Raw genomic sequence first — 576716 nt, 5'->3', positions numbered from 1 at the left:
GATCTTTCACATAGCTTCCAAACGGTCAGAAATTGTTTGTTGTTCAACATTTAGCATTGCTGCGATTTACTTTTGACTCAAAGTATCATCTTCATCCAATATTGCTTGCAATTCGGCGTCTTCGAACTTTTTTGGTGGTCTCCCATGTTCTTCATTTTGTACATCAAAATCATTATTTCCGAACCATCAAAACCATCTTTTGCATGTTGCTTCTGATACAGCATGACACCATATGCCTCGACAAGCATTCGATGCGACTCTGCAGCACTTTTTTTCCAAATGAAAACAAAAAATTGATGCTTTCCGCAAATCATCACTTTCTGGTACAAAATTCGACATCGTTAACACGAGGAAAACGTGATGTTGATTGTTCCATGACTTTATGTGTACTAAATATCTGTGACAGATGTCATACCAACCAAACAAAACAAAAAAAAAATTAAGGCTCATTCACAACAAACGTTCCCTTTCGACACATTTGTATCTTAATGCTCATTTCATACTGGTACACCTGGTATATGTAATCATCATAACCCATCAGCCAGATGTCTTAGTCACCCCCTTACGGGACTGCATGATATTAGTGTGTAATTACTATTCTATTAATCATATTACATTCAGACTTAGAATTCTTACACACTAGATGTTCTAATTGTTCTTCAACGTGTGGTACTCTTTGAAGCACATTTGCTTATGAAGCGGTACCTTGCGAATGAGCAGATGTAGTGGATTTCCTTCCTCAACTTGTGTGTGCTGCAAACATTGCAGAGTTTGGGAGGGTATTTCTTAGTCCCTGATTCAACAGGTGCCTCCAGTTTGGGTTTCCTCATATCACCTGATAGTGTTTGAGAATGGTCCTGTTTAGGTGTTCAAGATATTGGAGTTGCCTTCTTGTGCCATTTGACAGCCTTTCTCAGGACTGGGTTGCACAACAAATACTGGTCTGCTCTCCACACCCTTCATGTGTTTACCTTACTGAATGATACAGCCAGGCTTCTTCACATCATCCTTCTTCCTTTCTACACTCATAATTGTAGCTGGATGTACAGTACTAATCATTCATACCACCAGCTTGTTCTTCCAATAATATAAAACTACATTCCCTTCTGGCAGTGCACACTTTTCTCTTTCAGCTTGAGATTGTGTACAGCAGTTGAAAACTCAGGTGGAAGTCCCCTATTGGCCCTTATTGTCCCACAGACCCTAGTCTTCCATGCAAGCAGGCCATTTTCAATTGTCCTTCTGTTGTAATAGTTGTCCTGATTTAAATGATGTCAGATGTCTAAATGTTGTACCAATACAGGAAAAATTATTTTGTCCAATCTTTTCCTGTCCTCACACTATGTACAGTATTTCTATGTTAGGGATCTAACCCATTGTATCCTCACATATCATTCATGCAAGAAGGCTTTGCAGGGTTGTAAATATTAAGTCTTAGGTGGCCTCCCCCCTGCGGGTTCGGGGGCTAGAATAGGCCCGCGGTATTCCTACCTGTCGTAAGAGGCGACTAAAAGGAGTCTCAAATGATTCGGCCTTATGTGATGGTCCCCTCTCGGGTTTGACCTCCATCTTTCTAAATTATTCCAAAGAGCGAGCCAATTGGGGAAGGGCGCCTTACATGGTGCACTGTATCCGTCGTGCATTGAGACCTTTAGCCGACTTTTTCGTCGTTGCAATGGTGTCCCGCTCGTTTTCCGTCTCTTGGGCGAGGATACGTCACTGGGTGCGATTACCACACTGCAATCTGCAGTGTTGCTTTTAACTACAACGACGACCTTGGACATTTTTGCACCTAAGATCCAGCACGGTAGCCTGTCCATTGTGGTGGGGCCGCCGTGTACCCTGTTGGTTGTAGCCCCCTGACAACACAGGGATCGCTCTACTGATGCCTGCGCTGTTAACTCCCCACGTATGCCAAGGAGTAGATGCCCATCTCCCTGGGTCATCAGGACTCCCGGCAATGGCCATCCTGACAGGTGGCTATTGCTGCCGCTGGGTGGCACCCGTGGGGAGGGCCCTTGGTCGGAGTAGGTGGCATCAGGGCGGATGACCCGCAATGAAGCGTGGTACATCATCTCTCGCTGGCGGCCAGCCGCCAGCAGTCTCTAAGCGTTCTCGGGCTCAATTTAATGTTCAACAGTACGATCCGAAAACGTTCCCCTCTCTGGCCACGCCGTGGGAGGAGCGTAAGTCTCAGGATGGAGGTAATAGTTATTCGCCCCGATTCTTAGTTTGCACGAGAGCTGATGGGGAGTCTTTTCTATCCACAAAGCCTCAGTCTTCGTCGAGCATTTAGAGGACAAGTTTGGGGAGGTGGAGGGCTTGTCCAAAATGCGCTCTGGGTCAGTACTGATACAAACGGCATCCTCCGCCCAGTCACGCAGGTTACTTGCTTGTGACAAGTTGGGGGATGTTCACGTTACCATTACGCCACATAAGAGTTTAAATATGGTCCAGGGAGTTATTTTCCATAGGGACCTACTTTTGCAGTCTGATGACGAGCTGCGCGCCAACTTAGAGCGTAGAGGTGTTCATTTCGTCCGGCGCGTTCATCGGGGTCCAAAGGACAATCAGGTTGCTACCGGTGCCTTCATCTTGGCCTTCGAAGGTGATACATTACCGGAGAAGGTCAAGGTGATGGTCTACCGTTGTGACGTCAAGCCCTCTATCCCTCCTCCGATGCGGTGCTTTAAGTGCTGGAAGTTCGGGCATATGTCTTCCCACTGCACTTCCAGCCTCACATGTCGAGATTGCGGACGCACATCACATCCCAATACTCCCTGTGCCCCGCCTCCCATCTGTGTCAACTGCGGGGAGCATCATTCCCCTTGCTCGCCTGACTGCAAAGTCTTTCAGAAAGAGCGCAAAATCATGTAATATAAGACCCTGGACCGGCTGACCTATACTGAGGCCAAAAGGAAATATGACAGACTCCATCCTGTGAGAATGACATCTTCTTATGCAGCTGCTACAACAACTGTGCTATCCCCATCAGTTTCGAGACTTCCAGCCAGCTCGATAAGCAGTACGACTCCTCCTGCCCCCTTGCCCGTGGGGGGCTCTACCCCACCGGTTGCTCCTGCACCACCTACCTCAGGAGCAACATCCTCCCACCCATCGGGGACGTCCGTCCCCACTTCTCAGCCGGAGAAGCGTCTAACTTCTTCGGCTACTCTCGTCCGTAAGAGTTCCCTTGGGACCCTCCCTTCCCAGGGTTCCACCAGCGGAAAGGATGACGGCCGACAGTGGCATAAGTCCTCACCAGCGGCCGGGCGTAGGGCTTCACGATCCTCCTCCGTCCCGGAGACTGAATCGGTGAAGCCTTCCCAGCCGGTGAAACCCAAGGTTCAGCGAGAGAAGTCCAAGAGAAAGACCCCTAAGGCCAAAGAACTTGCGGTGGCACCAACCCCACCGCACCCTTCGAGCTCTGCGTCTGCGGATGAGGTCGAGATTGTAGCATCCGCTGAGGACCTTGATCTCGCCGGTCCCTCAGACGCCATGGATGCCACTCGCACGGGTACTGAATTGGTGGCAGTGAGCGAACAAGTGGCGTAAATTGCCTTCCCAGTCCTTTCACGCCTTTCTCAGCCATGGACAATATCATCCTCCAGTGGAACTGCAGCGGTTTTTTCCACCATCTAGCTGAGCTCCGCCAACTTATCAGCCTTCACCCTTTCTTCTGCATTGCTCTTCAGGAAACTTGGTTTCCAGCAATACGAACCCCCGCCCTCCGTGGCTATCGGGGTTATTATAAGAACCGGGCAGCATATGAAAGGGCGTCTGGTGGCGTCTGCCTCTATGTCCTTCACACTCTGCACAGCGAGTCTGTCCCTCTCCAAACACTTTTAGAGGCTGTCGCTGTTCGGGTGTGGACGCCACAGGCTGTTACCGTCTGCAGTCTTTACCTTCCACCGGATGGTGATGTCTCGCAGCATGTCCTGGCTGCGCTGATAGCCCATTTGCTGCCACCTTTCTTGCTATTGGGCGACTTCAACGCCCATAACCCTGTGTGGGGTGGGTCAGTGGCAACAGGTCGAGGCGCCACCATTGAGCATTTATTGTCGCAGCTCGGTCTCTCGATTTTAAATGATGGTGCCTTCACACACTTCAGTGTGGCGCATGGCACATACTCCGCCATTGACCTTTCAATCTGTAGCTCTAGCCTCTTACTGTCTGTCCAATGGAGTGTGCATGACGACCTGTGTGGTAGTGACCACTTTCCGATCTTTCTGTCACTACCACAGCGTCACTCTTCTGGGCGCCCTAGCAGATGGGCTATGAATAGGGCTGACTGGGACTTGTTCTCCTCCACTACCGCTATTGAGCCTCTCTCTAATGATGACATTGATGCGGTGGTTCAATCGGTCACCACCGGCATCGTTACTGCCGCCGAATCTGCCATTCCCCATTCCTCTGGGTCCCCCGGCGGCGGACTGTGCCTTGGTGGTCACCTGAGATCGCTGCAGCGATTAAAGATCGCCGGTGGGTGCTACAGCGTCACAAGCGACATCCCTGCATTGAACACCTCATCACCTTCAAACGGCTGCGTGCGCGGGCCCGCCTCGTTATCCGCCAAAGCAAGCAGGAGTGCTGGGAGCGGTATGTGTCCACCATTGGCCTCCATGTCTCTCCATCGCAGGTCTGGACCAAGATTCGACACGTCTACTGCTATCGGGCACCTGTCAGTGTCCCTGCGCTCTCACTGAATGGAGCAGTTTGTACTGACTCCGACGTCATTGCAAACCACTTAGCAGAGCATTTTGCTATGAGTTCCGCTTCTGCGAATTACCCCCAGGCCTTCCGTTCCATTAAAGAGCGGATGGAACGTCGGTGCCTTTCTTTTCACACCCACACTTCTGAATCCTACAATGCTCCCTTCAGTGAGTGGGAATTTCACAGTGCCCTTGCCGCTTGCCCTGATACCGCTCCCGGGCCAGATAGCATCCACTGTCAGATGCTGAAACACCTTTCAGTGGACTGCAAGCGACGTCTCCTCGACCTGTACAACCGTCTCTGGGTCGAGGGTGAGTTACCGTCGCAATGGCGGGAGAGCATTGTCATCCCCGTTTTGAAACCGGGCAAGAGCCCTTTGGAGGTGGACAGCTACCGCCCCATTAGCCTCACCAACATTCTTTGCAAGCTTCTCGAACAGATGGTGAGCCGGCGCTTGCATTGGGTACTGTAGTCTCGGGGTCTTCTGGCTCCGTCTCAGGGTGGGTTCCGTACAGGCCACTCCGCCGCCGACAATCTGGTGAGCCTGGAGTCGGCCATCCGTACTGCCTTTGCCCGCCGTCAGCACCTGGTCGCTGTCTTTATCGACATGCGGAAGGCGTACGATACGACATGGCGTCATCACATCCTTTCTACGCTTCATGGATGGGGTCTTCGGGGCCCCCTGCCGATCTTTATCAGAAATTTTCTGTCGTATCGTACCTTCCGTGTGCAAGTCACGGCCTCATATAGTTCCTCTCACGTCCAGGAGACCGGTGTACCACGGGGTTCTGTTTTAAGTGTCTGCCTGTTTTTAATAGCCATTAACAGGCTCGCTGCGGCCGTGGGCAATTCTGTCTCCGCTTCCCTGTATGCTGACGACTTCTGCCTTTACTACAGCTCTACTGGCATTGCAGCTGTTGAACGTCATCTACAGGGCACTATCCACAAGGCGCAGTCTTGGGCTGTAGCTCATGGGTTCCAGTTTTCGGCAGCCAAGACCTGCGTTATGCATTTCTGCTGGCGACGTACTGTCCACCCGGAGCCGCGGCTTTATCTTGCCGGCGAACTTCTTTCAGTGGTGGAATCACACAGGTTTTTGGGGGTGGTTTTCGATGCCCGGTTGACTTGGCTGCCTCATATCCGGCAGCTTAAACAGGCGTGTTGGCGGCATCTAAACGCTCTGAGATGCTTGAGCCACACCCGCTGGGGCGCCGACCGATCTACCCTGTTGCGGCTCTACCAGGCGTTAATCCAGTCCCGTCTGGATTATGGGAGCATGGCTTATGGCTCAGCATCCCCATCTGCGTTGCGGGTGCTGGACCCAATTCTCCACAGCCGGATACGCCTTGCCACTGGTGCTTTCCGCACCAGCCCTGTGGACAGCACACTAGTGGAGGCAGGTGTCCCTCCACTGCGGTTACGATGCCAACAATTACTGGCTGCTTATGCTGCCCATGTTTTTAGCTTGCCCGGGCATCCAAATTACCGTGTCCTGTTCCCGCAGTCAGTCGTCCATCTGCCAGAACGTCGGCCCCGGTCGGGTTGTCCGATCGCCGTACGCGTCAAAGAGCTCCTCTCTGGGCTTGGGTTTTTCCCTGTTCCCCCTCCTTTCCGGGCACCTCTGCGCACGCCCCCATGGTGTGTGCCTCGCCCTTGCCTTCGGCTCGACTTGGCACAGGGCCCGAAGGACTCAGTCCCTCCAGAGGCCTTCCGCGGCCGCTTTTATTCCATCCTGGCCACGTATCAGGGCTCTGGCATTGTTTACACTGACGGCTCGATGGTTGCTGGTCGAGTTGGTTATTCGCTCACTCTAGGGGACCATTCCGAACAACGTTCCTTGGCGGCTGGCTGCAGCGTTTACACTGCTGAGCTGGTCGCCATCTTTCGAGCCCTGGAGTATATCCGCTCCTGCTCAGGTGAGTCATTCGTTATCTGTAGCGATTCCCTGAGCGGTTTACGAGCTCTCGACCAGTGTTTCCCTCGTTCTCGTCTGGTGATGGCTATCCAGGAGTCCCTGCATACTCTTGCGCGTTGCGGCTGCTCTGTGGTCTTCGTGTGGACCCCAGGCCATGTTGGGATACCTGGCAATGAGAATGTTGACCGCCTGGCGAAAGAGGCCACTAGTAAATCATCTATGGGGATTGGCCTCCCGGAGACTGATTTGCGGGCAGTCTTACGCCGTGAAGTTCTTTCGGTTTGGGACCTTGAATGGCGCAATCTGCCCCACGCCCAACAAACTCCGTCCAATCAAGGTGACGACGACTGTGTTGCGGTCGTCTGTGCGGGTCTCCCGCAAGGAGTCTGTTGTCCTCTGCTGGCTGCGCATTGGGCACACTCGGCTTACGCACGGCCACTTATTGCGCCGTGAGGACGCACCTCTATGTCGCTGCGGCTCCGTTTTATCAGTGGTCCATATTTTATTGGAGTGTCCGCTTTTAGCTGTGCTCAGGCAGTCGTTCGCACTGCCTGACACGCTCCCTGCCCTTTTAACAGATGACTCTGCTACGGCTGACTTAGTTTTATGTTTTCTTCGGGCAGGGGGTTTTTATCATTTAATCTAAGTGTTCTGTTTTATCTTATTGTTTTGTGTTGATTCTGGCCTTTGGCCTCCGGTTTTAAACTGATTTTTTAATGTGTTTTAAGTGGTTGGCTTTTCCTTTTATATTTCTATGGTCAGCCAACCACCGTCACACTCTCTGTGATTTTAGTTTGTTTTGTCTGGTCTTTGTCTCAGTTTCTCTTGTTCTGTGTCGTCTGTGCTCTATTCTGTTACTCGTTTTTATTCTCTGTGGGTGTTTTTAGTACTTGGAAAAAGGGACCGATGACCGTAGCAGTCTGGTCCCTTTAATTCCACAAACCAACCTTAGGTGGCCTCTCCAAGATATCATGGTCTCAGCAAGTGATACCACTTGTATGTGCTTAAAATAAGGTCTGAAAATGATCCACAAAATGGAGATCTGGTTGGTCCTTACAGAGTCTGTCTGCAAGATTATCCTGGTGTGAATTGTCGGAAAAGTGGCATGCAGTCCATCTCTCTTCCCATCGATTGCGACTCATTAGCTGTTTGCCGATAGGAATTTCAATCGAGAGGCTGTGCTCCAGTACTCCTGATAACTGTCTTTTCTAACTCATCCTATCACAAGAATGATCACTAAAAATGGTTTCATTTTAACAATGAAAATGTCAGGCCACTTTAGTGTCTTGGGTGACACTTAAAAGAAAAACAAAAGAAACACTGTCTGAACAGACCACGAAAGCCCAATGATACCGACCAGCTGCCACGTCATCCTCAGCCCTTAGGTGTAATCTGATGTGGATAAGGAGGTGGCATGTGGTCAGCACACTGATCCCCCGGGTAGTTTTCGTGACTGGTGTCGCTACTTCCCAATCAAGTAACTCAGTTGGTCTCGCAAGGGCTGAGTGCACCCTCCCCCCCCTCCTCTCCTTGCCAACAGCATTGGTAGACCAGGATGATGACCCATCCAAATGCTAGCTGAGCCAGACAGCACTTAACTTTGGTGATGTGACAGGAATTGGTGTTAATACTGCGGCAAACAGGTTAGATTATGTCACAAAAATATGAGGTAATTCATCACCAAAGAAACCTCTGAAGTACAACATGGATCATCAGAAACAAATGTAATGTCTGAGTGACCTTCAAAAGGTTCCAGATGTGTGACTAGATTATTTTTAGAATAACCATTGTTTGTATCCATTCCTCGTAAACAAATGTCTACCTTAAATCACTGCTAGCATTGTTGTCACTCACCAACACAAGCAGAGGTTTCCAATGTTTATTTGATGTAGAGGGCCCAAACTCACTGCCACTGCCACTAGTATTATCACAATTGTCATTCTCTTTATCACTTTGTTATATCCAATAACAAATCTGCATATAAATCATGAATCATTTCATCATCGCACAAAGCACATTGTCAATGGTGTGCCAATCTTGGGTGTCGACTTCTGTCTCGTGTATACTTGCAGCTATCATGATCGTACAAGTGATCAAATATACTGGCACTAACGTATACACTTTTACCACTACTGCGCGCCTTGCCAGCAAATAGTTCAGACTTTACCCAACAGAGAGTAGAACAGGCCATAAATGATATCCATGCAGGAAAATGGAGATTTCCGTTCCCTGTCATCCACCGCTGGCTACTGTAATATGGAGATCTCCAGGACCTGTCGTCAGTTTAACTAAATGGGTTTCACACACTGACATAAGGACAATACTCAGCTTGGCTGGTGGTCTGTCCACCATTCTGACTGACAAAGGCAACTTTGTAAATTTAGTGACGTGTCAGGTCTCCTGCCTAAAGTGTTAGGTAGAGAAAGTCGGTGATCTTTGAGTGGATGGCATTTCCCTCTTTTTTTTTTTTTTTTTTTTTTTTTTTAAGTAGTCAGCCATTCATTTAACAGGCAGTATGTTATGAAAATTTTTTTCCAAGTGACTGGAGGAATTTAATATGTAAAGAGCACATCTTTGTGAAGACAGGGCTAGACATTCTGAAGAAACCTGCTAATGAGTGTTCCTGGGGAATTGTCACAACAATTCCACTTGTGAGAACAGACATGAGCCAAACCAAGAGCTGTGTATGTTGATATCGAGTAGAGTGCTGATAACTGTGCTGTGGGGTAATCATCATCACCACCATGATTATTGTAGTAGTCGTCGTCGTCGTCGTCGTCGTCTTCATCATCATCATCATCATCATCATCATCATCATCATCATCATCTCCACCACTGCCACGTAAGATGGGACAGTAAGTCAAGTATGCCATCTATCCACATACTGTGTAAACTATATTCTGTGTACTTTCATGTTTTAATTGCTCATATTGTATATTTGTGAGGAGGTAAAGTTAGGCGAGTGTGAGGAAACCTTGTAAAAACCATTGAGACTGAACAGTGTACAAGATTAATGGTCATTAACAAAATATAGATAATCAGTACAGATGTGCTTTATCATATGTTGAACTACATAAACAGGTCTCCCAATTACAAAACTAACAGAAGTCAAACGTATTTAGAGTAAACCAATCTTAAGTAAGTGTCCAAATAGCTTGAATTATGCTTTCATGAAACCTTGTTATAAATTACAATTGACAGCGAGACATGCCCTGCAAATATTTGGGTTAGTGAACAATGTGACCCACTAGTATATGAGGGACTGGTGATAGCTCCTTGACTTTATAAAGAAATAAAATGCTGTTATGGTTTTGAAAAAAAATATTTGTGCAACATTGTCTCCCTCGAGCTTAGCACATTTATGATATCTTTGTTCCAGATTCTTTAACTCATCTAAAAATAGAAATTTCGATTGTGCTGCACACTAGACACCCACAGCCTTTGTAGCTTCCTCGTTGTTCAGGAATTGTCTTCTCTTGAGGTTTTTCTTGAGGGTTTGGAACAGATAATAGTTTGAGGGGGGCCATATGGTGTAGATACATGATGATTTCAGACTGAAGATCTGCCAATTGTTGCTGTGTGATGGCTGCCTTGTGAGGAGGAGTGTATCTTACAGAAACAAGATTCCTTTTCTCAGCTTTCCTTGATGTTTGGAGGCCACTTGTTGCTTTAGTTTGTCGAGAAGTTCAAGTTAGTACATTGTCGTGATGGCGTTACCATGTTGTAAGTAGTCAATTATTTTGATTCCATCTTTATCCTGTAAGATTTATACCAGCAACTTGTCTGCTTATCTGTCTGTTTCATGTGTGTACATTCATATTTCATTCATAATGACAAGACAGTCCAAAAATCCCACAGCATCTCAAGGAAATTGGACCAAAATGGACTGTGAAGCCACCAGTCATTTATGCTTTTGGTCTGCATTCAGACATTTGGGAACCCATTTGGCTGAGAGCTTTCTCATGTCCAAAATCTCATGAATAATATGACCCACATGTTCTCCGGATATACCCACTGTCTCCGCAACCTTTCCAGCAGGTATCCTCCAGTCATCTAGGATCATGGAATGAACCGCATCTGCAGTTTTCAGAACTGTGACTTGAGTTGACCTTTCAGGATGCTCTTTTTCTACTGTGCTGAAATGCCCTGTTTTAAATACAGCAACCCAATTCTTCACAGTGGAGTAGGAAGTGCAGTTACCACAAAAACCAATGTTACTGCTATGCAGGTACTATCACATATAGCGTACAGAACAACATTTAATGCCAAAACATCAGAATTAATCTACATCAGTTTTAATTAGGAGAACCCAAGGACTCATCAGCACCCCCTCATATTCTTTGTGGTTTAATGGCACCAGTGATGTTTTTGTTGTTGGTTTGTATACTACTGTCCATTAAAATTGCTACACCAAGAAGAAATGCAGATGATAAACATGTATTCGTTGGACAAATATATTATACTAGAACTGACATTTTGTGTGCATACATCCTTAGAAACCAGTGCCCAGAACAACCACCTCTGGCCGTAATAACGGCCTTGATACACCTGGGCATTGAGTCAAACAGAGCTTGGATGGTGTGTACAGGTACAGCTGCCAATGCAGCTTCAACACGATACCACAGTTCATCAAGAGTAGTGACTGGCATATTGTGACGAGCCAGTTGCTCGGCCACCATTAACCAGACGTTTTCAGTTGGTGAGAGATCTGGAGAATGTGCTGGCCATGGTAGCAGTCGAACATTTTCTGTATCCAGAAAGGCCCGTACAGGACCTGCAACATGTGGTTGTGCATTATCCTGCTGAAATGTACGGTTTCACAGGGATCGAATGAAGGGTAGAGCCACGGGTCGTAACACATCTGAAATGTAACGTCCACAGTTCAAAGTGCCGTCAATGCGAACAAGAGGTGACCGAGACGTGTAACCAATGGCACCCCATACCATCACGCTGGGTGATACGCCAGTATGGCGATGACGAATACATGCTTCCAATGTGCGTTCACTGCGATGTCACCAAACACAGATGCGACCATCACAATGCTGTAAACAGAACCTGGATTCATCCGAAAAAATGACGTTTTGCCATTCGTGCACCCAGGTTCGTCATTGAGTACACCATCGCAGACGCTCCTGTCTGTGATGCAGCGTTAAGGGTAACCACAGCCACGGTCTCTGAGCTGATAGTCCGTGCTGCTGCAAACATCGTCGAACTGTTCGTGCAGATGGTTGTTGTCTTGCAAACATCCCCATCTGTTGACTCAGGGATCGAGACGTGGCTGCACGATCCGTTACAGCCGTGCATATAAGATGGCTGTCATCTCGACTGCTAGTGATACGAGACCATTGGGATTCAGCACGGCGTTCCGTATTACTCTCCTGAACCCACCGATTCCATATTCTGCTAACAGTCATTGGATCTCGACCAACGCGAGCAGCAATGTCGCCATACGATAAACCGCAATCGCGATAGGCTACAATCTGACCTTTATCAAAGTCGGAAATGTGATGGTATGCATTTCTCCTCCTTACGCGAGGCATCACAACAACATCACACCAGGCAACGCTGGTCAACTGCTGTTTGTGTATGAGAAATCGGTCAGAAACTTTCCTCATGTCAGCACGTTGTAGATGTCGCCACCGGCGCCAACCTTGTGTGAATGCTCTGAACAGCTAATCATTTGCATATCACAGCATCTTCTTCCTGCCGGTTAAATTTCGCGTCTGTTGCACGTCATCTTCGTGGTGTAGCAATTTTAATGGCCAGTAGTGTATTTGATTTGCATGTGTGTTGGTTTTGCATATAATGGTGCATGAAGTTTGTTTAGATTTTTTGTCATTACAGACCTCATGCCCAGTATGCCTGTTGTTGAATTGTGTTTATATATAGCTCGAATGGCCAAACATATATGAAATCAAGTTTCAATTTTTGTGAATTGTTTTTACTTATAAGCTTTTTCTCTGTGTGTGTTTTTTTTTAGAATGTACTGTTCTGTTGGTTTATCAATTTTTACTTCTGTGGCATTTGTGTGATGTAGGTGGCATCATCCATTGGACATTTTTTTAGGTTGATGATGTCATAGGCCTATTGGTGTGATGCTTTGTTTATTGTCTCAAATATTTTGTTTGTACTTGCTGTATGCAATTAGTTAAATAAAAATGTCCCTATGAGATGGAAGATTTCTGTGACAGAGTGCCATAAATACGTGTATTAAGTGGCCTTTATATCTTAATTCTAATGTTTATTGTAGCATTGTAATTTTATAAGTATTGGTGTCAATTTCATTGAATACTGGATGACGACTGAACTATTTCATTTTGTTGTGTGGAAGTTTATTGTAGATTGGAACTAATTTTGTTGTCAAGAAGGAATTAAACTCAATTGCACATTTATAAAATATATCTGTGTGACACATTACAACAAAACCGTATACACAAAAGCAGTTGAAGTTGAACTTTTCTGCCAGATTAAGTCTGTGTCTTATACCAGATCTGTAACCTTGCCAGTCCCGTAGCTTTAGACAAGATTCCAGGCTTGAGTACCAGTCTGGGACACAGTTTTAATTTACCAGAAAGTAAACACTTTGATGTAGAGTGAAAAATTCTCTTTAAGGAGTCCAAGTTGTGAATAGTCTTCATGCAACCGTCAAAATGACTCTGAGCACTATGGGACTTAACTTCTGAGGTCATTGGTCCCCTAGAACTTAGAACTACTTAAACCTATCTAACCTAAGGACATCACACACATCCATGCCCAAGGCAGGATTTGAACCTGTGACAGTAGCGGTCGCGCGGTTCCAGACTAGAACCGCTCGGCCACTGCAGCCGGCCATGCGACCCTCACACTGACATATTTGTGGTTGAACGTTACTTATATATCAGCATTAGCTAAATCTGAAGACAGTGTCTAAAAGACCAAAGAAAGTGTGAACAAGTTTTTTTCAGAAAGACAAAACATGAAAGTAAGCAAGAATAAAAGTGAAATCCTTGTATGTACTAAAGTTGCAATAAAAAGAAACCTATGTCTGATGGGAGACAATCTGAAGGAAATCACCAGCTTTAAGTACCCAGGTAGTAGAACAACGTAGGAGGATATATCGTGCCAATGCTTGGAGCATTGCCCTATATGGCTCAGAGATGCAGACAGCTGAGGAGCCAGAATGGAAAAGACTGCAGGCTTTTGAGGCGCAGTGTTTGAAAAGTCCTAAAGATTTCATGGACAGAGAGAATTGCCCTTGGATTCTTTAACAGTGTAGGAGGGGAAATATCATTGTAGAGTACTATAAAGGAAAGAGGAGGCTGATAAGTTAGACACCTAGATCCATTCTTTGTAAACTTAATAGAAGGAAAAATACTTGGGAAGAGTGGGCAAGGAAAACAAGACTTTGATATTTTGAACAGATTAAAACAAGACCTGAAACTGTCAACGTATTTGGAACTGAAGAGACTTGCAGAAGAGAGAGAAAAATGAAGAAGAAAATTACTGCCAACCAATCAACAAGCAGAGCACAAAAGTAGAAGAAGAATGACTGTATTAATTTACAATAAAGTTTGCTCATGGTTGCAGTCCTTGTAGCCATTGTTTACAAAGGCAAAAGTTAAAAAAAGTATCTGTCATTCTGCAGACTAAAATAGTGATTAAACATCAATGTACTTTGCGAGCTGTATAAAAGAAAACGTATTTTGTACAGTTTATAATTCCTCCATGTTTGTGTGTGTTTTAAAAGTAATTGAAGTAGACTCTTAATGGCATTTGCTCCTGCTCCACAGATAATTGCAGATGGAAACAGCCCAGTAGCTGCCAAGTGTGGGTGCCTGGCAGCCATTGCAGCTATTCTGAAGCACGGGAAGCGGGAAGACCTGCTGCCACACGCCCCCGACTTGTTGCGCTTCCTGCTCGGCATCAACTACCGGAATGACTCAGAAATTGTACGGCGGTATGCTGTCAAGATTATGCAGAGGATAGGTGAGTGGTGTCTGTCTGTCATTCTTTTCATGTGCGAATCATTTTTATCCATTTGTCAGTTAAATTTATCAGTATTACATTAAATTGAGAATGGGTACGTAGGACTGATGAGCCATATTTTAAATACATGGCATGCAGTGGTCATCCTCCTAACCACAGAAACATCCTTATTAAATCATATGACTTTCCCAACCGACATCCATACTGCAAGTTCTTATCACGGTAGTCATTGCCACTGTAACGTTTGCGTAAATGTGATGTGTGTAGTTTGCCACTGGTGGCAATATCACTAGAGGCTCTTTACTCTTGTTACCGACTGGTCTGCAATATGTGCTTATTTTAGTTTATAAAAAAGTGTGCAATATAAATACAATTTAGAAGAGCAGCCTGTGACTACTGAAAGTATTAAGTACATCTGTGTGTACATAATGCAATACTTAACCCTCTCATATGTCATGTCCTCAAATGAGGATACACAATTTTTACCCCATTTGTGTCATATTTTAAATCTGATGTGGTTGTAAGATCGCAAATTCCTTAAATGAGGACAAATAATAGTTTCAAGTATGTCTACAGTGTAAATTTTTGGCCTGTGGGAAGCCAAATTGTGTTGAATCCTGCCTAATTGTCAACTATGGGGAGTCTAGGAAACCTGCATTCTTGGATCGCTAGACAACATTCAAATAAATCGTATTGATGAGTTTTTCTTACAATAAGATAAATGACAATACTTAATTCTGAGAATTACGTAGATGAGTAGCAAGCAAAGGGCAACAGACAAAACAAGTAATGTTCTTCAGTATAACAATTCCAAGTTTGAGCTACATATAATGTACAAGCAAAGTAACGAGTGTTGACCCTTCTGTCCTAGTTGCTAGTCTTGACGCTGCTGTAAAACAGGTTGTGGCCAGTCGGGCGTGGTGCTTATGTTCTCTTTGCATAGAGGCCGCTGCTGTTGCATTTTCGTTCTGGAGAGGGGTTGGTCAGTGTGCAGTTGGTTGACACCTTCACAACCATCTCTGCTCTCTCATTCCCGACTGGCATGCCAGCACTTGATTTTACGTCGTAACAAATTTTGTCGCTGCATTCTTGATGTAGCACTGAACATTTGTTGTGAAAGTTGTACATTGATTTGTGGATAAAGTGCTGTGTTTGAATAGGTATGTGTTGTATGATACAGTATTTTATTGTGTGTAGTACTCAGTCATTTCTGAAATTTATCTAAACCTTTAAGTTTATTTGTGTATATTCATGGAAAGAACCACAGGGTTTATGCTGGCAAAATTTTGTGTAGCATTCCCTTGGTACTAAAACTGAAAGAAAATTGGAGTAGGGGAAATAATTACAGTCCTAAGGACATGGCAGTTCTTCTGTAGCAACACCAGAAGATGATGTTATGGTCATAAGTTTGATTGACAGTTCAATTGTAACTATTGGATCATTATATGCTGGAAGAGAACTGGAAGGGATTGCTAACCAGTAAAAAAAAAAAAAAAGAGAGAGAGAGAGAGAGAGAGAGAGAGAGAGAGAGAGAGAGTTGACTTGACGGATTCTCTGCTTGCCCTTTACAATAATGATACTAGAAATCTTAGGAGGTACATGAGAATTTTCTGTGACATGCTAAATGTACCAGTGGTAACTGCCTGGACACTCTGGAAGTTGAATGAACAAGAAAAATTAGATCCATTAGCATTCAAGAGTTTCCTTTGGTAGAATGGAGACCTACAAGGGGAAAACAGAGATTACAAAAAAGGATAGAGGTTGACTTTCAGTCGAAGTTTTTGTTGAGTCGTTCAAAAAAGAGAGCCTGTCATTCCATATCCAATGAGTTAAGATTTAATGATGGATCACAATGGCCTGCTAAGTCAAGTGGTCCAAATTCTGATAGATATTACAGTCAGGACTATTGACGTAAAAAATGTTACATCTGAGATAAGTGTAGTGTTTGTGTTTCCCTGGGTGTATGAAACAGTTTCCCTCCACAAAATAAAATTCAAAACAGTGTGTACACTGACTTCATGAAGTATTTGTTATTACTAATAAAAGTTCCGTGTAAGATGTAGTAATTTTTTTCTCACTGTCCCTGCATGAGGACACCTCCATAATGGTCTACACAAGTATGTTTTGTAGCAAAGTCTATATAAGAGAGGTCTTAAAGTACCAAAAATAAATCAACATTTTTTTTTTCAACATTAACTTCATAATTTGTGTGAGAGAGGGCTAAAGTTACGTTTATTGCTGGTCACCTTTGTATCGAAGTGCCCACGTAATTACTCTAAACTGAATGAGGTGGCACATTGGTCAGCACACTGGACTCACATTTTGGAAGATGACAGTTCAAACTCGCATCTGGCCATCTTGATTAGGGTTTTCCATGATTTCCCTAAATCACTCAAGGCAAATGCTGGGATGGTTCCTTTGAAAAGGCAAAGCCAGTTTACTTTCCAGTTCTTTGGAAATAATCCGAACTTGTGCTCCAGTTCTAATTACCACGATGTTGGCAGCGTGTTAAACCATAACCTCCTCCTCCTTACTACTATAATATTTTATAACTATGTACTACAATAGTTTGTTTATCTACTATCTTTGACCGCCTACTCTCTGTGGCAAGGAATCTGTAAGGGTGAAGCAGCAGGTGTACAGGATAGGAATGTGGCTCGGGCAACAGAGCTGGTGAGTCTGTATGGCGTACAATGATGGTGATACGAAAGTGAGGATTAGGAGGGAGTGACAGGACAGTGTACGGAAGAATAGTTAGGTTAAGGGTGAGGGTGCAGTGAGTTAGCAGCGATTGAAGCCATGAGGATTGCTGAAGCAATGGACACGTTTCAACTATACGTCCCATTTGTTCAGGTTAGGAAAGCCGATGCTGGGCGAAAGATAAAGGTGGCAGCCATTGAACTCAAGAATGTTGTGCACAGCAGCACTGGGTGGTCAACTCTATTGTTGGTCACAGTTTGGCAGTGACCACTTATTCCGATGGACACTGGTCATACCTACATAAAATACTTCCCAGAAACTGCACCAGAGCTGATACATCACATGGCTGCATTTCAGGTGACTGCTTTTGTTGTAGTGGGATGAGCCTACTCCAGTCCTGTCACAAACTTATCCTCCATATTCTTCGGCCTTTTTTTGCAGTGTATTTTCTTCTTATTGCAATCACAGGGTGATTGCTTGTTTTTAGGGTTCTGTACCTCAATCGGTAAAAGCGGAACCATTATAGGATCAATTTGCTGTCTGTGAGTGTGACTGTTCAAAACCATATAGCTCAGGAGTAGATGGATGTTTAAAGTTGTCACACTCTAAGCTCTATAGTCACTTGCTCGTGTAAATAAATCTAACATTCTAAGCTAGTGCAACCAAAAGATATGACCATTCATGTAACATATTTTGATACTCGCAAACTGAGCTATCAAAACCTACAGGCTATTTCCCGTTGGCATAATCATGAAATTTGCCAAGAAGCAAGGTTTCACACAACCAAAGGAAAAAATCTAAAAATTTTTAATTTGTTATTCTATCCCTTGAAGAAAAGTATTTTTGTCATTTGCTATCATACTGTCTGCCTGTCTGTCTATTAAGACCCCTTTTCCTCAGGAGCAGGTAGACATATGAAGTTGAAATTTATATTGCACACTAATATCTATAGTCCCTTGCTAGTGTAATAAATCTAACATTCTAAGCCAGTGCAACCAAAAGATATGACCATTTATGTAACCTATTTTGATACTCACAAACGCATTCTTCAAAACATTCCCCTTGATGTAGAACTTCAAACTAAAACATTCTTGAAAGCCTTTGAATCCCTGGAACTGACATCTTGGCAGTATCAGTGTTGATATTCTTCGATTCCTGGAATGGATGAACTGTCTACATACATAATTAAGTTTGCCCGGGACCCTCAATGCACAAGTCATACTCCAACTGCCCAATTATTTTATTTTTTTATTGACTGTTTCTGAGTACCGAAAACAACAGCAGGCATAATTCGAGAGTCAATTCCCTTTGTACAGAACAAATTTAAGATTCAATGTGAATGACTCGGGTTTCTTCGAGACATTCCTTAAGAGTCAGTCAAATGAAAATGAGACAAAAAATGTATCAAAAGTAATCACCATAAATGTTAACACTTTTATCCCACTGAGAGACAAGATGGTTAGATGGTTACTGCCCCCGTGGAAAAATATTTATGATTGTCTATATAACCATGGTTGTACTTAGTGTGGACCTCTTCATCCGAAGCAAATCGACAGCCGTGAAGGGCTTCCCAGTAAAACTTCTGCAGTGTAGCATCATTCTGTAGCAGGATGATGCCTGCCCACATGTTACCAGTTTCGTTTAATCATGCTGGAGAAGTTTCACTGGGACACCTTCACACATCCTCCATATAGTCCCAATCTCTCCCCATGCAATTTCTATATTTTTGGAGCCCTGAAGAAAGATATTTGTGGCCACCGGTTTGCTCTGGATAAAGAGGATAAAGAGGTGCATGCCTACATAGAATAATGGTTTCATACACTACCACAAACATTTTTCCATGAAGGCATTGACTGTCTTGTCTCTCAGTAGGATAAATCTATTAACAATTATGGTGATTATTCCTGAAATAATAAACACAATGACTACTCTCTCTGGCTGCCTGCACTCTGTTTGGTCTGGCCTCAGCAGCCTGAGACAGTGGTCGCACTTGCACTTGCACTTGCACGCGTGCGTGCGTGCGTGCGTGCGTGCGTGTGTGTGTTGTCTAATTCAGAACAGGGCATTGACTGTCTTGTCTCTCAGTAGGATAAATCTATTAACAATTATGGTGATTATTCCTGAAATAATAAACACAATGACTACTCTCTCTGGCTGCCTGCACTCTGTTTGGTCTGGCCTCAGCAGCCTGAGACAGTGGTCGCACTTGCACTTGCACGCGTGTGTGTGTGTGTGTGTGTGTGTGTGTGTGTGTGTGTTGTCTAATTCAGAACAGGGCCTTTTGGACAAAAGCTTACTTATTTAACAATCTTTCTGTTTTGCCTGTCTGCAATTCAACATCTCCATTGTCATTATTCAATCCTGGCTTTTCCATTGTTTGAAATAATAGACAGTTTATTTACTTTTTCCATTTGTCTCATTTCCATTAGACTGCTCCAAATACTAATTTGTGTGTCCGGTGTGAGGCTTAATATGCTGTGGCAATACTGTATTTACTCGAATCTAAGCCGCACTTTTTTCCGGTTTTTGTAATCCATAAAACCGCCTGCAGCTTTGAATCGAATGCAAAGCAAGTGGAAGTTCTGAAAAATGTTGTTAGGTGCCGCGCCACAACTAACTTCTGCCGTGGAATATATGTAGCACTACACAGGCATGCTTTGCAGGCACAAAATACTGGCACCAAAACATCTGCGACAGTAAGTAAATTAAAAAGAGAGAGAGAGAGAGAGAGAGAGAGAGAGAGTGGAAGACGAGCTTTTTTTCTCCGCCCCGAGTTTCGACCGCTGCATTTTCATATATTATCCAACGAAGTAAATACAAATTCCGTATTGTTCATCTTCAACTGTAGCAGCATTTCAATGTACTACGAAAATCTGACTGGCAAGACTGTTCGGGATGTTTGTCAACATGGCCAACTCTGCGTTCTGAATTTTTTCCTACCTGTTAGAAGAGATTGTTGCTAAATGAAACTTTTATGAATTGTGAATCACATGCAGTATTCTCTTGACCATAAGAATAATATATTTTGCCATGTATTGTTTCGTGTTTGTTGCTATCTCATTTAAATCCTGTCTGCGTAATAAATTACGAAACTAGAGTGAGACAAGAGCAAATGCGGAAGAATATACATATCATGTCACGTTTATATTCGTATTATTCTTATGCCTAATAGTGACACAGTCAGAAATGAAGCACGGCGATTGACTTGATTTTTAAATCTAAGATGACTCTAATTTATGTGCAGAATTAATGTACTAAAGGGGCGCCTGCAAAGATTTTCAAACGGAGAAAAATTTTCACTAAATTCTCGTTCAGAACATCTTCTATCATATGCAGTCCATTATTTGGTTCTTGTTGATCATTATCAAAGAAAGCAGCAGTGTAAGCAACAACAAATAGCAGTCTCTTGCTATTGTTTCGTTAATGAGGCGATTCCTTTTTTTTTTAAAAAAAGGGCGGCGGTAGTGCGCACAAAAGCAAGCCATGCTGTGAGCGGCGATAGGCCGTAAACACTCATTATCAGAATGTGACAAACAATGCATGACACATTACAGTAATGCATTTTCAACTTAGAGTGATGTAAATACCTATAACAAAGAGAACGGCACTTATCAGATCAAAGAAAAATAAGCAATCAATTCAAACCAGATGAAGCATGTGAAAAAGGAAGGGTACCCGCATAAATACAGACGGAGCGCCTGACGCATAGCAATGGCTACCGGGTAAAGCTTAACTGCTAAGCTTACGACTCGAACCAAACTACTGTAGCTGTATCGTCATTCATTCGACCTAAATTGTGTCTCATATTACAATGGACCAACTTTGCTTCGATTTGGAGCTGCGGCCTAAAGCTTTTCTCCCCCCTTGAATTTCGAGTCTCAAATTTCAGATGCGGCTTAGATTCGGGAAAAATTTTTTTCCTTGATTTCGCGTCTCATTTTTCAGGTGCGGCTTAGATTCGAGTGTGGCTTAGACTTGAGTAAATACGGTATGCTGTTTTTTCTAGACTCCAAGCCCCTTGCCTAATTACATGTGAAGATAGTGTTTACTGTTTTTTTCCCCCTCCAAGCTGCAACAAAGTGTAAAAGACTGAACAACACTTGTTAACTATATCAGGTCTGACATTCCTGAAACCCCGTGTTGCCAAGTGGCGGTACAACCGTGGCAGCCGTTCACTGGCGGCAAACCTGAGTGTGACGCGGACGACTGCCAGTGGTGACATTGGCTGCAGAACTGCCAACGGCGCCCCAGCAACTATCCCTGTCATGCCACAACACCAGCAGCCCGTGGTAGCAGCACCAGAAGATGATGATGACGATGTAGAGGTGCCGGAGGAGGTGGAGGAAGTGATCGAGGAACTGATGCAAGGGCTTAGGGACATCAACACGCAGATCAGGTAAGACTTAATTTTCACTACAGTTTTTAGGTTCTTTTCTGATTCATAAAGAGACTAGATATTCTCATTACTGAGGAGTCACCCAGGTGAATGAAGCCTATAAAATTTTGTTTAGGTTTACCTTAGTATTGCGTTGTTTTTACGGAATTGAAGATGTGGTTGTGAATCATTACTATTATCTTGAATGACTACATTCAGTCATTTCATATTGTTGTTCTTGTTGAACAAAGCATTTTGAGAGAGAACAATCTCCCTTCTTCTACCTGTACATCTACACATGTACTCCACAATCCACTGTATGGTTCATGGTGGAGAGTGCCTTGTTACATTGTTAGTGATTCCCTCTCCTGTGCCACTCATACATAGAGCAAGGGAAAAATGACTTTCTATTTACCTCCATATGAGTCCTCATTTATCTTATGTACTTAGTTTTTACATGCTCATATCACTTTGTAGTGTTACGCCTAGATATTCAGTTGATGTGACTGTGTCAAGCAGCACACTACTAATGCTGTGTATCTATGTTACATTGATTTTTATATGTGTCCATACGAGATTTTCACTAACAACATTTCCCATTTGCAAAGTGTCTATATAGTTAAGAACCGTATACCACATATTTAAAATGTGTAATGTATTAATTTTAAATAAATTGATCAAGAACTTTTTGAGAATTTTGGTAACAACTTTGAAGAGCAACTTGTCTTTTTATAGTAGTATAGGTTCGTGGTTCTTACACAAAATGTATTTTGGCGGCAGTAGAATCATTCTGCAGTCAGCTTCAAATGCAAGTTTGCTAAATTTTCTCGATAGTGTCCTCCTCAACCATACACTGCTATTCCTTCCCCTCCCCTGCCCCTCCAGATTGCTGCCTCCATTTCACGTGACAGTTCCATTGTGGTCTGAGCTACCAAAGTTGGCTGCCATGTGTGCGTGAGGTGTGCTTGCTTGTGTGAATGAATGGTATGTGTTTGTTTCTCTTTCTTTTTCTGATGACAGCTGTGGCCGAAAGCTTATGTATAAGTGTCTTTTAAATGTGCCTGTCTGCAAATTAACAAGTCATCTTTATGGTAAGTAGCAATCTGTATTTTCCTACATTGTTGATATTCCCCTCTGGAGTTTCCATTGTTTGACACCTAGATATTTAATTGATGCGACCATGTGAAGCAGCACGCTACTCGAATATCACGAGATTGTTTTTCCTGCTCGTCTGCATTAACTTTCATTTATCTACATACATAATTTGAACTAGAAGTTTTGTCTAAGTTGTTCTGTGTCTTCCTACAGTCACTCGTACACCCCAGCATCGTCAGCAGATCGCTGCTCACCATGTCTGTCAGATCATTTGTGTGTATAGAGAATAAGAATGGTTCTATCACACTTCCCAGGGGTACTCCTGATGATATCCTTGCCTTTGAATATGCAGGCCTATACCATTTTCTTTGGCACTTCAGTGTATATTCCAAGTACTTGCGTATAGTTGTGAACTTATTTTTGTGTTAGGAACCAGTGATAAAAATATAATAGAGGGAAACATTCCACGTGGGAAAAATATATCTAAAAACAAAGATGATGTGACTTACCAAACGAAAGCGCTGGCAGGTCGATAGACACACAAACAAACACAAACATACACACAAAATTCAAGCTTTCGCAACAAACTGTTGCCTCATCAGGAAAGAGGGAAAGAGAGGGAAAGACGAAAGGATGTGGGTTTTAAGGGAGAGGGTAAGGAGTCATTCCAATCCCGGGAGCGGAAACACTTACCTTAGGGATACACTCGCACACACACACACATATCCATCCACACATATACAGACACAAGCAGACATATTTAAAGACAAAGAGTTTGGGCAGAGATGTCAGTCGAGGCGGAAGTGCAGAGGCAAAGACGTTGTTGAATGACAGGTGAGGTATGAGTGGCGGCAACTTGAAATTAGCGGAGATTGAGGCCTGGTGGGTAACGGGAAGAGAGGATATATTGAAGAGCAAGTTCCCAGGTTGGTGTTGGTGGGAAGTATCCAGATAACCCGGACGGTGTAACACTGTGCCAAGATGTGCTGGCCGTGCACCAAGGCATGTTTAGCCACAGGGTGATCCTCATTACCAACAATCACTGTCTGCCTGTGTCCATTCATGCGAATGGACAGTTTGTTGCTGGTCATTCCCACATAGAATGCATCACAGTGTAGGCAGGTCAGTTGGTAAATCACGTGGGTGCTTTCACACGTGGCTCTGCCTTTGATCGGAATGACTCCTTACCCTCTCCCTTACAACCCACATCCTTTCGTCTTTCCCTCTCCTTCCCCTCTTTCCTGATGAGGCAACAGTTTGTTGCGAAAGCTTGAGTTTTGTGTGTATGTTTGTGTTTGTTTGTGTGTCTATCGACCTGCCAGCGCTTTCGTTTGGTAAGTCACATCATCTTTGTTTTTAGAACTAGTGATAAAGTTTGTTATTGTTTGTGAAGGTCAACAAAGACCATTTGTGTTGAACTCATTGTGTGTTTAAATGTAGAGGATGAACTACATGCTCATGTGGTTCTTTTGGAAGTGTTCCAAGTCCAGGACACTTCATATTCAACCTCTGTAGAAGCACTATTTTTGTCAACTGCAATGAACACACTCCCTATTAGGTCATCTAATCCGTCTTCCCAATATATGTTCTATGACTTTCAAAATGTTTCAGAGCTTTCTGCTTCGAGTATCAGCCAGTTCTGGGTACCAAAATAATTCGAGCATAAGAAATTTCCTGGAGGGCAGTAAATTCAGAAACTTCATTATGAATACTTCAACAGTTTACTGATAAAATTTTGCCAGTTGAGCACAGTCTGATTTTGCTATCTGTGTGTTGACTGGCGAGTGTTTTCATCTTCGCTACTTTGAAACATAATTCTTCTAATGAACAATTGCTCATAACTTTTGTAGCTCTTAAGGTATGCATTTTCGACCCTCTGTTTACTGTGACATTTTTGCTTCTAATATCGTTTACTTTCAAATGTATGCATTTATGCCATTAATTATGGTATACCATGTATATGCTTGCACTTGCATGGTGACTATCACAAAAAGTTCTGTTGTCATCTTTGTGAAACTGGGTTAGCTAATACTTAAGAAGTCATGGGATGTGAATCTGCTGTGATGTCTATGAGTGTGGACATGTAGACTCATTTATATGGTCTTGTGTGGGAGATAATGGACCAAGTAGGTGACTTGTCTGGAAAGCCTGAAAAGTTGGGCATTCTCAGAGAAATTGAATTTACAAAATAAATAAATAAATAAATAAATAAATAATTGAGGAAATCTTAGAGAATTTTGGGAAGTTATGAGGGGAGGTAAAAAGTTTATTGACAGAAGGGAACATACTTAGTCATTTTGATAGAAATCACTCTGAGACTGGTCCAGAAATAATCGATTGTGGACTCATGTAAGGAATGTGAAGAAGTGTATTGAGTTGTTGCCATATTTTTTGTCTAGTGTTCCTCTTTTTGGTTAGTAGGGAGGATGACATTGGTAATATAACTGTGTTTCAAAGTATTACAGTTGGATATTATTTCTCTACCAACAAAAAAATGAGTCAGTTTTGTTTATATCTCATTTTCAGTCCTAGCTGAACTTGGAATAATCATTATTCATGACATGACAATTCTAAAACTAGTGAAGTTAAACTTACTCCTAAAAACAACAAAAAAAATGGTTCAGGGAAATTTTGAATTTGAATGTGGAAGATCCTAGAAATATCGGAGAAATCTTTTGATGATGTAAAAGTTTCCATCCTGTGGACAGAGAGCTTTTGAAAAGCAGCATGTTGTGTGAAGAGGAATAAAAAGCACTGTGCCTACTGTCATTAAATATAGAGAGAAATCAGAATTTTCAATGACAGTTACACCACAAAATTGTGAAGGTTCTGTGTATCTAGCAATTTTTGTTTGACTGGCATGTGTGCAGAAGGCCGTAGCTTGGCTCCTGCTAAGGTGCTCTAATGACACTACCATCATCTTCCTGCAAACAACATGATCACTTGTCTTCAACTTTCAAACGAGGTCAACGTACAGATTGTCACACTGTGGACAATGGCAGCTGCTACTTGCCACCAGTAACAAACAGCCATCATCTGACACTGTCAAACAGATGCCTCTTGGAAATTTTGTGGAATACATAAGACAGTTATCTGGTGACAGATTGGAGAGCCATATATTGAAAATTATTTAATAGGAAGTTAAGAAATTAAAAGCAGGTTTTTGTATCTGCGGGGTCGTGACGACGACGCAAAATCCTCCAGTTGGCACAAATGTAATTAATATAGCCGGTGATGGCTCGATTACAGAAGCTGCAGATTTGGATCCTGTAAGAGGAAAACAAACTTGTCGGGTGGGTCAACCTGTGGGGGCACAGTGTGTCGTAACCCTGCACAGAGAAAGGCACAAAATGTGACTGGCACAAATGACTGACAGCTGGCATGGAGCACGGTGTAATGCAAAGGCATGGTCAAAGTTGATCAGTTTCAGCATATGAACTGACTGGTCCGGCTGATTGTCCCTGGAAATTAAACTGCAGGGTCAGCAGCTCTGCCCATACGACACTTTGTGTGTGCCATCTGTTACATTTTGCTGCACTATGCTGCCATGAGACCTTCACCAACTCATTTATCGATGTCTGCTGTGAGGGTTACTAAACAGGTGAACAAGGAAAGGTTAAGAACTGTGCCTGTGAGCCCATCACTGAACTCATGTCTCTTTTTCCATCTTTTGATATAGTTAGCAGTACTCTTATATTGAGATTTAATAGGTAATATAATGTCCTTGGTTGTAGTTAATAATTAATAAGAAATACTTGCCATTAAAGTCACTGTTTATTGGCTAGAATTTCAGTCTAAATATGTTTCAGTTCACACTAAATTATCACTGCCTTAACATCACTAGTTTCACTCCAGTCAGTTTCAGTCCGGCATTTTTCCCTTGTAAACTACTGAATCTTAAATTAATTGCCGTTTTAGACAAAAAAGTAATCCCCCACCCACTCTAATTATTTAATGAATGGAAGTCCCATGTATGAAACACCCGATTTCCTGAACTGTGTGTTGGTAAATGATATAATTTTGAACATACATTCATTGGTATATGTAGACACTGTCTGCGAGTAGAGTTAGTGATAAAGAAGTACTAAATTAAAATGTCATTCCTGATGCTGTAGTTTTACTGCATCAAAAGTGAAAATATAGTATTATTTATCCTTTCATCATTTTGTGAGGGGTGACAGCAAGAAAAAGTTTTGTAAGGATTTGAAATTACGTGCAAAGTTTGTCGGATGTCACTAAGTGCTCTCATTCCCAGGTACTGGATGAATATTATCTGGGTAATTTGCTGCTATAGGTTATGCTGCCTCAAGACATCTACACAGTTTCTAACTGTAATACTTACCTTACTGTGTTGATATAAGATTACATCTCTTAAAAGAGTATATTATGACAGCATTTTAAATTTGGTCGATAACTGTACAAAATATTCAAAATCTTGCTTTTATTGTAGACAGGCAATCTGCAACAGGGATTGTGTCCTCAATTAACCATTTAGTAATGCAGATTCTATTTCTCGTTTAACCACTAAACCTCTGATATATTCCATTCCATTCCATTCCATGGAATTCCTTAATTAATATGTTTCCTTTTATTGCAGTGCGATTCTTATTTCCTGTTGCCATTTACATCACTGAGAACAACATTATGTTGCCACTCACTGTAAAGACAACTCGTTGAGTTGTAGACTGGCAAAATGAAAAGACTTGTGCAATGAGCGTTTGGCCAAAGCGTTCTTCAGAATATTAAAGAAAAAAACACACACAAGCACACTTCGTGCATATGTGACCACTTGTGTTGAGTGGTAGCAGCAATCTGGAGTGAGGTGACGAAGGGGAAAGGATAGCAGGGTATGAATGGGGGAAGAGAAGTCAGCATTTCCTAATGGAGCATGCAGGAACTAGGTGATGGCCCTGGCGTAGCTCCGTCTTGCGTCGTCGAGATGCTGTGGGCGAGGGATTGGTTGGGGTGGGGGTGGGGGGATGGGGAGTGGGAAAGGTGTAGAGAGGCTGGTCGCACTGGCAGAGAGCAGAGCATAATGATGGCGGGGGACTAAATTGGGGTAGGTGATAGGACAGAGGGGGTGGTATCTGTTGGGTGGAGGGTGTGGAGACAGTATGTCACTGTAGGCTGAGGCCAGCCTGATTTTGGCAGCAGAGAATGTGTCATAAGAATAACTCACATCTGCATAGTTCACAGAAGTTGGTGGTGGTGGGGAGGATCCAGATGGACCGAGGTGTGAAGCAGCCAATGAAATCGAGCGTTTTACATTCAGCTGGTTGTTGTGTCACAGGGTGGCCCACTTTGCTCTTGGCCACAGTTTGGCAGTGTCCATTCGTCTCGGTAGAAAGCTGGTCGGTAGTCGTACCGATATAAAAAGCTGTGCAATGATTGCTGCAAAGCTGGGGTATATGACATGGCCCCGCCTCGTATGGGGCAGGATAAGCCTGTAACACTACTAGAATAGGAGATGCTGCATGGGCAGATTGAGCAGGTCTTACGCCTGAGTCTTCCACAGTGGTATGATCCCTGTGGCAATGGATTTGGATTGAGAGTGGCATAGGGAAGTACTAGGGTGTTGTGGAGAATGGGTGGATGATAGAAAAACTTTAGGAGTTGTGGGAAGGAGCCTGGTTGGGATTGTTATTATTAATTTTTAAAATTTGCTTTCAGGACGTGCCCTTACAGCGATCTCAGCAGTGGAATATCAGTATTGATGATACGAATGTGAGGACAGCACAACACTTAGTCCCCAAGTGGAGAAAATCTCTGACCCAGCCACCGATCTAACCTGGGCCCCTCCAGTTAGCAATTCGCTGCAGTGACTGTGCAGTTACCACGACAGACATCTTTTGTAGGATATCACTCATTTCAGGGAATGATGATAGGTAGTCAAAACCCTTTCAAAGAATGTTGTTCAGTTGTTCCATTCCAGGGTGGTATCGGCTACTGAAGGGTGTGCTACTTTGTAACTGGTTTGGTTAGGTGGTGGTTGGATTAGGGATGTGTGGTGATATATCAGTAGAAATTGAATTGTGGACAAGGTTTGGGAGAAAATGCCTGTCTGTGAAGTCCTTTGTGAGACCTTCATTATGCTGGGGGAGGGAGTTCTTATCACTGCAGATATGCCATCCCTGGCTGTTCGGGCTGTAAAGTAGAGATTTTTTGGCGATGCAGGAATGACAGCTGTTGAAGTGCAGGTATTGTTGGTGAGATTAATGAGGACAGATGTGTGGACAGAGTGATCAGAGAGTAGGTCGACATCCGGGATGATGACATGCTGGCGTAAGGAGGACCAGGTGAATTGGATGCGGGAGAAGGTCTTGCGGTTCTGAAGGAAGGTGGATAGGGTGTTGTCGTGGCCCTAAGTTCAGATCATTAAGGTCTCATTGTTGACCAGGTGTTTGATATTCCAACTTGGACTTTCCATTGTTTTATTTCATTTAAGATTTTCTGAACCTCTGTACTGGCTACTCAAAAACACGTACACTCTCAGTTCTAAAAACTTGCATTGGTGAGATGACATTGGCTGTGAAAATTCCATCTCTCAAAGAACTTGTCACCCTGGGGTTCTAATGTGTAAATAAATAAGATGATTTCAGTCTCAATTACACAAATCATTTCAGCAACTGTTAACTGACTGCCTCACTTCTGTTTTTGCAGAAACCAACATACTAAACACAGTGCTGAATAATAAATGAAAAGCGCCAATTATTATAATGTTGTTCTACCAAGAACCGATGGAAGATTCAGATAACAGTGCTGAATGTTTTCTACAATTAAAAATCAGTTAATACCAGTCAGTACCATCCAATCTTTATTGATTCCACTACTCTTGTCAGCCACCTCTCTGGAAGTCTTCTTTACAGTGCCAGTACTGTGAGTATTGCAGCAAGTTTAAATGTGGAGAACCATGTGGCAAGCTTGGTTGTTCTGTGCAGCACAATTAGGTAGCGTAAGGGATAGAGCTCTGCGAATGAAAGCAGATGTTAGACTTTTGACTTTCAATCTTACACACTGTGTTAACTCCTGACATCTTCCGACGAGGTAGAACATTATGACTGCTGCCCGCTGAGAGTCTGAATGCCACTTGGTGACATTGCAGGTATATGATGTAAGGAAAATAGAGTGAGGCAGAGATAAATGGGGGATTGTTAGAATGACGATACGGGCTGTAAGCAGTTTTGAGCAGGGCAGATTGCTAAGGCCTGGGACCTTGGAACAAGGAACTTGGAAATGGAAGAGCTGGTTGGCAAAAGTGGCTGAATGACAGTGACACCACAAGCAGGTGACAAGTTGTTGAAAGTTCACACCGCATTCAGATCTGATGTTCAGAAGCTTACAAAATCTGTAAAGCGGGATTGGTGGCAAACTGTGAGGGATCTGATGACAGAATACAGTGATGGTGCAGGCTCGAGAGTTGTGGTGCTCTCTGTTCAGCACGCGCTATTGAATGTTGCGTTTTGCAGCAGACAACCCCTGTGTGTTCTTGCTTTGCTCTGTGACATCATCAGTTATGATTGTTGTAGGCACAGGGGGATCAGTGGAAATGTGTAGCCTCGTCAGAAGAATGACATTTCTTGTTACACCAGGTCAAAGGTCGTGTCCGGATAAGCTGTCATCCGTGTAGTGCAGAAACGTTTGACACGGTGCCCATATGCAGACTGTTAATGAAGGTACAAGCATACAGAATAGGTTCCCAGATTTCTGAGTACCTTGAAGACTTCTTACATAATAGAACCCAGTATGTTGTCCTCGACAGTGAGTGTTCGTCTGAGACTAGAGTATCGTGAGTAGTGCCCCAGGTATCTGTGACAGGACCACTGTCATTTTCTGTATGCATAAATGATCTGACAGACAGGCTGAGCAACAATCTGTGACTGGTTGCGGATGTTGTACGGGAAGGTGTCGTCATTGAGTTTAGGAAGATATGAGAGGGCTTTGGACAAAATTTCTAGTTGGTGTGATGAATGGCAGCTATCTCTAAATGTAGAAAAATGTATTGTATTTACTCAAATCTAAGCCGCACTTTTTTTTCCGGTTTTTCTAATCCAAAAAACCGCCTGTGGCTTAGAATCGAGTGCAAAGTACGCGGAAGTTCTGAAAAATGTTGGTAGGTGCCGCCACAACTAACTTCTGCCGTCAAATATATGTAGAGCTACATAGGCATGCTTTGCAGGCACAAACATAAATACTGGCACCAAAACACCTACATCAGTAAATAAATTTAAAAAAAAAGTGGAAGACGAGCTTTTTTCTCCACCCCGAGTTTCGACCAGTGCATTTTCATACATTATCCAACGAAGTAAATACAAATTTTGTATTGTTGATCTTCAAATGTAGCAGCATTTCAATGTACTACGAAAATCCGACTGGCAAGACTGTTTGGGATGTTTGTCAATATGGGAAACTCTACGTTCAGAATTTTCTCCTACCTGTGAGAAGAGATGGTTGCTAATAGGAACTTTTATGAATTGTGAATCACATGAAGTATTCTCTTCACCATAAGAATAATACGAATATAATCATTTTGTCATGTATTCTTTCATGTTTGCTGCTACCTCATTTAAATCCTGTCTGCCTAATAAACTACGAAATTAGAGTGAGACAACAGCAAATGCGGAAGAACATACATATCATGGCATGTTTATATTCGTATTATTCTTATACCTAATAGTGATACAGTCAGAAATGAAGCACGGCAATTGATTAGATTTTTAAATCTAAGATGACTCTAATTTATGTGCAGAATGTAATGCACTAAAGAGGCGTCTGCAAAGATTTTCAAACAGAGAAAAATTTTCGCTTAACTCTCGTTCAGAACATTGTCTATCATATGCAGTCTATTATTTGGTTCTTGTTGATCATTATCAAAGAAAGCAGCAGTGTAACTAACAACAAATAGCAGTCTCTTGCCATTGTATCGCTAATGAGACGATTCCTCTTTTTTCTTTTAATTGTAAGTGGCGGTACCGTGCACAAAAGCAAGCCATGTGGCGAGTGGCGACAGGCCATAAACACTCATTATCAGAAAGCGACAAATAATGCATGACTCAATACAGTAATACATTTTCAGCTTAGAGTAACGTAAACACGTATAACAAAGAGAACGGCACTTATCAGATCAAAGAAAAATAAGCAATCAATTCAAATCAGACGAAGCACGTGAAGAAAGAAGGGTACCCGTATAAATACGGATGGAGCGCCTGACGCATAGCAGTGGCTACTTGGTATAGCTTAACTGCTAAGCTTACGACTTGAACCAAACTACTGTAGCTGTATCGTCATTCAGTCGACCTAAATTGTGTCTCACATTATAATGAACCAACTTTGTTTCGATTTGGAGGTGCGGCCTAAAACTTCTCTCCCCTGGAATTTCGAGTCTCAAATTTCAGGTGCGGCTTAGATTCAGGAATTTTTTTCTCCCCTTGATTTCAAGTCACATTTTTCAGGTGCAGCTTAGATTTGAGTGCGACTTAGATTCAAGTAAATACGGTAATTTACTGCAGACGAGTAGGAAGAACAATCCTGTAATGTTCAAATATAGCATTAGTAGTGTCCTGCCTTACACGGTCACATCATTTAAACATTTGAGCATAATGTTACAAAGCAGTGTGAAATGAAATGGAAAGAGCATGTAAGGATTGTAGAGGGGAAGGTGAATGATTGACTTTGGCTTATTGGGAGTGTTTTAGGAAAGGGTGCTTCATCTGTAAATGGGATCACGTGTAGAACATTAGTGCAACCCTTGCTTGCATACTTCTCGAGTGTTCAGGGTCCCAACCAGGTCAGATTTAAAGGATGATGTTGAAGCAGTTTAGAAGTGGGCTGCTAGTTTTGTTACCAGTAGTTTTGATCAATGCACAAGTATTACAGAGATTCATCAGGAACTCAAATGAGCATTGCTGGAGGGAAGGCAACATTCTTTTTGGAACACTGTTGAAAAATTTGGAGAATCAGCATTTGAAGCCGACTGCAGAGCAAGTCTGCTGCCACCAACTTACATTTCATATAAAGACCATGGCAATCAGAACAGGAAGGTCCACGGTGGGTCTAATTTTTGCTGTAAGACAACTGCAGGAACAGCATCATGAATATGGAATAGATGTACTAATGACCTTCTTGGACATCGAAAAAGCGTATGATAGTGTTTGTAGAAGCAAAGTGTGGAAAGCCCTGGAGAACAGAGGAGTAGCAAAACAGATTATTTGGAGGATAAGGGAAATGTACCATGGAAGTGTGAGCTGTGTGAAAGTGGGAGAGGAGAGATCAGCTTGGATTGAACAGAAGAATGGCTTGAGGCAGGGAAGTGCAATTTCACCATTACTCTACATTGTAGTGATGAATGATATAATGAGTACAGTAGCAATAGTAATTGGTGAAGGAAAGATGAAAGCTATGGTGTTTGCAGATGATATGATGATTTGGGGGATAAAGAGGAGGAAGTGAAAGAACATTTGGACATATGGGAATGAACAGTACATGAATATGGGATGAAATTTAATATAAGTAAGAGTGAGATGATTATCACAACAAGAATGAAGGAGAGTGGAACAACTGGAATAACAATTGGTTAGGAGCGATTGAGGAGAGTGAAGAGTTTCAAGTACCTAGGAATCCTGATACAGGAAGATGGAAAAAAATGACAGAGAAATAAATGAGTGGGGGAGAAAAGCAGAAGAATTTTGGAAGAGTGTCAGAAGCCTGATATGGAGCAAGGATGTACCCCAAATCGATAAAAAGGTTATATACCCGTCATACTATGTCCCGATCCTGACATATGCATCTGAAACCTGGTTTACGAAAGGAAGAGAGAAAAGCAAAGTACAAACTAGTGAGATGAAATTCTTGAGGAACAGTATTGGAATGACAAAGATAGACAGGTTAAGAAATGAGAGGATCAGAGAGTTAATGAAGGTGGAGATGGTATGGGCATGTTAAGCGAACAGAGGAGAAGAGGATACCCAGGAGGATACACAAGATGAAACTTGAAGGAGAGAGACCAAGAGGAAGATCGATAGACAGATGGCTGAAAGGCATGTAGGAATGTGTCAAGAAGAAAGGAGAAGACTGAACCAAGGTGAAGACGGAGAGATGGTGGCAAGACAGAAGACGATGGAGAGGCTTATGTTCTAAACAGACCCTGCCAGAGGCTGGAAACTGCCCCAGATGATGATGATGATGATGATGATGATGATGATGATGATGATGATGATGATGATGACCATGGAGATAACAGAAGTTACGGCTTGTTCAGAGGCATATTGGTAATCATATTGCCTTCACTGTATTTGCAAGTGTAACAGAAAATGAAATGACTAGTAGTGATACAGGGTACCATCTGCCGTGTGTCGTACGGAGTGTTGTGGGGTATGCATGTAGCTTTGATGTAGATGTAGATGTAGGATGGCTGCTGTGGATGAAGGATTGTGCAGGCAATATTAAACAATGGGAGACATTCACGTGGGCTTCCATGGAACCTGAGGAAGTAATCAAGGGTGCAATGCCAGAATGACTTTACAGTGGTTTGAAGAGTGTTAGGAAAAAAAAAAAAAAAAGAAAAGATTGATGCTTTTGCCACCAAATTTGCCTAATCTGAACCTTAAGGAACACGTGTGGTGCACTATTGGGCATCAGCTTTGCACCCACCAATGACGGGCTCATAAGCTATGGGGATTGTGTGGTCTACGCGTAAAGATGTAGTGTCACACGCCTTATGAAAAGGCTTGTCAGAGCCATGTAATGCAGAATCGCTGCTGTATTGCATTTCAAACTGGACCACAACTATTGTCTCATCAGTGTATGAAAAACAAAGAAATATTATGGAAAAAAGTAGATGAATTGGGTCTTGATCGATTGACAAAATTAAAATACAGAACAGTTTAATATTTCACCAGGGTGACTTTCCGAACCTTTCTTATTACTGTTGATAAATTATGTTTTCAGCAAAAGCTCATGTAAATAGAAAGTTACTTATTTTTATGACTTAGCAAGTCGTCATGGAAGGGCATATACAGTTGCACTTTGATGAATTACATCGTAAATTCCAGAGATCGCATCCAGTTATGATACCACTTGTCTGACCTGACTTAAAAAGTAACAAAAATGTTAATGCTGGAAGCTCCACAAGGATATTTAGGGATAGTGCTGTTGTGTGCAGAGAAGCCACAACACTAATCAACTGGAGCAAAATGTGTAGGATTAATACAAGGTGCTGGGATTGGCAGCTGATCCTCAGCATAAATAAACGAAATGTATAACTGGATATGAATAGCTTGGCCTGTGAGTTGAAGTGGTTCCATTGTCGTTTCAGGTCAGGATTGTTTGTATGTCTTATTTCTCGTTGATTCATTTTTTCTCTCATATTAGTGCTGTTGCCTTTGCTGGAATGGTAGGACTCATATGGTTTACTGTTTTCTTTGAAATGACCTCATCTAGCGGCGTTTTGACTGTGTCTTTTCATTGTGTTGTTACATATTCTAGGTTGCCATTATGTATCAGACATAGAAGGGTCGATAACGCATCTTGTATTACATTTTGGTATTATATCCAGCATTATGTCCAATCATAAATAGATGGAAATTCCCAGTGGAACTTACTCACTGAGAAAACCAAATGTGCCAACTGCCAGGGCAAACACTCACTGCTGTCCTATAAATGCAACAACCACCCCAAAGAAATCCTTAACACATACAGTCAGGTGTCCCCAAGACAGGAGCTGAGCATACCCCTTGCCCCACTCAACAAAAAAATGCACAACAGAAGCAGTCATGAAAAATGACTTTGTCAGAATACTAAAAGATGTTTTCCAGAATGTGTGTTGAGACAGGAAACACTAAATCAAGATAATGGTAACACAAGCAATGAAACAGCTTCTAGGGAAGGATTTATAAGTAACACAAAGGAACAACTGTATCCATGTGACAGTCACTGAAACAAGTAAGTGGAGCCATCTCAGAAAAACAAAGGCCTTTTAGCCTTTATGATGGTAGGGCAGGGTGACATCAGTTGAAAGGAAAACATAATGTTCATCAGTGCTAATGAATTGACAAACAAAAAGACTTCAGTTATGAACAGTTAGAAACAAATGAACATCTACATCCTCAGGGTTGCTGAAACATAGCAGACAGTCCGAAGAACATACAAGTTTAATAGGTATGACTACTACTCCATAAACCACCCAGATGGCTGCGAGATGTGGTAATTTTCACTGGTATAAATGCCCCCACAATTGGAAGTCGTGCTCCCCAAACGTCTCCAAGGCACAGAGGCTGTTTTGGTACTGATGAGGGCACTGCAATGCAAACTTGACAGTTGCTTGTTTATTCAACCTGCCACAACAAGCAGTGCTTCATGACTTCCTGCAATACCTAATGATTCACAAATATACCTTAGAGACACAATGACTGACAGCAATACATAAGCATTCTTCAGCATCCTCACCATTAATCCCTTAGTTAGACTCCCATTGAATCAGCTGACTTTCATAGTCCACATGGACACGACTACCTCTTGACAGTATTCTCCATAGTTCATACCTAACTGACACCCTGACTCAACCACAGTTGGGATACCCTTGACTATTGATCATCTCTTCTTCCTGCACTCCACTACAGCAGTAAACTCATCCCTCCCCCAGCTGACACAGCACACCGTGCAGCTACACGCAAAGACGCATTGGACATAATAACAAGATGTATACAAGATGGATTATCAACCCCTCTAAGTCTGACAGATAATGGTGACCTAGAACATGTAACCCTGCAATGAGAATAAAAGGTCAAGAAGCCAATAGATAGGCCACTCCAAAGAAAAAAGTAAACCATTGGAGACCTACCAACCCAGAAAAGGCACTAGCACTAATATGAGAGAAAACACGAATCTACTGAGAAATGAGATGTTCAAACAATCCCAACATGAAACAACAATGGAACCATTTCAACTCACAATCCAAGCTATTTACATTACTGGCCATTAAAATTGCTACACCACGAAGATGACGTGCTACAGACGTGAAGTTTAACCGACAGGAAGATGCTGTGATATGCAAATAATTAGCTTTTCAGAGCATTCACACAAGGTTGGCGCCAGTGGCGACACCTACAACGTGCTGACATGAGGAAAGTTTCCAACCGATTTCTCATACGCAAACAGCAGTTGACCGCCGTTGCCTGGTGAAACGTTGTTGTCATGCCTCGTGTAAGGAGGAGAAATGCGTACCATCACGTTCCCGACTTTGATAAAGGTCAGGTTGTAGCCTATCGCGATTGCGGTTTATTGTATCGCGACATTGCTGCTCACGTTTGCTGCTCACGTTGGTCGAGATCCAATGGCTGTTAGCAGAATATGGAATCGGTGGGTTCAGGAGGGTAATATGGAACGCCGTGCTGGATCCCAATGGCCTCATATCACTAGCAGTCGAGATGACAGGCATCTTATCCGCATGGCTGTAATGGATCGTGCAGCCACGTCTCTATCCCTGAGTCAACAGATGGGGAGGTTTGCAAGACAACCATCATCCGCACGGACAGTTCGACGCCGTTTGCAGCATCATGAACTATCAGCTCGGAGACCATGGCTGCGGTTACCCTTGACGCTGCATCACAGACAGGAGCGCCTGCGATGGTGTACTCGACAACAAACCTGGGTGCACGAATGGCAAAACGTCATTTTTTCGGATGAATCCAGGTTCTGTTTACAGCATCATGATGGTCGCATCCGTATTTGGCAACATTGCAGGGCGTGATGGTATGGGGTGCCATTGGTTACACGTCTCGGACACGTCTTGTTCGCATTGACGGCACTTTGAACAATGGACGTTACATTTCAGATGTGTTACGACCCGTAGCTCTACCCTTCATTCGATCCCTGTGAAACCGTACATTTCAGCAGGATAATGCACAACCACATGTTGCAGGTCCTGTACGGGCCTTTCCGGATACAGAAAATGTTCGACTGCTGCCCTGGCCAGCACATTCTCCAGCTCTCTCACCAACTCAAAACGTCTGGTTAATGGTGGCCGAGCAACTGGCTCGTCACAATACGCCAGTCACTATCTTGATGAACTGTGGTATCGTGTTGAAGCTACATGGGCAGCTGTACCTGTACACGCCATCCAAGCTCTGTTTGACTCAATGCCCAGGTGTATCAAGGCCATTATTACGGCCAGAGGTGGTTGTTCTGGGTACTGATTTCTCAGGATCTATGCACCCAAATTGCGTGAAAATGTAATCACATGTCAGTTCTAGTATAATATATTTGTCCAATGAATACCCATTTATCATCTGCATTTCTTCTTGGTGTAGCAATTTTAATGGCCAGTAGTGTATATACAGTCACAAACAAACAAAATTGGACACCACCTATAGGAAATAGAACTACAGAGAGGGCTGGAAATTCTGGAAGAAATTTAAAACTCTTTCTGGCCAAGGACAGATCGGAAACAATGCATTAACAATTTGTGTGCTGTCTTCATAATGTTACGCTGCATTCAACGTTAGAAAGAAAGCAATACCCATAATATTATGGGCATGATATCCTAGTCAGGGGTGTCATAAAAGTAATATAACAGTTGTGGCAGTTCTTGCTAAGATGTTGTGTCCTTAACATTATGGGTACAGCATTGTTTATAACATTAAAGAGACCACAATATTATGGTCATGGCACTCAAAGTGTTAATAATAAACAATGAAGCCACCATGGATGCCAAAAAACAGAGCCAATTAATTTATAGAAGTCTTAGAAACCACCAACTCATTTCCAACAGACAACAAATTCAGTGACTAGCCTAGTAGAGACAGAAATAACTGATGCATGTACAAGCACCACAGTAGAGTAAGAGGACAACACACAAAACTGACAAAGCCAGTCTCAGATACAGAAATCACTGAAGCAGTCCCAGGACTAAACACCAGATGAATCCATATCCAGAAAACCACCTTCTCTATCATAGTCTTCATCCTATCCCTAATATACAACTACATTATGATGACAGAAAAAGTACCTGAGAGATGGGTGACAAGTAAGACTATAATGATCTCTAAACCCATCAAACCAAGAACTGATCCACCCTTGTATAGACCTAATCACTACTAGACGTATTAGGAAAACTTATGAACGAATAATTATTGACAAACTCCGAACATACACAGAGAAAGAAACAAATACTGCCCCTCGTACAATCAGGCTTACGGAAAAACCATTCCACCTGTGACCCACTCATTAAACTGACCAGTGATGTGAAGAAAAACTTCAGCAGACCCCAATGCACACTAGCCTTGTTCCTTTCTGTAGAGCAGGCACTCAGCTAACTGTGGCATGATGGATTGTTTACGAACTAGTGATGTAAGGACTCCTGACCAAAATATTACACATCATTAGAATACATATAGTAGTACAAACGTGTCTTGTACTCGTAAAGGATATCAGATGAGAATCACCCCAGAAACAGGAATCCCACAGGGAACTACAATATTCCTTCTACTGTATGCACTGCGCAACAATTACACACTGACAACTACTGACCAGGATGAAAAAATAGCCCTTTATGTAGTTAACACTGCCTGCTGGTGTGCAGTACTTTGCAGAAACACCATATGGTGTAAAACGAATAGGTACTTAGACAAACTCAAAAACTGGATGACCAAATGGGGGATATGACCTAACCTCCTCTAAAATACAATCCATGTTATTCCAACACAGAAACTAAACAAAAAAGTCAACAAAGATGCACAGACATAGAATTCAGACTCTTGAACCAGCTTCTACAGTTTAATGACATACAAGATATCTCATTATGTAGAAACCCGCAAATCTAAACATGCATCCTCAATACTTGCTGAGTGAGACGAGAAAATGTCAAAACCTAATGAGACAAATACAAGGATTACTCTATGGCTGCTTCACCAGGAGAGCTATATGCCCATACAGGACCCTCGTTAGATCCATCTACGAATACGCTGCTGCTCCTCTAGGGGGCCTATCCAGAAAAGTGACAGAAAAAGTTTACTTCACAGAGAAGAGATAGCTGAGAAGTATGGCAAAACTACCACCCCTCACCCCAAACAGTGATGTCTACGAAATCACAGGAACAGTTCCTCTTTAGATGAGACATACAAAACTGAAGGTAAGATATGGAAACCACATCATCAACAGACCAGACACGAAAGGCTTACTAACTACCAAATCTCTAATGACTAGGTGACCCAGGTTTTTACACACACAAACACACACACACACACACACACACACACACACACAGAGAGAGAGAGAGAGAGAGAGAGAGAGAGAGAGAGAGAGAGAGACTCAGCTGATACACCAAGAGATAATACTGATCCACCTAGACAACAGATATCAGAGATGACACAGTGCAATACCACAACGGCCTCAAGAGAAGAAACATGGCAAAAAACTGGTCTAACAGTAAACTAAACATTAGGATTAAGAAAACATGTAATACTCAGCTTCAAAATACTGTACCAACAGAAAAGAAGAACCTTTACACCTAGATATAGAAGCTATAACAGCAACAGCTTTCCATGTAAATCCCAGCTTCTAAATACTGCTATGACAAGGAGAGAACAACCTGTGCACCTAGAATACTTCTTTTAAATTTTGGTCACCATCATTATGATTAATTAGAACTATACAGATAAATAGTTTGTTATTTTATTATTATCTTTTCTCATTCTTTTTCAACTCATATAAAACCACATTGAAACCCTGTAAATGTATTGACTTGTAATTCAGAAGATAATAAAAAGTGTATATAAATAAAATAAATTGTAACCCTCTGGCTGGAGAAGGGCAAGTCAGATGAGACTTAAAGCAGCCTGCCTTTTCCCTTAAGGAAAGCAAGTGAAGCTTGCTTAAATAAATAAATAAATAAATATCTGATAGTACTCATATGGAACTATATGAAGTGGAATGGGAGTGCAGAATGTAAGCATTGAATGTTACACGGTAGATTTCTGTATTTAACACTTTCAACTAAACAAGAGATGCCAAGTGCTAGATGTGCAGAAGATTCTGATTCTAACATCTGTGTCCGTTTCTCATAGAAGTTTGCTTACCTCTTGTTTTGTAAAGATGACTCATTGTCTTTGTCCTGATTGATTTCTTCTCTGCTGGCTGCAGACTCTTAACATGTGTGCATAACAGAAAGGCAAATGGGAAAATCTCAATGTTACTATGAAGAGAATTGTGAAATATTGGGATGCCACCTGGTTTTCTTTTTATTGATAAACTTCACAAAATCAAGAAAATTATTTCTGGACCCAGTCTAATATTAATGGTCACAGCAAAATTACCAGATACTAATCATTATTTCTCAAAAACTGTAAAAAGTTATGGAAAATACTTGACCCAGTCGTAAGGATAACATGAGTTTGCACATGTACGTTTCCCAAGGCAGATTTTAACTAACTGTTCTCCTTATATTCAAAATTGCACTTCACACACAGTCTTGCTTGTTGCCTCTTTGGTAACTTATTGAACTAGCTTAACTGTTTGATGCATGTCTGCTCAGGGCATGCTTGTGGTTGGTCAATTTTGTCCACTGATGATTATCAACATTAAGTGCAGTTTGCAACTAGTTTCTAAGTGTGAATTAAGATTTCTTGAAATTATTGTTAATGAGTTATCACTACGGGGAATGTTAACAGTACTGTTGGGGATGCATATCAGTGTATAAAAAGTAACTTTAAGTAATGAAAGATACACTTATTGGTGCCAAGCCTCATAGGTGAATCAGTGTTGTCTCTATATGCTCTAACATGATACGGCCTCTACCCGTCTTATTGTTCTCGTGCTCTGAGACCACCTGTCATTTAGTCAGATGGGTAATTCCAATGATCCTAACTTCTTGCTAGCTTACAACATTGTGAATCTATTAAAATGTAGTAAATGTAGGCGGATATGAGGTGTGAACAGTACAGTGTAGCTTACAAAACCACAGTTTCATGAATACTTGAATATTGCATGTCAGTCTGCGAACTGCGCTAGAAAGGATTGATAGAGGAAGTAGAGAAGATCCAAAGAATAGTAGCACATGTCATCACAGATTTACATAGTAAGCATGAAAGCATAGTAGAGATGCTTATCCAATTTTGGTGGCAGATACTAAAAGAGAGGCATGGTGCATCAGTGTGGTTACTGTTAAAATTTTAAGAACATGTGTTCGTAAAAGAAACAACCGGTAACATTGCTTCCTAGCGCTAATGACCATAGCAGTTTTGCGCCCTAAAACCATAACAAAAACATTGCTTTCTTCTATGTATGTCTTGTGAAAAGACCACAAAGTTAAAATCAAAGAGATTAGAGCTGACACGGAGACCCAAAGATAATCGTTCTCCCACGAACCATTTCTGACTGGAACAGGAAAGCAGAGGGAAGCAGCATATACACTTGTTCTCAGTGAGACGTGGTGGAGTGTACCTCTGGGACCACAATCATTTTTCCCCTTCTCTGTTACATTCACAAATGGGTTGTGCAAAGAACAACTGTCGAAAAAAAGTGGTAAACAAAGTACCTACGTCACGCAATGTACGGTGGCTTAGAGTCGGGTACTGCTTTATTGTTTCTCGTAATAAACAGCATTTAAAATAGCATGTAATTTATCTGTGATTAATGTTTACTGATTCAGAGTTTTATTTTGCAGATGGTCAGCAGCAAAGGGCATCGGGCGCGTCACTGGCCGCCTTCCGAGGGACCTCGCAGATGAGGTCCTTAGCTCTGTCCTGGAGCTGTTCAGCCCACGAGAGCTGCACAGCGCTTGGCACGGGGGTTGCCTCGCACTCGCGGAGCTTGGTGAGTTGTGTGTCCTGTCGCTCAGAGTGAAGAAACTGTGTTAATACTTAGCCCTTCCATTCTTGACATTATTCACCACTGTGATTGGAGTAAATACAGGATTATCTGGGCAGAAACACCAGCCAGTCATGATTTATTGGTTTAATCCCCTGGTGTTTTTTGATTAAAACTCATTGTTCAATTGTTTGAATGGAACGAAAGTGACTCCCTAGTAGTTACACAGTCGATTTTTGTCCCATTTTTCATAGCCAAACAAAGAATTGGAAATGGACAAATAAGGTACCAAATTGACCACCATGAACTGAAAAAAAGAGTGTTTTGGAAGTAATCAGGGTAGTTAAAAAAAGGAAAACCATTGATCATATGTTTTATGAAATGATTTGTGTAAGTGTAAGATATAAAATACATTACAGAAACATTTGTTGTGTGTTCAAATGTTACTCAAAACTGTGTATGGCAAATGAGACTGCATGGTCTACATAATCCTCCAGACAATATCGTGTAGTATTCTTTACAGATCCAAACTAAACAATGAACTTTTAGTTCTCTGTCACCACCCTTATTTGCTTTACATGATTTTGAGCATAATTCAGAGGTATGTCAAATGTTTCTCTAATTTATTTTATTTCTTACTTTTAGCTGAATAATTTCACAAAACTTTCAAAAATAAAAGCTCAACACACGATTTTCAGTATCAGACCTTCCAACATCTCTGCTTTTATCTGAACTTAGATAAAGGCACAAAACACTTAGGCTAAGAAACTTAGATAAATCAACTTTTTCTTCTAATCTGGCCTAACATGGAGTCACAGAGAACAGCATGGAAGAAAATCTAGAAATACTACATTTTGCTGAGAAAGCAAAGAATTTATTGGAAGAAATACAAATATAAACCACATTCACAACAAACCTGACTGAAAGCTGAATTACTAACTAGAATTAAGAAACTGAATGTTCCCAAAAAATGTAATCCAGCTATAATGTTGTACTGTTAGAGGGATTATGCTACTCCCATAGTTAGTTTAGTAGTTTTTTTTTTTTTTTTTCGAAAGAAAGAAAGAAAGAAAAATCAAATATTACTGGGAAAAAATCCCTTCATTTGACAAGCCACTACTTTTTTCAAATTAAGTGTATAGGTTTTCATGACAATCTCGGCTAAGAACAAGAATCATAACTGTAGAAGTATTCCACTATTTAATTATCTTGTTCTTTGCGACCGCCAATCAAATCAGTAACTGTCTGACATCAACTTTTAACACATGTCTAACATCTTGTCTTCAGTCTAGCACATGGTTTAGCATATCACACGCAAATGATGCTGAATTCTATGCCATACTGTATACAGCTAAATTTTTCATCAAGTAAATAAAGATTAAAGACATTGTGTATAATGTAAAACCTATTTGTAAACCAGATAATCATGACTATTCTGTTACTGGATAGAACAAGACCGTGAAATTTGTACAAGAAATCCTCACTTCTGTCAGACAGCAGGCACACGTCTGAAACTAGTTATGGTGAAATAAATCATTCATTTATAAGATGTGGCTGGCTGCAGCTGTTCCTTCACTGATAATAAAATTTATTTTTGTAGAGGAACGTTATCAGGGTTGTAAATACAGAAATATACAACAAACCAATATCATAACACATGTTTTTCATGACAATGAAAAACAAGCTTTATCACATAACAATTTTGAGCATAAAATGTGAAGATGCCTTTGACATATTACATACCAATGCTTTTTACATTCTATGATGTTTCCTGTCGCTTATTTGTCCCATTAGCTACAAATGTACAAACCAACAAAATTTCTGAGGAGTGTTGTAGCATTGTTTCAAAACAATGTCTGTATTCTGTAATAGATAAGGAAACACAATCGCCCATGTAAGAGGTTCGTAGAATGCAGAAAATGGTGATTTGATTTGATATTTGTGAAATAGTTGCACTGTGCCAGCTATAGACTCTGCCATACTTTACCACTCGCAGCCTTCTCTGTATCCAGCTTGTGATTCAGAGTATTTTTCTCCAAGTTCTAAAAGCTTCTTGCTAGATGGTAACACTAGACTGATGTGAGGCATAGATACCCCAACACTCAAAACTGCATATTACTTTAGTAGGACATACATTGATGAGCCAAAATATTGTGACGAGGTACTTAATAGTGTGTTGGTCCACCTTTGGAGCTCAGTGCACCCACGATTCTGTGTCGTGTGGGTTCAAAGCATCTTTGGTAAATTTTCAGAGCTATGTGGCACCAGTTGTCTACGCATAGCATATGTAATTTCCATAAATTATGCACCGTGCTTTGTGGACATGGAGCTAGCACCTGACAGTGTCTCAGATGCATTCCACTTGTTTCAGTTCAGGCAAAACTGGTGACCGAGAACATCAGTGTGAGTGCACTATCATGTTCCTCAAACCACAATAGTGTGATTCTGGGCTTTGTACGGGCTCGAGACCCCGCGTTCCTGAGATAAGGTTTGGTAAGTGCCGCCAGTTCTCTGTCACCGTAAGCTCTTGGCGTGCTTCAGCGACCACTGTATGGCGTGGCAGCGGAATGTTGTGTGTCACAGGGAACTGGGATTTTGGCTTGACTGCCCAGATCGTGTGGATGAAAAAAGCCTCTATAAAAAACCACTCAATCTCAAGGTGTGCTGTGTGGTGATGAGATGCATGACTGTTGATGTGGAACAGTTGTTAGCTGGCAATCTCTGGAAAACCTGCTGCACCTCAGATGTATAAGGCTTACCTAGGCTCATGGGGCTCTGTGTAGGTGGACTTTTATTTCCTTAGCTGCTCATGGAACTGAGATGGATTCTTTGAAGTTTCCTCTTCCACCTCCCAGTGGAATGGGTGGGCTGCTGGTAGGTACCAATACCCAATACCCAATCAAATAATATGGCTGGTGTGTATAGTAACAGAACGCATGCTCCTGGCCATATTGTGTTTTTATTGGTTAAACAAAAAGAGGGAAGTTTTGAAAAAGTGTTACCTTTTTACATACAAAAGGATTTATAGGGGATTGCAGGTACTTTCATATCGGTTAAGCGGTTATGAAATGGGACACTGCTGATGGAAACATCAAGTTTCTGACAATGACAAACCTGCAGAAGGCCAAAACTTTTGGGGAATATGCCACTGAGACTGACCTCCACACCACATTAAACAACAGTAAAGGCATTGTGGCATGTAGAGAATGGTGGACATCCCCAAGGAATACCTGAAAGTTGAATGGGCCCAAGATGGCATTGTAGATGTGTAGAATATTGTGAAAAGGGTGGAAGGTGATCTGATTAAATCAGACTTATTCATCCTCACTTTTAATAGCACAAAATTCCCAGAACATATTAAGGCAAATTTTCCTCACATAACTGTGTGTCCCTTTGTCCTCAACCCAATGCACTGTTTTAAAAGACAGAACTTTGGGCACACCAGCTTAGGGTATAAGGGTGAAGCCACTTGGGACAAATTTGACAAGGCCGCCCATGATGGAGTTGGTTGCTCCTCCCCTCTGAAGTGTGTAAATTACTCTGGGGATCACCCTGTCTGCAGTAGCGACTGCAGTCTTTTTCCTGGAAGAAAGGAAGGTACAGGAGATTAAAACATCGAATCGCATGCCGTATGGTGAGACCAAGAGGATTTATAAAGTTGTACAGCCTCCCACATGCACTGCATCTTTTGCTTCGTCCCTCAGATAGCCAGTTTCGACAGCCAACTCTTCTACACAAATGGAGGTTTCTGCTGTCAGCACTAGAACCTGTGTTTGTCAGTGCACTAGTCAAGCTGCAGTTGTTTCAGAGCCCATAGCTCTCCTAAGAAAATCATATAAAGCAACGGTTACCACTATTGCAGAGTTGCTGGTACCTGCAAAAGCAGAGCTTGGTAAAAAGTCCGGCACTGCCTCCACCGCCTCTGTGGTAGCTCGTACAAAGCCCTCCCAGACCAAAAATGCAAGCTTCCACTGCAGGCGAAAATAGGCGGTAAGTCATCAGACCGAGCTGATGTCATTCGACTTCACGTTCTGTTGCTTCTGCTGCAGAGCCGATGGACTGCGAAGTCTGCACGGGGCAACCATCTTGCCCCAAGGCTGCTTGTCATCCTGTTGCGGGCTCCCCACCCCAGTGGAAAGACAGGTGAAAGTGCAACCCCTACGATAAATGGTTCCCATACTACAGCGAAGCAGAAATGGGTTCAGGACGTGTGGAGGAACTGAAATATAGGCAAACCCCTTGTGATTGTGTTTACAGGAAACACATTTCAAAGCCACAGACACCCCTGTGCTATGGGGCTGTACCCTCCACCAAAATGATAGCCTGACTGGAGAAAGAGCCAAGGGAAGGGTTGCTGTGTTTGTAAATAACACTCACTGCTCCTCTGGTGTCTCCTTGATTACTGACCAACGAGCAATATCTGTTGCTGTTTGTGGGGATCAGAAGATCGCATCTTCATCCTGTATTTACCTCCGCAGGATGCGGTGGACTCTGAGGCTCTCACAGTGCTTATAGCACAACTTCCACACCCATTTCTCCTGCTAGGTGATTTCAATGCCCATAATGTATTATGGGGTTCGACCTAGACTTCCCCCAGGAGTTGAGTTTTGGAGAACCTCATGATATCTCAGGAGCTGTGCATCATCAACACAGGCAGTCCCATTCATTTCACACTGGTACTGGGTCGTCTTTAGCCATCACTACTTCGCATTGTGGATCCCGCTACTGGATGGAGAATTGCTTGCTGAAATGGATGGTCAGCAGAGCTAACTGGAAGCTGTTCAGCCAGCTGGCTGTGTCTGAACACTGTGACATCGTCTAGGAATGGGTGGTCTACATCGTGGAAGTGATGTGTCATGCTGCTGACTTATGCATCCCAAAGTCTTCAGGTCATCTTAGGAAGTGATCTGTACCTTGGTGGACTGATGAGCGCCGTTCAGCAATCTGGAACAGACATGCGGGTCTTCGATGGTTTAAATGCTGGCCAGCAGCAGACAACCTCACACCCTTTCAAGCCGTAACAGAGAACCTCGCAGCCTTTCAAGCTGCAAGAGCATAGGCTCGACGTGTAATTAAGGAGAGCAGAAAATGGTTGTGGCTTGTGTTCCTGGACTTCACCAACTGTTCCACTTGTATGGGAAACTATCCGGATGATTTCTGGTAAACACATTCGTTTACCAAAGTGCTGAAATGGGTGTCTCCAAACAATGTGTGGAGACAGTGCTCAGACAGTGGCACAGCATTTTGCAGTGACTACTGCCAGTGCCAGGCAGGATCCGGCATTTCAATGCTACTGTGCGACTGCAGAGTGGAGCAAGTTGGACTTGAGGTCCCACAATTCTGACCTGTACAACTGCCATTTCTCCATGCGGGAGCTGGAATCGGCACTGTCTGAGACTCGTGATACTGCACCTTTTCACGACACTATCCAGTACTGCATGCCTCGATACTCACCAGCACCATCAAAGGAAATCCTCCCCAAATGTTTTGGCCTTATATGGCAGACAGCCAACTTTCCCAACTCGTAGAGAGAATCAATTCTGATTCTTCTCTTCAAACCTGGAAAGGATTGCACATGGCTCAGTAGTTACAGGAGTGTCGCCTTAACGAGCTGTGTAGGAAAGACCCCGGAATGAATGGGTAACCATCATCAGGTGTGGCTGTTACAGATCAGGCAACTGCTTAGCTGCTCTCAGTGTGGATTCCTGAGAATTTGGGCCACTATCGACAACCTGACCTTACTAGAGGCGGCTATTCAACAGGTTTTCCTACGTAAACATCACTGCCTTGCTATATTCTTTGATATTGGCAAGGGATACAGGACTACTTGGAGACACAATAATCTCGAGCAACTCCATCAATGGGACTTTCATGGCCAACTCCCCATTTTTGTATGGTCCTTCATAAATAAATGATATTTTAGATCCCAAGTTGATGATGTGCTGTCAGACCATTTTGAGCAGTAGAATGGTGTTCCTCAGTGCAGTGCTTTGTTACCCTCTTTGCCATAGCCATAAACAGTATCTCGTCTGTGATAAGGAGTCCTGTACAGTTCTTCTTATTTGTGGATGATTTTGCTATTTTTTGTTCCTCCTCCAGTCAATTTACAGTACAGAGATTAGAGGAATGGACATCAAAGACAGGTTTCAGCTTTCTGCAGATAAACCTGTGTATGTTCAGTTTAAAATTGTTCTCATCATATGTTTAATTTACCTGACATGCATATGAGGGACACCATTCTACAGTTTACAGACTCAGTGAGGTTTATGGGCCTCATTTTTTACTACAAACTGTCATGGTTACCACACCTGAGGGACCTGAAAGCCAAACCCAGAAGGCACTGAATATTGTAAAGTGCCTTAGCCGCAGGTCCTTGGGAGCAGACAGTGTGCATCTTCTCCAGTTTTATAGGGCTTTTGTGTGTTCACGGCTAGACTACGGATGTTCGATGTATGGATCAGCGAGGCAATCTTTCTTTAAGATTACTGATGCTATCCACCATGAGGGAATTAGGTTAACTCCAGGTGCTTACATGACCAGTCCCATACCCAGCTCTCTGCTGAGGCTGGTGAATCACCACTTACTGTCCGACAAGAACAACTCATTGTGCATCAGGCATGTAAGTACCTCTTAGTTCTGATTTCACTTGCATACCATATACTGTTGCTTGTCCACCTCTGGTACACCCCTTTTCTGCAAATGTTCACAAGCAACAATGGCTTTTGGGATCCACGTGCAGTGAGTGCTGGAGTCACTTTGTGTGGAGCGCGTGCAGCCCCAAATCCGAGTTTTTAATCAGCTGTCACCATGGTTGATGCAGAGGTCCACTCCTGCATATGTTTTTAATATATTATTTTCTGCCATTTTAACTGAGCTCCACAAGTCTACAGATGCTTTTACAGATGGGTCGAAACAAGGGACTATGTTGGTTACTCTGTTGTTTTTACCGATTGTGTCCTCAAGATCCAACTGCCTCGAGACTTAACTGTATTCGACACAGAACTGTGTGCAATCTTGCAGGCACTGGAGCAGATGAAGCATGCATGGAATGCTAAATTCCTTGTCTGTTCAAATTCTCTGAGTGCTCTTCACTTTCTGCAACATTTGTACCTGGCAGATAAAGTAGTCCAGAATATACAGGATGCCCTCCTCCAGCTGCAACAGTTGTGGAAGGAGGTGTCTTCCTGCTGAGAACCAGGGTACATGGGTACTGCAGGGAATGAAAGGGCAGGCGTCACAGCCAAGGGTGCGTGTAGTGATCCTCAGTTATTTCAGTGTGCTATTTCCATGTATGCTATCACCTCGCTGTTAAGGTACAGAGTCATGTGTCGATGGGAAGATGTGTGGCTGGAACTGACTGACAATGAGCTGCATCTAGTAAAGCCCACTATGTGGTTGCAGTGTACTTCCTTTCAGCCACAAAGACAGGATGAAGTTCTCCTTACCCATCTGCACATAGGCCACATTACTGTGACACATGGCTTCTTGCTCCAGTGAGAGAATCTTCCTGTGTGTGGTGCTTGTGGCATACAGATCACTGTGTGCCACATGTTACTAGACTGTGTTTTATTTTCAAACCAGAGGGCAGTGACAGATTTGCCAGCAGATCTTCCCTCTATTTTAAGTGATGTTGAAACAAATGTGGTTCATGTTTTATGGTTTTGTGATCTACCCAACTTCTTTCCTAAAATTTTAGGGAGATGTTCTTTATGTGATAACAGGGTGACTGCCCCCCATTTTTTGCCTCGAGTGGTCAGCCAATAACATTTCCCTTTGCCTTTCGTTTTGATCTTCTGTGGTTTTACTTCTGTTTTAATTCCATGTATAGCACCTTTCACCCTTCTCTGATGTATTAAGGCCTGTGAGATAGAGTGATTGTGTGGTTTAACCTTAGTGAAGTGGCAGTGAGTGAATGAGTCTCATTTTATAGGTTTCCTCTAAACTGTATGATAAAGGGGTGCTGGTGGCTTTCAATAATGTTCATGTAGTCCACTGCTATAGTGGTGCTTTCAATTACTACCACAGGCCCCATTGGAGCTTAGGTGAATGTGTTTCACAGCATAATACTGCCTCCCCCCTCTTCCCCCCTGCTCTAACCTTCCCTCCCCTCCTCGCCCCTCCTCACCCCTCCTTGCCCCTCCTCCCTCTTCCTCTTCCGTTCTCACACCTCCCTTCCCTCCTCCCTCCTCGCTCCTCACTCCTCGCTCTTCCTCTCCTCCCCCCCCCCCCCCCCCCTCTTTTCTCCCTGGCCTGTGTCTGTATAGCAGGGAGCAGTGCACGCTTTGGGCAGTTATCCAGACAAGACTGTTGACATAAGAAATATGATTTGTCCTGCCAGGCAACACATTTTCATTGAACCACACTGCAATCTCGATGGTCCAGCTGTCCATTGCAAAAATAATTGATAATGCTGTCGGGTCAGCATGGGAGCAATGAGGGATGGTGTGCTGCAGAGCTTCACTTTCAGCAGTGTGTGCTAAGCACTGTGCTCCGAAAAACTTGTGCCTACACGTGCGGCATTCTGTGGCAGATCTGATGAAAAAGTACTTACAACTCTGGTGCCTGCACCAAAATTGTACTTTTTCGTCAGCTCTGCCACGGAAGGCTGCATGCTCTCCTTTGTAGACCAGGCAAGCCTCAACCTTCCACATTCTGTGGCAAGGCTCGGACATCCACCACTGTTTTACCTGCTTGTGGTTGCATTTCAAGATCAAAAATATTGAGAATTATTTAATAGTAATTAGCCATGCCAGTGATAGCGTAGCTACTGGGAGGGTTGCATAAGCCAGACAGGCCTCAGCAGAGGGCTCAGGCGAAGAGTGTCCCATACGTTAGGGAAGGGAGAGAGGAGACTTTGCTAACTGTCTGTGTGCTTAGACAAAAGGGTGGCATCCCCAACAATGCATTCGGGGTTGGGGGCTAACAACCCACATCCCATAAACCACATTATTGAAGAAACAGAAGAAATATGAAAAAAAATAAAGAAGATAGTTTTACAGACTACTATGACTTTTTTTTGAATGCTTATCCGAATGCCAGCGCAGACTAACGAGCCTAATATGCGGGGTTTTCAGGTCGCAGGGGCTTGCTGCTGCCTGCCCGCCTGCCCACCGTGGTGCCGGTCGTGCTGAAGGCTCTGACGTACGACGAGCCCTGTGGCAGTTCCTCTGTGGGGATCCACATACGGGATGCGGCCTGCTATGTGTGCTGGTCGTTTGCCCGTGCGTACGATCGAGACGTGCTCGCACCCTTTGTGAACGACATTGCGGCGACGTTGCTTGTGGTTGCATCGTTTGACAGGGAGGTGAGTATCTCTAGTCAAATTTCTGCAAAAGTACACATTGAAGGTGTCAGAGAGACATAGTTATGAGCCACATGGAACTACGATTGAGATGCATCAGTTTAAAGTTTCATGGAAATCTAAAAATGTTTAATACATAATAGAAGCCTTCTTTGTCCTTCAAACACTTGCTTAATACTTGCAAAGTGTGTAGTGAAATAGTCTACTCTCATTATGATATGTAATATTAATTTTAGATTCAGTGTAATTAAGATGTAATTAATAGTGCCTATATAGAGTATATCTCCCAGAAAATAATTTAAAACATAAAATATAAATTTGTAAGGATTTATTTTAACTTACTCTTACACAGTGACCAGTATTTATACTTTTTACACATTTATACATAAATCGTAGGTGACAGAGAATGTTGTTGTTGTTGTTGTGGTCTTCAGTCCTGAGACTGGTTTGATGCAGCTCTCCATGCTACTCTATCCTGTGCAAGCTTCTTCATCTCCCAGTACCTACTGCAACCTACATCCTTCTGAATTTGCTTAATGTATGCATCTCTTGGTCTCCCCCTACGATTTTTACCCTCCACGCTGCCCTCCAATACTAAATTGGTGATCCCTTGATGCCTCAGAACATGTCCTACCAACCGATCCCTTCTTCTGGTCAAGTTGTGCCACAAACTATTTTACACTGAGTCGCGTGGGATTAGCCGAGTGATAACCTTAGCAGTTATGTCCATAAGATTTCACACACATTTGAACATTTGACCATTACATCAAGGAAATCCCTCTACCTCATCATTGTTCACACTATTTCCAGCACATGACCAAAAGAAATCTTGATTTACTGCAGGTATGTGTGTAATAAGAGACAGTACAACACCAGTTTTTTTTCTGACTAGTTAGAAGGGCTTTCTGTACTTTATTGGCAGCTGATACGGATCTGATTCAACAAACCTTCCTTTCCTCTCGATATGAATATCCACTGACGTGAAGGTGCTTATGTCTGAATAACAGTGCTTTACACTTATCTTGAAGGGATCCACAGACTCAAACTTAAACTGTATAGCTTCACTGAAATAAAGGGAATTTTCAGATGTGAATAACATAAGTTCTGAGATCATTTTAGTCACTGTGAAATTTTTTGGACTATTGGTTTTATTACTTCTGCCCATTCATCTACCGTGTACAGTATTGTTTGTTTGTTTCTTTCATACACTTCATTGTGACCAAAATCACGTTTGCAAGGAGTCTGATGTGATGTACCACAGGGAAGTAATGCTGAACAGATTGAAATCTTGTGGTAGCAACAAGGGACCTCTCCAAAGCAATAATAGTCCAATTCTTTGCCTCTCCCTTGCAGTCATCTGATTATATGGAGATGTTTTGTTTGAGGATTAGTCATTTCTAAGTACAGTATAACTCTGCTTTTACATTACCGGAATTAGCGTTTTCCCGCCATTTATGACATTTTCTGTTGGTCCCGTCAAATTTCCTGTGCCCACAATTTTTATTTGCACCTGATTTTGTGTCAACATATATATAATTTTCCCGCGATTTACGCATTACAATAAAAAGTTTGCGGAGAAAAAATGATGCTGGCATGATGTTGGCCATCCAGTAGCATTTACAAATATTATGTGGTTAAGTTTATTGACACCATGGCACTCTACTCAGCAGATTTGAAACGGTAAACGTGTAAAAGTTGGAACAATTCGTGCCCTATCTCCCGCCACTGCCAACCTCTGCTTGGCGTGGTGGCTGATATGAGTAACTAGGTTCATTCGAATAAAGATATCATGACCAATCACAACCACTTCCAAACTATCTCTACTGTGCAAATGCAGCCTTGTGATTGTTGTGATCATCGTGACACCTTTGTCGAACCATATTTAGCGTGTTCCCGCATATGGCCATTTGGCGCAGTAGTTGACACCATCATTCAATTTGCGCCGGTAATGTATTTTATTCATGCTGAGCAAAACGTGTTTTGAGAATTTATTCCTGTTGTCAAGCGCAGTATTTACATATGTATTTCTTGTGATGTTACACAAACAAACAATGTGAGTGATTGTGTGTGTGTGTGTGTGTGTGTGTGGTTTTCTACATAGCTGACAAGGCACAGTACCTGATAACCACAAAAAGACGACTAAAGTGCAAGAGATGCAGAATAACACATATTCAACCACCATACAAAATACTTATTTACATATTTGCACTTGACAATGATAAAAAAATTCTTGAAAGGCGTCATGCTACACATGAAAAAATACTTAACTAGTGCAGTATTTCATTATTTAAATAATGAATGACAGCTGCAGGCTTTCAAGAACATCGATTATGACATATGAAATGGATTCAAACGTTTCTACTTCCCAACAGTTATCAGTTCCAGTTACAACAGCAGTTTTTATTCTATAATAAACCATCATTAGATAATAAACAAGACCGTGACAAGTCTTTTGATGCCTGTTATGTACATATATCATACATAAAGTGCAAGGGGGTATCCTATAAGTAACTTTTACAACTTAAAACATTATTTCCCACATTTTACATATTCCCGCATTTTATACCATTTTTTTTAAGTCCCTTGAAAAGTGTAAAAGTGGGGTTTTCACTGTACTTTAACGAGCAGCTCCCAAAGTCATCCGAAGCCCTCCCTCTACCTTTTTCGCTACACAGAAACATATAACCCTTATTTGATCTGCAGTTGTGGATACCATAATTGTATGTATATATTTTCCTCTTGTAAAATGCTGGACCAACTGGTAGTTTAGGTTGGGGAACAATCCCTGCATGTCCATTGCTGTCACATGGCGCCCGTTCGAGTTCTCTTAACCTGTGCAGTTAAAGACACAATCATATTTTGTCCACTGGCAGCCTTTATGACATGCAGTTCATAACCTGCTTTTATTTGCAGCATGAGTAGTTATCACGAAATAAGGATGCAATTGTGAGATCACATTCCAAATACATTTTGTTGTAGTTCTGCTGCCTACTCTAATGACTGTTATATTTGGGTATGAAATTGAGAAAATCCTTGACACCTTGTACAGCCTCATCTTGGAATTTATATTGGTAGTTTCCAAGTTTTCCAGAACAGGAAAAAAAAGTGTGTGTATTCTCTTCCTAATACAAATGTTTCTACAGTATTCTATTTGAGTAAATGCCTAACATGATAGTACAGTATGTCATACAAACCTCTTTCATCTTCTTTTGGAATTGCAAAACCCTGCTTCATTTGCTGTTGTAAATTACTCACTCTTCCTGCATGATTCTGTAAGCCATGAACCCTTGTGAAATCTTCCTTGCAGATCATGACTTCCTTTGCACATAGCTTCGTGTTACATGAAAACATAACAGCCTTAGATGCCATTTCCTTGGTAGTCGTTTTTGGATAGCTGTGAAAGAAATTATGATAATATAGAAAAAAAATTGCAAGATATTAGACCTTCTGTATTTAAAAACTGAACAAACCTCCACTTTTTTAGTACCTTTTGTATGCAGCTCATAAAGTAAGTATTCTGGGTATTACAGTTTCATGTGTCCCAAAGTGAATGGAAAATGTTTTCTTCTTCCCCAAGTAGTTTTGTGTAGTGCTTATTTGAACAAGTACAGGAACTTCCTGTAGAGGCTACATGAACAGTCTTGTTGGTTTTTGAAGACATATGCTGCTGAAAAATAGCATTTTGTCAACATTTTGCATTAACTTTTTTCCTATTTACTCTACATATTTCAAGCTGTTTATATGAACAGGAAATTAGTCTCAGAATTTGTGTGAGATATAGTCATAAACCAACAAAAAATAGAATACCACCGAAATTGCATTCATGAGACAAATATTTTTACAAGTCTGTTGCCATTAAAACTACATTGTGGCATGAATAATCATTCATATAAATGTGCTCACAAAGTTTCATCATTAACACACAGGATGGTGGCCAAATGTGTCAGCAAGGTTAAGAGGAACAAAGTCACAAGCTACAGGACATTAGTCACCAGAAATAAAGTCGTTTAATTGTTTGTAGTGTATTGGTGTCATGCTCTTCTCAAATGAGAGGAAATGAATGCAGTCGAAGGAAACTAAAGAAACACACCTATTCTTTTGGCTTTAGAACTAAATGCCATTATCCATTCCTGTTATATAGTTTTAATTGCCACATCTTTTCTGTCCACTTTCAGTATGAGAGCATGAACCTTAAACAGACAAAGAGGCATCAAAAGCTGCATGCTGAATGTATCCTGATACAATAAACCAGACAGTCCAGCACAAAAGCAGGGTTTGTTGTATGTTTAGTGATTTGATAAGTTTCTGTGGTCTTCATCCAGTGACATCGTGCATTGTTGTCGTGAATACTTACAATAATATCACTGCTGTCATGTTGATATAAATACATCAACAAACACTTTGGTTCAAGTGATCGACCTTGTACTTCACTGTATTCGTGATGCATTGGTGAAAATTTCTGGTGCTGGAACCTGGGGAGGGAGCTTGTGGGCTACTATTGGGTGACAGACTCCCACCTTCTTGTCACTAATGGAAGGTGGAGCTGCTGCAACACCTCAAAAGTTATGGCACCAATTGCATGCCGTACAGTAGGCACTACGTGAAAGATTATTACAATGGCCCTCTACTCTTATGACTGATAAGACAATTATTATGGCCCACGATGCCTACTGTTGCTTTTAGGGAAGCATTAAGAAGTTCCTTGTCTTAACCAAAAAGATTGCAGAGTTGTGAGCATTTAATTCAAAAGTTTTTTCATTAATTGTTCATGTCATAGTCATTAACATCCCTGGCTATCAGTGAGTCATTTATTGGTGAGCTGTTCCTTCATGTAGCCCAACTTTACGCACTTGTTACAGTGGAATATATGATGGTGTACTTAGCATATTATTAGAAAGCTAATAACAGCAATGTCTCTTGAAGATTTATAAGGCTAGTATCTGCAATTGAAGAATTTTAAGATGACACACCACTCCAGAATATTAAGTATTGCAGGGAACACTGGGAAGAAGCAGCTTGAAAACACTTCACACAATTCAACAATTAACTTGACAAGGCGAAACGTGCAATTTTCAAAGTCTGAGATGCTATCAAGAAAAAATTGTCTGTTTCTACTGTGACATTGTGTTTGAATGATCCAGTCTCATCTGTGGTTCTGATTTCTATGACAATTAAATTGCCCTCTATTAAGCTTGAACCTTTCTCTGGAGGCACTGAGAGCTGGCCCAGATTTTGGGAACTGTTTGAAAGCTGTATTTATAGTAATGCTTTTGTGACTACTATTAATAAACACATGTTCTTAAGAGGATATCTTGAATGTGAGCCCAAACAACTTCTTTGATGGCATTGCAGTGATTTCTTCGACTTACGGTGACACTTGCTATACTCTATACTCTTCAGGTAAGGTATGGAGACTGCAACCACATTATGCAGGGTCACTTAGACTACTTAGAACCATTTGGGTTGAATGTCTTCAATCGAGTAATAGGACGTTCATAGAATACAATAGGCATATCCGAGCTCTGAAATCATTGAGTGGAGATGTAAATGCCTGTGACAAGTATCACATGCCAAAAATTTTGCGCACTTTCCCCACAGACATTTGTCGGTGCTGAAGAATCTACATCAAGAGGGAGAAACTATCCCTAGATGACATACTGTGTTTAATGTAATTTTTAGCCAAAGAGATTTACAGTGCACTCACTGCACAAAAGGTATGCAAAGACACGGAATTCACAAGCACATTACCTGCTGCCACAGCTCTCCCCAATATTAATTCCAATCACGGGCATTCGAAGCACAAGATCACATGTTCCATTAAGCTTTATTGCAGTTTTTATGAATGTAGTGACCCCTGGGCACAAGACTGCAAGATAATAAAGGACACTCCAGAGCAGCTCAAGATGTTAAGATCAAGAAATTTGTGTTTTCTCTGCCTCAATCAGGGCCACAGTGTCAGAATTGTTTGGAAAAAGAAAGAGCAATCCGCTCTTACAGCACAATATACCCAATTGCAGACCAGCAGCGAGTAGTTTTGCCTCTCTTGAAAATTCACTATCATCTACTCAAGAACTTTCACATTGCTGAGAAATGTTTTGCTGCCTTTAGACAATGCAGAAATGATGATGGTCTAAGACATGTTTATGGTAATTTAGTGCTGGACTATATTAAAAAAGACCACGTAGAGCTGGCTCCTACAGAAGAATCTACAAATTCATTTTATTTGTCTCAGCCTTCGGTCAGAATCTGTGTTTGGGAAGAATGATTCTCAGTAAGTCTCTGTATTGGCTCTAATTTCTATAATTTTCTCGTCATGGTCATTATGTGAGATGGACGTTTGTCTAACCCTTCGTGGAAAGCTCTCTTTCGAAATTTCAATATTAAGACTCTCCGTGAAGCACAAAACCTCTCTTGTAATGTCCAACAATGGAGTTTGTTGAGCATCTCAGCAATGCTCCCATAGGATGCATCCCATACTGTAAACAGTACATAAGACTCAATTAAACCAGCTCCTTATAAGCCACTTCCTTTGTGGATGAATTACATTTCCTTAAGATTCGTCCAATGAATCTCTGTTTGTTTTACATGGTCATTCCATTTAAGGTCACTCTAAATAGCTACTTCTATATATTTTGCAGTAGATGCTGTTTCTAGCAGTTTATCACCAATAGTGTAGTTGTATGGTAGAGGCTTTATTTTCCTATGTATGTGCAATATGGTACATTTGTTTTTGCTCAGGGTGAACTTCCAGGTCCTACCCTAGTCATTGATCCTCTGCAGGTCATTTTGCAAATCAGTACTGTCTTCTAGCATTGCTGCTTAGTTATAGACAACCGCATCAGCCACGAACAGTCTTAAATAGCGTCCAGTTCTTTTGGATCATTTATGTATGTTGTAAACAATAACAGGACTATCACACTTCCTTTGGGTACTCCAGAAATTACCTTTACATCTATCAATTTTTTTTTCCGTTAAGAGCAACTTGTTGAGTTCTATCTGCAAGGCACTCTTCAGTACAGTCGCAAATGTGGTTTGATGCTGGTTAAGCACATATTTTTTTCACTAGAAGGTGGTGTGGGAATGTATCAAATGCATTCCTGAAGTCAGGGAACAGGGCATCCACCTGAGCACTGTTGTCTGTAGCGCTGTGGATCTCACGGAGGAACAGAGTGAGCTATGTTTCACAAGCTCTCTGTTTCAGGAATCTACGAGGGTTGACTGAAAAGTAATGCCTCCACCTTCATAACTGTTCAACAGTTGGCATCATTGGTATGCGGCAGGTACTGCCTTGTTCCGTAGCCTCTTCTCTACAGCACCAGTTGGTGGGAAACCTTAGCATTGCAGACAGTCGATCAATGCGATTTAAGCAACGTGCAGTCATTGAATTCTTGATAGCAGAAGGTGTAACCCCAAAGGAGATTCATCAGAGAATGACAGCAGTTTATGGTGATTGTGTTGATGTGAATACTGTGTATCGTTGGGTGAGTAAGTTTAAAGATGTTGAGGTGGAAACATCTGACCTGCGTGACAAACAAAAAGTTGGACTTCCTGTGACAGCAACCATCAAGTTTCACAAGCAAAATGTTGACAGATTGATTCAGGGTGATTGATGTATCACTCGGAGAAATTGCAAGCACAATCGGCATTTCACAAGAACGTGTGGGTCACATTAATGCTTTGCTTGGCTATCGTAAGATCTGTGCACGATGGGTACACTGGATGCTGATTCCTGAAATGAAAGCTCACAGACTTAAAAAATTTGGCAGGAATTCCTCTCACATTACAAGAATGAAGGTGACGCCTTTCTCCTTTCAATTGTGACAGGACAATGATGAAGACGTTGAGAGAACTGTGAGACTGTGGTTGCGGAAACAAAGCGTCGACTTCTTCTGTGACGGCTTCAGCAAACTTGTTCATCATTGGCAGAAATGTATCCAATTGGCTGGTGACAATGTAGAACAGTGATTATTTGTAATGAAAGATCACATTCTAAGGATTATTTCTGCGTTTCATTTGTTAAAATATTCCCATACGAACCCAATTAACGAACGTGGAGGCATTACTTTCATTCAACCCTCGTATGTTGATTTTTATAGATTTTTGTTCTCCAAAAATGTCATTATCTTGAGCATTAAAGATGTTCCATAATTCTACAGCAGATTGACATCAGTGATATAAGTCAATAACTGTGTGCATCTGTCCTGTGCCCTTTCTTTAAAATGGGAATGACAAATGCTTTCTTCCAGTCACTTGGTAACCTTTGTTGCTCCAGCAGTCTACCGGGTGATCAAAAAGTCATAAATTTGAAAACTGAATAAATCACGGAATAATGTAGATAGAGAGGTACAAATTGACACACATGCTTGGAATAACATGGGGTTTTATTAGAACCAAAAAAATATAAAAGTTCAAAAAATGTCCGACAGATGGCGCTTCATCTGATCAGAATAGCAATAATTAGCATAACAAAGTAAGACAAAGCAAAGATGATGTTCTTTACAGGAAATGCTCAATATGTCCACCATCTTTCCTCAACAATAGCTGTAGTCGAGGAATAATGTTGTGAACAACACTGTAAAGCATGTCCGGAGTTCAGCATCCCTAGAGATGTCGGTCGATCACGATATACTTGCGACTTTAGGTAACCCCAAAGCCAAAATCGCACGGTCTGGGTACCTGGGAGGCCAAGCATGACGAAAGTGGCGGCTGAGCACACAGTTATCACCAAACGACGCGCGCAAGAGATCTTTAACGCATCTAGCAATATGGGATGGAGCGCCATCCTGCATAAACATCGCACGTTCCAGCAGATGTTTATCAGCCAGGCTGGGGATGATGCGATTCTGTAACATATCGGCGTACCTCTCACCCGTCACGGTAGCAGTTGCAAAACCAGAATCCCACATTTCCTCGAAGAAAAAAGGCCTGATAACGGTAGATGTGGTACATCCAACACGTACCGTGACTTTCTCGTTGTGCAATGGAGTTTCCACGACAGTTCTAGGATTTTTGGTAGCCCAAATTCTGCAGTTGTGGGCGTTGACAGACCCTCGGACCGTGAAATGAGCTTCGTTGGTCCACAACACGTTACTCAACCAATCGTCATCTTCTGCCATCTTTTGAAACGCCCACACTGAAAATGCCCTCCGCTTCACTAAATCGCCAGGTAACAGTTCATGATGCTGATGGATTTTGTACAGATAGTATCGGAGGGTACACCTCAGTGCCAACCAAACAGTAGTGTATGGAACGCTGGTGCGACATGCGACTGCACGAGTGCTGACTTCCCCATGCATAGACGAACCCGCTACAGTCTCCATTTCTTCTTGAACTGTCTCAGCAGCATTACGCGTTGTGCTCGGTCAGCCTCTACGGGGTCTATCATCTAAACAACCCATGGCTTCAAACTTCGAAATCATTCTCGCCACAGCTGCATTTGTCAACGGACCTTTACCTGTTCGAATCCCCTTCCTATGGCGATAGGATCGTAACACTGAACTAGCACATTCCCCATTCTGATAACACAGCTTCACTAAAAGCACCTTTTCAGGTAACGTCAACATGCTGCGACTGCTGGCGCATCTGATTCTCTCTCTGATTACAGCTCCTTTGATACACTATTATCATGTGCAGTCACTGATGTTTTGCTGTTCAGCGCCATCTGTCGGACATTTTGTGAAACTCTCCCCCCCCCCCCCCTTCTAATAAAACCCCATGTCATTCCAAGCATTTGTGTAAATTTTTACCTCTCTATCTACATTATTCTGTGGTTTATTAAGTTTTCAAATTTTACTGACTTTTTGATAACCCGGTATAATAAACTGCAGCTAGAAGGGGAGAAAGTTATTTCACATAATCTTTGTAGAATCGTATAGGTATCTCATCTTGTCCTGGTGTCTTTCCACTAGTGAGTGATTGTAGTTTGTAATCTTTCCCTACCACACATCACTGTTAAATTCACTGTCTTCGTATCTTCACTATTTTCAAAAGATTCGAGAAGTGTAAGATATACAAAATAATAACTTATCTTCATTATCTAATTGTTGTTGTCAATGGCTCGAAGTCTTGTATGGGGGTACATTCTTGCAGCTGAAAATTTCGATTTCTTAGGTTCTTGATGACTAAATAACTGTTGAAAATTCTTCTGTATTGTTCTTGAATTTTATTTTATCCCATTCTTTTAAATCACACCGATTTTACTATTTTCACTTTCAGCACACCACAGATTACATTGTCGTTGACAAATTTTACAAAATATGTGCATTTCCATTGGAAGTATGCCTAACCCACTGCTTACATTCTGCGGTACTCACAATTTCCAAAGACTTTACAAAGCAGAAGAGTTTACAAAACAAAACATGAATCATTGCTAAAATATATCATTATTTTATAAATTAATCCAGAATTAAATTTAATAATTAGTGTTTGATTGTACAATTAATAATATGAATTTTAAATATGCCAGATATTTTTGTAATTTCAAATATTTTTACAAAAAGAGTAATTTTAACCATTAGTACATATTGATTGAAACACATTAATTTCTTTTTATACATTGTAGCCTGAAATAATATACATCCTGTGACTTCTTTTAGTGAAACAGCTGAGATAATTTTAATCTATGCAAGAATTTATCGTATACATAGTATCGGTTATCTCAAAAAGGTAATGTTAGAGAAGGATGACCTTTACAAGTTGCTTTTCTATTCTGAGATCAGTTATCTCAATATCTGACATTTCAGCCATCTTAAAGTGATTGAAACGGGGGCTATGTTACGATTTTCCACAGTGAAATGATTTCAGAGGACCAAATTCAATATTTTGGCCTTCTTTCTATTATCTTCCATTTTGGTGCCACTATGGTCACTGAGTGAATGAATAGAGGATTTAAATCTCACAGGCTTTTTATTCAGATTGGTTAACAAAGTTTTACTTTCAAAGTCATTGAATGCTTCCCTCACTGCTCTTCTTACACTCATTTTTGCTTTGTTCGATTGCTGTTTTAGCAGCTGGGTTTTGACTTCAGTGTGAGAAGAAGCTTTCTTCGATTATGGAGCAGTCTTCTAACGTGGCTATTAAACCACATCTGGTCTGTAAAGTGAGGAAGACAAGAAGAGAGCACAAAATGGTGAATAGTCTTTGATGATTCCTTGCATGAACAGTGTGTACTATTTGTTAATGACACTTTGGAAATTGGGCCTAACTTGTTGCCTGAAGTGATTGACCTCCTTCTTGAGAGTCCATCTGTGACACTTAGCAGTCGTTGCTGAAATTATTAGAGCCTTTCTGCAGCTCTCTCTCTACTGTACAAGTTCAACACCAACAAATTTGAAGATCACATTAATGCAAGACAAAGGACGGTTTATTGATTCTCACATCTTTCTTTAAGCCTTGCTTGCAACTCGTTTCTGCTTTCAGCGACGTTGTAGGATCTAGCAGACACTTATCAGTCCCAGTTCTGTAGAGCTGGTGCCTAACTGCATCAGAACGTATACATAGACGACTTTGTTACAGGTACTGAATCTGAAGGCAGCCTAGTCTCGCTATTTTAAGGGTTATTTTCACTAATGAAGCAAATAAAATTGTCACCATTGAAATGAGACTAATTCAGAACAGTTATCCACAATTTGGAAGATGGAAGGAAGGGAGATCCAAATGAAAGCGATTGTTCCAGGAATGGCATGGTACCGGAAGACGATACATTCTCAGTGAGTTAGTGAGAAGTCACCAAAAAATTTTCAGAGACAGCAACAAAAAGAAATTTATTATGAGCAACAGCAGGTCTTCATGATCCTGTGGGACTAAAAACATCAGTTTGTCTTTCAATACACTTGGTTACTCTGACTACTTTGGGATTAACATATCTGTTAAATGGCGCATCTGAATGTCAGTCAAACCTTCCTGAGCTATCTAATGCTACCATCCCAAGATGAATCCTTGCAGAGAATGAGAGCTTTTATATTGCTATTTTCTGTGATGCATCTGAGAAAGCGTACGACACTCGACACTATCTTATGTATCCTTTTACTGATGACATTCACAAAGTAATGTATAGTAAGAGGCTATTAGCATCCATGAAAACAATAACGCTTCCTTGGCTTGAACTGTTAGCAGCATTGACAGTGACCAGACTACATCACTACTATTGCAATGTCACAGCCTGTGATCTCAGCAGAGTGCCACTCTGGACTGGTTTTGTCATAACTCTTGGACAGATAAAGTGTGATTCCACTACGTGGAAAATGTTTGTACGCAACAGGGCTACAGAAATACCATACTGTCTCAGTGGAGGCATTTCCATGCAAAGATTTAGTTTCAAGAGTATCCAAGCCTCAGATGTTGCAAATATTGGACATCTGGTGGAATGGACCACCATGGCTATTGTAACACCCTAATTTATGGTCAAGCAATTATCATGCATTTCTTAAATCTAGAGAGATTTCCTCAGACTTTCATCATTCAGGCTTAACAACTGCTCATAGATGCAAATATATTCAGCTCTTACTGGAAGCTGTTGCAAACCACTGCTTACATTCTCTTCTTGAAAAGAAAACTTTCAGAAAACAGACACATGCGGAGAATTCAGTGCGTAAGAGATAGCAGGGGCTCATTTATATTGGATTAAGATCATGCAGCAAGAATTCTTCCCCTCGAAATTTGCTGCTTTAAGCAAAGCTCTACCACTTACTAGGACATCAAAAATAAAATGCTTCGACTCCATATTTAGATGGCGGCTTATTACATGTACAGGATTGCCTGCATCATGCTGAGTGGTTAGCACACTGGTCTAGCATTTGGGAGAATGATGGTTCAAACCCACATCTGTCCATTCTGATTTAGATTTCCTGTGTTTTCCATAAATTGCTTCAGGCAAATGCTGGGATGGTTCCTTTCAAAGGACATGGCTGATTTCCTTCCCCACCCTTCCCTAATCCAATCTTGTGCTCCATCTCTAATGATCTTGTTGTCGATGGGACGTGAAACACTAATCTTCTCCTCTGCTGCTACATTGTGCCGAGGCATCCGATGAAGAATGGCATTCCCACATTATGGAAGAAAATTGTCGCTTCACCAAACTTCTGATTATGTGCACGCATATCAGTGTACACTATCTTGGATTAAGAATGGTTTTTCTACAACTAAGAAAGTCATTCTGGATACTCCACAGCCATCTTGTGACTGAAATGGTCCTTAGTAGCCTTCCCTGTAAAATTGCACATACCATTGCTGGCCAGCAGATGTTAGTGCTACAACCAGCTGAAAGAGTGAATCCTCACAAGCTGTTTGAAGTTTTCAGAATTGATTTTGCTGGCCCCCTATATGCAAAATCAGGCATCACTATAAATACATGTTAAATTCTAATAATCAGTAATCACCTGTGTTGTAACAAGAGCCATACATATGGAACTATCCACCAACACAACTGCAGACCTATTCTTATTACCCCTTCAAATGTTTACAGGTTGGTGGGGCACTCCACACATTATTTACAGTGATAATGCCCAACCTTTCCATGTAGCAAACTGAGAGATAAAACAAATATGGACAACTAACTGAGAGATATCAGAGATATGGATGGTGGGAACAGATGATTGGCTCGATTAAACGGTGCCTCCACAAAATGCTAGGATGCTGCGACAAGGATGAGGAAGACCTACAAAAAATACTTTTGAACATAGAAGCCGCACACTGAGAATGAAGTGCTTTCCAGAGCTCACTTTCTCGTTGAGGCCCTGAGCCACCATAAACAACAGACTCCGTAAGGCAGTTTAAGCTCCAGCACTAGTTTCTAATTGCTCTTTTGGACTTTCCATCAAGTCGAGAACACTGGCAAACCGTTCGATTCAAGAGATTGTACTTCTACTAGAGAATGTCCTTTCCTGACGTTTAGGGAAAAGGGCTAGGGTAAACGAACTATGACCAGTTCGAGATGGACTACTTAGAACTGTAATCCTCATTACCACAGCTGGGAGGGATGTTACCAGACCAGTCCAGTTGGTCACCCCACTGGAAGTCAACCAGGTTGGGGAGGATGTGGATCTGCGACACTGTATACCATTTTCCTAATAACTCTATCTTTGCACTTCTGCATATATAATATCACTGCTGTCATGTCTATATACCGTATTTACTCGAATCTAAGCCGAACTCGAATCCAAGCCGCACCTGAAAAATGAGACTCGAAATAAAGGAAAAAAAAATTTCCCGAATCTAAGCCGCACCTGAAATTTGAGACTCGAAATTCAAGGGGAGAGAAAAGTTTTAGGCCGCACCTCCAAATCGAAACAAAGTTGGTCCATTGTAATATGAGACACAATTTAGGTCGAATGAAAGACGATACAGCTACAGTAGTGTGGTTCGAGTCGTAAGCTTAGCAGTTAAGCTTTACCAGGTAGCCATTGCTACGCGTCAGGCGCTCCGTCCGTATTTATACGGGTACCCTTCCTTTTTCACATGCTTCGTCTGATTTGAATCGATTGCTTTGATCTGATAAGTGCCGTTTTCTTTGTTATAGGTGTTTACGTCACTCTAAGCTGAAAATGCATTACTGTACTGTGTAATGCATTGTTTGTCGCATTTTGGTAGTGCGTGTTTAGGGCCTGTCGCCGCTCGCGGCATGACTTGCTTTTGTGCGCGCTACTGCCGCTTAAAAAAAAAAAAAAAAAGAAGAATCGTCTCATTAGCGACACAATGGCAAGAGACTGCTATTTGTTGTTACTTACACTGCTGCTTTCTTTGATAATGATCAAAAAGAACCACGAATATAAACATGACACGATACGTATATTCTTCCGCGTTTGCTGTTGTCTCACTCTAGTTTCGTAGTTTATTACGCAGACAGGATTTAAATGAGGTAGCAGCAAACACGAAAGAATAAATGGCGAAATGTTTATATTCGTATTATTCTTATGGTGAAGAGAATACTGCATGTGATTCACATTTCATCAGGTTCGTATTAGCAACCATCTCTTCTCACAGGTAGGAAAAAACTCGGAACGTAGAGTTGGCCATATTGACAAACATCCCTAACAGTCTTGCCAGTCGGATTTTCGTAGTACATTGAAATTCTGCTACATTCGATGATGAACAATACGGAATTTGTATTTACTTCGTTGGATAATGTATGAAAATGCAGTGGTCGAAACTCGGGGCGGATAAAAAAAAAGCTCGTCTTCTACCTTTTTTTTTAAATTTATTTACTGATGCAGAGGTTTTGGCGCCAGTATTTATCTTTGTGCCCACAAAGCATGCTTGTGTAGCGCTACATATATTCGACGGCAGAAGTTAGTTGTGGCGGCTCCTATCAACATTTTTCAGAACTTCCGCTTGCTTTGCACTCGATTCTAAGCCGCAGGCGGGTTTTTGGATTACAAAAACTGGAAAAAAAGTGCGGCTTAGATTCGAGTAAATACGGTAACTAATTCAATAAACAGCTTTTGTTCAAGTGATCAGTCTTGTACTTCCTTGTATTCATGACTCAGTAACAGAACAAGTGATTATGGTCTGTCCACTGGCCTATATCCTTGTCTGACACGCAGCCCACTTGATACTCCTGTACCTCCTGATGTGACCAGAAACAGTGGCTGTCACAGGAATGAGGTGTAACACCTCTGAATCACACAATCAATACCTTTGTAGGTGAGGATACTGAAACCATGAAAAAAATCGAGCTATGACTGTGAAACTTTTTAATGGAGTTAATCCTTTTCTACATCTTAATCCTTTAATATGACATTTTCCCCACCAATGGATAACTTTGTAGAAGTGATTGAATAACTCTGCATTCTAGCTGTTCAGGAAACATTTCACATTGAAAATAACTTCATTGTGGTTATGGAGATGCTTGCCATGCAAGCAAGATTTCAATTTCTTCTAGGATATTGAGTATCCAACCTTTCTCTGGCAGAAGTAAGACAGATATGTTACCACTAACCTGCTGTAGCTGATGTTGGTAGTCAATCAAATGCATTGTCAATGCTGACCTGGAATTCTTTAAATCTCATATGAAAATTCCAACCTGTGTGGCCAACATATCTGCTCGTGCACATCCAACTTTTATGGAATTCATGTAATTCCACACAGTAGATATGTTTTCTTCCGGTCTTTATTGCATCTTACATGTTTCGTGATTCTGGTGACTTTCAGTGTCTGGTTGCGATGATTTTTTTTTTTTAGATGTTTCTAGGTCCCCACGTTTTTACTCCTTTTACATGGAGCTTTCATTACGTGACAACATTGGGGTGAGGATGCCCTCAGATGGTTAAGTGATATTATGTATACACAACACTGTGTTCTCTCTTTTATTTTTATAAATTTTGCAGATGACGGAACTTAAAGTGTTCTGAAACCAGTCATGTATGTCATAAGAGACTGTTGAATCAGCAACTGTAGTGCAGTTTCTTCATTTTACAAAATGGACTTATACAGTTGCAGCTGTTCCACAGGATGGCTCCTTGTGTCACTAGAATGTATCTCCATTTGTCTCTGCTCCATTTATATGCTTTCCTCACCATATCACATTTCTACAATGTCATTGGGTGGTAATCAGTATCACAATGGCCAGTGGTCGCAATGTTTTGGCTCATCAGTGCCAAGTGCATAGGAGAAAACAGCAGATAGCTAAAGGCAATAGTCCTGCAATTTGGTAGAAACAAGTAGTTGTTCTAACAGTATTAAGAATGGGGCATTTCCATGTGCCACATGTGTGTCTCTCTGAATGAGAGGGTTGGTCTTTTTGGGATATCAGTAGTAAGGCACTGTTAGTGCACTGCATTTAATGACATTTTATGTTCTGATGAGGCCACGAACCAAAGTCTAGCTTAGCATCTGACCTCTGTTTCAGATAATAATGCTGTGACCGACACCTAGAATTCTTCCAGATATGTCACAAGATAAATTTTATTATTTGTCCATACCATGCACTTCTTGACAATTTTTCCATCCTGGAACTTGTGTTACTTCTTTCTTCATTTCTATTTGTTTTTCCATCCTGGAATTTATATTATTTCAAAATTATTGGTTAGCTTAGAGGTTCCTTTTCTGCTTTTTTAAAAGGTGATGTCTTTTTACAGATAAACTGTCGGAAAGCAGCATCTGCAGCATTCCAGGAAAATGTGGGTCGTCAAGGAACTTTTCCCCATGGAATTGATATTCTGACTACTGCAGATTTCTTTGCAGTTAGCTCAAGGACTAATGCATACCTCAATATCAGGTATTTAATCTGCTTTGGCTAGTATATAAGTGCTGCAGGAAAGTTCTTGGAGAATGTAAATACTTTAGGGTTGAAGGAGACTACTCACCGAAAAGCAGAAGTGTTGAGTCATTGATAGGCACTCACAAAAAGGATGGAAAAGTTGGTAGCTTTCACAGTTATCCTTTGATGAGCTAGAAAACACACACACACACACACACACACACACACACACACACACACACACACACACACACTCGCACACGTACGCCTGTGGCCCTACATGGTGCCGGCTAGAATCTAGTTTAGGCAGCACCATATAAGAGCGTAGGTGTGTGTGTGTGTGTGTGTGTGTGTGTGTGTGTGTGTGTGCGCGCGCACTCTAGTTCATCACAAGATAACTCTGAAAGCTAGCAAGTTTTCTTTCTTCTGTGTGCCTATTGACAACTCAACGCTTCTTCTTTTTGGTGAGTGGTCTTGATTAAAGTACCTAATATATAGTTTGTGTGCTTATGTTATCTTAGGGATGTATTGGTTTGCTTCCTGCCAACATTGGTCCTCAAGGAATCATTAGCTATTTATGTAATGTGATATCTCATATTTTCTCAGTGCGGTTGATTAATAATGAGCTTCTAGGTGTTCTGCAGAGTAATTTCCATTTACTGCACAATATTTTGACAATCGATTCAGCCATTTTCCTTAGATGATGTGAGTTTAGCTGGTCTCATGGCACAGGCAGCAAACACACATAACAGCAAAACTCACAGAACCTGAAGAAGATGGTTGGGTCGAGCGTTGAAATATTGTGTGGTAAATGGAAACAACAACTTGGCAGAGCACCTGGAAGCTCACTGTTAATTTGTGTAATACTTGCAGCTACTATATCTGTGTAAACCTGTTTTATAATCACTAACAACACTGTTTTATGTAGCTGTTTGAATGATACTCACACATAAGAGCCTGTAGAAATCCACCTTTCTCTGTGTATTGCTATCACTTTTCTGCAACCTGGGAACTGTGAACATATGGCTGAGACAAGTAGTGATATTACAATAGTTGTAGATTTCCAACAGAGATATCTGTGAAGCAAATTTTAATAGAATTTCTGACATATTCTTTTGACCAACATAAATATAGCACGGTGTGCACTTGAAAATTAAATTAAATTTTTCGAAAACAGTCATGCTTTAAAACTAGATTGTTGAAAGGAAGAAACTTCTACGTGTTCGAGGTTTTTCATTTGTTGAGCAGGACACTTCCTCTTCGTAGAGATGGAGAAAATTACATTTATGCAGGGAAGTTGCCTAGAATTGATCCTCTTGTGCACTATCCTCAAATGGAACAGGGATAGGGGAGAACTGCTGGTGGTACCTGAAGCACTCTTTGCCACCCACTGTAAGGCAGCTGAGAAAGTATGCTTGCATCTGTCATTTCAGTCACTGAAATACTAATCACTTTGGAATATTATGAAAAGGCTAGATTGCTTCTCACCACATAGAGGAAATGTTGAGCTGCAGGCAGAAAAGCACAATGAAAAGATCTCTAAACATGCAGCCATCAAAGAAAAAGATCTTCTGAAATAGAAAAACACACACACAGATATTCATGCAGGCATAACAAACACACACACACACACACACACACACACACACACACACACACACATATGTGGTGGCTACTATTGCCGGCTGCTGTTGCCGGACTGCAACTGCACTTGATGGGTCTTGCAACCTGGCATGAGTGATGAGGATAAGGAGAGCACGAGGGGGCAGGGAGTGGGAGGAATAGCAGGGTAGCAATGGTGGAAGGTGTAATGCTGCTCGTAGAAGCATGGTGGGATGTAGTGGGGGTAGGATGGGCTGTGGGGTGTGGAGTCATGAGGCTGTGCTGGGGAGGATAGACAGAGGCGAGAGGAGAGACATAGAGAAGGGGTAAAGCCTGTAAGAGCATTGGTGGAATGTGTAGTACTGGAGTGGGAGCAGGGAAGTGAAAACACAGGGGAGCACTGGGACTACCGAAGGTCGAGGCCAGGGGGTTATGAGTATGGGAAATATGTTGTGGAGAGAGTTCCCATCTGCGCAGTTCAGAAAAGCTGGTGTTGGTAGGAAGTACCCAGATAGCACAGGCTGTGAAGCTGTCATTGAATTCACATGTGTTGTGCAGCATGTTCAACAATTGGATGGATCAGCTGTCTCTAGGCCACAGTTTGTCAGTGGCCATTTGTGTGGATGAACAGCTTGTTGGTTGTCATGATCATATAGAATGCAGCACAGTGGTGGGGCAGCTTAGCTTGTAGATCACAAGACTGCTTTCACAGGTAGCCCTGCCTTTGATGGGATAGGTGACACTTGTGACTGGACTGGAATAGGTGGCACTTGGAGGATGTATGTGACAGTTCTCACATCTAGTTCTATTACAGGGACACGAGCCACGAGGCTAGGGGTTGCGGGCAGTGGTGGCATAGGGACGGACAAGGCTATTGCGTATGTTTGGTGGGTGGCAGAACACCTCTGGAAGGAGGATAATGGGTAGGGTGTTCTTCATTTCAGACCGTGATGAGAGGTAGTAGGAACCCTGACAGAGAATGTGATTCGGTTGCTCCAGTCCTGGGTGGTTTTGAGTCACGAGGGGAGTGCTCCTTTGCTGCCTATCACTGGGAATGTGGGAGGGTGGGAGGTTGTATGTGACTGGAGAGATCAGACATGGGAGACCTTTTTCTGTACTAGGTTGTAAGAATAAATTCAGTCCGTGAAGCCCTCGGTGAGACCCTTGGTATATTCTGAGATGGACTGCTTGTCACTGGGTATCAATCTATCCTATTCCATAACAATACCAGACAATAATGGAAATTCCTGGATGGAGCAATATGTAAAATATGGGAAAATCAACCACTCATCTGCAATGGACTGATGCTTGGACCGCAGAAACACGTAACAGAAAACAGCATTCACAGTAGCTTTTGAGCATTTGCCCTTTTTCTAGCAAAACTACAGACATTCACACACACAATGTGTGTGTGTGTGTGTGTGTGTGTGTGTGTGTGTGTGTGTGTGTGCGCGTGCGCGCAATGAAAAGACTTACACACTGAGCTTTCAGCCAAAGACTTCTTCAGAAAAGAAAGGAAAACACACACATTCATGCAAGCTGGCACACCTCACGCACACATGTACATTGTCTTGGGCCGCTGTAGCCTAGTTGTCGTTGTTGATATTCAGACCTGAACTTCAAACAACAAGTTACTTTACATACGAGTTAATGTGTTAAATATTTGATGTTAAGCATGTAAGTGAGAAAAAGTTTAGCAAATGATTGAAATTATGTTTAAGCCTGGCAACTTGATAAATGACAAGGAAAGAATTTTAGAAAGATGTAAAGAATACTTTTCAAAACTTCTTAATTGCCACCGAGCGAGGTGGCGCAGTGGTTAGCACACTGGACTCGCATTCGGGAGGACGACGGTTCAATCCCAAGTCCGGCCATCCTGATTTAGGTTTTCCGTGATTTCCCTAAATCGCTCCAGGCAAATGCTGGGATGGTTCCTTTGAAAGGGCACGGCCGACTTCCTTCCCCGTCCTTCCCTAATCCGATGAGACCGATGACCTCGCTGTTTGGTCTCTTCCCCCAAACAATCCAAATCCTTAATTGCCCAGACCAGATAGACATTACCTGCAGACACCACTTAGGAAAGGAAATATGAAGAATAACGGGAAGTGACTGAAGAAGACTCACAAACAATGAACCCCTAGAGCAGGACAGAATAACAGGAAACTCAACCCAACATGGAGGTGGGAGATTGCACCTAGAAATATATAAACTGATCCAATTGTTACGGAAGAATGAAACATTGCCAGAAGAATGGAAATTGGCCATAATATGCCCAATATACAACTAGTGAAGCAAAATGGAGTGTGGTAACTGCAGAAGTATGCTGTATATAACGACAAGGTACTGTCTATCATCATCCTCAGAAAATTACAACCATTCATAGAGAACAACATACAGGAATACCAAGTTGGCTTTTGACCAAACCAGTTGACAGTAGATCACATTTTCACTCTAACACAATTGTTTGCAAAATGCTGGGAATATGATAAAGATATCTACAGTCGATTTTCAATGTTCGTACAACAGCAACTGTATAAAATGCACTGTGTCACTTCAGAATCCCTAAGAAGCTATTGAGAATGGTGCAAACTTGTTTGGATGGGTTAAGAGCGGCAATGCATTTCCGAAGGGTCACATCAGAAGTGTTAGAGATTGAGGCAGGTCTCAGACAAGGGAATGCTGTCTCCTGTGTTGTGGTAAACAACATCTTACAGAAAGTAATAAGTGAGTGTAGGCAACAGGAGTGGGCTGGAGTACAGTTGGATGGTATTTTCAGTTGTCTCACATGTGCAGAAGATATAGTACTACTAAGTGAATCAAACCAATAGTTAAAAGAAATATACCAGATAATGGACAACTATGCATGGAAGATTGGGCTAAAGGTGAAGCAAGACAAAATGAAGTTCATGCAACTAGGAGAAAGACAAGAGCAGGAGGAATTTCTTGATGTAGATGCCATGAGGCTTAAAAGAGTTCAGATACTTGGTTTCTACATTTGTGAATGACAACAGCACAGAAATGAACATCAAGGAAAGAATAGTGGTGGGAATGAACATCAAGGAAAGAATAGTGGTAGGAATGAAATGCATGTATTCCCTCAGGGAGATGCACAGCTCAATATCAATATAAGTGAACACAAAGATGAGAATCTATAACACAGTGATAAGCCCAGCAGCATGTGCAGTTCAGAAACCTGGAGCATGACTAAATGAGGAAAGGAAAAACTATGAGTGTGTGCTGAAAAGTAATTCCTACAGAATTTTTGTTCTTTTCTCAGTATCAGTTGAAGTATTACATGTCGTGGCTATTACTCGGTCGACTTTTCTGCTTCACTGTCACAAGTTGCAACCGTCTACTTCCAGAGGACTCTGAATTGTAGCGTGTAACGTGGCAGCAAGTAACGTAACAATGTTGGTGTGTGAAAAACTACAGAAAAATTAAAGACTTTGTTCACACATGGAGCATCCTCTCCTTCAGCATGATAATACTAGACCCGATCCAATCTTAATCTGTCTCCAAGACATCTTAATCTGTTTCCAAGACTTGAAGAACACCTTAGAGTACTTCACTTTGATAGTCATGTTTTAGTGACAGTATCAAAAAACTGGTCTCTTGTTGCGAGAAATCTGTTTTCCACTTGGGTGACTGTGTTGAGAAATAAATATGTACACATGGAGAATAAAGATACATAATGTTAACAACATGTTTCACTTAAAAAATTTTAACAGTTTTCATGTAAAAATTTGAACGCATTACTTTCCAGCATGCACTCGTATAATATTTGAAAGAAGAGTAAAGGAGGAAGGTGTTGGGAATGATCTTAGATGAAGGAGAATGGAGGGGGGAGGAGGAAGAACAATGAAATGTACCTCGCGATGCAATGTCCAACAATCCTACAGAAGCGGAAGAGCGAAAGAATCCAGTTTGTTTGTTGGAAGTCAATAAGTGTCCTCATTATGAAATGTTGGCTGAATATCGTCTGGGCAATTTAAGCTCCATTTTACTCAAAACCACGTTTTTCACACATCTCTACATTTATGTTGTCATATTTCCTGAACTGTGTGTTGTACAATTATATAATTTTCCAAGCACATTCAGTGGAATATGTTGTGACTGAAGTTAGTAGTAAAGAGATACTAAATTAAAATATCATCCCCTATGCTGAAGTTTTACTGCATGACCAGCAAAAGTCTAGTGAAGCCATAAACTTTTTCCCTTGCGTCATTTTGTGTTGGGCTGCCAGCGGGAAAATGTTTGTAAATATTTGAAATTACACGTAAAGGTTGTTTCGAGTCACTAAGTGCTCTCATTCTCAAATACTGGTGAATAATGTTGATGTATTTGTGAGACGTCAGTTATGCTGCCTCAACACACACACACACACACACACACACACACACACACACACACACACACAGAGTTTCTAACTGGAATACTTGTCTTATTGCGTATTGTGTTAAACTTTTTGCATAAGATTATACCGCAGACTGTGTAGACTATGACAGCATGTTACATTTTTAAATTCAGTCAGTAACTATGCAAAATATTGAAAATTAAAATTTGTTGCCCCAGGAAGCTCTAAGATAATTGTAACTGGTTCTGGTTTCCGGGATAATCATGTATCAAAATTGTGATGCAGTGAAATGTCATATCTAGTGCATTATTACTCGTAGTGTTTAAACTGAATATTTGTAAGCTCTTTGTTAAACTTCATGTCACCAAGTGCTGTGTGTTCCACACTGGTTTTGAAGTGCTTTGTTCACAATGTCTTGGTTTATGTGAAGTGTATGTAGCCAAATAACACAGCTGTCTTATTTCTGTGTACAGTTTGGAAAGACTTATCTAAAGCAAAAGTGTCCCAGCTTTAATTGTGCCTCATGTGATGATGAGTCTGAAGTGCCTAAAAACTGCCTGCAGGAGCAATAAAATTTTTTAAAAACATTGAACCAAGTGGCTCACTGTTTAGCATCTCAAATAGATAAGACAGATGTAATTCCTATTGTTGCTATAATGAAAATTCTATGTAGGATCGAAGCAACTTAAAAATGTGGGTTCAGGCACCCTGCGCATCACGCGCTGATTGTCTGTACGAGGGTGGTTGCCAGTACTCAGTAATGTTGTTGTTGTTGTTTTTGTTGTTGTTGGTGGCGGCGGTCATCTTATTTTTGTAAGCTGGATTATTTTTTGACTTTGCCTAGTACTGGCTTTCTGGCTACCATTTAAATGTTTTTGAGGTATTGCAAGTAACATTCTTGTAATTGTCAGTTTAATATTATGCAGCTTTAGTATTTTTGTGCATTTTTTCTTTGGCCCTAATTTTTAATTTCTCTGCATTCCACAGTGTGTATATAGCACAATTTGAAGAATATACTCTGCCTCTTATAAACCATTTGGTTGAGAGGAAGGTAGACCATTGGGATATTGCCATTCAAGATCTTGCTGCAAAGGTGTGTATATGTTGGATCTACTTTCCATTTTTTAAAAATTCTTTTTTAGTTACAAATTTATTTTGTGAGATATGTATTTGGTGAGAGAATCAGAATAACCTTGCTTCTCAAGTAATGTAACTTGTTGAGTGGGTTTGGTGCTGGAAAGAAGAGAGGTTAAATGTTATGTCTGGCAGGTAAGATAAAGGACTCCTCTGTGTGTAGGTTGGTTTGAGCACTACAGTGCTGTACTAGGCACAGTTGTATGGGAGATTTTACATTATTGCCATCCTCCAACCTTTGAATGAACATACCCTCTTGTAGGGTGTGAGATATAATCATATGTGGACATCAGACCACAGCGCAATTTGTCATTCTTCAGACAAGATAAGAATGTATGAGAGTAAAAAGAATCTGCACTATATTTACAGTGACATAATTTCTCAACATAGTCACTCTTCTTTCTAATGCTCTTGATCCACTGTTGCACAAGTTTTCACTCTTGAACACCAGGCCACATATGCACTGCTTCCTCGAGGTCTTAATCGGAGCTGAATTGATAGTAAATATATGAAAACCTGGCAAGGCATGACCAGGAGTGTATGCAGGATGCTCCAGTACCTCTAAATGCACATTCTGAAGGGTATGACTGCCGTAAGTAATGGTACACGGAAGCATGTTGTTGTGCAAATAAGAATGCTGTTTGACAGTAGCCCTTGGCATTGGTTCTGAATTTTAGCCTGCAACTTCTTGAAAAACAAATTTCTCTGATGATGACTGTTCACTGTTTACTAGTTTCCTGGGGAATGTTCCAGAAAATATCCCGGAACTGGTCTTTGTTTGTCCCAAAAAGTTACCATTTTTCTGGAGAGTGCCGACTCTTGAATTTATTTTGGTTTGAGATCTGAGGTGTTTCTGTGGTGTCACTGCCAGACACCACACTTGCTAGGTGGTAGCTTAAATCGGCCGCGGTCCATTAGTACATGTCGGACCCGCGTGTCGCCACTGTGTGATCGTAGATCTAGCGCCACCACACGGCAGGTCTCGAGAGACGTACGAGAACTCGCCCCAGTTGTACGACGACGTTGCTAGCGACTATACTGACGAAGCCTTTGCTCTCATTTGCCGAGAGACAGTAGAATAGCCTTCAGCTAAGTTCATGTCTACGACCTAGCAAGGCGCCATTAGCCTTAGATAGCTTGTATCTAAAGAGTCGCACTTGTATCGCCACAATCTCCAGATGTCTCATCAAGAACGATGTATACAAAGGAATGATTAAAAGTTAAGTAGTCCAGAAGATACGTACTTTTCTTTATAGCATTCATTAAGTCTCCTGTTTCAGACCTCACTCCATCCTCCGTGAGTTAGCGCGTGCATCTTGGCCGCCTCTTTCACTTAGTGTGCGTAGTGTTGGCAAGTCTGCCGACACAACAGTTTCTATTCTGTGGTCTCGTGTTTGCTCACTGCTTCAAAGTGATGAACATGTTTCATCCTCAGTGACGATTCGCATCAAAGATATTTCACCTTCATTAACATAACGGTCCAGTAACTGCTGACAGATTCTCACACAATTGTATTTGTCACTCCACAACTTGTTTTGGCGCTTCTCTTGCACAAACAAGTTGGGCCTTTTACAGATAAAGTTATATGCAGAATTGTGCATTTGGTTTGCCACTTCAGCGACAGTCACCCTCCCGTTAATCAAAACTGGGTCAGAAATTTGCTCGCTGTCAGCTAAGGTGTGCACGTGACTAGACCTCCTGCTCTGTCCTCGTCCTTTCCAGTTTTTTGGCGACTTTTGAATTGTTCAGTCCACTGCCAAACTCTCTGTCATGGTAAAACATTGCCCCTGTATTATGCTGAAAGTCTGCTATGGATTTTAGCTCCTAGTACACTTTCAGAAAAAAGGATTACAAAAGGCTGTTCTTCATTCGTGCAAACAAAGAATGGTGCAGTCATGTTTATTTCACGAGAACACAAAATACTTTATTTCATGACACCGAAACCTGCCACAAATGAAGAGAATGGCGCCGTGTACTTGCTGGCGAGCACACTGAGCTGTACTACTAACCAGATGATGATTAGAATGAAAGGGCAGATACTTAGTGACTTGCCATTGTATATTACAGTGGTTGTGCTGTACTTACCTTCAGGGTATGAAATTCCAAGTACTGCTACACACACATTAAAAGTAGAAAAAGGAACTTTTTCTTTGTTTGGAGAGGAAGGGGAAAGGTTGAAATGGGTTGGAAAGGAGATGCGGGCCACTCAGATCCTTGGTTGCGAGGAACCGACAAAAAATCACTGTACACAACAATATTGTTAGTTACATATTTGAAACTGTTGCTTTCTTTAAAGTTAATTATCATGGCTTCTAAAAGTGAACCTGTTACATTAGACCACAAGCAAAGTCTCGAAATTTTAGTTAAGCTGAACCAGTGTGCTTCACTGAAAACCATTGCTGCTGAGAAGAGTGTTGGACGAGCAGTTTTTTATGACCCTTTCCCTTTTTTGTGAAAATGAATGTGTCTTTGTATTTACTAAAGTGTAGTCCCTGTGTGTTGAAACTAAATTTGAGACACTCTCAGTAATCCCGCACTTCTGATAATCTGGGTCCCATGTGTGAAGGGAATGGCTAGATTAGTGAGAGTCTAGTGTGTTCCATTTGTTTACAAACAATTTCAAAGCCTTTTATGGCTTCATCTTCAGGCACTTACACACGTTTACCAAAATGAAATACACCCACTAAATATCTTTTTTGCTGTACCGTACATTCCTCTAATATGAGTCTAATATTTACAGTATTACGAAAAGGATAGATTGCTACTCACTTTATAGAGACATTGAGTTGCAGACAGGCACAGTGAAAAGACTGCTGTACATTACCGAGCAGGGTGGCGCAGTGTTCGGCACACTGGACTCGCATTTGGGAGGACAACAGTTCAGACCCACATCCGGCCAGTGAGATTTATGTTTTCTGTAATTTCCCTAAAATAGCTCCAAGCAAATGCCAGGATGGTTCCTTTAAAAGGGCACGGCTCATTTCCTTCCCCATCTTTGACACGAGTTGGGCTTGTGCTCCATCTCTGATGACCTCGATGTTGACGGGATGTTAAACCCAATCTTCCCTCCTTACTACACATTATACATTTAAGCTTTCAGCCAAAAGGTCTCCTTTTGCAGTAGAACACACACACACACACACACACACACACACACACACACACACACACGTTCACATTCACACAAGCCCAACTTACACACACACACACACACACACACACACACACGACCACTGTCTCTGGCCACTGTGGCCGGACTGCGGACTGCAACTGTACCTGAAGGGAGAAGCAATCTGGCATGGGTGGTAGGGATGAGGAGGCATGAAGTGGGGAGGGCGAGTGGTGGGGGAAGCTGTAATGCTGCTTTTTAACATCTATTATGGATTATTGCTCTTTCCATCTGTGCCAATACAGAAATGTTTCCCAATTTGTAGCCAAAACCCTGTCCCACATACTGTTCCTACATTGTTGCCTAGTTCATGGAATCCTCCCAAATGGGCTGACCATCAGTTTATTCCTCCCCATTTGCAACCCTTCCTTCCACAATTACCTCTATCTGTTCAGAGTCCATCAGTCCACAGTCCTCACCAACCTAGTCCTGCAAAATCATGTAAATCAGGCCCAACTGTCTTGCAATACCTCCTTCCCATCTGTAAAATTCTCCTCCTCTGTGATCACAAATTCCTGTATTCCATGTCTCACATTAGAAACTCTTGTCCTCCAGGAACTTGAGTAGCATGCACAGTGCCAGCTCAAAACACTTGCTAACCTGTTCACCACCTACTCCCACCTTGAACTACCACTATCCATATCCTCTAGGGGAGCCTCCAAACCTCCCATGCGTTCTCTCATAGTCGACAAACTGTGTCTCACAGAGCTGCTACATTATCCACACCCTCAGAAACTCCCTGCCACCACCACACAGATCCAGAACTTAAACAGACCCGAAACACAATAATGAACCCTTCCTCCAAAAGCCTTAGTCTCACTGAAGTATCAGCCCTTTCCAAAGGTCTTACCCTTTGCCCCACTCCCAGATTCATTCCCTTCACACATGGGACCCAGATTATCAGAAGTGCGGGATTACTGAGTGTGTCCCTACAGTGAAGACACTTTTTCGCCACCATCCATGCCAGTCTCAACCCAAAACCAATACACGATCCTACCTGACTCGATTTACTCCTCCGTCCAATGGTTGTCCCCCTTACAGGCTCAGTATTCATTTGCCGAGTACGGGCTTGGTGACCCCAGGGTTCGTGAGCTGGGGACTGGTAAGCACCGCCAGCCCTATCTAACCATAAGCTCTGGGCATGCTTCAGCACCAACCATGCGGCGCATTGGTGGAATGTTGTGTGTTCTGGAGATTGGGGGCCTTGGCTTCACCGCCTGGATTGTGAGAAAGGTACACACCTAATAAAAAAAAAAAACCTCATCCCCAAGGTGTGCTATGTACTGATGAGGTGAATGGCTGTTGAGGTAAAGTAGTCTCTAGAGGGCAACCTCTGAGGCACCTGGGCACCTGCCACCCTCCAATTGCTCAGGCATGCAAGGCTCTGCCTGAGTTGACAATCCTTTCCCTAGCATCTCATGGGATCCCTATGGAATGGTCTCGTCAAACTACTACTTCTGACAGGACGCGTGTACTGTCAGGTAGTACCTACACCCACTCATCAAAGAGAGCTTGGTTGGTCAGTTGTGCCAGACAAAAGGTTCAGAATCATAGTAACAGGGTATTAGGGTGCCATAACACTTTCATTGTAATCAAACAAACAGGGGAACCTTTGAGAAGGTCTCCCATTTTTATAGCCACAAGGCATTGAAAGGTATTGCTGGGTCTCTGAAAAATGTCAAACAACTTCCTAATGTAACACTTCTAGTTGAAACTGCTAATTCAAACAAAATATCTAAGCTTCTGGGGTGTAAGGCCTTAGGTGAATACCCAGTCGAGGCTGAGTTGCATAACAACCTTAACTTTGATAAAGATGTGGTACTAGCTTTGATATAATTGAGGTGGTCCCCACAAAGTTACAGGAAGAATGGAAAAATATGGGTGTTACAGAAGTGCAGAACGATATGAGGAGAGTCATTGGCAGATTGGAAAAATTGGCAACATTTATTCTAACATTTAGTTCTCCGGAATTGCCTGAACATACCCTTGCAGGCTGTATCTGCCTTAAGTTTCGCCCGTTTGCTCCTAACCTAATGCGATGCTTCAAATGTCAAAGATTTGACCATACCACTATGGGATGTAATGGGAGGGCTATGTGTGGCAGTTGTGGAGTCTCAGCTCCTGAATCAGGCAATTCTTGTGCACTTGCTCCAAAATGTGTAAACTGCTCCGGGGATCACCCAGTATGGAGCAGAAAGTGTGAGGTTTACAATGAGGAAAGGAAAATTCAGGGGTTGAAAGTTAAAAGACACATACCCTATGGTGAAGCTAAAAAACATTTCAAAGCTATGTAACCTCCGGTTTTTGCTACTTTTTTTGCATCCACCCTTAAGACACCAGTCACCAAGTGTGATGCCTCCACACAAACTCAGACCATAGATTCGAGTATGAGCATATGCACTTGTGGGTGTGCCTGTGGAGGGAAACGCTCCACTTGAAACAGAAGTCATTCGGAAGCCATCAGCAATGGGCTTACCATCTCAGCCACATATCATTGCCCATGATCAGAAGCCAAACTAAGCAGCCTCGCAATCCAAGCAACCACCTCCTTTCATAAATAAAGAAAAACGACCTTCAAAAAGTAGTCCAAGAAAGTGTTAGTTAAACCTTCGGATTGGCGAGCTCTCTCCCTCTTTGATGGGGACTACGCCATTGAGCATATGAACTTCCAGTTGGACGAACCGGGGGGCCAGGAACTGGGTAACGTTCTTCCTGACTTCCCCGGTCATTGATGACAGATGTCACTTCTCTTCCTGTCCCTCTTACCGCGACCTTACAAGCAATTGCCGTGAAAGTTCTAGCACCTTTTAATATTACTGTGTATTCTTTCTGTCTTCCGCCTAATGATACTTTGGATGCAGACGCACTGGCAGAACTTTTCCAGGCACTCCCATGCCCATTCCTCGTAGTGGGGGACTTCAATCCACATAATATGCTGTGGGGCTCGGCTACCATTTGCTCCAGGGTTCGGATGATTGAGCAATTTGTCCATTCTGAGATATCTGCCTTCTGAACGTGGGTCAGATGACACGTTTTTCCACAGCTATAGGGTCTTTTTCAGCCATTGGCCTTTATTTTTGTCCCTCAGCTATTGCAGACTCAGTTCAGTAGGAAGTGGCTACAGATTTACATTCTAGTGACCACTTCCCAGTGTGGATCCATCTGCCGACTAGGATGATGGCTGACAGCAGACCACACAAATGGCTGATACAAAGGGCAATTGGTTGCAGTAAAGTCTACAGGCTATTTTTGAACAAAAGGATTGTGCACAGGAGACAGTGGCCCATATCACTTGTGAGATCGAACGGGCTGCTGCTGAGTCCATGCCCTGGCCTAGTAACCATGTCAGGCCTGTACCTTGGTGGAATGTCAACAGTCGATAGGCGATCAGAGCCAGACGAACAGCTGTGCAGACCTTCAAACACTGTCCAACAACAGAAAACCTTCATGCCTTCAGATCTGTGAGAGCACATGCGAGGCGAGTGACAAAAGAATGGAAACGGGCTTCCTGGAGGAATTCACGACTTCCATTAATTGGTCCGCTTCCACTGCGCAAGTTTGGGGGACTCAATAAGACGAATTTAAGGCAAGGGCAGTACACTTCCTCTTATCCTTGTCAAGTAATGGGATCTTGGTGGGCATGCCAGAAGACATGGCACAGGTTTTAGCTGAACGTTTCTTTACTGTCACTACGTCGTCCAAATGAGCTTCTGCTTTTCAGGTGCTCTGTAGGACTGCAGAGATGAGGAAGCTCAATTTCTTCTTGCATAATGAGGACATCTACAACCTTCTGTTCTCCATATGGGAACTGGAATTAGCTTTGTCTGCAGCCAGAGACACTGTTCCAGGATGTGTTGAGATCCAGTACGTCATGCCGCATCATCTGTGCCCTGAAGCGAAAGGACAGCTCCTCTCTTGTTTCAATCAGATCTGGTTTGATGGAGAGTACTCCACAACTTGGAAAGAGGAAATATTAATTCCATTCTGAAAACCAGGCAAGGACCGAAGCACCTCTAACAGTTACCGGAGTGTAGCCCTTAGCAATTGTATGGGTAAGACTCTTGAATGCATGGTCAACCGCCACCTTGTCTGACTGCTCGAATCCTAAGGTCACCTGAGCCGCTCCCAGAGCAGTTTCAGGTGCTCCTGTTCCACCCTTGACAACTTAATTCTGCTGGAGATGGTGATATAGGAGTCCTCCTTACACCGAAACCATTTGGTTTGTGTGTTTTTTGACCTCGAAAAAGCATATGACACTACTTGGAGGTACAACATCCTTCGTCAGCTTCATGAACGGGAACTATGTGGATGCCTACCACTTCGTATCCAATCCTGTCTCAAGGACTGGCATTTTTGACATCATGGTGGCGATGGCTTGTCTGTCTGCTATATCAAGAGATTAGAGTCCCCCAAGGTAGTGTCACATTGTTTGCCATCGCTATCAGTGACATTTTCTCTGCAGTCAGGAACCCTCTCAAATACTCTTCGTTTGTGGATGACTTTGTAATCTTCTACTCTTGAGTGAAAGTGAAGAAGAATTACATGATCTGCTGAATGGAATGAACAGTCTAATGATAACAGAGTATGGATTGAGAGTAAATCGAAGAAAGACGAAGGTAATGAGAATAGTAGAAATGAGAACAGCGAGAAAACATCAGGATTGATGGTCACGAAGTAGATGAAATTAAGGAATTCTGCTACCTAGGCAGTAAAATAACCAATGATGGACGGAGTAAGGGGGACATCAAAAGCAGACTAGCAATGGCTAAAAGGGCATTCCTGGCCAAGAAAAGTCTACTAATATCAAATATTGGCCTTAATTTCAGGAAGAAATTTCTGAGAATGTACGTCTGGAGTACAGCATTGTATGGTAGTGAAACATGGACTATGGGGAAAACTGGAACAGAAGAGAATCGAAGCATTTGAGATGTGGTGCTACAGACAAATGTAGAAAATTAGGTGGACTGGTAAGGTAAGGAATTGAGGAGGTTCTGCGCAGAATCGGAGAGGAAAGGAACATTTGGAAAACACTGATAAGGAGAAGGGACAAGATGATAGGACATCTGTTAATACGTGGGCAATGACTTCCATGGTACTAGAGGGAGCTGTAGAGGGCAAAAACTGTAGAGGAAGACAGAGATTGGAATACATCCCGCAAATAATTGAAGACGTAGGTTGCGAGAGCTACTTTTAAGATGAAGAAGTTAGCGCAGGAGAGGAATTTGTGGCGAGGCACATCAAACCATTCAGAAGGCTGATGACCAAGGACCAGGATAACTGGTTTTCAGTTCTCACCCAAGGAGACTATGTGTGTCAATTTTAACCAACCAGTGCTCACAATGGGGGGTGATATTTTATGTTTGCAAGAAACTGCACTTTTTGGGTTTATTATTTGACTCAGTATTAACTTGGTTCCCACACCTAAAATACCTACGAACAAAGGGCTTCCAGTAATTGAATATTTTGAAATGCCTTATTGAATATTTTGAAATGCCTTAGTGGAAAAATGTGGGGAGCTGACAGTTCTTGCCTCCTGCAGTTTTATAGGGCATTTGTTTAATCACATTTATATTATGGCAGCGTGGTCTGTGGATCAGCCCATACGTCCTATCTCAAGATGTTAGGTGCCACCCACCATGAGGGCATTTGGATATCGACTGGAGCCTTTCGGACCAGCCCAGTTTCGAGTCAGTGTGCAGATGCTGGTGAACCACCACTCTGGATGTGGTGCTGTATCCTTTTGGCTCAACAGGCACTGAAAATCTCACCGTCACCTCAGTCATTGGCATTCAGTGCAGTGGTCCAACCCACCATTGAACGGCTGTTCAGGAATCGGTCCCATGCGCCCAAACCATTTGGGGTACATGCTCCAGACTGTCTCAATGGTCGGGATCTACCAGGCATCAAAACACATAGCCAGAGATGGAATGCATTTCCGCCTTGGTGTCTTCAGTGGCCCAAGTGATTTTAAGCTTGACACAGTACAAGAAAATTTGTTCTCCAGATGATGTTTTTACAACTTTGTTTTCATCCATTTTAAGTACGTACCACAATTTTATTGTTTTTTATACAGATGGATCCCAGTAAGAGAATGTGCTCAGTTGTTATGCTGTTTTTACTGATAAGGTTTTTGAAGTTTATCTTCTCGAACAATTTTTAAATTATGATGTGAAATTATATGGCATTCTGATGTCACTGGAGAGGAATACAGACAACACCTTACAAGATATCTTATCTGTTCTGATTTACTTAGTGCACTGCGGGCTCTTTACCAAATGTATCCAGTAGACCAGCTGATTAATCTCATCCATGACTCCTTACTATGGCCCCAACACCATGGCAAGGTTGTGATATATTGCTGGGTACCTGGCTACATCGGGATACAGGGAAACAATGGGGCTGACAAAGCTGCCAAGGAAGCATGTTGGGATGGTGCTGTCCATCAGTGCCCCACCCCATTGCGCACCATCATCTCATTTTCTGACAGATGCATCAAGCGTCAGTGGAAGACTGAATGGTTGCAGAGGACAGAAAGGCATGGGGACTTCATGCCAGCCTCAACGCTGGGTGGAGGTTCTGCTTACCAGACTGTGCATCGGATGTAGCCCTTTAACATAAGGCTCTCTCCTCTGGTGGGAGGATCCACCATTCTGTGATGTTTGCCACTTTCAGTTCAGCATATTTTGGCAACTTGTGTCCTATATCCTGATATTAGGGCAGGCCTCAGTCTCAATGGCAATCTGCCCACCATCCTCACAGATACTGATTCCAGTGTTACAAGAGTGGTGAATGCCTAAATTGGTGAGGAAGGGAGGCAGACTTTAATACATTATAACCTGCCCCACATGTGGGGACAGCCTTCATCCCCACCCATGAGATTGGCATGCTGACTTTTTGCCAGGGCACTGATGACCATGATGTTGAGCATACCTCACCTCAAATCATCATTGTCATCATCATCAGTGGTTATCCAGCCCCACCCTCATATAACTCTCTGTTAACATCCCAAAATTTCTGAATCTCAAACCTCACCATTGTTTCCCAGATCCCTCAACATGAAAAGTAACTTTATACTGGCAGAAAGAACCGGAGTCCACCACCTAAAATCTCCCTTCCTTGTTCCCACTCCAGCACTACACAGCGTCCTATTCTACCAATGCACCCGCTACTCTTTCTTTCCACTTCTCAGCTACTGTACTTCCCCCTGCCGTCTGCACCTAGCAGCCCTACCCTGTCCCCACCATGTCTTGTACACTCCCAAAGCACCACTACATCTTCCCTCACCCCTCCTCTGCTGTCCCTTCCTCTCCCTGCCCATGCTGCCTGCTTACCCTCAGCACCCACACCTGATGGTCCCATTAGATGCAATTGCACTTCACAGTTCTGGCCACACTGGTCAGTGACAGTGGTCGTGTGTGTGTGTGTGTGTGTGTGTGTGTGTGTGTTATCTACTTCAGAAGTAGTTTGCATGTCTAGCACTCTTTTCCTTGTGGCTGTCTGCCACTCAGTGGCTCCTCTATGTGGTGAGTAGCAATTTATTCTTTACATAATATTGTTGTTATTCCATCCTGGACTTTCCATTGCATAGTCTAATATTTTCTCTCTTTCCAAACTGGTGGCTGCCTCAATTGACTCCTGCTTGCCAACCTGTGCAATTTGAGCACTCTTCGTTTTGTCTCTTAATTAAAGGATTTCCCATAAAGAACACAACTTTTCTGAATAACATAGAAATTTTATCAATGAAAGTAAGTAATTCACTTATTACTGCAGTAGATACTACCTGTCATTATGTATGAAATGCAATATTACTGAAATACTCTCCACAACTGTTATAGGCATCCAGATAGCTTCATAGTCACACTCAAAATCAACCTCATTAGAGACAAGTATATGTTCCATGACTCGCTAAATATATCAGAAATTTCTGCATCAGTTTTCAGCCACTTCTCGGTTCCGGGAATAATTTCAGTGTGAAAAGTTTTCTGGGGGGCAGCAAATTCAAGAAATCTGTTACGAGTACTTTGACAGTTTACTGATTTTTGAGAGTCGAAGCATCTTTACCCTGAATGTAGTCTGATTTCGCTGTCTGCATGTCGACTGACGAGTGTCCGTCAGAGTACCTCAAACAACCACCTAGCATAAAAAAAGTCCAATGTGCACTGCAGAAGTACCTTGCTACCTAAATACCTGATCTGTCAAGGGGAGTCTTACAACTCTACCCCTGATAAAGCAGGTCTGGAAATCTGCTCCCAAGACCGTCATAGAGTTGGCAAAGCCTTTGGTTGAGACTCCCCCATTGGCTCCAAATCATAGGACCCCTTTCATACCCAGCAAACAATGGTGTGAGCTCTGCTGGCAGCTTTCATCACTTCTACCAGCGGCCTGTGTGAACTGAGGATGGCCACAGAAGCCAGGCGACATGTGTTACTGGAGACAGTGAGAGTCACAACTTACAGACGACTGCACTCTACATGCTCGATAGTTGCAGACATGGCTGCCTCCACATCTCGGATGAGGCCCCTCAGCAGAAATACTGAAGGCACATTGACCTTCTTTTCCAGCCCTGAATGCTGTCTCCCTAGGGGGCTTCACAACGTGCCTAACTTAGAGCTCCTGATAACTAGCAAACTCTGCCCATGTGTGCCTGCTTGGACCCTGCTGAAGGAGCAGCCACCTGCTCACATACAGGGAGAATAAGCAAGGCCAGCATCAATATTGGCCCACGACTTCAAGCATCGCACACTCGTTACCAGCTGTCACTCACTCTGTGGTGAGGATGGGTTCCCCATGACAGGTCCACTGGAAGGTGCCTTGGCAGCAGAGCCTGTGGGTGAAACAAGTAACATCTGAGGTGTTCCATGTGACTGGCGCAATGCTCTGCCACCACTACACCCCGAGGCAGAAAACTGAAGACAGTGCCTTCAGCTGTTTGTGAACTGCAACCAGCTCCTCCTGTGTCCGCACATAGCATGCACACATCCTGCCCATCCTAGCACACAGCACACAGAAAAAGCTGAATATATAACTTGTTACTCTGTAGGTGTGTAGCAGATGACAGTTGGAACTTGATATTTAGGTAATATTGATGAACAGGGAACTGATCCATAATTTTCACTTCACATGTATTATTCATTTTACATTGTGAATACCATAGTAAACGACACCTTTGAACATTTACATTTGTTGAATAATTGATGGTACTGGTTAAATATGTATTTGCAAAGGCTTCAGCTGTCAAACATCTCCTACTATGTTGTGACCTTACATGTCAAGCTCTTCCCGTGACCATTGTCCACCCTATTTGCCACACCATCTGCACAGCTGTGGGTCAAGTTGTTTACTATTCACTCTGCATTAGTAAGCACTGTACAAGCTTCAGTCCAATGCTGATAGGAGGACGGGATGAGAATTAAAGGTGATAGAGAGGAAGAGAAATGATAAATGAAATCAATGCTTAATAACGATGGGGAAAGTGGAAAAGGAGATAGGGGAAAGATCAAAGAAGGTGGGGGAGGGGGGAGAGGAAAAAGGGAGGGAACAGTGATGAAGTCTTGGAGGGTGGCAAGATGTCATGCTTTTTATTCTTTGTCCTGTATATTGGTGGCAGTACTTAGAGTCTTACATTCTCAAAATAAGTACTGACCAGCCATTTTGTCCTTGTAATTTTATTCTTCTTTTCAAGTAAATGTTCCTTTTGACTCGGGAATTACATTACAACTGAAAACAATTGCAGGGGTTACCAGTAACTTATTTTGCATGCACTCACGTGCATGCGCATCTGAAACACACACACACACACACACACAGAGAGAGATTGCAAGATGAATTTGTTAAGATGTAAGATTTTCCCTCTAGGCACTGCACAACTTGACACCTAGAGCACCAGAGTATATGGCAACTGCAGTGATGGATAAACTCCTGACGCAAACCTTATCTATTGACATGAAAGCTCGCCATGGTGCTGTGCTTTCAATTGGTGAAATTGTCCACGCGTTGTCATTATTGCCTGGAGAAAAAAAAATTGAAGACCATTTAGGTGAGTGAGGAACATATAACTTTAAATGCAGGTAATTTTTACCATTGTTCATAACTTTTACTGTTTTCATTACTAATTTTCATATTGTAACTGTGGAATTAATGTTCCTTTCCAAAAGATTGAGCTCTTTGGTCTGATCTACATAACCTACATTTATATAATATTAATGGGTTATGGATGTTACAGTAATGGAAAACCAAAGACGGGAACAACAAACAGAAATGGGGGAAGACAACCCTCATCTGTGGCTGATAAAGTCACATATACCCACGTGTAACAGCACAGATGGATGGGTGTGTCTGGGTATCTCTCTGCTCACGAGAGAGGATGTGTACTTACATTACAAAAAGATCAGTACATCAAAAAGCATATAACAGCCCTGTAATGTATGTAATCTATGGACCACGTGTCAGTCAGCCTTAGCTGGATTGTAACCTTTCCTAATTTTTATTTACTGTCTAATATGATAACAACACCCCCCTGAACAGTTTTGGTGTTACATCGGGCTGTACATCTGAGAGTATACAAATGTATATAAAGTGTGCCATCTGTTTTGTAATAAAATATTTGGCCTAGAGTGTGGCCCCAGCAGACTCAAATCCAGACGCCGTTTCCTAAGTTGCGCCTTAGATGAGCCCCCCATCTACTATCCACTAAGAGAGGACCCACCAAGTGGCGTTTCTAGTGATTGGAAAACCTGGAGAATGCTTAACCGCATCAGAACTGGGGTGGCTCCTGTGAAATCTAATCTGATCAAATGGGGTTTGTTGGACGAAAATGACGACAAATGCGACTGCGGCACTCGACAGGACATGGAACATCTCCTACAATGCCCAGCCTGCCCGCACAGATGCACCCTCGACGATCTATGGCTGGCTAAAGAAGAAGCATTGGACATTGCTCAATATTGGGCAAACAAATTGTAGTTTCCGGACACGAAAAAGTAAAGTAAGTAAGTGTAATAAAATCAGTCAGCAGGACAGAGGCATGTTTGCAAGGTTCCATGAGTCCTAGCTTTCCTCCAGCAATTCCACAGGAGTTATATTTTTTTATTTGTGCATTTATTTTGACTTTTAGCAACAGATAACCAATTGTTGTACAAAACAAGGAATGATCACTGACTGTGACACAAACATGGGATCTTCGTCTTTTGCTGGCAAATGCTCTACCGACCGAACTATTCGAGCTCAACTTGCGATCTATCCTCACAGCTTTACTTCGACCAGTACCTCATTCCCCTGACTTCCAAACTACACATAAGTTCTCCTGCTTACCTTATAGGACTAGCACTCCTGGAAGAAAGAGTCTGGAGAGACATGACATAGCCACAACCTGTGGGATTGTTTCCAGAATGAATTTTTGCTCTACAACGGAATGTGCACCGGTTTGCAACTTCCTAGCTGATTAAAACTGTGTGTTGGGCTCGAACAAGGATAAGTGCCCTACCAACTGACTTATCCAAGCACAACTCACTCTCATAGGAAGTCTGGAAAGCAGGTGTTGAGGTACTGGTAGAAATAAAGGTGTGAGGCCGGGTCGAGAGTTGGTAGAGCACTTGCGTTCGAAAGCCAAAGATCCAAGGTTTGAGATCTGGTCCAGCACACCGTTTTAATCCACCAGGAAGTTTAAAATGCGTGCAGAGTGAAACTTTTTGTGGAAAGAAATAATTATGTTTAAAATAAAAAAAGAAACATCACATAGTAACTACTGTAAGTGCAAACTTTGTCACATTTGTGGAGAGACCTATGGCGTGTAAAAACTTCAGCTTAGCAATGTTTAAGAAATTAAAAATCTCTTTTACAGCAGTAATAATATGATGATAGTCAGGAAAGTCCAGTTTATTTTTATCAGTTACCATACTTACCCGCGTATAAGACGATTTCCTCCACCCCCACTATTTTAAGAGGCTTCTTGAGAAAAAATTATTTTTTATCATGTTCTGGCTTATCAAAATTACAAACTTTTATTGATGTAAGTAATCTGCCTAAAAAGTTACCATTATACCTATTCTAAACTTATTTACTTTTTGATAATACAATAAAAATAACATTAACAAAAATAAATTGTTTACATTAATTTTTATCCTCACTGCTTCTTTTGTTTAGCCTGTCATCTGTGGTACCGCTATTCTAAATCATCATCATCATCATCATCATCATCATCATCATCATAATCATCATCATCCTAACAGGACAAATGTGGAACTTCTTCAATGCCACAGATATTTCGCTGCTGCTTCCAAATACATTGTGATGAAACACCCTGCAGATTTCACTTATATACTGTCGTCAGAATGTTACAATGTTTTTTGCTACAGAAACAGATTGTCTGTCCGATGCTTCCTCATTGTGTGTGTAGAGCCGGTAGCTGACACACCCCGCATCATTCGCATCATACCACACAGCAAGCATCCACAGCATTGCTGCACAAAACATGTAACTACACCACTGGTCCCAGTCAAGACTTTTACCATCTCCTGCAGAAATGTGTGCTATTGTTGAATATCTGGCCAATTTTAAAGTCACTTCAGTTCAGAGTACAAATGGAGGCAGACAAATTGCAATATAAACATGGTAGAAGTTATAAAAAGCCAATGTATGTGGTATACATTCCTATGGTTGACACCAAAACAAAACTTGCTGCCCGCTTACCACTCCTCTTCCCACACTCAATATAGTTCTCAGCTAAGCTTGTGTTACTGTTCTCCCGCAAAGCTGTGTGCTTGAGCAACAATGAAACACGGTCAACTATATCTTCTAGAGTGCAGGTCATATGTAACAACAGCAACCAATATATAAGTAAAAGGTTGAAATCACAATTTCTCTACCGTAATTTATTCTTGTGATAACAATTACTGTAAGTTTAATGTGATTTGTTTCATTTGTTAGACATTTAATTCTGAATTAATTTTCTTTCTCATTTCATCTCAATGTCATCATCTTGTTTTTAAGCTGATTAAAAGCTGATAATATTTTCCCTTGATATTCTAGTATATGAACAGCTAATGAATTTTGATTTTCAACACACTTCGTAACTCATCAGTTTCTCATAACAAAATAAAATACTTGACTTGGGTTCAGAATCATATAATGGTCTTTGAAGGACAAGATTTTTTCCTTTGAATCATACGTTTATTTAAAAAGCAGCATAAATATATGTACACAGTATCCATACATGTACGAGAACTTCTATTGCAAGCCTATTCAAATATAACAAAAGTTTGTGAGTTGATAGAATTTAATGCTATTTCCTCCTTTTTCACAAAATTGTCAATTTTTTAAGCAGAGCATTAGGTTGGTGTGGTGCCTAGTTCATAGTTTCTCGCATATCCGTCTATTGCACTAATGCTGTGAGTCAGACGTCACATGATTGTTGGGACAAGATCAATACTGTATCAAGTACTTACGCATATCAGGAAATCTTCAGCCTATTTGAATGAAAGTATTGTTTGCCAAGCCCTACCCTTCGGAACACTTCAAAATAAATTTGTACAAAACCTCAATAGCCGAGGCTCCATCTGTAAATGTAAGATGACCCTTAAATGAAAATCTTTTATTGAATAAAATAGTGTAAGTTAAAACTAAACTGGCAAATCTGATTTGCAAAATTCCAAAAAAACACACAGGCAAAATTTCTAAGCCATTTAAAATAAATACAGATGTAGGGCACTTGATTGCTTCTCTCCAGTCCTCTTCAACTATGTATTAGAGGAAATTACTAAGAATTTATAAGGAACAGGTAAAGGAATATCAAATATCACGAATAAAACTGGGAAGAAAGAAGCAGTATATTGAAATAAGCTGCCTAGGATTTGCAAATGATACAGCTCTACTACGAGGGTAATCCCAAAAGTAAGGTCTCCTATTTTTTATAAGTATAGAACTCTGTGTGGCAGTTGGTCACACTGTTATGAAGAGTGCTTCACGCGCTGTGTGTACCCATGCGCACGCCATGCTGAGGCGCTCAGTCTTGGCTTGGCAGCTGCTGTGAATGGAGCTCCCGTTGGATGTTACTGTCATTTGGTTTTTGAACGCAAATGGCACTGCGCCAATTGAAATCCTTCGCCAATTGACAGAAGTGTATGGTGAGTCGTGCATGTATGTCAAAAAAGTTCGTAAGTGGGGTAGAGAGTTTGCAGCTGGTCGGACCTAAATTCATGACAAACAAAGGAGTGGGAGACCATCAGTTTCTGAGGAGACAGTTTGAAGGTTGAGCAAAGCATGCATGAAGATCACTCTGGATGACCTCTGCATGTTGGTTCCTGAGGTTTCCTGAAGCACCACTCACAGAATTTTAACGGAAACATTGAACTACCAAAAGGGGTGTGCAAGATGGGTGCCATGCATGCTGACTGAGGACCACATGTGGCAACGAGTTGATGCTTCCTGCGCATTTCTTCACCACCTTGCAGCTGAACAGGACAACTTTCTGGACTCAATTGTCAGGGGTGACGAAACCTGGACATACCAGTTTACACCTGAGACCAAGCAACAATCACGCCAGTGGCGGCATCCTTCTTCACCAAAGCCGCGGAAATTCAAAGAAACACAGTCTGTCGGTAAAGTCATGACAACCATTTTTTGGGATCGGGAAGGGGTATTGTTGGTCAACTTTATGCCCACTAGGACCACAATTAACGCTGAAAGGTAATGTGAGACTCTGAAAAAACTCATACGGGCAATTCAGAACCAGAGAAGAGGAATGTTGAGCGAGGGTGTACACATTCTCCATGACAACGCTCACCCACACATCGCTAGGCAAACCGTTGCTCTCCTGCAACAGTTTCAGTGGAACATAATTACCCACCCACCCTATAGTCCTGACTTGGCACTCAGTGACTATCACCTGTTCCCTAAGTTAAAAGAACATTTGGCCAGAAAGAGATTCAGCTCCGATGACGAGGTGAAAGAAGAGGTTCATAACTTTCTGAACAGCATGGCAGCGAGCTGGTATGACATGGGCATACATTACTTTTGCATTTCTTGATATGCACTTTTTACTGTAAATATTTTTTGATAGTCCAACTTCGTGAATCTTTTCATATACAGAAGATTTTTCTCACTAATTTTTCTTGAATTATCTCTCCTAGATACTTGAAATTTTTCTATTTGAACAACGTCAGTCTGTAAAAATACTGCTTTTTTATATTAGTGATAAATTTTGTTTCCTCTGCATAGATTCTTAAAGCTATTCCAGTGGCCACCTGTTCCAAGAGACTGTCTTGTATTTCTGCTTCTGCCAAATTTTTAAATATGAGGGTAATCCCAAAAGTAAGGTCTCCTATTTTTTTATAAGTACATAGACCTGTTTATTTCTACAATGGTTTAAATCAGTTTACAGCTTGAACATTTAGCTATTTTTCGACATAATCACCATTTCTGTCGATGCATTTTTGTAGACACTGTGCCAGTTTTTGTATGCCCATGTCATACTAGCTTGCCGCCATGCTGTTCAGAAAGTTCTTACACACAGCACGCGAAGCACTCTTTATAACAGTGTGACCAACTGCCACACAAACAGAGTTCTGTACTTATAAAAAAATAGGAGACCTTACTTTTGGGATTACCCTCATACATGCCTTGAATTTGACAAGTCCTTGGTTGGGCTCTGGGTACGTGTGGTACCAGATGTGTGTCCACAGGTCATATCATTCTAATAAATTATAGCTGGTGTCTTGTGGCCTCAAAGCTGGCACCTTATAGCATTCAAATTGAGTTCCAGCAAGTTCAGACTGCCTGAATTTGATGGCCAAGACGTTACAGTGATTTCACTGTAGCATGATTCGGCCTTGTGATGCTGGAAAGTGCCATCACAAGTGAGGAAGACATCAACCATGAAGGGATGCAGGTGGTCCGCCATATTGTTCACACAGTTCACAGCTGTCATAGTGCCCTCAGTTACTATCACAGGCAGGCTTAATTGAATGTCCCCATAGCTCGCAAAAGTAGCACATGCGTCCGTGGTGTGTTACATGCTTCAAGCAGCCATTTGCCTGAATGATGACGTTTCTGTGTGCGACCGTTAACCTGGTGTAATGAGAAACATGACCCATCTGACTGGGGATACATTTGCATTGATCCACATTCTAATCACAGTGATCCTTTGCCCACTGCAATTATAATTGACAGTGTAATTAGGTGAATTGGAAACAAACGTGTCACCTGGTACAGAGCCACTTACTCGACAATGCGCAGTGAACAGTGTGTTCCGAAAAACTTGTGCCTGCACCTGAGACACAGACACCACCTTTATTGCTTTACAGCACAGGCAAGCCTCTGACCTCCACACTCTATGACAAGGTGTGGATGTAAGAAACATTGTCACCTATTCGTGAATTCACCGTCTATCAATTGGTTTCCATAAATGCTCATGACAGTAACATCCAAACATCTGACCAGCTTTGCTGCGTCTGAGATGCTTGTTCCAAGGTGTTGGGCCATCAGTGGATTTTCCATTTGTGGCCCATATTAATGCAGTTACAAATGTCTCAAAAATGAGATCGACAGGAAGTGCAAAATGGCTAAGCAGGCATGGCTAGAGGACAAATGTAAGGATGTAGAGGCTTATCTCACTAGGGGTAAGATAGATACAGCTTACAGGAAAATTAAAGAGACCTTTGGAGAAAAGAGAGCCACTTGTATGACTATCAAGAGCTCAGATGGAAACCCAGTTCTAAGCAAAGAAGGGAAAGCAAAAAGGTGGAAGGAGTATATAGAGGGTCTATACAAGGGCAATGTACTTGAGGACAATATTATGGAAATACAAGAGGATGTAGATGAAGATGAAATGGGAGATACAATACTGCGTGAAGAGTTTGACAGAGCACTGACAGACCTGAGTCGAAACAAGGCCCCGGGAGTAGACAACATTCCATTAGAACTACTGACGGCCTTGGGAGAGCCAGTCCTGACAAAACTCTACCATCTGGTGAGCAAGATGTACGAGACAGGCGAAAAACCCTCAGATTTCAAGAGGAATATAATAATTCCAATCCCAAAGAAAGCAGGTGTTGACAGATGTGAAAATTACTGAACTATCAGTTTAATAAGTCACAGCAGCGAAATACTAATGCGAATTATTTACAGACGAATGGAAAACTGGTAGAAGCTGACCTCGGGGAAGATCAGTTTGGATTCCGTAGCAATGTTGGAACACGTGAGGCAATACTGACCTTACGACTTATCTTAGAAGAAAGATTAAGGAAAGGCAAACCTACGTTTCTAGCATTTGTAGACTTAGAGAAAGCTTTTGACAATGTTGACTGGAATACTCTCATTCAAATTCTGAAGGTGGCACGGGTAAAATACAGGGAGCGAAAGGCTATTTACAATTTGTACAGAAACCAGATGGCAGTTATAAGAGTCGAGGGGCATGAAAGGGAAGCAGTGGTTGGGAATGGAGTGAGACAGGGTTGTAGCCTCTCCCCAATGTTATTCAATCTGTATATTGAGCAAGCAGTAAAGGAAACAAAAGAAAAAATTCGGAGTAGGTATTAAAATCCAGGGAGAAGAAATAAAAACTTTGAGATTCGCCGATGACATTGTAATTCTGTCAGAGGCAGCAAAGGACTTGGAAGAGCAGTTGAACGGAATGGACAGTGTCATGAAAGGAGGGTATAAGATGAACATCAACAAAAGCAAAACGAGGATAATGGAATGTAGTCGAATTAAGCATGGTGATGCTGAGGGAATTAGATTAGGAAATGAGACACTTAAAGTAATAAAGGAGTTTTGCTATTTGGGGAGCAAAATAACTGATGATGGTCAAAGTAGAGAGGATATAAAATGTAGACTGGCAATGGCAAGGAAAGCGTTTCTGAAGAAGAGAAATTTGTTAACATCGAGTATAGATTTAAGTGTCAGGAAGTCCTTTCTGAAAGTATTTGTATGGAGTGTAGCCATGTATCGAAGTGAAACATGGACAATAAATAGTTCGGACAAGAAGAGAATAGAAGCTTTCGAAATGTGGTGCTACTGAAGAATGTTGAAGATTAAGTGGCTAGATCACATAACTAATGAGGAGGTATTGAATAGGATTGGGGAGAAGAGAAGTTTGTGGCACAACTTGACTGGAAGAAGGGATCGGTTGGTAGGACATGTCCTGAGGCATCAAAGGATCACAATTTTAGCATTGGAGGGCAGCGTGGAGGGTAAAAATCATAGAGGGAGACCAAGAGATGAATACACTAAACAGATTCAGAAGGATGTAGGTTGCAGTAGGTACTGGGAGATGAAGGAGCTTGCACAGGATAGATTAGCATGGAGAGCTGCATCAAACCAGTCTCAGGACTGAAGACCACAACAACATTAATGCAGTAATTATCTCTCAGTCATTTCTGTTTCTCTTACATACCTTCTTTCCTGCATCATGTGCCCACAACACCACCGGGCACCGTTTGATCTTGTGGTGGGCAGTGATTGTAATGTTTTGACTAACTGCTGTAGCAAAATACAAAGAAGAAAGTGGAAACAATACGGAAAAAAGACTTATATTTTTGGGAGATTTATACAGAATGAATCCCAATAGGCATATCAAAAATGAATGCCAATAGGCTTATCAGCACAAATTTTCATGTATCTGTGCAAAAGAAATTAACAATAAGTTGAAGTGGTCTCTTCCACTCCAGAGTTGTTTATATTGATTCCACTTGTTTTATAGCTAGGTTGTGAAAGACTCCCTTCCGCCTGAGCAACAGTATCTGTATTACTATAAACTTTGCTTTTTTTTAAAAAAATTAATTAATTAATTTTTTTTTTTTTCTATCAGAAATTCTGTGCCCTCTTCACATCTTGCTTTCTCATAGATGGACATTTCTGCCACATACAAATTCAGCATGTTATCTTCTCATATTGTAGTGCTCTATTGTCAGATATCATCAGTTTTTTACCCATAATCACTGCATAAGATAAGTATGTCAAGGAACATGTAATACATTGAGCAGTCATTTCAGTTTTGCTCATACAATCTTTCTCTTCTCAAACACAATACGCAGGTTGAACATTAATAAAATGGACAAACTGCAGAGTCAGATTCCTGACTGGAAATGGAGGAAAAAATGTCATATGAACATGTGTCCAGAGATGGACGGTGTGTGTGCAGTGACAACGAATCATCCCGGAACACAGGAGACAGCTGCATCAAATCCACATTGCATTAGATGTTTAAAGTGGCCTCCATGGGATGTAATGCATGGGTTCACATGTCACATCATGGATTGCCATACATTTTCGCGTGCTCCAGCCTCTCTCCAAATAGTGTCACAGGCATTGTGAACACACTGTTGAAGGGTCTGCTCATCAGGAACTGGTTCAACATATACAGCACTTTTCAGATGCTGCCTTAGATAAAAATCTAGGGGGTTAAGTCTGATGATATAGCTGGCCATGCTACAAGGTCTCTGCTTCCTATGCAATGTCTTGGAAAAATGTTATTGAGGTGTTGGCTAACTGGAATGCAGAAGTGGGGTGCTGCTCCATCATGCAGAAACCACATAACCTGCCATGTTACCAAAGGCACGTTCTCAAGTAGCCCGGGCAGAGTATTTTGGAGGAAGTCCAGATACATTCCTCCATTGAGGTGTTGCAGGATAATAACCAGTCCAAGTATGTGGTCGCCAAGAATCGCTGCCCACACATTGATGCTGAACCTAAGCTGATGAGACGCCTTGAACCATTCCATGAGGATTTTCTGTAGCCCACAGCAGATTGATGATGCCAGTTCTGGTAAAGATTTTTTCGTTGACAAAGAGGGCTGATGACGGAAAATTCATAATTGTTATGGTATGGTGCAAAACCATCAACAAAATTCTTCCCACAGAGGGAAACACGATGCTGATTCCCCTTGCCATTGTTGCAGGTGATAGGGATAGTAGCAGTTGTTGTGAAAGATACATGTAATTGTACTTCAGCTTATACTAGTTGGTGAGCCACTTGCCTGGAGCTTGAACTACGTTTCATCTCAATATCCTGTAGAACCTGGTCCTCCAAATCTGGTGTATGCACAGTCCGCTGCATCCCAGTACATTTGTCTGTCTGAAAGGACGCTGATCACACAGTTGCCCACAAAGGGCTTGAAGTGGTGTGTGATGTTTTTGGTGTCTGTGAGGGTACTTGTTTTGGCATAGCGGTGTTGCTTCACTACCATTTCCATCTGCTTGTCTGTGCACAAACACCATCTCAGCTTGTTCCTGACATGAATATTGGACCATTCTATTGCTTAACAGTACACTGTGTCAATCACACAGCCTGCAATGCACAAGGAACACACGGCACATAGTCAGAGGAACTTTCATAAGTCAGCACCGTCTACCATGGCAGTAATGTATTTCCAGACACATGTTCATAGAATCTTCTTTCCTCCATTTTCACTCAGGAATGCCTCCCTGCAGTTTGTTGGTTTTATTAACATTCACCTTGTATATGTTGGGGCTACCTTTGCTCTTTCCTCTGCATATCTTCTTATGCGTGTTCTCCGGAGTGAATCCAAGAGATATCTGACCTGTGGTCCTGTTCTTTGCTACATGATTATAATCTCTGGCATTTATTGCAGTGGGCTACTACTAGATAATCCTCCATGGCTATAGCTCCGAAGCCTTCAAATGCCTTCTGCTTGTTGAGGACAGACTTCTTCATGTCAGGTCCTACCTTATGTTATGAACTACTTTCCTTTCTTTCAGTGCAGTTTTAAGTTTTTAATAAACTGTGAATCAAAATGACCCCCTTCAAGTTCCCCTTCAAATGATCTCTCTTTATGTGCTGCATCTCCATGTCAGTAGGGATTAGGTATTATCGAAGTTTTCTCTCTCACAGTAATTTCCAAATAAGGCTCTGCTGCAGTATAGTGTAGTTCATTTCTTTTGCAGTATAATCTGCTGAAGCAGATTCAACAATAACTGTCCTTTTCATTTTATGCATCTGCTTTATGTAGATTTTTCTCCGTTATTGACTTGACAATAGTTAATTTTGGTTTACAGCTTTTGCATCCTCATTTATATGAGACTTTACAAAAATAAAATTGCTGTGTTTTTTAATTGCATCATTAATTTTGGTGGCTACATTTGCTCCTTTATTTGTGTACAGATGTGTCTAGCCATTACACTGGGATTAGAAAGTGTGCTCATTTTCTCTAGTTCGACAAGAAGAAAATAAAATATTGAACTGTTCCAGGATTTGTGAAATACGGACCTGTTTCATACAAACAGAAGGATGAGTGCAGTTATTACTTAACAAGACTGTGCTGCAGAGGACATTCAATTGACTAACATTGTATGTGATACTCAAATAACATTTTTATTGTTTGTATTTTCAGGGACATTTTACATTACTGATGCTACTTTTAAAATATCTCTTTATTGCTGTATGTAATTAACTCACTTTCTTTTACATTCAGAAGTTAACCATTGACCTACAAAAATGGTTCAAATGGCTCTGAGCACTAGGGGACTTAACATCTGAGGTCATCAGTCCCCTAGAACTTAGAACTACTTAAACCTAAATAACCTAAGGACATCACGCACATCCATGCCCGAGGCAGGATTCAAACCTGCGACTGCAGCTGTTGCGCAGTTCCAGACTGTAGCGCCTAGAACCGCTTGGCCACTCAGGCCGGCATTGACCTACATTTTTTTTTCTTTTATTATTTAATTTTCCATTATTTGTGATCATGAGTTCGTATGGCTTAATAACATGATTGTGTATATGATTTTATTTATTTATTGTGTGTCATTCTGATTAATTTTGTGGAATATCTGACTGCATAATTATTGACAAATAAGCTGTCTAGTATTATGAACATTTCTTTTACTCATTAGTACAAATGATATTATAGGTTCTGAAAGAGTGGAAAAAATCCGTGGCCTAGTTCCTCAGTTCGAGCAGAAATTCTACTTCCGAGGCATGGGAGGCGAGCTAATGAAACAAGCATGTTCACATCTTATCCAGAGGTGTTCAATGGCACATCTGCCATTTCATGGCACGTCCACAATTGGTAAGTGGACTGTGGAAGATTTGTGTAACATTCCTTCGATAAAACTTTTGTAATAAGATTGAATAGTGTTTGATGTACATTCCAATTACATTACTGTAATCTGAGCTCAAAATTGTTTCAGTTAGTATCTCTTCTTTCTTAACTGCTGATAAGCAAATGTATACTAATAAAAATAATAGCATGAGTGCCAAGTTTGTCAGATAATGAAGGGAATGTCTGTCTTTTGTCCAAGTAATGATGTAGAGTAAATTGTCTTCCATATATAGGAGTAAAATGGTTAATAATGGTGTGAGAAAGAAGTAACTATGTTTTTCTGTTCCTGAAGGAAAGGTTTCTGTGAGTAAGAACAGCGATTATTATGTAGAAGATGTGCAGAAAATAACACAGCCTTTTGGGATTGTGAATATGCTACAAAAATCATTGGAAGTGGCCTCCATTCTGCGATTGACATGATCAAAAACTGCATTGCACATACCTAGACATTAAGCTTTGTTGAGGATTTGTAGCAACACATCGTTCCATTCATTTCTGCTACTCAAGAATAATGTGAGGGTGACGTATGCAAGCGACATCCTTAAGATATCCACATAAAAAAATGTCAAGTAAGGATAAATCAGGGACCGAAGAAGGCCTCATTTCATGTCATGCAAAATGGTCTAGACAGTAAACAGGAAGATGCTTCCAAATAGCTGCAAAGGGGCACTGGCTAACTTGATATTTTGTGAAGTAATTTGAATGAAGGGAATGAACAGCAATACAAAATTTTAGCTGAATTTCTGTTAAAGGTCTCCTAAGTGAATTCTCTGAAGGTACAAGAGGTGTCTGAATATGGAGACAAAATCCCTTCAGAGGAGGTAGATGAAGCTGAATATAGAGCGGCAGAGCTAAAACAGAATATAAGTCTGGACCCCAGGCTCGGCCGACATGGAGTTGTCCTACGAACCTGTTGTACCCAACTAATCCCCCACTTCCAACCCATGGTGGCCGTATTTGCATGCTTGTGACATTCTCTGCCACACACCGAACCAATGCTCTAGTTGATGGTTCATAGTGGCTACCACGGCGACCCTTTCATTCACGTCTACATTGATGAAACTGGGATATTGTTAGGCACTAGAGTGTCAGAGCAAGAATTCTAGTTGTGTCAGGGGCAACATGACAGATCAGCTGTAACTGCCACCACCAGGATATACACCAGTATATACCAGTGTTGTTGTTGTTGTTGTTGTTGTGGTCTTCAGTCCAAAGACTGGTATGATGCAGCTCTCCATGCTGCTCTATTCTGTGCAAGTCTCTTCATCTCTGAGTAATTACTGCAACCTACATCCCTCTGAATATGATTACTGTATTCATCTCTTGGTCTCACTCTATGCTTTTTATCCCTCACACTTCCCTCCAGTACTGAATTGGTGATCCCTTGATGCCTCGGATGTGTCCTACCAATATATCCCTTCTTTTAGTCGGGTTGTACCACAAATTTCTCTTCTCCTCAATTCCATACAGTACCTCCTCAAAGGTTACATGATCTAGCCATCTAACCTTCTGCATCCTTCTGTAGCACCACACTTCAAAAGCTTCTATTCTATTCTTGTCCAAACTATTTATCGTCCATGTTTCACTTCCATATATGGCTACACTCCATACAAATACTTTCAGGAAGGACTGCCTGACACTTAAATCTATACTCAGTGTTAACAAATTTCTCTTCTTGAGAAATGTTTTTCTTGCCATCGCCAGTCTACATTTTTGTATTAAAAATGAAGAAATTCCTCCAGCTGTATTTAAGGTGTTGATTTTATTTTGGCGACTAGTTTCAACGTTGTAACAATGTCATCTTCAGGCCCATACACTTGCTGACGTCAACTGCGTGCGGCTGATACTAGAAGTCAGTGGTGAGATATGGACGTCTGTATCTCACCACTGACTTCTAGTATCAGCCGCACGCAGTTGACGTCAGCAAGCATATGGGCCTGAAGATGAAATTGTTACAACGTTGAAACTAGTTGCCAAAATAAAATAGACACCTTAAATACAGCAGGAGGAATTTCTTCATTTTTAATATAAATTTATACCAGCTGATGTCCCACTGTCCTCCACTTCAACTATGGATGTACAAAGAAAAAAAAAAAAAGAAAAGTCTACATTTTATACCCTCCTACTTTCACCATCATCAGTTATTTTGCTTCCCAAATAGCAAAACTCTTTCACTACTTTAAGTACCCCATTTCCTAAACTAATTCCCCAGCATCAACTGATTTAATTTGACTACATTCCATTATCCTCATTTTGCTTTTGTTGATGTTCGTCTTATATCCTCCTTTCAAGATAGTGTCCATCCCTTTCAACTGCTCTTCCAAGTCCTTTGCTGTGTCTGACAGAATTACTATGTCATTGGCAAGCCTCTTAAGTTTTTATTTCTTCTCCGTGGACTTTAATTCCTACTCCAAATTTTTCTTTCATTTCCTCTATTGCTTGCTCAATACACAGATTGAAAAACGACCCTGTCTCTCTCCATTCTCAACCATTGCTTCCCTTTCATGCCTCTTGACTCTTTTAACTGCCATCTGGTTTCTGTACAAATTGTAAATAGCCTTTTGCTACTTGTAATTTACCCCTGTCACCTTTAGAATTTGAAAGAATGTATCCCAGTCAACACTGTCAGAAGCTTCTCTAAGTCTACAAATGCTATAAATGTAGGTTTGCCTTTCCTTAATATATCTTTTATGACAAGTCGTAGGGTCAGTATTGTCATACGTGTTCCTACATTTCTCCAAACTGATCTTCCCCGAGGTCAGCTTCTACCAGTTTTTCCGCTCTTCTGTAAGGGATTTGTGTTAGCATTTTGCAGCCATGACTTATTAAACCAATAGTTTGGTAATTTTCACACCTGTCAGCATCTCATACATCTTGCTCACCAAAGGGAAGAATTTTGTCATGGCTAGCTCTCCCACAGCTATCAGTAGCTCTAATGATATGTTGTGTACTCCTGGAGCCTTGTTTCTGCTTAAGTATTTCAGTGCTTTCTCAAATTCTTCATGCAGTATCATATCTCCCTTCTCATCTTCCTCTATGTCCTCGTCCCTTTCCACAGTATTGTCCTCAAGTACATCTCCCTTGTATAGACCCTCTATATACTCCTCCCACCTTCCTGCACTCCCTTCTTTGCTTAGAGCTGGTTTTCCATCTGAACTCTTAAATTTCATACAGGTGGTTCTCTTTTGTCCAAAGGCCTCTTTAATTTTGCTGTAGGCTGTATCTAGCTTAGCCCCTAGTGATATATTGTGTATTGAACTGGGAACCTTAAAACGACGGAGAGGCTTCGTCCCACTGTCGCCCTCAGTGGTTCAAAACCCTACAACAGGCCACAGCAGTCCTCCCACCCCACCACCCCCTCACACCGAACCCAGGGTTATTGTGCGGTTTGGCCCTCAGTGGACCCCTCCGGGAATGACTCGTGCCATACCAGTGCAACCCCAAATGTTTGCATGGTGGAGTAATTATGGTGTACATGTACGTAGAGACATTGTTTGCGCAGCAATTGCTGACATAGTGTAACTGAGAAAGGGAACCAGCCCGCATTAGCCGAGGCATATGGAAAACCGCCTTAAAAACCATCCGCAGGCTGGCCGGCACACCGGACCTCGGCACTAATCCGCCAGGCAGATTCATGCTGGGGACTGGCACGCCTTCCTGCCCGTAAAGCAGCGTGTTAGACCGCATGGCTAGCCAGGTGGGCTGTTAATACAGGGTGATTCAAAAAGAATACCACAACTTTAGGAATTTAAAACTCTGCAACGACAAAAGGCAGAGCTAAGCACTATCTGTCGGCGAATTAAGGGAGCTATAAAGTTTCATTTAGTTGTACATTTGTTCGCTTGAGGCGCTGTTGACTAGGCGTCAGCGTCAGTTGATGCTAAGATGGCGACCGCTCAACAGAAAGCTTTTTGTGTTATTGAGTACGGCAGAAGTGAATCGACGACAGTTGTTCAGCGTGCATTTCGAACGAAGTATGGTGTTAAACCTCCTGATAGGTGGTGTATTAAACGTTGGTATAAACAGTTTACAGAGGATGGGTGTTTGTGCAAAGGGAAAAGTTCTGGACGGCCGAGAACGAGTGATGAAAATGTAGCACGCATCCAGCAAGCATTTGTTGGCTGTTCCCTCAGCTCGAACAAGAAGTGCAACAATTCATATTTCAGCAGGATGGAGTGCTACCACATTGGCACTTATCTGTCCGTAACTACCTGAACGTCAACTACCAGAGGCGATGGATCGGCCGCCAGGCAGCCCGTGGCAGAGCACTTCATCACTGGCCTCCAAGAAGCCCTGATCTTACCCCCTGCGATTTTTTCTTATGGGGGTATGTTAAGGATATGGTGTTTCGGCCACCTCTCTCAGCCACCATTGATGATTTGAAATGAGAAATAACAGCAGCTATCCAAACTGTTACGCCTGATATGCTACAGAGAGTGTGGAACGAGTTGGAGTATCGGGTTGATATTGCTCGAGTGTCTGGAGGGGGCCATATTGAACATCTCTGAACTTGTTTTTGAGTGAAAAAAAACCTTTTTAAATACTCTTTGTAATGATGTATAACAGAAGGTTATATTATGTTTCTTTCATTAAATACACATTTTTAAAGTTGTGGTATTCTTTTTGAATCACACTGTATATACTTCTACATCCTTACATTTGTTCTCTAGCCATTCGTGCTTAGCCATTTTGCACTTCCTCTCTATCTCATTTTTTAGACGTTTGTATTCCGTTTCGCATGCTTATATACCAATATAAGCTAGTATATCAGTTTTCAAAACCTCATTTGCTTTCTCAGCAGATATGGATGCAACAGCAAAACATATAAGAGGCTATTGCAGTAATTAAATTCCGCAATAGCATGAACAGGGAGGATAGCTACAACTTACTGATGGCCTTGCTGCCAGCAATTCCAGTCCACTAAATGTGGTAGCGCAGTGGTTACCACACTGGACTCACATCCAGATGGATGATGGGTCAAACTCATGTCCATACATCCTGATTTAGGTTTTCCACGATATCGCTAAATCGCTTAAGGCAAATGCCAGGATGGTTCCTTCAAAAGGACACCGCCACTTTCCTTTTCCATCTGTCCCTAATCGGAGCTTGTTTTCTGTCTCTAATGACCTCATTATCGACTGGATGTTAAACCTAATCTCCTCCTCCTTTAATTCAAATCCAACAGTTGGTGGTTTTTGTCTTCTATTATCAGACAGTGTTACTGGTAACCCAAAATAGTACACACAATACATACATGCCTAATTAATAGAAGTAAATCCGCTAGACAGTGGGGGCTTAGCTCTCTGTAATGCACTGAGGAAATAAAAATAATCTGTGGCTGGTTGCAGTAACTTATCATCATCATCCTTTCAAGGTTTAGGTTGTTACCTGCTCCGAACTCAGAAACAAAATCATTGTCATCTTTTCAAGTTCTTCCAACGTCTTTTTTCACATTTGGCTTGTAGTTGACGATCATCTGGGGAATTCTGTGACCTGGAATGCTCATAATGTGTTGCCTTCATCCTTCACAATATTTTTGAATTTTTTCTTCCATATTGAAAATATTTAATTCTATTCTAATATCCTCATTTCTAATCATTTCTCTTCTTGCGCAACCCTTCGTGTTTCTTAGGGACCTCTTTTCTGCTGCTTCTTTTATTTATTTACTTATTTAATTGCTTTTTATAACGCAGCTTTCGCTTCCATAGGAAACAGAGGAACTGCCATTACTCCAGAGAATTTTGTGCCATTGTCTTTTTGTACTTTAGGTCCAATATTCTGCTAATATTACCACAAACAGCTTGGATTTGTGTATTTCATTTTCAATATCAGAGTCTAAATCAGAACTTGTAGTACAGCAGTCAAAATCAGGACTTGTAGTACAGCAGTCAAAATCAGAACTTGTAGTACAACAGTCGAAATCAGAACTTGTAGTACAGCCTAAGAAAGAGATTTGAGACACTTGTTTTAAAACTGATTTATTCTGAACAATTTTTGATTTGACTGGATATTTGCTATTAATTTCTATTTATGACCAGAAATTTTAAAGTTATACTACTTGCAAATTTTGTTCAGTTGGTATACTGAGCTTTAGGGGTCTTCGTCATTCTTTTAAATAATAACAATGTTATCAGTAAACAAAAGTAGAATTCAAGTATTCCTCATTAATTACCTTAATTCCATTGTTTACTTTACACTTCCATTTGCAGATAATGAAGTCAATGTAAATATTAAAAAGGGTAGGTGATAGTCCACACCATTGTCTAATGCCTTTATTAATAATTATTTCTTGTAATCGATTCGTACTTGTGTATTACAATGTGTGTGTTTTTGTAAAAACTTTTCAGTACCTCTATTAGATAAGGGTATCCTCATTCAGACGTAGTCTTCCATAGGCTATCACAGCCACACAGTCAGAAACCTTCTGAAGGTTGATAAAGGACACATGGGTTTTTATATTAAATTCTCTGTGTTTTTCTACAATGTTTTTAATTACACACACACATTGTCTGTGCATGAACAACTTAATCTAAATCCATATTGTTCTTCAGGTATAATAGCTTCCGTGAAATTCTTCGTGCAGTTAGTGATTATCTTTCAGTTCAGTTCAGTTCGTAGCCAGTGTTTAAAAGACTGATGCTACACCTTTCCTGAAGAGAGATTATTTCTGCTGTATACCAATGGACTGGGATCTTGTAGTTCATCCTACAGTCATTTAAGCAGCCTCAGAAGCACTTGGTAACAACAAGAAAACAGATGGGAAAAACTACTCAGAATTTTGAACTAAAGGAAAACAAATAGCTTATTTGAAGTTGCTACAGACAAAAACATCTGAGAGCTGGGAAACACTATTCCTTTTATGTATGAGGTGCTATACCTGTCTAGATAGAAGTGCGTGTTAAAGTTCAGCTTCCAGGATGGGGAGGTGCGCTGGCCGTACATCGAATCCGTCCAGCATATTAATGACAAGGGTCAGTGTGCTGACAAGTTTGGATGTGGTTTTTAGACAGTTTCCCACATCCACCAGGTGAATACTGGGCTGGTACCTATGTCCCACCTCAGTTACTTGATTCGCAGACATTTAGAAAACTTTCACTCACTGCCACACGAAAAACGCTACACACAGACAGTTTAGGTACACACATTCCATGTGAGGGGGTGCTAGGAAGGGCATCTGGCCAAACTTTAAATTAACTGTACCACATCCACTAATAACCATGCCAAATGGCGCAAGAAGAAGTAGTAATAATTTGAGGCACTAAGAATGTTATACAATGGGGTGAGGTCAAACTGGTTCACACAGACCTGCAGAACCTTATAGATAAATAAACAAATAAATAAAAAATAACTAAATTGAAGTGACTGTTGAAATAAGAAAGTTAGAGGTAGATATAGTCTTAATCCTATGAACACTACCTTTCTGATAAATATCCCTTTTAACTTCAAGAAACTACCATTTCCAGTGGGACTTGTGTTTTTGACTATGAACAGTTATCTTTAGGGGCAATTTGTGAAGTACTGTGCAGCAACAACATGTAAATAAACTAACAACGGCACCTTATGGAGGCCATCTTTGATTTCCTTCATACTTAAAGAATTTGAAGGACATTAGTTTCCTAAAGCAGTACAACACAATTCTCAAAAACATTTGAAAAAGTCAATTTAATGATTTCTGAATGCTGTTACATATAAAGCATTTTGAGCATTTTTAAAGAGCCACATGTACCTGAGTGTGTAATGTTATAGTCTTGTTACCGCAAAGACACTGGTTCAATTTTCATCAGTAGAAAGTTTTGTTTGAATTCTTTATTTATTAATTGAAGTAGTAATCAACAAGTATTACATCCTAATTGATTAATATAAATAACACCTTGTTATTTCTAATTTCTAGCTGCATGAAAATTTGAGCATTCATAATAAATCAAACTACAAATGTGTGACATGTTTTATTGGGAAAGATAGATTGTACTCGCCACATAGAGGTGGTGGTGAGTTGCATAAAGGCTAATGAAAAAGATTGCTAAAATAGTTTAAGCTTCCAACTGGTGCCCAGAGACTGTGGCCGTGTGTGTGTGTGTGTGTGTGGGGGGGGGGGGGGGGTTTATCTGCTGTTAAACAAAAATAAAAGTATGAATTAATAGTACTGTTCAGTCTCCAGAGAAAAGCATGTCTCCAGAGAAAAGCATTTTTTATTTGTTGTTTCACTTTTTTTTAACCAAATTTTAATTGCATTTTCTTGCAATTGGGACTTAAAAATTACTTTTATTAAAAATGTGGGTCAGTACAGGTTAATTAAAATTTTAGTTTAGTAATAAATGTAGAAATCCAAAAAATTTCTTATAATGAGAATCAGCCTACCAAATTGACAGTTGTAGAACATTATGCATTCACCTACAGGCACCTTTGTCATAAGCTTTGAAATGTTTTACCCTGTTACTGCGCTAGTATGGTGTAAGAGTTACAGACACCATAAAATGGCAGGAAGTCATCTCAGGACAGTTGGCTGGGTGGTAGGTGTGGAGGTCCAGTTCTTTAGCTGTTGTGGAGTTCTAAGAACAGTGGTAATAAGAACATATTTTATTCAGCACTACTCGTGCAGCTACTGCGCGCAATGTTTCGGTGGCACCATCAACCCCGTGCGGCAGTGCTCACACTGCCAAACACTCGACAGCACCTGTCGGTGACAGTAGCAGTTGTGCTCGGCAAATGACAGTGGCACGTCAGGCTCTGCAGTTACTGTGTCCCGATGACACTGCATTGGGTGTTGCTGCGATCCGCCCAGCCTCGGGCCACACGCTTCAGTCAGCAGTGACACTGGTAGTGGGCTTGGCCTTTAGCACTGGCCGGCAGCTTAAATGCGAGGTGAGTGATGCCCCAAATGTGGGACCTGGACAGAGAGCATCGCGTCAGTGCTCAGGCAGTACATCAGGCACATACTGCAAACTGGAGACCCCTCAAAAATGGTCAGGAGTCAGTTGATGTCAGTGTGCAGGATGCCCCAGCCATATGGCACCAGTTCGGGCTCTTGTAGCACGAGTACATGGAGCAACTCGTAGACCAGTGGCTGGCAGAGGCAGTGGCTAGTTGTAGACAGCACAGGACAGCCCGGATCGGGTCAACAGCTGGTGTGGAGGCACTCTCCATGTAGGAATCAGTCAACAACAGATACAGCACATCCTGAGTGCCTCGGCCCAGTCTAGTTTTCATGAAGTGCTGCTTCCAGTGACATAGAGCGGCCCAGGCAGCACAGCGCTAGGTAACCCGACATTCCACTGCACCGGACCAGTGGCCCACATCACATAACCCCAGCAAGATTGTGGCCATGCCAGTGGAATTTTGAAGGCAGGATCCTAGCTCACCAGTGTATAGGTTGCGACCCCTCCTCGGAATAGGTGCTGGCACACCGTTACGTAATGATGCTTACAATTTTTAGAGGCGTGTTGTGCTGCTTTAGGAAACTGATGTCCAGGCTCTGGCCTTCAATACTTCAAGTGTGAAGAAAATAAAATAGGACCTGACCATAAGGTCCCTTTGTAATTTTGTTTTATAAAGTGGACATATTTCTTTTTTTCCTGTCTAATATGAGATTGAGAGAAATATGTTGCTGGACAGCACCCAGTTATCAGATAGTAGGTTGTTATAATCTACTCACACTGGACCCTACCTAATGCAGAAGATGTGTACATCTGTGTTTGCAGAGGAGTGGCAGGCCCTGCTGGACCAGTGCCTGCCCAGTGAGGTGGAGGTGATACGCTCTCGAGCCTGCTCGGCGCTGCCCGCCTTCTTCACGGAGTACTACCAGGGCCCGGCAAATGCGGCCAAGCGGGACGCAGTTGTCAACCATTACATGAAGCAGCTGAATGCTTACGAGCAAACTGTGAGATTGGGTTTTGCATCAGCTGTAGGTAAGTTCCGGTGATGTTATCGCAGACAGATTAGTAAATGAGGTTTCTGACAACTGGTGCTCTGCTGCACTCAGACGATTTAAGTGTGTTTATTCTTCTTAGGCCAAAAGCACGTTTACAAGAATGAGTGTATCCATTATGAATATTGTAGAACATGTGGCCATATATTAATTCAATTCAAATACAGATAATGGGAACCAGACATTCATGAAATATTTGTTAGTTTATGGAAATTATTTTCTGATCCCTTTTCAGACAAGGCATACAAAAGTTACATAATTATATTTGTAGTGTGATGCTAGACACTGGCTCTGTGATAAGAAAAATGGAAACCTTTGAATTTATCACCTTGAATATCTTGCCAAATGGGCAAGTTGGCTGCCAAGTGACATATGTACAAAAGTCAACTTCCTCAGAAGAGCAAATTTAAAGTTTGCAGCTCACTATAAATTCATAATTATATAGTTGTTGTGTGTATTATGGCATGACAATAACATAAACTTTCAGTCACAGGTGCTGATCTATTGTTGTAACATTTAAACTGAAAACAAAGTTTCAGTACGTGCAGTCTACTTTACAGAACATTTTAGTTGGCATGAGTCTCTTTGAACAATCTGGTACAATTTCCCGCTGTTTTAAAACTTTTTTGTGATATCATGCTGATGTCCATCATATTTTCTAATCCTTTTCGACCACGGAACTGCAGCAGTCAAATCCAAATTTTTACAGTCTTAGGTCCCATTATTTTTGTCTTGAACAACACAAACCTAATAATAGGAATGTCACACAGACAACAGAACACAGAGCAGACAGGTAATTGAGTTTATCACATGGTGATAGCAGACTCAGGTGCCAAAGTGCTTAGCAGTTTTGTTCAGTGTAATAAGAGTCAGTACTCTCTGTGAGCAAACTATTGACCTAGGACCCACACCACTTCTCGGATGCAAAGATCTGCCTTTCTAGTAATGATAAATGATGTCAGTACATTTCTTCAATTTTTGTGACTTAAATCACTTGATAGCCATCCCACACACATCTATAACACTCAAGGTGATCCATTAAAGTGTATCCCATCTTCTTGTCACAGAGCCAATGTCCAGCATCACACTACAAATATAACTATGTAACTTCTGTATGCCACACCCGCAAATGAGTCTCAATTGGCCAAAAACTAATTAATGGAAATAAACAATTATTTCATAAGTCATTGGTCACAGTTATCTGTCATTTTATTTTATTTTTACTTTTTTATTTTATGGCCTTCATTGGCCCACCCTAGTCAGTTATATGAAAATTCATACAAGTTGTCATTCAATAACACAATGCAGTTCAATAGTAATTCACTAGACAGTTCAGTATTACATTGGTTATATAATGATTACTATAATTTATTATTGTATGAAGAGTGTTTTGCTCTTCTGTCTGCGCAATACTTCTTTGTTCTTTCAGATATTTTCTTTCTTTCTTTATCTGAGTTCACTCTTCCTGCAGCTCCAGATATTTGTACTTATATTCAAGCAAGTTTACATGCTAAGCTGTTGTATTAAATTTCTTATTGATATAGCTATTCATTGTGCAGCATCTCTGTTATTGAGAAAGTGTTCCATTATAAGACAGTTTCTAGGCATGCAAAGAGCCATTTTATTTTCCTTACACAGTACACTAAAGGGATATTATGGGGTGGCTAAGATTGGTACAAATTACTCTCTGTCATGCCTTGTACAGTAGCTTATGGCATGTGAAGTCCCAAATATTTATCGACCGAATCATGGAGTTGGTAGTTAATACTAAACTAACAATTTTGAGACAAGACACTGGTGTTCACATATGATCATTTTGTGTTTTACTAACACAAACATCTTCTATCTTTCAGCAACAGCTCGAGTGACAACTGCCACTCACAATACTCATGCCATGAAGACACTTTAAATTATTCTGCCCACCCTCTAATGTCTCTTTATGTGCTGTTCAATGTGACATGTAGTGAGAACCCTCACAACCACATTTTCTTCAGTTTCTGTTGTGGTTTTATAAACAAGCCTAGTGAAACCTTACAGGCAAAAATTGATAGGAGATTGTGCTGGCCATGGGGTAAGACATTCACTTTGAATCCAACATTTAGTCTGTCTGGTGTTCAGCTACTCACAGGTGTTAATATCAGTGTGTGTGTGTGTGTGTGTGTGTGTGTGTGTGTGTGTGTGTGTGTGTGTGTGAGAGAGAGAGAGAGAGAGAGATAGAGAGAGAGAGAGCACTATGTCTCAATTGAACTCCAAGTAATTTGCACCATTGCGGTGAGATCCCTAATCTCCCGCTCCAGCTTTGTTCATTGTTAATTTATTAAACCATCTACTTATTGTCACATGATCCTACTGGGAGCTCGTGCATTTAAAAATTGATCTTAAATAAGAGGAAGAGTTCAAAAAGTTTAATATTTTCTCATTAAGATAAGGTTAACAGCTTCACACTTAGCTGAGTGCACCATCTTTCCAACAGCAAATGTTGCTTTCAGTGTCCCAGTTGTCAAAAATGATTCCTTGCTGTGAGAAGTTATCGGCTTCACGTTCACCTCAACATACTCCACTCCTGTTCGTAAAAATAAAATAATTCAAACATATTTTAACTGATTTCTTAAATTCTTATTCTTCATGTGTTTGCAACAACAGTTCTGCGTCAGAACACTTTCTCACAGTTTTATAATTTATGCAAAATACATGTTCTTCACTCAGGGTCCAGGATGGAATTGAAGTGAAAAAATTACATACAACGAGAGCTCACAGTTGACCCTCTCCAGTATTTCAGTGTTTGATGACATTCCAATTTATTTAGAAGTCCCCTTTTCTTTCATATATATTTGTGGTTTATGTAAATAACTATTAGTGTTTCACAAACAGATCATTTTAATATAAATGTCATTAAATTTATATGTTGTTGTTACAAATTCTGTGACACCCATACCAATATTTCTTGAAAAATTTATGAATATATTTGAATTTAAATTACTTTGTATTTCAGAAAGTCAAAATTTCTTGTAACATACACAGAGTAGAGCTAATTTTCAAGTAATACAAAACTTGAAACGTAACACAGGGTGTTTTGAAAATAATGACCTGATTTTGGATGGTAATAATTATGAAACATGCCACATGCCGGCAAGAAAATGTGTGTTGTTTGAATGGACATGGCCTAGAATTTCATAAAATTGCTGTTAGATTTCAGTCATTGCATCTTCTCAGTTTGCAGTCAGTCAGAAGAAGATGGTGTCAGCTCAACAGAAGACATTTTGTGTGCTGCAGTTTGCAAAGAGTGAGTTGGTGATTTCGGTCCAGCATTCTTTTTGTCAGCTTTTTGGCATTGATCCACCTGTACCCAAAACATACGTTGTTGGTATCTCCAATTTGAAAAGACGGGATGCTTTTGCAGAAGTAAGAGTCCACATTGACCTTGCACTTCTGAAAGGAAAACACTGTGACTGGAATGAGGTATCTTCAAATACTGGAGAATTGGCTTTTTTCACAATTTCAGGAGGACTCTGATAACTTCATTTTGCAACAGGCTGGAGCTCCACCACAGTGGCACATCAACATATGTCAGTTTCTCAGTGACACTCTGCCTCAACTCTGGATAGGGCACGCGGAACACCGAGACACTGCATATTCTTGGCTTCCAAGATCACATGACCTGACCCTATGCAATTTTTTTCTTGTGGGTATATGTGAAGGAAAGTGTGTTCATCTCCCCTTGACCTTATGACATACAAGAAGTGAAGAACAGAATAACAGCCGCCATAACTTCTGTGAAAGCAGATACACTGTGTAAAGTTTATGCTGAATTTAACCATCATTACATGTTATTCATACTGGTACTGGTGGACCCACAGAACATTTGTAATAGCATAGCATAGCAGAGCATTTTACAATTTATCCCACATTTGTAGTATGTTTATATAAAAACATAATGGAGTTTTGAAATCGTGTCAATGCTCTGTGTATACATCACATTTTGTTAAGAAAGAGCACAATTTTTAACAATTTAATTTTCACTTGTATTATTTTGCAATAAATATTAGTTTCTCAATCATGTACGTAGAGATTAAGGTTACAAACAATTACATATACATTTTAAATGAAGCGATTAGTAGTTTGTGAGTAAATGCTAATACATAATGCAATTAAAAGGTGTCAGACTATTCAGAAATTTCAAATATTTTTGGATGAATCAGCTATAAACAGGAATGTTTGTTTTACTTGCCTTTTTGCAAATGGAGAACAGTGTGACTTCTGCTCATTGCATTTGTTTCCACTGATTGTTCTCCACAGCTAGAACATTGTCTTGGTTTTTCTTTAGTCACATCACAATGTCAGAGCAAAGAGGTGCCTGTTATCTATTGTACAGTGTGTTATAATCAAGTTTTGCATGTCAGAGGGTGTAAAACCATCCAAAATTTTGAAAAGACTTGCAGCACAGTTTGGGGACAACACCCTCAGAAAGAGTAAAGTGTTAGCATGACACAACAAATTTTTATGAGGACAAGAAACAATGAAGAATGTTACCCAATGACCAGCATGACTGAGAAAGGTTTTTGAACAGTCTTTTCTGATTTTAAAGGAGTTCTTCTAATTGATTTTTTCCACATATGATGCATATTATTGCACATTTTTGGACCAACAAAACATTCATACCATCAAAAAATGTTCACATTTCAAATCTGTGAGAATGATTGTGCTCCATGACAACACTCAACCCCACACAGCTGCCCGAACTCAACAAAAAATTCAGTAATTGTTCTGGACCACATTAAAACATCTTCCCTACAGTTCGAACTTGTTGCCCTGCAATTTTCATTTGTTTGGAACACTAAAGAAAGCAGACGGAGGACACATTTGGCGAGAGAGGCTTTGTTGAAGAATTTGTGCGCGATTGGCTGCTGCCACAACCGTGTTCTTGTATGAAGGCCGTATCAAGAAACTGCCTATCCACAGGGAAAAATGTTTTTCTCCCCTCCCCCCCCCATTTGGAGACTATGTAGAAAAATAAATTTGTGTTTTTGAATTTTTCTGGAGCTTAAATAAACTCATTACAAAATTTCGGTTTATATTTGATTCACTCTCAGTAGATCTATAGTAAAAATTACCAGCTAGTGACTGTCATCAAAATTTATCTTGAAAAATGTTTTCATTGCACTGTTCTGGCAAATAGTCTGATCACTGTTGCATGTGATCTGACATGAGCGTGGGCTATGGAGTTTCATCACTCCAGAATTGCTATTATGGTCATTTTCACAAACAACACAGAACTTTTCATATTTGCCTCAGTGTGCATGTGCCAGCTTCCTGTTCACAGCACTTGTACAACCATGACAATTTTGATGTTTGTTTTACACTTTTTGTAATTCGTATTGACATGTTATATGCATTAGATAGTTGTAGCCACTTGTAATCACTGTAATTTTTTTTTTAATTATCTTGTGCAGTACTGTTTTTGGAACACAGTTGGTATTTTCTGATAACTGCAAAACAGTATGAGCTATATAGTGACACACTTCACTTTTGCCCCAGGTTCATTGCCGAAGTTCATGATGAATGGTAAGGTGGCAGACGTTCTAACAGCTTTGGTACACTGTTGCCACATCACAGATTCAACATTAAAGTGGTCGGAAAGTAGGAGAGATGCCATAAATGCAATCACAGCTGTTGTCAAGACTGTTGGAGTACAAGGAGTTATGCAAGGTAATTGTGAAGCTCGTGTAATTAATTGTTCATGTTTTGAGACTTTAGCTTCTGATTTCCTGCAGTTATAGGAAGGTAAAATCTGCACTGTTTATTAATATTTTTGCTCCACCCTTTTATGTTCTTCCATGAGCTCTTCTGAAATAACACAGTTTATCATTCATAAGAAAATTGTGTTGACAGATCCGTAAAGAGACTGAGACAGCCATGTAAGAATATTCGTGTGAGTATTACACACTAGTATACTTGAGGAGGTTTAGTAAGTTGCATGTATTACACTCAGTAAAAGGGATGGAGAGAGAACAACACTAAATTGAAAGAGAAAATATGAGCTCCCGGAATCAGAAGAATCTGTATGATATAGGAAATTTTTGGCTGTAATAAAACATGGTGTACACACAACCAGAAATAATAATGAAATTGTCCAATCTGATGTGGCATATGTTCCATGGATGAGTAATGTAGATTATATGGGGCAAGTCAAAAAGTATTTGCTCAACATTTTTCTAATTTATTATAATGACAGTACAAAATTTGTTATGGTATTATATTCAGTTATGGCCATTATGCTTTTTGATGCACTTTTCAAAATTTCCTTGCGAACTCTCTTGTCATTGAGCGGCGAAGACCAAGTTAAAGACAGTATGGGATTTTATTGCACTTGGATGAGCGACCGTTTGGGTTTGGCGAATGCTATTGGCAAGCGGGGTGCACTCAAACCTTCTGAGGCAAACTGAGGAGTTACTTGACTGAGAAGTAGCAGTTCCACTCTTGTAAACTAACATACAGCCAGAAGAGCAGTGTACTGACCACATTACCCTCCGTACCCGCATCCAGTGATGTTTGTGGGCTGAGGATGACATGGCAGCCGGTCAGTACTGTTGGGCCTTCATTGCCTCTTCGGGCAGAGTTTAGTTTAGTTTTTACGTTTAGGATCTTCACCTGCCTCTAGGCTACAAGGCCTGTCAGGTGAATAGTAAAGTGAGGTGACACCAGTAATTGTGTAAATTAGCAAAAGAGTTAGTTTTGCCTGCTTTACACGTAAAAATCTTTTTCATTGTGCAGAGCTTTCACTCAGTTCTGCCCAACAGCATAATCTGCTGTGGCATTGCAACTACAGTCAAATAAGTATTTATTCCAAGAAGTGTGCTTCAGGGAGACAGGGATTTTTACACATATTTTCCAAGACATGCATCCTCTAATGGTATTTTGATTAATAGTAAGAGTAAATATAGGACAAACTCTGCAATTCACAGTCACAGTACTAGATGTAAAAATAGTGTTCTTAATTTCATTTCTCATATTAAATGTTTCAGGAAAGCCTGTAACTATGTCATTCATGATTTAAATAATGAAAACTGCATCACTTACTTATTTTTTTTTATTCTTAGCACAATATGTTTCAAGAATTTATTCTCATTTTCGAGTGTATTTGTTGAATTTGTTTACATGAATATTTTTGGTAATGTTTGCATGTGTGATTTTCTGTCTCTCTTGCTTCTTTTTGAAGTTAGACTGCAATCATAAAATCGGACAAAATGAATCTGTGTATGTTTTTAAAGGATAATGTTAGAAATGATATTTTGTTTGTCTACTTACAGGTATTGTGCCTCCTCCTTTATACAGAATATCCAACACACAAATCGTCACTTACACTGTTTGTTTACAAATCTTGCAACAAATGTATTATGACACTATGAGGAAATGTTCATATTTGTGAAAATTGTTACAGTTGTCATATATAGGAGAAACATTTGAAGAAATTAACTGATTCACTATCTAGTTTGTCACTGAGAATTTTTTCTCTTTGTTTTTTGTGGTGTACAAGAATTTCAGGTTCCTCCATTAGATCCATTGTATGAGATTTTTGAAAGTTGTGGAGTATCTTAAGATCTTTTTCTATGTTTTTGAAAGGGTGTTCAGCATTCTTATGTGTGTTGCTATTGCTGATTTGTAAATTGTTTCTGTGTAACAGCTGATGTGCTCAGTGTCCTCTAATTTGAGAAGTCCTGCCAGTTTGTCCTATGTAGTAGCTTGATCAAGTTTTACATGTTATTTTTTATATTCCCGAGTCTGAGAATTTATCTTTTTTATTGTTTAAGATGTGGACTAGTTTGTGTTGTTGTTTGTAGAGATAGCTACTTTCACTTTATGTCACTTAAGTAGGTTTGCTGTTTTTTCAGAAATGTTCCCTACATAAGGTAAGCTAGACAAACATTTGATTGTATTATTGGTTCCTTGTAAAGAACCAGGAATTTCATTCTTTCTTTATTTCTCTGTGCATACTATCTATCATTGAGCAGTGGAAGTCGTTGGCCACCACAATTTGCTTAATGATATTTAACCCTTTGCTCTTTGTTCATTGGGATTTTGTTTTCTATATGTATCATCATGTCGTATGCAGCTTTATTGTGTACATCTGGGAGACATGATGTAGCACAGATTGTGTTGCTAGAGTTTCTTTTTTTCTGTCCATCTTACAATTGTGCCTGTTGTTTTTGTTTTCTATGCAACAATATAGTAAATTAATGCCACTGTTTTTCTTTTATTCAGCTATGAAATTTATTGTCTCGTCTACATTATTAAACAAATTTATGATGTTATTGGTGTCTTTATTGTCACCTTTGAGTTACATTAAGATATCATCTACATATCTTTTGTAATATACTATATTTTTTAAGCAGTGTGTTCCTGGCTATTAAATATTTTCTGCTTTATGTGGCTTAAGAAAGTGTCTACTATAGTGCCGGGGATGAGGCTGTGGGTAGTCACTCCATCTGGTTGTTGATAAATGTTACCATGAATACAAAGTAGTTGTTGTTGGGCATTATTCCTAGTAACTATAAATTCAGTAATTTCAGCTTGTGAACACTTTTTGTGCTTTAGTAAGTTGTTTTTCATTACTGCAATGGCTTCTTTAACAAGGCTATTGGAATACAGGTTTGTGATGCCTAGTGATATGAAATGGGCACCATCTCGAATTTTTATTTCTTTTATTTCAATGACTATTGTGTTATTGTTTTTGCAGTATATGTTGTTTCATATGTGAAATACATTTTAGGAACTGATTGAGCTTGTGAGATATTTTGCATCCGTGGCTGTTAATACTGTTAACTACATCGGCATCTACACCTATACTCTGCAAACCACCGTTAGGTGCATAGCAGAGGATACATCCCATTGTGCCAGAGTTTCTTCCTGTTCCATTCACTTATGGAGCATGGGAAGAATGATTGTTTGAATGCCTCTGTGCATGCAGTAATTATTCTAACCTTATCCTCACTATCAAAATGTGATCGATACATATGTGGTGATGACGATGTTTGGTTTGTGGGGTGCTCAACTGCGCAGTCGTCAGTGCCTGATACATATGGGGCTGTAGTACATTTATGGAGTAAACATTTAAAGCTGCTTCTTGAAACTTTATTAATAAACGTCTTGTTCTCTTTGACACTCTTCCGTGGATTAAACAAATCCGCGACCATTCTTGCTGCCCTTCTCTGTATATGTTCAGTGTCCCCTGTTAGTTCTATCCAGTACGGCTCCCATGCACTTGACCAATATTCTAGAACTGGTTGCATGAGTGATTTGTAAGCAATCTGCTTTGTAGACTGGTTGCACTTCCCTAACATTCTACCAATAAACCGAAGTTGATTACCTGATTTACCCACGACTGAACCTATGTGATCATTCCATTTCATATCCCTACAAAGTGTTGCAATCAGGTATTTGCATGAGTTGGCCAATTCCAACAGTGACTCATTGATATTATAGCCATAGGATACTACTTTTTTCATTTTGTGAAGTGAAATATTTTACATTTTTGAAGAGCATACTTCCAATTTCTGCACAATGTTGAAATCTTATCTAGATCAGACTATCTTTTTGATAGTATTTCATTATAGATAACCGCCAACTCCGCGAAAAGTCTAATTTTGCTATTAATATTGTCTGCAAAGCCAGTAACATACAGTATGAATAACAGGGGTCCCAACGCACTTCCCTGGGACACACCCAAAGTTACTTCTACATCTGACGATGACTCTGACATGCTGTGTTGTCACTACTAAAAAGTCCTCAACGCAGTAACAAATTTCACTTGATACCCCATGTGATCACACTTTTGACAATAAGCATAGGTATGGTACTGAGTCAGATGCTTTTCAGATATCAAGAAATACCACATCTACATGGTTGCCTTGATCCAAAATTTTGCTATTATGTTCAAGATACCACATTATGTTTGCGCTCAGAATACGTTCTAAGAGTCTTCAACTAATTGATGTCAAGGATATTGGACAATAATTGTGTGGATCACTTCTACTACCCTTCTTGTAGACAGGTGTGACTATGCCGTTTTTGAAGAACTGGGCATGGTTTTTTGTCTGAGGAATCCACTTTAGATTACAGTTAGAAGAGGGGCTAACTCAGTCACAAATTCAGCATAGAATCTGACAGGTATTCCATTGGAGCCTGGAGTTTTCTTAACGTTTAACGATTTCAGCTGTTTCTCAACACCACTGACACTAGTAATTACTTCATTCATCTTTTCAGTGGTAAGAGGATTAAATTGGGGCAATTCTCCTGGGTTTTCCTTTGTAAAGGAACACTTGAAAATGGAGTTAAGCATTTCAGCTTTTGCTTTGCTACCTCCACTTTCAGTTCCTGTCTCATTCGCCAGGGACTGGACACTAACTTTGGTGCCACTAACAGCCTTTGCATATCAGAATTTCTTTGGGTTATGTGAAGGATCACTTGACAATATTCTGCTACAGTAATCATTGACGGCATCACACATTGCTCTCTTGACACCCAAACGTGTTTTATTCAACATCTCTCTATCTATAGCCCTACACTTTGTTTTACACCTATTATACAGTAATCTCTGTTTACTTAGAAGTTTCTTCACAGTGGCTGTTACCAAGGAGGTTCCCACCCATTATGAACTATTGTTCTTGGCACATATCTATCCCGTGCGTGGTCAACTATTATTTTACACTTGAACCAGAGTTCCTCTACATTCTCTTGCCCTGTGCTGAATGTTTCAAGTTTCTCACTGAGAGAACGTCCTTCCTTGCATACCTTAGGTTGGAATCATAATGGAGAGTACAGGTGATGTATTTCTTTTCATATTCTGTCAGTAAGAAATATGATTTTCTTAAGTGGCCTTTGATTTTGCTATGGAATTGTTTTGTTGGATCTTTATTGAATTATACTATATTGTTTTGTGCAAAGAGTTGTAGAGTTTACTCTGTGTATTCTATTTCTTTCATAGTGACAATTGTGTAGCTTTTATCTGATTTTAAAGTTAGTGCCTGAGTTTCTCTCTAAGTTTTTTATTTATACTGCGTACTGTTTTTGAATATGTTTATGGTTATCTTCATACTTCACTACTTCCTTTTAGTTTGCAACCCATGGCAGATATTTCATTGCCGTTTAGTTTTACAATGTCTGTTGCATTCTTTGTTGTCAGTATGAGCTGCTGGAGTATCTTGTCTGACAGATTTTCTTTTGTGTTATATTTTAAACCCTTGTTTAACAGCTTTAACTCTCCTTCATTAAATACTCATTTGTGACCAATGAAATAATGCTGTTCTCTGATAGCTCACCAGAGAGTGCCATGGGACTGACCAAGGTGACCTCTGTAAGCAGGCCTGTAAACTGTATGGACGCATGCTCTCTGAATTCGCATGCATCATGAGTGAAGGTACATCATTCCACTATTAAGATCCAAACCTAAGCTACACAAGAAAGGATGTCCTGTAAGCTCAATCATTTCCTAAAAATGTATTTCATATATGGAAAAACGTATACTGTAAATTACGCACTAGTCACTGAAGTAAAAGAAATAAACATTCCATATCGTGCCCATTTTATATCACTAGACATCGTAACTCTGTACTCCAGTATCCTTGCAGTAATAAAGAACAACTTAATAAAGCAAAAAAATTATTGAATTTAAAGAATTACTAGGAATAATCCTCAACAACAACTACTGCTTTGCTTTCAATGGTAGCATTTATCAACAACCAGATGGACTATCCATAGCCTCAACCATTTCTGGCACAACAACAGACATTTTCTTAAACCATTTAGAACAGGAAATATTCAACAGCTAGGAGCACTGCTTAAAAAGCATAGTATACTGCAAAAGATATGTAGATGATACCCAAATTTTACTCAAAGATGACAGTAAAGGCACCAGTAAAGCCATAAATTTGTTTAATAATGTATGCAAGGCAATAAATTTCACAGCTGAATAAAAGAAAAACAGTAACATAAATTTGTCTTGATCTGTGCATAGAACACAAAAACAACAGGCACAATTTTAAGATATACAGAAAGAAGAAATGTTCATCCAGTCCATTGATGATGGTCCAAGAAGAAATATTATGAGACTTCAAGAGACTTAATTCCAGCTCAGTAACGTTACAAGACTTTTGTGTCATATTTATTGTGCCTGATTTTGTATTGTCACATTGCTCTCCTTCACAATGGGATTTACAGAACACGATGAATGACTGAATGAATGAATGAATGAATGATTGCATGAGTGCCCATTAAAATGTGTACTAGATAAAAAAAAAAATAAAAAAAAACCTTATTCTCACTTCATTACAGCTAGCCGTACTTTAATGGAGGAAGTACTGGAGTGCTTTCTGACTGGCCTCTCAGAGTACACCCTGGACAGCAGAGGAGACATTGGCGCCTGGGTCAGGGAAGCTGCCCTGTCTGGGCTGCAGGTGTGTGCCATTTGTAATGTTAGCGACCATATGTTCCACACACACTGTTGGTTCAGTTGTGGCACAAGCAACTACTAAACGAGCCAGATGATAAAATAAGCAATGGAGAGAGTAATGTTTACCACTCACCAGAAAGCTGAGTTGTGTCCCATAAGTCAGACCAAACTTGTGTGATTTTTCTGGTTTCTCATTGAAATTGGTGAAATCTAAGTTGATATGATCCAGTGTCTAGTGCAACCATTATTGACAGTGCCTGGATGACAGCATATCTGCAAATAAGCATCAACCTGGTGTAACAAGACAAGTTAAAACTTTATGAACATCTGCTTAATTGCATGTTGTCTCATATTTTGAAATCAATACAGCAGGAATTCTGCATGGCATTTGACAGATCCTTCATAGGTTTCCAGCAGTATACAACACCAGATGCCTACACAAAGATCATGCAATTCCTGTCAATTATGGGCTGCTAGTTTATGGGTGTCGAACTGGCACCAGTAGTATCCCAGACGTGTTCCAAGGGGTTCAGATAAGTAAATTTGATGGCAAAACATTAGCATGAGTTCTCTGTCATACTCCTCGAACCACTGCCGCATGATTCTGTCCTGAACAAACATTTATCCTGCTGGAAGATGACATTGCCGTCCAAAGCTTTCTAGCATAAAAGGATGTAGGTAGTCTGTAATGATATTCATGTAGTCCAAAGCTGTCATGGTGCCTTTAATTACTACTGTATGTTCCATAGAAGCCCAGGTGAAAGTCCCCCTGTGATGGTTTGCCTTCTTTGTTTCTTCGTTTGTTGTCCTCAGTTTTGATGTACTATGTTGTGATACTGGCTGAAAAAATAGGAGGTGGACATGCAGTACTGTCTACTGTAAATGATGTAGGCGACAGATGCACTGTTGCGTTTCACAGTACTTAATTTCACTGTTCACAACCACCCAATATTACACAGTTATATGGCCATTGCACTATTGATTAAACTTTCCATAAGCCTCTTAACAGATTGCAGGTGAACATCCACATACTGCTACAATAGTTTACTGTTGAACATCTAAGAGCAGTAAAAGCCTAACCACACAGTTCGCAGTCTTTCAAATAAATTGAACAGACACTGTCATTGCTTTTAACACACAGCCTTATTTCACTGTTAAGTTGATGCATAGTTGTTGTTCTGACCAACACAGTTTCTCATCTGAAACATGGCCGTGGACTAACTGTCTCGTGACCAAAAACTGGGTCCTTATATATCCTCACAATTCTAGGTACTGAAACTACACATTGTTTGAAGTTAATTTTACAGAAATTACAATTAAAACTTAACTCATTCGATTAATTGAATGCATCGAAAAATTGATTCTTTTAACAGTTTCTTCTACTACAAAAGTTAGGCTGAATTATTTGTTTAAATAATGAAATTAACATATATAGTTATGCAAACAATACTTTTGACAAAACTGTTAATTACTTAGGAATTAATTAAGGCCAGGTTTTGCTAACACATTTTTGACTAGAACCAAATAGATACTTTAAGAGTGCTATTGTTTTGTCTTCGAAATGTTTATAATTAGTACAGAATTTATATTTATTTATATGTCAGCAATAGAATTTAAGTTACGAAACAATTACTGATTTCACCCTATAACAAAGGATACTAACTAGGAATAGTCTAAATAAATTAGAAAAGCAATTACGTACCTAAGACTAAGCACAAAATTAGATCTGGTGTTATATTCTCTAAAACTAAGGGCCAATCTTTCTCTTGTATGAAAATGCAGATTATATTGAAGTATTTTAATGGTAATTAGTTAAAATTGAAAAAAAAAAAACAAATTTAAGTAGGCAGATGGCAAAACAAGAGGGGGGAAGTAAAAATATCCCAGCTTGCTTCGTCACACCCCGATAGCACTACACTGTGCCCACTGACCTACTACTGTGGCGTGGTGCACGTTTCGAGCAGCCTTTTGCCATAATGGTGGCGTATCTGCAAATGAGTGTAAAAACGGTATAACGAGAAACATGATTCACTCGATTAGGTGACACATTCCCATTGAACCACAGCCTGAGCTCGATGATCTGACACCCACTCCCAACTGTTATTGACAATGATTGGATGAGTGTCTACTAAGTGTATCAAGAAAAGTGATTCACTTGACTAGACTACATGTTTCCATTGATCTACAGTCCAGTCTCAATGACCCAGTGTCTACTGCAACCATTATTGACAGCGCCTAGATGACAGCATATCTGCAAATAAGCCTCAACCTGGTGTAACAAGAAATGTGATTCATTTCATTAGGCAACACATTTCCATTGACCCAAGGTCCATTTTCGACAATCCCATTCCCTCTGCAGTTGTTATTGATGTCATTGCAGGTATATAGTGATCATTTATTTTATTTTATTTATTTATTTATTGTTCCGTGGGACCAAATTAAGGAGAAATCTCCATGGTCATGGAACGAGTCAATACATGAAATTATAACACGATATTAGAAACAGATAAAATGAAATATAGAAAAGAAAAACATATTCAGGTGACAAGTCATAAGTTTAAATGAAGACAATCAACAATGTAACACTGGAATTTGCTTAATTTTTTAGCTCTTCCAGGAGCTACTCGACAGAATAGAAGGAGTGAGCCATGAGGAAACTCTTCAGTTTAGACTTAAAAGAGTTTGGGCTACTGCTAAGATTTTTGAGTTCTTGTGGTAGCTTATTGAAAATGGATGCAGCAGAATACTGCACTCCTTTCTGCACAAGAGTCAAGGAAGTGGATTCCACATGCAGATTGGATTTCTGCCTAGTATTAACTGAGTGAAAGCTGCTAACGCTTGGGAATAGGCTAATATTGCTAACAACAAACGACATTAAAGAAAATATATACTGTGAGGGCAATGTCAGGATTCCCAGACTATTGAATAGGGGTCGACAAGAGGTTCTCGAACTTACACCACATATAGCTCGAACAGCCCGTTTTTGAGCCAAAAATACCCTTTTTGAATCAGAAGAATTACCCCAAAAAATAATACCATACGACATAAGCGTATGAAAATATGCGAAGTAGACTACTTTTCGTGTTGAAGTGTCACTTATTTCAGATACTGTTCTAATGGTAAATAAAGCAGCATTTAGTTTCTGAACAAGATCCTGAACATGGGCTTTCCACAACAGCTTACTATCTATCCGTACGCCTAGGAACTTGAACTGTTCCGTCTCGCTTATAACATGCCCATTCTGTCTGATTAAAATGTCAGTTCTTGTTGAATTGTGAGTTAGAAACTGTAAAAACTGAGTCTTACTGTGATTTAGCATCAAATTATTTTCCACAAGCCATGAACTTATTCCATGAACTAAATTATTTGTTACTGTTTCAATATTACACACAAGATCCTTCACTATCAAGCTGGTGTCATCAGCAAACAGAAATATTTTTGAATCACCTCTAATACTAGAAGGCATATCATTTATATAAATAAGAAACAGCAGTGGCCCCAGCACCGACCCTTGGGGAACGCCCCACTTAACAGTGCCCCATTGGGACTGAACATCACTACCACTCTCAATATTGCGGAGAATTACCCTCTGCTTTCTGTTCTTAAAGTAAGAGGCGAACCAATTGTAAGCTACTCCCCTTACTCCATAATGGTCCAACTTCTGCAGTAATATTTTGTGGTCATCTGCTGCGGATCCCCAGGTTCGACAGTGTGCTCTGAGCAATGCGGTCTGTAACAGTTGTGCGTGCACCATCAGTGTACTCTGTCCTCAGATCTGGCACAAATAGTCGCCTATCCTGCTTTACAGAGTGGCCAAGCCTCCATTTTATGTGATGAGGAGTAGACATCAGAAACCTTGTCACCTATTCACAGATTCACTGTTCTGCAACGATTTTTCCATATACCCTAACTACAGTACCGTGTGGAAAGCCAACAACGGTAGCTGTTTGTGAGATGCTTTTCCTGGGCGCTGGGTCATAACGTTCTGTCCTTTCTCAAAGTTGTTTGTCAGTGTATTTTGCCATGTGGAGCCCTTATTGTCACTGAAACCCCATTTGTCTCTGCTCCATTCTTGTAACTTCCATACATCCTCGTGTGTCTGCAGCAGCTCCAGCACCAGATGACATTCCGTGCACTGGACTGTGGCCATAATGTTTTGGTTCCTTGGTGTATGTTCGTTATCTACTGCTTTGCATTTGCACTATGGTTGGATGCTAAAGACAGTAGTTTCAAGAGTTCTGACTACTGTGCATGTTGTGGCATCATTCTGGTGCATTATACAGCAGTGAAATTGGAAATACAATTTCCTGAAACTGGTCTGCAAAAAAATTAAAAAAAGGTTAAAAATTTAAAGAAAAGCTAAAGCTGTTACATGGATTTTCTTCCCCTACAAAATAGATATGGTTGCAGACCTAATCCATCCTTATGAGGAAATGCATCAAGATATGGGTGTTGTCTTCTTAAACACAGCGGGTTGTTTTCTGCTTGAGCTTCTTTGGCCTTCCACACTTCTTTCACACTCATTGCATGTTCCATCATGCATTGCAGGGAAGAAGATTATCCTTCTGCATGACAATGTGTGGCCTCACACTGTACACTCCCTAGAGAACTGATTTGTTACCTCCAACTACATTCTACCTGATTTTCCCAAAGAACAACTCTGAGACCAATTATCTGAGTTGCTGGAGTTGACTGGTCTGACTTCTGGCAGCCAGAACAGGCTACTGTCACATCGGAGTTATAAGATTTACACAATGATGGAAAGAATTTGTACAAAAAAATTGCAGACTGAAAATTTTTGGGCAAGTGGGTGGGTGGTTGTCTTACATGCACAATACATTTGAACAACAGAACAAGTTATTAGCATCATATGTGCTGATGAACTGATGCTAAAATGCTGGGGTACCTACTATTTATACCTCTGGATGCCGTCAGTGGATCAAGTCATTCTGAAGAAACTTATAATAGAAGAAAATGGCTATCTACAAAAAGCCAACGTAGCAGGAAAACAAATAATAATGGATTAAAAAAATTACAAAGCCACCTGCACTGCGACTCTGTTTTTCTGCTCTGAAAGAACTATCGAAAGACCCATACATATAACAAAAGCAAGCATGTGGGTGCCCACCTCAGGGCCAGCTGCCAATACAGAGTTGAAATTCCTGACCAGAACTCATAAAACAAGATGGCAGAACATGTAATATTTTGTGAAAGTGACACAGTGCATTTTAGAAAAGACAGCTTACATTGAGGCATTATAATATAGAAACAAAAGAAGTTAGCACAAACAAATTACATACACCCTCACCTCCCCTTCCCCCCACCCACAAATTTACAAAGGTCATCAATAGCTACATATGTTCACAGTATGTATAGAATGTTGGGAATACAAATACGATAATCCCAAAATTACATACATTATCATGCAAAACTTACACCTGTTATTCGACAGAAAAGAAAATGAACCCACTAATGTTAAAACTTCACTGAAACATGTGGCTGTTAAAGAAGAAAATTTTGTTTGCCTAAGGCAGAACAACAATGTGGGAATTGTGAGTCCGCGTTGATGGAAAACACTTTTGTTGTTCATTTATTTATTCCCCCAAACTAGTTTCAGCAACAAATATCGCCATCATCGGTGGGTTTTTAAAAATCTTATTTATTATAAATTACAGCTTTTCTGTTGCCATTTTTCTTGGCATCTGCAACTGTGTGATTGCCTGTTAGTAAAGAAATAAAAAAAAACATGAACTTACACATGTCAGCATTACACAATTGGGATTTTGCTAGTGTTGTGGATACAGTTTTCATGTTACTTAATTTCTTGTTTACTCACTTTCATTGGATGGCTTGCAGCTACTTTTATATACAGAAAAACATAACTTCTGCTCTTCGTTCATAATCCAAAACTCTACATCATCTTGCTGTTTGCGTGCATCATGAGAAGTGTATCACTTGTCGCAAGAAGGATATGAAAATTGTAATGGGAGTTCTGACGTCGTCTGTTCCTCATTAATGTCTCTGTGTGTAATGTGGGGAATAGTTCTTTTGCGTGTGTGTGCTTTCTCTTCTGTGTCAGTCCTTCTGGGTCAGTTCTCTCAGAGCTGTAAAGAGTGTGTTGTTGCAAAGTTTTGTGTTTTCATGTATTATATTTTTCCCTTTCACTATAGCCTTTTATATGTGATAATTTTATTCTACTGTTTTTTGTCATATAGACTATGTTTCAGGATGTGTAGATCACTTTCGGTATTAGTGGAGTCATGGTTTTTGTTCATTACTTTTCTGCAAAAGTATAATTCGTGCTGTCACTCCTTAGAACTCTCATGTGCTCCGTGTACCTAGTTCAGAAATTTCTGCTTGTTTGTCGTATGTATTGGACCTGACAGGAGTTACAAGTGAGTTGCTATATTCCAGCATTGCTGAATTCATCTGAGGTTCTTTTGTCTGGTCTGAGCCTTTTTTGAACTGTGTTATTCATTCTGAATATTATTGGAATCCCTTGCTTTTTGAAGATGTTTCCAATTTTATGTGATATTTTATTATTGTATGTTAGTGTGTACCATCTGTTTATTTTTCCTGATGTGGTGCAGTCTGCGTGTTCTGCCCCAGGTTTTCAGATCTGTTGGTTGTGCTCTTGCGCGGGTGGCCACTATTTTTGTGTTTCGTTTTTACCTTGCTGTTGAGTTTGTTTATTATGTCTGTTTTGCAGTCGTTTTTGATGGCAATTTGCTGATGGCAATTTGCTTGAGTGTATTTATTTCCTGTGTGTAGTTTTCTGTTTTAAGAGATATTCTGTTTATCCTGTGGAACTTGTGTGAAACTGGTACATTTATTTACTAACAGCTGCTCACACAGTTGCAGATGACATGATGTATGCTGAAAAAAAAAACAGCAACAGAAAAACACAGAAAATATGCAGCAAACAGTGACAAAAATCTTAAAACCGTGCTGTAATGTATAGTAAATAAGATTTTAAAAACTCACTGATGGTGGCGATATTTTTCGCTGAAACTAGTTTGGGGGAAAAAATAAATAAACAACAGAAGTGTTTTGCATCAAGGTGAACCCATAGTTCCCACATTGTTGTTTTTCTGTGCAAACACAGACAAAATGGAAGAGTTCCAGATAAAATAAGGCAGAACCCTGTTTCTGTAATTATATATTTGAAAGCAAAAACTGACAAAAATTGCCCTTCAACCACAAAATGTAGTTCAGTACTGACTCTGTGCCCCAGCTTCCACTTGGCTCACTGTTGATACATATGGCACCCCAGCATTACTCTGTCCAACTTGCTACTTTTCCATTCAAGTACTCTGATGCAGATTCCCTAAATGCCTTGCTGTGACAGTACCCTGAGGCTAGTTTAATAGGACTGCCTGTGATTTCAATTTCAATTATTTCTGTTATGATAGAGTCATGGAATCATAATTTGGAGGTGTATATCAGTACTTTTGCATAGTTGAAATTTATGAAGTTTCCCTAACTCGGTCATCTTAAGTCTGTGTGTACCATTCTGCGTTCATCCACTGTTCTGACTGATTTGCCTGTGTATGATAAACCACACGGGCGAGGGATTGCAGCTTGGTGAGCCATGAATTATGTTTTACACTACCCAGGAGAAATGCTGTATTGGTGTTTAGACAGAATGTGCATCACACCCCATCACTTCCATAACTTGATCGGTGATGGCCAGGTTCTGTTGGTGCACCGGATGATAAAAACTCATTTTGTTGTGAAAATATTGTGCATGTCTGATGTGACACTCTGTTTGTTCATCCGAGCACTTTTACTTTGTGACATATACTGGAAAAAGCCAAAAATAGAGACTACATTGAAAAGTGAAAAAGAAGTTTATAGAGTAAGAAAATGTATGTGATTTGTGGTATCCTTTGCTCTCACTGTTTGTATTCCACCCGAGACATATAGTACTGTGTAAGTGATAAACTAAAGTATGTTTACCCAAAAAATGTGTATAATTGTAATGCCAGATGAAACTGACTGGAATACACTCTTTAAAATTTAGGAATTTGACTGCAGTCAAAGAACTTAAAAGGGAAGCAGTAGTATAGAACATAGTGAGACGGGGTTGTAACCTATATCCCATGTTCTTGAATCTGTACAAGTGGCAGGTAGTAAAGAAAACCAATGAGAAATTTGAAAAGGAGATTAAACTTTGGGAAAAGAAATAAAAACTTTGAAGTTTGCCAGTGAAATTGTAATTCTGTCAGATACGGTGAAGGACTCGGAAGATAAGTTGCATGAAGTGGATGGTTTGTTAAATAGAGCTTATAAGATGAACAGAAGTAAAACAAAGCTCTGTCTGCATGAATAACACTGCCAGACTGTAGCCAAGAGACAGCTTGACCACTCGGTTGCCGAGCATGCCACACAACACGACGTGCTTCAATTTGACAACTGCTTCACAGCCCCTGCCACATGAGTTCTTCCTCCTGACAGCAGCTTTTCTGAATTACATCAAGTAGGAACTCTCCCTGCAACATATCCCTCATACCTGTAATCCCCGTGGCCTTAACCTTCGTCAGTCCCTATCCACCACTTGCCTCTATTCATTTCCCTGCTCTCACTCCAGTTCTGCACATGCCTTCTGTCCCTCCAACTAACCCACATGGTCTTTCCCCCTCTCTACTTTCCTCCTCATCCCTTTGTGATGCTCCTTCTCCACCCCTCCTCCCCCCCTCCTGCTATCCCATAACACAGCCTCACAATGCTGGCCCTAACTGCTCCCACCATATCCTTGTATTATCCCAAAGGTAAGTGCTACCATCGTCAGCTGGCCATTAGTGTGTGGAGATGACAGTGAGCGTGTGTGTGTGAGCTACGCATGTGGGAATATGTGTGTGTGTGTGTGTGTGTGTGTGTGTGTGTGTGTGTGTGTGTGTGTGCGCGCGCGCACACACACCCACACGCACATTTCATCTACAGCTGATGAAGGACTTAATCCAATGGCTAAATAATATCTATTAGCCTTTATTTAATGTGCCCATCTGTTACTCGGTGCTTCCTTTATGTGGATAGTAGTAGTCTTATTCATTTCATATTGTTAGAATGGAATGTAGTAGAATTAAATCAGGTGATGCTGAGAAAATTAGATCAAGAAATCTCAATCTTAGTTTTATAACAATGAAAACAATCAATTATTGATAAAATTGTTTAATTGGGAAGATAAAAAAATCTACTCACCAAGCGGCGGCAGATCTCACACATGAGAGACTGTTGTGATTTGCAAGCTTTCGGAGCCAGTGGCTCCTCCTTCAGGCAGAAGCATTGAAGACCTCCTCCTGCCTGAAGAAGGAGCCACTGGCTCTGAAAGCTTGCCAATCACAACAATCTTTTATGTGTGAGTTCTGCCGCCGCTTGGAGAGTAGATTTTTTATCGATATGTTTTGTTGTTTGGGCCACAGATTAACTGATGTTGGTAGTAGTAGAGTGTATATAAAGTGCAGACTGGTGAAATTGAGAAAAACGTTTGTGAAAGAGAGAAATTTGTAAACATGGAATATAAATTTAAGTGTTAGGAAGTTTTTTCTGAAGGTATTTGTCTGAAGTGTTGCCTTGTTTGGAAATGAAATGCGGATTATAAACAGTTTAGAAGTAAGAGAATAGGAGCTCTTGAAATATGGTGCTACAAAAGAAGGCTGAAGACTAAATAATGATGAGGTACTGAATAGAATACAAGAAAAAAGAAATTTGCGGCACAACTTGACTAAACGAATGGATCGGTTGATTAGACATATTCCGAGGTGTCAAGAAGTTATCAGATTGGAAACAGGAGAAGGAAATGTGGGAGTTAAAAATTGTAGAGTGAGATCAAGAGTTGAGTAAAATAACCAAGGTCAAGTGAATGTTGTAGTTGTTCAGATATGAAGAGGCATGCACATAATAGACTGGTATGGAGAGCTGCTGTTTTAGGTTTGAAGCACACAGTAACAAATTGTTTGCAAAACAGAGAACTGCAATTCAACCTTTTTTTTATGAATACTTTGTTACTGCTTACTACTTACGTGTGACAGGTTGTGGTACTCTTGCTGGCACGGGAGATGCCAGAAGCTCTTCGTCCAGACACCGTCAGCCGCACAATGGTTGGAGTGGTACAGCATTGCTTGGAGAAGATCGAGAGGGTGCGAGCTCATGCAGGGCGGGTGTTTACGGCGCTCCTTCACAGGTAATTCGAACTGATTAAACATTGCGAAAAGGATGTGTTTCCTTTCAGGTATACCAGAAAAACACACACACACACACACACACACACACACACACACACACACACACACACACACACACACACCTACATCTACAACTGTACACATACTCTGCAAAGCACTGTGAAGTGCATGTCTCATTGCACAGTTATTCGGGCTTTTACCCATTCTCTTTACGTATGGATTGCAGGAAGAACAATTGCTTAAATGTCTCAAACCCGAAATCTTTGCCTTTCACAGGCAATTGCTCTACATACTGAGCTTCCCAGCATGACTCGTAACCTGTCCTCATGACTTTACTTCTGTCAGTACCTCATCTTCTACGCACCAAACTTCATTACAGAGACACAGCTTAGCTTCAACTTGGGGGATTGTTTCCAGAGTGGATATTCACTCAGCAGCGGGGTTTGTGTTCTGATTTGAATTTTTCTGGCATAATAAAACTGTGTGGCAGAATGAGACTCAAACTTGAGTCGTTTGCCTTTTTCAGGCAAGTGCTGTACTGACCGTCCATCAGGCTATGGCTGTTTCTCCACAATATCCTTTCTTCCAGGAATGTCATTCTTGCAAAATTGTGGGAGAACTTCTGTGAAGTTTGGAAGGTAGGAGATTAAGTACTGGCAAAAGTAAAGCTGTGAGGGCTGGTCGTGAATAGTGCTCAGATTACACAGTCGACGAAGGACTCACCCGCAAAAGGCAGAGGTCCCAGGTTAAAATCCCAGTCTGCCCCACAGATTCAATCTGCCAGGAAGTTTCATGAGGATACCTCTGAAACTGTGGTCTAAGTGAACTGCCCTTTCTTTTTAATGTTGTCAGTCTATCCCATGTTCTCCTTGATGAAGAAACTATTAGTTTCGAAAGTTTGGATAATGATATTACACTAACGTTTGTCTATCAGCAGATCTGACATTTCTCCTGAAGGTAGGTAGTGCCGTGCAATTTTTTTTCATAATTTTATAAAACTACTATTTGTTTTCCATAGTCTAATTCCATTGTCACTGTGATTTAAAAAGCAGTCATTCAAAATGTGGGTGCGCTGTTATCTGGTTGTAAAAAGCCCATCATATGTAATCCTAATATTACGTGTAGTACAGTCTATAAATCACACTGATAGTGCATTGACACTTCAGAATTGTATCACTGTACTGTTGTTAGATGTGGTATGCTATGACAGGTCATTGAAGAGGGATGTGTTAGCTTTTTCTTTCTTTCTTTCTCTCATCACTTCCCACATTTAAGCTTTTGAATCAACAAATAAATTGCATGACTACAAATCATAATACTGGACCAGTACTTAGGTCTATCTTCAAGAGTTGATATTCTGAGTACTACTGACATACACATCTGAAAGTAGAAAAAATTGTGTCTAGCTCGCGGAACTGTTAGTTCCTTTTTTGTGGAGGAAAGAGGATTAGACTGGGGAAAGTTTGAAAGGTCACTCAAACTTTCGGGTCATTTTCTACTTTAAAATGTGTCTGTTTTCATCTCCTATTATTTCAGTCTATGATTTGTGGTTGGGTGTATGGAGAGGTATTGCAGCAAATAAAACCAAACAATGGAAACTCCAGAGAGGAATAACAACAATGTAGGAAAAGACAGATTACTACTTAGCGTAAAGAAGACATGTCAAATAATTTACAGACAGGCACAATTAAGACACTTATGTAAAGGTTTCGGTGACAGCCTTCATCAGTAAACGTTGCTACAAGACGACGACGCTACTCGGCTGACAACCCGTGAAGACTTCATATATAAAAAAGAAAGACACACACCATTCACTCACAACTGCCAACTCTAGCATCTCGGGTCAGAATGCCGGCCCAAGATGCTGGAGTTGGCAGTCGTGTGTGCGTGAGGCGTGCTTGCTTGTGTTTGTAAATGGTGTGTGTCTCTCTTTTACTGATGAAGGCTGTCACTGAAACCTTTACGTAAGTGTCTTTTAATTGTACCTGTCTGCAACTTTATGTGTCTTCTGTATGATTAACAGCTGTGTGTTTTTTCATACATTGTTGGCAAATAAAACCAGAAGCAAAAACTGACCTGCTTTGGGCACATCATGAGAAGACACGATTCACTAGAAAAGACCTTAATGCTGGGTAAGTTTGAATGTAGAGAAGTGGATGGCAAAGGACAAGATGGATTAACAGCATTAGAGAAGTAATGGATTCCTACCTGGAATATCTTTGGGAGATAGTGCAGGAGAGAAGGAATTAACATGCAGCAGTTTGTGGGATCATGCAGAGTTGGAATCTATCAAATCACTCACATTACTACTATAATGTTTTGGAGTCATGTACTAAAATAATTTGTTTTTATCTTATGGTGCCAGTTGGTGCCACAAGTTGTCCAGAAAACTGTATGAATAAATCACCCTTGTTTTATTAATGTAAATGAATCTAACTGCACCACAATCCTCCAAAATTTGCAATGGAAAGATAAGTAAAAGTGACTGGTTACAGTTACTTGTGCATTTCAAGTGTAATAAATAGACAAATAAATTAAAACTTGAAACGGGGAGACATTAAAGATGAACATTACTTCTAATATGGAAAACATCAATTTTGAAGTAACAAATATGTTTAGTGTTTGTTCCGAGAACATAATGTCAGTGGAAACAGTTCGTGGTGTACTGACCAAAATCTATTGTTGTTTCGCCCCATCTCATGTAAACCAGATGGACATATAAGCGAGGCATCAGGGAAGCTGTAGGCACAATCCTCGACCACTGACCAATGTAAAGTCGGACAACTTGGTTTGATGTAGAAAAAACCCAATTGTACAAAAAATTATAATTTTCCAAATGTGGAGGCTTGCAAAGCCACACTATGGTTTTCTTAGAGCTTTATTGGAACATTGAAATAAAGGATAATTTCAATAATTCTTTTTTAACTGTTGGCAACTTGCAGCGGGATAGTTTCAGTCATTACATGTACAATCAGTAACAGGGTATTTTTACAGAAAAGATCTTACAATTTAAATCCAATTCTTTATCAGTAGTCTTAAAAATTAATATCAATAGTGTTTATTTTAAATGGTTCTCTTACATTGTAGAAAAGGGTGTTTCAAAAACCAATCATAATCATTAACTTAAAAAATGTTTTAGGGCAAGTACTGAGCAGATTTTAGAAATTGATTTAAAAGATTCAAACTAGGTAGTTTGTGTTCATTTTTGGTCTTTGCCAGAAAGCAATTTCCTGTGTATGCTGAAGTCAGTTTCCGGTAGGAAGGAGGTTTTCTCCAGCCCAGAAATGATGGGATGGTGTTTCCTTAGTCATCCCACATTTTGTCATGTTGTAGGACTACGAGGCTGCCTCAAGGGTGAGTGATGGCAGGAATTTCCAAATATCTGTTGGAAATAAACATCTGAACACCTGTGGCAGGAAGCAGTACTTTGCAGAGCAGTGATTAATACATGTGGTAAATGGCCATTGAAATTGCCTGCATGAGGCCACCAACACCGATTGGCTGAAAGACCCGAATGTTAAATAATTTAATGGACTAGTGTGGAGCTCAGGAAATGAAGGAGCCAGTTGCAGTGCTCGTGAGGTATAGGTGGCAAGTTGTGGGACATTTGGGTGGAGCTGCTGTTTTAAAATGAGTTTAGTTGAAGTTAGGAGTTAGAGATCCTGCCCAACCAACACAGCTATTTTCAGATATGAAAACGCTACAAGAATCAGAAGTGTGCTCCCGTGTACAGGTATGATATTCTGTTTAGTCTGTTTCTAGTTTTTTAGGTGGCTGTTGCTTTTTAGTAAGTGTGAAAGTGTTGATAGGAATATATGTCTTACATCAAAGAGTGGAGCATTAGCTAACTGAAGGTAGTGTTCACTGAGTTAAGGATCCGAGGTGAGGTGTAATTGGGACAAATACCATTTGTTTCTATGAAAATATGAATGTGTTTTGTTTTGTCCTATTGACAAACTGAGTGATTGTTTTGTTTCTGCGGAGATTAGCTCCTAGATGAGATGGAAAATCATTAACTGGAATGAGGAAAAGAAATGGAGTGAGCTCTGTGGCACACCAGTCCTAATTTCCTTCTGTGAAGAGCATCTATTTCTAAATGAAACACACTGCCTCTTGTTGCAGAAATAGGACATGATTACAGGTAAAGACAGCCTGTGTATGCCATAAAATAACAACTTCCCAAGTAAACTGTTAAGGGCTGTTTAGGTAAAAGCTTTACTAAGATCACAAATTGCAGTAGATGCTTATTTTCAAATACAGTTATGCCTGGTTATATGCCCCATGAAACCATTTCCATTTGGAGCCACAGGCTCAATTCCCAGTGGGGGATTGGATAATAAAAGATGGTATTGTCCTCAGCTGCATACCTAGAAATGTCCAATATTGGTTTCATTATAACCATGACTCTTTTAGCAATATTGGATACAACCCCATTCTGCGCCTACACAAACTGTTCCATCTTTTGTTGACAAGATCTTTTCTATTCTCACCTTCTGAGTTTGGTTATATTTCAACATATTCTCTATTGTTTGAGTAAAACACTAGTGCCATTTAGTCTGGTTAGAATATGATGTACCATTTCTTTTACTTTTCATGATCTTCTTTTCTTTTCACTTTTAACTCTGCCTTTTAAAATTACGCCAATTAGGAAATATAAGTACCTCTCGTCTGTGCACTGTTTATTCTGCTTTCATCATTTTGTCAAAGAGAACAATATTACCTGTACACGGGAGCGCACTTCTGATTCTTGTAGCGTTTTCATGTTTGAAAAATAACTCTGTTGGTTAGGCAGGATCACTAACTCTTAACTTCTACTAAACGCATATAGAAGCTCCAGTTTCAATATAACATTGTGAACTATGATTCTTGTCATTTGTTTATGAAAGTTTCTTATTAATATTCTGTTTAATTTATTCCAACTTGTTACATTTTCTCTGTTTGTTTGGTTTGCAAATTGCAAAATATGGCTTCCCATAAACATAAAGTTTGTTCTGTTATTTTATTATTGCTTGAAATGTGTACTCTTTCATGCATTTTTTCATAGTTAATACTTTTGTTTCATTTTATAGGCACGTAGACAAGACAATCTCATATCATTTCTCACTAAGCAACTTTCCCACCATAATTGATATACACTGAGGTGACAAAAGTCATGGGATAGTGATATGTACATATACAGATGGTGGTAGTATCACATACACAAGGTATAAAAGGGCAGTGCATTCGCGGAACTGTCATTTGTATTCATGTGATTCATGTGAAAATGTTTCTGACATGAATTAGCAGACTTTGAATGGGTAGTTGTAGCTAGACGCATGGGACATTCCATTTTGGAAATTGTTAGGGGATTCAATATTCTAAGATCCATAGTGTCAAGAGTGTGCCTAGAATACCAAATTTCAGGCATTACCTCTCACCACAGACAATGCAGCGGCTGACAACCTTCACTTAATGACTGAGAGCAAGCAGCAGCATTTGCGTAAACTTTTCACTGCTAACAGACAAGCAAAACTCCATGAAATAACTATCAGAGTCAGTGTGGGACATATGACGAACATATTCATTAGGACAGTATGGCGAAATTTGGTGCTGATGGGCTATACAGGTGACAACCAATTCCAGTGCCTTTGCTCATATAGCTTGCAGTGCCTCTCCTGGTCTCATGACCTTATCATTTGGACTCTAGACAACTGGAAAACCGTGGCCTGATCAGATGAGTCCTGATTTCAGTTGACAAGAGCTGATAGGAGGATTCAAGTGCAGCCCAGTTCCCACGAAGCCGTGGATCTAAGTTAACAAGGTGCTGTGCAAGCTGGTAGTGGCTCCATAATGGTGTGGGCTGTGTGTACATGGAAAGGACTGGGTCCTCTGCTCCAGCTGAACCCATTATTGACTGGGAATGGTTATATTTGGTTACTTGGAGACCATTTGCAGCCATTCGTGGAGTTCCCAAACAACAGTGGAATTTTTATGGATGACAATGTGCCATGTCACCAAGCCACAATTGATTCCCATTGGTTTGGAGAATATTCTGAAGAATTCAAGCGAATGATTTGGCCACCTAGATCTTCCGACATGTATCCCGTCAAACATAATAAGGGATATAATCAAGAGACTAGTTTCTGCACAAAATCCTGCACTGGCAACTCTTTTGCAATTGTGGACAGCTGTAGAGACAGATGGCTCAATATTATGGTAGGGGACTTCCAACAACTTACTGAGCCCATGCTGTGTTGAGTTGCTGCACTATGCCTGGCAAAATGAGGTCTGACACAATATTGGGAGGTATCCCATGACTTTTGTTACCTCAGTGTAATGAACATAAATGTGAAATAACTTGCTTTCACAACCATCTGATAAGTGTAATGCTGAGCTATCTGTATTGCATAATCAATTAAGGCGTGTAACCTCCTCCTCCTCCTCCTCCAACTTCTGTTAAGGAATTGATACAGTTTCATTGGGAAACTCATACCATTGACCTAATTACAATTTTTTTATTCATTCCATCTGATGCCATTATTTGAGTTGTCCAATTGCCGAGATGGGGTGTTGGTATTACTTTGCCCAAACAAAGTAGCAATATTATGTCATCTCTGTTCTAACAAAAATATTGTACTTTTTTTCCCTTAACTGTTTCAGTGAGTATCCAGTTCCAAGCATTCCAGACTGCAACGAACTACGTTGCATTTTTCCTGCACATGACTGTACCCATGTGATTGACTGGAAGTGCGAATCAGAGACGTATCCTTCCTTCTGCCAGCTGCTTCCTCTCACACCCTACACAGCTTGTGTCATGGAGGGTCTCCTTACATGTATGGGATGTGACATTATTATACTGGTGAGTAATTTGGACATTAGCTAAGCTTTGAGTATGCTTAGAAGCTAGTCTGGTATGTAAGTGTGCTTTTGAGCACCTGTTGGATTTGCTTCTGTCAACCTTATTTTGTAGTGCACAACTTAAACCCAACTGATATTTAACTGAAAATGATTGTGCTGTTAGAATCTAAAATATGGTGGAAGATTCTTTACCAGAAATTAATTTTTATAAATCACACTCTTAGATTTAATAACATATATTTTACCAATTGAAAGACATGTTCTTTGATATTCATTTTTTTGTTACGTTTTATTTTCTTTTACCTTAAGTCGATTTAAAGTGGAAGATCCAGGATGGAATGTAATGAGTCTGGCTTCAGTAGCCAGAGACTGTGGACATGAGTGTTTGCATTGGGTTTGTGTGTGTGTGTGTGTGTGTGTGTGTGTGTGTGTGTGTGCGTGTGCGTGTGTGTGTGTGCGTGCGTGTGCCTGTGCCTGGTTGGCTGAAAGAGCACTTTCAGACAGCAGCAGTTACAGTGGTGTTTCTGTATTGCTCATAGGTTAATAGCATGTCAGTGTCACATAGCCAATGGGATGATAGTTTCACACATAGTCGGTGAAAGGCGAGAAAAGAGACAATGTATTTTTAGCACCAAAATTGAAACCATTGTGTTGTTTTCTGTTGTTCAGTGTGTATTTTTTAGTTTTGTGAATACAATAGAGGGAAACATTCCACATGGGAAAAATATATCTAAAAACAAAGATGATGTAACTTACCAAACTAAAGCGTTGGTATGTTGAGACACAGACAACATGGCTGTAACCCTTCTTTCCATCAGTCCCTATACCAGTTCCAAACTGAACAATCCATAGCCCTCACCCGCCTAATCCTTCACCTACACATCAACTCAGCCAATGACCACACCCGTCAACTCCTATCCTTAATAAAATTCCTCAATCTTTCCTCTCCCACAACCACACCGGCTGTTCGGAGCATCCTCCTACAGGCCAACCGCAAATTAGAACAGCATGCCACCCTCCACCTCAAAAAACTATCCTACCTCCTGGTTTCCCACCTTGGTGTGTGTGTTTGTGTTTGTTTGTGTCTCTATCAACATACCAATGCTTTCGTTTGGTAAGTTAATCATCTTTGTTTTTAGTTTTGTGAGATATTTTTGCTATCATTGAATTGGAGTCCATAAAGTGATACGATTTAAGTTATTTGGTTTCGCATGGTGACATCATCCGACAGTACATATCTGGTGAATTAATTGTCAAGACATGAAAGTCTGGTAGAGAAATGGTGCTGAAAGAGTCAAAGGTTTCTGTGGATGGAATCATTCGTAAGTGCAGTGAAAGCCGTCACTTTTTTTAAATACTCTGTCTGAAAGAATTCCTTATTTTCTGGAAGCAAGTTGAAAATTAGTGTCATACTTCAGTTTATGTATTTGTGGGTTCATGAGTATAAATCAAAATGTATATGCCAGGAACTTCATTTGGCCAAGTAAACTGTGTGGTAGACTGGAGACAATTTTGTTGAGAAATTAGTGTGGAAGTGTGTGTGTGACAGGGCAAGAAACTTGGTGATGAAGGACAGATCGTTGGTGTCAATGAATCTGTTGATAGTAATAAGTTTAGGAGTGGGGTCAGAAACAGAAATAGAAAGATGGGTATGCGCGGGGGTTACTCAAAGATGTATGTACAATTGTTTTCATGTTATTTTGTAAGCATTCAAAAGCTGTTCTCCTGAAAATTGTTAAAGAGAATGTTTTTCCAGGGACAGCAATAATGTCAGACAGTTTTTCTACACATAAATGTGTCAAAAACAAAGATTTCAAGCACCTTACTGTGAATCACAAATTCATTTTCAAGAATGTGACAACAGGTGCCCATACATATATTACAGAGGGCACATGGCCTCCTATTAAATGGTTTGTGTATGATACAGTACATTGGGAGACATTTTTTGACAGCTATCTCTTCAAATATCTGTGGAGGGAACAAATCAGATTTATTTTTAGATGTTTTGTGGGCTGCTACATTGATGGATAATCAAACTGAATATAATCAAACTGAATAAAATTTGTTCCAAATTCATTTTTCTTCATTTTTATTTGTTATTGTTGTTTGTAACATGAGCAAAAGTTCTATAATAGTATTGGTTGCCACCAGTATTTGACTAATTTTCACGTTTATATTAGTGATTACAAGGTTTTTGTTAAGTTTGGATGTGAAAGTTTCCTTGAGAATTGGCAAAGGCAACAAATCTGAAAGCTAAAGAAACGTTCTTGTGGTGAGCTGTAGCTTGCACACGAAGTCTATGTTAGGTTGGAATGTGACAGTTTGACTCACATAAATTAAAGTAATCACATTTCCCTTCAGAAATATTTTAGTGTATTTTTCCAAACATGTCACGAATTACAATGTTGTACTGACTTTGGGAGTGAGTAATGCAATTTACATAACTTGCTTCAAGTAAACAAGGAGAATTACATTAATTATAGTTGTTGACAAATATTTCATTGCTTTTTTCCCAATGTGCCACAAATTATGATGTTATGTTAGACTCTGTTGTAATAACACAGCATAAATTACTGTGTATGAAACAAGTAGGAATTACATTAATAATATTCATTGTCCCAAGTACGTCTTTCTTTCGTTTCTCTCTCTCTCTCTCTCTCTCTCTCTCTCTCTTTTTTTTTTTTTTTTTTTTTTTTTTTTTTTTTTTTTAATATGTTATGAATTATGACATTATTATTGGATTTGGAACTGAAAGCACTGTTTAAATTGCTGCAAGGAAAACAAGCAGCAATTAAATTTATAATCTTGACTGCCAAACCTGTTTCACTGGTTTTTCAAGTGTAGTTGCTCTGACGTTAACAGATACTAGCACAATTTGAATAGCTGTGAGTCAGAGGAGGAGTAATTAAATGTATGTGTGTCTCTTCATTTCAACACTACTATCCTTCAACGTCTCTTACACACTTTAATTTTTTATTCATTTCAGGTAATATGCGTATTTGCACTTTCCTGTCCTTAAAACTTCTGGAACAGTTCTACATCCTCCATACAGAAACATCTTACATTCTGTGATGTTAGCTCAAGAGATTCTGTTATTCCAAAATTGTTACTCTTGTTTCACCTTGGCCATTTCCACTGAGATCCATCTGGGTTTGTTTTCTGTTGAAGACTGCTAATGATTCAGTGTACCCTGGCCTGATTATGGGCACTTCAAAGGGATAACTCAGTAGTGGGACTACCACTTCACTGCCTCTTAGCCAGCAGGATTTGTCTTATGTGCTTTCTCCACTAGGCAGTTGGCTTGCTTCCCTACACCTATAGAGCCCACCCAGCCATGATTTTCTGTACGAGTTTACTCCCATAGCCCTTCAAGACTTTCTTGTCTCCATACGAACATCGCCGTACTGACAATCTTAGTCTCTCCTGTTGCCACTTCCAAAGCCTTCACCACAGGGAAGGCTTGGAAAAAGAAAGAGTAGGTTTTTAGTCATCAATCTTCTGACTGATTTGATGCAGCTCACCACTAATTCCTACCCTGCACCAACTTTTTCATCTCGGACTGGCACTAGCAATCTACGTCCTCAATTATTTGCTGGGTGTATTCCAATCTCTGTAATCCTGTATTAGCATGGAAGTTATTCCCTTATGTCTTAACGTGTGTCCTATCATCCTGTTCTTTCTTGTTGTCAGTATTCCTTTCCTTGCTGATTCTGCAGAGAACCTCCTCATTCGTTACCTTACCAGTCCACCTAATTTTCAGCATCCTTCTATAGCACCACACCTCATATGCCTCAATTTTCTCCTGTTCCAGCTTTCCCACAGTCCATGTTTCACTAACATACAATGCTGTGCTTCAGTTGTACATTCTCAAAAATATTTTCCTCAAATTAAGGCCTGCATTTGGTTTTAGTAGATTTCTCTTGGCCAGGAATGCCCTTGTTGTCAGTGCTAGTCAGTTTTTTATGTCCTCCATGCTTCGTCCATCATGGATTATTTTACTGCCTAGATATCACAATTGCTTAACTTCATCAGCTTCATGATCAGCAGTCCTGATGTTAAGTTTCTCACTGTTATCTCTTCTGCTACTTATCATAGCTTTCATATTTCTTCGATTTATTCTCAGTCCATATACTGTACTCATTAGACAGTTTTTTCCATTCAACTTAGGATAGCAATGCCATCAGAGAATCTTATCATTGATATTCTTTCACTCCGAATTTTTATCCTCCACTTGAATCTTTCTTTTATTTCCATAATTGCTTCTTTGATGTATAGATTGAACAGTAGGATCAAAAGTCTATGTCCTTGTCTTACTCCCTTTTTGGCCCAAGCACTTTGTTCTTGGTCCTCCTATCTTATTGTTCCCTCTTGGTTCTTGTACATATTCAGGGTGTCTACGACCCGGGACAACTGGGAGATCCGGGAAAAACCTGGGAATTTTTCATCCGGGAGAAAACCGGGAAAAACCCAGGAATGTTTTTAAGTTCCGGGAATTTTTCATTGTTTTAGTTTTCAGTTAAATTTTTGTGATTTTGACTGGTAAGAACCAATACTCCCAACAAAAAAATTTACTGTATCCCGCTTGTGCAAAATAATACTGCAGCAACAAAACATGAACGAGAGAAAAAAACGAAAATAAAACTTAAGTCGCAAAGAAAATGCGCCATATACAACAACAAAACACAGTGCTCATACAAGCGTCTGCCAACAGCAAAGTGTGTCAAAGGCTTTAGGACGACTGTGCAGTGCTTCTTAACAACAAATTGCCTCCAACGAGCGTGACGTGACAGTTTTTTACATTAGATTCGTTTTAATGCAAGATCTTTTAATGTTTCACACGTACGAACATGCGGGCTTCCTGCGTCATCGTAGCTGCGCGAGTGTAGTGATGCCTTTTATCTGGCGCTCTGTGGCAACTGCTGAAATGTACCTTTGCAATAGGTCACGGAAAAATATTGCTAATATTGCTTTGAAAAGCGTTACTTTCAAAGTAAATTTCCTTTTATGTAAGATAAACTATGTGAGAGAGTCTACGACGAATTTCTTAAATCACAGAGTGTTTGACTCTCATTTAAAAATCAACTCTTTGGGACGACCATATGAAGAATTTCGAGCCCAGAAGATCAGACATTTACGTCATTATTAAAAAATTTTACTGGCACATTTATGTGATGTATGACGTGGAAAAAAGATCAACAGTATATGTGGGAGCTTAGCTTCTCTTGCAGCTTATTAATCTTAGAGACCAATATTATATGTGATAGCTTTGCTTTTCTTGTAGCAACAATTGTACATTAATTTAAGCCATTAATTTTTCTTATTTGTGTGTTCGCACTACTTAAGAGTGATCTTGCTATTGGCTGACTACATCGCTTGTCAAATGCTGTCATCAGCTGGCGAGATCAGGTGACATGAGCTGTGACTGGCTTACAAAAGCGCGTCACAATCTCGATTTTAATGCTTCAGAAAGTAACATGTGGTGTTTGGTGGAATTCGAATTTATACCTTCGTAACACAGAAATATGCAGTGTATATGTTGCTGCACATCAAAGATCTTTTCAAAACGTGTTTTTTCCCCTGAGTTTGATTTTCTAAAGTACCGGGAAATTCTACGCCGGTGTATAAAACCATAAACCATAAAAGGATTTTTAAGTGCTGAGAAAAAGTATACTGTCACTTAACACGGAAAAAGTGTATTTTCACCCGGGAGAAAGTGTATTTTCAACCGGGAAATTCGGGAAAAATCCGGGAATTATTTTTCCTTGTCCATGTAGACACCCTGATATTGTATATTACCTGTATTCATTCTCACCCCTTTACTTCTCATAATTTAAAACATCTTGCAGCACTTGACATTGTTGAATGCTTTTTCCAGGTTGACAAATTTGATGAATGTGTCTTGATTTTTCTTTAGTCTTGCTTCCATTATCAGCTACAATTTCAGAATTGCATCTGTGGTGCCCAAACCTTTCCTAAAGCCAAACTGATCGTCATCTAACACATCCCCAATTTTATGAAAATGTTGCTGCTAACCGTATAGTGGAGATGCTGAGTTGCAGATAGGCACAACAAAAAGACCATCAGAAAGTGAGCTTTCGACCAACAAGGCCTTTGTCATAAATACCCCCCCCCCCCCACACACACACACATTAACCCCCACACACATCCCCACTGTCTCTGGCAGCTGAAGCCAGACTGGCTTCAGCTATCAGAGACTGTCATCATGTGCATGTGACTTGCATTTGTGTGTGTGTGTGTGTGTGTGTGTGTTTTGTCTGTTTTCAATGAAGGCCTTGTTAACCGAAAGCTCACTTTCCTACAGTCTTTTTTTGTGCCTATCTGCATGTCAGCATCTCCACTGCATGGTGAATAACAGCTATCCTTTTCATAATATTGTTACATTTCATACTGGATTTTCCACTGTTTGACATCCTTGGCATTCTTTTCCATTCTTCTGTATGTTATTCTTGTTAGCAACTTGTATGTATGGGTTGTTAAGCTGATTGTGAAATAATCTTCATGCTTGTTGGCTCTTGGTATCTTGGGAATTGTGTGAATATTGTGTTTTCAAAAGACTGATGGTATATCGCCAGTGTCATACATTCTACACACCAACGTGAATAGTAATTTTGTTACCACTTCCCCTAATGCTTTTAGAAATTCTGGTGGGATGTTATCTATCCTTTCTGCCTTATTTGATCTTAAGTCCTTCAAAACTCTTTTAAATTCTGACTCTGATGCTGGATCCCCTGTCTCTTCCCCTAAACTCGCGCTTCTTCTTCTTCCACGTTTTTAGACAAGTCCTTCCCCTCATAGAGGCATTCGTTGTAATCTTCTCATTTATCTGCTGTCTCCACTGTGTTTAACAGTGGAATTCCCATTGCATTCTTAATGTTACCAACGTTACTTGTAATTGCACCTAATGTTGTTTTGACTTTTCTATATGCTGACTCGGTCTTTCCAGCAGTAATTTCTTTTTTTATTTCTTCACATTTTCCATGCAGCCATTTCACTTTAGCTCTGCTGCACTTGCTATTTATTTCATTTCTAAGATACTTGTATCTCTGTATTCTTGAATTTTGCCAAGCACTTTTGTACTTCATTTGTCGATCAGCAGAAGTATCGCAGGGGTAGGTAGGGAACAGAAATAAGGAAGGTCAATTGTTATAGTGCACACTTTGTCTGGCCCCTGTGCTGAGACCTGCCGGGCTAGGTTAGACCTGGCAGTAGCTACACTACTGCTGGTATAGCTCTCGGCTTCATTAGCACACACACACAGTCTTCCAGCAGTTGAGGAAAGTATGAATAGCAGTAATTTTTCCAAATGTTATGATTGCACAGTTTCATGTGCTCAGCCAGTTTAGTTGTCGGCGTTCCTGCACTCAGCCAGTTTCGTTGTTGGTGTTCATGCACTCAGCCAGTTTCGTTGTTGGTGTTCATGCGCTCAGCCAGTTTCGTTGTCGGCGTTCATGCGCTCAGCCAGTTTAGTTGTCAGCCGTTCATGCACTCAGCCAGTTTAGTTGTCGCGTTCATGCGCTGAGCCAGTTTAGTTGTCGCGTTCATGCGCTCAGCCAATGGGCACAGACGAACTGTCCGCATAGGAGATGTCCAATACCCAGTAGCAGAGCATGCCCTCCAGCATAATTCTAGGGACCTAGGAACCTGCTACACCATATGTGCCATTTGGCTTATCCCAGACGACACCAGTCCCTCGGAACTGCAGAGATGGGAACTTGCACTCCAACACATCCTTTCACCCCGCCATCTCCCTGGCTGAACCTATGTTAACCAACCTCACTCCCATTTACTACCGAACGAGGTGGCGCAGTGGTTAGCACACTGGACTCTCATTCGGGAGGACGACGGTTCAATCCCGTCTCCGGCCATCCTGATTTAGGTTTTCCGTGATTTCCCTAAATCGGTTCAGGCAAATGCCGGGATGGTTCCTTTGAAAGGGCACGGCCGATTTCCTTCCCAATCCTTCCCTAACCCGAGCTTGCGCTCCGTCTCTAATGACCTTGTTGTCGACGGGACGTTAAACACTAACCCCCCCCCCATTTACTCTTCAGTCTTCTCCTTTTTCCCCTCTCCTCTTTAGCCATTCACTCATCTTTTCTTCCTACATAGTTGTGTTTATCTTTATACTGTGTACCTCTTTACTTCTGTATGCATCCTCTTTGGTTTGAAGCTGCCTCAGTACTTACAGTAGAATATCTTTGGCTTCCCTCTGACGACCATGCCTCCATCCTTACTACCCTCCCTGTTTACCTTACCCTGATGCTTCGTAACCTGGGTTGTGAGTAACTGAATCCACTTTCCCTTTTTCCCCCCCTCTCTCCTCCGTGATGAAGGAACAAAGTTCCGAAAGCTAGAAATGTAAATTTTCTGTTCTGTTTTGTGTATCTATCGGCTGTACTGAGCTGAGGTAAGTACTGGCCAGCCCCTCAATCTCTTCGGTAGTGTACAAGTAATTTATTTTTTCATATAGAACATAATTCCATAATACCGAACTGAGTGAATGTGCTCAAAATAAACTAAAACCTTCTCTCCAAGTGGAACTGAATGGATCTGTGTTAGTCATGCTGGTAATCCATTGTTGTTCTGTTCTTAGATGGAATTGTTTAGTCTTTTGTTAAAAAGGAAGTTGTTATGTCAGCTTGTCTCCTTGTAATATAAACCATATCTGACAATTGTTAATACCTGATTTTGCTGCAAGCACAATATATAAGATACACAAGTGCTTATCAGGTTGTGACCCTATTTGTAGTAGATGCCTCATTTGATCTTCCACAGACATAATCAATATGCTAAGAGCTGTAATACTCTTTCAGAAGTGCTGCTTGGATCAAAAATTGTCCAAAAAATGACTTAGAACTTACAGGAAGTGCATGTCACAAACTGTTGACACATCTTGCAAAGTTTTACAGTTTTACCACATTTATTTGCTGAATTGCAGCACTTCAGGCTTGGCCAAAACTTTTGAAATATCATTGCAACATTTCATCACTCTTCATCTGAGAGGCTCCTGCTGCTGAAGTATTAAAATTTTTGCACTATAAATTTGTATCTGAGCTGTTCGGTAAACCTACACATAAAATGTGAATAAATCCTGAGATGTGCACGTAATGATCCCTAGACCACTCGACATGGAATTAACCAGTACAGTTTTTTTAAAATTACATGTACATTCTCGGGTCATGCAAGCGATGGAATTATCAGTTCAGACCTATTAACCAGTCATCATCAGATGATTTGAATACTTACATAGCAATTCTTCAGTTGAAAAGAACTGAAGTGCCTCTCACGAGAGAAAAAATATTCACTTCCTGGCAAAAAAAATGTAGCACCGAGAAGATATGCTCGAATGTCAATGCAACTTTGTACACATACCTGACATTTCGATATGTAAATGATTAGAATGGCAATAAGGAGTGTCTGCAGTGTCATATGTAGAGTAATCACCATGAAAGACAGAGCTGCTGCGTTCTCGTGTGAGGCAGTGTTAGCAGCACCTGACAACACAGTTTGAAAAGGATCTCATTATCAGTCTCCATTTGGCTGTCTGTTCAGATGTATTTGTGGGCCATTCAGCTGTGACAGTAGCTCAGTGTTAGTTTGCATGGGAATGTGAAGGCAGACGTATTCATTGTCAAAGTTTCGGTGGACCACACCAGGCCACCACAAGTGAGGATTGCGGTATTGTGCACGAAATACAGTGTCACCCCTCCACATCTGCACCTGCCACCTGAGGGCAAGTAATAGACTCCCTGCAATATTCTGTGTCGTCTCACACCATTGGCCGGAGACTAGCCACAGCCGGACTGGGGAATTACCCTTCCGTGTGTAGGCAGCCGTTAACACCACAACACAAATGACCGTGTGTGAAGTAGTGCTGTGACCGGCGATCGAAGTGTCACATTCTGTTTAGTGATGAACGCGGTTCTGCACTACCACGGATGACCGTAGTTTGTGAATATGGCGCAGTCTGAGGAATGGTCCTATTCTTCCAATGTTTTGGAGAGGCATAGCGATGTTACTCTTGGGTTCATGATGTAGTGGAACCATTAGATATGACTTCAGGTCATGGCTGGTAGTGATTACTTACCTGATTTAGACAAGAGACTTCAGATTTTGTACTCTCCTGCCTATTGATTATTCCATATTTATTTATTCATTTATATGCTTTTTGGGCCATTGGTTGAAGTCTTTTGTTCATTAGTCTTTTTTAATCCATGTACATACCAAAGTTCATAGAAATCAGAAAGTTGTACGCAATCTGCATATCAGTTGTTATTTTCCTCATTCACATGAATTTAGTAGAATGTGTACTCATATTGCTCAGTGGTGTGCTCTGTTTGGACTTGTGTTTGGGTGTCCTCATTGTGCTTAAGTGTTGTGTGCTGTCATTGTGCTTAAGTGAAATTGCTTGTTATTCATGTTTTATAATCAGTATAAATGAATGTTTAAAGAGTTATTTTGTTACCTGAAACCCTGAAAGACATCATCTTCGTGTAAGCCATTACTTCTTGTATATCTTATACATCATATTCGTAGTATTTTGATTTTGTGTTTTGTTTCTTATTTTGTACTTTTTGCCGAAGCGACATTTGTATATCACGTGGTGGAAAAAGCAATGTTTCAAAATGTGTGAACAAAGAAGCACCAAGAAAATCCTAAGTGTGTGAATAACAATAAAAAACTGGAATTCATTGTTAAAAATGAAAGTGACTGGGTGATAAATGTTGAATGCTTATTTACATTGTTTATCTAAAAAAAAAGAAAAAAAATGATGTAACTTACCAAACGAAAGCGTTGGTATGTTGATAGAGACACAAACAAACACAAACACATACACAAATTTAAAGCTTTCGCAACCCACGGTTGCTTCATTAGGAAAGAGGGAAGGAGAGGGAAAGACGAAAGGATGTGGGTTTTTGGATTATCCAATCATTAACCCAGAATGATCTGATAAAAAACCCACATCCTTTCGTCTTTCCCTCTCCTTTCCTCTTTCCTGATGAAGCAACCGTGGGTTGCGAAAGCTTGAATTTTGTGTGTGTGTTTGTGTTTGTTTGTGTCTCTATCAACATACCAACGCTTCTGTTTGGTAAGTTACATCATCTTTGTTTTTAGATATATTTTTCCCACGTGAAATGTTTCCCTCTATTATATTCATATCATTAATATTTACAGTGTTTATTTTACAAGACAATTTGCCAATCAATTGTGCAGACCATATGAGTCACCTGTTCAGGAAAATGTCCCTGGATAATATCTATATATAGTGGACTGGTGTGTGGCACACAGAAACACATAATAGAAAACAGTTAAGATAACAGTTGAAAATAACTTATGGTTGAGGTGTTATAACGGAAATAAATGGCAAGTTATGTGTTTTCTATTGTGTGTTTCTGTGTACCACGAACCAGTCCACTATAGGTAAGTGGTTCCCTTTCCCATACTTCACATATTAACATTTTAGGCAGTTCTAGTGTTTTCATTTGAGTTTTTAAAGCCGTTGTATAGCTTTGTGACATCACAGGAAAAGACATCAGTTGTCTCAAAAGATTGTACTGATAATGAGACACAGTTTTAGTCTTTATACCTCCCAATTTTGAAACTGAATCTCCTGATTTTTTTTTTATTTTTGAAAGTTGTCAGGTATGTGATTGACAGACTGGCACAGCAGTATATCACAGACATCCTGCTTACTCACATGCTACCTCTCATGCGACACGTTGTGGTCACTTTTTTGACAGGACAGTTCCTGTCCACATGTGGAATGTGTGTCTTTGAACTGTCTGGGTGATGTTGAGGTACTCCAAGGCCAGCAAGATACCAGATCTGTCCCCCATAGAACTCGTGTGGGACCAGCTCGGACATCAACTCTGTCCTAGTACCGGTGTCCAGGATATCAATGTCAGTTACAACAGTCGTGGACCAGCTTGCCTCCAGAGGGGATACAACAGCTCTGTGACACCCTTCCCGAGCTTCCAGGAGAGGATAGAATGGCTCATGATAACCATCCCAACGAATCGCTGCATGCATCCAGGCCTGAGGTGATGCAGTGTTATACTGATAAGTGGTTTCATACTAGCAAGTTCTTTGTAAATGTGGCTTAGTTTTGTAATCACTGCTATAACATCACATACCCTCTCAACCAATGAAGGTTCATTCCTTTTCTCTTACCTTTTTGCGTGCTACCCCCACCCCCCCTCCCCGCTCCAGGTAGTGTATAGTTTAAGAACATTTACAGGATGGTCAGTGTGTCCTTAAGAAAGTATGTCTAGTGTGTCATTCAGTACTATTATCAGGACAAACCAAATTGACAGTAAAAGAAAATCTGTAGTGATTGGAAACAATATCAGCACAAGCTTAATGTGATGTTTCTCCTCAGGCCAATCGTGCAGGGGCCACACTGATTGCCCACCTGCAACAGTTACGTACAACCCGGGATACTCGAGAGCTGACTCGCCTAGCTGCAGCTGCCGTGCTCATTTGGCGCGAGAACCAGTACAGTGAGCGTGTCGCCGTGCCTGTGATGAAAGCACTCAACCAGCTGCTGGAACGTGGCTGCTTCGACGTGATCCTCAAGTCTGAGGATGGGAATGAGGGAAGTAATTTGGCGAAGGACCTCCTAGAACTGGCACTAGCTGAAGCTAACAAAGCGGGTCGCAGTGCGAAGAGGATTGGAGCCATCATTCCGTTACTCTGCCAGCTAATCCAGGTGCGGCTTAACAACTCTCCCTCTCCCCCTGTGTGCGTTCGTGTGTGTGTGTGTGTGTGTGTGTGTGTGTGTGTGTGTGTGAGAGAGAGAGAGAGAGAGAGAGAGAGAGAGAGAGAGAGAAGAAAGAAAAGAGATGACCATTCATATTTAAGCATTTATCGTATATTTTAATGAGCTGACAGATTCTCTCCGCACAATACACTGAGTGTGCCAACCACAGACCAATATCACTGACTTCCACATGTTGCAGGATCCTAGAAAGTATTGTGGTTTCAAACATTATGAAATTCCTGAAGGAAAACAAGCTTCTCTTAAGGATTCAGCATAAATTCAGAAAAAAAATACTCTTGTGAAAAACAACATGTTTTATTCATAGACAGCATCTTGTAAACAATAGATTCCATTGAACGAGTAGAGTTTATCTTCCTAGCATTACAAAGGGTGATTGGCACTGTGCTACATTGTTAACTACTAACTGCAATAAAAACATGTGGAACACATACACAAATATGTGATTCTGAAAAATGTATTTCTTGCTCGAGCAATGGTTGGGTGTGCGTGGTGTCCAGAAAGTGTGGCCATCTAAGTTACTCCTTCAATGCGAGTGACCAGCGAGGGTGTTGGGGTGGCTGGTTTCCAGTGTGTGCAACACATTGTCTGCTGCTGTAGGTAGAAGCAATGGAAAGAGTCGTCAAAATACTTCGACTGCAGAAGGAGACCCTCAGTAATGTGCTACTAATAACAAGTACAAAATACCATATTCATTATTTATGAAGCACACACATTTAACAATAAAAAAAGAGGTATTTAACTTAGGAAAATGTTTGTTAATGTTCCTTTGCCAGAATTAACCCATAACTACTATGGATGTTGACAGGAAACAGTTATTACAGTGTGGTGTCTTAGAGCACCTCTTTATTTTTTATATACAAAACCAGTGTCTTGCTGAATATTTTTTTCATGACTTCCTGACATTCATTACACTTCTTGCAAGTAGATTTTGTAAAAATTTGGATTTAAAACATTTAGACAAATAAAACACAGCAAAATTTGTGGTCTATTTTTAATTTGTGTATTACAATAATAACAGTAGATAGAGATTCTGCAAGACCTCTTTCTAGAGTCTTCATGAAGGTCAATCTCATCATTACTTCTTGCTTAGGATAAGTTTAGAGTACCACATAAGAATTCACACCACAAACAACATCCACTAATGTGAAGAAAATGACCGAAGGCCATCTTCTTGTCCAGCAACTTGATGAATAAGCTGCACACCTCTGGTCGAGACAGTCCACACCACCTTTTGTCATGTTACAAAAACAGGATGATCTTAAGTTTTCCTTATTCGGGATCACTGTTTACTGCATGATGCATGGAAGTGATCAGATTGGAGCTGTGGACTTTTTGGGCACAAAGGAAACCAGTGTCATGTCTTCTGTAAAACCATAAACAATCGTATTCACACCCGTTTTCTTATTAGTTATAAACTGCTGTGGCATGTCATTTTAATTTTTTTTCCAGTGTGCCGATGTATGTGAGGCCTTTTTATCAAAAATTCAATGACTAGTTTTACAGATGAGTATGAGCTGTCACCTGTAATATTTCTCCATGTATTTTCAGTAGGTTTTGCCAGTCTCAGAAGAGCATGTGTGGGAATACTGTGATCTACCTCAATTTGAAAGGGTGTGATCACCACTGCCTTTTCCAGAATAAATGTATGTTTGTACAAGTAATTTGTACATACATGAGTAAGCATTGAATTTTCGGTCTGTATTTTGCCAGTTTGTTTGACATATAAATTCTAAACCCACACCTTCCACGGAAATGTACAACCATTTCATCAGCACACACCATTGCACCAACGGAGTAGCAGAGTTGACTGTTCTCAGTGAAATGCAGAAAGATTTGAGAAATTACTACTGACTTGTCTACTTTCTTTGTCCCCTCCGATCATGTGGGTTGCGAAATCGTAATGCAGATAATAAAAACAGAAATCTTTCTTAAGTAACAGTGCATCTGAAAACATCTCTGCCTTTTCCATCAATTGCAAACAAGCTGTAAACCAACTCATTCCCCGATTTGAAAATGGCTGAATACACTAATAGACCAATTAGTGCCTTCAATTCAGTGTTATCAGCATCTTGTAAGTAGGACAAGTGATATTTTGCATACTGTACTCTAAGCTTAGATATTTTCAGATGTATCCATAGAATGACTTCATCTGCATTATCTTGGGTAAAGAACAGCTTCCATACCTCTAGAACAGCAGGGTTTTCTCTGAGTCTTTTCGCTATCTGTTGCAGTCCTGGAAGCTTCAAGACAGTGTTGTGTTGCTGGCGGCTGTTGTTTTCTCCAGCAAAAACAGCTGTTCTTACCGAATATGTAAGTTTCCCCATCATAATAATCAGGTGTCATATCTTCATCACTTTCAGTTTCCTATTCTGAATTATTGTCGTGATCACTAAATATCTCAAAATCAGGATTGTTATTGCTGTCATCAAGGCCTTCACCTGAGGATTCACTGAGCTGTTCTTGAACATCCACATATTGCATGGAAGGTCCAGTTGTCCCCACAATTGAGAAACAGTACCATTCAACAGAACGATGATGCACAAACACTATTGTACATCTGTGAGACCTCTCAAGGCCCATAAATAAGAAACGAAGAGAAGCAACAATGCAAGAGTTCACTTGTAGTTTGTCATTCAATAGAAAGGCACACAAAAGAGTCCATTTTGCTTCACAGGAGCATGTGAGATATCATGAGATAAAAAATCGTAGCAGTCTGAAAGGCGATGCTTGGTAGTTAAGGCTTAAGCAATTAATTTGTCCTCTTACCTCCTACATTGCCACAGTCTGTTAGAGCATTCTGAGTTTCATGTCCCAATTAGATATTTTCTGCGAAGGGGCACTGTTCGGTTTTTATGCGTCTTAGTTTGTTATTCAAAGCCCCATTTAATCCACAGGGATGAAATGTTCTGAGCGTATTTAGCATTATGAACATTTGTTTTGTCCTCTTATTTGGACTGAGATACCTATTTGCAATGAAAGAAAATGTTTTGTTGGGTAACAGTGATGTACATCACGAGTTTTGTAGGCAGTCTTCTACAATGAGCAGTGGAGCCATTACTACTGCTCTTATTTATTTCAAGTAAATTTTCACTATAAAACTAGGAAGCACACGAAATTCACTGCCCCATGAAACCAGTACTACGTGAAGACTGGGGTTAGAGACAGAGTCCGGTTTGTTGCGGTGTCTCCCCAGTGGTGTCAAAGCAGTCATTTCGTGCAGGAAGCCAGAACACATCCCCCCGTCTAGAACATTATTCTAGACAGAGAATGTTCCACATAAATGTGGGTAACTCCGTATGTGCCCCAAAGAAGCATAATAGGACCTTTTATCTTCTCAGTATACTGGGTGAGTCACTAACTATTGCCACCTAGGATAACTCCAAAAGTATGATAGTAGCTGAAAAGCTTGTGGGACAAATGCTCCATGGGACAACAGGGGCCATAATATGATGTTGGTTTTTTGTTGCTAGGTGGGGTTGTGTCAGAGATTTGAAGGTCAACCTTTTTTTTAATTTTTAAATGGGTTGCTATAGTTTTGTACCTATTTTGTGGTAACAGCTATTGAGATGAATCCAATGATGTATAACAGTAAGGTCTTTGACAGTCAAAAAAGGTCAAAAAGTTGGCATGAATGTCTATTTACAGAAGGTGTCCGAAGTGATGACCATTGGTATCAATGTAGTGCTGCAATCTTCTTCTCATGGATTGATTGGTATTCCTTATCACTTCTGCACTTATCATAGCAAATGCTCTGACAATTCTATCGTGCAAATAATAAATATTCGCCGAACATGGTGTATCCATCTAACATGCCATTGACATGTAAGCATCATTCGACAGTTTCACAATACAACAGTTAATAGGAAAGTTAAGAGTAACATCATCGAATCAAGCGAATGTGAATGATGTATTCCTTCAAAGAACAAGTCAATATGCTTCTCATGTATGGAGAACACCAACGAAATTCAGTGAGAGCTAGAGACTTATACACTGAAAGATATCCTCAATGTACTCACCCTACATGTCGTACGTTTAAATGTGTGTATGATAAATTGAGAACAACTGGATCTTTAATGAATTGGAAACATATCCGGCAAAGGAAAGTTACTAACGAATGAACAGAAATTGGTACCTTTGCCACTGTGGTTCAAGATTCTTGTGTTGGATCACATCAAATCACAAGGGAATCTGGCATGAGCCAGAGTAGTGTTGTTCATGTTTTGCATCACCATGGATATCATCCTTATCATATCAGTCTCCTCCAAGAATTAACTGGTACGGATTGTGTGCATCACATTGAATTCTGCCAATGGGCTCAACTTCAGATTCAGAGGGAAGGCACATTTATTAATTTGATTTTATTTAGTGACAAGGATACATTCACGAACCATGGAAATGTTAATTTGCATAACTTGCCTTATTGGGCAACTGAAAATCCATGTTGGTTGCAGCGAGTTGCACACCAAAAACCGTGGTCAGTGAATGTATGGTGTGGGATCCTGGAGGACAGAATTTTAGGCCTCTATTTCATCAAAGGAAATCTTAATGGTAGGAAGTACACCACATTCCTGCAAGAAACATTAGGTCTGTTATTGGAAGTAATACCTTTAGGAACAAGAAACTGAATGTGGTATCAATATGATGGGTGTCCAGCATGTTTATTGCTGATGGCTAGAAATGAGTTGCAGAGACAATCCCCAAATCGTTGGATTGGATGCAGAGGAGATTTGTCGTGGCCGGCTCGTTCACCAGACTTGATGCCTCTTGATTTTTTTCTTGTGGGGATTCGCAAATGACATTGTTTATAAAAATGTTCCAACCACACCTACAGATATGTGAGAGAGAATTGTCAGAGCATGTGCTTCGATAAGTGCCGATGTGATAAGGAATACCACTCAATCCATGATGATAAGATTGCAGCACTCCATTGATACCTTCTAATGGACGTTCATGTCACCTTTGTGACCTTCGTTGACCTTCAAAGACCTTACTGTTACACATCATTGGATTTGTCTCAATAGCCACTATCAGAAAATAAGTACCACATTATAGCATCCCATTTAAAAAAACAAAGTTGACCTTCATATCTCTGAAGTGACCCCACCTAGCAACAAAAAACCAATGTCATATTATGGCCCCTGTTGTCCCATGCAACTTTTGTCCTACAAACTTTTCAGTTCCTGTCATACTTCCAGAGTTATTCTTGGTAGCAATAGTTAGTGACACACCCTGTATATAAAGTGTTTATCAGGTTGTGTCACCAGCACTATACAACTGTTCAGTGAAGATGCATTTCTGTACAATAAATTATTATCGCTTGAGAACCGCAAGGGATTGCAAGAGGACTTGGACAAAATGTTCAGTTGGCGTAATGAAAGGCAGTGCTGGTGGGTAAATGTAAGGTAAACCCTATAGTAAAGAGAAAGAACCTAATATTATCTGATTAAAAGATTAAAGCAGAGCATTTTGATAATGTTCCATCATGCAGTAAAGGCCTTGTAGTGCAACGGTTATCCATACAACACTGTTGCTCCCCCAGGAATGATATGACAAGCAACAAGATGCAGCAGGTGGCAATAGTCTAGTGTATGGCATGTCACTGACAGCCTCGTCAACTTCCAGATATGCCCTATATTTACTCAAGACTGGAAAGTGATATGCCTCTCCTTCCGGCATTAAAAACAATTGCAATATGTTAGCTACATTTCATACACAGCATTGTGTGACCTAAAATGCACCAAATGTAAGCTGGCAAGCAACTCCATTTCTTACCACATGCTTTTCAAAATATGCGCTGTAATTTTACTTAATTTCGAAGTATGACGATAACAGTGGACAGTAATGGAAAACAAACCAATTAATTGTCAAGCTTTGATATTAGATTATAAGATACAAAAAAAAAATCAATTTTTTTAATGAGTAGTTTCTGCAAAATTGAATGAGAAAGATTGCATAGTGGAGAATGCACATGAATCCCAAAACACTAGTTTTTAATTTTTTTACATGAAGTGTAAAAGTCTTACCACAAAACTGCAGTAAAACCCCTTCTTAACTAATCTCGGGGGACCCATATATTTTTTCCTTAAGTAGGGGTGTTCTATAAATGGGGAAAGAGTGACCCAGAAGCATATTTTAAGCATGTTTAGGTGATACACGTGCTATTTAATTACAAAATTACCAATATCCTGTGCTGCAAATTTAAATGTAGTAAACATACAATTATGAAAGTTATCACAGAATACATCCTTTTTCTTTTTAAAAAGAATCGAGAAGTCGTGGTTATTTTGTGCTTCTGGCATATGGCAGTGAAAGAAGTTGTCGCTCCAGCTGGTTGATGTAAATTAGAATTAATTTATCCACATTAAGAAAGGAAAAGAAATTCCTGACAGTATCAGTTCCTTGCACAGCATCAGCAAAACTTGAGGCAATGTCCTCCTTTTTTTCTTCTTCTTCTTCTCCTCCCTCATTATCACTGCCAGCTTCTACCTGTGTTGCTTCGTAAGCAGTTTACTTGCATCAATCTCAGGTATGGAAGTCTGGACATAATCATCACAAATCTTTGGAATGTTTCATTTTCAGAAATATCAGTTTTGCTCCTCCATTCTGCTTCTGGAACAGTGTCATCTTCAGTAGCTACTGATGTGACACAGCCACCCTTTGTGAAACTGTTTAACACAGTCTGTTGCGTTACGGAATACCTGGCAGCAACAAATGTATACACAGCCTGTACAAGGCAGAGTCTCATAACTCCCTTCCTGTCAAAGAATGAAATTGATCTCTGCACAACTGCTACTCTGTATCTGGGTTTAACAGAGTGTATTATGTCCAGGTTCAGAGGTACAGTGGCTGCAGATGACTTGTGCAGTTTGGAGGAACACAACGTTTACATTCCTCAGAAATTACGTTTCCTTCGAATGTACAGGGCAAAGGTCAATAATAAGTGTACTTCCTTTCTGCTGCACCCGTCTTGGCATCTAAATGCCTGAGAAAGTTGTATAGATTTCCAACATCCCCAGGATCTGCTGTTTTACTCATAAGTACCAACTAGAGTTTTATTATTTTGGAGACACATGAGAATTAGTGGAGACAACTTTTTCAGTTCCATCATATGAAATGGGACAATTGCATAAATTCAGTGTTAATGAAGGTGAATGGAAGACTTAGATTTGTTGAAACAGTTCTGGAGAAGTTCAATGAATCTGTAAATGAAATAGCTACAAGACATTAGTGTGAACAATTCTACTAGAGTACTGCTCCAGTGTTTGTAGTCCTTACCCATTAGGCGCAACAGCAGGCATCGAACATACTCGGCAATTCGCTGCCAGGAATGTAACAGGTCAATATAGTCTTAAGAGAAGTGTAATAGGCTCTTGGAGCTTAAATATGAATCCTTGTGGAAGAGAGATGAGGTGGTTCCTACAAAACACTGTTGGGTAATTTAAAGAACTTACAATCAAAGGAGACTATATGGCCACTATTCTGCCACTTATGTATGTTGCATAGGTGTTGTGAGAAAAAGATAAGAGAGATTAAGAAGTGTGTCAAGGTGAATATAGATAGTTATTTTTCTCTCACTTAATACATGGTAGGAGTAGGAAAGAAAATCTGAATTATTGGTATCATATAACTTCTGCCACACAGTGTACAGTGTCTTGCAGAGAAAATATACAGATATAGATATAGGTAAAATTCTGCCGCGTGATGTTGCAGTCAGTTGAAGATAGCATCCTGAAGTTCTTCATTGAAGGGTAGGGATCCAAGCATTAGCATAGGAAACCCATGTCTCATCACTGGTAAAATTTCTGTTCGATAGGCCTTCGGGTAAAATTTTATGAGAATCTGTCCATGCTCTGGCTTCCCAAGTGTACTTTAGTAACTCCAGCCGTGAATTGTAGTGGTAAGTTTTGATGGTTGAACAGCCGATTTGTACAGCCAATGTTGTTAGAATGTTTTCATTTCAGTCTTGGAAGAAATAAATAAGTGTTTAGCATAACAACAACTTAAAGAAACTAAAAGCTAGAGTGCAATCAAACTGAATGCTTGCAGGGACAACTACCCACAAATATATAATAAATAACTTAATATAGAGTTTTCAATATTTACTTTTATCAGACTTTTGGGGTTCATGTTGTTTACATATGTATTTACCCTGCAGGACTCTGGGCACAAGTAAAAAGAAAATAATAGAAAATGAAACTACCAGCTGCTAAGCTTTCGACTATGCTGTAGATCAGTGTGTCAACGCAACATAGATTCTGGATTTGAGATTAATTCATTAATAATATTTGACAATAAAAGGTGCAAATATTAACAGAAATGCCAATATGTGGCAAAAGTAAAATGTGAAGGGAAGCCTGTCCGCAAAACGTGCTAATTTAAATTTTAGTGGCATAAAGACCTATCATTTAATAACTGTTTATTTGTTCCTACATATAAGTTACATTCAGAAAAAAATGAGCTGGCAGCTGTAACACAAAAACCATTGAAAGTGTCCTAATGTTATTGCCTGCAGCAGAAGGTGTAGTCCCTGTAAGAGTGCTGAATTCACAAACTGGGACTTGCGTGACACGGTCACACACCCACATGACATCAGAACGAGCATGCACACTTGTCAGTGGCCCACTACACTCAGCCATGCTGAAAACAGGGAAACGGAAGCTTAAAGAGATGAGGGGAAGGGTGTATGTTTTCTAAAAGCAGAATGAGTGCGGGGAACAGAAATTCATCGAAGAATGGCACAAGTGTACAGATGTTGTCGAGTGATGATGTATGGTCTGGAATTGTGTCATCATCCAGTAGGTGGATGCACCTATTATTCAAGACCGATGAATTATGGTAACAGCCATTGTTACAGAGGCTGGATTGGACGTCCGAAATGTTGCTGCCGTCATTAAGGCTAGACTGAAATTTCACAAAGTGTGCACACAACAGATACCTCAGTCTTCAACCAGCACAGGAAAGATTTTGAGTGGGACTCTGTCTTAAATGTCTACAGCTCTGTGACAAGCAAAGGAATAAGCCCCTTTCATAATTGGTTGCTGATGACAAGACATTGTGTCATCAGTTCAAACTCGAGTCAAAACTAACAAAGTCTCCAGTGGAAGCATCCAGGGTCACTGTCCGAACAAGTACAGAAAAGGGTATGCTGACCTTCAACTTTTATCACAGGAGCCCTTTCTTTCGACTTCCTGCAGCATGTAACAACAGTGAGTGAGCAATGATACTTACAAACCTTGACCACTCTTTGAAAGTGAACAATCAAAACTACTAGGGCATCTCAGCCATGGGGCCATTCTGCTCCACGACTGTGCAAGGCCCCACCGTCGAGTAGCATGTGTAGAGATTCAAGTGGGAGATCCTCAGTTACTGTCCTTATAGCCTGGACATGTCTTTGTGCGATTATGCCATTTCTAGTAAGCTAAAGAAGGCACTGAGAGGCAAATAATTCACGTCAGATGAGAACGTCAAGTAATACATTTGTAACTGGTTCACAATGCAGCCTCAGGAATTTTGTGTCATGACCGTTTGCTGCCTTGTGTCACAACAGTGGGACAAGTACCTCAGTAGTGGTTGGCAATGCTTTTGGAATAAAGATCTCCAAACCCCCATCTTTTTTTAAAAGAAAAAAAGAGCCCACTATTATCCTCTTTCTGGCTGCTTCCATCTCGACACAGAGAAGGCCTTCTCCTTCCACATCATAATAAAAAAAGACATCCAGACAAACATTCATCAATTAAGTTTTGTTGTTCTCTGAAGGTAGTTTTGGATCCAGAATGTGTTGGTACCCTTTGTCTCCTCCCCTCCACCTCCCCTCCCCAGCACAGAACACCACAAAAAATTTCCTCCATCATAAAATCATCATGAACATTCATCCTCTCATCCTTAAACAAACAACAGAATTGATATATAACATTTACATTCCATTGAGCTTGCAGTGTTGAAGATATCTCTTAGAGACTTTATGTAATAAAATCCAGATTGCTGCTATAGTAATTAGTTATGTATTTATTGTGATGGATCCATTTAAGCTAGTTTCCATCTTCAGATCACCTGCGGAAGTTTCATAATATTTTTTTAAATTTTATTATAATGTTTGTTAAGTGTATTTTTGGATACACAAATTTGTTAATTATATCCATATGTCATCAGTGGTTGCTGTCGCTCTGCATTGTATTACGACGTGGTATAGATTTAGGACACTTATGCTATAAACTGTTTTGCGGTTTGCTCATGTTGTTATCATCCATTCTTGTAATTTTTACAATTTGATGTTTTATTGTCTAATTTTACAGATTAACAATAGTGACAGTTGGCCAAAGATGTTATATGGTTACAGTCGGCGTGGTGTGTTGATTTTGTTGTTTTGGGCTGTATGTATGATCTTCATAATTAGTGTGTCTGTGGGTAATTGTTTCTGTGTACCCATTGTCTTCGGTTAAGAAATTAATAATAATGTGAATGAAATGTTAATGTTTTAAATACATTTGTTCATTTAAAATATCACCAGGACATTGTAATGTGTGTACACAGACTTTTATTTCTTCAAGTATGTTCAATGTTAAATCTTTGAGTAATAATTGTAAAATTTTCATTGCTAGCTCTATTCATTCTTCTTTAAGGTTATAGCTCTTTAAGTGGTTGAAAATGTAGATGGATTATTTTTGCTAAATCTCGCATGCTCTCGATATCTTATACTAAAGTTGCTGTCCTAAGTAAAATTTATTGCTATTGACATTCGATTTTGCGTAGTTCTGCGTATGATGGTAATTTTGTTTTTCCTGACTGAAGTCTATGCTGGATATTATTGTTGGTTCTGTACGTGAATTGGATACTTACGTTCTTCATTAGTGTGTTTAATTTGTTTGATATTGTACGTAAATATATTATAGATATGAATGTTGGTTTAGTCTTTTTTGGTGGTTCTCTTGACAGTTTTATGTCCTTGTGAATTTTTGGTTCTGTGATTGTAGTTTTTCTTTTGTATATCTACATTACTGTGTTGTGCTTTATATTGTAATACACATTTCTTCATACTTCATTGTGTCCCCTGTAGCCATGCAGTGTTCTGCAATCGAGAGTGTTAAGACAGACCTCATCGGTTTGGGATTGTTTCTGAAGGAGACTATTAAAACACAAGTGCCCAGTGGACTGATCAGCAGAGACAGTGGCAACACCCTGAGCAAAGCCGGGGACCCAGCACTTGCCCAATTAAAATCACAGAATTGACCGAGAGCCACTTCCGTGCGCAACAGAGGCTATGTGTGCACTGAGGGACTGGGATCCACGCCCAGTCTTCGACGATGTCAACCCCCTGACACTTCACGCGATGTGTCTTTCAACTGGATAATGGGGAACAGGTGGGGAGTGATCACAGTATAAAGGAAATGGAATGTAGTGAAGACACTCATTCTAGAGGTATCGAGGACGACTGCACTCGGCTGGACACTCGAGAACAGTACAAACAGTACATGTAGTTTGTATTGCCGAGATTTATTGCTTATGAGTTTACTGTGAACCACTTCAGAATATTTGCAAGCAACGGATTGGTTTTAGTTTAGAGTGCCATATATTTTGTTATAAATCTCAGTACTCTGACCGTCGACGAACATTATGAAGTTACTTGCTTTGTTGGAGGACAAAAATAGGTAAATTAATTTATATGAGAATTAAGGGATCTAGAACAGATCCTTGTGGGACTCCATAATGTGCCATTCAACAGTCAGACTCTACTCTTGTTATCCATTCCTCGTTTACATCTAAATCTGATGCTTGCCCTGTAAGTAAGATCTTAGTCAGTTACCAATTAGTCCACTGATTCCATAGTGGCTTGCTTTCTGCGGAAATGCACTGGTGTGCAGAACTTAAGAACAAAAGTAATTTTATCATAATGTGTCACTGTCAGTGAAACTTGGACCATGCATAGGAAGAACTGCTGCAATATAGTACAGAAGGTAAACGGAACGAAATATGCAATGAGATGAATATAAATGACACTTTTATTCAAAGACAGTAATTACACTGCAGTAACTGCAATGTACGATGGTATCCTGGACATTGCTTAAGGCAGCACGTGGTTCTTAAAAGGATGTGTGATCACCACAGATATCAGTGCAGCTCTGTGATGTGTTCCTGAGCTCTGCAATGTGCTCCTGTGCTGGCCACAGAGTTGGTAAGGAGCTGTTTGTTGTCAGGTGTTCCATTCTTCCACCTGCACAGCTGATAACTGCTGGCTGCACATTTGTGCATGTGGATGTGCTGCAGTTCATCTCCCAACACATAATACACGTGGGTGAATTGATTTAAATTGGGGGAATGGGCAGGCCAAACAATTCACTGAATATCCTCTCGTTCCAAGAGCTGTTCCCCCAGTGCTGTTCAATGCAGCCAAGTGTTGTCACCAATAAAAATGGATTCAGGGCTGAATGCACTCCTGAAAAGATGCACGCACATAGAGGAGTAGTCGGTCTCACAATAGTGTTGACCGGTGAGCGTAGCATGTTCAAGGACTTGGAGTCAGTATGCCCATGCATCAGTATGGCTTCTCACATTGTAACACACAGACCATCAAAATGATCAAGTTCAACATGATTCTGGACGTACTCTCATATAGCAAGAGGTGGGAACATGTAATGCATTCAGGAACACTGTCTAAAATTATCGTTTTGGTGGTCTAGGTGTTATGGTGTGAGGAATCCTAATGCAGTATCAGTGTACTGACCTCCAAATCTTTGGACACAGCACACTCACCAGGCAACATTATTTTGGAACTGTACTCCTGCATGTGCCTTGTTTCAGGGATGCATTCAGCCCAGATTTAATTTTTATGGGTGACAATGGGCAACCACATTGGACAGCACAGATGGAATGGAGAAGCTCTTGGAACTACAGGATATAAAGTGAATGGATTGGCCTGCCTGTTTCCCCAAATTAAATCCCACTGGGCATGTTTCGGATGTGTTGGGGAGACGTCTTGCTGCATGGTCCCATACCGTGTACCAACAAACATCCAGCAGTTGTCAACCGCACTCATCACATTTACTTCATTGCATTTATTGTCTTTGAGTAAAAGTGTCATTTCTGTTTGTCTCATCATGGATTTCTTTCAATTACCTTCTGTACTGTCCTGTAGCAGTTCTTTCTATGTATGGTCCAAGTTTAATTGAGCAATATTACTGGGATATGACACATCATGCAAAAGTTATTTTCATCCTTATGGGTTGCATACCAGTGTATCCTGTGATGAACACAGTCAGACTCTTTTGAAAGATCGCAGAATATACAAGCATGCAATGTCGTCTTGTCTAGCTGTTCCAAACCGTCATTTATGAATGAAACATGGTCGCTGTTTTAGAAATACCTTTTAGAAATATAAATTTATTTTTACTAATGATGTTGAAGCAGCCCGCATCTCGTGGTCGTGCGGTAGCGTTCTCGCTTCCCACGCCCGGGTTCCCGGGTTCGATTCCCGGCGGGGTCAGGGATTTTCTCTGCCTCGTGATGGCTGGGTGTTGTGTGCTGTCCTTAGGTTAGTTAGGTTTAAGTAGTTCTAAGTTCTAGGGGACTTATGACCACAGCAGTTGAGTCCCATAGTGCTCAGAGCCATTTGAACCATTTTGATGTTGAAGCTGTCAACAGACTTCACAATCATGGTATATAGCAATTTTTCAATGACTTTAGATAATGCTTCTTTCCAAGTTAGCATTAATCCCCCCAACTAGTAATGTTAGGTATGTGGTTACAAAGGGATGTGGCTATTGGATTAGTGTCCCTTTTTTTGCACAGAAGCATGGGCTGGTTTGAGAACATCTGGTCACACAAGCAAATTATCATTTGGTCATTTGCCCCCCCCCCCCCCCCACACACACACACACTTTTCACCTGTGTCAGTTATTGCTACAAATTGTGATGCTCACTGTTTACAAATCTTGCACTTCGCTGCCCCTCTCAGCTCGGTACCCCAAGCAACCGCTACTATTTGTGATACATCTTATTTAGAAATCTTGCAGTTGTGGTGCCTCTGTAGCCCTCTCAGCTTGACACTCCAAGCAGTGACTTGTGTCCTTTGGGCCTTAAACCGGCTCTGAACATAAGATAAACCTACAAGTCGCCTTGCAGTACTTTAGTAAACACTCGTGCTCCCCTTTCACAGATGAACCTATAGGTCGCATATCACTGACAACATTGCTAATTGAGCAGGAAGTGTAACAAAATTATTTTGCTCTTTTTGTTCCAGGTGCCAGGCACTGTGCGTAAACGTGCCCTAGGTCGACTGGCTAGGTACATATGCCAGCCGTTTGTGTGGGCACGGAAATTGACAGCATCTCAACTGTACGAGGCCCTGCTGATGTACGGTGACGAGATGTCCGAAGCGCCAGATGTCGACGGAGCGATGCAGCTGCTTAGTGAAACTTCGTGGAATGAAGCTGCTGAGGAGATAAAACCTATAAGGAACAAAATCTGTAACTTGTTGGGAATACCTGCACTTGTACCAGTGAGTGAGATAAAGCCTGGAACAGCATCATCAGCTAATTTAGAAGGAAGTTCCAGTAAAAAGTCTTAGTTTAAATAAGGATAATGGGGAAGCACAGGCAGAGCTACCCACATGGGAAGTGTCACACCTATTTGAATAAAAAAAATACTTAAAAGAATTTCACTCTCGGGCTTTGGTTTCAAACTAACTATCTTTTGAATGCACAAACGTAATCCAGTGATAAACTTAAGGAGCTTAATTTAGCATTGCGTACTGCTGGCAGGATATTCAAATGACAAAGTTTCATTATGTTGCCAATTACATTAATGCACAGAGTAGTTAATGCTTTGAGATCACGGAAACATTTGTTCTTCAGCCATGTTTTCATATGAAATACATAATCATTGCATTTTGTTGAACTGTTTTTAATTAGGTCAAAGTTCCTAAGCTCGACAGAACCACAGTATGTTATGAGTGTGACCAACTTCAGTATCGTACTACAGTACGATATGCCACATTTATTGAAAATTTTACTGTGTGGAAGCTAAGTGAAGCGAAGCATACATTGGATGTGTATGTGAATAGTATTTGCATATATTTGTTTGTAAAAATTGTATTAACTTTTTGCACTGTTAAGTTTATTCTAATTATTTAATTTTTTACTGTGTCAGTCATTCCTTGTTCTTTTTCATACTTGATGGTCTACGCCCTGTTCAATTTGTATAAAGAATAAACCATTATTTCCAAATAGTAAGTAGCTTGGTTGTGAATATGTATGGTGCTTAACCTCTAGAGTCCTGAAGGTTGGTCCGAAGTCTGATTTTATTGAAACTGATATTCACAAACTTTAAGGACACAGATAAATAAAAAATACAGAGAAAAATGTTATTTTCATTTTTATATATATTTTTCAGATGGTATCGTATGTGATACCTGCAGTCTATGTTAATGCAAAGTAATACACATGAATGTTACAACAAAATTATTCTTAACATATAAAATAATCCTGATTTTATGTGAGAAATGTAACAGAAGTTCAAAGTCACTACTTATGAACAACAGCAAAACAATTTCTTTCAGATGTAAAGCAAAGGAACATTTGACATATGCTACATGGTACAAACGTTAGTCCTCTACGACCCTCTAACCTGCATTTTGATTTTTTTTTCTGTATGTTGTTCATCATCTGAGGCGTGTGGTTAGCATTTGATACCCTGAATGGCAAAGTTGGTAAAGCTTTGGGTGCTCTTGCCTGCTTTGCTGGTGGACCTTCATCATCAGTACCCTCATCATCATCGTCTTATCTTTGCTCATTTTCTGATGCACCATAGAAAATAAGATTTTGTGCAACATCAACCTTGAATGCTTGATATTGCATGATATCTTTTCTCATAATTTTTTTACTTTGTGTTTCTTGCCTATATTCTAGCCAAGCTGCTGCAACAGCAAAATCTATCAAGTGGTGGGTCACACACACTGTCCATTTGTTAGTACTTCTCCTCATTGGGTATTTTCCCACTACCCTATCCAGGAGATCCACACCACCCATGTATTTGTTATATTTGGTAACTGCGTTTTGTGTAGGAATTTGGACATAAACTTTATCTTTCTTTGACCAACATTGAATTTGGGCAGTGGGATGAATGCCAAAAGCAAAAGATGCAATGTAAATAGGTTTATTGTCAAACCATTTCATTGCAGCTATTTTTTCAACACTCCTTACAACCTGATCAAAAGAACCTCTGTTCTCAAATCTAAATCTTTCTTGAAATTTACAGCTTTTGGAAGACGATTAGCCGTGATAGTCCCATTTGCTAAGATTGACCCATAAGTTAGGAGTCTATCTAGTAAGGGGACAGATGTGAAGCTTTAGAACAACACATCCTCCAATATCAAGGTTGTCAGGTACTGGAGTTTTTCCAGATGTGATGTCTTTATCCTTTCCTTGGTATAGCAAAGAGTCAAGTGGCATACCGTTGGATGTAGCCGGCACAAAAGTTCTTCAAGCCAACTAGGTGAGGTTTACCCTTAAATCGCTGTCTTGTTCTTACTTGACCTGTAAACAGTATCATCTGGTCATCTATACATGTATGAGTTGGTCGGGGATGATTTCGAAGTGCATTTCTTAGTCTGTCAAGGAGTGGTCATATCTTCCAATAACTGTCACTTCGTTTGGTTTCCTCTAATACAGCATTGTCATTAACCAGTTTCAGATTGTTTCTTATCAGGTAAAATCTGTCCCTGCTAACTGTATCTACAGTCAGTGGATAACTTGTTCACCTTTCCCAACACATTCTCAATCCAGGGAACCCCAGTAATGCAATTAGCATGCTAACTCCCCAAGACTTCCTTAATTCTGCTCCTCTACAGTCCATTGACTTTCCTGTTGTGTAACATGACGTAAATTTATATAATAAATCGTATCATCAAACAATGTTTGGTCAATATATTGTGTGAAATATTCAAATGGTGATTTCACAGTTGGAATTTCAGGTCTTGCAAATTCTGGTACTTTAGGATTAAACCTAGAAACTAAAGTAAAAGAACATAAATCTTTGCAAACTATACGTTAATTATGCTATACAAATTTGTATCTAGCAACTACTTACTCTGTCGTGTGTCTCCATTTTGCACCTCTGTGTTGGATCTCACTAAAAGGTACTCCATTGTCATCTGATTTGGGTGATGACTCATCAGCTGCTGGAGTTTGTGATCTGACAGCTATATTAAGCTCATCTTCTTCTTCAGACAGCTCAAATTCAGAAATATTTGGATCTTCCACTACCAAAAGTTCCGCCATTTGATCATCAGTTAGCCCTACAGCAGGGAAAAATGGGATTACTGGGTTCATTATTTTCATTAATGTAATACAGCAATTACCCAATATATTTACATGTAAGGGACACATGTTATTTAATACAGGATAATGACAGCAAACAGACTAGCATTTAGCAAAAAATGAAGAAACACACACACATACACACCACTATAATCAACTAAACAATGACAGGAGATTTATAGTAATAGAGTTCCGAGGTATCGCGGATCGTACCTGCAATTAAGTAGAACATTTTGTTCATGAGGAGTAGTTTCTCAATAGAGATATTTATGTACAGGATAAATGAACCATTTGCGAATATAAATATGCTTCTAAATGTGTGAAATTGCAAAAGATAAGAATATTTACCTTTTTCAATTCCTGACATGATGCATGCCGACCTTAACACTGACTTTCCAGCTGCTGATGGCATGAAGAAGTTTAAGCAAATGACGAACAGAATGCGCTGCATGTATACTCTATGATACCGGCAGGCGCACTCGTAAAGTGGTCGAGTAACGCACAAAAAATTTTAGACTAGAGGTATCGCATATGATACCTACGTACGCTAGAGGTAAATGATGCTGTACTTTTATCATGAGATTTAGCATAAAATTTGCTTCTTGTGTAGGTTACCCACATTTTTTGCCAGTGGTGGTACATTCTGGAGGAATTTGATGAACAGGATGGAATACAAATACTGGTAGGAGGAAAAGTAGCCAGTCATTATGTAGTTGAGATGTTGAATGATTTATAAGCACATACATAAAACATCATGTTGCTGTGTGTGTGTGTGTGTGTGTTTTGTCATTAGTCTGTTGATTCTGAAGAAGGACATTGTTTGTAGCTTATCAATAATTTCAGTCCTGTTTATGTGTATGTCAACCGCTAAGCGCAACAATTATACAGTGAGTGTTTACCTCAACTCTTTCCATTAACAGAATGTTATTCATCAAAAGCGTATAAGAGAGTACTGATCATTGTTTTCAGTCTGAATAGGTAGATTTGTTGTGGTATGCAGAAAGGAAGTTCCACTGGCTAGTTGAAAGCATCAAAAATGTTGTGAACACAAAATTTTGTTTTAGTTACCATGGGGACTACAGCCAAAACACCTTCTCTGAGTGACAATCCGCAACATTTTATACCATTCCTCAAATTAAAATATCCTTTTGTTTTGAATTCTCCAGTACAGCACACTCTTGGCTATGTACCCATTTTCAAAAGTGTGGTGTAACTCATCAAATGGACATAATTGGGTTACAGTCAAAACTTTTGTCTAATTGTACACTGTTAAAATTTAGCAAGTTGGCTGGACTTTAAAACTATGAGGGGAGAACAAGTATGAAAAGGAATTGTTTTTCGTAAACTTTATTGAATAAACCAAAACAAAAATACACCCACCTCTTTTTTCTACACAGTCTGCTTATCTTGTTACATATTTTTCCCACTGAATTGGCGACTCTTTCACGCCGTCCTTGAAGAAAGAAGGGGCACATGGTGTGCAGCCACTTGCACATTAACTCCTCTACCACTGGGCTGTCATCAAACCAGAGTCCTCCAACTTCTTCTTCCAGCAGTCCAAACCTGTGGTAGTGGCAGGATGATACCTGTAAATCTAAACTGTAAGGAGGATGTTTCAGAGTTTCCCAATGAATGTCCTCCATTTTCCCCCTGTTAAAGCAGCAAGGTGTGGCCTTGCATTGTTGTGTAGAAGAATCACATTTCGGATCAGTTGCAGAAATGTTTGTTACAGTATATACTATTGGCTGAACAGATGATTTCTTCCCCAAACTGAACACATATTCTCCTCTAAATTTCTGCAGGTTTGGCGCCTTCTTTTGTGAGAAAGTTGATGGTTATGCATCGTGCAACAGACGTGTGTACTCTTACTCACTCATGGCACTGTGACTCGAACAGTTGTCTCACACTAACTGTGGCATCACATTGCTATTCCGGACACCCACCAACATCCTACCGAGGTTGCATCCATTATCGTCTACTACCACAGCTGTCAGATGTAAATTCCAGTTCATATTTGATTCACCCTCTTAACACGGTATCAGCTGTTCCCTGATTAACAGTGATGTGGCTTACCACTTACAAGTGTAAGGATGTCTGACAAACACATAATATTTTTACACTTTATGCCTAAAAGAATGTTTTGATTGTAACCCAAATATGTCCATTTGACATGTTGTACAACGCACTCTAGGAAATGGCTGCACAGCCGAAACTGTGTAGTTGTGGAGAATCCAAAATGCAGTGGGTAGGGCCAGATGGGGAGGAATCTTTTTACCAAATAATTGTGCTCATTAGTTCATGTTACACAAAGAAAAGAAATCAGAAGAATCTAGATGGGTCCATAAAAAGAATGAGGAAATGCTTCCTAGCCAAAGTAAGTAATGCGTTGTTATATTGTAGTTGCTGTCTGGGGCAGAGTCTTGTTGTGGGCAGATACACCACCCCACCAATGAACATGGTACACCTTTTGTTTCAGAATGAGGATATTGACAACATAAGTCATAAGCGAATCGGCAATAAACCTTGTATGCTCTAGAAACCTGCGCACAGGAGCTTCCTAGTGGCCACAAATATTCTGAATTAGGTCTTCTGTGGCGAGGGCATATGCTACCGTTCTGTGGAACATCATTTTGTTTCTAGAGTGTATCTTTTTCCCTGTCACGCTATAATTCAGACAACTACCACCTTCCTCACAGAACTATGTCAGTACCAATAATGAGATCCCCATTCCTCTGCTTTGTGTGATACTCTGTTAGCAAATGTCATGCAGAAGCAGCTAACAAATTCGTGGAGAAGGCACAGACAAGGTTCTGTGGTGGATTTCTGCTTCTCATGTACTTTCTCTTCCATAGAATGTACCAATTTGCCAGTAAGTAGAGGTGGTCACCCATTTTGTTCCTCATTGTGCTGTTTCTCTTGCCCAGTGTTGACTGTCATCTATCTGTGAGGCATTGACACATTTCTGATCTGTCCTCCATAGAACTGCATGGTGAAGGTTAGTAGCTAAACGATTGTGTGCATTGAGAAGACATATGATTGTGCTCACTTGATATACAGTAGGCTTATAAATGTTGTCGGATATTTCAATAACCCACTTTCATGTAACTACATTGCTGTCATCTTTAATAGTGATGCCTCTTTCCCACTGTTGGTCCAATTAGTTGTAGCATGTTGAGACAGTCGTGCACCTGCAGCATAAAACACAAAAGGAACTTGCATCTGGATACTGCTTGAAATATTTGTTTACTAGATTGGAAGGTAGTTGCAGGTCAAGAAAACACACACAGTTAAATGAAATATTTGGAGCAGCAATAGCAATGTCCAGAAGTATATCAAAGAGGAAACGGGGGAAAATGTAATGTCAAGATGAAACTTAATAATTTCCCTCTTGACTATCCTGCTGTCTCTCTTGTGTTTTGAGGTTCTTGTTGAATGTTGATTCTTTAAAATTGTATCTTCTTCTGAAGAAATACAAAAAACAAAACATTCCAAATTCTTCATTCTCCTGTACGTGACTTAACCAGCTTCCCCCTCTCAGTAATGTAAGTAAACTTTTTCTGCCATTATTTGGTTGAAGTTTCATCTTGTATAATTGCTTCCTGTATTATTGAGCTGAATTTGTTTTAGATGTAATTAAAACCAGCAACTAAAACAGCAAAAGACGAGGGTGTTGCAATAAAGATAAAATGTATTGTTAGTCAAACTGACAGAGACTGGCTTTTCCATTGAGCAAATTAGTGATATTTTATCCACAGTCATGTTTGTATTGTAAAGAAGTTTGAAGAAAAGACTGTCGTCATTTATACAATTCTATAACCTGAATTCGAAGTTAGAATGAAAACTCTCATGTCATTGCTTGCTTCCTTGGTGACTTCACATTTAAACTCTCCTGTGCTGTGTACATGCATTTTGAAATACATGTGGTTGTGGAATGTACAGAGAATGGAGCAAATAATTAGCCTCAATTTTCATTTAGTGTAGGCCTGCTCCCTACGGGAGAAGACAAAAATACATGAAAATTTAATTTTTGGGAAAGGGAATAGATGAAAAATTATGTAGGGTTAAAATTAAGTTATGAGCAAGACACAGTGTATTGAAATTGGGTCTTTCAGGGACTGGTGAACCTGTGTTTAATTGAGGAAGCCATGTAACAAAACATGATTTTGTGCAGTGAGTCGTCATATCTTTGATCATAATGCAGTCTCCGGTTAAGGTGTTGATTCTAAGGAAAATCACACATTGTATACTTACCGATGATTACTGTTTAGTGAAACATAACTCTGTGTTCTTACACTGATGGCAGCCATGTGCTTGGGAAAATCTTAACGATTAAGCTACACAATGCATACATTGCTAGCTTGTGTTGAAAAGCTATCCTATTGGCAATAGAAATATCATTCTGCACTGTTAGTTGGGAGACACCTGGGTAGAGGTTCAGCTGCTTAATTATCTTCATGCAGGATGACAGCTTACTTTTGTGCAGCGCAATAGATGTGTCTTAAATGTATATGTTGGGTTTTAATGTTGTTGCTGATAATGAGGGAGAAGTGTGGGTGTGAAACTCAGTGCTGGTACAGTCCCTATTTGTCTGGAATGGCTTAATGTCCTCATCTGACATGCGAATCACCATGACAGAGCCACATCGTCTCACTCCATGAGAGACTTTGAAGGGGTTCAGAATTTCACCTGAAACATAGACTCAGAGATAGGTGATGGTGAACTGTACGCCATTCCATCTTCTTCCCTTGGGGGCCAAATACTGGTGGTCAAATTTCCTTTCACCACCAGGATTCAAAACAATTAGCTCCAGTATGAGTATTGCCCCACTATGGTTGGAGTCACAAACAATGGAGGTAGAGTTTAGGTTTGTTCTGCGCACCTCTGTCATGCATTCTCCGGCAGCCAACGAGCGTTCGGAAGTGTTCTGAGCACTCTGTTATGAATGCCGTAGCTGATGTGACTTGTTTAATGAATTTTTGTTTCATTTGTTGCGAGCAGTCATTGCTGATGGTGGTAATTGATACATTCCACATAAGGAAGCGAGAGACTTAATTTGCGGGATATACACTTTCTTCAAGCGGAAGGTACATGTATGCACATACTGCAACTGTCGCTCGGAATTGTCAACAATGCAATCCTCATCCGTGCCCTGTCTTGCGTCAACCGCCATCGTTTGTGGCTCACACTATTCAAGGTATTTCTAAAAGAACTTTACAACTTTAAAAATTCATATAAATTTAGTTAAGTGTTAATTTGTAGGGAAACATATCAAAAGTTTTTTTACCTTAAACTAAAAATGTTGTATGTGGCTTCTATTGGTTATCCTGCACACATCCCACAGAAGTCAGTTTCTTCCCAAACTCAATGTAGCATTGCAGGTGTAACTTGCTCAGTGGCAGCATAAATTCTTGCTCTAAGTTCAGGTAGTGAAGCCGGCACAGCAGGTACAAACACGATATCCTTGACGAATCCCCATGTAAGCAAAATTGAGCGGCGTCAGGTCTGGGGAACATGTGGGCCATGCGACTGGCACGTCACGGTCAATCCACTGAGCTGGAAAGCAGTCACTGAGAAAATCCCAGACATCAGCCAGGTAGTGGGGTGGTGCACCAATCTGCATGAAGTAAACATTTTGTTCTTGGGCATCCTCATCGATCTGTGGTACCAAAAATTGTTCTAACCTATCCAGGTACGCTATCCTGTTGATGGTTCTCTTAAGGACATGATGATTTCCCATGTCTTACTGAGCACCCTGTTTCTACAAAACATTTATGCCCCACATAAATTGTAGGCTTACTAGGAGGATCTTTAGTGTACCTGGTACGGAAATTACACTGAACTGTTGTTGCCGACTTCGATTCTTCAAACCAAAACACACAGCTAGCATGCTCGGGTCCTGTGAAGGCAGCCATCTTTAACGCAACTACCACTAGCACTCCTTATGGTGTGTTTCAGTACTAGCAAACTATGCGAGACAAAACTTGATGTATTTCCCTAAAAATTGACATTACACTCACCTCTGTAGGTACTGTCAATTGATTTATATGAATTTTGAAAGTTGCAAAGTCCTTTTTGAGACACCCTTTAGCGTGTGTCACTTACCTCAGCTACAGAAGCAAGTGCTAATATCTTCAGAATACACAGAATTATAAAAAATGTTGTTTGTAAATCTAAATTTACCTTCTGTCATGGGACTGCTGTTACAGTTGCTTTATTTAGTGCTTCCTAAGGAGAAAAGACAAAATTATCTTTTTGTATGATTGTGTACTATCACCAGCATGAGTGTTTTAAATGAAAATACTTTTTATACTTAATGATAGTGCTGATTGTAATGAATATGGTCGTTTTACCAGTATTCAAAAGTAGTTCTTATTTGCTCAAAGAACTCACCAGACATTGTTAAATATTGCAAGTGGTAAGAATCATTATTTTCTTGGATTTACTATTGGATACCATGTAAACTGGGGATAGAGTGTTAATTTGTTCCAAATCTTTAAGACTGTTGAGCAGTTTCATTTTAATAATTTTGTGTCAAAAAACATTAACTAAGGATCAAACTGCAGTAATAAACATTAGTATAGATGTGCACTAGAAGAAATTCATTTGTATAGGTATTACTTTGTTTCAAGGTAGGTAGTAATTAATTAATTTTATTTATATTGAAAATTAAGCGTCTGCAATCACACCACCAGATGACTCGGATGACAAATTTCTTGGAAAGAGTTAAAAATTACCAAAATTGCTCATTTCGTTCAGATGTGTATTTGTTGTCATGAAAGCTTTGATATTGATGTGTTGTGAAAATGATAATATGTTGCTCTTTGTGTAAGGTATTTATGCCTAATAAATTTATATTATTGTTAATCAGTGTTTTTCTTGAAAAATCGCATCAAGTTGATGTTGACATTCATAGAATGTTATGGAGATGTCTGTGGTAATGAAGTAGCACTTTACTGTAAAGCCTATGGGAGATATTTTTTCTGTGGTTATTTCTCTCCCCTCTTCTTCTTTTTTAATTACCAGAAATGCCTACCTTTAAAAATGGTTTTGAACATGGCTGTCCTCTGTAAGTAAGTCTCAGTGAAGAAATATTACAGCCAACCAGGTGCAAGTAATTGTTTAGTACATTGACCTAGCTTTCGACACCACTAAGGATGTCTTCATCACAATGAAATTTTAAAAGTTGTAAAGTTATATTGTGAGAAGGTAATAGTCAAAGTTTAGAGCAGACATGCTCAGGTCAAAAATTAAAAAATAAAAACATTCCAGCCTTTGGTACATATGTCTTGCAATGAACTATATCAGACTGATCACACTCTTAGGTTGTTGGTTTTAGTGTGTTACATAGTGGCTGGCTCATCCTTTATTATTCCAGTGATCATCCAGCGAAGAATTCTGCTGCACTATTGAATATTGAGTGAAATGTTAAAATTTGTGTCAGTCTAGTACATAAACCTGTATTTCCTGCTTTTCAGAAAGAATCACCTTAATCATTAGGCTGTGTGCAGATGTTTCCTGGACTAACCAAACATCTGCTGTCCCATCTGCGATTTCTGAACACTGTGAAAAATCAACAAACATGCAGGTATATAATTACTTACTGGTTTAGTTGAAATGATATTACGTTAGCTATAAGCGGCAGCCAAATGAAAATGAGATAGGTGGAAAAGAGCAAGTAAACAGGTTATTATTTCAAACTTAATTGCTATAACTGTTAATACATTTATCCCACTTTGAGACAAGATAGTCATTGCCTTCGTGGACAGTGGTTTCCAGTTGCCCACGGGACCACGATTGCACGGAGACATTCGCTTCTTCATCCAAAGCAAATTGACAGCCACGAACATCATTCTTCAGGGCTCCAAAAATGTGGAAATCACATGGGGAGTGGTCGGGACTGTATGGAGGATGTGTAATGGCTTTCCAGTGAAACTTCAGCAGCGTATTTGAAACAGCCGTGGTAACATAAATGGGGGAATGACCGATGACAACCAATGGGACTGCAGAACATTGGAACAAACACTGTACCATATTTTGCCCAACTACCCAAAAATGAAATTCATCAGTGTCTGGAAAGGGTTTGCAGATGCAACACTTGCAGCGCTAACTGGCTGGAGTCACTGGATATCCAGCTATGACGGGAAACAGATGTCTCAACTTCTTCTAGCTACTACCAGTTCTCCAGCTTTCATTTGTCACCTATACATATGTATGTATGTAATTCTTTTTCTGGAACGTAGCCATACATCCATCTCAGTAGACCAATGTCAGTTATGACAATACAAACGTAAGGACAACACAATACCCAGTCCTCAAACAGAGAGAATCCCTGACCAGGTCGGGAATCGAACCCAGGTGCCTTCAGTTAGCAATCTATCCTGCTGACCGCATAGATACCAAGACGGACAAACATATATGTATCTGATTTTACTGTATTTTGTCACAGTTTACTGTACTTGTAAAATATAATTTTATAAGCCATGCACTAAACAAATAAATTAATAATTCTCTGTCAGGAAATAGTGTTTACAGTTTTGTTGAATTTTTCTCAGTAATGCAAGTTAAATTTTGTTCAGTTTACTTAAATGATACAATTAGAGTCACCATTTCGTTAAACAGTTTTTTAAAATGGGCCTGATTATTGCTTCTTGTTATTCTTGTGACCCTGTTCTATAGTTTGAATAATGTGGCAATATTTAGGGAACTGTATCCGCAAAAAATGAAAGTACAGCTAAGGAATGTATGTACACAGGCAAGTACCTATGTAATTACAAGGTACTTAATATTATATTCTGTTTATGGGATTCTAAAGCTATAACATGCTTTGTTAGGCTCATGTATAGATCTTTTATACATCGTCAGAATATTTTTGCATCTCATCTTCATATTGACAACTTCAGAAGTGAGTCTTTATAAGATCAGAATTTAAGTTATAATTTCATAACACTCATCAGCTTGTGACATGCTGAGTTACTAAGATATAGACAAAATCCAAGTTTTTTTATTCTGCTGCTGTAGTGTACTGCACTGTGAAGTACACATGAAGCAGAACACTAAATAAAAGACTGGAAAAACTTAATATGAAGTGTCCTGCTGAGTGGTGGACTAAAGTAATGAATGAGCGACTCACGCGCTTGAAGTAACACTGTTTGTTTATTGTACAAGAGCGAAATCTGTACTGTTCGAGGAAAAAAGTGTAAACATGAAATAAACTGAAAATATCCTTCTGTGATAATTAAAGAATACAATGGAAACGATCTTGTGTGGCGATACTTACAAGGGAACCTCCCCATCGCAACCCCCTCAGATTTAGTTATAAGTTGGCACAGTGGATAGGCCTTGAAAAACTGAACACAGATCAATCGAGAAAACAGGAAGAAGTTGTGTGGAACCGTGAAAAAAATTAGTAAAATATACAAACTGAGTAGTTCGTATGCAGGATAGGCAACATCAAGGACAGTGCAAGTTCAGCAGCGCCGTGGTCCCGTGGTTAGCGTGAGTAGCTGCGGAACGAGCAGTCCTTGGTTCAAGTCTTCCCTCGCCTGAAAATTTTACTTTCTTTATTTTCGCAAAGCTATGATCTGTCCGTTCGTTCATTGACGTTTCTGTTCACTGCAATAAGTTTAGTGTGTGTGTTTTGCGACCGCACCGCAAAACCGTGCGATTAGTGGACGAAAGGACGTGCCTCTCCAATGGGAACCGAAAACATATGATCGCAAGGTCATACGTCAACCGATTCCTCCACGGGAAAACACGTCTGATATATTCTATACGACACTCGTGACGGCATGTGCGTCACATGACAGGAATATTTTGTCGACCCACCTAACTTGTACACTTAGCGAATGGGTAAAAAGATTCTTCTACCTTGCGCGATTTAGGTTTTCTTGTAGATGTGATAATCACTCCCAAAATAGTGATGAAAACATAAGAGTTTGTCAAATAAACTGAAAATAAAAAATTAAACTTTTCACTCGAAGGAAGACTTGAACCTAGAACCTCTCATTCCGTAGCTGCTCTCGCTAACCACGGGACCACGGCGTACCTAGACTCCAAGTGTCCTTGATGTTGCCTATCTTCGCATGGACTACTCAGTTTGTATATTTTACTAATTTTTTTCATAGTTCCACACAACTTCTGCCTGTTTTCTCGATTGATCTGTGTTCAGTTTTTCAAGGTCTATCCACTGTGCCAACTTATAACTAAATCTGAGGGGGGTGCGATGGGGAGGTTCCCTTGTTAGCCAGTACCCAGAAGATGAAGTTGTGATCATCGGTAGAGGTGACGAACTGTGGAAGCAGGGTCTTCCGGAGTGGTGATTGCACAGAGGTGCCTAGGAGCCAGGTGAAGACGTGAGATGGCACTGTCAGTTGTGTTGCAGTAATGGCAAGCATCAGGAGTCTGTAGCGTAGCCTCACAGTATGGCTGGTGATCTGTCTGGAAACCAGAGTTGAACTGACCATTTAGTGGCTCTGCAGTGACCTGACTACTCACCGTGGTCACATGTCCAGCTGACTGTGTGGGTACAAGTAGGTCTCCCACTGTTTGCACATCATGTAGTGGCACGGACTGCAATCCCGGATGCTGTGGTGGCCACAGGTGGCTTGGTGGTAAACAGTGATAAACAGCTGCCTGTGGTAATGCATGGGCAGTGCTTGGCTGATGTAGCATATACATGAACTTGGTGGCCAAATAGGCGGCGGGGGAGGGGGGCAGTCCTGCATATATCACATAATACACTTTACTTGGTACTGCTTCTAGGAGAGCTATACTTTTTAAAAGTAAGGCACAGAAGGTACAGCTCTGATAAAAAAAAATTCTCTCACAGTCAGCAGTTTTGTATGTACGCTGTCAACAAATAATTGTGAGTCCATCTTGACGGAGGTTATTCGGGCTACCTTCCTCAAAGGCTGAAGAGATAGATAGGCTCATAGGGAACCTGTAACATTTCCTTGTTCATTGCCAAGAACAGAATACCTGTAACTTCACACAAAATATTCAGCCAGTTTTCATTTTCTTCCAAGATGACTGATGAGATGTTGTAACCCCAATGTCTAAATAACTAGGTAGATGTGAAATACAGGGTGATGCTTACGATAAACAAAATAAGATTTAACGGTGTGTTGAAATAACAAGTGAGTCTGATTTTTCTCTCTCCGTGTATTTTGCCAATCACTATCCATCATATTGGACTCTGTCAACTCATACTATTACTTCAGTGCAACAATTTGTATGGACAGGAAGTGGAATTATCGTCTAAGCTTAATTGTAGGTAGGTATAGTGCTGGGATAATGCAGTCAATGTACAAAGAAGAATATCACTCGAGTGTGGGTCCCATACAAAACAGGACTTACTGGCAATATAGGACATATTACAAAAAGGCCAACACAAATGAATTCAGGTTTCGTCATGGGAGAGAGCCACAAAAATGTTGAAAAATCTAAACTGGTGGATACCTGAAGATAGATGTCAATTATACTGTAAAACGCCTATTCCAGTATATGTCTAAAAACAAAGATGATGTGACTTACCAAACGAAAGCGCTGGCAGGTCGATAGACACACAAACATACACACAAAATTCAAGCTTTCGCAACAAACTGTTGCCTCATCAGGAAAGAGGGGAGGAGAGGGAAAGACGAAAGGATGTGGGTTTTAAGGGAGAGGGTAAGGAGTCATTCCAATCCCGGGAGCGGAAAGACTTACCTTAGGGGGAAAAAAGGACGGGTATACACTCGCACACACACACATATCCATCCATATGTGTGTGTGTGCTAGTGTATACCCGTCCTTTTTTCCCCCTAAGGTAAGTCTTTCCGCTCCCGGGATTGGAATGACTCCTTACCCTCTCCCTTAAAACCCACATCCTTTCGTCTTTCCCTCTCCTTCCCTCTTTCCTGATGAGGCAACAGTTTGTTGCGAAAGCTTGAATTTTGTGTGTATGTTTGTGTTTGTTTGTGTGTCTATCGACCTGCCAGCGCTTTCGTTTGGTAAGTCACATCATCTTTGTTTTTAGATATATTTTTCCCACGTGGAATGTTTCCCTCTATTATATTAATATTCCAGTATATGTATAGATATTGTGTAAGTTTTATATTCCATTTTGTATTGAAGTCCCACGTATAAAACACTTTCAGATGTCTGATTACTTTACAAATCAGTTAATGTGTTAAATATATGGCACAAATCAGTTAATGTGTTAAATATTTGGCAGTAAGCATGTAAGCAAGACAACAATTAGAGAAGGGTTGAAATTGTGTCTGCAGTTTGTTGGAAGTTGCAAAGAGCTCTCATTGTGTAACATAGAATGAATACAGTCTAGTAATATGCATTTCATTTGTAGTAGAAACTATTTTCCACGCATCTCACTGTTTTGATGCTGCATTTCCTGAACCAGGTGTTGTAAAGTGTTATAATTTTGCAGGGACATTCAGTATTATATGTGGACACCATCTGCAAAATATTTTGTGATAGTTAATTGTAAAGAAGTAATGATGAAGTTTTACTGCATGAGCAACTAAAATGTAGCAAGTGATAATTTTTTTCCTTTCATTTTGTTGGGGGTGTCAGCTAGAAAAAGTTTCAGTAAGATTTGAAACTATGTGCAAAGTTTGTTATAAAGTCATTAAGTGCTCTAAGTCTCAGCCACTGGATGAATTTAGTGTGGGTAATTTGTGTGTCATGAGTTATGTTGCCTCAAGACAAACACACAATTTCTGGCTGTAATACCTGACGCACTGAAATTTTTAACGTGAAGATCATACCTCTTGGAGAGTAGATTATGACAACATTTTAAATTTGGTTGATAATTGCATGAAATATTGGAAATAAATTTGCTGTTGCCCCCTGGAAGCCCTTCGACAGGCAATCTGCAAATGGAAATGGAAATGCCGTGTGGCTAGGGCCTCCCGTCTGGTAGACCGTTCGCCTGGTGCAAGTCTTTAGAGTTGACGCCACCTTGGCGACTTGTATGTCGATGGGGATGAAATGACGATGAAAGACACACAACACCCAGTCATCACGAGGCAGAGAAAATCCCTGGCCCCGCCAGGAATCGAACCTGGGACCACGTGCGCGGGAAGCGAGAACGCTACCGCAAGACCACGAGCTGCGGACAATCTGCAAATGAAACAATGCATCATGAACTGGGTTAGCCATTTAATAACATAGATTATTCACTGCTGGCCATCGTCAGTACAATTTAGAGATCCCTTCAATTAGCTACTGCTTCAGTATTTGTGGAGTTGATTACGTATTTGCATGTTCCATGTTTCGTAAGTCTGACTTGCTGTGATATGGAATGAGTCAATGCAAACCATTGTAATGATGTGCTACAAATGGTGAAATTGGTAATTACCAGTATTAGGAAAAACACAAGGAAGGACTGGGACCCTTTAACTAACATCATGTAACCTTTTGACAACAAACATATTTTTATATTTTTTACTTATTATTTTTAGTAACAACAGTTTCCATTGAAGAAAAACAGGTAGGAAAATTCCAGGTTAATTTGCCATAGTCAGTTTACAGACATGATGGCGTTCAAAATGTTGAATGACACAGTCACCTTGGCCTCAAACAAAATTCATTATAATAAGACTTTAACAATATTGGCCTTTGAAAAGATTTAAATAAACCAGCCAATAAAAATAATTAAAACTAAGTTCTAGAAAAATTTCTTCAAGCGAGCTCAAATCCGAGATGTTTGGCAGATCCCCAAAAGATAAATATTAACTAGTTAACAGGAGATAACAATTGCCCTTTACAGCTTACCCAAAATGTATACACCAAATAATTTACAATAAAATTTAGTGCAAGGGTACAATATGTATTAAACAAAATAACATTAAAGGGAAAATTTCCTGTGTGAATCAAAGGATCCTTGGCCAACAGCAAAATTTTATTTACAGTGCATGTCAGATAACATAAGAGCTTGAGCTTGATCACAGACAGACAGGACCCATGTCTACAAGAAGCCGCTGACACAGAACGCTCTTCTGGCAACTTTGTAGGTGCTGTTAAGAGGCACTGAACATAAATGTCTCACTGAATTACACTACAAGTGAAAGATATTGTTTAACCATAATTACACTTTCAGAGCCTATCCAGTAAGGTCATATGCCCTGGAAAATAAGCTTTGCTAAAAATGTAAGCTGTAAAAGATAACTACTTAAAGGAAGCTGAAAACTGTTCAGGAATGAATATAAATAGGAGACTGGTTTGAAAAGTTCTCAGAATCACCACAAGAGGTCAGTGCAAGCACGAGTTGTTCACATGATATTCATTGGACTGTTGCCTGTAAACACATGCCACATCAGTGCACTCGGAAGAGAGCCATGGCGGTGACATTGCTCTGTTGTTGTTCCCATGTAGTAATTTGTGAAGATGGAAAAAATCTTGAGTCGAGCAGTGATTAAGTACTTCATAAAGAAAGGTATGAAAGCAAAGGACATTCAAGCCGATTTCCTGAATACACTGGGGGACTCTGCTCCTTCATATTCAGCTGTTGCCAAGCATCCAAACGAATTTAAATTTGGTCGGGAGGGCTTAGATGATGATCCATGCAGTAGTCGGCCAAGATGTGTCACTACTCCAGAAATCACTGCAAAAGTGCACAAAATGGTCATGGAGGATCGCCGATTGAAAGTGCGTGAAATTTCTCACACTTGCCAGTTGCCATCTGAAAGGGTATATCACATTTTAACTGAAGAATTAGAAATGAAAAAATTATCTGCAAGATGGGTGTATCTAAGGTATGAATCGTTGCCACACCTACCTTATTCACCTGATATGGCTCTGTCAGACTTCCATCTCTTCCCAAAATCTTGGTGGACAAAGATTCACTTCAAACAAAGAATTGATAGCCAGAGTTGACAACCATTTTGCAGGCCTGGAGGAAACTCATTTTTGAGATGGGATCAAGGCACTGGAACATCATTGAACCAAGTGCATTAATCTACAAGGAGACTACATTGAAAACGAAAAAAGTTTCTGTGATGTAAGTACCTTTTTTTTCTATTCTGTTCCGAGAACTTTTCAGACTACCTTCGTAACAACTCACTAAGGTCTTACCATTTGCATCTGAAAACACACACAACTGAGAGGGCTGGACAATAGTAATACCAGAGAGCACACCAACTTCTAAAACATAGTGAAAGCAAATACTAAATATCAGAAACAGTTTGTTTTCTCGCATAAAACAAAGACAAATTTTAAGAAACTAGCTAATTCATAGGCTCCTGATATAATTATGTGTGAAAGCTGGGCACATTATGAAACCATGACAACATTAACAATGGCAAATTTTTAGAGACAATGCTGGCAAGTTACCTCAAAATCACACAGAGCGGGCAGGCCAGTAAATGGATCCTAGAATCACGTAGAGTCAACAAAGGTGTGCGTAATGACTCAGTGAATATAAACACAAACAGCTTGCAGAGAGGGAAATCGGTGCACAGAGCTGAATAACCAGATATGCATGGCGTAACCGAACCTTTTGCCTACTAAGTATCCCTGGCAAAGATGGGTGTAGAATGGCCCAGAAAGACATCATGCCTATCCGCACCACGTGTCTGTTGCTCCGAGTAATGCCACTGGCCCCAGCTCCATACTGGATGAAAACTCCATGTAAACTGCTTGCACTGCACTGTTGGAAGGCCTCCGGATGCCGCTTGGTATTGGGGTGACAAAAACTGTTTACTGCAGAAAGTTACCCTGGGCATTTGTGCGAGTAAGGTCTCTGTGATGCACTCCACCAAATAATTAAGACTTTTCTGCTTAAGTTTTGACGTTGTTTTCTCTTTTCAAAGTAACTTTCCACAATATGAATATATGTACATGACATGAAACTTTACAAGACCTAACATGGACTCATCACAGACTAAATTGACTAACTCAGTGCTGACTTAGCGGACATCATCACTGCTGTATGTATAAATACAGAAAAATTGCCGTATCACAACCTGTTATTGAAATGTTAACAAAATTTGATATAGAATTAAAAATTATGAGTTTACAAAACTGTGAGCATACAATACCATATTTTGCAAATAGAAAAAAAAATTTGCCATTACCAAAAATTTGGAAAAAGGTTTTTGTACAAATTTTAGCAGGTATGGTTTTTTAAACAATTAATTTCAAACAACATTAAATTTCATACTAATTACAAAATTATTTAGACTGATTTCATGTTCACAAAATCGTGAGTGTGCTTAGTTTCTAATTTCCTTATAAAATATAACATAAAACAGAATAACATTGTTATTTTTGAAACATTAATTTTACATGAGATTAGGTGTGATGTAATTTCAAAGTAATCATGATTTTAAATACAATATAACTTTTTATACACATAAAACACCAAATAACAAATGATAAAGGGGTAAAATGTATTTGTAAAATGGTTTCCATACATGTGATCTAGTGTCAAGTGCTTCACCATTGATGAGTGTACTGAATGGTATACTAAAGGATTCTCAACCTAGTACATTACATTAATTTTTCACATCACTTGGTAGGTGGTCAAAGATTTTTATATCTGAATACTTCACTCCAGTAAAAATAATGTAACTGGAGAGATTGAAAAGTCTACACAGCAAGCAGCAGCTCACACATATAAATGTTACAGAAATATGCAAGCTTTTGGGGCCAGTGACTTGTCCTCCTGGCATAAGGGTTGAAGAAGAGGGATGAAGAAATAGAACTGGCGAGGTTTAGAAAATGGCGAGTTTGGAAAAGATGCACAGAACCCCATGTCAGGGGAGGCTTACCCAATGGGATAAGAAGGAAAGACTAATTGTTGGAGACTGCGCTGGATGTGATGTGAAAACCTGAAGGCTAAGAGGTGGAAGGTAGCATAACAAGCAAGACAGGGGTTACTGACAAAATGTCATGCAAGAGCAGAAAACTAAGTACATTGTATGTGGTAGAGGTAGGGCAGGAAAAATTGGCCAGAAAAAAAAAAAAAAATAGTGAACTAAAAGGGAGTGAAGAAAGGAGTAATTAATGAGAAGAAATGCTGAGACTGAATAAATTAACATAAATCAAGGCCAGGTGGGTGGCGAGAACCGAGGCCATGTTGTAGTGCCAATTCCCATCTGTGGAATTGTGAGAAGCTGGTGTCTGGGGGAAGAATGCAGATGACACATGTGTGGAAAAGCCACCGAGTTCATGACTGTCATGTTGTAGAGCATGCTCTGATACAGAATATTGTGTGTTGCCATTGTATACCCTCTGTCTGTTCATCCTGACTGATAACTTGTCAGTAGTCATATCAATTTAAAAGGCGAAACACTGTTTACATAGCAGCTAGTACATGATATGTATCGTTTTACAGGTGGGTCTCCCTTTGATAGTTTATGTTTTGCCAGTTAAAGGGCTGATATAGATAGAGGTAGGAGGGTGCAAAGGCCAAGTCCTACAGTGGAGTCTGTCACAGAAGTAGGAACTATAGGTTAGGGAAATGGGAGCAGAAGTAGCATAGGATCTGACAAGGATATTGTGGAGGTGACAGAAAGCTATTCTAGGTGTGGTGGGCAGATTTTCAGACAGAGGGGATTTCATTTCATTACATGATAATTGAACTGGTCCATTATCTGTTGTCAAGGATCTCAGACTGTGAAACCCTGCCACCTCACTAGGAGATGATAGTCACAACTCTGTGAAATAAAAGAGCATGCACAGCACAGCTAAGAGGTCTCTGTGTGCTATCTGCAAGTGCTGCTCTGTGTGACACCGGACAAGTAGTGTCTGTTGTTGTTGTTGTTGTTGTTGTTGTTGTTGTGAGCTGAGAGAAGATCCTATAGGAGGTGTTCAGTGGTGCTTCCGCAGTTGGATGTGTGGCATTGTTCCTTAGCTAATATCATGCACCTTCCAGTGGAGTAACTGCGGTAGCTATAGTGGATGGTTGCCGGGTAAGGCGTATTAATAAAGGTGCTCCATATCATCAACCAGAAACACCAGACGGAGTTGTGAGCCACTCCCTATATTGGTTGTCTACTGTGGATGCTTCTTTAGATATGTTTGCTGATGGAGAACAAAGCTGCACTTCAGTACATGGTGAGAATCATGTCTGTCTGCAGGTAGTTTTTCACTGGCATTATGACAAGAGGCTCATTTGTGCTCTGAATGCTCAGCATGTGTCTGGGCTTTGAAGTTTGTGAATCAGATGGAGCCTAAGGCTTTGTTGACTTAAGAATTGTTGTCTTAAAAATAGAGGTTGAACTGTTGAGATTTCATTATGTTTTTGTTGACATATTAAATTTTTTTACTATGTTGGCCCACATATTTTAGTGCTGTTAAACTTCTTGTAGTTGATTCTGAATTTAAATGGTTATGATGCTTGAAATATGTTACAAAAGACTGCAGTTAGCTTGTAAAGCCTTGTAGCTATCTGTCAGCTCATTATATTAAGCCAAAATTGAGTTTACATAATTTGCAAGCGTTAAAAATCTACCTTGAAGTAAAGTGCATTTTCTGTTAAAAATGTTGTTTGGTCCTCATGGCTGTAACCTTTTTAGTGAGTATTAAGTTTTATTTCTGGTTATTAAGCTCCCCTAATTTAAATTGATTTTTACCCCATGATTGGTTACATAAGTGTCAAGCAGGTTTCCTTTTAATTATGTTGAATGAATATTTGGTGGTGTACGAGTTGTGACAATGAAGTAATGAGACTGATTTTATTTGAAAGATGTGGCAACCCCGCAGCCTTTCATAGGCACAGTATCTTTGACCTTGGTGGACACACTTATGTTTGTTCTGTGTGGAGCAGGCAGGAAATGGAGCACTGTTCTTGGGAGAAAAGGGAAGACACGTTCTATGCTTACAGGGTGGCAGGTGGAAATGCTCACGCTGCCCACCATTTGTATGTTTGGTGGTTTGTATGTTTGGTCAAGCATCAAATCCACACACATTTACTGTCATCCACAGATCCCTATGAGCTTCTAGTCCAAGCAAAACATTGATGCAACTGCTCATTCGTGAGTTGTGTTATAATAAGTTAACATGTGTTTGTGTCTCTCATCACGGAAATGGAACCACATAATATTGCGCAACGGTATGCCATTTCTTTTTGCATTAAATTGGGTGTTATCATTGGTGACGAATGTTGGTTTTTTCAGTATCATCCAGAGACAAAATGCCAAAGTTCGCAATGGTGCTCAAAGGGATCACCCAGACCAAAAAAAGCTCGCATGCCAAAGTCAAAAGTGAAATGCATGCTTGTGTGCTTCTTTGATTCCAAGGGAAATGTTCATAAAGAGTGGGTGCCTCCTGGACAAACAGTTAACCAATATTACTACAAAGAGATTTTAGAAAGACTTTGTAAAAGAGTTTTTCGTGTCCGTGCCAACATTGCTGATAATTGGATTCTGTATCACGATAATGCGCCATCCCCTACTGCTCTGTCAGTACAGCAATTTTTAACCTCAAAACAAATTTCAGTACTACCACTGCCTTCTTATTCACCAGATATCACTCCGTGCGACTTTTTTCTATTTCCAAGAGTAAAACGGCGTTCAAGGGACACCATTTTCAAACAACACAAGATGTCTAAAAAGCTGTGACGAGGGTCTTGGAGGATTACAGAAGATGAGTCCCAGAAAATGTTACCATCAATGGTAGAAGATCTGGAAAAAGTGTGTGCAATCAGAAGGGAACTACTTTGAAGGAGACAACACTAAACTTGACTAAAACGGTAAGCAACTTTTTTTCACATCAGTCTCATTACTCTATTGTCACACCTTGTACGTTTTGTAATATTTTTAATGCACGTTTGTTTTAGATTTTGTCTTTACCCAACATGTGTTAATGTATTCCTTGTAGGCAATATTCAGCAAGGCCATAGGGGCTCCTCGTTTTGAGACTGTGCCGTTCGTTGCGTGCCAGTGTCACTGTCATTTGAAAACTATTCAGAAAGTTATTTATTAGTAATTTATTGTTGAATAAATGTATATAATTTATGTATTTTCCCCTGGGTTTGTGTCCATGGTCCTTCCATGGCAGGAATGAATGTGCTTAAGTTTTTATGTAGTAGTACGACCAAGACAGCTCACTTTCTTTCTTGCCCTGGGTCACAATAATCACTACTTACAAAGTATTTTTATATTATACATTCTTTCCTTATACAAAGCATAATGATAGGGTACATACAGATTTTTTAAGTGTGGGTATTGTTACTTATTGGCTGTGTTTCCAATTGTGGAATATACTAGTCAGGCATGTCCTAGCCCAGTACTCTAAGCAATAGAAAGAATTACATGGAAAGTGTTAGTACATCAGACTTTCTAGACCCATGCATGATGTGGCTTTAGGGCCCTAACATTGCAGAATGAGATGCAAAATAGCAAATCAAAAAGTACGCATATGACATGAACGGTCAAGGCATAAAAGAAATTTCTTAATTATTTCGTATGCTCAAACTCTTACAAAAACAACCTTTGGTTCAGTTTGCCTTTTGACACCATAACAGGAGGATACAAAAAATTATTGAAACAACAGTACAAGAAGAAGAAGAAGAGAAGTTATTGTAATTACAGTGTATTAGTAAAAACACAATATAATGCTCTACCATCCAAGCAATAATTTCCTCTGGCTTACTACTTAAACTAAGGAACGTTACTGTGTATAATTTTTCACACAATCATTTCAACATACACACACACACACTGATACTGGGAGAAGGTACAATTCCAGTTAGGGAGTTCTGTTTTATCAGTCTCAAAACACACCCAGTCTAAATCATTTGATTCAAATACAGGAAACACACCAAAATTGTGGTAAAACTTCACCATAAACAGAGAACAACTTATGTTAATAACAGCATCCTAATAATTATACACAATAAAAGAGCTACACTAAGTTATTCCTTGCTCAAATTATCATTTTGGCTTCTATGAATTCTTCTGCCGGATAATAGCATTTCCCTCACAAAATCTGCTGGAACTATTTTTTTAATAAGAACATCTGGTGTCAAATTAAATATTTATTTGCCCCTTAATTTATTATAATGGGTGTATCTAAAATGAATGTAAAAAATGAGAGGGCTGGTAGAGTCGATCATAACACACATATTTCATATAGCAACCCATGTCAACATGCGTCCGAGCCGTCATGGTAGCACATCTGTAGGGCAGCATTTTCAATGTATTTGTGGCATCAAGGTAAAGGAGAAGACAGGATGGACTTTTATAACCTTTATTTGAAAACATTTGCAAAAAGTGCCCAAAATTACAACCTCCTACTTGAATTCATGCCGTGCAACAACGCTGCAGTGACTGTCCCATTCTTTCAAACACTTCTGGTGAAGTGTAAATTGCATTGGGGGGCTTCCATAGTGCACACTATCAGCTCTTCATCAGTCTCAATGGTTGTTTCATAGACAACAGATTTCAGATGGCCCCAGAAGAAAAAAATCAATGAGTGTCATCTTGGGGGAACATGCAGGCCCTGCCACTGGTCCACTGCACCCTATCCTGTTCTCGCCAAAGGTTTCATCCAAATGTATTCACACTGCATATGCAGAGTTTCTTGTCAAAAGATTAAGTATCTGTTTACGTTCAATCGCAAGGGGAGCATGCAAGGACCAATCAGATTATCACCTACCAAACCAGTCAAGATGTTGACAGCGAAGCAATCTTGGTGACCACGAGCAAAGGCAGTATGTGGATTTTCCTGTGCCCGCCTGTGTTGATTGTGGCTGTTGAACATACCCTCTTGAATAAATGATGCCTTATCTATAAAAAGCACACAGTCTTGAAAGTCTGGTTGAATGGCACACCTTTGCAAAAACCACTGGCAGAATTCAGGCAGTAGGGGTACAAATTGTCTTCATGCCACTCATTAAAATATCTTCCAACATATTTTGGCAGCTAAGTTAGGCAAAAAGATCATGCAGCCCACTGTGTGGGAACTTCTGTGCAGAGATGGAGTAATCCATGGATGCCATATGTCTAGGGAGTGGTTGGGGTGTCAAAACATCACCACCTGCTGTGATGTGGGGCTGCTTACTCCACGCTGGCGCTGTAACTGAGATGAGCTCGACCCGCGGAATTGTGTTGCAGATGACAATGTGCAACCAGCTTCTTCCCTGTGCAGATACATCAAATTTGTTGATTCTGGACCTAGGATGATGAACTGCCACTTAGAGAACATTGTCTGCTCTGACAACTGTAATATTAATCTGGTGCTCTGCAAACTGTAAAACTTAGTGAGGTGGCGCAGTGGTTAGCACACCGGACTCACATTCGGTAGTATGACAGTTCAAACCTGCTTCCAGCCAGCCTGATTTAGGTTTTTCCAGCCATCCTGATTTAGGTTTTCCATGACTTCCCTGAACTGCTTCAGGCAAATGTCAAGGTGGTTCCTTTGAGAGGGCATGACCAACTTCCTTCCCTAACCCGATGGACTGATGACCTTGCTGTTTGGTCCCCTCCTCCAAATCAACCAACCAAGATGTTAACGTGAAATGTTATTTATGAGACTGAAGCATATACAAGTTGAACTGACATCTGAGTATTTCTTGATTTGGTGACATTAGTTGGAGAACAGTCTCTCTTACATCTACATGTATAACTGTCATGTAAAGAAGAATGATTAGCATGGAAAACCAGAATGGAGTAGTGGGTGTGGCCCACTATTGCAAATATTGATTGAATTATTTAAGGAAATCATGAGTATTCAGAACACTGGATGATACAGTATATGCACTTGCATGTACAACATACAGGGTGTTTCAAAAATGACCGGTATATTTGAAACGGCAATAAAAACTAAACGAGCAGCGATAGAAATACACCGTTTGTTGCAATATGCTTGGACCAACAGTACATTTTCAGGCAGACAAACTTTCGAAATTACAGTAGTTACAATTGTCAACAACAGATGGCGCTGCGGTCTGGGAAACTCTATAGTACGATATTTTCCACATATCCATCATGCGTAGCAATAATATGGCGTAGTCTCTGAATGAAATTACCCGAAACCTTTGACAACGTGTATGGTGGAATGGCTTCACATGCAGATGAGATGTACTGCTTCAGCTGTTCAATTGTTTCTGGATTCTGGCGGTACACCTGGTCTTTCACGTGTCCCCACAGAAAGAAGTCACAGGGGTTCATGTCTGGCGAATAGGGAGACCAATCCACGCCGCCTCCTGTATGTTTCGGATAGCCCAAAGCAATCACACGATCATCGAAATATTCATTCAGGAAATTAAAGACATCGGACGTGCGATGTGGCCGGGCACCATCTTGCATAAACCACGAGGTGTTCGCAGTGTCGTCTAAGGCAGTTTGTACCGCCACAAATTCACGAAGAATGTCCAGATAGCGAGATGCAGTAATCGTTTCGGATCTGAAAAATGGGCCAATGATTCCTTTGGAAGAAATGGCAGCCCAGACCAGTACTTTTTGAGGATGCAGGGACGATGGGACTGCAACATGGGGCTTTTCGGTTCCCCATATGCGCCAGTTCTGTTTATTGACGAAGCCGTCCAGGTAAAAATAAGCTTTGTCAGTAAACCAAATGCTGACCACATGCATATCGCCGTCATCAATCCTGTGCACTACATCGTTAGCGAATGTCTCTCGTGCAGCAATGGTAGCGGCGCTGAGGGGTTGCCGCGTTTGAATTTTGTATGGATAGAGGTGTAAACTCCGGCGCATGAGACGATACGTGGACGTTGGCGTCATTTGGACCGCAGCTGCAACACGGCGAACGGAAACCCGAGGCCACTGTTGGATCACCTGCTGCACTAGCTGCGCGTTGCCCTCTGTGATTGCCGTACGCGATCGTCCTACCTTTCCAGCACGTTCATCCGTCACGTTCCCAGTCCGTTGAAATTTTTCAAACAGATCCTTTATTGTATCGCTTTTCGGTCCTTTGGTTACATTAAACCTCCGTTGAAAACTTCGTCTTGTTGCAACAACACTGTGTTCTAGGCTGTGGAATTCCAACACCAGAAAAATCCTCTGTTCTAAGGAATAAACCATGTTGTCCACAGCACACTTGCACGTTGTGAACAGCACACGCTTACAGCAGAAAGACGACGTACAGAATGGTGCACCCACAGACTGCGTTGTCTTCTATATCTTTCACATCACTTGCAGCGCCATCTGTTGTTGAAAATTGTAACTACTGTAATTTCAAAAGTTTGTCTGCCTGAAAATGTACTGTTGTCCCAAGCATATTGCAACAAACGGTGTATTTCTATCGCTGCTCATTTAGTTTTTATTGCCGTTTCAAATATACCGGTCATTTTTGAAACACCCTGTACATAAGTATAAGCATCTATCAAGCCACCTCAACATGACAAAGTAAATAAAGAAGTAAGAAAGAATAGTAGCAAAGTTTGTACAATTCAAAAGGCCTCTCTATAAAACAGCTGCTGACACCCAAAAACATAAACCTTGAAATCAGAAAAAAAAAGAAAAAGAAAAAATACATGAAACACTATATTCGTAACGCAACTCTATATGGGTGCTAACTGTGAACGGTAGTGGAGACAGAAATGAAATAGAATTGTTTTTAATGTGGCATTACAAGGAACTCTTCAAGCTTAGATGCTTTGATTCAGTGAAGAATAATGATTCTCTACATAGACCCTGTGAGAAAAAATGCTTAATGAGTCAAAGAAATTTGGAATTGTTCTTGTGTCACACGCTAAACAATTTGAGAAGAGGTGGGAAAGAGCATGTACATACTTTCCAAATCGAGCAGTTTAATGACCTAGGACAATGACCAGTAATGTTTAAAGAATTGAACTCCCATTTATAACAGCTTCAAATGTCTGAGTGCTGTCTAAATCAGTTAATATGTTAAAACTTTTTGTTAAGCATATACACAGAAAAAAGTTTAGAAAAGGTCTGAAATTATGGTTTAAATTTGTTGGAAGCTGCTGAGTGCTCTCATTATGAAATATTGCATGAATATAGTGTAGGTTTTCACGCATCTCAATGTTCATGATGTCATATCTCTTGAACTATGTGTCGTACAATAGTATAATTTTGCAGATGCTGTAAGTGGTATATGTGGAAACTGTCTGCAAAATGTGTTGTAAATAGAGTTAGTAGTAAAGAAATAATAAATTAAAATGTCAAGCCTGATGGTGAAATTTTACTGCATGGACATCGTATTTGTAGTAAGTGATATACTTTTATTCTTTTCATCATTTTGTGGAGACTGTCAGTGAGAAAAAATTTCGTAGATGTTTGAAATGTTATTTAAACTTTGTTGGAAGTTGCTAAGTGCTCTCTCATTGTCAAATACTGAGTGAAAAAAGTCCAGCACTTGTGGGCCGATAATGCTGCCTCAAGGCAAAAACACAGTTTCTAACTGTAGTACTTGTGTTAAACTTTAAATGTGAGACTGTACCTCTTGATGAGTAGATTATGATAGCATTTAAAATTTTTAAATTCAACCAGTAATTACATGAAATATGAAAATGAAATTTTTGTTGCCCTTGCAAACCATTAGATAGGCAACCTACAACTGTTACTAGGTTTTAGATTCCAGGATCATTGCTTAGTGGTGTAGATACTGTGGAGAAGAATGGGGAGTATATTTGTACCACTGTTCATGCTGCGCCAAACTATACAGTGGGTGAGATGGCGTAGTAGTCAGCACATTGGACTTGCATTTGGGAGGACGGCAGTTGAAACCCATGTCCGGCCATCCTGATTTAGGTTTTCTGTGATTTCCCTAAATTGCTTCAGGCAAATGCCAGGTGATTCCTTTGAAAGGGCATGGCTGATTTCTTTCCCACTTCTTCTGTAATCTGAGCTTGTGCTCGGTCCATCTCAAATGACCTCATTGTCGGTGGGAAAAAAACGCTGATCTCCCCTCCTCTACCATGCAGTGGGGAGATACTGTTCAGAGATAATGGATAAAATAGTATGCTATTACTTAAAATACCAAACCATCAGTCGGGGAAAGTCAAGGTTTGTAAATTTTCCAGGCACATAGTTTTACTAAATCATTCCCCACACATACCAGAATAACTCCTGCAACATGGCCATATCCACTTTCCTTGTTAGTGCTCTATCTGCAATAATGTTTTTGTTAATGGGTGGTCATTTGACAATGAGTGATTTGACTGTTCTGTATTAAGTTCATTTGATGTATTAGTCACCTTGATATGCCTGATCTATTGTTCAATCAGTTAATAACAATTGACAGCTTGCAATGATTTGTTATATTTTTTATAGGTTTTGGTATGTCATGTCATTTTTAACTTACACTCTCATATATCTGTGGTACATCATCTGACATGACTAAATAAAAGTATACTACTTATGACTGCCTACTTATTGGTCCAGTTATACTGTGTTCTGGTCTGCTGAAGAAACATTGTGTTCATTTTGATTTAAAAAAGTATTACATTGTTCTTAGTGACTAAAAGTCATTACCTGTACTTGGACTCCCATTCAGCTTTAATATTCAGTTTCAGTTGGCAATCTCACCACCTTTTGAGAGGGAAGTGACCAAGCCAACAGCTTGTTCTCCATCACAGGGCCTTTATAAATTGTTCGATGGCTACTATTTGTGACTTGGTCTCCCAGAACCCAATAGCACTTACAGATCGCCTTTCTAACTGTTCCCAGGGGTAACAAAAATTTGATTTTCAGTATTTCATGTAATTATTGACTCAGTTTAAAAGTGTAAAATGCTGTCATAATCTACATCATGGGTGGGCAACAAGCATTCATTTATTTTAGGTAATGGAAATGCCGTGTGGCTAGGGCCTCCCATCGGGTAGACCGTTCGCCTGGTGCAAGTCTTTCGAGTTGACGCCACTTCGGCGACTTACGTGTCAATGAGGATGAAATGATGATGATAAGGACAACACAACACCCAGTCCCTGAGCGGAGAAAATCTCCGACCCAGCCGGGAATCAAACCCAGCTGTTAGGTATGACATTCCGTCGAGCTGACCACTCAGCTACCAGGGGCAGACATTTATTTTAGGTGAATTCTTAACCATTCCTGTGCCGTATTTGGCCTGTACTTTGTTTCAATCCAGTCTGTGGAAGAAATTCTGAGTTCACATGACTACAGACACTACAGTTTTGACTTTATATGCTAGAAGCATTGTTGTCACATCGTGATGAGGCAGCCCATGAAGAGAAGTAAGTACATGAATCAGGCCTGATCAACTCATTAGGAGGTGTAATCTTAAGTTAAAAGTTTAACACAATAATACAAGCGTTGTACACTGAAGCACCAAACAAATTGGTATAGGCATGCATATTCAAATACAGAGATATGTAAACAGACAGAATATGGTGCTGCAGTTGGCAATGCCTATATAAGACTACAAATGCCTGGTGCAGTTGTTATATTGGTTACTGCTGGTACAATGGCAGGTTATCAAGATTTATGTGAGTTTGAAGATGGTGTCATAGTCGGCACACAAACAATGGGACACAGCATCTCTGAGGTAGCAATGAAATGGGGATTCTCCCGTATGACTATTTCACAAGTTTACCGTGAATATCAGAAATCTGATAAAACATTAAATCTCCAAAATTGCTGTGGCCAGAAAAAGATCCTGTGATAATGGGACCAACAATGACTGAAGAGAATCATTCAACGTGACAGAAGTGCAACCCTCTGCACATTGCTGCAGATTTCAGTGCTGGGCCTATGACAAGTTTCAGCATGTGAACCATTCAATAAAACATCATCGATATGGGCTTTCAGAGGTGAAGGCCCACTCATATACCCTCAATGACTGCATGACACAAAACTTAATGCCTCTCCTGGGCTCATCAACACTGATCTTGGACTGTTGGTGATTGGAAATATGTTGCTCAGTTGGACAAATCTCATTTCAAATTGTATTGAGCGGTTGGACGCATACGCTTATGGAGACAATCTCACGAATCCATGGACCCTGCATTTCAGCAGGGGCTGTTCTAGCTGGTGGAGGCTCCGTAATGGTGTGGGGGACGTGCAGTTGACGTGATATGGGACCCTCGATATGACTCTGATAGGTGACATGTACATAAGCATCCTGTCTGATCATCTGAATACATTCATGTCCATTGTGCATTCCAACGGACTTGGGCAATTCCAGTAGGACAATGCGACAACCCACACATCTAGGCTTGCTACAAAGTGGCTCCAGGAGCACTTCAGCTGACCACCAAACTCCCCAGACATGAACATTATGGAGCATATCTGGTATGCCTTGCAACGTGCTGTTCAGAAGAGATCTCCAACCCCTTGTGCTCCTACAGATTTGTGGACAACCCCGCAGGATTCGTGCAGCACTACTTCAGATGGTAGTCAAGTCCATGCCACGTCATGTTGCAGCATTTCTGTGCACTCACGGGGGCCCTACATGATATTAGGCAGGTGTACCAGTTCCTTTGGCTCTCCAGTGTAGTTTGTAACTGCGTGCTTGTCTTGGGGCAGCATGACTGACAGTGTGCAAATACCTGGACTTTATACATCCAGTATTTGAGAAGCACTTATAAAATTTTTTTCCATTGACACCTCTCACAAAATGATGAAAGGGAAAAAGTTTATGACTTACTATGTTTTTGCTGTTGATGCAGTAAAAATTCAGCATCATGCATGACTTTTTAATTGATTACTCCTTTACTACTGCATCTATTCACAACACAGTTTGCTAACAGTATCCACATATATCACTGAATGTTCCTGCAAAATTATATAATTATGTGATTTGTGATCAAAAGTAACAGGATTTTTTTAATTTTGTGGGTTTTACACATCTGATTTCCAAAAATCAAACAATGGAAACTCAGGATGGAATGTAACATTATTATGGAAAGGAAAACTGCTACTCACCATATAGTGGAGGTGTTGAGTCGCAGATAGGCACAACGGAACTCGCACACACACACACACACACACACACACACACACACACACACACAGCTGCAGTCTCAGGCAACTGAAACCACACTGCGAGCAGCAGCACCAGTGCATGATGAGAGTGGCGACTGGGTGGGGGTAAGGAGGAGGCCAGGGCAGCGAGGAGGAGGAGGGATAGTATGGTGAAGATGGCGGACAGTGAAGTGCTGCAGGTTAGGTAGAGGGCAGGGGAGAGGTGGGGAAGTAGCAGGAAGGGAGAAAAGTGAAAAGACTGGCTGTGGTGGTGGAATGACAGCTGTGTAGTGCTGGAATGGGAACAGGGAAGGGGCTAAATGGGTGAGGACAGTGATCGAACTAAGAATGAGTAATAATTTCCAAATTTTTTTATCTTGTTGGTATACATGTTTCTGACATATGTTTGCATTTTCACCTGTTTTGACTATTTATTTTATTGTTGACAGTCAAAAGGGATGTACGTGTTTTCAAATGATCGGGGAATTTTCGCTTTTGAAAAAGATGTGTCACAGAATTTGCATTAAGTTTTGCTTGAAAAGTGGAATAAAGTGCAGCACCACATTTGAAATGTTGACTGTTGCTTTTGGTACTTCTACTTTGAGTAAGACAAGAGTTTATTAGTGGTATAAACATTTCATTGAGGGTTGAGTTGATGCTGAAGATGACAACTGCCCTGTGCAGCCTAACACATCAGTTATTCAAAATATCCACGGGTGTACTGCCGGTCTACAGTGTCCAACGGGCACAATATTTCGGCGATCATACATGTCGCCATCATCAGGTGAACTGACGGACTGAGCTCCTGTGAACGTGCCGGCACGGAGATCCATACACTATGGCTGCTCAGGTGGAACTGGGTTCGGTCGCGGCGGCGGCGGATTTAAATACCCTCCGCCCGCGGCGCGCTCACTCCGCCGTCCGCGCCCCGCGCAACGGTCGCGCGGTGGAACAGATTGCGACGGCGTCTGAGATGACGTCGGTGTGATGGCTCCGTCCGCCGTGGTCGTCACAACTATACATTTGCTCGATTTACTCTTGATTAACCCAATCGCTGGTTCCCAAGCCTTGCTAAGATTATAGCCACAGTCACGATTTATGAGGTCGTCATTGGTGCGAATTTTGATGGCCTCTCTAACAACGCTGTCCCAGTATCTCGACGTCTGTACCAGAACCCTCGTGCGTTCATACTCCATAGCGTGATTTTCTGACAAACAATGTTCAGCGACCGCCAACTTGCTCGGATACATCAGTCGGGTGTGCCTCTGGTGTTCACGGCATCGATCCTCGACGGTACGCATCGTCTGACCAATATACGACTTGCCACATTGACACGGAATCTGGTACACGCCGGCCTTCCTCAAACCGAGGTCATCTTTGGCGCTCCCCACCAGTGCACGAGTTTTATTCGGAGGACAAAACACCGTTCCGACCCGGTGTTTCTTCAAAATGCGGGCGATCTTTCCCGAGAGTGCACCTGTATATGGGATAAACGCAGTGCCTACCTCCTCCCTCGTGATTTCATCCATATCCACAGGTTGTGCTGTAGTGGTTGGGCGGAGAGCACGTTGAATCTGCCACTCTGAGTACCCATTGGTCAGACGATGCGTACCGTCGAGGATTGATGCCGTGAACACCAGAGGCACACCCGACTGATGTATCCGAGCAAGTCGGCGGTCGCTGAACATTGTTTGTCGGAAAATCACGCTATGGAGTATGAACGCACGAGGGTTCTGGTACAGACGTCGAGATACTGGGACAGCATTGTTAGAGAGGCCATCGAAATTCGCACCAATGACGACCTCATAAATCGTGACTGTGGCTATAATCTTAGCAAGGCTTGGGAACCAGTGATTGGGTTAATCAAGAGTAAATCGAGCAAATGTATAGTTGTGACGACCACGGCGGACGGAGCCATCACACCGACGTCATCTCAGACGCCGTCGCAATCTGTTCCACCGCGCGACCGTGGCGCGGGGCGCGGACGGCGGAGTGAGCGCGCCGCGGGCGGAGGGTATTTAAATCCGCCGCCGCCGCGAACGAACCCAGTTCCACCTGAGCAGCCATAGTGTATGGATCTCCGTGCCGGCACGTTCACAGGAGCTCAGTCCGTCAGTTCACCTGATGATGGCGACATGTATGATCGCCGAAATATTGTGCCCGTTGGACACTGTAGACCGGCAGTACACCCGTGGATATTTTGATTATCAAATACGCCGGGAGAAACTCAAGAATCACATCAGTTATTGATGACCGTGTGAAAGAAGTAAAGAAAATGGTTCTGGAAAATCATTGAATTACTATTGGAGAGATTGCTGATAATATCAGTATATCCTACGGCTCAGGCCAAGCAATTTTTTTTTTTCTTTTTTGATGTTTTGGGTGTGAAACGTTTAGCAGGCAAGTCTGTTCCAAAATTGTTAAATTTTGTCCAAAAATGATGATGCGTAGACATCACTCAGGAATTACTAAATGAAGTTGACAACAATCCAGAACTTCTAAAGAAGGTTGTAACAGGTGACGAACCATATGTATATGAATATGACATCAAAACGAAGGCCCAGTCATCCCAGTGGAAACTGCCTGAAGGAACGAGACCGAAAAAAAATTCGACAAGTTCGCTCACATGTGTTATTCGATAACTAACTATGGGATAGTGCATCATGAGTTCCTGCCTTATGTTCGTACAATCAATAAGAAAAACTGCCTTCAAGTTATCTACCATATGCATGAATCTATCTGAAGAAAATGGTCAGAACTGTGGCAAAACCACTAGTGGAAATTGCATCACTATAATGCTCCCACACACATATCAAGAGCTGTTCATGATTTTTCGGTAAAAAGCAAAACTGTTATGTTGCTTCAGCCACCTTACTCATCAGACAAGACCCCCTGTGACTTCTTTCTATTCCTGAGGCTGAAGAGAACCATGAAAGGATATCGTTTTCCAACATTGATGAGATAGAAAGAGAATTGTTGAATTTGAGTAATAAAAAGCAAGTTCCAGAAGTGCTTCCAAGACCGGAAAAAGTACTGGTACAAGTGCATTATAGCTGAGGGGGATTACTTTGAAGGTGACAAAGTTTATGTTGATGAATAAAGGTTCTTAAAAAAAATCCGTTACTTTTTGATCACACCTCGTACAACACATAGTTCAGATGATATGACATCATAAGGATTAAGATGGATGAAAAAGTTGCTTTTGCTTAAACACTAATTACCCAGACTACATACATTCAGTGTTACATAATGAGAACACTTAGCAACTTCCACCAAACTTTAAGCTTAATTTCATACCTTTCCTAAAAGTTTCCTTGTTTACATGGTTAATGTTAAATATTTAACACATTAACTCATTTTTAGAGTAATCAGATCATTGGGGCTGTTTTATAAATGAGTGTCTGATTCTTTAAAGAATTTTCTGGTTTGGATATACTTCTGGAGTTATCTTGGGTAATTATACGAAAGCTAAAATAGATTCATATTAACAGAATCTTCCATCAGTTCTTGGTAGAACAACATTGTAATAAATGAAAAGCACCAGTTTTCTTTTGTTCTACAATTGTAGAACAAAAGCAAACTGGTGCTTTTCATTTATTAAAATAGATTCGCTAAATGAGACTGAGTAATGGTCCTCCAGATTTTGACAACTTTCTTTTCACTTCACCATCTTGCCTAAAAATCATACTAATGCCCAGAACCTCCTCTCATTGTTATGTCTATGTTTAACTTTCGACTATCTATCTGTAACCAGATTTGTATGTAAACTTCTGGTGGTACTCCTCTCACTTGAACTACAGTATTGAAATTTGGGGGGCAACAACCAAAGCTAATCTAGATAAGCTACTCATTCTTCAAAAAAGTGGTGTGAGAATAATCTGTGGAGCAAAATATAGGGAATCTTGTCGCAACTTGTTTCCAAAAACAGAAGTGTTAACTGTTACAAACACATACATTCTAAAAGCCGTATTGCTTGTGAAAAGACTGCACCCAAACACTTATTCAGATTTCCACCAGTACAATACTAGAAATAAAGAAAGATTTTACATTGGCAGCCACAGAACAGCACTTTACGAAAAGGGGCCTCAGTACACAGGTATAAAATTAGCTAATGCACTGCCTAGTGCAGTCATGGCTCTTCCTACAATACTGAAATATCAGCTTAAGAAATTTTTAGTAAAACACCCTTCCTTCACGTTAGAAGAGTACCATACTTATATGAAGAACAACAAATGCTTTGTGAAATTATGTGAATAGAAATCAATAAACATTTTATTGTAATTTTGTTGTAAATTATTGACGTATTTAGAAGAATGTGTCTTGTGTATTGTACAAATAACTTTAATCATTACTGTTTCTTTGTACATGTGCAGTGTACCATTTGATGTTGAATGAAGCTATTATATTATTATTATTATATTATTACAAACTTACGTGATTAAAGAGGGATAATGAAGTTTGTAATTTATTAATTCAAGTTAGATTTGTACAACAGTTTACTGAAACAACATCTGACGTTGAGTATCTATAGCATCCACTGAGAATTAAATTGTTTTCTATTGTAGGCCGAACTCGCTGCCCACTGACAATTGACACAGTACAGCCAGTTAGTCCTATAACTTCTCCTACACAGAGCACCCAAGCAGCGTTTCATATCAAGTTAAACTTAAGAAGTCACCACATTACAGGACAAGAGAAAGAAAATTTTGTAACTACTCCGGGTAGTCGTGACACTCAAAGTTCTCAAGGCTCATGTCCTTGGTCATCATTCAGCAGACAATTTCCTATGAGATCAAGATCAGCAGCTCTTGAAAGCCATTCATCAAGAAATGAACAGACTACTGCTCCAATGGAATCTAAAATTGTTTCAGGCAGGACTTACATACCAAGACTAACCTGTAGCAAAATGACATGTTTCTGCAGAAGTATTGCAGCCACAACAGATACCATTCATAATGAGATTCAAGCTTCTGCCCAACTGGTATGTGCATTATTACCTTGTCTTTGTTGTTTGCCAGTGATATTATCATTTTAAGAGATAAAATTATACATAAATTTTAAAAAAAAAATTGTTGTACACATGATAACCAGATAAATATTCTACATTACAGATACATTGGTATGAATAATTTTGATTTTTAACTGTTGACAAAGGAGCATAGTTGTTTTTCCAGAAATACAGTCAGCAGCTATAAAGAACCACATATTCCACACAAAAGAATATTTATACAAACAAAATCATGGTCTCCCAGATAACAGAATGTAGTGTAAGTTTCTGAGATACACCATGTGTCAAATAATAAAACATGTGCATACAGATTAGCAATGAAAGCCTCAGCAGACTGAGATGGTGGTTGTGTGTGTGTTTTTTGTCTGCTTCAGAATAAGGCCTTTTGGCCAGAAGCTTACTTGTTTAGCAGTCATTTTCTGTGCCTGTCTGTGACTCAACATCTCCACTGTATGGTGAATAGCAATCTGACAACTGTATGACTTATCAAGCTGATGTGTAAAATCTATGAGAGGAGACACACCATTTTGGAAAAATATTGCCACATGCTCTGGTGCTGTGTGGTGTAGTGTTTAACGTACTGGTTGGGGTTGTCAGTTCAAACCCAACCACAAGCAGTTATTTATTATTTCATATTTATAATTTTTGAGGGTTCTTGATGTATCTGTTGTTTTTAGTATATGTGTATCTGAAACAATAGTGATATAAAAGTACAAAAAATAAAGTATATATTAATCAAAATGATTTTCAGCGTCATTGAAAGGCATGTCAAACCTTTCTTTAATCAGTTTTATTTCTTACTTTTAGACAAATGATTTCAATAAACATTTGACTTTTTTCACCCACCTTCTTTCCTACACACTACAATTATTATAAGACAGCATCACATTTTTAAATTCATACCTCTCTCACCCCTATATTTATTTGTTATATTGAGACATACTTCCTATTTTACAAATACACAAGGGTTTATCTTAGGACTATCTTCTAAGTACTCTTTATACCACCTTATCCAGTAATCATTGTACTGACTTACAAGTAACTTATTTTAGTTTGCATTATTTACAGCTGCATTGCTTATTGTTTAAATTATATTATTTTCCCAAAATGATAATTTTGTTGCTATAAAGGCTCACAATTATTCATTAATATAATTTTAATGCTGGCATGTCGTAAAGTATGAGGGGCAGTCAAATGAAATCCAGACACCCACCACAGCAGGGCCATGGAATGCTTCCATTGAGATACATTACCCCACTGGGAGATGAGTTGATAAATTCCTGTTTTGTAGAATACAGATGGCTGCTGACAATCCACAACCACACCCACTCCTATACTTCATCTCCCAATTGAAACTTACATCCACGCACATCTTTCTTCAGGTTGCCAAATATGTGGAAATCACACAGTGAAATATGGGGGCTGTATAAAGGATATTGCAGTGTTTCCCAACCAAATTGCAGAAGCATGGCCTTTGTTTGATTGGCAGTATTGGGGCGGGCATTATCGAATGGGATGGTTCTGTCTGACAGCAGTTATCTATAATGAGGGCAAATTACAAAGCCAAGAGTGGAAATATCCCACATCTCCCCTGCCAAAGCAATCCATAGCTCTTCACAAAATTTCAGTAAGATCATCTCTAGTTGAACTGCTTGTGAGTGGCAACAGTGTCTCAAAAGTTGGCTACACTGCATTTTATAGCAAATTGAGTACAGCTGTGTTCGTGCATTAGTTGTTGTGAGAAGCTCATATTGTTGAGTTTCTACAGAACAGTGAATTGATATTGTGGAGTGTTAGACAGGTTCCATTGAGGAATGTAAAGAAATGTTTCAAGAAAAGTATCTGAGTAAAAAGTCCCCCGACCAGCACTATTAGAGATCTGTACAAGAAATGTAAGGCTTTAGTATCCATTCAGAATGTGCAGATGAATTGGTGATGAACAGTGAGGACCCCTGAAACTATAGACAAAATTTGCATGGACAGTACAAGAAGTTTCCAGAATGAGATTTTCACTCTGCAGCGGAGTGTGCGCTGATATGAAACTTCCTGGCAGATTAAAACTGTGTGCCCGACCGAGACTCGAACTCGGGACCTTTGCCTTTCGTGGGCAAGAGCTACCGAAGCACGACTCATGCCCGGTACTCACAGCTTTACTTCTGCCAGTATTTCGTCTCCCACCTTCCAAACTTTACAGAAGCTCTCCTGCAAAACTTGCAGAACTAGCACTCCTGAAAGAAAGGATATTGCGGAGACATGGCTTAGCCACAGCCTGGGGGATGTTTCCAGAATGAGATTTTCAATACAAGAAGTCCCATGATTTGGTATGGAGGTTATCACAGTAGGTTCGGTGTATCTTGTATGTTGTATCATTGAATACTAAAAGATATGAAATGGAAAACCTGTCATTTGAATGTGGTGCAAGAGCTGAAATTTGAAGGTCAGGAAAGAAAGAAAGAGTTCATTATTGTAACTGCTTACTTGGACCTCTAGATTTACTTCGTCATAAGAGGCCTGGTTTGATTTGTCAGGTTATGTAAATTCTTAGAATTGCAGATACTGGTCACAGGACAACCTACATATTCTGCACAAAGAACCTCTGCAATCAGAGAAGATAGGTGGTTTGGTGTGTGTTGCCTGGCATGCACATTGTGGGCCCATATTTTCCAGTTACACATTAAACAATGCCAGATATCTAGAGGTCTTTGACTTTTTCTGTGCACAGTTAACAAATGCAGAGAAACTGTATGCAGTATTCCAACAAGATGGAACAACTGAACACACATCCAAGCAAAGTATAGTTCACATCACCCATTTGTTCCCTGAATACAGAGTTGTCAGTAGAGGTCTTTGGCTCCTGAGGTCCCCAGACATAAAATGTTTTTTTTTCTACGGGGCACACTAAAAAACATAGTGTAAGCTGACAATACTCACACAATAGACGATCTTAAACAGAACATTACTAGAGAAATTAACATCATACCTACAGAATTACAGCATGCTGGTGGTAGTGTCATCACACGAAGTTAGTGATGCCTGAATGCCCATGGCTATCACTTCCAGCATCTCTTACAGACAGGTAACTACATTTTTTTAAACATTACTATTATCTATTCTTTTCTAGTTAGCTCACGGTTACTCAAATCTTGTGTGTGAGGTGTACCAGTTTTATGCAGGACACCCTGTACTTTATATTTATGGAAACATTCGCTTAGTGAACTTGTAATCCTGGGATATTAAAAAAATGGGAAATAAACTGTGATGCAAAAGAAATGGGTCTTGCATTGAGGAATGTTAAATGTGGAAAGAGGGGACGATATAGCTGGTACCCAAAAGAGGGAAAGAAGAAGGAAACAAAAGACCAAGAATGTTGAGACCTAAGAAGGAAATTAGATGGCCTCATAGATAAACACCTTTCTCACCCACCACCTCATAATTCCTCGCTGGGAGGTAGTGCACTGTTCTACGTGTAAATCTAAACCTATACTTTGCAAACCACTGTGAGGTGTGTGGCAGACGTTACATCACACTCTACCAGTTATTATGGTTTCTTCCTGTTCCATTTGTGTATGGAGCACAGGAAGAATGATTCTTTGAATGCCTCTGAGTGTGCAGTAATTATTCTAATCTTATCCTCATGATCCCTACAGGAGCTATATGTATGGGTTTGTTGCATATTCCTAGAGTAATCATTTACAGCTAGTTACTGAAACTTTGTTGATAGATTTTCTTGTCTGTCTTCAAGAATGTGCCATTACAATTCCTTCAGTATCTCTGTGCCACTCTCCCATGGATTAAACAAACCTGTGACCATTTGTGCTGCCCTTCTCTGTATATGTTCAATATCCCCTGTCAGTCCTATCTGCTATGCGTTCACACATTTGAGCAATATTCTAGAACTGGTTGCACAAGTGATCTGTGAGCAATCTCCTTTGTAGACTGGTTGCCCTTCACCATGAATGAACCTTCGTGATCATTCTGTTTCATATCCCTACAAAGTGATACACGTAGGTATTTCTATGAGTTGGCCAATTCCAAAAATGACTCATTGATATTATAGTCATTGGATTCTACATTTTTTTTTCATTTTGTGAAGTGCACAATTTTACATTTCTGAACATTTAGAGCAAGTTGCCAATATTTGCACCATGTTGAAATCTTACACCAAAATCTGACTAAATATTTATGCAGCTTTTTCTCATATAGTACTTCATTACAGATAACTGCATCATCTGCAAAAAACCTGATTTTACTTTTAGTATTGTCTGCAAAGTCATTAATACACAACATGAACAGGAAGGGTCCAAACACATCTCCTAGGGGCACACCCAAAGTTACTACTACATCTGATGATGACTCTCCATCCAAGATAACATGCTGTGTCCTTCTTGCCAAAAAGTCCTCAATCCAGTCACAAATTTCACTTGATTCCCCATATGATCGTCCTTTTGACAATAAGAGTGGATGTGATACTGAGTCAAATGCTATTCAGAAATTAAGAAACATTGCATCTATCTGGTTACCTTGATCCAAAGTTTTCAGTATGTCATGTGTAAAAAGTGAAAGTTGGATTTCACATGATCAATGTTTTCGAAATCCATGCTGCTGGTTGACATTGAGGATGTCATTCTGTTCAAGATTCGTCATTATGTTTGAGCTCAGAATATGTTCTAAGATTCTACAATGATTCATTGTCAAGGATATTGGACAGTAGTTTTGTGTATCACTTCTACTACCCTTCTTGAAGAGGGCTGTGACATGTGCTTTCTTCCAACTACTGGGCACAGTTTTTTGCTTGAGGGATATACACTAGATTATGTTTAGAAGAGGGGCTGACTCAGATGCAAATTCAGCATCAAATCTGACAGGAATTCCATTGGAGCATGGAGCTATGTTCAATTGTAACACTTTTAGCTGTTTCTCAATATCACTGACGCATACTTATTTCATTTACCTTTTCAGTGGTATGGAGATTAAAATGGGGCAATTCTCCTGGGTTTTCCTTTGTCACAGAAGATTTGAAAATGGAGTTAAGCATTTCAGCTTTTGCTCTGCTACCATCAATTTCAGTTCTTGTCTCATTCGCTAGAGACTGGACACTAATGTAGGCACCTCTTACAGCCTTTACAGATAACCAGAATTTCTTCGGGTTCTATGAAATATCACTTGACAATTTCTGCTATGGTAGTCATTGAAAGCAATGCTTGATGCATTGCTCTCTCGACAGCCAAACACATTTCATTGGGCATCTCTCCATCTGTAGTCCTACACTTTGTTTTGCACCTCCTATACAATAATTTCTGTTTCTTCAGAAGTTTATTTATAGTGACTGTATACCATGGAGGTTCCCTCCCATTATGAATTGTTCTACTGGGTACATATCTATCCAGTGAATGGTTAACTATTCTTTCAAACTTGAGCCAGAGTTCATCTATATGCTCCTGCCCAGTGCTGAAAGTTCATTGAGATATGACACTATTGACTTTTTAACTAGTTTACTGAACACATATATATAGTTGTCCTTTGTACTTCAGTAAAATTGTTGCCACAATTGCATCATGGTCACTGATACCTGATGTGGACATCCTCAAAGAAGTCCAGTCTGTTTGTTGCCACTGGCTCCAATATATTTCCATAATAAGTGGAGTTTCTAACTATCTGTTCTAGGTAATTTTCTGAGAAGGCTGGGTAATTTTCTGAGAAGGCATTTAGCGAAGTTTCACAGGATGGCTTATCATGCCCACTACTAACAGAACTGTAATTTTCCCAATTTTTTGTTGGGTGATTAAAGTCTCCACTTATAATTCTAGTATGATTGGTGAACTTATGTGTAAGTGAACTAGGCAATAGAAGGATCCAATTATCATTTTATCCCTACCTGATACCGAGTCTTGTCCAAACAGTCTCACATGCAGCTTCAATTTCTATCATGATGAATCTGAGTTTCTTGTGTACTGTGACAAATACACCGCCTCCATTTCCCATTTGCCTATCCTTTTGATATGCAGTTCAGTTTTCCCCAAAAATCTTACTACTATCAGTTTCATGTTTCAACCAAATTTCTAGTATTATATGAGCTTCTCTGCTTTTCATGAGCGCTTGAAACTCTGGCTCTTTGTTGCAAATGCTTTGGCAGTTTACCATTAGGATTTTAATACTTTCAACTGTGGGAAGCATTTCTTTCAATCTTACACTAATCTGTTGGGTTTCCTACAGCTATCATTATCTAGATTGGATGGAGAGTTGCCTAATCTAAGAAACTCTTCTGTGCGCCCCACACAGTCAGCTACATGTGTAGTGCACACCTAACCCATTCTAGGGCCCCTACAGTTCTCAGCACTATAGCGAACGTCTAGGAAGTTGCAACCTATCTTGTCACAGAACTTCCACTTGATTCAGGACCAGAGGTCCATGATCAATGCTGCAGACAATGCTGAAGATTGTGAGTTTCATTGAAACTCCATGCACAAGGCTGGCATCCTCAACCTTCTCTGCCAGTCACCGGAATGACCCAAGAATGAACTCAGAACCCAAATGACAGCTGTCATTTGTTTCAATGTGCACCACAATCTACAGTTGGTTGCAACCTTTTCCCTCAATGGCTACTGGAATAGCCTCTTCAATGTGTTGAGTAGGTGCCCAGGCACACACACTGAGTGGACCTGGAACAATTAATAGACACCTATCTTTTGCATTTGCCTCCTCCTAACACTGTACAAAACAGGTTTTCACAGAACAGATCAAGTGAGTCCCACTGGCTCGGTATCGGTTTCAGTGAAAGACAGCAGCTCTAAAACTTTAAATTAAGCCTGCTGATTATCTTTTAATCAATTGACCTGAAAAGTTGCCAATTCTCTTTAATAATTGAAGCAGATATACAAAAAGAGATTTCTATTAAGGCTGTGATAAAAATTACCTAAAATGCAGATAATATATAGGGCTACTCCTCTTTAAGGGAAAACTAGATGTAACACAATACATTAGTTAGAAAATCTGGTTCAGTAACTAAATCACAAATGCCGATTCGTTACAAATTACTTGCAGAATTTGCAAAGGTCGGTGGTAATTTCTGAAAATTCTCAAAAATGCATATTTATTTTTGTCGATATACAATGAAATTCAGGTTTTCTTTGACCAAACTCTGGGGTCAGAGAACAAAAATGGTCATCAGTACAGAGTGGACACCATCAGCTTTGTCTCCCAAAGCCCTGGGGAAAAAAAAAGGAAGAATGTACTTCTCTTTTGTATTTCTATTGTATATATTTTGTGTTAGTGAACAAAAGGATATCTCCTTTGTAAATTCAATAAAGATGGTAATTAGTGATAATAAAAGAAAATGTAATTAAAGTATATAGCACAGTAGAAGAGGAGAATAGTTGTACAGAAAACAAAAGAATGAAGGAACACAGCGATAAGCTCCTGTCCTTGTAGGCATCAATCTACATAATTCACAAAGAATGTGAAATTCTTGAGAACTTTCTTTTAAGTTATGAATCTTTTAACCATACCTATTTTATATGATCCTTACTCCTTGCCAATAGATGGGTCTACAAGAAATAAAGCTTTTGGATGCAGAATATCCACCGCCCTATAAGGATCTTCATTTTCTCTGGAAAAATTTACTAATCTCTTTCTTTATATTGGAACTAGGATGATAAGCCTTGATCAGCACCATATCAGGCACCTCAAAATTAGGCTTTGCAGTATTACGATTATGTTGTCTTTCTTTGTATTTAAATCTTCTTCTACATATTCATGAATATTATCCTTTTGTTGAAATGCAGATTCTGGCTGATTAAATAATTTTAATAAAGGCTCCTCAATAAACTTCTTGATTAAGAGTTCCACTGGTGACAATCAATTGAATAAAAGAGGTAATGTGTTTGAAATAACTTCGAATTCTGGTATCGGTTGTGCCCGGGTAGTGTGTCAGCTTGAACAATATGTATGACCATTGTCCAGTTTCCTTCATTACACATGCTGATGGATTAGAGTGTGAATGGTATTTAGATATTGTAATATGGTGGACCCCTTTCCAAGCTAAAAATACCTTAAATTTATTGCTTATAAATTGTGTATGATTATCCATAAGTAATATTCTAGTTCTGGCAACATTTATAAAATAATATTTTAAACAATTTGCCAAAGTCGCTGTCTTTGATATTTTATTTGTGTATAGTGTGACACATTTGGACCAACACTCAGGTACTATAAAAATATATGCCATACCACCTCTACCTGTCTGTAAAAGTCCAAATGAATCTGCAGCTGTCAAATTGTACAATGCTTTTGTTACAATAGAGGGAAACATTCCACGTAGGAAAAATATATCTAAAAACAAAGATGATGTGACTTACCAAATGAAAGTGCTGGCAGGTCGACAGACACACAAACAAACACAAACATACACACAAAATTCAAGCTTTCGCAACAAACTGTTGTCTCATCAGGAAAGAGGGGAAGGAGAGGGAAAGACGAAAGGATGTCCTTTCGTCTTTCCCTCTCCTTCCCCTCTTTCCTGATGAGACAACAGTTTGTTGCGAAAGCTTGAATTTTGTGTGTATGTTTGTGTTTGTTTGTGTGTCTGTCGACCTGCCAGCACTTTCATTTGGTAAGTCACATCATCTTTGTTTTTAGATGTACAATGCTTTGGCACTATATGATTCATTTTTAATTCAAAGTGTTACTAATTTGTTTAACTCTGAGAAGTAAGTCACATGATCTTCAAATTTCTTTTACTTATGTACTTAAATTTCTAAAATAGTGTTAATTAATTTTGTGTCTATTATACTTTTGTATTCCAAAGTGTCCATGTCCTTTGTGTAAGTACCATACTATATTATTAACTGCCATATTAGGAATACATATCTTCTAAGGCTTCAACTTTCATTTTCTCTCCAAAACAAACTACCATCTTGTAACAACCAGTTAATTTTATAATTTTCAGAGTCAGACCATACATTTAAGTTATCTTCATTCTTGACTGAATTGCATTTAGTTGCAATAGATATTAAGAAGGGAAAAGAATCTACCTGCAGGACCGTGCACAGCTATCCTGAATATGTTGCCTAACATATCAGACTGTGTTCTGTCTCCATTGCAGAAGTACATTATGATTTACATAGCTTTTTTATCTCTCAAGAAAAAGGATGTCGAATGGCAGGTTACAGTGAAATACACTTAGAAAAGACCCATACTTATCATGTGAGAGACAATGTGATTCTTCATTTAAATCACTGAAAATGCTCACTTTCTCCAAATATAGCATTTATCTTGCCAGGTGAAAATTATTTGTTTCCAAGCCTAACATTTGTGTTTGCTTTTAACTCCCCTTTTACACCCAGTTTTCACTTGATAACTACCAGTTCTGTCAGCACTGTTGGATAATAGTTTAATATAATATTTAATATTTTGATGAAATTTTGGATGTCACTGTTTTGCTTCACTAATTTATATTTTATTCTCCCAGTGACTATTCTTGTATCTATTACATTTTTTCTTACTTCTGCAGAGTCATTTCTGCTCAGATACATCAAAGAGTAAACCATCACCATATACTTTTCATGAAGAATTGAGAAAACAACAGTCACAAGCCAGAGATGAGTGTGAGAAGAATAAAAGTTTGCCTGTAGGGAGTTTGTTCTCATAAAGTACTGGATGTGAAAGTGTCAGAATGTGTATGATTATTTCTTTTATATTTCTCTCCTTTTTTCTGCTCTGTATAGATACAGTTGAGGTCATTATCACTGCAACATCCAGATTGCTTTGTGTGGACTTCAGTGCTTTACATTTCCATTCAGTTGCATTATGTTTTATTTTTATATGCCAAGTTCCTAGTTGATCTCAAAGGAGAGCTGGTTATGCACTGTCCTGTCACATTAATGTAACAACCTGCCAAAAGACTTAATAACTACCTCTTGCAGTGTAAGCTGCTGTGAGGCATATGGGAGGTGTCAGGATGTTCTGGAAAGATCCCACAGGGATCTAGAGCCGTGCCGACACCAGTGTAGTGACACCTGAGCTACTTTTCTCAGTCGAGGACCTGTAGGGTGAACAGCCCGATCGAGGTAGTCGCACATTTCTCGGCTGTGCTAAATTCTGGGGAGGTTGGAGGCCAGGGAAGAATGGTAAATTCATTCTGGTACTTTTGAACCATGCACAGTTTGACATGTTGCATTGTCCTGCTTGTAGATACCATTATGCTGAGGAAAAACAAACTGCATGTGGAGGTGGACTTGGTCCCCAAGGAAAGATGCCTACTTTTGTTAACCCAATTCGCCTTCTAGAATTATGAGATCACCCAGGTATACCTCTGGCCTGGACTCCTCTGACAATTGTTGCAGGGCGTTTGCTTTCAGAAATTTCACCTGCACATGCCAATGGCCACCTGTTTGATAATGTATAAGACACGATTTGTCTGAAAAGACCACTTGCTGCCACTCAGAGGATGTCAAATTGTGGCACCGATGAGCAAAATCCAGCCTTCATCGCTGACGAACAACAATCAGCATTGGCACGAGAACCTGGCACCTGCTGCGGAGACCCGTACGCAGCAACACTCACTGAACAGTTATCGAGGAGATACTGTTGGTGAGTTGCCTGACAATTGCACATCTGTTCATCCACATATACAGCTCCACAGCTGGCGTTCACCTGTGTAATCTATGGCTCATGGTGCACCACAGTTGCCTCAGTGTCAGTTTTGGAAAATGCTATGCACTGTATACTTTAACCATGGCAGCATGTGAATAGTTTACAAATACAGCCATTTAGGAAATGGTTCCACCCTTGGCCTGAAAGCCAGTGATTGTGCACATTTGAATGTCAGGTAAATCTCTCCATTTCCTGATTACGACAATGATTGCACTGTTCTCTGTATCCTCCTTGAGATACCTTATGAGCTCTCCACTGCTAGTGCTGTCACTTTCCATCTGTGACTGGTTACTGCACGTCAATGTTAAATAGAAGTGGTGATTGCATAATGGAGTGGAAGTATGCAAAGTATGTGGACTTCGTGACATTTATGTGTCCAATTGTGAGATTGTCCTAATGGCTAAAATTGCTGAGGACAGCCTTTTTACAGTCTCGAGGACATGGTGATCCCAGTTGAGCCTACTGTCTATGTGGAGGCCTAAGAATTTGGTGCAGTGTACCCTTTCTATCTGATTATTGTTATTTAAAACAGTAATCTCCTGGGGGAGTTTGTGGTCAAGGCTGAAATGGATATAATTTGTTTTGCTCAGGTTTACTGTGAGCGAGTTCACTTTAAACCTGAGCAAAACAAATTATATCCATTTCAGCCTTGACCACAAACTCCCCCAGGAGATTACTGTTTTAAATAACAATAATCAGGTAGAAAGGGTACACTGCACCAAATTCTTAGGCCTCCACATAGACAGTAGGCTCAACTGGGACCACCATGTCCTCGAGACTGTAAAAAGGCTGTCCTCAGCAGTTTTTGCCATTAGGACAATCTCACAATTTGGAGACATAAGTGTCATGAAGTCCACATACTTTGCATACTTCCACTCCATTATGTATTATGGCATCATCTTCTGGGGCAATTCACCCTCATCTAAAAAAATCTTCCTCGTGCAGAAAAAAGTAGTCCGTATAATGTGCAGAGTACCCCCGAGAACCTCCTGCCGTACGCTCTTTAAAAAACTTGGAATACTTTCCACAACCTGCCAGTATATTTTTTCCCTAATGAGTTTCTTGGTTGACAATCCTGCCCACTATGAAACCAATGAAAGCTTCCATTATCACAATACAAGAAAGAAGGCTGACCTCCACTTTGAACTAAAAAGTTTAACTCGGGTACAGAAAGGAGTGCATTACTCCAGTGTCAAAATATTTAACTTATTACCGAGCTATATAAAAAGTCTACGTAGTAACAGTGCATCATTCAAAAACAATCTAAAGACATATTTAATTGAGAAAACGTTTTACTCACTTGATGAATACTTCAACAGAGAAAAGTAGTCTTTGTATGTATTTATATTTACTGTTGTTTGTTTATGTTCTTTTTGTTCCAATTTGTAACCATATACTTACTGTGACAAATAGGCTTTTGCAATGTGATAAACTTTGCATAATGTATTATTCCTATGACTTTATTTTAGTTCATTATTATTTTTGCAAGTCTTATGTAATTTATGTCTAGTTCTGCTCTTGTAAACTAATTGATACCATAGTCTGTGAACATATATTACTCAAGTCGTTCTACATCCTAGCGTCATACGCATAACAGGATCTATGGAATTTGTAGATAAATAAATAAATTAATTAATGTGACTGGACCATATGAATTCCTCTTCGTATATAGCTCCAATCGAAAAACCTTATACGTGACCCTTCCTTCATACAGCTGTACTTCATCATGAAGTTCATCCAAAATATATAGTAACTTAAATGACAAAGTACAATAAACGAAATGTTGTGTGACTAGGGCCTCCCGTCGGGTAGAGCGCTCGCCATGTGCAAGTCTTTCGATTTGACACTACTTCGGTGACATGCGCGTCAATGGGGATGAAATGATGACGATTAGGACAACACAACACCCAGGTCCTGAGCGGAGAAATTCTTCAACCCAGCTGAGAATCAAACCCGTGCCCTTAGGATTGACATTCTGTCACGCTGACCACTCAGCTACCGGGGGCGGACACAAAATACAATGATTATGTGTTTACCAAAATTTGTATTCTCATTGCATTTCAAAAATTGCATTAAGAAGGAAATACTACTGGATCTGCTTATAAGATCTTTCTGCAGCTCAGTTACATGCTGGATTAACTGGCCAATAATCCACCAATTGTTTTGAAACTTGAAGCATCACTAAGGAATCGCCTGGATGTAGCTGATCTTGAAGAGTGTACCAGCAGTACTAGTTGCTGAGAGTGATGTATATGTAGAGTGGGAGTACTTCCTCTTATGTGACTTTTATCAGGCATATTTTAGCAATAACTGTAAATGCCATTGAAACTTTTGCTATTATGTTTAGAGAGAAGTAGGCTCCAGCTTACAGAGATAAAATTCGTGAGATCAGTACTTAAAAAAAAATCAAGGAAAGAGAAGATCCAGAGTAAACAGATCTATCAAGAAACACAAGTAAAACAACCATTTAGGAAAATCGTAAGAATGTAAAGATTGAAACAGTTTGGACATGTAAAGACAACTGAACAAAAAAGAACAGTGAAAGGTACTTCGGAAAGGTTCTTGAAAGGAAGAGACCTAGAGGCCGACTTTGAAACTGTGGATCACTCTAGTGGAACAGGATCTGGAAGTGAGTGTTATAAAATGATACCAAACTGAGAGTAAAGAAGTGTGCCTGGTCAAAAATAGAGGTGAAAGGAATGGAGGAAAGCAAAAGGGATGAGAAAAAGACAGAAAGGAAACAATGATTCCAACTGCACAGGGCACATTGTGACAACACAGACATATCAGACAGAACAGGCGCCACTGATATCTCTACTAGTATAGTATATCTACCAGAGTATAGGTGCAATGCTCGTTCGATGAAAAGTTTTCAGTGCAGATGTACAACCACTCTCTGAACTCCTACGGGTGTTCCAGTGAAGTGAGTGGGATGTTGGGAATTTGCATCTGATGGAAATTGTATCCACACAGCCCAGGCAGTTAGGCAACTGTCCGAGAGATGCAGAGCATCAGGGTTCAAGGTCCTGAACTGGCACAAATTTTCAACTCTTGCCATTGCATTGATGCAACACCCTGTGCAGCTGGAAGTCATTATTTCTTTCACATCTGTTTCCCACCCCTTTCTTTTCCATTCCTTCAGCCCAGTTATTCATGTATATATCCCAGCTGCTTCATCACGAGTGGTGTCTGTTCTGTCAGATATGACAGACAGAACAGTCACAACTCGTATATATAATGTGTCTATTGTGATGTCAGGTTTGCACTATGCCTTACCTTTGCCTGAAAGGTAAATGGAAAATTTCCAGTTGCGCATGATGTACACAAGAGACTACCCATCCGAGTAACGGCCACACCTGGTGTGCTTAACTTCGGTCAGTTGACGGGAACCAGTGTATTTGATCAGGCAAGGCCACGGACTTTAATGTATGTGAACACAGCCTCATCCGTGGTAGGTCTGTAGTTGCACAACATTAGGGACACTGAGACTGCCGAGGCTGTAAATTCTGAGTATAGATCCACCATTGAAAAGCTTTGCATTGAGTCACATTATAGGAGTGCCACGGACAAGCACACAGATATTTGTTGTTTCCAGTTTACCTTTTTTCGCACTAGATCAGATATATTTTATTGATGCATTTATGGGAAAAAGGAATTTATCCAGCATATTAGGATTTCTAGTTTATTAGTTTCTCGTGGAGGATTATTTTGGTCATGTTAAGGCATCATAAATGTCTGTCCACATCTCAGTTGGGTCTGATCAATAAAAAAATTAAATTTTGTGTGTGTGTGTGTGTGTGAGAGAGAGAGAGAGAGAGAGACATATATATAAACAAAGATGATGTGACTTACCAAACGAAAGCGCTGGCAGGTTGATAGACACACAAACAAACACAAACATACACACACAATGTAGGTATGTATGTGTATGTTTGTGTTTGTTTGTGTGTCTATCGACCTGACAGCGCTTACGTTTGGTAAGTCACATCATCTTTGTTTTTACATATATTTTTCCCACATGGAATGTTTCCCTATATATATATACCTCACCTGTCATTCAACAACATCTTTGCCTCTGCACTTCTGCCTCGACTGACATCTCTGTCCAAACTCTTTGTCTTTAAATATGTCTGCTTGTGTCTGTATATGTGTGGATGGATATGTGTGTGTGTGTGTGTGCGAGTGTATACCCGTCCTTTTTTCCCCCTAAGGTAAGGCTTTCTGCTCCCAGGATTGGAATGACTCCTTACCCTCTCCCTTAAAACCCACATCCTTTCGTCTTTCCCTCTCCTTCCCTCTTTCCTGATGAGGCAACAGTTTGTTGCGAAAGCTTGAATTTTGTGTGTATGTTTATATGTCTGTCGACCTGCCAGCACTTTCATTTGGTAAGTCACATCAACTTTGTTTTTAGATATATTTTTCCTACGTGGAATGTTTCCCTCATATAGGGAAACATTCCACATAGGAAGTGCTCTCATTATGTAACACTAGATGAATATAGTCCTGTAATTTGCACTCCATTTTAATCAGAAGCTAGTTTTGCATGCTTCTCAATGCTTATGACGTCATATCTTCTGAACTATGTGTCGTAGAATAATATGCTTTTACAAGTACAATTAGTGGTACTGTCTGTAAACTGTGCTGTGAATAGAGCAGATAGTAAAGAATTAGTAAATTTAAAGTCATGCCTGATGCTGAAGTTTTACTTTACGAGCAGAGAAAATGTAGTAAGCGATAAACTTTTCTCTTTTCATCATAGTGTGTGGTGTTGGGAATGAGGCAGGTTCAGTGACAAAAAGTTTCATTACTGTTTGAAACTACATGTTATGTTTGTTGGAAGTTGCTATGTGCTATCATTATCAAATACTGAGTGAATGAAGTCTGGGTATTTGCATGCCGTTGGTTGCTCTGCCTCTTTTAGATTAAACTTTTAACATTAGGTTATACATCTTAATGTGGATATTATGATAGCCTTTTAAGTTTGGTGAATAATGATATGAAATATTGAAAATAAAATTTTTGTTGTCCTTGAAAGCTTTTAGATAGGCAACCTGCAACTGGAAGCATGAACCTAGATCAGGTTTGCCACTAAATAATATGGATTTCGGTATTCAGGGAAATTGTTCCGACAGCGGCTTTGTTAGGTCATTGAAACTGATCCGTGATGAAAGTTGAAAATTTCCATGTACCTCCCACTTGCAGCTTGACCTTTATTCCCATAGGCCATAGGAGGAAAGAAAACCTGATGTGGTGGATCTGCACTGAAGGAATCATGTTTGGCTGTCAACCCTACAGAAATGATATATATATATATATATATATATATATATATATATATATATATATATATATATATATATATAACAAAGATGATGTGACTTACCGAACGAAAGCGCTGGCAGGTCGATAGACACACAAACAAACACAAACACGCACACAAAATTCAAGCTTTCGCAACAAACTGTTGCCTCATCAGGAAAGACAGGAAAGAGGGGAAGGAGAGGGAAAGACGAAAGGATGTGGGTTTTAAGGGAAAGGGTAAGGAGTCATTCCAATCCCGGGAGCGGAAAGACTTACCTTAGGGGGAAAAAAGGACAGGTATACACTCGCACACCCACACACACATATCCATCCACACATATACAGACACAAGCGCTTTCGTTCGGTAAGTCACATCATCTTTGTTTTTAGATATATTTTTTTTTTTTAGATATATTTTTCCTATGTGGAATGTTTGGCATTTACCAGCGGGATGTGTGGCTTGTGAGTAGCCACCCGACCATGAAATCCAAGTTTTCTCACCTCCCACCTAACTGTCTTAGTACTTGCAGTGGATCCTGATGCAGTTTGGAATTCCTGTTCAATGGTCTGGATAGATGTCTGCTTATTACACATTACAACCCTCTTCAACTGTCGGCTGTCTGTGTCAGTCAACAGACGAGGTCGGCCTGTACGCTTTTGTGCTGTACGTGTCCCATCACATTTCCACTTCACTATCACATCAGAAAAAGTGGACCTAGGGATGTTTAGGAGTGTGGAAATCTCGCGTACAGATGTATGACACCAGTGACATCCAGCCACTTGACCACATTTGAAGTCCGCGAGTTCCCCTGAGCACCCCATTCTGCTTTCACACGATGTCCAATGACTACTGAGATCACTGATATGGAGCACCTGTCAGTAGGTGGCAGCACAATGTTCCTAATATGAAAAACTTATGCTTTTGGGGGTGTCCAGATACTTTTGATCACATAGTGTACATATATACTCTATGGTTTACTGATACACTGTTAAATGTTAATTTGTACACTTTATTGCTGGCTGGCGCTCTAGTGTAAAAATGCCTTGACCCAGAGAACTTCCTCCGCCTACGAAGGGATGCAACACTGGTACTGTTGTCTGCACAGTGTACATGGTATTTTCCACTGTACTTCCCTACAGGACTCAAAGTAGGTATTCTGTCTCCAGCTACATGTTTCTCACTCAGTAGTTGTTCACTAATTGTGTACTGTCAATTTTTTCTCTGTGGTATATAGGCTCAGTAGCAGATAATACTCGTGTGTTAATTTTGAAATGCCTCCTCAATATTAGCAGTGTTTTCACAAAGAGTAGTTAGATATAATTTTTTTTAAATACATTTTGTATGGCAAAATATGACCTTGTGCGGTATAAAAAGAAACTGTTATTGTCCAGATTAAATATTTAATATTACGTGGCAAAGCAATAAAAATAAAGAATTTGAAGGGGATTGGTATTGATGAAGCCAGTGTAATGACAAAAAAATGTGTGTTTGTGTCAAGTTGAGACATTGAAGTCCCAGTTTCACCATGAATCTACATGTATGTCATTCACTCAGTACAGTGAGCGATTTCTTCAGCTTCAATGTGTTGGCAATAAATTCAGATTTTCTCTTGTGACAAAACTTATAACTGGTTGCCTTTTCTGCTTGCGTCATTGCTCTTTTTGTTGCAATGAAGTTGTTCAGGTGTGTCATACTAGCTGGCTTTTGTCAGAAAATGCAGTTGCTAGAATTGTAGAAGAACCTGCTGTGATTGGTATGAAATGTATTGATCGTATGGCATTGTTGGGCGGGAGGCCCCATTCGGGGAAATTCGGCCGACGTATTGAAAGTTCTTTTTAGATGACACCACATCGGCGATTTGCGAGTCAATGATGATGGACGCACAACACCCAGTCCGCTGCCGGGAATCGAATCCGGGCACCCTGCGTGATAGGCAGTGACGCTACCACTACGCTATGGAGGCGGACTATGAGATTGGTATTGCAAGGATACATAGGCCTACCATATGTCCAGGTGAAAATGTTTGCATAGGCCTGTCTCATTTTTCGTCGTAGTTTTGGATGACGTGCAATGGCTGAGTAAGTTGTTAGAAGCATAATCTATAGATCCTTATAAACTTCTGGAAACAGTTTTAGTGGAGTGCACCGCAAAAGAATTCGCTCTCGCAACATTCTCGAAAGAATTCTTACAGAGAATTTTGAAAGAGTTACGTACATTTTCTTACATATTTGGAATTTGAAACGGAAAAAAAAATCAGGCAATTTATGATTGCTTACTGAGGAAGAAACTGAATTTAGGAAAAGGTGAATTACTTAACTGCTGAAGTTAGTGAACTTTAATCATGACTTCCCGATAATGTCAAAGTATTGAGAAATACGTCAGTTTCATATTTGCAAATAGTCGGAGAACTGCATGTAAGTGTGCCCATACGTATGCGTTAGGGGGGGGGGGGGGCAAATTTTACACAGGTTTTTACGTAGTCGGATGTGTAAATGTATTATGGCTACTTAGGAATGGCTATTCGTCTTCCAAAATATTAAAAAAAAAAAAAAAAAAACACACCCTAGTCCCCCCCCCCCCCCCCCCCCCTTCGTCCACAAACTATCGTATACACGCCCTTTATCCCCACTCCAATAGTTAGATGCAGTTTCCCCAGGAAACGATTACAATTTCATAGTCAAAGTTTATTTAACATGTGTTCATGAGAAAGACACATGTGAGATCCTGCGGATGTGGCATGAGATAACGAACTTAAAGATGCTTCGGGTGTCAGCTTGTGTTTTAGAGTATGTAGCAACTTCTTTTCTAGTTTAGCCTTGGTCAGATATAGGCCTACAGGGATATAAAGAGTTTTCTGTGCAGTGCACATAGCGAAAAACAAACTGTTCGAACGCAGTACAATGCTATCAGAAATGTTAAACTCCAGAACTACAATGAGAGTGGCGCTTTTGCCGATGGAAAAACTACTAGTTTCCAGCGAAAGTATTAAGCAAAGTACAAACTATGGCTGAGAGACGCGGGAGCGATCTAGCTGGCCGACAGCGAAAAATTAACCTTAATCTTTGAGAACTACAGATGTTTCTAGAAGTGCATGCAACTTCCTTCTTGTCGATAACAGAACTCGAATTTGAATCTGATGAGCCGACAGAAATCTTTATTTAAAGAAGGTAATCAATTCTTTTATTATTTTGTATAGTATTATAATGTGTTGTTTCATATTTCGTGGATCATTTGCAAGATACATCATAATGATATGAACTAATCATTTACATTCAAATAACAAATTAATTAATAAATATGGCTACATGCTGTACTACGTAAATAATGTTTAAGTATTGCCTTTAAGCAGTTACAATTATAATAACATAGCTATACAATTTAGCGTATTTGAATGCAAAATACGGGTCTAGTTTAGCAGGGGATACAACCCGTCAGCTTTGACAAATGACGTCAGAATTGGCCAGATCGAACGCCTGTTAGCGGATTTTTCTTTTCGGCATTTGGTGACGTTGCCCACATTGCTGAGCGGCATGTGTTGGTATCCTCGTAACCGCCACATTAGAATGAAACTAATCGCGCATTCGTGCTGCACGATATAGTTTTGCGAGAAGTAATTGCGCGAACGCTACAAAAATGAGAGTAGCCTCTATTTGTTTCTATATGTGTGGCAGCTCTTCGTTTCTCATGGTAATTCCCAAGACAGGAACAGTTAAAGAATGTAGAAACTCGAACTTAATGTTTGGTGGAAAAGCATAAATAAACGAGTGAAATACAACGTATCAAATGTATGTAGTTGAGTGCTGATCGTTTACGGTAACGTTGCAGTATAGCAGAAGGTGAAGAAAAGACCTAATTTATAACTTGAGCCACCCGAAGAAGCTGTTGCTTTATACTAGTGGAAATTGGGGAGCATGTTAGCTGTTAAAATATTATGATGCCGAGAATAAAGACTATTCTTTTGTAGTTTCTCTCCACTCACCTGTGTTATTATTTTTTAACCAGTTTGCAGTCCATTTCCAAGCTGCAATAGCAATCTCTGCACAAACGGTATCACTGCTGTATCTTAATATTCTTTATTGTTTTCTATTTTAAAAAAATTTCAATGCCTTATATTAGCGGAAATAATTTTTTATTTAGATCAACATTCGTAATATTTCGGCATTTTCTATGTATTTTACATTTAAAAGAAATACTGTACCAAATAACACTTAGGCCAATGACAACGGTTAAAAATAAATAAATAAATAAGTAAATAAAATATAAAGAACCTCATATAAGAATTCTTTTCCAATAGACACTGCAGCAACCTTTGTTAGTAGTAAAATAGAATACGGAAAACGTTAGTGCCTCTCGGATACATTTCAGAATTTTAATGCACACTGGTGCAATGAAAAGGATTTAATTTTAATGGTGTGGAAAACGTTAGTGCCTCTAGGATACATTTCAGAATTTTAATGCACACTGGTGCAATTAAAAGGATTTAATTTTAATGGTGTGCTGTTACTCATTGTAAAATATTTACCAGTGTGACACAGTTGGAAATATGAAACACTGTTATTGAATCTGCAGTAGTAGTATGTTTAGTGCACAATGTTAACTTAACGCAAAAAAGGCCCCAAAAAGCCTAAAGTAACTACCCTCAATCGTTATATTAGAAGTTTGCAGGCATTTCCTGCTCAAAACCATCTACCCCTTACCTCAGAGGTGTGGTGTTGCCGAGCTGATGCATATGTTTCTCCCATTTAGAAATGTTGTCTTTTCCAAAGTATTCACTGACAGAACCACTAACTTAAGCAGATGGCTTGCTAAGTAAAAATATAGTATCCTATTGCTCTTTCACGATTATTATTTGATCACTAAAATGTACTTACTCTTCCTGCTATGAAGCTACCTCGGCAAAAAGCTTGTCCTGACGTAGTATTGCCACCTTTAAGTTACCTCTTTAACCACTCAGTGAGTCGAGGTCTATTTCCTGAAAGCCTGAAGTATGCACTAGTAACACCAATGTACAAAAATGAAAATAATGAACTGTATCTCGTTGTAGGTAGATGCTCCCAATTCCTGTGGTCTTGAACATTTTTGAGAAGGTAGCTTGAACAGTATACTGAAACACCTTTTTGATGCTAGTGTTGAAACTCAGTTTGACTTTCGTAAAGGCTTCTCTACTTATTGTATTAGATGATCTTATAAACTCATCTCTCTTAGAACTAAACAAGAAAACGTACCCAGTTGGCACTTAGGCATTTACTTGTTTAGAACATAAAATTATGCTAGAAAATTATGCTAAAATTATGCTTTGTGAATGGAATTATATCTGAAGAATAGAAATAGAGGGTCACATTAACAAATGATATGACAGGAACAAGATGAAATTCAGAGTGAGAAACATTTAATGGGGTATGGCACAGGGTTTAGTGCTTGACCCATGCCTGTTCTTAATTTACATGAACGATTTATCCATGAAACTGCAGGACTCTTCAGAAACTATTACTATTTGCTGCTGACACAAGTATTTCAGTCCCGAGCCCAGACTAATGGAACAGGCTCATAACTGGTTCACAGCATAGGATATAACTCCTAATCTTACAAAAACAGCTGTTATTCAAACAAATAAAAATGTCTTGTAGGTACCTCAAGTAGAGATCAGTGGACACGCCCTAGATGAGGCTCCATGTGTGATGTTCCTAGGTATCCAGACAGGTGGCACAAGCTTGTGGATAAGTTCACAAAAACTGCAGTTTTTGGCACTCCAAAATGATTCTCAGGGATAATTGAAGTACACTTTCATTTTTTTCTGTCCTGTGGCATAATCTTCTGGGGAATTGCAGCTAATGTGGAAAAAGTATTTATTCTGCAGAAGTATGCAATAAGATTTTAATGTGATATATGAACGTCCTGCAGAATCCTTTTCAGGTAGCTAGGGATTCTTACACTTAAGTGCCAATCCATGTGTTCCTAAATTGTATTTACGGTTAATAACAAGAGTGACTTCATGAGAAATCAGTAATTCACATTGACAATACTAGAAGTAAAAATAATTTCCATATATAGACTTTGCATGCATCTCAAGGGTTCAGAATGGAGTTTTATATTTTGATAGAGAAATCTGTAACACATTGCTACAGCACATCATTCAGGAAATTGAACATCTCAAGTAAAAAAAAAAAAGTAAAATAATACTTCATTAGCCACTTCTACAATATCAGAATACTTGAACTCAGGAATGTAAATTCTGCATAACTCTAATACTGGGTAATTGTTAAGTCCATGAAACATTTTAAAAAATCAGTATAGGTGAATGGCGAAAAACAATGATACACTATGTGAAAGACAAACATTCAAACGTTTTTAACATGGATCTGGCAAGTTGTTTTGGCAAAGTGCTGACAGGTGCACCACTGACTGTAGTTGCTGAAAGTGGTGGCAAACCAGGTAGAGAAAACATTTTGCGTGTTGGAATTTGCCCATTACCAACTGGTATTGAGTGTGCAAAGAGCTTCCTGTGGTAAATTTTACAAGACATCATCAGTTTCGAACAGCATAGTGAAGTGATAAAAGACCAAAGTTGCACAGATGAAAATTGCATAGCTGCTCGAGAATTACTTGGTTAACCTCAGCGAAACATGACAGACCTTGTAACAATTGCCTCCATCATTCGTTGTGATACCTTATCATTTATTCTGTTATTTATAATAAAAAACAAAGGAAATAGAAAAGTAAACAACTCCAAATTAAATTTAGTTTAAAACAAAGTTGCCCTAGAATGGCATTTTAAAGGTGTCAGCACTTATGTTACTGTAATTCCATGAAGAAGAAAAGGAAAACTGTAAACTGCAGCTATTTTAGTTCTAATTTTGTCCTTTCTTCCCCATCTTATTTAACCTGTTTACCTCCTGCAGCAAACGAGATGAGTGCTTAACCTAACTTCCTTTTATACAACCATTTCACTTTACCCCATTATAACAATGATGGAGTCTCCTCTGTGATGTTTTTAGGAATTATTGATGCATTCCAAGTGTCAAATTTGATTGTAGACATACATTACAAACTGAGCAAAGATATTTGAGTTATACTAGTACACAAACAAAATTTGCCACTTCTAATTACAATTCATCACAAATTCATTCACCTCTCATAACTATTTTATTGTTTTAAAGCTCGAGTTTTTCATTTTAAAACCTATACATAATTATATTATTATCTCCATTTTAACATACTTCAAGAGTTCACTGTATGATGTGTCACAGAAGTAGATATAAATACAATATGTATCTGTTTAAGTATATAATTGTGTGTGTATATGAACTTGACCACCATGTAACAAATAGTACAGTTTGATGCAGTACAATGAACTGTAAAAACTGCTTCTGAAAAAGGGAAATAAGAACTTGGGCCCATGTCAACTGTGTAACCAAAGGAAATTTTATAACTTATCAAATCAATATGCTGGACAGTCACTTTGCTTTCATGCAGGTTACCAGCTTTTGTTTCCATTGTGATGAGTTCGTACACAGGGAAAGGAAAATATGCTGGAAATACAACAGAAAGGGAAATGAAAGATAGAAAGAATCATTTGGAGATATAATCTTTCATATGATATTTTTAAAAATAAATGCAATGAAATAATCCCTCGCTTTACAGAAAAAAAGTCATGTTCACATTAATATTGACTACATACACCTTCAGATATCTTGGTACAATATACTGAAGAGTAAGCTGGTAACCACACTTGTTGTGCTGTTAAATATAAATGATCTAGGTGAAACATTTCTTATGGCCACTAAGGTATATTTATATCATCCAGTGTTGTATGTCCAAATATAATTGAGAACAGAATTTCTTACAAGTATTTAACAACACACTTTTCAGTTTATGGTCGCATTAATGAAAATTGTAACTTGACTCACAGAATGGACAGTACCAAATGATTCTTTGCCTTCTGTATTTAGTCCTGAAATACTAACTTTTATTTAAACATGTGATGTTGATGTTAAATAATGTCTCCATATGATAAAGATATTGTTTGCTAGGAGATGAATGCATGTAAAATGCCAGTACGCAATTATATGTGGCGGCTTTATTCTGTTCGTGTCTCTTCGCTTACCAAACTCATAGTGCTTGGTCCCAAAGAATTTAAAAAATTGGCCCAATTAATATTTCCATTCTGCTTTGATTCCCGCACCGACATTTTTCATCTCCAAGCAAATGTAATATGTTTATTGAATGTGACAAATATATAAGAGAAAAAGATAAAAGAGAAATGAATTTTTATGTTCTATATTCCTACTTGTGAGTAGCGTGCATTTTGAACGACTAAAAACTCTCTTTTTCTGTGGTCAGGGAGGAAGAGGGGGAGGTATGACTTCTACAATACTAGGTTGATTGTTAATTGATTCTATTCAGAACTGCATATTACATGAAAATTAGTTATCAGTCAGGTATGAGAGAAATATTATCAATTCTAAAATTGTAGGGCACTTTTGTAAGATGCAAGTGCACCCATTTACTAACTCTTCAGGAAGTATGTGGATCCACAAACTGCAGTCTGACCTGAGAAGCCTGTAAAAAGCTTATAAAAAGTCTGATGTTTACTTTGGGGTCTGGACCACATGGTTGAATATGCCGTTGGAAAGAAAATATATGATTCAGTGTTTGCAGCTGCTAAATACTACAGGATTTAGTTTTACCAAATGAAATGCACTATCTGTAGTTTGAGACTTCAGTCTTCAGCAGTACTTTCATCAGTCAGCCATCTAATTGAAAACAGACTGCTAGCTTCAACACCCGCCTCAACTTTTTGATCGAAATATTTTCAGTGGATTGGTTATGTATCAAAAGATCCCTTTCAAATATGCCACATATGGACATAAAACAAAGCCAATCTGCATAAACAGCAAATGTGTATAAGTGTATATATATTTTATACATATTATAATAATTCAGTACAATATGTTTCTGTACATAGTACGGATGGTAAATGGCGAATTTATTTTACATTTATGAAAAATCCCTAGTATTCTGAGTGATCTCTGAGATCAGTGTACAAATAAATAATGTTAAAATTAAAGCACCAACAGTTGCCAGTATTTAAGTCTTACAACACAACAGTTTTATCAAAGAAAACGGCAAAGCAAGACTCTTTAACACTTGGACTGGTCTTGAGGTTCAATTGCACAGGTAACTTGCATCCAAGGCCTTACTCACAGCTTCATGGAGGCTTGTTTCGGTACTCTTTACACATCGACATCTGGAATCTTTCACTCACACATCCGACAACAAACCATCACAATAATGATTGCCCGCCATGAACTAAAAAGCAAAATTAACTACTAGCTTGTTTCATATAAATCAACAGTCCTAATTTTCTTTCAAAACACTGTTTAACACCACAAACTCTGCTAAAAATAAATCCTCTGTACAAATAAAATACTTTTCTTTGAGACGTCACAATAACAGTTCTCTGCTGTCTGTCCACCATGCATTCATGGCACAATTACACTTATACGCTACAATGTTTTAAGGAGATCACTATATTCTCATTTGATTCATCAAAAATCTATGGAGACGATACAACAAAGTTTGTTCCATATTATTTTTTCTTTGTTCCACAGGAAAACATTTACACAAATAATTGGAAAAAACATACCCTGTATCCAAGAATCACTTCACATCATATTTCTTTTTTTTTATACATGTTTTGATTGTTATGTGACTTTATATCATATCAACAGTTCTAGCTGACATGTTTCTTTTTTTTTAAAAAAAAAGGAAGAAAATGCATTTCTACTTATGACTAAGCAACTGCCAGTTCACTGCTCAAGTTTTACTTGAGGAATGTCACTTGCAGTTAGTACAAATTTTGTTAAGTCATACTCTACATACCTTTTTAATTATAATATTTTTGTGCACTGTATTCTACATGAAAGGCAGAGCAATAATTGAACAGTTTGTTTGCAAGATCACATTAGTAAAATTTGTCAAAGTCACTATAGGGAACCTTTCAAAAAGTACAGTTATATATACAATGACATATAATAAAATGATAATTATTTTTACACAAAGTAAATGATGCCACCACAAATTAGTTCCACTTTTGCGAGAGACGATACCTCTTTTTTTTTATTTTTTTATTTTAGAATGAGAAATAAGTGTGTGAATACTTCTCACAGTCTGGCTACAATTTCTCCTCAAAAATGTTTAAATGTATAAAACTGCATAGCAGTAGGCTACTACCGTGCCAGTGAATACCCTCGTGTACATTTATTTCTCATGCCAATAACTCTTTATGTTAACTAGCTCCTCAATAAGCAAAGTATAAAATATATCTTACATTTAAAAATGATTACTCTGTCACTCCAAGAACTATATCACATGATTTTGTTTAGTATGTAAGGAGGCAACATAGTTGAAAAATCAGTGGACTTTATGAAGTATCAACCTGATCATGATAACTCTTTAATAAATGTGTCATCAACAACTTCAAACATTCTCCTCCATAACATTCCCTGCCATTTTACTTGTGATACTGAAAATCTGTTTCATGTGACAGATGCAGAAGTGGCACCCAAGATAAAACTGAACACATTTACAGTTACCAATGAGAAAATACGTGCAAGTGCTATTTTTGGTAAAATGTATGCCAAAGTATGTAAATAATTACAACTATAAATGTAATTTCAGGTAAAAGTGCATAGGTCAAGTAAATGTAAAAATAATATATCTTAATATGCTTATGGAGAAATGTTCTTCTCGATGAAAGAGACCAGCTGGGGTATTACAAGATGGTGCTGTATTGATGAAGTACTGGTGGGCATGTTACATTTGTCAGTGTATGTCTTATAGGTGTTAACTTGTTTTCACAATGTATTTAGTTTGGTGTGAAAGATCCATTACTTTGACAATAATGTTTAGCTTCAAGGTATCTAAACTGCTCCATGTAATTTAATTTCTCACTTTTGCAGTTAGGAGTTAAATGGAACTATACTATCTAGTGTGAACATCTGAAGATATTGGTTAGAAGAAAATACAGTTTTAGGATGTTCTGTGCAATAAAATCTTCTCAGGTTTCTTTTCATATCAGTTTGCCAGCAGCTCATGTTTTCTGTCTATCACTGCATCTCAAAATGCCGCAAGTCATTGCACCCATCTTATTGTTGCCAATGCAGGTTAGCATGTGGCACTAAGGGCAAATTTATGTCACACATCACAAGATTTGGTGTCATGTATTTCATTTACCTCCTCGATAATACTGTCCCAGAAAGCACTCTCTGTATGTAACACATATTGCAAATTGAAAGTCCATTAGAAACAATAAGGCAGGAGCAATGTGCCAAATTTTGTACCTCAGCAGTGGAAAATGAATGTGTGATTTTGGTCATATGAATGCAGTGTTGTGTGTCATTTAAATGATTATATATTAACCATTCTGGTGATTTAAATGGCCATTGCTGCCACTGACTATAGTTCAATTTGAAGTAGCTGATACGACAGCTAACGGGCAGACTGTCACCACCAGCAGTACTACAATGGGCGACACGCAGGCACCATCGGCTTCCACTGTATTGCCACGTCCACTGTGCAAAGAAAGTATTGCGGCTGACAGTTCTCAAGTAGGGAACTTTTCCAGACGTGAAAATTTTGTATATGGCAAGGAAAAAATGTAACTTGGATAAAAACCAATTTTTAACAAGCTGAAAGTCACATATAGATGTATACCATATGCTAATTTCAGAATATTATGTCAGTTTCATAGAAGATGAAAACTTTAAAATTCGTATATGTTAAGAGTTAAATATTGACAGAATTGCAAAAAAAAAAAAAAAAAAAAAAAAAAAAAAAAAAAAAAAAAACTCTTGATTATTGAAGGTTATATGTAGCAATTTCATACTCCACAATGGAAATAGCCACTGACAAACAATGTATTTTGGTAACTGGCAAAAATAAAAAATATTTCAGTGAATTTAATAGTTTTTGGGATACGACATGATAAGTGTGAATCAGTTTCTCAGACACAAGAATTTAATGTAACTCTGGTCCTGATTAAAATTAAGGACAGGATATTGGTATGCTTGAGACATAGAGATTTTTACCATATATGAATTTGAACTTTTTTTCATGATTTTTGTAGGAGATTATTTTAAAGTAAGGGTATATCACCATGAAGCACTGTTGGCTGCCTGCAAGTGGTACTTCAGATCATAAATGTCACATGCATAGTAATTTAAATCAAACTGTATAAGGATACAGACTTTGAGACATTAACACTTTGCCAGAAGATTGAAGGAGAGTTTGTTCCTTCTGAAATAACTCATACAGATACATTGAAAATTGATCCAGAAAGAAATCTGTGACAATTTTATTGCACTGACATGCCTCAAAAACATTATTCTGCATAGGATAGTCTAGATTTAAGAGTGGCTGATAGGCCACATAGACTCACACATTATCATCTTTGGTTAAGTCCTGGTCAAAACTCTATATCTTGATAGTGAAGGTAAACCAAAATAAGTTATGTGTGACGTGTGACTCATAAAGCTCTTGTGAATGTTTGCAAAAAAAAAAAAAAAAATATCTGCCACACTTGATGGTGAAGAAAGCATGAAATAGAGATATACATTGAATGCCATAAATATTGATCCCTAACTCCAGAATAAATATTTTTAAAATTCAGTGTCCCTGAAACAATTTTACCTTGTGTGCTACTTTCTGTGAAACAGTTCTTCTAGTGTTCATAAAGTAATGCTGTATTAAGACACAAAACATACAAAATAATTTTGTGCTTTATTTCAAGTCCCAAATATAAAATTAACTACTCTGAAAACACACACACACACACACATACACATCCCACACACATACCGCCACACACACATTCATTTGTAACTGTCAAACTTCAGCACTGTAAAATGAGGCTACAAGCCAATTTCTTGTATATTTCCTCAATACATTTGACAGTAAGTCTGAAAGCCATATGATCTGGACACGTATTCCATTATTTGGAACGTACTACAGCCATAAATGACGTGTAGTGGTAGAGTAACAAAACCATTCTGTGGCACTCATAATGAGTGACCAAAGTATCCATAACAAATTATTACAGTGGGCAAGGGACTCATACTTATTTCACTTTTTTTAGAATCATAACAATTATTCACACTACTTCATACACATTCAATCATTTCCTCAGAACTCTCATTGCTCTCATGGATTATTAATGTAAGAGAGAACTTTGTAACTATATATTCTTTTGATAACTCATCTTTCCAACATTATTAGTATAGCTTTTAGTACATATCTACAGTCTCTAATGCTTTCTACTTTCTACCTAATCTTTCTCTGTAGTTATTTAAATATATATGAATAGCAATCTCTTATATGTCTTTGACTAATTTCTGTTCTCATCTAAGTTTAATGTACACGTGTTTTATACATGGCATCTGCAAATTCATCCTCTCATTTTGAGAGGGCAACAGGCACAAAAGAAGACAACATGTATTTAACGATGGTACTTTTGTGGCGATTTGGCAACAAATGTATTCTATATTTATTTATTCTAGCAATGAAAGTCTACAGAAAGGTGCAGACTGGCGTGATCTCCACTATAGTCCAGTTACATAAATCCACTTAATCTAAGTCTGTAAATATGAAACTATGTAATGAAGAAGCATGTTCATGAAATTTTGGGCACTTGAGGTTTTGGAAATGCTCACTATAAATGTATTGTCATTTTATGTGTTTGGAATTGTGAGGAAGAACTGGCACTGCAAGAACAGTGGTGAGAAGTCATTAATCAGTTGAAGTATACAGTTACAGGGCAACTATGTATCGATAGTGATCGCAGGAATTTCCACAGAAGCAGTTAAATTATTATTTCAGTTTCAGGGTACACCTACCATGTCCATAGATTATGTATTGGTGAGATTTCTATAAAGAGTTCTACACTTATAATATGACATGATAGAATGAGTGGAACAATGAAATTATTCTTTGTGAGTTGCATCCCAGGCAGCTGACAAGGGGCTGTAAATTTGAAATGAACAAAATAAACTTCTGGACATAAAAATTCTGAACTTATTTTTGCTGGCTATTTGAACTTATTTTTGCTGGCTATATAACAATAAAAAAAAGAGTTGTATATGTGACTGTGATGTTATGTTGACCGTACTTACCAACTTTGGATTTCGTAATGTGTCAGACAGTGTATGGCTACAGAACATAGTAGAAAATTGTTTGTCTTTGACATTATCTTCTGAAATAAAGTAATATAACACACTATCTGCATAGGAGTAACATCTGAAAAGCAATTCATATTCAGGTCAAACTGTGCTCAACAATGATTGTGAACATAGCGGAATGTTCAGTTCTGGAGGTTTCTCTAGAATTGCTCAGAAAACAGAGGAACAGTAACAGAACATGAAGGGTTGTGCCTGCTACCATCCAAAATGAAATTTAGAACTGCTGTCAATATGACATAAAACAAATTTAACAGCAAATGCTCCTGCTAAATTTCTCTTTCTACTGTTGGCCACTTGCCTGTATTGTAACTGGTGCAGTGCTCACACCTTAACTGATGTATCCAACATCAAAAAGCAGGCAAGTTGTTTCAAATAAGGCTGCACATAGCTGCCTGCTTTGAAGAGCAATTTAGAAACAGGGAGCAAAGATAAATTACTGAAAAATGTAGACTGTTTGTATTTACATTCTTTGGTTTCTTTCTCTTCCTTTCTCTCCTAAAAAAGATTCTGTGTTTATTTTTAAAGACTATATTTACTTTTAGCAATTTATTTTGCAAGATCTATAAACTAACTTTAGATAGTTACAACTTTTAGTGTATGATGAATACTTTGGTTCTTGAGTTAAATTATCTAAACATCAGTAGAAGGTTATAAACATGTTTTGTTCCTTGCCTCGGACAAGTTCTATTATGATACTGTGTATAGAGAAATTATACGTATGAAAAATGAGTCGGGCATTGAAAAATAGGAAATTAAAATGGCTATTGGCCCCATTCTTATGCCACAGAAATTACACTAAAGCTCCTTTCACAACCTGGACCATTGCAGGAAATAACTTAGAACCTATTTCAAGATACAGTGCTATGAAAAATTTGTTAATGAAGACATACATGCATTCTGAATTCTGAAGACCTAAAACTTGTTTTAGAGAATAGAATGTCTGTGTAGTGTACTGAGAGAGAAGTGTTGTTGATACAAACATATTATTGTTGCTGAATTAAGAATGTTAATTTTATGCCAGAATTTCACTGAAAAAAATCCAGTGAACTTAATGAACTTTAAAAAGCCGCAGAAGGAAAACAGTTGCAAAGAAACTTTTACAATCTTGCCTTTGATAAATTGTACTCTGCATTGAGCATAGTACTCTGCATTGAGCATAACATTAGAAAAAAAAAAAAAAAAAAAAAAAAAGAACAGAAAAAACACAACCTGTATATTAAGCTCAACTACTATTGAGGACAAAATGAGTGACACAAAAATATTTCACAGCTTCTGTCTATCAGGAACCATAGTATTGAGAAAATAATTTTAAGAATAGAAACCAAGTATTCAGTTTCATTAGATAAAATGTTAGAAGTCATTAGCAATTACTGGTAAGGCACCGTCTATTAATGAAGTGCTTATGTACAGAATTAATACCACCTCAGAAGCAGGTTTTCTTCCCATTTGGCATACTTGGTCATTCTATGTAAAAGACATTTCCCTGAACAATAAAGTTTCATTGATAACACTTGTGTCAGTCAAAATGGATGCAGTATGACTCTCAGATGGGGCTTGCAGAGCTAGGGAAAGTGGAATTAGAGTTAATTGACTTGTGCACATTAAAGAGTTTAGAGTGATAGCAGCTCTGGAGAACTGCCTTTTCTGACAAAAACACGTATTATTGAGAGTGCGAGTAAGAAAGACTTACATCTCGTACAAAAATCCATGCACACATCTTCTGGGTAACATTTGTCTGAAATTTCTTTTTACCAAGTAACTACATTTGAAACTGCACAAAGGCCAAAGCCAAAACTCTTGTCGGCATTTGTTATCTGGAACTAACCCGTCAATCTAAATTAAACTGACATTCTTTCCAGTGGTTTCATTAATGTTCCTTGCACCTGCATTATATTTCTGGAGCCAAACAGCCACGAACATTATATCCCCATTAGAACATAACAAGCCGAGAATGACAAGCAAACAGTTTGCTGCAAGTTTTCTTTTGCTGTACTGCTCTCTTTCTGCCTCACTGATGTAAGTTGATATATTTCAGAAACATTATGATAATAAGTACTTAGTGTAATGATAGTTGTGTACAATAACATGATAAGAATATGAAGCTTTCTTCTGAGTAGTCTAGATATATGTATATTCTATTCTAAAGTAATTTTCTTTTATATACTAATATTTTTTCTGTGAGAAGGAAGGGGTGGGAGGTTGCAAAGGGTGGTCCTACCAAATTTGGCGACGCACGTCACGAGTAACAATTTTGAGGGAGTATCGGAGGTCAGTTGATAAATTAACTGTGACGATGACAGTGGTGTGTGCCGTAGGCACTAGGTGGCAGCCCGCAGATAGCGGCAGTACTGTACGTGCTGCCGATGTGGCTCTTCTGTCCCGCGGTGGTCGAAGAGGGTCATCCGAGACAAACTTTGGCGAGAGTTAAAGCTTGTTCTTGTGCTATTTTTAAGCCCATTTTTTAAAGGACAATTTAGTGGTTCTCATCACTGGGAAGAATCCATTCTGCAGATCCGGAACCTAAAGGAAACATAAAAAGAATTTTTAGAGAAATGTCTTACAATGGCTGCTTGCAGTAAGCAAGCTAATAAATACAACAGAAAATGAAAACACAAAATGTTGCTGTTCTGTGAAGGGTTAATGATAAAGTTTTAATAATCAATTCATAAATAAATAAAATTTTGTAAATACATTTTCTGATCGAAAAAAATGTACTTCCTAAGTGGAAATGGTAAAACACACAAAAAAGGTAAGGAAATGCGCAAGGTTTCAGAGTAGTGGTCTCTCTTTCTGGCCGAAGGGTTGAAGGGGAAGGAAGAGAAATGAACAAACAGGACTGGCAAGGTTTAGGAAGTGGGGTGAGTTATGGGAAAGTTGCCCAGAACCCTGTGTCAGAGGATACTTAACAGAGAGGATGAGTCAGAAACACTGATTATTGGTGCTTGCACTGAATAACATTTGAAATCTTGAGAACTTAAAGGTATAAAAGAAAGTAATAAGCAAGACAGATATTACTGAAAAAAAAACATTATCCAACAGTCAATAAGAGCAAAAAACTGTGCATTGTGCATGGCAGGAATGTAAATGGGGGGATGGACAGGTCAGGAAATAAAAGACATAGAAAAATAAAAGGGAGCAAAGAAAAGGAATAATTGCTGAGAAGAAATGCTGAGATCACAGAAATTAACATATATTTAGGTGAGGTGGATGGCTTGAACTGAGCATGTTATAACATGCATTCCCACCTGTAGAGTTCTGATAAGTTGGTGTCAGGAGGGGGAATCCAAATGACTTGTGCTATTGTTAAAGTAAATAAAGTTATTCTTCCCAAATCAGATTTATTCAGCAAGAAACATAAAAATGATGAGACTCTATCAGTACCTGTTTCACCACACATGCCATCTAGATTCTAACTCCTGACAGTGGTTTCACAGAACTCTGGCACTGGGATCATAATGTGCTGATCGTAATGTGCTTGGTTCTTGTCACCTATCTGGTCTAAATTTATGTTAATTTCTGTGGTCTCAGTATTTCTTTTCAGTAACTATTCCTTTTCTTTGTTCTCTCTTATTTTCTATAGCTTTTGTTTCCCAACCTGTCTCTTCCTACCCGCACTACTCCCTCCTCCCTTACTTGCTTCTATACAATATATAATGCAATTAATTAACTTTCCACTCCTATTGACCACAGCCCATGACAAGACTGAATTCTGCCTGGTGGCATTGCAGGCATGTGACTCGGTAAGGAAAGTGTATAATCTGAGCAGAAATGCAAGTGGAATCATTTTAGTGATGCATAGCATCAGGTTTTCAAATCTCGTCTGGTGCAGGCATCAACAGTCAGTCCTTCCTTCTCATCCTATACAGTAAGCCTCCCTACCTGGGTCTGAATAGCTTTTCCATAACTCTCCCTATTTCCTAAACATCACCAGTCCCTTTTTTCATTCCTTTTCCTATCCCCTGAACCCTTCTGCCAGAGAAAGAAGCCACTAGCTCTAAAATCCTGTCCATCTCTGTATGTTTAGTATGTGTTTTGTCCTGTTACCACTTGGTGAGTAGATCTTTGTACCTAGCCAGTTATGTTATATTTTTAAACATTGATTATTTTTGTAAATAAATTTTTGTTCATTTGCAGTTACATGTCTACAGTCCTGGAAAACTTTGAAATCTCTGTGCCACAGTAATGTAGCACACTGCCAGAGGACGCAAAACAAAGAAAATGAAGTGATGCAATCCATTCATAAAATAGAATATTATGTGGTAATATGGTTTTTGTGGCAGTGGAAATGTTGCAGCTGTGTCAGGTCAATCCAGATGACTTCTTTAGTTGCCTGAATTTGTGAACAAATTTTCTTTCTGCAGCAGAGTGCATACTTGTTTGAAACTTGTGAAGTTTGAAATGTCAGCCTGTGAGGGTGGGTCATGACTCATGCTTTGGTACACAGTTTTCATCAGCCTGCAATCAGTCACAACCTTTGAGTTCCCAGAATAATTTAAGATTGAATGACCACTAAAATCCGGATGTGTAGAAAATAATACTAGACTCAGATCAACTGGGAGAGTATAAAGAAAGTGTAATTCACTTGTAAAAGATGTTGCTTAGAAAACCCTCATTCATAGAATTCTTGAGTGTTTTTCATCAGACCGGCTCCCTTATCAAGTTGAATTAATAGAGATGATGGAAAAGATGCAAAAAAAGTCTTCACAGTGTATCAGAAGTTTTTTTTAGTTGGGGGGAAAGTATCACAGATGTTCAGAAGAAAATGCAGTGATGCATGCTGTGTGCCATGGAGAGTTTAAATCACAAAATTTCAAAAGCTCACATTCCAAAATAAGTCAAAATTGTATTATTTTCTCCAAAATCCAGTGATTGCCAAACCATTATGACCACAGCCCATGACAAGACTGAATTCTGCCTGGTGGCATTGCAGGCATGTGATTCGGTAAGGAAAGTGTATAATCTGAGCAGAAATGAAAGTGGAATCATTTTAGTGATGCATAGCATTGAACATAAGGCTCCACAGCAGATGACTCCTACATGTTCCAATGTTGACACAGTGACGTGTTCAATTATTATAGCAGTGGGCATGATATCATTGAGATTGATCTGTGAATGAATGAAAATTTGTTGCCTGGTCAGCTGAAGCACATTTCTCATTACGCCAGGTTGAAGGTTGTGTCCAGATACTCCATGGTTCAGGCAAACAGCTGCTTGCAACGTGCCCTGCACCACATGTGAAAAACCCTCGGATACCATATTATACTTTATGGGACATTTACCCAGGTTTCTATGGAACCCATGGTAGCAATTAAAGGCACTGTGACAACTGCGGACTAAGTGAACATTGTTGCAGACCACCTGCATCCCTTCACACTTTATGTCTTCCCCAACAGCAGTACCACTTCTGGTCAGATAACTGCCCGTGTCACAAAGCCAAGATTGTGTTACAATGGTGTGAGGCCATGGTAGTGAACACAAGTTTATGTCTCAGCCACACAGTTCACCTGATCTGAAACCACTGGTCCATAATTTATGGGAATTGTGTGAGCTGTGTGTATATGTCTGATGCTGCACACTTCCACAAAACTATCAAAGACTTGTCAAATCTGTGCTTTGCATTTGCTGTATTGCTTTCCAAAAGTTGACTGAGCAGGTTGTCATCACGTTTTGGCTCATCTGTATTATTAAATGGCTAGTCTGGTGCACAGACCCAGTTGCGGATTATCTGTCTAATGGCTTCCAGATACAACAAAAATTTGATTTTCGGTATTTAATTATAAACTAAATTTGAAAATTTAAGATGCGGTTGTATTTTACTCATTAGGAGTTAATATTATGGTAAAGGTTTAACACAGTAAGACAAGTATTACAGTTGGAAACTGTGTGTGTGTCTTGAGGCAGTGTAACTCACAGTGTGCAAATTATCCAAGACTATATCCAGTATTTGAGTATGAGAGCACATCAGACTTTACATATTATTTCAAACCTTTATCCTTTATAAAATCTTTTATTATTAACCTCCTCCCCCCCCCCCTCCTCCCCCCCTTCCACATGCACACAATAATGAAAGGAAATAAGTTTTGTAGCTTACTACATTTTTGCTATTCATGCAGTAAAACTCCAGCATCAGGCATGACATTATAATTCATTATGTTTTTACCGCTAACTCTGATCACAAGATGTTTTGCGGACAGAATCCTCATATACCAATGAATGCACTTGCAAAATTATACCATTGAATGATCCATAGGTGAGGAGCTGTGATGTCAAAAACATCGAGATGTGTGAAAAACTAGCTTTTGCTTTAAGTTGAGTGCATCCAGTATTTGACAGTAAGAGTGCTTAGCAACTTCCAGCAAACTTTAAACATAATTTCAAACCTTCTTTGAACTTTTTCTCACTTAAATACACAACATAAGATATATAACAAATTACCTCATTTGTAAAGTAATCAGGCATTGAAACACAGGATGCTGGAACTTTTCCAACTACTTATGTTCTCCTGTCAAATAATCAGTTTGTTTCCTCTTTATATTTCAACTGTGTCTGACCGAATGTACTGTGTATATGCTACATACATTCAAAATGACCAAAATACTGTACATACATTATTTTTTATTAATTTAATATCCAGAGCATACTTTTTCAATCCACTGATTACAATATTGTATTTAGTTACACTAGAAGCCACATTAATGAAACAGATAACTGAAACTATTAGTAAAGAATGCAATGATAAAAACAGTGTAAGCTAATTAACACACACACACACACACACACACACACACACACACACACACACATTCTGCCAGGCCAGTGTGTATTCATATATTAAGATGAAGCAGTTGTTTTTATTGCACTGTTGGAATTGCAGTTGTACGAAGCGTTACTCATGAATTCTATGGCCATTATAAATAGGCCGCTTAATGAGTTTGAATTGAGAATGGCTTCTTTCTTTATTTTATGAGTTGGTGGCACATAGTCACTATTATCAAGTTTGTTAAGTGTTGAAATTGAATGTTTCAGTAACCTGAATGTCACAGTCCACATTCGAACTCTGTCATCCTACTAGTGACAGGGACTCTAATTATTGAAGAAACATTATATATTGTACACCATACTGTAACATGACTACCAGTTTTTATGCTGTAAAGTATACATCTCATAATACTCCTTGGAATGATCACAGCTCACTGCACAATTATTACTATTATCACTACAAAAGCTTTTTTGTTTTACAAGATAATCTGCTTGAAGGTACTCTAATTACTACTGTTGTTTCATAATATATGTTATTGTCATCATCATGTAGGAAAATTCTGGCAGAATGTAAATACTTCAGGAATAAAAGTGACCACTCACTGAAAAGCAGAAGCATTGAATCACCAACTGGCACATACAGAAAAGACAGAAAAATTGTTAGATTTAGTAGTTATCCTTTCTCAACAAAGCGCACATCCACAGACTACACCTGTGCCTCTCACATCAAAAATACTAACAGCTTCCTTAATCAGTTCTCCACCAAGCCCACCTCTTTACCTACTGGACCCGACTCATCACTGTTGATGCCACATCCCTACACACCAACATCCCTCATGCTCATAGTCTTGCTGCTGTCAGACATCACCTCCTCCAATGTCCTTTAGATCCCAAACCCTCTACCACATTCCTCATACATCGTACCAACTGTATCACAACACATAACTACTTCTCCTTTGAGGAGAAGGCACATAAACAAATCTGCAGCACAGCCATGGGCACTGGTAGTGCTCCCTCCTACACCAGCCTTCTTATGGGCTATCTAGAGGAAACCTTGGTAGCCTCTGAAAACTCAAACTCCTTGTCTGGTTCAGGTTCATTTATGACATCTCCATGATCTGGACTCAAGACCAAGACATCCTAACCTTGTTGCTTCATAACCATGACACCCTCTCTCCCAGCTGCTTCACCAGGTCCTTCTCAACCCAAACCTAACATATCTCTTTCCTGGACATTGACCGTCGTTTCTCTGATGGCTCCATCCACACCTCTGTCCTTATTAAACCCACTAACCACCAACAGTACCTGCATTTTGGCAGCTGTCATCCCTTCCACATCAAAAAATTCCTCCTGTATAGCTTGGCCACCCAGGGACAGCATATTGACAGTAACGAGAATTCCCTTGCCCGGTATGCTGTATGTCTTAAAGTGCCTTAGCAGACATGCCCTACTCCGCATACATAGTCTGCAAACAAATTTCTCATGCCATATTCACACAAACACCAAATTATCCCACCATCTGTACAAATCACCTACAAGAGAGTGCTCCCACGACATCCTTTATCACCATTGAGTAGCTTGCCCATCTAGCAGCATGGTCTAATGCACGGCTCTCAAGCAGGAAGGCGTGCCAGTCCCCGGCATGTATCCGCCTGGTGGATTAGTGTCGAGGTCTGGTGTGCCGGCCAGGTGGTTTTCCATCTGCCTCAGTGAATGTGGGCTGATTCCCCTTATTCCGCATCAGTTACACTATGTCGGTGACTGCTGCACAAACACTGTCTCCACATATGCGTACGCCATAATTACTCTACCACACAAACTTTTGGGGCTACACTCGTCTGGTATGAGACATTCCGGAGGGGGGAGGGGAGGGGGGTTCCACTGGGAGCCGAACTACACACTAACCCTGGGTTTGGTGTGGGGAGGCAGTGGGGTGGGTTCACTGCTATGGCATGTTGTGGGGTTGTGAACCATTGAGGCCTTCGGCAGGACGAACCCTCTCTGTCATTTCTAGGTCCCCGGTTGAAAACACAATACACAATACACCCTTGATTGGAACGACTGACCTATATCATTAGTCAGAACTTTAATTATCTATCACCATGCTCTGGAACAAGGGACATCCTACCCAAGATCCATCCCACTCTCCTAAAATAGTGCACAATCACCCACCAAATCTATGCAACATCCTATTTCACCCTTACACCACTCCCACTTCCAACAGCTTACCGTGGGGATTGTATTCTTGTGGAAGACCCAGATGGAAGACCTGCCCAATCTACCCAACCAGCACTTTCTGCTCCAGTGCAGTCACAGGCTTATCCTACCCCATCAGAGGCTGGGCCACCTGTGAAAGCAGCCCTATCATGTAGCAGCTCTGCATCACTGCAAAGCTTTTTATGTTGGTATGACAACCAACTAGCTGTCCACCTGAATGAATGGCCACTGTGAAACTGTGACAAGAACAAATTATACAATAAATCACTCAGTGACACAACATGCAGCTGAGCACAACATGCTCACGACCCAGGCCATCTGGATCCTTCCCTCCACCACCAGCTTTTCTAAGCTATGCAGACAGGAGTTATCCTTGCAAAACATCCTTTGCTCCTGGAACCGTCCTGGCCTCAATCTCTATTAGCTGACTGTCCCAACACCTTCCATCCAACAGCTTTCCTGTGCTCATGTGCCTAGCCTTTGCTCCTTCTACCCCTCTCTCATGCATTCCTAGCCAAAAAACCGGCTGCCTCCCTCCAAGCTGCTATCTACCCATCCCCATCCCCTCTTCCTGCCTCCCACCTCTATCCCTCTACCCAATCCACCAAACTCAACTTCCACCCCCCTAGTCCACCTGCCGGTCTGCACTCCTGGTGTTGAGCATCCAGCCAGCATCATATAATAGCAAAGGTGTGCACGCATGTCCATGTGCATGTGCATATGTGTGTACTGTAGCTCTAGGAAGGATAACTCAAAATGCTAGCAAGTTTTCTGTCTTTTTCTATGTGCCTTTGACGACTCAATGCTTCTTCTTCTCAATGAGTGGTCTTCTTTACTCCTAACTGTCATCATGGTCATTTATGGAGTATGTGCTCCAAAAAAGATGAATAAAAAACAGATGTCAGCTGTGGTGGGATAGAGGCAGCACTGAGCAACAAGAGGAGTATGTCTAAATCAATTTATGTACTTATGTTGCACATGTGAGTGCATGTTAATGTACAAATTGGTATAAATTTTATGGTTCTAAATCTTAGAGCATGTAACCTACCTGAATAATGTAATAATGATACTTTCTGCTGAGCTGAAATATTCCTTAGTTATTTGTTTGTGTATGTTATTTTTTAAATATCTTTTAGTTGTATATTAGCTCTGAACTCTTTAGTACAGGGTATCCATAATTCAAATTCCAATTTCAAAATGCAGTAGAAAGAGAACCACTGCTCAGAATGATGTCAGATTTGAACAGCATGTTATTGGCACTGGAGTAATCATCATGGAAAAAAATTACGAAAATTTGACCAGTACATGATGCTGCGAGCATCGGATTATGCACATCAATAGATGCATGGCACACGTCTGTCCCTCAGTTTGCACCTGAGACGCCCGCCTTGGCTGTCTCCATGAAGTATCACGCGCTACCAGTAAGGATCTTTTACGAGAATGGTGACTGTGTGCCAGTAGCCCTACAGAAGTTCCAGCGACTCAACGGTATGTAAAAGGCATTGCTCTGTTGTCTGATAACGGTCTGGAAAAAACAATTACAAAATTCGAAAAGATTGGTCCTTTGTAGTGCATTGTGGCAGAGGGAGGAAAGCAGTTGATATGACATCTGTCATAGAAGTGGCCACAGCGTTGCAGGAGGTGTTGAGCTGTGGTCTGCTGACATACAGTGCACAGGGAATTCCCTGAACATTGGACATGCCTGCAAGCATGGTGCATAAAATCTTACAAAACATCCTCCACTGCTGTTGTTGTTGTGGTCTTCAGTCCTGAGACTGGTTTGATGCAGCTCTCCATGCTACTCTATCCTTTGCAACCCTCTTCATCTCCCAGTACCTACTGCAACCTACATCCTTCTGAATCTACTTAGTGTATTCGTCTCTTGGTCTCCCTCTACGATTTTTACCCTCCATGCTGCCCTCCAATGCTAAATTTGTGATCCCTTGATGCCTCAAAACATGTCCTACCAACTGATCCCTTCTTCTAGTCAAGTTGTGCCACAAACTTCTCTTCTCACCAATCCTATTCAATACCTCCTCATTAGTTACGTGATCTACCCACCTTATCTTCAGCATTCTTCTGTAGCACCACATTTCGAAAGCTTCTATTCTCTTCTTGTCCAAACTAGTTATCATCCACGTTTCACTTCCATACATGGCTACACTCCATACAAATACTTTCCTCCACTGCTATCCACGCAAAAACACCTGTGTTCAGGAGTTGTGTACTCCTGACCTGCCAGAAAGACAATGTTTTGCTCTGCAATTTCTTGCTTGCATGGAAGTGGACAATGAATGGCTGTGGAACATCCCATGGACAGACAAACCCCATTTTCATCTCCAAGGACATGTCGATATGCAGAATTGTAGAATACGATCGACGGAAAATGTGCACACACATCAACTGGTATCACTTCATTCTGCAAAGGTTACTGTGTGGTTGTTTGGTTGACATCATCTGTTTATTCTAGGACCACATTTTTTTGAGGGGGTGAGGTGTGCAGGTTCTGTTACCTGTGCTGTCACTGGTAAACACTATGGGAGTCTTTTGCAAACCAACATCATTCCAATCCTTCAGTACTGTGCATGTGTGGGTAGGATTATTTTTGTGTAATTGCACAGCCACATATTGCTGCAGAGACATTTCCAAGATGCTAGAATCATCAGCTGTCATTTCCCTACAGTCTGGCCGATCAGATAACCTAATCTTTATGTGTGTGACTTCTGGCTGTGAGGTTATCTGAAAGACGTGTTCAGTTCTTCAATTGCAAATGTAGCTGAATTGAAGACATGCATTCTGAATGTGATCCCTGAGACACCCCAATCTGTTGTGGAACATGCTGTTTCTTGGTTTCAACTTGTGGTGATCTCATGACAAATAGTAACTGATGTCATTTTGCTTTTTGTGGGTTTTGGCCCCAGGACAACTAAAAACTAATGTCATTTTGATTTTTATGTGACTTTTGGCCTCGAGATATGTAAAAACCGATTTCTCCCATCTAATGCATGATCTTTCTGTGGTGGATGGACTTACCTAATTAACAGTGGCACGACTGTTGACTGCCAAACTTGTGTGGTCAGGCACACTGAACAGTACGGATGGTATAATGTACAACTTAAACCATAGCTGTCGAACTGTGATTCATCTGCCATTTGTAGCTTACCCCATTTACATTAAGACACTTACAGCACCATGTATTGGTGAAACTGTTTTTTTATTTTGAACACATGGCATCAATAATATGCTGTTCAAATTTGATATAATTCAGAGCAGTGGTTCCCTTTCTACCATGTTTTGAAATTGGAACTTTAATTATGGACACAGTGTATGTATTTCCTCTCATTTAAGAACCATTATGTTAAACAATGTACAGTATCTCTTTAAGTGTAATCACCACACCAAATCCCATCATCTACCTTAATATCGCACACTCCAGCTTGACCATTATCGTGATGAACTTTCCATACAAGGACCAGTAAAAATACAATACAAGATGAGGTTAGGAGCTGTATGCAAATTGAAAAGGTATCTATGACACAAGGGAAAAAAGATAACTAAATCACAGGTATGCAATGTTCTTGCTCAAAAGTGGATAAACAGCGTAAATAGAAAAGATGGAGGATGGTTCAAAGGGGAAAGAATAAAAGGTACACTATTTATAGGTGGAAGGCAAAGTCACAAGAGGATAAAATGAAAAACAGGCAAACAAAAGAGAGAGAAACAGAAAATAATAAGATAGGAAACGTGTAGCAAAAACAGAAGTGAAAGGTAGGAGGAAAGTCCATAAATGAATACATTTTTACCACTGCAAAATGTAACAAAGGATAACTCCTATGCCACAGCCGTTGTTAGTATGGGCGATTTGCATCCTTCGGCCTCTTTAGTTGAACTTTCAGCCTCTTCATGCCTATCTGGAAACCATTCATTGCTTGGATGGCTGCCTGCGCACTGGCGGGGTTGTCAAAGGACACGAAACCTGTAAGAAAACATTGTTTTGTGGATCCATATTCTAGACAGAGAAATCGGCATAATGCAATAATATATAGCAATAACTTCAAAGTAGAAAATATGGAAATAACACATGCATGGAGTGCATCTGCAATTGCCTTCCCTCAAATATGCATAATTTATTTATTGACTTAAGCAGTGCACTGACTTAGCACCCATAAAGCATCAGAAGACAATCAGGTTCATAGTAGCAGCATTATTGAGGTGCTTGAACACGAAGAGGATTAGAATGTCATATATACCGGAGCATTTTCCTACCGAGGAAGGCTCTGAAGCTCTTAACAATGTGGTCAAAGCCTCAAGTGCTGGAGACTGTACTGATTTTTTTTATTGCTTTCAATTGTTTCTCCAAATGTGTGTTTTCAGCAGTTATATCTACCAAATATTATGCAAAAAGCATAAATGCACTTCCAGAGACAAAAGGAAGCTTGCAAATAATACACTCAATCAAGCAAATGCCATTGGCAAACAAGAAACTTGTTCACAATGGAACAGAATGGCACATATTTGGCACCATTATTTTACCTAATTGTTGATGAAACTCTGGCTATGTGGTGACACTTCTGTTACTGTAGTCTAGTGTACTATAGTAAGATATTTAAAAATGTAACATAACTTTGATACAGTGTATAGGATTGCCAATGCTGGAAACAAAAAGTATCTTAAATACTATTAAGACATGTATGAGACAGGCGAAATTCCCTCAGACTTCAAGAAGAATATAATAATTCCAATCCCAAAGAAAGCAGCTGTTGACAGATGTGAAAATTACCGAACTATCAGTTTACTAAGTCACAGCTGCAAAATACTAACGCAAATTCTTTACAGACGAATGGAAAAACTGGTAGAAGCTGACCTCGGGGAAGATCAGTTTGGATTCCGTAGAAATGTTGGAACACATGAGGCAATACTGACCCTACGACTTATCTTAGAAGAAAGATTAAGGAAAGGCAAACCTATGTTTCTAGCATTTGTAGACTTAGAGAAAGCTTTTGACAATGTTGACTGGAATACTCTCTTTAAATTCTAAAGGTGGCGGGGGTAAAACACAGGGAGCAAAAGGCTATTTATAATTTGTACAGAAAGCAGATGGCAGTTATAAGAGTCGAGGGGTATGAAAGGGAAGCAGTGGTTGGGAAGGGAGTGAGACAGGGTTGTAGCCTCTCCCCATTGCTATTCAATCTGTATATTGAGCAAGCAGTAAAGGAAACAAAAGAAAAATTCGGAGTAGGTATTAAAATCCATGGAGAAGAAATAAAAACTTTCAGGTTCGCCGATGACATTGTAATTCTGTCAGAGACAGCAAAGGACTTGGAAGAGCAGTTGAACGGAATGGACAGTGTCTTGAAAGGAGGGTATAAGATGAACATCAACAAAAGCAAAACAAGGATAATGGAATGTAGTCGAATTAAGTCGGATGATGCTGTGGGAATTAGATTAGGAAATGAGACACTTAAAGTAGTAAAGGAGTTTTGCTATTTGGAGAGCAAAATAACTGATGATGGTCAAAGTAGAGTGGATATAAAATGTAGACTGGCAATGGCAAGGAAAGTGTTTCTGAAGAAGAGAAATTTGTTAACATCGATTATAGATTTAAGTGTCAGGAAGTCGTTTCTGAAAGTATTTGTATGGAGTGTAGCCATGTATGGAAATGAACCATGGACGATAAATAGTTTAGACAAGAAGAGAATAGAAGCTTTCGAAATGTGGTGCAACAGAAGAATGCTGAAGATTAGATGGGTAGATCACGTAACTAAAGAGGAGGTATTGAACAGAATTGGGGAGAAGAGGAGCTTGTGGCACAACTTGACTAGAAGAAGGGATTGGTTGGTAGGACATGTTCTGAGGCATCAAGGGATCACCAATTTAGTATTGGAGGGCAGCATCGAGGGTAAAAATCGTAGAGGGAGACCAAGAGATGAATACACTAAGCAGATTCGGAAGGATGTAGGTTGCAGTAGGTACTGGGAGATGAAGAGGGTTGCACAGGATAGAGTAGCATGGAGAGCTGCATCAAACCAGTCTCAGGACTGAAGACCACAACAACAACAACAATATTAAATCCCAGTTAATCATTCAACAAAGATGGAGATACAGAGGCAAGGATTCAATAGTGAAAATTCAGCTCTCTGTTGATTCCCATTCATCATAAATATTGGGACATGAAAATCATGCCAGAATCATAAAACTTGCTTAGGTTCAGCTTGTTGGGCCTTCTAGAAGTGCATAAGACCAGTACTCCAAAGAAGCCATGTATCCAAACCTCAACTGCACACAGCTAACCATTATTTCAAGCTACATCCTTTAGATTAGTTACTGCCTCTTTGAGAAACATCACTCAGTGTCACTGTTCTCAACATATTGATTGTTGTTGTTTGAATATCTGTGGAAAATGTTTGAAATGATACCTGATAATTTACATTCTTTGATATGTTAGTGGAAAATGGAGAGTAATCTATCTTGTTGAGCCTCTGTGACTCATAATCTGTGACTGTGACTCCCACCTGTACCAAAATTACCTTTGTAATGAAGTCAAGCTGATTGTAATGGATATCTTGGAAGTTTATTACTGATGGATATTGTATATTCAAATACTTGTGTATCATTATCGCCATTGGGAACATTGCCTAGTAAAACACTGCAGTCCACAAAGAGGTTAGCAAGTACTGATAACAGCTTGAAGCATCATTTGTTCATTCATTCATTCACACATTGTGTTGCATGGAACAAGTCCAATTCTACATTAACAGTTGGAAGCAACCTTACTCTCTCTTTCTGTAAATTACACAAACAACAGATCATAACTAGCACTAATTTACTCAAACTGATTGTTATGCTGATTACTGATATGTATGTAAGGAGAACAACAGTAACTTTGAAAACAGGTACAGCTGCTCATTTACTACTCAGCTGCTGTTATTATCTGATACTTCAAACAATGGGGCAACGGCCTTACCGCAGTGGATACACCGGTTCCCGTCAGATCACCGAAGATAAGTGCTGTCGATCGTGGCTGGCATTTGGATGACCTTGATGGTCACCATGCGGTGTTGCTATTTTTTGGGGTGCACTCAGCCTTGTGTGCCAATTGAGGAGCTACGTGACCGAATAGTAGTGGCTCCAGTCAAAGAAAACCATCATAATGACAGGGAGAGCAGTGTGCTGATCACATGCCCCTCCTATCCGCGGTCGGATGGTCCCGATGGGCCACTTGTGGCCTAAAGATGGAGTGCTTTCAAACAAAGCATTTGTTATAACATCAGGTTTACCAAATATATTTCAAGGACGACACAATACATGTAAGTCACAGATCAAGCAAACAAAGTAAGACGTGTGTGCACTGTAACACTCAAATCAGCACAGAGTCCAAGTCTGGTGGCCGCTGACTGGCTGGCCGCTTGGGTGGCATGGCTGCTGCATGGCTGGCAGACAGCGCCGCATGTAGAGGATGCGTGTAACTGCGCGGTGGCACTTTGAAAGATCGGCGAGTCACAACAGCATTTGTGTAACTTTACACAGGCAATTATCAGCTGTCTATAAAGTAGCAAAATCTCAATGTATCTGACACAAATACGAGGTGCATTTCTCATTGAGGCAATACAATATGTGTACAATGTTCCTTGTGACCTGCAGTATTGATACAAAAGCAACTCACATCAGTAGAGTGCATAGAAACGTAGTGGAAGAACAACTTAACTGGTTCACACTGGGATGACAGTGATACAATTCTCTGTCGTACTTCCAGCGCAGCACAAAGTACTGGCTGTTCCATGCAACCATATCATATGATACATGGGGAGGGAAAGTTTGTCAAAGAATTGTTTTATACAGGGTGTTACAAAAAGGTATGGCCAAACTTTCGGGAAACATTCCTCACACACAAAGAAAGAAAAGATGCTATGTGGACATGTGCCCAGAAACGCTTACTTTCCATGGTAGAGCTCATTTTATTACTTCTCTTCAAATCACATTAATCATGGAATGAAAACACACAGCAACAGAACGTACCAGCGTGACTTCAAACACCTTGTTACAGGAAATGTTCAAAATGTCCTCCGTTAGCAAGGATACATGCATCCACCCTTCGTCGCATGGAATCCCTGATGCGCTGGTGCAGCCCTGGAGAACGGTGTATTGTATCACAGCCGTCCACAATACGAGCACGAAGAGTCTCTACATTTGGTACCGGGGTTGCGTAGACAAGAGCTCTCAAATGCCCCCATAAATGAAAGTCAAGAGGGTTGAGGTCAGGAGAGCGTGGAGGCCATGGAATTGGTCCACCTCTACCAATCCATCGGTCACTGAATCTGTGTTGAGAAGCATACGAACACTTCGACTGAAATGTGCAGGAGCTCCATCATGCATGAACCACATGTTGTGTCGTACTTGTAAAGGCACATGTTCTAGCAGCACAGGTAGAGTATCCCATATGAAATCATGATAATATGCTCCATTGAGCATAGGTGGAAGAACATGGGGCCCAATCAAGACATCACCAACAATGTCTGCCCAAACGTTCACAGAAAATCTGTGTTGATGACGTGATTGCACAATTGCGTGCGGATTCTCATCAGCCCACACATGTTGATTGTGAAAATTTACAATTTGATCACGTTGGAATGAAGCCTCATCCGTAAAGAGAACATTTGCACTGAAATGAAGATTGACACATTGTTGGATGAACCATTCACAGAAGTGTACCCGTGGAGGCCAATCAGCTGCTGATAGTGCCTGCACACGCTGTACATGGTACGGAAACAACTGGTTCTCCCATAGCACTCTCCATACAGTGACGTGGTCAATGTTACCTTGTACAGCAGCAACTTCTCTGACGCTGACATTAAGGTTATCGTCAACTGCACGAAGAATTGCCTTGTCGATTGCAGGTGTCCTCGTCGTTCTAGGTCTTCCCCAGTCGCAAGTCATAGGTTGGAATGTTCCGTGCTCCCTAAGACACCGATCAATTTTTTTGAACGTCTTCCTGTCGGGACACCTCCGTTATGGAAATCTGTCTTGATACAAATGTACCGCACCATGGCTATTGCCCCGTGCTAATCCATACATCAAATGGGCATCTGCCAACTCCGCATTTGTAAACATTGCACTGACTGCTAAACCACGTTTGTGATGAACACTAACCTGTTGATGCTACATACTGATGTGCTTGATGCTAGTACTGTAGAGCAATGAGTCGCATGTCAACACAAGCACCGAAGTCAGCATTACCTTCCTTCAATTGGGCCAACTGGCGGTGAATTGAGGAAGTTCAGTACATACTGACAAAACTAAAATGAGCTCTAACATGGAAATTAAGCATTTCCGGACACATATACACATAACATCTTTTCTTTATTTGTGTGTGAGGAATGTTTGCTGAAAGTTTGGCCGTACCTTTTTGTAACACCCTGTATAGATGAAGCGATGTCATATCTGGTGCTGTACTTAGTTTCTCAGTAAAACTTTCACTTTACATTAAAAAAATAAAAAAAATAAATAAAAAAATAGTTTTGAGATTCGTGCATTTTCTCAACTTTGCAGTCTTTCTCATTAAATTTCCAGGAAATTATTTGGCAGATTTTTTGCATCTCATAGTCTGATACTGTAGCTTGATAATGAGAACTGATTTTCTTTTTGCTATTGCCTGGGGTTATTGTGACACTTTGAAATTAAGTAAAAGAAAGTGAATATTTTGAAAAGTTTGCTGTAAAAAATGGAGTCTTAGGCCAGTTTACATTTGGTGCATTTTAGGTTATACAATGCTGCATGTCAAATGTAGCTAATACATTGAAACTGTTTTTAATGGTGCATGGACAGCCATACCTCATTCCTCTCTAGCGAGTACATGATGTATTTGGAAGTTGTTCGCAAGTTCTTGTCGTCTGCTGTCTCGTTGCGTCTTGTATCACTCCTGTCAGAACACTAGTGTAGCACAGATAACTGTAAAATTGTGCAACCTTTATTGCAGAATGTTGTATCACTTAACATATTGCTTCAGTGAGAACTGTGCGTTAGATATATGAAGTATTTACATTCTTCAGTCTAGAGAGAGGGTGAATAACCTATATGGAAATTATTTCTGCTCATAGTATTGTGGTTGTGATTTGCTGAATCGATGGTAAATTCACTCTTGTTATTAACCATGAATACCAGTAGTGTGTGTATGTATTGGCATGTAAGTGTAAGAATCCCTAACTCCCTGAAGAGGCTTCTGGAAGATGTTCAGTTATTAGCTGCACACAATATTCTTATTGCACTCTTTTGTAGAATAAGTGCTTCACATTAGCCACAGTTCTCCACAAGATTATGCAACTGGACAGAAATGAATGAAAGTATGCTTGTAATCCTGTCTGCGAATGATTTCTGAGCTTTTGGGTTAACTTATATGTTGGTGCCATTCATCTCTGTCCAGGAACTTCAAACATGGAATCTCATCCAATGTACTGGTTCAGTATTTTGTTTTAAGTTACCTTCTGAAAACTTTTTGAGAACATGTGAATCGAGGAGATTGGTCTACCATGAGAAGGAAGATACTGGCATTACTAGCACATGCTTCAGTCACTCAGGTAATAGACCTCAACTCATTGACTGGTTGCGAAGATTATTTAAGCGCAGAAATAGTGAGCCAACACAAGATTTTGCCTGAGAGGCTGTCATAACCAGAAGAGTTATACATTTTAGTGACCTAATGTTATTTTTGACCTGTCAAAAAGATGAGCTGGCAAAGACCTGTGAAAGAGTGGCAAAGACCTGTGAGAGAGCAATATGATATTATATTTCGGCTTTTCAAAAAACTTGCTTTATATTTTGACTTACCAAAACATTTGCATTATATTTTGACTTACCAAAACATTTGCTCTGGTTAGTGGCTCGGTCAATGAACACTTTGGAGCTGATGACATTTCCAAATGGCAGGAACATTTGCATCAGCTCGGCATCGCCGAACTCTTGAGGTAAGTGGTAGATGAAAAGATTACAGCCTTCTGGACCGGAAATGGAACAGCCTGCAAACATATCTGATTTAACGATTGAGGGTAGTTTCTTGAAATTTGTGAGGCCATTTTTACTTACGTTAACATTGTACATTAAAGATAAAACTACTGAAGAAGATTTGACAATATAGTTTCAGATTTCTAGCTGGGACATATAGCTACATGATTGGATGTTAGGTAATATCAGACCACTGGAAATTAAATAATCTTCATTGGATTAGTGACCAATAAAGTTATGAAAGAAATGCTATGAACATTAATTTTTTCTGTATTTTATTTTACTACTAATGAAGATTGCTGCAGTGTCTTGCAAAACATAATTCTTATTTGAAAGTTGTTACCAATATTTTTATTAAGTATCATGAGGTAATTCTTTTTATTTCAAATTTTATTTACATGAAAAATGAGTAAAAACCCTTCATATGTAAGCTAAAGGGCAAAATATTAAGAATTCTGCAAAAAAGAAAAAGAAAAAATAATGCTAACCTGACCAGGGAACTGATATTTTTACAAAGGAACAGGTGAAAGTATATTAAAATTTGCCATTGATACTGTTATTCTGTCATAAAGAGTAAAAGACTTGAATGATCAGTTGAGCAGAGTGAGTATTGTTTTCAAAAAAGATAATAAGATGAAGATCAACAAAATTAAAACATTGGTAATGGAATGTAACCAAATTAAAATCAAGTGATGCCAATGGAATGAGATACTGAAAATAGTGGCAAAGTTTAGCTATTTGGGTGTCAAAGTAACTGATGCCAGAATAGTGAAGGAGATGCAAAATGTAGACTGGAGACAGCAAGAAAGGCTTTTCTGGAAAAATAAAGGTTGAATCAAAGTATAAGTTGTAGGAAATATTTTCTTAAAGTATTTATCTGGGGTATTGACATTTTTATAGTGAAACATGGCCACTAAACTGTATACAAATAACAATAATGGAAATTTCTGAATGGAGCAATGTATAAAATATGGGAAAGTCAACCACTCGCCTATATCAGACCAATGCACGGAGCACAGAAATGTGTAGCAGAAAATGGCATTCACACTAGCTTTTGAGCACTGGCTCTTTTTTCTAACAGAAGTACACATACGAAACCACACAGACATTGACACATACTCTCCTGTGATGACGGCAAACCACAGCCATGAGAGTGTGTGTATGGTTGTCTGTGTGGTTTTGTGTGTGTGAGTGTATGTACTTTTGTGGGGAAAAGAAAGCTAGTATGAATGCTGTTTTCTGTACATGTTCCTGTGCTCCACATTGATCTGTTATAGGTAAGTGGTTGCCTTTCCCATATTAAACAGTATAGAGAAAAAGAGAATAGAAGCTTTTGAAATTAGATGTGTGGATTGAGCAACTACTGGAGCCACTGAATCAAATTACAGGTGAAAGGAAGTTGCGGCACAACTTGATATAAGGAATGGGTGGTTTGATAGGACACATCAAGGAATAGTTAATTTGGTAATGGGTAATGGAGGGAAGGGAGAGAGAGAGAGAGAGAGAGAGAGAGAGAGAGATTTGTGAATTGTAGACAGGGACTAAACTTTAATTACAGTAAGCAGGTTGAAATAGATGTAGACTGCAGTAGTTACTTGGGGATAAAGAGACTTGCAGAGTATAGATTAGCATGCATAGCTGCTTGAGACCAGTCTTCAGGTTGAAGACTACCACAACAACAACATTGATATATGGGCGATTAGTTTGGAAATGTATCATTCCCTCTGAAGTAAACAGCTCTCTGGAGAAAAAGAGATAACGTGTTAATTATAGATTTCTTATGCAACGTGCAGTTGGTACTCCAAATGGTTGAAGTGCCAGTACAGAAAAAAAAGTCAGCTGTGACATTGGTAAATACATTACAGGAAGAGAGAGTTTGTTTGGCAAGGCAAAGAAAAATTGAATGTGACTAGTTAGATTCACATAGGAAAGAGGAATAGCCTGACAGAAGAAGGAAGAAATATTATGGTTTAACTAGTTGTTGATGACATGGTGGAGTTGGAACATAGGCTTAGATTGAATAAGGATGGAGACAGAAAGCCAGCTGTGGCCGTTTTTAAGGATCATTCTGTCATTCATATTGACTTGTCACAGAAATTTTGTATCTGAATTGCTGGATGAGGATTTGTACTTCTCTTCTCAATCCAAATCCATTGCGTTAACACAAGAATGAGTAAATGACAGTCAAAACTAACAGAGAAAGTTTCGTGAGAGGATACGGAATTCAGACAGCAGCAATGTTGGAGGAGGCAGATGGGAAGAGTTTATTGTAAATGAGGTGTCATAATATGCCTTGGTCAGACAGAAAAAAAAAGATGTCATATTTATGATGGCACGTCAAAATTCTGGTTCAGGGACCACAAAAGAAACGACAGAAAATTGTCAGTAGTGTCAATCTACTGTCTTGATTTATTCAATGTAATAGTTCTTTGTAGCAGAGAACAGAGTCGCATACTTCATAACTACTGCCATTAACCATGTTTCAAACACTCCTTACCAGAATGTATAAGAAGAAATAGACATGGATCAACAACAATGCTATTATTTATTTTAGTAGAAAAGATCTATACACATAACCTAGTGTTAATTATCACTAACAATATGAACATTGATTTTCAGAAATTTGCACAAATCACATAGTCATTTAAACTGAAAATGTCAACCAGCCACTCCGCTGTTTTTCTAATGATACTTTAGACAGTATACTGCCATTTGTTTTTACAGTTAATTTAGTTTGTCTCCACAAATGCACACATATTTTCAGAATCATATTTGAGGATATACAGTTCCACCATCATATTACACTGTATCATGTATTCATTTGCTGTGTTATGCATACCTTATGAATTACCAAAGGTTGCCTTGTGCTTATTGTGATCCATAAAATTATCCCATTCTTATAGCTCCAGTCATCAATGCATCAATTGATGTTTTATTTTAAAGGACTGGAAGTAGAATTTTTTAAAATATTGTGCATTTTCCAACATTTTAACTTTGTTCACAAGAAACTCAATCAAATACCTTAAGTTAGTTTTCATGATGATGAAAGATGGATCTTTAGATGTGGCCATCTGTAACTTTTGGAATAACAAGTTTTGGCTTTATCATACTGTCAGTAAGATCATCTTAGTTGGTACTGGATATTGCCTAACAAAAGTCTTTCTCTGCCTTGATCTGAGATATTTACAGTAAACAGTTAAACAGCTGCCAGTCAGCATGATTCAGGTGGTTGGTGGCCATGTGACAGCACCATTATGCAGTACTCTTGTACACTTGCACATTCTCTTCTCTTTCTGTCTGTAAAGATTCTCAAGTTCATGTGCTTCCTTTTTTCTGTCTTTTGAAAATATTACATGATAAAATATTCATGCTGTAAATGATGTATTTATTGTTGTAATTGTGTTTCTTTTGTCTCTCTTTAAATGTCTTTGGCCACAAATATTAGCTGTGTTCTGCTATCTCCTAACATGCTTTTCGTCTTTGGTTATTAACTTCACGCTCATTAGGTTTACACATGAAAGACCCAGCATCGGACATTATGAACTATGACTTTCAGAGTGATATTTTGCAGTGGTATGAAAAATTTCCTTTGTCTCTGTCCATTTGCATCTGAGTTTACAGTATAATAAAAATTTGCAATGCAAAGAAGATATAAATTATGGCTGCCACATTGTATTAGGTTGTATTATTTCATTTAAAATGATATGGGTGACATAATTGTCATAGTATTTCATTATTTGCTCCTTTAATAGGTTTTGTTTCAGAAAGCAATTTAGGGAGTGGAACTACATTATCAAAAGAAAAGACTGTATCATTATGTAATGCGAAACACAAAGAGCAAATTTTATTTATTTATTTATTTATGGGCACTGAACATAATGACACAGTTAACTTTCTCAACAAATCCTCTACACTTGTTGGTAATGAATGCCATGCAGACTACACACCTCTAATTGTGAGGGTGTTGTGGAATAAACAGAAAGCTTCACTATCAGTAAAGTTATACATTTGGTTTTTTATAAGACCGTGTCACAACTCCATGAGCAACACAGCTGCACTTGCCTTTTACTTTTTTGAGTCTAAATTCTGAAATTGTTTTGTGGTATGTTATACTTTTAACACTGTGAGAGAGTCCATATACCTGCTTGAAAATGTTTGTGCTATCAAAAGAGAAATGCACTTGAGAAAACTGCAAAATTACAGGGAGAGAGAATGGCAAAATTCCAAGTACTGCCAATAGACACATTTAAAAGTAAAAAAACTATTGCACAGATCTGAGAACGGCTAGTTTCTCCCCTAGGGAAGAAGGATGTGAAGGTTGAGGAAGACTGGGAGGAATCCCAGTTTGGACAGAACCATCCTCCTGTATATTAAGGACTTGAGCCTGAATGTAGGTGCACACAAAACCACAATATTCCCAAAAGACACAACTGTACTCCTCAAAGGGGAGAACAAAGAGGCTGTTCAAAAAGCTGTGAACTTGGCTACTGGACAGCTCAGCAGCTAGGCTACAATCAGCAGATTAACAATCAACACGGAAAAGACAGTTTCCATGCACTTTCACTCCACACAAAATGCAAATCCCTCTCAATCACTTGAATCAGTAAATAAACACCCAATAGTTACTAAGAGTGTATTCAAATTCCTGGGTCTGTGAGTACAAGGTAAACTTAAATGGAATAGACATACTTGGAAGGTAAGTACCAGATATTTAAAAGGTAAGTACCAGAATAAGTACTTGCTGCTATGCACTGAGTGTGCTGAAATAATATGCTAGCCAGAGAACAGAATGAGTACACACTATGCATACATATAGGCTCACCTAAAATGTAGTTGTTGTTGTTGTGGTCTTCAGTCCTGAGACTGGTTTGATGCAGCTCTCCATGCTAATCTATCCTGTGCAAGCTCCTTCATCTCCCAGTACCTACTGCAACCTACATCCTTCTGAATCTGTTTAGTGTATTCATCTCTTGGTCTCCCTCTACGATTTTTACCCTCCACACTGCCCTCCAATGCTAAATTTGTGATCCCTTGATGCCTCAGGACATGTCCTACCAACCAATCCCTTCTTCTAGTCACGTTGTGCCACAAACTTCTCTTCTCCCCAGTCCTATTCAACACCTCCTCATTAGTTATGTGATCTACCCACCTAATCTTCAACATTCTTCTGTAACTACCTAAAATATGTACCTAAAATGTAAGTACCTAAAATATGGTCTGATATTCTGGGGAAATTCTACAACTGCCCTGAGCACTTTTAGAATCCACAGGAGACCATGAGGATCATTAATGGAAGTAAACCTAGACTCCTGCTAACCCATCTTCAGGAAGTTGGAGATCCTAACACTGCCCTGTCTATTATATATTCTCAAGACTGTAAAAATTTTAAAAACTACATAGTGCCAATTGAATCCAGACTCAAGAAAAATAGTGAAACACATAAACATGACTCCATTATAAACTCAAATCTGCATGTGTTACATGCAGACAGTCAACTTTGTCAAAATGGAACATTCCACATGGACCTCCAGCTGTTCAACAAGTTTCTCACGTGCCTGAAGTCTGTTGAAGAAAATATTCAATTTAGTGAATCTGTGAAGTCTTAGTTACTGTTTCACTGTTTTTACCCTGTAAAAGAATACCTAGAAAAGTAATCTTGCTGGTTATACTTAAGTGCAAACCAAGAACTATTCATAGAAGCTAACTAATCTGACCTTGTACCATTGGCCAGCATGGCCTTGCTGTGCTGGTACTGCAAATAGCCACTATTTTTTCACAAGGACATGCTGCTCTTAACAAGTATAGAGAGCTGCATCAAACCAATTTCTGGACTGAGGACCACAACAATAGCTTTTCTACCATAATATATGCATAACATATGTTAACAGTGTTAACAAATTCTGTCTGACATCTGTAACACACTGTGTACTTTCAGATCACATGGATTGCTTAAATAAATATATACAAGGGAAGCAAAGATGAAAGAGGAGTCAACAGAGGCTGTAGGAGGTCAAAGAAAACAGAATGGTAAGTGCTATGCCCTCTTCAGTACAGAGATGATAGAAGTAAATAAGGGTTAAGAGGAAAATAAGACTGGGAGGAAAGTGAAAATTCAGACACAAAAAAAGGAGGTGCGAGTGAGTGAATGAGAGAGAGAGAGAGAGAGAGAGAGAGAGAGAGAGAGAGAGAGATGTAAAGTTGGGGATATAAAGTACCAAATAAATGAAATTGTACCAGTGGAAGAAAGGGGAGGCTCCTGATATTAGAGGTCAAGTACAAGATGGTGGTGGAATGTGAGAATATGTTGGAGGGCAAGTTTTGATCTAATGAGTTCATGAGAACTAATTCTGGCCCATGTGGTATATAGCCATGAAATATGCTCAGCATCTGGTACAGGGTGTTTACAGGGTGGATAGACCTGTGTCCCTTTTTTAATGCACACTAGCTTCTTCTCCTCCCATGAACCATGGACCTTACTATGGCAGGTCGATGTGCGTGCATCATCTGTACAGATAGCTGTACTGTGGGCGGAACCACAATGGAAGGGTAAGTGTTGAGAGGCCAGATAGACATATGGTCCCAGAAGAGGGGCAGCAGCCTTTTCAGTAAGTTGCAGGGACAACAGACTGATCTGACCTTGTAACATCAGCCGACATTGTCTTGATGTTCTGATACTGCAAACAGCTGAAAGCAAGAGGAAACAAAACCACCATTATTTTTTCTGAGGGCATGCAGCACTGCTGTATGCACAGAGAGCTGCATAAAACCATTTTCTTGACTGAAGACCACAACAACATCAGCTTTTTGTACTTTTAAATATGTCTGTCAATAGTACTTGAAATTGTGTTTTGTGAAGTTTAGAAATGACTGGCCACTCTGTATCCCTGTAACTTTGCTTATTAAGTTTTCTCCTTCCTGCAAGCTGGTTGGAATTGTTTCATTATAGCTGCTCTTAATGTCTTCGTGTATGTTTGCTCTGCATTTATTATAATATTAGTATGATGTTTGTTTTCAGTTATAAACTATAATTACACGTGAGAAACAGCATTAAACTCTTAATGAGTGAATTTTATATGTACAGGAGATGATCAAAATACACTGAAGAGCCAAAGAAACTGGTAGACCTGCCTAATATCATGAGGAGCCTGGACTCGACTAATGTCTGAAGTAGTGCTGGAGGGAATTGACACAATGAATCCTGCAGGGCTGTCCATAAATCCCTGAGTATGAGGGTTTGGAGATCTCTTCTGAACAGCACATTGCAAGGCATCCCAGATAGTCTCAATAATGTTCATATCTGGGGAGTTTGGTGGCCAGCGGAAGTGTTTAAACTCAGAAGAGAGTGTTCCTAGAGCCACTCTGTAGCAATTCGGGATGCGTGAGATGTCGCATTGTCCTGCTGGAATTGCCCAATTCTGTTGGAATGTACAACGGACATGAATTGATGAATGTGATGAGACAGCATTTTCTTCTTTTAAATATGTCTGTCAATAGTACTTGAAATTATGCTTTGTGAAGTTTAGAAATGACTGGCCACTCTGTATCCTTGCAACTTTGCTTCTTAAATTTTCTCCTTTCTGTAAGCTGGTTGGAATCGTGATGATAAGACAGGATGCTTACATATGTTTCACTTGCCAGAGTCGTATCTAGACATATCAGGGATCCCATATCATTCCAAGTTCTCAAGTGTCACATCTTTACAGAGCATCCACCAGCTTGAACAGTTTTCTGCTGACATGTAGGGTCCATGGAATCATGAGGTTGTCTCCATAGCCCTATGTGTCCATCCGCTCAATAAAATTTGAAATGAGACTCATCCGACCAGACAACATGTTTCCAGTCACCAACAGCCGGCCGGGGTGGCCGTGCGGTTCTAGGCGCTACAGTCTGGAGCCGAGTGACCGCTACAGTCGCAGGTTCAAATCCTGCCTCGGGCATGAATGTGTGTGATATCCTTAGGTTAGTTAGGTTTAAGTAGTTCTAAGTTCTAGGCGACTGATGACCTCAGAAGTTAAGTCGCATAGTGCTCAGAGCCATTTTCCAGTCACCAACAGTCCAATGTCGGTGTAAAGCTTTGTGTAGTGCTCCAAAAGCCCATATCGATGATGTTGGTTTGCATGCTGACATTTGTTGATGACCCAGCATTGAAATCTGCAGCAATTTATGGAAGGGTTGCACTTCTGTCAGACTGAACAATTCTCTTCAGTCATTGTTGGTCTTGTTCGTGCAGGATATTCTTCCAGCTGCAGCGATGTTGGACATTTGATGTTTTACCAGATTCCTGATATTCACGTAAACTTGCGGGATGGTTGTATGGGTAAATCCCCACTTCATTGCTACCTTGGAGATGCTGTGTCACATTGCTCACGCGCTGACTGTAGCATGACGTTCAAACTCACTTAAATCTTGATAACCTGCCTTTGTAGCAGCAGTAACCAATCTAACAACTGCGCCAGACACTTCTTGTCTTACATAGGCGTTGCCAACGGCAGTGCCCTATTCTGCCTGTTAACACATCTCAGTATTTGAATACGCATACCTATATCAGTTTCTTTGGTGCTTCAGTGTACTTGGCATAGAAGAGGTGGTGCAAAACTATTGTGTAATACCTTATACAACTAAAAGATGGATATAAATTTGACTTCATGTGAAGAATTTAGTCTGAAGACAGCAAACTACATAAGAAGTACTAGTGAGCATTCCCTTTAATTATTTATTATTGTGAAGTTTGCAGGTGATTAACGATTCTTGATTACCACAAACCAGAATGAACTTCCTGAAGCAAAGAATGACCTATTCATAGGAAAGAGTACTATGTCTGTTCATTGTTTTGTGTTTTAGTGACTTTTTAATTGGAATAATAAAATCAAATTTGCCTGGAAACTGGGTGTTTTAGCCACCTTGTAGTACAATAATGTATATTGCTCTGCAGTAGTTATAATACTTAATATCTGTCCCAATTACATATTATTTTAGTATGTCAGGACATCTTTGATGCTGATACTGCTTTTTTGCTGGATAGTAAATGAGTACTGAACATTTCCTTGATTCCTCCATTATGTAATATGCTTGGACATTCCAAAGATAATGCTCTTCCCACAAATCTCTTTGTTTCGGGGAATGGGGAATGTTGTTTTGACTGCTCCATGAGAACAGGAACCTTTATTTCCTTGCAAATGCCCATTATTTATTGCATACTACCCCCAAAACCTTTTGCTTGCTTTTGAGAACTGACATTTAATTACAAACATTTTAATATTTTGTTCACTGATGATCATCATTATTGTTACAGTTCTAAACAAACAAAATTGAGAATCTGAGATTTCACCATACAACATGTAACTTTTAGGGTAATATATGTCTTTCAGATGGATATCTCTCACCTGATGCTGCCTCAAAATTTATAGTTTCATGAATCAAATGAAGCCCTTTGTCATTTCGTGATGTACATGCAGTTAAAAAAAAAAGTTCTAAAATGTACTGTAGCAACAAAGACAGTCATAAGATGCAGGTTATTTGGAGAAATGAAATATAGACTATGACAGGGGGGAGGGGCAAGGAAGTGAACAGAAGAGGAATGAAGAATCGGACTGGGAGGACAGAAAAGAAGCAAAATGAAGGAGGAAGCAGAAAGTTAAACACAGAAACTTAACATCAAAATTCCTGAAGGCACACATTCTGGTGACTACAACATTTTTATCGATGAACTCAAACTTTGTTAAATCCTAGGATCTCAGCAGGCAGACCCATTCTCATGTTGAATCTCTGCACAAGTATGACATTATCTGAGCTGCTACTATTGTATCCTAAAAGTACATAATGAATCCTATTCATAAATAGATTTATTGTTGCATTCTTTTTTCCTACATATCTATTCTACAAACAAACATATCCATTAATCTAGGGCCTTATTCTGATAGTGAATAGGTAACCAGAATGGTTTTAAATGATACATTTTTTTATGACTTACCCTCACTTGAGCCCCACTTGCCCACATTTATCAGAATATCCTATTGCCAACCACCCAATTGTTTCAACACATTCAATCTCAAAAACTTTTCAACTTCCTCTACTTCCAGTTTTTTCTATGCTCCTCAATATCTAACTCTCAACCCCCCCCCCCCTTTACAATCTTTTCAACACTTTCAACCTCCCAGTTTTTTTAAACTCTAATCTCCACATATTTTTAACACTCTTAACCTCCCAGTCTCATTCCATCCTATAAATTTCAAGATAATGTCCCATATACAGTGATTCATACATGCCTGAGTGCTCTCTTCCATGTGATGATACTTTTGAAGGGCTGCTCAGGAGAAGGGAAAGAAGAGGTACCGGTATGCCATTTTGTGTTTCGGCCTCATATGGAGTATGCAGTTCTGTGTTGAATCCATACCAGTCGTACTTGATAGCTGATCTTGGAGAGTTGCAAAGAAGAGCTGAAAGATATATATAAAGGGGAATTTCAAGTGCTGCACCAATATGTATGACATGGTTGGTGTCCTGAAACACAGCTCATTAGCAAGTAGGGGGCAACATTTGTGATGGTAATCAGTGATACAGTTATTAGCAGAAAATCCATAGATTACTGATATTTACATGCTACATTGAGATTTCGGTGCATTGTCCTGTATTGGAAGAAGGTGTAACATGGACTTACTTGGGGGTGGGGGCGGCGGTGAGGGGGGGAGGGGGGTTGTGGTTTGGAGTGGAGGCCTAGGTAGTAATTGTAAAATAAATATGTTTCTGGAGAACTAGGTAGTCATTGTAAAATAAATATGCTTCACTACAGAAAGCATTACGCAGATTCACTGTTACTAGAAAGTTTTAGAGTGAGAGAAACAGTTTGCACATTGCAATGTGTCAAACAAAACTTTTTTTTTTTAAGTTGATGTGATTGGTACAGAGAATCCATTGGATTTTCATATTATTTGTTTCATACCACAACTGAAAATCCTGACTGGACTAGAAACAAAAGTATAAATAAAGACAGCCATTCGTCATATAGTGGGAATGTTGAGCAGTCATTGGGAAACATGTGCCTCTCCCCCTCCACTGCTACCAATCCAAGTGTGCACCTGTTTCCCTCCCTCCACCTCCCCACAGCCATGATTATTAGTCTCAGGTCCTTGGGCCAATTTTCAGATCCACTGAAAAAGTCACACAGCAAAGTAAAATGACTGAAGTTAAAGGGAAGAGGAATACAATTATATTTCTATAGCATCTAACTTCCATATACTTAAGAATCTTCAGACCCACTAAAAAGTTTGTTACAAAGTAGTCTGTTAAATCTTCATATGTGAAGGAATGCAGTTGTCTTCTTCACAGTCTTTAGTCCTGTTACTGAGGATTTTTTTTCTCAGTAAGTGTAAAGTGGGGCACCGTGGCTTGGGAGCAGGAACTATTTGCAGAAATCTGTCTGATCTGTGACAGTAAAATAAACAATACATCAAGCTCAGCTTCCTGTTCATGTGTCTATTTACTGCTCAACCCTTCCACAGTATGATGAGTGGTTGTCTTTATACAGACAACTGTTATCTGATATTGGTTGAGAAGGATTAAAGCATCACTGCAACTTTACATAACATATAATAATAATAAAATTGTACAAAGTATTCTTTACTTAGTTTGCTGAGAGCTACATCAATGAAATGTAAATCTCTTATGTGGCAAAACTGCAGAAAAGTTGATACAAATATTAAAATTCCCTTCTACCCTCATGTCACACATTTAAGTTTCCGAAAACATTTTGCTTCTTTCACATAAAAATGATTTTTTTGTCATTGCTGCACCCTTTATTTTTGTGTATTTCGCATTGCTGCTGTCTCTTCCATTGTTTTGCTTTTTCTCACCAGTGGTCAATTCTGAACCTTTGCTGTATACTTCTTTTATTTGTATTTGTAGTCTTTCTCACTTAATTAAGCATCATATTACTATAACATTTTAAGAAAGCCTTCACTTACAAGACTAACAGCTCCTTTCTGATTCCGGCACTTTTATGACATACTCTTTATGCGATTTCTCTGCAACCTTCAATAAACACGTATTATGCATATGTTGAAAAGTGCGCAGTAAAATATTTTTCACTTTGAGTTCCATCTGAGTATTTGGTGCAATGTTTAATAAAATATCTTGACAGCATGACTCAAGTTTGTGGACAGGTAGGTATGGTATCTCAGTTGCAAAAAGTCTGTGTTCCAGGTGATTGATATTGGTAACATTTCTGACATTATTGAATGGCACTGCCACATCACTGTTTTGTATTGTATGGACAGTGGGGATTAGCTCAGAGTGGTTTCTACAGTTGCCCTCATATGCTGAAATACAAGAGCTACCTTATTCTGCAATGAATAAGGATGACAAGTACAACAGTGTGAGTCAAACAGGCACTGGTCTGCTTACCCAGCTTTGAGCGCCTCCCTTTGTTTATGGCTGCTTGTCCAATCAGGAACAGAAATGCACACAGATAAATGCTTAACAGATCACATTTTTCAATACAAACAAAGAAACATTAAGGCTAATTCTCCATTACAGATTACTGTTGCTTTCTCTGTAGAAACCATTAACTGATAACACTATACTGCACTAGTTCATAGCAGGCAAGATTTACTTCTCTGTCTCAGCCACATCGTGCCTCTCAGTGTACACATCTACTTTGGAGGACACTAATTGCCCCATAACCAATTAAAATGTTTGTGGTAGATCACACTATTTGCAATCCATACTGTGATGTGGACCAAGAATCTGGGGTGTGTTTTATTTTCATACATGATGCAGCAACAAAACGTAATGGTTATGAACTGGAATGTTTTTAATCGTGATACCTGGCAAATGACACTCCATATTTCCAGTTTACTAATGTACTCAAATTTTGAAGTTCCAGTCAACACTTTTGACCACAGTGACGGGTATACGGGCTATCGCTTGTCGAATAGTCTCTAATGTGTGCGTGTCCTCAGATAGTCAATATAAACAACAGAGTTTAAATATAGCCATTAAAAAAATAAAAAGGGGCTAAATTGGGCAAGCATGCCGAGCACAGAACATCTCCCCGTGAGATGACCAGACGTGTGGAGAATGTTCCACGCAAAATGAGAATCCTGTGTGTGCTGTGGCCTTGTCTTGTTGAAATCACACATCCCCAACATCATTTTTTTTTTTTTAGGCTGAACCAAAAAGTTCTCAACCGTACTGACAAATCGCTGAGAATTCACAGCAAGTGCATGCTCCTTTTCCTCAAAAAAAGTAAAGACCAGTTATCACTGCTCTTGACAATGCACACAAACAAAAGTTACACATTCTTAATAAAGAGGTCTCGAATGTATTTCTCTGGGATTACTAGAACTGCAGCAGTGTACATTTTGTTTGCTCATGCATTCAGACAGAGAAAAGTGAACGTCATCGCTAAAGAACACCAATGCGTCATTGGGCAACTTTTCAAACAAATCTTCACATGCATTCTGCCAACCGACAAAGTTGAATTTGCTGAGTTCTTGTACCACAGGACCTTATATTCGTGGAAATTAGGTTATCACAGAGAATTCATTTCAAGTGGAAGGACAACTGTAGATCGGGGGACAAGGTATTTTATGTAATCTCACAGGCTCTGGAAACCCCATTCTTCTTCTTTGCACATTTATAGTTACGCTGAAGGTGTCCGTCCATGAAACAAATGATCACTAGCCACGAACAGGACTTGGGGTAGGAATACTGAAGTGTGCTCGAAATGTACAATGCTTGGCATGGCAAAATGGACCAGCAGGTAAAGAAGTAGCTGTTTACCACAAAGTGTTGCCCTTTCAGTCAGTGGAGTGTTGTTACTGAGGTAGATGGCAGACAAACTTCTCAATCCAGAACTTCATTTGAGGCCCTTAACCTACCACACCTACCTTCACAGTGACCGATTCAAATCAGAGAGTTTCATTGCCACACCCTGTATTGTACCTCACATAATCCTGTGTAATAATTTCTGCTGCCAGGTGCAGCAAACTCTTCAAAAGGTCTGACAAATCTAGTTCTACATTATTACATTTTGAGTAACACCTTTCTGGATCACACAATCAGATTTTGTACCATAAGGAGGACGAGGGTGGAGTGAAAGATATATAATAACAGCAAAGTTTAAGATATAAAGAATATCACTGGCAAGTAAAATGGAAAATAATAGAGTATAAAACAAAATAGGACACAGAGAAATAAATTCTTTAATAAAACTGAAAAAGGAGAGAATGGACGGTATCAAAAACAGAAATGGAGAATATCGAGACTGGAGAAGCCACTGGTGGAAATAAGTACAAATCAGACTGGTATCATCAAATAACTGCCAGTTGTAAATTATTGAACAACAATGGAAATAACAACTTGATTGATGATGCCTTTTAAATAATCTCTTGCCTAGGGATGATCGTACCAAAGAAAAACACTGCATGGATATTTTCAGGTTTCTGGACTTCCATTTTTTCAGCCACAATATTTTGATAATATTCTTCGTTGTTATTGTCAGCTGTTGACCACAAATTTCAGTGCTCCCTCTTTGGACTGTGAGTGCCTCCCTACCAATTGTCCTTTGATTCCATTAAACAATAAAACAATCCCACAATAATTTAAGACCAGCCAAAAGGCTATGCCCTATTGTAAAAAAGTTGCAAGTAAGGAAAATGTCTTAACACAGCTATTTTCACTACAGAAAACCTTAAAAAGATACTTACTTATGAGTAGACAGAGAGAGCACTGATATGTTTTTAAAGCAGTTGAAGCAAATTAAGCACTGGATCCCACACTTTACTTAAAATAAAGTTTCTCGCCCTGTTAATCATAACTGTTATCTTAATTGCATCTTTTATTATACTCCGTCAGAATTTTGGAATGATATTAAAAGGTGTTCTAAATCAATTCATTGAAGCATTTTTTTCCAAAATTAATAGAACAGACCTTTTCCTGCCACATATATTGTGTCCAAGAAGTCCTCATAGACCTTTTGGCTTTGTGCTATTAGGCAAATAAACAGTTGTTCTATTCATGTCCCTACTTCGAAGCTGCTGAGAAGCATTGCTGTCATTATTGTACAATTTTTTTCCAGTATTGCCTTATTTTAGTTCAGAAACCATGGCTGATGTGAGCACACACACATTGCCACTATAGAGGATCAATTAATGGCACATGCGTTGGTGCACTAACTCCCACAGTCAGGACAAACAGTACAGAAATAATGAGTATATTTAGAGATTGCTCTAACAAGTCCCCACCTTGTAAAGCATGCCTGCATGATTGGGAGAAACATACTTTTGTTGCGAGCCATATCAACTACAGGCTGCGTAGCGAATGTAAGAAAATGGGAGGGGAATCATATGCTGCCATTCACTCATTCAATGAAATCCTTTCAGAAAGAGCATCTGAACTTTAGGTACGTGAATGGTTAGTGTTCATCAAAGAAAGGTGATAGTATCAGCGGTGCCACAGTTTAGTGAGAGCAGTAATATGTGACTGTTTACTGATGATGCTGCAGTGTTGGGCAAAATGTCATCATTGAGTGACTAGGAGGGTACAGGATGATTTGGACATAATTTCTGTTTGGTGTGATGAGTGAGTGCTTGCCATAAATGTAGAAAAGTTAATGCACATAAGTAGGGGGAAAAATCCTGTAATTTCTGAATACACTCTTAGTGGTGTGCTGCATACCACAGTCATATTGATTAAATATTGAGGTGTAATGCTACAAAGCAATATGAAATGGAATGAGCACATAAGGTCACAAATAGTGAAAGCAAATGGTCAACTTCGGTTTATTCAGTGAATTCTAAGAAAATGTCGCTCATCTACAAAGGAAATGGTGAAAATATCCCTAGTGCAACCCATTCTCCCAGTCTTAAATACTGCTTGAGCCTTTATGATAACTGTTGTTGTTGTTGTGGTCTTCAGTCCTGAGACTGGTTTGATGCAGCTCTCCATGCTATTCTATCCTGTGCAAGCCTCTTCATCTCCCAGTACCTACTGCAGCCTACATTCTTCTGAATCTGCTTAGTGTATTCATCTCTTGGTCTCCCTCTACGATTTTTACCCTTCGTGCTGCCCTCCAATACTAAATAGGTGATCCCTTGATGCCTCAGAACGTGTCATACCAACTGATCCCTTCTTCTTGTCAAGTTGTGCCACAAACTCCTCTTCTCCCCAATCCTATTCAATACCTCCTCATTAGTTATGTGATCTACCCATCTAATCTTCAGCATTCTTCTGTAGCACCACATTTCAAAAGCTTCTATTCTCTTCTTGTCCAAACTATTTATCGTCCATGTTTTACTTCCATACATGGCTACACTCCATACAAATACTTTCAGAAACGACTTCCTGACACTTAAATCTATACTCGATGTTAACAAATTTCTCTTCTTCAGAAATGCTTTCCTTGCCATTGCCAGTCTACATTTTATATCCTCTCCAAATAGCAAAACTCCTTTACTACTTTAAGTGTCTCATTTCCTAATCTAATTCCCTCAGCATCACCCAACTTAATTTGACTACATTCCATTATCCTCATTTTGCTTTTGTTGATGTTCATCTTATATCCTCCCTTCAAGACACTGTCCATTCTGTTCAACTGCTCTTCCAAGTCCTTTGCTGTCTCTGACAGAATTACAATGTTATCAACGAACCTGAAAGTTTTTATTTCTTCTCCATGGATTTTAATACCTACTCTGAATTTTTCTTTTGTTTCCTTTACTGCTTGCTCAATATACAGATTGAATAACATCGGGGACAGGCTACAACCCTGTCTCACTCCCTTCCCAACCACTGCTTCCCTTTCATGTCCCTCGACTCTTATAACTGCCATCTGGTTTCTGTACAAATTGTAAATAGCCTTTTGCTCCCTGTAGTTTACCCCTGCAACCTTCAGAATTTGAGAGTGAGTATTCCAGTCAACATTGTCGAAAGCTTTCTCTAAGTCTACAAATGCTAGAAACGTAGGTTTGCCTTTTCTTAATCTTTCTTCTAAGATAAGTTGTAGGGTCAGTATTACCTCACATGTTCCCATATTTCCACGGAATCCAAACTGATCTTCCCCGAGGTTGGCTTCTACCAGTTTTTCCATTCGTCTGTAAAGAATTCACGTTAGTATTTTGCAGCCGTGACTTATTAAACTGATAGTTCGGTAATTTTCACATCTGTCAACGCCTGCTTTCTTTGGGATTGGAATTATTATATTCTTCTTGAAGTCAGACGGTATTTCACCTGTCTCGTACATTTTGCTCACCAGATGGTAGAGTTTTGTCAGGACTGGCTCTCCCAAGGCCGTCAGTAGTTCTGATGGAATGTTGTCTACTCCTGGGGGCTTGTTTCGACTTAGATCTTTCAGTGCTCTATCAAATTATTCACGCAGTATCATGTCTCCCATTTCATCTTCATCTACATCCTCTTCCCTTTCTTTAACATTGCCCTCAAGTACATCATCCTTGTATAGTTGCTCAATATACTCCTTCCACCTTTCTGCTTTCCCTTCTTTGCTTAGAACTGGGTTTTCATCTGAGCTCTTGATATTCATGCAAGTGGTTCTCTTTTCTCCAAAGGTCTCTTTAATTTTCTTGTAGGCAGTATCTATCTTACCCCTAGTGAAATAAGCCTCTACATCCTTACATTTGTCCTCTAGCCATCCCTGCTTAGCCATTTTGCACTTCCTGTCGATCTCATTTTTGAGACATTTGTATTCCTTTTTGCCTGCTTCATTTACTGCATTTTTATATTTTCTCCTTTCATCAATTAAATTCAGTATTTCTTCTGTCACCCAAGGATTTCTATTAGCCCTCATCTTTTTACCTACTTGATCCTCTGCTGCCTTCACTACTTCATCCCTCAAAGCTACCAATTCTTCTTCTACTGTATTTCTCTGCCCCATTCTTGTTTATTGTTCCCTTATGCTCTCCCTGAAACTCTATACAACCTCTAGTTTAGTCAGTTTATCCAGGTCCCATCTCCTTAAATTCCCACCTTTTTGCAGTTTCTTCAGTTTTAATCTACAGCTCATAACCAATAGATTGTGATCAGAGTCCACATCTGCCCCTGGCAATGTCTTACAATTTAAAACCTCGTTCCTAAATCTCTGTCTTAGCATTATATAATCTATCTGAAACCTGTCAGTATCTCCAGGCTTCTTCCATGTATACAACCTCCTTTTATAATTCTTGAACCAAGTGTTAGCCATGATTAAGTTGTGCTCTGTGCAAAATTCTACCAGGCGGCTTCCTCTTTCATTTATTCCCCCCAATCCATATTCACCTACTACATTTCCTTCTCTTCCTTTTCCTACTATTGAATTCCAGTCACCCATGACTATTAAATTTTCGTCTCCTTTCACTATCTGAATAATTTATTTTATCTCATCAAACATTTCTTCAATTTCTTCATCATCTGCAGAGCTAGTTGGCATATAGACTTGTACTACTGTAGTAGGCACGGGCTTTGTGTCTATCTTCGCCACAATAATGCGTTCACTATGCTGTTGGTACTAGCTTACCCACACTCCTATTTTTTTATTCATTATTAAACCTACTCCTGCATTACCCCTATTTGATTTTGTATTTATAACCCTGTATTCACCTGACCAAAAGTCTTGTTCCTCCTGCCACCGAACTTCGCTAATTCCCACTATATCTAACTTTAAGCTATCCATTTATCTTTTAAAATTTTCTAAACTACCTGCCCGATTAAGGGATCTGACATTTCACACTCCAATCTGTAGAACACCAGTTTTCTTTCTCCTGATAACTAGGCTGCATTAAAGGAAGACATTGAAGCAATTCAGCCACTTGCTACTAGAATTGTTACCTAGCTTTGATCAGTATGCGAGTATTTATGGAAATGCTTCTTAAACTCAAATGTGAATCTTTGGAGGGAAGATAACAATATTTTTGTGAAACACTACTGAGAAAAAAATCTGTAGAACTGGGATTTGAAGCTGACTGCAGAATGAGTCTACTACCGCCAATGTACATTTTGCGTAAGGACTAGGAGGATAAGATAGGAGAAATCAGGGCTCATACAGAGGCATATAGACAATAATTTTTCCCTCGCTCTATTTGCAGGTCAAACAGGAAAGGAAATAACTAGTGGTGGTACAGGGTACCCTCTGCACATGACCATATGGTGACTTGCGAAGTATATATGTGGATGTTATGATATGGGATGGGATGTCGCCACGATAGCTGTTGAGACTATATTTTGTCTGAAGGGTACACAAATGTAAATTCTTATTTGGATGTGCTGCAAATGTAGTTAATCAGCTCAAGGACAAGGGAATCATGGTTTATGTGTGGTTACTGCTGGATGGAACTCTAGCAGACTTAGGGATAAGGCATGCGAGTTGTTGAGGAACACTTTCAAGACAACTGGATTGGGGGTGGTTCAGCAGTGTCTCCATTCCTAGAGAAATGGAAATCATGAATCCCAGACTTTACTATGCAAGATCACTCATTATGGCAAATCATCAAGCCCGATATTGCTAAGTGTTGGTACACGACTAATGAAGAAATGCACATAAGTGTTGCAGAAGCCTTTCAAGACGCTCCACAACATGTCGAGGAGGGTGTGGAGCAACATAAATCTCTGTGTAAGTCATTATGGTGCATGTACAGACCTACATCTACGTCTGTACTCCAGAAGCCACCTCATGGTGTGTGGCAGAGGGTACTATGTATACCATGGTCGCTTCCCCCTTTTCATGTTCCAAGTGCATATGAACCATGAGGAAAACAATTGCTGTTAAGCCTCTGCATGGACTTGAATCTCTCTGTCTTTATCATGAGATATACATAGCAGGAAGCAAAATCTACTTGATACATAGTTTTTATATGTAAACCCTCTGATATGTTGTTGTTGTGGTTTTCAGTCCGAAGACTGATTTGATGCAGCTCTCAACACTTATCTATTCTGTGCAAGCCTCTTCATCTCTGCATAATTACTGCAACATACATCTATTTGAACCTGCTTACCGCATTCATCTCTTGACTCCCTCCACAGTTTTTACCTCTCACACTTCCTTCCATTACCAAACTGAAGATTCTTTCATGACTCAGGACATGCCCTATCAACTGTTTCTTTTAGTCAAACTTCACCATAAGCTCCTTTTCTCCTTAATTCATAATTAATTAATCATCATTCATTTTCTTTTATTTACTCAACTAATGTTCAGCAGTCTTCAGTAGCACATCTCAGAAGTTTTTAGCTTCTTCTTGCCTGAACTGTTTGTTATCCCCATTTCAGTTCTGTAGAAGACTACACTACAGGCAAATGTCTTCAAAAAACTTTCTAACACTTAAGTTTGCATTTGGTGTTAACAAATTACTCATTTTCAGGAAGTCTTTCCTTGCCACTGCCATTCTGCATTTGCATTCTCTCTGCCTTTGCATTCTCTCTGCCTTGACTGTCACAAGTTATATTGCTGTCCAAAACCAAAACTGATCAACAACATATATGACTAGTAAAGTTTCTCCCAAATGCACAAAAATTGAAATGTGTTGTAATAAAATGGAACTCACAGCTATTATGCAAGAAGTATGTTTTCAGTTACTAGAAAGAAAGCAATTAGAAATTATACCTACATTTGTAAATTTAAATGTTTTCCTACTTTACTAAATTTCTACCCTGAAGCTGATCAACCGTTACACAGCACTACTTCAAATGAGAGAAATTTCTTCATTATTAGGACACTTTTTCAAAAGTAGTTGTACATTACTCCACAGTGCCTCAAAATTTCATGGATTTCATCTTCAAATATGGAAAGCAACCACCAATTCTAGTTTTTTTTTTTTTTTAAAAAAAGAAGTAAATGTTAGTCATTCCTTTGCTTATAAATATCAAGCCTCTGCCCCAGCCCTATCCTGGGATTTCTAAAAAAATGAGAAACGTATCCCAAAATGTGTTCCTAGATCTGCCACTGCAAGTAATTCTTGACTCAAATTCAGTGCAGTTAGTGTAAAATTGTCTTGGAAGATCGATTGCAACAGAGAAATAAGAGTGTTGCTTTGATTCAATCAATTTGTGAAAAGATTAAAAATATCAAAATGACGTACACACAACAATAGATTTTAACTGCTTCCTTTCCAGCAAAGGTAAGAACAACTCTGCTACAATAATATTGCACTGCGGTCATATTATTGTTGAAGCAAAAATTTTGTGCTTCTTTAATTTTCCATGAGTGATTAGTTAAAAATAAAAAAAAATAAAAAAAACTTGTGATCTGTTATATTATTAAGCATCAAAGAGAAACTACACTCAATGTTGTTCTTTTTTCTTCTGTAGTGAGATCAAGTTTTTATCACTACTTTACAGCTTTAATCCCTGACGTTTTTGACACTAGATACAATAATAAGTTTCATCATGTGCATTTTCTGTGTCAATTTAACTTGAATGGGGTGTAGATATGATATCATCACATAAACCTCCAGCCTCAGCAAATGGCATTAGTCATGGTTTTCCCCTTTCTTGGAAAAACATTTTCAAAGAAAATGCACTTTGTAGCCTTTGGCTGTGTTTACTCCATGAGTGTGAAGAGTTGTCTAGAAACACACTGCAGCATTTGATGCCTTTTCCTACCACATTGAGCAGACCTTTTCTGCTCTTTTCTGTATTAAAACCTTAAAGCAAAATCGTCTTACTGTGGAACTGGACCTAAGATTGATGGTGACAAATTGACAAAACATATTTCAGATTTCAGCAGAATTATGGAAAAACGCAAGGAATTTCATTTCTCACATTAGTGACCCCACATATGAGAATATTGTTTATAAAGTGGATTTCCTTTAAAAAGAACTGTTGATTTTCAGTTACTATACATGCTGTACTATATTACAGTATTATCTGTATTACTGTACTGTTAGTGTATTACTGTAAGTTACTGTATTTTCAACTGAAATTTTGTTCACTTGGCAACAGCCATGGATCTTTAGAATTAATGACTTATTGCTTTATTTTTCTTGATATTTTTATTGTCAGTGGTAATTCTGTTTTGTAGCCTTCATTTTTAATACCACATGAAATTTCTTATAGCACTGCAACATGGTCTGCAGATCACTTTCTGAATAAACAGGGGATCCACGTTATCAGATAACTTGAGAAGCACTGACATGTAGTGTGTCATTTCCTAATCCAATTCCCTGAGCATCGCCTGATTTAATTTGATTATATTCCATTACTTTTGTTTTAGTTTTGTTGATGTACATCATTTAACCTATTTATAAGACACTATCCATTCTGTTCAGCTGAGCTTCTACAGCTACAGCTACATCTACATCCATACTCCACAAGCCACCTGATGGTGTGTGGTGGAGGGTGCTTTGAGTACCTCTATCAGTTCTCCCTTCTATTCCAGTCTCGTATTGTTCGTGGAAAGAAAGATTGTTGGTATGCCTCTGTGCGGGCTCTAATCTCTCTGATTTTATCCTCATGGTCTCTTGAGATATGCGTAGGAGGGAGCAATATATTGCTTGACTCCTCAGTGAAGGTATGTTCTTGAACCTTCAACAAAAGCCCATACCAAGCTACTGAGTGCCTCTCCTGCAAAGTCTTCCACTGGAGTTTATCTATTATCTCCGTAACGCTTTCGTGATTACTAAATGATCCTGCAATGAAGCACACTGCTCTCTGTTGGATCTTCTCTATTTCTTCTATCAACCCTATCCGGTACGGATCCCACACCGGTGAGCGGTATTCAAGCAGTGGGTGAACAAGTGCACTTTAAACTACTTCCTTTGTTTTCAGATTGCATTTCCTTAGGATTCTTCCAATGAATCTCAGTCTGGCATCTGCTTTACCGACGATCAACTTTATATGATCATTCCATCATTCCATTTTAAATCACTCCTAATGCCTACTCCCAGATAATTTATGGAATTAACTGCTTCCAGTTGCTGACCTGCTATATTGTAGCTAAATGATAAAGGATCTTTCTTTCTATGTATTCGCAGCACATTACACTTGTCTGCATTGAGATTCAATTGCCATTCCCTGCACCATGCGTCAATTTGTTGCAGATCCTCCTGTATTTCAGTACAATTTTCCATTGTTACAACCTCTCGATACACCAGAGCATCATCTGCAAAAAGCCTCAGTGAACTTTCGATGTCATCCACAAGGTCATTTATGTATATTGTGAATAGCAACAGTCCTATGACACTCCCCTGTGGCACACCTGAAATCACTCTTACTTCGGAAGACTTCTCTCCATTGAGAATGACATGCTGCGTTCTGTTATCTAGGAACTCTTCAATCTAATCACACAATTGGTCTGATAGTCCATATGCTCTTACTTTGTTCATTAAATGACTGTGGGGAACTGTATCAAACGCCTTGCTGAAGTCAAGAGACACGGCATCTACCTGGAAACCCGTGTCTATGGCCCTCTGAGTCTCGTGGACAAATAGCGCGAGCTGGGTTTCACACGATCGTCTTTTTCGAAACCCATGCTGATTCCTACAGAGTAGATTTCTAGTCTCCAGAAATGTCATTATACTCAAACATAATTCGTGTTCCAAAATTCTACAACTGATAGACGTTAGAGATATAGGTCTATAGTTCTGCACATCTGTTCAACGTCCCTTCTTGAAAACGGGGATGACCTGTGCCCTTTTCCAATCCTTTGGAACATTACACTCTTCTAGAGACCTATGGTACGCCACTGCATGAAGGGGGGCAAGTTCCTTCGCATACTCTGTGTAAAATCGAACTGGTATCCCATCAGGTCCAGCGGCCTTTCCTCTTTTGAGCGATTTTAATTGTTTCTCTATTCCTCTGTCATCTATTTCGATATCTTCCATTTTGTCATCTGTGCAACAAGCTAGAGAGGGAACTACAGTGCAGTCTTCCTCTGTGAAACAGCTTTGGAAAAAGACATTTATTATTTTGGCCTTTAGTCTGTCATCCTCTGTTTCAGTACTATTTTGGTCACAAAGTGTCTGAACATTTTGTTTTGATCCACCTACCACTTTGACATGAGACCAGAATTTCTTAGGATTTTCTGCCAAGTCAGTATGTACAACTTTACTTTTGAATCCATTGAAAGCTTCTCGCATAGCCCTCCTCACACTACATTTCGCTTCGGGTAATTTTTGTTTGTCTGCAAGGCTTTGGCTATCTTTATGTTTGCTGTGAAGTTCCCTTTGCTTCCACAGCAGTTTTCTAACTCTGTTGTTGTACCACGGTGGCTCTTTCCCTTCTCTTACAATCTTGCTTGGCACATACTCATCTAATGCATATTGTACGATGATTTTGAACTTTGTCCACTGATCCTCAACACTATCTGTTCTTGATATAAAACTTTTGTGCTCAGCTGTCAAGTACTCCGAAATCTGCTTTTTGTCACTTTTGCTAAACAGAAAAATCTTCCTACCTTTTTTAATATTTCTATTTACACCTGAAATCATCGATGCAGTAACCTCTTTATGATCACTGATGCCCTGTCCTGCATTAACTGTTTCAAATAGTTCGGGTCTGTTTGTCACCAGAGGGTCTAAGATGTTGGCGCCACGAGTCAGTTCTCTGTTTAACTGCTCAAGGTAGTTTTCAGATAATGTACTTAAAAAAATCTCATTGGATTCTTTGTCCCTGCCACCCGTTATAAACGTTTGAGTCTCCCAGTCTATATCCGGCAAATTAAAATCTCTACCAAGAACTATAACATGGTCAGGAAATCTGCTCGAAATATTTTTCAAATTTTCCTTCAGGGGCTCTGCCACAACAGCTGCTGAGCCAGGGGGCCTATAGAGACATCCAATTACCATCCTCCAAGTACTTTGAAATCTCTGATGGAATTACAGCATCACAAACAAATGAAAAGTTTCTATTTCTTATCCTTGAACTTTATCTCCCTTTCTAAATTTCTCCTTGATTTCCTTTACTGCTTGCTCGATGTAGGGATAGACTAAAACACTGCTATACCGTACTCCTTTCTCCAACTACTACATCCTCTTCATACCCTTCGACTCTTATAACTGCAGTTTCTGTACAAGCATTTTATTCCTGCTGCCTTGAGAATATTAAACAGAAATATATACTATGGAAGAAAGTGTGGCTTTCTTTAACCTATCTACAAAGATAGTGTCAGTATTGCCTCATAGGTTTCTACATTTCTCCAGAATGCAAACTGATATTCTTCGAGGTAAGTTTCTACCAATTTTACCACTCTTTTCTTTTTCTTTTTTCTTTTTCTGTAGTACTCACTTGAAGTTAATCTTACCTGTAAAGCCCTTCTACACATTCCTTCCAGCTAAAGCCTTGCAGACAAAAAAAAAATTACACGAAGCGAAATGTAGTATGAGGAGGGCTATGCGAGAAGCGTTCAATGAATTCGAAAGTGAAGTTGTACGTACTGACTTGGCAGAAAATCCTAAGAAATTTTGGTCTCATGTCAAAGCGGTAGGTGGATCAAAACAAAATGTTCAGACATGTGTGTTTGTGTGTCTGCTTGTGTCTGTGTATGTGCGGATGGATATGTGTGTGTGTGCGAATATATACCTGTCCTTTTTTCCCCCTAAGGTAAGTCTTTCCGCTCCTGGGATTGGAATGACTCCTTACCCTCTCCCTTAAAACACACATCCTTTCATCTTTCCCTCTCTTTCCCTCTTTCCTGACGAAGCAACCATTGTTTGCAAAAGCTTGAATTTTGTGTGTATGTATGTGTTTGTTTGTGTATCTATCAACCTGCCAGCGCTTTCGTATGGTAAGTCACATCATCTTTGTTTTTAGATATATTTTTCCCACGTGGAATGTTCTCTCTCTCTCTCTCTCTCTCTCTCTCTCTCTCTCTCTCTCTCTCTCTCTCTCTATAAGAACACCGTGAATTCATTGTCCCAGGAAGGGGAAACTTTATTGACACATTCCTGGGGTCAGATACATCACATGATCACACTGACAGAACCACAGGCACATAGACACAGGCAACAGAGCATGCACAATGTCGGCACTAGTACAGTGTATATCCACCTTTCACAGCAATGCAGGCTGCTATTCTCCCATGGAGACGATCGTAGAGATGCTGGATGTAGTCCTGTGGAACGGCTTGCCATGCCATTTCCACCTGGCGCCTCAGTTGGACCAGCGTTCGTGCTGGACGTGCAGACCGCGTGAGACGACGCTTCATCCAGTCCCAAACATGCTCAATGGGGGACAGATCCGGAGATCTTGCTGGCCAGGGTAGTTGACTTACACCTTTTAGAGCACGTTGGGTGGCACGGGATACATGCGGACGTGCATTGTCCTGTTGGAACAGCAAGTTCCCTTGCCGGTCTAGGAATGGTAGAACGATGGGTTCGATGACGGTTTGGATGTACCGTGCACTATTCAGTGTCCCCTCGACGATCACCAGTGGTGTACGACCAGTGTAGGAGATCGCTCCCCACACCATGATGCCGGGTGTTGGCCCTGTGTGCCTCGGTCGTATGCAGTCCTGATTGTGGCGCTCACCTGCACGGCGCCAAACACGCATACGACCATCATTGGCACCAAGGCAGAAGCGACTCTCATCGCTGAAGACGACACGTCTCCATTCGTCCCTCCATTCACGCCTGTCGCGACACCACTGGAGGCGGGCTGCACGATGTTGGGGCGTGAGCAGAAGACGGCCTAACGGTGTGCGGGACCGTAGCCCAGCTTCATGGAGACGGTTGCGAATGGTCCTCGCCGATACCCCAGGAGCAACAGTGTCCCTAATTTGCTGGGAAGTGGCGGTGCGGTCCCCTACGGCACTGCGTAGGATCCTCCGGTCTTGGCGTGCATCCGTGCGTCGCTGCGGTCCGGTCCCAGGTCGACGGGCACGTGCACCTTCCGCCGACCACTGGCGACAACATCGATGTACTGTGGAGACCTCACGCCCCATGTGTTGAGCAATTCGGCGGTACGTCCACCCGGCCTCCCGCATGCCCACTATACGCCCTCGCTCACAGTCCGTCAACTGCACATACGGTTCACGTCCACACCGTCGCGGCATGCTACCAGTGTTAAAGACTGCGATGGAGCTCCGTATGCCACGGCAAACTGGCTGACACTGACGGCGGCGGTGCACAAATGCTGCACAGCTAGCGCCATTCGACGGCCAACACCGCAGTTCCTGGTGTGTCCGCTGTGCCGTGCGTGAGATCATTGCTTGTACAGCCCTCTCGCAGTGTCCGGAGCAAGTATGGTGGGTCTGACACACCGGTGTCAATGTGTTCTTTTTTCCATTTCCAGGAGTATATATATTCCACACGGGAAAAATATATATAAAAACAAAGATGATGTGACTTACCAAACGAAAGAGCTTTCGCAAGAAACTGTTGCCTCATCAGGAAAGAGGGAAGGAGAGGGAAAGACAAAAGGATGTGGGTTTTAAGCGAGAGGGTAAGGAGTCATTCCAATCCCGGGAGGGGAAAGACTTACCTTAGGGGGAATAAAGGACGGGTATACACTCGCACACACACACATATCCATCCACACATATACAGACACAAGCAGACATATTTAAAGACAAAGAGTATATATATATATATATATATAGAGAGAGAGAGAGAGAGAGAGAGAGAGGGAAACATTCCACATAGGAAAAATATATGTAAAAACAAAGGTGATGTGACTTACCAAATGAAAGTGCTGGCAGGTCGACAGACACACAAACAAACACAAACATACACACAAAATTCAATCCTTCACAACAAACTGTTGCCTCATCAGGAAAGAGGGGAAGGAGAGGGAAAGACAAAAGGATGTGGGTTTTAAGGGAGAGGGTAAGGAGTCATTCCAATCCCGGGAGCGGAAAGACTTACCTTAGGGGGGAAAAAGGACGTGTATACACTCGCACACACACACATATCCATCCACACATATACAGACACAAGCAGACATATTTAAAGACAGAGAGTTAGGGCAGAGATGTCAGTCGAGGCAGAAGTGCAGAGGCAAAGATGTTGAATGACAGGTGAGGTATGAGTGGCGGCAACTTGAAATTAGCGGAGATTGAGGCCTGGTGGATAACGGGAAGAGAGGATATATTGAAGAGCAAGTTCCCATCTCTGGAGTTCGGATAGGTTGGTGTTAGTGAGAAGTATCCAGATAACCCGGACGGTGTAACACTGTGCCAAGATGTGCTGGCCATGCACCAAGTCATGTTTAGCCACAGGGTGATCCTCATTACCAACAAACACTGTCTGCCTGTGTCCATTCATGCGAATGGACAGTTTGTTGCTGGTCATTCCCACATAGAATGCGTCACAGTGTAGGCAGGTCAGTTGGCAGATCACGTGGGTGCTTTCACACGTGGCTCTGCCTTTGATCGTGTACACCTTCCGGGTTACAGGACTGGAGTAGGTGGTGGTGGGAGGGTGCATGGGACAGGTTTTACACCGGGGGCGGTTACAAGGGTAGGAGCCAGAGGGTAGGGAAGGTGGTTTGGGGATTTCATAGGGATGAACTAACAGGTTGCGAAGGTTAGGTGGACGGCGGAAAGACACTCTTGGTGGAGTGGGGAGGATTTCATGAAGGATGGATCTCATTTCAGGGCAGGATTTGAGGAAGTCGTATCCCTGCTGGAGAGCCACATTCAGAATCTGATCCAGTCCCGGAAAGTATCCTGTCACAAGTGGGGCACTTTTGTGGCTCTTCTGTGGGAGGTTCTGGGTTTGAGAGGATGAGGAAGTGGCTCTGGTTATTTGCTTCTGTACCAGGTCGGGAGGGTAGTTGCGGGATGCGAAAGCTGTTGTCAGGTTGTTGGTGTAATGGTTCAGGGATTCCGGACTGGAGCAGATTCGTTTGCCACGAAGACCTAGGCTGTAGGGAAGGGACCGTTTGATGTGGAATGGGTGGCAGCTGTCGTAATGGAGGTACTGTTGCTTGTTGGTGGGTTTGATGTGGACGGCCGTGTGAAGCTGGCCATTGGACAGGTGGAGGTCAACATCAAGGAAAGTGGCATGGGATTTGGAGTAGGACCAGGCGAATCTGATGGAACCAAAGGAGTTGAGGTTGGAGAGGAAATTCTGGAGTTCTTCTTCACTGTGAGTCCAGATCATGAAGATGTCATCAATAAATCTCTACCAAACTTTGGGTTGGCAGGCCTGGGTAACCAAGAAGGCTTCCTCTAAGCGACCCATGAATAGGTTGGCGTACGAAGGGACCATCCTGGTACCCATAGCTGTTCCCTTTAATTGTTGGTATGTCTGGTCTTCAAAAGTGAAGAAGTTGTGGGTCAGGATGAAGCTGGCTAAGGTAATGAGGAAAGAGGTTTTAGGTAGGGTGGCAGGTGATCGGCGTGAAAGGAAGTGCTCCATCGCAACGAGGCCCTGGACGTGCGGGATATTTGTGTATAAGGAAGTGGCATCAATGGTTACAAGGATGGTTTCTGGGGGTAACGGATTGGGTAAGGATTCCAGGCGTTCGAGAAAGTGGTTGGTGTCTTTGATGAAGGATGGGAGACTGCATGTAATGGGTTGAAGGTGTTGATCTACGTAGGCAGAGATACGTTCTGTGGGGGCTTGGTAACCAGCTACAATGGGGCGGCCGGGATGATTGGGTTTGTGAATTTTAGGAAGAAGGTAGAAGGTAGGGGTGCGGGGTGTCGGTGGGGTCAGGAGGTTGATGGAGTCAGGTGAAAGGTTTTGTAGGGGGCCTAAGGTTCTGAGGATTTCTTGAAGCTCCGCCTGGACATCAGGAATGGGATTACCTTGGCAAACTTTGTATGTGGTGTTGTCTGAAAGCTGACACAGTCCCTCAGCCACATACTCCCGACGATTAAGTACCACGGTCGTGGAACCCTTGTCCGCCGGAAGAATGACGATGGACCGGTCAGCCTTCAGAGCACGGATAGCCTGGGCTTCAGCAGCTTCAACAAGCAACAGTACCTCCATTACGACAGCTGCCACCCAATCCACATCAAACGGTCCCTTCCCTACAGCCTAGGTCTTCGTGGCAAACGAATCTGCTCCAGTCCGGAATCCCTGAAGCATTACACCAACAACCTGACAACAGCTTTCGCATCCCGCAACTACCCTCCCGACCTGGTACAGAAGCAAATAACCAGAGCCACTTCCTCATCCCCTCGAACCCAGAATCCCCCACAGAAGAACCACAAAAGTGCCCCACTTGTGACAGGATACTTTCTGGGACTGGACCAGACTCTGAATGTGGCTCTCCAGCAGGGATACGACTTCCTCAAATCCTGCCCTGAAATGAGATCCATCCTTCATGAAATCCTCCCCACTCCACCAAGAGTGTCTTTCCGCCGTCCACCTAACCTTCGTAACCTGTTAGTTCATCCCTATGAAATCCCCAAACCACCTTCCCTACCCTCTGGCTCCTACCCTTGTAACCGCCCCCGGTGTAAAACCTGTCCCATGCACCCTCCCACCACCACCTACTCCAGTCCTGTAACCCGGAAGGTGTACACGATCAAAGGCAGAGCCACGTGTGAAAGCACCCACGTGATCTACCAACTGACCTGCCTACACTGTGACGCATTCTATGTGGGAATGACCAGCAACAAACTGTCCATTCGCGTGAATGGACACAGCAGACAGTGTTTGTTGGTAATGAGGATCACCCTGTGGCTAAACATCTTGGCACAGTGTTACACCGTCTGGGTTATCTGGATACTTCCCACTAACACCAACCTATCCGAACTCCGGAGATGGGAACTTGCTCTTCAATATATCCTCTCTTCCCGTTATCCACCAGGCCTCAATCTCCGCTAATTTCAAGTTGCCGCCACTCATACCTCACCTGTCATTCAACATCTTTGCCTCTGCAGTTCTGCCTCGACTGACATATCTGCCCAAACTCTCTGTATTTAAATACGTCTTCTTGTGTCTGTGTATGTGTGGATGGATATGTGTGTGTGTGCGAGTGTATACCCGTCCTGTTTTCGGTAAATCACATCATCTTTGTTTTTAGATATATTTTTCCCACGTGGAATGTTTCCCTCTATTTTATATATATATATTTCCCACGTGGAATGTTTCCCTCTATTATATATATTCGCACTGTAATTGATAATTGAAAATCCCGCCATTTGTGAGTTGCGGTCTGTGATAGGTTTTTGTTGGCAAAAAACCTAAAACCCATGGAAATTTATAGTGAACTGTGCGAAGTGTATGGAAACAACACAGTGAGGATGACGGTTCAATCCCGCATCCGGCCATCCTGATTTAGGTTTTCCGTGATTTCCCTAAATCACTCGAGGCAAGTGCCGGGATGGTTCCTTTGAAAGGGCACGGCCGACTTCCTTCCCCATCCTTACCTAATCCGATGAGACCGATGACCTCGCTGTCTGGTCTCCTTCCCCAAACAACCCAACCCCAACAACACAGTGAGTGAATGATCCATCTGGAAATGGTGCATTTGGTTTAAAAATGGCCTAACCAATGTTCATGATGAAGAGAAGAGTGGATACTCGAGCATTGTGACTGACGATCTTGTCACTAAAGTTCATGAAATGATTCGTGGAAACCGTCACTTCACAATAATGGAGCTTTCTCTTTCTTTTCCACAAGTTTCACAGACTTTGTTGTTTGAAATTGTCACTCAGAAGCTACGCTACCACAAATTTTGTGCACATTGGGTGCCCAAAATGCTTACGGAGCACCATAAAGAACAGCGAATGGGGGCAACGTTGATTCATTACTGGATCGAATCATAACTGGTGATTAGACTCGCATGAAACACGTCAATTGTAAGACAAAATTACAGTTCATGGAGTGGGGCGCACAAGGTTCCCCCCAAAACCAAGAAAATGTTTGCAAATCTTGTCAGCAAGGAAGTTGAATGCAACAGGGTTTTGGGATAGGCAAGGTGTGCTTCTTATCGATTTTCTTGAACGTGGAGCAACCATAAATTTTGCCCGGTACTGTCAAATTTTGTGCAGCCTTAGAAGAGCAGTTCAAAACAAATGCCAAGGAAAGCTGACGTTCAAAATTTTGTTTTTGCAAGACAATGCCTGACCTCACATGGTAAACTGCACTAAAGAACTCCTTAATTCATTCAAATGGGAAATTTTCCCTCATCTGCCCTACAGCCCCTGTCTTGCACCAAGTGACTTCCACTTGTTTCCCAAGATGAAGAACTGGCTTGCAACGCAGCACTTTGATGATGACACGGAACTCCAGGCAGGTGTGATTCACTGGCTGAAGTCTCAGGCGGTAGAATTTTACGACAAAGGTCTTTCAAAGCTTGTCCACCACTATGATAAGTGCCTCAATGTGTTTAATGGCTATGTAGAAAAGTAGTGTCAGCCATTCTTTCAGCTGGCAGGTATATAGACACACAAACAAACATAAACATACACACAAAATTCAAGCTTTTGCAACCAACAGTTGCTTCATCAGGAAAGAGGGAAGGAGAGGGAAAGACGAAAGGATGTGGGTTTTAAGGGAGAGGGTAAGGAGTCATTCCAATCCCGGGAGCGGAAAGACTTACCTTAGAGGGAAAAAAGGACATGTATACACTCACGCGCACACACACACACACACACACACACACACACACACACACACACACACACACACACACACACACACACACACATATCCATCCGCACGTACACAGACACAAGCAGACATTTGTAAAGGCCTTTACTTAGTTTTTTTAATGCCAAAACTTTCCATACTTTCTGGATAGCCTTCGTATTGTGGTTAAAAGAAGGGCTAGCTCAGCCAAATATTTGGTACAGAAAATGATAGGGATTCCCTCAGGCTCTAGAGCTTTTTTCAGCACCACTGACAATAATATCTACTTCACTTAACTTTGTAGTGGTGTGAGAATTAAATTAGGGCAATACTCCTGTATCTTCATTTGTAAAGGAACATTTGAAAACAAAGTTTAGTATTACTGCTTTTGGTCTGCCATCCTCAGTTTCAGTTCCTGTCCCATCCATGAATATCTTGACATTGACTTTGGTAGCACTAATAGCCTTTACATAAGACCAGAATTATTTTGCGTTTTGTGAGAGATCTTTCAATAATATTCTGCTACGGTAATTGTTGAACACTTCACTCATTGTCTGCCAAGAGTCAAACGTGTTTCACTCGGCATCTCACTATTTGTAGCCTTATGTTTCTTTGTTGTAGACCTATTATGTAGTAGCCTCTGTTACTTTAGAAGCTTCTTCACAGTGACTGTGCACTATGAATGATTCCCACTCCCCCCAATCAGAACAGTTCTTATTAGGTACCTACCTATCAAGTGGATGGTTTAACATCAGCCACAATTCTTCTATGTGCTCTTGTCAAAATCTAAGTGGTTCAAGTCCCTCATTTGCCATTATTACTCCTTTATCCACAAACCACCTAATGGTGTGTGGCAGAGGGCACTTCTAGCACTATTAACTAATACCCCCTCCCCTGTTTCAATTGCAGCTGGGATGTGTGGAGACCGATTGCTGGTAAGCCTCTGTATTAGCTCTAATTCTTTGACTTTTTTACTCATGGTCATTTCATGAGAAGTACGTGGGAGAAAGTAATATGTTGTTTGACTCTTCCCGGAAAGACATCACTCAAAATTTCAGTAGTAAACCTCTCCATGATGCACAACGCCTCTCTTGTAATGTCTGCTACTAAAGTTTGTTGGTATCTCTGTGCCGACTAAACAAACGCATGACAAAAAGTGGGACTCTTTGTTTTATCTTCCACTTCTTTGTCAGTGAGTTACATTTCCTTACAATTATTCCTATGAATCTCTGTCTGTCATAATCTGCATTTCCTATTATTTGTTTTTTGTGGTCATTCCACTTAAGGTCACTATAGATAGTTACTCCAAGATATTTTACAATAGATACTGTTTCCAGTAATTTGTCATCAGTAACATAGTTGTACAGCTGTGGATCTCTTTTTCTATCTATGCACGATATGTCACATTTATTTATGTTCAGAGTCAGCTGCCAGAGCCTACACCACTCATTAATCCTCTTCTGGTCATTCTGCACATTGATACTCTCTTGTGGCATTGCTACTTTCTTATGGACTACCACATCATCTGCAAACAGTCTTAAAGAGCTTCTAACACTTTCTACTAGATCATTTGTATACATTGTAAACAGTAAAGTTCCTATCACACTTTCCTGAGGTACTCCGGAAATTACCTTTACATCTATTGATTTTGTTCTTAAGAGTGATGTGTTGACTTCTATCTGCATGGAACTCATAAATCCAGTCAAAAATTTGGATCTATACTCTGTAAGCTTGTATTTTTTTCACTAAGTGGCACTGCAGGATGGTGTCAAATATCTTCCTGAAGTCAAGGAACATGGGATCAACCAGAGCACCATCGCCTAAGGCACTGTGAATCTCATGGAGGAACAGAGCAAGCTGAGTTTCACTAGAAACCCTATCCCTCTGGTACCTCTTCTACTTTTCTACATGTTTTGATTTTACATTATATCTTCATATACAAAGATTGATTCATTATTAAAGGATAAGCAGCTTCACTCAGACATTGCTAAAACTCAACTATGTGCTTTGCATGTAAAGTACCAGCACACAGACCGCAAACTCATTGTCTAAAACTGAATGCTACACCTTATCAAACATATTTAAGAGCCTCACTTGATTACACCCTGACTTATAAACAGCATTGGCCTAATGCAAGGCTGAAAGCAGAAGGCAGAAACAGCATCCCAAAGAAGATCATCAGCATCACATAGGGCTCTCAGCCACAGAGTTTATTAGAGTTGTGACAGTGAAACTTCCTGGCAGATTGAAACTCTGTGCTGGATGGAGACTTGAACTCGGGACTTTTGTCTTTCATGGGCAGGTGCTCTACCAACTGAGCTACCCAAGCATGACCAACTGTCACAGCTTTGCTTCCACCAGTACTTCATCTCCTACCTTCCAAATTTCACAGAAGCTTTCCTGTGAAATTTACAGGGCTGGCACTCCTGGAAGAACTGATGTTGTGGACCCACGTCTTAGCCACAGCCTAGGGGATGTTTCCGGAATGAAATTTTTCACTCTGCAGTGGAGTGTGCACTGATGGCAAAGTAAAACTGTGTGCCAGGCTCAGACTCAAACTCGAGACCCTTGCCTTTTGTGAGCAGGTGCTCTACCAACTGTAGACTGTGAGGAATCCCCATTGTATGGTGACAGCAAACCATCATCACTGGTACAGTCCCATTGTTTGTGCAGAGATTGGTGGTGACCTCTTCATGGGATCAGTCATCTTTCCACAATGCCTCACAGGTGTGGCATATTTGACTTCATCTGGGTGTCACTGCCTGCTTTGCAAGCAGATTTGTCTTTGGTGGTATGAAGGGTCATATGGCAACTACATGATGGTGTTCCATCTCACTACTCTCTTTTAGTGAAGCTAAGGCAGTAGCATAGGCAGAGCATTCCCACTTGCCTGGTGTATTCTCATGTGTGCTTTCAATTATTCACACCTAAACTGTCAAAGATAGTTTATCTCCAAACTGATGTGGGTGTACCTCCCTTGTATTACATTTCTGACTGTTTGTCCATATGACCTTTTTTTGTTTTTCAAAAAAGATCTTTTCAACATATATATTGCGCACTTGCTGTCTGTTTTATTTTACATGTTAAAGTGTGCTTAACTACAGTTTACATTCTCTTGTCAAACTAGCTTTCATTGAAAATCCAAAGCCTGAGAAGTGTGGGGTGTTGTTTGATTTTTTCATCACTATTATCTACTTCATGAGTAATAGTTGAGCCTGTTCTGGTCAATCTTTCTTTGGTGTACCCAAATTCCTTTTGCCTGTAGATTGGCATTCAGTAGCTTGTTTTGGTAGCTGCTCATATTCTGTTCAAATGACCAGCTAGTGCTATTTTTACCTATATTCGTCAACTTTTATTTCTAATACCAAGAAGACCTACAATTCTCTTGTGATGTCTTCATTGCAGATATTATCCACTCTAGGGCAACCTTTGATTCTTCTCAGAAACTGCATTTCTATGGCTTGAATTCTCATCTTGTTGTTAGGCTTTGGGATCAATACCTCTTTGCCTGGTGGAGCCAAGTAAGCCACTGTCTTGTAGAAGAATTTAATCACATTTTGTGTGTGGCATGTTTTTTTCAATGTTCTGATTGTGCTGCCCATCTATGAGAAACTGAGTAGCTTTCTCTTCATATTTGGTCCTATAAGTTTATGATATATTTGCCTAGGTAGGCCTAATTAAAGTTTTATTTTTGATCAAGACAGGTGGCAATCATGCCCATTTTTTTATGTTAAAATTTCATTTCTCTTACGGGTTGTAACTTTAAATTTAGTTAATGAGGTATCACAGATGTGTGTTTTGACTGTGTCAAGCCACAGCTCTCTGCAGGTTATTCTTGAAAGTAAGGGATTTCCAGAATACCTGGTATAGGGTGTTAAAACCCTATACGGATACACCCCCTTTCTCTTAGGCAATTCCAACGACAGGGCCATAATGCCTACAAGAGAAATGGTGTTAGACAAATTAGTAAGTTACAAAAATAACAGAAATTCTTGGATGAAGCAATAAATAAAATAAGGGAAAGGCAACCACTCATCTATAGCAGATCAGTGTGTGGAGCACATAAACACGTAACATAAAATAACATTCACACTAGCTTTTGAGCACTAGCTGCCTTTCGAGCAATAGTACACACATCCATGCACACAGACATCCAAATGCACACTCATGTGCTACAGGAAGACTTATTGGTCTTTCCGTGACAGTGGGAGTGTGTGTTTGGGTATCTCTGTGGTTGTGTGTGTGTGTGTGTGTGTGTGTGTGTGTGTATGAGTGAATGTGTTTACTATTGCTAGAAGAAGTGCTTGTGCTCAAAAACTAGTGTGAATACTACTTTCTATTATGTGTTTCTGTTCTCCACACATTGAGCTGCTCACTACAAGTGAATGGTTGTCTTTTCCTTATTTTACAAAATAATTAGTGTTATGTTCATGGATAATTTGTAGGATTAATTGTAATGGTGTGAAATGAGTCCTTTTGCATTCATATTACACATTCATACATAAACGTGGTTACATCCTGACCAGTTACAAATTATTTTTAATATTTGTATTCTCTTAATTTCTCATTTCTGTTTTACATTTTACATAAATAGTAGTAGGAGGAGTTGTCAAGGAGAAACTTTTTCAGATTGCTTTCAAATTTAATATTGCTGTCTGTCAGACATTTTATACCACTGGGTAAGTGATCAGAAATTTTGGTGGTGACATTGTGCATTCCTTTTTGTACTAAAGCCATCCTTAATTTGAAATAATCAATGTCATTTTTTCTTTGGTATTGTACTCATGTACATGATTGTTTCTTTGAACTGTAGTGGATTATTCACAACAAACTTCATGAAGGAGTACGTATACTGTGAAGCAGTAGTCAAGATGCCTATTTCCTTAAACAAATATAAAAAGATGACTGTGGGTGAGTGCCACATATTATTTGTATGGTACATTTTTGACAAATGAAAATGTTCTTTCTTAAAGATGTCTTATCCCAGAAATTCCATAAGACATTATTTAATGAAAATAATGGGGAAAAAACAATAACATCAAAAAGTAATTAATGTGCAGTAATGAAATTCAGGAATACATTTATTTAGGTAACATATTTCAATGATTAACATCGCAGAATCGTAGGTTAATGTAGGCATGAGATAAGCCAGTGCAAATGTGAAATTCTAGTATGTTAATAACTGCCAGAGTGTTGAATGCAAGCATGCAAACATGGATGAATTGTGTTGTACAGGTACCAGATGTCAGTTTGTGGGATGGAGTTCCTTGCCTGTTGCACTCGGTCAGTCAATACCGGGTCAGTTAATGCTGTTTGTGGATGATACTGGAGTTTTCATCTGATGATGTCCCATATGTGATCAATTGGAGACAGATCTGGTGACTGAGCGGCGAAGGGAACATGTCATTAGTCTGTAAAGCCTGTTGGGTTACAACAGCGGTATGTGGGTGAGCATTATCCAATTGTAAAACACCCACTGAATTGCTGTTCATGAATGGCAGCACAACAGGTCGAATTACCAGACTGACCTACAGATTTGCAGTGAAGGTACACGGGATAACCACGAAAGTGCTCCCGCTGTCATACAAAATTGTACCCCACGCTGTAACTCCAGGTTTAGGTCCAGTTTGCCTAGCACACAGACAGATTGGTTGCAGGCCCTCCAGTGTCCTCCTCCTAATCAACACATGGCCATCACTGGGACTGAGGCAGAACCAGCTTTCTCCATTCCACCCGCCAATGAGCTCTCGCTCGACACAACTGAAGTCACTAATGTGGTGGTTTGTGGTCAGTGGAATGCACGCTGCAGGGCATCTGGCTCAGAGCTGTCCTTGAAGTAACTGATTTGTAACAACTCGTGCTGTCACGTTGTTGCCAAGTGCTGTTTGGGCTGCTGCTGCCGATGTGGTACAGTGCGCCACAGTCATATGGTGAACACGATTGGTGTTCCTCTTGGCCAACTGGAGCCTGGTCTTCTTGTGACTGTACATTCTCATGACCACCACTGCCAGCAATCACGTGCAGTGGCTACATTCCTGCAAAATCTTTCTGCAATATTACGGAAGGAAGCTCCAACTTCTTGTAGCCCTATTACATGACCTCATTCAAACTCAGTAAGGTGTTGGTAATGACATCTTTGTCACTTTAAAGATGTTTGTGACTAACATCAACTCACCACGTCCAGTCTCAAAGGTAATTAATGCTAATGACCATTATAGAGTGTATTTAAAGTCAACCTGATCTGCATCTTCATAGTGGTACTGTCACCGCCACCCTTTTGCAACTGGCATGAAATTTGAATAGACATCATCTTTCAGATATAGAAACGTGCCTAACAACTTTTGTTTATATCAGACAACTCCTCCTAGGTATTGCTTTTTTTCCATCAGTGTATAAGAAAAATTTTAACTTACTCATTTGGCACTCACTGTGGTTTTCAATGATTTGAAGTGGAAACATGGCTGAATGCAGTTGTTTTAGGACCTCAAAAACATGTTTTTTTCCCCATATTAAATTCTCATCAATATGGATACCTAAAATCTTAGCGAGTCACATCTAGTTATTATTTTCTCACCATCCTTATCATCAGTGTGATGCCTATAGATGTGCAGAACTGAGTATTTTTATTTTTTATTTTATTTTTTTTTTTAAATTGAGACTGAAACCATTTGCAGGAAATCAATCAATAATACTTTTAACAACATTATTTACCCTTTCTTCAGTATGTGTGTAGGTTTGTTGGCCGGTGTGGCCGAGCGGTTCTAGGCGCTTCAGTCTGGAACCGCGCAACCGCTACGGTCGCAGGTTCGAATCCTGCCTCGGGCATGGATGTGTGTGATGTCCTTAGGTTAGTTAGGTTTAAGTAGTTCTAAGTTCTAGGGGACTGATGACCTCAGATGTTAAGTCCCATAGTGCTCAGAGCCATTTGAACCATTTTTTTGTAGGTTTGGATTGATTATAGTACTAGTGTCATCTGTAAAAAGTACTAATTCTGCTTTTTGTATATATCAGTAAAGCTTTACTGGTAGGTCATGGGTTGTACCTGGATAGCTCAGTCGGTGAGAGCATTGCCCATAAAAGACAAGGTTCTGATTCGAGTACTGGTCCGTTACACACAGTCTTGATCTGCCAAGAAGTTTCAAAACAGTACATACACTGCTGTAGAGTGAAAAATTCATTCTGGACACCCCCTGTTTATTTCTTTTGCTAACCAACCCCTCATTGACTGCAAATGCCACAAAAATATGAACTCATCTCCTGGTTCTGAGCCTTCATTGTCAGTTTGATTTTCTTTATAGTATGATGGTAACAATTTTTTTTATTCTTAATGTAATTGATGATACTTTTAGATGGAAGGTCATTTACACATACTGAGTGGTTATAATGAAACTGATTGTACCCCGTGTGCTGCAGTGCGGGCTGTATACATCGCAGGATGCTGAAACCGTGTAGGTACACTATGTGACTGAAAATGTCTTACAAGTTCATGGCACCCTCCATCGGTAATGCTGGAATTCAATATGGTATTGGCCCAACCTAAGCCTTAATGACAGTTTCCACTCTCACATGCATACATTCCAACAGGTGCTAGAAGATTTCTTGGGGAATGGCAGCCCATTCTTCATGGGGTGCTGCACTGAGGTGAGGTATAAATGTCGGTTGGTGAGGCCTGGCACCAAGTTGGCATTCCAAAACATCCTAAAAGTTTTCTATTGTATTCAGGTCAGAACTGTGTGCAGACCAGTCTATTACAGGGATGTTATTGACATGTAACCATTCCACTACAGGCTGTTCATTATGAACAGGTGCTTGATCATGTTGAAAGATGTAATTGCCATCCCCAAATTGCTCTTCAACAGTGGGATGCAAGAAGTTGCTTAAAACATCAATTTAGGTCTATGCTGTGATTGTGCCACACAAAACAACAAGGGGGTGCAAGCCCCCCTCCATGAAAAACACGGCCACACCGTAACACCACTGCCTCTGAATTTTACTGTTGGCGCTACACACATTGGCAGATGACGTTCATCGGGCATTCACCATACCCACACCCTGCCATCAGATCACCACATTGTGTTCCATGATTCGTCACTTCACACAACGGTTTTCCACTGTTCAATCATCCAATGTTTATGCTGCTTACACCAAGCGAGGCATCATTTGGCATTTACCGGCATGATGTGTGGCTTATGAGCAACCGCTCGACCATGAAATCCAAGTTTTCTCACCTCTTGCCTAACTGTCATAATACTTGCAGTGGATCCTGATGCAGTTTGGAATTCCTGTGATTGTATGGATAGATGTCTGCCTATAACACATTACGACCCTCTTCAACTGTCAGTGGTCTCTGTCTGTCAACAGACGAGGTTGGCCTGTATGCTTTTATATTGTACATGTCCCTTCATGTTTCCACTTCACTATCACATCGGTAACAGTGGACCTAGGGATGTTTAGGAGTGTCGAAATCTCGCATACAGACGTATGACATAAGTGACACACAGTTCCCTGACCACGTTCATAGGCCATGAGTTTCGCAGAGCACCCCATTCTGCTCTCTTATGATGTCTCTTGACTAGTGAGATCACTGATGTGGAGTATCTGCCAGTAGGTGGCAGTACAATGCACCTAATATGAAAAACACATGTTTTTGGGTGTGTCCGGATACTTTTGATCACATAGTGCATGTTCATTAACTGGTGTGCTTGCGCAGTAGCTGGATAAAAAATTTCCACTTCCTGCTACCAGTTGAAATTATGGTGCTAAGCACTCAAGAGAAAAAGGGGAGGAATGATAACAATGGTTCTGGCATGTTTACTAGGATATGGTCCCAAGTTACAACATGTTTTAGGTATCATCTTCCAGATCAACAACGTGCTGTGACTGCAACATGGCGTGGTTAACAGTGGCTCACAGCATATCTGGCATAATCAGAGTGATATGTTATCATATGCTATCCTTCAGATCAGGAAGCGTCCAGATACATCCCTGATAGGCATGATGTTTTAGATATCCCCAAAGCCAGAAGTCACGTGGATTTAGGTCAGGAGACATGTAAGGGGACAAATCTTGAAACTGCCTAGTGATGGTGTGGTTGTTACTGAGGGTTTCTTGAAACAAATCTTTCATCTGGCAAGTGATATGTAGTGTCACCCCATCTTACATGAATATAGTGGTGTGGACACAGTTGCATTCTTGCAAAGCTGGAATCATATGTTCCACAAAGAGGTCCTGATAACATGCAGATGTCACTGTACATTTAACAGGCCAGCAGTGTGTCATCTCCTGGAAGAAAAATGGACCGGGACTTAAGGAGCTTGTGAAACCACACCACACAGTCACATAAGTTGAGTGCAATGGATGTTCCTGCACAACATACTGCAGAGAAGAACTCCATATGCGACAGTTCTGTGCATTCACAGGAGCTGAGTAAAATATGCTTCATCCATCCAGAGAATATTCCCTGGCCACATGACATCCATTTCCATGCACGCCAAAAAACAGGGCAAAGTCACAGTTTTGCAGCCTATCTCAGGGCTTTATTTTGTGCACATTTTGAATCTTGTAGAGGTACCAGTGTAAAATTTGCCACAAAATTTTTTGAACTGTTGAGCTGGGGAAACACATTTCCCATGACACACTTCAAGCACTGGCTACAGGATTTGAGGCACGTGTTGCACTGTCGGCTGTAGTTATAACAACTTCATCAACAACTGCCATGAGAAAGGACCGCCTCACTCTCCCTGCTGCACCACCTCATTCGCTTTTTTCTTCAAATTTTTTGATTATATTCTTTAGCCATTTATTGACATGGGGCCTCTTCACTGCTGTTTCTGTTGGCAATATTCCTGCACTGCAGCACTGCTGTCATTACTGTTCTGAACAAAAAAACCACCCACCTTTACCAGCGGTCAACTGTCTTTATTCTCAATAACCATTGTGTTTCACACCGAAAACTTCAACCTCCATTAAGGAGGTCACTTCACAATAGAAATCAACATGTGATGTCAAGTGACAAACAGCATAAACAACATACTGACATCAAAACAGGAAACATTTCACATTCTGACTACCTACAGCACCATGTTTTCACCTGGTGGCAGAAAGTAGAACTACTATTTTTTCAACATCATCATCATCATCATCATCATACAATGAATGCAGCCTGTGCTGCAGCACTCGGAACACTGTCAATTTAATTATAACCATCCTGTATATGAGAAGGAGTGAGACAGGGTTGTAGCCTGTCCCCAATGTTATTCAATCTGTATATTGAGCAAGCAGTAAAGGAAACAAAAGAAAAATTTGGAGTAGGTATTAAAGTCCATGGAGAAGAAATAAAAACGTTGATGTTCGCCAATGACATTGTAATTCTGTCAGAGACAGCAAAGGACTTGGAAGAGCAGTTGAACGGAATGGACAGCGTCTTGAAAGGAGGATATAAGCTGAATATCAACAAAAGCAAAATGAGGATAATGGAATGTAGTCGAATTAAGTCGGGTGATGCTGAGGGAATTAGATTAGGAAATGAGACACTTAAAGTAGTAAAGGAGTTTTGCTATTTGGGGAGCAAAATAACTGATGATGGTCGAAGTAGAGTGGATATAAAATGTAGACTGGCAATGGCAAGGAAATCGTTTCTGAAGAAGAGAAATTTGTTAACATTGAGTATAGATTTAAGTGTCAGGAAGTCGTTTCTGAAAGTATTTGTATGGAGTGTAGCCATGTATGGAAGTGAAACATGGACGATAAATAGTTTGGACAAGAAGAGAATAGAAGCTTTCGAAATGTGGTGCTACAGAAGAATGCTGAAGATTAGATGGGTAGATCACATAACTAATGAAGAGGTATTGAATAGAATTGGGGAGAAGAGGAGTTTGTGGCACAACTTGACCAGAAGAAGGGACCAGTTGGTAGGACATGTTCTGAGGCATCAAGAGATCACCAATTTAGTATTGGAGGGCAGTGTGGAGGGTAAAAATCGTAGAGGGAGACCAAGAGATGAATACACTAAGCAGATTGAGAATGATGTAGGTTGCAGTAAGTACTGGGAGATGAAGAAGCTTGCACAGGATAGAGTAGCATGGAGAGCTGCATCAAACAAGTCTCAGGACTGAAGACGATAACAACAACAACATATGAGAAACAATAGTTGACTGAAGACTGAGCCTTATGGAACCCATAAGTGGTTTCTCTCCCTGTCAGAAATTCTCTGCTTTCATTGATTTAATTATTAAGTGTAATTTTCTTCATTTCTTTGGTTAGATGACATTGGTTGGCTAGACCATCAATTCCATAAAACCTCAGTTTATATAGGAAGCTTCACACATTTAGGGGTCTGCCTGTCTCCATTCTTATCCAAGCTGTACTCAGATAACATGGTAAGGAAGTAGAAAGCAATATCTCCATCAGGTATTAAGATCTTCTTATGACATGGTTTGGTTTCTGCTGGATGTAAAATGGTCGAACTTCTGCTGGTGAAGAAAGTGTTATCAGTATAACCAATATCCCCAGGAATGTAACATTTAAGTACAGATGACATAATGTTGACAAGCTGGAGAAGCACAGTGATGGGAAGGTGGGTCACATCATTAATCTGAATTAATGTCAGGAAATTTCAGTTCAGTGTCCACTCACTGCAGAGAGATTCATTCTGCAAACAACTCATGGACTGAAATTAAGCTAATGGCTGCATCCTGCCAATGTCATTAGTTTGTAAGATAGGCAAAGTGGTTTCCATGATGTGCATTTTCCTTGTTTTCATCTGTATTACAGTACCGAGCTATCTGAAACCATCCTGTCATGTGCCTCGTGCTCACAGGGAGATGTCAGAACTACTAGTTACGTATATCCTCCTGTAATAGCACCTGGATACTACAACACCTATAAATATATCTTCTAGAGCTGGTCCTGCTATTCAGTACCAGCTAATAATCTTCATCTCCTTGCTCGGATCCTCTTCCCTGAAGATTTCATGAATTAGCTGGAAGAAGAGCTCATTTCTCTCCTCAAATGATGTAAAGCAATCATAACCAGACTTACATCATTTCAACCACATTTTGTCAAATCAACCATTAATACAATGAACTTTACAATGAGTAGCAGTCTCCCTCTTCTCTGCAGTCTGTATATAATAGAGTAAGTCAATTACATTCCATTTTACATGATGTTCATTGCTAATACAGGCCGTTTGGTCATTTTTTGGTGGTCTACCATTACATATTACACCTGTGGCTGCACATAATAACATGTCCACCACAGCGAATGACGACTTCAGTTCACCACTCGTACCCACAGTAGATGTAACTCTTGCGTGTATTCTTGGCTCTGCACAAACAGTGTTTTCCTCCACTCTACTTCAGTTAAATTAAAATTACAGTTTTTATATTCACATGAATATCTTCCATTTCTTGAAGAGCCTAAGAGTGTTTCCTTACAAAATGTTATGTTACACTACAACCCACTTTTTATATTTCACTGTACTCTGTCGTTAGGTGATGGGATGCTGTTCAGATTTTGGATATGGACTTTTTTTTCTCAAAAGAAATTTGGAGGCCAGCTTTTTTTGCTTGCTACTCCAGCATGTTTACCAGCTTACAACTGTCTCTGTTTCTTGACAGGATTACCTTGTCATGGTGAATGCAAGACAGTTAACATCATTCTTTGAACATCCAGCAAAAACTTTTTTTCAGTAAGTCTTTCCTGGCTACATCCTTTTCCCATTCTTAGATGACCTCCTCTAAAAGAGAGAGAACTGGGCACAGTCTAATGCACTGTTGGGCCCCAGTTTTAATTTAAAACTCTTTGGACAGTTCTTCCATGTATTTTACTTTTGTTGTGTCTGTGTTAGATTTTGCTTGATAATTTACACTGTTTTGGGATCCACTAAAAACTGTATTATGGTGCCAAACAATACTTTCTTGTTGCCCAAATCATAGATTTCCTTTAAGCCGATGAAGACCATTACCGGATCTTTAGAGATGTAATTTTCATATACTCCTTTTAGACTTCAGACCTGCTTGACGCAGGACCTCCCTTTCCTGAATCCAGCTTGCTGTGTGCCAATGTGATGATCTGAGTGGTCCACCAGCCCAGCCTGCAGCACGTTTGAGAATCCCTTGTAATTCTAAAGTATGATAGAAATTTCACCACAATAATTGATATCAGTTCTCCCTTTTTGTATAGAGGGTGAACCAGTGCTGTTTTCTGTTCACCAGATATTATTCCTGTTTTCCATAATTTCTCTGTCTCTGAAAACTTATAGCATTAAAGGTGATTTCTCCTTCATTTTTCAACATTGCCATTGTGATCGAGTCTTCCCTAGTGCCTCCATTATGCTCTAGTTCTGGGATTATCGGGAGTAGGAGATGCTGAATTGTTCTTTCTTTGCTGTGGAACTATTTTCAGCTATTATCCTTTGGGTTCTTTGTAATTAAGCAGTTCCTGGAAGTACTTGCTCAGGATCTCACTTTTTTTCTAAGTTGTTCACTGCCAGTTTCCCATTGTCTCTCTTGAAGTTCAAATTTGGGGGCTGATAGCCATTTACATGTCGCTTGAAGGTCTTTTAACATGTTCCCTGCAGCCTGGTCCACTGTGTGACCCAATGGAATTCTTTCATCCCCATTAGCTTGAATTTTGATGGTTTCCAAAATTGCAGAAATGATTATTACAGCAAATTCTAAGCTGTAAAAGGTTCAAAGGTATATATTTATTCAGTAGGGGATAAATAATTCAAATATGTAATTGCTTCTGCTCAGCCCACTGGATACCTAATAATACTTTTCATGTTGGATTTCAATTGTTCAGGTCCCCTGTGTCCTGACTGTTGTGGTGCTGTGCTCTTTTAGTGCCAACTGATGCAGCAAACATATCACTTATTGTTGGACATTAAAATATACATGTCATCATTTGTTAGTGCTAGCAGGCAAGAACAGCTGCTTTAAAATACACACACCATTATTTATTGACAATAATGTAACTGTATGGATAAAAATAATCTACTCACCAAGCAGTGACAGGAGAACAAACACACAAAAAGGTTTAACTTATGCAAGCATTTGGAGCCAGTGGCTCATTCTTCTGACAGAAGAGTTGAAGGGGAAGAAAGAGGAGCGAAGGAAAAGGACTGGAGAGGTTTAGGAAAAGGGGTACAATTCAGAAAAGTCACCCAGAATCCTAGGTCAGGGGAGACTTATTGGACTTCATTCTTTCCTTCTCATCCCGTCGAGTAAGTCTTCCATGATCCAGGATTCTGGGTGACTTTTCTGAACTGTACCCCTTTTCCTGAACTGCTCCAGTTCTTTTCCTTCACCCCTCTTCCTTCCCCTTCAAATCTTCTGCCAGAAGAAGGAGCCACTGGCACTAAAAGCTTGCGTAAATTAAACCTTTTTCTGTGTGTTATTCTCTGCTTGGTGAGTAGGTTTTTTTATCTATCCAATTACATTATATTGTCAATAATTGATTATTTTCTTTGTTACACACCATCATTTGCTAGTGTTAGCAGTCAAGAACAGCTGCTTTAAGATATGTGTCAAAATATTGTTTACTGTTATTAAATGACTGTTTATCTATTATAATAATTACAGTAGGGTACCAGGTCTAACCACATTCAACTGCATATTTAAACAATGGAAAATCAAAGATGGAATATGATAATGTCATGAAAAGAATAGTTGCTATTCACGATATAGCGGAGATACCAAGTCACCTATAGGCACAATGAAAAGACTGTCAGAAAGTAAGCTTTTGGCCAACAAGTCCTTCAGTGGAAATAGACACACACATGCAAATGAAACACACATGCACATGACCACAGTCTCTGGCTGCTGAGGCCACATACATACCTTAAACCTTGAGTTTGGACTCAGAGACTGTGGTCATGTGTGTGTGTGTGTGTGTGTGTGTGTGTGTGTGTGTGTGTGTGTGTGTGTGTGTGTGTGTGTATGTGTGTATGTGTGTCTGTGTGTGTGTGTGTGTGGCCTATTTCTGATGAAAGCTGTCTTGCCCAAAAGTTTACTTTCTGATGGTCTTTTTGTTGTTCCTACCCATGACTCAACATCTCTGCTATATAGTGATTAGCAGCAACCCTTTTAGTAATGCTGTCATTGCATATTTAGCTAGAAATAGATCCATCTACTTCTGGGCCACTTGTAACAAAGAAACAAAGATGAAGTACTCCATAACATGAAGAGGGGCTGATCTACTACCTAAATCAGAGTGACTGCACTGACTATGACTTCTCTCCTGCCTCTGACTATGATACAGCTTACAACCCCCAAAGGTTCAACATCCTCTTCAGATTTTAATGGTGGTAATGATGACTCCTATTCTGATGAGGTTCCTGATACTGTATGTAACTCTGATAATCATAGCAATGTTGATGAAAATTATACCCCGATTTGGAAATCAATTGGACAGAACATAACAAATAATTTTCAGTTCGTGTTCAGAAGTTAATATTTCCACCAATTTTGATATCCCTTCTGTTGTTTACAAAATGTTGGTAATAGAAAACATATTCAACAATATGGTGTTGGAAACAAACAGTTATGCAGCACAGAAACTGTCCAAAATGCCAGGCAAAGAAAGATCTCATCTAGCCAATTGGGTTGACACTTCTGAAGAAGAAATAGGCAAGTTTGTTTGCATAATGCCAAAGTTTCACTTTATTGGTTGAGGAGTCCACTGTACAATATTATAAAAGCCACTATGCCTCTTGATCAATATGTCATTTTGTTGATAATGATACCCCTATAAATGTAAATGACAGGATGTACAAAGTACAGGTGTTAGTTGAACATCTGCAGAGTAACTTTCAAAACTCTATAATGCCTAGAAGAGAAGAGGTAATTGCTGAGTCCATGATACCTTGGAGAGGAATATTTGTTTGCAGGCAATATATCCTCAACAAGTCTGGATAGTATGTTGTAAACCTGTATAAAATTTGTACAAAGGAAGGCTACATTTTTGCCTTGTGTATATATCAAGGAAAAGATGTTGAACCACAAGGTGCACATCACACAGAGGCTATCACTATGAAACTGTATGAGTCTCTTCTTTAAAAAGGTCACATTCTTTATGCTGATAATTTCTATACAAGCATTTCTCTGGCACATAAGTTATTAGATAAAAATATGCTTCTCTGTGGAAAAATTTGTCCAAATAAAGCAGGACTTCCCAAGGACATTGTAGAGAAAAATCTTAAAAATGGGCAAATATGTTGCATACAGAGTGATACTGGAGACATTTTTAACTTCTTGGATAAAAGGAGAGTTTCTGGCGTACTCATGTTTTAGAGGACACCAGGAAAAAGAAGAGAAAAGGAAAAATTATGATGAAAGCTGTGCTGTAGTACAAGATAAAAAATGGTGCTGACCTCGATTACTTGATGTTTTCATATTTTCTCACCACTGAGACCTCGATTACTTGATGTTTTCATATTTTCTCACCACTGAGAAAGCAGTGAAATGGCGGAGAAAAGCTGCAATGGAACTCCCACTAGGGACCTTTATAGTAAATGATGGGATTCTGCATTGTAAAAAGAGCATTGTGAGGAGCAGAATGTCATTTTGAATTTTCAAAGAGTTCATTGCTTTGCATTTATATGGAAATAATATATAAGTCACTCCTCCATCTCACAGCTTAAGAAAAATTGAGGATCTGGTAAGAAAATTTTGGCAACACTGAATGTTGTGCTACAAAAGGCTTCTCACTTGACAAGGCAGAAAAGCAGCAGACAAAAAGAACCAAGTAAACTGCAACCATCTGCAATGACTGCCCAGGACAAGTTAATATATGGATCCATTGTTTAAGTAAAAAATGCACCCAGGAATGATTTTTTAAGACTGCAATGATTAAATGGTGCAAAGGTTATGCCAATAACTATTTTTTTGTATTGTTTATATAATTTGTTAATGTGTTTTGCAAATAAAGCAGTGGGCTAAAATGTGCATCAAAAATAAGAAAAACAGACAACAAAACCAAGAATGACTTTTTAAGATTCCAGTTATTAATCAATGCAAAAGTAATATAGAAACGAATTTTTTGTGTTGTTTCCTGTAAGATGTGTGTTTACAAAATAAAACAGCATGGTAAAAATGCCTGATAAAATTGCTTTGGGATCACTTTGCAGTCTAGTTGGTCACTACTGCAGCAGTATACACAGCAAAATGTCCCCTTTGCCATAGACAGCTCAAGATAGCATCTTCATGGTGAAGTGACTTCACACAGAGGTATAGTTACACTCGTGGCATTTGGGACACCAATGATCAAAGCTGCATATTACCAAAGTTTTCGTTAGGTCACCTGTGTCCAATATGCAGTACGGGAGAGACATCAGTTCTTCCTTTGCAGGGAATGTGTTAAATGATTGGCTTGGTGTATATTGTTCTGATGTCACAGTAATGTTAAAACTGTCTATGTAAAATCTGTAATTTCTTGATTTCCAAATGCCACTCATACTGATAAAGACATTTCCAGTGAAACTGCCCATATTTCAGTTTTTGTAACTGCAGCTTCTGTGAAGTATATCATCAATGGGATATGGTAGTAACTTTAGAGTACATTTATATTCATGTAACATTTACACACTATGATGAGAGACAGCTGTGAATTTTTTTATTTTTATGTGTCGCATACGTTGTGCCTTCTATGTTTACTTTGTGCTAAATCTGTCTGCCACTTTAGTTATCCTTTCTCCAAAAGAACATTGTAACAGATGAATATTTGTCTCCTGCTGCAGTACAAGTATCCATATGATATTCTAACTACTTCAACATACCATGTCTAATACTGCAAGCCCAATTGAAAAGAAGCTGTATTTTTGGGAGGGAATAGTTTTCCTTAAATTTGCTCCTTTTTCTTAAAGGGAAATTGTTATAAATTTTGCTGTATTCTTATTCTGATCTAGTGGCTGAAGTCTTCTATTCCTCTCTCTCTAAGCATCTCAGGAGCAAAACCTTACATATTTAACTCAAAGCAGGATTTTCTCTGCATATCCACACTTGCAAAATAAGAACGATCAAGGTAAATACCAAACAGTATGTGTTCAGGTAAGAGTCAAGTTTATGTAGATAGTTTCAATTACTGAATGAATGAGAGGTGAAGGATTCTTTATCTGCTATCATATGTACTGTGTAGTTAGTTTCACTTTGTCTTTGTATCCCTACAAAAGTAGTAGTAAGCAGCTCCAAACTGTATTCTGTTTTGTATGTGAGAACTGGTTTCTATATTATTTCAAGGAGACAAATCCTTATTTTGTATCAAATTTGCTATTGGAGACAATTATTGTGACTCACTTTCACATGAGTTTAATACCATTGATGTATTACTGTTCACTTCTTCTTCAAGTTTAATGGTGTCTTATAATTTGAATACATCATTCTATCCTTATATATCTAAAAACAAAGATGATGTGACTTACCGAACGAAAGTGCTGGCAGGTCGATAGACACACAAACAAACACAAACAAACACACAAAATTCAAGCTTTCGCAACAAACTGTTGCCTCATCAGGAAAGAGGGGAAGGAGAGGGGAAGACAAAAGGATGTGGGTTTTAAGGGAGAGGGTAAGGAGTCATTCGAATCCCGGGAGTGGAAAGACTTACCTTAGGGGGAAAAAAGGACAGGTATACACTCGCACACACACACATATCCATCCACACATATACAGACACAAGCAGACATATTTAAAGACAAAGAGTTTGGGCAGAGATGTCAGTCGAGGCGGAAGTGAAGAGGCAAAGATGATGTTGAATGACAGGTGAGGTATGAGTGGCGGTAACTTGAAATTAGCGGAGATTGAGGCCTGGTGGGTAACGGGAAGAGAGGATATATCGAAGAGCAAGTTCCCATCTCCGGAGTTCGGATAGGTTGGTGTTAGTGGGAAGTATCCAGATAACCCGGACGGTGTAACACTGTGCCAAGATGTGCTGGCCGTGCACCAAGGCATGTTTAGCCACAGGGTGATCCTCATTACCAACAAACACTGTCTGCCTGTGTCCATTCATGCGAATGGACAGTTTGTTGCTGGTCATTCCCACATAGAATGCATCACAGTGTAGGCAGGTCAGTTGGTAAATCACGTGGGTGCTTTCACATGTGGCTCTGCCTTTGATCGTGTACACCTTCCGGGTTACAGGACTGGAGTAGGTGGTGGTGGGAGGGTGCATGGGACAGGTTTTACACTGGGGGCGGTTACGAGGATAGGAGCCAGAGGGTAGGGAAGGTGGTTTGGGGATTTCATAGGGATGAACTAACAGGTTATGAAGGTTAGGTGGACGGCGGAAAGACACTCTTGGTGGAGTGGGGAGGATTTCATGAAGGATGGATCTCATTTCAGGGCAGGATTTGAGGAAGTCGTATCCCTGCTGGAGAGCCACATTCAGAGTCTGGTCCAGTCCCGGAAAGTATCCTGTCACAAGTGGGGCACTTTTGTGGTTCTTCTGTGGGGGATTCTGGGTTCGAGGGGATGAGGAAGTGGCTCTGGTTATTTGCTTCTGTACCAGGTCGGGAGGGTAGTTGCGAGATGCGAAAGCTGTTGTCAGGTTGTTGGTGTAATAGTTCAGGGATTCCGGACTGGAGCAGATTCGTTTGCCACGAAGACCTAGGCTGTAGGGAGGGGACCGTTTGATGTGGAATGGGTGGCAGCTGTCATAATGCAGGTACTGTTGCTTGTTGGTGGGTTTGATGTGGATGGACGTGTGAAGCTGGCCATTGGACAGGTGGAGGTCAACGTCAAGGAAAGTGGCATGGGATTTGGAGTAGGACCAGGTGAATCTGATGGAACCAAAGGAGTTGAGGTTGGAGAGGAAATTCTGAAGTTCTTCTTCACTGTGAGTCCAGATCATGAAGATGTCATCAATAAATCGGAACCAAACTTTGGGTTGGCAGGCCTGGGTAACCAAGAAGGCTTCCTCTAAGCGACCCATGAATAGGTTGGCGTACGAGGGGGCCATCCTGGTAACCATGGCTGTTCCCTTTAATTGTTGATATGTCTGGCCTTCAAAAGTGAAGAAGTTGTGGTTCAGGATGAAGCTGGCTAAGGTGATGAGGAAAGAGGTTTTAGGTAGGGTGGCAGGCGATCGGCGTGAAAGGAAGTGCTCCATCGCAGCGAGGCCCTGGACGTGCGGAATATTTGTGTATAAGGAAGTGGCATCAATGGTTACAAGGATGGTTTCCGGGGGTAACAGACTGGGTAAGGATTCCAGGCGTTCGAGAAAGTGGTTGGTGTCTTTGATGAAGGATGGGAGACTGCATGTAATGGGTTGAAGGTGTTGATCTACGTAGGCAGAGATCCGTTCTGTGGGGGCTTGGTAACCAGCTACAATGGGGCGGCCGGGATGATAGGGTTTGTGGATTTTAGGAAGAAGGTAGAAGGTCTGACTCCACCAACACCCCGACCCCTTCCTCTTTCCTCCCAGCTTCATCCTGACCCACAACTTCACTTTTGAAGGCCAGACATACCAACAATTAAAGGGAACAGCCATGGTTACCAGGATGGCCCCCTCGTACGCCAACCTATTCATGGGTCGCTTAGAGGAAGCCTTCTTGGTTACCCAGGCCTGCCAACCCAAAGTTTGGTTCCGATTTATTGATGACATCTTCATGATCTGGACTCACAGTGAAGAAGAACTTCAGAATTTCCTCTCCAACCTCAACTCCTTTGGTTCCATCAGATTCACCTGGTCCTACTCCAAATCCCATGCCACTTTCCTTGACGTTGACCTCCACCTGTCCAATGGCCAGCTTCACACGTCCATCCACATCAAACCCACCAACAAGCAACAGTACCTGCATTATGACAGCTGCCACCCATTCCACATCAAACGGTCCCCTCCATACAGCCTAGGTCTTCGTGGCAAACGAATCTGCTCCAGTCCGGAATCCCTGAACCATTACACCAACAACCTGACAACAGCTTTCGCATCTCGCAACTACCCTCCCGACCTGGTACAGAAGCAAATAACCAGAGCCACTTCCTCATCCCCTCGAACCCAGAATCCCCCACAGAAGAACCACAAAAGTGCCCCACTTGTGACAGGATACTTTCCGGGACTGGACCAGACTCTGAATGTGGCTCTCCAGCAGGGATACGACTTCCTCAAATCCTGCCCTGAAATGAGATCCATCCCTCATGAAATCCTCCCCACTCCACCAAGAGTGTCTTTCCGCCGTCCACCTAACCTTCATAACCTGTTAGTTCATCCCTATGAAATCCCCAAACCACCTTCCCTACCCTCTGGCTCCTATCCTCGTAACCGCCCCCAGTGTAAAACCTGTCCCATGCACCCTCCCACCACCACCTACTCCAGTCCTGTAACCCGGAAGGTGTACACGATCAAAGGCAGAGCCACATGTGAAAGCACCCACGTGATTTACCAACTGACCTGCCTACACTGTGATGCATTCTATGTGGGAATGACCAGCAACAACAAACTGTCCATTCGCATGAATGGACACAGGCAGACAGTGTTTGTTGGTAATGAGGATCACCCTGTGGCTAAACATGCCTTGGTGCACGGCCAGCACATCTTGGCACAGTGTTACACCGTCCGGGTTATCTGGATACTTCCCACCAACACCAACCTATCCGATCTCCGGAGATGGGAACTTGCTCTTCAATATATCATCTCTTCCCGTTACCCACCAGGCCTCAATCTCCGCTAATTTCAAGTTACCGCCACTCATACCTCACCTGTCATTCAACATCATCTTTGCCTCTTCACTTCCACCTCGACTGACATCTCTGCCCAAACTCTTTGTCTTTAAATATGTCTGCTTGTGTCTGTGTATGTGTGGATGTATATGTGTGTGTGTGTGTGTGCGAGTGTATACCTGTCCTTTTTTCCCCCTAAGGTAAGTCTTTCCGCTCCCGGGATTGGAATGACTCCTTACCCTCTCCCTTAAAACCCACATCCTTTTGTCTTTCCCTCTCCTTCCCCTCTTTCCTGATGAGGCAACAGTTTGTTGCGAAAGCTTGAATTTTGTGTGTGTGTTTGTGTTTGTTTGTGTGTCTATCGACCTGCCAGCACTTTCATTCGGTAAGTCACATCATCTTTGTTTTTAGATATATTTTTCCCACGTGGAATGTTTCCCTCTATTATATTGATATCATTGTATCCTTATATATTTTTCTTTCAGGATTTCAGCAGCCTGCATATCACTGTCTTACTGGTAAACCTCTGAGTTTTAAAGGCTGGTGTTCACATAATATTGCTTTTTTCAGAAATTTTGCAACAAGCAGTATTAAAAAATCCAAAATTGTAGCACAGATTTCTTCCTGAGCACTGTGTTCTCAAAAGTATTGTCTATATAATTCTCTTACTCTATTTCCAAAGTGCCAACAAAAGTTTATACATTGCCTTTTATGTTTGTTGGCAGTGCTTCTGTGATGTATTCCTGCTAGATAATTTTTACAGTGGCTGTAAACCTAAGCAATCAAAATATTTTAATTTCCACCTCCATCTAAAAAACATCCTACTCTTCAGGTAACAATGTTGAAAAAAGCAATTCTATAGAGGGTAGCTGTTCTTGCAGCTTTGCTTCAATATGTATGTCAAGTCTGTAAGGCTACTTGGTCTGATTTTTTCTTCTTCAAGAAATGGCAGAGTAACTATCAAACCAATAATTTAATTATTGCCTGTTCTTTTCTTCTTGTCATGCTAATGTCAACAGTAATGACACCAAAATTTCTGTTTCCTGTAAATTAAGCAAGAGCAACCCTTATGTCCTTACAAAAAGTATGTTTACAAAATAAATCTTCCAAAGCCTCTACAGGTAAAAACTGTTCAATTTTTTATTTTCAGTCATTGGTAATGTCAACCTTATGTCCTGTGTAGAACATAGCTCTTCGTTTGTTACAATATGTATTGCATTATGTAGCTTGTAGGATGTGTAACCTTACATGTTTAACAGTGACTGCAAGGTCACAAAAATTTTATGTTGCATGTAAGTGTCTTAATCAGAAGGAAACCTACAAATGACTGACTGTTATTTTCTTTTTCTTCTTTTTGTTGTTGTTGTTGTTGTTCTTCTTCTTCTTTTTTTTTTCATCCTCATCTGTTTCTGTCCTCTGCAGGATTGGCATGTTATTTCGGATGTGGAAATGTTAGTGACAACTGGTGGCCAGTTGCTCCTCCTCATGCCACCATTACCCATGACGCAGAATCTGTGTACCCCCATCTGTCTGTGTCAAGAGAACGTTTTCTAAATGTTTGTGTAACATGTACTTGTGGTGGGAACCAGTCCAATATGTACTTAGTTGAGTGAAAGAAACTACTTAAAAACCACATCCAGCCTAGTTGGCTCATTGTTAATCCACAAGGTGGATTTGATTCCGGGTAGGCATGATTCCCCGAATCCAGGAAGTGGTGTGTAAATGCTCTCACCTATTTGAGGGGGTCTGTTACTTTATCTTCACCAGTATGTAAACATCAACATATATGTTGTGCATTTTGCAAATCATTCTACATGAAAAAGAATCTACTTCCAGTAATCTTCAATTCCATACAGCCTATTACTAAATCTGATAATTTCAGGGTTTCTCTGGGATAATGGACAATCATGACTTCCTTGCAGGCTAGTTTTTGACATCACATGTTCAATGTGTGGCGAGAAAGGTGGGGTTAGCAGTTTGTTAAAAGTTCTTTGTATCTATTGTATCAGAATTTTTTATAAAAAATCTTTCATTCTGGCCAATGTACCACCTAAAAATCATTAGATTTCTTTGACCTTCTGTACTGTTGTTTTTTGGAAAATTATTAAACTTGATTGTAAATAGTTAACATTTAGTATTGAAGTACTACAGTAACAAGAAACAAAGTATAACTTGCTGTGTGTCATGTGTCATGCTGATGAAGTGAAGAGAGAGACAAAAGTGATGTGTGTTCTGCTTAATTTCAACAAAATGTTAGCTGTGGTGTATCACTGTAACATTTTACATTGTAAATTACATTAACATTTGTACACCTATAGCTTCAAGTGAATGTGTGAAAGTATACTGTCCTAATTTGTGCTTACATACGTAAATACTGAGTTCTTGGTTTTTTGTATTTAATTTTTACTCCATTCAAATTGGTGCTGTTTTCAGCACACCTAACAGACTCTCTTGTGGAAATGCATGTGTTTTAAAATATGGTGCAACATTGCACGTGTCCAGAGATTTCTTTGAATCTAAATAAATTGAAGAACTCAGAATCATGCTCACATTTTGATTAATTTAAAGAGATAACTGTTTTCTGTTTTACAGCTGTAATCAAATCTCAAAATGAGCAGTAATGGACAGGAAATTGGCTATAAATATGAAACTGGTTTCAGCTGAAATAAATCAAAATGTGACCAAGAGTGTGAATTTTTGAGAGAATTGTAAAATTTTGATACATATTGGTTGACCATCACCTACCCTCAGGAGATAGGATGAGAGAGACCCACCTGCCATTAGTCATCACAATATCCGAATCTCTCTTGTTCTGAGGTCTGAATGACGTGCCCATCCTTTATAACCTTCCCCAACATACCCAGCTGCTCCCTGACTGAGGAATTAATTGTTATGAAAACTATGATGGTGTCTCACACACTAATACACATGACTATCAATAATACTAAATATTTCAGCTCTTGAGGGTAAGTACTGCACAGTAATCCTGCATCAAAATATTTTAGTTCTGTCAAGTGGATTTGTCTTTTGATAAAACTATTGAGTTCGTATACACAGCCTGACAAAAAAAGTGAAGCACCCAGAAGGGGAGGAGGAAACGAAATCAAACTTCTCTGGTTTGGACAGTATATCATTTAGACAGTATACGATGTTATTTCAGTGATTACAAAACAGAGTCAAATTTACAAAGAACTTGGCATGTGAGCCCACTTACCAGTATGACGTTGCACCCTTCTTGCCTGAATGTGTGCTCTGATCCAGAAGGGAAGGATTTCATAAGGCAATTGTATCCTCTCCTTAGACAAGATGTCCAAGAGCTGTTGTGACTGGTCATTGATATCCCAGATACTGGTACTGGGACAGAGATAACGTCCGAGCTGGTTCTACAGGAGGACCAATCTGGGGATCCGCTTGCCACGGGAATACCTCAACATCACTCAGACAGTTCACAGAGATATATCATATGTGGATGAGTGTTGTCCTGCTGAAAAATGGCACCACAATACTATTGCACGAGATGTAGCACATGAGCATGCAGGGTGTACGTGACATACTGTTGTGCTCTCAGAATTCCCTCTGTTACTACCAGCTGTTACCTCAAGTCATACCCAGTGGTGCCCGACAACACGACAGAGCAAGAGTAACATGTCTGTCCTCACCAAACCATTGGAAGAATGGGATCTCTTTTCAGGTAGCCAATGTACTCACCGATACTCATCCGGAGTAGTGCAGAATGGTGATTTGTTGTTGAATACAGTGTGGTGCCATTCGTCAGCAGTCTGTGCTTCCGTGTAAATGCATCGCTCCAGTTGCAGCTATCTGTGTTGTGGTGTTAACAGCAGTCTACAAGTGGGACAGTAATTCTCTAGTCTGGCTGGTGCAAGTCTCCGCCGATGTTGTGGGTAGACACAGAGTGTTGGAATGAGTCTGTTACTCATTCTTGGATGCCAGGTGCAGATGTGACATAGTTACGATTTCCTCTGTGGACAGTATGGTGATGCTCCACCTCTCCCTCATGGTGACCAGACATAGTCAACCGAAACCCAGACAATGAGTATGCCTGCCATCATGTTCTTGCGCAGTTCTGACACGGAGCTAATGTCACATCAAAATGCTCCGCATGCCTGGGTACTGCACGATTTGACTAGCTGGCCGTATGGAGATCCACAGTGAGGATCCTGATAAATCTGCCTTACATGAGCACACATCTCTGTGTATGTCCCAGTCATCATTCAACATTTGTTGCTGTTCACGTCCCTTGTATACTCTATGAGGTGGGGTAACATTAAACTCGAATGACAATAATGCTCTCAGGTGGCCATTCTACCTGTCACAGAGAATTGCAACTCTGATCATTTTCATACCTGTCAATGGTATATATGTATACAAAGTTACGCTGACTTCTGACCATGTCTCCTGACTGATTCACTTTTTTTTGTCAGGCAGTGAACTGATAAAAGTCACCAGTCTCCTCAGAACATTCAAGTGACCTCATTATGTGATTCTTTAAATCTGTCAGTTTGTAAAATTAAGGTAATTTAAATTGTAAAGTGTTACGAATTAAAAAATACTAGTTTTGTTAAAAAAGATAGTAAACACATTTGGTACAAATTAACAGAAGGCAAAAGTTATTGTGTTCACATTGTTTTTCTTTCAGGATAACAGAAAGAAACCTTTTATGTATGTTACCACAGCCAGTAGTACCATGCCAGATGTCACACACTTTATAGTTCTGCCATGGTAGACGCCTGACTCCACATCATGTTCAGCAGAGTCTTCATGTGTTCCTTGACTCTCACACACTACAGCACTATGATATGATATACACACTCTTCACCTTACAGGAAAGAAAATTTGCCACCTCCTACTTGAAAATGTCAACAGGTTCACTAGTTTTGACTTTATCTATTAAACTCTTCCACATTTTAGTAGTTTATTAGAAAACAATATATATTTGTTCCACAATATGTAAATTTATTGTAATAATGTCAGAAGAGCTAAGTACATACCAAACAAATGTTAAGCAAAATTTTCTGAGAAAAAGTAAAGCTATTTCTCACTGATATATATGCTTAAAAAAAACTTTCAATTCAGTTATCATATTATCAGTTTGCTTAAATTTCTTAATGAATGGAAGGTTTTCCTCTTGTGCAAAACACAGTGTTACTAGAAATGTACTGCCCGAGTTTACAATGTAAGGATATTATCCATCGATCCAGTCTGGTAAAAAAGTTCACATCTTGCTTTCGTGAAATAAAAATTTCTCACAAGTGAGAGATGACTTTTCCATCAAGTGTGTCATTATACTAAACAAGTAACTAAATTCCTAGAGACAGTCCTAAAGATCAGCAACTTTCATGCATGTTTCCCGAGACATGTCTACAGCAGCTGCAGTAAAGAAAGTATTTAGTTACAATTACTATAGAGTACAGTTTGCAGCAGTAGGTAATGAACAAGTTATATTCCTCAAAGAGTTTATGGTTAGTAATGTATTTCTCCCAAAACTTACACAGAGCTGAAACAAAGAGGAGATGCGGAACACTCGACAGACACGAAGGACTAAAAGACAGGACAGTGAAGGAAATGAAGCTAAACCAAATTACAGCTAGACAACACACACCATATGCTAACTAAAAAAGGAAAATAACAGGATTTATACACACAAAGGCAGTGGAAAACAAATGTGCACAGACAATTACATTAACACATATTGGAGTGGATGTTGGCAACACAGATAAAGACACTGATAAAGCTATGCAGATATGCACAACAGTAACAATACCTACAGTACCACCCATTTGTAACAACTTATAAACTTAAAACTACCACACAGCAGACCACACTCAATTGCAACATCAAGTAATAACAGTTTACTGGTAAGGGAACATAAGCTCTGTCAAAAACATCTGTTTCGACAAGTACAAGATACTTATATGTATATACAGGTGGGGCACCCAACCCTTTCATCACAAATAACTTTTGACTTTCAAAGATATTTGTAAGCTCTTTCCTCTTAGACAAATATTTATATTCAGGCTCTAAGAAGGCTCTTGGCAAGATAGGTGGTTGGAGTTGCAGAATCGAAAGAAGTCAAATGACAGTTATTGGTATTAAATGATTTCTTGTGTCTATTAAACAACAAACTGTATGCATTATATAGCAGACAACTCTCTTTTTACAACATCTATACCTAGTGAGTGCTGAAATTTTATTAGTTAACTGAATTTGTCATCGCATTATTCATAGTCCCACATGTCTATTAAATACAGTGTTGTTTACTGGATAGCATTGGTCACGATCGTCCGACTTCTGTCAACTTAGACTGTATATATAGTTGTGCTTGGTAGCTCGTGAAACAAAGATCAAAGAGTTTTCATAACTTCATTAATTACCAAGGTACAGGTGTCAACATGGTTTTTGTAAATGGAACTATGATATTTTTTGCAGTAGTATAGTATGTCCGCTTGAGACAGACTCAATTATTTAACTATATTTTTTGCAGTAGTATAGTATGTCCGCTTGAGACAGATTCAATTATTTAACTGTATTGTTGCTGTGAGAAGAAATTGTTGAATAACAATACCTGGAATATGAGGATTTTGTGCTGCTGTTGCAGCTGTTTGAATAGTACACCACACAGAAGTTTACTATATTCCCTGTTGGGTGGCATAGGTGCCATGTATCACTTGCCTCTGAAATGCTAATTTATGAGGAAAGCACAACTATCACCATAGCCAGTGTATTGTTACTCTTTGATTGACTTCTTGTTGTTTCACATTTTAGAAAGTTGATACCTACATCTCAGTGATTAATGAAGTTGTTCTTTGTTTTATGAGCCCCTGGTCATTACTCCTCACAAACATTCAATGAGGTTACAAATATCTTTAACAAATCAAAAAAGTTATTTGACATGAAAAAGCTAGACGCATTGCCCTGTGTGTGTATCTGTGTGTGTGTGTGTGTGTGTGTGTGTGTGTGGCAAGATATACATAAAAAAGGAAATTCATATGTCAGTAACATCAAATAAACTTTCTTTACACTGAAAAGAAAAAAAAGAGGTAATCAGGGAAAACTGCAACTTTCGAAAACATTCTTTGAAGAAAATAAGGACAGTTTTACATATTTGGATGGTTACTAACATTTAACTTTCTATTTTATTTACCTTGTGTAACTGCAGAGCCATAGTATATAACTGCAGTATTGAGTAGGGCCTATTGTGGATGTGGAGACTCAGCTGCTAGTGTACTATGTTGTATACAGAACCTATTCTTAATGATCCTCAGTAATCAAATGCATCACTTCTAGACTTCTTTAAATGCCCTATGTCCCCATAAGCAATTTATGTAATTTTCATGTTGGTGTAGATGTCTGACATCTGCCGCATGGTTTTTTTGTGGTAGTCTGTATACAAGAGTATTCATTTTAGGCTCTCAAGCACAAGTTGGGAAAGTTCAGTGATGAGTGAAAAGATAATGCATAACAAAATTATTTTATTAAATAAACTGACAATAATAATGAGCTGACAGATTTCTCAGATTCCAAAGCAAACCAATTATGATTCTGTAATTTTAGTTGATTTTTATTCAAACTTTATTTGAATTAGTGCAGTTACTCTTGTAAATTACATAAAAATTCATATCTGAGGGATCTTCTCACATATAGTTTCCATATCATCATTTTCTAGATATTTGTTTCTGTCATTCAATTATTCATGAGTGAACTCTGACAAGAAACTGATTTTCAGATTTAGTTAACTGATCACTTTTCTGAGAGATTATCACATATTATTTTTTAAATGTTGATGCTATTCTTCCTTTCATTTGGCTCCAAGGTGATGCTTCATAATGCTGAAGTTGCTACAAGGGGGAAAAACTTTTTTTTTTTTCACTGTGTTGCTAAGTTATGTGGTCCTGTAAGTCTTCTAATAAAGATGCCTTCAACAGCATTTTACACCATCCTGTCAGTGCAGTATGTCATTATGCAATGCACTCATGGTTATATAGGTGTCTTCACCATTTGCTCATTGTGTTACTCTTCCTTCAGAAAAATCTGTACTGTTTCTCCACATTTTAAAGAGGGTGCACCCTGTATGGAGCCTATACAAAGAAAGATAGTTTCTTTGCCTTCTCTTTAGTCCTGAGATATCCACTTTTCTGCCCTGCCACACTTTCTGTCAGACCTATTGTCATTTTGCAAACTGCACAAATGAAAAGTGAATACCTTCCACATCTGTTTTAAGAACGCCACACAGACCTGACAGCTAAAGCAAAGCGGCTAGAATTATTGTGTACGGCCAAGCGGAATCCTTACCTTCCCTGTGTGCAGGGGGCACGTTGTGCATCGGAGGGGGGATAGCCTGGGCGAACTGTCCGTACACAGCGGCAGCAGGGTAGGCTGTCAGGAAATGAAAATAAAACATAGCTCGGTCAATCACTAGTGTCAAGGGGCTGACCAAACGGGTTGGGAGCACACTACACCACTCAACTGCTCACTGATCATTCTAATCATGTTGAAAGAAATTCGCCTCTACAGTATCAAGAACATGATCTATAAGAAGACAGATGCCCCTCATTTCCCCTGTCAGACACTGTTGTGATAATTTCTAGAAAGCAGTGGTAATGTGTAGAGCATGTCACTTGCCATTGGGATTGAAATGTATATCCTCTATGAGTTACTAGATGTTTTGCACTGTATCATCCAGTCCTATACCAGTTCAGTGCATACCCATGTATCATCATTTGTTACATCAGTGAAAGAAAACTACCTGCTTTGTCATAGTTTTCCTTTGCAGGCAGACACACTCTTGCCATTTTTGTATAGTTGTCTATGCACTGAATATCCGTAGACCTTTAGGCAGTTATTTTTATCACAATGAAAGTCATTTTCCTGCAGCTGTATTCTTTACATTTCATTTTCATGTTTATCTCGTATGTGTACTATGGATTTCAAGACAGGATGGAATAATGAGAGTGTTATGAAAAGAATAGATTGCTACACACCATATAGGGGAGATGCTGAACTGCAGACAGACGCAACAAAAAGACTGCTGTACATATGAACTTTCGGCCAAAGGTCTTCTTCTAATTCTAAAACACATTCACACACACACACACACACACACACACACACACACACACACAAAACCACTGTCTTTGGCCACTGATGTCAGACTGTGAGCAACTGCGCCTGATGGGAGAAGGATAGCAGGCTAGAGGAGGGAAGGCTTGTGGGAGCATGTAAGGATGTGTTGGGGCAGGGTAGGGCTGCCACATGCAGTCTGAAGATTTCAGGGGAGGAGGTGGGGGGGGGGAGCAGAAAAGGAGAGTAGCAGAGGGGGAGGGGGGGGGGGGGAAGAGACAGACTGCTGGGTGTGTTGGTGGAATAGAAGGCTGTGTAGTGCTGGAGTGGGAGTAGGCAAGGAGATGGGTGGTTGAAGGATGAGGGCTAGATAGGGCTGAGGCCAGTGGGTTACAGGAACATAGGATATACTGCAGTGAGAGTTCACATCTGTGCTACTTGGAAAATCTGGTATTAGCAGGAATGATCCAGATGGCACAGTCATTGAAGTGAAGTGAAGTGAAGTGAAGTGAAGTACATTGTGTTGAGCAGCATGTTCACAACTGGGTGGACCTGCTGTCTCTCAGCCACAGCTTGTTGGTGGCCATTCTTGGAGTCAGACAAGTTATTCGCTGTCATGCCTATGTAGAACACAGCGTAGTGGTTGCAGCTTAGTATGTAGATCACATGACTGCTCTCACAGGTAGCCCTGCCTCTGTGGGATAGGCAATGCTTGTGACTGGTCTGGAATAGGTGGTGCTGGGAGGATGTATGGGACAGGTCTTGCATCTAGGTCTGTTACAGGGACATGAGACTTGAAAGTCTCTTTGGGTTTGCTGCCGGATCCTAAAATCAACTTGACTCGATATTTCGGTGATCCAACTGTTCGCCATCTTCAGGAAAATGCTGCTTATGCTGATGAGTCCCGCTGAGAACTGCGGGACTCATCAGCATAAGCAGCATTTTCCTGAAGATGGTGAACAGTTGGATCACCGAAATATCGAGTCAAGTTGATTTTAGGATCCGGCAGCAAACCCGAAGAGACTTTCAAGATTTATTACACCGGGAAAGCCTACGTAATCACAGGGACACGAGACATTAGGCAAGGGGTTGGGAGCAGGGATGGGGTAGAGATGGACAAGGATAATGTGTAGGTTCAGTTGGCGGCTGAATATCACTATGGGAGTAGGATAGTGTGTGCAATAATCCTCACTTCAGGACTCGATCAGAAGTAGTCGAAACTCTGAGGGTCTGGGGGAGAATGTGATTCAGTTGATCCAGCCCTCAGTGGTAGTGAGTCACAAGGGAAGTGCTCCTTTGTGACCGAATGGTGGGAATGTGGGAGGTTGTAGGTGACTGGAGAGATGAGGCATGGGAGATCTGCTTCTGTACAATGTTGAGAGGGCTATTGAAGTCTGCAAAGACTTAAATGAGAGCCTTTATATTTTTGGACTGCTTGCCACTACAGGTGTGACAGCCACAGGTGGCTAAGCTGCATGGAAGGGACTTCTTGATATGGAGTGAGTTGCAGGTATTGAAGTGGAGTTATTGCTGGTGATTTGTAGGTTTGATATGGACAGAGCTCTGATGTAGCCTTCTTTGAGGTGGAGGTCAACATCAAGGAAGTTGGCTTGTTGGTTTGAGGAGGACCAGGTGAAGTGAGTGAGGTTCAAGGTGTTCAGGTTCTTGAGGAATGTGGATAGAGTGTCCTCACCTTCAGTACAGGTCATGAAGATGTCATCGATTACTCTGAAAAAGGTGAGGGCTTTGTAGTTCTGGGTGGTTAGCAAGGATTCCTCTAGATGGCTCACGAATAGGTGGCCATGGGATGGAATCCTCCTTAAACACCAGGAATTCCAAATCCCTCATCTGGTTCAGATCTACATGAATGGCCACTTGCAAACTGTGGCCAAGAGACAGCTGGACCACCCAGTTGCTGAACATGCTGCCCAACACAATGTGCTTCACTTCAATGACTGCTTCATAGTCTGCACCACCTGGTCCTTCCTATCAACAGTAGCTTTCTGTATTTCGCCCCATAACACCCCTGGCCTCAATGTTCGCTAGACCCTGTCATTTACCCTACCTGTCCCCTTTCAATGCTCTCACTCCAGCATTACACAGCCTTCTATTGCCCCAAAACACCCACTACTTTGTCTCTTTTTTCTCCTCCTTTTTTTCCCCTCCTCTTCTTTTCCCCTCCTCTTCTTTTCCACTCCCCTTCTCCCACCCAAAAACATCCTGACTGCACCTAGCAGCAACACCCTGTCCCAACCATGTCCCTGCATGTTCCCACAATCAGCAGTATGCATTCCTCCCCTATCCTTCTATCTCTCCCCCTCCCCACCCTAACGTCTTCCTTACCTCCAACAGCCAGATTGGCCCTTCCATCAGGCACAGTTGCTTCCAGTCTGACCTCTGTTGCCAGATACAGCGGTCATGCATGTGTGAATTGTGCTTTTGTAAATGTTTGTGTGTTTTCTATGTTAAAAGAAGGCCTTTTGCTAAAAGCTCAAATGTATAGTAGTCTTTTCATTGTGCCTGTCTGTGACTCAACATCTCCTCTACATGGTGAGTATCAATCTAGTCTTTTTATGATATTGTTGCTCATCTTCATATACCTTTTGGCTATGGTTCATGAATTGATTGTCTTCCCATTAAAGGAGGCACAGACATTTATTTATAGGAAAGCTCTCACATGCCAGCATAACTGCCATTGATTTTCTAGCTGCTTATGAGAGTTTCATTGTATCACAGAGACTTCAGTTACCAGGGAATATGGAACTTCCAACCTTCCTAAAGAGATGCAACTGTGCTATTTTAGTTTTGGCATAGAGAGTAGCGGTGTCTGACATGAATTATCTAGCTGTGTGGCAGATGTGTTGTACACACTTTCTTTATGGAAGGATGGTTACAGTGCTTGCAGCATTCGATTCATGAAGCAAACGCAACAGGTATTTGAAGATGAGGTGATACTGTCTTGTAATTGACAGTACATATATGAAGAAACATAGTAAAAATAAAATAAAATATAAAAATTAAAGCTTCAAGGAAATAGATTTTCACTGAAAAATGCTATCATTGATAGAGAACGATGTTATTTGATGAGGGGAGTGGAACTGCTCATACATTATGCTCCTTTGATCCATCACAAACTCCTTTTTGTCCATGCTGAAATTTTGGGGTGAAGAAATAGTTATAACAAGGAAAGTGAGATTAGACAGTGGATAATAAATCAGTGAGTTATGAGGGTGATTCAAATATAAATAGATTTATTGATTAATCATTTACATAACTGAAACCTTCAGTTTGTCTCTATATAGCCTCCTGCACATTGTACACATATTTGCAGTGATTTGGAAGCTTGAACAGTCCTTGTTCAAGTTTGTGGGTGCACTGTCAACCAACTGTGCTTACTCTCCTCAATGTCTTCATTGTTTTTGAATCAATCACTTGCAGATGATTCGTGGATGCTAACAAAAAACACTCATGTGACACATATCTGGACTGTAGGGAGACTGGTTCAAAGGTTTCCCAGTGCATATCACCAATTTGTGTATTTCTTGTTTTGTTTTGGTGGATGACTTTTGCTGATGCTAACAACTGGCAGTAGTGAGCTGCAGTCACCATATGTTGATCGTGAAGAAAATCAATGAGTAACACTCCTCTGTAGTAAAAAAATACAGTCACAAGAACTTTTCTGAATGAGAGATGGGTTTTGGTTTTCACTGGGCAGGCTTCATCCTTTCCTCACCACTACTTACCTGCCATTTTGGATTCTGAAGCGTGAAGATGGACCCATGTCTCATCACATGTGACGATGAGCTTAAAATATCCTCTCCTTCTGTTCTGCTCTTTTAAGCACTTGGTACCCATCAAACACTAATTTTTCTAAAGCCAAGTTGTTAACTGGTAATGGTATGAGTACTCGCAATGATGATACCCACTTCTTATGCAATCTATTCAACAGTGCCCAGGAGATCACCTTCAATAAGCTCTTGAACAGCACGGATCCGGTAATCTGTGAGACTTGACCCCAGCCATGGAGCATGATCTTTTTCTACACTTTCTCAGCCATTTTTAAACTGTCTGTCACAAGTAAACACTCAGTTTTGGGACAATATAGTGCCCCCAAACTGTGGCTTCAAATGAGTTAAACTCTTGGAGGACTGCACTCCTTCATGGATTAAAATCTTTATGATGATAGATTGCAGAACATACAAAGGAACCTCTTGCTCTCTTGTGCCTGTACCCAGGCCAGAACAGAATGCAGCAACAAAACCAAGCTTTTTCACCCTCCATAACACACTGATCTTCAACCCCCTATTCCACAATCCTACTCTGAACTTTTGTGCAGTGCACTGGCACGATTACAGTTTATATTTGAATCACTCTCATATGATAGGAAAAGAAAGCTTTAATACTACATTTCTCTGTGCCTGTATGTACACATCATCTGTTTTCAATAACTTGTGGGTGTTGATCACGATCACACAGCATGATAATACAGCTGTTAATGACTGCATCTAAAACTTTAAAGATCCGAGAGCATTTGGGTGAAATCAACAGACATAGTGCTGTGCTCACACAGACATTGCCTGAGAGGCCTTGTGAATTCCTGTGTGCCCTCTTGAGCCTTCCTTAGCTTCCATATGTGCCCAGTTTACCAGCTATTAATTTTCAAATTGCATGTGAGAGCTTCCATCTATCACAAACTCCTGACTTCTGTCACCAGAAAATGTAGTTGTTGCCGTGATGATATCAAATTAAGGAAGAAATGGAACATAAAAATTGTATTTATGATGAGCTGGTTTGTTTTAATACAAGGGTCATTCAATAATTAAACAGACAAATGTATATAGTGAAGCCAACACCTAATGCAGGGAACTGAAACTCTTACAGTGTTAGCTGCCAACCTTGCAAGGTGTGTTAGTCATTTGTTTGATTAATATTTATGTAAAAACATCTAAGGTCTCCCAATGGTGTCCTCCACAAAAGAAAGCAGTTTTGAAGAAAAGTGTTTTGTGAGCCAATTTTTACTTTTGGAAAGTGTTCAACCATCAAAAACATTCTCTCAACAAACAGTGCAGTAACATGTAAGTTTTTGCACTTGGGTGCAAAAGTTTAAATGTGGCCTCAAAAGCATAATCAGTGAGCACCATTCTGCGAGTCCAGTAGCAGTATTAACATTAGCATTGTCAGCTCGTATTGATTCACTTATCTGAGAATACTGGAGACATAAGTTCAACAAACTGCTGAAAAATGTTGAACAAGTGTTGGTGCACCTCATTCTATCATTCAAAACAATCTGGAACTCTATAAGACATGTACAAGTTGGGTTTTCAAAGACCTTACTATTGTCACAAAAAATGGAGATTTTGCATTTTCTCCAAGATCGGAAATCATTTCAATTGCAATGCATTTCTGGACAGGTTTGGAACTTGCTTAGAAATTTGGATATAGCATATTGAGCCAGAGTCTGACCATCAAACCATGCAGTGGAACACCCTGAATTGTCTGTCTGTAAGAAATTCAGAATGTAACTACTAACTGGTAAGGTCATTTTAATCATATTTTGGAGTAATTGTTTGCCGATGTTCTGTGATTTTTATGAAGGAGAAACACTCTATATGCAACTTGTACTACTCAGCAAGAATAAAGCCAACGTTACCTTTAAGAAAAAATGTCTGGGATGGCACAGGAATGCACACTACTTCTTCAGGACAATGCTCGACATCATAGGGCACCAACTACACTGGAAATTATTGCAGAAGTATGGTGATGGCTGTCAACTTATCCTCTTTACAGGCCTGACATTGTCCTTTCACATTTTTATCTGTTTGGTCCAATGAAGCTTCACGTGGCATCATGTTCTGTGGCAATGAAGAGGTGAAGAAAAAAGCACAAAATTGTCTTCAAGATCAATATAAAGAAGTTTTCATTGAGGATATAAGAAAACTTGAATGGAGACAGAACACAAGCATAGAAGTTGATGGGAATTATGTGAAAAACAGATAAAAATTATATTGATTTAATAAACAATTGTTGCTGTACAACTATTTGTGTGTTTGGTTGTTGAATGATCATCATAATACAAAACTCCGCTGAAAGATGGATAGAAGCTGCTCAGCAGCAGTATTATTCACTTCTCTTCATTCACAAAATTTATTTCCCATTAACAATTATTTTCTTGATGATTGTATATTAAAATGTAATTGATTTCAGAGTTACCAAACTCATTATCAGTGCCTTTTGTAGATGCATTGAAATTATTCACACCACAAGTAGTTGTTCGCGAGCACAATCGTACGCACCATCCAGTATATTAGATGTGCTGATAGTACAGTGATATCATGTACACCACAATACAGATAATGTTCATCATTCAGTTAATAAATATGATCCATCAATTAAGTGATCACCTTCATTTGTTTTTAGGACCACTCGTGTTCTTCATGTACATAAAAAAAATCTGTCAGATAAGATGTGCAGCAGTCTGAGACAGTTTTCTGATGATGCTGTTTTGTGTGGGAAAGTGTCACCACTGATGACTGTAGGGGTATTCAGGATGATGTACAGGATTTTAATTTAGTGTGATGAATGGCAGCTTGCTTTAAATGTGGATAAATGCTAAGTTAATACAGTTGGATACGAGAAACATTAATGTAATGTTTGAATACAGAAGTAATGGTATTATGCAAGATTTAGGCATATCAGTTAAACATATAAGCTTTAACATTGCAAAATATAATGAACTGGAATGATGCAGAAGATAAGTTGAATGTCTGGCTACAGTGTATTGAAATATATTCTGGGTGGGTCTTCCACAAATAAAAGAGGCTGTGCACAGAGCATTTGTGTGACCCATTCTCAAATAATTTACTGCTTCAGCTTTTGGGGTCTCCAGGAGGTTGAATTAAGAGAAGGCAAAAATGCAATTCAGATGTTGAGGCTAGATTTGTTACTGGTTAGTTTGATCAGTATGAAAATGTTAAGAAAATGCTCCCTTGGAGGGAAAAGATCTTTTTGTGAAACACTATGAGGAAGTTTAGATGACCAGCATTTGCAGTAGACTGCACAAAGATTAATCATAAGGAAGTTAAGAACAAAATAATGAAGCTTAGGGCTTATACAGAAGCATATAAGCTGTTTGGGAGTGGAACAGTGGAACTCTCCTCTGTGCACTGTACAGTGACTTGTGGTGGGTTTATGTAATTGTATAAGAACATATGAGAAGTGGAAATGTTAAAACGTTCAAAGTGCCATTTGTTTTACAAAAATCATTTTTAGTACTGTTGTGGTCTAGGTTCTCTGTTGCATGTCCCTATACTTGTTTCACCTGCCAAATTGTGGAGAAAATGTTTCAAACATTCGTCACTAGATGGAACGTGGCTTTTGTGCCGAGCAGTGCTTTCCTCTGGAATTCCGAGAGCCACGATTCCAGGTCTCCTCTGTTTAGCTGGTGCTCACTTTGTGTGATAAATGGTGTATAAAACCTCTTTGTAATGGAAATAGATAATTTTAGTTTCAAAAATAGTTAAAAATGCCAAAAAAGTGAACAGACAAAACAATGTGTATCTGGAAAATGTTATGAAAGTCCTTTTGTTCTTCAACAACTCAGGGAGTTCTACAGTAATTTTTACAGCAAATGATTTCAAGAATGGAGTTATGTAAGAAGCAGAAGTCAATGCTGAAAGATTTTTTCTCGAATTTAAGTTTGTTATTCCCTTTAAAGCCAACAGCCTCACTGCAGTGGTAACACCGGTTCCAGTCAGATCACCGAAGTTAAGCACTGTCGGGCTGGGCTAGCACGTAGATGTGTGACCATCTGGTACGCTGAGCACTGTTGGCAAGCCGGGTGCACTCTGTCCTTGTCAGGCAAACTGAGGAGCTACTTGGCTGAGAAGTAGTGGCTCCGTACTCGTAAACTGATATGTGGCTGGGAGAGCGGTGTGCTGACCACGTGTCCCTCCGTATCTGCATCCAGTGGCACCTGTGGAATGAGGATGATGCGGCAGCCAGTCGGTACCGTAGGGGCTTCCGAGTTATGCTTGGACGGAGTTTAGTTTTAGTTTAGTTTAGTTATTCTCTTGTAAAAATTGGACAGACATCAGAAATGGTTTTTGTCGTCTAAAATTCTACTAGCTGAAACATTACTGCTGTAATTCTGTACTTGTGTTATCACAAATAAAACCTAGTGCCCTGTATTAGTGGCATTTGAAACAAAAACTTTCTTACTGACACTTACAACCCTGGTATTGCACCTAGAGTGTTCTTAATAAATTGTTCAACTTCTAATTTGTCCCATTATTTTTTGCAGTGATGAGTTGAGCAGCATCGGAATGCCGTCACAATTTTTTGAATATAAATAAATTATGTACAAAAAGAGAGATGTTGTTTATTAAGTCTCCTAACAAATGTGAGATTTGGCACTTAGAATCTTTGACATTTCCACACTTCATATGTTCAAGAAGAGAACATATCTTAATGGGTAGTAAATTTTCTGAATGAAGATGACTTTCCGTAAGTTTTTCTCTGTACTTTCCCAAAACAATTCCAGATTGGTGCTGGAATTGTATTTTTTAGCTATCATGAGACACAGAAAAGTCAGGAGAAAACAACTATGTAAATGTGTCATTCGCAAGCAAAATTGCTCTCCTAGGTATTGATCAAACAATGGAAAATCCAGGATGGAGTGTAACAATATTATGAAAAGGAAAGTTGCTACTCACCTTATAGCAGAGTCGCTGAGTCGCAGATAGGCACAACAAAAGGATTGTCGCAAATAAAGCTTTTGGCCACTAAGGCCTTCATCAACAATAGATGTAGACACACACACACACACACACACACACACACACACACACACACACATAAACCAAACACATCTCACAACTGCAGCTCAGCATCTCCGCTATATGGTGAGTAGCAACTTTCTTTCTCATAGGTATTGTTGATTTTAGCTGTGTTCCACTTTGAGCAGATATTTTTTCTTTTTCTTTTTTTCTTTTCTTTTCTTTTTCTTTTTAAATCCAAGATTTGCACATTTTGCTCAATGTATGTGGATACCAATGAAAAATTGTCACTATGGACTTGTAACTCCATAATGACTTACAACACAAGTAGATGAGGGAAGGTGATGGGATAAAATGACACAAGTGTGCTACACTTTGCTTCCCACTGTTGACTGTATTCTACATAGTACTGAGTGAAAATTTTCTGTATCTCTTCAACTGTAATTTTTTCCTCTATTTCCTGTGTGCATAGTTGTGCCTCATCTATTTGTAGGAAAACTAACTCATCCTTGAATTACAGGTTCTGTTTACCGCATAATTTTCTCCAGTTTTCTTTCCATACATTCTACTTTAATTTCCTCCTCTTAAGCCATCATTTCAGACCCACAATGAAACTTGGGAATATGACCAGATTTATTTTCACAAGAAACATGCCATTGTCAGTCAGAATATTTTATTTTTCAGTTTAAGTTCAATGTGCTTTAGAGCTACAACTACCTTTTCACATTTTTTGTTGTTACAGCCACTTCAGTTTGTCACCTAGCAGGAAATGAATGACACATTCCTTAGATTTCTGAGAAAAGCTTTTGAGATGAGATTAACAAACAAATTGAGTCTTATTAGTTGTTACCTACATTTGTCACAAAATGTTTATCTTCACCACTGGTGAAAACTCCTACATTTGCATCTTCACTTCAAATGATTTCACACGTTTATGGCAATAGTGCTACATGACTCAGATTACACACTTTAATTTGCAATTGATGGGTGTATGAAAGTAGCAAATAAAATAATATTTTTGTTTATAATAACATAAGATATAAAATAAATTTACTCAGAGTAGTAGCAGTTAAATTAAAAAAATTCACAATTGTAGTCATAAGTATGTTAAATCATTTGCAATGTATGGAAGGTGTTCACCAACACTGAAGTTAAATGGCTGCAATAAAATTTAAGTAACTACTTAAGCAGAAAAATAAAGCTTCGTGACTGGAAATGGCATTTTACTAGTAAAAATATACCTAACCTTGAATGAGCTGTCATGGATAGGTCATGATAAAATGTAAGTTAATAAAAGGCCATATGATTTGTGCTCACAAGTTAGAGATAATCAACTTGTGTGCTTCCTTGAGCTTTTCTAGTTTTTTACTGCCTTCACAACATAACTGCAATTGCATCATCCATCCTGTGAATCCTCATTCTATACTGTCTCTCGATATCACAACATATTCACTTTTTTCCACAGACTTTTATGTTACCAAGAAGAGCAGGGTTTTTCTGTGAAATTTAGCACACACTGTTCTTGCCACTTCTGTTCACCAATTTTGTCACAATACTGTCTGGGGGGCGAATGAGGGCATACAGTCCTCTCCTAGATTTATGCCTCGGCAAGTAATTTTTTGTGTTCTGATAGCCTTGAAATATGTTATCAGGTAAGTAAATATCAATCTTGCATCCTCATTCCTTTCTGAGAAAGTTTAGAACTTTACTTTTCATGCTGCACTACAAGATTCCAGTCAGTGAGCAATGATTACAAGTTAAGCTTTAAAGGTTGGTTTCTGCAAAGGAAAAGAAAAGTTGTGTCATGTTAACCACAAATTTTATGCAATTTACTTATCTTGCTTTCTCACTTATTTTCTGTTCAGGAAAGTAGGATGCTGAAAGGAAGGGTATATGCTGTTAGCAATGGGCCTCATTCATTCATAATTACCCATCACACTTCATAAGCACTCACCAGTCAAATGCTGCAGACATGCACTTGAAATTTTATGTCAGGTGGAGGCAAGAGCAAACCATTGCCAATAGTCCAATTTCTTAGAATTTTTACACCTGAATCTGTACTCTACTAGCTATATGATAGTTAATATTTGCACCTTGTCTTTAGTTTTCATTGATGACACTGAGAGTCTTATTAAATAGAGATAGTGAATGGAACAGCAAAAACTGTGACAAGCATAAGAAGTAATATTCTAATAACCATACAGTTTGCTGGATACCGATGAGGATTTTCATTGAAATCCATGCAGTAATGTCTTCAGAAATGGAGAACAATTAGGACTTAACATCCCATCAATGGCGAGAGAGGTGAAGCGCAAGCTTAGTTGGAGAAGGGATGGGATAAGAAACTGATTGTGTCCTTTTTTAAATGGAACACACCAGATCTTGTGATAAGCAATTAGGGGAAACCATGGAAAATCTATATCTGGATGGGCAGTTTTAACTGTCCTTCCAGCTGAGAGTTTAGTGTCTTAGTGCAGCAAAGTAGTAGTTTTTTTTAATTTTAGTTTTATCTTTGTTCTGTCTGAATTACGAGAAATCTGTTGATGCAATTATGCTCTAACATGACTAGTGCAAACTGAATGTCTCTTGCTGGATGGCAGTTTCCAAGTCTATTATTGCCACAAGAGATACATGAACATTACACATAGAATGCTGGCACTGCACTGACTCGAATCATCAGTGGTTGGAGAAGTGTTTTATGCTGCTGAGATATATGATCTTGTTCCCGGAAACAGGAAAATTTTTATGTGTGGGGGACAGCCAAAGAATTTGTACATCAAACCTTATTTCTAAGTAAATACCATTACTTTATATAGTAAATGAAGGACACTTGATGACAATGTTGAGGAAAGCAAAGAGGAAGTGGATGAATATGAGATTTTATGAAATGGGTATTGTGTTACTCCAAGAACAATTTGACAAATTGCTTTAAGACATAAGGTTAAATAGATATCCTGGAGTATACTACATTCTTTTATAATTATTAAAATTCTTAAAAGAATCAACCATGATGAAACAGTCTGCTAGATATGCAGGTTAAATCAGACAGATGAAAAATTGCCTGACTTCAGGAAGACTTCAATCATCCTTATACAGGGTGCAATTTGTGCTTTTACCAGTGGGGGGGGGGGGAGGAGGGGGTCTTAGGGGGTTATTAGTATTATACATGTTACTAGCTTGGACCGTGGCATTACGCATGGTTAAACAACTATTTATAAATAGATGTTAATGCCGAAACTCACTATTCATGCGTATGCACTATCAGAAAAGCCATCCCTTGTTATATCTTTAAAAGTGCATTATTGGTAAAGCTTATTTACAAAATCATCTACATACAGGTATATGAGGGGAATTCAAAAAGTAGAGGCACATTTGTGAAAAGCTGTACTTATTCTGATGATAGAAAACTGAAACATATTAATAGCATTAATAGTAAGACTTATTAAAAACTTTCAGTGTTCGGCTCCACAAATTTAAATTATATGTCTAGTTTTACTCCAGTGTGTGGGAAATAAACATCCCAGGTTGGGGTGCATAAACTAAAACCAAAGGAGGGGATGGGCTGATGCAGAGGGGGGGGGGGGGGAATCCCCCCCTGCAAATCGCACACTGTCCCTATATCAAAGAAGGCAGATGTGGGTATTACTGAAGTGTCAGTTAAGTTAACCATAGCTGTAAAATAAGGACATGAATTATCTATAGGAGGATGGATTGATGGTTAGATGCCAGCTTTGGAAGGAAGGGGGGATATACCAGTTTGGTTTCCAGTGAAATGTAGGCATGTGCGAAGCAATACAGGCTTCGTGACTTATCGTAGAAGATGGATTGAAGGAATGCAAACCAAAATTTTAACATTTTTAGATTTATACAAAAAAAGCTTTGAACAGTCTTGAGTGGAATGCACAGTTCATAGTTCTGAAGGTAGCAGAAATAAAATGCATAGAGTGTAAGGTTATTTACAACTTGTACAGAAACTGACAGCAATCATAAAAATTGAAGGGGACAAAATGGAAGCAGTTACCGACATGGGAGGGAGACACGGTTTGCTGATAACATAGTAATTCTGTCAGAGATGTTTAAGGACTTAGGAGATCAATTAAACAGAATCAGTAGCATCTTGAACAGAAATAAAACAAGTGCAACAGAATGTAGTCAGATTTAGTCAGGTGATGCTGGGAGAATTATATTAGGAAATGAGACATAAAAGTATCCAACGACTTTTGCTTTTGGAGCAGCAAAACAGTTGGTGACAACAAACATAAAGAGAATATAAAATGTAAACTTCCCAAAGCAGGAAAAGTTTTCAAAAGAAATATGTTGACACTGAATATAAATTTACGTCTTAGGATATCTTTTTCTGAAAGTATTTGTCATGAGTATAGCCTCGTGTGAAAGTGAAATGTTGATGATAAACAGTAGAAACAAGAAGAGAATCGAAGCTTGTGAAAAGTGGAGCTATGAAAGAATGCTTAAGATTGGTTGGGTAGATCAGATAATTAATGAGGAGGACCTGAGTTGAATTGGGGAGAAAAGAACTTTTTTTGGCCTACTTGACTAAAACAAAGGGCAGGTTCGTAGGAGCTATATTGTGGCACCGAGGAATAGTTAATTTGATAGTGGTGGCAGTCAAGAAGATACCAGTGCTTGACTATGGTAAGAAGGTTCAAGTGCATTCTTGCTGCTATCTTTATATTTCTTTTAAATCCTATTGGAATAATTGTTGTACCTCTTACTTACAGAATGAGGCAACAACTGTTGTTCAGACTTGGAAACCACTAGATACACTGCTGTCACGAGATAACTTGGCCAGATGCATATCCTGCTCTCAGACCCTGGAATATGTTTTCGAGGCAGGCTCTGAGAGATTCCTTATTGCAATAATAACTGTGTCCTTTTGCAGATTTGATGTTAAACTGTCAAATTTTAGCCATTTTTCATTACTAAGAAAACAGGGGTATATTAGTCACTTCAGTAATGAAATCACTCACAGATAGTTTCAAAATACTTGTAATAGAATATACCAGCTTCTCTTTTGCAAACAACAGACTAGAGTTATGAATAACACTTGACACGAAGACTGAAAACTTACTTCCACCTATTTAATATGAAGAGTATTATGGCTTCAGTGAACCCTAATGCAGGAAACTAGTTTTAGCAATAGTTGGATTTATATGAAAAAATAATGACATTCAAAGCGTAATGGCCAAAACATCATGATTAGGGAAGTACATTCTGTAGAACAAACATTTTAATGAAAATATGTCTTACTTTTCCCCCAATATTCTGAAAATGCACCAGAAACATTTTTGAAAGAGTTAATTTTTTGGCACATTCCTGTTATTTCTTTGTGTACACTTTTTTAAAGTGTTATTTAAACCTACTGCTTGCACTAAAATGTTTAAATTGTGTGTTCATCTGCATGCTACAGTAAAAAAATCAAATAAATATAATGCATAAAATACAGTTAACAGGAACCAACCTTTAAAGATAATATTTGTCTCAATTTCAGCATCTATCTGTTCAATAATTAATTAGCTTGGGACAAAATATTAATTACTGAACCTCTTTTATTACTATCTCAGTTCACTTTTGCCAATAACCTCAGCTTTTGAAACTGCACATACACAGAGCAGTAGTATGAAGCAAACAAAATTTTGTTAATTTTGTGTACCATTTCTCACTAGTGTAGCAATCAGTGCTGCACAGACGTGGAACTAAATTAAAAAAGCTTTTTCTTCCTTCTACGATTTGGGCATTTGTGCAATATTTAAGCTTTGGTGAATGTTTAAAACTTAATTTTCATAACAGAAGCACATTAATAAATATGATCACACCTGGAAAAGTTGCATCATTTATATGTTCCTGAGAAGCAAGAATTGGATGCCCTGGAGGCAAGCAAGGCAGGGGGAATTGCACTCTGCATGTTGGCAGCCCTGCTTGCAGCAGCACCGGGTCCGTTCGGTTACGTAAGACATCTGCAGTAGAATAAATTCATATGTGCAACTGAATACATCTCTGGTAGTGGTAGTGAGGATTTGTCTATTTTCTATCAGAAACGATACAGCAAGCAGTGTATCTGTTGTTGGTTACACAGTTTACTCCATGAAGCTAAGAGCTGTGTAGCTAAGATAACAGTCTCGTACAGCTCAAGACTTTCATGCTTAAATGAAACAAAATATTAGAAATGTAAATTTTTTCTGTCATTGCCAATATACTCTGCTTTATGCTTAAATTATACAAAGTCAATAAAGCAGCAGTAAGTCCTTATTCTTTAACTTCCACAGCATCAACTGTTGGTGCAGCTCCTTCTTCACAGATTATTTTGCCTGCAATAAGACACAGGGCTGTGAATGCGACACATATATAAACTCAGGGCAATGATTTGTTTGTTGTCACAGCTCTGCATTATGCCACTAAATAACATGTAGTGATTAAGGCTCGTAGAGAGTTCTCGAGATGTTTTATCACTAGGTAAAATTGTTCACATTGACAATGAGTTTTGGCTACCTGAACAGAACCATTTATAGGTAACAAATTTATACAAAAGTATCAGTCTTCCATCCTAACACGTTTTTGTTTTCAAATATACAGTATTCAAGAACAGTACATTGGGGGAAGCACATGCTGGAACTAGTTAACAGTACACAAAAACTTTAGTAAAGATGTTTAATTGTTTCAGTACATTATTTATATTTTAGAAATGATTACCTTGACATTTCAATGAAGAGTGTGTGTGTGTGTGTGTGTGTGTGTGTGTGTGTGTGTGTGTGTGTGTGTGTGTGTGTGTCGGGAAAAGACAACTGCATTTGTGTTCTTTAAAGTGACCTGCTTAATTATTAGCTTAAAAATCAAACAAATCAGCTTTTGTTGTAGAGTATGCTGTGTTGAAGCAAAGTTGGCTCCAGTTAAATCACAGAAATTTCTGTAAAAAGCCAGAGTAAATGTATACCAGGGTAAAAGGCTGGGCATTAGATATTGTGTCTTTGTAACTTTTATGTCAGAAGGAGAATGCAAGGTTGATTCTCAAAATATTCAAGGTCGTTGTCATTATTGGAGCCCAACAGAAAACCTTTTGTCTCTGATATCACTTAATGGACTGCGGTTTGATACTGACACATGATATCTAACAAAATGAGAGCTTTTTGTACTATATAGTGAACTCAAATATTTGGGTATCTATCTTGTGAAAGAAGGTTAACACATTTTCTACCTGAGGTGAGGGTACAGGAATGTTTGCAGATTTCTGTCATCTGTGAACTTCATTTAACACATAGAGAAGAGCAACACAACAGCAGTTCTGTTTCTCATGCACTAGTTGAAGCCATCAACAAAAGAACAAACAACAATATTACAAGATAGAACTACTGATTCCCATCTGTCACATGTGTAAGATTGTATCTTACTGCAGTAATTGGCAGAAAATAGCTGTAGATCTGTTAATATTATGTTTGCATATGTTGAAATAATTATTGGCTTTGAAATAAAAGTAAACTGACAAGCTTACTCATGTGACAGGTAGCTAAATCATATTTCTAGAGTACACAACAAAAGATGAAGCAAAACATACATTCATAAGGTTGCAAACACAACATTCTCACAGCTGTGAAACAGTTTTCACCACCAGTATAAACTGTATATCTATAAAACACACATATTAAACATTTAAACACTGGCTATTACTAAGAGGAAGGCAACTTTATACCGCAAGCCAACAACAGCATCACACAGCAAGGGAAGGCAAGACAGCTAACACAGAAAACTGTCATTCTTAAGAAATTCTCATACTATTAGCATATTGTATAACATGATATTTTTCTGTTAATTACAGTTTGTTATGATGCTGTACATTGGTGTTTTAATTGTTTCTTTCTTATTTGTATATTTTCAAAATATATACAGTCAACAATGAATAAATTTATTTCATTTGTGTGCTACAAAGACATTCAGTGATACACTACTTTCTCTCAAACTAGGATGTTCTGATCCTGTATGATTCTGCCAATAAATTTTAATTTGTTATGAATTTCTTTAAAAAATAGAGAGAGAAATAGATCTGTATGTCAGATCAATATGCCTCTGGAAAGCAGTGAGACTAAATATTAATTCATATCAACGTATTAGATATGGCTGCATTTTTTGTAATTTATGGTGTGAAGTAAAATTATTTTCTTGGCTTTAGCAGTCATCAATTTTAATTAAAAAGATTACCATTATCAAACATTTTGTATTATCTTGCAAAGGATAGTGATGATTTTGTTTTTGTTGTAGAAACAACGCATACTATATTGGACAAGAAGCTTCTAAATGAATAAATGTAAAGGACTTTTGTGAGTAGTCAAGCATTTCAGCAGTCTCTAACGATAAAGGTACTTTGTCTTTTGTTTGTCCATTATACACGAATAACCAGCTATTGTGGTAATTCATGTTTGGAAATTAAGGTACTAGTTTATGGGAATATTGTAGCTTTTGTCTACAAGTGTAACTTCCTCATATCCTTGAAATTGCTCAACAGTTTTTGATGTTCAACTATGCCAAGAAAACAGTGAACTAAAAGTGTGGTAGTAAATTATGTGTGTTTTGTTGCTGATGTTGGACAACATTCCCACAGAGCTTAAAAACTTTTTACAGTAATATTTTATTTTTATTTCACAACTTTAGTGTCAATGCACTGCTTGTCTTTAATTGGAAAACAGGGGCTTGAGTGGCTACATGACCACCATTCATGGATGCCTTGAAAAATAGAAATAGTATGGCTTGCTTTTTCATTTGTGTAAGCAAATATGGGAATATCTTTATTTTTACCAAAACAGTAGAATCCTGAATACTTCCTGCCTCTGGCGAGCTTTCCCTATGAAGGGAAGGCTTGGAAATTTCCAAGCCTGCAACTAATGAACACTGCATTATTTTAAAATAAATGTTCCAGATGATATTCAGTCAGAATATTTAAACAAGTGCTGTCATTAAAGTTTAAAAAAAAATTATTTCTGTATACCTTATAGTAAGAGTCTGATGGATTACAAAGCAGTAACAATTTTCTCATTTTTGGTTTAAAAGTTCATTCATATGATGAATACCAAAGCAACAATAGGAAACAGATGTAACCATTAATTACTGTTCAGCTGGAACTTAATAGCTATCTCTGTGTCTAGGAATGAGTATAATGAGGTCACATAGAGAGTAAGTGATGTGCTTCAAAAGGTATTATATGCCAAGGTATAAAGAAATCTTTTTAGCTCCATGTACAAAAAATGAGGAAAGCTGCATACACATGTAACTTTGATGAAGGACAGTTTAAACTAAACCAGTATATGGAAAGGTTAGCATAGATGCAACAGTGTGATTAATGGCTTGCTTTCAGATGTTCAGCTGAGTTGTCGATTCCAACTGATGCATAATATTTTGTTAAGTGACCCATCCATCTTCTTCAGGTGTGGTGAGCTATGTTGTGTTACATGTTCCTGCTGCCTGGAGTATAACCAGATTGTGAACTCTTTTTGATGTTGCACCTCTATTTATCACCATGTTCAATTTACAGTGCCTGTTATGTTCTTTGGTGCAACACCAACAATATTTCACAATCTGATTAGAGTTCAGTCAGCAAATACACATAAAAACACAACTTACAGCATATGAAGAAGACTTCTCAGCTTAACACTTAAAAAACACACCGTCAATGTGAAACTGAGAAAACTTGAGAGATCACATCAGTGGTCATGTAACTACAGAAATGGACAAATGGACAACAGTGACAAGTCAGTGAATGCCCACATCTCATCTGTGGACTTTGATGTCAGAGACTTATCTGCTCTGAAAATGCAGAATAGGTGGCAAGCTGTGGTGCAAATGACAATGGAATACAATGTGGTACATCTCACATTATTGTGAATGAATGAGTATTGCAAACTAGACACACTAGCTTATGACTTATGGATGTGTACATGTTGAGATAAGGACATTAATTCTGATAGCAATGGCACAGGAAAATTAATGTTGAACCATTAAACAATGTAAACAACTTCTTATAGTTTAGATGAAGCATGAATTTTGTCACTTTACATTGACAGTTGTGTAAACGTACATAGTCTTCCATGAGAGTACATATGTAAATACAGTAACACAGAAGTACAGTAACAGGCAGTTGTGTATAATACTAGGGGGGAGGTTCACTGCACTGCACCCATTCAACCTTCTGTTTAGGATGAAGGTACGGAAACTCTATGGGCCGCATTAGTATTATTGATCCACTTGTATTTCTAGGTGACTGATGAGTCTTTCACTAAGCATGGCAATTTTCATGTTCCATGTCCAGAATTGTACAGTGCCTCACTAAATAAAATTATTAATTCAAGTTCAAATAAAAACAGTACTGTACACAGGTGGAAAGTAATTCAGTGCTTACTTAGAGACAACCTATAGGATCAATTTAGTAGAGAGTTGGAACAAAGGATGAGGAACCAGTGGCAGGGTAAGGCCGCAAAGTAGTCTCTTATGCCTGCTTTACCTGTTCAAGTGGTAGAAGGAGATATGCATGTTTAGGTCATAGTCAGCCATACAGTTTTAACTTATGATGTTATCCAGTCCTATAGTTTTAATAAAATTATTTCTGTCATCAAACTGCTGCAGATGGTACAGACATCACTAGTTTTCACTCAAATACTAAATGGGCCTTCATTTTTTGTAATTACATTCCCTATTGTTGGGTAGGACAGACTGTGTGAGACATGGCCCATTATGCGAGTACCTTTTTTTAAATTTTGTTGTACCCCATAAAATTATTATGATCTGGGAGTGGGTTAAAGGTGTTCCAAACTGCAAGTATTTTACAGGGAATTAGTTGGATGACATCATAATGCTCATATATAACTGCATTGCCAACTGTGATATTTGATGACCAGAATATTGTGAAATAAAAGACGATGTCCTTTTTCTTAAATGTGATCTGTTATTGTTGATTTGTGGGATGATGTAGATGCAAAAACTTCTTGTGATCCTTCAGAGATTTTTGGGTGTTTTATGTAGACCTCAAGACTGACTTAGTAATGTCTCTCTTCATGAACTGACTGAAAGAGATCGTGCAATGGTTAACACTCTGGACTCATATTTTAGAGGATGGCGTTTCAACTCCCCTGTGGCCATCTAGATTCTGAGTTTCTGTTATTTCTTTACTTCATCTAAAGAAACACCATTAATTTCCTTCCTCATCTTTCCACATCATGAACTTCTGTTCATTTCCAATGAAAGCATTGTCAATGGGATGTTAAGCCAAATGTCCTCTCTTCTTCAAAAATTGGCCCAATTTCCTCATTGTGAAGTGAAGTTACTGTGGAGCTGGATGATGCCTTGTATGCCATTCATTGGTCAAGGCATTCGTTACATCTCAAGTGGAAACACTGCTACATCATGCTGATAACATTAACCGCATAACCCAATGGACAGGGTGAGCTGTTTGAGACCTTAGCACATTCTAGAATAATGTGCAGTACTAGGATTGAGATGTAGGGTTCCTAATTGGGAATTTCCTGTTCTGGCATTTCCCTTTCAACTAAGGAAGGCCTTGTGGAAATCTTGGTTAGTATTGGGGAAGTTGAACTATGTTCTGGCATTTGCCTTTCAACTAAGGAAGGCCTTGTGGAAATCTTGGTTGGTATTGGGGAAGTAGAACAATTTTTTAATTTACTCAAAGGAATCTAGCAATTGGGCTTTTTTAAAGTTTCTGCCAAGGTGCATTTCGGAATTCCACACAGCTTTTGTTGTTTTAATACAGTAATGTATTTATTGCCAGTATGCCATCTTCAGTGGCTCTGTGGGCAAGTGCCAGACAGCAAATCTTTAGATACTAGGTTTGATCCCCATCTGTTTAGGATATTCGTGTCACTTACCAGTTCTTTCTCTTCTTGCTCATGCTGCATCACGACATAGCTAGTAGCCATGTTTCCTTAGCTGCATTGTATGATGATGTGTGCACTTTCTTGTGCTTGGTAAATGCTCGCCTTCGTGAAGGTTAGTCACAGAACTGCTGGTCACCTGAAGTGTAGCTGCATAGAATGGGAGAGGTAGGAAACGAGTCCTGCACTTGCAGCTTTGCCACACTTATGCATTGCTCTAGTCGGTAGTGTCTACTTGAGAGTGACTGGGCAGTACCTATTGTGTTCGAACCACCTGATATGCCAAATGAAGATTTTACTAAATCGATGCTGTGAGGCTGTACATTTGTATGAGGGTTAGTGTTGCTTTCAGTAAACTGTCACGGTATTTGAAGTATGAGCAGAATAGCTGTGTCAGCAGGGCATGCGCTACAGCAGGAGTAGTGGCAGGTTGGTGTTGGTAGAGGTTGAGGTACTCACCGACACCGGGGTAGGGCTGCATACCCGGGTATCCGGCTGCGGCCGCTGCCGCATGCTGCAGGGCTGCCGCCTCACCGTTCACCAGGCCCTGTGCTGCAAGCCACACAACACATGCCGCATGCAACACATACCACACCACACCACACCGCTCGTGCAGGTCACATCCGTAACATCTATAAACCCTACCAGACACTGGCACTGACTGTAAAGGGGGCTCGGAAATAATTGGCTCACAACATAAGAACTCGAAACTTCCCAGAAAATTAAAATCGTGTGCCAGAGTGGGACTTGAACCTGGGACCCTTATCCTTTTGCGGGCAAGGTACTGGCAGAAGTAAAGCCACAAGGACAGGTCAAGACTCGTGCTTGTGCTTGGGTAGAGCATGTGCCCGTGAAAAGTAAAGGTCCTGGGTCTGAATTCCAGTCCAGCACACAGATTTAATCTGGGAGGAAGTTTCATATCAGTGCACACTCCACTGTAGTGTGAAAATTTATTCTGAAAACAATCACCCAGCTGTGGCTAACCCACATCTCTGTAATATCCTTTCTTCCAGAAGTTGCTAGTGCTGCAAGTTTCACAAGAGAACTTCTGTGAAGTTTGGAAGGTAGGAGATGAGGTACTGGTGGAAGTAGAGCTGTGAGGACTGATCACAAGTGATGCCCAGTTAGCTCAGTTGGTGAAGCACTTGTCTGCAAAAGGAAAAGGACCTGGGCTCAAGTACTGGTCTGGCACACAGTTTTAACCTGCCAAGAAGTTTCATATCAGTGCACACTCCACTGCAGAGGGAAAATTCATTCAGGAGAATATGATGTCATTGTCTTTTTGCAACTATGTCCATGCTCTGCAAACCACTGTGAATGCATGCCAGATGGTACTTCCCAATGTAACCCTTATTAGAGTTTCTTCCCAGTCCATTCACGTATGGAGTGCAGGAAGAACAATTGCTTAAATGGCTCTGTGAGTTCTGTAATTAGTCTAATCTTGTCTTTGTGATCCCTATGGGGGCACTACATAGGAGATAGTGTATATTACGAGAGTCCTTATTTAAAGCCAGTTCTTGAAACTTTGTAAGTAGGCTTTGTTGGGATAACTTCAAGTGCCTACCAGTTCAGTTTCTTCAGCATCTCTTTGTAATGCTCTTCCATGGGTCAAACACTTGTGACCATTTGTGCTGCTCTTTTTTTTAATTGTAGACATTCAGTATCTGCTGGCAGTCCTACTCTGTACGGTCCCAAACACTTGTGTAATATTTTAGTCTGTATCGAACAAGTAGTTTGTAAGCAATCTGCTTTGTATCAAAGAACCTAAATCGTCACCTGCTTTACCTGTGACTGAGCCTAGGTGACTGATATTCCTACACATTGTTACACATGAGTTGACCAATTCCAGTTCTGATTCATTCATGTTGTAGCCATGCAAAACTGCACTTTTTTGTTTGTGCAGCTTTAAACTTCTGAATGTTTAAAGGGAGTTGTCACTCTTTGTACCACTTTGAAACCTTATCAAGATCTGAGTGAATACTAGTGCAGTTTCTTTCAGGAGTACTTGATTATAGATGACTGCATCATCTGCAAAACGTCGTAGGTTACTGTTAATATTGTCTGCAAGATCATCCATATACAACATGAATAATAAGGGTCCCAACACACTTTTCTGGGCACACCTGAAGATACTTCTACGTTGGTCGAAGACTTTTCATCCCACATTCTTGTCGTCTTTCTTGGCGGGTTGAACTAATATAAATCTCTTGGGTTTTGAGCTGAGTGACTTTGTCAACATGGCGACATTTCGAAGAGTGTCATTCTCATCATTTTGTGACGAAGTGGTATAGTGTGATAGTACTGACACTCACTGAAACATACTGCCTCTCTCAGCTGGAAACCTGGGAGCTTTATGGTTCAAATGGCTCTGAGCACTATGGGACTCAACTGCTGTGCTCGTAAGTCCCCTAGAACTTAGAACTACTTAAACCTAACTAACCTAAGGACAGCACACAACACCCAGCCATCACGAGGCAGAGAAAATCCCTGACCCCGCTGGGAATCGAACCCGGGAACCCGGGCGTGGGAAGCGAGAACGCTACCGCACGACCACGAGATGCGGGCTTGGGAGCTTTATATTGACTCATAAAATGTTTAGCTTCGAATGTGACTGGATTTAAGAAATGCATACTTTGAGAATTCTTGTAGCTACCTCTTTACTACATAGCACAGTACTGCAGTCTTTGCACATCTTAGGTCTGGGGAAGTTCTTCGTAATCAGCCATATGTGATCATACACATGTCCAACAAATTTTTGTTTTTGGAGAGGCAAATCTCATTAAAAGGTGTTGAGAGGACTGCAGGAACCTCTTAACTATTCCAATCGCACAATAAAAAGAATAAATATGTAGGGCGAACGAAGCCACAAGTACATCTCAAAACTTCAGGAAAGACGGTGAAGGAGGAGAAAAATATTTCATTTGTACAGAGCTTGGATAAAAATGTGGAAACACCAAAACCATAACATGTTACCTACCATGCTTAATATGGCGCAGAAAATCTTTTGGCATTCGAAACAAGTTCCAGTCACTTCAGAGTGGATAAATACTGGTTGTTTAAGCTTTTCAAGGGCATCTTATACCGTTCCTCCTGCAAAATAGTGGCAAATTCAAGCAATGATGATGGAGGTCGATAGCAATCACACACAGTGTCTCTAAAGTAGACCACAAAGGCTCAATAAAATTGAGATCTGGTGGCTATGGTAGCCATGGGGGATGCAACATCTCGCCTTTGTGCTCACAAAAGCATTCCTGGACGACGCGAGCTGTGTGTGTGAAGGGTCCCTGTCGTTTTGGAACACAGTGTTACCATTTGGAATCAAACATTATACAATGGAGTGGACCTGATCAGCCAAAATAGTCATATAATCCTTGGCAGCAAAGTGACCTCGCAGACTACCCATGAGGCCCATGGAATACCACGATATGGCTGCCAAAATCATCACTGAACTACCGAACCCTGTCCATTTTTCACTAGGACGTAAACTCGGCCAGAAGTTGGAAACAGTTTGCAAGAAGACTCATCTGACCTAATGACTTTACTCCATTGCTCCATAGTCTAGGTTTTATGGCTTCGGCACCATGTTTCCCTGGTGTGGGCATCTGCATCTGTGATGACTGGTTTTGGAATTCGAGCTTGCCCAGCAATCCATTCTTATGGAGCTCCCTCCAACATAATGCATTGACTACTACACAGGACACTGTTCTAATCGTGACTGACAGTTTCAACACATTGAGGACATAGCAGAGATGCCATTTGTGGGCAAATGCAACAGCACTACATGTAGGCTCGGCTAGATCTGCATTTAGTTTTAAGACTGTATTTCTCGCGGTTTTTCCATGTTTTTGTTCAACCCTTCTACGTGTTTGTACATAGACTTCAGCCCTTGTCTGCACCTCATTTACTGCGCAGTGGCTGTTCACGACGGAGTCCCAAACCACTGCTGTTGTCCTTTTTCTTGCCGCACCATCTGCGCAGTTTTTTTTTTTTTGTAAACGCGCTTCGCTGATCGTCGGGGCTCAGTTCGCAGTGAGTTTCATCACTGAAGGCAGTTCTACTCCAGTCAATGAGATTCCAGACCAGAGACATGTACAGAGACGCCCTGGACAGCAGTTGGATACCAAGTTGACTGTCACCTCCCGTATGGCCTGACAACCAGAAGTGATGATCTGGGTGCCCTTTCTCTTCATAGCAGGACCCATTTAGTTGTCATCCGCGATGCACGTACAGCATAGTGGTACAGCGACTATATTCTATGCCCAATTTTGCTCCCTTCGTGGCAAGCCATCCTTGACGTTCATGTCAACAAGATAATGGCTGCCCACATACGACGAGAGTTTCTTCTGCTTGTCTCTGTGCTTGCCAAATCCTACCTTGGCTGCTGGAGCTTACCCCAGTGGAAACGTTTGGAGCAGAATTTGCCACGATATCCCTCAGGAGGACATCCAAGAACTCTATCGATCAATGCCAAGACGAATAACTGTTTGCATAAGTGTCAGTGGTGAAGCACTATGTTGTTGACTCGCTCAATTTGTGAAACTCTTTCTCTCCAATAAATCATGTAAATCTATCTGAAATCGTAATAATTTGTTTGTTTGTACATGTATAACACATCTACCGATTTCTGTTCCATTCCGATAATTCCTTCGTGGTGTGTCGTTTTTTGTCTTAGAGTGTATTATGCAGTAAGATGTTAAGAAGAAAATTAATGTTCTACGCATAACATACAAACAGGTATGCAGTAAAATAAAATAATTGAAGCTCTCCAGTTCTTCCACAGACGGCATATATGTTCCCAGGTTGTTGTATTTCAATGAACTTTCATTAGATTTTCATGCGTATGTTTATCTCAATATCAGCCACTCGCAGGACCAGCGCCTTGTTTTCTTTTTCTTCTTTATGCAGAAAGCTAAAAAGCCAATGGACGAAACACTTTGCCTGTAGCCATTCCCACTGGTGTAAAATAGCCAACGACACGGTATGCACAAGGCAACAGTGGTATCGAGAGCGGAAGATTTTCGCCGACCACAGCGCCCTCTAGCCGGCGCTGTGCAGCTCTACGAGCGCTGCTCCAGATTCAGCCCATTTTGATCACGAGTAGACGACCAAGCATCATTGTTTCTATTTCATAGTAGGCGAGCCACTACAGATTTTGCCTGTGTTAGCTGTGATACATCCGGCTACGCACCTACGTGCTCCTCAGTGCAAAGTTATGTATTCGCGTTATTATTTTGTCATGATATAGTAAAACCACTTTTACTTTAATTGCAGTACCGAGAGTTGGCCTACCCTTTAAATTACAGGAGCAGTCCCACGCGCGGCCTTCCAGGCGGGATACAAAAACAACAACTGCTTCAGTGGTGAGATTACATTTGACAAACTTTGTTGGTTCGTCTGCGCTCTTATTTGACAAATATGTGGGTCGGAAACGGCGAATTTGAGAAACGCATTGATCGTTTACAGATGCCCTTATTGACAGGAGTTGTCCTCCTGTAACTTGAACGCTCATTGTATGATGTTTGCAAAATGGTTCAAATGGCTCTGAGCACTATGGGACTCAACTGCTGTGGTCATCAGTCCCCTAGAACTTAGAACTACTTAAACCTAACTAACCTAAGGACATCACACACATCCATGCCCGAGGCAGGATGCGAACCTGCGACCGTAGCAGTCGCACGGTTCCGGACTGCGCGCCTAGAACCGCGAGACCACCGCGGCCGGCTGATGTTTGCAGCTGGAAATTTCCGCTGTCCGACTAGTATTCAATAACGCGACCTCCCAATATCTCGATATGTATAAGGGGTAGTCAAATGAAAACCTAACACCTGCAACAACGGGACTGTGGGATGGTCCCATTCAAAAGCAGTCACCACAATTATCGCTTCCCGCGCACAGGGTCCCGGGTCCGATTCCCGGTGGGTTCAGGGATTTTCAGTGCCTCGTGATGACTGGGTGTTGTGTGTTCTTCATCATCATTTCATCATCATTGACTCGGAAGTGCCCGCATCTCGTGGTCGTGCGGTAGCGTTCTCGCTTCCCACGCCCGGGTTCGATTCCCGGCGGGGTCAGGGATTTTCTCTGCCTCGTGATGGCTGGGTGTTGTGTGATGTCCTTAGGTTAGTTAGGTTTAAGTAGTTCTAAGTTCTAGGGGACTGATGACCATAGCTGTTAAGTCCCATAGTGCTCAGAGCCATTTGAACCATTTTGACTCGGAAGTCGACGAAGTGGCGTCAACTAAAAAGGACTTGCAATACGGCGGCCGATTTCATTTCCTACTGGGTGATGAGACGAATTCCTGTTTCGTAGAACACGATCGCCTGCTGACGGATCCGCATCTGCACCCACTCATGCACTCCATCGTCTGTTGGAAATCAATGTCGATGCATGTCTTTCTTCAGGTGGTCAAATATGTGAAAATCACATGGTGAAAGATCCGGGCTGTACAGAGGATGTTGCAGTGTTTCTCAACCAAATAGCTGCTTAGCCTTCGTGCGATTGGCAGTGTAGGGGCGGGTGTTATCGTGCAACTGGACGATTTCTTCCGACAGCGTTCCTGGGAGTTTTGATTTCACGGTGCATTTCAGTTTCTGCAAACACAGCACTGTGCATTGATTGTGGTTCCACAGTCAAGGGAATCGATAAGCAGAGTGCCAATGCAGTCGAAGGCGAAGGTCGTCATGACATTACTGGAACTTGTGTGAACAACGTTGGATTTCTTTGGCGGGGGACATTTGGGATATTTCCACTGTTGGCTCAGCCGATTGCCTTAGGGTTGTCAGAAACCCGTCAGACAGAATCATCCTGCGTCATGATAATGCCCAGCTCCACAATGCCAACCGGACACAGGCTATATTTCAGCGATGTTATTGGAAACAGTGCAACTTCTTTGGCTGGCCGAAGAAAAACATGCATGGACGTCGGTTTCAGTCAGACGATGAAGTGCAAGAGTGGATGCGGTTGTGGATTTATCAGCAGGCGACAGCATTCTATGAAACAGGAATTGACCGTACCATCGGCCAGTGGGATAAATGTCTTAACACATTTGGTGATTACTTTTGAATGGAACCATTCCATGGTCCCCTTGTGTTGACCGGTTTACATTTGACTGTCCCTCATAGATACACGCTATACGACTAAACCACCAGAACCGAGTCGTCACAGTAATGGTGACAATATACACACTGCATTTCGTGCTTCTGCGTCACACTTACAACGTCGAGATAAACTGTACCAGTAGAAATATGATACTGTTGTATACATTAAAGTAAAACTGCAGCAAAATGAAGGAAGTCCTAAATAGAATTGACATTAGATTTAGTGACTGGCACTTGATTCCCAGCACAAATAAATGTGACATATTGTGCATAAATAAGTTCGATTACTAGAGCTAAATTATTCGAAACAATGAAACATCTGAAAATATCCATCTGGAGCTATCCAATGACGAGCATATTCAAGAATGGGTCGAACGAGTGTTTTGCAGGCTATCTGTTTTGTGCGCGTATTACATTTCCTTGGGATTTTTCTAATGAATTTCAGCTTTATACCTGTTTTACTTAAGATCGGTTCAGCTGCTTTGCCTAAGACTAATAAAAGCAGACGCCAAGCTCAAATTAATTGGAAGAATCCCAAGAAAATGTAATTCACCCGTAAAAGGGATAGCTTATAAAACACTCGTTTGACCCATACTCGAATGCGCTCATCATTCTATGTGCTCGTCAGATAGGATTAATAGAACAGATGGGATATTCCAAAGAAGAGCTGCGCGTTTCATCATTGGTCTGTTTAGTAAGTGCGAGTGCGTCACTGCAAATAAACTTCTAAAAAAACAGAGACTGTTGCGTACTAGGTGTAGCTCAAAACCCAGGGCTATAGATACAGAGGCAGTAAGTGTAGTGCGTTTAGCTGTCAAGAGAGCAATGTGTGAAGCTTTCAGTGACTACCGTAACAGAATATTGTCAATTGATATTTCACAAAAACAAAACAAAAAATCTGGTCGTATGTAAGGACTGTTAGCGGCACCAAAGTTAGCTTCCGGTCACTTGCACATAAGACAGGAACAGAAATTGGGTGTGCCAAAGGAAAAGGACAAAATGCTTGTCTATGTTTTGAAATGTTCCATTGCAAAAGAAAACTCAGGAGCATTGCCCCATTTTAATTCTCGTACCACTGGAATAGATATTAGTGTCTATGGTGTTGAGGAACAGGTAAAATCGTTAACATTTAACAGAGATCCATGACACAATGGAGTCCCTATCTGATTCTATATTTGCATCTAACCTATCATAGATTCCTCGAACAAAAAACTGTGCCCAGTAGTTGGAAGAAAGCATAGATTACACCCGTGTACAAGAAGAGTACCAGAAGTGATCTACAAAACTGGTGTCCGATATGTTGAAATCGATTTATTGTACAGAAAGACCTCCCCCAATGTCACCCAGCATGGATTACGAAAACATCGTTCATGTGAAACCCTACTTGCACTTTTTTCATATGACGTACTGAAGGCCTTGGATTAAGGCAGTCAGGTAGATGCAGAATTTCGCTATTTACGAAAAGCGTTTGCCTCAGTACCATACATACGTTTATTATCAAAAGTACGATCTTATAGGGTATCAAGTCAAATTTGCGACCGGACTGAGGATATTTTGGTAGGGACGACGCAGCATGTTATCTTGGGTGGAGAATCATTGACAGATGTAGATGTAACTTCGAATGTGTCCCATGGAAGTGTGTTGGCATCCTTGTTATTCATGTTTTATATTGATCATCTAGACTTTTCTCAGATGATGCAGTTATCAATCATGAAGTGCTGTCTGATAGAAGCTGCGTAAATATTCAGTCAGATATTGATAAGATTTTAAAGTGGTGCAAAGACTGGCAACTTGCTTTAAATGTTCAGAAACGTAAGCTCGTGCACTTCACAAAACGAAAAATTTGTATTACCCTATGACTATAATATGGAGGAGACACCTTTGGAATCGGTAAACTCATATAAATACCTCGGTGTAACACTTTGTACGGATATGAAGTACAATAATCACATGGGCTCTGTTATGGGTAAAGCAGGAGGTGGACTTCGCTTTATTGGTAGAATACTGGGCAGGTGTAATCAGACTACAAAGGAGATTGCTTGCAAATCATTCGGGCCACCCATTCTCGAATATTGCTCCAGTGTGTGGGGATAGGACTAACAGAGGATATCGAACCTATACGGAAAAGGGCAGCACTAGTCGTCACAAGTTTGTACGGCCAATGGTACAGTGTCACAGACGTGCTGAGGAAACTGAACTGGCAGACTCTTGAAGATAAGCCTAACTAACCCAGAGGAAGCCCACTTAGAAAGTATCAAGACCTAGCCCTAAACGGTGACTCTAGAAACACGATATTCTATAACCCTCTATACATTGTTTCCGAAGGGATCGCGAGGACAAGATTAGAGTAACTATGGCACGCACAGATGGGCCTAAATAATCATTCTTCCCGCGTTCCATACGTGAATGGATCTGGAAGGAACCCTAATAACTGGTACATGTACTTTACAGTGGTTTGCAGAATGTAGATGCAGATGTAGAGAGAAGTTTTAAAAAAAAGCACGTACCAAAATTACACTATTTATGTTGTGTCTGGTGAAGGTGTAGAACACGCATTGTAAATACTAAATACTGGACTGCTATGCTTGGTTTCTACATCAACAAGGTATAGTCTGGAAAAAATGTGTGTGAGCACAAACTTTCACATATACTATACACTACTACAAAATACATCAAGGAAAATGAAAAACTGAACCGTCTAATAAAATTTCACGATGCACAAAAAGCAAATCACCAGACAGCCGAATGATCCACAATCATCGCAGTGATACCAAGAATAATGGTGATAAAAATAGTAATAATTATAATTACAAACAACAACAATGAAAATACTATTCGTCTGTATTTTAGGAAAAGAATCGACGTGAATCAAAGCGTGCCGTCATTGTACATAACAAAAAAACTCGATACCTTGTTGCACGAACTTTCTTTGCAGCTAAGCTCTAGCCAACATGTTTTTCTTGCACAGAATGTTTGATTGTGATAAGAAGCAATAGGTTTCGAAACTTCTCAGAACTGTTGAAATCGTTAGGACAAGACAGTAGATGGATATAAGGCTTGTGCTCCAAACAAAGGTTGTAGCATAACTGGCTGAAACTAGCAGTCTGTATGCACTAGCATAAAAGATTTTACGTGGTTCCAGAATAGCAAATCAAGTACAGTTTTAAAAAGATCAGTTGATGAAATTTGAATGGACATTATTGAATGTCCCTAACTAATTAATTTTCACGAACTTCAATTCAGACCTTGTACGACGATTCCTCCCAGCCAATGTCTAAAATTTGACGACAAGCAGAAAGAAGAGGTTGGTAGTGTTAAATTGTTGGTATTACATTTTAATAACAAATTCAGTGGAGAAGAGCAAACTGTAGAACTACTGAAACACCTAAACAATGTGGGCACAGGTCTGCCTCGTGATGACTGGGTGTTGTGTGATGTCCTTAGGTTAGTTAGGTTTAAGTAGTTCTAAGTTCTGATGACCATAGATGTCCCGTAGTGCTCAGAGCCATTTGAACCATTTTTTGTGGGCACAGGCGATATACAGGGTGATAGCTATTGAACTATATGAAATAAAATCGTCATAACTTCTGGATGGTTTGCATTAGGACGTTCAAACTGCACGGTTGGCCGCGGAACATGATGGGAATTAGTACGCGCATACTCACGCGTCTTTTTGTTGTCGGCCATTTGCACGTGAAAATGTCATGGTACATTCCTGAGCATATAGAGCTTGTGAAGGCCTACTATGCGAGCAATAACAGTCCAGTTGCGGCTCAACTGACGTTTGCGACCGAGTTCAAGCTAAAAACAATCGGTCCAAGTGTGCTAACAATCAAGAATCTGATTCGCAAGTTTGAGAGAACAGGTAGTGTCTGTGATGATAGTGTTGGCAATGTCGGTCGTCCAAAAAAGGCAAAAACGCCTGGGAACATCGAGAAGCGACGCGCTGTGTTTCAAACCAGCTCCAGGAAATCGATCAGACGAGCTGCACGACAGGTGAGAATCAGTCGGGAGACACTGCAACAAATTGTTGTTGAAGACAAGCGTCTCTTTCCATACAAAGGTCGAACCCATCAGCCATTAAGCCCCGGGACCATGGAACCGGTTGTGTTTCGCCAACACTGTTCTCCACAGAATTGACGAACAGGACTTTGATGTGAATGTGGTATGGTTTAGCGACAAGTCCACTTTCATTTGGATGGGTTCGTCAATAAGCAAAATTGGCGCATTTGGGGGATTGGGAATCCGCATTTCGCGATCGAGAAGCCTCTTCGCTCTCAGTGGATGACCGTGTGGCGTGCAATGTCCAGTTGCAGAATAATAGGTGCGATATTCCTTGATGGCACGGTGACTACCGAACGGTATGTGAAGTTTTTGGAAGGTGATTTCATCCTCATTATCCAAAGCGGCCCTGATTTCGACAAGATGTGGTTCATGCAAGACGGAAAATGGTTCAAATGGCTCTGAGCACTATGGGACTCAACTGCTGAGGTCAGTAGTCCCCTAGAACTTAGAACTAGTTAAACCTAACTAACCTAAGGACATTACAAACATCCATGCCCGAGGCAGGATTCGAACCTGCGACCGTAGCGGTCTTGCGGTTCCAGACTGCAGCGCCTTTAACCGCACGGCCACTTCGGCCGGCCATGCAAGACGGAGCTCGACCCCATCGAAGCAGGAGAGTGTTTGATGTCCTGGAGGAGCACTTTGGAGACTGCATTCTAGATCTGGTGTAACCAGAAGCCATTGGCATGGACCTCGATTGGCCGCCGTATTTTCCAGATCTGAACACAAAAAATGGCTCAAATGGCTCTGAGCACTATGCGACTTAACTTCTGAGGTCATCAGTCGCCTAGAACTTAGAACTAATTAAACCTAACTAACCTAAGGACATCACACACATCCATGCCCGAGGCAGGATTCGAACCTGCGACCGTAGCGGTCACGCGGTTCCAGACTGAAGCGCCTTTAACCGCACGGCCACACCGGCCGGCATCTGAACACATGCGAGTCTTTTTTGTGGGGCTATATTAAAGACAAGATGTACAGAATTAACCCCAAAACTATTGCTGAGCTGTAAACAGTCATTGAGGTGGTCATTGACAGCAACGATGTTCCGACACTCCAGGTGGTCATGCAGGATTTCGCTATTCGTCTGCGCCACATCGTCACCAATGATGGCAGGCATATCGAACATGTCATTACCTAAATCCGAATATCTGTAGTGACGTTTACATGTTGAATAAAGTCTGTGCACTCCGTAGATTGTAACTAATTTAAGTTTTTTTTACGAAGTTCAGTAACTGTCATACTGTAAAAGGAAAACAGCTGGTATATCCTGCTATGTTTCATTCCGTAATGCCATATGAGATCAGTTTAGTAGGGTAAGTTATCAAACCAAGATAATGTCCATAGTCCAAAAATGCGTAATACGAATTATGTGGTTTGAACTCAAAAGTTTCCAATAGAGGTCTGTCCAAGGAACTGAAGACATTGTCTCCTGTTTCTGAATATATTTGTTGTTTAATGAAATTTGTGATAAATATTACATATCTTTCTCAGACCAGCAGTCTAGTTCTTGAAATAGGTATCGAAATCCATTGTTCAGGAACACCCATTTTAAATAACTTGCCAGCAGCCACAAATAGCTACTAAAAAAGTTGAGTTTAAGATGAGCGTAAGCCTTTTTTGGTGACCAACTCTTCCTATTACACTGGCGAATTTCTTACGAGAACCAGTTGATGGATATTTTGTTAATAGCATAAAACAACGTGAGTTATGTAAAATGTGACTTCCGTACATCTTGTATGCAGTAATGTGGTTATGGTAAATACAGGGTGTTTCAAAAATGACCGGTATATTTGAAACGGCAATAAAAACTAAACGAGCAGCGATAGAAATACACCGTTTGTTGCAATATGCTTGGGACAACAGTACATTTTCAGGCGGACAAACTTTCGAAATTACAGTAGTTACAATTTTCAACAACAGATGGCGCTGCAAGTGATGTGAAAGATATAGAAGACAACACAGTCTGTGGGTGCGCCATTCTGTACGTCGTCTTTCTGCTGTAAGCGTGTGCTGTTCACAACGTGCAAGTGTGCTGTGGACAACATGGTTTATTCCTTAGAACAGAGGATTTTTCTGGTGTTGGAATTCCACCGCCTAGAACACAGTGTTGTTGCAACAAGACGAAGTTTTCAACGGAGGTTTAATGTAACCAAAGGACCGAAAAGCGATACAATAAAGGATCTGTTTGAAAAATTTCAACGGACTGGGAACGTGACGGATGAACGTGCTGGAAAGGTAGGGCGACCGCGTACGGCAACCACAGAGGGCAACACGCAGCTAGTGCAGCAGGTGATCCAACAGCGGCCTCGGGTTTCCGTTCGCCGTGTTGCAGCTGCGGTCCAAATGACGCCAACGTCCACGTATCGTCTCATGCGCCAGAGTTTACACCTCTATCCATACAAAATTCAAACGCGGCGACCCCTCAGCGCCGCTACCATTGCTGCACGAGAGACATTCGCTAACGATATAGTGCACAGGATTGATGACGGCGATATGCATGTGGGCAGCATTTGGTTTACTGACGAAGCTTATTTTTACCTGGACGGCTTCGTCAATAAACAGAACTGGCGCATATGGGGAACCGAAAAGCCCCATGTTGCAGTCCCATCGTCCCTGCATCCTCAAAAAGTACTGGTCTGGGCCGCCATTTCTTCCAAAGGAATCATTGGCCCATTTTTCAGATCCGAAAGGATTACTGCATCTCGCTATCTGGACATTCTTCGTGAATTTGTGGCGGTACAAACTGCCTTAGACGACACTGCGAACACCTCGTGGTTTATGCAAGATGGTGCCCGGCCACATCGCACGGCCGACGTCTTTAATTTCCTGAATGAATATTTCGATGATCGTGTGATTGCTTTGGGCTATCCGAAACATACAGGAGGCGGCGTGGATTGGCCTCCCTATTCGCCAGACATGAACCCCTGTGACTTCTTTCTGTGGGGACACGTGAAAGACCAGGTGTACCGCCAGAATCCAGAAACAATTGAACAGCTGAAGCAGTACATCTCATCTGCATGTGAAGTTATTCCGCCAGACACGTTGTCAAAGGTTTCGGGTAATTTCATTCAGAGACTACGCCATATTATTGCTACGCATGGTGGATATGTGGAAAATATCGTACTATAGAGTTTCCCAGACCGCAGCGCCATCTGTTGTTGACAATTGTAACTATTGTAATTTCGAAAGTTTGTCTGCCTGAAAATGTACTGTTGTCCCAAGCATATTGCAACAAACGGTGTATTTCTATCGCTGCTCGTTTAGTTTGTATTGCCGTTTCAAATATACCGGTCATTTTTGAAACACCCTGTAAGTGGTATTAACTGTTTTCTGTTTGATTATGCACAGCTACAAGAGCCTAAGAATTATCTAATGCACTTCAGTGTATATACGTTTATATGTTTGTGTCAAGTTTTGGTATCATATATTGAATGATAATACGTTTCAGAATTTTTGACGTGCTCCATACCCATGAGCACCGTTTCGCTTACTATCTGTAGAAGGAAAGTTAGCATATGGTTTTTCTTTGTTAATATGTATTATGTATTCTTGTTCTATGACTTGTTCTACAACCTTAAGGACCTCCGCATATTGGATTTTTGAGACAAAATGTAAATCTATTTAACCAGACACTGGTTTATTTTCTATATAGAACGCATTGAAAAAAAAGGGGGGGGGGAGCGTTAGTGATCGTGGATTGGCATCAGACTAATTTTCTCTTCATCGTTGATGGCTTAGATGGAAGGTAGTGCCATTCAAAAGAACAACAGAATTGATTCGCAGCACTACACTCAAAGGTTGTTTCGGCCTGGCTCTGAACGTAACGGTCGATTGATTCTAACCCATCAGTCGCGCAGGTGTAAAAGAATCGCTAAACACGTTTATGTACAAAAATGGGATTTTGACACGAAGGAATATCGCGATGAGCATATTGACACTGAATGCCACCCAATCACGTTGCAGGTACCTGACGCGATAAGAAGAGCAGAAACGAACGGATGATCATTCTAGCGAAGGTGAGGGCCGCAAAAGGGTGGATAGTCTGAAATAAGCGACTGTGACAGTGGTCAGATCAGTACGGCGCAGCACCAGGGAACGAGCATCTCGGAAACAGTGCAGTCAGAAGCATCTGTGGAAGGGTGGGGAAACCACGAAGAGGCGACAAGGTGTGTGACGTCCACACCTCGTCACTGAACATGACGGTCGCAGCTTTGCCCGCTTTATAAAGCAGGTTGGATGGCGGTCTATCGCAGATCTGACGACAAGAACAGTGCTGGTGCAGGTTCACGTGTTCTGGAGCATAGCGTCCGCAAGGGAGGAGGGGGGGGGGGGAGGGCGAACAAGAGAGGGTACTTGCCCCCTCCTGAAATCTGGGGTACAGACTTTCAAATCATTACAGAATCCTCAAATGTTTCTAGAAATAAGTCTCTTCAATTCTACTAAACTGCAGATTTAGCATTGGTGAGCACGATGGAAAATACTGCGACTTCACTAATTACTACACAGGGTGTCTCAGGAGGAATGGTCAATATTCAGGAATATAAAAGGAAATATCATTAGAAGCCTCTTGGGCTCCAAAATGCATACCTTAAGAGCTGTTAGTACTTTGATACGGTGAAACACATCTCTGCTGCCGAGCAAGCACTTGCAACTCTTAGGTATGTATTTTAGAGCCCACGTTTACTAGACAAGTATCTCTTGTTTTGGTCTATACTACCTTCTACCAGAATATGGAAGCTCAAAACTTACACTTGAAGAGATTTGTTTCACAGTATCGAAGACAAAGTAGTGCTCATAGCTCTTAAAGGTACGCATTTTACAGCCTAGGTTTACTAGGCTATTTTGCTTCGAATGATCATTCCTGTCGTATCCCTGAGTATTGGCCATTCCTCGTGGGACACTCTGCGTAACTTGGATGGCCTTTAAGACTGTTCACAAGAAATTGTCTTTTCCTTAGTGTGTCGGCATTGTCAACGCAGTCCCGCAGTCAAGACTGGTATGAACTTCCACTATCGTTTCCTTCTACACCTTCCGAGTTGCAGAAGAGGCTTGATCCAAAAACGTCGGCAAATGGTGCGTGTTGAAGGTTACTAGCACACTTCTTTCCTCCTCCACCAGCGTTAACTCAAATGTGGCCGTAGTCTACATAGGCAACATCCGTCAGCAATGCCCGCAGTGACACTTCCGTGTTACAGCTTGGTGAGACTACATACAGTTTTAAATGGAAGAGCGATTGTAGTAAACCCTGCTGAACATAGTAGGTGTGCTCATATGTAGACCTAAATGCAACAGTTGGAAAAGGAAAAGTAATTCTGTACTTTAGAAAGGAGAAAAAAGCGTGAAATTGCAACCCCAGCGGTTTGAATCTTCTCGAATTCTATGGAATGGAACACAACGAAACACGCAGTCATACAGTTACGAATTTTGCAATCCAGATTGAACAGCTGCACAACATCGTGTCTAACTGGAGAGAAAAGAACCACCTTGGTTCAAACCTATATTGTTAAGTCAGCTCTATCGGGCAATTTGCACGTAGTTTTGGGAACTTCCCTAAGTCCATCTATTTGAATGCTGCCCCTGGCTTACGAAAATAAACTGTAACTTTTGTAACATATCCTATTCAACTTCAATTATTACAGTCAACATTAAGAAAATAGAAAGCATGAAACCGATCCAGTAAAACCATTAACACGATCCTAAGTAAAGTTTTGTAAGTATATGAAGTAGTATATAGTCCGCCAAAGTTGTAGAGAGATTTTTGAAGTTTAGTTTTTGTTTCTCCAATTTTAAGACTTACGTTCCTAGCTTAATTTTCTAGCTCGTTGAATACGTTTGAATTAATCATATGAACAAGTAATGTTGGTTCATCAAATATGATGTATTCCATTATAATACAGGGTGTAAATTTTAAGTTGACAAACCAGAATAACTCGAAAAATAAGCTTCACACGAAAAAACGTGTAGAATCCAAAGTTGATTATTTTCGAGGGGGACATCTGCTGGTGCTAAAATTGGCCCGCCACGCCAGCGACCCATTCTTATGAATGTTAATTTCTGTTGTTTTCGACAAACCATGTACAACATCTTACTAGAAAGACGTTTCTGTGACTTTTCAATGTAGTATCCATTTATTTGCACACCTTTTCGCCACCGTTCTTTAAATCAGAAGAGTGTCTTGCGATTTTTAAGTGTCTCGCGGGTGCCTAAAGACGGCGACACACTGCTCTCTGGATGATCTACAGCGTCGGAGCATCGGCCTCGCAGCTGCTCTTTCACAGAAAAAAAACCAAAAAAAAACAAAAAAATAGTCACATGGTGCGGACTGAAGGAATTGTGCGGAAGACTTTGTCATTTAAAGGTTTAAATTGTCCCACAGTGGCACTAGCAGGGTGAGGCCACAGGCAATCGTGCTGCTGTATGATCTCTCCTGGGCGGGAAAAAAAAAAAAAAAGAAAATAAATAAATAAATAAAAAAAATGGATGGATAGGTACAAGAGCTATCAACATTCATGCTAAAGACAAGTGCGTCCACATGTATCATGCAATCATTACAGAATACTGTGCGCTATGAGACATTTGTAATTATTCGTTGCAGCCTTCGTGAGTATTACTTCAGCTACTGAGAGTCGAACGGAGGTCCATGGAAAACACGCATGCAGCAATCACAGGCACCGACCAGTGTCGCATAGTATGCGAGAATGTTTCCATGTCGTACTGTAGAGTGTTTGGCTCACAATTTTGGCTTCATACACAAAGGGCAAGTTTTCAAACACCGACAAAGAATAATGTGGAAGTAGTGGGTTTCGGCCGATTCTGAATAAATCCCTAACGGTACTTTGACCTACTTTCACTTGTGGCGTCCGTCATACACTAGACTACCTCGTGCCTGCATGGTATACTTTCAGTAAGCGTTGCCCCCACAAGGTCCTGAACCGCGAATATCCAAAACGATAATCCCAGTAGGTAGAAGTAGTGGGACGCATGTTGAAGTGTCCGAAATGCGCTTTGGATAGTTGGATTATTGCCGGAAATTTCGAAAATAACAAAATACCACTGATGAGATTTGAAGATGGAACCTTCTATGACCGGACGCTAATAGCCGAGGGAGATGATTAGAATTTATCGTCAGGGGATGTGAGAAGGACGGGTTAAGTAGTGCAGCTGACTAATTCAATTTTAACGCCTCCGCCAAAATTCTAATTTTTCTCCTGATATGTCGAGAGGAGGGGGAGGGCCGTATGAGAATGTATGGGGAAAGAGATGACATTACAAATGAAAGGTGAAGGTGTACAGTTAGGATTTTATTCAGAACCGATAAAAAAAACCATTACTAATGGACGCCATTACTCTAAATCAGAGGTAGTCAACTTTTTTTACCATTCACTTTTGTATCTTTGTTAGTAGTAAAGTTTTCTAACTGACCACCAGTTCCAAAGTAATGGTGATTTATAAAGTAGAGAAGTACCTTTACGTAGTGAAATTTGTAAAACAGAGTTGCAGCAAGTTGAAGCATGTAATAATAATTGCTTAGCAAATACATGATGTCAAAATTTTATGAAAATCTAATGAAAACATCTTTAAGCGCCTACTGCCCACCATGAAAGCTGGAATACTCACTAGTGGGCAGTAGGAAACAGCTTGACTACCACTGCTGTAAATAATCGAAACATTTACATTCAGTGAAAAGTATGTCAACAAGTCATGCCATTTGGGTTGCGAATCAAATCGAAAGCATCCTCTCTCTCTCTCTCTCTCTCTCTCTCTCTCTCTCTCCCTCCCTCCCTCCCTCTATCTCCCCTCCCCCCCTCTCTTTTTTAAAAAAATGAGGAAAGTTTTTTTTTTTTCAGGCGTACTGTGTATGACGTTAGAGTTTGTCAATTTTCTACGACAAATGAAAAATCACAAACTCTCTGCACTGTACATTTTCATTGTCCATACTGGGCTGACAATGGAACGTTAAATTGAGGGCAGGAAGACGTTCTTGACAAACTTTCACGTCGATGACACCTTCGGACGTTTCAACCCTTCTCCAATGACATTATGCTGCGTGCCTATCGAACGTGATGTGACCGCTTAGGAGAGCAACGCGACCGCAAATTTTGTTCTCGCATACTGCGTGGAACAACGAGGGGCCGTTCAAAACCACTCAACGAAATTTGAACGTGATCCGAAGCAGCAAAGGGTTCTTATGTTTTCTCATCCCGCCTATTGTACGCCTTCCTGTGGCGTGGACACACACGCAAATAAATCGGGAAAGAGTCCCTCTGAGTCTCACCTTCGGCAAAACCCTCGGAGATACCCACCCATCTTTATTGGGAATTTTACAAATGAACGTGTACAGAAACAACTTGTAGAGTAGTCCGATGCGTCTGCAAGCAGGCAACTCATTGACATGCCTGAAAATCCAGTTACCTGCCTACAGGCGCCTCGGGCTACTTACACGTTGTTTCCGTACACTTCATTTGTAAAATTCCCAATAAAAATGGGCCGGTAGCACCGAATGTCTTACCGAACTGGGGATCTTAGAGGGATTCTTTGCCGTTTTATTGATGTATGAATCAGTGTTGCACCCTCATCCCCGTCTTCCCCAGTGATAATGCTACAGGAGGACGCGAAATACGAGGGAGGAAAAAGAAAACAGCCGTTTGCTGCTTCGGATCACGTTCATATTTCGTCGAATGGTTTTTAAGAGTCCCCAGTAATTCCATTCTGCATCCCTGTACCGGAGCAAGAATTACATTCACACTGCACTCCAAAGGAGACACATCATGTTTAATGGAGTTGCAGCCCCATGATGTACTTAGAGTAGGATTGAAACGCCCAAGGGTTGGCAGCAGCGTCCAACGTTGTCAAGAACGTCGTGGTGTTGCTTGTCACTCTGCGAACTGTCGTTTACGGCCGCGAAATGTGTGGGAATCAACGCCCCAGCGAAAGGGTGGTTCTATTGACGTCCTTCGTGCCACCTTCTAAGGCCTTTTTGTACCGATTCTGAGCGGCGATGTGTTTGGAATGTTTTCCCCTGCGCGATTTCAACACTGGGCGTCTCGGTTCTAACCTCCATTGCGGAGGCGTCAAAAGAAGGGATGACAAGTGCGTAAGAGGAGCTGTGACGACCTTCCTCTCGTGTGACACGTCGACGGTGGCATTGGACAGAATTGTTGTGGTGAAGTTTGGACTTCTGAGCTGTGGCCTTTTTTTCGCATGTGTCGCCAGGGCCGTAGGTGACGTTGCAGGGCGCCAAGGTTTTGCACCATTAGGGAGCAATGTTGTACGCACCTTTGAGTCTAATTTCAAACTTATGCGTGGCAATGAGTGGGAACTACGGGGTTTGTAAAAAGTGATCCTTTAATTCTTTGGTGCAGTCTTCATAAGAGTTGTTTGATTCTGGAAAACAAGAGGAGAAGTAAATTCGTGGGCACATATTCGGCAATAATTTCAATTTGTAATGCTCAGACTGGACCTGCGCAGCGTAATCATAACGTCCCGATTATCACTTCGAAAAAATCGAGCGGCGACCATGAATCTTGATGATTATAGTGTTCATATCCTATTCACTATTCAATGCCACACATTTTCCCCAAGAATGGATGGTTTGGCGGAGACCTTGGCTGTGCAAGTCAGCATTTTGGCTGCTCTGAAAACTTTGCAGCTAGAAAATCACCCCGTCGCCGTTCTGGAACTGCGTGTCACTCAGTGGGTCTTCGTCCGAGGAAAGAGGTGCAAGTCACCGAGTGCCAGGTCACGAGAATACGGCGGAGAGCAAAATTTAGTAGTCAGGGGAGCAGAATGTGTGACTGTGCCGTGTGAAGGATGAACAGGAGCGTTGTCGTCCAGCAAAACCGTCTCCTCGGACAACTATCGACGACGCTTCCCGTATCCTCGCCAGGAGAATTGGGTAGCATGGCCCTGTGACTTTTAGCCCCTTACGAGCATATTCTGCCAGTCCCACGCCTCTCGGCATCAGTTGTCCAATGATAGTTTTGCCTTCGCCTTCTCAGGCGCTGGTAAATCCACATCGTGGTGTCTTCTTTTCCTGCTTGCTGTCCTCCATTGTCTCGTGGTCATACTGACTGGGAAAAATACGGCAAGGTGTTCAGGTGGGAAGTTAGGTAGTTACATTTTCCATAGATCATTCGAACGGGTCTTTCATCGAAATGATGTGGTACGAGACAGTTTACGGGACATGTATACATGATCAGTGTCAACATTAATTAACATATTATTTTTTAATCCTACTCGTGTTACTGCACTTAAAAACTAGGTGGTGGTTCCTTTTTTTACGGGCTGTCAGTCTTCAAATAGAAATTCGTCCATGGAATACAGTAGTAGTCCAGGGGAAATTAGATTAGATTTGAAACTTGCTTTGCTACCAGACAGACATTTTACGTTATTGGGCAAATTATAAAAAGAAATTGTTGCTGTGTTTTGAACTACTTTCTGAACCACTGACAGCTCTAATAATGGGTAATAAATGTAATTTTTTCCACTACTGTTGTAGGTATGGGTATCACTATTGTTTTCAAGTTGTGATGGATTATTTGTGACGAATTTTGCTGGCGGATACACGTGTTGTGATCGTGCTGTTAAAATGTCCAACTCCTTGAAGAGTGCAATATATGTCAGGAGACGGATTCGTTTGTTTCCAAGACTAACAATTTTAAGAAGAGCAAAAGAAGCTGAACTTATTGCTTGAGAAGCTCACTAATATGCTTCTTCGAGTTCAAGTTTATGCCAATATGCAAATCCAAAAACTTGGAGCATTCCACCCTATTTGCTGACCTCCGTTCATGTGCTCCATAAATTGTTGGAACTGACCATTGCATATTTTTTGCCCTGAACTGTGCTGCTGCCTGCCTAGTAGTGGTCACGCTAGTTCTTATATCTGTTGTCAGGTTTCTAGTCACCTCATCACTGATGTAAGGTAAGTCATCTATATTATTCTTGGTAGATCACTTAAACGTAGAGTGATACTTTTTTCAAATATCAGTGTTTGAACAACGTCTTTCGGCCCACAAGTGTAGTTCCTTGCTGTATGTTTCAGTCTGATAGTTTCGTCTGTGACCCACTGATGCCGACATGTCGTCCGATCGGGAAAAGTGACCTCCCTGTGAGGAAAGGACGCCACTTGTCTCAACAGTTCATTTTTAATGTATTTACCGCAAAAGAGTTAGTTACTTCTTTATATCACACATAACAATACAGATTGATTTGTAAATCATTTTATACACGAAGTTGTCATCCACCATTATGTCCCTTTGTGATTATTTTGAATTAATTTATTAATTAATGTTCTTTAAAGCCTTTTCTGTTCTATTTCGCTTAATACAAGAATTCGATTGAAATTGGTCTGCTGCAGCCGCTAGGTATTGTTTCAGATAGTAAGGCATCAACACGCCTAGAATATATGAGCGGAAGTCAGAGCAACGAACAATGGAAAATCCGTCTGCGCCAATGTGATAAAGGTCGTAGAGCGGGCAGTAAGCGTTCTGTGCTATTATTGGCTGACTCTGTGACGTCACTAAGGAACAGGAACAACGTATAACGCGTGGCCCGCGCATTTATGCGATGTCTTCGTAGTATGTTTTAGTCTTCATCCAAATAATGAAATGTAAATTGCTAATCTGATATTGCTATAATGTTAACTGCTAAATTCTGTAAGTTGTCTATCTTTTAAAAAGACGCTGCTGATTAAAAAGAAAAAAATCAAGCACCTATCGAATCGAAACAGGCAAAGAAAGCACAAAGTATAGCTGTTTTTGAACTTTTATGTCAAAGTAAATGTTCGAAATGAACAAGCAGTTTCTGAGATGGTTCTCAGAAACGTTTTAACGACTAAACAACTTGTATGGAAGGCTCATTTTCGTTTTACATTAATCAAGCTAATTGATGAACACTGTAATTTTCACTCAAGAAATTATACGAGTGCCCCATTTGTGGAAAGAATTTGAATCAACTAATCTAACTAAAACATCCTTTAAAATACCTCGACGGCAAACTGCGTTTTATCCAAAAACTCAAGGTTGGCATTGCAGGTAGAGGTTAAGGGTATACGACTTTTTTCCCGAGAAAACTGTAATTTTTCTGAGAACGGCGTGCAAAGTAATCGAGTTGCAAATGTCTCCTTTGACCCATCGCATTCTTTTTTACCCTTGTAAGAAACTTCTGATTTGACTGGGTGAAAATATTTTGCTCACTATTCGATTAATTTCATTAGGCAGAAGTGCAATGTTACTACTTTTTCATCGTGCAGATGTTTCGTTGATGACAACTGACTTCCAAGTTCTTTATTACGTACTCGCAATTTCATACGTATGTTTTTCAGACGTGCATTTCTGCCGCTGTGGAGTACTGCAAACTGACTGATCTGAATCAAAGCAAACTACTTTACCTGTAAATGTACATTTATAGATAGGCTATACATTCATCATCTTCTGTGGTGAAAACTAAGATCTTGATACTTCTTTTATGGATCTCAAATTCTGTTACACATGGTTGCTATCACTGGCGCTGCTAGCCTACTAGAAGGGAAATTACACGACAGAAAAGCATCGCTCGTAAACACTCATTTTCGCCGAAGTTTATCGATCACGAACGCAAGTCTTTAACATAGTTTCTTTGAAATGACGAGAACATTTTCTAGCATTTACAACATTCACACCGATTTTCCTGCAGCGTTTTGGCAGCCAAACGTTCTGCATCAGGGGGGAAAGCGTGAATCCTTCAGTCCATTTAGTGCTGCTGTTGTGTGAATTACAACCAACAACAGCACAAACTAGCACTGCTCTCACACACTCACAACCCTTTCATTTGCAAATCACTCAGTACGTAAAAGTAATTGAGCGAAAATGACAACGCTCACGAAGTTACGCAGCCTCCACCATACAAATATGGAGGCGGAAGAGCTCCTCTCTGACGTCATGCGCAGGATGGCACAAACGTATTTGCTTAAGCTGTGTTGTGGTGGCTGCATTACTGTACATCGCTGCCGTTCGCTTCCACCAACTCAGCACGGGTTGTTGCAGCGTTGTTCTCGCTACGAACGCAAAAAACGAATTACCGTAAGATACCCTACATTATCAACGAGCTGATCTAGTGGCGTGCTACGGTACGGATTGCAACGTGTACCAAGTCCGCAGACGAATACCTGCAAATAAGCAAAAAGAACTCATACAACTTTACTTTTTTTCGCAATGACAATTGAAATTTTAGAACTACCCTCTCAGTAACGTAATATCCCGTTCGTAATTTGTCTTTAGTGTTTTGATGGTTGTGCTCGTGAGGCGGCGAAGTGCTTCACCGTGCTCGATGTATTCATTTAGCGTGATGTCTGGCGATAAGATAGTTTTGAGTAATGACGCCGGCATATTTCTGCTGCTTTATGAGAACTAGTTATGAGGACTGTAGGTGAACTTTTGGTGTAATCTGAAGACGATCGTAGAACGAAACTGGTTGTGGCGCAAGAAACTTATCTGAAACGCAGCGGTGGTGGAATTTTTGACATTTATATTATTTGTCAATAGAGCACGAAATGATCAAGATGAGAAGTGAAACGGTTCGGGAGATAACAGCTGAAGACCCCAAGAACAGAAAACTGAGGAGAAAAGATTAATGGAGAAAAGATTGAAATGTGATGTCCATTTGGAGAGAATGTAGAGGATAATGATGTCTAGGAAGATGAGCAAAATGAAGGTGGGGATCCGAAGGCCAAGCAGTAGGATAAGGGGGAAGAGAAACGGATAAAAGGAGTTGACGGGAGGAGAAGACGGCGCCAGGTAGCTACAGATTGTCGGTATGGAGACAAGGCAAGAAAGAGAGTCTGGGGTTCCAACGAGACCCAGCTGTTGGCAGGAAGATGTGCATCGTGATGATGATGATGAAAAAGATGAAGATGATGCTTATCAGTTAATTTGCTGATGTTGAGTGATAAGTGGTGATGAGTAAATATTCAGCTTGAAGAGAGACAACTTTTCAGCCAAGATCGCATTTGTAAAACCTTTATTTGCGGTGACCGGTTTCAGTAAACAGAGATAACATCATACGATGAGAGTATAAACCAGTATCTACAAAATTTTTCGCCATGGGAAGGATGCACTTGGCGAAACATTTTCTAAACACTGGTTTTAATTTTGAATGTTCTTTATATACTGGTTTCAACTTTGACATGCCAATGCATATCACGTCACCTGTCCAGCTAATTAATATATGGAGTATATTTATACATCAAATTGGTAATGATGGTAACTCTGTTTACAGAAATGGCTCATCGTAAATAAAGGATTTAGAAACGCGGTACCGGATGATGATGATGGTTATGTTGATGGTGATTATGAAGATGTTGGAGATGATTATCATTTGACAATGATGATGATGATAACAATTGAGAAGAATAAGAATAAGAAGATGAAGAAAATGACTGAGCATGAAGATAAGGATGATTATAATGGTGATGATGACAATTTGATGTTGATGGTGGTGATGATGATGATGATGATGATGATGATGATGATGATGATGATGATCATGATCATGATGATGAGACAGAGGAAGAAGAAGGAAAAAGAAATCAATGACGGTAAAGACGATAAAAATGATGGTGATGATGCCAAAGTTGTTGATAATGATGAACTTGGCAAATAAGAAGCAGATGAAGAAGAAGAAGAAGAAGAAGAAGATGCTGATGATGAACATGTCAAGAAGCAGATGATTATGAAGAAGAAGATGACGATGACGATGAAATTAATGATGATGATTATAATGATGATGATGATGACTGAGATGATGATTATGATGATGAAGATTAGGATTAGGATGATTGTCGAATAATTCTGGAGTAGAATATCAAACGGTGACCAAATACAAGCGTCTGGCAGTAGAAAGTGATATTGTGAACAGGACCGACAGGTGCAGGGATAGAGTACTCACGCGCGGGGTAGGTTTGCGGGATGCCGTTGGTGTAGACGGCAGCGGCGTCGGAGGCGGCGTGCTGCCCGTTGGGCGTTTGCGCCATGCTGAAGTTGGGCATCGTGGGCGACGGCAGGCTGGGCAGCGCTCCGTTCACGGCTGGACCCGCACCTGCCAATGAGCAACAGCGTCACTCCCATCTGTAAGGGCCCAGCTCCTTACGCGAGCCTCGTAAAAGTAATGACGAGTGTATAGTGTATGTATTTTTATATGTTCCTTAGTTATCTAGCCTGTGGAGTGACATCTCGTGGCAATGATGGGAACTACAGGTTGAGGAGGTGGTGATCTGGTGGCAAAAGCAGTGAAGTAGACACCACATACTATAAATTATAAGTCCCCCACAGCATTTTTCTCTCTGTATTGGAATGCAAATCTCAGGAACTACTGTAGCTATTTTATACGGTTTTCTTTAATATCTAGCCTGATTCACGAGAAAGGTTTGTCTATAACACTGCCTAATTATACACAAGTAGTCCGGCTGTATACGCAATACCTACTATTAAGGAATTATCCGAATGATATGAAATCGGCAGATGTAATGTACAGACAAATAAATGAATAGATTTCAGAAAAAAATTACGATTTATTCAAGAGAAAGAGCTCCGCAAACTGAGCGAATCAATAACGCATTGGTCCACCTCTGACCTCACTTCAAGCACTTATTCGGCTTGGCATTTATTGGTAGAGTTGTTGGATGTCCTCCTGGGGAATATCGTGCCAAATTCTGTCCAATTGGCGCTTTAGATCGTCAAAATTACGAGCTGGTTGGAGGGCCCATCCGATAGTGCTCCAAACGTTCTGAGGTGGGGGGAAAACTGGCGACCTTGCTGGCCAAGGTGGGGTTTGGCAATCACGAGGACAAAGCAGCAGAAACGCGGTGTATGGGCAGACATTATCTTGCTGTAGTGTATCCCAGGATGGCCTGCCATGAAGGCAACAAAATGGGGCATAGAATATCATCGACGTACCGCTGTGCTGTAAGGGTGCCGCGGATGACAACCAAAGGAGTCTTGCTATGAAACGACAAGTCTTCGCTGGTCATCAAGACTCAGTTCGAGGCGGGACTTACCACTGAAGACAATTCTACTCCAGTCAGTGAGATTACAAGCCGGAGACCACCAGACAATGGTGCAATACCAACCTGTCACCCGCAACCAGGGTTAATGGTCTGGGTTACCATTTGTCTTAGTTTTTACTGAATACTTTTTTAGGTTAGATGGCTTCGGGCAAGTACATAAAAGGCAACAGCCTCAAAGGGTGCGGGGCAAAGTCAGGACATGCGGGGACCAAGCAGCAATCGGTATTGTAATTGTAAACTGTCGAAGCTGCATTGGTAAAGTACCGGAACTTCAAGCGCTGATAGAAAGCACCGAAGCTGAAATCGTTATAGGTACAGAAAGCTGGCTGAAGCCAGAGATAAATTCAGCCGAAATTTTTACAAAGGCACAGACGGTGTTTAGAAAGGATAGATTGCATGCAACCGGTGGTGGCGTGTTTGTCGCTGTTAGTAGTAGTTTATCCTGTAGTGAAATAGAAGTGGATAGTTCCTGTGAAATATTATGGGTGGAGGTTACACTCAACAACCGAGCTAGGTTAATAATTGGCTCCTTTTACCGACCTCCCGACTCAGCAGCATTAGTTGCAGAACAACTGAGAGAAAATTTGGAATACATTGCACATAAATTTTCTCAGCATATTATAGTCTTAGATGGAGATTTCAATTTACCAGATATAGACTGGGACACTCAGATGTTTAGGACGGGTGGTAGGGACAGAGCATCGAGTGACATTATACTGAGTGCGCTATCCGAAAATTACCTCGAGCAATTAAACAGAGAACCGACTCGTGGAGATAACATCTTGGACCTACTGATAACAAACAGACCCGAAGTTTTCGACTCTGTAAGTGCAGAACAGGGAATCAGTGATCATAAGGCCGTTGCAGCATCCCTGAATATGGAAGTTAATAGGAATATAAAAAAAGGGAGGAAGGTTTATCTGTTTAGGAAGAGTAATAGAAGGCAGATTTCAGACTACCTAACAGATCAAAACGAAAATTTCTGTTCCGACACTGACAATGTTGAGCGTTTATGGAAAAAGTTTAAGGCAATTGTAAAATGCGTTTTAGACAGGTACGTGCCGAGTAAAACTGTGAGGGACGGGAAAAACCCACCGTGGTTCAACAACAAAGTTAGGAAGCTACTGCGAAAGCAAAGAGAGCTTCACTCCAAGTTTAAACGCAGCCAAAACCTCTCAGACAAACAGAACCTAAACGATGTCAAAGTTAGCGTAAGGAGAGCTATGCGTGAAGCGTTCAGTGAATTCGAAAGTAAAATTCTATGTACCGACTTAACAGAAAATCCTAGGAAGTTCTGGTCTTATGTTAAATCAGTAAGTGGCTCTTAACAGCATATCCAGACACTCCGGGATGATGATGGCATTGAAACAGAGGATGACACGCGTAAAGCTGAAATACTAAACACCTTTTTCCAAAGCTGTTTCACAAAGGAAGACCGCACTGCAGTTCCTTATCTAAATCCTCGCACAAACGAAAAAATGGCTGACATCGAAATAAGTGTCCAAGGAATAGAAAAGCAACTGGAATCACTCAACAGAGGAAAGTCCACTGGACCTGACGGGATACCAATTCGTTTCTACACAGAGTACGCGAAAGAACTTGCCCCCCTTCTGACAGCCGTGTACCGCAAGTCTCTAGAGGAACGGAAGGTTCCAAATGATTGGAAAAGAGCACAGGTAGTCCCAGTCTTCAAGAAAGGTCGTCGAGCAGATGCGCAAAACTATAGACCTATATCTCGATCTGTTGTAGAATTTTAGAACATGTTTTTTGCTCGAGTATCATGTCGTTTTTGGAAACCCAGAATCTACTCTGTAGGAATCAACATGGATTCCGGAAACAGCGATCGTGTGAGACCCAACTCGCTTTGTTTGTTCATGAGACCCAGAAAATATTAGATACAGGCTCCCAGGTAGATGCTATTTTCCTTGACTTCCGGAAGGCGTTCGATACAGTTCCGCACTGTCGCCTGATAAACAAAGTAAGAGCCTACGGAATATCAGACCAGCTGTGTGGCTGGGTTGAAGAGTTTTTAGCAAACAGAACACAGCATGTTGTTATCAATGGAGAGACGTCTACAGACGTTAAGGTAACCTCTGGCGTGCCACAGGGGTGTGTTATGGGACCATTGCTTTTCACAGTATATATAAATGACCTAGTAGATAGTGTCGGAAGTTCCGTGCGGCTTTTCGCGGATGATGCTGTAGTATACACAGAAGTTGCAGCATTAGAAAATTGTAGCGAAATGCAGGAAGATCTGCAGCGGATAGGCACTTGGTGCAGGGAGTGGCAACTGACCCTTAACATAGACAAATGTAATGTATTGCGAATACATAGAAAGAAGGATCCTTTATTGTATGATTATATGATAGCGGAACAAACACTGGTAGCAGTTACTTCTGTAAAATATCTGGGAGTATGCGTGCGGAACGATTTGAAGTGGAATGATCATATAAAATTAATTGATGGTAAGGCGGGTACCAGGTTGAGATTCATTGGGAGAGTCCTTAGAAAATGTAGTCCATCAACAAAGGAGGTGGCTTACAAAACACTCGTTCGACCTATACTTGAGTATTGCTCAACAGTGTGGGATCCGTACCAGATCGGGTTGACGAATGAGATAGAGAAGATCCAAAGAAGAGCGGCGCGTTTCGTCACAGGGTTATTTGGTAACCGTGATAGCGTTACGGAGATGTTTAGTAAACTCAAGTGGCAGACTCTGCAAGAGAGGCGCTCTGCATCGCGGTGTAGCTTGCTCGCCAGGTTTCGAGAGGGTGCGTTTCTGGATGAGGTATCGAATATATTGCTTCCCCCTACTTATACCTCCCGAGCAGATCACGAATGTAAAATTAGAGAGATTCGAGCGCGCACGGAGGCTTTCAGACAGTCGTTCTTCCCGTGAACCATACGCGACTCGAATAGAAAAGGGAGGTAATGACAGTGGCACGTAAAGTGCCCAGCGCCACACACCGTTGGGTGGCTTGCGGAGTATAAATGTAGATGTAGATAGATGTGAAGCTCTGGCGGGTCTCTAGTATACAGGGTGTAACAGAAAGTTATGGCCAAAGTATAAGGAAGCATTCGTCAGACACAGAGGAAGAAAGTATATTATATGGACATGAATTCGAAAACGCTTGATTTCCACATTAGAGCTTTTTTCCTACTTCCCTTCATAAACACTTTAATCATGGGAAACACACAGAGACAAACAAAATAGCTCCAAGCACTATGGAACTTAACATCTGAGGTCGTCAGTCCACTAGACTTACTACTACTTGAAACTAACTAACTTAAGGATATCACACACATCCAAGCCCGAGGCAGGATTCGAACCTGCAACCGTAGCAGCAGTGCGGTTCTGGACTGTAGTGCCTAGAACCGCTCGGCCACAACGGCCGGCCCACAGAGAGACATAATGTACCTGCATTACATGGAACGTTTTCTTACATGAACCGTTCAAAATACCCTCTTGGTTACAGCAAAAAACACAGTCTTAAATGACATGTTCAAAATTCTCTCCGTTAGCAATAACACATGCATCGACCCGCTGTCGCACTGAATGCCTGATGTGCTCGTGTATCCCTGAAGAATCACGTCGTCAACAAAAATTTTCTGTCAACGTTTGGGCCGGCATTATTGGTGACTATTAGGTTCACCCAGGTTCAACAGAGAAACTGACCATTCTTTCAATGAGATTATTCTACCTGTTGTGATAGCACACGTCCATTTCCGAGTGCGGAGCAATATGTACTTCATGCACGATGAAGCTCCTCTTCATTCCAGTGTTAATGTTCGTAGGCTTCTAAATAATAGATTCCGTGGTAGGTGGATAGGCAAAGGTGGACCAATTCCTTGGTGGACTGCGGGAGCCTTTTATGTCTTCCTTAGCTAAAACACATGGTATTAATGGGCTGTAGACATAATGGATCATGTGTCTGATCTCTGTGGAGGACTGTTTAGATATGTACTCAGTGGCACGTATCTTTCTCTTCAACTACTCCGTTATGAAATGGAATTAAGTTACTTACAATTATTGGTAATTACACTGCTATATTCACATTATTTTGTCTCTGTTTTCTGTCTCTGCAAACTAGCAGTATCGTACTGTTACACTACAATGTTGAAGTACCATACCTCGTAATATTTACAGCCATTTTGTTTAAGCTTTTCTTACTGTAGGATCAAACATGAGCGATGTTGTTGAGAACTTGATTTTAGGAGTATATTTCAACTGAGCCAGAATCAAGGTTCAATAGAATCTCTAACGTCATTTTCGGTTGTGAACCACTAAATTTCAAAGCACGACAGCTTCCAGATCTTCATATCTGAGTGGTACAGAGAATAACATCTCTTTAATGCGTGTTGAAACATTTATAGCGATGTAGGATGGTCATACAGTGTCTTGCCTTAAGGTGTTAGGCCTATTTGAGCCTCATTGTACTTGCAAGGTGTGCAAAATCTTACTTATAATACAGCTTTATTTTTGCTCAGATTTTCGAAGAGTTGCTTATATTACGATAAGCATACACTTTAATGAGTTATACAGACAGTTTAGGTGCAGCAATATTTAATTTTTGAAGCTTCATCGAGCTTGCGAAGTGTGTGACATCCACAATAAATGATGAAGTAGTTTTACTTACTTTCGAGATATCGGCGCTGACATTGTCTTAGGAAATGTCACGTCTTTCACGTTACTGTGTTCGGTCATGCGTTCTTAAAACTGTTTCTTTCGTTCTGCAGTTTAAGTGATATGTCGTGATAACCCTATTCCCCCCTCCCTAATAAGACGGTTGGGTTGTGTGTGTGTGTGCGTAGGAGGGGGGGGGGAAGGGTTGTATAGTTGAGTTGAGGTTTTTTTTTATTATTTTCGCTAGCCATAGGCTCCGAAATAGAGCCGCACCGATTGAACACATACTTTAAGTGTTCGCTACTGCTGCAATGTGAGCATTACATTTTGCGACGCATTTTAGAATATTGTGCCATCACAGATGTTGATTTGGATCTTAAAGCGTTTTTCTGGTACTTAACCTGTACTAGTTCCTAGATACTCGATGTAAACATCACGCTTCTCGTGTTACCAAACTATTTGTAAACTTTTTTTTTTTTTTTGCTATATCGTTACATGAGAGTTGCAGAAAGTAATACAGTATATAAAGCTTTTAGAGTGTCTTGTCACCATAGTGCTGACTGCAGATTGCTGTCATTTTACATAGCCTTAAGTAGGTCTGTGTCATTTGTAATAACAGCAATAACGGGCAATCAATAGCGTCGATTATATTTTTGCTAGTAAATAACACGATGCATTTTCTTTGTTCCTCCTAAAACGGTGCTCGTGAATAATTTAAATGTTGAAATATTAAATTTGAAGGTTTACTACGACGTACATCAATAGTAGGCCTAATTAGTTACATTCAGACTGTCAGTTTGCTTGTGTGCTTGCTTGCGTAGTGTGGTATTGTAGCTAACTTGTATTTTTCTGCAGTTATAAGTCCGATCAGGTTAGTTTCACATCAACTCCATAGGCCCACCTTCTAAAATGCAAACTGTTACCAGGCATGGAAATCTAGCATTGGAGTACATACTGTAGAATTTAGGCCATTAATTTGGTTAATAATTGTATGAGTGGAAATTTACTTGCAATATCTTTTACACTGCAGACGTATTTTTACAATGTTGTCACATCACTTTAACTGATTTGAGTCTTGTAGCATTTTTTCATGTACTTAACCTTAACTAATCATCTTGTGGTGGTGCAGTTCCTATGTACAAACATCACAGTTTTTGTGCTGCCTACATATTTTGCAGACCTCTTAGGATACTGAAAAATCTAAGGTATTCAAAATAAATAATTTATGACACTGTTGCGTTTTTTAACGATGGAGCCATCTGCTGTTGTCAGTGAGATTTACCCATGGTACAAAGAACGAATTGTGCACATATCTACAGTGCGACCATCTATTGGTGACAGCAGTGGCGTAGCTGTGTGACCGAGTGCCCTCAGGCAAAAATGAAGTTAGGGCCCATTTAAACTAAACTAAATTCTTTATAGATGCAAAAATACATTATCAGCTTCTTACCGCCCACTGTACGGCATAATAAAGCACACCTACGTGCTACTAAGTAAATTATGTGTAACGCACGCAACAGATAATATTTAATCGTATTTCGTAATAGTATTATAAATACGAAAGTTTGTTTGTTTGTTTGTTAGTTTTCACACAAAAACTGCTGGCTTGATTTGGATGAAATTTTGCACGTGGATGGATCACTGCCTGGGTAGGACGTAGGATACTTTCATACCGATAAAAGGATACCGTGGGATAATTTTCAGTGTTGGTCCACACTAGGCGAAAGAGGTCGCGGACAAAAGTTACTAAAAAATGAACATGAAGAAGTATTACTCAGCCACAGAGACATGGCTCCTTGCCGCGAAGCACGTTGGTCAAGTCAGAACTTCGGCGTCCGCGGTGGCAGAAACGTACGGGGGAGGCAGGTTATTGTCAGTGCCGGCAACTCACTCTCGCTAAACTACCGAGCAGTCGGATTTCAGGACTACGATTTCCGATTGGTAATTGTCGGTAAGCGTCGGAGGCAGAGCCATGTTTTCGTGGCTCTAGTAGATTGCAGTTAATAATATAAGCAGTCAATAAAACGAAGTAGACAATTTATTTTACCAACTTATTTTACAATATTTTTCTTGCTTTAGTTCTTGCACATTCATCAACAAGTACCGTTAAATCTAGGCTTGATGCGGCCCTGTTTTCTATTGCTATGAATGCCAAATGTCGGAGTCGAGCTTGACCCGTACTATTCCTTAAAAAAGTTCTGATTATTTTTAATTTGCTGAATGATCTTTCAGCTATTGCAGAAGTGACAGGTATTGTATAAAATAATAAAACTGCGGTAAACATTTCCCTAATATCGCATTCTACCATTGTATATTCAGTTATAATTTTCTTACATAATTGGTGAACAGTTCATATCAGAGTCAATTTGGCAGAACAAGGTGATAAGTATTAATAAATTGAAGTGAAAAATTAGGTACTATTATATCAAAATATTTACTTTGGAATTGATCACATTTTTGTAATGAAGTTACTTCTTCTATTTTGACCAAAAATGAAGGTGTTAGGAAATTAAATATTTGACAGAATGCATTCACGCCAGTAAAACGTGTGTTTAACTGAAATCTTATTGTGTCTAGGACATTTTTGAGAATGGTAACTGTAAATATTTCTTTCCTGTTTCGAAACTGGAGGTCAGAAGCTAGTTCATCAAAGTGTTTTTTAATTTTCTTTTCCGTTTTTCGTGAAAATTGGGATCTACGTCATACTTTTTTGCAGTTTTACTGCCTTTGCACTTGAATGATTCTAAATCATTTCTGTTCAACATCAGTTTTGTTTCAGCATCTGCTAAAGCTCTACTTGCGTCGGCCAAATTGATATCGCGTTTTTGTAATATTTTGGATGAATAAATGATGACGTTCAATATTTGGTACATGAATTCACAAAGGAATACGAACTCGAAATTTAACATTTTTGTTTTACTACTTTAATACTTTCAAATAATTATAAACATCACTTACAGTGGCCCCATCATAACCTTGACCTGCACACTTTTTTAACCCAATTTTTTGTCAATAAAAAATAATTTAGTCACTTACTTGACTAAATCTGCTGCACCATGTCTGATGACCTAAAAGCCAAGGAATAATTCTTTTACTTTTTTATCGATTGTTTGTTTATTTTCTGATTTGATTATTACTGGATATCTCAGAACAATGTTTAGCTGATCTACCTTCGACATATCCAATGTAGTGTCCATTATGATGGCGAAAAACTGTGATGTTCTAATTTGTTCTAGCAGATTATTTTCAGTGATGCTTCATTACGAATTTCAATTTCGATAGTATCATCCTTTTTCCAAAGCTTGTACACAGCACATGCTTCCGTATGGCCACTCCAGAAACTGTGTTCTTTAATTCTTTCTGATAAGCGCTTCCAGTCCCGATTACCCATACACCATACATTATTCCTTTGTGAATTTATTTTCGGACCGTCTTCAATAAGCTTCTCAACAGATACCGCGTTATCTGAGCCATAATCAACACAAATGTTTGGGCAGGATGTGCTTGTAGAAGGCTGAGTAAAAAATTTGTCAATTATGGTCAATTTGTGTATACTCTCTTCCTTTTCCTGACATTGTTTTCGCTTAAAAGCAACACTGGTTTTCTTTATTTTATCCATTTTGTTCACTTCAACAAAAATTTTGCAAACTTAACAAACAGTCCTAATGCTTGGTTACCCGTAAGTGATCGAGTCGAATACTCACTGCACTGCACAAACTTTATACTTTGTTAAGAATAAACCTGATGTAAACACCGCGCTATGTATACTTCTGCGTTTACTGTTACTTCATTGGCTCGTCGTTTACGTGGAGCTTAAAGCACTCCCTCACGAGTACACTCAAGTAAGACGGTAATATGACTAGTTGTGCTGTAATGTAGCCGATAAGACCGAAAAATCTCACAACCGCTGAAATATTAGCAGCACATTTGCGCTGACGGGCCAGCGGTGCCAGCTAACTCATAGTAATGTGAACATCTGCTGATTTTAAGACATTGAATTACAATATGGTAAAGCTTCTGAAATACGCGCTTTAACCTCCAGGTGGAAAGGGCATTCAGTTCAAGAAAAAAAAAACAGGTAAAAATAGTGAATCTACTGAAGGCAGTGCTTACCGTCAGTAACACTCATCCGTTAGTCTCATAACTCCCTCGACGTCTGAATCCGGTGGGTAAACCCATAAAGGTCACGACTGGAGCTGTTATTTGCTACACTGATGACAAGACGATCACTAAAACAATCCAAGACTTTCTCTGTCCATTCCGTCCTTCGTCTCTGTGTTCATTTTCTGCCCCATCTCTGTCCACCTCCTCTCCCACCCGTCTCTCCGACTTTGAGCATTGTTTATTGGTGCTGCAAAGGAAACTTTGATTGGGAACTCAAATCACTTAAAACAAATGAGTAAATCGGTTGGGATCATTGGTGTATGGGATACGAGAGAGACTTTTCTAGTTGCTGGATCTGTGAGGATAGCAGCTTCAATGACAGGATTGTGCATGATTTTAATTTGTGAATCGGTAGATTACGAAGTCCAGTTTTAACAAAAAACCAGAACAATTTTGGTTAAAAAATATGTAGCCTAGAGCATTGTGCAACAAATTGAAGTAAATCGATTAAGAACGTTTTGAGATTTTTGCTAACAGCATATGCCTAATCCACTTTACATATATTTATGTATTATATGTGTTAAAAAATATGTAGTACGGCCGTCCAAATTTTATTGGAGTATTGTGTGAAAATTTGGAGTAAATAAATAAAGATATTTTTCGAGAATTTTCCTGACAGAGTTTCCTATTTATATATTACATATATATTTATATCCAATAAGTATTCAAAAAATACGCCAACTATGTCTGACCAAACATTTAGTAGAGTATCATGTAGAAATTTGAAGTAAATCTGCCAATAATTAGATATGTAGTAAATTAGCCAAGAACTTTGGCATTTTTGCTAACAGTGTTTCCTCTTTATGTATTATGCGTATATTTATTTAATATATGTATTAAAATATGTAGCCTATATCATCTGTCTGAATGTTTATTAGAATATCATGTAAAATCTTGAAGTAAAGCATTCAAGAACTTCCATAGAGTTTTGGTAACAACGTTAAATGACACCTCAACTTTATATGGTAGGGTACATACATTACCATATATTAAAATATATATCCTATGTCTGTCCAAATGTTTATTAGAATACTTTGTCAAAATTTGAAGTAAATCAGTCAAGCACTTTTTGAGATTTTTGATAACATTAAACCATGCCTTGCTTCATACAGAAGAATAGATTTTATATACTGTACATCTTAAATAAATATTTGGCCTGTGTCTGTCCAAACGTTTATTAGAATATTATGTAAAAATTTGAAGTAAACCAGTCAAGAACTGTCCCATTTATAAAGTACATATTGTATTAATATACTACATATACATATGTGTGTAGGCTATGTTCGTCCAAACATTTCTTCTCGAGTTTTTTTGCAACAACGTTAAACTACGACTTGTCTTTATATAGCAGCGTAGCTGAAATGGAGATCATGTGTTGTAACTATATGCAAAAAAATGTTGATATTGTGGTCTCATATTCGAAGATTGGTTTGATGCGCTTCTCTACTTTAATCCTCATCTCAGAGTACTCCTTGGTTTCCTTTACTGTTTGCTCAATATAGAGACTGAATAACATTAGGGACAGGCTACAACTCTGTCTCACTTCCTTCTGTACCATTGCTTCCCTTTCGTGCCCCTCGACTCTTAGAACTGCCGTCTGGTTTCTGTGCAAATAGCCTTTTGCTCTTTGCATGCAAGTAATTAGTGTCGATGTTCGCAGTTTTGGATCTCATAGTATTGTGGATGAATCAAATTTGAAATTGACCAATCAAGTATCGATGTCGTACGCTTCACTCAAATAACAAACATCGCAGTAGAACGACTGCGAGATCTTTGGTTCAAATCGCTCTGAGCACTATGGGACTTAACTTCTTTGGTCATCAGTCCCCTAGAACTTAGAACTACTTAAACCTAACTAACCTATTGACATCACACACATCCATGCCCGAGGCAGGATTCGAACCTGCGATCGTAGCGGTCGCGCGGTTCCAGACTGTAGCGCCTAGAACCACATGGCCACTGCGGCCGGCTGCGAGATCTTTAAACTGGAAGAAAGACCACATGGGCGAAGCTGCTAACTTGAGATTAGTGCGATGAACCAAAACCAGGTGTTCAGTTTATATACGAAGGCAGCTGTTGGACGTTCCCGTGAATCAAGTGAAACTACTGCGCTTTCTTTTTCATCATCCTGTATGCGGAACCTTTAGTGGAACAACCCACAATTACCATACAACTCACTGTGCTACTAGAATTTAACAGTGACCGTTAGACACTTCTTTCTGTCTCTATCTGCACGTACTAAATGTGTATATAAAATAACGGGACTTTTTTAAAATAATTTTATTTATTAATCGACATCAATGTTGTAACCTCCATAATAGTCCCCATTGGATACTATATACCTACGCCAGTATCTGAAACACTTCTGAAACTTGTTGATTGTGGAAGCTTTTACCTCTCTCAACAAGAATGCTTCCCCTGAACGAATGAGTCTTAGGTTTGATGTCCTGTTCATAAACCCATGTTTTATCACATGTTGTGACATGTTTCACTAATTCTGCGTCGTTGCTATCATCTGGCTCCTCCTTAGCTACTTGCTTTCGCCACTGATCTGGTTAGAAATTCAACAAACTTTTCTGTCATATCCTGAACATCCGTAATAATTTCATGGCATGTATCAGTTGATATAACAACTTCATCAGCGACTTCTGTAACTGTGGTTCAGCGATCGTTCATAATTATTCCTTTCAGTTTTTCCATGATATCATCGGTTGATGATTTGCTGGGCCGTTCAGGGCGCTCGTCATCATCAACTCCTTCACGGTCTTCTTCTACATCTATATCTACATCTACATGATTACTCAGCTATTCACAATAAAGTGCCTGGCAGAGGGTTCAATGAACCACCTTCAAGCTGTCTCTCTACGCTTACACTCTCGGACGCCGCGCGGGAAAAACGAGCACTTAAATTTTTCTGTGCGAGCCCTAATTTCTCTTATTTTATCGCGATGATCATTTACCCCGATGTAGGTGGGCACCAACAGAATTATTTCACAATCGGAGAAGAAAACTGGTGATTGAAATTTCAGGAGAAGATCCCGTCACAAAGAAAAACGCCTTTGTTTTAATGATTGACACTCCAATTCACGTATCACGTCTGTGGCACTATCTCCCCTATTTCGTGGTAATCCAAAACGAGCTGCCCTTCTTTGAACTTTTTCGACGTTATCCGTCAGTCTTACCTGATGCGGATCCCACACCGCACAGCAGTACTCCAGAATAGGGCGGACAAGCGTAGTGTAAGCAGTCTCTTTGGTAGACCTGTTGCACCTTCTAAGTGTTCTGCCAATGAATAGCAGTCTTTGGTTTGCTCTACCCACAGCATTATCTATGTGATCGTTCCAATTTAGGTTATTTGTAATTGTAATCCCTAAGTATTTAGTTGAATTTACAGCCTTCAGGTTTTTGTGACTTATCGTGTAATCGAAATTTAACTAATTTCTTTTACTACTCATGTGAATAACTTCGCACTTTTCTTTATTCAGGATCAACTGCCACTTTTCTCACCATACAGATATCTTATCTAATTCATTTTGCAATTAGTTTTGGTCATCTGATGACTTTACAAGACGGTAAATGGCAGCATCATCTGCAAACAATCTAAGATTGTTTCCTATGTCGTTAATATAGATCAGGAATAGTAGGGGGCCTATAACACTTCCTTGGGGAACACCGTATATTACTTCTGTTTTCTTCGACGACTTTCCGTCTATTACTACGAACTGTGACCTTTCTGACAGAAAATCACGAATCCAGTCGCACAACTGAGGCGATATTGCCTAGGCACGTAGTTTGGTTAGAAGACGCTTGTGAGGAACGGTGTCTTATAGCACTTACAAATCCTTGTTTTCTCATCTGAGACTTACCAAAAGCTATATTTAACATTACTGAACTTTGTTGGACTTTATTCCTCTCTTATAGCAAAATTTAATAAAAAACCTCTGATCCATTTTTATAGAAAACAAACTATCACCGATACCACCAAAAACAGACGTAACCCTCTTGGCAGCTGACAACAGAGTAAATATTCTATACGTCTGATCCTGTGCAGATAGCTCCCAGCCAAGTTTACCAACACAAAAAGAAAAAAAATCACGCGAATCGGCCTATCCAACACGCAAAATTACAAAATTTCCCTTACTTTCTGAACACATCTTGTTAAGAGCTACTTAGAGGTTACGTTCGAGATTTCAAATTTAGTTGCGTCTTAACAGTAGGAGCTAAAATAAGAAGATGTAGTACACCAATCGGTGGGGGAATCACTCTGTTTTACACTCACGTGACAGGTGTTCGAAGTGGCTGTCACAAGCGCCCTAGCTATACACGCGACTGTATGGACAATACCACGTGGAGCAACGAACGCACTATCATTGGCGTGATTCCACAAAGGACGACATGGCGTTAGGTGAAGTTACTACTGGGTCCATTGGAGAAAAGTTGGTGAAGCACGGACTGTCCGCCGCTTCGAAAGTTCGAGACTAAGACGAGAACAGATGTTTGAATGAATATAAGATAACGCTTCGTCAAAACCGACCACGAAGTTATCACTGACTCAGTTTTAGCTTACTCCGTTGTTGCACACTACACCTTTTGTTTGCTCTTCGAACAGTCCTGCTGTCACACCGAAGGAAATATAACTAGACAACGCTTATCAAAACTTTTCAAGATGGACATATTCATGTAATAGCGTAGGCGTATTTCCCACCAGCATATGGGATAGAATACACAGAAGTCTATGAACTGCCGCCCCGCGAAGGATAAACTGGGGTTGGACAAAAATATGGAAACATCACAACAAACGGATGCTTGAACATAAATGGAGACACTAGTCGCTCTGTTGTACTGTATTTGACCACGAACGGCAACTGTGCAATGTCGTCAATACGTTTCAATTGTCAGTCGTGATCGGAACAGTATTCTGTGTAGTTGTGAGTGCATTATGTCGCAACTGAGTGAATTTGAACGTGGGTAAATTATTCGTGATCGTATAGTGGCTGCTCCCGTAACGAAGGTAGCTTAAGTGTTATGTGTTTCAAGAGCGAACGTCTCGAAGATTTATGATGCATAGAGGGAAATCGGAGAAACACTCACAAGTCACAACGCGGACGGAAGTGTCTATTGAGCCATCGCGACTGTAAGGAGTATTGGTATCTTAGATGTATCATGTCAGTATTTTACTCCTTATTTATCACTGGCTTCTGGAACTCTCGAAGCTGAAGGAGAGGCCAACAAAACCCCGTAGATTATCTTCGACGTACCGGTGTGCTGTAGGCTGCAGCGGATGACAACCACAGGGGTCCTGCTATGAAAACAAATGGCACCCCAGACCGGCAGTCCTGCCTGTCGGGCCGTATGGGGGACGAAAGTCAGGTTGGTATACCACTGCTGTCTGGGGCATCTCCAGACACGTCTTCGGCCTGCAGTCTCATTGACCGGAGTAGAATTATCTTCATTGATCAGTCCCGCTTCAAACTGATCACCGATGACTGGCGAGAGTTTCCACTGCTTATCTTCGTGCTTGCCAAACCCTGCCTCGGCCAGTAAGGTCGCCGCATATTTACCCAGTTGAAAACGTTCTGAGCATTATGGGCAGGACCCTCCAACCAGCTTGGGATTTTGACGATCTAATGCGACAATTGGACAGAATTTGGCGTGATATCGATGAGGAAGACACCCAAAATCTCATTCAATCAATGCCAAGCCCAATGACTGCTTGATGAGCGCCAGAGGAGAATCAGCGTGTTACTGACTCGCTCAATTTGTGCTTCTCTTTCTCTTGAATAAATGATCCAATTTTTCTGAAATTATAATTATTTGTTTGCCTGTACACGTACATCACATCTAATGATTTCCGTGCCATTTAGATAATTCCTTCGTGGAGGGTCGTTCTTTTTTTTGTCTCAGAGTGTATATGATAGTGTGAATAATTTTCTAGAAAGATAAGAGTTGAAAGTGTTATGTCATAGAAGAAAAGTTTTTCAGTAATTCAGCTATTTCGCGGAAAGACTCGCAGGATTACTTACGAGATTTAATGCTGAAACAGTATTACGCTTGTGAATCAGTAATTTTTCTGTAGAAACATACGGAGAGTAAAACATAAATGATAAGCTTTAAATGCGAACATTTTTAGGTTAGGCTTTACCGTGACTTTTACTGACATTAAATGAAACAACAAGTTCACTGTTACCAGTCACCGTTTTATTTATTTCCACGACGCGTTTCGAAGATTTAAACCTCCATCATCGGGTGGATTTACATTAGTAAGTATTACATTTGTGTGTGTGTTGTGTTACGATTTTTGGAGGAACTTGTGGCACTGCCTAGTGGAGAAACAAGACACTATTTCAGAATACGGTTTAGGATTACTTTTGACAGTGAACTTGTTGTTTCATTTAATAAATGATAAGGATTCCGTGATCAATGATTACTTTTTCACTACTGTGGAAACGCAATATAGAAATGGTTATTTCAGCGTGAATCTAACAGATATAAAGGTTGAACTGGATTGGATGAGCCTACGCATTGCTAGGGAATTTTTCAAAGTGGTTTATTTTGTAACGCTCCAACGCTTCCATACTTCAGTGTCACAGTTCGATATACCCAAAAATTGATCTAAAAATAAACCGAAAAGTGTAACAGGAAAACCTGGTATCGAAATCCTAATATCTGGACAGTGAAACAACGAAGAAAATCATTTTGTCGGATGGATCTTGTTGCATACAGTTTCGAACTTCTGGCCGTGTTTACGTTCCATGACTGAAATATGACGGGGGTTCGGTGATGATTTTGGCACCAATATCGTGGTATCCATGGATTCCATGGACTCTGCAAAGTCGCGTCACTGCTAAGCTTTCTGTGACTATTCTGGCTGATCAGATCCATCCCAAACAGGACCTGTATTTATCCATTCTGAGACGACTGGAAGCTGCATTGAATGTCAACGGTTTTCCTACACCGTATTAGGCATGGTAATATGTTGTGCACTTGGTATTTCGATAGCTTTGTCCACCCTCTGTATATGGAACGAATGTATTCTCTATCAGGCATATTTGTTGTTGATTCAGCCTGAAAAATGCTTCGATGCAGCTTTGAACGTTGGACTGTCCTATGCAGGGCTCTCCATGCATAGCTACTGCGGCCTGTTTTCTGTAGTCAAGCCTTTATCACCCTCAGCAGTTTTGAACACACACTTCACTTCATTACCAAATCAACTATTCGCCGATGTCTCAGGATTTCTCCTGTCAGGCTAGCCGGCCGCGGTGGTCTACCGGTTCTAGGCGCTCAGTCCGGAACCGCGCGACTGCTGCGGGTGCAGGTTCGAATCCTGCCTCGGTCATGGATGTGTGTGATGTCCTTAGGTTAGTTAGGTTTAAGTAGTTCTAAGTTCTACGGCACTGATGACCTCTGATGTTAAGTCACATAGTGCTCAGAGCCATTTGAACCATTTTGAAGCCGGCCGGAGTGGCCGTGCGGTTCTAGGCGCTACAATCTGGAACCGAGCAACCGCCACGGTCACAGTTTCGAATCCTGCCTTGGGCATGGATGTGTGTGATGTCCTTAGGTTAGTTAGGTTTAATTAGTTCTAAGTTTTAGGCGACTGATGACCTCAGAAGTTAAGTCGCATACTGCTCAGAGCCATTTTTGAACCATTTTGAACCTGTCAGGCTATCCCTTCTTCTGCTCATGATGTGTGCTGTAACGTGCTGTAGCTATAAAATAACGGGACTATTGCTGTAAATCATTTTATTTAAAAAACATACATATTTAGTTATTGCTAACCTCAATACACCCCCCTCCTGTATCCTTACAGCGTTGCATGCGAACTTTCCATTGTTGGAAACAGTGGTGGAAGTCTTCGTCTGTGAGCTCCTTGATTGCTCGTGCCACTTTTGCTTTAACTGTTTCACCGAGATGAAATTTTGTTGCTTTTAGTGCAAATTTTACCGTGGGAATAGATAAAAGTCACACGGTGCTCCGTCAGGCGAATAAGGTGGGTGGTGTGGCCTGGGATGATGTACTTCGCGTTGTTTTGATGCCGAACCCATGACTTGTTCTTCCACAATTCGGGACGTTTTTCGCTCATTTTCTCACGAAGTTGAGCGAGAACTTCAAGGTAGTAATATCTATTATTAGCTTGACCTTCAGGAAACCAGTGAAGATACACAATTCCATGAATATGAAAAAATACTATTATCGTTGCTTTGAATCTTGATTCGAGCTTTTTCCGCTCCTTGTGAAGTTGGCCCCTGCCAACTCATGGATTGGCGTTTACAAACAAAATGACATCTTTGAAGCAAAAGAATACCACGGCCACACCCACGCCGTTCATCTTTTGCGTATGCGTACTCTATGATAGCAGCAGCCCCCTTATTTTATGGCCATATCTCGTGTCTTTTCTCGCCGATTCTATTCAATACTTCTTCGTTAGTAACTCGACTTCCATTGTAATTTCCAGAAATCTTCTGGAGCACAGTGCCTCAACAAATTCTACACTGTTCTAGTATGTTGCTTTATTTTACAATACGCGTTTCATTCTCATACAATGCTACACTCCAAACACTTCCTGAAAAGATTCCCAACATTAAAATGTAAATTAGATGTTAACAAATTTCGCTTTTTCAGAAAAAACTTTTCTTACTATTGCAAGTCTACCGTCGCCAGTTATTTTGCCCACGCAAATAACACAACCTTTCTACTACTTTCACTGTCTCATCCCCCTCATCTAATTCCCTGTCCGCCTTTATAGCCGTGTGGTCAGCGCGGCATGCCATGCAAGGGGCGCGGGTTCGATTCCCGGCTGGATCGGAGATTTTCACCGGTCGTGGACTGGTTGTTGTACTGTCTTCATCATCATATCATCATATCATCCTCATCGACACGCAAGCCACCGAAGTGGCGTCAACTATAAATACTTGCACCGGGCGGCCGGTTTACCCGAGGGAAGGACCTAGCCACACGACGTATCATTTCAGTTCATCTAGATCCCTTAGCAAAGCTTGTTTTAAATTTGTGTACATTTCATTACCCCTGCTTTACTTTCAATGATGTTCACCTTAATTGGTGTTTTAAAGACACTATCCACTCCTTTGAGATGATCTTCCTAGTCCGTTTCCGTCTCTGTCGAAACTGTAATATCGTCGTCAAACCTTAATTTTTTTTTGTATGATCTTCCTGAATTTTAATCCCTTTCCAAACTTCCCCTTAGTATTGTTAGTACTTGCAATTATTTTGCGTCAGTTGCTGCTTCAGCACTCCCTTCAGACGGAAAAAGCAACGAGATCCAACTAGGACTACCACTGGCCCATTCAGAGCCAACTGGCATATTTGCCTGGAAAGAACGGCAGATGTAAAGTAAGAAAAAAAAAAACAAAACTGTGGCTCCTGGCCCCATCTACAATCTGTATTGCTAAGCGAATATACCGGGACACGCTTCGAGTTGCAGGTTGCCTATCTATAAGCTTCAGGGGCAAGAAAAATTTGATTTTCAATATTTCTCATAACTATGGACCGAATTTAAAAATTTAAAATTCTTTAATAGTCTTCTCATTAAGACATATAAACTTATGTTAAAAGCGTAACTCAATAAGAGAACTATTACAGTTAGAAACCATGAGTTTCTCTTGAGGCAGCCTAGCTGACGGCGTGCAAATACCCAGACTGTAATAATCTTCTCATTAAGACATATAAACTTATGTTAAAAGCTTAACTCAATAAGAGAACTATTACAGTTAGAAACCATGAGTTTCTCTTCAGGTAGCCTAACTGACGGTGTGCAAATACCCGGACTTTATTCATCGAGTATTTGTGAATGAGAGCACTTAGCGACGTCCAACAAACTGTAGACATAGTTTCAAACCATTCCGAAACTTTTTCACGCTGACGTCCCCACAAAATGATAAAAGGGAATAAAGTTTATCGGACACTACATTTTCGCTATTCATGCAGTAAAACTGCCGTATGCAGCATTACGTTTTAATGTATTACTTCTTTACTACTACCTCTATTCGCAATACACTTTGCAAACAGTATTCACATATACCAATGAATGTACCTGCGAAATTTTGTCATTGTACGACACGCAGTTCAGGAGATAAGAGGTCATAGATATTGAGGTGCGTGAAAAACTAATTTTTGCTTAAAACGTAGCGCAAGTTACCCACACTATACTTACCCAGTGTTTCATGATGAGACCAATTAGCGGCTTCCAACAAACTTTGAGCAGAATTTTAAAGCTTTCTTAAGCGCCATCTCGCTTACATGCTTAAACTCCAACATTTAACAAATTAACTCATTTCTAAAAGAATCAGACTTTTGAATGTGTTTTATACAGGGGAGTTCGATTCTTGAAAGAATCAAGGTTTTACCGGTTTGAATTACGATTTGCGATCAAGAGAAATAGAGTTAATATTGTCCATTCAGATCGTATTGTCTACAACTTAACTATATTAAATTTCGTAACATAATCCAATTCATTTTCTTTTAGGTAAGAAGTTACTCCTTTTTGGCAACTGAATTTTTACTATAGGTTTAGTGTTCATATTACTTACAACTAAGTATGTAGAGTGAGCAGTTACTTTTATATCTCTCAATGAATGTCTATGGGCTGTTGTGGAAGCAGTATGGGACTAAAATTTCTTTGATAAAGGCTTCACTTAATTGCGTGCCATAACCGTACTGTTCACTATACTCTTGACCTGTCTGGTAGAAGGGTTGAGGGATCATGGGCACTTTTGGGAGTGTCAGTGCTGTGGGATGTTTGGTTGGGGAGAGATTGTGGGGACTGGCGGCGCTCTAGTCGAGTGGTTGGTTCCTTTGTTTTTAATTACATATTTCTGTTTTACATTTTTTTTAATTTTATTGTACCGTAGCTGGCCACAAGATTGTTAAAAGAGTTGATGTGGTAGGACGTTCCATTACTCCACCAGCACGGGTAACAACTGCTGGATGGGTGCATTTGGACGTGCTGGAGTACTCATCCAAAGTGTGCTCGATGAGGTTTAAGTCGGCGGATTGGGCAGGCCAGTCCATTCGCCACAACCTGCGCGTTCGATGGGCTCGCTCGTCGTCATCCATTTAAATCAAGTCAGGGCCGAACGTAACCTTGAGAAGACGTCAACGGGAAACCACTACAGTGTCACAATAACTTTGACCCGTGGGAGTACCTTGTTCAAAGATTTGAAGGTTATTAAGCCCATTCAACGTTATGCCCCCTCAGACCATAGCACTGGAACACCAAAATGATCACGCTGAACGCACTCTGATATGGTGAGAGGTTTGAACACGTAAAGCTCCCAGGAACAGTCTCAAACATGATCATTTTGTGGTCCACATGTTGTAGTGTGGCGAGACATAACGTTGCATGGGCGTAATGACCTCCAAATCTCCGAACATATTACACCTGTCTGTTATCTTTATTCTGACACTACTCCCTCCCCCGTGTGCATTTTCTCACGAGTGCATCGTGCCCAGACTGTATGGCAGTGAGCGACTGCATCAGATGGCGCACGTGGAGGGGCTTTTGGAACGAGAGGATATTCGGCGAATGGATTGAGTCGTGTTTCCCCACCACTCAAATGTGATCGAGCAGTTGATGGATGCTTTGGGGAGACGTACTGCAGCAAGTCGACATGTACCAGTGATCATCCAGCAGTTGTCAAGCGCTGTGATGGAAGGATGGAACGCCGTGCCACAAGAACTCCGTATCAACCTTGTGGCCAACATGGGAGCTTTCGTTACCGTCTGTCTCGCCTAGTTTAATGACCAGGAGACCGTCATAAATCGCGGTGGCTTCAGTGTAATTACTGTCTTTGTATAAATGTGTCATTTCGCTTGGTACCATTGCGTATTTCCTTCCTTTACCTTCTGCACTATAGTGTAGCAGTTCTTTCTATGTGTGGTCCAAGACTGATCGAGCTGTGTTACTTCGCAATGACACACTATTCGAAAGTTACTTTTGTCCTTAAGTTTTGCACACTTTGCACATTTATAGTTTGACAACTTCTTTTTAGTCCCCAGAAACGGACTTAAACAATTATGTGAAATTTATTTGGCTGAAAACAATACAAAATTCAGTTTTAACAGATGAATAACCGGCATTCTTGTCTAAAAGATAACGGTAACGATTAAGATTACAAAACTGTAGGATTTCTGAGTCTGTAATCTCAGTATTACGTGAATACGCCCGCGTACCACAAATCTGTGTTTCATTTTATCTGGGTGTGCTTGGGTAACTGATCCTCGGTGAAAGTCTACTGGTCATGAAGTTTAAATTAGCACAAAAAATAAATTTACATAATTAAGAAGTTGCTTGGTGCGGGTACATACCTGGATCTGCATTCCCGGTACAGACTGAAACCTTCTTACCACATTGCCGTAGTTTGCAACTAGAGCAGCTGAAATGAAATCGCGCAGCCCGTTTAAAACGTAGAGCATCTTGAGGTAATTCGTTTCAAGCGTTGGGCAGAGAATAACGCCGACACACTCCATGCTGAGTTGGTGGAAGTGCGCCGCAGCAGCAATGCGCCATCGTACACTCTAAGGGAAAAAAAGCGACGCACCGTGAAGGAATCATCCGAATGGGCGGAAACGGTAGATGTGAAGTATATGCACAGAAAAAAAATGATTACGATTCTAGAAGAATAGGATGATTTATTCGAACGAAACAGCTTCAGAAATTGAGCGAGTCAATGCCAGCAGTTATTCGGCTTGGCATCGATTGATAGAATTGTTAGGTGTCCTCCTGAGAGATGTACCAGATTCTGTCAAATTGACGCATTAGATCACAAAATCCTGAGATGGCTGGATGCACATAATGCTCCAGATGAGCTCAACTGGGGACAGATATGGCGACCTTGCTGGGTAAGTTAGGGTTTGGCAAGCACGTCTGGAATCTCTTTGACTGGAGCAGCATGGTGTTCATTGATGAGTCATACTTCGAACTAAGGCTCCAATGACCAGCGAAGACGTGTCTGAAGAAGCCTCAGACGCCGGTGGGATACGACCCGACAACCAGCAGTGATGGTCCGGGTTGCCATTTCATTTCGAAGCAGGACCCCTGCGGTTATCATCTGCTGCACCCTTTCAGCATAGCGATACGTCGACATCATTCTACGCCCCATTTTGCTGCCCTTAATGAAAAACCGTTCTGGGCTTACAATTCAGCAAGATAATGCCTCCTGCACACGCCGAAAATTTATACTGCTTGTCTTCGTGTTTCCCAAACACTATCTTGACCAACAAGGTCGCCGGATCTCTTCCAGATTGAGAACGTTTGGAGCAGTGTGGGCAGGGCCCTGCAACCAGCGCGGGATTTTGACGATGTAAGGCTCCAATTGGACTGAATCTGACACGATATCCCTGAGGATATCCAACAACTCTATGAATCAATGACAAGCCTTATAGCTGCTTGCATTAGGGTCAGAGGTAGACTAACACGTTATTGACTTGCTCAATTTATAAAACTCATTCTCCTGAATAAATCATCAAATTTTTCTCAAATTGTAATCATTTGTTTATCTGTGCATGTACATCACATCTAACGATTTCCGTCACATTCGAACAAGTTGTGGTACATGTTTTTTTTTGTCTGGAGTGTACCTTCAGGAAAGACTTTCTAACACTTAAATTTATGTTCGATGTTAACAAATTTCTCTCCTACAGAAAAGCTTTTCTTGTAGCCGCCATTTTACATTTTATATCCTTCCTACTTTAGCTATCGTAAGCTATTGTACTGCCCAAATAGAAAAACTTATCCACTACTTTTAGCTTCTCATTTCCTGATCTATTTACCTCAGCAGCGCCTGATTTAATTAGACTATACTTCATTACCGTTGTTTTGGTTTCGTTGTTGTTGTTGTTGTGGTCTTCAGTCCTGAGACTGGTTTGATGCAGCTCTCCATGCTACTCTATCCTGTGCAAGCTTCTTCATCTCCCAGTACCTACTGCAACCTACATCCTTCTGAATCTGCTTAGTGTATTGATCTCTTGGTCTCCCTCTACGATTTTTACCCTCCACGCTGCCCTCCAATGCTAAATTTGTGATCCCTTGATGCGTCAAAACATGTCCTACCAACCGATCCCTTCTTCTAGTCAAGTTGTGCCACAAACTTCTCTTCTCTCCAATCCTATTCAATACCTCCTCATTAGTTACGTGATCTACCCACCTTATCTTCAGCATTCTTCTGTAGCACCACATTTCGAAAGCTTCTATTCTCTTCTTGTCCAAACTAGTTATCGTCCATGTCTCACTTCCATACATGGCTACACTCCATACAAATACTTTCAGAAACGACTTCCTGACACCTAAATCTATACTCGATGTTAACAAATTTCTCTTCTTGAGAAACGCTTTCCTTGCCATTGCCAGTCTACATTTTATATCCTCTCTACTTCGACCATCATCGGTTATTTTACTCCCTAAATAGCAAAACTCCTTTACTACTTTAAGTGTCTCATTTCCTAATCTAATTCCCTCAGCATCACCCGACTTAATTTGACTACATTCCATTATCCTCGTTTTGCTTTTGTTGATGTTCATCTTATATCCTCCTTTCAAGACACTGTCCATTCCGTTCAACTGCTCTTCCAAGTCCTTTGCTGTCTCTGACAGAATTACAATGTCATCGGCGAACCTCAAAGTTTTTACTTCTTCTCCATGAATTTTAATACCTACTCCGAATTTTTCTTTTGTTTCCTTTACTGCTTGCTCAATATACAGATTGAATAACATCGGGGAGAGGCTACAACCCTGTCTCACTCCTTTCCCAACCACTGCTTCCCTTTCATGCCCCTCGACTCTTATAACTGCCATCTGGTTTCTGTACAAATTGTAAATAGCCTTTCGCTCCCTGTATTTTACCCCTGCCACCTTCAGAATTTGAAAGAGAGTATTCCAGTCAACATTGTCAAAAGCTTTCTCTAAGTCTACAAATGCTAGAAACGTAGGTTTGCCTTTTCTTAATCTTTCTTCCACGATAAGTCGTAAGGTCAGTATTGCCTCACGTGTTCCAACATTCCTACGGAATCCAAACTGATCTTCCCCGAGGTCAGCTTCTACCAGTTTTTCCATTCGTCTGTAAAGAATTCGCGTTAGTATTTTGCAGCTGTGACTTATTAAACTGATAGTTCGGTAATTTTCACATCTGTCAACACCTGCTTTCTTTGGGATTGGAATTATTATATTCTTCTTGAAGTCTGAGGGTATTTCGCCTGTCTCATACATCGTGCTCACCAGATGGTAGAGTTTTGTCATGACTGGCTCTCCCGAGGCCATCAGTAGTTCTAGTGGAATGTTGTCTACTCCCGGGGCCTTGTTTCGACTCAGGTCTTTCAGTGCTCTGTCAAACTCTTCACGCAGTATCATATCTCCCATTTCGTCTTCATCTACATCCTCTTCCATTTCCATAATATTGTCCTCAAGAACATCTCCCTTGTATAAACCCTCTATATACTCCTTCCACCTTTCTACCTTCCCTTCTTTGCTTAGAACTGGGTTTCCATCTGAGCTCTTGATATTCATACAAGTGGTTCTCTTCTCTCCAAAGGTCTCTTTAATTTTCCTGTAGGCAGTATCTATCTTACCCCTAGTGAGACAAGCCTCTACATCCTTACATTTGTCCTCTAGCCATCCCTGCTTAGCCATTTTGCACTTCCTGTCGATCTCATTTTTGAGACGTTTGTATTCCTTTTTGCCTGCTTCATTTACTGCATTTTTATATTTTCTTCTTTCATCAATTAAATTCAATATTTCTTCTGTTACCCAAGGATTTCTATTAGCCCTCGTCTTTTTACCTACTTGATCGTCTGCTGCCTTCACCACTTCATCCCTCAGAGCTACCCATTCTTCTTCTACTGTATTTCTTTCCCCCATTCCTGTCAATTGTTCCCTTATGCTCTCCCTGAAACTCTCTACAACCTCTGGTTCTTTCAGTTTATCCAGGTCCCATCTCCTTAAATTCCCACCTTTTTGCAGTTTCTTCAGTTTCAATCTGCAGTTCATAAACAATAGATTGTGGTCAGAATCCACATCTGCCCCAGGAAATGTCTTACAATTTAAAACCTGGTTCCTAAATCTCTGTCTTACCATTATATAATCTATCTGATACCTTTTAGTATCTCCTGGCTTCTTCCATGTATACAGCCTCCTTTCATGATTCTTGAACCAAGTGTTAGCTATGATTAAGTTATGCTCTGTGCAAAATTCTACAAGGCGGCTTCCTCTTTCATTCCTTCCCCCCAATCCATATTCACCTACTATGTTTCCTTCTCTCCCTTTTCCTACTGACGAATTCCAGTCACCCATGACTATTAAATTTTCGTCTCCCTTCACTACCTGAATAATTTCTTTTATCTCGTCATACATTTCATCTATTTCTTCATCATCTGCAGAGCTAGTTGGCATATAAACTTGTACTACTGTAGTAGGCATGGGCTTTGTGTCTATCTTGGCCACAATAATGCGTTCACTATGCTGTTTGTAGTAGCTAACCCGCACTCCTATTTTTTTATTCATTATTAAACCTACTCCTGCATTACCCCTATTTGATTTTGTATTTATAACCCTGTAATCACCTGACCAAAAGTCTTGTTCCTCCTGCCACCGAACTTCACTAATTCCCACTATATCTAACTTTAACCTATCCATTTCCCTTTTTAAATTTTCTAACCTACCTGCCCGATTAAGTGATCTGACATTCCACGCTCCGATCCGTAGAACGCCAGTTTTCTTTCTCCTGATAACGACGTCCTCTTGAGTAGTCCCCGCCCGGAGATCCGAATGGGGGACTATTTTACCTCCGGAATATTTTACCCAAGAGGACGCCATCATCATTTAATCATACAGTAGAGCTGCATGTCCTCGGGAAAAATTACGGCTGTAGTTTCCCCTTGCTTTCAGCCGTTCGCAGTACCAGCACAGCAAGGCCGTTTTGGTTAATGTTACAAGGCCAGATCAGTCAATCATCCAGACTGTTGCCCCTGCAACTACTGAAAAGGCTGCTGCCCCTCTTCAGGAACCACATGTTTGTCTGGCCTCTCAACAGATACCCCTCCGTTGTGGTTGCACCTACGGTACGGCCATCTGTATCGCTGAGGCACGCAAGCCTCCCCACCAACGGCAAGGTCCATGGTTCATGGGGGGTTGGTTTCGTTAATATTCATTTTATATCCTCATTTCAAGGGACCGTCTGTTCCATTCCACTGCACTTCCAGATCCCCTTTTCCAAATACCTCCTGGCGTTCCTTCAAGCTTGCTCAATGTACAGACTGAATAACATCGGAGATAGGCTACAACTCTGTTTCACTTCCTTCTCAACCACTGCTTCCCTTTCTCACCGTTCGTCTCTTATAACTTCCGTATGGTTTCGGTGCAAGTTGCAAATAACCATCTGCTCCCTGTATTTTACTTCTGCTACCTTCATAAATTTAAAAAGAATTTTTCAGTCAACACAGTCAAAGGCTTTTTCCAAATCTGGAGATGCTATAAACGTAATTTCGCCGTTAACTTATCTTCTGAAGGAAGTCACAGGGCCAGAATTGTCGTGCCAGTTCAAACATTTCTCCAGATCCCTACTAAGGTAAGTCATAGGACCAATATTGCCCTGAGTTTGCCAACTCCTCTCCGAAGACCATACTGATCTTCCCTGAGTTTGCCTTCTACGAATATTTCCATTTTTTTTTGTAAATTATTCATGTCAGTATTTTGCAATTATGACTTCTTCAGCTGATAGTTTGGTAAGATTGCCACCTGTCAGCAGGTACTTTCTTTGGAATTGGAACTGGTACATTCTTCGTGAAGTCTGTCTGATATATCTTGCACAACATATGGAATAGTTTAGTCATGGCTGGCTCTCCCAAAGGTAGCAGCAATTCTGAGGGAAGTTAGTTAATTAGTTACACGTTCCACAGATCATTTGAACGATTCTTTTATCGAAATAATATGGAACGAGTCATTTAGCAGGGTATGTATACATGATTAGAGTTAACATTAATGAACACATTATTTTTAGTTCCACTCATGTATCTACCTTTTTTTTACTGGCTTACGATTTTTAAGTACAAATTCATCAGTGGCATAATGGGAGTTGTCCAGGAGAAATAATTTTGAATTAGATTTAAAACTTGTGTCACTACCTGTCAGACATTTTATGTTATTGGGCAAATGATCAAAAATTTTTGTTGCGCTGCTTGCTGAACCGCTTTATGGGCCACTGATAGCTTTAACAATGGGTAATAAAGGCAACTTTTCCCTCTAATGATGTAGGTGTGAACGTCTCTGTTCTTCTCAAATTGCGACCGATTATTTATGACTAGTTTGATCAGTAAATATGCGTATAGTGATGGTGCACTTAAAATGCCTAACTCATTGAAGAGATACCGACGTGACGGTCGTGGATGAACACCACATATTATCCTTACTGCTCGCTTTTGTGCAATGAATACTTTATTTCTAACTGATGAGTTACCTCAGAAAATTATTCCGTAAGACATTATCCAGTGGAAGTTGCTATGTTTGTTTCCAAAATTACCAATTATACGAGGAGCGAAAGTAGCTGAACTTAATTGTTTGAGAAGCTCAGTAATATGAATGTCGTCTACTCCAGGTGCCTTGTTTCGGCTTAGGTCTTTCAGTGCTCTGTCAAAATCTTCCCACAGTATCTTATCTCCTATCTCATCTTCCCTGGTTCGATTCCCGGCGGGGTCAGGGATTTTCTCTGCCTCGAGATGACAGGGTGTTGTGTGATGTCCTTAGGTTAGTTAGGTTTAAGTAGTTCTAAGTTATAGGGGACTGATGGCCATAGATGTTAAGTCCCATAGTGCTCAGAGCCATTTTTTTCCTATCTCATCTTCAACTGCTTCCTCTTCCCTTACTATAACATAGCCTTCACGTTCATTTGCCTTGTGTAGCCCCTTTATGTACTCCTTTTACCTTTCAGCTTTTCGTGTTTTGCATAGCACTGGTTTTCCATTTGAGCACTTGAAACTCACAAAGGTGCTTCGCGTTCCCCTCGCATGGCGCATACTCACTTCTACCTCTTTCCCGTGATGAAGATACCATTGCGGCGCTTGTATTTCCAGAATGACGACGAGGTCATACTCGAGGTGGAGGGGTTCCTGAACAGCGAAAGCACAGATTTCCACAAACAAAATTTCCGCCGTCTCTCGGTTGTGAAGAATTGACGGGTGAACATAGAGAAGCAATAACACCATCACCAGCAGAGGTGAAGGCTGGAGAACAACTGGCCTTACTTTGTCCCAACATGATGGCCTGGATTTTGGCGAGATTGATCGTTTTGTACCAGAGACTACACCGGGCCAGAAAGGAAATAGTGGCAAGCAACAAACTGTGATTAATACGCCGTTTTGAACACTATCGCGCCACCACCTATCGGAACTATATGGGCCGAAGCGGATTATTCGATAATGTCCCACAGAAAATTCCACATTTTTTTCAACCGAAGCTGGGTTAGAAAAAAAGAGTGTTGCATTACTTGCTGAACGCCCGTCGTACATTGTAAGATAATCAAGTTTAATGTTATGATGGTTCGTGCAGAGCACTATTCTGGGGTTTCTTGTGTAATTACACTGATTGACAGTGAAATTGTTTTAGAGGTAATAGGTTTTTCTGGTGTATTTTCGGGTGCTGATTTCATGTATAGTAATTAGGATGTTCATTCAACAGCAGTTTTGAAACAAATGCAGAATTTCTGAGAATATGCAAAATGTAATTATTTAATCGTTATAACGGCGTTATTGTTTTTCAAAGGCTGCTACAAAAAGATGTTTAATTTTATAGTGTATAATACAGTTACCTATAGAATTCCGTGACGTTGTAATGTTGAGGCCTTTATGTTCGTTTTACATACCGTTTTTCACGCAAAGCTCAACAACGTGTAATAAATCGACTGGTGACTGCTTTTGTGAATTTCATGTCTCCAACAGACTAAGTGTATTTTGCATACTATGGGGTACAGGTTAAGGATTAGCACAAGTCACTGGTCCCACATCGAGTGTGTTCAAGACGTGAGGAAGGGCCCCTGCTCGCTGTGCAAATGGGACAGTCGTGCAAAACATGAGCACTGGTCTCAGAATATCTGGCCAATTAGAACGCCAACAGCTGGACGGAAAAACGTACTATTTACTTGCAAAGGGGATCTAAAAGAACTCCTGTCTTCACTTCACACAAAATGTGGCATTATGAAATAATTTATTACAGCCCTACGAAAAGATGTGGATACTTTCAAATACAAGTGAGTTACCATGGCTATCAGAAGCTATGATGAATGAAGGGGGGTTTCGTGAGTCCTGACGTTCACAGACTAAAAAAGGACGATAATCTGAAGTCACAATGAACGAAATTTAAACATCTAGGAAATCCTTTAAACAGATTGACAGCAAGTTTGTTGCAACTACCAAAGATCTTGATTACGAGAATTAGTTAGAAATATACTGGATTACTTCAAGGTACTGGATGCTTGAAAGAGCTTGAAGCTGCACTTTCCGGACTTAAGTATCAGCTGTTTTCTAGAAACTGTGGGTGCTTTAAGTGAGGACCCCGAAGAAAATTTCCACCAAAACATTAAACAAATGGAACGGTAGTACCAGGACTGATGGGTGACTACTGCTGAATGCTCCACGGGAGGTATTCTCAGCCAGTGAACGGGAGAAAACGCAACGGATATTTGCGAGGAAGAAGAAGTGACATCAAGATTTATGCCTTTGTATTGGACGTGATGAACAGAACACTTCATTGTAATGCTAGAATTCCTTATTTTCCCATGGATTTTATTTTAAATGTAGTTTTCTGGGGTCTTCATAATTATTTTGTGGAAAAACCTTATGTGACAGAGGAGACTCTTGGCGTTTCTGAAAGGATATCAAAAAACATTAGAATCACTTAGAATGACTGAGAAAAAATAGCGCAGTCTAAATTTTTGAGGAGTTGCTAGACCACCAACGGCCGCCTCCTCAGGTGACTGATCGAGGAAAGCTCGTAAGATATAGTGGGTACCGAGGAAGTAAAATATTCACGATGGGCCAAAACTATATGGCCAGGGATGAGTCAAGAGCCATGGAGAAGCCAACACCTCTAGAATGGGCATGCAAACAGAGAGCCAATGGTCTTCCAGGTTGGGGTTGTTGCAGAGGTATACCTCCCTAGTCATGATAAAAAATGCACTGGTCAGGTCTCTCTACAAAAGTCGCCGAATCAGGACTGCCTCAACCTGAGTCGCGCACGGCGACGGAAATTGGACTCGTCTTCTGGAACCTGGAACGCAAGATGCCCACACGGACCAGGATGTGCCCAGAATATGACCAAGGAGGTAGAAAAATACACGCTGAAAGTTGTAGGTCTCCAGGAGATTAGACCGAAGGATACAGAATTAATGGAAATGTCCTGTATGGAGACTGGCGAGCGCCATGAATTAGAACCTGTTTTCCAAGTACATGACTCAGTAATAAAATCATTGAAAGAGTTCTAGGGGTGTATCCTTGATTAATACTGGCTCCCCCTGCGAGGATAAGGAGGAATTCACAAACGAGGAATTTTACACTTAATTGGACAATGTGTGTTAGTCGTTGCCAAAGCATAGTATTAAAATAGTATTTCGTGGTTTTAACACCAAACTGGGTCAAGAAGAGATGTATAAACCGGCGATCAGTAATGAAACTCTGCGTCAAGATAGCAGTGACAGTGACGCCCATTGGTCGATTTCGCAATTGACAATGGTATCTGCATCAAGCGAACATGCTTTCGACATGAAAACATAAAGGGACATGGATGCCACCAGACGAAAAAGCCATAAATCAGATAGACCACATACGATATGTATCCAGAAGTGGTATGCAAATAGCATCAAAGTTACACGAGCCTATAGAGGACCACATTGTGACATCAGTGACTTTCCGGCGATGAGTAAGATGAACATTAAATTTATGTAGGTGTCTGGAATAGGTAAGCAGATTACATATTATGATATAAACAAAGGCAGAGATTAAAAAATGCAAGTCGACACTAGCATAAATCCTTAATAAAAGTGAGGAAAAGGTATGAGACTGTGATATCAACTATGATTGATCTCAAATTAAGGAAACAGTAAACAGGGTGCATCCGAAAATCTAGGCAAACAAAAGAGGTCAGATAAGGTGTGATTCAATGAAGTATGCCAGCAAGAAACTGAAGAGAGGAGGTTATCTAGAAAGAGATGGTTGAAAATATGAGGGATCCGGAGCTAAAAGACAGGTATTTCAGAATGAGGAAGGGAACAGAAACTATATTATAATGGCTATTATACTATATAGGAGATACGGAAATATTAGAAGGGGCTAATAGAAGAAGCCGAAGAGAACTGTACCCATCACAGGACAAAAGAAATGTACAAAAAGTAAAGAAAGTAACACAGGTATATAAGAAAAAAGTAACATTCATTAAAGACACACAGCAGAAGATTATCTCGATTTGCGATCAAGTAGAATGGCTATGGACAGAGTAGCTTTCAGTATTACCAAACTGTGATGATCTCATTGAATTTTGATGATCTCATTGAATTTCTTCCATGTTACGTACACGACACCAAGTAGAAACCCCAATGCAGAAGAAATAAGACAAATAATCAAAAACCTAAGAAACAAGACCTTCGGTGAGAATCAAATTGAAGGACAGCTAGTAAAGAATGCAGGACCGGTGCTGGTTAAAATAATTACGAAACTGTTAAAGGACGCTTTGGAATATGAGAGAGTGCCTGATGACAGGAAAATGACCGTAATCTGCCCTATACTTAAAAAGAACAACCCCCTGATATGTGATAATTATATAGGGATTGCTCTCCTTACTGTAAACTACATAATTATGTTTTCGCATTTACCAAAGAGAATGATCTCATTGCAGAAGGAATTACAGGGGACTATAAATATGGTTTGCGAAGGAAGAGATCAACTGTAGACCAGCTTTTAACGCTTAGACAGGTATCCAAGAAAGGTTGAGAACATAACGTTGACATTCACGTGGTTTCTGTTAATTTAAAAAACGCTTGTGACAGCGTACATAGGGGCGTAATCACCAATGTCCTGAAAAAGTTTCAGTTTCCATAAAACTTAATAGTCTAATACAAGCTGTTTAGAGAAAACCTATTGCAGAGTAAAGATCACCAAAGGAATGTCAGAGCATTTTCAATTCAAAACTGATCTTAGACAAGGAGACGCATTATCTCCAATACTTTTTAATTTAATTTTAGAAAAGATACCCAGAGAACACAAAAAATTAAACTAAGAATAAAACTGTATAATAAATTGGCTAGAACATGTGGACAATGTTCTAATAGTGGTAGCAAAGAGGACTTGCACCTCATGACAATTTCTTACACAAATATTACAAGGAGAACAGGTTTACAAATTAATGAGGCGAAAATTGAGCACCCAATGATGGTACCCCATTGACAGGTGATGAAACAACTCTTAAAAGAATGCGAGGCGCGTGAGAAAAGTAATGAGCCTCACAACACTATTAGCGATCTGGCAACGCTGTATTGTTCTGCTTGTGTAGACCAGTATGATCATCCATTCCAGATGCTTAGGCCGAGTTTCAGCTCCGTACAGCCATCAAGTGATTTTTGGAAGCGTCTTCAGTGAAGTTGTGTTTTTGTTGTGTGTTACGAAAACGGAACAGCAGAATTTAGAGTAAAACTTTTGTGCCATCCAGTTTTGCGTTAAACGTGGGGAATCCGCGAGTGTGACATTTTAAAAGCTGTAACAGGCGTATGGAAACATTTCTTATCAAGACTTCAAGTTTTTCGCTGCCACAAATCATTTTGGGTAGCCCCAGAACACATCGGTTGGTTCAAATGGCTCTGAGCACTATGCGACTTAACTTCTGAGGTCATCAGTCCCCTAGAACTTAGAACTAATTAAACCTAACTAACCTAAGGACATCGCACACACCCATGCCCGAGGCAGGATTCGAACCTGCGACCGTGGCGGTCGCGCGGTTCCAGACTGTAGCGCCTAGAACCGCTCGGCCAGCCCGGCCGGCAGAACACGTCGGAAATGAACTTCGCGCAGGGAGACCTCCAACCTCAAAAACCTACGAAAACATCAGACATGTGTGTGCTCTTGTGAGACTGATTCTCCAGGACAACTTTCAACCAAATGTTTAAGGATGTCCTTGAAAGGTTCAGGGTAAGGGTGAGTGAGACCTGATACTGCAGACAAGAGGGTGATGCACTACGACAACGCCCCATGTCACATGGCCACTTCCAGCACGGAATTTTTGACCTCAAAAAGCATTTCTGTTGTTCTACGCCCCCCCCCCCCCCCCTTCCCTATTCGCCTGATCTGTGCCTTTGTAACTTTTTCGTTTCCTGAAATTGAAAAATATCTCGAAAAGTCTCCGTTTTAGGACTCTGGAGAAAATTTAAAAGAATGTGACACAAATTTAATGGGCCTTCCGGTCGAAGCCTTCCAGCGCTGCTACCAAGACTGGGAACAATGACTCCATCGGTTTATAGCTGCCAAATACAACTATTTTGAAGGGGACAATATTGCTGTTTGGAAAAAAATCTTTGGTAGATAAAAAATCAGTCTCATTCAGACATAATTAAGTAGTTGGAAGCATTTTTAGAATGGAGATTGTGCTTTAGGCAAGGATCGCTGCGGCAAATACAACGTCTTTTGGCTTACAGGACATGCTGTGCAGTAGAGCAGTTTCGAGAAGTTTTAAAATCAGATTATAACAGAGTGTAATTCCTCCAGTAGTTCTGTATGGCTCTGAAACCTTCACATTAAGGAAAACAGATGAACGAAAACTGCTAGTCTTTGGGGGAACATAGTAAGGAAAATATTAGGCCCAAAGACGGACAACTAGTCACAGGAATGGTGGATATTTTTTTAAAAAAGGGACTGGTAGCTTATAGCGTCTGAAGGATGAAGAAAAGAAGATTGATGTGGGCAGGACATCAATTAGATGTCCTGCCCACATCAATCTTCTTGGAAGAGAAAAGACTGTCGCGAGTGGCATTCTAAGGATACGCTGAGGCAAAGGAGCCTATGAAGGCCATGAAAAGATGAAATGTGGCTGTGAAATGGAGATTGGGCCACAAAAGCCAGGAACAGAAATGATTGGGGAGGGATGTAGAGAATGCATATGGTCACCCATGCCGAAGTGACAATTAAGAAAAAGAAGAAGAATTAAGAAGAAATGAGTAGAGCTGTGTTATGTGACTTACCCGACGTTGGCGGGACGACGGGATTGGCGATGCCGTTGAGGCTGGGGTGGTGGGGGATCTGCGCCGCCAGCGCCGCCATGGGGCTGATGTAGGAACCCTGCGCCGTCGCCGCCGCCATCAGCGCCGCCTGCTGCTGCATCACCTGCAACGCACACAATCGCGTCCTGAGGACGAGTCGCCACAGAGCAGCCGAAACGGTGCCTCCAGTCTTCAAGCATTGTTCACCTACATTAAGCCAGCACTAACTTATAGGTCAGCTTTACTACCCCTCAGACCTGTATGTTGCGAGTAAGGTTGTGAGGGATAAGAAAGACCCGTCATTGTTCGGTACCTGTGTTGAAATTACAGCGTTACAGAATTAAGCAAACTGCACGCATAGTTGATGAATAAAAGCTAAACAAACCTAAAATGAGCCTAACGAGAGGGTTACAAGCAGCGTTCAATGAATTCGAGAGTAAAGTCTTCCTTTCAACCCCCACTTGAATATCGAAAAGGCAGATATTGACATAAATGGTTGTGGAATAGGAAAGACATCTGAAGAGGATGAATTAAGTGAGAGAATATACAGATATTATGCATAAAATTTGTTCCCTTCTAACAGTAATTTATTATAGGTCACCATTTCCATCTTCCTATCTTTGACTCACTTATCCAGCCAGTTCATGGGAGACCTATATCTTGAGATGGACTCCGGACCACAGTGTAGCTCAGCCATTTTCCGCATTACCAAACACTAACACAAGTGAAAGCAGTATAAGTGAGGGGTAAAATTTCTACGACCAAGGAGAAATAACAACTCATACCATTAGATCCCTTTTCTGCCCTTAACAACTGAGACACGAAGCTGCACTATTCACTGACATTTTTATTTTGGTTCCTCAGAATGTACAAATCTCATGAATGAAATTTTCACTCTGCAGCGGAGTGTGCGCTTATATGAAACTTCATGGAAAATTAAAACTGTGTGCTGGACCGAAACTCTAACTCGGGAAAGGTACAGCACACAGTTTTAATCTGCCAGGAAGTTTCATATCAGCGGACATTGCAATGCAGAGTGAAAATTTCATTCTGGAAACATCCCCCAGGCTGTGGCTAAGCCATGTCTCCGCAATATCCTTTTCTTCCCGGAGTACTAGTTCTGTAATGTTCGCAGGAGAGCTTCTGTGAAGTTTGGAAGGTAGGAGATGAGGTACTGGCGGAATTGAAGTTGTGGGGACGGATCGTGAGTCGTGCTTGGGTAGCTCAATTAGTAGAGCACTTGCCCTCGAAAGGTAACGAACCCGAGTTCGAGTCTTGGTCCGGCACCCAGTTTTGATTTGCCAGGAAGTTACAAATCTCATGTTGCTGCTGTCAGTGAAACTGCACCCAAAATCTTGCTGCGATCTCTTAGAGCAACACTGCTGGTCACTGGTTGGGTGATTTGTGATCTTCAGTCCAAAGACTGATTTGATACAGCTCTCTACGCTAGTCTATCATGCGCAAGCCACTTCAGCTCTGCAATTTACGGGCATTTCAACCTCCTTACTGTACTCAAGCGCCCGCATCTCGTGGTCGTGCGGTAGCGTTCTCGCTTCCCACGCCCGGGTTCCCGGGTTCGATTCCCGGCGGGGTCAGGGATTTTTTCTGCCTCGTGATGGCTGGGTGTTGTGTGCTGTCCTTAGGTTAGTTAGGTTTAAGTAGTTCTAAGTTCTAGGGGACTTATGACCACAGTAGTTGAGTCCCATAGTGCTCAGAGCCATTTGAGCCATTGTACTCAAGCTGTAATTGTTTTAGCTGTATGAGATTTCGTTTCACTCTCTTCACTTATTGTCACTTCGTGGTATCAGTTCATTTCGCCGTTTTCTTGATGTGGTGCGGTTTGATCATTTTGACTTATTTCTTCAAATAATGTTTTTGTAGGTAAGAATTGTATGTGTGGTTCTGTTACAGCCAAATTAATGCAACCTTTTATTTATCATACTGTAAAGTAGTAGTAATTTAACAATTTATTTTATCTTGTAAAAAGGTGTATATAATGTGCACTCAATATACACTGAAGAGTCGAAGAAACTGGTCCACCTGCCTAATATCGTGTAGGGACCCCGCAAGCACGCAGAAGTGCCGCAACACAACGTGGCATGGACTCGACTAATGTCTGAAGTAGTGCTGGGGGGAACTGACACAGTGAATCCTGCAGGGCTGTCCGTAAGAGTGAGTACGAGGTGGTGGATTTCTCTTCTGATGAGCTCGTTACAAGGCGTCCCTGATATGCTCAATAATGTTCATGTTTGGCGGGTTTGGTGGCCAGCGGAAGTGTTTAAATTCAGAAGAGTGTTCGTGGACCACTCTGTAGCAATTCTGGAAGTGTTGGCTGTCTCTTTGTCCTGCAGTAATTACGCAGGTCCGTCGGAATGTACAATCGTCATGAATGGATGCAGGTGATCAGATAGGATGCTTACGTACGTGTCAGCTATCAGAGTCGTATCTAGACGCATCAGGGGTCCAATATCACTCCACCTGCACACGCCCCACACCGTTACAGAGTGTCCACCAGCTTCAACAGTCCCGTGCTGACATGCAGGGTATATGGGTTCATGAGGTTGTTCCATATCCGTAGACATCCATCCGCTCGATACAATTTGAAACAAGACTTGTCCAACCAGGCAACATGTTTCCTGTCTTCAAATATCCGTCATCGGTGTTGATGGCCCAGGCGAGACGTAAAGCTTTGTGTCGGCAGTCATCAAGGGTACACAAGTGGGCCTTCGGCCCCGAAATCTCATATCGGCGGTGTTTAGTTGAATGGTTCGCACGCTGACACTTGTTGGTGGCCCAGCATTGAAATCTGCAGCAATTTGTGGAACGATTGCACTTCCGTCACACTGAACGATTCTCTTCAGTCGTCGTTGGTCCCGTTCTTGCAGAATCTTTTTCCGGCAGCAGCGCTGTCGGATATTTGATATTTTACCGGTTTCCCAATATTCACGGTACACTCGTGAAATGGTCGTACGGGAAAATCCCCACTTCATCGCTGCCTCGGAGATGCTGTGTCCCATCGCTCTTACACCAACTATAACAAAACGTTCAAATTCACTTAAATCTTGATAACTTGCAACTGTAGCAGCAGTAACTGATCTGACAACTGCGCCGTATACTTGTTGTCTCATATAGACGTTGCCGACAGCATCGCTGTATTCTTCCTCTTTACGTATCTCTGTATTTGAATACGCATGCCTATACCAGTTTCTTTGGCGCTTCAGTGTATAAATCAATCCTATAAAAGATTCATGTGCTGTACCACTTCATTTATATTTTGGTACTTTTTAATCTCTTATTTTTTATTATGCCATCTCAGTGCAATTCGTGTCTACCATTAGCCTGCCTAGGAGTAATAATATGAGTTCATATGATAAAAGTAACATATAGTCTAAAGAATATAAACACTGCTCTGGTTGCAACTTCCAAAAAAAAAAAAAAAAAAAGGGAATTAGTGAGTTAAAGCTAAATTATCTTATGTACACAGAGGATACAAAATTTCAGGTGAACCAAGAACGATAACAAAGTGCAGATCAACTATCTGTTTTCGAACCTTTGAGACGTATAAACGACAAATAAGTAAAAATCTATCAGTTGTACTACTTACTCTCTGTCATTTTGTAATATATTCAATACTCTTATTTGCTGGGATGAAATGCATTTAGCATCAGGTTAATATGGTCATGGAACAACGAAGTAATGTTACAAAACCTTATTCTTGCTCTACGATATTTACCTCTCTTCCACCCACTTCTCTCCATTCCCCAATTAACTATTCCTTGATACCTCTTGGTGGGAGAGACGGGGACGGAGTGGACAGAGAGAGAGAGGGAAGGAAGACATGGACAGAGAGAGGGGGGAGGGGGAAGGATGGTCAGAGAAAGGGAGAGGAAGAGATGAACAGAGGGGAGGGGAGGGGAGGGGAGAAGGAGATGAACAGAGAGAGGGTGGAGGAGGGGATGTGTGCAATATATGTGTCATACGCTTACGCGGGCGCGGCTGAACGCTCCCGACATTCGTCTGACAGCCAACTGAAACCTCCTAAAAGCCTTGCTCGGGACAATGTTCTCCACACACAAAGATCAAAATTGTGTGTATCTGCCTTGATGATGAGTATTGTGTACGAGTGTGTGTGTGTGAGAGAGAGAGAGAGAGAGAGAGAGAGAGAGAGAGAGAGTCACTGTAGGGAGTGATATTTGTATACTTTCGTGATATCATACTGATATTCTTCCATATGTTTCATGCATTTTCAAGCAAACACGGACAAAAAATGGTATTTAATCGTAGTTGAATATGAAGTCTCAGTCTGTGATGAAGCACACTTATTAACAATGAGAAAAAAAACGTAAAGCGACAGATCGGCACAGAGCGCTGGCCCGTACCTGCGCATAGGCGCCGTAGGCTCCGAACTGGTTGAAGACGAAGGGGTTGAGCAAAGACATGTTTCCGGCCATCTGCTGCATGCGTCGCAGCTGGCGCTCCTTCTCGGTGTCTGCGAACTTTACCACCAGGCTCGAGGACGCTCCCTGAAACACACAGGCGCGAGCGATGGCTGGCTACGCTCTGATTAGCCCACTAACGGCCACTTACCCACCTCCTTCTTACATCGGACGGCACAAGGAACGACAGCTGTCTGTAGCATAAAAACAATGAGTCCTTAGATACAGCATCTGATAGATGTAAGCTTAACAATCCACAACTCCGTTATAAATCGAAGTCGTGCTCTCTCCCGCCTCCCCCTCAATACCCCCCAACACCATACGCACACTCTTTATACATTGAATTATGTAAAGATAGTTAATCAGAAGCTAATCGTGCAAAGAAGATTAAAATGATAAGCTTGCCAGCAATGGTAAATTTTAATAGTCGTTCTTAGTTTATTACTTATTTAACAATTATTATTTTTATAGTAATATTAAGTATTACACTATTGGCCATTAAAATTGCTACACCAAGAAGAAATGCAGATGATGAACGGGTATTCATTGGACAGATATATTATACTAGAACTGACATCTGATTACATTTTCACGCAATTTGGGTGCATAGATCCTGAGAAATTAGTACCCATAACAACCACCTCTGGCCGTAATAACGGCCTTGATACGCCTGGGCATTGAGTCAAACAGAGATTTGATGGCGTGTATAGGTACAGCTGCCCATGCAGCTTCAACACGATACCACAGTTCATCAAGAGTATTGACTGGCGTACTGTGACGAGCCAGTTGCTCAGCCACCATTGACCAGACGTTTTCAATTGGTGAGAAATCTGGAGAATGTGCTGGCCAGGGCAGCAGTCGAACATTTTCTGTATCCAGAAAGGCCCGTACAGGACCTGCAACATGCGTTCGTGAATTATCCTGCTGAAATGTAGGGTTTCGCATGGATCGAATGAAGGGTAGAGCCACGGGTCGTAACACATCTGAAATGACCACTGTTAAAAGCGCCGTCAGTGCGAACAAGAGGTGACCGAGACGTGTAACCAATGGCACTCCATACCATCACGCCGGGTGATACGCCAGTATGGCGATGACGAATACACGCATCATCCAATGTGCGTTCACCGCGATGAAAACAGAACCCGGATTCATCCGAAAAAATGACGTTTTGCCATTCGTGCACCCAGGTTTGTCGTCGAGTACACCATCGCAGGCGATCCTGTCTGTGATGCAGCGTCATGGGTAACCACAGCCATGGTCTCCGAGCTGATAGTCCATTCTGCTGCAAACGGCGTCGAACTGTTCGTGCAGATGGTTGTTGTCTTGCAAACGTCCCCATCAGTTGACTCAGGGATCGAGGCGTGGCTGTACGATCCGTTACAGAAATGCGGATAAGATGCCTGTCATGTCGACTGCTAGTGATACGAGGCCGTTGGGATCCAGCACGGCGTTCCGTATTACCCTCCTCAACCCACCGATTCCATATTCTGCTAACAGTCATTGGATCTCGAGCAACGCGAGCAGCAATGTTGCGATACGATAAACCGCAATCGCGATAGGCTACAATCCGACCTTTATCAAAGTCGGAAACGTGATGTACGCATTTCTCCTCTTTACACGAGGCATCACAACAACGTTTCACCGGGCAACGCCGGTCAACTGCTGTTTGTGTATGAGAAATCGGTTAGAAACTTTCCTCATATCAGCACGTTATAGGTGTCGCCACCGGCGCCGACCTTGTGTGCATGCTCTGAAAAGCTAATCATTTGCATATCACAGAATATTCTTCCTGACGGTTAAATTTCGCGTGTCTTCGTGGTGTAGCAATTTTAATGGCCAGTAGTGTATTATTAAACTACATTTATCTCCCCATGAACCATGGACCTTGCCGAGAATGGGTGGCTTGCATGCCTCAACAATACAGATAGCTGTACCGAAGGTGCATCCACAACGGAGGTATAACTGTTGCGAGGCCAGACAAACGTGTGGTAGCTGAAGAGGGGTAGCAACATTTTCAATAGATGCAGAGCCAACAGTCCGGATGATTGACTGATCTGGCTTTCTAACACCAACCAATGTGGCAGTGCTGTGCTGGATCTGCGAACGGCTGAGAGCAAGGGGAAACTAAAGCCGTAATTTTTTCCGAGGGCATGCAGCTTTTCTCTATGGTTAAATGATGATGGCGTCCTCTTGGGTAAAATAATCCGGAGGTAAAATAGACTCCCATTCCCATCTCAGGCCGTCAGTGCGGGGACTACTCAGAAGGATGCCATTATCAGGAGAGAAACTGGCGTTCTACGAATCAGAGCTTCGAATGTCAGATCCCTTAATAAGGTAGGTAGGTTAGAAAATTTAAAAAGGGAAATGGATTGGTTAAAGTTTGATATAGTGGGAATTAGTGAAATTCGGTGTCAAGAGAAACAGGACTTCTGGTCAGGTGAATACAGGAGTATAAATACAAGATCAAATATGGGTAATGCAGGAGTAGGTTTAATAATGACTAAAACGTGGGTAGGCTACTATGAACAGCATAGTGAACGCATTATTATAGCCAAGATAGCCACGAAGTCCACACCTGCCACAGTAGTACAAGTTTATATGCTCCGAAGATGATGAAGAGATTGAAGAAATGTATGATGAGACAAAAGATGTTGCCCGTTCTGTTGGTGTATCAGCACGGACTGTCCAAAGTGCCTACAGTCAACGGTGTACCACTCGAAGCCGTGTATCACGGCGTAGGAACACTGGCCGCTGAAACATGCTAAACCGACGGGAACCGGAGATGATGTCATGCCTTGTTAGTGACAATCGGTTACAAACACGACAGGAATTGGCGCTGTCAACAAATACACAGTCAACTCAACCCGTTTACGAGTGAACATCGTGAAGAATACTCCGTGCAATGACGTTTGGATACTGGTACCTCGCGAAAGGCCGTTTTCAGGACGGTAAATAAAGCTATACATCTTTAATCGGTCCAACAGCACAGAAACTGGACAGCAGATGCAGTTTGGTCCCACCGCTCTTTATTTTGCTTCATTTAGTCGATGCAAAGCGTAGGGGGCACCAATGGTCCAACCCGCTGTGTTTGGAGGGTGTAGTTCAGTCCAGAGATGGTTCTTTGATATTTTTGGGATTTTTTTGGACATTGAATTGGGGTCACATATTCAGGATACCGCGACCATAGACGAGGTTTCTATTTCACCATTCTCGGTGAGCAAGTGCTGCTCTTTATTGTTATCTTAGTGATGAATGTACTGTTGGTACTCCTGCTTTCCAAGACGATAACGGACGTGTCTAGAGAGTTGTACATGTATATTCAAGGCCTGGCAAACGCTCAAGCACCATCGATTGGCCCACCCAGTCACTCAGTCTTAATCTCGTACAACATATCTGGTACTGCTTGTAACAGTGCCATGAAACGCAGAAATCAGCGAGATCTAATCGTCTCGTAGTGGTTTCAGTTGGATGTGGCATTCCTTACCTGATGAGGCCATTATCGACCCTAGAGGCAGTGTCACAAGGTATTAGCGTGATGAAGACTGTAAGGGAAAAAAAGAAACGACGCACCATAAAGCAATTATCCAAATGAGAGGGGTGTTCTTGTACAGACAAATAAGCGATTAGAATGAGATATTCACCCTCCAGCGGAGAGTGCGCTGATATGAAACTTCCTGGCAGATTAAAACTGTGTGCCGGGCAGGGACTCGAACTCGGGACCTTTGCCTTTCGCGGGCGAGTGCTCTACCATTTGAGTTACCCAAGCACGTCTCACGCCCCGTCCTCATAGCTTTACTTCTGCCAGTACCTCGTCTCCTACTTTCCAAACTTTACAGAAGCTCTCCTGCGAACCTTGCAGAACTAGCATTCCTGAAAGAAAGGATATTGCGGAGATGTGGCTTAGCCACAGCCTAGGGGATGTTTCCAGAATGAGATTTTCACTCTGTAGCGAAGTGTGCGCTGATATGAAACTTCCTGGCAGATTAAAACTGTGTGCCGGGCCGGGACTCGAACTCGGGACCTTTGCCTTTCGCGGGCAAGTGCTCTACCATCTTTAATGCGCTTGCCCGCGAAAGGCTAAGGTCCGAATTCGAGTCCGGCCCTGCACACAGTTTTAATCTGCCAAAAAGTTTCAAGCGATTAGAATTTCAGAAAAATTGGATGGTTTACTCGAAAGAAAGAACTTCACTGGCCCTGCAAGCAGTTATTCGGGTTGGCATTGATTGACAGAGTTGCTTGATGTCCTCTTGAGGGATATTGAGGCAAATGCTCTAATTGGCTCGTTAGGTAGTCGAAATCCCGAGCTGGTTTGAGGCCCTGCCCATAATGCACCAAACGTTCTCAATTGGGGAGAAGTCAGGCAACCTTGGATGCTGCGGATGACAACCAAAGATGTCCTGGTGTGAAATGAAATAGCAGCCAAGACCATCTCTCGTTGACTGTTCGTATGGCGGACGACACTCAGGTTCGTAGCCCGCCGCTGCCTGGGGCGTCTCCAGGCACGTCTTCGCTGGTCATCGGAGTTCATTTCGAAGCGAGACACGTTACTGAAGACAATTATAGTCCAGTCAATGGGATCCCAGGTCGAATGTGCCCAACATCACTGCAAACGGGCTTGATGGAGCACAGAGCTCAATGGTATTCGGCACAGGGTGCGCCGTGAGCTCAGGCTCCTTTCTGTTAGTCGCCTATTAATGATCCTTGTGGTCACTCAAACACCAGTTGCACGCCGGATCGATGATAATGATAAATCCGTTGCTTTGAGTGCCTCTGTAACGACTGCTCGATCGTTCTATCGTCTCCACAGATTGACTGCTTCCTTCTTGGCGCTGTGTTCAGCCATCGTTCACCCATTGCTGCCAACATTGTGGAATAGTGGCACGGCTTCTATTCAAATGTCGACCGATTCTCCGATTGCTCCAATTTGCTTCTTTGACACCAACTACACATCCTCTCTCAAATGTTGACATCTGCGTGTGTTGTCCGCACACTTCTTTGCCAGGCATGTTTACTGTCCAACTGAGTACACGGAATGAAATTCACAAAGACGTTATGCCCTGGTATCGACATGTCTCCTGTTCACTACCCTTGCCTGCTGCCGGGTGAAATTGGGCTGCAGCGTCACACATTCATCCATCTGTCACTACAGTTCACAATTTTACATTTTCCGTCGATATACGTATGAATATCTGTTGGTGACCAATGCGCATAACTCTCTCGTGATGGGTGTTTTTTTTTTTCTCCTAACGATGTATGTTCGTGTTGACAAACTTTTTGCCCGAAACGCTTACTTGTAACTTAACCTGTACCACTAGACTGAGAACGGAACATAGCCAGTGGTGGTCCCAAATGATCGTTTACTTTGTCGTATTTTCCACTCTAAATTGTACTGACAGCAAGGCATGATTCAAGCGAAGAACACACCAAATTTCGTCTTTCCTCTGCTCTCTCGTAGCAGTGAGGATCTAACCGCAATGCCCGACGACATCGTACGTGATTTCACGCACCATATGCCGTGCCAAGCTAGCATTAGTTAGCTAAGCAGAACCGTTATCGCTGTTCACAGGCGTCGAGTCTTCGGACCTTTCGCTGTTAACTGTCTGAGCACACAGTTTATAAATGTACGGGAGTGCACTAACTGGACAACGGATATCATCCTATCGCGCTGCGTCTGGCGTAATGGAATTCCCGACCGCGCTGTGCCGCGAGTTGAAAATTTGAGCTCGGTATGCAAGAGTAAGTATGTTTGTGTGAGATAGAGAGAGAGAGAGAGAAAGAGAGAGAGAGAGAGAGAGAGAGGGGGAGGGGGTGGTGGAAGGGGGATAACGTGCAGAGTTCGAGAGCTAGCCTGGGGGGCAAAGAAGAGAGGGTGGTTTGACGAAGAGGGCAGATGGGTGGAGCACCGTGTGCACACCGAGCTCTAAATTTAGGCGGTGCTGACATTTCGCTGCGTGACCCCGGGCCCTCGGCTCTCGCTTTGATGCTGTCATGGTCGCCTCTTTGACTGCACTACAGCGCCCCAGGCGAGCGTGCTGGCCTGTGCTTGCCCGCTCTCAGCGGCGTGTGTGTGTGTGTGTGTGTGTGTGTGTGTGTGTGTGTGTCAGTGCAGCAGAGGGAGAGAGAGGGACGGAGACAGGGTGAGAGAGAGAGAGAGAGACGGAGACAGGATGAGAGAGAGAGGGGGAGAGAGAGAGAGACAGAGAGAGAGAGGGAGGGAGGGAGAGGAAAGGAGGAGCAGTTTGCAACCAAACATGCATTCAGTTTGCGATTTTCCTGCCAACAGTGATGTCCATGTGTATCAATTTCTATTTCAGCGCAGAAAAGGAAGATGAAAAACATGCCGAAAATTGCAGACTATTTTTGTATTTTTTTACTCAGAAGCAAACAGTTAATGTTATTGCCGCTAGTGTTTTAGCAGTAGTATTAAACATAGCATATTATAAAAATATCAGTGCGTAACAACAACTAGAATAAGTCCACTTCTGCAAATATCTTGGCGCAACAGTTTTTGGCTATATGAAATGGGATGAGCACCGTAAGTAAATAAGGTAGCAGAACTTTACTAGCTTGCTGGGATAATACAATAAGTTTACAAAGGAGATTTCTTCGTTCCTGTCATGGTCGCCACTTTGTCTGCATTACAACAGGCATGTTAGGCCCAGTGGACACAGAAGTGACGAGGTGCGGGTACATGAAGGAGTTGCGGATCGTGAAACTGAGGTGGGAGGTGGGTACAAGCCCAGTATTCACAAAATTAAATGTGGGAAACTGCCTAAAAACCACATCCAGGCTGGCCAGCACATTAACTCCAGATAGGGTATCTGGACAACATGTAACAGTAACAGTGACAAATTCAGAATGACTTAGTGCCCCTGTGACATGGGATAAGGCTGGGAAAAAGAAGAAATAAAATCAGCACTTTTTACTTCAGCACTTGTAAGTGAAACGTCTAAATCATCATCCGGGTTATAAAACGAAATTCTCAACATATGTGTCCTTAGTGAATGCAATAGCTATTATCAAATAAAATTGGATAGCTTTTTACAGAGTATGTCCAAAGACATTCGTTAATAAATCATGGAGACAGCTGTTGTGGCTGTAATTAATTGTTTATTTGACTTTGTGGTATGATATTGCCACTTTGAGGTATTGAGAACTTCCAATCACAGTACAGTAGGTTCCACAGTGCGTAGAAATGGTTAGATATTTTATCTGATGGGGTCATAGTTTGTTGTTTGTCTCTTAATTATATCCTTCCCTTCGTGTAACACAGTATAGAAACACGTCTGTAAATATTCAGGAAATGACTCATGTCCTGTCTGCGCCACGTTCCCATGACGTCATTCATGTGTGCATTGCGCTATAGGCTGTGCTTGCCTGCTATCTGCTTAAATTGTTGCTAAATCACAGTAAAACCCAGTTTTTGCAGTTTTTAACCCACAATTCAAAATGACATTTTGATTGCATAGACTTGGCATTTGGTTAGTGTATCTAAAAACCGATGTTCAGCATCTTGTTCAAAAACTGCATGCTAGGGGACTGATGACCTCAGATGTTAATTGCCAATGTGCTCAGAGCCATTTGAACCATTTGAACTGTACATTAAATTAGTATCTGCAATAAGCGATAGTCCAACACGAAAATTAGTCTAGTTTGCTTATTTTCATTCACTTGTGACATATGATATTATGTTATGGGGTAACACAAAGATTTTAGGACCCAGAAGCAGGCAGTTCGAGCGATATGTTGTGCAAGTTCGCGAACCTCTTCTCGATCCCTGTTCAGGAGCCAGGGATTTCTGACGTTGGCCTCTCAATACATACTTTCTTTAATGTCGTTTGTTATTGGCAGTATGAACTTATTCTCAAGAATTAGCAGCTTTCTCTCAGTTCATACTAGGAAGGAATGAAATCTGCACTGGGTCCGTAGCGCCTTGACGCTTGTGCAGAAGAGCGGGCAATATTCTGCTGCACCAATTTTGAATTAGCAACCGGAAGAACTAAAAACCGTATTACCAATAATCTACCCATTTTCAAGTCTAAACTGAATTATTTCCTAATGGCCACTCCTTCTAGTCTGTTGGAGAGTGCCTCGAAAAAGTTAAGCAGTTTGCGGTATTATATTATTGGTCCTACTATATAAATAGCAATTTGTCGTCTGCGCAGGATTCGTGTAAATTTCATTTCATCTGTTAGTAGCTTTCATGTTGTCAATGTCATGCAGTGACTCGTTCCATGGCCATGGAAAATGGCAGGAAGAATATGCCGATACTTGTATTGAATTTTCGATTTTTCATCTCGAGAAATAAGGACCTAATGCATCGCAGTTACTTTCTTTAGTGGTACTACTCGTTGTCATACAGCTATTCTGTCACTTCGATAAAACAAGGTTGTGTAATTACATTGTTGTTTGTTTGCTGGATAGTAACGGTACACACTGAAATCCGCACACCACACTGCCGTAGCATGCAGGCGCCGCAGGTTCATGAAGTATGGTCCAGATTTACGTCTTTCGGTAGGCTGCACAATTTTGTTCCACGTCTTCTGACGACGTGCTACGACACTAAGACGTTGGGATTTCGGTGTGTATCTGTAGTCTGTGCGTGTACCTGCTAACACGAAAAAATAATTAGCTGTCTAACTACAGTTTTTGGAATTGATGATTATAACCATAAGTCTACTCCTCCTAGAATTTAAAGTAGCAACCAGCAGGTTGTAACCTATTTTTTGTTTTGTGTTTATCGAAATAACTGCAGTCATTATTTCGAATAAATCAATTAGTTTCATTTCTAAGCCTTTGCTGCATCTTTTCACTGACTGTATTAAACTTAATGGCCTGCTTTTCATTTGTTATTTGCTTCATTTTCCATTCGTAATTTTTATCCATATGAAATTAAATATTTTCATATTTAGTTCGATTTAATTTCTTCATTTTCGTCATTTTCTATTTTCGTCCGTGTTGTTGCAGTCGTGATGTTACTTATTCTGCCTAATTTTATGTATTAATCTTCTTTCTTTAAAATCTTCATCTGCGTTATTTTGTCCCTGGTGCGAGAAGAATGATTGTTTTAAATGTTTGTATGATGATCACCACAAAATAAATGTACATCTTGTAACAAAAACTAAATTGTTTAACAGTATTTCACAGTCAGTAGCAATAGATTATTTCTTCTTTTCTTGTTTACCCTACAGATCAGCATTTTCAAACGTTTAAATATTTTGAGAAATAAATATAAATGTTTAAAATCATATGGATGAAGACTCAAAATAAAAAAAATGAATAAAAGGAACGAAGAAATAAGAGCTAACAATGCATTTAGTATAGTGATCAAAAAGACTTCGCAAGGGACTAGAATAAAAGAAGTTATATTTAAATCAATTAATTGCATATTAGCTGCATAACTTAACCACTACGCTACGGAATCGCTTTGATATTAATTATAATTTAAGGGTCTAGTCAGTTCGAAGAAATACTGAAATTTCGCAATGATGATTACTCGCAAACAAGAGCAAGGTACGATGAATGGATGCAGGACGTAATACCTGTCATCCAAAACTATTCAGTCGTTTAGGTGGTTCCGGAAAGATGATCCCGCCTCTGGGAACCTCTCCTTGTAAGCAGCAACCAATTATTTTGGTGCTCCAAGATGAATCGATATCAACAAAATCGGTTCATTTTCAAACCACTCCACGAAAATTACAACTTTATTTCTTTTGTTAAAACGCCAAGTCCCAACCACTGCTTCAGATTATTGAAAAACAGTTAATGCTGAATGGTATACAAAAATTTGTTTGCCAGAAGTCAACAATGAAATCGTCGAATCATTCTACATCGTGAAAATTCCAGCTGTTACACATTGCGTAAAACAACTGACTATTTGATGGAGAAAAATTTCTCATTACTTGTATTCACCTGATTCATATGCTAACCACACACTTTTGTTCCCTGGTGCGAAACAAAACACGTGTGGACAGCGACTTCCATATCTTAAAAAAGTTGCTGAAACATCCGAAGGCCAAACTTTGGAGTAGAAATCAGAGCGGAAGAAAAATAATAAAATTGGTTCAAACTTATGTAAAAGTGTATAGATTGTGAAAGTAAATATTTTGAGAGAAAGACAAAGTGATTTGTCTCAAAAGGTTGTTTTTCTTGGATTGTATGTGTAAAAATTTAAAATGCAGCCCTCATATAATACTAAATAATTAACCGGGCAGTGCCGAGTAGGATAATCAATTTCCCGATACAACCGCGGCGCCCGCAGTTGTGTTCTGCAGACACGCACACGAGAACCTGGCTGCCCTGACCATTACACGATCCTCTCGCCGATTTCGGTTTCATCCGCCGCTCTGTTCTGTACATCCACTGCACTGGAGCCTGACACATAATAGCAGACCTGCTTCGCAGAGATATCCGGCGGTAGGCCGCGAGGCATGCTGGGACAAGCCAATTACCGGCGCGCCCCTGGCGGCGAGCTGCGGAATGACGTCAACGCGCGCGCCGCCCCTGTGGTTGCAGCGGCTGACAACTGATGGGTCCCAGAGCAGTTGGGTCCGTTATTTCTCTGCCGACGCGAATCCTGGGAGCTGTCTAGGCAGTGGTTAGTTTTAATAACATTCTTGACGCATTTCCACGGCCGTGGGAGCATGGATCGATTCTGCAACTGTAGAATCCATTTTGAAGAGGGAAAAAGGCCTACCAGAAGGCATCAATATTTCTTTGAACTTTATTCACAGACCAGCTCCAAAAACTCACATTTAAATTATTAGTGCTATATAATGCGTCAGATCGTTTTCGTGCAGGACATAAAAACATACACTTTTTAAATAGAACAATGCGTATTGACATAAACAAACTAGGCGCTACAGTCTGGAACCGCGCGACCGTTACGGTCGCAGGTTCGAATCCTGCCTCGTGCATGGATGTGTGTCATGTCCTTAGGTTAGTTAGTCCCCTAAGTTGTAGGGGACTGATGACCTCAGAAGTTAAGTCCCATAGTGCTCAGAGCCAAACTAAAAGTAGGGTAAATTAGAATGTCAGTGGTGTTTGTTGCAGGAGTGTGATGCAAGTCGTTTACGAGATATAGTGTTTTGAAAAGTTCCCACACCGATGATCATGATGATGATGATGTTTGGTTTCTGGGGCGCTCAACTGCGCGGTTATCAGGGCTGTACATATTCCCAACCTTTGCTCAGTCCAATCTTGCCACTTTTAGGAATGATGAGGACAACACAAACGCCTAGGTCATCTCGAGGCAGGTGAAAATCCCATACCTCGCCGAGAATCGAACCTGGTACTCCTACACCGGCACTTGTACAATACCTGTGGAAGCACCTTCTAAAGAACAACAACATGAGTGCATACACGAGTTATGTGGATTCTGACCACTAACGAGACAATTGGCCACCACACGTTGTGTTCAAAATGACTACCACCAGCGGCAATACACTCTTCGGGTCTGATATGTGCTAGCATTTCAGCGGAGATGCCCGAGCAGGCTGCAGTGATACGTCGTTGCATATCATCGGGTGTAGTTGGTCCTTGTAGACAGCATCTTCCGCTTTCCCCACAGCAAAAAGTCTAGAGGTGTCAAATCGAGGGAACGGACCGACCAAGGTACAGGTCCTCTGCAACGATTTGGAAACAATTCTTGAAGACATGATGTAGTCCTTCGTGCACTAGAGCTGGACAGCCATCATGTCGGTACCACAGGTTCCTCCCAGTCTGTAGAGGAATGTGTTTAGTATCCTGGGTGGAGGTCTGTTAGGAGCCTGCGATACTTGTGCGCGTTCAGTGTTCTGTCTATGAAAAACGGGTCTGTAAGCTGAAGGTTCACTTTTCCACACCACATGTTTACACTCCATGGACAATGATGTTCCACCTGACGAAGCCAACAGAGATGATCAACACACCAATACTGCATGTTTCGTCGGTTTACTTGGCCATGACAGGTAAACGCGACTTCATCACTAAAAAGATACATCTGGAGTATCCTGTGTTCAAAATGTTCAAACGCGTATGAATTCCTAAGTTACCAAACTACTGACGTCATCGGTCCCTAGACTTACACACTACTTAAACTAATTTAAACGAACTTAAGCTAAGAACAGATCACACACCCATGCCCGAGAGAGGACTCGAATCTCCGACGGGCGGAACCGCGCAATCCGTGACATGGCGCCAAATACCGTGCGGCCACCCCACGCGGCGAGTATCATGTCTTAATGCCAATGTACAGAAGTTAACACGATTCTCACGGTCGTTTCCATGCATTTCTCGTTGGAGAGAGATGTAATAAGTATGGAACCTACGTCTATAGAGAATGCGTAGGACACTTGCTTGACATGACACTTCCTCGTGCGATTGCGCGGGAGCTCAAGAGCGCATCAAATGGAATGACAGCAAGAACATTAATTTCCCCTCTTCTATAGTAACCTGTTTCCTTCTGTTACATTGTCTGGGTGTTATACTACCACTTTTACATAACTGGTTGAAGAGGCTGATAAATTATTGCCGAGATGTTTGACATCTATTGGGATATCGTGCCACCCATACTGTACAAGAACGAACTGCATTATTTGTACACTCTCCATACACCGTGAGTATGTCGGCCTTTTTTGCACTGGTAAATCTCATCGTCCATTCACCTTCCATTCACAAGCTCCTGCTTGGACTGTCACATACTAACTGACTAGCAAGTCGCAAAGCACTCAAGGAACACGCAGCTACTTACGTTGAATAGCAGAAGCAAGGGTCGATGTGGAAATTTTTCAAAATACGACATCTCGTAAACGATTCGCACTAGAATCCTGCAACTAACACCACTGACATTCTAATTTACCCTACTTTTAGTTGTTTATGTCAACAGGCTTTTTTTCCATAGGCTTCTTATCAATCCTTTTTCGCGGCTTGCTATGGTGTGGTCATGAGGGGCGTACAACGTTAAGATATGCGAGAGTAAAGCGGCAAAGGGTCCGTCTTAGACCCCCCCCCCCCTCACCCTTTCGGCAACACCCTCGGTGCCACCCACGCATCGTTGTCGAGCACGTTACATAATGTACCTGTCAGAAACTACGACCCACATTCTGCCTTGTCTCTGCTCTAGCGCCTGAAAGCAGGCAAACACCACCTGAGGGGTGTCGAAGAGATTGCCTGACACTCAGTCACGAAACCGAAAGTGCGTCTAAATTTTTGACAGTTACATTTGCAATGTGCTCAACCAAGTTAAGCGGTTGGCACCAATGGTATTGCTGCAAAGGGTCGTATTAGAGGGACCCTTCGCCGTTTTACTCACGCACCCTTTAACGTAGTTCCCCCCAGTAATCACGCTGTAGGAGGGTGCGAAAAGAAGGGATGAAAAAGCGTACGAAACCGTTGCTCCTTCAGATCATATTGAGATTTCGTCGAAAGTTTTTAACAGATCCTAGTTCATCTACATCTACATTTATACTCCGCAAGCCACCCAACGGTGTGTGACGGAGGGCACTTTACGTGCCACTGTCATTACCTCCCTTTCCTGTTCCAGTCGGGTATGGTTCGCGGGAAGAATGACTGCCGGAAAGCCTCCGTCCGCGCTCGAATCTCTCTAATTTTACATTTGTGATCTCCACGGGAGGTATAAGTAGGGGGAAGCAATATACTCGATACCTCATCCAGAAACGCACCCTCTCGAAACCTGGCGAGCAAGCTACACCGCGATGCAGAGCGACTCTCTTGCAGAGTCTGCCACTTGAGTGTATTAAACATCTCCGTAACGCTATCACGGTTACCAAATAACCCTGTGACGAAACGCGCCGCTCTTCTTTGGATCTTCTCTATCTCCTCCGTCAACCCGATCTGGTACGGATCCCACACTGATGAGCAATACTCAAGTATACGTCGAACGAGTGCTTTGTAAGCCACCTCCTTTGTTGCTGGACTACATTTTCTAAGCACTCTCCCAATGAATCTCAACCTGGTACCCGCCTTACCAACAATTAATTTTATATGATCATGCCACTTCAAATCGTTCCGCACGCATACTCCCAGATATTTTACAGAAGTAACTGCTACCAGTGTTTGTTCCACTATCATATAATCATACAATAAAGGATCCTTCTTTCTATGTATTCGCAATACATTACATTTGTCTATGTTAAGGGTCAGTTGCCACTCCCTGCACCAAGTGCCTATCCGCTGCAGATCTTCCTGCATTTCGCTACAATTTTCTAATGCTGCAACTTCTCTGTGTACTACAGCATCATCCGCGAAAAGCCGCATGGAACTTCCGACACTATCTACTAGGTCATTTATATATATTGTGAAAAGCAATGGTCCCATAACACTCCCCTGTGGCACGCCAGAGGTTACCTTAACGTCTGTAGACGTCTCTCCATTGATAACAACATGCTGTGTTCTGTTTGCTAAAAAATCTTCAATCCAGCCACACAGCTGGTCTGATATTCCGTAGGCTCTTACTTTGTTTATCAGGCGACAGTGCGGAACTGTATCGAACGCCTTCCGGAAGTCAAGAAAAATAGCATCTACCTGGGAGCCTGTATCTAATATTTTCTGGGTCTCATGAACAAATAACGCGAGTTGGGTCTCACACGATCGCTGTTTCCGGAATCCATGTTGGTTCCTACATAGTAGATTCTGGGTTTCCAAAAACGACATGATACTCGAGCAAAAAACATGTTCTAAAATTCTACAACAGATCGACGTCAGAGATATAGGTCTATAGTTTTGCGCATCTGCTCGACGACCCTTCTTGAAGACTGGGACTACCTGTGCTCTTTTCCAATCCTTTGGAACCCTCCGTTCCTCTAGAGACTTGCGGTACACGGCTGTTAGAAGGGGGGCAAGTTCTTTCGCGTACTCTGTGTAGAGTCGAATTGGTAGTTATTCCGAGTTGTACAGTGGAACAAAAAATGCAGTCGCGCTACGCTTCAAAGGGGTCAGATCACGTTCAGTGACGTTGTATCCTTATAATATACTTAAAGTAGGGCTGAAACGCCCAGAGGGTGGCAGAAGTGTCGAAAGTTGTCGAGAACATCGTCCTGTAGCTCATCGCACTGCGAAGTGTTCTCTCCGACCGCGAAATGTGTGGGAATAAACGCCCCAGATGAAGGAGTTGTTTCATTGGCGCCCTGTATGGCACCCGCTGAGGCCGTTTCGTGTCATTTATGAGCAGCGGTATGTCTGAAATGTTTTCCTCGGCTTCTCATCGGAAAATCGCGTGATTTCAACGCTGAGGCGTGAAAAGAGATGTGGGTAAGAGGCGGTGTGACGACCTCCTCATAGTGACAGTCATGATAGTGCTGGACAGGATTGTGATGAAATTTGGTGCTTTGTGACATCATTACCCTACCTTACAGCGCAATGTGTGGCATTTTTTTTTTCGAATGTGTCGATACCATGCTGTTTAATTCGTCACCGAACCCGAGGATGACGTCACAGGGCGCCACGCTTTTGTACGATTACGGAGAAAGCTTGTAGACATCTTTGAGCCAAATTTCAAACTCATGCGTTGGAATGGGACAAAATTATGTGGTTTTGAAAAAGTACTTTAATTTTGTTGCGCAGTATACAGGGTGTTACAAAAAGGTACAGAGAAACTTTCAGGAGACATTCCTCACACAAATAAAGAAAAGATGTTAAGTGGAAAATGGTTCAAATGGCTCTGAGCACTATGGGACTCAACTTCTGTGGTAATAAGTCCCCTAGAACTTAGAACTACGTAAACCTAACTAACCTAAGGACAGCACACAACACCCAGATGTTAAGTGGACATGTGTCCGGAAACGCTTAATTTTCATGTTAGAGCTCATTTTAGTTTCGTCAGTATGTACTGTACTTCCTCGATTCACCGCCAGTTGGCCCAATTGAAGGAAGGTAATGTTGACTTCGGTGCTTGTGTTGACATGCGAGTATCGAGACAGATTTCCAGAACGAAGGTGTCCCGACAGGGAGACGTTCGAAGCAATTGATCGGCGTCTTAGGGAGCACGGAACAATCCAGCCTATGACTCGCGACTCGGGAAGACCTCGAACGACGAGAACACCTGCAATAGACGAGACAATTCTTCGTGCAGTTGACGATAACCCTAATGTCAGCGTCAGAGAAGTTGCTGCTGTACAAGGTAACGTTGACCATGCCACTGTATGGAGAGTGCTACGGGAGAACCAGTTGTTTCCGTACCATGCACAGCGTGTGCAGGCACTATCAGCAGCTGATTGGCCTCCACGGGTACACTTCTGCGAATGGTTCATCCAACAATGTGTCAATCCTCATTTCAGTGCAAATGTTCTCTTTACGGATGAGGCTTCATTCCAACGTGATCAAATTGTAAATTTTCACAATCAACATGTGTGGGCTAACGAGAATCCGCACGCAATTGTGCAATCACGTCATCAACACAGATTTTCTGTGAACGTTTGGGCAGGCATTGTTGGTGATGTCTCGATTGGGCCCCATGTTCTTCCACCTACGCTCAATGGAGCACGTTATCATGATTTCATACGGGACACTCTAACTGTGCTGCTTGAACATGTGCCTTTACAAGTACGACACAACATGTGGTTCATGCACGATGAAGCTCCTGCACATTTCAGTCGAAGTGTTCGTACGCTTCTCAACAGATTCGGTGACCGATGGATTGGTAGAGGCGGACCAATTCCATGGCCTCCACGCTCTCCTGACCTCAACCCTTTTGACTTTATGGGAGCATTTGAAAGCTCTTGTCTACGCAACCCCGGTACCAAATGTAGAGACTCTTCGTGCTCGTATTGTGGACGGCTGTGATACAATACGCCATTCTCCAGGGCTGCATCAGCGCATCAGGGATTCCATGCGACGGAGGGTGGATGCATGTATCCTCGCTAACGGAGGACATTTTGAACATTTCCTGTAACGAAGTGTTTGAAGTCACGCTGGTACGTTCTGTTGCTGTGTGTTTCCATTCCATGATTAATGTGATTTGAAGAGAAGTAATAAAATGAGCTCTAACATGGAAAGTAAGCGTTTCCGGACACATGTCCACATAACATATTTTATTTCTTTGTGTGTGAGGAATGTTTCATGAAAGTTTGGCCGTACCTTTTTGTAACACTCTGTATATTCGACTATTCCTGTATGCTATAGAATGAGTTGTTTTATGAAAAACATGCTTAATATAAATATGAAGAAAATATGTTGTCAGACATAATTCAAGGTGTTATACAGTTCTGTACTTCACTGTCATAGTTATATTCATGGGATGTAAGTGCGCTGGCCGGAGAGGCCGTGCGGTTCTAGGCACTACAGTCTAGAGCCGAGCGACCGCTACGGTCGCAGGCTCGAATCCTGCCTCGGGCATGAATGTGTGTGATGTCCTTAGGTTAGTTAGGTTTAATTAGTTCTAAGTTCTAGGCGACTGATGACCTCAGAAGTTAAGTCGTATAGTGCTCAGAACCATTTGAACCATTTTTTATGTAAGTGCAGATCATTTTTTACTAGCGTTGTACGAGGCGTGATGAAAAAGTAACGGGATATGTTGTTTTTTTTAAAGAATCTGTATACATTCATCAACATCAACTTTGTCCCTTTCAAAGTAATTCACTTCAGATATAATACAAATGTACCAGCACTTTTTCCAATTCTTTTTTTCCCCCAGAAACTCACGAACTAGCATTAAGGTAGGAGTAGATGCATCATTGTGATGCAATTTCCTAGAGTGGTTGTGTCACAATTCGGATTTTTTTACGCAAATGGCGCATAACTTTCAGGTAGTATTCCTTATTGTCCGTACGTCCATAAGACAGGAACTCATGATTCACTAACCGATAGTAATCGAAGAAAAAGGTGAGAAGATCTTTCACATGTGATAGAACTTGTCGAATTTTTTCGGTCTTGGCTCTTCTGGCAGTTTCTATTGGGACGATTCGGTCTTGGTTTCGACGTCACATCCGGATGGTTCCGTCATCTGTTGGAACCATCTGTAGAAGTCCTGGATTGTTCTCGACTTAATTCAGCAATTCCTAGGTGATGTCTACACGACGTCGTTTAGGTCGAAATTGTCCAAAACATCCGAAACAATTGCTTGACATGAGTCAAAGGATATGCCAGCATCATCAGAAACCTCTCTGATGAAGATTCGGCGATCTTCCATGGCCAGTTTATTTACCTATTCCACATTGTCGTCAGTAATTGATGTGCTAGGTCGTCGTCTTCAACGCCATCTGGACCCACTTTGAAACGTTTATATCAGTTCTAAACTCTTACCTTACTCATAGCAGATTCACCAAAAACTACAGTCAACATTTAGAATGCGGTGCTGCACTTTATCATCAGAAACATAAAAGGTCGACGGACTTTTATTCCCTCTATGTGCAACACGGAACCATCTACATTGCTATACTCCTCGCACGACCTGCCCCACAAACATCTGCAGGCTTTAAACTCCTCCAGAAAGTCTGTCCTTAAAGTTTCGTCCGCCTCGCACCCTGTCATGTGTATTAGAACATTTACTCCCGTCCACAGTGACAAGAGACGAATATTAGTCGGGAGACCGGCACGACAGCGCTACACACGCCCAATTTGTCGGTCGGTCGGACTGTCAGTTGGTGCATTTGTAGGGCCCTTTACTTAAAAATACGTCCTTAGATTCACGAAAGTTGCGAGCGTATTGGTCAGGCAGCAATTGTGACGTCACGTGTCCGGTTTAGGTTGCCGCGGCGCCTCAGTTTACGATGTGTGTGTGGTGCGTACGGTTCGATGCCAGTATTCCAAGCCGGAGCCGTGTTTTCCGCGATCCTGTCGCTGTTTCGCCAATGGCAGACAACTCCCAGCGAAAGGTAAGCTTTCCTGTAACGTATTGTATACTCGCAGAAGTTGTTTTCCGCAGCTACTTCAATTTTCGAAATATCCAAGCTTTTGTTGTGATTGAATAGCTCTTTTCTCTTGAGCTCCAAAGCTCCTACATTTATCTACGACGCTTTACATTATCTCCATTTTCGATCGTAGCTCGTACGAATGGCGAACATCGCCAGAAGATTATTAGCAAATTATCTGTTACCTCCCATTAACAACGACGAATCCATGTAACTTACTACACTACACACGCGAAGATTCAAGACCTGTTATGCTATCCGAAACGTCGTTATGTCACACTTTCGTAAAATTTGGCGAGCATACTAATATCTTTCCAGTTATTGAGGCTGAGTCTTTACATTATGCTGTAGAACATATATTTTAGAGTATTTGAAGCATCCACGACTATACGGTAGTATAACGTAGGTAACAATATACAATATCAGAATACGAAACATTTGATTCCATGTTGGTGACATGAATTATGCCTTGCTTCATATTTGTTTTACATGAGTATCTAGACTCTCTCTCTTTTAAATCGTACAATTTCTTGCGTAACATATTTTCTGTGCTTACACAGTTTGAAAAATTTTGCGGAAGTCAATTTTATACAGTCGTTTTAGGGCCAACCTTCCGATCAAAGAACACGTTACGAAATGATTTAGAATGTCGCTAAAGGGGGCAAATAACTAGTTCCACGCAATAGTGTCACTGTAAAGACGGATAACTTTGGCAGAAGCAAATTTTGTTCTAAATGATGCTTTTCGTCTTGCAGCGTAATTTATTAATCGCCATTTATAATTCAAGAAAGTGGTGGAACTTGCTGTATTCGAAATTCCTCGCCTGCTCATTGATTTGCCTGTACGTTACGAGGACTGATGTGTCTGAACAGTTTACTTATTTTGCTTTTAATTTTCATGGAATATTTCAGCCACGTCCCAATTACGTTTTGCACTGCTGCGCGAGCTGGCCAAGCAGCTAGGAGACCGAGTACAATCCAACGTCTGCGGAAGGTGTCCGAAGTGCTCTGTTTTTGTATGCGCGGACGTCCGAATGGGGCGCATGGTTTGTCACCCACCGCAGACCAGGCGTGTTTTGAATAACGAAGCTGCAGCGGCTGATGGGTTGCGCTTTCCGCTACACCGCGGTTACCGGAGAAGACCGAACGCTACCGAAGGCAACCGAACTGCAGTGACAGCTGTAGCAGCGGCTGTTCAGCCCTGACGCGAAGGCAGAACAGTCGCTACTTATTTGCGAGTCAGAAATCCCGATTCCTCAAAGAATCGAAGTCCCCTGTATGAAACACCTTCAAACGTCTGATTATCTTACAAAAGAGTTAATGCTTCAAACATATCCAAACATTTCACGTTAAGCTTGTGAGTGAGAAAGAGTTTAGAAATGGTTCGAAATTATCCTTGAAATTTGCGCCCATTATGAAGCACTGGATGGAGATAGTGTAATTTGCACTCCATTTTATGCATAAGCAAGTTTTTGCAGCATCTCCATGCCTGACCTCATACTTCCTTAAATGTGTCTTACAATGACATAATTGTGCAGGTACGACTTTCTCCCCCCCCCACTTTCTCTCCCCCCCACTTTCTCTCCCCCCCTCTTTCTCTCCCACCCTCTTTCTCCCCCACCCCACTTTCTCCCCCACCCCACTTTCTCCCCCCTCTCTCTCCCCCCTCTCTCTCCCCCCACCCCCCCTCTCTCGCCACCCCCCCTCTCTCTCCACCCCCACTGCCCCCCCTCTCTCTCCCCCCCACTGCCCCCCTCTCTCTCCCCCCCTCTCTCTCCCCCCCTCTCTCCCCCCCTCTCTCTCTCCCTCCCCCCACCCCCACCCCCCACTCACCCCCCCCCTCTCTCTCTCTCTCTCTCTCTCTCTCTCTCTCTCTCTCTCTCTCTCTCTCTCTCCCTCTCTCTCTCTCTCTCCCTCTCCCTCCCCCTCCCTTCTGCACACACACACACACACACACACACACACACGCGCGCGCGCGCTGCTGAGAGCGAATTGTAAACTGCTCTACATGCGTCTTGCGATCAAGTCAGTTAAAAGGTTATGTATAGATATTTTTTTAATATGGAAGATTGCTTTTCTCTATCACCTGATAATCTACGAATTTATAGCCCCTTCACACGCACCAATTTATCAGTCGGCCGATATACATATTTTTTATATTCTACGAGATCCCGCTTGGTTTTGCACAGAAACAAGAACGGCGTTTAAGCTGTTTGTTTTGGAGGTAACAACGCCAAAGAATCAGAGAGAAAGTTGTGGGTGAAGGTGAGGGTAGAACAAAGATAGAAATTTACCCACATTCTGTGATTTAAGGAACTGAGTGCTGATGATTTTCGTAATTTTCTAAGAACTGATGTATCATGCATGTAGGGCAGCTGAACATCATCATATTATTCTTAACGAAAAAGGCTACATCCATGGGAGAGGCTGTAATCCGCGAGGGGGTCGACAGAAGCGTCCGATCCCACGCGTCGACTTTGACCCGTGACGTAAGGGTGTTGTCGTGTGTGACGTCATGACGGCGCGGAGTTTGGTTTGAGTGTGGCAGTCTCCAGTTCTGTTTTATCTTATTTTATTTACTTTTCTGATCTGTTCGTTCTATCTCGTGAGATTTTTTTTTTAAATTTAAAAACACTTATTACTTATTTTAATTATCTGTTTCCTCCAATTTCTGTTTTAGTTTATTATATTTATCTTTCTGATCTGTTAGTTCTATCCCGTGAGATCTTTTTTTTAAAAAAAAGACAAAAAAACACTAATCAGCTACTGAAGCATCTTTATCTTCTATGGGTTGCAGGGGTTACGACCCCTGGGGAGGTGGGTGGGTATTCATGCATGACTGTCTTCACTTACACGTTGTAGCTACGTAAGGCGTCTAAATTTGTTTATATTTAGTTTGCCCCCCACCCAAAACACCCCATTTCCCGCGCTTGTCCCGTTAGTGTCATTAGGCTTCTTGTGGAAAGTGTGTGTGTTTGTTTTTGTTTCCGCCATATTTGTGACGTCATGGGTCAAAGCAGACGGGCGGGATCGGACGCTTCCGTATTTCCCCGCAAGGAACGACTGTTAGCTACGTTACGATTTCTAGCCACTGGCAGAAGTTAGGACTTCAGGCTGAGTGCAGTCATATACAAACAGCTTTTATGTAAAATTCCCGAAACCTGCGGTGCGATTTGTGATTACCTGAGGAAATACATCATGGGAAACCAAAATAAATAAAAGATGTTCATGTAAACTTTCCTTGCATATAGTGTAAAAGATTCACTGTATGTATAAGAAACTCATATCAGATGAGAAGAAGAAAGACTACAAATGGTAGTTTTGCATAACATCTAATAAACACTACAAATGTTGGAGAAATGAAGTATTTAGCAACTATTAGAACTGCAGTAAAAAATCGCACGCTTTGCTGTTCATAGCAGAAGACTTTAACAGTTCTAACAACGAAGCAGGTATATTTTATGAATGAAAGTCCGTCGACTGTGGATATTTCGGTTTTTAGGCTTTATTCCCAATACATATTTCAAATAAAATCTAAGATCTAATCTTTCCGAAAGGTAACGGAAATTCCAGGAACGTTCATTAAGTAATGAAACATATTTTTTTCGGCTAATTTCGATAGAAAAAACGCAGAATTTGTTGTAGGACAACTTGGAATATTCATGCCTCAGCCCCTATAGCTTTATGAAGTTTCCATAGGTGGTGGCGTTGTACGTAGATTTGAAAATGGCATCTGTAACGGAGGTGCGTTCCAAGCAGAAAGTTGTCATTGAGTTTCTTTCGACGGAAAACCAGAGCAACGTGGATATTTGTAGGCACTTGCAGAATGTCTACTGAGACGTGGCAGTGAACAAAAACGCGGTGAGTCGTTTGACGAGGCGTCTGTAATTATCCCAGCAAGGTCGTGCAAACTTGTCCGATCTCCCGCGTGTCGGCCGGGTGCATATAGCTGTCTCTCCTGAAATGAATGTTGGAACGTGCGGACACACTCGTTCGAAGTGTTCGACGGGTCTCTCTCTCTCTCTCTCTCTCTCTCTCTCTCTCTCTCTCTCTCTCTCTCTCTCTGACACACACACACACACACACACACACACACACACACACACACACACGCGCGCGCGTCTCTGTTGTTAGTGGTGACACACTCGTTCACCAATTTGGGTACTCAAAGGCGTGTGCCTCTGCATTTCTCACCGCCTAACAGAAGACCAAAGAGCAATGAAGGGCCATATGTTGGACACTCCGCGGGAAGCAGTACTTGTATTATGGGGAGGATACTGACGCAGCAAGACGACGTCCAGTAGAGTGGTACCATATGAGCATACAGACCCTCCCAATAAGACGGCGTAAGGCCGTCACATTGAAACGAGATTAAGGTGAAAAATATGGTTCTATCGCTAAAGGAGTGGGAAATAATATGGCGAATTAACATCCTGAATAACACCATCCTTACTTATTGAAAGCCGGTCGTAAAACCTAAAAACCGAATTACCGAAGGTCGACGGACTTTTACTGACTGTGTGTATATATTTTGCTAGGAGTGTAGTAATAGGGATGCAAGAAATGACGCACTTGTTTTTTTTAACGAATCCATAATGATATGTGTCATTATGGATTCGTTAAGAAAATTTCCTGCATCCGTGCTGCTACACTCCCCGCACAACGTGTCTCACAACAAATCTCCATTCTTTAAATTTCTTCAGAAACTTTGTCAAAATTTCGTCAACATCGCACTCTACAGAACATCGTTTAATGTTGTGCACAGTGACAAAAGATGTTTATCGGGCGGTTGGCACGACAACGCTACATACAGCACGATTCGTTGAGTGAAGTAGGGGGAGGGGTATTGGCTGCCGTGTGGTGCTAGCGCCTCGACACCCCGATGAGGAAAGTTGGTCGGTCGCTCAAAACGCCTATGCACGTCCAATTTGTCGGTCTGTTGGTGCGTGTGTAGGGCCCTTAATGGTTGCACCTTCAGCCAAACGGCTAATCAGTTCATATGGAGAGACTGTCGGTGTATCGAACGGCAAACGCTTCATCTCACCCCACAAAAAAAGCTGCACGAGGTAACATCTTTAAAACAATATCACATGATAGTTTGAACACTGTCTGTAAACGAAACTAACATCAAAACCTACATGGAACCTGTGCACCTGTGACTTTTTTGTTTTACAAAAAAGTGATTCTCTTTAACTCCCCTAAACGTTCAAGTGAAAGACATTTAGACATAAACGAACTTTTTGAGTTAGGTACGTAACAAAATTACTAAAACTATTTTTTTTATTTTCTGTTTCACGTGTTCATTTGGCAACACGATTTACTTTTCTTCGCTTTCGAGCAATTACACGGCGCCCAGTTTTATTTTTGTGCGCTTATTATTCCCCTCAAAAATATTTCTGTGGCGTTTCGGGTAGAGCAATTTGGCGACTTGCCCCCCCCCCCCCCCCCCTCCTCCTCTCTCTCTCTCTCTCTCTCTCTCTCTCTCTCTCTCTCTCTCTCTCTAAAACAGAGCAACCAACAGTATAAGCTGATACTGCCGAAGATGGGCCCCACCACAGCAGAGATAGCAAACTAGCAATTAATTGAATATCGCGTTCGTGGCATCGTTAAATTGATAATTTACAATTCTCGGAAACCCCACCCCAAACCCGGTGGCGGCCGCTTTCATTATAATTGTAATTGGCATAATTTCGTTGGCTGCATATTGCTTCCAATTTACATGTGTAAAATCCACCCTAATCATCCCTTGGGGAGCGTTTATACCGCAGATCGGTCGCCGGCGCAGGGTCGCCAGTGTGCCGACGTGAATGCAACTGGCGGTCGACTAATTTCTTTTGTTCCCCTGTACCCGCGAGCGTTTGATGGATGCACCCTCCGTGATAGTCGATATCTACTGCGAGATTTCACGCATCACGGTGCGCGTTCAAGCAACTAGGACACTCACTCAGTGCGCTCGTGGGAAGATATCAAGAAAAGGTAGTCTTCAGGGGACTGTAGACACATTTAGAAAGTGTACAGTGTTTCTGTTCCCTTTTTAATTCGAGTGAAAAATATAGAATGTGAGTCTGAAAGATTCACTCATAATTTTTAAACAGTGGAAAACATTATAGAATACTGGCCATTAAAATTGCTACACCAAGAAGAAATGCAGAAACGGGTATACATTGGACAAATATATTATTCTAGAACTGACATGTGATCACATTTTCACGCAATTTGGGTGCATAGATCCTGAGAAATCAGTACCCAGAATAACCACCTCTGGCCGTAATAACGGCCTTGATACGCCTGGGCGTTGAGTCTAACAGAGCTTGGATGGCGTGTACAGGTACAGCTGCTCATGCAGCTTCAACACGATACCACAGTTCATCAAGAGTAGTGACTGGCGTATTGTGACGAGCCAGTTGCTCGGCCACCATTGAACAGACGTTTTCAATTGGTGAGAGATCTGGAGAATGTGCTGGCCAGGAAAGCAGTCGAACATTATCTGTATCCAGAAAGGCCAGTACAGGACCTGCAATATGCGGTCGTGATTAATCCTGCTGAAATGTAGGGTTTCGCAGGGACCGAATGAACGGTAGAGCCACGGGTCGTAGCACATCTGAAATGTAACGTCCACTGTTCAAAGTGCCATCAATGCGAACAAGAGGTGACCGAGACGTGTAACCAATGGCATCCTCATACCATCACGCCAGGTGATAAGCCGACAGTACGGCGATGACGAATACACACTTCCAATGTGCGTTCACCGCGATGTCGCCAAACACGGATGCGACCATCCTGATGCTGTAAACAGAACCTGGATTCATGCGAAAAAATGACGTTTTGCCATTCGTGCACCCAGGATCGTCGTCGAGTACACCATCGCAGGCGCTCCTGTCTGTGATGCAGCGTCAAGGGTAACCGCAGCCATGGTCTCCGAGCTGATAGTCCATGCTGCTGCAAACGTCGTCGAACTGTTCGTGCGGATGGTTGTTGTCTTGCAAACGTCCCCATCGGTTAGCTCTGGGATCGAGAAGTGGCTGCACGATCCGTTACAGCCGTGCGGATAAGATGCTTGTCATCTCGACTGCTAGTGATACGAGGCCGTTGGGATCCAGCACGGCGTTCCGTATTACACTCCTGAACCCATCGATTCCATATTCTGCTAACAGTCATTTGATCTCGACCATCGCGAGCACCAATGTCGCGATACGATAAACCGCAATCGCGATAGGCTACAATCCGACCTTTATCAAAGGCGGAAACGTGATGTTACGCATTTCTCCTCCTTACACGAGGCATCACAACGACGTTTCACCAGGCAACGCCGGTCCACTGCTGTTTGTGTATGAGAAATCGGTTGGAAACTTTCCTCATGTCAGCACGTTGTAGGTGTCGCCACCGGCACCAAACTTGTGTGAATGCTCTGAAAAGCTAATCATTTGCATATCACAGCATCTTCTTCCTGTCGGTTAAATTTCGCGTCTGTAGCACGTCATCTTCGTGGTGTAGCAGTTTTAATGGCCAGTAGTGTACAAATTAAACACTTTAGGTTCCTCCACAGTAACCTCTTTATTATGGGGAATCGTCTTGGTTAGAATGACTGGACAATCATTGAATACCAGGACCATGGAACATAAACAGAATGGCAAACTGGAACTGGTGTAGGAATCGGCTGTGGCGAAGCACGCTCTTTGTGAGAACGAGCATGCACTGACTGATCAAAAGGATCCGGACATCCGTCAGTGAACATAAATAGTGTGTGTCCACCTTTCGTCTTTATGACGGCTTGAACTCTGCCCAGGCACAGGTTCAGTGAGATGCCTCTGTATCTGCGGAGGAATTTCAGACCATTCTTCCGCAAGAGGCGAAATCCTAGACGGTTGGATGTTGGGCGCTGCGTTATAGAGGGAAGTCGACGTTCTAACTCGCCATAAGTGTGTTTCATTTGCTTCAGGTTGGGACTGGGTACGCTAGTCCATTTCAGCAATGTTATTGTCCACAAAGCACTTCCTCACAGATGCTGCTGTATGATAGAGTCTCAAGCTGATATAATCATCGTCTCCGAATTATTTTTCTGTTGTTCGCAGTACGCAAAACTGCCGTATCCTAACCACGAAAAATGCCCCTGTACAGTAACACCAACTCCTTCGTATTCACGGTTGGAACTATACACCGTGGCGGATGTCGTTTTCCACGCATTCGACAGATCCAAAGACCCATCAGATTGCTAAGGAATATAGCGTGATTCGTCACTCGCGATGACTCGTTCCCACCCTTAACGCCACCTCGAGTGTCGCTCAGCACTGGTTACAGAAATGCGTGGCCGATGTGGAGCTGTTCGGCCATTGGTACCCCACTGTATTTAACTCCCTACTCACAGTCATTGTCCTGGAGGTAACCCTTCGGGACGGACGGATGATTCCTTCCGCTTATTTCATGAAATCTTTTACAACCACCCTCCGTCTCTGTCCGTCATTCAACAGTCGACTCCGGATTTATTAGGAGGATTATAATGTCCCCGATGTATGTATTACTCAGGTGACATCGAATGACTACACGTTCGAAGTCACTAAGTTGTCCAGACTGACCCATTGCGCTCTAACTGCATCAGGATGTCGCATTGCATGTGCTCGGTTGAACACAACGGCCACAAAGGGCAGCTGCCATCTGTGTATCTCGCTATAAAACACTGGAAAACTGCTATCCACTTCCTTTTGAGGGGTCACCTGAGACTATAATACATGACACAGCCGATCACAGGTACCGCCTGTATCAATGTAGATTTGACAAACTCGACGTTGATTTACGTGTGCCCCTAATTCTTCCGAACAGAGTTTTTTTCTACACGGTTGTCTCCATTTGTGTACCGTCAACGCCAACAAGTGGGCGAGTTACCGAACCCCAAGTAGCTGCTGTGTCTGCTGGTACACGAGAACGAAGCATAACATTCCAGGTGGTGCATATTCATCCACCACTAAGGAAAACCTATTTTAGCCGGCATGTGTGGCCGAGCGGTTCTAGGTGCTTCAGTCTGGAACCGTGCGACCGCTACGGTCGCAGGTTCGAATCCTGCCTCGGGCATGGATGTGTGTGATGTCCTTAGGTTAGATTTAAGTAGCTCTAAGTTCTAGGGGACTCATGACCTCAGATGTTAAGTTCCATAGTGCTCAGAGCCATTTGAAAACCTATTTTAAACACATCTTTAGTACGTAATTTCTTCCCAGTCTCACCGCAGGCGGATCATAATGGTGTGTTCGAACCTAGATTTGATAAGGACGCTATACATGCCTATTTCTCGAATATAAAACGTGTCTTTTCGGGTTTTTGGCATTGTCATAAGGTTTTGAGGTAGACAGATGACTCTTGTGGTTCCCAATTGAAGGTTAAGGTTTCATTTTATATTTCGTAATTAGTGAAATTAATAATGTCTAATAAAAATTAAGAAGTATCGGGCACATCATTGTTTACGTCAGGTAAATTCTAAAATTTTACGTAACTGCGTATTTCATGTGAAAAATAAAAATGAATACGAATCTATGTCTGTTTTTAAAACTTTGTATTTAGGCGGACGAGCACTGAAGTCCAATATTAGTCATACAAAATCGAATAAGACAGTAACCGAAGATTTCGTATGAATCTGAATTTTAGCGTATCAAGACACTTTTGTGAGAAAAAAACATGTAACTTCCTGGCAGATTAAAATTGTGTGCCGGACCGAGACTCGAACTCGGGACCATTCTGAAAAAAAAACAAGTGTTTTAAGACGAAATAACGAAGTTAAGATAATATGATACGATAAATTACACAAATAATGGTTGTAAAGTAATAAAACTAATTGTGACATATTTTGTAATAATGAAGCATTATGAACTGACTTTTGAGAAACTGTAAATATTTTGGCACTATAGAGCAGGGGGTGTTTTCTTGGTGTTAGTTGAACGTCTTTTCCCTTTTTTGTTTTATTGAAATTGAGTCCAAAAAGAGGTGAACAGAAGGCGCTGGGCAGCAGGACGTCAGTGGCGCCGTATGGGGAATGCGCTGAAGTGAGAAAGGGGGTCAGATCATCCGTAGCCTTGCTGATCAACACTATACTGCTGCACGTGCGAAAGATCTCTTTAGCGAGGATCGTGTGCTGAGCCGGCACGCCCTTCACGCTTGGCCTCCCAGGTCACCCACCACACTCCGTGTAATTATTATTGGTTGTGTGATTGCCTGAAGTCGCATGTCTAGCGCTATCGTCCGACAGCAATTTCTCACCATACTTACTGATTTGCTGTACAGTGATGTGGGCAACAGTGTCCTTCCACTACAGGTATTGTCGATGAATGACGGCCAAAACGTTTACCATTTGTTATAAAAAAACATCGCCTTTACTAAAATCAATTGTTACGCTAACTATTCCTTTTGTATCATGTGAAACGCCATCTGTTTGTCAGTTTGTGCACTTTTATTTGGTTTCAATAAAATACGGTGCTGTTTTAAGCGTGTGTCAATTTTTACCTCTCTGCCTACTGTATTCCCTGAAATATTGAATTTTGAAGTGTTTTTTGGGTCACGCTGCATCTACATCTTCATCCACATGGATACTCTGCAAATCACATTTAAGTGCCTGGCAGAGGGTTCATCGAACCACCTTCACATTAATCTTCTATTATTTCAATCTCGTATAGCGCGCAGAAAGAACGAACGTCTGTATTTTTCCGTGCGAGCTCTGATTTCCATTATTTTAACATGGTGATCGTTCCTCCGTATGTAGGTCGGCGTCAACAAGATATTTTCGCATTCAGAGGAGAAAGGTGGTGATTGTAATATCGTGAGAAGATTCTCCGCAACGAAAAACGCCTTCCTTTTAATGAAGTCCATCCCAAATCCTCTATCATTTCAGTGACACCCCCCCGCCCCCACCCCCCTTATTTGGCGATAATAGAACACGTGCTGCAGTCAGGACCACAAGACTTGCATTTATTTAGTAATTTAAGTTTGTTCACTACTCCGCAGATATATACTTGTGTGTTACTCATATTGCCAGCTGTTCTTCACTCGAATTCTGAAATATTTACTTCGTCTTCTTTGTATTTCGGAAGGCTGAGTTTAGTAACTCTGCTTTGGCAGCACTGTCTTCGGTAGTATCTCCATTGCTATCTCGCAGAGAAGGCATTGATTCTGTCTTGCCGCTAGCGTACTTTACATACGACCAGAATCTCTTTGGATTTTCTGGCAGATTTCGAGACAGTTTCGTTCTGAAAACTATTGTAAGCATCTTGCATTGAAGCCTGCCCTAAATTTCGATCCTCTGTAAAAGATCGCTAATCTTGAACATTTTCCGTCCGTTTAAATTTGGTTTGTCTTTTTCGTTGCTTCTGCAACAGTATTCTGACCCGTTTTGTGCACCATGGGGAACCAGCTCCGTCTTTTGTTAATATATTTAATATAAATCTCTCAATTACTATATACTATTCCTTTGAATTCAAGCGACATCTTGTCCACATTTACATTGTTAATTTGAAATGAGTGGAGAGTGTCTCACAGGAAGACGTAAAGTGAATTTTTATATACTTTTTGAATAGATTTATTTTTCGTTTAGTTTTAGAGGATCTTGGGGTTCAATCTCGCTACTACAACCCTGTGTTCACTAATTCCTGTATCCGTTTTGATGCTCGTTGTTAACTCAGGATTAATTGTTGCTAAGAGGTCAAGTGTGTTTTTACAACCGTTTACTATTCGCGTGGGCTCATGAACTAATTGCTCGAAATAATTTTCAGAGAATGCGTTTCGGACAATTTCGGATGAGGTTTTATGCGTACCTCCGGAATTAAACATGTATTTTCGCCAACATATCGAGGGTAATTACACGACGCTCAGCCTAGTTACTCACGCCTCTAAAATAGTAACCTCAATTATCCTAAAACGCATAGAACAAAAAGTCGAAGCTACACTCTCCGAAGACCAGTTTGGATTTCGGAAAGATAGAGGAACCAGAGAAGCAATATTTGCTCTAAAACTAATAATAGAGAAACGACTAGATAAGAACCTGACAACATACATAGCTTTCGTAGGTGTAGAGAAAGCCTTTGATAATGTTAAATGGGATAAGATGTTTGAGGCATTCAAAAAAGTAGGAATAGACCATAAAGATAGAAAAATGATATGGAACCTGTACAAAAGCGAGACAGCAGTTATCCGTGGACGGACAAAACAAGAAGAGGTGCAGATACGGAAAGGTGTCCGACAAGGTTTCGCACTATCCCCTGTTATCTTTAACGTATACATTGAAGAGGCGCTGAAAAAAGTAAGGGAAAACTCACAGACAGGTGTAGTAATTCATGGCCAACGAATAGATATGATAAGATATGCCGATGATAATGCTGTCCTGGCTGAAAGTGAAGATGATGATGTAGTCCTACTGAATATAATGGATAAAGTTATGGGGGAAGAGTATAATATGAGAATTAATAAAACAAAAACAAAAGTAATGGCCTGCGACAAAAAAGATCAAGTGAAAGTCCAAATTCATGTAGGCAACGAACTGCTCGAACAAGTTGATAAATTTACTTATCTGGGCAGTAATATTACCAGGGATGGAAGGAGCAAGGCAGACGTGAGAAGTAGAATTGCTCAAGCAAAGGCTGCTTTTAACAAGAAGAAAAACATCTTAACATCTAAGAGCATCGGCCTTGAAATGAGGAAAATTTTTTTGAAACCATATGTGTGGAGTGTTGCATGCTATGGGTGTGAAACATGGACTCCCGGGACAGAGGAAGACAAGAAGCTAAATTCTTTTGGAATGCGATGCTATAGACGCATGCTCAAAATAAAATGTATCGACAAGGTCACAAACGAAGTGGTTCTGGAAAGAGCAGGTGAGAAGAGAAGCTTCTGGAGTTTCGTTGTTGAAAAAAAGAGTGCAATTTACAGGCCATCTATTAAGACATAAAGGACTCCTGAACACAATCATAGAGGGATATATCGAGGGAAAAAGACCAAGAGGAAGACCACGACTGAGGTACATGGATCAAATCGTGAAAGATGTGGGATGTAACACCTATAAAGAAATGAAGAGAAAAGCAGAAAGACGCACAGAATGGAGACAAATTGCCATTGTAGCTGTTGCAAAGCAATCCTTGGATTGACCACTACAGAAGAAGAAGAAGAAGAAGAAGAAGAAGAAGAAGAAGAAGATCGAGGGTAAATTAAAGTCACCACCAACCATAATTGAGTGTGTCAGGTACGAATATTATATATTTTCGTTTTGCAGAATTGAAGCTCAGAATTTTGAGAATTAATGTCTTGTTGACGAGTTAGCTCATTGACCGACACATTTCGCTAGGAAAGCTTAAGTATTTCAGTTTTACTTCTAGCACTGCTGCCTCCACAGCTGGCGTGTTACGCTGTAAGTTAGCACCTGTGCTTTAAAAATTGGGATAGGTGACGCCGGACGAGGTGGGCGTTGGAGTTATCTTGCCGACTCCCCACGTTAGCTTTCAGATGGCCCTTCTCATCAGTGTGCGAGACGAGTTCGGGGCCTGTGGCATGCTTCAGCGCTCCTCCCGGAGCGGTCGCAGTCTTCCACCAGCGGACTCTTCCTCTCGCCAGTTATTACATCCGGCCGCCAGCTTTAATTAGTAGAAAAATCTTTCCGGGCCGGTCTCCCCTCCTGCTGGCTACAAGAAAATTAACTTCTGCGCCGGCAGCGGCCTGGCTTCTGAGGGGGAGTGTTCTCCGCCTGATATCAGTTACTCCCGCCACGGACAGGCGCATCGCACACGCCCGGCCTCAACTCGGGCACCTGCCAAAGAAGCGGAGGAAGCAAGCGAGGAACGAGTGCACAGAGATCGGGAACGACCCGCGAAAAGAACCGACCCGGCATTCGCCTAAGACAGTGGTGCACAACTTTGCAGTAATTACCTCCTGAGGTATGAAGCGAGATTTCGTGAGGGGTAAACACAGGAAGAGTTAGATTGTGGCTTCGTACTGATTCATAAGATTATTTAAAAATACGTTATAAGAAAAAGAAGACGGACCAAAAACGAATGATCCGAATGGGTGGGGAATGTGTAAATGTGATTTACAGGTACAGACAAAACAAATGATCACAATTTCAGAAACATTGGATGAAATTCTCGTATTCCAGAGAAAGTGCTGCACAGATTGAGCAAGTTAATAATTCGTTGATCCACCTGTGAGCCTTGTGCGGGTAGTTATTCGGCTTGGCATTGATTGGCACAGCTGTTGGACGTCGTTCTGAGGGATATCGTGCCAAATTCTGTCCTGTTGGCGCGTTAGATCTTCAAAGTCTGGAGGCGGTACAGCATAGCGGTACGTCGACGAAAATCTACGCCCCGTTTCGTTGCCCTTCATTGGAAGCCATCCTGGGCTTACATTTCGGCAAGATAATGCCCACCCACACACGGCAAGAGTTTCGACTGCTCGTCTTCGTGCTTGCCAATCCCTGTTTTGGGCAGCAAGTCGCCGGATTTCTCCCTAATTTGCAACGTTTGAATCATGATGGGCAGGGCCATCCAACTAACTCGGGATTTTGACGATCTAACACGCCAATTGGACAGAATTTGGTACGATATCTCTCAGGACGACAATCAATGATAAGCCGCATAACTATTTGCATAAGAGCTAGAGGTGGGCCAACGCATTATTGGTGTGCTCACTTTGTGAAGGTCTTTGTCTTGAATAAATGATCAAATTTTTCGGAGATTGTAGTAATTTGTTTGTATGTCATATCTACCGATTTCCATCCTAATTGGATAATTCCTTCGTGGCACATTGTTTTTTTATCTTATAGTGTACAGTCTAATGTTCATACGGTGGAGACATTCACGTCCGATATTTACAGCATTGCTGATTTTTGTTGTTTGGGCACTAGGTGTGTAAGGTATCCCCAAACTAACTCAGCTGTCCTGTGCTCTATCTGCTAAACGGTATCCGGACACTTACGAGTGGACTTTAATATGAGACGTGACCGCCATTTGCAGTTTCGATGCCTTGAGCTCTTGTCGGAGCTCTTTGTGTCGCGAATGAATGTGTGCAGACTGGCTGCCTATTCTTCCCCAAGAGTCGAGAAGGTATGGGATGTTGAACTCTTGGGTCTGCAGCGAAGTCGACGGTCCAACTCATCCCAAAGGTGTTCCGTTGTGTTGACAACCGGACTCTGTCAAGGGCAGTCGATTTCAGTTCAGAAACCATTGCTTCACAGATTCTGCTTGATGACGTCTGCGTTGTCATCCTGATACAAGCAATCTTGTTCCTCTATTACTGCAGTACACAAGGTTGCAAAATCTTTCACACACAGCATTTTCTTATGTACAATAAGCGACCTTACTGTAATGACACAATTAAATAAAGACCGTAACATACATTTAAATACTCACTTTTAGAACATGGAGACCAGCGTTAATTTTATTCATACGCGTATGTCTGCAAATTTCAGTTCATAGCAGAGTTTGAGATATTTAAAAGTAGGCGCCAGTATTCTGTGAATGTGACAAATAGCGCCATCCATTAGAAGCATAAAGAATTATTTGCGGAAATGTTATCTTCTTGTCTGAAGGAACTCGTAAATGCTGATGTTATTTGCGCGTTTAATTCCTTGAACTGATTAATTATGTAGAAACCGTTAAGTATGTAGTGAAAGCAAGTGCCGAACGTGTAAGTCACACGAGCTGCACTTGCTAGGCAGACTTTTTTTGGTAATAACTTTGAGTGCAGCAGTTGGTTGTTGTGTACTGTGCTCGGAATACAGTAGCAGCAGCAGCATGTATTTGTGATGATAAAGCAATGCCTAAGGCAAGTTTACCTGGAACATGGTAATATACGGGAATACTAGAAGAAGAGGAGGGGCACTATGGAATGGTTGATGTGACATTGCCCTAACGTCATCTGCCTCTAAAACACAACTGCGACAACAACCACCCCGCTAAGTGAATCCTTTCTTTGTAAAGTGCAGTTTCCCACGAAGTAAGAATCTCTTTATCAATGTAGGCAATCATGTTTGTAGGATTCTGCCCACTCGTCTTATATAGGGTGCCTAGGAAGCTGTTTTCTCGGATAGCTTGACAACATTCATCTACATCATACTCTTCAAGCCACCTAATGGTGTGTGACGGAGGGTATTTTCGGTACCACTATTTGATCCCTCGCGAATAGTGCATAGGAAGAATGATTTTCGGTAAGCCTCTGTATTGGCTCTAATTTCTCAAATTTTCTCCCCGTGGTCAATACGCGATATGTATTCGATCCAACGCGCCGCTCTTCGTTGGATCTTCTCTATCTCCTCTATCTGTCCTACCTGATAGTAATTCCAGATACTCAAGGATCGAGCGAACACGCGCCTTATAAGCCCTTCTTTCATGGATGAGTTACATTTCCTTAAGATTCTTACGATGAATTTGTCTGGTATCTGCTTTTACCACTGTTTTATGTGGTCATTCCACTCCAGGTCGTTCTGGATAGTTACGCCTAGATATTTTACGGCAGACGCTGTCTCCAGGTGTTCGTCATCAATAGTGTAGCTGTACCGTAGTGGATTCTTTTCCTACGAATGCGCAGTATGTTACATTTATTTACGTTCAGAATTAACTGCCAGAGTCTGCACCATTCATCAATTCACTGCAGGTAGTTCTGCAAATTCTTACTATCTTATGTCGTTGCTACTTTGGTATAAACAACTGCATCATCTGCGAACAGCCTTAAAGAGCATCCGACGCTATCTGCTCGATCATTTATATATATACACTGCTGGCCACCGTAAATGCAACACCAAGAAAGACAAGAGGTAGCACAACAAAATTTATTTTGTAGATAACATGTTGACCAAGTATCAAATGATTACGTTTACAGACGTCTGTGACATGTGGTTCCTGCCAGAATCAGTAGCCAGAGTAGCCGCCATTGTTGGAGATCACCGCTGCCACACGTCTCGGCATTGAGTCAAAGAGACGTTGGATGTGTTCCTGGTGTATAGCAGCCCAAGCAGCTTCCACACGTTGCCAAAGATCATCTGGTGTGGCAGCTGGGGATGTAATCTGGGTCACTCGTTGAGCAACCATGGACCACATGTCTTCTATCGGCGAAAGATCCGGAGAGCGAGCCGGCCAGGGAAGCAATTCAATCTGGTTATTGACGAAGAACCTTTGGACAATGCGTGCCACGTGTGGTCGCGCATTATCCTATTGAAATATGGCTGTGGCCGAGCCCTGAAGGTAAGGAAGGACAACTGGCTCCAGCACCTCGGATATGTAGCGCCGGCTATTTAAAGTACCGGCAATGCGTACTAGAGGCGTGCGAGAGTAATATCTAATACCGCCCCATACCATAATACCCGGTGCAAGACCAGTGTGGCGGTGCATAATGCAGCTGTCCAGCATCCTCTCTCCACAGTGTCTCCACACTCGAATCCGACCATCGTGGTGCTGCAGACAGAAGCGTGCCTCGTCAGTAAAGACAACGTCATTCCATTCTGCCGTCCACATCCGTCTGTCATCACACCATTGGCGACGGAGACGTCTGTGGTTCTGCGTCAATGGTAGACGAAGCAATGGACGTCTTGCGGACAGACCACTCTGCTGTAAACGGCGTCGAATGGTACGCGCAGACACTGGATGATGCGTTACAGACGCAACGTGCTGTGCTACGGTTCGGGATGCCACTGAGCGATCCGTCACTGCCATGCGCACAATTTGCCTATCAGCACGTGCAGTAGTGCACCGAGGTGAATGCGATCGACCACGTCGGTCCGTCGTACCCTTCTGCATCCAACGGTCACATATCCGCATTACAGTTGTTTGGTTTCGTCCAACACGACTAGCGATTTCTCTGTATGATAATCCACAAACTCGGTAAGCCACTATACTTCCTCTGTCGAACTCGGATACTTGATCAAACGATGTTCGCTGTTGTCTACGAGGCATAACTGATCGTCTTGTGAAACAACCACAAGGTAAACACTCGTGCCGAACGTACACTCGTCGAAATCGCCAAGCCTTAAATGGCGCTATGAGGTGGCGCCACAGGCGCGCGTGATGTGCGTCTGCGCTGAAATTCTAATCAGTTGCGTATCTCATCGCTGCAAACTCATGGTGTAAATTTCACTTGATTCGGATGCTTCCTTCAGGGTGTTGCATTTACGGTGGCCAGCAGTGTATATTGTGAACAGCAACGGTCCTATCACACTGCCCTGTGGTACTCCGGATATTACCCTTAAAACTGTCGATTCAGTTCCGTTAAGAGCGAAGTGTTGAGTTCTATCTTCAAGAAAGTCTTGATGCAGATTGCAAATCTTATTAATGGAGTTTATCACAGTATATTGAGTTGACAATACTTAATTTGACCTTTTTGCAAACAGTTGTCGCAAGCCATTGGCGACAAGCAAATAATCAATATCTTTCGATATATACAATTTCCATGCAAAAACATAAGTCACGACTCGAGAGTTAGGACAACGGGTCGTCTTCTAGTGCCGCCGAGGCTAGCTGGAGCGGCGCTTATATTCTCGTCATATAGGTGCCTCTCCTGTCGTGGCGCGGTCTTAGTCAGCGTTCTATTGGTGACGTCGTGTCACAGCCTTCTCCGCTGTTTCGTACAGGCCTACGTGCCACGCTTGATGTTACGCCGGAACAATGTTAATTAAAATCAGTAAAGTGAACCTGTGTGTTACTCGACTATTTTTCTAACCCACGTCCGCAACATATTTGGCACTGAGAGAAATAGAACGTATTTTTTTGCCATTGCAATAAACTGAAAAATAAAAAACTGCACATTACTCCTTGTACAAATAATTATCTTGCCTAGATCATAATTAGTAGTTTAGTTGTATGTGTGATAGTGTGAACGATTACTTTGTGTACTGTGCCTGAAGTTAATATGTAGTCCAAAGACAGGCAGGCGGTATTGTTTGGAGACTTATGCCAGCAATCCAATGATGATGTCGAAGTTTTATTTATTACTGATTTCTAAATCGTCCGTGCGCAAGAAGCAGTATTTTTGCTTGTACTTGAAATTTAGTTATAGCACAGCGTTGGGTAGGCCGCGTTATAACACCCTAAACGCAAAAAACTTCACCATACCGTAATACCGCCTCCTCCATACTTGACTATTGGCATTACACATGACAGCAAGTAACGTTCTTCAGACATCGCCAAAACCAAATATTTGCATCGCATGGCACATGGTACAGCACGATTTATCACTGGAAATCACATGTTTCTAATCATCAACGGGCGTCGGTCTTTGTGCCACCTGATGTGTCGTTTAGCATTGACTACAGAAATGGGTGACTTACGAGGAGCTACACGATCATCGTATGCGATTCTTTTTAACTCGCTACTCACAGTCGCCGTGCTGGCTGGACTGCTGTGACCACTTTGGGACTCACAACGAATGTCTTGTACTGACTTCCTGCTACGTTTTACAACCAAGCTCCGCAGTGCTTGACGATGGCTGTCCGTCATCGCAAGAGTCTGGCTGGTCTTGTCTAACTGTGGTTCTTCCTTCACGTTTCCTCTTCAGAGTCACATCACCAGTAGTCGAGTGGAAATGTTGAAATGTCCCTAAAGGCTATGTTACTCAGGTGACATCCAGTGATTAGTTCACGTCCGAAGTGACAGAGCTACCCTGCTGTAACTGCTTCCCTACTGAAAAAACAATACTCATCTCGTTTCATACTGGCGGGCCCACCTGTCGCAACATTACTGGTCAGTTCTATATTACATTGGTGTGTCCGGATACATCTGATGAGATAGTATTTAAACAGTTTGCTCGCTGAGTTCGTTTGATAACGAAAATCAACTAACGACGTTCTATAGCTCGTGAGGATCCGTTCAGGATTAAAAACCGAAAGTTTAGACACAGAAGCGTGCTTTACAAAACGGTGCAAATCCTATACAACAAAAATCACCTACAATCTTTAGTGTCACTATTTGTCTGAATCCATAGCTGGGTCGTCAGCGTTTCCAACTGCCATACGCAATAGCTGGGTTCGATTTCTGGTGCTGTGAGGTGTTTTTCCGCTGGGGAGGACAGAAATGGGGTTCACTCAGTCTCGTTATGCCAACAGACGCCGACACTGCCTGAGAGAGCGATGAGCTTACCCCGTGAAACTATTTTGACACCCACCTACTTAGGGAGAAATGATCATAATAAAATAAGAGAAATCAGAGCTCGAACAGAAAGATTTAGGTGTTAATTTTTCCCACGCGCCATTCGAGAGTGGAATGGTAGAAAAGTAGTATGAAAATGGTTCGATGAACCCTCTGCCAGGCACTTTCGTGTGAATTGCAGAGTTACCATGTAGACGTAGATGCTTCTCCATGGAAGATTAACATACTTGTACAAGTTTTTGAGTGTTCAGAGCATTAAACAGATAAACTTTTTTATGTAACAGAAATGACAGTCGGTCACCACTTTCCCGCTAAGGATCAACGGAAAAAAGCTGATGGAGTCGTTGGTTGTCCTCCTGAGGGTTATCGTGCCAAATTCTAATTCAGTTAGCGCCGTAGATAGTTAAAATCTCGAAGTGGTTGGAGGCCACTGCATGTGGTGCTCCATACGTTCACTACTGGGGAGAAATCCGGCAAAGTAGAGTCTGGCAAGCACTGAGACAATCACTAGAAATTCTCGCCGTGTGCGGACGGTCGTTATCTTGCTGAAATGTAAGTCCTGCATATCTTGCCATGCAGAGAAACAAAACGGGGAGTGTAGTATCGTCGATGTACCGCTGTGCTGTAAGAGTGTGGCGTAAGATAACCAAAGGATCCTGCTATGGCATGAAATGGCAGCCCAGCCCATCACTCCTGACAGTCGGGTTGGTATGCCACGGCTGTCCGTGACGTCTCTAGACACGTCTTCAACGTGGCTTCTTCGAGCAGGTAGCGCTTAATACCATTCGAGTTAAACCGAAAGCGTTATACAGAATTGTAGACGACGCCTTTGTGGTATGGTCACGCGGCAGCGAAAATCTGCTAGACTTCCTGCAACACCCCAGTGTTATACATGATGGTCATCTTGGTTACGAAAAACACAGGAAGCACACTGAGACATTCAGCGTACTGGGAGAAGACGCATACGTACCTCAAAGCTAGGAGCTGTCACCATACAGCGCAACACAACTCGGTACTAAACACCTTAGCACAAAGTGCCAGGTGCATCTGTGGTAGGAGCAGCTTACCAGTTGAGTTACAACATCTAAAGGAAACCATTCGAACAAACGGTGCATCTAGCTAGAAATTAGAAGAGCCTTCAGGAACGATAACGAGAGGAGAGGAGAGAAACTGGAAGAGGATGAAACCAAGAGTTGTGCGTTCCTGCTGTATGCGGTGCCACAACGGCCAAGATCACAAGAATTCTGTAGTAGTACCAAGTGAAGACCGCCTCTCACACAGCAAAGAAAATCGAGGATATTCTTGGATCGACCAAAGACCCGCTAGGACTGATGGAATTTAATGCGAATGTGCAATACACAGGAGATACGCTGCATCTCTCTCACAGCACCACACGGAACATAAATGAAATTCGTGTCTTGGGCAGGTAGCAAAGTCTACGGTGGCAGAGCACAGCATCAGCGAAGAACACACATCTGAATTTGAAGAAACTAGGAAGTTATGTAGTGCTAACGGATTTTGGGATTTGGTGATCAAGGAGGCGGTAGAGATTCGTCTACACGTCAAATTAATTAATGGAGGCGGTGGTTATCATCCCTGTTCGGCATGAGATCCCGCAGTTAGCAAGATTCGGCAGGAACTCTCCGGTCTGAAGGGGACCGGGCATGGAATGAAGGAACAACAGGACTCAATGCCCGCACTGGAGCCGGTACGCGCGTCTCCCCCCCTCCCCCCTTGCCCCCTCCCCCTTGCCCCCTCCCGCCTCCCCCTTGCCCCCTCCCGCCTCCCCCTTGCCCCCTCCCCCCTCCCCCTTGCCCCCTCCCCCCTCCCCCCTTGCCCCCTCCCACCACCCCCTTGCCCCCTTTCCCCTCCCCCTTGCCCCCTCCCCCCTCCCCCTCCCCCTCCCCCCTTGCCCCCTCCCCCCACCCCCCTTCCCCCTCCCCCCTTCCCCCTCCCCCCTTCCCCCTTGCCCTCTCCCCCTTGCCCTCTCCCCCCTTGCCCTCTCCCCCCTTGCCCTCTCCCCCCTTGCCCTCTCCCCCCTTGCCCTCTCCCCCCTTGCCCTCTCCCCCCTTGCCCTCTCCCCCCTTGCCCTCTCCCCCCTTGCCCTCTCCCCCCTTGCCCTCTCCCCCCTTGCCCTCTCCCCCCTTGCCCTCTCCCCCCTTGCCCTCTCCCCCCTTGCCCTCTCCCCCCTTGCCCTCTCCCCCCTTGCCCTCTCCCCCCTTGCCCTCTCCCCCTTGCCCTCTCCCCCTTGCCCTGTCCCCCTTGCCCCCTCCCCCCTTGCCCTGTCCCCCTTGCCCCCTCCCCCCTTGCCCCCTCCCCCCTTGCCCCCTCCCCCCTTGCCCCCTCCCCCCTTGCCCCCTCCCCCCTTGCCCCCTCCCCCCTTGCCCCCTCCCCCCTTGCCCCCTCCCCCCTTGCCCCCTCCCCCCTTGCCCCCTCCCCCCTTGCCCCCTCCCCCCTTGCCCCCTCCCCCCATCGCCCCCTCACCCCATCGCCCCCTCACCCCATCGCCCCTCCCCCCTCCCCCCTCCCCCCTCCCCCTCCCCCTCCCCCCTCGCCCCTTCCCCCTCGCCCCTCCCCCCTCGCCCCTCCCCCCTCGCCCCTCCCCCCTCGCCCCTCCCCCCTCGCCCCTCCCCCCTCGCCCCTCCCCCCTCGCCCCTCCCCCCCTCGCCCCTCCCCCCTTGCCCCCTCCCCCCCTCGCCCCTCCCCCCTTGCCCCCTCCCCCCCTTGCCCCCTCCCCCCCTTGCCCCCTCCCCCCTTGCCCCCTCCGCCCTTGCCCCCTCCGCCCTTGCCCCCTCCGCCCTTGCCCCCTCCGCCCTTGCCCCCTCCGCCCTTGCCCCCTCCGCCCTTGCCCCCTCCGCCCTTGCCCCCTCCGCCCTTGCCCCCTCCGCCCTTGCCCCCTCCGCCCTTGCCCCCTCCGCCCTTGCCCCCTCTGCCCTTGCCCCCTCCGCCCTTGCCCCCTCCGCCCTTGCCCCCTCCGCCCTTGCCCCCTCCGCCCTTGCCCCCTCCGCCCTTGCCCCCTCCGCCCTTGCCCCCTCCGCCCTTGCCCCCTCCGCCCTTGCCCCCTCCGCCCTTGCCCCCTCCGCCCTTGCCCCCTCCGCCCTTGCCCCCTCCGCCCTTGCCCCCTCCGCCCTTGCCCCCTCCGCCCTTGCCCCCTCCGCCCTTGCCCCCTCCGCCCTTGCCCCCTCCGCCCTTGCCCCCTCCGCCCTTGCCCCCTCCGCCCTTGCCCCCTCCGCCCTTGCCCCCTCCGCCCTTGCCCCCTCCGCCCTTGCCCCCTCCGCCCTTGCCCCCTCTGCCCTTGCCCCCTCCGCCCTTGCCCCCTCCGCCCTTGCCCCCTCCGCCCTTGCCCCCTCCGCCCTTGCCCCCTCCGCCCTTGCCCCCTCCGCCCTTGCCCCCTCCGCCCTTGCCCCCTCCGCCCTTGCCCCCTCCGCCCTTGCCCCCTCCGCCCTTGCCCCCTCACCCCTTGCCCCCTCCGCCCTTGCCCCCTCACCCCTTGCCCCCTCCGCCCTTGCCCCCTCACCCCTTGCCCCCTCCCCCCATTTCCACCGGCGGCGCCGAGCGATTCCGCTGGCGCGTGACTGGCCGGTAGGCGGCTATAAAGAAATACGGCAGACGTCATCCCGACACTTCGCCTGATGGTGGGTATGGAATGCATTGAAACGTTGCGACAAGACGATGACGACGCCACTCGGCTGCTAACCTGAGGTGATTTCATACCTGTAATCTCACTGACTGGAATAGAGTTATCTTCGGTGATAAGACCCGCTTCGATTTCAGCTCTGATGGCCTGCGAAGATGTGTCTGGGGACGCCTTGGACAGCAGTGGGATACAAAACTGACTGTCTCCTGCTATGTAGCCCGACAACCGGGATGTCTGGGGTGCTATTTATTTTCGTAGGAGAACCCCCTTAGTTGTCATCTGATGCACCCTTAAGGCACAAATATTCTACGCCCCGTTTTGTTGCCCTTCATGCAAGCCATCCTGGGCTTATATTTCAGCAAGATAATGCCAGCCTGCACACGGCGAGAGTTTCTACTGCTTACCTTTGTGCTTGCCAGAAACTACCATGGCGAGCAAGATCGCCGAATCTCTCCCCAATTCTGAATTTTGACGATCTAACGCGTCAGTTGTACATAATTCGTTACGCTATACCTTAGGACATCCAGCAATGCTATCAATCAATGACAAGTTGAATAATTGCTTGCAGAAGCGCCAGAGGTGGATCAATGCGTTATTGACTTGCCCAGTTTGTGAAGCTCTTTCTCCTGAATAACGTCGAATATTTCTGAAATTGTAAGCACATCTATAGGTTTCAGTCCCATTCGGATAATTCCTTCGTGGTGCGTCGTTTTCTCGTCTTATAGTGTGTAAAAGACAAAAACCGCAGGTGTCAACAGAATTCCCTGAAGCGCACCCGAAATTACTTCTAAATCTGTCGATGACTTTCCATCCTAGATAACAAGCTTCGTCCTCACCAGGAGATCCTCAGTCGAGTCACAAATCTCGCTTGATACCACATACGATAGTACTTTAGATAATAAGCGTAAATGTGGTACAGAGTCAAATGCTTTTAGAAAATCGAGAAATGCCGCTTCCATATCACTGTGTCACTCACTGCACTAGCGCGGGCCCAGGACTTGTAGGCGCGGCGCGAGGCGGACAGCTACCCTTCTTCCCACCTCACCTCACACAGAGCCGCCCTCCCATAAATCGCGGGCGTAATAACGTGTCCCACTTTGGCCGCTACCAGCGCATAATATTTTTCGCGCGCTCCGCCCCGCCAGCAACTTTTTCATCGTCCCTAATTCCGGCTGCCGACGCTGCGGCTTAGGCGTTTCTGCTGATTAAACAGCGCTGTTGCGTCTTGCCAACGTGGCGGAAAGAAAATGCCCGTTCCCGGGGAAGTACCTCCCTCTCCGCGTTTCGCCTGGCGCAGCAACGGGAATCTCCGAGTCTGTCCGCCGGTGCTTTTAGCGACACTGCGCGGCCCGCCGCCGAATTATTACGGCGCCGGGACTTCCCCGCGATCTGGAATCCCATATCCGAGTTCCGCCGCGCTGCGCTCTTTTGCACACTGCGTATCCCTGGGCAGGCGCAAAGATTATTTTCGGAGGCTTTCACTCCTGAACGAGTCACGACTGCCTACACTGACGATTTCTACAATGGTACGCATATCCATAAATCACTGCGAACTACGTGGTAGAGAAAAAAGTAGCTCTTACCAAATTTAAGGCTTTACAAACTGCTAGATGTATAGACGTTTGGTTCCACGGAGAAATTTGACCAACGCGGTTCGTGTCATCCGGACCAAGTTGTGGGTTGCCTAACGGCTTCCAGGAACAATACAAATTTCATTTTCAATATCGAATCTAATTATTGACCGAATTTAAAAATTTAAATTGCTGGCATATTCTATTCATTAAGAGGTATGAAAGGTGTGGCTGTAACATGACGTCACTGATGCTGTCCAAGAGTAAGTACACATCTTCGACCATAAATATAATTTCGCAGGAGAGCTTCTGTAAAGTTTGGAAGGTAGGAGACGAGATACTGGCAGAAGTAAAGCTGTGAGTACCGGGCGTGAGTCGTGCTTCGGTAGCTCAGATTGTAGAGCACTTGCCCGCGAAAGGCGAAGGTCCCGAGTTCGAGTCTCGGTCGGGCATACAGTTTTAATCTACCAGGAAGTTTCATATCAGCGCACACTCCGCTGCAGAGTGAAAATCTCATTCTGGAAACATCCCCCAGGCTGTGGCTAAGCCATGTCTCCGCAGTATCCTTTCTTTCAGGAGTGCTAGTTCTGCAAGATTCGCAGGAGAGCTTCTGTAAAGTTTGGAAGGTAGGAGACGAGATACTGGCAGAAGTAAAGCTGTGAGTACCGGGCGTGAGTCGTGCTTCGGTAGCTCAGATGGTAGAGCACTTGCCCGCGAAAGGCAAAGCTCCCGAGTTCGAGTCTCGGTCGGGCACTCAGTTTTAATCTGCCAGGAAGTTTCATATCAGCGCACACTCCGCTGCAGAGTGAAAATCTCATTCTGGAAACATCCCCCAGGCTGTGGCTAAGCCATGTCTCCGCAGTATCCTTTCTTTCAGGAGTGCTAGTTCTGCAAGATTCGCAGGAGAGCTTCTGTAAAGTTTGGAAGGTAGGAGACGAGATACTGGCAGAAGTAAAGCTGTGAGTACCGGGCGTGAGTCGTGCTTCGGTAGCTCAGATGGTAGAGCACTTGCCCGCGAAAGGCAAAGCTCCCGAGTTCGAGTCTCGGTCGGGCACTCAGTTTTAATCTGCCAGGAAGTTTCATATCAGCGCACACTCCGCTGCAGAGTGAAAATCTCATTCTGGAAACATCCCCCAGGCTGTGGCTAAGCCATGTCTCCGCAATATCCTTTCTTTCAGGAGTGCTAGTTCTGCAAGGTTCGCAGGAGAGCTTCTGTAAAGTTTGGAAGGTAGGAGACGAGATACTGGCAGAAGTAAAGCTGTGAGGACCGGGCGTGAGTCGTGCTTCGGTAGCTCAGATGGTAGAGCACTTGCCCGCGAAAGGCAAAGGTCCCGAGTTCGAGTCTCGGTCGGGCACTCAGTTTTAATCTGCCAGGAAGTTTCATATCAGCGCACACTCCGCTGCAGAGTGAAAATCTCATTCTGGAAACATCCCCCAGGCTGTGGCTAAGCCATGTCTCCGCAATATCCTTTCTTTCAGGAGTGCTAGTTCTGCAAGGTTCGCAGGAGAGCTTCTGTAAAGTTTGGAAGGTAGGAGACGAGACACTGGCAGAAGTAAAGCTGTGAGGGCCGGGCGTGAGTCGTGCTTCGGTAGCTCAGATGGTAGAGCACTTGCCCGCGAAAGGCAAAGCTCCCGAGTTCGAGTCTCGGTCGGGCACTCAGTTTTAATCTGCCAGGAAGTTTCATATCAGCGCACACTCCGCTGCAGAGTGAAAATCTCATTCTGGAAACATCCCCCAGGCTGTGGCTAAGCCATGTCTCCGCAATATCCTTTCTTTCAGGAGTGCTAGTTCTGCAAGGTTCGCAGGAGAGCTTCTGTAAAGTTTGGAAGGTAGAAGACGAGATACTGGCAGAAGTAAAGCTGTGAGGGCCGGGCGTGAGTCGTGCTTCGGTAGCTCAGATGGTAGAGCACTTGCCCGCGAAAGGCAAAGGTCCCGAGTTCGAGTCTCGGTCGGGCACACAGTTTTAATCTGCCAGGAAGTTTCATATCGGCGCACACTCCGCTGCAGAGTGAAAATCTCATTCTGGAAACATCCCCCAGGTTGTGGCTAAGCCATGTCTCCGCAGTATCCTTTCTTTCAGGAGTGCTAGTTTTGCAAGGTTCGCAGGAGAGCTTCTGTAAAGTTTGGAAGGTAGGAGACACTGGCAGAAGTAAAGCTGTGAGGACCGGGCGTGAGTCGTGCTTCGGTAGCTCAGATGGTAGAACTCTTGCCCGAGAAAGGAAAAGGTCCCGAGTTCGAGTCTCGGTCGGGCACACAGTTTTTATCTGCCAGGAATTTTCATAAATATAATAGAATGTCCCTGATGTCATTTTCGTGGCTCCAACATCTCTGGGCTGAAGTCACGTGAATGTTGGCAAAACATGGTTGTTTCGTGTTGCGCTTATGGCTGTACTCAGCGTTTTGTCTGGGGAAATGGCATTACATTTCACGTGTGTTTCTATGATAGTGCAGATGCGTTTATTGAAATCTGCTGAAATGACTTGTATGTTTTTTACACTTGAAATAGTGTATCACGTAAATTAAAGTGTTGAAAGTGATGCCTGTAAAGTCAGACTCATATTACATTTTGGAAAGTATCTGTGATAATTTGGCTACAGAAGTAAGTATAACTCTTTCTCGTTCCTACTCATAGGTTCCCTAAGGATGAAAACCGAAGGCAGCTGTGTATACAGGCTCTGAAACGGAAAAACTTTAAGCCGTGTGCACATACGCGCCTTTGCTCGAAGAACTTCGAGGAGAAGTGTTTTGATAGGTTAGTTATTATTTACAATGTATATTTATAATTTATATTTACAGTGTTTGTCATTTTTAAACCGGATGTTTTTATAGGGCTAAGACTGGAGGGAATCGGCTAAGTAGTGATGCTATCCCGACACTTTTTGATTTTCCGGAGCATATGAAACCGAAGAGGCCTAAGCTCCGTAAATCACACACTAGAAGGCGTTCGTTAGATGATGCCTCGTCTTCTGAAATCTGTGCTTCCAATGCCTGTAAGTCTGAATGTTGTTAGAATGTATTGACATAATTCCCATACCCCATTTTCTTTTATAAGTGACTAGAGCTCAAAACGCGGCGAATCGAATGTTTAAAGTTTTGACACGAGCCCACTCTTGCTGTATAAAAGAATTTTAACGACATTTTACTTTTATTGATAGTTTATAGTAATTGCGTCCTGCTGGCCACCAGAGTGACGTTCGATGTATTTGTTAGTTTTTATAAATGGTACTGTGAACAAATCCAGGTCAAATGTAGTTCTGGCATAATTTTTCGCAAATAAAAAAGTTATTTCTGTTGGAAGCGTTTTTCAGTCAATTGAGAAATATGGGGAAAATACGATACAAACATAGGATGGCAGACCGCTAATTTGAAATCCCGCCACGTTTTGCCAACAGTCACGTGGTTTATGTTGGAGCCACACGAGCTCTATAGCTTCTGCACAGCAAGGCCAGTCTACTAGTATCTATGGTCTAAGGTACTCATGCTCCAAAGATGAACGACCAATAGCCGTGAAGTGTGAATCCTCCTCAGTCGAATACAGCAACTCTAGTGTCTGTAGACAAATCATTGTGGCCGGTGGCCTTCGTTTGTGTAAGAGCTGTTTCCCGGAAAAATTACAAGTGTAATAAAAGAGCAACGAACTGTCGTGAAGTTTCATGTGAAACTAGGAAAAACTGCTACTGAAACCTACCTATTAGTAAAAGAGATGTATAGCGAAGATTGTTTATCACCTACGCTAGTTTTTGAGTGGTTTAAGCGTTTTCAAGATGGCCGAGGAGACTTGGAAGATACTGACGCCCGGGACGCCCTTCAACATCAAAAAAGGAAGAAAATATTGAAAAGGCAGATAATCGGATTTGATATGACCGCCAGCTGAGTATGCCATCGATTGCTGAAATTGTAAGAATCGACGAGGAGCGCGTAGGGCACATTTACAAAAATAGGTTGACATGAGAATACTGTGTGCGACTCTGGTGCCGAAAATTCTCACGATCGAAAAAAAATATGCTCGTGAAAATGTTTTTACTGACACTCTGAGTACCATTCATAATGATCGTAATTTCTCGGATATAACATGTGACGAATCTTGGTTTTTTACTTATGATCCAGAAACGAAGCGTCAATCCGTGCACTGGAAGGGCCCAACTTCACCAAGAGCGAAAAAAGCTCTAAAGAGCAAATCAAGATTCAAAGCTATGATGATTGTTTTTTTTTTCGAAATTCATGGAATTGTGTATCGTCATACTATTACTGAAGGTCAAACTATTAATCGGCATTACTAACGAGGTTCTTGCTCAACCTCCAAGAAAAAAAGACTCGAATTGTGGAGGAGCAAGTCACGGGTTCTGTCTCAAGACAACGCACCAGCTGTTGCCGCATTGTCTGTTATGAGGTCTGTAGCGAAGTAAAGCATCCCTCCCCCACTCTACTCGCCTGACCTAGCACCAAGTGACTTACTTATCCCCTAAGGTCAAATCTGCATTAAAGGGAACAACATTTCAGGACCTTGGAGTAATGAGAGGAGCTCACAGAGGAAGACTTGCAAGGACTGTTTCCATCAATAGAAAATTCGCATGGAGCGTTGTACCGATAGAGGAGAAGAATATATTCAGGGTGACAGTAACTAAATATATATGTTTTGGATCGCATTCGGGAGGACGACCGTTCAATCCCGCGTCCGGCCATCCTGATTTAGGTTTTCCGTGATTTCCCTAAATCGCTCCAGGCAAATGCCGGGATGGTTCCTCTGAAAGGGCACGGCCGACTTCCTTCCCTAATCCGATGAGACCGATGACCTCGCTGTTTGGTGTCTTCCCCCAAAAACCAACCAACCAACCAACCAAGCTATATGTTTTGGAAATTAAATGTTTTGCAGCTATAGTTCCGTTATTTTGTCGCCACAGCTGGTACTCTCACGTTGAAGATTTAACACAGTAACACAAGTAAAATTACAGTTGCAAACTGGGTATACAGGGTGGTCCATTGATAGTGACCGGGACAAATATCTCACGAAATAAGCATCAAACGAAAAAACTACAAAGAAAGAAACTCGTCTAGCTTGAAGGGGGAAACCAGATGGCACTATGGTTGGCCCGCTAGATGGCGCTGCCATAGGTCAAACCGATATCAGCTGCGTTTTTTTAAAATGGGAACCCCCATTTTTTATTACATATTCGTGTAGTACGTAAAGAAATATGAATGTTTTAGTTGGACCACTTTTTTGGCTTTGTGATAGATGGCGCTGTAATAGTCACAAACATATGGCTCACAATTTTAGACGAACAGTTGGTAACAGGTAGGTTTCTCAAATTAAATTACAGAACGTAGGTACGTTTGAACATTTTATTCGGTTGTTCCAATGTGATACATATACGTTTGGGAACTTATTTCTGAGAACGCATGCTGTTACAGCTTGATTACTTGTAAATACCACATTAGTGCAATAAATGCTCAAAATTATGTCCGTCAACCTCAGTGCATTTGGCAATACGTGTAACGACATTCCTCTCAACAGCGAGTAGTTCGCCTTCGGTAATGTTCGCACATGCATAGACTGTGCGCTAACGCATGTTGTCAGGCGTTGTCGGTGGAACCTACCTGTTACCTACTGTTCGTCTAAAATTGTGAGCCATATGTTTGTGACTATTACAGCGCTATCTATCACAAAGCGAAAAAAGTGGTCCAACTAAAACATTCATATTTGTGTACGTACTACACGAATATGTAATAAAAATGGGGGTTCCTATTTTAAAAAACCCAGTTGATTTCCATTTGACCCATGGCAGCGCCATCTAGAGGGCCAACCATAGCGCCATCTGGTTTCCCCCTTCAAACCAGACAAGTTTCGTTCTTTGTAGTTTTTTCGTTTGACGCTTATTTCGTGAGATATTTGGCCTGGTCACGATCAATGGACCACCCATTATTTCGTATATACATCTTCTGTTTCGGATTGAGAGTGGGACAACGGCTGGTTAGTACGTCAGAATTAATGGTAAGGCCTTCAGATTAGTGTTTGAACCACTTTATTCAAATGCAACTTGTTTACACACACACACACACACACACACACACACACACACACACACACACACCTGAAGGTGTTACCACTAAATATCATAACTGTATATATCTTGAGGCAGCGTTATTCCAGGCGAGCAAAGTAACTTTATCCAGATTACATTCGTCGGGTATTCGAAAATTACAGCACTTTGCGACTTTCAATAAAGTTGAACATAATTCGAAACGATTTCTAAGCTTTTTTTCTTGCTTAGAAGCTTATCATTAGTTAATTAGCACATTGATTTGTAAATAAATCAGATGTTTGAAGCTGTTTTATACGTGAGAGTTCGATGCTTTCTAGAATGGAGCTTTTTTAGTAAGTAATAATATGTTCTAACTCAAAGTAGATCGCATTTTTACCACGCAGGGCAAATGTTCTTGTTGGATGTGTTACGTTCCATCCAATCACCGGTCCACATTCGAAGTCACTGAGCTGTCCTGGCCGACCCATTGTGCTCAATGGTACTCTGCTGACAACAAAATACTTGTCGCCTACTTTTATACTGTAGGATTAGCCTCTAGTGACACCTAGTGGTCAGTTCTGCATTACGCACTGGTGTCCGGATACTTTTGATCAGATAGTGTGTATCTCGCGAAAAATCGAAGAAACTTCTGCTAAAACGGAAATTTATCCACTGTTCAAATGGTTCAAATGGTTCAAATGGCTCTGAGCACTATGGGACTCAACTGCTGAGGTCATTAGTCCCCTAGAACTTAGAACTAGTTAAACCTAACTAACCTAAGGACATCACAAACAGCCAAGCCCGAGGCAGGATTCGAACCTGCGACCGTAGCGGTCTTGCGGTTCCAGACTGCAGCGCCTTTAACCGCACGGCCACTTCGGCCGGCTTATCCACTGTTGTTCTCCCTATACAACCTTCGCAAAAGGGACACGGGACGGGGAACGACGGTGGTGCAGATGTCAAGATATCTTGACAGAATACCGAACCGTTTCCCGCGGTGTGATAGCCACAACCTCACTGTTTGGATGATTGTAAACCGGAGACAGAAGAAACGAGCGGAAGTTACCGGTTTCCTGATTGGCACTGCGTCACCGTTGTCACACATATTCCAGTTTTATCGAGAAGTGTCAATTGAAGCATCTGTGTTTACTGATGAATAACGATCCTGTAAAATACGACGGAACATTGTTTGTATTTAATCATAAACTGCCTGCTGAAAAATACACAGAACACCCGTAAAAATGTTAATTTATGCTATATGGAGAGCGGAGGGATATAAATTACAATTTCATGAAAGTGAAGAAAAAATAGAAAAAATAATCAGCGCGATGCTGTCGTTCTATTCCGTTCGTTGTCATAAGGGCAGTATGCGCATTGTATTTCCGTAGCATAATTTCTAGAAAGTAATTAATTATCACATTAACGTGTACAAAGTTACCAAACAAGAAAGAAGTAGCGTCAAGCAAATAACGCCAGACGACAAGTGAGAGCCATTGCTCACTAGATCTCAAAATGACGACACACTGCAGGACAGTCTTTCCCATTGACGACGGGGAGCAGTTACACGCATTGTACACAACTTTCATTTGCCGCCTCTAACACATCATTTAGTGTAATGCGTAACGAGTATGTCTTTTCATCGTAACCACATACTTGTAACTGACATTATTATACAAATATTAATCTAAAAGCAATATTATAGAAGACGTGACAAAAACGTATGGCCAGACTTTGAGAAAACATTCACCAGATCAAGTAAATGTGTTACGTGGGCATGGGTCCGGAAACACTTTATTTCCATGTAAGAGCAAAGTTTCTGCTTCCCTTCATAATTTCCTCAATCCTGGGTAACCCACCAGCGTTAGATGAAACATTTTCTTACATAAAATATTCAAAATACGCAGCTGGTTACGTTTGGTTAGAATGTACAGCAAGCTGTAATTCTTACGTTTACTACCGGCGTTGCCTGTGTTGACGTAACTCCATTGCTCTGCCAACACCAAGCACGTAGCATCAGCTGTTTAGTGTTCGTCACGGACTTGGTTCAAATGGCTCTGAGCACTATGGGACTCAACTGCTGCGGTCATCAGTCCCCTAGAACTTAGAACTACTTAAACTCAACTAGCCTAAGGACATCACACACATCCATGCCCGAGGCAGGATTCGAACCTGCGACCCATAGCGGTCGCGCGGTTCCAGACTGTAGCGCCTAGAACCGCTCGGCACGGACTTCGTTTCCGGCATAGTGGAGTAGAAGTTTACTCAGATGCGGAGTTGCCAGAAACCTATTTGCTATACGGATTAGCAGATGGTAATGGCCTTAGCGCTCAACATTTGTATCGGGAAAGATTTCCAGGTCGTCGGTGCCCCGACAGGAAGGTGTTCGAAGCAGCTGATCGTCGTCTTACGGAAAATGGGACACTTAAGTCTACTAGTCGCGACTGGGGGAGGCCTAGAAAAGACGAGGACACTTCAGCTAGAGGAGGAATTTTTGCGTACAACTGACGACAACCTTAGTGTCAGCGTAAGGCAGGTAGGTGCAACAAGTACTGTTGATCACATGACTGTCTGGAGAGTGCTACCGTATACGTACCAGGCACTACCAGCAGCTGATTTCCCAGCACGGGTACACATCTGGGAATGATTTCAGAAGAGTAGAACCATCTATTCAAGCGAAGGAGGTTCGCAAATTGAACAAGCCAATAACGCGTTGGTTCACCTCCGGCATCTATGCAAGCAGGTTTTCGGTTTGGCATTGATACAGTTGCTGGGTGTCGTCCTGCGGGACATCGTAACGAAGTTTGTCCAGTTCACGCTTTACAGCGTCAAAATCCCAAGTAGAATATCGTCGGCGTAATGCTTTGATGCAAGGATGACAACGAAAGGGGTCCTGCAATGAAAAGAAATGGCTCCACAGACCAACATGCCTGGTTGTCGGGCCGTACGGCGGGCGAAAGTCAGGATGGGGTGCCAACGCGGGGGTTCTCCATACACGTCTTCGCTGGTCATTGGGACTGAATTCGAATCAGGACTCAGCACTGAAGACAATTCTACTCCAGTCAATGAGATTTCAGTTCGAAGTCATGTGTGAGACGCTCCAGATAATGGTGGGACGCCAAACTGACTGTCGCCCGCCATACGGCCGGACAACCAGGCATAACGCTCTTGGGTGCCATTTCATTACATAGCGGGGCCCCTTTCTTGTCATCGGAGGCACCCTTACAGCACAGCGATACGTCGACGACATTCTACAACCCGTTTTGTTGCCCTTTGTAGCAAACTATACTCGGCTGACATTTCAGCACGATAATGACCGTCCACACACGGTGAAATTTTTTGTTGGTTGTCTTTGTGCTTGTCAAACACTACCTTCGCCAGAAAGGTCGCTGGATCTCTTCCCAATTGAGAACGTTGGAGCCTTATGGGCAGGGCCATCTAACCAGACCGGAATTTCGACAACTTAACGCGCTAATTGGTCAGAATTTGGCACGATATCGCTGAAGAGGATGTCCAACAGTTGTATAAATCAGTACCAAGCCGAACAACGGCTTTCATTCGAGCAAGACGTAGACTAACGCGTTATTGGCGGCTCGATTTGTGAAGCTCTTTCTCTTGAGTAAATTATCCAGATTTTTTGAAAGTTTAATGATTTGTTTGCCTGTACGTGGACATCACACCTACCAATAATCGTCTCATTAAGATACTTTCTTCATGGTGTGTCGTATTTTTTCTCTTAAAGTGTATCGTAAACAATGTACGCAAATATGGCGCCAAGTGATATCGAACCGCAGTTAATTCTATATTGGACTACTCGGCACAGTACTGCATTGCTATACTTTACTTACTTTGAACTGTTCACGGATGAGCCATCATCTGCGGTCTGGAGATATATGAAGGACACAGATTCATCTCGTGTAGCCACACATCGCACGTGATTTTCTTCACCATTTGCGTTAATGTGTGATAGCACATCCTGTAGGGATGGCAGTAGAACGATACATAAATTATAATCACTTAGAGTTAATGAAGACTTTTAGCTGTACCAGTTTTATGACGAATGGAAGTAAACCAACATGCAGTTGTTCCACCTGTAGACGAGGGTGGCTGCCAATGCACTACATTATCGAATATGCACAACTGAGGGATCCACAATACCACGGACAGGTGACAGTGCGCCATATGCAGAGGACCTTGCAATACTTATCACATCATCCAGTGTCACGCTCTTACTATGCAAATGAGGATAATTTTCTTTAAGTAATTAATAAGTTGCACACATTTTGTTTAATAAAATCTTTAAAAAATGTAAATGGAACCGCGCGACCGCTACAGTCTCATGTTCGAATCCTGCCTCGGGCATGGATGTGTGTGATGTCCTTAGGTTAGTTAGGTTTAAGTAGTTATAAGTTCTAGGGGACTGATGACCACAGATGTTAAGTCCCATAGTGCTCAGAGCCATTTGAACCATTATTACTTTTTTTTTTTTTTTTGCTTCTCATTGTTGAACAGCAATTCGGGGATGGCGATTGCATCTTTCAACACGATCGAGCACCTGTTCATAATGCACGGCCTGTAGCGGAGTAGTTACATGACAATAACATCCATGTAATGGCCTACACAGGTCCTGACCTGAATCCTATAGAATACCTTTGGGATGCTTTTGAACGCCGACTCCGTGCCAGGCCTCACCGACCGACATCGATACATCTCCTCAGTGCAGGACTCCGTGAAGAATGAGCTGCCATTCCCCAAGAAACCTTCCAGCACCTAATTGGACGCATGCCTGCGAGAGTGGAAGCTGTCTTCAAGGCTAAGGGTGGGCCAACACCATACTGAATTCCAGCATTACCGATGGAAGCGCCACGAACTTGTAAGTCATTTTCAGCCACGTGTCCGCATACTTTTGGTCATATAGTGTATATTATTGCTTCGTTGGATGTGGGCTACGTTAAACGTGAACTCTATTTCCTGTTCTTTTCAGGGAAAAACAATCCTTTTCAAGATTAACTGTGCCGGATAAACTTACTCCAAATTACTTTTTATAAAAATAAACGAGACAAATAATCAAGTAACGTTAAATTTCGCAGTCTTTAAAACGGAATTGATTCGTTTTGTGTGATAACTTTGAGTGCCAATTGGTTCCAGTTTATTCGCCTGAACCTGCAGAATTAAGAGACTTTGTTCGAATATCACACTACATGAGAATTTCAGATATAGAAGACTATTTAATAATCACGCAGTCGCGCAATTATGAAACGGTTCGATTCGATAAAGATTACGAGACCAACTAATATTTGCTAGTTCCATGAAAGCTGAATGAAAACCCCATTGCATTTACAATAATTCATTTAAAAGAAGGAATACTCACAGCAGTCATTGCACTTGGCCTTATATTGAACTCAAAGATTAATTTTATTTTTTTAGTATACTCTGCTCATTATATCGTAAATTTTGAGGTAGGGTAGGAGCTACTTATTCATTAGTACTAGTAGGCCTTATTAAAACATACACACATGTACAAGTGCTCTTACTTACACTCTGTTCCTCATTTTCACACTAGCTGTTTGTAACATCCAGTCTCTTTCAAATGGCCTAAGTTTCACTCCATTTCTCTTACTGCCTCCTTCTCACATTCACACTTTCTCTCTTTCAAAGTCTGCCTGTTTCTCCTTCGCTAACACTCCCCCCTCCCTCATCTCTCTCTCTCTCTCTCTCTCTCTCTCTCTCTCTCTCTCTCTCTCTCTCTCTCTCTCTCACACACACACACACACGCACACACACACACACACTTTCACTAACACTCATTGACTCTTCTGCCCCACCCACAAAGTGCTTCCCGTCTCTGATTTACACACAAGTGTATTTTCTGTGTATGATTTAACAATATCACAGTGTTATTTAATTCTCTAGGTGCCTCAAACTTCCCCATTAGTATCCGTTTTCTTGGCGAATTTTGCACATGTCGCATGAAGTGCATCTCAGCTTATGGTTTAAGGAATCAATTACATAAGAGGAACAAGTATCTACAGTCTCACTTATAACTGCGTAGATGCATGACGCTACGTAAAATATTTTCGAGGGATAACGTAAGGTTGTGAAATTACAAGGACGATAAAGAAGACAGGTGGAAACAAGCAGTGCTGCCAACTTACCGGCATAGTTTGACTGCCGTGGAGCGTACTTATCGCTGTCTGCGCCTCTTGATGTGAACTGAATTTCACGAAAGCGCAGCCTGCAAAACAGAAGAGAAGGAGACAACGAGCGTTAGCTGCCAGAATACGAGAAATTTCCATGAAATATATTAATATCTCACATTTAGTCATAACAGAAATTACACGACTCTAGATTGCTAGTCCATATTTTTTAGCAAATAATAAAACAAAGATCATAAAAGTTGGCATACGTTATGCTGATATGTGTCTTTCCAGACATGTAATCATGTATTAAAGAATATAGCTACGAAAATACTGTAAATGGTTCTCTACCCACACAATAGAGCACAGGCAACGATAACACACAGTAAACCTTTAAGGGCATTTAAACAAGATTTTCAAGATGTGATCGTAACCACTGACGCACTATGCTGGACACAAATTGTTCGACAGAAACGGAAACAGAATTGCGCGTATCACAAGGTGGCGTAGTAGTGCCGTTTATGTCGTCAAGATACGTGCGCGATATGTGATAAAGTATCAGTAAGACTCTCAGTTTACTGGTGATGTTGCCATCCACAGGAAAATATTTTCTCTGTCTTATTGTGTGGATATGCAAAATGAGTGGAGCTGAATTTTCGCTTGGACTACTGAGTACAAATATGGATAATGTTCTTAACAAAGAGCCTGAACATCACCCAACGTAAAGATTTGCAGTAAAGTAATCACATCATTCATCTATTTATGGGGAACACAGAAATAAAAAAAATAGATCTAGTAAAAGAATCCCAAAAAAATGTAATCCACCTAGGAACTAGGTAATTTAAAAATCCGAATCTTCAGTACTGATCATGGGTTCAGGACCCGTATCAGGTGAAACTGATAGTGTTTCGTCGAGTTTTCGTTAGGTAACTCCATTGCCAGGCATTGAAAGAGTGGTGTCATGCATTATGGAGATCTTTACTCTAGAAATGCGAAGGGCTTTCATTCCAGGGGTAGCTGGGCAGCGTATTACTTCCTTCCTCATTGACCTCGCAAAATGCTCACGCGGAGAAAATCAGAGGTATTAGTGTTCATATAGAGCAGAGGCCTACTGGTACTTTTTACTACCACACACCATTTGTGACAGGTACAGGCAAGTGGTGAAATACTAATGGTATGAATAATACCCTCTGCCACACATCACAAGGTGAGCTGGAGGAGTAGTGCTGCAGACATAGACTGAATAAAAATATGGGACACAAAGGCCGGGAGCTGTGACCGAGCGGTTCTAGGCGCTTCAGTCTGGAACCGCGCTACCGCTACGGTCGCAGGTTCGAATCCTGCCTCGGGCATGGATGTGTGTGATGTCCTTAGGTTAGTTAGGTTTAAGTAGTTCTAAGTTCTAGGGGACTGATGACTTCAGATGTTAAGTCCCATAGTGCTCAGAGCTATTTGAACCAAGATTTTTTAAAACACCAAAACACAACACACTACCATGCCAAATACGGTGTAGGGAAGCCTTTGATTTTCAAAACAACTTCCAGTCGTCTCGGAAAGGATAAATACATGTCGTGTGGGGTTTTCAAGGGAATCGTATAACATTCTTCCTGGAAAATAATGGCAGGTTCGGTAATGATGATGGACAAGGATTGCGATCACGCACGCTTCTCTCCGAAGTATATCGCAAGTGCTGAATAATACTGAGATCTGGTGACTGGCGATGGGGCAGTTCATTCTCGTGCTCTCAAGACCAGTCCTGGATGATGCGAGCTGTGTGAAAAGATTCCCTGTCGTCTTGCAACACAGCATCACAAGTGGGTAACAAACATTGTACCATGGGATGGACCTGATAATCCAACGTGGCCACATAATGCTCAGTAGTAATGCGACCTTGCAGAGTAACCTTGGGGCTCATGAAATACCCCTATATTGGCTGCCCAAATCGTAACCAAAGCCACCCCCCACCCCCGGGTTTCACATTTGGGATGTAAACTTGGCAAGAAGTTGGAGATAATGTGCAACAAGACTCTCCAAACAAATGAATTTCTTCCATTGCTCCATAGCCCAGGTTCTATGGCTTCGGCCTCACATTTCCCTACTACTACCATTTCCATCACCGATGCATAGTTTTGGAATTCGAACTCAGCCTGCAATTCGCTCTCATGGAGCTCCCTTCGTATTGTTTTGGTGCGGAAAGTGCTTGTGAGTGCGGCATTCAATTCTTCAGTGACTTTAGCAGCTGTCGTCGTCTTACTTTTCGTCACAGTCTTCTTCAATGACCGTCTGTGACGATAACACATACTTTCGGCCATGTTGGGAGATAGCGGATGGTGTTTTTCCGCTTTCCGTGCATGCAATCTAAATCTTCGATAGGAATCCTCTTGGAATAATAAACACTTCAGCTACTTTGGCTAAGGAAGTACCCGCTATACGTACCAACAATCTGCACTTACACTACACAGAACGTGTGTTCTAACCAAGACTGACACTTGCTACATATTGAGGGCGTAGTACAGGTGACGTTTGTGGTCAGATACAACAGATTATTCATTAAAAATTGGTGAGATTAGATTGAGCAAAGGTTGGGAATTTGTACGGGCGCTGATAACCGCGCAGTTGAGCGCCCCACAAACCAATCCATCATCATCATCATCATCATCATCATCATCACTACCACCACCACCACCAACTCCTCTTTATAGCTCTATAGACGGCTATCGTTTATCGATTACAGCCGTTTGCGCTTAGCAGTTGAAAGGTATGGAAAGCGCTGCGAGGTGTCAAGGATTTTCTAAAGTTGACTCGAGTATAAAAGTGTTTTAGGAGTAAAGAATAAATTTATTAGAAATTCATACGTGACGCATCTCAGTGTTTATGACGTCGTATCTCGTGATCTATGTGTCATACAACGATATAATTTCGGTAGGTACATTCAGCGCCATATGTGGATACTGTCTGCAGAATGTGTTGCGAATAGAGTACAGAAGCGATAAATTTTAACGTCATCCATAATGCGGCAGTTTTTCACACATCTCACTGTTTATACCGCCGTATCTCCTGAAATGTGATTGGTAGGTCGTTCTTAACCGGCAGCGAGTATTGTCCGACAGTAAAAGGCTATGATTGAAATCGGTCCAGTGGTTCAGGAGCTGTGAAAAAGCGCTCTCTCTCTCTCTCTCTCTCTCTCTCTCTCTCACACACACACACACACACACACACACACACACACACACACACACACACACACACACACCTTCCATTTTTTAGTAATGAGTAAGAATTTGGATGAGTTTTGGCATTAATGTATTTATCCTTCGGCTCGCTCCTTCAGAGACGTTGTTAGTGCAATGGTGCCTTCGACTGCAATTACACAGTTTTTATGCGTACTTTTGGTACGTGTTCGTTATCGAGCCACACGTCCTCCTTTTGAGGCGTACACGGCCAAGCGTCATCCAACATTTCCACGGGAAGATGTATGCTGGAGCTGAACGCATCCTTAGGTGACTTTTATTTTCTTTATAGACAGTCACAAGGCCTCAACGCTGAACTAGTTTCCATAAACACTCATTAAAATAACAATTGGACACTGCTTCAGGAAGCGAACTTACAATTAACTGGACGGTAGCAATTTTGAAGCCCATCGTGAGAGACGCAGACGCGTTGGTTTTTACAGCTAAGAAAAAGGCCATGTGCTAGTAAGACACTGAAGCGCCAAAGAAAATCGTATAGACACGGGTATTCAAAGATGTAAACAGGTAGAATACGGCGCTGAGGTCCGCAACGCCTGTTTAAGATAACAAGTGTCTGGCGCAGCTGTTAGATCTGTTACTGTTGCTACAATGGCAGATTATTAAGATTTAAGTGAGTTTGAACGTCGTGTTATAGTCGGCGCACGAGCGATGGGACCCGGCATCTCCGAGGTATCTTCCCGTACGACCATTTCAAGAGTTTGCATTAATATCAGGAATCCGGTAAAACATCAAATCTTCATCATCGCTGCGGTCGGAAAAAGATCCTACAAGAACGGGACCAATGACGATTGAAGAGAACTGTTAAACGTGACAGAAGTGCAACCTTTCCGCAAATAGCTGCAGATTTCAATGCTGGGCCGTCAACAAGTGTCAGCGTGCGGACCATTCAAAGAAACGTCATCGATATGAGCTTTCGGAGCCGAAAGACCACTCGTGTACCTTTGATGACTGCACGACACAAACCTTTACGCCTCGATTGTGCCCGTCAACACCGACATTGGACTGTTGATGACTGGAAACACGTTACCCGGTCGGACGAGTCTCGTTTCAAATTGTATCGAGCGGATGGACGTGTGCGGGTATGGCAACAACCTCATGAATCCACGGACCCTGCATGTCAGCAGGGGTCTGTTCAGACTGGTGGAGGCTCTGTAATGGTGTGGGGCATGTGCAGTTGTAGTGATACGGGGCACCTGACAGATCTAGATACGACTCTTGACAGGTGACACAAACGTAAGCATCCTGTCTGATCACCTGCATCCATTCGTGTCCATTGTGCATTCCGACGGACTTGGGCAATTCCAGCAGGACAATGCGACAGCCCACACGTCCAGAATTGCTACAGAGTGGCTTCGTGAACAGTCTTCTGAGTTTAAACACTTCCGCTGGCCACCAAACTCCCCAGACAAGAACGTTATTGAGCATATCTGGGACGGCTTGCAACTTGTTGTTCGGAAGAGATCTCCACCCCTTCGTGTTCTTACGGATTAATGGACAGCCCTGCAGGGTTCACGGTGTCAGTTCCCTCCAGCACTACTTCAGAAATTAGTCGAGTCAATGCCACGTCGTGTTGCGGCAGTTTCACGTGCTCGCGGGCACAGCACACAATATTAGGCAGGTGTATCAGTTTCTTTGGCTCTTCAGTGTATATAGACAGTTCATCCATTTCTGGAATCAAGAATTTCGACTGTTTTTTTCCTATTATCGACAATGATGCTGGCAAGATATCGGTCCCAGAGATGCCAAGATCTTCGAGAACGTTTTAATTTCAATTCTGAAGTCGGATAACAAATGAAAAAATATTTTTTCGTGTGATACAATTACAAATTTACAAATTTCCGATTTTTACGTTTACTTTTACTGTAAAACGTTGCTTCTGGCCAAATTTCATGATTCTAACTCAACGAGAAGTACCTTATTTGTTTCGATGACTGCGTCTGCGAGTATCGAAATATGTGAGAGAAATCATCGTATCTTTGATGGCACTGACTTAGAAACACATTTGCTAGGTCGCAAGCTCAGTCTTTAGAAATGCTCATTTTAAAGTGTTGTTTTAACAATTATGACAGGAATAATATTAGCTGCTAATGACTTACCATATACGAGAGTCCTGGACGTGCAGAGATTAACTTTCAATGGGCTGTAAGTATTGCACTCTACAAAATAGAGTTCCTCGACAAACGTTCGAAACAAAGCACTAATTTGCACCATGAACACCGAATGAAAAATAGCGCGCTAGAGTGATCACAAAGGTTCGCACGATCAAGACCGTAGGCGACCTCGTATGGAGTTACAGACCCTACAGCACGTTCAGGTAGGCATCCACTCTCAAGGAACGCATATACAATCATACTGGTGTAACGAGAACTGATGGAATGCCATGGCATACAACCGAATGTGAAACAGTCTGTCGTGAAACTCATCGTGAAACCAGTTAGATATGGAAGCGTAGCTGCAGACAGTGCAATAATGTTTTATAGGCACGGAAAAAACGAACATACATAGGATGAATTTGTCCAGTGGTTCCTGATAGTATGAACTGCAGTGTCACAGCCGGCCGCGGTGGTCTAGCGGTTCTAGGCGCGCAGTCCGGAACCGCGCGACTGCTACGGTCGCAGGTTCGAATCCAGCCTCGGGCATGGATGCGTGTGATGTCCTTAGGTTAGTTAGGTTTAAGTAGTTCTAAGTTCTAGGGGACTGATGACCACAGATGTTAAGTCCCATAGTGCTCAGAACCATTTGAACCATTTTTTTGCAATGTCACACACTTTCCAGGAGGGATAGTTTGCTCTAAAGGAGTACGATTTTCACACGAAGACCAGGAATTAAGCAAAGGCACTCATTTTGACCAATATTGATCAAAAGCAGTGCTCATACCGCAGTTTTAGTTCTCTTACGCCCATTTTCCCACTCCTGTTTGCTGTAACGTAAATATTCGCTACTGTCGGTGCAAGATGATGCACACGAGAAAGAATCGTAGGGGGTAGAGCACCTCCAACTTCTGCCAGTGAAGTAAATAACTTTTCAGTCAATTTACCATCCAGATTATCAGTCGGTATAATTGTATACGAATGAGTTAAGGTATCGACGTTAATTGATCCTGATACAGCACTCTTATACCTCTAATTTCCAGGGGTTTCCTCTTCAAACCCCGATTGGTCGGAACTGAAAACAAATTCTTTATTGAACGGTGGGATAAGTTTTTTTTGTATCACCTACAAATTTTCGAAACCATTCCGCAGTTTGCTGTGAATCGTCAGGTTGACGCTTCGTTTGAAATTTGTTATCTTACGTTTTCCAATTCTGTAGCACTTTCTGAAGCTATGCAACCATCCACTACTTCCCTTGAAACCACTGTAATGTATGTCGCGCGCAGTTTGATGTGGATAACGTAGTAGGTCACTATCTTGCAGATCCTGTAAATTGTATCCAGCATCCTTAAAAGTGCAAACACCAGTTCTTGCAGCAAGTGCGCCCTGTCCTCTAAATAACCGTTGCCTTTCTTATGCACTACACGGTGACATTGCCGCAGCCTTATTCTGAACTTGTTTATAATTATTTTTTTCTTTTTGCTAGGCTGCGGATGATAATCCATGTACGTAATTATGTTTAGGACTCGCTCCTTGGACGACGACTGTCTTTTACTACGTTTCACTGGTGACGACATTTGTGGCTTCCTGTCTGACAAGGATGACGAACTACAGGGTTATTACAAATGATTGAAGCGATTTCACAGCTCTACAATAACTTTATTATTTGAGATATTTTCACAATGCTTTGCACACACATACAAAAACTCAAAAAGTTTTTTTAGGCATTCACAAATGTTCGGTATGTGCCCCTTTAGTGATTCGGCAGACATCAAGCCGATAATCAAGTTCCTCCCACACTCGGCGAAGCATGTCCCCATAAACGAGTTCGAAAGCATCGCCGATGCGAGCTCGCAGTTCTGGCACGTTTCTTGGTAGAGGAGGCTTAAACACTGAATCTTTCACATAACCCCACAGAAAGAAATCGCATGGGGTTAAGTCGGGAGAGCGTGGAGGCCATGGCATGAATTGCTGATCATGATCTCCACCACGACCGATCCATCGGTTTTCCAATCTCCTGTTTAAGAAATGCCGAACATCGTGATGGAAGTGCGGTGGAGCACCATCCTGTTGAAAGATGAAGTCGGCGCTGTCGGTCTCCAGTTGTGGCATGAGCCAATTTTCCAGCATGTCCAGATACACGTGTCCTGTAACGTTTTTTTCGCAGAAGAAAAAGTGGCCGTAAACTTTAAACCGTGAGATTGCACGAAACACGTTAACATTTGGTGAATTGCGAATTTGCTGCACGAATGCGTGAGGATTCTCTACCGCCCAGATTCGCACATTGTGTCTGTTCACTTCACCATTAAGAAAAAATGTTGCTTTATCACTGAAAACAAGTTTCGCACTGAACGCATCCTCTTCCGTGAGCTGTTGCAACCGCACCGAAAATTCAAAGCGTTTGACTTTGTCATCGGGTGTCAGGGCTTGTAGCAATTGTAAACGGTAAGGCTTCTGCTTTAGCCTTTTCCGTAAGATTTTCCAAACCGTCGGCTGTGGTACGTTTAGCTCCCTGCTTGCTTTATTCGTCGACTTCCGCGGGCTACGCGTGAAACTTGCCCGCACGCGTTCGACCGTTTCTTCGCTCACTGCAGGCCGACCCGTTGATTTCCCCTTACAGAGGCATCCAGAAGCTTTAAACTGCGCATACCATCGCCGAATGGAGTTAGCAGTTGGTGGATCTTTGTTGAACTTCGTCCTGAAGTGTTGTTGCACTGTTATGACTGACTGATGTGAGTGCATTTCAAGCACGACATACGCTTTCTCGGCTCCTGTCGCCATTTTCTCTCACTGCGCTCTCGAGCGCCCTGGCGGCAGAAACCTGAACTGTGGCTTCAGCCGAACAAAACTTTATGAGTTTTTCTACGTATCTGTAGTGTGTCGTGACCATATGTCAATGAATGGAGCTACAGTGAATTTATGAAATCGCTTCAATCATTTGTAATAGCCCTGTACGTGGCTCGACACCTACTTCAGTATCACTTCCACTTGTTAACCACGTACCGTCGTCATTGTACTCCGCACGTACATCGTCCGCACATTCCACTGACTCATCGTGGAGAAACGCTAATATTTCCTCTGCCACTTCATCCTCACTCTGCGAAATTCCTCACCTTCCTTTCAGATGAAATATCGACTTAGGCAACTGTTGTAGATATAATGCAATGTTTCCTTTGTTTATCTTTACGATTGCTCTTCTCTGCGTCAATAGCACTAGTACTGTAGCACTGTTGTGCGTTAGTCGTCGACTAAGCATTTCAGCTTCGCTCGATGGCCTAATGCTGTGCTTACTATTGGATACCTCCAGTCCCACTCCCTGTTGCCATTAGCAGCCAATATTGTGGTTGCGTGGTAATGTAAATGGCCGTAACAGGAAACGTGGTGCCGAAGCCGTAAAACCTGGACTTGGAGCAATGGGAGAATGTGATTTGGTCGGATTAGTCCTGTTCATACTGTTTCCATCTTGTAACCGAGATTACGTCCAAAGAGTGAAACGTGACGGAGATTCGGTAATGATATCCGCAGCCATATCGTGGTATTACATGGGGTCGCAAGGTTAGTCTGCAAGGTCGTATTACTGCGAAGGATTATGTTAAATGTTGGCTGATCAGCTCCATCCCGAGTCCAGTACATGTTGTCCAATGGTGATGCTGAGTTCCAACACGATAGGCCCCTTGTCACACATGTCGCATCGACCAGGACTGGTTTTTTGAGCACGAGGATGAATTGTGGGACTCTCTGCTTTACACCACAATCACCAAATCAATGTTGTTGGCCGGTGTGGCCGCGTGGTTCTAGGCGCTTCAGCCTGGAACCGCGTGACCGCTACGGTCGCAGGTTCGAATCCTGCCTCGGGCATGGATGTGTGTGATGTCCTTAGGTTAGTTAGGTTTAAGTAGTTCTAAGTTCTAGGGGACTGATGACCACAGATGTTAAGTCCCATAGTGTTCAGAGCCAATCAATGTTCACGGGGTCCCGGGTTTGATTCCCGGCGGGGTCAGGGTTTTCACCTGCCTCGAGATGACTGGGTGTTTGTGTTGTCCTCATCATTTAATCATCATTCATGAAAGTGGCGAAATTGGACTGAGCAAAGGTTGGGAATTTGTACGAGCGCTGATAACCACATAGTTGAGCGCCTCACAAACCAATTATCATCAAGAATGCGTGATCCTAATCCACCTCCATCATCGTCACCGGAACTTTCCACTATTTTGCAGGAGTAATGGTATAATATTTCTTTGGAAATCATACAGGAGCTGTATTTATCCATTACGAGACAACTGGAAGTGAGTTTCCTACTCCGTGTTAGGCATGGTAATGTTTTGTGTTTTGTCCTGCCCCTGTAGCCTGTGTCATGATTTACTTACGTTGACGGCTGTATGATGAATATTGTAAGACCATTGAAAAAAAAAGAAAATTTTTAAAAAAGCTGCTCGAACTCTTTGGAATTCCGTCGCAGATAGCGGCGAACAGGCTAGTGAGTCAATTTTCGAACAGCCTGTTGCGAAGTTCACTACCGGAAGTATGTTGGGCTCCACAGAAAACGCAGTCCACGTCAGAGAAGAGTCACTTCGCACGACAGTCACTAACTCGGTCGCGCGATGGCCGCCTCTCAGCGGTGGCGCGGCCGGGCACCGGTTTTCGGGCCGGACTGTGGCGCTTTCTTGGCGTGCTTAAAAACCTGTTGCACGCGAGCATTAGGCCTGGCCGGGCCGTGCGCAACCTGTTGAACACGCCCGCCTCCGCGAGCCGTGCCGGTCTGGTCGCGTGCTCGCCGCGAATTAAGATGGATCTACTGTGCCCCGCTACGCACAACACGCCCTCAGCGCCGAGTGGCCTATCTCGCCAGCAATTACCGCCGTCGACGCCGCGTTATTACGGCACCTAAATCACCTCGAGCGTGTCGCGGCTTGTCGTGGCGCCGCTGCTCGCTCGATTTATCGGGGTAGTTGCGAGTACAGACGTATGCCCGGCGTGACTGTGCGCCGGAGTTGAACGATCAGCCCCTCTGAAGCACGATTTTTTTTCACTGTGCAACGGAGCGTGCGCTGCTTTGAAACCTCGTCACGGATGAAAACTGTGTACCGGGTCGGCACTCAAACCCGGAAGCGTGCTTTTATTAGAGATGGAACTTTACCACATCTGGGGAGGGTCGTTCAATAAGTAATGCCCCACATTTAAAAAAAACCCTTATATATATATATATATATATAGGGTGAGTCGCATAAGACGTGACAGCCCCTTTATTCCGGGGACGATTGCACGTATCGGCATGCGGTTTTCGACAAATCATAGCGGACTATGGGGCACATACGTTGGTACATGCACTATAATCACAACGTTTATATTGACCGAGATAATGAGGCAAGTACATGTTTTTTAAATGGGGCGCTATACTTTTTTTACCATCATTCGAAAGCTCTGGAAAAGACGCGTATAGTGATGAAACGCATATTGCTATTGTGATTCAAACTTCGCTTAAAAGAGGGCGGATGAGGATGTACCTACGTAGCGGAGGCCGTGCATGCTGCATAGGGCACGGCAAGTCGGCCTGCGGGTCGCGCGAGGCGTGTTTACAGTTTGCAGCCGCTTCCGACCACCTCGGCCTTCAGTCGTACAATATTTCCCAGCGTCTTTTAAGCGAAGTTTGAATCACAATAGCAACATGCGTTACATCACTATCCGCGTCTTTTCCAGAGTGTTCGAATGATGGTAAAAAAAGTATAGCGCCCCATTTAAAAAACATGTACTTGCCTCACCATCTCGGTCAATATAAACGTTGTGATTATAGTGCATGTACCAACGTATGTGCCCCATAGTTCGCTATGATTCGCCGAACACCCCTTGTCGATAAGTGCAATCGCCCCCGGAATAATAGGGGTGAATAGGGGTGTTACGTAACACCCCCATTCACCCCTATTATTGCGGGGGCGATTGCACTTTTTATATATATGTAATCTCTCTCTCTCTCTCTCTCTCTCTCTCTCTATATATATATATATATATATATATATATATATATAGAGAGAGAGAGAGAGAGAGAGAGAGAGAGAGAGAGAAACGTCCTTGTTGTTGCTTCATATCTGATGATTTGTTTTGTGCGCTGGTGACAGATGACAGAGCCGTGGAAGAGCGTCAAAATGGTGTCTACATACGACTCACATCAAGCAGCCTGCTGTTATTGAATTCTTGTTTGCAGAAAAAGAAACCATGGTGGCCATCCATAAACATTTGCGTGCAGTGTATGGCGATGCTGCAGTTGATATGAGTACGGTTTGGCGATGGGTAAAGAAAGTTACCGCTTCAGGAAATGCAGAAATAGAGCTCCACGACCAGCTACGCTCGGGACGTCCTGTCACAGCACTGCTCCAGACATGGTGAATCGTGAGGACGCCATTATTCGTGCCGACCGGCGCATCATAACTCGACAATTGGCTCTATAGTCGTCGGTAAGCATTGGAAGTGCTTCTGCAATGATCGAGACTGTCGGATATTCGAAGAGGTGCTCACGATGGGTTCCACAAATGCTCTCAGTGGACCACATGATTCAAAGAAAGGCCATTTTATCTGAATTGTTGGAGCATTTTGAGACCGACGGAGAGGCCCTTCTATCACGGATCTCTACAGGGGACGAAAGCTGGGCGTACCACTTGTAAGTAGGCTGTTTAGGTTTTTATGTTGGTAACGCTACGTAGCGCGCTGTATGAAAATCACTGGCTGTGCTGTGTGCAGTCTGTGGCTGGTTGGACTCATTGTTAGAATATTTGCTTCTGTAGTGTTGGGCAGTTGGATGTGAACAGCGCGTAGCGTTGGGCAGTTGGAAGTGAGCCGCCAGCAATGGTGGATGTGGGGACAGAGATGCCAAAGTTTTGAGATATGGACTTGTGTCCGTCAGAAAGAGGAAATTTGTAAGACTGGATATCATGAACTGATATATATATATATATATATATATATATATATATATATATATATATATATATATATATATATATATATATATATATATATATATATGACTTTCGAACATTATTAAGGTAAATACAGTGTTTGTTCTCTGCCAAAATCTTTCATTTGCTAACTATGCCTATCAGTAGTTAGTGCCTTCCATAGTTAGAAACTTTTATTTAGCTAGCAGTATTGGCGCTCGCTGTATTGCAGTAGTTGAGTAACGAAGATTTTTGTGAGGTAAGTTATTCATGAAAGGTATAGGTTATTGTTAGTCAGGGCCATTATTGAAAGTCAGATTGCGTTGCGCTAAAAATATTGTGTGTCAGTTTATTGATGATCAGAATAAGTAAAGAGAGAAATGTCTGAGTACGTTCAGTTTTACTCAGCTGTCTCTGTATCAAGTAACATAGAAGTTTACGAGCACAATAATTTATAATTTTTCTAAGGGGACGTTTCATACACTTCACGCCGGGAACAAAACGGCAGTTCATGGAGTGGCATCATCACATTCACCACAAAAGAAGAAATTAAGGACAACCCCCTCTGTCGGAGGAGTCATGGTGACAGTCTTTTGGCATTACGATGGCGTCGTTCTCGTGGATGTGATGCCAAGAAGGTCAGAGGTCAAACATCAATTCAGAGGCATACGTGAAGTATCTGCAAACGATCCCGCACAGCGAGCACAAGGATGGAAGAGGAAAAAGGGGAAAAGGGGGGGGTGGGGGGCAAGCGGGTACCAGTAAACCACGTACACCTCGATAAGGAGATGCGTGCGCTGTGGTATCAGGCTGTAAATGGTAAATACGTGACACGTTCCGGGTTGCATACAGTTCACGTTATGGATACCCTGCCATAGTACTGTGTCATAGATACAGATGAACATCGCATTACATGTGGATCTTCAGCTGTAGTGTTAAATTTGGTCCAAACAATCAAAGTCTTCTTCTTTCTGGTGGTGCTTTAGGCAAATAAACCGCGGATACTACTTGTTCCAGATATGACATACTGTCACCAGACAAAGACAATGGCAGTGACTTTGATTCGGATTCCGACTGTACATCACCTTTTACGAGAGGACGGGAGGAATGTGCTGTACTTTTGGGCCTTACTATAGTTCAATTCTTTTATCTTGGCGGCTCGGGCATGCCCGCCTAGACGCGGGAGATTGCTGCGTTGCCAGTTGCACACGACGCACGCGCCAAGAGAAGCAGCGCCATAGTATAGCATAGTTCGCAAGCTTACGTTTAGGGGGGAGCGCGCAGTTCATGAAGTAAAGCCACCACGGCCGCATTAACTCTTTCGCTGCTACAAAGACGTGGTCCCTGCATTCCGCGCTGTGCGCGATTTTGTCACTGCACTGCTCGCCTGTGCAGACACATTGTGTTCCGACTGCTTTGACACTCTTTATCATTCGATTCCACAAAAACTATTTGGCTCAAAAATTAGATTTTTACTCATCTTCTTGACTGATTCCTTCCCCCCATAAATGACTTAATTTTGTTTCGATGTTCAACGCAGTTATTATGCAGCATTGAATATAGTAAACCATTGCACGAAATTTTGAAGAGTTTGCAGAGGTAAAGTCCATAGAGTATACTTTCCGGATGGTCGATTTTAGTTGCCACAATGTTGAGAATGAAATGTGGACAAGATACCTATATATTTCATTTAATTTAAGTACCACATAAGTGTCGTATGTAATATTCAGAAATATTCCACCTTTCGCGACTGTAACAAAAGTTTTACTTACACTGGGCACGTTTGGCTTTATTTTAAAGCACTTCAATCAATCAAAAGGAAGTAGACAAAATACATTAAACAAAACTGTGGACTTACAAAAACATTAGGAGTTGAATATACCGTCTGTCAGTGAAGTGCTCAGAGCTATGTCAAATATAATTTTGTGTGTGGCACACACAAGCAGCATTTATTTGCTAAAACACTGATGAGCCAACACAAACGTTGAATATTGTGCTACCGCAGCACAAAACTACGAAAGGTGACTTGGCAATGGAGGACACAAAATACAGTCCTCTTATGATGCTTCAAAAGAGAGAAACGCATCTGGTCTAAATAAGTCGCTTATTACAGTTGCAGAAGAGGGATATATTTCAATACCATTGGTAAAACTGCGACTGTGGGACAAAAACAAGAAATATAACATGAATACCATTGTGTATGTGCCATACCTTTTCACCTTTCACTTCAAAATAAAGCCAAACGCGCCCTGTGTAAATAAAAATTTTATTACAGTCGCGAAAGACGGAATATTTCTCAATATTACATACGACACCTATGTGGTACTTAAATTAAATGAGATATTGTTATACAGTAAATATTATATGAAATTTAGGTATCTTGTCCACATTTCATTCTCAACATTGTGGCAACTAAAATCGACCATACGGAAAGTATACGCTATGGACTTTTACCTCTGCAAACTCTTCAAAATTTCGTGCAATGGTTTACTACATTTAATGCTACACATCAAAACAAAATTAAGTCATTTATGGGGGGAAGGTATCAGTCAAGAAGACGAGTAAAAATCAAATTTTTTGGCCAAATAGTTTTTGTGTCAAAGCAGTGGGAACACCATGTGTCTGCACAGGCGAGCAGTGCAGTGATGACAAAATCGCGCACAGCGCGGAATGCGGGGAGCACGTGTCTGCAGCAGCGAAAAAGTTAATGAAGAGGCAAAGCACTAGAAATTTCATTCAAACGAATAAACCCATCACCTTAACCGTTCCGCTACATCGGCTCATCGAACAGTGTAACTCCATAAGGACTCTAACTCCTCACGCAACTACTTATAAACACTGTTGGTATGACTATGAATTACTCACGCTTCGTCGAAGTACAATAGGAAATAAACAATTACCGCTGTTCTTTATTGCGAAAAAGAAGTTCGTGAGATTCAAACAAACACCTTTCCTTGCTATCGGCTGAATTAGGAGTCTTATTGCTTGTTTGGTTTAATTAATTAATAGAATATGAAGCAATTGGTATAAAGAATGCTTTTTCCAAACTTTCTATAAAAGAAAGTCTGCTATCAAGACATTGCTTTTGTTCTATTACTGTATTTATGACTGAACGTTTCTAAAACTGAAGAGACTCGTCCGTGCTCTGCACTGCAGTCGAGATCTGGCAACGTCGTTCTCTGTTCATTGGCTGACTGTGTTTTCTGACGTCAGATGCGCAGAACGAACCTAAACTCGGCCGCCAAGATATATGACGCGCACTTTACAAGAACATCACTCATAGATTTGTAATATCCGAGATATCGCACATGCAACGCTTATTTTTTGGTAGTGCCTTGCGGGATCCTTCACTCAGTTGGAGTGTAATAGGGAAGAGAATGATTCTGAACCAGAAAGGACTAGGACAGTGGAGAGGACCCACCAGCACGCTCGAGGACGTCCCCAGCTCCAAGACGAGGTACAGCTGGATCGGCGAGGCGCGCGCTCACGAAGAGGGTCACTGTCCATTGTTGTTTTGTGCTGCAAGAAGCAGTGAATGTCAATTAATAAAATAAGAGTTTCGTCATTTATGTGAAATCACTTATCACCACCTATCCCTTAATAAAAATAAGTAAATAGAGGTCGGTAGAGCATTAGCCCGTGAAAGGCAAATGTCCCCAGTTCGAGTCTCAGTGGGGCAATCAGTTTTAACATGCCAGGAAGATTCATATCAGTCCGCAATCCGCTGAAGAGTGTAAATTTGATTCTGGAGATTCTGTTACAACCGTCAAAATCGCTAATAACTTCGAGACTGTAATGCGTAAACAACTGTTAAGCCCACAACGTGTAGACTGGTAAACGTGATGTACATATACAGACAACTCACAAATCACTCCTGTTTGTCGGGCGTCAGTCAAGTTGGTATCCTATCACTGTACGGAGCGTCTCAAGACGTGTGTTCGCTCGTCATCGGGGCTCAGCTCGAAGCTCAAAGGACGGACCCCTTTGTTTGTCGTCCTCGGTATCCTTACAGCACACCGTTTTGTCGACGACAGTATACGTCCAGTTTTGTTGCCCTTCATGGCAAGCCACCTGCGCTTACATTTCGGCAACGTAATGTCCATTCGCACACGGGGAGAGTTTCTACTGCTTGTCTTCGTGCTTGCAAAACCCTGCCTTGGCCAGCGAGGTCTCCGAATCTCTTCCCAGTTGAGAATGTTTGGAGCATTTCGGGCAGAGCGCTCGAGACAGCTCGGAATTTTGACGCTGTCACGCGCCAGTTGGACAGAATTTGGCTCGATGTCCCTCAGGAGGACATCCGACGACTCTGTGAATGCTAAACCCAATAACTGCCTGCATAAGGGCCAGAGGTGGACTAAAGCGTTGCTAATTTACAGAATTTTTCTAAAATTGCAATCATTTGTTAGTGTGTACATGGACATCACACCTACCGATATCCGTCCCGTTTGGATAATTCCTCAGTGGAGCGTAATTTTTTTTCTTAGAGTGCATATACAAATACACTTCTGAATGCTATCTTGTCACTTCCAGCTAGGTCTTGTTTACATATAAACTTTTTGGAAAAGAGAAAAGATTCTGTGCGCTGGGGTTTTGACAAAATGACGTAGGAAATCGGCTTTCCGCTACAACCTGAATTGCAAGACGAAACATTAAGCGGACAATTATGCGTTGGGCTACCACCTTTCGCCTGTCAATCATATGTTACCGAAACGATATTTCTTCAAGATGTCAAGGGCGTTCAAGCGAAGATGAACTTCATAATGAAGTGTGCGGTGCGAATGCACGTGGTCTGCGTGACGTGCAAGAGGCGTGTGGGCTCTCTTGTTTGCCGCTGGCGTGTCGGTGCGGTTTAGTGGATGCGGCAGGGCGCTTCTTCGTGGGTCGTCCGTCTGTTGCCATGGTAAAATGTGGACTGGACTCGATGAGAAGTGAACGAGAACCCACTTTGGAAACTGCGATCTCTGTCGGTCACCAAACCTGCCTAGCTTAACGTTGCTTTCTATGATTTCTTTTGCGTGTCTTGTATTTCTTAAGGTCTGTTTTTACTTGTACCCATTCGCGCATTTACGTTAAAAAGTTATTCCATACATGAATTATATTATGATTAGCGTGTTATACGACATTTTTCTGTGACATGATTTTTACTTGCTGTATATTTCCCATGCTAGAAACTATTTTTTTGTGTGTTTTAGACTGTGAATTGTATCTGGCTTTCAGATAATGATATTTTTCTTATTTTATTCCCACATGTTTATTCTTTCGTCAGATGTCTGAGCAGATCGGAAGACACCACTCCCCACAAATTACACAGTGAATTTTTGTCTGAATTTCCTTACTTATCCTGGTTAGTTTGAAGCAATCATCTTATTTTACGGAGCATAAGACGCTACAAAATGCGAGGCGTACCTTTATTTTTAAGCAGTTTTTTAAAAAAATAACATTGTTACCGTTTTCATTATTACACTGCAAAGCCATACTAAAAAAATTCTTAGTTTACAAAGCTTAACAGTATTCGTCGTCATCTTTGTCCTCTTCATACATAAAATGGTCTTCACTGCCATCGAGAGCATTACTTATGCTACACTTCCTGAAAGATTTAACAATAATGTCTTCTCTGACTCTAGACCATGACTATTTTATCCACTGACACATTAGTTTTGATAGTAGGTCGTTTTAAAGCCACCTTAGGCGTGAATTCATGTTGGGTTTCATCCACCATCCATTTGTTCCATTCTTCTCTCATATACACTTTAAATAATTTATTTATCGAGACATCAAGAGGTTGCAATTGTACAGTAAATTCTCCCGGAATAACACCAAGCCTTGTATTTACCCTGTCTCAATTTCTCTTTCACAGAATTTGCCAATGACTAGTACTAAACTGATCTAGCACAAGATAACAAATCTTCTTCAATAATTTTACAACTTGGTTTTCTTCTGTTTTAAGCATATACCACAGTTTCATTGTTGTTTACACAGATGGTTCCCAGCAGGAGTATGTTCTCGGTTGTTCCGATGTTTTCCCTGATAGGGTTTTCAAAGTGCGTCTTCCGGATTAATTTACAACTTACGATGCGCAGTTACATGGCACTATGATGGCAATGGAGAGGATTCACATACATCACACAGACGAATCGTAGAAACATATCGTCATTTGACCATCGGACAGACTCCCATACGGATGACACAGTAATAAGAATACCTTGCTTAGGAGATTGAAAGCAAATAATTCACCAGCTCCGGATGGATTTGACTTTACAAAGAGTAGTCTACCACAGTGGCCCCTTACCTGGCCTGCGTTTATCGTGAATGTCTCCCCCAGCACAAATTCCCAAGCGACTGGAAAACAAGCGCAGGTGTAGAAGGGTAAAAGAATGTATCCGCAAAATTACAGACCAATACCTCTGACTTCCGTTGGCTGCTGAATTCTTAAACATGATCTCAGTTCGAATATATTTCTTGAGACTGAGAAGCTTATGCTCACGAATCAGCATGGTTTTAGAAAGCATCGCTCGTGCGGAACTCATATACCACGTGGTATACTGCGGACAGTGGATGAATGGCAACAGGCATATTCTAGACTTCCGGAAAGCACTTGACTCGGTGCCGCATTACAGGCTGCTAACGAAGGAATAAGTTCACAGATATGTGAGCGGTTCGAAGGCATTTTCAACCCAGTAGTTGTCCTCGACGGCGAGTGTTCATCAGACAAGGGTATTGTCAGGACTGCCCCAGGGAAGTATGTATGATAGGACCACTGTTGTTCTCTGTAGGCATAAATGATTTGGTGGACAGGATGGGCAGCAAATGTGCGTTTCTTTGCTGATGACGCCGTGGTGTACGGTAAGGTGCCGGAATTGAGTGACTGTAGGAAGAGACAAGATGACGTAAACAAAATTTGCAGTTGGTGTGATGAATGGCAACTAGCCCAAAATGTGGAAAAATGTAAGTATCAGAGGAGTTTCGTCCATAATCGCTATTTTGCTTAGTTCCACACTGGTTTTCTTTCGATTCTGAACAATAAAGCAGTCGAAAGATATTTTCTCTTCATACCCCTGCGGAATTTTCTGAGATATTTTGGTTTGCATGCTAAGTCCAAGACGCTTCATAAACTTGTAGCACCAGCCAACTCCACCCTTAAAGTCTGTTAAGTTCCACTTTAGCGCTGCCTTACGAATTTGTGTTTGAATCGTTTTTGTATTAATTCAAATTCCAGTTTGACGGCGTCCTTGAATCAGTTTCAGTACGTCAGCTTCTAGTTTTGCTTTCAGTCCTCTACTTGCGCATTTGGTCTTCCTCATTTTATTCAGTTCTTCTTTACTGAACTGCCAACTGTGAATGACTTTTTTTCTGTTGGTGGAGGGCCGGAATGCTGCTCAGCGGCTGTTTCCATGTTCTGCGTATGCTATTACTTTCAATTTATAGCCCGCACCATATGAATACCTTCTATTCTTTTCCATTACGAAACTATTTACTAACAAAAATATTGTTCCGTTGCCGGTAACATAAATCACTTTCGGGTCAAGTTCACCGTTACCGTATACTACAATGAAGCATCACAGGCGAGACAGGATGGAGGGGCGGGAAGAAGATGGTGTTAGCAAGCTTGAGAATCCCGGTAGCTAATGTTCGACGCATCGGTTAATTGCTGCTGCCAATTTTTCGAGGAAAAAGTACGTCTTATAGTTCGCAAAATACGCATCTATTTCCGCAAATTTTTTGAGGCAAAATTACGCAACAGATTTCTGTCTGAATTTTTATAGCCAGACGAAGAGTGGGAAACGTTCAGAGGGGCTATCAAGCCGACCAGCATGAAGTCTAGTTTTGCAAAACAAGAAAAGTTAATTAAGAAAAATTTAACTGGTGATTTGAGGGAACATTCAAATATTTCACGAACAGATGGTATTTAAAATGTCAAGAAATTCATCTCTTTAAGGCGTAACTATTTTACTCATGAAAAGTTCCATTCGTGTGATATTTAACTGTTTTCTAAGTCATATGTTTTGGGAAATGAATGCTTTAAAAGTAAGAAATAAAATAACTACAGCAGAATCTGAATGACACCGGAAATCATCTGCAGCAAATGAACTGCCTATTGAGAATTTAAAGTTCAATATTTAATTTAGAACCTTAGAATCTTAACAAGCGCTACAGGATTTCCTAGCCTACCTAGTCTAATTTGCTGTGCGTGATTTCTACCATTACTAAAAAGCACGTGAAATATTTTGATTTCTTACTTTTTGTCAATTTATTTAACGAAGTATATGACCTTTTCTTTTCAATTTTTTTTATTTGTTTCTTATAACTCATATAATCCGACCATGCAACCTCTGCTGATACAGATTGTCTCGCTCTTAGACGCATGAGGCACAAGCACGGAAGGTATTTTGCATGTTCTGGCCATTACTGTGCCACGTTACAGTATAACAAGCTTAATCGGTTTGCATCTTTATCTCACACTAACTGATAAATTCGGCATTGCCCAAATATTCATTTTGCCAGTTTTCTATTAGAAACTAAACAAAAAATGAACTGTATTTGTAGCGTAAGACCGAAAAAATTTCATTTACTTGCATTCGTGAAAACATCTTTCTTTGAATGCATGGTGTCTGTTCTTTCGGACATCAGCTTCCATATAATTCAATCCCCTCGATGGGCAATGAATCCACAACCTTCAATAGGGACGCACATTAAGTTCGACCTCCAGTCGGATCTGAACTTAGCAAGCATTTATTTATTTATTTATTTATTGTTCTGTGGGACCAAATTAAGGAGAAGTCTCCATGGTCATGGAACGAGTCAATACATGAAATTATAACACGATAGTAGAAACAGATAAAATGAAATACAAGAAACGTATTCATGCGACAATTCGTAAGTTTAAATAAAGAAAATCAACAATGTACCACTGGAATTTGCTTAATTTTTCAGCTCTTCCGGGAGCTCCTCGACAGAATAGAAGGAGTGAGCCATGAGGAAACTCTTCAGTTTAGACTTAAAAGAGTTTGGGCTACTGCTAAGATTTTTGAGTTCTTGTGGTAGCTTATTGAAAATGGATGCAGCAGAATACTGCACTCCTTTCTGCACAAGAGTCAAGGAAGTGCATTCCACATGCAGATTTGATTTCTGCCTAGTATTAACTGAGTGAAAGCTGCTAACTCTTGGGAATAAGCTAATATTGCTAACGACAAACGACATTAAAGAAAATATATAGTGTGAGGGCAGTGTCAGAATTCCCAGACTGTTGAATAGGGGTCGACAAGAGTTTCTCGAACTTACACCACACATAGCTCGAACAGCCCGTTTTTGAGCCAAAAATACCCTTTTCGAATCAGAAGAATTACCCCAAAAAATAATACCATATGACATAAGCGTATGAAAATACGCGAAGTAGACTACTTTTCGTGTTGAAATGTCACTTATTTCAGATACTGTTCTAATGGTAAATAAAGCAGCATTTAGTTTCTGAACAAGATCCTGAACATGGGCTTTCCACAACTATGTATCCGAACGCATTGAGGACATGGACGCGGGGACTGTACAGATTGGTGGCGCTAGATGAGAATACGGGTCGGCCGGAAAGCGTGCCGAGATAAACACTGTGTCCGGATAGCGCAGTGGTCAGTGCAACAGACTAGTAAGCAGGAGATCTTGCGTTCGAGTTGTGGTCGGCACACATTTTCACTCGTCGCCGCTGATTCCACATAAAGTTCCGTTGCAGCCCGTATCACTAGTTTCTTTCCTTTCCTTCCCTTCCCTTCACTTTCTCCCCGCTCCACCTCAAGTTACATAATATGAAAACATCTTCGAAATCACGGAACAGTCTTACAGCGAAATATGCACGATGTACAAATGTGTAAGTACAGTATCCCGGCCAGTTTCTGTACAATGAGCGCAGCTGCTTCGCGTGTCTACAACGCGATTTTGTAAACATCTCTGTAGCAACGCCTCTTCATAGCTGTATCGACGGCTATTATTTTTGCCTAAAGCCGTTTGCGCTTCGCAGTTGGAAGCTGTTGAGAGCGTTGCCAGGTGTCAGAGATTTCCTCAAGTTGACTCGACTCCAGGAGTATTAAAACTACATATATGATGTGGCACTTTTTCACGCATCTCAGTGTTTATGACTAGAGTTAGTAGTAACGAAGTAATAAATTTAAACATCACACACATTGCTGCAGTTGTTTTACCCATCTCACTGCATTATGACGTCACATCTCCTGAACTGTGACACGTAGGTGGGTCTTACCCCCACGCCGATTGTAGCCTGACAGTAAGGGATGTGGGTATCAAGTTCGGTTGAAATCGGTCCAGTGGTTTAGGAAGTGATGTTTCATACGTAACATCTATTTGTACAATTGTATGGATTTCACAGTAATCGTATGCATTCTGTCTTATCTGTTATTTTGTTGTTCAGATGTTGGCTGTTTAGCAGTAGAAGCCGTTCAACCTTCTTTCTTAGTAATCAAGGCCATTTAATAAAAAATACGTGAATCTTAAATGGCGTGTTCTATAAGAAGGTCTAATTTCGTGACAAGGAATGAAGGCATGCAGAAGCAATGAGTGCAGGAAGAGATGAAGCGACTGTGTAACATATACGTTACCCAGCCGGTTTCCTGTGGAGCATTGCAGGTATCGACCTACTGCCTGGAGGGACCGCAGAAGACAAAGGAATAGTGGCCACTAGAAAAGGATATTTAGCCGAACTGCTGAATGAAAGGGTCGATGGCGGTGTGGTGATAATGACAACGATGCTGATGACGATAATGGCGATGAAGAGGCGCGGGACGAGTCCCGTTCTTTGTCGGCAGAATTGGCAGCGCACCCTGTGATGGCGAGCAGCGACTTGCGGGCCGGCCTGTGCCCGCGCCTCTCTGGCGCGAGACCAGCTATCGATTGTTGTCGTGTCGGCTGGCAGTCAAGGCTGCCACTACAGCCGCAGCAGCGGCCAGCTGTTGCCGCGGCGGGAAATCAGAGGCCCCAGGCGGTCGTATCACCGCAGCTCAGCTCCGGTTTTCTTGCCGCGTCAGGCCTGAGTAAAAATCTCGAGCTTTCGGGGAAATCCTCCATAGTCTCCGAAGAAAAGAAAAAAGAAAGCAACTGTCATGCCTGCTGCATTGGTGACCATTTAGATCGCATATGATTAGTCGGCGGAAGTCGTTACGTCACGCTGCCAGAGATTGGGCCAGTCTCTGTAATGGTCATACCAGACACACAAATTGACGCTCTCTAAGCAATGAAAACGGGAAAACGTTGAACAGTCACGTCACGATCGTTGGATCTTGGGCCAAAGATATGGAAACTCCGCGAGAAATTCGTGCATGAACTCATATGCAGATGCTAGCTGAGCCTGTATGTTGCGCTGTTGTTATTTCACCACGAAAGTCGTCTGAGCGATCTCCTCGATATGTTTCAAGTGTCAGCCAACGACAGAACAGTGTTGTGTGTAGTAGTGAGTGCATGATGTCGGTGCACAGAGCAGTCGAACGTGGGCAAATTGTTGGTCCTCATATGGTTGGTGCTTCCATAACAAAGGTTGCTGAAGGTGTAAGCTTATTTGTCCGTCGCTGACATAGAACACCGCAAACCTTCTGCCCTTCTCGTCTGGGCAAGCTGTGCAGTGACTAGAGTACATGTAAAGCTCACTGGGACAGGGTAAATGCTAGCTACAATGAAGTCAATAGTTCGATTGTAATACTGGCATTTTATTTTGATATCCCCAACAACTGGCAAAATTAACAAAAAATGTGAATTTCTTTGTCCACCCACACACTCCCGAGAATGACACATTAACAATTTGAAATTACGCGCCCGTATTACCGGCAGCTACTTTGATAAATACTCGGCACCTCGCAAGGATAACTACCAGGTCAAGAATACTAGGTAAGTTGTTGGAAGTGTTTAAGCGTCGGTGAAAATCTCGCTTCTGGGCACACAAAGACCTCTAACCGCAGAACTCTGCACGGAACACGCGTTAGTGCAGTGCTGCGATACAGACCGTATACCTTCCTTTGAAGACGATGGCCAAGACGCCGTCTCAAAGTCCTTACCGCTCGATGGCTGAAGGCGAAGTCCTCTCTCTCCACAATTATCCCGTCTCACACGCGTACGAAAACACGGCGGAAATGTAGTTTCGGCCAATGTCAAACGCTCTATCATCGCCGAAATCCTCCAACGGCATTTCTGAGATATACCCAATGATCGAGTAGGTCATATGGCCCCTAGGCAAACGAAATTCCCGTCTTCGCCACGTGTTGCCCAGCACAGGTGGCTCCGGATGCCGGGCTACCCCCAAAAGCGCCGGTGTCCGCTACCTGCCGCCCACGGCGGCCCGGCGAGCTACGGCCAGCTGCAGACTTTATATTCCAGAATTCTCAACTTCCGACACTTTTCACCAACGCTTTAACTTAGTGAATTAATCATGCAGACATGCAGGGAATACTGCTCGAGAGTGCCTCATATTATAATTCAATAGAGTCATGATCTGATGTCCTTGCAAGTCCCTTTATTATTAATACTAATCATGGTAAACTAACGTGTAATTGTCCATGTCCTATCACCTTACAAAGGGAACGAAAGAGGCACCGCATAGAAGACTTACAGAGCGTACAGGGAATCCGGAAAAACGTCATTCCCTGAGTCACAACGCGGGCGAAAGTGTGTGTCGAGTGATGGCGACGGACGGTCACTGAAGAGGATTGTGACAAAAAGTGAGAATACGACAACTGCAGAAGTCATTGCAGAACTTATCACACTACGTACCCTGTCAGCGCCAAAACAAAACGAAGGCAGCTCAATAAGCTGGGAATATTAAGTTGAGATGGAATTCCAAAATTAATCATCAGCAATGCAGATGCCCGTAACAGGAAAACTTGGTGCCAGAACCATAAAACCTGTACTATGGAACAATGAACGAAAGTCATTCGATCGGAAGAGAATTGTTTCACATTGTTTCCAACTTCTGGCCGATTTCAAAAGAGTGAAATATGGGGGTGGTTTGATGATAATTTGGGCAGACGTATCGTGGTATTCTACGGGTTCCATGGTTACTCTGCAAGATGGCATTATATCCAAGGATTATGTGATCATTTTGGCTGATAGGTCCGTCCCATGGTACAATGTTTGTTCCCCAACGGTGATTCTGTGTTCCCAGGCGACAGGCCCCTGTTCGCGCAGTTCGCATCTTGGGGGCCTGGTTTTGAGAGCACGAGGATGAACTGTCGCATCTCTCCTGGACCTTACAATCACCAGATGACAATATTATTGAGCCTTTGTGGTCTACGTTGGAGAGAATGGTGCTTGCTCACTGTACACCTCTCTCATTGTTAGCTGAACTTGGCACTAGTTTGCAGAAGAATGCAGTACAGTACAGTCCGCGACGACTGGAGACTATTTTGAATGCCAGCGAGTTTCCTACATCGTATTAGGCATGGTAAATTGTTAAGTTTGTGGTGTTTCCATACTTTTGGCAACCCTTAGTAGCTATTGTACTATTTACTTTCTACAGTGCTACGTATAGTAAAATATAAGGGTCATTCAAATGAAACCCGGTCACTAGTATAAATTTATTACTTTTACTAACTCAATTTTAATTAATTTTACTAGCTAAAATATTTAGCTATACACAGTACACATACTGAAAAATAGTCGCCAAAACTATTGGCACATTTATCCCATTGCGACACTAGCTGGCCAATTCCATCCTTGAAGAAGCTAATAGACTGCTATTTGATTCAGGCCTGGACCCAGTCACGCACTTCGTCGTCCGTTGCGAATCGATCTCGTCCACGGTGATTCTGCGGTTGTCCAAGACTAAAGCATTCACTTCCGCAACTATTTCCGGTGTGACGACAAGACGAGGCTGTCCAGGACGAGCATCGTCTTGCAGTGACTCGCGCCCCCCTCAAGGCACCGCTACTCGCCTGCATGTTCGTTAGTGGACGATAATTTGTGTGACCACCTTCTCTTCGGTGTGAAACCACACAGGCGCTATGCAACATCAAACGGTGCGCACGCGTCAGTCTCTCTACTAACAGATAGCGCCACCATACCCTCTGTTACTTGGTGCCATCCTACGTGTAAGGCACAGGTAGACGCACTGACCAGGTTTCATTTGAATGAATCTCATATACAGCTTTCTACAAAGAGGAGACGTAAGATTTTATTTCGGAACACTCAAGAAGGTAAAGGAAATGATGCGTTCTGAATGAGTATAGTCTGGGTAATTTGAGCTCAGTTTTAAGCAAAAGTAAGTTTTTCAAGGATGCTAATGTTTACGACGTCATGTCTTCTGAACTATTTGTCGTACAATGATATAATTTTGCATTATATTCAGTTGTATGTGTCGATAATATCTGCAAAATATGCTCCGAATGGAATTAGTGGAATGAAGTAATAAATTAAAACGTTATGTTGATGCTGAGGTTTTACTGCAGGAACACCGAAAATGTAGTAAGCGATAAACTTTAATCCTTTCATAATGTTGTGGGGTTTGTCAGCGAGGAAAAAAAAAGTTTGAAGTTACGTTCTATGTTAGTTGGCAGTCGCTAAGAGGTCTCATTTTCAAATATTGGATGAATTTGTGCGCCGCGAGTTAGGATGCCGCAGGGCATGCACACAGTTTCTGACTGTAATACTTCTCTCATGCTAAACTTTTAACATAGATTATGCCTCTTAATGAGTCATTATAACACTTAAAATTTTATAAATGCAGTCAATAATTATGAATTATTGAAAATTTTTTTCCTATGGAACCGTCAGATAGGCAACATGCAACACACCAACACACACAGAAACGTAGGATCCACTTCCGAAATTTATCCGGTGACTGCTAATCCCTTGACGTCAGCTTTATTAGTCATCGGTCTACTACCCATTCACAGTCAACGAATTTCGTGCAGCTGTAAATCGACAACACTATTCTTTCAGACAAATAGAAACATACGGTGACCAAAAATCGAGTGCAAGAACTTGGACGTAATCTCTATGGCCTCTATAGGCTTAAAACGTAAAGTGTAATACTTGAAGAAGGAGGGGGAGGAGGAGGAGGATGGAGAGAAGAAGAAAGTGGTGGTGGTGGTGGTGGTGGTGGTGGTGATGATGACGACGAGCTAGGGAAAGCACGAAAATCTTACCTAGACAGCAGGACGGGGATTTGAACCGCTGTGAGAATGCGAGTCCAGCATCTAAACTACTGTGCCCGCTCACACGATTTGTTGAATTGGGCAATCAAAGTTATGGATTACCTGTTATGTAACTAAAGGAATTACCAGCGTATGAAATATACACTCAATGAGGCAAAAAGTTTTGCGAGGATAGGGGCAAGAGATCATATTCGCTGATCTCCTCTACCGTCGATTACAGATACATATTTCCGCTAAACTGTAAAGCATAGTCTACATGCGCAGTGTGTCGCGCCTATCTTCATTGCCTCATGTATTTCCGAAATTGAATAAAACTTGGAAAATGCAACTGGCCAGGGACGTAGCAACGTGAGGGGCTGACGCAATGGGCAGGAATGCACAATCCATACCAGTAAACAATCTTCACCTTCGACACAAAGATACATTTTTTTATATAGAACGTGTATGTTTTTCTGTCCAAATGAAAATTAGAGGTGCAACTAGTCACGGCAGACGTGGTTTCACCGCTCTAAACCTTAAACCTTTCGGAATACTTAGACCTTACAAGGTAACCTCCCCATCGCACCACCCTCAGATTTAGTTATAAGTTGGCACAGTGGATAGGCCTTGAGAAACTGAACACAAATCAATCCAGAAAACAGGAAGATGTTGTGTGGAACTATGAAAAAAATAAGCAAAATATACAAACTGAGTAGTCCATGCGGAACATAGGCATCATCAAGGACCTTGCGAACTCAGTAGCGCAGTGGTCCCGTGGTTAGCGTGAGCAACTGCGGAACGAAAGGTCCTTGGTTCAAATCTTCCCTCGAGTAAAAGTTTTTATTTTCGCAAAGTTATGATCTGGCCGTTCGTTCATTGACGTCTCTGTTCACTGTAATAAGTTTAGTGTCCGTGTTTTGCGACCGCACCGCAAAACCGTGCGATTAGTAGACGAAAGGACGTGCCTCTCCAATGGGAACCGAAAATATTTGATCGCAAGGTCATAGGTCAACCGATTCCTCCACAGGAAAACACGTCTGGTATATTCTATACGACACTGGTGACGGCATGTGCGTCACATGACAGGAATATGTTGTCGACCCACCTAACTTGTACACTTGGCGAATGGGTGAAAATATTCTTCTACCTTGCTCGATTTAGGTTTTCTTGTGGATCTCGTAATCACTCCAAAAAAAGTGATGAAAACTTAAGAGTTTGTCACATAAACTGCAATAAATGAATGCAACAGTTTCACAGTAGCACAGCTTTCCCTGTGCTCTGTCAAAACATATGTTTTTAACGTTTTCAAATTGTTCCGTGTGTAGACTGTCAAATCCTGCATATGTCCAAGCAAATCTGAAAATGTCCTGGAATTTTGGAGAGCGAAGTTGATTATGTGTGAGTACCTGAACTTTGATAATTGTCTGCAAATAAAAAATTAAAATTTTCGCTCGAGGGAAGACTTGAACCAGGGACCTTTCGTTCGGCAGCTGTTCACGCTAACCACGGGCCCACGGCGCTGCTGACTTCACATTATCCTTGATATTGCATATCTTACGTATGGACTACTCTGTTTGTATATTTTGCTTATTTTTTTCTTATTTCCACACAACTTCTTCCTGTTTTCCCGATTGATCTGTGTTCAGTTTTTCAAGGCCTATCCACTGTGCCAACGTATAACTCTATCTGAGGGGGGTGCGATGGGGAGGTTCCCTTGTTAGTAACGGAGACGGCGCCACAGTTTCCGTTGTAATGCGGGTTGCCTGCACTGGTCCGAAGCGTGTTGTAGGCACCCCTAGCTCTCCGAATACTGTGGCGCCGTTGCCATCCTTTGAAATCTACGTATTTCAGAAGCTATGAGGTTTAGAACACTGAAAACACGTTTACCGTCACTAAATGTAACTCTAGTTTACATTACGGTAGAAAAAACTACATGTGACTTAAAAAAGTGACATTTGTTTACTTTTGTGGATTATACATTCCTCTCCATTATGTGAGCCCTTGACATAGGTGCATCCCTGGCCAACTGAACACTCTACTTTTTTTTTTCGTTTCGGAAATATGAGGTGACAGAGTTGTTAGTGGGACGCCATGTATAACGATAGTTTGGGAAGATGTGTAGGGTAGTCCAGACTATGTTTTTCTACAAATTATTGAAAGTCGGGTGTGCTGTGGAGCAGTTAGCGCAAAGAACACGAAAACTGAAGAAAAAAGTTCGTGACTTGAAAATGTTCTTATCTTTCGTACTTGAAGTTACAGTGTGACCTCTGGCATGTCACCAGATAAGAGCAGACGCCGAAAACTCGAATAACTGTAAGAAATCACTTATTTACGTAAAAGATAAGACGTGAACTGTTTTATAATCTGCAAACGTCGCATATCAAAACAAAACAGTATCATTCTAGATTCTATTGCAGACGCCTTAAAGTAAAAGACGAAAAGTGTCTGGAACAACTATAATATATGACAGCAATAAAAAGGCACTTTTCTTTACAAAACGAACATAAATAACAGCCGTGAGAGCGTGCACTGTATGAGCAACCAGCTGGAAAGGAGACTCTAGCTTCGTCTCTTTCTTCCGTTTGTTCCCTGAATTGGAAAAACGCACAATCATCGTACCGTTTGTGTACTATCTAACTTATTCAGGTTACATACATATAAACTCCGCTGAGTGATTTCCTTTCGGGAGCTAAGATGAATAAGTTTTGTGGCTGTCAAACACGCGAACACGCTACGTATAGTTGTCCGTGGGAGAATCGCGAATATTTTAAAGTCACTCTGCAGCACTGGAATGTTTTGCCCTTGTTAATTATTGTCAGTCGTACTGCATGCTTATATTACTTGACTCTGCAGCCTTTTATACTTGAATGGTAAGTTAGCTGAAATAAGCGGAATTCGCTGTATCAGTACTGACTAGCGTTTTTCTTTTCCGGTTAATTTTTTCGCTTATATGAAATTGCTTATAAGCTTAGTTACGAGAGCATACGGAGAACACCGAGTGAATTTAGGAATTCTGGTAGGCACTTGGCGTTTTCGTGTTGGTTCGTAGTTGTATAAATAGTAACGAAGTTTCTCACGACGACACTCGTGAATAAAACGTTCTCGAACTTCTTGCCGTGAAAACCTCAAGACTCCGACGATTGCCACCATACCCTTCATCAGTTGCTCCTGACTCTGATCTCTGCCCACAAAGAACTGTCAGACGACCCAAACCTTGACGTGTGTGAGAGGAATTTTGATTGACGACAGTTTTGACAAGACTGCGGACGTTATGTGTGTCGATGTTTCGCCGAACATGTTCAGCGAACAAGAGTTCATATTACAGTTTATCTCACTGTATCGTGAGTTTCCACCACTGTGGAAACCACTATTAAGGATAGAAACAAAAAAAGCACTGGCAGTTACCGAGGTGGTAGAGGTGCTGCGTGTCCCGAATCCATATATCACTCAGGAAGAGGCTAAGAAGGAAATCTATATTCCACAAACGTGCAAATGGGAGTGGAATCAAGTTAAAAAAAACCGTACCTCTCCGGTTCATCCATGGACAATGTGTGTGCTTGGATGCTCAATGTAAATTCAAGATGGAGCATGAAATACAACTATTCGGTGTTATTCACCTATGGTGGCCGAGCGGTTCTAGGCGCTTCAGTCTGGAACCGCGCGGCTTTTACGGTCGAAGGTTCGAATCCTGCCTCGGGTATGGATGTGTGTGATGTCCTTAGGTTAGTTGGGTTTAAGTAGTTCTAGGGCAGTACACGTGGTCTAAAGGTAGCGTCTTTGATTCATAATCAAAACGTCTTCGGTCCCGGTTTCGATTCCCGCCACTGCCTAAATTTTGATAAATAATCAGCATTGGCGGCCGAAGACTTCCGGCATAAGAAGTCAGCCTCATTCTGCCAACGGCCTTGTCAAAGAGGGCGGAGGAGCGGATAGAGGTTCAGGGCACTCTCTTGTCCTAGGGGCGGAAGAATCAGCAATGATCAACGACATGAGGATGCAGAAGGCAATGGAAACCACTGCATTAAAGACACGTAACGTGTATCCACAGGACATGTGGCCTGTAACTGAAGAAGTGTCATGATGATCTCTCCATTGGCAAGAGATTCCGGAATAGTCCCCCATTTGGATCTCCGGGAGGGGACTGCCAAGGGGGAGGTTACCATGAGAAAAAGATTGAATAATCAACGAAAGGATAACGTTCTACGAGTCGGGGCGTGGAATGTCAGAAGCTTGAACGTGGTAGGGAAACTAGAAAATCTGAAAAGGGAAATGCAAAGGCTCAATCTAGATATAGTAGGGGTCAGTGAAGTGAAGTGGAAGGAAGACCAGGATTTATGGTCAGATGAGTATCGGGTAATATCAACAGCAGCAGAAAATGGTATAACAGGTGTAGGATTCGTTATGAATAGGAAGGTAGGGCAGAGGGTGTGTTACTGTGAACAGTTCAGTGACCGGGTTGTTCTAATCAGAATCGACAGCAGACCAACACTGACAATGATAGTTCAGGTATACATGCCGACGTCGCAAGCTGAAGATGAACATATAGAGAAAGTGTATGAGGATATTGAAAGGGTAATGCAGTATGTAAAGGGGGACGAAAATCTAATAGTCATGGGCGACTGGAATGCAGTTGTAGGGGAAGGAGTAGAAGAAAAGGTTACAGGAGAATATGGCATTGGCACAAGGAATGAAAGAGGAGAAAGACTAATTGAGTTCTGTAACAAGTTTCAGCTAGTAACAGCGAATACCCTGTTCAAGAATCACAAGAGGAGGAGGTATACTTGGAAAAGGCCGGGAGATACGGGAAGATTTCAATTAGATTACATCATGGTCAGACAGAGATTCCGAAATCAGATACTGGATTGTAAGGCGTACCCAGGAGCAGATATAGACTCAGATCACAATATAGTAGTGATGAAGAGTAGGCTGAAGTTCAAGACATTAGTTACGAAGAATCAATACGCAAAGAAGTGGGATACGGAAGTACTAAGGAATGACGAGATACGTTTGAAGTTCCCTAACGCTATAGATACAGCAATAAGGAATAGCGCAGTAGGCAGTACAGTTGAAGAGGAATGGACATCTCTAAAAAGGGCCATCACAGAAGCTGGGAAGGAAAACATAGGTACAAAGAAGGTAGCTGCGAAGAAACCATGGGTAACAGAAGAAATACTTCAGTTGATTGATGAAAGGAGGAAGTACAAACATGTTCCGGGAAAATCAGGAATACAGAAATACAAGCCGCTGAGGAATGAAATAAACAGGAAGTGCAGGGAAGCTAAGACGAAATGGCTGCAGGAAAAATGTGAAGACATCGAAAAAGATATGATTGTCGGAAGGACAGACTCAGCATACAGGAAAGTCAAAACAACCTTTGGTAACATTAAAAGCAACGGTGGTAACATTAATAGTGCAACGGGAATTCCACTGTTAAATGCAGAAGAGAGAACAGTTAGGTGGAAAGAATACATTGAAAGCCTCTATGAGGGTGAAGATTTGTTTGATGTGATAGAAGAAGAAACAGGAGTCGATTTAGAAGAGATAGGGGACCCAGTATTAGAATCGGAATTTAAAAGAGCTTTGGAGGACTACCGAGCGAGGTGGCGCAGTGGTTAGCACACTGGACTCGCATTCGGGAGGACGACGGTTCAATCCCGTCTCCGGCCATCCTGATTTAGGTTTTCCGTGATTTCCCTAAATCGTTTCAGGCAAATGCCGGGATGGTTCCTTTGAAAGGGCACGGCCGAGTTCCTTCCCCATCCCTCTCTAACCTGAGCTTGCGCTCCGTCTCTAATGACCTCGTTGTCGACGGGACGTTAAACACCACTAACCTAACCTTTGGAGGACTTACGGTCAAATAAGGCAGAAGGGATTGATAACATTCCATCAGAATTTCTAAAATCGTTGGGGGAAGTGGCAACAAAACGACTATTCACGTTGGTGTGTAGAATATATGAGTCTGGCGATATACCATCTGACTTTCGGAAAAGCATCATCCACATAATTCCGAAGACGGCAAGAGCTGACAAGTGCGAGAATTATCGCACAATCAGCTTAACAGCTCATGCATCGAAGCTGCTTACAAGAATAATATACAGAAGAATGGAAAAGAAAATTGAAAATGCACTAGGTGACGATCAGTTTGGCTTTAGGAAAAGTAAAGGGACGAGAGAGGCAATTCTGAGGTTACGGCTAATAATGGAAGCAAGGCTAAAGAAAAATCAAGACACTTTCATAGGATTTGTCGACCTGGAAGAAGCGTTCGACAATATAAAATGGTACAAGCTGTTCGAGACTCTGAAAAAAGTAGGGGTAAGCTATAGGGAGAGACGGGTCATATATAATATGTACAACAACGAAGAGGGAATAATAAGAGTGGACGATCAAGAACGAAGTGCTCGTATTAAGAAGGGTGTAAGACAAGGCTGTAGCCTTTCGCCCCTACTCTTCAATCTGTACATCGAGGAAGCAATGATAGAAATAAAAGAAGGGTTCAGGAGTAGAATTAAAATACAAGGTGAAAGGATATCAATGATACGATTCGCTGATGACATTGCTATCCTGAGTGAAAGTGAAGAAGAATTAAATGATCTGCTGAACGGAATGAACAGTCTAATGAGTACACAGTACGGTTTGAGAGTAAATCGGAGAAAGACGAAGGTAATGAGAAGTAGTAGAAATGGGAACAGCGAGAAACTTAACATCAGGATTGATGGTCACGAAGTCAATGAAGTTAAGGAATTCTGCTACCTAGGCAGTAAAATAACCAATGACGGACGGAGCAAGGACGACATCAAAAGCAGACTCGGTATGGAAAAAAAGGCATTTCTGGCCAAGAGAAGTCTACTAATATCAAATACCGGCCTTAATTTGAGAGAGAAATTTCTGAGGATGCACGTCTGGAGTACAGCATTGTATGGTAATGAAACATGGACTGTGGGAAAACCGGAATAGAAGAGAATCGAAGCATTTGAGATGTGGTGCTATAGACGAATGTTGATAATTAGGTGGACTGATAAGGTAAGGATTGAGGAGGTTCTACGCAGAATCGGAGAGGAAAGGAATATGTGGAAAACACTGATAAGGAGAAGGGACGGGATGATAGGACATCTGCTAAGACATGAGGGAATGACTTCCATGGTACTAGAGGGAGCTGTAGAGGGCAAAAACTGTAGAGGAAGACAGAGATTGGAATACGTCAAGCAAATAATTGAGGGCGTAGCTTGCAAGTGCTACTCTGAGATGAAGAGGTTAGCACAGGAAAGGAATTCGTGGCGGGCCGCATCAAACCAGTCAGAAGACTGATGACCAAAAAAAAAAAGGCAGTGGTTCCCAACAGGTGGTCCGCGGACCCCCAGGGGTCCTCGAGCTGTGCCAGAGGGGTTCGCAAGATGCTATTAGAATAAAAAAATATTAAATATATTTCGTATTAAAACAGATTTTTAGTTTTGGCCGCTTCCTGCATGAGCAGAGCTTTAGCGAACGCAAACTTCTGCGCCTAGCGTCTTCCTAGAGCCAACTGACACTAGCACACTCTAGCGCAAAACTAGAATTAGATAGATGCAAATAGTTCTGCTGTATGCCGTTAGACTACGCACGCTGCCTCTTTGCAGCCGACAACTGACAGTCACTTACCACAGAAACTCGCATTTCAGACTACAATCGGCCACTGTTAATTTATTTCCAGTGCTTTCACAGACCGTATTGTTTACATATTCAGTATTCTGTATTAAAATAGTAGTGTTTGTAAAGCGTTGTTTTTTTGGGGAAGTTACAGTTCGCTTAGTTAAAAATGAACCGTTGGTTAAAAAGTGGTTCGTTAAAACGAGAAAGGCCGACAGATAAAGGGGAAGGTAAAGAATTTTTTATACTAACACCCAGATTTGAAGACAAAGGTTTTGAGCAATAATTAAAAATTTAACAATAACAATGATGACTAAATTGGAAAAGTTTTAAACTCAATATTTTTTCAATAATGAATATGCCAATGTTCGTTCTAAGTACCAAAAATAGAAAACGTATAAAAAGACTCTTAATTTGGGTTTTTTAGGTACTTGATACTGTGATATAACAAGGTACCAATCATGCTCGAAAAAATTTTGTTGGGAACCCCTGTTCTGGGGCACTGATGACCTCAGATGTTAAGTCCCATAGTGCTCAGAGCCATTTGAACCATTTTGACCTATGGTGGGCAGAAACGCTAGTGTGAAATGAAGGAAAAGGTCTCGTGAGCAGCGGAACCAAACAGAATGTTTTTATTTCCAGTGTCAAGTCGATAACAAATGACAAAAGAAATATTTTTTCGTGTGATACAATTACAAATTAACAATTTTGTGATATTTTTTCCTTTATTTGCTGTAGTGTGAAACCTTACTTTTTATCAAATTTCATTATTTTACATCAAGGGGAAGTACCCCGTAGGTTTTGCGTGTATCAAAATCTGTGACATATCTTTCGATTGCATCGACTTAGAAGCTAACCTTTACTACACCCTCATGAGACGTGACATAAATTTCAACTTGATACGTCTACGAGAACCTGAGAACAAGGCTTTTGACTGTTGGGTAGACAGGTGGAGTGACAACGAGGTGATCTGTCAAGGATTCCGTTTTTACCGATTCAGGTACGGAACTGTAAAAATTTTGTTTGCTGAAGTTGGAATCCATCAAAAAAACAAATTTGTCAGGTGACACTGATACAAGAGTGAGCTTCGACCTCAACATAAGTGCTGATTTTATTCCCGTTATACATGTAAACCAGCACAAAAGTGGGCGAGATGACAACGGCCGAGTGACAGATACTGTCCACGGGGTGACAGCTAGCGCGCGAGAGAGCCTCGGATTGTGGCACAACCTGTCGGGAAGCCAAGACGCTGCCAGCGCTACGCCGCCTCCAGTTTTGCAACAGGTGGCAACACTTGTTGGCGGCCTCATAACCGACCACCTGTTCGACTCCGGCAAGAAGAACTGTTGGCCGATCTGAGTGCCCGCACGCTGTTTTTCTCTAGTCATCCGAAACAATTTGCCAAAAAACATTCTGCTGTGTCTTAAAGGAAGTCATATTTCTGCGAAGGCTCTTCTTCTACGTCGAAGTAAACCCTTCATTTCGTTCCTTAGCGGATAGCTAATTTCCCCTTTTGACTAATCAAGCTACATCCAGGGCCGTACAGAGGGCGTGGTGGCAGGTCAAGTAAGCAGGCACAGAGGGGTCGTAAAAACTGACTGTAAAAAACAAAGACTATAAGTGAACAACCGGGAGAGATACGTGGGGTCTCTTACACCTCGTGTACCCACCTTCTCCCTACAAGAAACAGTCGTCCACTCGGCCCACGACTGAAACGCACGCTGTTCACACAGTGTCATTCCTACAGCGTTATTTGTCCCACATTCGGGAGGACGACGGTTCAATCCCGTCTCCGGCCATCCTGATTTAGGTTTTCCGTGATTTCCCTAAAATCGTTTCAGGCAAATGCCGGGATGGTTCCTTTGAAAAGGGCACGGCCGATTTCCTTCCCAATCCTTCCCTAACCCGAGCTTGCGCTCCGTCTCTAATGACCTCGTTGTCGACGGGACGTTAAACACTAACCACCACCACCACATTCGAGGGTGAGTCAAATGAAAACCTTGAATTTGTAATAACAAATCGAAATTTCGCCCCGTTATACTGTAAGTTGGTAAGCGTGCTACAAACAGCGTGCAGAATGGCCTGTAGGTGGCAGCATAGTGCAGATGCACACATACCGTCACAGTATTATTATAAAGATGGCCACCCCACTTGCGACTTGCCCCAGGGAAGAACAGCGTTCTTTTATTCAGTTTTAGAGTAGTGAAGGTGTGAAACCTATTGAAATTCATCGACGAATGAAGGTTCAGTACGGCGATGCATGTCTGTCACAGCAGCAAGTCTAGAAATGGTCCAGGTCAGGCACAACGAGTTGTGACTCCACAGAACATTGCAGCAGTTGAAGCCATAGTGAAGGAAAACCGCCGAGTGACACTGAATGACACTGGAGTATGTTTACAGATTAGGTATGGGTGAGCACACCACATTGTGCATGATGTGCTCCAGTTTCACAAAGTGTCTGCAAGATGGGTGCCACGGCAGCTGACTCCTGAAATGAGAGAACGACGTGTTGATGCTTGTGAAGAACTTCTTCGGCGCTTTTAACGAGAAGATGGCGCTTTGAACGATAAGGTGATGGCTTCCTAGCAAGAATCGTTACTGGGGACGAAACCTGGGTTCACCTCCACCAACCGGAAACGAAGAGAGCGGGCAAGGAATGGCACCATTCCTCGTCACCAAAACCAAAGAAGTTTCGAGCAGAACCTTCAGCAGGGAAAGTTATGCTGACTCTCTTTTGGGACGAAAACGGCGTCATTTTGGAGCATTACATGCCTAGAGGGAGGACTGTCACCAGTGCATCATACACAGATCTCCTAAAAATCATCTGCGGCCTGCAATCAAATCAAACCGACGTGGATTGCCGTCAGTAGGTGTCCCTTTTCCAACATGACAATGCAAGTCCCCACACTGCCTGTGCAATAGTTTCAACAATCACAGACCTGCCTTTTGAGTGTCTTCGTCATCCAACATACTCACCAGACCTTGCCTCAAGTGATTTCCTTATGTTTGGACCACTCAGAGACGCAATGGGAGGAAAGACGTTCCGTTCTGATGAAGAGGTACTCCACGCGGTGCATGAGTGGTTGCGCGGACTACCAAAAGAATTTTTCTCTAAGGGAATTTATGTACTTTGTGTGGTGTCAGCGCCAGACACCAGACTTGCTAGGTGGTAGCCCTAAAATCGGCCGCGATCCGTTAGTATACGTCGGACCCGCGTGTCGCCACTATCAGTGATTGCAGACCGAGCGCCGCCACACGGCAGGTCTAGTCTAGAGAGACTCCCTAGACTCACCCCAGTTGTACAGCCGACTTTGCTAGCGTTGGTTCACTGCCTACATACGCTCTCATTTGCAGAGACGGTAGTTTAGCATAGCCTTCAGCTACGTCATTTGCGACGACCTAGCAAGGCGCCATATTCAGTAATTAGAATGAATTCTGAATAGACAATATTGTGAATCATGTACCGTCAAGAGCGACGTTCATCATTAATGGATTAAAGTTAAGTATCAAACTAATTACGTCCGCTTTCTGAATTCTAATTCCTTGTCATGTTCCAGACCTCAGATAAGTATAGTCCTTCCCTCCTCACGCCAGCCTGCGTGAGCTAAAACGCGTGCATTTCGGCCTCTACTAGTAACACGGTGTTGGCTCTTCTGCCAACACTACACTTTGTAAGCGCTGGAGGACTTGCATTGAGCGTGGGGGAGATTATGTTGAAAATTGATACAGCTTTGTACCACTTCTGCACAATAAATAATATTTAAAAAATAATTTAAGGTCTTCATTTGACTCACCCTCGTACAAGCATCGGAAAGGAAAAAAGTACTTCTGAACGAAGGTGTATCGTTAGCATGGTGTATGTAACAACTAGTAAATCCCGATTCTCTAAAACCTCAAACTCCTCAATATAGAACAGCCCAACCATCTGATTACTTTATCAAAGAGTTAATGTATTAAATACACTATGACCAATACGAAGAATAGAAACGACGCTTTACCAAGAATTATCCCAATTCGACGAAAATCATTAGATGTGATGTACATGTGCAGACACAAAAATAATTACAATTTCAGAAAAGTTTGATGACTTATTCAAGAAAAAGAGCTTCACAAATTGAGCAAGTCAGTAACGCGTTGGTCCACCTCTGGCGGTTACGAAAGCGGTTATTCGGCTTGGCATATTGCTAGAGTCGTTGATGTCCTCCTGAGGGATTTTATGCCAAATTATATCCAATCGGCACATTAGATGGGAAAATCCCAAACTGGTTGGAAGGCCCCGCTGATAACACTCCAAACGTTCTCAATTGTGCCTTGCGGGCATTGTTGTTGTTGTTGTTGTTGTTGTTGTTGTGGTCTCCAGTCCTGAGACTGGTTTGATGCAGCTCTCCATGCTACTCTATCCTGTGCAAGCTTCTTCATCTCCCAGTACCTACTGCAACCTACATCGTTCTGAATCTGCTTAGTGTATTGATCTCTTGGTCTCCCTATACGATTTTTACCCTCCACGCTGCCCTCCAATGCTAAATTTGTGATCCCTTGATGCCTCAAAACATGTCCTACCAACCGATCCCTTCTTCTAGTCAAGTTGTGCCACAAACTTCTCTTCTCCCCAATCCTATTCAATACCTCCTCATTAGTTACGTGATCTGCCCACCTTATCTTCAGCATTCTTCTGTAGCACCACATTTCGAAAGCTTCTATTCTCTTCTTGTCCAAACTGGTTATCGTCCATGTTTCACTTCCATACATGGCTACACTCCATACAAATACTTTCAGAAACGACTTCCTGACACTTAAATCTATACTCGATGTTAACAAATTTCTCTTCTTCAGAAACGATTTCCTTGCCATTGCCAGTCTACATTTTATATCCTCTCTACTTCGACCATCATCAGTTATTTTACTCCCTAAATAGCAAAACTCCTTTACTGCTTTAAGTGTCTCATTTCCTAATCTAATCCCCTCAGCATCACCCGATTTAATTTGACTACATTCCATTATCCTCGTTTTGCTTTTGTTGATGTTCATCTTATATCCTCCTTTCAAGACACTGTCCATTCCGTTAAACTGCTCTTCCAAGTCCTTTGCTGTCTCTGACAGAATTACAATGTCATCGGCGAACCTCAAAGTTTTTACTTCTTCTCCATGAATTTTAATACCTACTCCGAATTTTTCTTTTGTTTCCTTTACTGCTTGCTCAATATACAGATTGAATAACATCGGGGAGAGGCTACAACCCTGTCTCACTCCTTTCCCAACCACTGCTTCCCTTTCATGCCCCTCGACTCTTATAACTGCCATCTGGTTTCTGTACAAATTGTAAATAGCCTTTCGCTCCCTGTATTTTACCTCTGCCACCTTTAGAATCAGAAAGAGAGTATTCCAGGCAGCATTATCAAAAGCTTTCTCTAAATCTACAAATGCTGGAAACGTAGGTTTGCCTTTCCTTAATGTTTCTTCTAAGATAAGTCGTAAGGTCAGTATTGCCTCATGTGTTCCAACATTTCTACGGAATCCAAACTGATCTTCCCCGAGGTCCGCTTCTACCAGTTTTTCCATTCGTCTGTAAAGAATTCGCGTTAGTATTTTGCAGCGGTGACTTATTAAACTGATAGTTCGGTAATTTTCACATCTGTCAACACTTGCTTTCTTTGATATTGGAATTATTATATTCTTCTTGAAGTTTGTGGGTATTTCGCCTGTCTCATACATCTTGCTCACCAGATGGTAGAGTTTTGTCATGACTGGCTCTCCCAAGGCCATCAGTAGTTCTAATGGAATGTTGTCTACTCCCGGGGCCTTGTTTCGAATCAGGTCTTTCAGTGCTCTGTCAAACTCTTCACGCAGTATCTTATCTCCCATTTCATCTTCATCTACATCCTCTTCCATTTCCATAATATTGTCCTCAAGTACATCGTCCTCGTATAAACCCTCTATATACTCCTTCCACCTTTCTGCCTTCCCTTCTTTGCTTAGAACTGGGTTGCCATCTGAGCTCTTGATATTCATACAAGTGGTTCTCTTCTCTCCAACGGTCTCTTTAATTTTGCGGGCATTATCTTGCTGAAATGTAAGCCCAGGATGGCGTGCTGTGAAGCGCAACACACACACCTTCGGTTGGAATCTCATTGACGGGATTGAATTGTCTTCAGTGCCGGGTCCCGCTTCGAACTGGGTGCCGATGAGCAGAGAAGACGTGTCTGATCGGCCCCAGACAGGGGACTATTACCAACATGACAGTCGCCCTCCATACGGCCCGGCAGCCAAGATTAGTAGTCTGGGTTGTTGATACTTTTTACAGCAAGCTTTCTTTGGTTGCCACGCGCGGCACCTTCACGGCTCGGCGGTAAGTCCACGATATTCTACGACCTAAGACCCGTTTTGTTGCCCTTCACTGCTTGCCATCCTGGGCTTATTTCATGAAGATAGTATCCGCCCACACACTGCGGGAGTTTCTACCGCTTATCTAACTGCTTGCCAAACCGTACTTCGGCCAGTAAGGTCGCCGGATCTTTCCCCAACTGAGAACATCGGACAATTATGCGCAAGTCCCTGCAACCAGATCGGGATTTTCACCATCTAAAACCCAAACTGAACAGAATTTGGCAAGATATCACTCAGGAGGACATCAAACAACTCTTATCAATCCAAACAAAGCGGAATAACGGCTTGCATAAGGCTCAGAGGTGAACCAACGCGCTGTTGACTGGTTCAATTTGTGAAGGTCTTTCTCTTGAATACGTCGTCCAGTTTCTCTGAAATTCTAATAATTTCTTTGTCTGTACATGTTCATCACATCATTTCCGTCCCATTCGTGTAACTCCTTCGTCGTGCGTCGCTTTTTTCTTTTTTGCTTTTTTACGTAGAGCGTATTTGACGTTAAGCGTGCAAAGTTCAGAAAATATTGGAAATTAGGCTTAAAGTTTGCTGGATATCGCTAAGTGCTGTCATTATGAAACAATGAATGAATGAATGAATGAATGAATGAGTGAGTGTATTAATGTATTCCGGATAATTTGCGCTCCGTTTTAAGCAAAAGCTAGTTTCTCGCGCATCTCAATGCTTACGACGTCATATGAAGTGAACTGTGCGGCGTACAATCATATAATTCTCCGGGCACATTCAGTGATACATCGGTTGACAATTATTGAACGATATGAAATCGTCATAACTTACGAACGATTTGCGTTAGGACATTCATAGTGCACGACTGGCTGCGAGGCATGATGGGAATTGTATGGTTTGGTTTAGAGACGAAGCTCACTTTCATTTGGATCGGTTCGTCGATAAGCAAAATTGGCACATTTGGGGGATGGGAATCCTTGCTACGCGATCGAGAAGTCTCTTCACCCCTCAATGGGTGACTGTGTAGGGTGCAATGTCCAATCACGGAATAATCGGTGCTATATTCCTTGATGGCGCGATGACTACCGAACGGGACTTGAAGATTTTGGAAGATGATTTCATCACCATTATCCAATGACCGTGATTTCGACAAGATGTGGTTCATGAAAGACGGAGCTCGATCCCATCGAAGCAGGACAGTGTTTGATGTCCTGGAGGAGCACTTTGGGGACCACATTCTGGCTGTGGGGTACCCAGACACCAATGGCATGGGCCTCGATTGACCGCCACGTTCTCCGGATCTGAACACACGCAACTCTTTTGTGAGTCTATATTAAAGACAAGATGTACAGCAATAACCCCAAAGTCATTCCTGAGTCGAAAACCGCCATTCAAGAGGTCATCGACAGCATCGATGTTCCGACTCTTCAGCGTGCCATGCAGATCTGTTCGTCTGCGCCACATCATCGCCAATGAAGGCAGGCATATCGAACATGTCATACCTTAAATCCGAATATCTGTAGTGACGTTTACATGTTGAATAAAGTGTGTGTACGCCGTAGTTTGTAACTAATTTACGTTTCTTTCATATAGCTCAATTATTGTCAACCTCTACATCTACATGGACACTCTGCAAGTCACACTTAAGTACCTGGCAGGTGGTTTATCGAACCACTTTCACAATTCTCTATTATTCCAATCTCGAACAGCGCACGAAAGAAAGTAACACTTATATGTTTCTGTACGAGCTATGACTTCCATGCTTTTCCACAGAGACCTGCTCTTACAATTTGATGATGAGATACACGCCAACTTGGAGCGTGCAGCCGGCCGGTGTGGCCGAGCGGTTCTACGCCCCTATAGTCTGGAACCGCGCGACCGCTACGGTCGCAGGTTTGAATCCTGCCTCGGGCATGGGTGTGTGTGATGTCCTTAGGTTAGTTAGGTTTAAGTAGTTCTAAGTTCGAGGGGACTGATGATCACAGCAGTTAAGTCCCATAGTGCTCAGAGCCATTTGAACCATTTTTTTGGAGCGTGTACACATTGTCATGTACATAGGGGACCAAAGGACAATAGGGTTGCTACCAGTGCCTTCATTTTGGCCTCTGAGGTTGATTCATTTGCTGAAAACGTCAAGGTCATGTTATACCGATGCGATGTGAAACCATATGCTCCCCCCACTCTCCACCCAATGCTGTGCTTCAAATGCTTGAAATTTGGACACATGTCTTCGTGTTGCACTGCTAGCCCCATCTATAGAGATGGTGGATGAGCGCTGCATGTGAACGTTCTCGTGAACCTCCCCCGCCCTTTCCCCCTTAATCTGTGTCCACTGGGGAAAGCACCATTCTCCCTGCTCACGAGATTGCGGTATTTTATGAAGAGAAAAGACAATACAAGAATACAAAGCTGAGAAGAAGAAGAACGGGTGATTGCACCCAGGATGTCAAATAATGTCAGCAACGACGATGTTGCCTCCTTTGGCGATGGCACTCCTGCTCGTTACACCACGTACAGTGTGCCTTCAGGGCCGCTCAACCATGCCTGCCCACATGATAGTGGGGGGCCTCCAATCTTGCTGCTTCTCTCACACTTACTGTGGAATCAGTGGCTTGCCACCCAACAGGGTCATTGGTCCCCACTTTCCAGCTGGAGGCGTTTCACTTTCCTCCAGCTTCTTTCGCCAGGAAAGGGTCTCTTGGGACCAGTCTACAACCAGACACCAGCCAGTGGCTGAAAGAGCCACAGGCTGCTGGACACAGGGCTTTGCAGTCATCTTCTTTAGCTGAAATTGTTTCAAAGAAGCCCTTGCAATAATCAAAATCCTCTAAGGAGAGGAAAGAAAAGAAAAAAATCCTCCAAGAAGAAAGATATTCTGGTGGCCTCCCCGCTACCAGATCCCACCTGTTCCACTCCTGTATGCTACGGTCGCAGGTTGGAATCCTGCCTCGGGCATGGATGTGTGTGATGTCCTTAGGTTAGTTAGGTTTAAGTAGTTCTAAGTTCTAGGGGACTGATGACCACAGCAGTTGAGTCCCATAGTGCTCAGAGCCATTTTTTCCACTCCTGTAGAGGAGGCAGAGATTCCAACAGCCCCTAAGGCCTCTGTTTGCACCACACAAAGGAACCTGGAGTCTATGTAGACTGATGCCATAAACGCTCAAGCAGTGGCAGCAGGTGACCCTATGGCAAAACCTGCCCTTGTGGTCCTTTCATGGTCTCACTGTACATCGATAACATTATTTTACAGTAGTACTGTAGCGGTTTTTTCCACCATGTGTATGAGCTACACCTTTCAAGCACATCACCTGCCTTCTGCGTTGCCCTTGAGCGGATATGGATTCCAGTAACACAGACCTCAGCCCTTCGTGGGTACTGGGAATATTATAAGAATTGTGCTGCCAATGAGAGGGTGTTGGGTGGACTTCGCATATAAGTTCTAGAGAGACTGTACACAGAACTCGTGCCTATTAATACATCGTTTGAGGCTGTGGTGAGGGCATTTCAGGATAATACCATCTTCAGTGTTTACCCAGTCCTGTTTTCATTGGTTTCTCAACTTCCCCCATCTTTCCTAATCGTGGGTAATTTCGATGCTCATAACCCTTAGTGGGATGCAACCATGGTCACGCAGTAAAGACCTCGGAAACTTCCTGGCACAACTTGCTCATTGCCTCTTGAATACAGTTACCCCAACGCACTTCAGTGTGGTGCACGGAACTCCTCAGCCATTGACCTTTCCATTTGAAGCCCTTGTCTTCTCCCATCCATCCACTGGAGAGTTCACAATGACTGTGTGGTAACGATCACTGTCCCTCCCTCAGAGTCACTTCCCTGGTCACTGGCCCTGATGGACTCACAACAGTGCTGACTGAGATGCCTTCGCCTCTACTGTTCACCTTGGCTCCATGCTACATGGAGATATCGATGAGGCAATCCAGAATACAACTACAGCCATTCTTTTGGAGCTGTTATAGTGATACCCTGTTTCGCAGGCCCATCTCAGCAGAAGACAGTACCTTGGTTGTTCTCGGAAATTGCAGAGAACATTTGAGATCATAGGTGGACTCTCCAAATCCATAAGCGGCACCCATATATGGAGCAGCTCATTGATTTTAAGTGGCTCCATGCCCAGGTCCGCCACTTAATAAAAAGGTGGGATTGAAAATTCTGGTAATGGTGCATTTCAACTATTGGATCATGTATCGCTCCTTCACAGGTTTGGGCTAAGAGTAGATGTCTCTATGTATACAAGACACCAGCAGGTGTACTTGGTATCATCTTGAATGGCACTGTCTAGACTGACGCAGACGTCACCATCGAACATTTTGCGCTGCACTGTGCTCAAGCGTTAGTGTCTGTGAAGCATCAATCTTCCTTTTGTGCTCTAAAACTGTAGTTGGGGCGAAAGCAATTTTCTTTTACTACACGCCACCTGGAGCCATATAATGCTACAATCAGTGAGTGGGAATTCGTTAGTGTTCTCATCCACTGCCCTGATACAGCCAAGGGCCATACCGTATCCACTACCAAATTATCAGCCACATACCAGTGGATTGTCAGTGTAATATCCTTGCCATCTTTAACTGCACCTGGAGGGGGGGGGGGGGGTGAGTTCCCATCGCAATGGCGAGAAAGCATTATTATCCCAGTACTGAAACTGGGTAAGCACCCTCTAGAGATATTGTCGCCCAGTAAGTCTCACCAATATTCTCTAAGTTGCTTCAGTGCATTGTGAGCTGATGACTGTGTTCACTCCTTGGGTCCCAGGGTGGCTCTCGTCACGGCCGTTTCACTACTGATAATCTGGTTTTCCTGAAGTATGCCATCTGAAGAGCTTTTGCCTGATGTCAACACATAACTGTCTCCTTTGACTTGCAAAAGACTTATAACACCACATGGTGACAACAAATGGTGATGCCACATCCTTGCTACCTTACTGAGTGGGGTCTCTGGGGTCCACTCCCAATTTTCATCCAGAATTTCCTCACACTGTACGTTCCAGGTTCGAGTTAGTGCTTCCCACAATACCCCTATATCAAAGAGAATAGGGTCTCACATAGTTTTGTGTTCCTCTCTTTCTAGTAGCCATCAATGGTCTAGCAGCATCTGTGGTGTCCTCACTATCACCCTCCTTGTATGCTGGCGACTTTCGCCTCTACTATTCCTCCTCTAGTGTGGGTGTCGCTGAACGTCGACTGCAAGGCGCCATATGAAAGACACAGATGTGGGCCCTCACCCGTGGCTTTCAATTTTCCGCCGCCAAGACTCTAGCGATGCACTTCTGTCGATGTCGTACTGTTCACCCACAACCAGAACTTTACCCTGATGACCAACTACTCAATGTGGTGGAGGCTGATTTGCTTTTTAGCAGTGGTCTTTGTTTCTCAGTTGATATGGATTCGCTGTCTTCGTCAGCTTAAGCGGAAGTGCAGGCTGCACCTTAATACATTTTGCTGCCTGAGTAACACCAGCTGGGGTGCCGATTGCACTGCCCTACTGCAGCTTTAGAAAGCCATGATACAAGCCCCCCTTGATTATGGGAGTCTGGCATACAGTTCAGCATCGTCATCAGAATTTCAGATACTGGATCTGATACCCACTTGCAGGGTTTGATTTGTGACAGGAGCCTTTCGAACTATCCCTGTTAACGACTTATTTGCGGAGGCTGGGGTTCCTCCATTATGGATCAGGCGCCAACAGCAGCTTGTCAACTATGCTACCCAAGTTCGCAGCTCCCCTAATCATCTGAACTACCGTCTCCTCTGTCCAATCATGGTACTCCATCTCCTTCAGTGGCGACCCAATCAGGAATTACGATTGCAATCCTCAACCGGTCTATACTCTCTGAACTTCAGTTGCTTCCTCTTCCACCTCTCCTCAGGGCCACTTAAATACACCTGTGTGGTGCATCCCTCAGCCACATCTTCGTCTTGACCTGTCACAGCGTCTGAAAGTCTCTGTTCATCCCGAGGCCCTCCACTGCCAATTATTTTCCATCCTTGGTAGATCCCAGGGTTCAGAAGTCGTCTACACTGCTGACTCGATGTTTAGGGGTCATGCAGTCCTTGCTTATACTCAAGTGGGACATGCTGAACTGCTCTCCTTGCCAGATAGCTTGTAGTGTTTTCGCTGAGGCGTTGGTAGCCACCTCTCGTACTCTTGAGCATATCTGTTTCTGCACCATTGGGGATGGAGGGGCGGCAGGGCGGGGCGGGGCGGGGCGGGGCGGCTCCTTTCCCATCTACAGTGGCTCCTCCTCTCGACCAGTGTTGCACTCTCCATTCCTTGGTCCTCTGTATCACCTTGGACAGTGTGGGTAGTCAGTGACCTTCGTCTGGACCCTCGGCTACGTTGGCATCTCAGGGAATGAACTCGGTGATAGCCTGGTCAAACTAGCTACCAGTAAACCGACAATTGGGATCAGTATTCTGGAAACAGACTTCCGACTAGTTTTATGCCATCTAGTTTTAGGTGGCTGGAATATGGATTGGCTCACTCTGACTTCACCAAACTAATTGTAGGTGATAAAGGAGACTGAATCTGTGGACAGCTTCCATGTGGGCTATGATAGGCTATGGTCATCAGCAAGTCTTAAACTTTAATTCCTTTACAAATAACTTTCAGAATTACATTCTGGAATATTTACACTCGTAATATGATGAAATCGAATTATTTTTTTTTATTTTTTACCTTTTTATTAGGCTACGTTGCAACACAGTATTTATGTAACAGTGCTGAATCAGTAACGGGTGTCTGACGTCTCCAGACGTGACAGAGAGAGGTTTCACGTATCCACCTTTCGGCCTTTCGCTGGAGATGAGATGTGCGCCGGCTCACGTAGCTCACACGTGTTCACCGGCCAAGTTTTCTGACGCATAGACGGCAGCGAAGAGGAGAGGTGTCTGTATTTCCCTCCTCTTATGGGAGGAAAGGCGATTTGGCCGATATTTTATGCCAAAGTAGTCAAATAGCAAAGCACATCTACTTCCAGCGTTCTGTTCCGTACTCTAGTGCCTCCAGCATCCCGTGACTTAACTATCACATTCCATTACCATTACTCTACTTTAAATACGTTTATCTCGTAACGGCTTTCCAACATACTATCTATTCCAACACTGAATCACATTTTAATCGGAAGTCCGCCCCCGGTAGCTGAGTGGTCAGCGCGACAGACTGTCAATCCAAAGGGCCCGGGTTCGATTCCCGGCTGGATCGGAGATTTTCTCCGCTCATGGGCTGGTTGTTGTGTTGTCCTAATCATCATCATTTCATCCCCATCGACGCGCAAGTCGCCGAAGTGGCGTCAAATCGAAAGACTTGCACCAGGCGAAAGGTCTACCCGACGGGAGGCCCTCGTGACACGACATTTCATCGGAAAGCTTGTAACGACTTAAGGTTGATAACCCAAAGCCTTTATTGCACCTATAAATACGTTTTCTCGTCTAAAATTACTGGTAATATTTTGTGTTAATTCGCACGAATCAAGGTATTTGCTGTCCACCTCATTTTCTCCAAATAATTTTCAGTTATTAACATTCCTTACAAACAATAATATAAATAATATTCTGCAATGACACATGAATTTCTACTCTTTAATGAACGAAAGAACTATTACTACAGATCAGTTGTAATATCAATGTAATACGTTGGGAATTATCTTTGATGCATTACTATCTTTGGTAGTTGGTTGGCGCCGTATGCGGCAGAGAGAGTTGTTCTGAGTTGTTACGTTACTTACTGAGTTGGTAATGCAATGGACTTGTTTACGAGCAGTTGTTGCTGTTAATGTAACTATAGATACAAGAAGTTCATATGCAAAGAGTGGGGACTTCATGGCTGCGACAGAAAAGTTAGTAATAAAAAATGGGAACTCTCAAAAAAGTATTTCAGTCATTTCGTACCAGGCCCAGATCTTAATTTTGGGCTATCTGAATCGAATTTAGTTGTCTCCGGACACTGATGCCGCAACAAAATAAATTGAACTTTTTCTACCACCGCAATTGTTATAATATTCACCACACTGCAATGAATGTGATACACACACAATACGCAATGCTTGAAATTCATCTACGCAGTCCATTAGTTATTATTTGTCAACAGTAGTCGGGGTTTTTAAGCTTGCACTTTTTCTTTTACCAACGGTTCTCATCAAGAAGTTTCGGAATATTTATACTCATAATGCGATGATTTTTTTAATTTGTTCGTTTTTTAAAGTTTGATAAACCTATTTTGAACCACAATGTTCATACGTCTGTGGTGAGTCAGTATTTTTCTTGGTATTGGGTGTTCTCCGTCTCTCGACGTGACAGAGATTTTGCATGTCGAGTTTTTGACCTTTCGGTGAAGATGAGATTTGCGCCGAGTCACATAGCTCCCAGGGGTTGTCCGGCCAAGTTTTCTGATGCGGAGAGAAGAGGTGTCTGCGAGTGTTTCCCTTCTGTTTGGGGGAGACGGTCGGGGCAAGTTTTCCGGCGCGTCCACCTGCCACGAGACGCGGCGCGGCGCGGCGCAGAATACGGAATGCGACGCCCACTCCCATAATGCCTCGCGGACGCCTGAATAATGGACGGCACGTCGGCGCCTCCGAGCGATTTGTACCTGGCCCGAGGACACTCTTCCTAACTGTCTCCCTTCTCATTTCCAACTTCTCTGTGGTAATGTTTAGACTCGTGTTTCCTTCATCACTAATTACAGGTGCACCAAAAACACAAAACAATGCCATGATTATTACGATGTAAGAAACAGTTGCATTCGAGACAGCTTCCAGTCATCTCTGAATGGATGAATACAGGTCCTATATTGTTTTCAAGGGAATCGTATACCGTCCTTCCTGCAAATAATGGGAAGTTCGGGTAACAATGATAGAGATGGATAGCGATCACGCACCCTTCAGTCCAAAGAAGAGCACAAAAGATCAATAATAGTGAGATGTGGTGACTGTTGTGGCCAGGGGAGACCAAACAATTCACACTTGGGCTCACAAAAACAGTCCTGGGGCCTTGTAATCTTGGACTACAGGATCACCATTGGGGAACTAACACTGCCATGGGATGAACCTGATTAGCCAAAATGATCATACACTACTGGCCATTAAAACTGCTACACCACGAAGATGACGTGCTACAGACGCGAAATTTAACCGACTGTGATATGCAAATGATTAGCTTTTCAGAGCATTAACACAAGGTTGGCGGCGGTGGCGTTACCTACAACGCGCTGACATGAGGAAAGTTTCCAACCGATTTCTCATACACAAACAGCAGTTGACCGGTGTTACCTGGTGAAACGTCGTTGTGATGCCTCGTGTAAGGAGGAGAAATGCGTACCATCACGTTTCCGACTTCGATAAAGGTCGGATTGTAGCCTATCCCGATTGCAGTTTCTCATATCGCGACATTGCTGCTCGCGTTGGTCGAGATCCAATGACTGTTAGCAGAATATGGAATCATTGGGTTCAGGAGGGTAAGACGGAACGCCGTGCTGGATCCCAAAGGCCTCGTGTCACTAGCAGTCGAGATGACAGGCATCTTATCCGCATGGCTGTAACGGATCGTGCAGCCACGTCTCCATCCCTGAGTCAACAGATCGGGACGTATGCAAGACAACCACCATCTGCACGAACAGTTCGACGACGTTTGCAGCAGCAGGGACTGTTAGCTCGGAGACCATGGCTGTGGTTACCCTTGACGATGCATCACAGACAGGAGCGCCTGCGATGGTGTACTCAACGACGAACCTGGGTGCACAAATGGCAAAACGTCATTTTTTTCAGATGAATCCAGGTTCTCTTTACAGCATCATGATGGTCGCATCCGTGTTTGGCGACATCGCGGTGAACGCACATTGGAAGCGTGTATTCGTCATCGCCATACTGGCGTATCACCCGGCGTTATGGTATGGGGTGCCATTGGTTACACGTCTCGGTCACCTCTTGTTCGCATTATCGGCACTTTGAACAGTGGACGTTACATTTCAGATGTGTTACGACCCGTGGCTCTACCCTTCATTCGATCCCTGCGAAACCCTACATTTCAGCAGGATAATGCAGGACCGCTCGCTGCATGTCCTGTACGGGCCTTTCTGGATACAGAAAATGTTCGACTGCTACCCCGGCCAGCACATTCTCCAGATCTCTCACCAATTGAAAACGTCTGGTCAATGGTGGCCGAGCAACTGGCTCGTCACAATACGCCAGTCACTACTCTTGATGAACTGTGGTATCGTGTTGAAGCTTCACGGACAGCTGTACCTGTACACGCCATCCAAGCTCTGTTTGACTCAATGCCAAAGCGTATCAAGGCTGTTATTACGGCCAGAGGTGGTTGTTCTGGGTACTGATTTCTCAAGATCTATGCACCCAAATTGCGTGAAAATGTAATCACATGTCAGTTCGTGTAATATATTTGTCCAGTGAATACCCGTTTATCAGCTGCATTTCTTCTTGGTGTAGCAATTTTAATGGCCAGTATTGTATTTAATACTATACTGATGTTACGGTAATTTCCATATTCATGCACTCTTGTTTTCTTCGGTTGTGTAATAATAATTTCTTTCCTAAATGTGATAGGGCCTTCTCGATATATCTGTGATTACATTATCAACCGCCTGAGATACTTCGTAAAATAAATTCTCATCTCGAATGCAGACGTGTAATTAATAGCTACATCTCACTGGTGGAAGGAGAGCGGGTAAAAGGAAGTACTAAAGAGTCACTTACTTAGAGCTAGCAGCCCTTTTAAGTTGCGAGCGAGTGGAGACCGCTCCGGGCGCTGCTTCAAGAGGGAACCAGTGGCAGTGTGGGGGGTGGGGCCGGGGAGAGGGGAGAGACGCACAGTGGCTGGGCAGACGTGAGGGCTGACGCAGTTGCTATGGAGTGCCTCGAGTGCATTTAGCCGTGGATAAAGGGACGCCGGGAAAAAAAATTCCCGGCATTCCTGTCCCGGGGCCGAGCGCGGCGCGCCTCGCGAGCGTGCGAGCGGAAAGGAAGGGGGCGGGAGGCAGGAAGCGATGCCCGGCACTCTCTGGCAGAAGGGCCAGGCGGGGCAATCTACGGCGACAAGTCCGCCGCGCTTCAAAGACGGCGGCCTTAATGCGGAGACAATGAAAGGCGCGCCGGGGGCCACGGGGCTCAATACTCGCGCCGAACCTAATGAGTGGCGGAGGCTGTAAAGCGACGAAAACATCTCTTCATGTGACGACACTGTGTGTGTGTGTGTGTGTGTGTGTGTGTGTGTGTGTGTGTGTGTGAGAGAGAGAGAGACAGAGAGAGAGAGAGAGAGAGAGAGAGAGAGAGTGTCACCCCATCTTATGGAGCGCTATAGGTGGAGTATTTTGATTATCATTTACATTTAATTGTGTAACAGCCTGAACTGTTGCAAAAAAATTATCCATTACCTGCATTTAACGCGAACTAAACGTTCTAAGAAAAAAGATAAATAAAAAAGAAACTTTTACTATTTCCTTGTTTTTCCGTCTCTTCTAAAATGGTATAAAAGTTTATACACTTTCATGTCCACTGTCACAAAGAAAGCTCGAATGTTTGTTGGTAAAGCGTTGCCGGAGGGCATCAGACGCTGCATTAGTTTCATAGTTTGTTGATAGCTTCTGCTGCAGCTGAAGAAAATGTGGTTAACATGTTGCTCACTGTCGCATTTATACGAGAAAGATGTGTTCTGTTCGAGGCGGCAGATATTGGAGCCGCGCCATTGACAGTATAAACTGAAGTGAGAATGAAATTATATTAATACCTTCAGCTGCTAACGGGCGTTGATACATATTAACGGGGACAGGAGAAAATGTGGGCGCCGACTGGGACTCGAACCTGGGATCTCCTGCTTTCATGGCAGACGCTCTATCCATCTGAGCCACCGAGGGCACAGAGAATAGTGCGACTGCAGGGACTATCTCGCGCACGCCTCCCGCGAGACCCACATTCTCACTTTGTATGTCCACACACTACATTCGTAGTGTCCCACCCCAACACACTCATTACTCATGGAAGACATTCTTGCCAAGTCCCGTAAGAGTTTGGGGAATGTGTGTGCATCCGCACAGAAGAATGAGGTCATGGCCCGTATTGCCAGAACTGTATACTTATATGGATAATGGTGTCCCTTCGGACGTGTCAGAAAGAACAGACACCATATCCATATACGTATATGAAGTGAGAATAGTCGTGGGACAGCGATATGAACATACACTCCTGGAAATGGAAAAAAGAACACATTGACACCGGTGTGTCAGACCCACCATACTTGCTCCGGACACTGCGAGAGGGCTGTACAAGCAATGATCACACGCACGGCACATCGGACACACCAGGAACCGCGGTGTTGGCCGTCGAATGGCGCTAGCTGCGCAGCATTTGTGCACCGCCGCCGTCAGTGTCAGCCAGTTTGCCGTGGCATACGGAGCTCCATCGCAGTCTTTAACACTGATAGCATGCCGCGACAGCGTGGACGTGAACCGTCTGTGCAGTTGACGGACTTTGAGCGAGGGCGTATAGTGGGCATGCGGGAGGCCGGGTGGACGTACCGCCGAATTGCTCAACACGTGGGGCGTGAGGTCTCCACAGTACATCGATGTTGTCGCCAGTGGTCGGCGGAAGGTGCACGTGCCCGTCGACCTGAGACCGGACCGCAGCGACGCACGGATGCACGCCAAGACCGTAGGATCCTACGCAGTGCCGTAGGGGACCGCACCGCCACTTCCCAGCAAATTAGGGACACTGTTGCTCCTGGGGTATCGGCGAGGACCATTCGCAACCGTCTCCATGAAGCTGGGCTACGGTCCCGCACACCGTTAGGCCGTCTTCCGCTCACGCCCCAACATCGTGCAGCCCGCCTCCAGTGGTGTCGCGACAGGCGTGAATGGAGGGACGAATGGAGACGTGTCGTCTTCAGCGATGAGAGTCGCTTCTGCCTTGGTGCCAATGATGGTCGTATGCGTGTTTGGCGCCGTGCAGGTGAGCGCCACAATCAGGACTGCATACGACCGAGGCACACAGGGCCAACACCCGGCATCATGGTGTGGGGAGCGATCTCCTACACTGGCCGTACACCACTGGTGATCGTCGAGGGGACACTGAATAGTGCACGGTACATCCAAACCGTCATCGAACCCATCGTTCTACCATTCCTAGACCGGCAAGGGAACTTGCTGTTCCAATAGGTTCAAAAATGGCTCTGAGAACTATGGGACTCAACATCTTAGGTCATAAGTCCCCTAGAACTTAGAACTACTTAAACCTAAGGACATCACACACACCCATGCCCGAGGCAGGATTCGAACCTGCGACCGTAGCAGTCCCGCGGTTCCGGACTGCAGCGCCAGAACCGCTAGACCACCGCGGCCGGCTGTTCCAATAGGACAATGCACGTCCGCATGTATCCCGTGCCACCCAACGTGCTCTAGAAGGTGTAAGTCAACTACCATGGCCAGCAAGATCTCCGGATCTGTCCCCCATTGAGCATGTTTGGGACTGGATGAAGCGTCGTCTCACGCGGTCTGCACGTCCAGCACGAACGCTGGTCCAACTGAGGCGCCAGGTGGAAATGGCATGGCAAGCCGTTCCACAGGACTACATCCAGCATCTCTACGATCGTCTCCATGGGAGAATAGCAGCCTGCATTGCTGCGAAAGGTGGATATACACTGTACTAGTGCCGACATTGTGCATGCTCTGTTGCCTGTGTGTATGTGCCTGTGGTTCTGTCAGTGTGATCATGTGATGTATCTGACCCCAGGAATGTGTCAATAGTTTCCCCTTCCTGGGACAATGAATTCACGGTGTTCTTATTTCAATTTCCAGGAGTGTATATAGATGGCGATAGTATCAAGTACACAAGGTATAAAAGAGCGTGCATTCGCGGAGCTGTCACTGTCTCCGGTGGTTCGTGTGAAAAGGGTTTCGACGTGGCTATGGTCACACGAATTGATACTTTGGACGCGAAATGGTAGTTGGAGCTAGACGCATGGAACATTCCATTTCGGAAATAGAAAATGCAGTACTACAGGACCCAGAGTGTCAATCGCGTGCCGAGAATACAAAATTACCGACATTACCTCTCACCATGGACAACGCCGTGGCCGGCGGCCTTCACTTAATGACCGACAGCAGCGGCGTTTGTGTAGAGCTCAGTGCCAGCAGACAATCAACACTGCGTGAAATAACCGCAGAAATCAATGTGGGACGTACGAAGGCGTCTGTTGGGACGGTGCGGTAAAATTTGGCGTTAATGGGCTATGGCAGCAGACGACGCACGCGAGTGCCTGCAGCTCCTGGGCTCGTGGCCATATCGCTTGGACTCCAGGCGACTGGAAAATTGTGGCCTGGTCACAGATGACTCACGATTTCTGTTGGTAATAGCTCACAGTAGGATTCAAATGTAGCGGACCCCACGAACGAATGGACCCAAGATGTCAACAAGGTGCTGTGCAGGCTAGTGGTGGCTGCATAGTGCTGTGGTCTGTGTTTACATGAAATGGAATTGACTGGACTGGATCCTCTAGTCCAGGGCTTCACAACATACGTGCTCGCGGAGCAAGCTGTGAGCAGCAAGGCGCGAGCACGGAGCAGCGCGAGCACGCTACCCCCACTACCGGACCAGAGCGGAGAGTGGGGAGAGTCACGTGGGGTACACAACAGCTGCCGCCAGTCGATGTAAATCCGCGGCCACCTGCATGGATATCACTCACGAATTATTACTGCGACAAATAAAACAAATAAAGGAGAATGTAGACGTGTCACATAATTTTACTAGCTTAGTGTATGCCTCTACCATCTGTAGACACTGAAACTAAAGAATTCCACGACAGTCCTATATTTTCAACACTTCCTTCAACGCTACTTAAAATATCAGCTCCGGTTGTAGTGTTCTTCATGGCTACTACATCGAGGAGCTCCTCCCTCACCTGAAGATCTCTATTAACACCTCTAATAAATATGGCAAGCTGCGCTGTTCCAGTGATATCAACACTTTCGTCCAGAGCTAGAGAATACGCCATAAAATCTTTACAGATATTTGCAAGCTGGCTCTGGACGTCGTCTGCCATGTCCTGTATGCGACGCATAATGGTCATGTTAGATAATGGCACAATCCGAAATTGTTGAACTTGAGATGGACACAAATGTTCCGCTGCAACTAACAAACATTCTTTTATTAAATCGCCATCAGTTAAGGGGCGCAGGAGTTTTGCTAAAAGCAAAGCAATTTTGTAACCCACTCTGAGAGCTGCCTCAGTTGATTTTTCTTCGTCGTCCAGATCTTCTTCGGATAGCTTCCTTTTAAGTTTAATAACTTCCTGTGCACGATCTGGTCAATCACATTTTCCACGTCCGTAGTCTTTCGCGTGGTACGACATATAATGTCGCTGCAAATTAAATTTCGTAAAAGAATTCAGCGTTTTGTGACATACTAAACATTTTGCAACACCATCTTTTTCTGTAAACAGGTACAATTCCTCCCAATGGGGGTTGAACTGCGAAAGCATGGTTGGGGTTACACAACGGCGACTTCACATGATTCTTAACTAGCGAAGTGACTGTTAAGAGCTAATCGTAGTACTTTAAACGTTACACAGTCGGCGCGAATTCAATAGGCACGCAGCGGCCCTATTCAAACGTGCGCGCGCATTTCCCCTCCCTCCCCTCCGCCCCTCCCTCCCTACTCCGCGACCTTGCACCTGCTCGCGAGCAGGTGCCTGAGCAGACGCGAGTACTCGCGCTCAAAACCGGCCAGTTGTTAAGCCCTGCTCTAGTCCAACTGAACCGACCTTTGACTAGAAATTATTTTCGGCTACTTGGAGACCATTTGCAGCCATTCTTGGACCCCATTTTGCCAAATAACGAAGTAATTTTTGCGGATGACAATGCGCCATTTCATCTGACCACAACTGATTGCGACTGACCAAGAATGGAATTTTTGTGGTTGACAGTGCACCATGGCACCGGCCACAATTGTTAGCGCTTGGTTTGGAGGACATTCTGGACAGTTCGAGCGAATGATTTGCCAACCCATATCGTCCAACATGTGTACCATTGAACATTTACAGGGCATAATCGAGGGTTAGTTCGTGCACAAAATCCTGCACAGGCAATACTTCCGCAATTATGAAAATCTACAGAGGCCAGCATGGCTCAGTATTTTTGCAGGAGACATCCAACAACTTATTGAATGCATGCCATGTCGAGCTGCTGCTGCATTTCGCCGGGCAAAAGGACGTTATACCACGATTTTTGTCACCTCAGTGTAAAGTTTGTGCTGTTACTACAGTTTTGTACTGAGATCGTGATGGCAGATTACGTAGCACTGCGGCATAATATTTCCCTTTAATTTCGTTGGTCAATTGGAAGTTTTCGTTCCATTGCGTCCTGTTTTTAGCCCTTATGGCTCGGAGGAAATCATCAGGCGGGACTTTATCATATTTAATTGAACCAGTGTACACAGCTTCCTTGGCCATAGTACATACAAGGTGTTGGAGAATGGTGAACCCATCAATTTGAGGTAAGGGACCCGTGTCTGGAAAAGACTGAGTCGAAAGTTACAAGCGAAAATCGTTCTGATATGTCTGAATCTCGGCCTCTTCTACCGCAAGCTCTTTGCCTTCCAAAATTTGGGAGAAGATAGTATGGACCAAAACAAGAAAAATTTGTCCAATAAACATGGACTCTAAAATGTGTGCCTTAAGCGTCATTAGGACTTGTTCATTTTTGCTTCTGTGAAACACGTTTGCATTTTAGTACGCATGTTTACTGGACATTTTTCTTGTTTTTGTCTATATAACCTCATCTCAAAATATGGAAAGAGCTTACGGTAGAAGAGGACCACACTCGGAGCTCAGAGGTATGCGAACGATTTTCCCTTTAAGCTTTCGACTCAGTCGTTCCCGGACCAGGGCCTTTTACCTAAAAGTGATACATTCATTGTTCTCTATCGTTACAGAATCACCCTCTACTAAATTTCCCTTTGTCCCGCCGTGCCTATAATATGATGGCAGTATTATATACTGATATGATCGGAAGTTCTTTTGTATCCTATTTTTATAATCACCCTTCTTACTTAAGATTTTATCTCCTTTTTCCAATATAAAGATCGTGAAAATAATGAATGAATAATTAAATACTGAATATTTGCAAACTAACCATAATATGTTGTTGGAGTTATGTGGGATCGAAAAGGGTGCACCTGCAATGAGATTCTATCCTGAGACATTCTGCTTATAAAACTAAGTACACTACTGGCCATTCAAATTGCTACACCAAGAAGAAATGTAACATGTGATTACATTTTCACGCAATTTGGGTGCATAGATCCTGAGAAGTCAGTACCCAGAACAACCACCTCTGGCCGTAATAACGGCCTTGATACGCCTGGGAATTGAGTCAAACAGAGCTTGGATGGCGTGTACAGGTACAGCTGCCCATGCAGCTTCAACACGATACCACAGTTCATCAAGAGTAGTGACTGGCGTATTGTGACGAGCCAGTTGCCCGGCCACCATTGACCAGACGTTTTCAGTTGGTTAGAGATCTGGAGAATGTGCTGGCCAGGGCAGCAGTCGAACATTTTCTGTATCCAGAAAGGCCCGTACAGGACCTGCAACATGCGGTCGTGCATTATCCTGCTGAAATGTAGGGTTTCGCAGGGATCGAATGAAAGGGTAGAGCCACAGGTCGTAACACATCTGAAATGTAACGTCCACTGTTCAAAGTGCCGTCAATGCGAACGAGAGGTGACAGACGTGTAACCAATGGCACCCCGTACCATCACACCGGGTGATACGCCAGTATGGCGATGACGAATACACGCTTCCAATGTGCGTTCACCGTGATGTCGCTAAACACGGATGCGACCATCATGATGCTGTAAACAGAACCTGGATTCATCCGAAAAAATGACGTTTTGCCATTCGTGCACCCAGGTTCATCGTTGAGTATACCATCACAGGCGCTCCTGTCTGTGATGCAGCGTAAAAGGTAACCGCAGCCACGGTCTCCGAGCTGATAGTCCACGCTGCTGCAAACGACGTCGAACTGAGCTGTTCGTGCAGATGGTTGTTGTCTTCCAAACGTCCCCATCTGTTGACTCAGGGATCGAGACGTGGCTGCACGATCCGTTACAGCCATACGAATAAGATGCCTGTCATCTCGACTGCTAGTGATACGAGGCCGTTGGGATCCAGCACGGCGTTCCGTATTACCCTGCTGAACCCACCGATTCCATATTTTGCTAACAGTCATTGGATCTCGACCATCGCGAGCAGCAATGTCACGATACGATAAACCGCAATCGAAGTGGGCTACAATCCGACCTTTATCAAAGTCGGAAACGTGATGGTACGCATTTCTCCTCCTTACACGAGGCATCACAACAACGTTTCACCAGGCAACGCCGGTCAGCTGCTGTTTGTATATGAGAAATCGGTTGGAAACTTTCCTCGTGTCAGCACGTTGTAGGTGTCGCCACCGGCGCCAACCTTGTGTGAATGCTCTGAAAAACTAATCATTTCCATATCTCAGCATCTTCTTCCTGTCGGTTAAATTTCGCGTCTGTAGCACGTCATTTTCGTGGTGTAACAATTTTAGTGGCCAGTAGTGTACTTACTTGCTCAGCTCAGAAGTGCTTGGTTAACAATGACAATTCAAACTGTCGTAACACGCCTAAAATTTTTAAACTCATTTTTCTCGAAAACAGTTGAGAGTTGCAGCTTCCTGCCGGCGTATGTCGAAGTTCTAGTTGTGCCCTGCACCCCTTGTCTGTATGGAACAGATCGGTGAGGGAAAGCCGTACAGTCCCTGTCAGTATATGCTAGCCGTTTTGCGTTCACGGGTCAACACCTGACTCTCAAAGAAAGTAAACTCCGCCAGAAAGCCCAACGGTACCGACCGGCCGCCGTGTCATCCTCAACCCACAGGCGTCACTGCCCAAGGGCAAATAAGCATTAATGGCTTGCTCTTATCACATGTACTAGGATGTAATAATTAACGTAAAAGCATACCACTCCTAATAGTTATACTCGAGTGCAGACTTCAGTGGCTTCATACAGCCACTTACCTAGCTTATCTGATCTATTTTGTCTTGCTGAACATTGGTGTGTCCATCTGCAGTCCATATAAGATCATATCAGAGCTCGGATACTAGGCGGTCTTGAGACGTAAGTCATTGCAGTGAAGTGGTGTACATGGGTCAGCTGTACGGTATCTGCTCAGTAAGACGATCGACGTGAAGTCGTGACAGACTGTCAGAGGGAAGCTGTCGCATTTGGGCGTGCCCATAAATACAGTACCCCAATTTGTCGGTGTGGCAACGCTGTCTATTCTACGTGTCTACAGGGAATGGTGACCCACTCGCGGTCACGTAACATGCTGACGGAGTGTCACGCCTTGTCAGTGACAGCCAGCAGTTTCTGTTGTCAGTGAATGCATGTTTATCTCAACCGGTTTTAGTTACCACTGCAAAAGGCACTGTGTGCTATGGACGTTTGATGTCTGCTACCTGCAAAAGGCCATTCCGTACAGTGGCACATGGATTGGGCTATAGTCGCGAGTTACAACTAAACGGCGACAATCTCTATCCTTCATGCTGAGCTGTTGCTGTTCTTCACGACAATGCAGTTTCATTCACAGGGCGACCGAATTATTCTTAATATGTCGATGTTATTTTCTTGCGGCAGTATAGCTGTAAATCTGTATCGGTAAACGTATTCTTGTGATTTCCAAATAAATGTGTCAGGTGCTTCAGAAGCAGGCGAGGTGGTTTATTTACTGGTCTTACGACACTTTCACAAATGCTAATTTACACTAAATTGCTTGGTGGCAGTGAAAATATGATAGCATACTGGCCATGTACACGATAGTATTTTGAGTAATTCTTTCCTACAGGGAGTTTTTTTTTCGTCTCAGTGATTTGCAGTTAACTATAGTCAAACACACCGACAAAACACTTTATAAAATCATACATTTAAAAGAATCTGTGGGGTAGAAGCAGTTGTCGAGCAAATACTCTGACGGAAAATTGACAGCACAGAAAAATGACTGTAGAGTAACGAAATTTTGGAAACACATTTGTCTAGGTAAAAGATTTCACATTGCAAGATTGCTGGTTAATGTAAGCGCGAGATATGCTATTGCAAATATGAAATGAAGGTACATTAGTGACTGGTGTAACCTTCATGATGTTGAATGCAAGCATGCAAATGTGCATGCATTGTGTTGTACAGGTGCCGGATGTCGGTATATGGGATGGAGTTGCAGGCATGGTGCACATGGCCACCCAATACAGGGACGGTTAATGCTGCTTGCGGATGACGCAGGAGTTGTCTCCGATGATGTCCGATATGTGCTTGATTCGAGAAAGATCTGGTGATCGAGCAGGCCAAGACAACATGTCGACACTCTGCAGAACATGTTGGGTTACAGCAGCAGTGTGTGTGCGCGAGCGTTATCCTGTTGGAAGAAACCACCTGTAATGCTGTTCATGAATGGCAGCACAAGAGGTTGAATCATCACATTGACATACAATATTACAGTCAACGTGAGTGGGATAACCACGAGAGTGCTACTGATTTCATATGAAATCGCATCACAGACCATAACCTCGGGCGTAGTTCCAGTGTGTTTAGCACACAGACAGGTAGGTTGCAGGTCATCAAATGGCCGCCTTCTAACCGACCAATGGCCATCATCGGCATTGAAGCAGAACCAGGTTTCTCAGAAAACACAACAGGCCTCCACCCTGCCCCCCCCCCCCCCCCTCCCCGCCCAATGAGCTCTCGTTTTGGGTTCACTGGAAAGCACATTACAGGGCATCTGGCTCAGAGCTGTCCATGAAGTAAGTGATTTGTAAGAGTTCGTTGTGTCACTGCAGTGCCAACTGCTGCTCAGATTGGTGCTGTACGATGTGTCAGTGCCATATATCGAACACGACACACTGCAGAACACGTTGGGCTACAGCAGCAGTATGTGCCATATAGCCATCGGGAGCCCTGTCTTCTTGAGACAGTACACTTTCGTGGCCACCGCTACCAGCTGTCACGTACAGTGGCAACAGTCCTGCAAGCCTCCCTGTAATATCGCAGAAGGAATATCTGCCTTCTCGTAGCCCTATTACATGACCTCGTTCAAACTCAGTGTGGTGTTACGGACGTTTTTGTCCTCAAAGGCATTCTTGAGTAACATCAATTCTTCACGTCCAGGCTCAAAGGTAACTAACGCTCACAAACGGTACAGCTTGTATTTAAAAGCATACCTGATTTGCGTTCTGACAGTGGCGCTACTAACGCCACTTTCATGCGACACTGGCGCCAAATTTTAATAGCCATCCACTTTCAGATGTAAAAACACGTCTACAAACTTTCGCTTACGTCGCCCAATTTCTTCTTGGTGTTTGCAATTTTTTTTCTGTTCGTGTATAATGATTTCGGTTTGTGTTGGAAGTTATTTTTGTTGTGTATTACATTTTTACTTATAACACAGTCAAATTCGCTCTAAAATTACAAATAGAAATTCTTCCAATCCATAAGTGGCATACAGCAAACCAGTGCTTAACAGTATTGATTAAAAACAGTCTTGGTTACAATTTTAGTTTTTTATTTTTCAACGACGCGTTTCGCCTTCTTTAGGCATCTTCAGGCTATTTACATAGCAAACAGAGAACAAATACATCTATTTCAGAATCGCGATCGTGTTGTGCAGACTTGGATAACCTATAAACATGTATAAACAGATCACCTATTGAAAGAGCAAATACCTTAATTTGGTATTTCTTAGAAGAATCCTTTAGTCAGTGTAGCCAAAGGGCATCGTGAAATATATCAGACCAACATCGCCTTCGTTAAACTAAAATTGCAACGAAGACTGTTTTTAACCAATACTAAAATTACAAATATTGTAACCAGTTTCGATGATGTTATCGTTAGACAGTCGTCCTATTGAGAAAATCTGTGTTGGGCAGTTTCACAAAGCTGTGTCAACTATTCTCCGATGTGACGCCGAAGCTGTGGAGCAGCAGGCGCAGCATCGTCAGCACATCATGTACACGATTGATCAAAGTCGGTTTTAAAATTTATTATTTTCCTCACATGTCTGTACGTACAATATGTCTGTACGTACAATATGATGTACGGCAGGCAAACGAATCAAATTGCTCTGTGCAACAACACGATCTGGCAACGCCGCCACGCTCCACCTGTCTGCGCGGAAGCGCCCTCCTACATTACGCAGAATGTAGTGCAGGCTGTTAGCTTGTCTACAGAACAGTAAAGCTCCTGACTGTGTGCGGGCAATCGATATGACACCTGGTGCTACATCGTTAGCGCTCCCAGTGAGACTGCCTCGTCTGGCGGTTGATATCTTCTGGACAACAGGGTCTGCAGCTGGCGAAAGATTGGGAATAAAAAAGAAAAGAGAGAGGGACATGCCTGCTCATCCACGGGAGGCTTTGCGGGGGGGGGGGGGGACTGGAGAGGGAAGGGGAAGTACCTGGCCACCTTTCTTCCCCCATGGCTCTTCCGCAACACGCTCATTAGTCGCGAACACGCGGAGCAACAACCTGCCAATAACAAAGGAGTGCGCCGCGCGAGGGCGTCCAATTAGAGGCGTGCGTTCGCCCCCCTGGGGAAGAGGGGGGGGGAGGGTGGTACACACTGGGGAGCCCTGCTCTTTTCCTTTCTTTTGCCTTCGCTCCGTTGCGCAACTTAAAAACAACTTTGCGTTAAACAACGACGGGTCCGAATAAAAGTGCAGAAAGGTCGTAGTTGGGCGGGGGAGGGGGGTGGGGGGCGGCGGGGTACTGCCCCAGGTTAAGGGGGGAGAGGGGGTGGGAAGCTAAGGAGCCGAGTCAGGAGGAGCAGCCAAATGGCATAAAGGCGGGAGCTGCAAGGAATAAGGATCAGCAGGGGTGCCAACTGCAGAAGGAAACGAACAGGCGAGCAGGAGGGGGAGGGAAGCGCGAGTTGGCATACACTGAGCGCGGTCTACTGAGTCGCCCAGAGAACAGGGAGCAATTAGAGGAAAGAGCGGTTCTGCGGGGAAAAAATAAGCCGCAAGGAGTGTGCCTGCGGCGATTGGGGATACTCGGGGGCAGTTGGGTCTGGCTGTTGCTGCTCATACGGGCACTTCAGTCTGAAGCCAAACCTCTCCTGCTATTATAATAGGCGTGTTTACATTTACTCGATTTGCACGCCACTGTACAGTGCTTGCCCGAGAGGGTACCGATTTTCTGCCCGATTCGCTTTTTAAGCATCGGAAAACGACTGTCCACAAGTCTCTTCAGGCGATAATGTGAGGAACAGGTAAAAACTGCTGGCTGTCTGCAGTAAGAAGGCCGCACCACTACAATGTCTATTTAAAAATTATTTGCAACAGTTTACGATACAACGCCTTTTTGCATGCTACACTGATTTTTTAAAATTTCTTTGTATATCGAGACATGTGCCATTTGACTTGCAAAGACGAATTCATAATTGGTGTGATGCACGTATACCTCTGAATGTAGACAAATGTAAGTTAACGCGGATGAATAGGAAAAACAAACAAGTACTGTTCCAAAACTATGTTAGAAGTGCGCTGCTTCATTAAATATCTGGCCATAACGTGGCAAAGAGATATAAAATGGAACGAGCACGTGAGAAATTTGATAGGGAAGACGATTGGTCGGCTTCGGTATACTAGGAGAATTTTGGGAAAATGTAGCTCATCTTTAAAAGAGACGACGTATAGAACACATTCTTTGAGCACTGTTCGAGCGTCTGGGATTCCAACGAGGTCGGATTAAAGGAAGACGTCGAAGCAGTTCTGTGGCAGGCTGCTAGGTTTGTTACTGGTTGGTTCGAACAACATGCAAGTATAACAGAGATGCTTTGGTAACTCAAGGGGGAATCCCTAGAGGTAAGGCCACGTTGTTTCTGGATGAAAACTGTAAGAAAAATGTAGACCGCAGTTTGAAGCTTGCTGCAGAACGATTCTACTGCCGCCAACATACATTTCACGTAAGCACCACGAAGACAAGATACAAGAAGTAGGCGCGTGTATGGAGGCATGCAGACAGCTGTTTTTCCCTTGCTTTATTTGCAAGTGGAACAGGAAAGGAAGTGACTGGTAGTGGTGCGGGATACCATCGCCACGTACCGTATGGTGGTGTATGTAGATGTAGATTTAGATTTCAACTAAGCATCTTAAGTGGGTGTCCTCGTGTGTTGATGACTCCTCGTTTTCATGTATTGGTTTTATCGAAAATAAACTTGTATACAAACTTACGGACGAAAGTACTTTCGAATGATGCGTCACTGCCAAGCAACACAGTGCAATGAAACTTCTACCATAAACCGGACGAACTGCTATAGTATACTACAGAAAGTAACTGAAATAAATACGCAGTGAGATCATAAAAACGCACGCGGTGACTGCGTTGAACATAAAAAATACCGGGACATGGTTCGTAATAAGGTGTGTGATCACCACGAACGGTAATGCGTTCTTTGCAACGTGCCCCCATGCTGGCCAAAGGGTCGGTATGGATTTCTTGTAGTAAGGCGGTCGACTCTTCCACCAGCGCAGCTGACGTCTGTTCTGTGGCCCCTGGTGCATGTGGACGTGCTGCAACACGTCTCCCGAACGCTCGATGCCGTCGCTCGTCGTCATCCATAAAAATGAAATCAAGGCCGAATGCACCATTGAAAAGACGTACATGGGGATGCAATACGATGTGAGAACAACACTGACCGGTGTGTGTGTGCGCCTTGTTCAACTCCTGGACCACCAAAACTACCGTGTTCGGCAGTGTTCCTGGATGCATTTCATATTCTTCACCTCTCGCCACATGGGGATTCGTCCAGCACTGTCGAACATAATCTAGTGTTGAATGGCGCACGCTACCTAATTACGACAAAAGTGTGGCAAACTGCGGTACTACTATCTATATTATGAGCAGCTCGTTAATTGTTAGCAGAAAACTTGCGTTGTTTGAATTTGTGGCATCTTGTCGTATCGTTGACTTTGATTTAGCGAGCTGCCCAGAAAAATCAGATGTTGTTGCACTTTCTCCATACAGTCTTCTACACATTTTTGTTACCTCCTCACAGAGTTAGGTGAATTCTATAATTTGATTGGAGTTTTAGAGAACCTTACAATCTGTTGATACTACTGTGATTTATGTCAATCACTAGAGCAAATAGATAACTTTTAATCTCGGTCTTCACTTGGATTTCAGGATCCCTCACCGTACTACGACTTTTGTATGGTTAGGTGACCCACAGTTTGTTGGTCTCACCTTGGCAGTGTTTTCGTTGTGTACAGTGGCCAAGCGCAACGATCAGTTACGTTAAGAACGAGAATGGAAAATGCTCCTATCGTAGCACAAAAAAAGGCGAATATGTCCTGGGGAGAGTTAAGGATGGAAAAACTGGAAGTACTATTTGACTTACCTCGCAGCTTCAATGACATTTAAATCAAAACATCTTAACATTTGTGCGTTTATACCAGTTAGTATTAGTACCCATGTCATGTACTATGATGCATCGTGTCAAGTAACCCAGAAATAACCTCCCCCCCCCCCCCACCCCACCCACGCCCGAGAAATTTTTCAGCTATAACATCTATGCTCTTCAGCCATATGATATTATACACTATTTACTATTGCTGGCATATTTTCTGGTTTTTGGACACAGGATCAGGAATTTTCGTCTATAAATTGCAAGATGCAGCTGCGCCACCACCTTGCAGCTGAGAGCGCTTCTTGCTCTGGGGAAGTAGGGTTAACTCATTGTGAATCTCTCAAGAAGTTTAGATTAAATGTCTTTGAAGCTGTCCGATAAGTCGAAAGGTTAGTTTCCCTCTTATTATCCGAAACTCTGCCCAAGATATATTCGCCTTTTTTGTGCTGCGATAGGAGCATTTCATTTTGCTTCCCAGCTCTTACTCTACCATGATTTTGACACTAGTTTGGCAACCGAATTAGAATTTTGTTGACACGGGCGCCGACTGATCAGGTATGTTTTTATCGTATTTCGAACAATGTTGCGTATATCGTGGCAACGGATAAGGCTATCATAAAACAACAGGAGGACCATTGGTTACCTACATTTGTCTGCCTTGTTACAAAATTTGAACCAATATGCACAAGTTTGAAACATAGAAGGGACGCATGTAAAAAAAAGCCTCACAAAAATGTGTTTTTTGCACGTAAAATACGAATGAAACAAGATAACTGAAATCGTTTTCAATTTTGTCGTAATAATACATTTTTTATTTATTTGGTTCAATTTAAATCGCTTTCGCGCATTCAGCTTACCTAAGAACGATTTTTGCGTGCGGCGTTTCCCTCGAGTTTAAACCATTGTATCTCGGCAACGGGTGTAGATTGGACTAAAAAAATTCATTTTGAGTTTATCCATGTATCTCCCTTAGTGCAAGGTTTGAACCGGTTCGTACAAATTTGAAGTATAGAAGTGGCGTGCTTCAAAAATCTACCAGGAGAAATTTTTTTTACATGTATCTGTAAGTAAAATGCGAATGGTTCACATGAAATTTATGCCATTACTTGAAAATTAATTTTATCCGAATTAACATCTTTCGCAAAAGAAATAAATCGATTCCCACAATTTTCCTGGCTTAACACTTTGCCGTGCGCACGTCTCGTACATATTCATTCGCTTGGCGCCGGCAGCGCTAATTTTGATTACTTGGCTTGTCTCCGGCCGCTTGTCGCATTTCCGGTAATGACAAGCTTCAAACACATTGACTTTTGCGCGCTTCAGTTTTTCCGGAAATCCACTATTTTGCCGCATCGTTCCACAAACTCGAATTTTTGTTTTCAAGTAACTTCTCTGCAAATTCTACACTGTTATCCATGTAGAGGTGATGCCACTTTACATAAGAAGGTGTCAATAGTTCCATCATTGTTTTTGCTAAAAGCTGTTCAGTGCTGGAATATATCCTGAATGAGGAAATGCATCCCGTACTAATCACGCATCATCCGAATGAGTATGCCATATTCGGTAATTTTCGACGGATTGTAAACTTTAAAATTTAACTGTCCACGCCACGGTATCATTCCTTCATCAACTGAGATGTTCTGACTAAGATTAAACGTTTCTTTAAACTTTTTGGAAAAATAATTACGAATTGCACTTTGACAAGCCGGTCGGCATTATCCGGTTTATTGTTGCTGTCGGAAAAATGTAAAAATGATAATATTTTTCTGAATCGGTTGCGGGACATCGTTTTGAGAAATATCGGTGTGTGTATCAACGGATTCGTAGACCAATAACCATCGATCGCTGCTTTTTTTACAATTCCCATAAGAATAGCAAGCTCAAACCATTTTCTATGTTCGGGTCCTGTAACGTCGACAAATTTGACATTTTTTATCCAGTTTCCTTCTATTGCAGTTTTGACTGTAATACTTGTTGGTTTCGTTGCTAATATATTCAAATAGATCGTTCCCAATATATAATTCTACGATATCCGCGACGCTCTGTGTATCTTTGGGAAACGTGCGTGGACCCGGAGATCCTTCAAATTTATTCTTGGTCCTCAGTAAATCATAGTCAGTCTTCTTCGTCTGATACACCCGAATCAGTTTGGAACCGTAGCGTTAGCCGAATTCTTCTTTGACGTATTTCACTATCTTCCAACGGTTCTGCTTCACTTTCATTTTTTTTTTTTTTTTGTATCCAATGTCTTCTTCCCAGTTGGCCAAGTCGCTCGGAACGTCAGACAAGACGTCCGCGCATTCATAGTAAGTAATCGTATTGTGTCTTTCGTCTGCCATGGTGAAAGTGCACAGGTACTTACAAAAACAAAAATCTTGTTGATGTGTGTAACTTATTGTTATCTAATCAGAACACCAACAGAATGAAAAAGTTACTAAAGCGCTGTCACCGGCCACAGCGCGGTACTGTGCTCACGACACCACTGTGGTGTCCCCGGACGGCGAAGTGTTAATATACTGTAACATAGTACAGTAAGACAGGCGTTCGAATGGCTATACAAATGGTCGCTGATCCGGACTGAAGCAACATTTGAACCCCCAGGTTCCTAGCTCAAGTAGCAGCCGGCAAACGGTGGTTCTGTGCATGGTCTTCTCCAACATATTATTTGTAAAATGAGCATTGCACTTACGCATCTCGAGTCACACCTGGAACTAACCAGATGAAACTTTCAGTCGTTTTAGGTTATAATGGGACTGACTGCTTCGTGTGCGCATACGGAATTGGAATCTGGAATATTGTAAACGGTGCGAAAGCAGGGGACCTCAGAAGTGTCCCTAAATCTGACTAGGAGGTCTGTCAGGTGCTCGCTGGGGTGGCCCTGCCGAAGGCGAACTCATTCCGGCGGAATTAGTTTTCCTCGCGGCGGCGGGCCCGGCAGAATGGATTCCCAGTATTTACACAGCGGCTGGAGGAGGTGCGTTAAATCTGCGGCGGCGCCAGCGGGGCTTCGGCGGCCATTGTCTTCGCTGCGCCATTGTCCGCCGGCAGTTACGAGCAGCGTGTTTTATTGTCGTCCGCTGCAGGCAAAATAGCGCCCCTACCTCTCCCACAGCCCCGCGTCTGCCGCCAACCTGATAAGCAAAGCGACGCCACGAAGCGCTCTTCGTCTGCGTTAGGCTCCAAAAGTGACGAATAGGCGGGAAAAGGGCAATATCGAAAGTGGGGTCACTGTTAATGATTTTCGGAGTGCGTTTGACACGGACTGCAGACTGTTAACGAAGATACGGGCAAACGCAATAGATTCCGAGATATGTGAGTTGCTCGAAGACGTTTTAAATGATAGAATCCAGTATGTGGTCCTCGAAAGCGAGTGTTCATCAGAGACAAGAGTATTGCCACGAATGTCCCAGGGAAGTCTGATAGAACCGCTCTTGTTCTCTATGCACATATACAGGGTGTTACAAAAAGATACGGCCAAACTTTCAGGAAACATTCCTCACACACAAAGAAAGAAAATACGTTATGTGGACATGTGTTGAAATGGCTCTGAGCACTATGAGACTTAACATCTGTGGTCATCAGTCCCCTAGAACTTAGAACTACTTAAACCTAACTAACCTAAGGACATCACACACATCCATGTCCGAGGCAGGATTCGAACCTGCTACCGTAGCAGTCGCGCGGTTCCGCACTGAGCGCCTAGAACAGCTAGACCACCGCGGCCGGTGTGGACATGTCCGGAAACGCTTACTTTCCATGTTAGAGCTCATTTTATTACTTCTCTTCAAATCACATTAATCATGGAATGGAAACACACAGCAACAGAACGTACCAGCGCGACTTCAAACACTTTGATACCGGAAATGTTCAAAATGTCCTCCGTTAGCGAGGATACATGCATCCACCCTCCGTCGCATGGAATCCCTGATGCGCTGATGCAGCCCTGGAGAATGGCGTATTGTATCACATCCGTCCACAATACGAGCACGAAGAGTCTCTACATTTGGTACCGGGGTTGCGTAGACAAGAGCTTTCAAATGCCCCCATAAATGAAAGTCAAGAGGGTTGAGGTCAGGAGAGCGTGGAGGCCATGGAATTGGTCCGCCTCTACCAATCCATCGCTCACCGAATCTGTTGTTGAGAAGCGTACGAACACTTCGACTGAAATGTGCAGGAGCTCCATCGTGCATGAACCACATGTTGTGTCGTACTTGTAAAGGCACATGGTCTAGCAGCACAGGTAGAGTATCCCGTATGAAATCATGATAACGTGCTCCATTGAGCGTAGGTGGAAGAACATGGGGCCCAATCGAGGCATCACGAACAATGCCAGCCCAAACGTTCACAGATAATCTGTGTTGATGTGATTGCACAATTGCGTGCGGATTCTCGTCAGCCCACGCATGTTGATTGTGAAAATTTACAATTTGATTACGTTGGAATGAAGCCTCATCCGTAAAGAGAACATTTGCACTGAAATGAGGATTGACACATTGTTGGATGAACCATTCGCAGAAGTGTACCCGTGGAGGCCAATCAGCTGCTGATAGTGCCTGCACACGCTGTACATGGTACGGAAACAACTGGTTCTCCCGTAGCACTCTCCATACAGTGACGTGGTCAACGTTACCTTGTACAGCAGCAACTTCTCTGACGCTGACATTAGGGTTATCGTCAACTGCACGAAGAATTGCCTCGTCCATTGCAGGTGTCCTCGGCGTTCGAGGTCTTCCACAGTCGCGAGTCATAGACTGGAATGTTCCGCGCTCCCTAAGACGCCGATAAATTGCTTCGAACGTCTTCCTGTCGGGACACCTTCGTTCTGGAAATCTGTCTCGATACAAACGTACCGCGCCACGGCTATTGCCCCGTGCTAATCCATACATCAAATGGGCATCTGCCAACTCCGCATTTGTAAACATTGCACTGACTGCAAAACCACGTTCGCCATGAACACTAACCTTTCGATGCTACGTACTGATGTGCTTGATGCTAGTACTGTAGAGCAATGAGTCGCATGTCAACACAAGCACCGAAGTCAACATTACCTTCTTTCAAGTGGGCCAACTTGCGGTGAATCGAGGAAGTACAGTACATACTGACGAAACTAAAATGAGCTCTAACATGGAAATTAAGCGTTTCCGGACACATGTCCACATAACATCTTTTCTTTATTTGTGTGTGAGGAATGTATCCTGAAAGTTTGGCCGTATCTTTTTGTAACACCCTGTATATAACGTGACTGCTAGGGTGGGCAGCAGTACGTAACTTGATGGTGACTGGGTCCACAGCCTTCGTGAAATTTTAAAACGAAATCATGCCACTTTTAGCTGTTGAAGCATATTTGACAAATGTTGAAAATGAAAATCTCAAAGGTGGGATGTTGGAAGCCATTCAATAACATAAAGCTTTGTAGTGCTGTGTTAGATCAGGTGCATGTAGTGATATGAATTTATTTGCTACTCGTTAGAAAGATTTTGAAGGATGATACACACACTTAACTTTAAATCTCGTAAAGCAGGCTTGATAAATGGATCACAAAAGAGGGAATGATGGAGAGTATGAACTATGCAGTGCAAAGATGCCAATTTGTAGAGCCGATGTTATGTTTGTGAAATGTGTTCACAGAAATATTCTCAGTATCATTTACCTCTTCCTTTCTTATTCAACACATTTTTCTGTCAGTTTTCTCCTTTCTGCGCACAAATTTACAAATCACATAATATCGACTCCACATATTAGCATCTTTGCACTCGATAACTCATACTCTTTGTATACTTATATCTTTGCCGCTTTTGTGATCTACACTCCTGGAAATGGAAAAAAGAACACATTGACACCTGTGTGTCAGACCCACCATACTTGCTCCGGACACTGCGAGAGGGCTGTACAAGCAATGATCACACGCACGGCACAGCGGACACACCAGGAACCGCGGTGTTGGCCGTCGAATGGCGCTAGCTGCGCAGCATTTGTGCACCGCCGCCGTCAGTGTCAGCCAGTTTGCCGTGGCATACGGAGCTCCATCGCAGTCTTTAACACTGGTAGCATGCCGCGACAGCGTGGACGTGAACCGTATGTGCAGTTGACGGACTTTGAGCGAGGGCGTATAGTGGGCATGCGGGAGGCCGGGTGGACGTACCGCCGAATTGCTCAACACGTGGGGCGTGAGGTCTCCATAGTACATCGATGTTGTCGCCAGTGGTGTCGGCGGAAGGTGCACGTGCCCGTCGACCTGGGACCGGACCGCAGCGACGCACGGATGCACGCCAAGACCGTAGGATCCTACGCAGTGCCGTAGGGGACCGCACCGCCACTTCCCAGCAAATTAGGGACACTGTTGCTCCTGGGGTATCGGCGGGGACCATTCGCAACCGTCTCCATGAAGCTGGGCTACGGTCCCGCACACCGTTATGCCGTCTTCCGCTCACGCCCCAACATCGTGTAGCCCGCCTCCAGTGGTGTCGCGACAGGCGTGAATGGAGGGACGAATGGAGACGTGTCGTCTTCAGCGATGAGAGTCGCTTCTGCCTTGGTGCCAATGATGGTCGTATGCGTGTTTGGCGCCGTGCAGGTGAGCGCCACAATCAGGACTGCATACGACCGAGGCAAACAGGGCCAACACCCGGCATCATGGTGTGGGGAGCGATCTCCTACACTGGCCGTACACCACTGGTGATCGTCGAGGGGACACTGAATAGTGCACGGTACATCCAAACCGTCATCGAACCCATCGTTCTACCATTCCTAGACCGGCAAGGGAACTTGCTGTTCCAACAGGACAATGCACGTCCGCATGTATCCCGTGCCACCCAACGTGCTCTAGAAGGTGTAAGTCACCTATCCTGGCCAGCAAGATCTCCGGATCTGTCCCCCATTGAGCATGTTTGGGACTGGATGAAGCGTCGTCTCACGCGGTCTGCACGTCCAGCACGAACGCTGGTCCAACTGAGGCGCCAGGTGGAAATGGCATGGCAAGCCGTTCCACAGGACTACCTCCAGCATCTCTACGATCGTCTCCATGGGAGAATAGCAGCCTGCATTGCTGCGAAAGGTGGATATACACTGTACTAGTGCCGACATTGTGCATGCTCTGTTGCCTGTGTCTATGTGCCTGTGGTTCTGTCAGTGTGATCATGTGATGTATCTGACCCCAGGAATGTGTCAATAAAGTTTCCCCTTCCTGGGACAATGAATTCACAGTGTTCTTATTTCAATTTCCAGGAGTGTATTTACCAAGCCTGCTACCCGAGATTTAAACTTAAATGTTTGTCATTGTTTCACCATGTTCCTAACGTGTATGGTATATGGAACAGCAGATAAATTCACAACACAGTACGCAGGTTCTCCTGCACAGCTTTATATTACTGAGTGGGTTACAACAACGTACGTAAAACGCTTTGAAATTTACCCTTTCAAATTTTGTTTGACAACTGCTTTCAGAATGCTTGAAAATGACCACGTGTCGAAATTGAAATCGCAATAAATGTTTTAACAGCCTAAAGCGGTATGATTTCATTTAAAAATACGTAGCTGTTCGCTGATGACCCCTAGTGTATAGGTATATGTCGTCGTTGAGTCACTTTAGGATGATACAACATGACTTCGAAAAAAATTCTAATTGGTGTGATGAATGCCAGCTTGCTATAAATCTGAAAAGAAAAAAAAAATGAAATGGAAGTTAATACAGATGAGTAGGGAAAACACTCCTGTAATGTTCGATTACTTTATTATTGGTGTGTTTCTTGACACAGTCACGTCGATAAAATATCTGTGCGTAACGCTGCAAAACGATATGAAATGGAGCGAGCACGGAAAGGGTGTAGTAGGGAAGGCGAATGGTCGGAGAATTTTAGGAAGATTTGATTAATTTGTAAAGGCGACGTCGTGTAGATCCCTAGTACCACCCATTCTGGAATACTACTAAAGTGTTTGGGATCGCCAGCATGTCGGACTATAGGAAGACATCGAAGCGATTCACAGGCGTGCTGCTAGATCTGTTACCGTCAAGTTCGATCAGAATGCGAGTACTACGGAAGTAATCAATCAGAAAACTGAAATAGGAATTTCTGGAGGGACGAAGACGTTCTTATCGCGAAACATTATTGAGAAAGTTTACAAAACCGGCATTTATGGCTGATCGCTCCTGCCACCAACGTACATTTAATTTAAGCACCGTGAAAACATAATAAGAGAAATCAGGGCTCGTACGGAAACACACAGTGTTCGTCCCATGTTCCATTTGGAAAGGGAAAGACTAGTAGAAGAACAAGGTACCCTCCAGCACGCTCTGTATGGTGACTTCCGAAGTATCTGTGTACGTATAGATGTTGTCATAGTATTTTGTTAAAATCGCCAGCAGCTGTTGCCACCTTGGGTAGCAAACTACTTGCGCTGAATCCATGTGTTACGCTGCTTCGCGATATACGTTTATAAACATCTAGTGACGAACTGTGTTAATATGTTCAGATCATGATGATGACTTAAGCTCCAGTCTGTTCACGACCCACCTCTTTAACGTACTTACGAAGTCCTGAAACCATTACTTTTTTGTAGCCCGTTGAGACTACTGATCTAATAGCAAACCGATTTGCGCTAAGTTTCAAGTGTTCCAAGGTAACTAATGGACAAAAATATGGAAACACCGCAAGAAATGTATGCTTGAATATAAGTGCAGATGTTAGCCAAGCCTGCAGGTAGCGCTTTGTATTAACCACGAACGGCCCTGTGCAATGTCCTCAAGTGCCGGCGTCCGCAGCTCGTGGTCTCGCGGTCGCGTTCCCGCTTCCTGAGCGCGGGGTCTCGGGTTCGATTCCCGGCGGGGTCAGGGATTTTCACCTGCCTCGAGATGACTGGGTGTTTGTGTTGTCCTCATCATTTCATCATAATTCGTGTAAGTGGCGAGATTGGGCTGAGCAAAGGGTGGGAATTTGTACGGGTGCTGATAACCGCGCAGTTGAGCGCCCCCCAAACCAATCATCATCATCATCATCATCATCATCATCATCATCAAGTGCAGGCTGTGATCAGTCAGTGCTATTTGAGTTGTGAATGCGTTATGTCGGAACTGAGTGAATTCACCGTGAACAAATTGTTTGTGCTCCTCTGCTGGGTGCTTTCCTAACGCAGGTAGCCGAAGTGTTTGTTGCTTCAAGAGGTATGTTATCGATGATTCGTACCGCACACAGGCAAAGTGGGAAACATCGCTCGCCAGTTCACAACGCGGGCGAAAGTGTGTGTCGACTGATTGTGATAGACGGTCATTGGAGAGGATGATGAAAAAACAGAGGAAGACAGCTTCAAAGGTCACTGCAGGTCACATCACTGCCAAGGATTGTGTGAGCATTTTGTCTGATCTGGACCATGCATGGTACAATGGTGTTGCTGTGTTCAAAGGCGACAGGGCCCTGGTTTACACAACTCTCATCGTCCAGGACAGGTTTTGTGTACACGAAGATGAACTGTCGCATCTCCCCTGGCCACCACAGTATTATTACGCCATTGTGGTCTGATTTGGACAGAAATGGGCATGATCGCTATCCACCTACATCATCGTTACCTCGACTTCGTATAAGATTACGTTGAGAACCACACAGCTTTTGCATGTATCCCTTGCGAGACGACTGCAAGCTGTTAAGATGCTGTGAAAGCCGATAGGTTTCCTACACCATATTAGGCATGGTAATGTGTAATTCTTTTAGTGCTTCCATATGGCCCGCATCTCGTGGTCGTGCGGTAGCGTTCTCGCTTCCCACGCCCGGGTTCCCGGGTTCGATTCCCGGCGGGGTCAGGGATTTTCTCTGCCTCGTGATGGCTGGGTGTTGTGTGATGTCCTTAGGTTAGTTAGGTTTGAGTAGTTCTAAGTTCTAGGGGACTGATGACCATAGCTGTTAAGTCCCATAGTGCTCAGAGCCATTTGCACCATTTTGCTTCCATATGTTTGTCCACCCCATATACGCTGATAAAGCTCTAGCTACGAACTACGCTATTAAGTTCAGCTCATAACTATATCTTTCGCTCCAGTCTGTCAACTGGTCCATCTGCTTTAATGTGCCTACACAGTCCAGATGTTATAATTTTTGAGGCTACCTGAGACTACTAATCTAACTGGAAACTGATTTTCGATTGTTTCATTTGCTAGAAGGGAACTGAGGTCAGAAATATAGGTGAATCAGTCGATATAAAATAATTAAACCGAATAGATTTAATAATCGCACTTCCTTCATGAAGATTTCATACTGGTAACTACAGACATTTTTCAGAGGTTGACTGTTACCCATAATAAAGTTATATATAGTCAAATAATGACTCTTATCTGACAAAAGACGCACGAATATTCATCGGACCTTGGTAAGATTTCATGTGGTGCAGATAGTGGCAACTGGCTTTAAATATTCATAAATGTGGAACTGTGCACTTCACTTCCCATAAATACAATATAAATGAACCACACTTGGTATCAGTCACATTATACAAAAATAAGAGTCCCACAATTTGTGTGGAAATGGCGTGGAATGATCACATAGGCCAAGTCGTTGATGAATACAGACTGCAGTTCATTGTTAAGGCTCTGGAAAAATTTAGTAAGCCTGAAAATGAGACAGCTTACAATACACTCCTGTGACGCACACTAGAATACTGCTTAAGTGTGTGGTGCCCAATCGAAATAGGTCTGACTGGGGATGTTTAAGGTATACGAATAAGGGCAGCACTGGTTTGTTTGACCCATAGATACCATCATGCTAACCGTGACAAATTAGAATTGGCAGACGCTTGAAGATAAATGCCGACTCCCTCGCGAAGGCCTAATTAAAATTCTGCAAGAATCACATTTAAGTGGAGAGTCGATTCATATTAGTTTGCTGCACAAGTTCGTAACGTTTTTGTTTTACTTATTGGTGTTTTGGTTGCTATGGGTTTATTTATTTTTATTTGTAGTTAACTGTTGCTATTCGAGTTTACATACCGTCATTCTGGTATTTGGAGTTGGCGAGTCGAGCTGTGGACTCTAGGAAATGGAGTGCCGAGTGAAGAAATCTTCAATAGAGGGGTGACAGCAGCGGAGGCAGCCGGATACATTAGCGCTGTGTTTGGGGATAATGCCATTGGACAGAGCACGGCAAGAAAATGGTTTTCTCGTTTTAACGACGACCGTTTGGCATCAGTGGTTCTCCACGGTCAGGGAGAACTACGGGCTTGGTGAAGATCGTTTGAACGCGACTATACACAATGATTCACGCTATTGCACTGGAGAATTTTCCATGCAACGTGGGAGGTTCATAAATCTGGTGGGTACTGCTTGCTATAAGCCAAAACCAAAAATTCAGCTGGTGGCGATATGTGCTTCGTGCTTGCTTCTCATCAGTTGGCTCGTGAACAAACCGACCTTTCATATCCTGTATTGTTCCTGGGTACGAGAATATATTATTATGCTAACATAGGGGAATATAAAGGAATGAGCCCAAACTAATTAGCAACTCGCCGTATGAAGACCTGTGCGCACCCACAAAAGACATGTTATGCATCTGGTGGCATGAACAACGACCAGAAAGACTGATTGTTGCTACTACACGATAACGCCCGATTGCATTTTGCCAGGCTGATAAACACTAAACAGGAGTTGAGCTGGGAAGTCATTGCGCTCTGATTTTCACCTTTTCCTGTCTATTGAACTACCTTGAAGAAACTTCCTTTCGGGATGAAAATGCTCTCCAAACATGGCTCGACGAGTTCTTCGCCTCAAAACCATATAATTTCAACGGTTGCTGAATCTAAAAGTTACCACAGCGTTGAGAGCCTTCTGGAGACAGTGAAGGAGAATATACAGGGTGATTCAAAAAGAATACCACAACTTTATAAATGTGTATTTAATGAAAGAAACATAATATAACCTTCTGTTGTACATCATTACAAAGAGTATTTAAAAAGGTTTTTTTTTCACTCAAAAACAAGTTCAGAGATGTTCAATATGGCCCCCTCCAGACCACGAGCAATATCAACCCGATACTCCAACTCGTTCCACACTCTCTGTAGCATATCAGGCGTAACAGTTTGGATAGCTGCTGTTATTTCTCGTTTCAAATCATCAATGGTGGCTGGGAGAGGTGGCCGAAACACCATATCCTTAACATACCCCCATAAGAAAAAATCGCAGGGGGTAAGATCAGGGCTTCTTGGAGGCCAGTGATGAAGTGCTCTGTCACGGGCTGCCTGGCGGCCGATCCATCGCCTCGGGTAGTTGACGTTCAGGTAGTTACGGACAGATAAGTGCCAATGTGGTGGCGCTCCATCCTGCTGAAATATGAATTGTTGTGCTTCTTGTTCGAGCTGAGGGAACAGCTAATTCTCTAACATCTCCAGATACTGTAGTCCAGTTGCAGTAGCACCTTCGAAGAAAAAGGGACCAAAAACTTTATTGGCTGAAATGGCACAGAAAACGTTCACCTTTAGGCGAGTCACGTTCATACTGAGTTGTTTCCCGCGGATTCTCAGTGCCCCATATACAGACATTGTGACGGTTGACTTTCCCGTTAGTGTGGAAAGTTGCTTCATCACTAAACACAATCTTTGAAACGAAAGATTCATCTGTTTCCATTTGAGCAAGGATAAAATCACAGAAATCGATTCTTTTAATCTTATCAGCTGCAGACAGTGCTTGAACCAATTTCAGACGATAAGGTTTCATAACTAACCTTTATCGTAGGACTCTCCATACAGTTGATTGTGGAATTTGCAGCTCTCTGCTAGCTCTGCGAGTCGATTTTCCTGGGCTGCGAACAAATGCTTGCTGAATGCGTGCTACATTTTCATCACTCTTTCTCGGCCGTCCAGAACTTTTCCCTTTGCACAAACACCCATTCTCTGTAAACTGTTTATACCAACGTTTAATACACCACCTATCATAGGTTTAACACCATACTTCGTTCGAAATGCACGCTGAACAACTGTCGTCGATTCACTTCTGCCGTACTCAATAACACAAAAGGCTTTCTGTTGAGCGGTCGCCATCTTAGCATCAACTGACGCTGACGCCTAGTCAACAGCGCCTCAAGCGAACAAATGTACAACTAAATGTAACTTTATAGCTCCCTTAATTCGCCGACAGATAGTGCTTAGCTCTCCCTTTTGTCGCTGCAGAGTTTTAAATTCCTAAAGTTGTGGTATTCTTTTTGAATCACCCTGTATTATTAACGACTTAAGTCTCTTACTTGTATCTGTTGTGTTTATTAAACTTATCAAAAAACTCTATGAACCTATGTACCAACCTAATATGTAAGGATTGCTCTAAAAGTTACTGTTTGAGGGCGTTGCTGCAGCGTATATTCAGCGTGGTGCGACTCTGATGTGGGTATATAATCATGGACATGTAGGTAAGGGATCAGTGTGGCTTTCGTGTGTCCCACGTAATTACAGTAAATGCGGAAACGTGAACTATGGCGACGTTATTATCAAATGGAAATTCAAAAAGGATCAACTCGATATTACTCTTTGCTGATTGCCGAAGGACAAACACTGATAGCCATCCATCAGAGAATGAAGAATGTGATGGGGCAGCATGCCTGTCACGAAGCGCCGTGGTAGACTGGAGCGCTAAGTCCCGTGCTGACTGGTATTCCACACAAGACGCTGGCCGATCTGGGAGGCCAGCCTAGTCCATTATAGACAACTACCCGGAAGTTGATGATGCTTTATGGCCCTAATCTCTCTGCAAGCGATTATCATGCCTTCGGTCCCTTCGAAAAGGACTTGAAGGGGGTGACGACTCCCATTGGGGAAGGATGTGCAGCAGGCAGGTACGGATATGTCACACAGCAGGACTCAGTGTTTTACGAAATGGGTTTCGTCGACCTGGTGCGTCGTGGGATGATTGCCTAAATACTCATGGTCATTTTTACGCGATTGGCATACTGATCCTGGACTGTTCGGCCTTGAAACAGAAACTTTTTGATCATAAATTGTATTGGAGCCCTCTATGTATGGCTCAACGAAATGCGAAGTCAAGATTAGACCAACTACAATGCACATAGAAGCATTTAAGCAGTCATTCTTCCCGCGTTCTTTATGCGTATGGAAGTGGAAGAACTGTTAACATGTAACAAGGTGAAGTACCCACTGTCACGGATTGCAGTGTTTTTGGGACTATGGATGTAGATATCGGTGGCAAGAAAAAGTGGTAGCGATGTTGGACACGAGCCAATGCAATACTTCATTTTGTTATGGGTGAGGGAGTTGCGGGGAGGACAATTTCTGCCAGGAGTTTAAAAGTGGGACCAAAACACAGTGGTATGTTCCCTTTGTATTCCATTCCGACTGCAGCGCAATACACAAAGAGTCACTGATTGACCCAAACACCGGGCTTTATTGTTGTCACTGGTACGGAGAGCCTACCGCCTCAAAGGGGCAGAATACGCGCGCGTTGTGTGTGTGTGTGTGTGTGTGTGTGTGTGTGTGTTTCGACTGAAAGAGAGCCGACACCCGCGAGATTGAGTACCCGCCGCGAGCAGAAGCGAACGATCCTTTTTTGTTATTTATTCCAGTGCTGGGACAGAAGAACAAGCGACTGTCGCTGCGGCGGCTACATAGAGGGTGGGGGTGAGGATTAATTTCTCCCTCTCAGTGGTGCCAACTGAAGCCCCAGGCAGACAATAGACTGTCGCCGCCCTGCACACTGCTCTCGTTTCTTGTCGGCTCGCGTTTAAGCCGGAGCTCATTTGTTTCAGAGGTAGCTAACATCGCTGGTGCCAGATAACCTCTGGCGCGCAAAATGGCCGCCAGTGTTATCGCTCTCTCTGCTATGTGTGTGCTTCAGTTCCCACTAATAAGGCTCGAAGAGCTTGTGGGGGCGCTGTCAGTGAAAAGCAGAGGACTGGCATATGTAGCTGACAATTGTGCTGTGATATCAGCAATTATTCTGCTCTCCTCACTTGTTTATCCGAATGCAGAACAAAACTGAGGGCAATTAAGCTGAAGTTGTTGTTAATATAGGTATAATGCAGACCCAGATAACAAAACAGTGCTCTGCTAATTTTATACTGTATTTAATGTGTGGTGCAGATGATGAAATAATGGTACAATTACTTAAACAAACTAGTATACTTGACAACAGAACGTTTCTTTCCTTTGATGTAAGATTCATTTGGTCAGCTTCCACATTGAAGAATTTAATGTAAGGGCAAATGTGAACAAATTCTGAACTGTTGCACTATCCTTGGCATTTTAACAGTACACCTGATAACTAAGTACAATGTCATGCTATATCATCAATAAACAATTGTAATGTACTATAATATGACTTGGTATCAATGAAAGGAATGCTGTAACTACTAGTCTATTTTCAGCCATTGTATTTTTCCTTCCTGATAGGCTTCATGCATCACCAACAAAATTTGTGGTATGGGTGATTACATACATAACAAGATAATTCTTACTGTGTTATTGTTTATATCAACAGTAATAAGAGATCCAGATATGATAACTACATATAAACCATTTCAGAAATTGTAGAGGGCATTACATTTACTTGACAATATAGTGAAACTGATAGCTAATATACTTTCTACTGACTCCATACAATTTTCGATTAGAACACTGGTGTTGGGAAGAGACAATTTAATATGGCAGTACATAAGAGATATTAATCTTCTTGAGATGAAGTTAATTGTTTTCTCTCAGGGAACAGAGGCTCAGTACGTGAAGTTGTAAGACTCCAAAACAATACTGCTACAACACCAACACGTTATCATGTAATGAAATGTGAGAACTGTAAAATTACTCAAAATAATCACAAGTCCAAATATTCATTAGCTACATAACTTGACTGTGAAACAGGTATTGGCACAGCAGCAATTTGAAGAACAATTTATGAAAGGGGACTAGCAATGTGACATTGTGTGTCTGGATGTGAAATAGAAACTGTGGAGGTACAAATGAGTTATTAAATTGGATTTATTATATGCAGTGTAATTGGAGCATGGTAAACAGAAAGATAGATTATTATAAAACATTGCCCTTTTTTTATTGGCGTGTAGATCACGAAAATAGCTGTAATTGAATTCTACTGAATTGCAAATAATTTAAAAACTTAGTTACTAAGGTATATAGAAATTTAATCTGGATATGCGTTAATTTCTATCCTCTCAGGTTCTGTTCTGATAGTGTAGAAAGAATATGGAGTGAGATAATTTTGGAAGTTAACTGTACTGTTTGTTGCCTTCTGTTACAATAACAACCGAAAAACTGTTTTATTTACAGTTTTAATGGAGGTAAATAACGAAGTCCCTATTGCACAGTTCTGGTGTTCTTAGTCAAATTCAGATAAATCAGTTGAGGATTGATGGTAGCCACTGACTTGTATTAAGGAGCTAGTTACTCAGACTGTCTTCTAACATTATAAGTTTGTTTCAGTGATTAATATGAATTTCTTCAACAATGGTATGACTGTTAGTTTCACCCCAGATATGCTATACAGGCTAGTGTACCATATCTACAATGTATTGCATTATAAACTACTGTTACTTTATCATATGCAAAGTGTGTCTCAGAGCAATGAAGAAAGCAAAATCAGCACTTACATGTGTTTAACATAATGTATTAAATTTTCGCTCCTTGATGGTTTTCCAGTCATCAACTATATAGTTATAATTCATAGATGTGTTTGTTTCATTACACTGAGAAACAGAACTCCTAGTAATGATTTGTTATTTGCCAATTTATTTTTCAAATGGAATAGAATGACTCATTAAGAAGATATAACTTGGACATTAAAAATTAATTTTCATAGTTCAGACTTCCTCTATAAAATCTGAAATTTTGATTTAAGCATCAATAGAATGGAGGAGCAGCTTGCAGTATCTCAATTTATATATAGACCATATTTTAAATCAGATAAAGATAGAATGAACAGAAGTAAATCTCCAAAAAATCTCAACAAATATAGTGTAAGAAAAAATGACCTATTTATATGCCATATCGTGGGTTATCTAAATCAGTTAACAGCTATGGGCCATCAGGCATGAACAAAATAACACTACCTGCTCCAGATAGTGTGGGAAGTGAGTTTGAATAGTATACTATGGCTGGTTAATTGGTTACAGGAATGAAACTATTAATTATAATATAAATTAATATCAGTTGCTAGCCCATTGTACTTATTACTTGTCAGTAATCTGTGGAAGAAAATAACAAGATTATTATTGAGATAGAAACTTGTTTTTTGCTATCTACATTTTGAATATTGTGAACCTCATTGCAAGTAATTGGTCTGTACAGTTGTACAAAATGATCAATGATGAAAAAATGCTTTATTTATTTATTTGTATCAGCCACAGTTGACTACATAATGTTCGATTTTTTCCTTTCCTTTGTTATCATCTGCACTTCTTTCATTCATTCACCTTATAGTTCTCTCTTTCTTCAGTTCAGCTTCTAATTGTCTTCTTTACGGGATTTTATAAGAAACTTTAACTATATGATAACTTTCTATGATTAATTTTGAGCTCTTCCATGCCCTTTCCAGCTGTTCCCACCACAAGTCCACAATTTCCAAAATAAATACCCAATTTTTCTGTGACTCTGTTAGGGTCCACCTTTTGAATATATCGATGAGAAGAAATTCTTTCCTTCCTGGTTACATCAGTGAGTTTTTTATTGTTTGCATAAAGTTCGGTGTTATACCTTCTGTATTATTCTTCATCTTGAACTGAGCCTAACATAGCTTTCTTTTAAAGATTTGCAATATCTCCATCAACATTATCATTATTAGAAAACACAAAAATGATCAGAAGAAGGATAAATATTATTATTATTACTATTATTATTATTTCTTTCTTTTCTCGGACTTTGTCTGGTCAAAAATGGAAAGTTACACGGACCTTGATCAAGCGTGACTTCCTTTTAACTGTATGGTATATGTTATATTGCATTTAGGAACTTTTGGGTAATTGAACATGTATCAATAATTACGGATTTCTGTAGTTGTATATATAAGTTTGGATGTAGCTGTATTGCATTCATGTACTGGTGGATATTGTGTGGTATGACTCCTGTAGTTGATAGTATAATTGGTATAATGTCAACTTTATCCTGATGTCACATGTCCTTGACTTCCTCAGCCAGTTGGATGTATTTTTCAATTTTTTCTCCTGTTTTCTTTTGTATATTTGTTGTATTGGGTATGGATATTTCGATTATTTATGTTAATTTCTTCTTTTTATTGGTGAGTATGATGTCAGGTTTGTTATGTGGCGTTGTTTTATCTGTTACAATGGTTCTGTTCCAGTATAATTTGTATTCATCATTCTCCTGTACATTTTGTGGTGCATACTTGTATGTAGGAACGTGTTGTTTTATAAGTTTATGTTGTAAGGCAAGCTGTTGATGAATTATTTTTGCAACATTGTCATGTCTTCTGGGGTATTCTGTATTTGCTAGTATTGTACATCCGCTTGTGATGTGATCTACTGTTTCTATTTGTTGTTTGCAAAGTCTGCATTTATCTGTTGTGGTATTGGGATCTTTAATAATATGCTTGCTGTGATATCTGGTGTTTATTGTTTGATCCTGTATTGCAATCATGAATCCTCCTGTTTCACTGTATATATTGCCTTTTCTTAGCCATGTGTTGGATGCGTCTTGATCGATGTGTGGCTGTGTTAGATGATACAGGTGCTTGCCATGTAGTGTTTTCTTTTTCCAATTTACTTTCTTAGTATCTGTTGATGTTATGTGATCTAAAGGGTTGTAGAAGTGGTTATGAAATTGCAATGGTGTAGCCGATGTATTTATATGAGTGATTGCTTTGTGTATTTTGCTAGTTTCTGCTCATTCTAGAAAGAATTTTCTTAAATTGTCTACCTGTCCATAATGTAGGTTTTTTATGTCGATAAATCCCCTTCCTCCTTCCTTTCTGCTTAATGTGAATGTTTCTGTTGCTGAATGTATGTGATGTATTCTATATCTGTGGCATTGTGATTGTGTAAGTGTATTGAGTGCTTCTAGGTCTTTGTTACTCCATTTCACTACTCCAAATGAATAGGTCAATATTGGTACAGCGTAAGTATTTATAGCTTTTGTCTTGTTTCTTGCTGTCAATTCTGTTTTCAGTATTTTTGTTAGTCTTTGTCTATATTTTTCTTTTAGTTCTTCTTTAATATTTGTATTATCTATTCCTATTTTTTGTCTGTATCCTAGATATTTATAGGCATCTGTTTTTTCCATCGCTTCTATGTAGTCGCTGTGGTTATCCAATATGTAATCTTCTTGTTTAGTGTGTTTTCCCTTGACTATGCTATTTTTCTTACATTTGTCTGTTAGAAATTGGTTGAGTTGTTGATTTGTTGCTGCCAGTAGTTTTAGATCATCCATGTATAGCAAATGTGTGATTTTGTGTGGGTATGTTCCAGTAATATTGTATCCATGATTTGTATTATTTAGCATGTTGGATAGTGGGTTCAGAGCAAGGCAGAACCAGAAAGGACTTAATGAGTCTCCTTGGTATATTGCACGCGTAATCTGTATTGGTTGGATATTAAGTGTGGTTTTCCAGTTTTTCATTACTATGTATAGGAACTGTATCAATTTGGGATCTACTTTATATATTTCCAATATTTGTAGTAACCATGAGTGGGTTACACTATCAAAAGCTTTTTGGTAATCAATTTATGGATAGTGTAGCGACCTTTGTTTAGTTTTAGCTTGATATGTCACCTCCGCATCTATTATCAGTTGCTCTTTACATCCTCGTGCTTCTTTGCAACAGCCTTTTTGTTCTTCATTTATAATTTTGTTCTGTGTTGTATGTGTCATTAATTTCTGTGTAATGACTTAAGTTAATATTTTGTATATTGTTGGTAGGCATGTTATGGGGCGATATTTAGCTGGGTTTGCTGTGTCCGCTTGATCTTTAGGTTTCAGATAAGTTATTCCATGTGTAAGGGTATCAGGGAATGTGTATGGGTCTGCAATGTAACTGTTAAATAATTTAGTTGATGCGAATGTGTTGAGGTGAACTTCTTTAGCCAGAAATTTGCTATTTTATCTTTCCCAGGGGCTTTCCAATTGTGAGTAGAATTAATTGCGTGGGTGACTTCATGTTGCAAAATTACCACTTCAGGCATTTGTGGTATCATCTTGTATGTGTCTGTTTCTGCTTGTATCCACCATGCATGCCTGTTATGCTGTACTGGGTTTGACCATATGTTGCTCCAGAAGTGTTCCATGTCTGTTATGTTTGGTGGATTGTCCATTTTAATGTGTGTGTTATCTATTGTCTGGTAAAATTTCTTTTGGTTTGTGTTGAATGTTTGGTTTTGTTTCCTTCTATTTTCACTTTTTTTGTATCTTCTAAGTCGTTTGGCCAATGCTTGTAATTTATACTTCTTTTCATCTAATTGCTCTATCGCTTCTTGTTGTGAGATTTTACCTAACCTTTTTTGTTTGTTTTTCTGACATTTCATTTCTTATAAATTGTGTTAGCTGTCCGATGTCTTTTCTCAGTTTTTCTATTCTGATCTGTAGCCTGTGTTGCCATGCTGGTTTTGTGAGTTTCTTCTGTGTGTTGGTTGGTTCTGATCTCTGCCTAGTGTGTATATTTAGTGTAGTGAGTGATCCTATATAAACCAGTAGTTGTAACTCTTCCATAGTTGTGTTTTCATTTATTTTGTTGTGTATGATTGTGTTGATAGTTTTTATTCTTGTTTCGACTTGTGGGTTATTTGGCGGTCTATGCAAGAATGGTCTAATGTCTGTATTTGTGTCTTTGTATTCTATATATGTCAGCTGAAATTTTTCTTCTATATCTAACATCTGTGTCACTTCATGTTCTATTTGTGCTTGTTCTGGTGGCTGTCTTAAGATTTCGTTTTCCTCTGATTGTTTAATTGATGTGTGTTGTTCTTTGTTTGTTTGCTCTGGGATGTTTGAGTCCATTACTGTATTTTCTTCTTCTTCTTCTGATTGCACATTATTTTGTTCCAGTATTTGTTGTACTTGTTGTTTGATGTTTTCTAATTCTGACTGGGGTATCCTGTTATTTTTTATTATTACACGGATCTGATCAGCTAGTCGTTGTTCTGTTAAAATTTTAATTCTGGGTATCTGGTAATAAATGTTGTGTATACTTGTGATCTGTATCCAGTTGTGTTGGATCCTAGGTTTGTTGCTTGGTAATAACAGAACATAAGGTGTTGATTAACTTCATCTGACCATCTCATCCTCTGTCTTTGTTTTCCTTCTAGGGTGGTTGTAGGAAGCATATCCTGCAAAACACCTCTATTTGGATTTAAATCATTTTCCAGTTGGCTAGCAGTGTCGTTACCATTATGAGCGGGCGTAGGGTTCAAGTGTCGTCCCCGACCATGACGGCGCTTGTCCGAGGCTTCTTTAGTTCTGTCCTGAACCAACTAATCACACTAAAAGGGGGGTTAGCCCTATTAGTGGTTTGTTCTTCTCGTCGCCTTTTACGACTGGCAGAACATATCGGAGGCCTATTCTTTTCCTGGGCCTCCACGGGGTTTATTATTATTATTATTATTATTAACAACAACAAATGTCATCTAAACTTCTTCTTCATTGAGTAGTCATGGTGTAGGAAAGTAAGTGGTAAGAACATTCCAGTTGCTTGAATCATAGAACTAGTGTCCAGTAAGTATTAAACAATGGGGAAACTACTAGGTTTTTGACTGGTTTTCCAAATGCATTTATAGCTAGTCCAAATCCTCCGCAATTATTTAGGAATAACACCATATTATATACTTCTTTAGGAACAACTTATCTATGTAGTTGTTCAGTGATGGAAGAAAAATCAAAATTATTATTATTGTCTGCAGCTCATCACTGCTTAGTCTTGGTCATAGGGCCCAGGGTTCCACTTCTGGCTGGGTTGGGGATTATTTCTGCTTGGGATTTTGTGTGTGTGTGTGTGTGTGTGTGTGTGTGTTTGTGTGTGTGTGTGCGTGCGTGCGTGCGTGTGTGTGTGAGGGGGGGGGTTATTATCATACCATCATGATGGATGTGCAGGTCGCCATACGTTAGTGGCATTAAATGAAGTCTTGCTTACACCAGGTGGATCAACCCTTCAGAAGGGTAGAAGGGTATTGATGGCCCACATTTCATTTGTATTATTATTATTATTATTAATATTTTTATTATATTTTACAAAATGAGCAATGAAGGATAACTTATTAGTATTGATGTTGTTGTTAGTACTGTAAATAGGAATAAACATAACCTCAACCATCTCTTATTTCGTATGTTAAAGTATAGTAACAGAAAGATCCATTTACGTCAATCACGTAAAATCTAGTGCCCAGCTAGCCCCCTCCTTCCCCCCTCCCACACCCAAAAAAAGTAAAACTAACGAAGAAACTGGACGCAGATTCCACTGTGGAAACATATTTTCAGCATTCCGAGCGCTACGCAGTAATTCGGGAATAACAAACATGGATGCTATGGAGCGCCGGTGCTGCCGCCAAGCGGCCGTCGGGCGCTTGCACCTCCTCCTCTCCACTCCCCAGTCCGCTAGCCAAGCGGCAGCGATCCGCCGTGCCCGCCAGCTAGCGGCCGCCGCGCTGAACTAACGAGGCGTCCCGTGCACGGCCAATTTAGCAGTCCGCGGCTGTTTGAACGGCTCGCTCCATTACTTTATTAACAGCCGGCGGCTGCCGGCTGCTACCTGCTACCTGAGGCTAGCTGCCGCTCCCACGCTGCGCTACAGCGCTGCCAACACGCTCGATTTGCGCCCGCGTTGCGTTGCGTTTCGCTTGTTCGCTCTGCCGGAAGTTTCGCTCTGTTAAAACCTCTCCCGCTGGCCGTTCAGTGCACAGACTAACCCCCTCCCCCCCCTCCAGAACTCCCCCTCCACCTCTTGTCGGTCTCAACGTTTCTGCCGCTCTCACCGTGTATATCCACGCCCCGTTTCGTTCTATCGGCTTTTATGTCGTGGCGTTTAATGCCGCAAGTACCATGCTCGTTGAGCAACGAATACGTCGGAACTGCCAGCGGAAAGGTAAAAAAATAAAAAAAAGAGTGGTTACACGGGATGTCATAGCTCTACATTTTCACCGACAATGAATACACAAACATGTTCAATAATGCAAAATTGTTAAGGCTGTTATGGCCTTTTTGACGTAATGGCTACTGGCTTTCGACTCGGAATCATTGGTCGACGTATACTTAACATTTTATCTGACGTTTCGCCAGACTAGTGGCTGGCATTTTCAAAGCTTCAGCCTCCATTGCTGGTTGCGGTCTGGAATCGAATATATTATAGTATGTACGTGTCGCATCAAAGTCTGAAGGCCTTTCTCTGGTGACTATCGATGTGATCGTTCTCTGCAGCACAGGAATCCGGGATCCGCTTACTTAGATACTTTTTTTTAAAAAAAAAAAGTGGCCTACGACTTCCTGTGCGTTTCCCGAGCAAACGGCCGTGGTAGCTAATCTCCACAGCGAGAATCTGCACCTCGGAGAATTGAAGGCATTGATGCAGTAATCACGTAAATTCACATCTGCATTCCAGTAAAACACAAACTCCCCAAAAATTGGAAAATATTTTTAATCGGTCTCGTCTTTTCCCAACCTTTACTTAGGCCACCAGCACATAACAAGACAAAGATTTAGTGTGATATTTATGGAATTGAGAGAGAGAGAGAGAGAGAGAGAGAGAGAGAGAGAGACAAATAGCTGTTCTTCCTTCGCCCTTGCACCAAAGAATGTTGCTTTTTGAATATGATATGAAATAGATAAGTAACTAAAGAAACGGTAACCATTAGCACTTTAGAGGTTTATTGAATATGCTAATTCCGAGAATAAGTCATAACTGTGAAAGATAAATAAGTATTTCACCATGCTTCTGCTTCTGATGATTACAGGGTTTCCATACGTCCTGGAAAACCGGGGTTGTCCCAGATTCGAGTGGTGTAAATAATGTCCTGTCTTGCTGAGCAAAAGGCTCGGATTTTTAATCCCTTTACAGAGGTACAGAGAAAATATTTTTTAAATGTGAGCCCGAACCCTTCAAACTTAGATTAATTAATTATAGATAACTCATTGCCTTAATGATGAAGTAAGTAAACAAAGGAATTATAGCCTCTTTCTATATGCTTCTGGCGTTATCGCTACCATTTCAATGGGAGTACTGGAAAGAATTTTGTTCAGCGTTCTGAGTTTGAAGAAGTATCTGTAAGAACCCCTCAAACTCAGTCTGATATCGTGATAACTGACCGGCGTTACTGAAGTGTGAAATATTTTTCGCGGTTTTGTGGAAGAAAATTACGGCATCCATACAGGAACTGGATGTAGCGACTGTGACAGCTATGTCACAGACTAATTTATTATAAAATACCATGTCTGAAGCTGGCACATACCTCTTGACAAGCTTCGTAACGTCTCTCTGTTTCTCAAATTTAACTGGAAGGAAGGAAGGAAGATTGGATTTAGCGTCCCGTCGACATCGAGTTCATTAGACACACAGCACAAGCTCAAATTGTGTCAAGGTAATCGGCTGTGTTCTTTCAAAGGGCATTTGCCTAGAGCGATTTCGGAAAATCACGGAAAGCCTAAATCTGGATGGACGGACGCGTGTTTGAACCGTCGTCCTCCCGAATACGAGTCCAGTGTGTTAACCACTGCGCCACCTCGCTCGGTTCAAATTTAACTGGCAGAGGCAGTTTATAAAGTCTTTCCTCAGTGAATGTACTCGTAGTTCCGGCTTTCTGAATGAGGAAGTCATGATAGATAAGTTGTGATAATGGTGTATTACATGGAAGTACGTGCTTACGTTCAGTGGAGCATTCAAAAACCCGTACTTCAAAATAGTAAACCTGTCATTTTCAGCGGTATTAATATTGGATCGAAACAGCCTTTTCCGGTGGGACGAGAAGTCTAAAAGTAGATCTTGTGTAAGAGCCACAGCGAAGTTCTTGGATGTATTTCGTATGTCAGAATATGACGACTGTTTGACACAATGGCCGCGCGAAGTGACCGCGCTGTTAGAGGTTGGAGTCCTCCATCGGACGTGGGCGTGGGCGTGTGTGTGTGTGTGTGTGTGTGTGTGTGTGTGTGTGTGTGTGTGTGTGGTTGTTCCTAGCATTAAGTTAGTTTAAGTAGTGTGAGTGTGTAAGTCTAGGGACTGATGGCCTCAGCAATTTGGTCCCTTAGGAATTCACACACATTTGAACTTTTTAATACAATGACAATCCAAGCCGTCCACATATCTGATACAGACGTCGAAAAGGCAGTTCCCTATGTTATTTTGAATTGGTCCCATGGACAAGTCCCATTCTTGCACCGTACTGTTGAGCAATTTTCAAACTACAGCAGTATTAAAATGTTATTCTCGGCCAAAAATGGACATAACCGGTTAGTGCACTAATGCATTCAATTTTATTACGTTGCTGGTCTCATGCAGTGTGTGTTCTACCACAGCCGATTGGTTCAGGAAAGGAAATTCAAATTCATAATTCAGTCAAGGTACAGCTTCACGGTACCTGAGAGCCTCGGGGAGCAGAAACTGTACGAGATTGCGATCTATACAGCAAATAATACAGGACGTTAGGCGCAAGTGCTGCCCTGAGATGAAGAGGGAGGCACAGGAGAGCTATTTGTTGCTGACACCACATCATTTAATTCCTGTTCCAAGATTCAAATGTCACCTGAAGATGGCGTAAGAAGCCGAAACCACCAACGTAATAAAATAATGTTTAGCACAGAACATTAAGAAAGTTTTTGCTACTTAATTTTTTCTCTCTAGAGTATTCTTTCTACGCCGTCAACAGTGCACTGTGTACTTTGGTAGTAATTTGGGAGGTGGAGTTGTTGGTGTCATTTGGAACTCGTCTAGCGACCGTGCCTTGGGTTTAATACCTGCTGCTTCACTGTAGTGTTGAGTACTGCCGGACAGGAACGCAGGAACCCACTCATTCCACTCTGCACCAGCAAGTTGGTGCCTCGCTGTTCCCGCAGAACGGCAGCAGTAACTCTCAGGAACATTACGCTGCGTTAGCGCAGAGGCCGTATAACTCGGGCAGTGTGCTGGCTGCGAGGTGAAGGTCCTCTGAAGAAAACGTGGCGCGTTTTACAGTCTCTGATGAGGGCTGTAAAGAGCGAACATTCAGGAGTCTTCCGTCCTTTAGTGAGGAGGAACGGATGGAGGGCGGAGGAAACATAGAAGTACAGGGTCGAACAACGTTGCATCATGTATCACAGGAAATACTGATGGGTGATGGTGTTCAAAACATGACTGTAAAAATAGCTTTGAAACAAGAGACAAAGCTATTTAAAAAATTAACAAAAGTATTTTTTCACCAATTAACTTGCTCATCAAGGTCACGGTGGTGGCAGAAACTTTTGCACGAAACGGTTCGCTAGCTGATGTTCAGTGCTATGTGAAGTTTCCCTTTGATTTCTTACTGTTCAGTTTAAGAACAGAGGTAGAGAGTTTGGATAAAAATATGGAAACATCGTGAGAAATGTATACTCGAAGATAAAAATACCTTTGCTAGCCAAGCCTGCAGACAGGGCTGTTGTATTTGACCACGAACGGCGCGCACACAATGCCCTCAATACACTGAAAGTGGCAGTCGTGGCCAGAACAGTGTTCTGTGTCACTGGGTATGTCGGAACTAAGTGAAGTCAAACATGGGCAAATTGTTGGTGGTCGTATGGTGCTTGAAGTTTCCGTAACCGAGAGGGCAAAAGTGTTCGGTGTTTCGAGAGGCACAAATCAAGAATTTTAAAAAGCAGTAGGTAATTCTGCATGCCGTTTTCAAAAAATTTGATTGTGATTTTGAGATTCAGAGACAGACAACAGGGTAAGTCGGAATGAGAACGTTTATTGATGAGACGTAATCGCGACGACTGGGAGTACTGTGCTCTATATGATTCTCATTTTTATCCTTTATTAACACAGTGACTGGCTCACTGGGTTGTGAAAGTTTCGGTGCGAGTGCGAATAAACGGAACGTTGGATTTGAGACAGGACTGGCCAAGGTGAAGGACCAGTCACCCGGGTGGTGAATACTAAGAAGGGAGCCCGGGGCGGGAAGCTATTGGCCACCTACACGACTACACAGGCTAATGTCCGGCTGGAGAGCAGTGCGCCACTGAAGGAGGGGCAGGTTTCCGTGTTTTGCGGACAGCTTTTGAAGATAACCATCTACTATTTGTAGGAAACGTGGGCCACGGGAAACAATCTAGCCTCGTAGCAGCTCTTTCTTTATTTCTCAGGCTCTGCTGCGAGGCTAACGGCGTAGGCATTTGACGTACTAGTGCGTGACGTCGAGAGCGCAGTGCTGAAGCCAGTGTTTTTGTAGTAGTAGTGTAAGTAGGCTGTGTAGGTTTTTTTATTGGTAACGCCACCTCTGTATGAAAATCACTGGCTGTGCTGTGTGCAGTCTGTGGCTGCTTTACATTGTTGTAATACTCGCCATTGTAGTGTTAGGCAGCTGGCTGGGAACAGCGCGTAGCGTTGCGCAGTTGGAGGTGAGCCGCCAGCAGTGGTGGATGTGGGGAGAGAGATGGCGGAGTTTTGTAATTTGTCATGAATTGCTATATATATGATGATATCAAGGTAAATACATTGTTTGTTCACTATTAATATCTTTCATTTGCTAACTATCCCTATCAGTAGTTAGTGCCTTCCATAGTTTGAATCTTTTATTTAGCTGGCAGTAGTGGCGCTCGCTGTATTGCAGTAGCTTGAGCAGCGAAGGTTTTTGTGAGGTAAGTGATTTGTGAAAGGTATAATTTAATGTTAGTCAGGGCCATTCTTTTGTAGGGATTTTTGAAAGTTAGATTGCGTTGCGCAAAGAAAAAAAAAAATATTGTGTGTCAGGTTAAGCACAGTCTTGTAAAATTGTTCAAAAGGGGACGTTTCAGTAGTAGTAGTAGTAGTAGTAGAGGAGATTTTGATGATGTGATTGGGGTCTGGAGAAACGTGCTAATTTGGTAGGATTCTCTAGTTGGAAGGAATCCTCGCTATTGGGTAGCGGTGCTTCTTAATTTTGCAGTAGGCAGCTAGCACTGTTTGGTGGGAAGCAATTAAGAGCGTGTCAGTGAATACATCAAGAGAGGCACCTCAGGTTTGGTAGCGGAAATGTTTGCACCAACTTGCGGCTCGGTCACGGAGGTGTCTGCATCATCTTGGGCTTTGTTCGCTTAGGTGTCCGGGTCCAATACGAGGACGGATCGGCTTGGCGTTGCAGCGTGGTTGAGTTTGCAATGTGTTACAGTGGCGATATAGAGCCGACGACGCCGTCTTCACGAAGAGGGCAGCGCATCTGCAGCGTACAGATCGACATAACACCGTAACATTTACGGTCAGCGTAATTCACAGCACCAGCAGATCATTTCAGTTCGATTTCGTACTTGAATCCAAGACATCTTGTCTGAAGATAATCACACTTGTACTGAATGTTTTAGCATCTGAGGACATTCACTATCTTACAGGCACTGTTGGTCAGGCATTTGTAGAATTATACCGACAGAAATTGTCGTTGTATACTTTATTAGATCGTAAATTCTCAAGTAGGCAAATAGTAAATTCATAGTTGGGTAGGTAACTCTGCTATACAACTAAACTTACACCGAAGTTGAAAACAGAATTGTTACGGTTTCCATAGTAGAATTTCTATGTTGTTAAATAGATGTGTTCGTGAATAATTTTCAATACTTAACTAAGAGGGTTTTCTGTCTGGTACCTTCACTATATTAAGTTAGATGCAGTCAAACAGTGTGCAGTGAGATATTTTCAATCACAGTAAATCGTATGGAAATAGATACTATTCCAGTCGGATAGCGTCAATCACATTCAGATTTATGAAAATTCCCCACTTTAAAGTCTATACCGAGGTCCGTAATTTCGCGTTATCCGTTTGACTTTGCGCAAAGTTTAAATTTAGAGGATGGATCTTAAAGAAGTGGCTAACCCACAATTAGTTTTGAGGTGCTGTGAATATAACCACCAGCGGGACTTCGCAATTTGTATCGCATACAGGCAACACGGAAAAACATCATGCGCTAAATCACAACGCGGCCGAAAATCTGTGATGATGAGTGCTCGTTACGGACGGTCATTGAAGAAAAATAAGAGCACGATACCTGCAAAAGTCATTCGAGAACTGAATTTCGCATTCGCTCCGAAACAGGAAGGTATTTCCATAAGCAGGGAATTGTAGGCGAGCTGGAATTCGAAAACAACACATCAGCGATACAAATAATGTAACAGATAATGTAACAGGATAACGTGGTGTCGAAATCTCGAATGTGGTGTCGAAATCTCGAATGTGGACTATGCAACAAGGGAGGAAAATAATTTGATTGGATGAGTCTTGTTTTACATTGTTTCTAACTTACGGCCGAGTTTCTGCCCCAAGAGTTGGAACACGGCAGAAATTCGGTGATTATTTCGGCTGCCTTATCGTGATATGCGAGGAGCCCACGGTTACTGTGCTAGGTCGCGTTACTGCCACGGATTATGTGATTGTTTTGGCTAATAAGGTCCATCCAGTGGTACAATGTTTGCTCCCCTGTGGTGACGCTGTGTTAAAAGACGGCAAGACCCCCCTTGTTCACATAGCTCGCATCGTCCGCGACTAGTTACGTGAGCACGAGGATGAATTGTCGCATCTCCCGTGGCAATCCACTGTCCCCACATCTCGTACTATTTAAATCTTTGTGGTTTAGTTTGCAGAGAAGTGTGCATGATCATTTTTAACTTCCATCATCATTACCTAAACGTCCCACAATTTTCAGAAACAGCTGTGTAAGATTAACTTGAAAACCATACAGGACCTGTATTTATCCAATTCGAGACGACTGGAGGCTGGTTTAATTGCCAACAGTTTTCCTACACCGTATTACACTGAGGTGGTAAGTTATGGGATGCCTCCTAGGCGTAGTGCAGCAGCTCGACATGACATGGACTCAACAAGTCTTTGGAAATCCGTTGCAGAAATACGGAGCCTCGGTAGCTGTCTGTAAATGCAAACGTGTTGCTGATTGCTGGTGCACAAGTTGGTATACGAACTGACATCTCCGTTACGTCCCATAACAGTTCGATGTCATTCATATCGTGCGATGTGGATAGCAAACCACTCGCTCCAGTTGTCCAGAACGTTCGTCACATCAATTGCGAACAATTGTCTCTTGGTGACATGGCGCATTTTTTTTTTAACATAAAGTCCATGAATGGCTACAAACGGTCTCCAAGTAGCCGAACAATCAGGGGACTCGGTCAGTTCCATGTAAACATAGCGCGCCACCAGCATGCACAGTGCCGTGTTGACAACTTGGGTTCATGGTTTCGTGGGGTCTGGGCCATACTCGAACCCTAGTCACTTCTTACCTACTTAAATCGGGACTCCTCAGACCAGCCCACGGTTTTCCAGTCGTCTAGTGCCCAACCCATATGGTCACGATCACAGAAAAGTCGTTGCAGGCGATGTCGTGCTGTTACCAAAGGCACTCGCGTCGGACGTCTGCTGCCACAGCGGATTAACGCCAGATTTCCCGCACTGTCCTAACGGATTCGTTCGTCGTACGTCCCACATTGATTTTTGCGGTTGCTTGTCAGTTACCACTGGCAACTCTACGCAATAGCTGCTGGTCTCTGTCTTTAAGTAAAGGCCATCGGCCACTTCACTGTCCGTGGTGAGGTAGTGCCTGAAATTTCGTATTCCCGGCACACTCTTGACACTGTGGATCTCGGAATATTGAATCCCCTAACGATGTCCCGTGCGTCTAGCTCCATTTACCAATCCGCATTCGAAGTCTGTTAAGGGGCTCCGGAACGCCCTATACTTGCAATGTTAAAATAACGCTTATAAATTACATCTTTCCTCACAAAGTATTTGAGGTAGGAAGTTGAACTTTTTACAGATTATTTATTGGAATATGGGCTACAACTTAACACAGGGATTTTACAAAATTTTATTCCAGTTATTAAAGATGATTTTTTTTCAATTGTAATGAAAATTCACAACATTTTTTTTGCAATTTTTTATTTATATATTCAAAAATATACAGTTTTTTTGGAAAAAGGCTGTGTTAAATTATGCAGAAGGTACTGTGTAACATTTACTGAAAGTTTGAAACAAATACACTCCTGGAAATGGAAAAAAGAACACATTGACACCGGTGTGTCAGACCCACCATACTTGCTCCGGACACTGCGAGAGGGCTGTACAAGCAATGATCACACGCACGGCACAGCGGACACACCAGGAACCGCGGTGTTGGCCGTCGAATGGCGCTAGCTGCGCAGCATTTGTGCACCGCCGCCGTCAGTGTCAGCCAGTTTGCCGTGGCATACGGAGCTCCATCGCAAACACTGGTAGCATGCCGCGACAGCGTGGACGTGAACCGTATGTGCAGTTGACGGACTTTGAGCGAGGGCGTATAGTGGGCATGCGGGAGGCCGGGTGGACGTACCGCCGAATTGCTCAACACGTGGGGCGTGAGGTCTCCACAGTACATCGATGTTGTCGCCAGTGGTCGGCGGAAGGTGCACGTGCCCGTCGACCTGGGACCGGACCGCAGCGACGCACGGATGCACGCCAAGGCCGTAGGATCCTACGCAGTGCCGTAGGGGACCGCACCGCCACTTCCCAGCAAATTAGGGACACTGTTGCTCCTGGGGTATCGGCGAGGACCATTCGCAACCGTCTCCATGAAGCTGGGCTACGGTCCCGCACACCGTTAGGCCGTCTTACGCTCACGCCCCAACATCGTGCAGCCCGCCTCCAGTGGTGTCGCGACAGGCGTGAATGGAGGGACGAATGGAGACGTGTCGTCTTCAGCGATGAGAGTCGCTTCTGCCTTGGTGCCAATGATGGTCGTATGCGTGTTTGGCGCCGTGCAGGTGAGCGCCACAATCAGGACTGCATACGACCGAGGCACACAGGGCCAACACCCGGCATCATGGTGTGGGGAGCGATCTCCTACACTGGCCGTACACCACTGGTGATCGTCGAGGGGACACTGAATAGTGCACGGTACATCCAAACCGTCATCGAACCCATCGTTCTACCATTCCTAGACCGGCAAGGGAACTTGCTGTTCCAACAGGACAATGCACGTCCGCATGTATCCCGTGCCACCCAACGTGCTCTAGAAGGTGTAAGTCAACTACCCTGGCCAGCAAGATCTCCGGATCTGTCCCCCATTGAGCATGTTTGGGACTGGATGAAGCGTCGTCTCACGCGGTCTGCACGTCCAGCACGAACGCTGGTCCAACTGAGGCGCCAGGTGGAAATGGCATGGCAAGCCGTTCCACAGGACTACATCCAGCATCTCTACGATCGTCTCCATGGGAGAATAGCAGCCTGCATTGCTGCGAAAGGTGGATATACACTGTACTAGTGCCGACATTGTGCATGCTCTGTTGCCTGTGTCTATGTGCCTGTGGTTCTGTCAGTGTGATCATGTGCTGTATCTGACCCCTGGAATGTGTCAATAAAGTTTCCCCTTCCTGGGACAATGAATTCACGGTGTCCTTATTTCAATTTCCAGGAGTGTATGTTTGGAAGAAAACATGTAATTAGTATGAGAAAATAAAAGTTTTGGGAATCGAGCGACAAAGATTGGATTAACTTTTTAGTGCATTCCAGGTCCATAGGATGGATTATCTTCATCCTCTGCAAACTCCTCCTCCAGCTTCCTCTTGTTCCTCCTCCTGTTTACTCTTGCTTGTATTTCTAGACTCTTTACAGCCCTGTCTGCAGCCCGAAGGCATTCCTTGTCTAAAGCAAGCATCGCTCGTACCATGTTAGAACCTATCTTCATTCCCATATTTCTAAATACCTTGCACCTTACAATGTTGCCATCATTGAAAGTCGCAACAGCATCATACACACCAAAGTGAAGTGTTTCTATTCCAACAAATACAGTCTTGGGGCTTCTCGACCATATAACACTATTTACACTTTCATTGGGGTTTTGAGTTTTTCCGTGAATACACTTTTTCAACAGTTCAGGTGCTGCTAAGTCTCTGAAAACAGGTTTTATCACCACCATTATTGCATAATAACACCATTTGACAGCAGTTTAACAGCGCCACAGTGGGTCACGCCCATGTAGAACACATTTCAAAAAAAATTTAAAAATAGTTGTAGTCTTCGGAATTGAATGAATTATATATCTATTAAAAGGTAATAGTCTGCAGATTCAGAAAACGCAAAAAAGTAAAAATTGAACTTTTCATGATTTTGAGTCTTTCTGGAGCCCCTTAACTTCCATCTTCCGGCCATAATTATGTCGGAAACCTTCTCACATGAATCATCTGAGTACAAGTGACACCTTTTAGACCTCGTGTGCGCGACACTACCGCCATCTGTATATGTGTATATCGCTATCCCAGTGAACTGTTTGAAATTGAATGAAAGAAGTGTTGTCCAGTCGTTACGTGGTGCTTGTGTGGACCCCAGGACACGTCGGAATCCCAGGCAACTTGCTGACAGGCTGGCCAAACAGGATACGTGGAAACCGCTCCTGGAGATGGGCATCTCTGAAACTGACCTGCGTTCTGTCTTATGCCGCAAGGTTTTTCGGCTTTGGGAGACGGAGTGGCATAACAGTAGGCACAAGAAACAGCGTGTCATTAAGGAGACCGCGAATGTGTGGAAGTCTTCCAAGCCATTCTCTCGCAGGGAATCAGTTGCTCTCTGTCGGCTCCGCATTAGACATACCTGGCTAATGCATGGTTACCTCCCCCGTCGCGAGAACCCACCTCGGTGTCGCTGTGGCTCACAAATGACGGTCGTCCACCTCTTGCTGGACTGCCCACTTTTAGCCGATCTGCGGCGGACTTTTAACTTTCCCAGCACCCTACCTTCGTTTTCGGGCGACAATGCCTGAACAGCAGCTTTAGTTTTACGTTTTATGCGTGAGGGTGGATTTTATCATTTTATCTAAGTTTTAGCGCATGTCCTTTGTCCCTCTGTGTCCTCCACCCTAGTGCTTTTAGGGTGGATGTTTCAATGTATTGAAGAGTGGCTATCTTCTCCTTTTTATTCCCATAGTCAGTCAGCAATGTTAATCTGCTCTCTTGTATTGATCTCTTCTACAGGTTTCTTGCGTGTCTCTGTGGTTTTATTGTCCGATTTTGTCCATTTTAGTGTTTGTTGCCCTTCAGTCATTCTTGTGGTTTTTCTCCTTTCTTTCAGCTGTGTTTTGTATGACTCGATTATTTTGCTCCCGCCATTGTGGAATTATTTTAATCGGAACGAGGGACCGACGACCTAGCAGTTTGGTCCCTTCCTCCCCCCCCCCTCCCTTTTAAACCAACCAACCAATCTGGTATAAGAGCACTTTCATGCGTGCCAATCTTATTTTTTCAGCCAACGTAAGTTTCAAACGATGAAACGTAATAAGGTCTGTTTATGGTTCTGCCTTTTTCCAAGTGATCTCAGGATTAATCCTTCGGAATTTCAAAAAAACAGTGGCCATCAACTTACCAGTGTTAACTTCTTTGGTGCACTTTCACCAGCATTTGTCTATTTTTTTGACTCTGATGTGGCATGATAGATCCTGGTTTCATCAACAGTCACAAAAGTCTTGCCTCCAGACATTGTGTTGAAATTTTGTGCCGGATACGCTTTTGGTCGACTATAAGCAATCGCGTCACCCACCTCGCACGCAGCTACTTCATAGCCAATTCTTCGTACAGGATATTATTCATTCGCTTACGTGAGACCCCTAAAGTTACAGAAATTTCACGAATTTTTATTTGCCGGTCTCGCATTACCACATGATGGTCTTTGTCGATGGTTTCCTTTGTGGTGACATCAGTTGATCAGTTGGAGCACTCTTCGTCTTCGGTGCTTGTCTGACCAGGATTAAATTCATTAAACCAAAAGTTAATGGTCTTTCCGCGCGAACTTCGTCAAATTCTCTTTCGATTTGTGCGGCAGTGCAATCCTTGAAATGAAAACTCTTTAATAACAGCATGTAACTTAGTTTTCTCCATTTCCGGTCGCGGCCAGCACACTGACCAATACAGATAGCTGTCAACAGTGAACCATACGCTGCACATTGTTGAAATTCTCTTGCGGCCCTTGGAATAATCTGGTCTACCAACCATGAAAGCGTAACAAAAATGTTCCAATCTTTCGTGAAAATTTACTGGAGTTACAGACAACCTGATGTTGCTCATGGATGCTCTGAATAACCCACTATGGGAAACAGAGGATTTTCTTCTTACACAAATATTAATTTTTTTAATTTGGTGATCTGAACAAATTCGAAATCGGTATGCATGCCACAGCATGCCTACCTAACATCTTCCCGAACGCCGTGCATAAAACTGGATTTCTGGTGCTTATACCTCGAGTTTTATTGGTGATGAAAGGTAGACTCCATTGTTCTGGATATCCCTTGGCCGGCCGGTGTGGCCGAGCGGTTCTAGGCGCTTCAGTCTGGAACCGCGCGACCGCTATTATCGCAGGTTCGAATACTGCCTCGGGCATGGATGTGTGTGATGTCCTTAGGTTAGTTAGGTTTAGGTAGTTCTAAGTTCTAGGGGACTGATGACCTAAGATGTTAAGTCCCATAGTCCTCAGAGTCATCTGCACCATTTGTTTTTCGGAAAACCCCACAAAACGGTCTATATTTTCGCCGTCACCATTGGAGTATAATCCAGCCTCGGACTTCGAGATGGCTATGCACACCGAACGGCTGTAATTTTTACGCTGTACTCCTAAGATCGCGATTTCGAACAACCTATTTACTTGTACACGTAAAATACGCACGCAAAATCAGGTGCGAGGCGAAAACGTAGTTTATAAAGTGACGTAGCACGGAAAAATATGCTCTAAAATGTTTCCGTTATCGTATGGTAACCCTGTGTCGTAGTACTGAAGCACATGCAAAATTTTTTTGCACATAAAATCCGGTCTCGGGGGTAAAATTAGTTTTTTGTTATTCGAATTTCACGTAAGTAAACTATCTAAATTTTACTGACGGATACATTTCTGTTCATATGAGTTACAAGATAAACAAGGGAACCAGAGGAAAACTGCTCCTATCGCAGCACAAAAAATGCGAATGTGTTCCTTTTTGTTTGAAAGACTCTGACTGAGAAGTGGCGTACCAGCTGCCTCTTCTACGTTCCTCAAGACCTGTAAAAATTTTCCCAAAAATTTTGGCATGCGAATATATTCGCTATTATTTATGTGGAGAGAGAAGTTAGTGGCAGTGGAAAATTAATAATGGTAGCCAGTGGTTCTATTACAGAAAGAGCAAAGGATGCAGTTGCAGTGTGACAGAAAGAGCGGGACACAGTGGCAGCGGAACTTAGTTGACAGTGACGGAACAGGAAAAAGAGGGAAAGACACAGTGCCAGTGGGAGAGAAATAGAGGAGGAGGAAGTGGAGGAGGATGAGAGCCAGCCATAATGAGAAACAAAGTATATGACAATCACAACGACCAAGAGAGAGAGAGAGAGAGAGAGAGAGAGAGAGAGAGAGAGAGAGAGAGAGTGAGAAGAGACAGCAGCAGTGGGAAGGAATGTGTGAGATAGTAGCAGTAAGAGAGGGGAAGAGGGAGACGCTGACAGTAATAGGAGACTGTAGCATTAAGACAGAACGAAGGGAACTGTGGCTGTGACACGGGAGACAATGACAGAGAGAGGCACAGAGATAATGACAATGAGTTGGGCTGAATGAGTGAACAGAATGGGCAACTGGGAGTAACTGGTATGAGCGTCTAACAGCGATGGACTAGCGGGCGCGAGTGCGTTAGTTAGGTGAACTTCTGGGAGTATGAGTTAAGCTCCTTGTTAAAAAAAAAAGCGCGAATATGTTCGCATGCAAAAATTTCTGGGAAAATTTTTAAACGTGATGAGGAAAGTAGACTGAGAGAGTTGGTACCCAATTTTTTCAGTCAGTCTTTTAAATAAACGAGAACACATTCGCATTTTTTGTGCTCCAATAGAGCATTTTTTCTGTCGGTGAATAAATACTCATGCCTCAGAGACAGTTTTTTTCTTCTTCCATGAATTTCGAAATAAAGGGGCGAAGTGTGTGTATCGTAATGTAGATTTACTAAGAATTACTCTTCGAATGTCAGATAACCCGCCAGGGTAGCAGAGAGTGCTAACGCGCTGCTTCCTGGACTCGGGTAGGCGCGCCGGCCTCGCATCGAATCCGCCCGGCGGATTAACGACGAGGGCCGGTGTGCCGGCCAGCCAGGATGTGGTTTTTGGGCGGTTTTCCACATACTGCTAGGTGAATACCGGGCTGTTCCCCACGTTCCGCCTCAGTTATACGCGTCGCAGATATTTGGAACATGTCCGCACTATTTCACGATTTACACCACACGCAGACTGTTGCGGTGCACTGATTCCGTCCTGGGGGGGTATGGGGTGGCGGCAGGAAGGGCATCCGGCCATCTCTAACATTGCCAAATCCATTGTAACGACAGCGACCCCGCGATCGCTGCGGGACTATGGCGTAAGCGAAAGAAGAAGAAGAAGAAGAAGAAGAAGAAGAAGAAGAAGAAAGAAGAATGTTCGAGTGTCAGCTAGGGCGTTAAGGCCCCGACGTTGCCAGGTGTACTAAGAGCATAAGTAAATAAATATTTAATGCGAATGTACAGTTTGATCAGAGGCCTGCTCAACTGCAGAACTGGCTTCGTAACGAGTGTGAATTGCATTCGTTGTTAACCAGATTGGCGTGGCCCCGTTTCCAGCTGCTCTGCTGCAGACACTTTGGCCAGCGGCTACATTTTAACCGGACAGAGTTCGTAAAGACTGGCGGGACGCTGCCTTTATGCTCCGCTGTTATGGGAGACAGTCGGGCGCAGCGCAGGTAAAGACGGTCGCAGCTCAGCCGGTTTCAGCTTCAGCTGACGGCTGTAAAACTTCAGTTTACGGCCCTCTGTTCCCGGCGCATAGAGGGGACGGGAGCCCGGAAAACGTTCAACAGTAGCCGAGCTGCGCAGTTAATCCTGTCTGCTTTCTACAGTGTTACTGCACGGTACGGCAGCGGCAATCACTGGCAGTCGCAGTCGATTAAGGACAAGCAGAGTTGCAGTCTGGAGGTTGCTGGAAAGGAGATGTTGCAGAAATATGGCAAAATTCAAGTGCGATGTAATTTCAGTGTGAAAGAGCTGTTGCAGTTTTTATTTGTGAGCAATTTCGTTTGCATCATTTAAGAATCTGTTGCCCACGTTACATTCGTCTATTCATCTTCAGAAGTACTGCTTCGACATAAGAATATGATGTATAGGGGATGAAACTTTGCTAGCAAAATATATATAAAACGTAAAGGTTTTCAGTTACAGTTGCCAGAAAGAAAATGCTGTGCTTCGAAAATGTAGGGTTACGATTTCTTTCTCAGGTTATTTAAAACATTGGACAAACTGTTTCCTTCATGCGTAGTTCTTTCTCCTTATACATAATTTTAAACAAAAATCGTATACACAACTGGTGGTGTTTCGTTTTCTTCCTCTCGGTCGGTTTTAACAGAAAACAGGAAAGCTGTATTCATGGCTTGTCTGCTTATGATTAGAATATTACTAGTGAATCTGAATCATCCGAAACTCTGAAACCCTACCGATTTACATATTAAAACTATGCGAAATACTATCGTTGAAGCTATTATTCTCACAGACACAGCAGCTGGTGAGATGTCTCTCATACGCCAACCGATTTACCCATTCATTTTAAATGACGTCAATTACCAATCGAGATTTTGCTCACAGTAATAATTAACAAAGTTGAAGGTCGCAGGGAGGGAAGAGGAGATGAAGAGGTAAGGACGAGGAGAAAATTAACACAGAGAGAGGGAAGGGGGGAGGAGGAGACAGACAGAGGGGAGGAAGTGATGGACAGAGAGATTGAGATTAGGGAATATACCAAATTACCATACGTGTTTAGCAATTTCGAAGCACTGGCATGTTCGCTAGTAACGTATATATTCAAAATGTACAGATGGGGTCCAAAAAAATGTATCGACTGTTTAAAAGTCCATAACTTGACGGAGTTGTCTCATTTTTGGTGAAAGTGTAGCTTAAAGTCCAGCTTAAAGATATCACTGTAGGTGTTCCAAATGGTCCCCATTAACATCCACACACAAACGATGCCGCCGAACTGCAGCACGAACTACTGACTGCAACGTGTTCAGCTGGATATTTGCACATGAATGTACGATGAATACTCGAAGTTCATCCAGTGTGCGTGGCTTTTGTCGATAAACGACGTCCTTTAGTGTTCCCCACAAGTAAAAGTCCAGAGGATTTAGGTCTGGGGAACGTGGTGGGTACTCCACAGCACCTCTACGGTCTATCCATCTTCCTGGTAGATTTTCGTCTGGATACGCCCGAACACGATTTTGGTAGTGGGCTGGGGCACCATCTTGTTGAAAGTAAACTCTTCCGTATCCATAGAAGTCTCGGATGGCAGGTAAAATGGATGTCTGAAGCTTCTGAAGGTACACCTCACCGGTAACTGTGTTGTCAAAGAAGAATGGCCTAATCAAGACCCGGTAAGAGAACCCACACCACACATTTACTCCTGGCAAATTCACGGCTTTGTCTACACGGACGTTCGGATTTTCGGCGGCCCAGTAGATGCAATTGTGGCGATTTACTGTACCACTGAGTTTGAACTGTGCTTCATCAGACCACACAATCATCTCTGCAAACTCTTCATCGTTGCGCACCATGTTAGTAAACCACTCGCAGTGCTCCATTCTACGATCTGGGTCGTCCTCGTTCATTGCGTGTAGCAATCGTGGGGTGAGCACTGCCACTTTGCTGTCTTCAAAATGCTCAGAACACTTGAGCGACTCACTCCAGTTTCACGGGCACACTGTCTCACAGACTTCTGTGGTGTGCGACTGAATTGTTGTAACACACGACGGGAGTTAGCTGGACTCGTTACTGTTACAGGTCGTCCAGATCGTTGTTTGTGCACATCTTTAACACAGCCTTCGGTTTCAAATTTGTCTCGAAAGTGACGAATCGTTAAACGTGTCGGAGGCTCTGATACTCATTTCGCCATTGCCGCTGAACCTCATTCATATTTTCGTACTTAAAATACCACTTCAAAACTGACTTCCTTTCATCGAATGTAAGCCTTGCGCCAGCCATGTTTCCTCGAGTAACTAGGTGCAACTAAGAACAAAACACTATTTGGCGACTGTCATCTGACAAAACAAACCAACGCAATACAACGCTTGTGTGGCGATTGCCGGAACTACAAACTATTACACTACCAAAGATGAGAGAGCTCCGTCAATTAGTTTCCCAGTTATGAACTTGTAAACAGTGGATGCATTTTTTGGGCCCCTCTGCTATATTTTCTTATAATAGACAGTCCAGTCACGTTAATATGACCACCTGTCAAAAGCGTTTTGCAGAGTAAACCCCTGAAAGACGTGCAGGAAATACCGACTGGGATGTGGAGCCACGTCGTGGCTGGGTGCGCTGGGTTGCTCGGTCGAGGATCTGTGGCGCGAACAGCCCACCGAGTTGGTCCCACAGATTCTCGGTTGGGTTTAAATCCAGGGATTTTGGTGGCCAGGGGAGTACGGTAAGCGCATCCTGGTGTTCTTCTAACCACGCACGTACGCGAGCTGCGACACGTTGCGTTGTCCTGCTGGTAGGTGCCATACTGCTGAGGAAAAACAAACTGCATGTAGGGGTAGAAGTGCTCCCCAAGGATAGATTCATACTTTCGTTGATCCATTGTGCCTCCCGGAATGACGAGATTACCCAGGGAACGTCTTCCGGCGTGGACCCTTCCGACGATTGTTGCAGGGTGTTTTGGTTTCAAATGTTTCACGCAGTACATGTCAACGGCCGTTTGTGCGATGCAGCACGAAACTTAATTCATCTAAATAGGCCACCTGTCGTCACTCAGTGGACGTTCAGTTACGATATTGGCGTGCAAATTCCAGCTTTCGTCGCCGATGAAGCGCAGTCAGCATGGGTGCACGAACCAGGCGCCTGCTGCAGAGGATTGCGAATACATAGAAAGAAGGATCCTTTATTGTTTGATTATAGGACAGCGGAACAAACACTGGCAGCAGTTACTTCTGTAAAAATCTGGGAGTATGCGTGCGGAACGATTTGAAGTGGAATGATCGTATAAAATTAATTGTTGGTAAGGCGGGTACCAGGTTGAGATTCATTGGGAGACTCCTTAGAAAATGTAGTCCATCAACAAAGGAGGTGGCTTACAAAACATTAGTTCGACGTATACTTGAGTATTGCTCATCAGTGTGGGGTTCTTACCTGGTGGAGTTGACGGAGGAGATAGAGAAGATCCAAAGAAGAGCGGCGCGTTTCGTCACAGGGTTATTTGGTAAGCGTGATAGCGTTACGGAGATGTTTAGCGAAATCGAGTGGCAGACTCTGCAAGAGAGGCGCTCTGCATCGCGGTGTAGCTTGCTGTCCAGGTTTCTAGAGGGTGCGTTTCTGGATGAGGTATCGAATATATTGCTTCCCCCTACTTATACCTCCGAGTTCACGAATGTAAAATTACAGAGATTCGAGCGCGCACGGAGGCTTTCCGGCAGTCGTTCTTCCCGCGAACCATACGCGACTGGAACAGGAAAGAGAGGTAATGACAGTGGCACTTAAACTGTCCTCCGCCACACACCGTTGGGTGGCTTGCGGAGTATAAACGTAGATGTAGATGTAGGATTGTACGCAGCAACGTTCGCTGAATGGCCGTTGAGGAGACACTGTTCGTCTCCCTTGGCTCATCTGGATGGCCAGTTGCTCAACAACTCCACGTCTCTTCGACCGCGCACCCCTGTCATCTATGGCACGTTGTGCACCGCAGTTGGCTCGCCGCTAGTTTTGGATAGCGCCATTTTGCCATGCATGGTATACTTAAATCTTTTAACCACGGCGGCACGCGATCAGTTTACAACGTTTGCGACGTCGGATAAATCGCTCAATTTCCGCATTACGACAACGACTGGAATGTCGTACGCCCCCCCCCCTCCCCCCCCCCCCCCCGGCACGCTTTGTATGCACTCTACTGCTAGTGCTGCCACGTGGATAATGCTGTTACATGGTGAAAGAACGCTCTGGTGGGCGCTTTGCGGGTTTAAATCACCTCGGGGTATGACGATGCGGTGCATTTGACCTGCGGTCGTCGCACGGTGGCGCTGGCAGCAGTCCACATACGCAGAGGTGTGTCGGTGCATGTCAGAGTACAGTGCAGCGAGTAAGTGTGCAGACGTTTTCAGACGTGCTAATGGTGAATGTGTGTTGAAAATGACTCAAAGAACACATATTGATGGCGTTATGAGGGGTAGAATAAAAGGGCGACTTGAGGCTGGTCAAACACAGCGGGTCGTGGCACGGGCCCTCCGTGTGCCACAAAGTGTGATCTCAAGATTATGACAACGATTCCAGCAGACAGGAAATGTGTCCAGGCGCTACGGTACGGGACATCCACAGTGTGCAAGAAGACCGATATCTCACGATCAGTGCCCGCAGACGGCCACGGAGTACCGCAGGTAGCCTTGCTCGAGACCTTACCGCAGCCACTGGAAGAGTTGTCTCCAGACACACAGTCTACAGACGACTGAACAGACACGGTTTATTCGCCCGGAAACCTGCAAGGCGCATTCCACTGACCCCTGGTCACAGGAGAGCCCGTAAAGCCTGGTGTCAAGAACACAGTACATGGTCACTGGAACAGGTTGGACGAGTCCAGCTGTAGTATGAACAGTGATTATCGCCGGGTTTTCATCTGGCGTGAACCAGGAACCAGATACCAACCCCTTAATGTCCTTGAAAGGGACCTATATGAAGGTCGTGGTTTGATGGTGTGGGGTGGGATTATGATTGGTGCACGTACACCCCTGCATGTCTTTAACTGTAACAGGTCAGGTGTATAGGGACGTCATTTTGTACCAGTATTTCCGCCTTTTCAGGGGTGCAGTGGGCCCCACCCTCCTGATGGATGATAATGCACGGCCACACCGAGCTGCCATCGTGGAGGAGTACCTTGAAACAGAAGATATCAGGCGAATGGAGCGGCCCGCCTGTTTCAGACCTAAACCCCATGGAGCACGTCTGGGACGCTCTCGGTCGACGTACCGCTGCACGTCTTCAAACCCCTACGGCACTTCAGGAGCTCCGACAGGCACTGGTGCAAGAATGGGAGGCTATACCCCAGCAGCTGCTCGACCACCTGATCCAGAGTATGCCAACCCGTTGTGCGGCCTGTGTACGTGTGCATGGTGATCATATCCCATACTGATGTCGGGGTACATGCGCAGGAAACAGTGGAGTTTTGTAGCACATGTGTTTCAGGACGGTTTTCTCAACTTATCACCAATACCGTGGACTCACAGATCTGTGTCGTATGTGTTCCCTAGGTGCCTATGGTATTAGAGCCAGTTTTGTGTAGTGCCACGTTGTGTGGCACCACATTCTATAATTATCCTTAGTTTATGAACATGAGTGTAGATGCTTCGATGTTATGCTTCAGTTGGTGGACTGGGCATCTAGAAGGCCACTGGTCGCGTGAAATCATATCTCCTCCAAAGAACTCGCGCAACATTATCGGGGTGCTATTCGCCGGGTGCGCTGCTGGATCATATTGCTGCAGCCGGCAGTGGCGTTAGTTAGACTCCAACAGTGCTACGAACTCTATGACGATGTACTGGTAACTTTCAGCTGCTGTCGTTTCCGAGAAAAGAATTGGCTCTATAACTCTTATGCGGGAAATAGCACACCAAACACAAACCTGCCCTCACTATAGTGGGGTCTCGGGGAAAATTTGAGGGTTTTCTGAACTGTGATGTCTTTCGTTCTGGCTGTTTAAATAACCAGCTAGATGAAGCCATGCATTACCAGAATAAAAAAACATTATCCAATAGACAAACATTGATGCGAGTAAAATGCAAAAACCATTGACGGTAATGTAATCTTTTCCTCTATCAGATTCTCAACGCTCATGCACAACGTGAATGCGATACGGACGGACTTAAGGCTTCATTGTGACTCTCCGAGCACTCCCGTAAGACGTTCCAGTTTGCTGGCAGCTTTCGTATCAGCTGTCTTGATCAACGTAGTAAGGATGCGCAGATGTCATACAGCGAGGCATCACCGAGTGTCGGCTGGAACGTACACGTTCATTTACACTACCACTTTTTCTGAAACGAGCGACTATGCGCGAAATCATTGTTTTGGTGTCCATACTGTTTAAGGAAAAGCTACCATAAAGTCTTCCTGACATTTTAAAAAGGCATTATTAAGTTTAGTTACATTTAATAAAAGGTTTAGCATGAAACCTTTTATGATTATGTAATTAATAAAATGTCTCATAGTAAATTTCTGAAAATAATATTAATATTTTATGAAGTGAACTATTTGTATCCAAATGACTTCATTAAATTTTTCTCTTTCTTCATCTTTTATACAGCGTTCGTATTAGTCTCGGCTACATCCAATTAACAACTTGCTATCATGTAGCAGTAGTGGCCATGTTTCTCCCATTTCCAGTGATTCACTACAATGTCTGTTTTCTATTTTGTCTCATCAGCCTATTTCATTTTTTTCTGCTTGTTGATGGTAAATAAAGTAACCTTATCTTTTATTCTCTTTTTTTTTTTTTTGCAGGTGAGTTAACAAATACAAGTTCGTTTGCTCAAATGCCCAGGACCATCACGGTAAGTAACGGTACTATAAATTGTAGTGGAAAAAGCTACGGGAGCCGTTACAAATGTGTGATTTCAGAATGGTGCAACTGAGAAATTATATTGCAATACTAAGGGCTAACCAAAGATGCTATCTCAGTGATGCGAGGCATCACTGAAAAAATTCCTTCTGGCAATTCAGGGGCACTGCTGCAAAGACGCTAATGGCCAGGTGCTATCTCGGACTGTGTCTCCAGTGATCCAGGAGCACCAGTGGGAGAATACATTTTGGTATTCAGTGACTATACCAGAATGCGAACTTCGGGATGATGGCCAGGGGCTAGCCTAGAATGAAGTTTCATTGTTCTGTGTTGTAACCTTTTAGGGACGCCCTAGGAACAATGAAACTTCATTCTAGGCTAGTCCCTGGTCATCATCCCGAAGTTCGCATTCTGGTATAGTCTCTGAATACCAAAATGTATTCTCCCACTGGTGCTCCTGGATCACTGAAGACACAGTCCGAGATAGCACCTGGCCATTAGCGTCTTTGCAGCAGTGCCCCTGAATTGCCAGAAGGAATTATTTCAGTGATGCCTACCCTAGATAGGAGCCCTTGCAGAGTGCTATGAAACATTTTCTTTCTGCCTAGATATTACTCCTTACTAACTGCGAAATGCCTGACACAAGAACTGCCGACCCATCTTGGTCTGGATGCATGTACAGATTCGTTTGGGACGGGTGTGACAGCGCCGTTGTACCACCCCTGAGGTAAGGTCATGCTCTGGATACGGGCACTGAGGAGGAGTTGACATCAGTTCTGGTCAGATCTGGGGAACTTACTGGATGGAGGAGTACCTCAACATAGACATTGCATAGAGATGTGCGGCATGTAAAACACATTAGGAAGACGTATACCCATGACGTAGCAAGGTGCCATCAGAGTTGCTTCAGTCAATACCAGCTGTGACATGAAGTAATACCCAATGGTTCCCCACAACTTGATTCGATGATTCACGCCGCTGTGTGTCTCCAAAACTTTGGCAGATTGGGACCTCTCCCCAGAGTGCCGACATAATCGACGATGATAGCTATCGATGGTAGTGCACAAACGCGATTCATTGCTGAATGCAGTACGATGCCATTCATCATCAGTCCGTTCTCCTTGGTCGTGACACTATTCCAAACGTTGCCTTTTATGTTCTGTTGTTAACAGCAGCCTACGCATGAAACGATAATTCCCTCTTCTGGGTGCTGCTAGTCTGCAACGAATAGTATAGGGTGACACAGAATACTATAGGGAGACCATTACTTATTGTGGGATGGCAGACGTGGACGTGAAGGGGTTACGATGTGCTTGGTGCATAATACGATCCATCTTGTGGTGGTCAGACTTCGCCGACCGGAACCTTGGCGACGAGTATGTTTGCCGTGCAATCCCAACATCGCGCCACTGTCTCACCTGAACGCCCTACGAATCAGGATATAGCACGATTCGACCAGCTCTGCTAGGTGTTGGTATCGCTGTCTCACATTACGCGGCATCTCCTTGACTTCTCACAACATCCGACGCTGTGCACGACTCTTACATCGCCTACCAGCCCTGGTAATTACAGTAAATGCGAGCGACACTAAAACACGCGAGTGGATGTTCTACTTGTCGCAGACAGTAAAACTGTAATCATTTACACTCCTGCCTTTTTTGTCTTTGATTGTCTTATGTGCCTGTTTCCGTTCAGATTTAAGTCGTTAGGAGGTCTAAAACCACGCTTCAGATGACCTAGGTTTTGGAAAGTAGGTAAACGAAGTGCGCTGAAATCTGTTTAAGTTCCTGTGACAATACGAGGGAAATGCGGGTGGAGACGGGATCCAGCTGAGACTCAAGCCAAACTCTCCGAGGTGGGAAGCGAAACATCGGTCGGGACACCATTCGCAAAGAAGACACAGCAAGAGGGGGTGGGGGGGGGGGCGATGTTCCTGAGAAAGTTGCTGTGAATACCGTGTTGCGTGGCGTTCCTTTTACCTAGACTCCTCGGAGAGAAATTCTGTTTGTTTGTTCCGATCGTTGCAAGGGGGCGAACATCTTGTAAGAGTACGATGGAACTACAGGCGTTGGGAGAAGGTCGGGGGAGGTGTGGTGTGAGTGTAGAATGTGGCGGGATTGGGGGGAGGTAGGGAGGTGGAGTTATGGAAGTGGAGGGGGAAAGGGATTCGTTAGGACAGCACTGCAGCGGAGACAGTTTCGACTGGCGACGAACTCTCGCGAAAAGGACGAGATTTCACCTCAGCCTCGAGAACTTTAGACAGGAAAAAAGGAGGAAAGGGCGGCTGTGTGTCTGAAGCGGTGCAAAAATGTCCCAGCGGAGAAGGGAGGAGGGAGAGGGTGAGGAAGGGTGGGGAAAGGAGTGTCGCCTTTGAGGCGGACTCGAAGGCCTTCGCGGCGCAAAGATCCGCGCCGCCTTCGCCTTATGCGTATTTATGCTTTTCCGTTTCTTTGTGCGGCGGCTGCCCCCCTCCACACGCGAGGTACTGGTCGGGGTGTGGGTGGTGGGGGGGAGGGAAGGGGAGGCGCGGGATTAGGGGCGGGCCGGCCGAGGAGGCGACTTTCAAAAGAGACGTAACGAGTGTTCCGGCGGGCGAATCGTTAACGCCCAATTAGGCTTTCGCGGAAGTAGCTTTTAATCCGAGTCGGCACAGTCAAGTTCTTTGCTTGTTTCTTGTCGTCGTTTAAGAAAGGCTCTCGAATAACTTCTCCGTCAGGTCCCAGATGCTGCTTACTTCTTTTCTTTTTTTGTTGTCGTGCTGTCTCTTTAGTTGCTGCTTAAAAAACGGCCAGAAAGTGACCACCGTGTGAGACTTCGTCAACTCCGATACAACTTTTTGCCCTCCTTTTCTTTGTAAATGGATATTTTATGCTGAAGGAACTGTACAATGGGAAATGGCCGGAGTTGAGCAGAAATACGTAAAACGGTTTCGGCCTTCAAAGTCTATTGCAGATGCTACAATAGAACAGAAAAACTTAAATCAAGAGTTCAAACAAATGCAATATTTTCTCTAGGTCTGATTGTGAGGTCCGTCCCACTGTACAGTGTTCGTTCCTTGATGTGTTCCATGATGGCAGGCCCCATTTTCACATAGCTCGCATCGTCCACTGCTAATTTTGAGACCGTGAGAAAGAATTGTCAAATCTTCCTTGGTCACCACGGCATCGAATGTCTATATTACTGAGCTTTTGTGATCTACTTAGGAGAGAAGGTTGCGTGGTTCCTATCCACCTCCACCATCGTTACCTGAACTTACCACTATTTTCCATGAAGGATGATATATGATTGCCTTGAAAAACTTAGAGGACCTGTACTGATCCATTGCGAAAAGACTGAAAGTTGTTTACAACGTCAAAGGGGTTTCATACATCGCATTAGGCATGGTAAGATTTTGTTTATGCTGTTTCCATATTTTTGTCCACCCCCACCCCTTCCCCCCTGAATATCTATACTCTGCAAGCCACCTTGCGTATGGCGGATCGTACTTCGTGCACCACTTCTCCGCCTTCCTGTCCCAGTCGCGTATGGTTCGCGGGAAGAACGACTGCTGGTAAACCTCCGCGAGGAATTTCTATCTTCATGGTGTTCCCGCGAGATACACGTAGGATGAAGGAATGTGTTGGTTGACACTTCTCGGAACGCAGGCTCTCGGAATGTCGGCAATAAATCAAGAACAACTGCCAAGATGAGAAACATAGAAGTAGATATCCTCGGCGTAACAAATCAGCTTAAATATCTTAATAAAGGCAAGACCTCTGGTCCAGATTGTATACCAGACACGTTCCTCTCAGAGGATGCTGATAAAATAGCTCCATATTTAGCAATTATATACAACCGGTCGCTCATAGAAAGATCCGTACCTAAAGACTGGAAAACTGCTCAAGTCACACCAATACCCAAAAAGGGAAATAGGAGTAATCCGCTGAATTACAGGCCCATATCACTAACGTCGATTTGCAGTAGGGTTGTAGAACATATACTGTATTCGAACATTATGAAGTACCTCGAAGAAAACGATTTATTGACATATAGTCAGCACGGGTTCAGAAAATATCGTTCTTGTGAAACACAACTAGCTCTTTATAGTCATAAAGTTATAAGTGCTATTGACAGGGGATGTCAAATTGATTTCATAGTTTTATATTTCCAGAAGACTTTCGACACCGTTCCTCTCAAGCGTCTTCTAACCAAACTGCGTGCCCATGGAGTATCGCCTCAGTTGTGCGACTGGATTCATGATTTCCTGTCAGAAAGGTCACAGTTCGTAGTAACAGACGGAAAGTCATCGAGTAAAACGTAAGTAATATCCGGCGTTCCCCAAGGAAGTGTTATAGGCCCTCTATTGTTCCTGATCTGTATTAACGACATAGGAGACAATCTGAGTAGCGGTCTTAGATTGTTTGCAGATGATGCTGTCATTTACCATCTTGTAAAGTCATCAGATGATCAAAACGACTTGCAAAATGATTTAGATAAGATGTCTGTATGATGCGAAAAGTGGCAATTGACCCTGGATAAAGAAAAGTGTGAAGTTATTCACATGAGTACTAAAAGAAATCAGCTAAATTTCGATTACGCAGTAAGTCACACAAATCTGAGGGCTGTTGGTTGG

General features: G+C 41.6%; 2 protein-coding genes across 2 annotated transcripts in view; one reads left to right on the top strand and one right to left on the bottom strand.

Moving 5' to 3' along the window:
• Positions 1-168785, top strand: part of LOC126215339 (tubulin-specific chaperone D) — a 196441-nt gene extending 27656 nt beyond the window's left edge. The window contains exons 4-18 of the mRNA XM_049942023.1: positions 14398-14593; positions 21410-21689; positions 42418-42566; positions 51635-51864; positions 68934-69073; positions 75999-76104; positions 89170-89350; positions 101177-101335; positions 111067-111273; positions 116829-116999; positions 123621-123742; positions 133770-133921; positions 140562-140760; positions 153157-153486; positions 167792-168785. Of these exons, the coding sequence (XP_049797980.1) occupies positions 14398-14593; positions 21410-21689; positions 42418-42566; positions 51635-51864; positions 68934-69073; positions 75999-76104; positions 89170-89350; positions 101177-101335; positions 111067-111273; positions 116829-116999; positions 123621-123742; positions 133770-133921; positions 140562-140760; positions 153157-153486; positions 167792-168118 (2949 nt within the window). The 3' untranslated portion in view covers positions 168119-168785. The remainder of the gene's footprint in view (positions 1-14397; positions 14594-21409; positions 21690-42417; positions 42567-51634; positions 51865-68933; positions 69074-75998; positions 76105-89169; positions 89351-101176; positions 101336-111066; positions 111274-116828; positions 117000-123620; positions 123743-133769; positions 133922-140561; positions 140761-153156; positions 153487-167791) is intronic.
• A 78950-nt stretch (positions 168786-247735) lies between these two features.
• Positions 247736-483570, bottom strand: LOC126214945 (CUGBP Elav-like family member 4). The gene is made up of 11 exons (XM_049941582.1): positions 483548-483570; positions 476368-476465; positions 460695-460774; positions 404320-404463; positions 399923-400055; positions 377048-377059; positions 364778-364950; positions 339173-339260; positions 317287-317370; positions 254738-254896; positions 247736-247863 (listed from the first exon to the last, which is right to left on the bottom strand). Exons 1-11 carry the CDS (start codon positions 483568-483570, stop codon positions 247736-247738), a joined length of 1122 nt encoding a protein of 373 aa, XP_049797539.1.
• Positions 483571-576716: the final 93146 nt, after the last annotated feature.

The sequence above is a fragment of the Schistocerca nitens genome, chromosome 12, assembly GCF_023898315.1.
Source record: "Schistocerca nitens isolate TAMUIC-IGC-003100 chromosome 12, iqSchNite1.1, whole genome shotgun sequence".
In the NCBI taxonomy this organism is placed as follows: domain Eukaryota; kingdom Metazoa; phylum Arthropoda; class Insecta; order Orthoptera; family Acrididae; genus Schistocerca; species Schistocerca nitens.
Note: the sequence above shows the minus strand (reverse complement) of the source record. Positions and strands in the feature narration are given on the sequence as shown.

Coding starts and splice junctions, on each gene's coding strand:
- LOC126214945 (XM_049941582.1), bottom strand. CDS start 483,570: ATGCTCCACAGGAAACCGGCTGG. Junction 317,371..339,172: donor GCAGCCCTACCCCGGTGTCG/GTGAGTACCTCA, acceptor ATTTCCTGACAG/CCTACCCTGCTGCCGCTGTG. Junction 247,864..254,737: donor TAACCAGAGCAAATGTTTTG/GTAAGTCAAAAT, acceptor GTTTTCTTACAG/GTTTCGTGTCCTTTGACAAC.